At 42.1% G+C, this 576,716-nt stretch overlaps 4 protein-coding genes and 1 long non-coding RNA gene across 10 annotated transcripts; 2 read left to right on the top strand and 3 right to left on the bottom strand.

Annotated features, from left to right (window-relative positions):
• Window positions 1–61,620: 61,620 nt before the first annotated feature.
• On the bottom strand, window positions 61,621–88,312 carry LOC142361198 (uncharacterized). 3 transcript variants are annotated; one of them, XR_012763811.1, is made up of 3 exons: window positions 88,202–88,312; window positions 87,255–87,354; window positions 61,621–63,728 (listed from the first exon to the last, which is right to left on the bottom strand). It is a non-coding gene; the product is annotated as an uncharacterized LOC142361198 (long non-coding RNA). The 3 variants fall into 3 exon arrangements; XR_012763812.1 differs by lacking the exon at window positions 61,621–63,728 and adding an exon at window positions 73,286–73,761; XR_012763810.1 differs by lacking the exon at window positions 61,621–63,728 and adding an exon at window positions 86,217–86,248.
• Window positions 87,879–416,103, top strand: ADARB2 (adenosine deaminase RNA specific B2 (inactive)). Of its 2 annotated transcripts, none has more exons than XM_075419720.1 (10): window positions 87,879–88,113; window positions 298,833–298,919; window positions 309,929–310,836; window positions 352,021–352,135; window positions 368,515–368,683; window positions 375,568–375,719; window positions 392,125–392,293; window positions 404,118–404,299; window positions 409,871–410,049; window positions 412,794–416,103. In XM_075419720.1, the coding sequence occupies exons 1-10, from the start codon at window positions 88,014–88,016 to the stop codon at window positions 412,968–412,970; spliced, it is 2,238 nt and encodes a 745-aa protein (XP_075275835.1). In that variant the 5' UTR covers window positions 87,879–88,013; the 3' UTR covers window positions 412,971–416,103. The 2 variants fall into 2 exon arrangements, with proteins under 2 accessions (XP_075275835.1, XP_075275836.1); XM_075419721.1 differs by lacking the exon at window positions 87,879–88,113 and adding an exon at window positions 120,784–120,833.
• A 32,325-nt stretch (window positions 416,104–448,428) lies between these two features.
• Window positions 448,429–499,157, bottom strand: WDR37 (WD repeat domain 37). Of its 3 annotated transcripts, XM_075419722.1 has the most exons (15): window positions 498,952–499,157; window positions 493,612–493,643; window positions 489,619–489,796; window positions 486,309–486,405; window positions 483,664–483,759; window positions 483,431–483,495; window positions 478,167–478,302; window positions 476,666–476,737; window positions 474,521–474,565; window positions 471,057–471,133; window positions 469,492–469,729; window positions 468,811–468,952; window positions 453,754–453,888; window positions 452,964–453,078; window positions 448,429–451,565 (listed from the first exon to the last, which is right to left on the bottom strand). In XM_075419722.1, exons 3-15 carry the CDS (start codon window positions 489,754–489,756, stop codon window positions 451,434–451,436), a joined length of 1,488 nt encoding a protein of 495 aa, XP_075275837.1. In that variant the 5' UTR covers window positions 489,757–489,796; window positions 493,612–493,643; window positions 498,952–499,157; the 3' UTR covers window positions 448,429–451,433. The 3 variants fall into 3 exon arrangements, with proteins under 3 accessions (XP_075275837.1, XP_075275839.1, XP_075275840.1); XM_075419724.1 differs by lacking the exon at window positions 493,612–493,643; XM_075419725.1 differs by lacking the exons at window positions 493,612–493,643; window positions 498,952–499,157 and adding an exon at window positions 491,498–491,566.
• Window positions 499,158–504,653: 5,496 nt separating this feature from the next.
• Window positions 504,654–509,139, top strand: IDI1 (isopentenyl-diphosphate delta isomerase 1). Its single transcript, XM_075419726.1, has 5 exons — window positions 504,654–504,764; window positions 505,378–505,541; window positions 506,562–506,654; window positions 507,389–507,519; window positions 508,508–509,139. Exons 2-5 carry the CDS (start codon window positions 505,400–505,402, stop codon window positions 508,823–508,825), a joined length of 684 nt encoding a protein of 227 aa, XP_075275841.1. The 5' UTR covers window positions 504,654–504,764; window positions 505,378–505,399; the 3' UTR covers window positions 508,826–509,139.
• A 2,456-nt stretch (window positions 509,140–511,595) lies between these two features.
• Window positions 511,596–522,642, bottom strand: GTPBP4 (GTP binding protein 4). Its single transcript, XM_075419727.1, has 17 exons — window positions 522,539–522,642; window positions 521,832–522,002; window positions 520,451–520,554; window positions 520,237–520,373; window positions 519,526–519,626; window positions 519,049–519,141; window positions 518,340–518,531; window positions 518,196–518,261; window positions 517,375–517,464; window positions 516,839–516,949; window positions 516,495–516,572; window positions 516,335–516,386; window positions 515,674–515,774; window positions 514,564–514,761; window positions 513,606–513,671; window positions 512,324–512,458; window positions 511,596–511,796 (listed from the first exon to the last, which is right to left on the bottom strand). Exons 1-17 carry the CDS (start codon window positions 522,584–522,586, stop codon window positions 511,644–511,646), a joined length of 1,896 nt encoding a protein of 631 aa, XP_075275842.1. The 5' UTR covers window positions 522,587–522,642; the 3' UTR covers window positions 511,596–511,643.
• Window positions 522,643–576,716: the final 54,074 nt, after the last annotated feature.

Genomic DNA, 576,716 nt, shown 5'->3' on the forward strand with positions numbered 1-576,716 from the left:
TAGCAGCAACAAAGTCAAATCAGATCCTGAGCTGCATCTGCAGGGGCATTAATAGAGGAGATAGAGTTGTGATCATCCCAATCTACTCAGCATTATCAGGCTGCACCTGGAGTACTGTGTCCAGTTCTGGTCCCCAGCAGTCAAGAAAGAGATGGACAGACTGGAGAGGGTCCAAAGGAGGGCCACCAAGATGATCAAAGGCCTGGAGAACCTGCCCTACAAGACTGAAGGAGTTAGGTCTTCTCTCCCTGGAGAAGAGAAGGTTCAGGGGGCATCTCATCACAGTATTCCAGTACTTGAAGGGCAGCTACAAAGAGAATGGAAGATCTCTTTCCACAAGGAGCCACATGGATAAGACAAGTTGCACCAGCGGAGATTTCATCTCAATATAAAAAAAGGTTTTTTTACAGTGACAACAATCATTCACTGAAACTGCCTCCCCAGGGATGTGGTAGAGTCCCCATCACCAGAGAATTTCAAGACACAACTGGACAGGATGTCAGATTTTCCTGGGTTTGGTCAGGACAGGGTTAATTTTCAACAGAATCCAGGAAGGGACACATCTGGGCGGGCTGACCCCACCTGGCCAAACAGAGCAGGGGTCATGCTGGGTTCCGGTGGGGAGGAGCGGGGCAGTGGGAACTCACTCGTGGCTCGGGAGTGCGCACGGTGGTCCGGTCCGGCAGAGCAGCTCTCTGGGTTGTGGAGTTTATGTTGTGTTTTCTCCTTATCTGTATCGTTGTTGTTACTGTTCCCTTTGTTTACTGTTCTGTTAAACTGCCCTTATCCTGACCCACAGGTTTTTGCCTGTTTCTTTCCATTCTCCTCCACATCCCGGTGGGCGGAGGGGCGGCCGCGTGGCGCTTTTGTTGCTGGCCGCAGCCAAACCATAACACAGATAATCTCATGTAGGCTCCCTTTCCCACAAAAGGTTGGACCAGATGATCTTTCAAGGTCCCTTCCAACCTGGCTAATTCTGTGATATTCTATGGCAATGATTCCATGGTTTCATTACGCACCGTGAAAACGTACTTCTTTTTGTTTGCTTTAAGTTTGCTACCTGATCATTTCATTTGGAGTCCTTTTAAATCTTTCGTGAAACAATGAATAAATGTTTCCTGTTCACATGCCTTATGAATAATTCACAATTTTATAGATTTTTGTCTTAATCATTTTTTTCTCCTATGCAGAGAGGTCTAACTAACATCAGGCATTCCTTACATTTGATCTCACTAATTGCCTTTCCTTCCATTCTTCATAGTTCCTTATACGTTTTTAGTGATAAGGGACACCAGAACTGTGCTCAGATACTAAAAGAGTAGTCAAATCATTGAGCTGCAGTGTGGCACAACAATGTTTTCCATTTTGTGTGGTGGTCATGATTGTTTGGTGCTTCTTAATGATTCCTAACATTTGTTTTGCTCTTTTGATGGCTGTTCAGTATGGAGCTTTTATTTTCATAAAACTGTCAACTGTAATTCTGACATCTTTATCCCACATCACAATCTGCAATATAGAGACTATCTGTCTCATTATTTATAATGTTGCTTTTCCAAAAATGTACCACTTTGCATTAATGAATACAGAATTTCATCTGTTTCTTTTTGTTACGTTTCATGTATTTACTCAGTAACATAAATAGTCAAATTGCTTTTAATCAATCTGTTTTCATAAACCTCACAATCTGATAACTTTATAAAAAATGTTTATGCCCTCTTCAACTACTACGTCCTATGACAGTGAGATAAAAGCAAGTTGAGAAGAATGTAGGAAAAAAAATCTCAAGAGAGAAATATGTATGTCTACATTCTCCAGGTTTTCTCTTCGTAGAAAATCTATTTGTGGATTCCAAGTTGGCGTAAAGATAACCTGTCAGTCTCCCTTGTGACTGTGAAGCTTGCACAACTGAGAAGTACAGATTCCTTCTGTTATGACCATCCTATATGATGTCTGAAAGGTGACGGAATTTATTATGTAACCCAAGTATGAGACACCATATATACCAGCTTAAGACTTTGGATCACCCAATTTTACAACAGACATTATGTCATTAGCTTGAAGGGCTCCAAAAACATAGATTTAATAGCTAAATTGTATCTCTGTGGTACGATTATCCTCATTGCTTGTCAGCATAAGGAAATTCAGAGAGATAGTGCTAAATTTTGCATTTTGAGAAAAATTCAAAAATTTACATGTTGAAATACATGACTCACACTAAGAATGATGTTTTGCAGGTTAAAGCACCATCAAAATAAATGAGGGACTTAAGAGAGAAAGAAGTTAACTGTCACTGCAGCAAAAAGCAAAGATATCAAATAATTAAGTACTCTAAGAATGACACTCCATTTTGCATTCATGCAGAAATCTGAAATACTGGTAGTCATGGGCTGAAGTTTAAGACATATTCTTTTCTTAATAGTTTTAACGTGCTTGTCTTCCTGCTCGACAGGAAACACATTAGTGAAAAAAACTCACTAGAGAGCTAGTCTAACTAATTTATTGAAAGATCCAATAATTGTGAGGGAGTAACAATGGCAAAAACACTAGTGGAATATCATTCTCTTTGTTAGTCTGGGTAAATTAGAGGAGAGATCTCATTTCCAATGCATAGATTCTGAATCTTTTATTTTGTATTACAATTTGTTCTCTGAATATTTTTTGGCTGATTTTGGTTTTAGCCTGGCTTCTGGAGGAACAAAGACTATTTGATTACCTTGACAGTTTATCTGCTCTTTCCTCCCATATTATTTGCACAATTGTGATTGAATAAAACGAAAAATCTCAGTGAAGCTAAGCTCCTAAAATCTGTCTGAAATCGGGGAGAGAGCAAGACCTTCAGTGCTTGAAAGTCTGCAGTAAGAATGTAATTCTTATTAGACACTAGAGAACTGATGCAAAAAAGAAAGTATGATAAAGAGTCACAAGTCTTTTTCTTGCATAACCACTCATATGTATTTTAATTATTTTGTTGAACATATTGCTAATATGTTTATTAAAACCAATATGAAATGCCTATGGATTTTCTGTATCAAAAGTAAAACTAAAAAACTAAAAATATTTGGATGTCATGGGTATTTTTCATCTTGTAACAAAATACTTAATTTCTGTTTGGATCATTGTACCAGAAAATAAACAAATGCAAAGGCAGTCTAAGATAGCCGTCACAATGACGGGAATGATGAGTTCACACCACCTCTCCCACTTTCTTGGGAAATAAATCATGCATGTATGTGCATACAACAAACGAATCTCCTGCCCATTCTAATAATAGAAATGCATAAGTTATTGTTAATCTCCACAAGCAGAAAGTAATACACTAAAAAAAAAAAAATTAGAGAAAAATTAGAGCAATGAAAATTCCACAAATTCCTCCATAGCAAATTTGCTAGGTTTGGTTTTGGCTTTTTTTTTTTTTTCACATATGCTGCTGAATTGCTGCCAAAAAGCAAAGTGATAGATTAAATTCCTCTGGATTTGCAAAAATCTCTTCTAACTCTTTAGATGTGCTTCAGTGTCTTTTGTCAGATTAAAAACCTTATGTTCTTAAAGTATGAAAACCATGAAATGAAACTGAGTGATTCTGTCACCCCGAGGACTTACTACAGTCAGTAACTCCAGTCTTGATCTGACAAAAACTCAGACAAGCAAGGCTGCTGAAATATTCCCAGATGTTAAGTTTTAGTCATTAAAAAAAGGTTTAAATTTTTAATTTAATTTTTTGTGAGAATAACATGGCATTGCAGACAGAAATATGAAAGAGACCTCTTGAATTCTAATATGTATTTTGAGTAGAAAGACAGACAACTGAAACCACCTAAAAAAGTACTTTCCCAGAATGAAGAACATCCATTCACATCCCCCAATGCCTCTTGAGATGTGCAGCACTGCATCAGTGCATGGCGTCATCAGTGCAACTCAAAGTATCTGAACCTATCTTAACTACATCACCATCCTCTAAAGAAAAGAGATTTGGATGAACTAAGATGCAGAAACGGAACTGTAAGTTTTTGTGAGAATAGCTTGTTAATAGTAATTTTCCACTGCAGGTGTCTGCACAATGTACCCACAGACTAGCCAACTCTTAAGATACCATCACATGGTCACTGTATGGCTGTGTTCCACTGAAATCTTCAGTGAAAAGTTTTTAAAAATGTAAATGATCTATGTGTTTGTGTTTCTTCTTCTCTCCAGCTGAGGACAGCAACCAAAACTATAATCTGTATTCCAGTAGAAGTTGGTGAAGTTGCTTGATTAACTTCATGGGAGATGGAGCAACTTCTACCAACTGAAGATTTGACCTTACTTCAGACGACAAAAGGAGAGTAATATGGAAGTTGAAGGCAATTGAGTCTGACACAAGCCCTGTTATGCAGATCTGTGTGTCATGTAGGCTCTATTCCTCTATGAAGCCAACCTCACCAGGTGCTTTAGCATTTGACATTGTACCAGCCCAGGCTTACATGCTTGCTTAGCTTTAAGGTTGCCTCCTCTAGCATTTTATAAGATTTCAGCCAAAGTGCCTGCAGGATTGATCTCTTCTTCTACTGGAAATACAAAATTCACGTTAAGAATAAAATCAAACAGGTCATGGCAGCTGACAGAAAGGCAAAACCACAAGTTGTATAAAAATGACTGGCAGGATATTTCTGGTGTTGTCACATCACCAAAAGACTCGCAAAGCTTTCAGGCTTTCACAATGAGCAGCACCACCTGATTCCAGCTAGATTCCTGGGATTGCTCTTCCTTTTTCTGGTGTAAGTCAAAGACAAGTTAGGCATTGCTCAGAAGATTTCTGTTTGCTCTTTTATTTATTGCCTTTCTCCAGCCAACTTCAATTCATGGAATGTAAGGACCTCCTTCTTAACAATGTGGCATATTTGATGTGCTTGAGGGTAGGAAGGATTTGCAGAGGGACCTGGACAGGCTGGATTGACGGGCTGAGGCCAACTGTACAAGGCTCAATAATACTAAGTGCCAGGTCCTGCACTTTGGTCACAACAACTCCATGCAACTCTACAGGCTTGGGGAGGAGTGGCTGGAAAGCTGCGCGGTGGAAAAGGACCTTGGGGTGTTGGTGGACAGCTGGCTGAACATGAGCCAGCAGCGTGCCCAGGTGGCCAAGAAGGCCAACGGCATCCTGGCTTGTATCAGGAACAGTGTGGCCAGCAGGAGTAGGGAGGTGATCATGCCCCTGTACTCGTCACTGGTGAGTCTGCACCTGGAGTGTTGTGTTCAGTTTTGGGCCCCTCACTACAAGAAAGACATTGAGGTGCTGCAGCGTGTCCAAAGAAGAGCAACAAGGCTGGTGAGGGGTCTGGAGAACAAGTCTTATGAGGAGTGGCTGAGGGAAATGGGGCTGTTTAGTCTGGAGAAGAGGAGGCTGAGAGAACTTACCGCTCTCTACAACTACGTGAAAGGAGGTTGTAGTGAGGCGGGTGTTGGTCTCTTCTCCCAAGTAACTAGCGATAGCACGAGAGGTTGCATCAAGGGAGGTTTAGATTGGATATTAGGAAAAATTTCTTCACTGAAATAGTTGTAAAGCATTGGAACAGGCAGCCCAGGGAAGTGGTTGAGGCACCATCCCTGGAGGTATTTCAAAGACATACAGAAGCAGAGCTTAGGGACATGGTTTAGTGATGGAATTAACAGTATTAGGTTAATGGTTGGACTTGATCTTGATGGTCTCCTCCAACCTAAACAATTCTATGATTTTATCCGCTCCGATTGTTTAGCAAATCCCTCATTCTGTCATAAGTTTTTCATTTCCCCCCTGACATTTTACCCACTATATTATGGGCATCATCTGAGAATTTAAATCCAAAAGCCGTTACTGTGGCTCTAAAGCTTCAAATGAAAATCGAAAGATGTAGTTCAGCTGTTCTTCTATAAATATGTAGCAATTATAAAGAAATAAGGGTCAATATAGAATCCCTGAGAGCTCTGCAATAACCTGCACTCACTATATTTAACTAGAGACATGAAAGCTACTTAGTTTCAAGGAAGCATTTAAGTATTACAAATGATGAATTTACAAATTCATGAATTATTGATGAAATAGAAACCTCTCTGGAATCTGAACAACTTTTATTTGAACACATTCCCCGTATTTATGTATAGGCATCTTAACAGCATTTTTCAATTTCAGTTTTGGATTTTGAATATACAGCAGAAGTCTCTCATTTTGTAAGCATCTGGTGAATTTGCATGACAAGTATGGTTTGCACCAAGGGTTGTGAGTTTATTGTCACCACAGTCTAAAATTCTCCAGCTCACAACCACATCCAGTTTTTCTCTGGCCTTCGTGTTCTGCTCAAGAAGGTGGCATCTGGTGCAGAGAGGTGTCTCAGGGGTGCGCCAGCGTGGGGCTTAGGCAGGTGGGACAGACATCTTTTAGGAAGAAGTATGTGGCTTATTATCAGTTTGACTCACAGCTCTCTGTCATTCCAGAAAAGATGTCTGTTACAATTCCCTTCTACAGGGTTCAGACTGAGGCAGCTTATGCAGTTCAGAAATTGCTGGTGTGACTGACAAAGTAGTAGCCCTAACTAGCAAATATCAGCAACCACTGAGAACTTATGAGATGAAAAATCAGCCACTTTGCAGCATCTGTTAAAATATATAGTGTGTCCAACTCTGTCAGGAAAGGAAGATACATCCTGTGTCTGCAGTTCTCATGCCAGTGGAATTTGGACATAGGAAAAAAAAGTCCCTTGTTAAACTATGAAAAAAAATCTGGTTTTGGTATTCTCCTGCAGGAAAATCTCAGATTCAGACACAGAATGCCATATTCAGGGAGGTTTGAGACTGACATCCTCTGCTGAAATAATTTCATGCAGATGCAACTTTGTGCAGGTGGAAGGTGAAGTCACTATGCGTCAGAGATGTTGATTTTTGCAGCTCAGTGATAGGGCCACATAGTCTGAACTAAAACAAGTGGGCCATAGGGAAGTTGTAGTTCCTAGAAAAGAGTCGCATTCAGGACCAAAACACACTGATTGATGCTGGTCCCCAGCCACCCTTCCTTGTTTTTCTTCTGTGAAAGAGTTCATTTTGGAGAACATATGAACTTTTGGGGAAAGTAATTAGTGAAGGAAAAGCTGTGAAAGCAACAGTTTTTAAATCCTTGTTTGGATACTAGGAAATCAATCTTTGATAGGGAAAAATAAAATATCATAAAAGTACGAAAGCCTTTAGTTTTCTTCAATTGTCTGGAAATTAACTCTGAAAATGACAAAAACTATGAGCTACCCTTTTGCTTTATCACTGTTGCTATCGCAAAGAAGCCTGTCAGGACAACTGTGCAGAGAAACACATAATTCTGAGCCTTGTCTCATCCCGAACATGACAGTCCCTGTCCCAGTGCCCTCAGATTTTATTCTCTTTTTATTGATATGTGGTTAAATCAAAACTGGCAAGAGAATTCAGAGGAGCTAGAGTTCTCCCACACTGTATTTAAACTAGTCATGTTTTTGACCACATGAAGTCAGAAAAATTTACCAACGCTGATTTTCTACCTTCTTTTCATCTCAGGTCATGCAATAATGCTTGCTTTCCCAAATTTATTTTGGAGCTTTAGCCTTTAAAATGCAAGACTTACACTGTCAGTAACAATTTGCATGGGCCAGTTAGATAGCCCAGATTTTGTATAATGTTTTTTCAGCCAGGCCAAAGACAGCCAGACTTTGGTTAGTGTTAGTTGCCATTAGTCACTCTGAAAAGCTATCATGATTACAAATATGTGGGCATCACACAAAGAGATCATTGGATTTCCCATTGCAACCTGCTGTACAGTCCCCCAGATTAATCTTTGATCATGTCCTGAAGACTCTGCATCTCTTGCCTTTTCTCCATTTTTACATTGTTATATGGTTATTGTTTTCCAGTATTTCTTCTTCATCTGACAGCTTGTCCCCTGCTTTTTTCTGTTCAGCTTCACTGCAGCCATTTAATGAGGACTGATGTTGCTTTCTAGTATTTTCACTGCTGAATTTGCGGACTGTGTTCCTTCCCCAGGAGAGAAAGAATCTGAAACAAAAAATGCCAGGCCCACCAACCCAGTCAATACTGGTTTGTCACCCTTTCACACTTACAATCATTATCATTTCGTAAACCACATGCTACCTTAGGCTCTGCCAACCAACGTTGCAGTGACACTCCAGGCTATAAATGAGCTGTACACACCAAGGGACAAAACCGCCCCTTCCATACCAGTGTCAATGGCACTGAGACATTTTTACTAAAAGAAGGTGCTGTGCTAGGCTGTAAAAACCAGCCCTAACATGGCTACCCAGCACAAAACAATGTCTGCTCACAAGTCGTGCCTGTCCTTTCACTCCCCATAACAAAACTCTTCTGAAATGGGGGATACGTAGAAAGTCTTTTGTGTCCAGAGAAAAGCTGTAATGGTGCAACCTCACTGACTGTGGCAAGGGACTTCTTGTGTTTAACATAAAGACAAAAGAGAAAATACTGATTTTTATGGCTGGTTTCATATTATAGTTTTAACTTGATGCTTAGTAGGAGTCTCAGTGAACAGTTGCTGTAAAATGTGAACAACTTCTGTATTAAATCTGAAAGAACTCTCTCCCTTGGGTCTTTTCACCCTCACTGGTGAATGGCCTGGTAAAATTTCCCAATTTTCTATTGCATTACATGTTTCAGCTAGCATGTGATGTATTTTTGGCCCACTAGGGCAGCTTAAGAATTTGACAGCTTCCTAAGCCATGAAGGAACACCAAGGTTTTTCACCATTCCTTTTGCAGCCCCTCGGTCCATCCTTGCCAGATACTGGGAGCAAAAATTACACCGTTCTTTTGGTAAGTCTGTTAATACATATATGATAATCGGGGGGGGGGGGGGAAGGTGTTAGTCCTTTTGGAGCATAACAGCAGAGTTTCCTTTACAGGGCAGGATGAAGAAAACAGATGAAAGAGGAGGTCATTGCTGTAAGAAGAGCAAAACGTTAATTAACATTTCACTTCTGTAGCCCAAGAACTAGAACAGATGTTTACTATTTCCACCCAATGACTACCTAACCAACTACAGACCACAGCAGCTGGTTCTCAGGACTGCCTCAAACGACTTGCAGAGCCATGACAGGCATTCTGTAGGGCTGACTGAAGCTGCACAGCATATGTAGGACAGTGGTGGCAGGTGCAGTCGTTGGCAGAATATGTTACCTAAAAGGTGAGTCCCTTCAACTGTCCCTGTTCTGTTCAATGTTTTTGGATTATTTGCTTTGTTTTTAACAGCATAAGAATTAAAACTTACAGCATAATGACCTATTTTCAAGTAGGTTTGAATCAATGGAGGAAGGAAGCAGAGGAATGAAACTAGGTGCATAATAGGCGTCACTTCCTAAGCAAAAACGTGATGGCTGCTGGCCTCATTCTTTTCTCTGACACTGTGCAATTTATTGTTTTGTCCTTCATCCTTTTGCAAGATGACTCACATGCTGTGTTTCTAGAGGGAAGCAAAATTGCATGGCATCACTCAGTCTAGAATGACAAATTTCCAGGCATTCAACTTTAAAACCCTTCTTATTAAATGAAAATTTTGCACTGTGAAACTACTATTTATTCCATAATGTTTGCTTAATTTCTGTTTTTATCATATGAAGGGGAATTCTGTAGTTCTGTTTATGATACCAAATGCTCTGATTTTTCATAATTAAGAGCTTTGTTTGTCAAATTGTTGATGTTTGCACATCACAGCAATGGAGAGAAGAGTGCTGTGTACACACGGAGGATGTTCACAGAGAGTGCAACTGCAGGCTGTTGATGTTTGCACAAGCTGTAGCTCTCAGCAAAATTGGGGGTTGTGTATTAGGACATCTTTATATAACATATTTCACACTTTCTTCTCTTCTTGAATTAGGGAAATTTTTTATTCGAACAACAACCTCGTAACTATAAACCCATTTCCTGCTTGACTTAACACTGTGGTTTTGTTAATCTGGTGTCTAGGATTATCCAATTTGCATGTGAAGCAGTAGTATTTTCATTCTGCGACCTGGATGAAAAGTTTCACCCATGAAGTGAAAATGACCTTTCCACAAAAAGAAACAAACAGAAGAAAATGTTTAAAATCTGTTTCACTCCACAATCAGGAGAAAGATTTAGATACTTTGTATAATTCTTGGTTCTTTAAAAGAAAAAGATGGCTGATACCTTACTTCTCTGTTACGTTAGAAGGAGTAGATGCTCACACTAAAGCTTTTGTTTTAGCTTCTGCAGACAGAACTCCTGAATTAACTCAATTCTCCTACTCCTTTCTATTATACAGAGAGTTGTATATACTTATAAAGACGGATTGGTTACAGTCAGTGAATAGAACGGGGCTTGATTGGTTTTATAGAAATACGCAAAAAGTCTGCCTAAAACTTTTAAGTGTCTAATTAAAGGCAATCAGCTTTCCCTCCTGCTAGTACAGAAGAGATGTGCTGAAAATTACAGTTGGTGACAGTCTCCCACGCATGTGTGGCTGTCTTCAGAACTGTCCGCAACAAAATTCTGACTTTCTGTGAAAGTTTTGAAGAATGTTTCACCTCTTTTAGGTTCTGTTCTGGTAACCCCCTTTTCACAAAATTAAACAGCTTTGATAATTTTCTTTATTCTCCGACCTCTCTTTGTGATTCTTGTCAATGCTTATTGTGAAGACAGCACTCTGAAAACAGAAATCAAAGCTGAACAATCTCATCCACCCCATATTTTTCATGCTAACAAAAAGCAATCCTTTTTTTTCTTGCATATTTTTTCACATGATTTTGCAAAATATTGGTCGGCAGAGTTTTCATCAGATAAAGTACAGGATCAGAATTTTAGTGCTCCACTGAAGGATGAGGAACTTTAAAGCTTGTTCACTGAGTTGGAAGGGACCTTAATCATCTAGTTGCACCCCCGCCGCCATGGGTCTGGGTACCTTCCACTAGGTCTTTGTCCAGATGGTTATCCACGCAAAATTGTAGAAGACTTTCTGACAGGAGTATGACACCCTGCCTCCTGACACCATGTCTCTTGACCAATATCAGCAGCATAGACTGACTGTCAACACCCTGACCCTGACTGACATTGGCATATTAACTTATGATATGGTTCTTTCAAATCACGCTACCATCACTGGAGCCAAGGGGCATCGCAACGCTTACCTGCATTCAAAAGGCATTTGCTCTGCTGGAAGTTGCTGCAAGTTGCTGCCAGATGACGCAGTCACCAAGTGTCCCTGGAGTCCACCAGAGCCATGACATTGCTTATGATCCTGTGTTTGCTACCGGGGATTGGGTGAGCTGTCTTATAGGCATGTTGTTGCTCGTCTTTCCTACTGCCTCAATAAGGTTTTGGTTTGTAATGTGTTGTGACATTCCATTACTGTTCAGACCACAGAGTATCAGTCTGAATAACTGAAATGAATATATGGTGCCTTTATGTTGGAGATCTTACCTGGGTTGCATAGTTCCCACTCTCCAGTGAGAAGCTGTTGTGTCTCTGACTACACCAAATACTCACCCACTGTTACTTACACAAGAGTTCAATTCAGACATAAAATTTTAGCTTTAACTGGCATAATATAGCATATGAGTAAATAATTCAATAGCCAAGTTCTAGAAAGAAGGTTGTCTGGGAAAATTCCATCAATACAGACTTAATTATATTTAAAAAAAGAAAAATTTTATGCAGCTTTGGATCAGTGTAAGTCTCAGATTTCAGAGCAATAACTAGTAGATACAGCATTTTTTAATGTGCGCTTCTTACAAACATATCTGAAATTCATATTACTGGAATTTTGTTTCCAACATGAACTTTTTCTGACATCCTTGATAAATGTTAGAAGTTGCTGCTCATTCTGTATAGAATGGCCAGTTTTACAAAATACTGCAAATGTCTTTTCTGAGCTGTGTTAAAAAGTGTGTGTTATTGTTGGGATTTCATTAATTTCCATGTCAGTCAAGGAAACTGATACACTTCCAATTCTGAGCAGTGACACTGATGATGTTTTAATAAGAACACTGAAGAGCTAATTATTCGCATGATGTGGTCTTACGACCTTTGATACATCTTTGAATATGGTGCATTCACAAAATAGGCTGAAATGCAGTGTATGTTATTGTTTACAGATGTTATCCTTTCTGATTTCTGGAAGAACTTTCAGAGTTAGTTTTTATAAGCCTTTAGTTAGCTCTGAAGTTTGCAGTAGGGAATTGCATTCTTTTTAGCAGTGGAACATCAAAAAAACCTCTTTTCAGACAGTAGTAATCAATCTGTAGAGAATTTTAACTTTTGGTGTCAAACTGAACCACACCTGCATTTTCATGAAAAATACATGTCCCAGTTCCTGGAAAGCTTTTGATTCCAGTAGTGTCTGTTGTTGTACTTCCTGAAAATGTATGTACACTGTCATATTTTTAAACTCAATGTCCTTCAGCTAGAGCTAAATCATAGCATTAAAGATGACAGCGCAGGACTGAATCATTCTCACATTTTTCTATTTTCTCCTTTAACATCAAACAATGCTAGTTTTCTTTGATAATTGCAATTTAGAACTTGATGTTATCTTGTGTTCTGGAGATGAAGATAATCTTTCAGGTAGCCTAGTAACTACTTTTTTGGCATTTTGGTAAACATTAAATATTTCTGAAGATCTTTCAGGCAAAACATAGTAGATCCAGCAAATATTTTTGTTATGCTAAACTACTACAGAAATTTTATTTCTTGGAGACGTCATTCTGAACTGAAAGTGTGTGTTTTGGTTTGGTCTAGATAAATGCCAGGTGCCCACAAAAACTGCTTTATCACTTCACCTCCTCAACTGCACACAGGAGAGGAAATATGATGAAAGGCTCGAGGGTCAAGATAAGGACAGGGAGAGATCACTCACCAATTACTGTCACAGACAAAACAGACTGGGCTTGGGGTCAAATGGGAGTTTAATTCATCACCAATCAAATTAGAGTAGGATGGTGAGAAATAAATCCAGATCTTCAAACAGCTTCCCCCCACCCCTCCCTTCCTGGGCTCAACTTCACTCCAGTTTCTCTACCTCCTCCCCCCCGAGCGGCGCAGGGGGATGGGGAATTGGGGTTATGATCAGTTCATCACACGATGTCTCTGTCGTTCCTTCCTCCTCAGGAGGAAGACTCCTCACACTCTTCCCCTGCTCCAGTGTGAGGTCCCTCTCATGGGAGATAGTTCTCCACAAACTGCTCCAACATGAGTCCTTCCCATGGGCTGCAGCTCTTCACAAACTGCCCCAGCGTGGGTCCCTCTCACGGGGTGCAGTCCTTCAGGAACAGGCTGCTCCAGTGTGGGTCCTTCCCACGTGGTCACAAGCCCTGCCAGCAAACATGCTCCAGAATGGGCTCCTCTCTCCTTGGGTCCGCATGTCCTGGCAGGAGCCTGCTCTAGTGCAGGCTCCCCACGAGGCCACAGCTTCCTTCAGGCATCCACCTACTCCGGCGTGGGATCCCTTCCATGGGCTACAGGTGCAGATCTGCTCCACCATGGACCTTGATGGACTGCAGGGGAACAACGTGCCTCACCATGGTCTTCCTTGCAGGTTGCAAGGGAAGGGTCTCTGCTCCAGCCTCTCAAGCACCTCCTCTTCCCCCTTCCTTCTTCACTGACCTTGGTGCCTGCAGAGTTGTTTCTTTCATATCGTCTCACTCCTCTCTATTGCCTTTTCACCACTGAGTTTTTTCCTTCCCTTTCTTAAATCTGTTATCCCAGTAGATTGTACCGCAGATATGTTTAATCTGCAGTGAAGGTTTTCTGGTACAACTATTCTGCTATTTTTTTCATATCATCATTTTCTAATAAAATATCTTTTCATAGACAAATCTCAAAAATATACTGTTCTTTAATCTCTTTTTATTTATTTTACACTCTCCATTCTATGTTTAAACTGTGAGATAGTAGGATAAGTTTTATAATAAAAATTTGAATCAATTCTATAGTTACAACATTAGTATAAAATTGTTTCATTTTGCATAATTATGCAGTTATAAAATGTGTATTGATGCATTTGAAGGTCAGCATAGCTGTCCGTGAAAACTCTTTGACTTTTTCTTCTTCAGTGGAATTCCTTTCTCTTTGTCTTTTGTTTCTGTAATCAGCTGTTAGAACAATACTTTAAGAGCTGTTTTTATCTTTGATGATCCATAAAGCACCACACTTCAGAAAATTATTGTTTAATAAGCTTGTGACAAGTACCTAAGTGCCTGGAAGTTTCATTAGTCATTATATAATAGATTGGATTGAGATTTGCTGGTGCAGAAATCACAGTTCAGAATTTTACCTTCATATGTCAGATTTCAAGATTGATAGTTCTGAAAAATATGTAGTGCTGTTCTGCTTTAAATGGGAAAGACAATTTTTGTAAGAAACTTTTTCAATAAATTTCTTTTTTGATAAACTAATTCTTTACTTCATCACTCTTCCATTTTCTCATTATTTGTTACACAATTGAGTACTTGACTGAAACCTGAGTTATTTGAGCCACTTCTGAAGTGGCTGGCACAATTGTCCTACTTTGTGCTTCATGAATGATCAGCAACTCTAACGGAGAATGGGTTCTTCTGTCTCAGGGGATGATTTTGCTTAGTGAATGCTGGTTCTCTGGGTGTATTACCATAACCACTGGCTTTCACATTCCTATGTAAAGTGAACCCTAATTAATACAGCAGTGAAAGACATGCTTCATCTTCTGAAACCAGCTCATTATGAAAAATGTAAACAACTCTGTCCAAGCACTTTGCGTGCATGCTAACTTCTACCCTAATGATGGTTATTGTCTGATTGACTTAGCTTTAGCTTCTTTTTTTTCAATAAATATGTGATTTCTAATTTTTGTTCCTTCTTCATCTTTAGCATTCAGATTGGTGTCTCATAATAACTTGCTTTCAAGTAAACCTCCATTTTAGTACTTTTAACCAATTAGCCTCTGTATAGTACACTCCAAAATGACTGCTTCCCTACTGGGGTCCTCCTATTGGCATGCAGTATGGCAAGAAGGTGGCAGCTTGCAGGGGTGGGAATCAACAGCCTCAGGGAAGGCTCAAAGAGCAAATTATTTCTTCATTGCTATATATCCTTAGATTAAGGTAACTTTCTAATAAAAACCATGTCTAAGAAGCAACTTTATGGAATCATTACTAAATTGTTCTTGGTGCCTCCAAACCCCCTGAGGAAGCCGTGCCAGTAGGAGATTTAAAGCCCTTAGGAGGGTGGGGTTTTACCCTTCTTGCATGTAAAGGGGTGAGAACACAAGCTATTTATCAATGCAAATCAGAATACCCCATCCTTTGATATATCTTTTCTGGATCCCCTTTACACCCTTAGAAATAAGTCCATTCTACTGCATAGTCATGTAAAAAACAATTTGTGAATAGAAGGCATGGGAACAGATGCATCCTCTGTTTCCAAAGGAATAGAACCCATGCTTTGACTTTTTCACAGAATCACAGAATGTTCGGGGTTGGAAGGAACCTCTGTGGATCATGTAGTCCAACCCCCCTGTCGAAGCAAGGTCACCTAGAGCAGGCTGCACAGGACCTTGTCCAGGCGGGTCGCACAGGAACTTGTCCAGGCAGGTCTTCAATATCTCCAGAGAAGGAGAATCCACAGACTGTTCCAGTGCTCCATCACCCTCAGAGGAAAGAAGTTCTTCCTCATCTTCAGACGGAATTTCCTGTGCTTCAGTTTGTGCCCATTGCCCCTTGTCCTGTCGCTGGGCACCACTGAAAAGAGTCTAGCCCCATCCTCTTGACACCCACCCTTCAGATATTTATAGGCATTTATAAGGTCCCCTTGCAGCCTTCTCTTCTTCAGGCTAAACAAGTCCAGCTCCCTCGGTCTTTCCTCCAGTCCCCTCACCATCCTCGTAGCCCTCCGCTGGACTCTCTCCAGTAGCTCCTCATCTTTCTTGAAGTGTGGAGCCCAGAATTGGACAGACTACTCCAGATGTGGCCTCACTAGGGCAGAGTAGAGGGGGAGGAGAACCTCCCTTGACCTGCTGGCCACATTCTTCTTAATGTACCTCAGGATACCATTTTCATTCATTCTATGACTATTCAGGCATAAAAAAAGAGAAAGAAAAAGGACACTGGAGGAAACAAAATGCAAGTGAGAGAAGGGTAGAGGAAGCAGAAGTGAAAGCAGTCCCCAGTCCTAGCATGAACACTGGCCAAGGCCTTCTTTTCAAGCCCAGCCTCTTCTTTTTTCCACCCTCCAGGATGGGATCCGCTTTCTTCTTCCCTTGCCCTTGACCACTTCTTCTGGAGCTTGCTTGTCCCTAGAATATGAAGGAGCTTGGTTCAGAGTGTTGCCAGTTAGATGCTGCATTATGGATCATTTTGATCTCCATTTAGCTGTACCTCATTAAACAAGCATGTTTTGTTTAAGTAAAGATGAGGTTGTTCACGAGTAATTCGGTGCCACTGAGAGAAAAATCAATTGTAGGAACATTAAATTTTCATTAAACTCGTTAAATGTAACCTGATAGTCAAATGGTCCCCAGTCGTATGGATTTTACTGCAATATTACTTTAAGTGACAGATGAAAGTAGGATCAGGTGGTAAAGAATACTTTGCATGGCTTCAGACAAAGGATAAAAGTGGAGTATTTTTACATTAGCATTCACTCTGCAGGGATCCTCAATTACTTACAGGGCCATCTGCATTTCTGGAGATATTGTGAGTTTGAAGTGAGTAGTACGTGCAAGACAAGAGCAGATTGGAGCTGTCTGGGCCAAGAAAAATCAGACACACTTGTTTTTGTGGGATATGACACATTTTGTACCTCGTGTAGGCCTGAGAACTTCATACGCCACAACTTCCTGTGTTCCTTTCTCCGTAACCCCACAAAGCTTTCTTCACCATTCTTTTGATGATTTTGACATGACCTCCATATCTTCCTGTCCCATAACATTGACCCCATCCCACTCTTAACACAAAAATTTCTGGGTGCTCTCCTACCCAACCTCATTCTCATCTTCACACCAGTGCTTTACCTCTCTTCTCCCTGTTCTCTATGACTCTAGCTCTCTGCTAACACACCCAGTCATCTAGTCCACGGTCCATAGTTCCCTCACAGCTGTTACACAGTCCTCAGTCCTGTGAGAGTGCCATCCTTAGCCCACACTCAGCTGTACCCCCGACCCTGCTCCTGCAGTTCGACTGTGCCCCAGCTTGCTCTCCTCCCGACCTCCTCCTCCCTCCTACGCAACTGCTCTTTCCTCCCCCTTCCTGCTGCTACTCTCAACTCACGTTTGTGCCTGCACCCCAGGCTGTTGCTCCTCCACTTCACTCCTCAGTCCCTTTCTTCTCTTTTCTCTACCACCTGCTTACCTAAGCCTTTTATTTTTTCCAGAAAGCAAGCTGCAGCTAATCCCTTCCTGCACGAAGTTACGTTGTTGCTGCTGCTGCTGGTTGTACATCCCTTGGCTCTAGCACAGGGTGGTGAAACTTCCCCCCAGCCTGTAGTGCAGAGGACTGTGACTGTCTTTCAAGCAGAGCTTTTCAGATGGAGCACCATCATCATTAAGCTTGTGCTGACTGATGTTTATGACATTCCCAGAATCTCACAGTTGGCCTTTCCAAGTTTAGCATGTAACAACAGCATAGCATGATCCTATTAATTCGAGTGTAACATTTCACTCGACTCTTGTCTGTGATGCTTCATTTCTGATTATCTATCACTACTAACTGACTGCTTTTCAGAATGGGTTGTATATATGTGACACATCTTTCTCTGGCTCCTCTGATAAGTCAGTGTGCAGCAGTCAACTGGGCACAAGTAGGAGAAAAGAATGAATTTTATTTTACAGTTGCTGCCTGTCTCTTTTGTTCTCATACATCTGTCTAAGCACAGAAAATGATATTGTAGACTTACAGAAAATCTGACTAGATATATTACTGCCTTTTCTGCCGTCATTGACAAAGTTGTTAAACACCGCCAGTCCCACTACCGACCCCTGAGGAACACCACTCGTCACTGGTCTCCACTACTCCATAGGAAAGAAAAGAAATTAACACATCCTGCTGTTAGTGCCTTGACAGACTCTTCTGCCTGGATAGTTTCTGGTAAAATATTTGATCTTGATTCACCAAAATTAAACAGAAATTGCTAGTGTCTTACAAAAGACCTCCACTGGCTTACACAGAGCCGGGCTGTGGCAAATGCATCTCTGCTCTGGAAGTCTGTCTTTCTGACATCATTATCTTTATAAAATACAGACGGCCAACTGACAGAACAGGTTGGATTCACAGGCAAACCATCTTGAATTAGAAAAATGTGCATGTCAAATACAACCACTGTGTAGTAAAAGGTGCTGATCAACGTATCTTTAGAGGTTTCACTTTTAAAAAAGAGGAAAGAAATTTTTAAAAAGTGGTGTCTTGCACACTTACTTAAAACTTTTATGAAACCAAAACCTTTAATTTGCATGTGAAAATCAGACTGAGAGATGATCTCTCAATTGGCATATTATCAGGTCAAGTAGCCTGAAGAATCCAAAACAGACTACTGTGCTTATGAAGCTGTTTACATATATCTACCAAACTGTTTCTCTTTGAGACACACAGAATCCTGGGGAATGGTATATATTTTTCCACGTGTTCCTAAGATGTTCTGTCTGTTCCTAAGAATTCACTGTTTCCACTGAGTGACAATCCTTTGAGTTTCACAAGATCACTAAGAATTAACAGCAGCTGAAACCTGAGTGTCACGTATTGCACTGTAGACTCTTTACCCAGTGACTGCCTCGTGACTGTGAGGAAAACGGGACCCCTATCCTTTGCCAACTAAACATAATCTCAGGTGACCGAGTAACACTATTAATACACTATTGCTAAGAATAATTGCTTTTACACACGAATATACAGATTTTATGCATACGCTGGTTTGAACAGATTTTTTAATTCAAGAATATGCCACTTTGTCTCCTTCCAGCCTGCTTTAATGCTGACCTCCCTGGAGAGTTTCTAAATAGTTATACGATTGTCAGTTTGGGAAAGCAGCAGAATTTCTGGCACCCTAGAGGCAATGAAGATGTCACAGCAGGTTCGATCATTACTGCTTCAAAAAATGTTACAAACTTTTGATGGATGACATTTGAGAGCATGGGGTCATGTCACTGACATAATTTGCTTTTAAGGACAAAGAAAGTTGGGCGCTTTTTTTTGTCCTTTTTTGTCGATGTTTAACATATAAGCTTCTGGTCACATATCCTAGATTTCAGCTTATTTATATTTGCATTGGTTAAGTGATGCATAGATAGAAAACAATTTCTGGTTGCTATCCATTACTCAGTACATGCGGTCCCCAGCAGAGAAGAGCATCTCATGAGAGAGGAGAGGACTATCCAGCAGTGCTCTTCAGTACCCTCCAATCAGCAGAGCATTTGTAAGGGTATCACTTTGTCTGCCACAACTTAGACTTGCAGATTAGTTTAATTTCAGCTGAGGTTTTTTGTTTCTGTGCGAATAGAGGACACAAGGAACAGAAAGGTGCATTGCATCCATCCTCTGTTAACAGCATAGGACTGTTATTAGTCAAGTCTTCTAAATGTTTTCTTTTTCAATGTACTTGACAAGATATTGCAAAATTCCTAATCAACCAAAAAGTTTTCTGACAGTTCTATGGATAGTGAGTAAAAACTGAATGAAGGTTATCACGATCAGGTGTATTGTAAAAAAATTGCTATTCCACTTTCAGAGAAATATATAAAATTTGGTTTGGAATGTTAGAGGTTGTTCTGATAATTACAGTGTTGGTATTTTTACACTAAGCCTAGACAGGCGTGAACAAGGGTATTTTAGGCTGTTTGCTACATCAGTCAAAATAACTGCATTTGAGCTAAGGCAAACAACAGAACAGCTGAATACAGGACATGATTTCAGAATATACAAAATATGCTGGGGTCAATATATTTCTATGTCAGTATGACAACAAATAAAAGTATAGTAATGTTCTTTCCTGTTTATTTATAATTTGAGTATGTTCCAATACATAAAATCATATATCGTACCTAGAGCTTTTGAACTTAGGCTATTGGCAGTATCTCCAACTTAAGTACTATTGAAATGTGATTTAATTTGCTGCTTGATAAAGTCTGAACCATTACAAGCTTTAGAGTGAGAAATATTTTCACAAGAATATCTATATTATAATTTCTATATTACCTTTAGTTTATATTTACCACAAAATGCTTACGACAAACTCAAAAATCCTTGGAAACGCATAGCTGCAGGAGCATGTGGCCAGTCCTTCTTGTTAAAAAGCACTCTCAGGGAAAGCAAATTATTACCACCAGCCTCATATTTATACAGTAAAGCTGAGGATGTTTAGCAGCTTGTGTGCTGTGAAGCCTGTTGTGGGATCCTGCTCCAAACTTAAACTGTGCAGGCACAATGGAACCCCATTTGAACATTATCACTAAGTAACTCATGCTAGCAGACGATTTGGATTTAGTGTATGACTTCGTATTTCCCTGCCTTATGGATTTATAATTCATTCTTACCATATGTTTCAGTCGGATTCATTGTGAACATTTAGTTTTAATTTTTATCCTAAATTGCTATCAACTCCTATGGAAAAAAATTAAACTAAGCTTCAGAGAGGTGATTTGCATTCAAGGGTTCAAAAGTTCTTATGACAGTCATGTTCAAAAGTTCATAAAACTTAAGTTGATAAGCTTAAGACTTGCTCTAATATGGGAAACTGTAGGCATGCCTTGCCCTGTCCCTTATAATTGTGCATAGTTACGAATATATCTAGCATCTCAGATCCCATACTAACATCACTTTGTAGTTTATAGTACTTGTATATATACCATGTTTATGGTATTTTTTGTGTGTGAAGCCCTAAATGATTTGGAATCTAAGCTCCATTGTTCCAGAAGTGTCTTTGCCATCTTCAGAGATTCCCAAATTGGAACAGTGCTCATGAGAAGGATGGTGGTGGAATGGAGAGTGATGTCCTTGGGAGGATCATCTAGTTCCATTTGCTTTCCTTTCAGAATTCTTCTGAATTCTGCTTAAGTTCTGCATAAGTTTCAGAATTCATTTTTCCTTTGAAGATATCTGAGAATGAGGTTGACTTGTCAGGGTGAGAACTGAATGGAGCAGTTTTGTGAATGTTTTTATTTCAGCCACACAACATGGAGGGCTGGGATCTGAACCCTGAGGGCTTTCAAATCCATGGTATTCACTGCCAAGGATACTGCCTTTACTGCTTAATCTGATCTGTCCTATCAAACTCAGAGTGCTGTGGGAAATTCAGGAAGGATCCTTAAGAGGAAGACAAATCTGCAGCCTAGCAGATGATGTTATGCTGAGTGAGTTCTGTGCTCAATTTTCTGTTTCCAGCACTATTTACTTATTGGTAAATACCTCTGTCCATGAGGGAGATTGTGTACCTCAGTCTTTGGAGGCCTGTATATCTCCTGTCTTTTGGTGAAGACTCAATCTAGTAAGTCTATATTGTTGTCTTGCAGTTATCTTTCCAAGAGCAGTCAGAAGAGGTTTGACTCCGCTAATGTGTGCTAGATTGAGCCTGAAAGCATGTAGACCCCTTTACACGTCCCTTCTGCATCCTAATGAGTACAGAGGCATCCAGAGCCCATAGCTTCTGGAGTTAGAGTAAACTTGTAGGTCTCAAAGGAAACAGGTAGGTTTTGAGGGAAAATACATGATCAAGAGGACAGACACATAGTGGATACCATCTGATCAGTCTTTTTATGTCACACTGTTCCTGAAAGTTTTGGCTGTTTAGTTTTTCCTATATATAAATTCCTGCTTAGTAGCTCAGAGAAAGCAGAAACAGGACAGCCAGAAGAAAATATTTTTGAGGAGTGAAATGCTGTCAAAACAATCTTCTTCTTAATTGCACTAGATTAAAAAGTGTAATTACTGTTAATTTCTCAGTTTACCTTATTGCCCCGTCCTTTTTCTTCTCACTGTACAGAGCAGTTGTGACATTGCAGACTGGCTTCAATACATAAAATCTTTCTAATAAATTTCAGTCTGGTTTCAGATATTGCCACTGTGCTGGAACTGCTCTTGTGAGGGTTTGTAATGAGGATCTGTTGCTTCTAGCTAACTGAGAAGCTCCTTCTTTCATTGTCTTGATTTATCAGCAGTCTTTGATACTGTTGACCATGGGGTCCTATTACATTGCCTTCAGCACCTCCTGGGTTTTTCAGGCTCCATGCTGGCCTGTTTCACATCTTATTTAATGGAGCACTGTCTCTGCTGTTATATATTGCAGTTCTCTCGTCATACTGATGCCTTAAACTGTGTAGTGCAATTGGATTTTGATGGTGCAATTTGCCATGACAGTACTGCAGTATAGTGAAATTCTCACTTTTGTTTGTTATTTTTTTATACATAACATACACACCAGGTGTACAAGGGTGATAATTGTTTGAGAAATTATGCAACTGTTTGTTTATGGATCAGGATGATAATGTGATCTCTAACAATCTTCACACCTGCATGTAACTGGTTTAGGTTCTAAAACCATACGGTGTTAAACTTGTAGGTTTTGCATTGAGAAAAAGCTATTTTAAAACAATTTTAAAAGGTGGGTTGCATTACTACATGTATTCTTTCCTTCTGATTATCATGCATTGAAAGAAAGTTGTTCTTCCTGTTAACATGCAGTGTCTGTTGCAAACAGACTTTTTACTATATTTCCATCATTCCACATTGATATTAATGTGGAGCCAGTAACTTGGCAACGGAGCTTGGACATCAGAAAAGTAAATGTGGAAAACATCCCAGGGTAAAAGTTTGTTCTCTGTCTCTGTTTCTTACATCCACAGGCCAGAGACACCCTTCTTTGTATTCTGGATTTCCTGCCATTCACCCATTTAGTGGCATCCTGCGCAGCAGAGGAAATATGCCTCCTCCCTGCTGCAGGGTTTTAGCAGGTGTGGTGTCAGCGTCCCTCCAGAGCTGACTGAAACTAGCTCCCTGCATGTGTGTGTGCACAGGACCTCCTTTAAAATTTTCAGAAAGTTATGAATCAGGTTTGATGTATTTGCTGGGAAACTGCTAGAGCATCATTACCGAGAAGGAACATTGATTGCTTTTACTATTTCATATCTCATGAGCTTCCAAGAGAAGTAATCCCCATTCTGGTAATTCTAGAGTTTTATGGTGGTGGGGATTTGAATCTGAGATTTGTATCCACTAATTCAAAATTAAGTCAGTCTACACGAGGTTTATGAGAACTTACGACAGGAAGTAGTAATGAGATTAAAAGGGATTTTTGTTGTTGTTGTTAAAACGAGGCCAATCAAAATAATTCCAATGAAAAATCTACAGCCCTTTTCTCATTTCCCCCTTAAGTCTTATGATACAGAAAACATTTTGTAGCAGAACCAGAAAAGCTAAGAATTATCTACATGACCACTTGCATTGCCAGGTTTTTTTGCTGTCTTCATTTTCCTCTTACCAGTTTACCATTTCTCTTGTGGACAACCATGCCAGGTACAATGACTTCAGAGAAATGGTAAGGTTTTCATCCTTGATTTTGCAGTCACGCCCCCAAGACCTCCAACATGTCTCACTGGCCCACCATCGTTCTTGTAATTAGGATTGTGATGAGAATCTGCAGTGTTGCACCCATTTATGTTGTGTCCAGATTCATGGAACTGATATTTTGGGATTAAAATGCCACTTCTGTAACTCAAGCTGAATATCTGGGTTAGTTCTCACCTTCCTTCTGTATATCTATATTCATGACCATAAAATACACGTGGAATCCTCCCCATGCTTGATATGGAAATTTCTCCAGCATGTGAAGAATAACCTTCATTTCTAATGCCAGCTTCAGATCTTCTTTACATCTTACTTTTTCATATAAACTCTAGTTTCTAACCTAACAGGGTATTATGTCCAGTAAGCAAGATGCCTGCTTGTAATGCATGACAAAAATTTCCTATTGTGTGTTTTCTGACAGATTTCTGCAATTTTTCTTTGCTAGTTTAAAAGCCAGTGTTTGTGGCTGGGGAGGGCTTCTTTCAGTGGACAAATAGCTATGCCTGCACTGTCCAACAAAAACATCAGGGAATAAGCCTTAGCTCTTGGTACCAGACCACTTATTGCTTAAGTGTTAGCATTTCTGAGTTGGAGATTTGCCCCTCTTCACAACTCCTAGGCAGTCAGGAGGACAGCATGCACAGAGGACGCCGAGCTCTGAAGGGACAGACCCAGGGGCAGGTGCTACAGTGTGCAGGCCCAGACAGACAGAGCTAGCTGGTCCCAAAATGAGTGAATGGTTATCATTTATATTTTATTAATTTTAGACACTGCTAATGAATCTCCATTCTACGAGAAAAAAAAAAGCCTGAGGTGAGAGTTGGTAGCTGTTAACAGAGAAAACATAAGGTAATTTGGGGTTAAGAATGGGAAACTTGTTGGGTCAGAGCCATGTCTCTGTCAAAAAAGCCAGGCAGATCAGGGTGTATTTCTATAGCACTGGTAATTTCATTTGGTTTTGTCAGAGTTGACACTTTTTGCCTCAGTCTTCACGGGCAAGTGCTCCAGCCACACCTCCCAAGTCGCAGAAGGCAAAGGCAGGGACTGGGAGAATGAAAAACCAGCCACTGTAGAAGAACATCAGGTTCAAGACCATCTAAGGTACCTAAAGGTGCACAAGTCCATGGGACCTGATGAGGTGCATCCATGGGTCCTGAGGGTGGATGAAGTTGCTAAGCCACTATCCATCATATCTGAGAAGTCATGGCACTCCAGTGAAGTTCCTGTTGATTGGAAAAAGGGAAACATAAACCCCATTTTTTAAAAAAGGGTAAAAGAGAAGACCCAAGCAACTATAGGCCAGTCAGTCTCACCTCGTTGTCCAGGAAGATCATGGAGCAGATTCTCCTGGACTATACTGTAAGGCACATGGAAAATAAGGAGATGACTGGTGACAGACAGCATGGCTTCAGTAACGGCGAATCGTGCCTGACAAATTTGATGGCCTTCTACAACGGGGTTACAACATTGGCAGATAAGGGAAGAGCAAGTGATGTAATCTACCTGGACTTGTGCAGAGTATTTGACAGAGTCCCACATGACATCCTTGTCTCTAAATTGAAGACACATGCATTTGATGGATGGACCACTCCGTGGATAAGGAATTGGCTGGATGGTCGCACTCAAAGTGTTGTGGTCAACGGTTCGATGCCTAAATGGAGACCAGCGATAAGTGGCCTTCCTCAGGGGTCAGTATTGGGACTGGCGGTGTTTAACTTCTTTGTTGGTGACATGGACAGTGGGAGTGAGTGCACCCTCAGCAAGTTTGTGGATAATACCAAGCTGTGTGGTGCGGCCGACACGCTAGAGGGAAGGGATGCCGTCCAGAGGGACCTTGACAGGCTTGAGAGTTCAGATTTTGTAAATCTCATGAATTTCAACAAGGCCAAGTGCAAGGTCCTGCACATGGGTTGGAGCAATCCCAAGCACAAATACGAGGCTCGACAGAAAATGGATTGAGGACAGCCCTAAGAAAAGGAGAAGGACTTGGGGATGCTGGCTGATGAGAAGCTTAACATGACCCATCAATGTGCACTCGCAGCCCAGAAGGAAAAGCATATCCTGGGCTGTATCAAAAGAAGTGTGGCCAGCAGGGCAAGGGAGTGGATTCTGCCCCTCTGCTTCACTCTGGTGAGACCCCACCATGAGTCCTGCGTCCAGCTCTGGAGCCCTCAGCACAGAAAAGACACAGAGGTGTTGGAGCAGGTCCAGAGGAGGTCACAAAAATGATCAGAAGCCTGGAATATCTCTCCTGTGGGGAAAGGCTGAGAGAGTTGGGGCTGTTGAGTTTGGAGAAGAGAAGGCTCCAGGAACACCTTATTGAGGCCTTCCAGTATCTGAAGGGACCCTACAAGAACGCTGGAAAGGGACTTTTGACAAGCTCCTGAAGTGATAGGACAAGGGGTAATGGCTTTCAACTGAAAGAGAGTGGATTTGGATTAGATATAAGAAAGAAATTCTTTTCTGTGAGGGAGGTGAGGCTCTGGCACAGGTTGCCCAGAGCAGCTGTGGATGCCCCCTCCCTGGAAGTGTTCAAGGCCAGGTTGGATGGGGCTTTGAGCAACCTGTTCTAGTGGAAGGTGTCCCTGGCCAAGGCAGGCAGGCTGGAACTAGGTGCTCTATAAGGCTCCTTCCAACCCAGACCATTCTACGATTCTATAATTCTACGACATTAAAAGGGAAAAATGTGTAAATAAATGACACCAACCAGCCATCCCTGCAATGACTCTTGCATTCCTGTAGGCAGAGATTCCACCCTGGTTCCTCACCTTCACCTTCCGCTGGGCTAACCAAGCAACTGCGATGTTAGCTTATTGCAAATTAGATGTGATTTCTGGTTTTGTGGGATCCTTCTGATAACAACCTGACCTTCAGCATGCTAGGACACTATCTACATCATTTTTTTTTCTGTAGTAGAGATGGGCTTACGGGATGAAATTCAGTGAGATCTGTTAAGGTATTTAGCTCCAGTGTTTTGGTTCAGCCTCATTTCTGCTGCATTATACTTTGCACTTTCCATTAGGCGAAGTGTAATTTAAAAATTCGGGAAGAAGCCCGCTTTTGAAAGCACTTGCTTTCGTCTGTGCACAGCCTTCACTTCCAGATGTAGCAAAGGAAAGCAATGTGGAATCCATTCATTAAATAACACATTAAGCAGCCAGTGCCTTTTTTCTATATTGCCTGCAATAAAATATATTCAAAGCACTTCATATTTCATTAAAATTATCAGGGAAATGATTTTCATCTAATGTTATTTCTGCTTTTAATAAAAAGGCCCTGTAAAATGAATAACTGAACATTTTTCCTTCCCTTCTTTCTCTTTTTACAATTATGATACTGAAAATATCCCACAAGTGAAGGAATGACCCATAAATTGAGTTATGAAGGTCATATTCTATGAAGAGCAGACATTTACCGTATATCTTTAAAGACTCAATCAGTCCTATTGGGTATAAGCTGTTTTAGTGCATGGTGAATCTTAAAACTATGTTCTGAGCTTGATATAAGACTTTTTACAGTAGTCTGTATCGACTTTGAAGTGCATGATTCAAATATCTGTAGATATTCGATTGTTCTTTTTGTAGGCACTATGGCCATACTTACATTGTAAGAAAAGGTTTTGCCTAAACTGTCAGATTTAAAGTAGTTTTGAAAGCTTTTTTTGGAAGTCAGAGCTGTGACAATTAGATCAGAGAAATTATTAAATTTTAAATGGTCATTTAGAAAACAAAAAGACTTTGTAGACAGCGCAATTGTATTTCATTAGATCTTAAGTTTATTGTGAATGTAGACACACGTAAGCTTTGCTGCAGGTAGCTCAGATGGGTGGCAGATACCCTGGAAAGCATGAAAGTAGGAGTGCAACTCACTCAGAAGTTACAAAGAAGAGGAGATCCATGGGGTGTGTGGAAATAATCTGTACTTATAGAAATAAAGATAATTGATAGAACTGTGTTTAAAATAATTATACAATTGATAAAAATAATGGTTCCCATTTAAATAGCTAAGAGATGTTTATATGGTTATAAACGAGGTACTTTTTGAAAGAACTTTAGCTTTCAGTAAGTTAGTCGGGATTTTCTCTTGATTTTGAATGTTAATGTAATAGGAACAGGTCTTATCATAGAACGGAAGTTATGAGAAACTGTTTGCCCTGAGGCAGAGCAATGAGGATTAATATAAACTAGGTAGGGTTTATCACATAATAATGTGCTATTTTTTAGCAGTTTTAATATGATCTGTAATTGTAAGTATCCCATCTGCAGAATTAGGAAAGAATACTGAGATAACGAGAGAAAAAAAATTAAATTTGGGTCAATAAATTAAAAAAGAAGAAGCAAAGAACAGGCAATTCTTTCTTGGCACTATGATTTGGAAAGTCACAGTCATATTCCATTCCAGTATCCTGTGAAGACATACAGACAATGAAGTACAAAGCTGAAGTAGCACAGGGGAATTGATGCACTGGAGGAAATAATACAATCAGATTAACTATTCTGTTGGATACTTCTTTAAACAAACAGAAACTAAAGTCTTGAGTGATCTTCCTGAGCTAAAAGGTGATCCTTTCCATGTGTTAGGGTTTAGAACAGCCGCGCTTCAGGGTATGTGAGGCTGTTGAGCCCCACACTTTAGTTACTCGGTTTGTTCTGTTTGAGTGCTGTTTATCAGATTTTTTACAGACCACCTTAATTCCTTTCTCTTAGATGAGCCAGCTTAGCTTCTGCACCTCACATACTGCAGGTGTCCCCTTAGAGATACCAAGGCTCTGGCCTCATCAGTACCCTGCCGAGACCTTTATCAGTTGCAGGCAGAGAGTTTTCTGATTGGATTAAAGATTGATTATACACTAATCACACCATCTAGACAGGCAGACAGGCAGCTTGTGGTCAATGGGATCTTGTAATCAGTGCTGGGATAATAACATGCATGCAGCTGGGATTGTTGAACAGCAGGTTTCGACGCGCAACCTCCGTACTCTGAAAAAGACTATTTACATCTCAGACATCTTTGAGAAGAAATGGATAGTCAATTTGCCAGCAGGAACATTAGTTGAAAGTATTTCCCAAAGCATTAAGACTGCTATTCTAATGGTGGTAAGTGCCTTCATTTCAAAAGCTATCTGCAAAGGTCTTCACAAAAGGTCCACAAAAATAGCTGCAGCCTACTGACTGCACATTTGTAACAGCCTTGGAGGTATTAAAAATTTGCCCATTTCCATCTATATCAGCCAAACACTACAATGAAGTTTTACTTACCTTGGATCAACTCAGTCTTCACTTTTGAAAATAGTAAATCTCCTCGAGGTGCATTTGCCCCTGACGCCTCAGCTCATTGTGGAAGGCAGCCCTTGCATAAGTGGACAGGTGAGATAAACAGAACTGCAGAATATATTGTCTCTGCCACTGATTTAAGTAGACATATGTTCACATGCCTCTGAAAAAGAAATCAGCACACACACAAACACCTCCCTCGAGAAAAAAGAGGGTTCTGCAGATGAGAAACTGTGCTAGTGGCTTACTGTTTGAGCATGTTTCTGCAGGGAACAACGACGGGCGTGTAGCCCTTGGAATTGTCACTTTATGGAATTAAAATTGGAGGTCTAAATGTGTTTTGATATTATTGACTGCTACTTACTGCACAGATGTTCTGTTTTGGAGGATCAACACTTCCTTACTTTTGGGGGGTAGGGGTGGGAAAGAAGGAATCACCTATTTTTCTCTTTGTTCCTGTTAGATTTATCACAAGACAGGTATTCAACAAACATGAGAATTAAGAGCCACTTTTGGAGGTGACTGCCCTGCTCACATACTATTTTGGAAATGTATCGATTAAAAAAAATGCATTTTTGTTTCTTCAAAGGTTAGAAAACAATCATCTTATAGGATTCTGGCAGCTCTAATCAATGCATAGGCTCAAACATATGAGTGTTTTTAGGATTTTTGTCGGTAAAGAGTAATAGGGGACATGGGCTACTGGATGGCATAGAAATGAACATTTTTTTCTTTCAACTACTGTGTGTTAAACAGAACCATGCTTCAAATCACATATATTTGAAAAGACAGGCTAGAACTGTCAGGATTTTCCCCTGCTTCAAAGTGAAACAGAAATGCGTATGGAAAAATCTATAACAATTTACAGCGTGGCTTTTTGTTACCTACATGTTTAGAAGCATCATTTGACTTTTTAACAAGTTGCACAGGAATAAGTTTGGCTAGGAGGCTGTGCAGCAACACCAAAGATCACTATAATGTAGTGGAATACCAAATGTGTGAGAACATTCACACTTTCAGTGTGGAGCAATAAAATATATTTCAGCATTTCTTTTAACTTGTAAACATGTGCAGATAATGATTATCTTGTGCTCTCATTTTGCAAGCTATAATTACAATACCTGCAGAAAGGCAACAGTGAATAGAATCCTAATCACAGAGGGTGGCTGCTATCTAGCAGTGATTCAAGCAATATTTATTCCATTTTTAAAACTGAGCGTTTCCTGAAAAACTTACAGTAGAAGTAAAAGTCCAGAGCTATGGGATACTCTATTTTCAGTTTCTCATTATGGAATAGAAAGCTTTTTTTGTATCGATCATAAACCTTTAACATTTAGGCAATTCAGAGGACCATTTAATTTTCTTGATTTTATTTTTTTCCAGGCAGTAAATTCTGAAGATTATTCTAATTAAAGAAAAAAATAAAACAAAAAATCCAGCAAACCCCTGTGTTGGCTTAAGTGATTCTTTTGAGTAAAAATTGTGGACCTCAGGCTCTGACAATGGGTTTTGTCACAGTTAGGTTTTGTTAGCTACAGGAAGATTGCATGCAGTAGCACCGTAACTATTATTTTATTTAAAGACTCAGGATTTGACTAACTATCCAAAGTATAGAAAAATAAAAAAAACTTGACAACTCTAATTGTTAATATCTACATGTGAACACTGACTACACAATTCTCCATTTTCTCTTAGTTTATAGCATTAATAAACAACTACAAACTCTATATACTCTTTGCTGTGCAGAATAACTTTTGCAGTAGAATTCTTTGTATTTTATTTTGCAAGGGTAAATGTTTCTGAAGAGGTGGAGCCTTCTTTCCACAATCTTGATGAACAAGTGGGCAACCCTAGTTAAAATAAGGTCGCTACATCAGCTGTTCCTGAGAGTAGACTGTGGCTTAGTGTTATTAAAGGCAACTTAATGAACTGTTGATTGAATTGCTGTAAATGTAACCTGTGGTAGTTCTGTATATATACGGTTACTGTGACAAACCTGTAGATTTTTATCATGTCTGTCCATTGGAAGTGCAAGTTTTAGATCAGTTCATGTTTCCTTGCTTCCATTTTCCCTGCTCATTGCAGGGGGATTGCACTAGATGACCTTTAAAGGTCCCTTCCAACACAAACCATTCTATGATTCTACAATTCCTTCCAAAATGGGAGGGAAGACTGCCCTTGTGAATTGCAAAATTAGTGTTGCCCAGCTGTCCATAAGGACCTCTGCAAGGGAGAATACAACTTCTGTTGGGACCAAAGGCAGGGACAAGTGACATCTCCTCCCACATGGTCTCCCAGGTCTTTCTGTGAGGAGCATCCCCACGACCAGGGCTTCCTTTCCCAGGACCAAGGAGGCAGCAGGCAGAGTGCGCAGCAAGGAGATGACAGAGCACCGGAAGGCTTCCTCAAGGCGATGGCAGAAAAAAAATAGTGATAAGCACATTTTCCTCTTCATGAATGATGGCATAACAGAGGAATACTGAGAACTGAAAATCTGGGAATTATCAGTGACATTAAATGAATTCTGAAGTATTTAATGTCACACTTGGTTAATACATAGAAGGGAATGCATCTAATAAGAACATCTGGAAATGCAGAAGTTTGTGATTTCATTTATTATTTTTGGCTTTGCTTTTGGAAAAAAAAGATTCCTTGACAGTGGTTTCACATCTTGAGGTAATCTCCAACATGAAAAGAGGTGTAGGTCTTAAAAAGTAAAATAAAATAATTGATTTCTTCCTTGACACCTTGAAAAGCCTGCATAAGATTGTACATATTCTGGTTACCTTAGCCTCTGTCTCCCTTGAATAAACTTTTCTTTTTTTATATTGTTTCAGTCTCTTAAGACTCAAATTCAAATTTGAAATTAAGGTAAAAACATCTATTCTCCCCATGATTCGGATACTGCCAGGACAACTATTGTAGACTTTTGTAAAGATCAGTGAAAATCAAACTTGTCGTCCACCTCAACTTCTTACCTGAAGGCCGCAAATACAGATCTCCTTCCAAACACCTCTAAATACAGTTTCACTCTAACTTGTGTAAAGCTTGAGTCCTGGAGCCCCGCTCTCTGCAACTTTTAGTACATACAAGATCTGACCCGTCGATCCTAGCTAGTTTCTCATTTTTGTACTGAACAGAAGTGTTTGTGATAGCATTGGCAAAAGGGATTTATTTCTTTTAGAATAAAACTTATCAGATTAATGTGAATGCCTGAAGAATCTGAAGGTGGAGATGATCTGTTCAGTGCAACAAGTTTAACAATCTCCATAAGGAAAATATTCCAGGATGCATGCACACATGCCCATGCTTGCCCAGGTCGCTCCTACCAATATTAAATTTTAATCAATCCCATTGGACAATTTCAAAATATCTAATGAAAGTCTATATAGAGCATTTCTATTAAAATCTCATCTCCTGAACAGAAGCATCTCTGATGGAAATCTACATGAAACTCCTTTACAGAGGCAAGGTACTGATTTAAAACATGAACTGTCTATTTACTCTCATTTACTTACAGATTTCCATAAAGTAATACATATTTAGCACTTTAACTCAAGTTAAGGGGAAAAGGGAAAGTTGGAAGTCAGCATAAGATATGAATATATGTGATAAAAACTCTGTAGCAATGATCATTGCTTTCTAATAGAGTCATTGAAGTTTAAGGTAAAGGTTGTCAAAAAGAGAAAGGTTCCCCATCATTTAATGTTCTGCTGACGAAATGACACAGTCATAATTTCACTCAGGGTTGTGAAATTGGTACAAAGTTGGAGAATGAAATTATATGGAAGACATTGTTGAAAAGAATAAAATACCCGTTTCACCACTAAAGATGGAAGAGCAGAGACTTTCAACTCGATGGATGATGGTAGTGAGGTAGGCTTTAAGCATGAACCCGGCAAGGAATAAAAGTTGAAGCCAACAAGGCTGTATGCTAACAAGTACTGAGAAATGATGTGAAATGCTTGAAGTGATACTGGGAGCTGAACAGGATGAGTGAGTGAGAAAAGAGCTCCATCAAATTTAAGTAGGAAAACTCTGGGTAAGGAAAGGCAGTATCTGCAAAAGGAAAAAAAGAGGAAGATTCAAGGGTGAAGTGAGGTTTGCCTTTATGGTGATGTCCTCCAAAGCAAAGCCATATTATAGGTTTGCCTTTATGGTGATGTGCTCCAAAGCAAAGCCATATTATCTGTAGATTTGAATATGAAGTGGACTAACGGAATAGAACCCTGAAAGCGCTTCTGTTAAAATGTAGATCATACTCTGCCCTCAGATTAATATCTCTATATAACACAGTATGCTTAGTAAAATTAAAGTTCCTAAGTAAATACAAGGGTAAACAATTTACAGTTCCATTTGCTTCATTTATATCTGAATGCAGTTTCCCTAAGCAAATCACCAATGGACTTGGCTTATTTAATCAAAGAAATTGCTAGCTTGTATATCTTGTGAGGAGTTTACAAATGGTTTTGTTCCTTGGGGAAAAAAAAGGCAAGTCCGGTTGCAGCACTGTCGTACATCTTATTTCAGACAGTTAATGTTTTTTGATTCCTCCCCAGAGACCTGACACCAGAATAGTGTTTGCTCCGAGGGAGGCTAAGCCCAACTGGGACAAGGTCTCTTACTGCTCTTAAGGAGAACTTTCACTGGAAACAGAGTGCTTGTAGCAGCCAGCATAGAAAGAAAATAGCAAGATGTTGTTTTAAAACAAAATCAAAACATACATTAAAGTAAAGAAACAATAACGCCATAGGGATTTTTTGCTCTCTAGAACTGCTGGGGGTGTTTCAGACAAGCAGATCTAGTATATGGATTTGCTGCTTAGTACATTTGTTTGTTGGTTTGTTTTTAAGCTGAAAAATCTATTTACATCCCTTAAGTCAAAGCAAACCTTTCTTCCACAATTGTTTTAGAGGATGCCAGAAGCAGAGCTCTATAGCATAGTACAGGGATTACAGAAGTCAAATAAATTTCTTTCCAGTCTCTAAACATAAATTACATTAATTTTCTATGCTTCTATTTTTCTCCTGTTTTTATTAAATATAGCTCTGTGGTTCATGGAGTAATCCCAGCTGCTGTGTAATGAAGGCATCTGAGGTACTAGCTCTCTAGTGAGGACGGTGTCAGTGGTGTTGAGATGCTAGATTATGAAAAACTTGGTTATAAAACTAAACTAAACAGGTTCTTTTTGTATAAAGTCCATTCCTACACTAGATAAATAACTGTGAGGGAAAGGTAGTTCATTTTATAGCTTAGTGATAAAATGGAGACAAGTTGACTCTGTTTACCTATACAAAAGACTGTTTACTTCAGAAGTGTTCAATATTATAATTTTCTATATTATCATATTGCTTTTGCAAATGGGAATAGGAGCTAAGCTAGATAATTAATTTTTGTTTAAAGAGTAAGGTAGTTTCCTAGCACAGTCTGGTATGATTCTAACATAGGAATCCACAATTGCCATCAATAAAGTTGTGGGACAACTAAATGCAATAGAAAAATTTCATGATAGAGACCCAGAACATGACACACATAGTGCTTATTGGTTTTGGACTGTTTTGCTTACACAGCAAACATAGTGTTTTGGTTTCGGCTGCCGCCGGCAACAAAAGCGCCACGCGGCCGCCCCTCCCCCCGCCGGCGTGCGGAGGAGAATGGAAAGAAAGAGGCAGAAACTGGTGGGTCGGGATAAGGGCAGTTTAACAGAACAGCAAACAGAGGGAAAACAGGAACAACAACGATACAAATAAGGAGAAAACACAACCACGAACCGTACAACAGCCGCTCTCCCGAAACCGGACCGGCGCTGCGCCCGCCCCAAGCCGCGAGAGCCTTCCCGCCGCACCGCCCCCCCCCCCCCACCGGAACCCAGCGTGATGGCACATGGTATGGAATACCAGGCTCTGTTTGGCCAGGTGGGGTCAGCCCCCACCCCCCGGCTGTGCCCCTTTCTGGATTCCAGTGAAAATTAACCCTGTTCTGGCCAAACCCAGGACATTATCCACCCCTTATTCCATACCATCTACGTCATGCCCAGGTCCCCCATTGTCCAGTTGATCACCACCACTTCTCCTGTCTCCAGATATCATTCCTTTAGTCTATGGATCATCACTCTAAAGTGTCCATTGAGTTCATTTAATCCATGACTTCAGGCTCCATCTGTCCTTATGGTCTTCCGTGGCAGGGGAGGTGATGTGTGGTGATGGGCGGTCACTTGCTGCATCCGGAGCTCACGGCTGATGTATCTGGTGCGGCCCGTGCCCACAGTCTGCAGGAGATGTTGATCTTGATGAAGTTGCTGGATGCTAGTTGTTGAAAACCAGGTCCAGTTCCATCATCGCTGTGCTCTGCTAGGTTTTCATTGAAAAAGTCCATCCTTCTTTAATCTGGACGATTCTTACTATGCTACTACTGGTACAACATATAACAATTATAACAGTGATAACAGACAGTGACAGGGTTATTTAACAACTAACTTTATACAATTTATTTATGGACTATTCTCGCCCAAAATTAAATCCCCATGAGGTACACATCGGACTTCCCCATCCTTCCGCATTACCCACCAGGTACACCCAGGTCCTTGAGCAAAAACAATCCCCCGGACGGGCTTGCCTTTGCCCGAGGCAGGACTAACCCAAACTGTCTTCCCTAACATGTTCCGCATGTGCACTACAGGGACTTTATCCCCTTCTACTGGGCGCTGAGGTTTTGACTGGGCAGGACCAGCCCGGTTGGTGGACCCTCTGGTGTTAACCAACCAGGTGGCCTTTGCTAAATGGGTATCCCAATTTTTGAAAGTCCCACCCCCCATTGCCCTCAAAGTGGTTTTTAGCAGCCCATTGTAACGTTCGATCTTTCCAGAGGCTGGTGCATGGTAGGGGATGTGATACACCCACTCAATACCGTGTTCTTTGGCCCAGGTGTCTATGAGGCTGTTGCGAAAGTGAGTCCCGTTGTCCGACTCGATTCTTTCGGGGGTGCCATGTCGCCACAGGACTTGTTTTTCCAGGCCCAGGATGGTATTCCGGGCGGTGGCATGGGGCACAGGGTAGGTTTCCAGCCATCCGGTGGTGGCCTCCACCATTGTGAGTACATAGCGCTTGCCTTGGCGGGTTTGTGGCAGTGTGATGTAGTCAATCTGCCAAGCCTCCCCATATTTATATTTTAGCCATCGTCCTCCATACCACTGAGGCTTTACCCGCTTAGCTTGCTTGATTGCAGCGCATGTCTCACATTCATGGATAACCTGTGCAATAGTGTCCATGGTCAAGTCCACCCCTCGGTCACGAGCCCATCTGTATGTCGCGTCTCTTCCTTGGTGGCCCGAGGTGTCATGGGCCCACCGAGCTATAAAGAGTTCACCCTTATGTTGCCAATCCAGATCCACCTGAGCCACTTCAATCTTAGCAGCCTGATCTACCTGGTGGTTGTTTTGATGTTCTTCAGTGGCCCGACTCTTAGGGACGTGGGCGTCCACGTGACGGACTTTTACAGCCAACTGCTCTAGCCGGGCAGCAATATCTTGCCACAATGGGGCAGCCCAGATAGGTTTGCCTCTGCGCTGCCAGTTGTTCTTCTTCCATTGCTGCAGCCACCCCCACAAGGCATTGGCCACCATCCAAGAGTCGGTGTAAAGATAGAGCACTGGCCACTTCTCTCGACTGGCAATGTCTAAAGCCAGCTGGATGGCTTTCACCTCTGCAAACTGGTTGGACTCACCTTCTCCCTCGGCAGTTTCCGCGACTTGTCGTGTAGGGCTCCATACAGCAGCCTTCCACCTCCTCTGCTTCCCCACAATGCGACAGGACCCATCCGTGAACAGGGCATACTGTTTCTTATCTTCTGGCAGCTGGTTATACAGTGGGGCCTCTTCAGCACGTGTCACCTCCTCCTCTGGCGATGCTCCAAAATCTTTGCCTTCTGGCCAGTCCATGATGACCTCCAGAATTCCTGGGCGACTGGGGTTTCCCATTCGGGCACGCTGGGTGATCAGAGCGACCCACTTACTCCACGTAGCATCGGTGGCATGATGCGTAGAGGGGACCCTCTCTTTGAACATCCAGCCCAGGACCGGCAATCGTGGAGCTAGGAGGAGCTGTGCTTCAGTGCCGACCACTTCTGAAGCAGCTCGAACGCCTTCATATGCTGCCAGAATCTCTTTTTCAGTGGGAGTATAGCGGGCCTCGGATCCTTTGTATCCCCGGCTCCAGAACCCCAGGGGTCGACCTCGAGTCTCCCCTGGTGCTTTCTGCCAGAGACTCCAGGTTGGGCCATTCTCCCCGGCTGCGGTGTAGAGCACGTTTTTAACATCTTGCCCTGACCGGACTGGACCAAGGGCTACGGCATGAACTATCTCCCGTTTAATCTGTTCAAATGCCTGTCGTTGCTCAGGGCCCCATTCAAAATCATTCTTCTTCCGGGTCACGTGGTACAGAGGACTCACAATTTGGCTGTAATTTGGGATGTGCATCCTCCAAAAACCCACAACACCCAGGAAGGTCTGTGCTTCCTTTTTGCTGGTTGGTGGAGACATAGCTGCTATTTTGTTGATGACATCCATTGGGATTTGACGGCGCCCATCCTGCCATTTTATTCCCAAAAACTGGATCTCTTGCGCAGGTCCCTTGACTTTACTTCGCTTAATGGCGAAACCGGCTTTCAGAAGGATCTGAACTATTTTCTCCCCTTTCTCAAAAACTTCCTCCGCTGTGTCGCCCCATATAATGATGTCATCGATGTACTGCAGATGTTCTGGGGCTTCACCCTTTTCCAGTGCAGTCTGGATTAGTCCATGGCAAATGGTGGGACTGTGTTTCCACCCCTGGGGCAGTCGATTCCAGGTGTACTGGATGCCCCTCCAGGTGAAAGCAAACTGTGGCCTGCACTCTGCTGCCAAAGGGATGGAGAAGAATGCATTAGCGATGTCAATTGTAGCATACCACTTGGCTGCCTTTGACTCCAGCTGATATTGAAGTTCTAGCATGTCTGGCACGGCAGCACTCAGCGGTGGTGTGACTTCATTCAGGCCACGGTAGTCTATTGTCAGTCTCCACTCTCCAGTAGATTTTCTTACTGGCCATATGGGACTATTAAAGGGTGAGCGAGTTTTGGTGATCACTCCTTGACTCTCCAGCTGGCGGATCAGCTGATGAATGGGGAGAAGGGAGTCTCGGTTGGTACGATACTGTCGCCGGTGCACCGTTGTGGTTGCGATGGGTACCTGTTGTTCTTCAACCCTCAGCAACCCCACAACGGAAGGATCCTCCGAGAGACCAGGCAAAATGGACAGCTGTTTAATTTCTTCCGTCTCCACAGAAGCTATGCCAAAAGCCCACCGATACCCCTTTGGGTCCTTGAAATAGCCTCTCCTAAGATAGTCTATCCCAAGGATGCACGGAGCCTCAGGGCCAGTTACAATGGGGTGCTTCTGCCAGTCCTGCCCAGTGAGGCTCACTTCAGCCTCCAGTAGACTCAGCTCTTGGGACCCCCCTGTCACTCCCGAAATGCAAATGGGCTCTGACCCTTTGAACTCTGATGGCATTAAAGTACACTGTGCACCAGTGTCCACTAGAGCTTTATACTCTTGTGGATCTGACGTGCCAGGCCACCGAATCCACACCGTCCAATAGACACGGTTGTCCCTTTCCTCCACCTGGCTGGAGGCAGGGCCCCTCTAATCCTCGTCAGAGAAATTGCTGCTCACCTGCTGTAAAAATGACTTGGAGGTCCCCTCCAGAGGATCGGAATCAAGGTCAAACTGTCTACCTGGTCTGGAGAGCTGGCTTTTGGAAACTGGAGCGGCATTTTTCCTAACAGAGTCCCCTTTTGTGATTGTTTTACCTCGCAACTCACGTACTCGGGCCTCTAGACTTGAGGTGGGTTTTCCATCCCACTTCCTCATGTCCTCTCCGTGGTCACGCAGGTAAAACCACAGGGTGCCCCGGGGTGTATAGCCTCTGTATTCCCTCTCCTGAGCAGAGAAACGCCTGCCCCTAATAGCTGAGATGCGGGCCCGCACAGGTGGGGAGTAGGACATATTCCTGTCTAGTCGCTTGACCAGTTTCTCCACGGCTGAGACAAGGGAGGAAGAGAGACTTTCCTCATATTGGCGGAGTCTGACAGCCACCTCGTCTACTGTTGGTGTGTCTTTACCTTTCCAGTTTACAACTGCCAGTGAGTTGGCATGCGAGGAGGGTGCGCTCCGCACAAACTTCCTCCACATGGATTGTGAGCACTGGAGTTCATCTGGGTCTGTGGGTACCTGCTCATCGTCTGTGTCACAGTAAACCAGCTCCCGCACAGCTAATTCCCTCAAGTACTGAATACCCCTTTCCATATTGGTCCACTTGCCAGGATAGCATACAAAATCGTCACTGAAGGGGTACCTCTCCCTCACCCCTGAGAGAAGTCTCCTCCAGAGGCTGAGGACTTGTTCCTTTTTCCCAATGGCCTTGTCAATGCCCCCATCCCTGGCCAGGGATCCCAGCTGCTTGGCTTCCTTGCCCTCTAATTCCAAGCTGCTGGCCCCATTATCCCAGCACCGCAGCAGCCAGGTGGCAATGTGCTCGCCTGGGTGGCGGCTGAAGTCTTTCCTCATGTCTCGCAGCTCGCCCAGGGACAGGGACCGGGTGATGATCTCTGTCTCTATCTCCCGCGATGACCCTGGCTCATCATCATCCCTCCCGGAGCGATCTGCTCTCTTTGCGTCTTTCTTTAGTTTTACAGGGGCGACTGCTACCTGCACAGATTGGTCATTGGGCTCAGTCACTGTGCCTGTGGCTGGAGCTGGGGCTGGAGCAGCTGCTGTGCCCGCTGGGGAAACCGAGGCAGACCCTGCAGCTGTGGCAGCGGTGGTGCTGGTCGGGGGGGCTGTGACTGCCTGCTGGGCTGGAGGGGCTGCAGGGCCGGCTGGGGGGGCAGCGCCAGTCACAGTGCCTGCCGCTTCGTTTCCCCCCTTTTCCCCTTTAGGGCACTGAACAGTGTTAAACAGGGCAGCTCGGTAGGCGTGGGCCAGACCCCAGCACGTTGCTGTGATCTGTGTCTCTCTGGAGTTCCCAGGGTGGCAGCACACTTTTTGCAGATATTTTACTAGTTTTTCCGGATTCTGTACTTGCTCAGGGGTGAGTTTAAAAAACATCGGGGGTGTCCACTGCCCTAGGTACTTGCCCATGCTGTCCCACACACCCAGCCACTCACAGCTATCCGGCCCCGGGGCAGGTCTCTGCACGATGTTCTTAACGACTTGCTTAACCCTAAACAAAACCTGCAACCCATTCAGGAGGCATAACAAAAGGAGAGTGCTGCCCTGAGCATCCCACGGGTACTCGAAATTCTCAAAAGCAGTTAGGACCAGCCTGAGGGAGAGAGGGGGGGCGAAAGAGTGGGGGAAGGTATCCCCTTCGGCTTTCCCCACAGACTGGGTTTGATTATTAACAAAATCTAAGACATAGGATCCGAGGTACGGAAATGACCGCAGAGCCGCATGCAAATACAAGCCTAATTTCATGCACAGTGATGTTATCATGTCATAAGTCGATATCGTACAGTACAGCAAAATCATCATCCTGATCTTTTTCCCAGCGATGATGAACAGCACGGCATTGAATACATACTGCAAATAAGGATTCAAAAACCACAGCCATCTGATCAAAGCCAGAAACATTTTTACCGGCGACTATTTAACACAGAAAAACGCGTATAACAAAATTTAACAAAACGTAAGAAGGCAGTTTTAACACCCGCTGCTCAGCCCTGCCGTTATCCGTGCCCCACGTTGGGCGCCAATTAAATGTTTTGGTTTCGGCTGCCGCCGGCAACAAAAGCGCCACGCGGCCGCCCCTCCCCCCGCCGGCGTGCGGAGGAGAATGGAAAGAAAGAGGCAGAAACTGGTGGGTCGGGATAAGGGCAGTTTAACAGAACAGCAAACAGAGGGAAAACAGGAACAACAACGATACAAATAAGGAGAAAACACAACCACGAACCGTACAACAGCCGCTCTCCCGAAACCGGACCGGCGCTGCGCCCGCCCCAAGCCGCGAGAGCCTTCCCGCCGCACCGCCCCCCCCCCCCCCACCGGAACCCAGCGTGACGGCACATGGTATGGAATACCAGGCTCTGTTTGGCCAGGTGGGGTCAGCCCCCACCCCCCGGCTGTGCCCCTTCCTGGATTCCAGTGAAAATTAACCCTGTTCTGGCCAAACCCAGGACACATAGCTGACAAATTAATCTAGGCTTATCTTTTTTCTTTTACTGTTAAAAGCAGTTATGACACTTAATTACGCATTGTATCTTCTCTTCACCACTGTCATAAATATTGCTACTTGTCCTGCAGGATGGCATTGTTGTGTGTTGTTAAGCAATCTCTTGACATTAATGGAAAGAATCTAAATAAATATATAGGCTGCATGCAAATACATGCATATGTAATCATGCAGCCAATGACAGTCCTTCTTAACAACAGCATCTTGAGATCATTGCTCTGTGTTTCAGTGAAAGAGCCAGCCCCTGCTAATTTGGCATCCTGTTCTGCAATTACTCACTTTTACTAGTATGTTTTTGTAGAAAGGAGCCACACTGAAGTCAGTAAGGCTTCTTTGAGTAACTGTTAAAACACTGGGATCTTGCAGAACTATTGTGTCTGTTTCTGTGCAAAATGATGCTTTAGTCTTTGCAATTAAGAACAAGGCTTTCTGCAAAAATGTCTGCTTGTGGGTAAATGCAATAATGTTATTCACGTCCGTTGCCAAGTGCAACTCAGATAATTATCCTATGTACCGTGCAACAAGTTTTTGCCTGTTCAGTCCCTGTTAGGTTCAGGTGACTGTTCAATCCCCATCAGTGGCTGACAAAGCCTGCTCCCTTCGTGTGCCTTTGAGTGCTTGGCAGCAGGGATGAGATGAAACCCTGACTCCACTTCGTCTGTGCACAGGGCACATGTGAGAGAGCCACAAGGCTCAAATTAAGTAACTGCATAAATTCCCATGTCTCCTACAGGAATCCCCCTTTCTGTTTCCATTAAGATATGAGCAATAGCCCAGCAGTAAATAGTGCTGCACGTATGACCTTAATCTAATCAAATGCTTGGGGAAGTAAATGACCTTTAGTATGCTTTGAATCAGGAGAGTGATTCTGTTGTATATGAGCTGTCTTGGGCTCCAGAACTGGTTTTGCTTAAAAATCTCAATGTATTGAGCCTCTCAACTAGCTCCTTCCTCTCTGAGACAGATCTATAATGCTGAGGTATTAATTAGTAGAAAAGATGCATTGACTGCTCTTCTCTCAGCTTCAATGAAAGCTTTGACCGTTAAAACATAACTAGATACATTTCATACTCTATATCATATGATAGGATTTGGACCTGATGTCAGATGCTTCATAGTTCCTTCTCTATATTGAATCAGTGCTAACACTTCCATTCTTTCTATACTGGAAAACATAAGTTTTTGGAAATAGAAGTACATATGATTATCTCATCTCCAATTAGTGAGTTGACTACAGAAGTCTTAAAACCAGGCATTAAGAAGCCTTTAGAGTTGTGTGACCCTAAAAAAGACAGAATACTCATGGGGGGCAGTGAGTGGAATTAACAAAGAAAGTGATTCCCTAGGTTATGATCTTCTTAGGCTGCCATATTAAGTCATCCTTTTCTACTGTGTGAATTTCCTCTCAAGTGGAAAATTGGATGGCCTGGAAATAAGAACAATTTCTACCCAAAATCCAGACATCTGTATGTCAGAACAAACACAAACCACTCTCTAATCTTGAAGACTGGCAAGGTCAGTTAAATGCACTTAATTCGATTTTAGCTATCTCAAACTCCAATGAACTGTTCCCTAATAGGAATGGATTTTATAAACAACCCAATACATTGGGTTCATAATGTTACCTTAAAAAGCAGTTCAGTCTGAACCAGTCCTTTCCTTAGACAAATTTGGCTGTGTTTCTTTAAAATCAGTATATGGCCTTTATCTTTCCTACCATACCATAAATTGTCCCTACTTAAAATGGGTTGGAAAGACACATACAGAAATCAGTCTGTGAGCAGCAGAACAAATTGTATTGGATTGGTTGCTTTAACAAAAAGATATTTCGAAAACAAGCATTTAATATTATCATTTTCAACTGAATGTATGAATGGGCATTTAACAAGCTAATCAGATTTTTATTAAAGAATAAAAGTAGTTTTATAATAGGGGCATCAAACTTTTTCTTCTATGGAATAATTATAAATGAACAATCTATAATAACCATCAATAAAGACTTTGAACAGTAAAATACAGTGGTGCAATTTCAATATAGGAGCCCACTGTGTGACACAGGTAATCCTTATTGGTTTTGAAGCATTGTGCAAACACATCACACATGGTAAAAATTTGATTTCCTGTGGGTCTATGACTCATGGTCACAAATATACACTGCTGTGTAATAAAGGGCTCATATTGCTGCCTTTCCCTTGTGGCACAGTAGTAAGGTCTTTGATCTGTAGTGGTCACCTTTTTCCATAAAAGAAGTAGGTATAGAATATCTTTGAAATTTCTGCCCATTAGCTTTGGCTGAAACTGGCCAAAGAATCCCAGAAGCTTTAAAGGTGACAGTTAGAGGAGTAAATACATACATAATTCTCAGGAAACTGGGTGGAAGAAATGACGGCCCAAAATAGACTGGGTCATACAAGAACGAGATGAAGCTTGTGCCAGTGTCAATTACTACATAAATTTAGAGATATGATCCACACTGACACATTTTATATTTGTACTGGTGATTTTCACTGACATTTAACTCAAATGTGTAGCTCCACAGAGGAAAAAAAAACCTTGTGCGTGAAGAACAGTGAAATCCAGATTATTTTTTAATACCGAGTGATAAGTCTGGACTACTTATTTTACTGTTAAGGACTTGGCACGATCAAATTCTATGTGGTAAATCTACCTCCCAGACAACATCCATCACTGGGCCAAATTCCTCTTTACTTAGAAAACTCAGTTTTATTTATGGCTATAATTTGATCAATGATTTGAATAGGAGGCTTTATACAGCGTGTCTGTTATGCTAAAAAGTAGAACATGATTTTCACTGTGTGATGCATGTGAGGAGCTAACATCAAATATTGTCGTCTATTATACAAATACTGTTCTGCTCACTGAAATGTGTATGTGTAAATTTTCATTTTACATCTGAGGTACACTGCTGCCAAAAGGGGCTGCTCCACTCTCTGCTAATCACACAGTCATCTTGTCCTTGCATTGGATGCAGTAATTAGAAGACTGCAGGATGGAACTGAAATATATGCGTCATGGGTTACTTTTCTGTCGCAGAAGACAGTCAGTTTGTCCCACATCCTACTAAATGTTGTTTTCTGGTAATACTCCTCAATACTTAGACGAAAGTAAAATGTAACTGACAGGTGGAAATTCAGAATTAATTCTTTTTGTTCTTGTTTCGGGAAAGATGAAGGAAAGGGGAGGATCGAATAGGGTACACATCTTAAACTGCCCAAACATGAGGCAATTATAGTTCCTATGATTGAACAGCAAGGTATTTTCAACTTGTCCTATCAGACCTCTATGACTTTGCAGAATGTATCTATCTTGGTGTTGCTCTGTCCAGCCTGAAAAAAACACCACCATGGCAGGTCTGGAGATGTGGCAGGCTCTATACATAAGCAAAGCAAGCAAGTCGCTAGGGCAGCAGATTGTTGGGACAAAGTGATAATCTATAGCTTCAAAGAGAAATTCCCAAAGATCTTTTAAAGGGATTTTGATCTCCACAAGTTTTAATGAGGTCAGCAACTGTAATCCAGAACAATCATGTGCTGTCGAGTTTTAAAGAAGTGTAGATGTATCTGTACGATGATATGTCAAAGCACATGAAATTCTCTATATAGTAGGGTTTTTTGAAGTGGGGTTTTTTTTTTCCCTCCTAGAATTCAAAGGCAGTTTGTATATTATTCACCTTTGTAACTGAGATGGAAGAAGAATGATGAAATCTAATATTGGCTCAGGATCCACCCAAGACTCAGGCTGGTGGGAGCAGGGCTGAGAAGGTGCTGCTATGTGTCTGCCCAGTTCTGATGTTCTTCTTGTAAATGTCTTTATTGGAGAATACATAGAAAGAGTTGGAGGAAATCCATACTGAATAACAAAGAGCTCTTGAAAAGGGGATGGGGCTCAGAACTAAGAGCTGATACAAAATATGCATGACAACAAATGAAGAAAAAGACAGAAGAGGGGTTCAGAAGAAGGAACCAGCAGGGACACTGAGCAGAGTATCCCTGGATACACAGCACTCCCTGAGAGCATCTGAGGATCCTGTGGGTGCCACCCAACAGAGCTATGCAAAGAGGTATGATGTTATTGAGGACGAGAATTCGACTGAAACCTCCCCATTAAGTTCCCTCCTCATGGCTACAGTCTGAGGGAGATAAAAGAGAGAAGTCCTTTGATTTTCTGTGAGAATCTGTAAGCAGAAAGATGCAGAAAAAAGTTCAGCCAGAATATCAGAATATCCAGAGAAGACAGAAGAGGGCTGCAGTCTGGTGCAGAGAACTTCAGTAAGCAGATTTTCCTCTTGTTCCAAAATGGACCAGAAAAGTGCAATGGATTTGCACTGTCCCAATGGAAGACTGTAGAATTAAAGTGGAATAAAATCTACCTAAGGAGTATTTTTTGAGTCTTTTTGGTGATTAGATGCTTTGTTTTTTTGGTGTTTAGATAGGTCACAAAGCTGTGGAAATTGAAAGTGTTGACGATGTACTCAAAATGCAGTCTGGAGGTATCTGGCTGAACAACGCTTCTTTCTCCACTAATTGTTGTTGTGACCTTATGGGATCACTTGAGAGTGATCTCTGTCTGACTAGGAACCAGGAGCAAATGAAGGCTTGTCTTCCTCAGATGAGAATCATCTCCCAGTCATGGTCAGAAACAAGACGTAGTGATGTGTTTTTGCAGGTGACACACTATGACAGTTCCTCTGTTAAGCAAGAGAAAAACTCAGACTGTGTCTGACTATGTGCCTCCTGGGCTACTCATATCACAGCACAAATCATGGGAGCATCCAAAGTACGTTACGGCTTTCTAAATGTTGTTTAAATAAAACAGCCACAGTGTTGCTATATCTCCCACTAAAAGAAAGCCTTGGGTTAAAACTTTTGTTCCTGGCAAGTTCTCATTTTCTGACATTTGATAGAAAGTGCAGTATATGACGGTGCTTTTTTTCTTTTTAAAACAACTCTGTCACAGAGACTTGAGTGGTTGAAGTTGCAAATCCCCAAGCAAAGAATCAGGAGAATGTCAAGTGAATAGAGGCAAAGCCACTTGTGTAGGCTGCCATTAGTTCAAGTTTCACTCACAACAAAAAGTTATCAGAAGTCAAAGTAACCTGTTTATAGACATGGAAATATTTAAGTCTCTAATAAAGCACAGGTACACTCATCAGTAAAATAACAAATTTTCACTCTTTGAGATGTTATCTGACACACTTGCTCTGTGGGGTGAATGGTATCTAATATTGCATTCTGTTTCCTGCAGGCCAGGCCCAAAGCTTATACTTTAACATTGTAAATGGACTGATGATAAAAAACTATTGTTGCCTTATTGTTATAAAATTCCTCATCAGCTTATTTAGCAATAATTTCCATAGACATTTCAACAACAGATTTTGTCCCTGTTGAACCCTGGAGTAGGTGACCTTGAAATGCAAACTATCCATAATATCAAATAAAACTTTTTTTTTTTTCCATTCTGAATTAAAGCAATGATTTGAGATTGAGAACAAACTTGCTGAAATTCACTGATATTGAAATAATGAGAATCTGTACTCTTCATCTTGCATGTAAAATAAACACGCTGTTCTAGTTTTTGATCCCAGTTTAAAAGCAATTTTCTGTGCAAAGGCATTTTCTGTGGTCTTTTTCATTCCGTTTTTAAGATTTCACCTGTAATTTCTAAAGGAAGATTACTTATAAAATGAATTTCCTTTAAATAAAATTTAAAATATAAATAAATAAATATAATATAAATAAATTTCCTTTTGTTAGCCATACAGTGAATTTAAGACTCTGCATGCATCCACATTGCTCAGCATGTGTTGTGAAAAGAGCCCTCAGCAGTGTACCAGTTTCCTAGGTCTTGTCAGCTGTGTGATACACCATCACACTCTGGGAAAAACAGTTGTATAATTTTGTACAGAAAAAGTCTTCAGGGATATTTCACATAAAGGGATTTAATTCACTGACTATGATATGAGTCAAAATCTCTCAGACTTGTTACCATAGCTATTCTTGACTGCTACTGCTGGTATTTTCTATAAATATAAAATGTACTTTCCTTCAGAATTCTTGGGTGAAATCTTGTAAAAAGCTTCAGTAAATGATAGAAATACATTTCCTGCCTTTACATATAATTATGTAAAATAAGGATCTTCAATTTTAAGCTAATCATGCTCTTCATTCTAGCACCAAAAATATGCTTAAGAAAGAGTAGATGATATCGTCAATTGGAGTACTGCCATGTAACTAAGGATAAAAATTGGGGTTTCAAAAGATGTCTATCATTTACTGAAAAAGCAGGGATGTACAGAGACTCAGACTATTAAAAACTTCTACAGATAGTGTTATTCTACGCTTGTAGCAAACTGAAGTTTTTGTTGCCACTCCCACATCCTTAAACTGCAGGCAAGCAGGGATATGGAGAGATTTCACCGATCAGCTGCTAAAAGGAAGCGGTGCTACTGAAACAGTTTACAGCTTACCAAACGGTTTGCAGCGGAAGCTGTTCCATGAAGTATTGCTTATTGAGGACTTAAAATGAGTAGACAGCAGGATAAAACACCTGCAGAATGAACAAGAGAGAAAACTTTAGCATTAAAAAGAGAATTCGAGTTTAATTTGCACAAGAGTGAAAGAGGGTTAGAAAAGCATATATGCTATAGCAAATGCAAGAATCCATTAAGTCAGTTAATATTGTCCCTAAGGTTCCTGCTGCAGAGATTCAGCCTGAAAGGTTACAGTGATTATCGTTCAACAAATCTCTGAAGGAGCTTCCCCAGGTATTTAGTATAAGCAAACACTGTGCAAACGTGTGTTTTAGAATGAGTGCTAATGTCTCTCTCCTGATGTCTGCCAATGTCTCCACTGAAATACAAAAATCATCCGTTATATCAATGAGATAGCCAACAATCAGGCAAGATTTTCATTTAATGTTATAGAAACATTTTCTGTGGCTTAAATCATAGCTGTTCTCTCTCTTTAAATAACAAATATTCATAGGAAAAAAGAAAAAAATCCTTGACAGAAAATGTGCTGGTACAATTGTTAAGAGGAGAGCAGTGACAGGTGTTTCATGAAGCTTCAGGAAAAGCTGATATTGTATGGGTAAAGGAGAAATTATGTCTTTGGTGGAGCTTCTTCTTTGACTGTTTTGCCCATTTAACAGAAATCTGTCCATCGCATGAGACACTGGCTTCTGAGACTTTTGTAACTCAGCCAGGTATCGTGCTTTCTGCACTGTTTTGAGCATTAAAGTGAGCTCTCCACTATTAAACACATTCCTCTGCCCACCTTGCTGTTTTGGTTTGGCCTGGACAACTGCCAGGTGCCCAGCAAAACCGCTCTATCACTCCCCCTCCTCAACTGCACACATGAGAGGAAATGTGATGCTGGAGGGTTGAGACAAGGACAGGGAGAGATCACTCACCAATTACTGTCACAGACAAAACAGACTGGACTTGAGGAGAAAAGGGAGTTTAATTCATCACCAGTCAAATTAGAGTAGGATAGTGGGAAATAAATCCAGATCTTCAAACAACTTCCCCCCACCCCTCCCTTCTTCCTGGGCTCAACTTCACTCCAGTTTCTCTCCCTTCTCCCCCTGAGTGGCGCAGGGGGATGGGGAATGGGGGTTATGATCAGTTCATCACACAATGTCTCTGCCACTCCTTCCTCTCAGGAGGAAGACTCCTCCCACTCTTCCCCTGCTCCAGTGTGAAGGTTCCTCTCACGGGAGACAGTTCTCCACAAACTGCTCCAACATGAGTCCTTCCCATGGGCTGCAGCTCTTCACAAACTGCTCCAGCGTCAGTCCTTCCCACGGGGTGCAGTCCTTCAGGAACAGGATGCTCAAGCGTGGGTCCCCCACGGGGTCACAAGCCCTGCCAGCAAACATGCTCCAACATGGACTCCTCTCTCCACGGGGCCACAGGTCCTGACAGGAGCCTGCTCTAGCATGGGCTCCCCACGGTGTCACAGCCTCCTTCAGGCATCCACCTGCTCGGGCATGGGGTCCCTTCCACAGGCTACAGGTGGAGATCTGCTCCACCGTGGACCTCCATGGACTGCAGGGGAACAACCTACCTCACCATGGTCTTCCTTGCGGGTTGCAAGGGAAGGCTCTCTGCTCCATCATTTTGGGCACCTCCTCCCCCTCCCCTCCTTCTTCATTGACCTTGGTGCTTGCAGAGTTTTTTCTCTCACATCTTCTCGCTTCTCTCTCTTTACTGCCATTTCACCACCAAGGTTTTTTTCTTCCCTTTCTTAAATCTGTGATCCCAGGGGTGCTACTACCATCGCTGATTGGCTTGGCCTTGGGCAGCGGCGGGGGTCCGTCTTAGAGCCTGCTGGCACTGGCTTGATCAGACATGGGGGAAGCTTCTGGCAGCTTCTCACAGAAGCCACCCCTATAGCCCCCCCGCTACTAAAACCTTGCCACGCAAACCCATAACACTTGCCCTATATTCCTGACTTGTCCAATAATTTTTTAGTCCTCTGGCCAATTTCAACCAACTTGGTGATAGTGGTTGGAGAAAATTAAGTTCCTACAAGTACTGTGAAAAGCAGTGACAATATGACACTTTTATGAAACTGCCACCACACACTTCTGAGAATATCCTGCTTTCTAGGAAGCTTTATCTGATTTTCTACTAGACAAAGTAACAGGAAAAAACCCACTGTTTCAGACTCAGATTTGTAAATTGCTGAAGAAGTTATCTGTACACATCTCTGTGCTACTGCGCTGTCTGCTCCTCCTCATATTCTCATGTTAGAGATTGTAATCTCCTTGGCTGGAGCAGTGCTGTCAACATAAACAGAACTGGGACCCCAATTTGCTTTGATGCAGAATGAAAAACTCCATTACATGAAGGCAGGAAGCAACTCTGAGCAAGCAGCACAGAAACAAGTCTCAAGCCCAGTTTAAATAAGTCTTTAAAACAAAATATGATGAGCATCCAGCAGTCTGGTCAGTAATGTGACCATTTATTTCTGACTTTATAAAGAAAAAGAAAGCCTGTTAATATCAGCAGCTAATTACAGCGCCTCCTTCTCTCTCCAGACACATAAAAGAAGCTGTGAAGTGCAGAAGAGAGAGGCTGCAGCAGTGGCAGATTGAGGCTCTTCTTGTTATATTAAATCTGGCTGAAGATGGAATGTGTTAGAGTGGACAGCAGTGATAATGAGTACTGTTTCTTTAGTGTGTCTGTTATAAATTAACTACCTTTAAGTGCGATTTGGACAATAAAGCTTCAGCAGTTTTCCTTCTAGTTCCGCATATGCTGCAGTAATTACAAGCATAACTTTATTTACTTCTGGCAGTAAAAGTATGAATAAATGATGTCTCATTGCTGTGGTCATGTTCTGTCTTTGGCTTCTTCTCTCATTCCGCTCTCTCTCAAATCATGTCCTCTGCTCTAGTAATGCTATGAAACACAAAGTTGGCAGATGTCTTGCCATGTGACGTATTTCCCTCGAACTCAGGTCTTTAAACATTCAGTCTACCCATTTTCTGAAAGAAATATGAAGCTGTGATAGAAAAATAGAGTGCCTGTAGTGTTCATGCAATGCAGTGGTGCTGTGTCATGGCCCACGTTATTTCCACATGATTTAAAACATTGCTGACTATTACCTCTTTCTTACTTTATCAGGCTTCGCTTTCAAATCATAGTACCTTGCCATCAATATTGAAAATAATTTGGCTGTGACCCTTATGCTTGGTGGTTAAATTGATTTTTCTCTTCCTAATTCTTGTTTTCCCTTCCATTACAGAGTACCACCAGGATTCCCACATGGATAATGCATCAGAGTTTTTAGACAACTGGGTAAAAAACGCCTGTATTCTCATGACTTGCAAAAAAGTGGTCTGAAAATAGCAATATCAAACAGAAGAAAAAGCAGCCTAGTAGTAAAATGTAAATAGACTATGTCTTGCTAATTTTGCACAGGAAATTCAGAGAGCTAGTTGCATTTCTGTTTTATTCCTGTAATCCCTGCAATTATGTTTTCAGCTTGTTTATAAGATTCTCATTATTTAAGAAGCACGTTAGGCCAGAATTTGCAAATAAATGACTTGAATAGATACAATATAGGAAAAAAGATACTGTAATGCCAGTGAAGTTGTAAAGCCATCTTTATGTTAAGTACTCAGCTGATGTAAAAACTAGATAAAGGGATTGCATTTACAGGCAGGGTTTTGGGCTTTGGGTTTTGTGTGTGTGTGTCTATGTGCGTGTGTGTGTATTGCATTTGCTGCTTTTAATACAGATTTCCTGAGCTCAGGGTTTAAAGCAAGGCATTGATATATTTTGACAGCAGCAAAGGCTTGATTATTGGACACCCTTCATATTCGCAGCTTTCAGTAAATCTCTTTTTCTCTAAAAATCAAATTAAGGTTCCTAAACATGAGGTTTTTCTCGCAATTTTAGATGTCCAAGCAGTAGTTAATCAGAGCTTAGTGTTGTATTTACACTAAATTACACTGTATAGGGTTGCTTGTTCCTCCCCACGAACAAACACTTGAAGGCACAAATTCATCAACAACTGCCCTTCTCTTATGTTAAAACACTCTTCAGACCCAGCATTACACATTTATGAGAAGATTTAATTTTATAGTGTTTTAAACCCACTATTACATCTCGAAACACAGTACATGAGCAACGCTGTGCCCACTGCAGAGTGCTCTGGCACCTACACAAAATGTATGGAGAGGAATATGCATGCTTTGCTTATTTTCTGCTCTCTGTCCAGCCGAGCTGCAAGAGCACAGCGCACTGTGGGAAATGGCCCCTTTCAAACTTAGCTGACGACAATTAAGCCTCTAAACGTAGCCTTGTAGAGCTTCACTACAGGCTGAGAGCCTGGGCTTTCTTCTTAACTCTGCTGCTGACCCCCACATGATCTTGTGGCATCCATTTCACCTCCCTGGTGTCTCTTCCCTCCTGCCTTCTCAGCTGCCCTTATTTTGTGTTTAAATTCATTGGAAACACAGATGCCTTTTCCTCTTTCTACACAGTGCTTCAACCAGCCACCTCCCTCTCATTAGGCACTGAGCTTCTCCAAAGACAAATAGGCAGGACTTTGTTGGTGGTGGTAGATACACTTCAGCAGGACTTGATTTTGGCCAGTAGGAGCCACACAGAAAGAAAAATGTCCTGCAGCGGTCTTTAATTTAGATTTCCAAGGTGAAAGAAGTGGAAAAGACCAGAACATTTTTTTGGCACAATCAGTTCACCGGCAACCTGGGCTTCTGAGCTCCGACAAGCAAGAGTTTAAAGGATGCTTACTCTTGTGAAGAGAGGTTTGACATTGGACTGCTTGTGAAAGGTGGTACTTGAGAACAAATTAGCATATGATGCATCATACTCTTTGCAAAATTAACTCACAGTGAATAGAGAAGATTAGCACAAGTACTAAAGGTCAGTGGATCTGGTAATCTTGCAGCATCCAGTGTTAAATTATTTCCTTTTAGTCCAGTGTGAAATTATTTTCTTTTAGCTTGTTTCACCAAGTGTTTACAACTTCATAATTAGAGATGCAGACACTTCAATGTACACAGCAAAGGTTGCCTGATCTGAGGGTTTTTCTCAGGTTTGTCAGAACAGAGCTACCTGCTCTGCTAAGCCATCAGGGAGTAAATGTTACACTCTTGATATTTAACTCCATTTGGGAGTTCTCTCAGCCACACAGTGTATCTTGCATGTGAGCAGCAAAGTGCTTTTGCCTTTGTTCCCCCGGTGCTTAGGGGCAGCTGGCTGAAAGGTCCATGACTATGGCCTGGGGTACACCAAGAAGAAGGTAGTAGTGCTGGTCAGAGGGACCCAGACCTGCTGGAGGAACAAGTCAGCATGACCTCACTTCATGTGTATATATACCTGCCAATTCCAAACCGGCACCCACCTGCCTCACACTCTTTATAAGTGTTATGGATCAGGTGCCTACAGCTGTATACTCCACACCTGTGGAGCAAGGCTTGCTGTTGTGACTGCAGAGTCCAAAGACCATTCTCCTTCCCACACAGGCTGAGGATGCTGCAGAGCAGAGTTCTTTGTTGTTCCCCTGCCCTTTTTCTAGCTGTGACTATGAGTGTAGATAATGCTTAAATATTTTTATTTCAATGAAAAGAACAGACTGTAAATATTCTGTGACTTTGAGGAATAACTTTTGCTTTGCAACAGGGAACACTGACCTAAAGATCATCCAGACCAAGAGGAGAATGTCCTGTCAACCAACATAAACCATCAGAAAGAAAGGGAAGCCTGTCATTTCCTGAAGCTGTAAGGAAGGTCCACTTCTTCCATCCTGGCACAGAATAACATCGTTTCAGTGATAGACACTTGGGCCTAAACCTCTTTGTATCTTAATTTCTTCCTAGTCAAAATAAGTTTGCTTTATAGCACATTCTGTGACTCTTTGATGAAAGATATTTCACCAGCACAAATTATTATTTTATTACTTTTGGCAGATAGAATGTTTAGCAAGTCATTTGAAATGTATGCTTTTTCAAAACCCTCTAACTGCATTGGGAATCTTTACATAGAATCTTAATTTATCCCTTTATACTTCAGTTGTTTTTTGAATCTTTCTTTTGAATCACTGAGTGATTTTCAATCTGAAACGAGAATCTGAGGAACAATATGCAATTGTCACACACATCAGGCTTTTAAAAAATTGGGTTTATGCCTTTGATGTAGTCTAGACAAATGAACGTATTTCAGAAACATTGCACTTCTTAAGCTGCTGACTGACTGGTGAAAGTGCTGCCTAATTTTTAAATAATTAGCTCTTCTAGTTTTTGAGATATGAACATCTGCAAATGAGAACTTTACACAGCAAGTAAAGTCAGCCTCCACATACACCTTCAAAGCAGCAGAGCAGTTGCTGCTCACCATCCCCTGCTCTGCAGTTTGGAACATCTCCACTAAGCACTGCACTCCTTCCCCATTGACCAGCAAAGGTGGGCAAACCATGGGGAATGACAGAGAGAAATTAAATGCTGTGTGAACAGGGGTCTTGATATAAAAATCTCTCCTTAACAGTATGAATATACTTCTGTGTTTGTAATGTATATATTTATTTCAGTGCACGTGCACTTTCTATTGCAATGATCTTTGGCAGCTAGGGATTACTTTTTATCTTTTCCCGTATCATAAGGCTAACAAAACAGTCAATTAAATTAATCCTCTGCAAATTTAAAGTGGATAAGAAATGAACACAGCTCTAAGCTGTAGAATTTGCAGTCAGAACATATTGACAGGGTAACAGGCTAGTGCTGTTTGATAAAGAATTAGACACTTATCCCAAACTTCAGATGCTCTGTGAACAGAGCTCCTCTGAAGTCAGTGAAGGTAGTCCCGACAATGGTTGCAATTCTCACAAATCTTTATTTGCATGGCAAAATCTCCTGCTTATCTTCCCATTCTTCTACAGAAATGGTTTCTTCCTTAAATTAAAACTGATCCTTTCTAGACTGGAAAAAAAGAAAAATAAAATTTTCCATCTTCTCCATGTGCACACTTATCCTTTCCCAGATTTTGTGATTCTAACATGTCCTTACCACCAAGATGTAGCTCCTTTTGGGAAGAAACCACTGCACTAGAACAAGGATAAGCATATGGAATTGCCAGGGCAAATCTCATTAATACTTTACCAGAGCAACCTTCATGACTGGATTTTGAAATAGGAAATGCAGTGTTGCCTCCTTCCCTAATTAGTTGGTGGAATCAATTAACTGCTAACTACTAACTAAATCTTGCAAATACTTAAGCATCTGCATATCTTTAGGTAGGAGAGTAATCCTACTGACATTGATGGGAGAACTGTATGTTCAAAAGGAAACCAAATTGTGTTAGCAAATTACAGGTCTTAAGTAGAACATTTCTCTATAGAAAGCCTATGCTGTCTGCTAACATGTACAGCAGTGGGTTTTGTATTTACCTGCAACTGTATTTACCTGTCTTTACTTGAAGAAATCCCTTTTTAAAATAAGAATGTATATGAATCAAGATTGAAAAGCACAAGCACCTTCTATACTGGAGAGGGAGAGGAGCATCAATAATTTAAAAACAGTGAAATAAACCAACTGTATATTGGTTAACAAATTTCTGTCTTGTTATGATAATATTCAGGTTTTAAATATACACAGTAACTCCCAGAATCTAACACAGAACAACACCACTATGATTTGAAAGTAGTTGTTCATACATATGAATATGTTCCACTCAGTTTTCAAGCTTCATGCTTTCTCCTATGCTCTCCCACCAGTTTCAGTTCTTGTAGCTGTTGATAGCTGTCTAGAAGTGTCATTGCTCTGCCTCAGGACATTCATCGCCATCATAGCAGATCCAAAAACCTGGGCATTCTGCAGTTTGGTGATGTGATGACCATTACCAGCAAGATGGGTAACATCACCTCACTGAGCACATTTACCTTGCAAATTTAGAAGGGATTGTGGGTGCTACTCAAGTGTGCCATGGTGAGTATTTGAGGCTTTGTACAAGGAATCAACAGCAAACACCAACCTGCACCTATCTTGCTCATGTTTTTTTGTGCAAGTAATGAAAATATAAAAATGGCAACTGTAATCTGAAGCGACTATACGGGGAAGAACTGTGAGGATTTTAATCAGGAAAAAAAATGTAAAATATAGAAACCAGTCTTTTTGTTACTCTTAGAATGATTTGTAAAGGAGCAATCAGTGTACTCCAGGCTGTAGGGTAAATGGGAGGGAGGGATTTAATGAGCACTTTGTGAGTTACAGGTGTGTGGATATGGAGAATGGATTGCTGCAGTTTTGTGATGTGTGTTTGTTTGTTTGTTTTGTTCGCATTTCCTTTTCTTTTACATAATAGTCAAAGTTGCCACAGGTAGCCTCAAACTGGTCGCATTTAAGGTACTGTGATACCTTCTCAGCTGTATGCTTTAAATGACCAAGCCACGGCCACTGTGTGCCATACATAACAAGCCAAGGCTTCTAGGTCTTCTTGAGACAAGCTTGGTATTTTTCATACAGTGCTCCAAGATTTTGTTTTAAAAAACTTCAAATGTTGAAGTTCTGTTATTTAATCAGTTGAGATATATCCTTTTGCACTATTACAAAATGCAGAAGACATGTCAATGTGGTAATTTTGCTGTGTGCTTAATGAGAAGAGATAGTCTTGTGACAGGTATCAGCTGGATGAAGAACATTTGGCATGAAAAGGCAAATGAGCAGATACTGCAAAAGTATCATTGCTGAGAACCAGTTATTCAATGTTTGATGACAGATTTACTGAAGACACTTACTGTACATAATTTTTCTCTGAAAATGTGTCCATGGTGCTGTGGAGTAAAGACAGCAGTTATGATGACATAACACTTTTCTTGTATACTTCACTGAATTACAAAAGTATTTCACATCCTAGAAAACCAAGCCTCAACAGTGTCCCCAAGGTTTTATTCGGAAAATATTATTTCCTTGCATATGTCTGGTTATCCATAGTCTGCCTTGCTTTCTTCATGCTTAGCCTTAACCCTGGAAAAATTTGCTCCCTGTGATAGAAGCAAATGTAAGAAAACAATGTAAGAAAAAAGGAGTCGTATTGTAAACTGTGCTCTGTCACTGGGATTTTGTTCGCTCTTTTTTTTCAAATCTATCACAAGGGATTGTAAATCAAAATATGAAGAACATAACAAACAGCACTGAAACAGGCTAAAAACTGCATTTTGCAACTCTGGACTTAGTATTGTTTTAATGCCCAAACAATGCTATGTCATAGGAACAAGATAAAAACACTAACAGTGTATCAAATTCCTGTGAAATGATTCCCCTGCTTTGCATGCTATAACATCACCTATTGAGGAATGTATTTGTTTAAGATGCTGCTACATCTGATTATAAGATTATATTTAAGAAGATAATATATACTTTACCAAGTATTACTTTACTACTTATTTAGTGCTGAAGTATAATCCCATTCTATGTAAATGGCTAGAATACAAATTAGATCTGCCTTGGTTTAATGAAAGATATTTTCTCCCTTCGGTTTACATGCTTCCACAGATGTGGGCTTTTCTGAGTTGCAAATGCTTCTTTTTAGAGTTCTTCCTCTTCACACCCTGGAGGGGCAAAAAGCAGATTAGGATTTGGGGGTTTTGTTGTTTGTTTGGAAAAGAAGTTTTTCATGAATACCAAAATGAGAACCGTAGCATGAAGAATAACTTAAATGGCTTTCTAGCATTGTACCAACAAACCACGAAAACCTGAAATAAATGAAAAAAATTGAACTACGGAATTGAGACTCTAGGTGAAATTAGGTGCAGTTTGAATTTAATATCCAGGACACATATTCCATGTGAGATTACAAAGGTCACTTAACGAAAAGTCCACATTAACCTATAGTTGTATCCTGTTCTGTGTGTATGTTTATGTGTATATTTCACATGTTAAAGAACTGTAACTGCTGGAAATCATTAATTTTTCTGTGGAAAATAATTGTATTTTGCACTGTGTTTACAGACTCAGCAAATCATTAAATCTGGGGAGAAGGTTGGCTGTCTTTTCAAGCACTGAAAACTCAGACTTCTAGTTTAAAATATATACCTTAATGAGGGAGCTGCCAGAGATAGCAGTGAGGGATGGAAAAGCACATTGTGCTGATTCAGCAATATTTTTGTTGCTTCTATCCATATGTGAGTTCACACAGACTGACACTCCTTCAGCCCTAATTTTCTGTTCTCCTTTCAGCGGGTTGCACCCCCTCAAGGAAATAATACTCTTATGGCTACAGTATCCTAAAGCTATATAGCTGTTCCCTGACAGGCACTTTACTGATGTCAAAAGCTAGTTACACCTAGAAGGTACAAAATAACAAAGAGTATTTCAGAAAAGATTCTGTATATATAGACCCTGCCTCACTCCTATGGGCCAGCTCCCTCTGCCAGCCAAGATTTCCAAAAGCTCTGCCTTTTCCTGGGGAATATGTCTGCTAGTGGTAGCAAAGCATTTGACAGCTGGGAAACCCAGAAGTATTCTTCCAAGCTGAAGTGGTAATGGCATGCCTTCCACCTAGGACTGAAGCATCATAGATGAATCCATGTGACTTTTCACACAGGCAGATCATCTCCTCCTCCTTGACAGAAGGCTCCTCTGGAAACTCTGTGCCATACAGCAGCTCCAAATCTGCCCTGAGCTCTCTGCTATCATATGTGCAAAGTCAGTACTTGAACTAAATTAAGGCTAGGTGTGGTCTGACATGAGCTGCAACGGTCAAATGCTAACTGTTTTCTACTTCCAAGTCCTGTAGTTGTGAACTTCTGTAATACGGCCTCCTCCAACTTCCATGTACTCAATCTGCAGTTTGATTCATCTTCGCCATTTTTTCCAGCAGGCTTACCCTTCCCAGTAAGATATATCTGAAAAGGCCTCTTGCGATGTGAGTACTGGGTACCAACTGACACATATCAGCTTATCGCTATTATGAGATTACATCCCACAGTGGTGCAACAAAGTCCTAGTTTGCCATTTGTCCCATTCTAGATCAACTGAAGAACCAGGTGGACTGGTTGACTTCTTGGCTCTTCACATTTTGGTAAGAGTTGAAGCTTTACACACCATCATAAAACTTCTTTGCATGACAAACTTCCTTGTTCTTAAATATGTACTGTATAGGCAATCCTTAAAAACATTCTGATTTCTTTTGCTCAGAATGAGAAAATACTAGAAACATATATGTGGCAGGTACATTTCCACTCCCTTGCCTCGTTTACCAGCCTTGTTAGCGCTCCACAACAGCCATCCATTTTGTGCAGTGCTGAGGCATGCACTCCTGGCAGGGCAAAAAGAAAGTTTTTATTTCTTTAATATATGCATGTCAGCTTTATAGTTTGTTGCTGTGTGTGATATTTTGTGTGTGAATTTTATGCTTCTGAGTAGTGAGTGGTGTTCATAAAGCCAAGAAGTTGAATTTGTCCAAATTCTCATGTTCCTGAAACTGGGATCTGTGGTGAAATAAGAGCTGGGAACAGAGAGCAAGGAGAAAAGTTTGGCTGACTTACTAGGATTTGGGACTTCTTTTAATAAGACACTGTTTAAAGGACTAACAAGCGGTTCTGGATCCTGCTGCTAATGTAACTGTATTCGAACTTAGACTTGTTAATAATACTATCTTTGTTTTGTTACTTCTATTTCTTTCCTCAAGAACTGTGAATTTTTGTCTTCCTGACAACATTATGTGCTAAAAAATGCAATGAGACTACTGGTGCAATTTGCTGAGCAGATAATATTGTATGACATTGAGGTCAGCAATGGTGTTTGCAGTAGCAAAGGTGGCTACATTTAAACAGAAGATTGCTTAAATGTTATTGGCCAGACACGAAGTGTCAAATTATCCTCTTTTCCCCCAAAGAATTTTGATAAGAAGTTCAGGAAGTGCTTTATTTTGAGCAGACTAACTGTTTGGACATAGGTTGGATTTTACGTATATACATTTTTCACTTTTGTTTCCCTGTGGACATAGCACACAAAAGGAGGAAGGTCTTACATCATTTGACGTTTTCTTTGGCGGCATGAAGTAAAACTATTTTGAGTATGAAGTAGAACTATTTTGTTGAAAGCTTGAGTCTAAAATTATCTGAACCTTACCCGCGGTGGCTGTACCACTGCTTTACAGGTTTTAGAGTTCTATTGGAGAAGCATAACTGCTTCTTTCCCCAAGATAGTTTAGAAAATAGCCACATATAATTGCAATTTTTCTGATTTGATTTTTAACCAAGGTGACAACTAAATTTGGACAAATCCCTTTTAAATTAAAAGAATGGGGTGAATGATGACTACCTGGTTCAATGACTTTGTGAAACAAAACAGACTAAAAAAGTGAAGACTAAAGTCCTATTCCTCCAGAATACGGATCTCTGTCCCACTAGGTCATATTCCTCACAAGACAACATGGGTGTGTACGTATACTCTCAGAGCTGACATAATCTCATGGTATGTTTTTTCTCCACAAAAGATGGAGATTAGCAATATGATTTTAGGTAGCGCACTTCCAGACCTTCAGGCTTCCTTATGTGCAGGTTGAAAAATTATTATTTCTGTGTCTGCGGAATACGTTTTAAAATCTTAACACTGAGAAGTGCTGAGCCTTACTAGAGTATACAGCTGCTGGTAACAGGGATTGTCCAAAGTCATGGGCTGACAGGGCCTTCCTTATAAAGGCAAATTATAAGGAGTGATGAGAAATGGATGTAGATTTCCCAGATTTTCAGCTATTTTAATTATATTGGGGATAAGTAAGACTGAGAGTTAGTATTTTCTTTCCCAGTAGTTAACTTCCCTCTCCTGTTCCCAACATTGGCCCTAAGGGCTAGTGCAGATTGATTAATGAGCTCTACATTCTCATAGTTGCAGTTTTTATCATATTAGAGCTGTAGGGGTTTTTCCTCCCCTCTGCAACACAAGCAGGTCAAGAATTATGTATGACTCGTTATAGGTTTTGCAGACAATTTTTTCCTGTTACCAGAATACCCTCCACCATGTACCAGTTCTCTTTTAACTAGTTGTTCTTCACACCAGAGCTACATGTAGAAAGAATTAATTCTTCCATGAATGCTGTGCTGTGCTGTGTCAACTCTACTCTTAAATTCACAAAATGTGTGTGAGCTGAATTATATTTGAATTGTGAACTGAAAATTCTGTATAAATGCAGTATATGAATACAGTTCGGGGTGGGGGAGCAGGGGGGAAGATAGAAAAAAGTTCTAGTTCATTTACCTAAGCTTTCAACCTATTAAGGCTTTCTTCAAAGACAGAATCTTACTTTTATATAACACATTATTTTTTCATAAATAGTCTTGACAAGTCTGGAAGTAGAGAGTTCTCTCTGGCCTCAGTAGCCTGCATTGCAGTTCTATGTTTCAAGTTCTGTCGTGCTACTGAACTAGAAGAAAACATAAAAATGAGCTCTGCTAAGCTATTCTCTTTGTCCTACAAGAATAGTAAAACTGAGTTACACAGAGCTGTGTATTCCTAGCTGGGCTGCAATCATTTGCAGTTTATTCTCTTTATTTATGGCACACATCTAGGAAAAAGTTAAAAGAGAGAATAAGCTTTCAATGGCCTCAGAACTGTTCCCTTCTATTACTACAGTAATGCAGTAGAACTCTGCTTTCAAATGTTTTATAGATCCAAAGTATTCCTAAATTTCATTAATGTTTAAGTTTAATAAAATAATGCAAAAAATCATTATTTTGTTACATAAATGAAGTCTATTTTCTAGCACAATTTGAACAGGCAGCACTAAAATAGCACTAAAATACATTAACATTAGGTCATCTGCTTTGCATTTATAACAATAAGCTCACATTTTCAGAAAGGATAATCTTAAACAACATTTTTTCAGTACAAACTGTACATCTTTATCTTAAAATTCCAAATGTTTCAACAATAGAAGATGATTAAGAACTAGACAATTATTCTTCATCTCTCAATGATTTATGAGACAGAGAAAGACCTTTTATTGAGAGTTCGAGGTGCTAAAGAGGAGGAGTATGTCTAAGTTGGCAGCTCGCTGCCTTCCCCCTTATTTACGAGGCACAGAATTTACTTCACTGTAGCCATCATACTAGAAAGTGAACCTATCAACTTTACTGCATTTTGGCCCTAGGTATGGACATCTGTATATATATGGCTGGGTTAGCCAGCATTTATATAAGCAGATGCAGAAAATGAAAATAAAGTACACACATTCCTCGAGCAGTTAAAATAGAAAGACAAAACGCAATGGCAGGACTCATCTTTCCATAATAGGCTTTATTATTTATTTGCAATAACCTGCATAATGTGTTATATGATTTCCAGGCACTGAAATAAGCACTTTGCTTGTCCAAAGGCGCTCACTGCCTAGCCATGGAAAAACAAATAGCCAGTAGGAAGAAGCAAAGCAGTAAATAGTTGAGAATGTTAACAAAATCCTCTGCTCTTTTTTTCATGTGTATGTAGTTTAAAATTCATTGTTCTTTAAATTTTGAGCATATTTGCAGTAATCTGTACAGCCACTGCCTTTAGGTTTTTACGAAAGTTGTGGTCAGTATTAGTAAAATAAGTGGTACAATTGAGTACTACTATTTCTGTTTCTACTGATACTGAGGTCAGTGAAAGTTCATCACTTCCTTGAAAAGGGCTAATATATCACCTGAAAATTCTAACTGAATAAAAAATGGAAATCAAAAAGCAAACAAAATTCCGATAAGATTAAATAATCAACCCACCTTTTGGAATGACTACCAGCAAGCTGAGAGTGTTTTAAGAAATACCATTAATATTCTGTGTCTTTCCTCCACCTACCTTGTTTCCTCTTGCTTCTTTTCACATGCCATTTCTAACTCAGTAATCTCCCACAGTGATTGTCATACTGAGGAAAGCAGTTCACAATAACTAAAATCATGCCCGTAGCTCTTAAATTCCCTGTTAACAAGTTGGTACAGGAGCAGGGTAGTACACATTTGGCCAGAACTGTAAGAACTTCATTACTGTGAATTATACCAGACATCTCTGTAGCGTTTGTATGTGGACTGGCTGCTAAAGAGTGACCCAGCGTGGCTGCATCTCAGTTTACTCTGACTTGGTGCTGCACTACCCATCACCTCGGTATGTGGGAAGACTGGGGCAGAAAACACACGCACACACTGGCCTTTAAATTTCTTATCTATTTAACCCAGCTATCTAGTAAAGGATAACAGTTTACATACAGTTGCTGAGTTTGCAGCAGTGAGTGGCAAATCAAAAAGCAGTGAAGGAGACAATACCGTGCATAATCTGTGGGGTTAACCCGGAGAGGCAGTGTTGGAGTAAACCCTCCCATTTCTCCTCTTTCAATCTCACCCTTAAGGAAGCCGCCACTGTATTTTGTATGTTCCTGCTAGCTCCTTTGCCTTCTTGCCATAAATGTGATGTTTCATTTGCATGTTCTTTGTTCTCTCTGTTCTGCTCTAAACCCACTTCTAGTCAACTCCTGCACTGATCAAGAACTGACCAAGTGTGTTAATACTCTGAGGACCTCTGTGATCGCCCTGGGCTTGTATGCTCAAGCCCTCTATTCACATCCTAGGCCTTCCTCTTGGGGAACCACTTTTACCACACTTTTTTTTCCCCAGGATTAGCCAGTATCACATGATGTTGTGTACATAAGTAACATCACCTTGCACAAAATTCCCATGAAGAGTTGTCGATGATGTGAAAGAGGCTTGGCCCATTCTCTTTAAGTTAATGAGACTCTTTCCACTGACTGGAGTTTGATGGAAGAGCTTTGTGCTCCAGATCCTCTTGTTGCTGATATTCTCTGTTGGATATAGTAAGCATTTTCATGCATTTAATTCAGCAAGTTTGGCATGTTGGAAATTTTTTTCTTTTTGCATCATATCTCATAGGCGTGACTCAGAGTTGTCTGTCCACCTCCAGCATCCTGAGCAGCTATACCTGTAGCTGGGCTTTCTGGGAAGAGCTGTGGTAAAAGAGCTGTTCTTGCTTTTATTTAGATTCTGAGTTTATTTGAATGAGCTAGAGGGCACTCAGACAGAGTGCTGTTCCAGGCAACTTCTGTGGCCTTCACAACCAAACTAGTGTGCTGGTAGAGCTGAAACAGCTGGTAGAAGTTAGTGGATGTCCAGTTCTGCAGCATTCCTGTCAGAAAGAAAAAAAGCTATTCTGTGTTGTTTGGGAACCTGCAACTTTATAAGATTTTCCACAAAATTTCCCCACTCTATATGAAGGTTGTCAGACAGATCTCCTAGGTGAGTCACTGAAATGGATTGTTATAGACATGTATTCCGAGGTGATTTGTAATCAGTATGTGCCTTTTATGTATTCTGGCATCAAGGATAGAAGTACAAAAAGAATGTAATTCTTAAATTGTATTAATTGGAATAAGAGTTATCATTATTATTATTACCAAAAAGATTTTGTACTTCTATTTTTTAAACCCTGTGTAATTCTATGATGCTTCTCCATTTAATTAATGTGCCAGTACAATAAAATAACACACAAAATCATTATTTTGTGACACTAATGAAGTCTACTTTTCGAGCACAATTTGAATAGGCAATTGAACAACAGTGCACTAAAACACATTAAAACCAGGTCATCTGCTTTGCATTTCTAACAATAAGCCCACACTTCCATGAAGGGTAATCTTAAACCACATTTTTTTCACAGCAGCCAGTACATCTTTATCTTAACATTCCAAATGTTTCAACAATAAAAGATTGTTAAGAACTAGACAATTATTTTTCAGCACCCATTGATTAATGACTTAGTCTATGACACACAGAAAAAGTGTGGAACAAAGGAGTGCATTATTATAATGCACAGGCATTAAACCATCTTCATTAATAGGGTCTTTCTGGATTCTGCTTAGCATAAAACAAAATATGCCATAAAGAAAGTGAAGTATTAGCTTTAAATATCTCTTTAAACTCACCTGATAAAAATAAAGCCTATATTATGCCTTTAATCTTAAAAATATTTTGTTTTCTGGGATTCACACATTCTCCAAACTAGGTGAACTACAGCAGGGTTTCTGAGCTATGATTTTAGTTCAGTTCTTATAGGCTACATTCCTCATATTTCATATGTTACATTAGGGCATTGCATTAAAATTTGACTGTGTCATCCTTTTTTCTATTGACTCCAATAGCAGAGTTTAAGGTAGCGCTCAGCATTACCAGCAGTAGCAAAATCTGAATATTTTACATTAGTTAACCTGTTAAAACTTAGTAACACAAAAAAGTTAAATTTTCCTGATGAACATAAGAAATAAGAAAAACCATAGTGAAAGTACACCTCTAACTATAAAAGATTCAACATTTTTGCTCTATTTCAACTGCCACAGCCCTATAAGTGCTTTCGTGTTTTAGTCCACGAGCTCTTTTGCCTCCGTCTTTTATAAATAACTTTTTAACTCTGGCACCATGCCTCATCCCATTGATGCTGCCAAGGTTGCTACTTGTAAAGCAGATGCCCACATGTTTGCAAGACTGGGACCTTAGATATGTTCAATGTGCTCTCTGCTTTTTACTGCTATTTGTACTTGGAGCTTGTTTGGGTTTTTTGTTTGCTTGTTTTCCAGCTGTTAAGTTCACCTTAAATAGAATAATCTTTTTTATTTTTTTTTCCCAGTGCTGTTGTGAGTCTGTGCTCTCTGTTTGTAGTCTACATCACACACAATTCAAAGGCTAAAATATGAGGTATAGAACATGTTCATTGCACTTGGGATGGACAGAAGAAGATGGATTATGGAGAGGTTGCTGGAGCTAAGTGAATAATTCACAGTGAATAATTAATTTGACTAACTTAGCCTTTTTGTACGTACAGACCAGATAACAGTCTCTTCTCATTCATTCATTATTCAGATTTATTCAGTAAGTATCTTTTGAATAGGGCACAGCACAGAGCAGCAAAGGAATCTCAACATGGCTCCAAAAGCATAAATTAAAATCTCTCCCTGGATTCATATTTCTTTTAACTCTTCTGCAAATTTGGACCCCCTCATTTGGGCCAAGCAGACAGTCAGAAGAACTGCTGTGGTGTGGGCCAAAGGCCCATCCAGCGCAGAACGACACCAAGAAAGACGCATTTGTCTCCCAGCAGTCAAGGTGAGGGTAGTGGAAGAGAAAAGGCTTTCCTGCTTTCCACCTTCACGAGAGAATTGCTGTATAAGATGAGGCTGGCCTCGGTGGACATTTTTCTTTTAACTTTGTAATGGATTGGCAGGCCTGGAGAATGAGGTCCTGTTGCTGAGCAGAGCGTGCACTACCCCAGCCGTGTTTTGCTGCACACATCTTCTGCAAATATCTACAATCTGCAAGACTGGTTAACTGGGATGCTGCTTTGGATGAAGATCTGCTCTTGGTTTGAGACTCCTGACATTTAACGGGAAGAGAGAAATAGTGGGAATCACCAGTTGAAGTACCCAACAATTGTTGATTATAAGTTTTTCAGTTGCATTCAGGGTCCCGAAATAAAAGAGCTTATAGACAGACAAGATAAGAGAAGCATAGGGAAACAAAGTGAAAGATATAAAACCGGTATGAAGCAGGAATTGTGCCAGACTGGCTTTAATTGATGAGGCTTTTATTCTTATTCACTTGCATAAGAAACCACGACACAGAAATTTTATTTCTGATTTGGATCCATTTGGTGTAATGTCATATACTGTATGCTGTATCTAATAATGGTAATTACTGTTGGTTTTGTTTTCTACCCAGATGTAACAATGCTTTCATGAACTGTTTTTCACTTTAATTGCATTAATTTAAATATGTGTATCTGATAAAGTATTTACTGACAGCTTATCTGGCAAGGACATATATGGTTCAATAAACACGAATCACACTGTAGTTTGTACATATTTTATAACATTAATTTGTTGGTCAATGCTTAACAGCTTAATGCTAGAGCCATTTCATCATGTGTTCTATTAGTTTTTCAATAAACACTCATGTTATATCTTCTAAATGGTAAGCTGTAAAAAAGAAAGAAAAAATAATCCTCCCCATCTCTATTAGCATGTGACTGATGAAAAATAAAGTTAATGTTAATTAAAACGTATTAGTATCACAAAGTAATCATGGTTTTGAAGTTGCATATGAAAGGGAAAGTATTTTACTGCAAAAATTTAAAAACCACTTTCTTTTACACTATCAGAGATGCAACAATTAAATCCATTTCAGGAGAAGCCCAGTGTCATAAGTACTGCTTTTTCATCAACTATTTTGATTAAAAAGAAAGCTAAAAGCAATAATTTATTTTTTTCAGGCTTCTAGCCTTCACTTTGCCTTCTTTATGTCTTTTCAATGACAAACTCTTAAGCACTGACATAACTTTTCTTTTCTGCATGTCCCCTTCATGTCCCACACAGTGTCTTACTGAATCAAAATTACTGATAGCCTCTGGTCCTCAAGGGCAGACCCCTACCATGATCAGATAACAGAAGAAAGCCTCAAATATTTCTCTTAGTTCTCAAAACCGCTCTCAGAAAAATGGATCTGGATGTTTTCCAGGATTTTAGGTAGTCACTTTAGATAGTCCCGTTCAGGTCATCTTTGGGTTCTTCCCCCCATCAGCTCTGGACACAGACTGTCCTTTAAACCTTGTCTCCTCAGTGTTAATGCATACTAGAATTAAACCCAAACTGAGTCTTTAGAATCAAGGGATTGAAAGACATTTGGCCAGATGCTGGGTCAAGGCTGGTGTTTCCTCTGCAAGACATCCTGAGCCATAGGGCAAGCAGGAGCTTGCCTACACCGCAGTACGGCATTGTGACTATTGCAACAACCGCAGGATCAGGATTTGCTCTTTAAGAGTGAACCCAACCCAAGGCTCATGAGTAACTTTAACGCTTCATTTTTTGCACATCTGCAATTTCATTACGATCATCACACAAACTAGTTCTGTTAAGAGCTTTCTTTCATACCTTTCTTCCTGAATCATCTAACTTTAACTTCTTTCTCTAGTGACAGTCAGAGGGAGCTTAGAAAGAACATTTTCCTCCACTTAACAGAAGATGGCTTTAGGAACTGACCAAAGCTATTTAATTTAGCCACAAATACTAGTGCCATAGCTGGCACAGAAAGAGACCTCCAGCAGTCAGCCAAGACATATGCATACGGATGCCTTATATAAACCTTCCTCAGCTTTTGTTTATCATTTTGTTCGCCTCAGGAGAAAGATGAAGTTTTGGCACAGTTTTTACTCTATCTGAACTGATTTATTGTGATGTTTATGTACCATACACATATTTCAGTCATTTATTTGGACAGAAAATAATTTGATTAATGTGATTTTACATATATTCCTTGGGCAGGAGAAGTGTAGCTACGAATGGCTTTGCAAGGGAGGTTGAAAGTCTTGTGTGTGTTTGCAGGTTATTAGATGTAGCTTGAAATATAGAGCAGACTCTTGCACATCAACACCTTGGCTGTCCCTCTGCTGGTCTGTAACCACTTTCATCCTGCACATCTTATATTTTTTTCTGTTTTATTTTAAAGGCATTACAAAAGTGTTTATATGAGCATAACATCCACGAAAAATGATAAACTGGCAGCTTTAAAGACTGAAACCCACTCTCTCTCTGCAGTTTGGGTCCTTCCTGCACATAAGTAATAGATGCTTTCAGGCAGCATTTTACTTTAATTTTGGGAGCCCAGAAGTAACCAGAATAAGGAATAATCTATATGCTCAGCTTTTGCCATGCCTTCATTCCATATTGTCATCTGCTGGAGGAAAACAATGCTTTTGTCTTGAACCACAACATTTGGCGGCTCTTCGCAACATTACTGTTTGTACAAGAAGGATGATCAAATAAGAGACCTTATGCTGTAATTTTAAGGCCTGGGAATCTAAAGAAAAAGCATCCTGTTTCAAGATTGGGGTTTGGAGTAGATTTTCTTTCTTTCACTAAGTTATGTTAATTGTTTCCCTTTTTAAGCAACAACAATAATTTCTTTTAACTCCTACGGTCTCTTCCTCAACACTGCTGACCCTTTTATTGTCCAGCAGATCCTTCCTTTCCTTGGAGTAGCTGCAGAGGACCACATGCCACAGCACCTATTTTAAAAAGAAAGAAAACATCCACTGTTGACTTGCTCCTTTCAGCCAGCCCAAATAGCTGTGTGATTTCATTCATGAATGTAGAGATCAGACCGTTTTGACTGTGGGGTCTTTTTTGGGAGGTAACCACAGTGCTTAGTAAAAGTGGGTCCTGTTTTGTAGTGGACTCTGTGGCAATAGAACTAGCTTCTAACTCTCAATTTGCCATGTGAGTTTTATTCATTACAGATGCATAAATGTTCACAGCAGCAAAACAAAAATGTTCTGCTCTAGCCCAATTCTTAATGCTTTCTAATTTGCTCAATGTTGTCTTTTCTTATCCTGAATAGCACTCAAATTTACAACCCAGTATATCAGTTCTTGAGTCCATTCCTAATTTAGCCTACAGCTCCATTGCCTGTCTTCCCTGATAAAAAACATCCAGATTTTTCAGGTGTTCCTTTCATCTCTCTTCATTTCGATAGCTTTACTGCAGACTTTTTTCTCCCTTGGTCCACATTTCTTCTGAACGTGCAGTGCACAAAATCACACACAGTACCTTAAGGACTTAGCAGTGCTAAGTAGGTCAGAAAGATTGCTTTCTGAGCCCAGTAGATGGTACTCCTGTTTAGATAGTTCAATACACTATTTGCTAGTTTTGCAGCTGAGTGATGTTGCTGACAAACACAGGCTGATTGAGCCAAAATACTGGAAATATACCACAGAAAATGATCGTACAGTAGGCAAAAGAGATGACCTAGACAAGCTCACTGATATTCTTCATATTTTTCTTCTGTATTATGAATATATACTCATATACATATCAACTATAACTATATTCTGTATTATATCTAATCCTGTTTGTGTTGAAGTTTTGCAATAAACCCTTATTGACTTCAACGTCAATGGGAATGGGTTTGTCATTTCTGTTGATTATATAGAGGCATTTAGTTATACTTTTCTTTTTATAGTGTATTTGCAATGAACCATAGATGCATCCCTACAAGATGATAAGAAAGTATCAAACTCAGTACTTTCAATGTCAAAAATATAAGCTGATGCTCTTTCAACTAAGCATAATGCTCTTAATAGAAATTAGCAGTGTACAGAAGGCCATGCACCACAGGGAGATGCAATCCTGGGCTTTGCAGACAGATATCTTGGAATACGTTTTATTTTAAATAGCCTTGAAAATTAAGCAAAAGCCATCAAAATGCATTTTGTGAATTTGTAAATCTTATTTCACTGTCGTATACACGCTGCAGAGGAATAAGAACATTTTTCCCTTTCTACTTAGACCCTCACTTCTCCTTTCCAGCAGGCTAGATAAAGCTTCTATGCAATCTGAATCTTAGAGATTAGAAGAATCTTTGAGATTTATCATTGGCTAACAAGAAGAATCATGCTGTCATAGGAGGACAGTGGGCTGATTTGGAATACCTGTCAACCACAAAGGAAATCCCTGGAAACAAATAAAATAACCAGTAAAACTGCAAGTCTATTTACAAATTCCTTAATATTTTGTCTATACTCGAACACAACAATGATTTTTGACCCTAGTAGTTTTACCCAGCACAGAAAAACAAGCTTTGAATTATTGCTCTGCTGCAACGTAACAATTCCATTGCTCTGACCCTTGGTGTCTTGCAAAATACAGTAGAACAATAATTGTCAATCCTTCCTATACAATGTGTTATATTTGACAGAGGTCAGCATTAGCTACAAGACCTTTGGCTGGTGCTCAAAGAGGTAATATCTCTTCTGTAGTTCAGTTGATAAAATGTTAAATAGAATCAATGCTGGCCATGCTTTTGTGGAGATGGAGATAAAAAATGTTTTTACACTGTAACATGTTTTTTAATAGACAGAAAATAGACGACAGTATTACTCAAAGTGCTTTGGTAAATATACTATTTAAATGTCAAAAGTTTTCATTTTTCTAAAGAGAAATGGAGTAATTCGTCCGCCCAACTTGCGGTGTGATTAATTTAACAAGGCTTTGCCATGTGCAGAAAGAAGAGGTTTTTGTTAAAGATCTTAAATGAGTAATACAAGAAGGAAAAAGACTGACTCATAGACATTTTGTGTCAGCATGTGATTTGTATAAAGTGAGTACATAATCTGACATGGAAACAAAATGCATCAGCATGGTAAATACTCCTCTTTGGCACTATGAAGGAGCTAATGGCAAGGTCAGCAGTTGCAGCTTCTAAGCTCCTCATGTTGTAAGCAGCTGCTAGTTAACATTTAGCTTCGGTCCTAGAGCATAAGTCTTCTGTCTGTCATCCCTGAACATTTTGATTGAAAAAGTATAAGAGGAAGAGACAGATATGGCACGAGGCAGTACTCTGTATCCATGGTGGAAATAGAATTTTTAAACCAGTAAGAAGAACTGGCATATGAAAGGAAAGCACATATTTTTGTAATTCAGTTTAATAAAATTATTCCTTTTGGTATATTTCTGGGCTGTGCACATAAAAATGTACAATGTTGAAATAAACAGCAACAAGCAAGACTTCTTGTGATCACTTTAACTGTATTCCCTAGTCTCTACCCATACAAAACAAATCGTGAACCATACAAACCTTTGCTTCCCACTTCTGCTGCATGTTGCTGAATATACAATTTTGAATATGCTGTCAGCTCAGGTTCATGATGACTGAGGCAAAGAAAAGCCATTTTTCGTTCAAGAAGCTGTCTGTGAGGAAACAGCTATTACACAAGACAATAATTTGACTCTGATCTTGAGCATCCATCATGATCCTAATGAAAAAAATGAAACAAGAATGTGCTTGAATCCCAGAAATCCAAACCTTTGAAAGATTTTTGTCCAGAGCATTTGGGAATTTTCTCTGTGCTGGGACACTGAAGGTCCCAAGCAGTTCATCGTTACACAGTAAAGACATGGGTATCTTCAGGGCACCAAGTATAAGGACAAGGAGAACAAGGTGGAAAACAACAGCTTAGAAGATCTTTCAGGCTTTGAGAATCATTTGTATCATGCTTATCCACAAAGAAAATACACTTCAGCTAGCAAGCTGCCTTACTGGTTGCATTGCAGATGTTGGTGGAGTAAAGCATGATTTGTGCTGATTCTGCACGGCAGGATTTAGGTATCCCTTATGTCTGTTTGCTTCTCCCACCTTACCCCATCCCTGTTCCGGTCTGTGTCCTCGTCCCTATCCCCATCTCTGTGCCTGTTGCTGCTTCCTTCATCTTCACTTTCTGTAAACCCGCCAGTGACTGAGGCTCTGTCTTTGATGATACAAAAGTCCGGTTCTACAGCAAGATAACAAAGGAGATATAATTATCTAACTCCAAAATGTGATGGAGACAAAAGGCCCTTGCAATGTTTGCTGAAGAATACTTGCTGGAGTTCAGCTGCCTCCATCCTTCGCTCCCCCATCTTCCCCCCTTGCCCAAAGGTTGGGCTCACCTAGTTTTTACCTTGCAACAAGCTTCCCTTGCCTTCAGTACGCTGTCAGTGATGTGTTCGGTTTTTAAGATGGGACAGCTAAAACACTTTAATTATGAGGTTCCTGACCCCTAGTCTTGGTCAGTTGGTCCATGAAAATTAATTTTAGAAGAAGATTGTGAAACATGTTAGCAGACAGTGAATTTTGAATAATAAGTATTTGCCTCAGAAATTAAATTCTGACCTATGATTCATGGGACAGAAAAGCAGTATTACCCTGGCTGCCACCCCTGTCTGGAGGAAAGGATTTGTGTTTCAGAGAGTCATGCTTCAAACAGGAACAATCACCAGTAAATTTCTCACAAATGAGTTGGGGTGCAAATGTAGTTTTGCCTAAGGAATTCAATTTCATTTGATAAACAAGAGGACAAGCAAGGTATCCTTCAGCAGAGGCACATTAGAAGCAGCCAGGAACAGTTAGTATGGGAGAAAGCAGGCAGAAAGGCAAGCAAGGGGAAAACTAGCTGAAAATTTGCTGAATGTCCCTAAAAAAGAAGAAAAAATGAAAAGAAAGCCAACCCCTGGAACATTGGCTAAATATTATGTGAGGAAAGAGGTAATGGTGAGCATGAACATGTATTTTCAGACAGTATGGGAGATGTTTACGAAGCAAAGCAATCTGTAACCAATCCTTTTTGTCTCCTTCCTACACTTCCAAAAGATCAGCCCAGTGCCAAACCAGTTATCTGTCCTCCTGCCTGTAAAACAGACACCTGGCAATTACAGCTCTGCAAAGGTGCTGGGTTCCCTTTGTGGCTGTGTGTGAAAGAAACAAAATACCCACTTTGATCTTTGCATCTGAGTGCACTTCTACTACACACGTACATGGGATTTTTCTACAAAGACAGGAAGGCAAGGTCTGGTTTTTCATCATACATTTAAAAGTGAACTCTCACTGTGGGTACAGGGCTTTGTAAGCGTGTGAGCAGCTTGCTCTTGGCTTCACATATTTATTTCTGAAGAACTCAAGTGCACTGAGCAAACATGCATGCTTTAGTACTAATGCTACTAGAGTGTGTACACTGGTGGTTGTACAAATATATTTGTGCATTTACCAACAGTGTTGCTGGGAGGTAGGGAGAAGAAACACTGAAGCAAAAAAAGTCTATTACCAGGAAAGGTAAAAATTGAATGATACAATTTAATAAACTGTATGAAGCATGGTGTTCGGTGCTCAGGAAAACGCCCAGATATTCAGCTCCTTATCTAAAGCATGTCCAAACTATCTGCACTTCTTGAGTCTGCAAAGCTGAACTGGAAATTGGACAAGACAGGCTTTTCTGGTATTGCCTGTTTCTGGCTTAGACAGATAGAGGATGATAGCATCTTTCTTTACACACTTCTGCAGTGCAGTCAGCCGTCCCGGGCTCACCAGGAAGCACAGCGATGTGCAGGAGAGATAACGAAGCCAGGATTAACTTCAGCAGGCCCTTGATTTTGTTCCCGTTGTAGGTCGGGTCCCGGTCCCTTGTGCCCCTTGGTGTGAGGAGTGCAGCCACTCTGCACTCCCAAAATGTCTCCTTCCCTTCCAGCGGTGAGATGCCGCAGGGGTGGACAAAGGCTTCGCAGATGGCTGCACGGTCTTTCTCAGCGCTGTGATCTGACACTGCAGAAGATGGGTGACCCACGGATTTTTTTCCTCGATGACTTCTCCTACATAACCAAGGTGACAGCAGAAAAATAAAAGCAGTGGATTCTACAGACACCAAATCCACCATCATTTATAGGCTTGACTTCTGGAGCACCTTTTTCTGTCAGAAAATGTGGGCATCTCCCAAAACTGAGTTTTTGTAGCATTTTACTTAATATTGAAGGATGCAAACCCTACTGTGGACTCCTCAGAGCCTGGGAATTACACCTACCCTGATTCAGCTGAAGGCTGTCTGGCCTAAACAAACCAGAAGAAAAAAGGCAGGGTTTGATCACCGTATTGAAAAGGGAAAAAAAAACAAAAAAACCAAACCAAAACAAAAAAAATAACAAGAGCCTGAATTTGTTTGCCTGTAATTCATTGTAGGTAGATGTATTTGCAAGAACCAAATTGGTTCTTTATAATGGTGAAAGAACGTAGCCACATTAAATGATTGAAAATAAGGTTACAGAATAAATACTGATCTACGTTTAAAGTGCATTACTAAAGAAATAGAGCAAGTGTTTTGTTTAGTGTAGGTTTTACTTTAACCAGAAAAATGCACGTTCCAGGGCTAAGGTGAAGAAAACCATAAATAAAATTGTCTGGTATTATGAAGAGGGGGGAAGGGATGTATGGAGTGATCATAAATAGCAGAAAATATCGATCAGTGATGGTGAAATATCAATGAACTCTGCAGAGCACTTTGAGTTACCTCCTTGTCTTTGATTAGGTTCAAATGTTAAACTTAATCTGTAAACCTTTAAATGGGAATCAAACCCAAGAGTCTTGAAGATCCGAGGTTTCAGAAAACAACCACTGAGTTTGATCCAAATGTCAGAACAAAATTGCAGAGAAGGATTTCATATGACTGGACTTGAAGTAAAATTTAAAATCAATGAATACATTTTAGCCATTCCTTCTCTCCTTGAATATTAATGAGAGGGTAAGAGGAAGAGAAGAATTTGCTGTACCAAAACTGTATGTAGTCAAAAGCTTCTCCTGTTCCAAGTTTTTAAAAATTATTTCATAAATCATAAATATTTCTTTAAACCTAAAAATAATAAAATTAGAGGGTTTTGTACTTTCTAGATATGTTTTTTCACTTTCTGAAAGAGAAGGCTTCAGGCTGCCATGTTTCTTTGGAGGGAAAGTATGTCTTTTTAAAAACAAAACATAGAGGTTTCACCCTATTTCTTACAGGACCAGCTCAGATATGCAGTGTGGTTTCAAGGACAGCCTTGTTCTAATGACAGCCTTCCTAATTCTTAAGTAAATCGAGTTTTCACTGGTTTCTTGGTCCACTTGGGAGGTGGGCACTGACACTCCGGATCAGCTGCTGGCAGCGAGGGCTGCATTGTAATGCAGAACAAATGAGGGTTGGATACATGCCCTCGTCGCATTCAGCCGCCGCTGCTGCCACTTACAATTACAAAGGACAAGAGCAGGAGACACTTCAGCAGCGGGGAAGCATGACCTGCGAGCCGCAGCTCATTTTGCACTGCACTTATTCAATACAACACTGCCCTATAATTTCCTATAGCATTGTTATCCGTTAGCCGTTTACACAGTCACACCTTCATTATGTCCCCGGTTGCCAGCACCAGCTGTTTGTCACATCTATTGATTGCCCTCAAGCTGCAATTTGCATGGATCACTCGTGACTGTCCCCAGACAGACTGATACCCCTTGTAGGGACTGATACCCTTCGCAGGGACTGATACTCCATGCTGGGGCTGATAGCCCTGCCAGGGACTGAAACCCCTTACAGGGACTGATACTCCGGCCAGGGACTCCTACCCTTTGCAGGGCCAGATGGGCCTTATAGGGACTGTTACTCTTGTCACAGCCTGGTACACCTGCTGACGGCTGATAGCCCTTGTAGGGACTGATGAGCCTGCTGGGCAGTGATGCCCCTCACAGGGACTGATGCCCTTTATAGGGACACATACTCCTTAGAGGGTCTGATACCCACTGCAGTTACTGCTACCCCTGTCGGGGACTCTGCCAGAACTGATACACCTGCCAGGGAATGATGTCCCTTTCGAGGGGGCAGCAGCCAGCAGGACCTTGCTAAGGGCTCTGGGTGGGTCCCCCCATCAGCTGGCAGCCCCAGGCAAGGATCCTGACCCCCGTGATGGAAACCCCACACATGAAGATCTCACAGAGACTGTCCTTGCCCTGCAGCAAGCACAACACTTGGCAAATTCAAGTCACTGTGATTGCCTCGTAGATAGCCACAAGGAACTCGATACCCAAACCCTTCTCTTGATTATTTGGCATTAATCTCTGCAATTATTGGGTGGGTGTTTTAGTACAGAGCTTGAGGAAAGACTGAGACACAGGGAACAAGAACGGGAAATGGTATTAAATGAACATCAGTGTTGTCTGTATCACACTAGGTTTTCTGTTTCCCTGCTGCAACAAAAAGGCTATCGAAGGGTGCAAGTATGACTGTGAGTCTGAGGGTGTCTCCCGCAATTGCAAGCTGGTACATCAGCAACCACTGCTGGCACATGCAAGGAAGATAACATCCCACATCGAGGGAGAATAGTATGTCCTGAACTCGGGATGCTGTGCTCTGAATCTGTGTGTATATCCTGTGAACCTGACTGAGATGTGGGTATTTTGCTGGAACCAAGGAGATGCCATACTTCATTCAACTGGTGTTTAAGTCAGTAGTTCGGGTCTCTTGTCTTTGGCTGGAAGCAGGACTGGATCTGATATCAGAATTAGCTGAAGATCTCTGTCTAAAAACTGTTTAAGTGGGTGCACAAGCAGAAGACAACAAAGGTGATCAGATGGGGTTGAGAGAAGCACTAATTGCTGCATTCCAGGAGGAATGCCTGTTCAAAGGTTTGGTGATTCATTTGCCCTTTCTCTCCTGTACCTTTGTGTTTCAGGGAGAGGTTTTGTGGGATTTTGGCTGCAGAAGGAAGGAATCTAAGCTATCTGAACCAACGGTGGCAGCTCAGCTGGATAACAAAATCCTCACATTACTGCAAAGCAGGCAACTACGCAAACCTTTTCAAATCCTCACCACAAGTAGAGTGCAGATAAAAGCAGGCAGCAAAATGTTTCTGAAATTATCTGTGATGGAGTAAAATCATGCATCATTTCATGACGGATGCTGAATCAATGCTTATTACTAACAAGTAAGGTGTTTAAATCTTTCAATGGGTATGGGAAGAAAAGAAAGAGAAGGAAGTGTCCGAGATGAGCACAGTAAATTGTAACATGAATCTAAAATAAATCCATCCTAGTTATTATTATTTTAAATTGCAACATATATATTCCTGGTCATTCTCTGTCCCTTCCTTTCAGTTTATGACATTGGTTAACGTACTGATCCATTCACTTCCTTTGTGTTTTGTCTTCTCCTTTTCTCTTGCTGTCACACACAGCATTTTAAAGAAATGACAACAGTGCATATGAAAGCCACAGCTTGTAGAAAAACAAACGAATCCCAGTAAAATGCTGGTAATTGAGAATTTTGTCTTTGTCTTTGGGAGGGAGGAAAGTCGAGTAGTCAAGCCTAAACCCAAGAATTAGCACAGCTACTTTTGAGACTTAATTCTGAAAAAATACAAGCATGCCTCAGTTCAGTGTTCATATTTCACAGTTTCAGCAGTAACTAATATGTAACAATTCTCATTTCAAAAATTTTCAGTATCTACAGTAACGTATTCTGATTTTCTTTATTCTTGCATCAAAGTAGATGATATTAAACTATCAGCCTCCTACATACAGCTGAGTCTGGAGTAGTTGTTTTGGTTGGATTTTTTCGTGAAGTATTACACTTCTATCCCCAGTCAGAAGGTCATGAAAGTCATAATACAACCTGGACACTTAACTTTCACTGTTCCTGCAATACAGAACAACACAGTGTCACTTTAAAAATTTACAGCTAAGGTCAAGGCCAAAGGAATCAAATGTGCCCATGCAAGCAGTGGAGCACAGGGCTTGGTGAGGAGAGGTCATCCATATGTCAGCGGCACTGTAAAGAGCAGGCGATGGAGGTAGGGCAAGCTGCACACCCCTGTTTTGAGAGCCCATGCAGATAATACTGCACATCTTTACCTGAATTTTGATAGCCACTAATATTCATATTTTTAAAAGGAGTCTGAAAATAGCTAACTCAAAAGTAAGACACGATTGAAAAATGTGCTGTACTGTGTGGGGGCTTCTCAGACAACAGCAGAGCTCATCATGATACAAATCAGGGCATCATTTCAATCTCTCTGCATGAGCAGAGCCACTCAGCCAGATGAAGCAAGAGAGAGGAAGCATCCTGCTAAAACTTCCTGAAGTCCTGATGGGCTCTGGGTGGGGCGATCAGTGTGAAACACATTTTCTATCCAAAATGACCTCTGAGCTCCAGGGAACTATACTCCCAGCCTTCTATCTCAGTATGATTAAGGAGGCATCCTGTACAATAAACATCATTCTAAATTATGATTTTTCAATATTTGCAGTTTTATCCAAAAGTTTTTATGTGAGTTGTTTAAATCCAAGAACAATGGTGAAGATACAAGAGCAAGAAAGCTTTCTTATGCTATTTCAGTATTTGCTGAAACTAATAATTCAGTGTCGTATGTGATGATGTAGTGAGTCAGCAAACATGAAATATCTCTAGGGAGCTCTTTGTTCTGCTATTTTTTTTCCACCCAGTGCTTCTGGTTGTCAACAGAAAAACATAAAATAAATTTTCAGATTCTAAATAAAGCATCTTACATATGAACCTAATACTTCTTGCTGGAAAAAGCACTGATGTAGAATTTTCTTTAATTGTTTTCCCCTTTGATAGAGATGTAACAGGAATCTTTAGCATTTGAAGAGAATGTTTATTACACTGATTCTATAAATGGAAATGCATATTTTATAATCCAGGATTCAGGAGAATATTCTGTATTTTATACTGATGCCATTTCAAACTTCCTCTCCTTTGTTCCACTTTCACTTTTATACTGCATTTGGTTTCTAACAAAATCTAGGGAGAAACAAGCCACAGCCATCAAATTTTACCTATTCTTAAGACAAGGTCTACTTTTGCCAATGTTGGCTAGTTTTAGGATTCAAAGAAATGCTGAGTAATCCCATGTTGCCCAAGATTCACTGAGTATTCAATTCACTTGTAGAAAAAGCGAAGGGTGTTTCCAAAATAAACTTGGCGCTACCACCTGGAGGCCTGTCTTTCTCCAGTTGTGTGCCAAAGAGTACAGGGTGACAAGACTCTTCACTTAGGTCTTCACCTGAGTTAAGCGTCAGAATATATCAAGGGTGGGTGTCAGGAGGATGGGGCCAAACTCTTTTCAGTGGTGTCCAGTGACAGGACAAGGGGCAACGGGCACAGGAGGTTCCAGCTGAACATGAGGAAGAACTTCTTCACTCTGAGGGTGACGGAGCACTGGAACAGGCTGCCCAGGGAGGTTGTGGAGTCTCCTTCTCTGGAGATATTCAAGACCTGCCTAGACCAGGTCCTGTGCAGCCTGCTGTAGGTGACTCTGCTTCGGCAGGGGGATTGGACTAGATGATCCCCAGAGGCCCCTTCCAACCCCGAACATTCTGTGATTCTGTAATCCAGACTTAGGTCTCCAGCCTTGTGACTAAGCAATGGATTTAAAACTATTTCCACTGAATCTTTCCCTACCACTAAGCTTGCCAGAGTTCACATCTGCCAATTTTATTTAGAAACTGTCCAGCAGTAAAGAGAAGTTCATTATTTTAAAATAACTCCTGTCAGTTTGGCTAAGGTTTTATTTCATGCAGCACTTGTGTTTTAAGGCTTCAGTGGCTGCCTGTCATTGTCATCCTGATGTAAAACTGATCTTCACTGGTATGACACATAGAAATTAATGCCTGAATGTAAATGCAGTGAGAAAAAATAAGAGAAGAGAAGATTTTGGACAGAGGGCAGCGGCAAAAAACCTTAAACTGAAGAGCTCCATAGCTACTATTAGTTAACACAGTAACTGGCAGAGCCACCATGTCACTAGGGAATTGTTATGAAGTACAATGAGTTTATCTATTTCTTACATAAAGGGAGGGTTCGGGATTCACCACTGAGATGGACATGTTGGCCTTCAACAGGTTTACCTGGGGTCTTAAAACCGCATCTTCGACTTCCATCTGTTTGCTGAGTTTGGATGGAGGTTTCGGTCTGCTGAACCACCAGAGATATCAGGTTGTTCTCTGGGACTTCTGGAGTAGGGGAGACACACAGACTAATTACTGTTGTCTCTGTGTCTCTTGGTGCCTCCGCTTCTCTTGATGCATATTTTGGATCTGTCATCTGTCTCTGATGCTGCTTGAGTTTCCCTGACTTGTCTGTGGACCCTGGGTGGGGTAAATGCCATTCTCCTTCTGTGGTTCAGTTGTTGTAAAAGACCTACATGCAAGCACCTCTAAGGATCTCTCTTTTCTGCAGAGAGATGCTTCCGCATCTCTGTTTTCCTGATGCCTATCTGAGATCTGGATCCGGATGAAGGAAAATCAGTTGTAGTGCAGGAGAAATAAAATTAAGAGGAAACTGATGTGGGAGGTAGAGGATAAACCTGTAATAGTATTGCCTCCATTGGATTATACTTTCCGCTTATTCAGGATAATTCAAGGAGTTTATTTTTTGATTCAGGAACTGCTACTGTTTTCTCCGTGATGCTGGTGGATATTTATTTAGGTCTGTGACTGCAGTCATAGCTCCCTGACATTTTCTTATTCACATTACAATATCATCTAGACATCTCAAGCAAGACTAGGGGTCCATATTTGTAGGAACTGCACCTAAACACAATAAAAAGACAGCATTTATCTCAATAGTTGACTGACAAACCAATTGAATGAAAATTACAGGGAGCAATATGTCTTGCTGTCATTTTGTAGAACACGGAGAGCTAGGTGACTTACCTAAGGTCATGCCCTACAATATCAGTTAAGGCCTAACTTCAGACCGAGGATGTTCAAACCCTGCACTAATTACATGATGATATTCTGGTACAGTAGGGACGTCTACAGGAGTCTTCAGCCAAATGATGCCTGTCTACATTTAGCAACACATCATAATTTAGAACCATCTTAGCGTGAAACAGAAAGGGACCTACCAGCTGCTGAGTGTGGCAATCAGGAAACACTAGCCAGAATTTCAAGCTAGATTTAAACTGTTCTACATCAATCAGCTATCATATAGGAAATAAAATGCACAAAATTGGTTAACAGTACTAGGTAGCCTTTACGTTATTTTTTTTTCTCTGCTGGCAATATGTATTGTCTCTGTTTCTGACTTCTGAATGGCCACACAGTGTAACACAGACAACTTGCCCCAGGCAAATCACTGCATAAGATGGTTTATTAGAAGGATGTACAGGGACAAATAACTTTTTTTTATGATCTTCATTATAGAGTTTATAGGTTAGTTGACTCAAAAAATATAGATTATTTTTTTATTTTTTTCAATGGCCTCATTCTGGCTGTTGTAGGGTGCTCAGTATAGGCTGTAGAGCCTTAGATATATTGGAAAGTTGTGGCTGACCGTTACTACTGGCCAAGTGTTGGATAGCATATGTAAGTACAGAGGTGCTCCTTTCTTTTCACGCACTTATCTGCATTTACAGCCTGAACTGTTGCTTTTGTCTTTGCAGTGATTACATACCATATAAATCAGAATGCCTTTTGAAAAATATGTTTAAAAAAAAAAAGGGACAGAAAATTGCAGTGAAACACCTTTTGTAAAGTAATAGGATATCACTGAAACCTGATGACTCTGCTAGGGAATCTAACCAGAGGTTAATGCAGTTTAATACACTTCTCTTATACTGACTGTTTTTATACCTTAGCCTCAGCTGCTGCGACCAACAACAAGGTCAGTGACTGGTGCTGGAGGTCTCAAGGAAAAGGCTGTAATATTAAACATATGAATGTCTGCAGACGTAAACTTTAGTCAAATTATACTTCTATAATAACTTGTTTAAACTCTAACACATTGCATTACTGAAATAATGCCATACAATAACTACGCTGTAGTATTTTTCAGTACTGCCTTATTTCTCTACAATGCAGTTACTGCATGATTACTCTATAAAACATTTTTAGAGTCCCAGAGAAGTTGGATAAGGTTTCTCATGACATAGGGTAGCAGCATTCATTTCAGAAGATGGTAAAGCCTTTCATCAAAAACTTTGCAAGTCTTTGTAAACCACATGGCTGCTAGGGGGAGAATTTGTTCATCCTTTAATTTCTGGAAGATTTCCAAACCGAAAAGATTAAGGTGAAAAGTATATTGTATGCAAGCAGCCCCTGGTCATTTTAGCTTTCCTTAATCCCCTGCGGTAAGTATTTGCATCTGTATTTTACTGATGAAAAAGCTGTCAGCACAGAGAAATGAAGGTCTTCATTTTTAAGTCAGGTCACTGTTTTGGACAATTCTGTTCTCAGGTGCCAGACTTCTTGTCCTGGAGCAACTGCATGATGAGGGTGATGCTACAGCTCGATCCCTCGGGAATTCCTTGCAGCCATCCACCCAAAGAGGTGGGCTGGGGACCACCAGTGACACCACACCCCTGCTCACCGATGGCTGATCAGGTGCCCCTCTCCTCTGCCAGTGGGTGCTGCGGGAGCCAGGCAGCGCTGGCCTGTGCCGCTGCCCTCGGTGGGCACCGGGATGTGCGGTGGGCGAACGGGACTGCAGCTCCTTGCTCTGAACAGCCACGCCGCAGCACAGGGAACTTTCCCCCAGCAGAGTCATTGTTTCAAATGGTTTATTCAAAGGATGCAGCGGGCCAAAAATGCCTTTTTAGTATTTTAATATCAGAGGATGAACATTTAATAATTAGAAAATAATAATAATTAGCTGTTGTACATTGCGTCATTTTCAAGCGCTTAAAGAAACAGCGTATTCGATTACCTTTCTGCATGTTGGGATACTGGGGCCCAGAAAGGAATCTGGTCGGTGAAGGCCTTACAGAAGGTCTGTGAACAAGTTAATTCTATATGAACAAACCGACTATGGCCAGTCTGGGCCAGGACTACAACATCTGAAGGCAGAATGAAGTTTCAGACATCCCTGCTTTGGGGACACTTTCATTCCACGGTTTCAGTTATTACAAACACAGGAAACACCATTAAAATCACAACTGTTTCTGGTGATGAGCTGTATCTCTACCCCCCTCAAGAGTCAGAGCTGCTGAGTTATGTTTTAATATGCCCACACAAACATATTTCAGAAAGTTTTGCTTTGTCCCCAGTGACTGCTGCTGGTTTGTGTGGCATATGCAGGCTTACTAATTACAATGATTTGCAGTCTTTGGCATCTAGGTATTTTCCCCATTAAAGAGACTATTGTCTGAGCAGCTTGGAAATGTTTGCCTCGTGCTCATGAGGGAGTTGGACGCTGCTTGTTGCTGGCATGCTGCACAGTGAACCCCCATCAGAGTAGATGTGGGGCCTGAAAGAAATGAGGGGAAGAGGGGGGGCTTCTCCAGTGGGAGATGAAATTTGGCTGCTGTGGATATCCCAGATCAGAGACAGTATTGCATCCCAAATTCATTCAGTTCTGTTGCAGTTTAGTGAAAGGGCAAAATCCTTTTAGCATTGCCTTAACCTCCTGCTATAGAATCCCGCAGTGCTACCCAGCCTGCGCTATTTCATCTGCAAGAACATGCAAAGCAGACAGGAGAACTTGTCTGCAGTAAGGCATTTTTCTGGCAAACTTGATACACTGAATATGGATCCATACCCTCATTGCTTCATCACCACCTTGTGATGTTTGGCCCCAAAGCTAAAGTGGCTTTTGCTGCAAATAGCCACACTGACAGCTCCTTGTAAGTAGGGCAAGAGTGGATTAGCGCAGGCATTTTGTAGCAGAAGGCTCTGGAGTCTCACCTGCGCAGCCACACGATTGCATTCATGTCCTGCTTTAACGCCCTTGAGCATCTTTTATCTTCCAAATTCTAAGGGCCTTATTTTTTTCTCTACCTACGCAGGCAGGAGGGAGCAAACGCAAGCAGAAATGCAATGTGGAGGATGGGAGAAAAATAGAGGATGGCTACTACATCCCTTTCCCCTCTCAGGAGCCTATAGGGCACGTCTGCTCCCAAGCAGCAAATTAGAGAGGTCTCTACCATGGCCTGCTGCTCTCAGTATCCACAGCTCCTTAGGGAAGGGACAACGCTGCTGGAAACTGGGGAGTACAGCAGCCAGACGGCCTCTTCTTCAAGGGTTTGTGCACATTCTGGGAAGCGCAGAGTCTGGAGCTTGCTTCTCCCACCCACTGTGCTGCCCAGCAGGACCCCTTTGCTCTGGGAGGAGCACCCCCTGCAGATGCTGCAACACTCTTGTGGGGCATCCCTGGTATGCCTTAGATGCTCAACCTCATTTTACATATTTGCATTTCTGTAAGTTCAATGTCTTTTTTTTTAATTTAAAAAAAAAAGTTGTTGCACCTGCAATTTTTGTAATACCAGGTCACTGAAAATCAAGTTACTCCAAACTCCAGAAAACAGAGGGATAAACAAAAAATGGATTTCATATTTATCCTACTTCATCGAAATATGTTTGTATAGAAAAAAGTGCTGGTCACCCATAATACTCATGGACTTACTATTCAGATTCAGATCACTTTTCCAAAGATTTGTTCCTGAAGTTGCTTATCTGAAGTGTTTAGCTGAAGTAAGTGTGGGCTGCTTGTTTTCTTCAGTCATTTTCATTTTCCTTCATCTCTGTTGATTACTAACTCTACACTATATTGCTTAGGCATGGAAACCTAAATTGGAATGCATAATTAAGGTGTGCTACCTGGCATCCAGTTTCACTCTCTCTTTCCCCACCATACTCACGTAGTCACTATCAGTCTTCCAGTCAATAAACTATTTGGACTACCCTTCAGTTCTCCTCTTTTGAGAGAATCCAAGTGAAGTGAATTGAAAGAAATCCTGCAAAGCTTGGACTCCCTGCTTGGGTACCTCTAGCACTGAGAGAGACCTGCCTATCTCACAAGAACAGGAATATAGGTTTTGATGTACTGGCTGAGATCAGCAGTTGCAGTGGGTCATGAGAGGAGTCACAGCTCCCCAGACACTACTGGGAAGAGCCTTTGACACCAGGACTCACACCTTAAAGCCTCCTACCTGTCTGATTCAGCTAGGCCTGAGTAGGTGGCTGTGCATTGGTGTGATGTGCATTTCTTCGTAGGCTGTAAGTCAAGGTGTGTGAAGTAATTGCCTTCAGAACAATCTGAAGTGATTCAGCTTGAAGGTAATAAACATAACAACCTCCACAGCCAGGCCCATGGAGATGGGAAAGTCCTAAACTGCTTTACTCAATAAAAAGGAGCATGAAATAACACTAACAATCTTTACAAGGGCATTCAGGAACAGCCATAATTTCTGTGGGGTGGTACTAATGACATTGGCCATTAGTAGACATAAGCTGAAAGACAGCTGGTGATGTTTTATAATTTAACTTGTTTCCCACCTCATTGATACTGGTTTTGTATTTCCTAGATTGAGTTTATGTCACTTTACCACAGTGCTTGAAACCATGTACATGTTTGCCTGGTAGGAGAGACAAACCCAGTTGTGTGGGACTGGTAACCTTGCATTTAAGTTAAAAAAGCGTGTTGAAACAGGAGACGTCACTGGATGGAGAAGCTGACTCCTTCCATTGTGGAGAACAAGAGGAATAAGCACAGCACATATAAGGAATCCTGTATCCACTTTGTAGCTAGACGGTATAAAAAATGACTTCTTTCCACCTCTCCTTGTGGCAAAGGGAGACCTTCCATCAGCACGACTTCAGCTGTCTTCACACCTTCACCAAGCCTGAAACCAGCCTAAGCAGGAGCTATACCACCAGCACAGCTCAGCTGTTGTCAATGTTGGCTTCCTGATACATTCTCATAGCTGTGCCTAGAACTGAAAACAGTTCATGAAATTGTTAGCATTGAGTGGTAGTTTCTGCGAATTGGTGGCTTTTCAGGTTGGCTCGGTAGCATGACTTCTCTAGGGACTGGCAATGCCACCTAGACAGTCCATCTTCTCTCACCTCAGATTTCACATTTCAGCCATTTTGAGAGTATAACAAAATGTTATCAGACAGAAAGTCTTCAGGAACTTTAAAGTATGTGTTGAGCTTAAAGCCACTCCTAAAAATGGGTGAATGTTCCGGGATGCTCATTTTCTTTCTAATTGGATCTTACTTCTCTTTTAGATGCCTAACGGACAGAGCACGGACAGAGCACAGATCGGTACTGAAGCACGGAAGGCATTTTTCTAAACCTAGCTTCTAAATTGAGTGACTTAAATTCCAGACTGGTCAGAAGTTTGATGTGCAGTTGTTTTGCGGTAGCATTACTACTTCACACGCAATGACAAGTTTTGCCACATTAACAGATGAGGGTCAGCTGTGGTCAGGACAACAGAAGCCAGAAGGAAAAGGCGGGAAAGGTTAAAGGCTGAAGGCTCAAGCTAAGAACAAAAATAGTGATCACCTCTCTGGTTTCCCGCAGACATGTTTTCCTCCCTGAAACAGACAGAAGCATTTTAAAGAGATGTTTACTTAAGCTATGTAGCAGTTCAAAGGTTTGACTTTTTTGGGTGATGTGTATGTTGTAAGAAAAAACAGCCAGGAATCTGTAAAAGCTAGGCATGTAAAAACCTACTTTCACACAGAGCTTCCTGAATTATATCTGACACTCAGGCAATGCGGGTGTAAATTCACATCCTCTCTCACCTTAGCGGGTAAGCTGGGGGGGGGGGGGGTCAGCACACCCTGTGCTTTGTGCTGTGCCACAGAGCTGAAAATGAGGGTGCCTTCTCACCATGTGCAACCTGCTCTGTGGAGGATGGGGCCCAAGAGGTGACATCGTCTTGGCATGCCTGTGTTATCCAAATTCTGGTTTAACGAGCACTTTTAGACACTTTCACAGAACTATTTTTGTTTATTTAAATTGAAAATCTGGGTAACGTTTAGCTCTGCCTAAAACAGCCAAACACAGAGGGTTTCTAATAGCTGGGAGAGTTGCAGTGGAAGTGCTTAGCAGCAGGAGCTGGGTAACCTATATTCCAACATGACAAAGTTTTAAAGGAGTTCTGATAAACAGGGTTTTACTGTGCTCCTCTGGCTGACTACAAATGCTGTAGGCGCTAATGATTACATTAATTATTTAGCATAATTGTTTCTTGATATTCTTCAGTTTTCCATTCAGTGCCTTGGTTTCCAGATACATATTTTTAAGTCAGGTAATAACTAAGGAGGGCAGAGCACGGAAGCGGTAGGTCCCTTGTAACTCAAAGCAGTGCCGTATCTGTTGCATACCCTGGCTTTCTGTAACGAACATGTAATGCTTTGTAGTCGAGCCTTTCAGAGGAATGCTGTTGTCATCTTTCCTCTCTGTGAAAGCCCCTCTGCTCCCGACACTTTAATTGCACAGTTGCCTAACCGAGGCACTGCAGAGTGTTAATGTACGAGTCTGAGCGACAACACGCTCCTCTTTTGCCCTTGATGGTGAATTTAGCAGCGCACGTACCTTAAAAATAACTGGAGAGTCAAGGGGAATCGCAACACTTAGCCTGGCGCATAGGGTTTGCGGATACAGGGATCCTTCGGCAGCAACTCACAGTCTGTCCCTGGGAATAAGCAGCATTGCAATTAGTGAACTAGTTAATAAGTGCTCGCCTAGGGAGGACAGCAGCGGCATTTCTCTGTCTCTGGAAGCAGAGTGCTCGGCGTCCACATGGTCTAAAGCGAAAAAAAAAAGAAAAAAAAAAAAAAAGAAAAGGCTTGAAATCCTGCCTGCAGCCTCCCTTCTCGCCAGCTGCCCCTCCGACTTCTCCTCGACACGGCGGCAGGATGTTTTCCTTCCCGCCGGGGCCGTTCCCCCCCGCTTTCTGCCGGCGGCCTGGGGGGAGCGGGGCTCGGGGGCTCGGGCTGGCGGAGCTGATGTCAGAGCGGGGCGGCGGGAGCCATTGGGCTGCGGGAGACTTCGCGGCAGCAAATCCGCCCCCCTCGCCCCCCCCGCCCACCCCCGCACCGTCGGCTTCAAAGCGGCCGGCGCCCAGCAACTCGCAGAAGGGCGAAAAGTGGGCGCGGGGCCGGCAGAGCCGCCACCGCCCCCGCCGGACCCGGCACGTCGGGGCGGAGGCGCGACCCCTCGCCGCGACGCTGGGCCCGGCCCGGCCCGGCCCGGCCCTGCCCGCCGCGCTATAAGAGCCGCCCCCAGAACGGGGAGAAACTCCGCGGGAGGAGAAACCGTCTGGGCGCGGCGCCGCGCCGCTGAAGCACCGGCATGACATCCGTCCTGGGCGGCAGCAGGGCGTCGGGAGCGCCCAGCGGGCAGCTGAGGTGCAAGTCCAAGAGAAGGAGGAGGAGGAGATCGAAGAGGAAAGGTAAGGGGAATTTAATCGTCTTTTATTTTCTTTTTCTTCTTTTTTTTCCCTCTCTCTGTCTCTGCCCGTCTCCCGCACACAGACTCACCGGCTGCTCCTGTTCTTATTGTCTGTGCATGGCGCTCGCCGGCATCGGCCCCGCCGCTGCCCCGACGGCCGGGACCGGCCGGGCGGCCCCTTCCCGCCGCGCCGATCCGCCACCGGCGGGGCCCGGGGGGAGCCGCCGCTCCGCTCCCCGCCCCGCGGACGGGCCCCGTTTGCCCTCCTCCGCTCTTTGTTTGGGGCGGAGGTTTGAACGCCGCGGGGGTGCCGGCGGGCGGCTCGGCGGGCCCCGTCCGAGGGAGGTAGCGCGGTGCGGCGGAGCTGTCCCGGGGCGGGGGGGGTGTTCCGCCGTCCCGCGCTGTCCCGGTGCCCGCCGCGGGCAGGGCGGAGCGCGGCGCCGAGCCCCCCGCGGCAGCGCGCAGCTCCCGGCCGGCGGGATGCCCCCCCCCCCCCCCCCCGCACTGCCCGGGCTGCCGCTTTGCTCTTCTGTTTTAGATAAGGCCCGCCGAGTTTCGCTGTTGGGGTGCAGTTCCCCTTCCCCGAGCGAGCCCCTCTGTCGGGAAGGCGCGGACTGCCCCGGGCACGGAGAGTGAAGCTGCGGGATGTCGGTGCGCAGAGGGGATGTGCCCCAGATAGGAGCTCTTCGCAGGGCTGCCCTGTTTTCCCCTGTTAGAGGGGTGGACACGCTACCACCTGATTTTTGGTGTTTTGCCTGAAAAAGCCGAAGTTAACAGGCTGCAAACACTTTAAAGTAGACGGAGCCGGTAGAAGCAGAGTGCCAGAGATGCCCAGCTGCAGCGCGTTTGGTTGCAGAGATGGGAACTCCAAGTGTTCATCTCGGCAGCGAATGTCACCTAACCCGTAATGGTCATTGGCGTGGGGGACTAACGCAAGTTTCAGTCAACTCGAGCTGATGCTTGGGGTATCTTATCTCTTCTTCTTTTGATTCTAGAAATCCGAATTTGGAGGCGCCATTAGCCAAGTGTCTTTCAGTTACTGATTATGTTAAAGCCAATAAGCACCGTATTTGATAACTTTTCAGAAAGGTGTCAAAGCGTGTTTTGTAGAGTAACTGGTAAAAACTGGTCAAATGACAGATGCTAGGCTGTATGGCTGGATCGTCACTGTCTGAACTTTCATGTCTGAACTTTACTCAGAATCGTAGTAACCAGTAGTGACCTGCGCACAAGTGAAACCGACAGACGTGCAGAAGTATCAGGGCTCCCAGTAGATGTGTAACCTTGACTTGTTACTCTGGATCTGCAGCGTGCTGTTACACCTGGCCATAAAGGCTGTGTTTCACTCTCCGTTACAGAATACGTTTTAAAATACTAAGCAAAGGGAGAGCTCCTGCACTCAGTCTCTTTAGATCTGCTTGTACTTAAGTTGTGCTCTGCAGACTTCTTAATGTTGTATTTGTTCTAGCAAAACTACTTTTCTAGGGAATTACAAACTTAGCCTAGCCTGAGCTATCCTGTGCTTGGCCAAGAGAAAGGAGTAACCCATCAGTCTGTGCAACGGAGAAAAGGAGCTTTGTTTTAAAGGTAAATTATAGGTGTTCATTTTGTTTCTAAGAAGCAGACAAAAGTGAGGGTCTTTCAGTAAGACTTTTCTGATGTATCCTTTGTTACTCTGTGTTTTGCCAAAATAAGGTGGAAGACAAATGTCTTAAAACCCACCAAAACTTGCTAAGCAGTAACTTGGTAGATGACAGCTATTTGCAGAATACACGGCTGGAGGTTGGTGGCATTCTAGAAAGTGCTTGACTGACCAATATTAATAAGAATGTGCACTTGAAGAGTTCGTCTTTTTATTCCTCCAAACGTGCTACCATCACCACTTTGAAAATAATGTAGTTGGTTAGTATACTAGTTACACGGAACAATGCTTGTGTTCATATGATTTTGATTTTCTTTTCTATGTAATCACAGTATATAGTCATAAAAATACACATTCCTGTAAATTTATGCTGGCAAAAAAAGCCTGTAACTTCAGGCATGCCTGGCGTAAAACCTGTTGGATTTTACTGTTACACTAGTTTATTTACTGATCGTATATTTCTGTGTCTTTTTTGATGGCATCTAATGCAAAGGTGTTGTTTAACAAACTGACTATCCTGGAGACTAGTCAAGAAAACGTTTATTAAGCTCATAAATTACTATGTCTTTATGAGAATTAATATGGGCTCCGCTATTTTGCAGGTTTCATCTATTCAGTATTGTGAAAAATCTTTGTAGAGAGTTACACCAAAGACACTTGCCTTTAACTATTCTCCGGCACATATTTTGTTCTTTATAGCAAGAATACTTCTAGTAGACGCTTTAAAGTGTGTAGCTACACACATGAGTTTACACATACACACACGCACTTACCGATGGACACACGTAGACAAAGAAATTCAGTCTAGTCTTCAATATAAATTGAGTATTAATCAGAGTAAGGACATGAAATTTTCTATCCTATTCCTGCTTCTTTAGGAGGTGGACTCAACAAATTATTTGTATAACTTAATATGTTTTATTACACGTTACACATGAACTGTGCTTAAAACCAGGTTGAGAGTTCACCTAATAGAGTATCTAGGAATGCGTAGCAGTAGAAGCAGATATCATTATTTAATAGTGTTGTTTTTTCCCCTTCTGATTTATTTTCCGTGTTTTCAGTCATATTTTTTTCCTGGTTAGTGTGAATTATAAATTAGTGTGTCTGGGTATAGCACTTTGCTCTATTTCTTCTAGACGTGGATGCTCTGTTTTAGGAGTTTCCCGGGGGCAGAAAGCAAGTTCAAGCAAGGAAAGCAGACAACGTTCTCTGAATAGCTGAATTTCTCTGTGCTTTTAGGCGAAAAAACAATAAAAAACATGTGCTGCATGAGGCACAGAGAGACAGAATTTCCGTATATGCAAAATGGGCACCGAAGAGTGTAGGACGCTGTGTGATTCCAGTGTACAATAACATCATCCAGTAATTAATTTGCATGCATCTTATTTTATGCTTATGAAATCCAGCAGCCCTTTCAGTATAAAGATCCTATCTTGAAGACTTAGCATTAAACGTCCATGCAATGAATATCACATTGCAAGCGTGTATTTGCACAGTGATTTCATTCAGTTTTACACTACATGCAGAAAGTGTGTTAAAAAGCTAAAATGTGGATATTCATAGCCATTTGTTAAATTAGAAGAAGTAGGAATAGTTTCATTGCCATTTAGAAAATAAGTATGTTAACTCCCAGTGGGAAGTAAATATCTTAATTTCTCAAAGACCTAATGAAAAATAAACGCAGATGCCTGTCATATTATCTGCATATTAGTTTAATGTAAAAGCAGTAATAGGTATTTTATATTTCTCTCTCTCTGATTTTTTTTTGGGGGGGTTTTTTGTCGTCTTTTTTTTTTTATCTGTGTGTATAAAAGGACTGGAGGTTAGAAAACTGTGCCTAATGATTTAGAGAAATAGCATTTAAATTTTTAGGGCTTTATAGGAAGTTGCTGGGTTTGTGGGTTCTTGTTATGTTTTCTCCAGGGCACTGGAATATGGCAGAATTCAGCACAGCGGCCCCAGCACGGTTTGTGCAGATTTCATAGCCTGTGGTATAGATTTTGAAAAGACGGCTTGTTTTCTGAGATAAATGATTAAAACTAGACCAAACAAAAGCAGAGTTGCCATTTACTGCTAATGCTAAAAAGGCCACACTTCAGCAGCCTTTGGCAACATCTTAAGAATCAACGTACAGAAAGTATGAAAAGGGTGAGTGGAGATATGCCCCTTCTGAATTATTTTCCTGTATAGGACAACAAATAAGGCACCTCATTTGTAATGCCATTTTATAGAGCTAGCGATTAAAGTTAATTACTGGAAACAGGAGGGAATCAGGTATCCCTCATGTGGTAGCAAGCCATGGCCGAGGTCGCTGCTGATACAACAGGACGCGAAATAAAAGTTGACAGGATAAACTAAATAAGGGCAGCAAGCGGGTGAGAGACAAAATGATTGTGAAATGAAACTCCATGAAAAATTAATGAAATAGAAAGATTGTGCTGAGGACGGAGGGAGGAAACCAGGTTGGTTCTTCATCATCCTGCAATGCCAAAGTAATAAATGAGCGTGTTTCATCTTGGCGAGGTTCAGGGACACAACTCCTTCCCCACAACAGGATTGCATCGTGCTTCAAGATGTGTTCCGCTTATCTCGTCCCCTGACAGCTCAAGAGGAAGGGACTTGATTTTGTGATAAAATTAAATTGATTAAACCTTTATCCATCAACTAATTTGGTACCTTTCTTTTTTCTTTTCTTTTTTACTATTACCTCCAATTTCTAGTGATCCGTATAATGACAGCAATTTCAGATAGCAAAAAGAGCATTAGCTAAGATGACTGATCTTAAATTTAGAATAAAAATATGGGATTCATGAGTCCATATCTAAATAGCAGATGATTAGGTTGTAGCAGGGTTGTATCCTCCTAGCAACAGCACGTTAAGCGTGAGGACAATAAAATGGTGCATTTTACTTTGAGAGAGAACAAAATATTTTAACTGTACCTCAAAGTATTAAGTATGTAAGTAGAAAAAGCAGTAATATAAATATTGACCGTATCTTACATGAGCAGTGACATGCATAGCCATTTCTACCTTTTCAAACACAGAAATTGTCAGATGTTTTGCTTTCTTCAGTGGCGATGCAGAGGCATGTAAAGCTAGTGGCCAAGTATCATACTATTGGAAATTGCTTCATATTGATTAAAATTTTGTAGCTTCTCCTTTTTGGGTAGAGAAATTCTCCCATAAGGTGAGAGCTTTGCTTATAAAGTCCAGTTTAAGTGATATTAATGGAGTTTATAAAATACTTAACGGCAGCCCTTTCTGAAGCGATACCCTAGAAATGGAAACCACACTAAAAATTAAAGGTGAGATGAATTTGCCTGCTGAAATATCAAAGCTAGTACAGGTCTGTGCAAACTGTTTTCGTAGTTCCTTTCATGCCCCTTACGTTAGCAAGTTGCATTAAAAAAGCGAACATCAGAATGTCTGTCAGATCTCTGTTAATTGTACTACTTTTGAATTACTGCTGTCCAATATTGTATAGGTCTTGTGAGTAGTAATGAACCTGAATTGATCCCTGTGTTCACAGCTAACTATCTCTACAACCTTTCAGGCAGTTTACCGTTTTTTCTGTGTAAACTATTAGTTATCCAGACAAAAAATGCTGATATGCATCAGTAGATAAATCATTCTGAAGGCATCGGTGATGAACTTGACGTTTTCTGCGTAAAACGGCTCGTTCTGCCTGCAAATTGTCTAAGTTCCAATAGTAAAATGAAATGCTTACCTTTCTGCTCTAGCTGACCTTTGTTCCCCTCTGTATAAATTCGAAACAAAGCCACCAACCCAGAGGAGTTTAACGACGTATTGTGATATTTAATATATTAGAAAGACTGCTTTGTTAACTGGTGGAAGCAGCTTGTCAGCCCATACTAATAGGCAATCCCCCCCCACCCCGAGTCAGAAAATAACCAAATTTAATGCTTTAACAGAAACCATTACATGAATGATGTATTGTCGTTCAGTCAGTCTGGAATTTCTTACTTCTTACAACGGGTTTAAAATACGATGTTTTTTTGGGCCCTGAATTAACAGTACCGGCTCCAGACTAAGGACTGGGACATCGCCATGGATGGTTTAATGAAAATCTCTGCGAAGTAAAGCATGCTAACAAGGGAAGCACAGAGCAGGTCAGAGTGCGTGAAGAGGATGGCTAATATTGAAGATATTACGGTGTCGTTAACGAATGAAAGGTGTATTCTCACCGAGTATATTCTGTTTCATTCTGACTGTTCTAGCTCCCAGATGTGTACTAGAAATAATGAGTATTCAGAGGCATAAGGGAAAAGGGATTAGAGATGTGTAAAATTTCAGTAGAAAAAAATTGTGAAGATTTATATTGTTCAGTTTGGAGATAAGCATAAGAAAGAACACAGTAAAATTATATTAAAGAAGAAAAGATTATAAAGAAAGTTAAATAGGCTCCTCTGATCTATTCCTCGTTTTTTTATTTACAAAGACAGAGGCCTATTAGGAAACAGCATTTCAGCATGTTTAATGGTGTGGAAGGACATTTTCTGTTGAGACAGTATGTAGCTGGCTTGGGGAATTCATTCATTCAAGGTGTGAAAAACCAAAACTAATGTATGTGTAGGGAGTAGGGGTATTTGATTAGCTCAGCTGAGACTAACACTAAAAAGTTGCCGCTCACTTCAGTGAGTGTAGGTTTTGGCTTTAGGAAGGATACATTAAGAAGCATTTGGGGTTTTTTAACATGAGATATGAATTCACTTTTTCAGGAAATTATCTGAGTCCTGACTGACTTGGATTACAAGGAAAGGTGATTTGTAGGTGGTTTATTCGCTCCTGTTCACTGGGAGGCTTTTTGCACCGTCCTCTATTCTCACAGCTGAAGCTGCAGCGCGGCTCAGCTTTCTGCTCGGCTTCGCAGCGGTGGCAATGCGCATCCCTCGCCCGTGGGCCTCCCGAAACTGGGAACACGGCGGCAGGGGAGGCAGGCGCATTTCTTTGGAAGGTTCCTGACGGCTTTAAGTCGCCTTCCTCTCTGTTCCCACTCAACGCCCTGCATGATGTATGTAAAAATAGACCAAAAATTGAGGCCGATTCCCCGTCTTTGGTGCTGTAGTGAGGTTAGGAGAATAGCAAGAAAAATTGATGCACCTCCCCCTTTCTCATTCCCTTGGAAAAAGAAAAAAAAGGTGGGATAACAGGGTGAAAACGAACTTGACGAACCCATGATGATTTTTGTTAAGTAGAAAAAAACACAGTTATGAGCATGACTGTTAGTTCGTCATCATCTGATGAATATTGTGTAGTAGGGGATTACCCCTGCAAACCGTAGCCTGTGATTGTGAAGGTGTTCCTGCTGGGATAGGGTTTGGTCCCAACGCTGCACCAGCTATTGCGTCCAATTCTGGAGTTGTGCCACTTGCGAGTGCTGTTTCTGAAACCTGCAGTACGTGCTCCTGGCATTTTGTTTGTGATTCAGGACTGAGGAGTGAGCAAGAAGTAGATCTCAGCAAGATACTTCATGATGAAGTGTGATATTTTTTCCTCATTTTTACATCATCTTTGTTCCTTATAAGTGAAATGGTGCTCAAAATTATTAGCAGAGTCACCTTTCTCTAACTGCTAATGAAACATCAGTGTGAAGAGTCAAAGCTGCTGGGAAGTGTGGGAAGAAAGAAGGAGAATTTGACAGATATTTTAACTCCGTCTCCATAGAAAGAGATTTACAGACAACTAATTTTATGCATTTACCCTCTTCTTACCATTTCTCAGAGACTGTGAAATGGCTATTTGTTCCTTAAACAGCAGGGTTTAACAAATGTGGAATGATGGCTATCAAGCCAACTCCAATAATATATTATCTTTGTGTAGGACCTGGTACTGGTGCCCCTACTCAATAAAATTGAAATTTAAACTTCACAGTATGAGTAAGGGTGGCAGAACTGTGCTGCTCTATACGTGTGCGTCTGTGCCTACACATATAGGTACATATATAGTTATGTACATATATAATGTACATATATACATTTCTGAATGAAATGCAAACTTTTGCTTCAGCTGTCTAGCTATATTAGAAGAATGACTATGATGAACTCCAAGTTATATTAGACAAAGGGTTTTAAAGCCTGTAGAGTCCAAAAAAATATCAGGGATTAATTTTTATGTTACATTGCAGGATTTTGTTCAGATACGTAAAAATAAAACACATTTGTTTCATTTATGTATTTATATACATCCATCCATGCTGTATGAATTTGTAATTTAAAAATGTGTATATAAACATTGTTACAGCATTTGGGTATGATCTTCCTCTATGTAATACAGTCTTACAAACAAATTAGAGGCACAACTGCACACAGATTATAAGGGGTTTTTTTTAGAGGGAGAAATAAATAAATGAAAGAAACTTCTTAGAAGACAGATTTTTCAGGGTATTTCTGTATTCCGTTTTTGCAGATGTGTTTTCTGAGTAGCTACGCAATTCAGAATGGTGAAAACAGATGCTTATGCAGGAACCTGTAATAGTCACGTCAGGAAACCCCGAACCTTTACCAAAAAGATGGATTTGGTCTCAAGTTTCTTTGTGTGCTGATCTTTCTCCAGCGGAATGTTACGGAAGAACTGACATAACTGGGAGCAGAAGCCACCCCTGAGCTTGTGCTCCATGCCAGCAGCCCTGCCACAAACGGCCGCGCAAAATGCTGCTGGATTCTTGAACAAGATTTAAATGAAATAATTAACTTTCGTTAGCTGACTTCCAGCTTGTTACCTCCCTTCCTTCTGCCAATCATGAATTGCTATTTACGTGCCTGTATGAACGGTGATTCTGGGAGGCGAGGGGCAGAGCCGCAGTGGTCTGTGTTGCCTCCATTGTTGAGCAGCGCAGACAGTAATTAAATTGGAGCTCTGCTCTTGCTGCTCGTGGATTTGGGAGTTTAAAAGAAACAGTACAGAAAGGGAATGTTCTCTCATATCACTGGCAGCAGGTCTCCTTCAGCTGCAAATTATTGATTGATCTGTGTTTATTGTTTATTTATGCTAAAACATCTGATGTGTGTCTGTAAAATCTGTTGTCTCTAAAATCAAGATATTTGACTCCTTTTCAGTTCACATTTATAATGACCAGTTTTTACAGCTGTATGACAGAGGTTTGCTTTACCTGGTGCTATGCCCAAAGGAGCACTTTTGGTGCCTTCAGCTGAAATCCATGAGCACAAGTCATTTGATGATTTTTTTTTTTTTTTTAAAGAAAAAAGTGTCACTGTGCAAACCGTTTAGATTTCGTACACAGGAAGAAGAGGGAATAGGCAGTATTCAAGCATAAATGTGAAGCATTTCAGTTCTGCCAGAACGAGTCAAAAGCTAGTCTTTCTAGGTGAACTTGTACTCTGCCAGTAATACTTTTTAAATGAGACTTCTGCTCTGAGCTCATTGTGTTTAAAAAAAAAATGGAGAATTTATGAGTCTTTGCATGTTATAGCACAAGGTGTAAACTGTAAGGTTGAAAACAGGCAGTAGGGTACTAACAGTACCAGTTACCAGAAGATGGTTATTAGGCATCCAAAAAAAAGCAGCGATTTTTAAAAATGTACGCTGGTTTTCATTAGTCAGAAATGACGTAGCCTTTTGCAGTTGAGAGGTGTGGTTTGTGATAGACATAGTTTAACAGAACACTGCTTTATAGATTGGTTAGCCCAGGCACATTTTTAAGCAGGTGATATGTTCTGCTTAAATGGGGTAAGAAACCATAGACAAAGAAGTTTTGGCAGATTTTCCTGAAGGCTACCAGTGAATTCCTTATTAAATTTATACTTTTATCATGTAAGGCCTGTTGGACTATTTTTCCCTGCCAGTGACTAAGATCATCTTTCTCTTCAGATAATTCCAACTCATCCTAGCCAGCAAGGACTCTTACTGCCCAGAATTAATAAAAATTTGTGAGCATGATCATACTAGGTGCATGCTCAAAGTATTTATGAAAAGTTGTGATTAACTCTCACAGACAGAAAGGCCACATCCCCCCAGTTTACAGAGAGGGAAACTGAGTCAGAGCAGTTCATAAATCCGTTGCAGAATTAATTAGCAAGAGGTAAGAATTCAGGAGGCTGTCGCTCCAGTTTCAAGTATCAAATGAACCTGTTTCTAGTTTGTACCTATTTTTCTGTAGCTGTGTCATGTCCGTAGTTGCATCACATCACTTGGGTTTGTCGCTGCAAAATACCGGTGTGACATGGCAGGTCCCTGGGAGCGCTGCTCATCCCCAGGCGGGCGGTGTGCCACACCGCACGCCGGCAGTCGGTGCTCACAGGCAGGAGCAAGGCAGCCTGCTACATCGCTTTGCAAAGCAGTTCTGCCTGGTGGTGTTTGGAAGAAGAAGGCTTTTTATTTATTTATCTATTTTGTATGTAAACAAATGCATGGGGATCAGATTCTTCCTTGGTGTTAAATCGCATTTGCTCTTCAGTTCCTGGAGGGCTTTTAATTTCTCCCAGAATGGCTTGTTATACATGCTGAGGGCAAGGTTTCTATGTATCCAAGTTTAGATTTAAAAGGCAAGTCTTTGTTCAATATTAGTAGCACATTACTGACAAATCTGTAGAATAACTATATTTTTATAACATGCATTGTGTCTTTCAAAAGCTAAGAAAATTTGCTTATGGAGTTGGTTGAAACTGTTACAGTTTTGTTTGTTTGTTTGAAATGAGATTGCTCCTTTTAGATTAAACACTTAATTTCAGTAAGATTAAATATTACCTACTTTTAATAACTTTTATTTCCATTAAAAATCTTAGAAGCAGTGCCTGCATTTGTGCCTTGCCTGTAGTTCATCAATTTTGTGTATGCACGTGCTGCTTGGAAGATAGGAGACTATTCCACGTTGGCTAAAACCATTGTAAACTGACTGTACTCTTTAACTATAAGAGAATTCTTTGACTAAAATGTGGCAGACAATTCTAAGATGAAAAAAAAAAAAAGCCCTGGTTTCTGAGTCTAGGAAAGTAATTCTAAAAACTAAAAACAATTAAAAAATGTTTTCCTTATACATTATTACTTTAATTTTGCCTTAAAAAACTCTAAGCCCTCATCAAGAGTTTCCAAAATTAAATTAAAGCAAGAAGCAACAAGTTACACATTGTTTCAGTCTTGTAGAATGCTGTTTTAATGTGTGTATGTGTATGAATTATACACTACAGAAGCTCTCTGTCTATTGTATTAATGTTTAAAAAGATAGCCGCAAAGGCTCTAAAAAGCCACTCTTCCAACAAAACATAGCGTATGTAACACTGAAGAGCCGTGTGTTTATCACATATTTACACTGTTTGAATTTGTTTCTTTCTTTACCATAACACCTATCTCTTCCCTCCCATTCTTGTTGTTAGCGTAATCCCCTGATGTGTGTTCTCACCTACTGAAGCAGCTGTTTTTCATACAAATTATAAAAATGGAAGAAGATAGGAGATTGGTGGCTGGAAGGCACCAATATATCATCAAAGGTCTTTGGGGTAAGGTATGACCTTGGTTCAGCAAAATCACTTGTTCAGTCATTTGATTGTTGCTCAGAAAAGCAGTAAATAATAGGTAACAAGATCAGCATACAAATACACAGGTGCTTATTTTTTTTGTGTAATCAGAAACTGAATAAGAAGTTACTGTTCTTTTCCTAAAAAATTTTCTATATGTGATAAAAAGTTTATAATGCACTTACTTGCCAACACATATTTGTTAGGGCTCATTCTGTCTTAGCACATCTAAACTGATCTTCCTACCACTTCCTGAGTTGAAGAAATGTTTCTGTGATGCTGGCATGAAAAGTTGGGTACTCTGCTGTTTAGACAGAAATGGGAGACAGCAAAAAGTAAAGGTAATGGGCTGAGACTGCTATTCTCAGCCTTTATAGCAAAAATAATGGCCATTATAGCAAAAGCAATGTGTGCATTGTGTGCAGGCAGTTGGATGAAAAGAGTCGTTTGTTAATCTTGTTAATCTTGGTTTCAAACAATTTTCCTTTTGTTGGTTTGTCCCATACTATGTTGTTGGAAATGCTGGCGTCGGGCACATACCTGTCTGCAGGTGCAGCCGTGCACAGACCCCAGACAGACAATCCCCTGGCTTCCCATCTGTCGTTTCGCCATGCTCCAGCAGGTATCAGTGAGTTTGCGCGTTGTAGCAGAGAGGATGATGACTCACTGAAACCCACGTGGCAAAAAGAGACTTCTCGGTGATCGTCAGCACAAGCTTTGCGCGGAGGTGAAGCACAGGTGGGCAGGCACGCTGAAGGCACAACGAGATGGGATGCTGTCAGCGCATCTGTGGCCAAAAGCGTGGCTGAAGGGTAACAGCCGTACTGCTCGCCGGCCGAACATAGGAAACTGGTTTCCATCAGCCCTCTCTAGCAGACAGCTTGTCTCTGCCGAATGTTGACAACATATTACATAAATTTCTCTGCAACAGCTTGTTTCAGAAACTTTCCTCGGTAATGTAGATTTAGAAATTTGTTTTGACTGCTTTAATGCATATTCATTAGATAAAAGCCCAGACAATTACTGTGATAGTTTCACTAGCAGGTGGAGTATGTTTTTAGGATTTGATGGGCATTGGATTTGCTGGAATAATCTCAGAGAAATTTGGGGGATTGTTTTTATGGTGGGGGATTGTATGAAAAGTGAGAACGTAAGCAGATTTGAAGGTGATTTCATTATGTTTTTACATTAGTTTGCTTTTACCATTTTAAATCTAGAATAAGTTCATACTTTGAACAAATGAAGGTTTCTCAGGGCAAGCAATTGGACCACACAAACAAATGCTACCTGAGTAATATAGTTTAAAATTGCACAGATAGTAAGCAGCGGTATTTCTAAAGGGAAATCATTTTATTGCGTTCATTTTCCAAAACAGTAAAAAGAACTAGAAAAGATATTTTCTGTATTCACTTGTATAATGTTCACTTTCATCCATTATGTACGCTAAGGTTATAGATTTAATTTTCGTTGGGTAGGTAATATTACAGAAAATATGCATGCATCAAGATTGGTGAGAGTTTGGGAGCAAAAGCACAATTTCCTTTCTTGTTTCCACTAGAAAGGAGAGAAAAATTGAGTACAGAACTGAGATGAAAATTGTAGGAGCCTGATCCTGCGCTGTCACGTGGGAATCTTTCTTTTTCAGGAGCACTGGGCCCTATCGCTTATGGGGCCTTCATCCTATATAGGTCGTCCTCACATGGATGGTCATGTTGTTGTCAGTGCAGATTGACCTTGATGGTAATTTTTGTGCTAACTGGCACTATCAGTAGTGGATCACTGCCAATTAGAGTTTCAGAAAGAAAACAAGGAAGTTAAAATTGCACACTCAGGAAAGTGCTTTATTTCATCCCTACAGCACAGCATCAGAGTTCAACGTTAAAGGAGATTTAAAAATACACTTGCATAGCACAGAAGTTATCAGTCTAGACTACCCATCTGTTGAATGCCTTGTAAGTTAAGTATCAGTAGCAGTTCAGTATCTGACTTAAACAGAAATCATCATGTAAAAATGCGAATAATTTCTCTATGCTGTTTTGTTACTAGTGGAACTTCAAAGCTATGAATGCATATGTTTATATTCAATTTCTGTTTATATACTTAAACACAGACACTCTAGTACTATGCATTAATGTGCCAATATCTGCTCCAGCAACGCATATATTAACGTACATGCATATTTATATAAAGGGCTGAACTCAGTGGAAGTTTTGTCGTAGGCTTCATAAGGAGCTTGAATCAACCCCACCCCACCCCTTTTTTTTTTTACAAATATTGGGCCAAATTTCCAGGAGTTGATTTGGTTCATAACGTTGTCTTTTTGTTGTTGTAGTCGGCTTTTAATTCTTAAGCACAGACTTTTTATGAGCTGCGTCATTTTCACAAGCTTGTGTAGAGATGTTTCTCTGTTGGCAGAGCTGTTTCCATACTCCCTTCACTGTCCTCCTTTGTCTTTCTTGTTTTCAGTGTGTTTTAATCATGTTTTCTAATCCCCTATGCCGTTACAACTGATTAATTAGCAAACCTTCAGTTTCAGGCTCTGAATTTTTCTCTTAGGCTCAGACCATTTATAATCTCAGCTGAAAAGACAAGATTGAACATCTGCCTTGTAATTCATCTCTTTGCATCTTGTACCCATCATGATTATTGTTTGTTCTTTATTAGAATTGGGTTTTTTTAAGGGTGAAATGTTACACCCTGCATTATCTGAGCTCTTAGCCTGAAAATAAAGCCATGGAGATGGGCTGCGGGGAAATAGTGAAAGTCAAGGAGTCCACAACTCGCGTTCTTTCGCAGAACTTGGGACCTCAAATGTCCATTTTTTTCAAAAATCAACTTAAAGAAACTGTGGCTGGGAAAAGATAATGATAGATGAATTGTTTCTTTTGCAGAACTTTTATCAATTTATGTTTTCAAAATTTCCTTTGCAAAGATGCAGGATAGAAATATATGTGTATTTGTGTATTTATGAGAAGTAAATAAATCCAACGTTTTCATCCAATTGTAGGATACCAAAATCTGTCATTTTCAGAAGTTCACATTAGTGGACCTGCAGCTGTACCCACTGCTGGTGGCAGTGGAAGGACCATCCTCCTTCAGAAGTTCAGGTCTGAGCTTCCCTGAATTCCTTCTCAAGATTCCTGCGCAAAGCCTGTTTGCTCAGAGCATGTGCTGGAAGCATTTTTCTCTCTTGCACTTGCTGTGCACGTTTTTTGTTATAGTTGGGATCGAGATTTTGAGGGTTTGAAGGGGGATCAAGTACCCATTTGCCATTACCTGTTTCCATCTGGAAACCGTGGGATGGCAAACTTTCTCTTCCCCCTCCCTGACATACAGCCTGAGGGGATGGTGGAATCACAGAGAAATTTTGCCAAGATGACGTACATTTCTTAGGACACATGGAAGAGTGACAAATATTTCTTTGCTGGTCCCACCTACTGTCCTAGCCACCAGCTAGCAGTACAGAGAGGATTTATTTCTCCAGAAGGAACTGACTCTCTCTAATATCACATAATTTTTGCAGAAATTGCTTGTTTCTCCTTTCTGCTGCAGCTGATACCCATGTGGACTTATCCATCCAAAGGATCCTGTTCTACTGGGCCTGAACTGGTCCAAAGCAGGGTAATTCAGGCTGTCGCATATGTAGTTTCTTAAATCAGTTAGAGGTCTGACAGTGCCTGCCGGCTGCTGGGGTCTCTCGCAGCTATGCATTTCTGTTATTCATGCAGTCTCAGCGGTTCAAAATCCATGAGAGCTCTAAAAGCTTCTCAATAGGGTTACTACAGGTTTTGGAATAATATTGTAAAATAGTATAGTTATAAACATCTTTGTTACATAAATACAAGAGGAAATAAAACAGCTGTCTCTTTAACGGATTTTTTTTTATTTCTTTCACAACTCTGTGTGATTATCCATGACCTTTGTAGTTGCTAGATTAAAAAATAATTTCAAACATGAATAAGAAATAACATGTGCAGAAAACTTCATTTCAGCTAGAATTAGCAATGTGAAGCAGTTTCTGGGGCTGTGATTCCACTCTGCTGGTTTCCCAGAGTGTGCAGAACAAGTGTGACTGTGATGTGACCAACGGAGCCCATGGAGCATTTTGAAATAGTCTCTAGCGCTCATTTCTTTCTCCAGGAAGAACTAATTTGAAATATTCCAGCAGGCCTTTCGGGAGATATGGCGTCTTGCTCTCCTGACTACCTCTTTTTTGTGTTTGTTTTTTTAAGAGCTCTCCTCTCTCGCAGATGTTTATTCACTTACAGCCTCGTGTCCTCAGATGCATTGCTCTCTTCTCAGCTCTGTTAAGTTGGCTGGTCCCCTTAGCTGCTGTCCTTGCACAGCGATGTATCATCAGGGAGCAGCTGACCCTGATGCAGCTTGGTTAGGTTGAATTTTGGGACAACTTTAGAATATGCAGCGTCTCAGGAGTTGGTGGGGCTTAGGGAGGATGCAAGACCCCACCTATTACAATCTGTCCACCAGAAAGAGAGCTGACGTAAGACTCACCCGCGAGACACTCGCCCACATTGCCTTCTTCACGTGCTTTCCATTGAGGATGGCCAGAAAGTCTCTTCTATGAAGAAGTCCAGGAACTCTGTGTGTGTCTGTCCAGGCCCAGGTCAGCGACTTCAGTTCGGCCTGCGCTAGTGAGCTGCTGAAATGGAGGGGTCACAGGGCAGTCCCAGTAGCAGCCAGTTCTGCTGGATGCGCTCGCGTGAGCCTGTGCGAGGTGTACTGGCAGATGAGCAGTCACACAGCCATGTCTCCTCTGCGTGTGCTGGTGGCACGGTGGGAGCGCAGTGGCCACTTGGTCCCCCCAGCCCCAGCAGCAAGGAAGACGTGTGTCTCACCTGGCGTCTGGCTGGGGCCTGGGGGCAGGTTCGCACTCTTACAAAACAGATTTCCACTGGAGGGAGCTGTATTCTGAAACGGGCAATGCCGAAACTTAAAATTATCTTTTCCTTTATTACTAGGACATATTTTTAGGCCCTAATTCGTGTCTCATGTGAACACAGTCCTCCCACTCCTACATTGGGAGTACTGAACTGGAGTCTGATGGCTGCCTGTTACATTTTCCAGAAATAGGTGCTACCCATGATTTTGAATATTTACATTCTTTGCCTTTTAGAAGAACGCACCCACTGGTTTTAGGCCTGTACATGGTTTAAAAATAGTGAAAAATCAAAGTACAAACCTTTATCCTTGGTTGTCACTCAGTCCTCATTTTTGTTGTGGTTGCGTGGAGGGGAGCTTTGCTTGGTAACTTTGCATCTAGGTGCTGCAAACTGCAAAAAAAAAAGTCAGAACATAGGCCCTGTTCCTGCAGAATATTTTGGATGTCCCGTGTTCCCTGCAGTACCACAGCTGTGGTCACCCAGAGCACCTGAAGCTGCTCCGGTGGTCGGCGTGAGGCCAGATCCAGCAGCACATGCCCCGACATCTCTTGCCCGCTGGAGCACCCGCAGCCTGTGTTCCCGGGGGTGAACTCTGCCAGAAGTTCCCTCGTGGGAGCCCTGACGTACAGCGAGGGCAGTGCCTGGCCTTCAGAGGACGCTCCAGACGATGCCGTCGGGTGGCAGCGGGAAGCGTTCGGGGCTGGGGCTTGAGCCCACCGCAGCAGCCTGGGAGGAGGCGGTGGCCGAGCAAGCTGGCGAGGTGTGGGAGCCGTGGCTGGGGGCTGCGGCGACGCAGCTGCGTGACCCCCACCAGCACTGCTGAGGATGGGGGCCTGGAGAGAGCTGGACCAGTGCTGGTGACTGTGAGGCAGGGAGTTCAGTGGGACTCCGCTCGTTAAAAAACCCTGCTGGTACGCAATTTAGCGAGCTATCAAGCTAGATGATGAACTCCAAGGAGGACGGGAGTTTATTTACTCTGGAAAGGCAGCCACTGTTCCCATTAGTGCTGACTGCGGGTGAAGGCAGCCCCGCGTGTGCGTGCCAGTCCCTGCCTTCCCTGGCTGCAGGTGCACACTTGTGGCTGTGTTCTTCGTCTGCTTTCAGATGTCCTCTGCTGGATATCCGTGGAGTTCATGGCAGACTGACAAACGGAGCGGGTGGCCCTGCAGCCCATGGTCCCAGGAGCTGCTCTCAGGTGTGCAGGCTGTCCATTCGGAGGGACACCTGCATGCCCACGCTTGTGGCCGTGTTCTTTGTCTGCTTTTGGATGTCCTCTGTTGAATATCAGTGGAGTTCATGGCAGACTGACAAACGGAGAGAGTGGCCCTGCAGCCCATGGTCCCAGGAGCTGCTCTGAGGCGTGCAGGCTGTGCGTTCGGTGGGACACCTGGTGGTCACATCAGAGTACCCACGGTCTCCTAACGGACCTATCTCTGCCGTTGGACCTCGTCTGCGGCCATCATGCTCTTACCTGGGAGACCCGTTCCGAGGAGCAGAGAAACCAGGTTTTATCCACACGTAGTGCAGCAGGAGGGCTGCCTCAGCACCTCCATGTGCAGAAGGCAAGCCAGGCCAAGAAGGCTCTGGGTACTGCTGCTCCACAGACAAATTACAGATATGAAAGATGTAAAATATCTATGATTTTCCACAGAACAGGGATGGAATTATACATCAAATTAAAACTAAAGTCATTATTTTATTTAAAAAATTAATAAAGTCTCTTATTCTGTCAGCGTACTCGACAGACTAACATGATCAACCCAATAACCACTGTCTTGAAAGACAAGAAAAAAAAAAAAGCGGTGTATAGAACTTGGGAAAGACACCTTTCATACCTTTACATAAATAAGGCAAAAATAAATGAGACATTTAGAAAATGCAAATCAAATCTGTTCTTTCTTTTAATCTGTCATTATGGGAGCTTACAATACGTAGGATTAGAAAATGATCACTGAGAAATATTACTGGTGTACTGAATGTTTCAAGTCACTGAGGACTCTTTCATTTAAAATAAAACCATCAGCAAAAGGCTGTATCAATATATAAATGAAGAGGAATCAGATATTTCTGCTACTGCAAAAAATTAATAACATAAGTCATTAGCTTTAGTGCAACTTGCTTCTCTTTCTAATTTACAGCCACATATCTAGATTAACTGTAAAATATTCCTGGGTTTAGGACACACTGTCCTCCATTGAATGCTTAGCCTGGAAAAGTTATTAACATTGAATGGGGACTGTTCTCTCAGGAGAGCTGCAGATAAAATGACCAGGGAAAGAAATAGCACAACTTCTCAAATTAGCATAATTAGTAATTATCTCTTAATAGCCCCACTTGGCTTTGGAGACTTGGCACTTGAAATTCCGCTTAAAGTTCAGTGAGGAAAAACAAATTTCACACTGAAATGTCTCAATAACACAGCTGAGCTGCTGAGGTAATCGTCTGGTTTAGGTAAAGGGAAGGAGATGAACATATGGATAGGGAAGATCTTTCCTGTAAGCATTGTGTTTGTGTTTGCATGTGTAAAACACTCAAGGCTTAATGGTACAATTGCCACTTTTTCTGAGGGCGAGGGGAGGGCAGGAGGATGAGTGGGACTCTTCTGTCTTCTTTAGTGGAGAGGAATAGATATAATAAACTAAGATGAGGAAATCCCATTCATCTTCACAGAATCACAGAATAGTAGGGGTTGGAAGGGACCTCTGTGGGTCATCTAGTCCAACCCCCCTGCCAAAGCAGGGTCACCTACAGTAGGCTGCACAGGACCGCGTCCAGGCGGGTCTTGAATATCTCCAGAGAAGGAGACTCCACAACCTCCCTGGGCAGCCTGTTCCAGTGCTCCGTCACCCTCAGAGGGAAGAAGTTCTTCCTCATGTTCAGACGGAACTTCCTGTGCCTCAGTTTGTGCCCATTGCCCCTTGTCCTGTCACTGGGCACCACTGAAAAGAGCTTGGCCCCATCCTCCTGACACCCACCCTGCAGATATTTGTAGGCATTTATAAGGTCCCCTCGCAGCCTTCTCTTCTTCAGGCTGAACAAGCCCAGTTCCCTCAACCTCTCCTCGTAGGGGAGATGTTCCAGTCCCCTCACCATCCTTGTAGCCCTCCGCTGGACTCTCTCCAGTAGCTCTTCATCTTTCTTGAACTGGGGAGCCCAGAACTGGACACAGTACTCCACCGGAATGGTGTAGTTTTCCATCTTGCACCGGAATGGTGTAATTTCTTTTCCAAGTCTAGCTGAAATAAAAAACCCAAAGACAAACAAGCGGAGCAGTGGATAGAAACAGCAGCCTTTATCGTAGCCAGTGGCAGGACTAAAACCTTCCCAAATGGGGATGGTTCTCCAACATTTAACTCAAGGCAAAATCGGATGAATAAGCACAGGGAGCCTGGTAACCCTAGCTTTTTTTCTTTCTGTGGCAGGGAAACATATGGTTCTCTTAAGATGCTTTTGGCTGGGAAAGAACAAAAGCAGAAGAGAAATATTTACCATTTTTACATACCTAAAGCCCAGTTTTCTTTATCCTCAGGCAGAAAGCAATTTATCAGCCCATCCTGATCCAAACAAGCCTTTGTTATTAAGAAGGCACATTTTGATTTACATGTTGCACAGCTGGTTGGAAGCTTTCCACCCGGAAGCACAGACACAATTGGTAAGCCTTCCTAAACTAGTTTGAAACAGGAAAACAAGTTGTTTTGCTCTACCCTCTTTGGCAGGCAAGGCAATTCATGTTGGGTGCCAGCACATCAGCAACAGATTTATTGAGGTAATAGTTTGGGCGGCTTTTGGGGCTTTTTTTTGTGGCAGATACGTATATAAATATATATTTTTAAGTGCCAGACTGCCATATCCTGAAGGTGGAGGGAGTCAGGGGTGCAGTGGTTCATGCTGCACATGCCTCTCCTGGGGGAGCGACAGGTGCCCTGGAGAGGCGGCACTTTTTTGTTCTGCCTGCAGAGCAAGGGACCCATTTGCTGCAGGGAAACAACTCTCTTGGTGCCGTGTCAAGATGCAAAATAGGAAATACGAAGATAAACTAGTCAGAGGAGGTTGACAGGTGTTATAAAACTGATAGGCTGACACACTCATGGCCAGAGGAGGAACAGGTTTAGCTTAGAAACTCTAATTAAGGCTGGCCAAGGTCCATTAGCTCATCTTCACTAGTAAGGTTGAAGCCTCACACCCTATGTATCTCCCTTATTATACAGGTTCCAGGTGAGAAATGTGATTAAGCAAGCTGCTATCCTGTGTTTCCAAGGCCCAGCTTCTGAAAGCATTTCAAATGCCTCTATCAACCAATAAAATCCATTTCAAAATTCAGAAAGAGCATGAAAGCAAAGAGAGAGAAGGGAGAAAAGAAACGGAAGCAGATCAAAAGAGATGAAATGACATTTGAAAAGTATGGAAATGAGGAGAATAGAGACTGAATTAATTACAAAAAATCCTAAAAGATGCAGAAAGTCAGCAGGTCTGATGTAAATATTTGCAGGCTGATAGAAAGCAGGGAGATAGGGCAATATCACAATGAAATGAGCACATTTCTCCCTGTTCCTCTTCCCCCCCAGTCCTACTCCCAAATGAGCACTTGACAATTGCTCAAGCACTAACAGTGGAGAGAGCGCAGAAAAATTTTCTGATGGACACCTGAGATATCTCCTGATAGGCTGTAAGTGGGCGGCTACTGAGAAGAAAATGCTACAAAAGAAAAATGTCCACTACTTGACAAGCCTCTTTGTTGAGTGATTGATAAGTTTCTGCTTTCCTCCTTCCCTATAATATTAGGCATGTGAGCTGCTGCTTCGAGGCCAGAACTATTAGAAGCTAATCATCTGTGAATACTAGCTTGACTGTTTTTTTTCAGGGCATATAGCTGGAGGTGGTGAGTGTTAATTTTCCTTGTTACCCCAGACTGAATTTTTTAGGGCAGGTTTTTCAGAACAAGTCTTTGTCATTTTGCTGTTAGATTTCTTCTTGAGAATTGTAGGAGTTCCAGTTGGGTAGTTGCATGTGTGTGTGTTGGCTTGCAAAGTTCGTTAGAAAGATGATGTTAAATTCAGGAGCCCTGAATTTGATTTTTGGCTCTGCTGCCATCGTCTTTGTGACTGTGGCAGTCCACTTGGCTCCCCTCTGCATGGGGTCCACGGGAACAGACAGAATACATTCATCATTATTATTTATAATCTCTCTGTGCTGCGAGCCCTTTAGAGACCACTAAATTATGTCTGAAATGACATGGTTTGGGACCTCCTGGTTACTATTGTAAAAGTAATAGCAATGGTACTGAATGGCATGAAGTTTTATTTCTAGGCATTGAGGAAGCTGAGCGTGTAATCTGCAGGTGAAATTTAAAAGGCTACCTCTTTGACATTTGATCTTGCCTGACAGCAATTAATCATTTGGCCTAATTCTGTGATGCTTGGCAAACCTTAATGAGGTGCAAAGGGAATTTCTGTTCTGCTAAAACCAGTGCTAGAGAGGAATGCTCAGCAGTTCAGTCAGGATTGGACCTTTAAATTGGACAGAGCAAGGAAGAGGACAAACATGCAAAATTACCTGAGCAGAAAAATGCCTGAGGATAATTCATTGTCTTAAAAAATGCCATTGGATCATACTGGCTTCATAGGTAGCATTTAATTATGTTACGCTGGTGATCTACACCTTTGCCCCATTTTTTCTTTCTTTTTCCAATTTTTGAAACCACCAATTTTGGCTATTTCTTGAATTGCTGGTAATTCAGAACAGGGTGAATAAGAACACACTGTGTATTACATTTGTGTTGCTTTCAAACAGAGTTAAGCATAACCTGTATATATAGATCATGGTAAGGAAATATCAGTAATTTTAAGCAGAAGAGTAGATTGGACAGCCTAACAGACCTGTAAGGCCCGTTCTCCTTCATGTAATAAAAGTAGGTCAATGTAGGTTTTAAGCTGTTCACGTTAGTATCATTCATTTTAGCTTTACTAATAAAACCTAATGGCTGGTTAAGCATTACTGGAACAGAATATCAGAAAAGAAGTTATAAAAAGATGAATGGGTAAAGAAACAGAAATTAAAGCCTTAAAGTCATTGGAATGTACCTATAGAATTCAGTAAATAACATCAACTAACAACCTGGTTTTAAGATTCCCGTTTGCACCATAACTAAAGTACAAATGAACTGAAACATGAAAAAAAAATATCTCGGGTACTTCTTTAGCTTCGGATCAACACTCAGGAGATGCTAACGATGGGCTTTATTCAATCCTGTCATAATTCCCATTTGACTTTCAGAGAAGTTATTAGGTATTTGAGACTACAACGATCTGGCTCTGGCTTGTGTGGTTCTGCTTTAGCTGTGACAAACTTGGTGGTTTAGCTGCTATTCATTTTGGTAGCCAGGTGCCTGCCTGAGGGGATGATTAGTGGCACAAAGAACGCTGGGTGGTTATTATAAAATAAAGATAAGGAGAATGTTATTCTGTCTGCTGTGATTAGCACAAGACCATTTATCGAAGCAAATCAAAGGAGTATCTGAACATATATACACGTGCGCACACAGAAATCCCATTGTATTTTTTTTGCTTTCTGCAGTTTTTAATAATATTGCAATTATTCTTATAGTTAATAAACTATTACTTTAATATTTTTCATACAGCACATTGGAAAGTCAAGAATGAGAAGAGAAGGAATTGGGATTCTTTTTATTTGCTTTTCAGCTTTTGTTTAAGGTGTAGGCTATTCTTTCATATCTTTCCTGAAAGAGAAAAAGCTTTCAAAACTCTTCAGAAAGGGTGAAAAACTTGTTCAGCTTCACACAAAAAGAGCACACAAATTTCCTTCATATCCTGCACCTTAAGCCACTGTCTTTTTCTCAACAATTTCTTAATAATACTTGAAAGAGAACAATTTAAAATACGCACCTCAAGCTGGTTCATGTCAAAATGCATTGCTTGTGCTGGATCCATCATTACAGCATTTGGGGAGCTATTAGTATTTAGTGTATTTGTCTTAGACTCTTTCCAGGGTCTTGTGACCGGTCCCCCTCTCAGGTCACAAGCTCTGTGCGGGCTGTGCCTTGTCCCTTCTTGTAGCCTGGAATGGCTGCGGGACATGGGATGATTTTCTGCTGATGGTGTCTGCTTCGTCCCTTCATTCCCTCCCTTTCTTAAGCCACTCCATCCTCAACAAAAAAAGGGAAAAAAAACACATCAGCCATAATAAAATCCTCTAACAAAAGAGGCAAAGGACATGAGGAGCTTTTAGGTATTTTACATTCTTGACCTCTAAAGACTGTTTTAGGATATGCCTTAGATTCACTCTGAGCCCATACAGACACGGCACACCTTGGTCTTTGCCAAATTTTTTCCTAAACCAAGATAGAAAAATTCCCATCCTTTTACATTTGCCAAAGTCAAACAAATTCCCCATTGCATGCTGAGCTAAGGATATCTCTTCTTTGTCCTCAAGCAAAATACTGTAGTAGCAATTGGAAGCCTTATAATTAACAGAAAGCGGGAGAGATGAGTTATTTCAGTAGGTCGTACTCTAGAAAGTGGGAAACTACAAGGCCCTCTGTGGTTCTCACACGGTGCTAAATTCAGTTCAGGTCATCCACACTGCGAGACTGAGCGTGTCTGAATGGTGAGGAAGCCAATGAAACCACTTTTCTGTCATTTCCTATGAAACACAGAAAGCCACAGGCAGATGTCTAAAAGAATGAGTGGCAATATTTCCTCCAGGTAGTTTTGTTTTAGCAGAAGTCCTGAGTAGCAGTCATCAGTGGCTGACCTAAGAGATAATTCAAGGTAATATGTGTACATGATATTAGGTAACATGGGAAGCAGAAGTGAGGTTTCACGTGCTGGGCGATGGCAAAATTTTGGATGAACTAGAAGGTGAGTAGATAATTTTGTAAAACAGATGAAAAAGCAAAGTCTCTGGAGCAGCAAGAGTGCATTAGACCTGATTAGTGGTATTGTAGAAGGTATTTTAATTTATTTGACAATCGTTTAAGTCAATAATTTTAATTTTACCCCTCATTATAACATTCTGTTTTAAAAATTCTTTAAATTTAGTTTTGGAAGTTAAGTCCCTAGTGTTTGTTCTCACTTCTGAAGGAATTGTTTTATTTTACACACACACACACACACACATTTTCTATTTTGGTCTTTGTTTCTAAGAAACAGATAATTCGACTGACTTTTCTTAATCCAGACTCTCAGCTTGGTAAGTGAGCCATTCCCCAAAACCCAAGTTATATTATCATTTCAAGGACATGCGTTTCATTTTATACCATGGAGGTACCAGTCAGTGTACAGCTTACATATTATGGTCTTGGATGATACGTAAAGTAGTATACTAACAGTGCAATTTACTCCAGGTAGGCAGCTCACAGATGAATTCCCTGTGGTCTGTGCTTGTTTGAGCAGCACTGTCTGCACCTCGTGTGGCATGATGCGCTTCTGCCTGTGCTGCACGCACAACTCCTAAGTTGCAAATACGTAGGGTTAGAAAACAGTATTTTAAGTGTGTATTTACGCTCATCCGTATAGAGATTGGATAATGAGGTCTGTTCCTTTAGCAGTCAGTCATTTGCTGCTTCTTGTCGTTCCTCCAGACATCTGTGGTTACACAGATGAACCTGGTGTCATGATAGAGATGAATTGTCATTGCATACTTTAGTTTTTAAATTCAGTGTTTAACTCCCACTGACCCCAGGTGGGTTTGTATGAGACCTTGTGAGATCTGAACTTCTAGACTTGCTGTATCCTCCTTAAAGAACAGGGGGCCATGAAGGTTCTGTTTTGGAAATAATGTTTAAAAAAAACTTGGGAGAGAGGATCAAAACCCAGAAGATCTTAGCCCAGATAACTGTATTGAGGTTTTATAATCAACAGGTTGCTGCAGTTACAATGAAATGAATCAGAAAAAGTAGTAGTTCAGCTTGCAGTGGCTTGAGCTGCCAGTTTTCATTCTGTCTCCCAAAGAAGAAAGAGCCGAGATCTGCTTTAAATTCTGACATCTGGTAAAGCGTTCTGATGTATGATTCGGCACACAAGCTAGTACATTGCACAACAAAGTATGCCATTTATGAGGCTCTCTAAATATAGGAAAGCAGTTTTTTTTAAGTAATGCAGTAAATAACAGAGTAGATATTTTAGTTCAAGGGAATGTGTAAGCCTTGAGGCTGAACCAAAGCAAAGACATTTTTATGTGGATACAGATCTTGGATTATTGGGACCATATGCCTACCTGTCTGTAGTTACCCAGTGATCATTACTGCCTGACATCTTGCAATAAATATTCATAATTGACTAGAGATGATGATACAAGAAACAAATGGATTTCATTTAATTTGGAAAAAAAAAAATCTGAGCTGTCAATATTAAAACTTTCTTACACAATTAGAATTGTGGGTCTGTGTTCAAATAGGTGGAAATCAGAAGGGTCAGCACCGCTAAACACCTTTAGCTGCAAAATCACAGAATCACAGAATCACAGAATAGCAGGGGTTGGAAGGGACCTCTGTGGGTCATCTAGTCCAACCCTCCTGCCGAAGCAGGGTCACCTACAGCAGGCTGCACAGGACCTTGTCCAGGCGGATCTTGAATATCTCCAGAGAAGGAGACTCCACAACGTCCCTGGGCAGCCTGTTCCAGTGCTCCGTCACCCTCAGAGGGAAGAAGTTCTTCCTCATGTTCAGATGGAACTTCCTGTGCCTCAGTTTGTGCCCATTGCCCCTTGTCCTGTCACTGGGCACCACTGAAAAGAGCTTGGCCCCATCCTCCTGACACCCACCCTTCAGATATTTATAAGCATTTATTAGGTCCCCTCGCAGCCTTCTCTTCTTCAGGCTGAACAAGCCCAGCTCCCTCAGCCTCTCCTCGTAGGGGAGATGTTCCAGTCCCCTCATCATCTTTGTAGCCCTCCGCTGGACTCTCTCCAGTAGCTTTTCATCTTTCTTGAAGTGGGGAGCCCAGAACTGGACACAGTACTCCAGATGAGGCCTCACCAGGGCAGTGTAGAGGTGAAGGAGAACCTCCCTCGTCCTGCTGTCCACACTCTTCTTGATGCACCCCAGGATCCCATTGGCTTTCTTGGCAGCCAGGGCACACTGCTCGCTCATGGTTAACCTGTCGTCCACCAGGACACCCAGGTCCCTCTCCGCAGAGCTGCTCTCCAGCAGGTCCACCCCAAGCCTGTACTGGTGCATGGGGTTGTTCCTCCCCAGGTGCAGGACCCTGCATTTGCCTCAGGTTCCTCTATGCCCAACTTTCCAACCTATCCATCCTATCACGCTGAATATCAATGAAGATAATTTATTTGCTCATTTCTTGGCTGAAATGAGAATTTGGCCATTGATTCCAGGAGTGGAGCTTGAGATCCCGTAGCCCTGATCAGGTAAGACTTGCTGTGCTAGCTCCGCGCTGGGAGCCGTCCAGCCTCCTGCGTCCAGCAGCAATCAGCAGCAGCTTGGGAAGGGGCTAAGCACAGGACAAGCTACGTAGGAAAACTTCCCCTCCTGTATGTTTAAAGCAAGGAGGTTATGGGAGCTCCAGAGCCTGAAGTGGTACCTGAACAGCTGTGTTCTGTAGCATTGGTGGGCATGAATTCATCCAATCCTTTTGAATATGTGTAATTTAATACATACATTGTCTTCATTAAGCCAATGGGTTGACTGAAAGGTAGGTAGCGTGCAATAGTTTGCGAGATCGAGACTTTTCCTATATATTACTGTTGATAAAGTTATAATGATAAGAATAACATCTATAATTAAGTGTTTGATTCTTTATTTACCAGCAGAACATTTGTTCAGCGTATTGCAAATCCTGCATGTGCGGCACAAACAGAAATAAGAAATAGTGTCCAAATTCTGGACGCTTCTCCTTTGCCTGCACGCTGAAACCAGCACATGGGGGCTCTTCAGGTTTGCGCTGAGATACGTGCTCTGTGAGACCTGCTGTCGGGGGGCATCCTTATTCCCCTCCGTGGTGCCCCAGATGCCACTACGGAAACCCAGGTGGAGGATGAGGAGGTCTCCCCATGCACCAGCATCTGCTGGGAGCTGTGGGACACCCCAGCCCAAAGCAGCTCCATCCTTCAGCCGCAGTGTCAGACCCAAGCTTCACTGGGTTTCACGGGCAGTGAAGACAACTGCTTCTGCCACATTGTTCTTTGGGGCCATGAGGTTTTAAGGGAGGAACTGATGGGGTCACAGAGGAAAATTAAGTCCAGTGGAGTCAGTAGATTGCTGTGACTTACATCAGTGCTGCAGTTACCTGTGATTTTCAAGAAGAGGCTCTGACTCTCTTAATTTTCCTATGAGGAGATTTAAACTTTTTTTTTTTACTTTGCTATTTTACTATGTTTTACTATTAATTGCTATTATTCTACCACGTACTAGGTTTGCATATACTCATAGGCAAAACCCTATTTACTTCTAAATTTACTGCTCTCATGATTTAATACCACAACATAGTGCGTGAGGAAAACAAATACATCTATTTGTCTTTTTATATCAGCTCCAGAGTTTTACAGTCCAACCAACCAACAAGGCCCGCAGCAGTCACTTTCCTGTGGAGCAAGAGCAGCTCAGAGTCCACAGCTCACAGTGCTGGGGGGCATGATCCCCTGTACATGGCCCGGTACCCAATTATCCTTGTAACCTGGCTGCTCTGCCTGTTTCCATTGCTGATTACAGGTCCCCCTTACCTTGACATTAGTTTAAAAAAATGTGTGTGACTGGAATGAGCATTTTGTTGCTGTCAAAAAGCTTAGATCAGATGCAGGCAGTTGAGCAGCAGACAGGCAGCATACATGCATCCATAGGTGCCATAATGTGCTTCATTCTTACCTAACCACATGCACAGTCCTGTTAAAATAAATGGGACACTGATGAATTAAAATATGTACATTTCTAACAAGCTGTGTTGGACTGGGGGCTATGGACACACACATTGTTAGCTCAAGTGCGTAGAGCCCTTGTGCATCCAATTAAACATTTTTTTAACCTTTTCTATTCAATAGCATAGCATTTCTTATGCTGCAGTACTAGAAAGCCTGGAACTGCATTTGTTGGCTATTACTGCTAAATCATGCATCATAATTACTTTTAGCCCATTTAAACTTTCGAATTTTGGAGGAAAATGTCTTTTCTTTGCAAAGAACACATTTTGACATTTACGGTGAATTGAAAATCTGGAAGAATGTGTTTCTGTCCTGTCAAGAAACAGTGGTATTGATACTGACAGGAACAAAACATGGCGTGGAGAATAAAATGTATATTTGCCATTTGTAACAGTAGCACAGAATTTCAAAAGTTTTAAACTGAACACTTACAGATATTGCCATATTTGTAAAAAAAGTTGCTGTTGTCAAATCTGTATGTTTTTAGCTGAGAAAACAAGCTCTTCACTGTACTCCATCCAAGCTAAGGTTATGTCTGCATCGTTTTTTCCCATGGCACCTACAGCTTATATAGATGTATCCAAGACAAGTTGTTTGGAGGTTTTTTTGAGTATTTGTGGCAGCGCAGCCCTGGTAACACAATGCTCTAACACAGCCTCGAATATGGGCTGGTCTACGCTTTTTTATTATTATTATTTTATTTTTTTCCTGTTTTTTTCCTTTTTTTTTCTTTTTTTCTTTTTGTCTGAACTCTGTTCTGCTCCAAAGACCTGTGCTGCCACCTGCGATAACTAGTTTAAAGCTAACTGGAGCCTGTCTGTGCTGCAGTGACAGCCGTGGCACTGGGCTAGCATCCACCGCGTCAAATGTGGGACATAGCGCGTCGACGAGGTGAATGCAAAAGCCCCTCATCACAATAAATGATAAAAAAGCAGCTGTTCTCTGGGCTGCAAGCTGGCCAGTGTGCTGCAGGTATCGCTGCATGAAGCCCCAGAAAAGCAGCGTCAAATTAAAGCAAAGAACGGCATCTTTCGATGCCTTGATGAATTTACTCAGCTGCTCGCGCTGCTGCAGGCAGCGTGGCTGCCCCGCCTAATGGAGAAAGGCGAGCAGGACTGGGCAGGTTCATCGCAGTGTTGGAAGCTCACCTTCTGCTTTTTTTGGAGAAGCCATAGGAAAGGTGCAATGCTTGGAGAAAGGCTATGTAGTCTGAGTTTTCCCTTACTGTGTCGTTATGGCCACATACTGCTCTGCCAAACCGATCATCAATAGCTTTGAGAAATTCCAGTGTGTAGCAGGAAACAAATGGAGATGCTTTGTGCATTAGCTGCAGACTCTAGTTATAATCCAGACAACATTTAACTTGCTTCCAGTTTCGTACAAATTAGCTGCTCATCAACTCTGTTATTACACAAACGTGTAGCAGCTGCACTGCAGAAACTGATTACTGCACAACTCCTTCAATTCAACTCTCTTATGCAACCTTCCCATCATTTTACTCAACTGATTAACTCCATCCAATTTTACTATTAATTTAATTTCACTGTTGTCAAAGGCCTCATATAATTTTTCATACGTGTGTATCTTTTGGGCCTGGCTGTGTCTAATACACCCTTAAATCAATTATTTAAAGAACTCTGTTAGGCCTTAATAATTTAAAGTATTATCGTCATGCAGAAAGTATTCATTAAATAGAAATATTTTAGTAGGTATATAAACTGCAAAATCTAATGATTTTGAGACAATATGGGCTGTTCTGCTGGTTCAAAATTTTGTTGTCTACCCCTTCTTGCCATATTCAATAAAAACTGAAGCTAGCTTCTGTGGAAAGCTCAGAAAACAGTAAGTAAATAAATAAACGAAATTAAGACTTGAAGAACTTAGAGTTGATATCTGTACCTAAAAAAGTTACCAGTTACCGTGAAGCTTGTCCCTTAGATCTGACGCATTCTGGATGTGTGCGCTCAGCAGGTGAAAAAAACTTCTTGTGGTTTTCATTTGGAAATTAAATAAAATATGAGTCAGTTCTCTGCACACTTAATTCAGACGTGATTCAGGCTTACAAAACCTGTCAGCCTGGTCATCACTAACCAGTTTATGGGTTGGGATAAATTTTCTTCTCCTTTCCTACTTACTTTCTCTATCCGTATTGCCCATCAGCCACCCAAACAGTATTACATAGCGCCACGTCATCTGGGACAGTTCTTTGCCAGATTCACCAGGTTACATGTTACACCTCCATCATCCATGGAACCTGCTGGTACCAGATCACTGGCTCAAAGGCAGAATGATTTTCTATCTATATATTTAATCCCACCACCAAAAATGAGCCTCAGAGCAGCCTGACCACCAGTGTTATCTATTGCTGTTCTTAAGTAGTGATAGGCCATTCAAATCAGAGGAGGCCCTGGATGATGGAGGATACATGTTGGTGAAAGGGTATGAAAAAGAAGGGCAACAGCTGTATGCAGACACATGAGTTTGCACTGATTTCGTCATAAGGGTCCGTGGGGAAAGGAAAGGACAAATGAAGGAAGAGCTGGGCAGATGTGGTTAATAGGCTTCTGTGGGGAGCATTAAGGTGCTCATCTGACATGCTGAGAGTGAGTCACTGCCAAGAGGCAGAACGCTCTGCACAGAGTGGAAGGGTTGGGTTGCATGTGGTGGGCACTGAGAATGGGAGGGAATATTTGGGGGGAGCTGAGCAGTAAGAAACAGATTTATTGCTAAAAGAAGTGTGCTGTAGCACTGCTTGTATAATTCAGCAGAGCCTTGTCTGCCTAAAGCAAATGCTGAGACTCTTCTCTGAGCCCTCTCAAAATCATCACAGGCTAACAATGGTGTAATAGCCCATGTCAAATGATTGTGCCAACACCCATTTGATACCTCCATTTATGTTAGTCATATATTATAAGGCTAAAGAAAGAACATATAGCTAAACGTTCAGTGTCTTCTGCTTTGAAGTAAATGTCATTGTTTCACATTTGCCTTTTCTGTTGCAGCAGGAGACCTGTACTTAATTGCAACAGTCCATTACTGTGATCTTATCCCATCAAGAGGCCTTTTATTAAATAATGTGAAGAATGTTTTTCCTATAAAGTCTGGCCTCTTGGATGTAACTGATGGCCAGATAAGTTCGAAAGTGGGAGATTTTCCTGGTCCGGTTTTCTGCCAGGATATGCAGCAAAATTGTCATGCGTTTAGAAGTTAATCCTGTCCTTTTACCCCTCTCACCTGCTCTGGAGAAGCAAAAGCTTCCCCAGGCACAAATTTCCAGCTTCTCTAACAAGTCTGGAGACAAGACAAGCTACTGGAGAGAGTCCAGCGGAGGGCTACAAAGATGATGAGGGGACTGGAACATCTGCCCTACGAGGAGAGGCTGAGGGAGCTGGGCTTGTTCAGCCTGAAGAAGAGAAGGCTGCGAGGGGACCTAATAAATGCTTATAAATATCTGAAGGGTGGGTGTCAGGAGGATGGGGCCAAGCTCTTTTCAGTGGTGCCCAGTGACAGGACAAGGGGCAATGGGCACAAACTGAGGCACAGGAAGTTCCGTCTGAACATGAGGAAGAACTTCTTCCCTCTGAGGGTGACGGAGCACTGGAACAGGCTGCCCAGGGACGTTGTGGAGTCTCCTTCTCTGGAGATATTCAAGACCCGCCTGGACAAGGTCCTGTGCAGCCTGCTGTAGGTGACCCTGCTTCAGCAGGAGGGTTGGACTAGATGACCCACAGAGGTCCCTTCCAACCCCTACCATTCTGTGATTCTGTGATTCTCTCTGTGGGCACGACAGCTGTGGTCTGACTGCACAAGACCTCAGGGACAAGTGTGTCTTTTCTGTTTTGTGCTATTTAATGCCTATCAAGACAGGATTCCTGCATTATACTGCAATATAAATAATAATAATAAAGTATGAAGATAATTTCTTAAGTAAATCAGCAAGCAGTCAGTTCTAATACTGTACTGCTATTTGTTTTACTTGCTCTGTGTAGATAAAACCACAGGTGTTCTTTTTTCATATGAAAGGTGACTTATCTATAAAACAAATAAGATGGGCGCCAGCTGCCCAAATTGCTCTCTAATGCTGTTTAAACAGTCTGCTTTGTGTTTTCAGGAGAAAATCTCTTCCTTTTTAAGTCTATAAATGGCAGCATAAGTTCACTTAGGTGTACAATAAATGTTCTGCTTAGAAAAAAAGAATGTTCAAATTACTGAATAGGATAAACAGAGTCTTCTTCATCAAGCACCAGTAACATAGGTCCTGCCCTTAGGAAAGTGCTCATTTGGGATTTTAAGTCATGAATTTGTTGATAAAGCAGGAGATAACAAAGGACCCAGAAATATATCTGAGCACCACTTACAACAATTTGTATAGGACATGAGCCCTCAGTGTCCTCTGTTCTTACCCTGTGACCAATGGAAGAGTTTTGGAAAGCCCGTCTAACTTGAAGGAGAAAGCCGTGACAAAGGCACATGGAAAAGGAGAAGGCTGGTGAAAGGGCTTATGAAATGTTGGAGCCCTCTTGACACGTACAGGGACATCCTAGGGAGTTCACTCTCAGTTACTGTACTGTGTTGCTTTAACCTACAGGCCATACAGATGGATACCAGATTTTAGTTTTCTTCATTCAAAAATCTGTTTCTTTTCCTTTCCAGGCTACTGAATCAGCTCCCTGACCATCCTTTCTTGCTCTTGCATGCCCCCTCCCCAGGCTAAGCAATAGGAGCAGATGAAATGCTGACAACATGTCCGTTGCAGAGGGCAATTTCCAGTCATGGATGACATGTCCATAACAGGTGAATTGTCATTCTCATTTCTGTCTTTGAAATACATTAGTAACTATTAGTCAGTGTTATCACTGGACTCACCTTTGCAGCAGCTGAACTGCTCTGACTGCTCCAGTTTGTCACTGTCTTTGCCCTTTTGCTTGCTCAGCATTTGACATTATGGACGTTGACTTGCCTTGGCCTCTCTCTTATAGGTATAAATTCTGCTATTCTAATCTTCTGGCTTCTTTTCTTATTTCTACTACTTCTGTGCTTATTTAATTTAACAGATCCCCATTTACCCAGGCACAGGTGAGATCCTATCCTCTTTGGGTAGCTTGAATACTGTGAGGGAGTTGTAACCCAAATTCAAAATCTTCTGGCTATTCACATGAGATGCTGAGTATCTCTTTATAGCCCTTGATCTTGTTGTCTGTTTCTTCTTAGAAGGCTGTTCTGCTTTGTTGGAGTATGAAGTGGTAATCTATAAGGAAGGAAAAGAAAAGGAGTGAAGCAGAAGTGGTAGGAAAAGTGATCATCTAAACAGCTGAAATAAAATCGTTCAAAATCATCACCTATTTTCAGTGGTGTCACTAGGCCTGCGATAAAGCATAAAATGGAGATGACTGGGATCAGGTCTTTAGTAATGTCAAGTTTATTAAAGTTTCGTACTTACCAGTTAGAGGGTACATGAAAACTTTTTTCCCACCTCAACCAATAATGAGGATATGATTTGCAGAAAAAGATAATTAAAGATAAAATGAAATTACATTTCAAATAAATTTGGGGGCTGAAAGTTAAAAAATGCTGCTTAGAAGGATCAGGGCATAAAATTCAACAGGAATCAGGATCCCCTTCTCCCCTCCTTGTCCTTGAGGGTTTTGTGTTCCAGGAGCAGTGGAATATAAAGTGATAGAAGTCATACCAAAAGGATGCAAGAAATTTGAAGCTCTTTCTCTCCCCTATGGGCTTGTCTGTTGCCTGCACTCCTAAGTAAATAGCCAGGTCGCAAAGAATTAATCTTGGAGAGGTCAAAAGTACCATCGCATTTGCCAACCAGCCTTTCAGTTCAGAGCACAGATTAAGCAACCACAATAGAGAGGGAGCCTGATGAAATCGATCATTCAGCTTGGGAGAAATCATAATTAGCTTTTCTGTAAAGCTGCTCCACAGGAACGCAGCCTCTGAGGCTCCCCGAGACTGTGACAGATCTCTGGGAATCTGGTTTTCATAGCGCTTTTGGAATTCAGCTCTTGTCTGTTGCATTATGTGCACGAGGTGGGCGAGTCCTTCTCCCCACGGTGCTGGCAGGCAGGGTGGAAAGGTCATGTTCTCACATAGTCACCGCTCAAAGACTTGGTCCAGTTTCCTTTCCCCAGACATAGCCCCCTACTATGCCATGAACAGCAAGGCAGGGAAACAGCAAGAGAACCAAGAAAGAGGCCACTTTTAGCTGCTTCCCAAATCTTGGTTAGCTGTTCTCCTGCTACATTATTCCTAAGCGTGTGTTTGTAACTGGATGTGAGAAGAAAATATACTGGTGCTCAGTGCAATATGTGGCAGACTCTCACTCCTGCACCTGCAACAGTTGCTCTCTTCAGCCCTCCTGGAATAAAAAAAAATTATTTCTTGCAAAGTCGCTTATGCTTGCCTCTAACTTTATTGTAACAGAGACTGACCTTTTAAACCACTGAGCCTATAGAGGGCTAAATTATAGACTTTACCTCCCTAGATGCTCCTTAGATGTCATAATGAAGGAAGTTTACAGTGGGAAAGTGAATGAAGCAAGCATGTTTTTAACCATATGGTAATTATCTGCTATCCGTGCAAAAGACATAAAGCATTGTTTACCGGATGTGAAAAGAGCATCTGAGAAGGGATTCCCTGGAGAGGGAGTAAGGGAGATTTGGCACAGTGGCTGCTCTTCAGATGGCTTGTAATAGGCCCTATAAATTTGGAATATGCTATTGTTAATCAGTGGAGATTGGAGATGCTTGGCACATAATGTTTAAGGGGCAGGTGATTGTCTTGCCAAGCAGACATTTTTTTAAATCTCTAATTGAATTATGCAAATGCATAATTGTTGGTTGAGCTTTTAAAGTAAGAATAAAGAAAAATGTGTAAAACGACATCCTTAATTCTTTTATATCAGTGGCACATCATTAAATAAGAAGGAAAAATTACTCTGGCAGTGGAGTTATTCTAAGACCAATAAGCTGTAGGCTGTGTTCACACTCTTAAATAGGTACAATTTAGTCTGAATTCTCTTTTCTTGCTTCCAGTACCTAAGTAATATATTCTTTGCTGGTTAAAAAAGGAGAGTGAAGGAGAGAAAGGAGAACGTGTAATGGTTATAACTGTAACCACACAAGATTGCAAATCATTTGATTTTCGGTACATTAAGCTATTCAGAATAATTGCCAAGGTTCATTTGCACAAATCTACTTAAACTGCTTTACCACTTTAATACTAAGAAAATTGATTGTGAAAATCCAGCCAAATCATTTGCACTGCAGTGGCTGAGTCTGATGCACACTTACACTCCCTTAAAACTGCCCAGTAGTGCACAGAGAGATTCAGCTTCAGACACGCGCAAAACTGAGTTAGTTTTTGCTGAAAACCGACCTACTAAGTGCTGAGTAAAGAATGTTCATTTCATTATTTTATTTTTTTTAATTTATTGTTTTCAGCTTTAGTCATAAAATCAGCATTTTTTTTGTCTGTTCTGAATGGTGAAAATAACCACTATATAGATAACACTTCTTAGGAAACTTTTTGAGGTGATGCACATACATGTGGCAGAAAAAGCACTGCATTTTGGATTAGGAACGTGTTTCTTCAGTCCCCACGTAATTTTTCATTTGTATTTCTCAAAAACCTTGTTTACTGAAGAAGGAAAAAGATGTGTTAGTCGCTTATATTTAGTACTTGGTATTCAGAATTTTTCCAGGCTGAGCATGCCAAGTTTAAGCAGTGAGACCTTCAGGTGGAGATTTCAGAGCAGTAAAATGAGAAGCTGAGTTGTGTAGATGGAAGGAGCTCATGAATAAGAACGTAGGAGATATGAAGAAACAGGCTAAGCCATGAAAGGATGTAAAGAAAATGATGTGAAGAAAATGGAGATAAGATCCTAGGAGTGTGGTGCTTAGAGGAGAAAAGAATGAGCCAGACAAGAAGGATTTAAAGGAGCAAAGCTAGGAAACCTACGGGAAGGCAGGATGCTGTGACTGACAGGTTCAAAAGCAGCAACAAGGAAAAACTCATACAACCCCACCCCACTCCTTTTCATCACGACTGTACGCTGTCCTTCAGTGACTCCGAAAGATGTAGGAACTGAGCCTTGAAGTCCTTACTTATATGAGAAGTCCTTTGATATCTGTCAGACTTGCAGTTGGGTTACTCACTTGAGTAGGTGTTTCAAGGAGTAAGTCCTTAAGGTGTAAATTTTTCACGGCAGGGTTACTATCTTTCAAACCAAGCTCTAAGCCAAGTGCACATTTATGGTGCCATTCAAATGAAAAACAATAATATGTGATGTAGTCTGAATATTATACTTAATGAGCTATATTTTCTTTTAAAATGAGGCTACAGACTATAGCCAGAACATTATGCTGCTGTAAATTTCCTGAGACTTTATTCTAAACACCTCAGTCTATAAAAGTCAATGACTCACAGAGTAGACATAATCTGAGAGAAACTTTGACCTTTTACGTAATAACAGCCTTGCAGCCTGTCATGTCAATGCTCTGCTTCCTCTGAGTATACTCTGAAGGTCTGCGTAAAATAATCGTTACAGCAATTTCCATCTGGAACCTGCATTTTAATAATTCTATAATTATATTTAAGCAGTAATCTCCTTTATGTGATGCCTTTTTTGCATTGTTACTCAATGGCCCACACCATTGTTCACCCCTTAACTCAGAGCAATCCACCTTGTAGGGCTTGAGGAAGCAGGTTGAGAGAAGTGAGATGGAGCTGTTGTTGTTGTTTGTCAATGACTGTCAGAGCAAATGGGATGTCTTTGCTTAAAGGTGACAAAAAATACTATTTCACTGATATATCTGGTTATAGTGTATTCAAGCCTAACGGTACTCAAAGCGTTCTAGTTCTCACTGCATGTCAAACCCTGCCATTCACAGCATTTTCGGTACACAGAGGCTGAGCTCAGGTGACGTTTCTTATTACTCGAGAGGAGAGCTGGGATGTGTTTATGTCTATGAATTATCCCTCCTTATTTTCCTCGTGTCTGAGTTTTGCTTGATAGATGCAAGAATATGATACCTGTCCTAAATTCTCAAGTTGTTAATTTTTCTTCTCCTACCTTTCCCGCATTGTAGAGTTTGTTCTGCTCTCAGGTGAAAACGGTGTATGTGAACTTCAGGACTTCACAGAAAGAGCTTTTGGGTATTTGATGCTGGTGCTTATGTTTATGTGATGGAAAAAGCAACCCTTGGTTACAGCAGGAGTAACCATGGCAGAGAAGCTGTGATGATTCGCCAAAGAATTTTGCCCTTTACCTTTCTTAATCCCAACAGTCAGAAGCCAGCACTCCTCTGATATCAGGGTGTATACAGTAGACACTGATAAAATTGACTTTTGGTTACTAAGATGTCATTCAACAGGAGACGAAAACGAATTTCTGTGACTATTTATATTGAAGTCCTTGGGTGTCTTGAAAGTGCTTTGTGTGAGACCAGGCTTTGAATGCTTTTCTAGAAGGTCGGGCAAGCAGCTTACTGTGACCTTCATGTTGGAGAAAATCTTGCGCTGGTAAACAGTTACCTCTTTCTTATCAGGGATCTGTGAATGCATCCACTCAAAAAGTAATTAAATAAATAACTCATGCAAAAATACAGGTTGAGCCCTCCAAACATACTGAGCAATCCTTGCTAATTCCCTGAGTTGGGGGTGGGGGGAGGTAAAGGAGGAGGGGAGAAGGGGAAATAAAGGAATTAAAAAATAGGTAAATGAATTATTTTGAATTATTACTCCCCTGAAAAAGTTTCAATATATTGTTTTGGCTGCATTTGCTTGTTTTTCAGAAGCACCTCAAATTGTGCTAAACTTTTCTTCCTGTACTGGGTTACGTATTTTGCTTTATTCATAATAGTGTCCTGTATTCAGCAAAAAAAAAAAAATACCAATAATGTTTTGCTTTGCTGCAGAGGGGAGACACAAAAAAGCATTGTGAATAGTTTTTTCTTCTGATTTATCTACTGAACAAACCATTGAACTGAGCACAGTTCTACATACAATCTTGTGGTTTCCAGCATGCCATCTCTTTTGTATTTGGTAGAAGAGAGTGCAAGAAGATAGGAACTAATGCATGATTCCTGCATAAAGAAAGAAAGCTCCATGAGGAGGGAACGAAGATCTCGGGTAGACTTGTTATTGTTGCACACTCAGATATCTATGTTTACTTCACTGTAGGCAAGATGTGAGCTCCAACAAGCAAATATGTGGTAAGCATTCATGGTCTTTGCAGTTCTTCAAGTGACTTGAGATTGGATTCAGTACTGTCCAGCCTGGTGACTGGTGCTGGTTTGAGGTTGATATAGAATAAAGTGGACAACCAAGAGTAATGTTTATTACCTATCCTAATTCTAAGATGCTAAGGCTGAAACATGTGGGAAAACTGTGTCAGGCGTATCCTGGAAAGTATGTGATTTGTCAGGCTGTGTAACGCTGATGGTGTGGTCCGGCACAGGACATACAGACTGCACTTCTTTCATGTATCTAGGCAAGAAGTGCTTGAGCTGTACTTCATTGAAACTTCCTTTGTCTGTATTCTGCTTGTTACTTTCCTGTGTCTTTTATTCATGCTGTCTGATTCATTTGGTGTTTACTGAATCCCACGGGTTCACTGAGAACTTTTTTACTAGCTTTGAATCTCAGTCTAGTACTTGATTTTTATCTTAAGTCAAAAATTCAAGATAATATTGTAGTCCTTGAATCTCTACTATCAAATACAACTGTCTGACTTTTGACTGACTTTATGGATATTGCTGGTTCTCTGAAGTTCATTGTTACTTTCATTTTGATTTCGGTGAAACTGACGTGCAAAGTACCTGCTTAAAATTAAGCATGCACTTGTTTGTGAAAAGAGGAAATTTAGCAGGTATGGCTATGCAGTTAGGTACAAATTACTGTGATGTCTGATCTTTCTATTTTATAACCTTCTTCGCAAAGAAATTGCTTCTTTCTCTTATCGTTTAACAGACTAACAACAGAAAGATTTTATCTTTCCCCATGCGGACCTCACTTGGGTTTTTCCCTGTGTATTCTTGAACACTATTTTGACCTCTAAATGGTGATGTACACGGGCTAGAAACATTTATCTTGTAAAGTTCTAACCTTCAGGTTCCATCCAGATCATCAAATAGGAAAGTGAAAAATGCGTACAAAATGTTTAATTCTGCTTTGCAATGCAGAGGATTCAGGAAATTGGCAAAAATAATTGCAGGAGGTTTTATTTTATGTCTCAAATGAATAAGCCTGACTTTGGGATGTTTGTACTCTTTTTTTTCCTGTAGAAAGACCAAGTGGCTGAAAATACTGGATGGAAATGATGGGATTTTGTTTTGCAGTAGTACAAGTCTAGTGTGTTTTTTGAATGTGAATGTGGTCTCATTGGCAGGGTTTGGACACAGATGTGTGGCATTAACATAGTGGATAATTGGATATTGCAAATGAATTACCCAAATGTGGTGACTAACAGGATAATGTCACTAGCTGATGTATTCAACACTCCTTTAAGAAGGGAAAAGAAAACAGTTATAAGAATAAACGTGCCTCTTTACATATGGATTATTTTTTAATCGATAACAGTCTAAATTATGCAATTCACTGTATTTATGTATGCACATATATTCTTAAATGTTGAATATATCCACACAGCAATATACGTGTATATAGAGAGAGATATGCTCCTATATATACCCTGTTATAGTAGATGTTTGATATATATTAAAATAACAGATTCTACCAGAGGGCCTTGGCACATTAAGAAAAAGGTTGATCTTGTGGCACAATGCCTGGGAAACTCCCATTACATCTGTAAGAGTTATGATGACAATGTTTAGATAAATAAATCAAAAAGCCAAAAGAGTGGAAAATTGGGAGATCCAGCTATCAAGAATCTTATATATCATCATGGATACTAAGCGGGGAGATGCACTGATCTTGCAAGTTGAAAATCTAAACATGATTTCTTCCCTCCACTTTTTTTAATCTTTAGTTGCCTTTTTTTTTTTTCTCCCTGCACCCATAGTACGTAGTTGTCTGTCTTGTTCACTTCAATCCCTTGTTTCATACAAAACTACACTAGAGGAAGAAACATTTTGAATTTTTTCCAGTAAAATACTGTTGTGTACTGTGTTTGGTACAGATTTTTTTCCATGTTTTGTTTTTCTTCTAACTAAAATTAAGTATCATGGTGAGATATCCTTTCAGGTCCCACTCAAAACTGAATTCTTTCCTCTCTGAATCTTTATTTGCAGAGTATTAGGCATTTTCTTTTCTAAATAAGCCAAGGCTTCCAAAAGCATCATTGTCAATTTCAAAAATGGTTAAAACACAGCATAGTATCTGAGTTCATATAGTGTGGCCAGCGTCCTGTTTCTTATTTGGCTACTGTACCTTCAATGAATAGTTCTGGTTAATATTTTGAGGGATGTTTAAGGAATCAGATATCCTGCGATTCTTGTAATTTTTTTCTTTGAATTTTTAGCTCTGGAAATAATTTTCTGTTCATCACTGTAGGTACAAAAATTGCTTGGTCTGCATTGTCCAAATGTAAAATAACTTTTCTTGTCACCATTACTGTCAGCAGAATTAACATGTTTCCTAGGGTATTTGACTGTTCTGCTGATACCTTATAATCTGTAGGCAGCCTAGGTAAAACTTAAAGATATTCTCTTGTAATAATTTTAATAAAAATAAGTACACAGCACTTTCAGTGGTCTCATTTCAGGCATCACAGTTTGGTTTATTTAAGCCAGCAAACAAATCAGGTATTACCTTGGTCGTTATTGTTTGCAGCATTTAATGTAGGGGGGGGTCTATTTAATGTGGAATTTTAGATCAAAACAATGTCGTTGATGATATCAAATTAAATTCTCTTTCATTTTTTGAAAAATTAAAATATTCTTTTACAAAAATGTCAAGTTTTCTTGCTGAACTATGCTTCAAAAATAAATTCAGAAAATAGATAAATTGCATTTCTATCATCCTGAAAATGTTGCACAATATTGGGCATAAAGGTCACAACATTTTTAACTATTTGAATTCATAAGATGTAGAAGGCAGACTAAATCTATCAAAGGACTTGCTCCTGGCTGACTTATGTACACCAGATGGATGTACATGCTGTTACACTAATTTTAATGGGTTTGCCTTAAAAGGTATCTACTTAGGTGTGCCAAAGATCTAACATTCATATGCAATAGGAAAAGCATAATGTTTTACATCTGGGGTTCTGTGAGGAAGAAGGCAATAGTAATGAAAACCTGTTAGGCACAAGAAAGGGGTTTTAAAGGCATGTGGGCTGTAAAAATTCACGTGTTATTATGAAAACCATCTTTTGTAAAAAGCAAAACCTTGCAAAACAACTTCCCTTAGAGATTTTTAAAACTAAGTCAATAATTGGCTTAAGAAAACAGTTACATCCCTGTGTATTAATAAAGGAAGTTTCCATCAGTACATATACATGGCTTAAAATGGAAATTTAAGACATGACACAAAATAATGGTTTTGTTTATTCCAGACTGTATATATGTATTACTCTGTGTGTAGTTGTATTGCTTACACACTGTTAGAGAGTGCCAATGCTGATCTCATGAAGAATCAAATTTTGCACTTTCCTTCAACGTGAGGAAGCTGAAACATAAATTATAGCTGAACTCTAACCCCCCAAAACATGGAAAACAGACTGCTGCTGTTTCCTTAGTTACAACAGGTTTACAGATTCAGCACACTGAATCTTTAAAATGATGTCTGGACACCTTTGCTCAACCTGTGATTCATGACCACAAGTTTTGTGTGTGTGTAGGAGTAACAGAAGCAGCAGTGTCTGTGGACATTCTGCTTCTCCCGTACCACCTCTCCCCATCTCTCCACTGTGAAGCCCTTGATTTTGCATTTTATTTTATGAGCAGAAGCCTGGTTTTGAGGAAACCATGGAAAAAGGCTAAGTATTACCAGAACCATTGTAATGATATTTGTGAAAATATGCTAAATTTTGAGATGGGCAGCATAATCTGAGGTATAGATGTGTAAGTTAGGACCTGATTTACGCTCATTTCTGGCTTGGACACAGAGTTTGATTATGAATCATTTTGTTCCTTTTTCCCCCTCTCTCCTTGAGTCTGTTCTGATTTCGCCGTTACCTGCATGGATCAAGGACTAGCCTTTTTTTGTCTTTATACTGGCCCTAATACTGTTTGAAGCTTCTAGATTAAGTCATAATATAAAATAATAAAAGACACATTATAAAACTCAAATGGAAATTAAAACATGTTTCAGTCTTGGGGGGAGGGGAGAAGTGTTTGAGGAGTGGAAGTGAAAAACATGATCAGAATGATCAAATTTCATCTTAAGCCATACTTGACCCTTTCATCACAACCATCAATTTAAAAACAGTTTTAAATATAACTTAGCTGTGACTTGATAATATGCTATGGGAGCTTTGCAGTCTCAGAAATACAGAAGAGCCCTATTGATTAGTTTTATCGTGTAATACAGAAGCTGCCTAATCCCTCAAAATGTGCTTAACCAAGAAGGGGAAGCAGTGTTGCATGCTGGAAATGTCACCATGAAATGAGAACCATTAGCACAGCGTTCTGACACATGTCTTGAGGAGCGACAGCAACTGCCGCCACGCTGCCAAGGCCATCGTTTTAAAGGGTGTTGCTGAGTTCAAGACAGGCACATAGGTTCAAAGCGTGTCTATGTGGAAATGAACAGGAAAGAATTCACTGCTGGTTAGTCAAGAGGCAGCAATCCGCATAGCTGTCATTAGGGATTAGGAAAGTACGGTGTCATCCTGAGAAGACGTATTTCTCAAACTCTGGAAAGTCTGCGTCCTTTCCTGGGACACGTATCTGCTCCATCCAACTTCCTTCTTTGCCTTCTCCCCAAATCGAAAGCGATCCAGGTTTTCATAGAGAAAATCACAGCCAGCCACTTATATTCTCCATCTTGCCCCCAAAATCTCAGCTGTTGTTGACCATTAGAAGCAGTATGCAGTTCCCTGAAAAAATACAATTCTACCAAAATACAACCTTAAACGCCATCTGCCTTTGAGGGACTGAGCAGCCACTGTCTAAAACTTCGCAGTTTTTTGAGCTAAATGGTGTTTTGGAAGACAGCAGTTTGAAAACACTGCTGTTAGTAATATTTGCTGTCCTCTAAACTACATACGATTATCATCTATTTGATCAAAGTAAATATTTAAGGAAAAAAATACAGAAATAAAGTACTGACTTTCGGCTCTATAGCTCTTATTTAAAGGAAGAAAGTCGATAGATGGGAATGATTGGACTTGGCACTTAATTTTTTTTTCTAGTTCATCAGTGCATTTAAGTCTGTCTAAAATAGAGGATGAGACAGATTTGCTCTTCATGGCATGAGAAAATCCAGATTTTTTTCAAAAATTCCTTGCAAAGACTATTCATTTTTGTCACCGTAAAGAGGGGAGGAGATATTACATGCTTTTTAATATGGTGCAATCAATTTCTTGTCTGATGTTGGTAAAGGCAGGATACTAAGTCTGATTGGCAGAAGAAACCCTAGGGCTCGCCACTAAAGATGGCCATTATCATTTATTAAGCAGGTGTTGAAATGAATTGGTCTTTTATCGTAATGCAGATTTACAGTGCATTAGGCAATCCATTTTTCAATTTAGTGTACTGCCTCTGATAAATTAACAGATGTCGATTGATTTTTTTTCCTTCAGTCCCCCTGTTTACACCTGACAGCCAGTGCTTTATAGCTGAGCAGTTATTTGAAGTTATAAACATTATAATTAGCAATTTTTTAATTAGGCTGACAATTAACAGGAGATTTGCAAAGCTGCTAATTTGACATGTCATACTCTCCACAGTGTTTATGTTAACCACTACTTGAGTGAATTCAATTGAACAGAACTACGGTGTCTGAAAAATCAATCTCAGAAGAACCCTTTTCCCCACTTGGCTAACATTATGGCACTTCAGGCAGAGAAGTGGGACTTCAATGAAATTTTACAATATGACAATTCCAACAATTGAAGTTTAAACAATGAGCCCATGTTAACTCAGAGATGCAATTAAACATGACGTGCCAAACACGGGCATGTTCTGGGCTCTTTTACTACTGCTAGGCTTTAAGGTTTTTGTTTTTCAAGGAAAAAAAAATAAAAAGAAAATATGTCATTCTAGTCGGTGCCTGTGTGGTCATTGATGAAATCTGTGTAGCTTTTCCAGCAGATTTCTGCGTGTACCAGTACAAACTGGAGTGGCATGAATCGAAGTGTTACAGCAGTCCTGCTGCAGCAGATGGCAATTCCCTGGCGCTTTCCATTAATCTGACCTTCCTCTCAGGTGGTACAAAATGCCCTTCTTTCGGATTGAATTTTCTCTGGGAGCATTATCCACTGAATGCTATTGACAGTCCTGACACAGAGAAGGCTGGGTGGACACAAGGCAATAAGTGGGTCGGAGTGCTCAGCAAGAGAGAGGAGCTTGGGTATGGAAAGAGACAACTGGTAAAAAGTTACCTGCTGACATCAGGGTTAAGATAAATTGGTGGGGCAGCCTGAGAAAACATGTTTCTGGCTGGCTGCAGTTGAAAGGACCAGAAGTGATGTGTTCTTAGGTCACTTCTGTGAATTAAGTTACTTAATCACATCCACTTTGTGAGGGAAACAAGGCTAGCTTTTAAATGCAAATGGACTTGATTCTCACTGATAGAGCTCGCTGCCTTGAAGAACATGATATAGGCGTTTTCTTACTTCATTTCAGGATTTTTTTTTCCATCAAGTCATGCACTTTCGTCAGGTATCTGCTGCTTTTGTATTCGATTTCTGAATTGGCTTCTCATTCTCTCCACGTGATGGCTCATCTGATGGAAGCACCGTTAGCCCTTAAACTAGAACACGGTAACAATAAAAAGAAAGAAAAAAGATTGCAGCCTCTTGCACACCTTTTTAAAATCCGTCTTCTGCATCCATCAAAAGATGTTCACACCGCTTCCCATGTTAGCCTTTCTTCTCTGAGATTCTCGCTTGTTATGGCAGCAAGATGCATCCCCAACTTGACTGGTGGTGTAGTACCAGGAGGAATCAGGATGCACGGAAATCACCGCTCTCCAAAATACTCCCAACAGGAGCTCAAAAGAAGATATAGACACAAAGTTATTGAAACCTTTCATTCTACTGATATTAATACTCCATGTATGCATGATTTTAGTCATTTTCTGAACTCGCCTGCTTCCTAGGAGCTGCATGAGGATGAACGAGGTGAGGTGCTTACTCAGATTTCACTCCAGTCCAATAGGAAGATAAAGAAAAGGGCTTATTTAAAGGGTGATCTCAATAAAGGTCTCAGGAGTTGATTCAATATGGCAAAATACTTTGTGTATACATCATCTCTGATGCAGGATTTAATAGGCAAATAGTATCCTGCTTAAATTAAAAACAAGGTCCCTGATGGTGACATGGCATTGTATTAATTTCTTTTGGATGGTGTCTTGCGTGAAGTCACTGAGGGACAGATCCTTGGCTGGTACAGATTGTCACAGAATCTGCCTGTGAAATTCCTGTTTTCTCACACAGAGTTAATCATTTCATTTTCCATTTCCTTTCAGTGATTAAATAGACACAATTTTGGGTTCACAACCCAGTATGTTTTATAACTTAGAAAACTTAAATGCCAATTTCTTTCTGGAGGAATTAGACAAAGAGTATCTTGAAATGGGTTTATCAGAGGAAATGAATCGATACCAAATGAGTTATAATTAAATACGTGAAGCTCTGGTGCTAGCATCTTGCTATTTTTGAGCTCAAACAGTTCCAATTAGTTAGACGGATAATACCATGTTTGACATGAGGTATATTGAAGAATCCAGCTACTACTTGTTTTGTGTAAAATCCTAGTTGCTCATTTCAAACAGTGAGTAAGATACTGCTGCCAAGGAGTGCTATTAATGGGTGACGTACCCAGTTCCCTGTGGGACCAACACCCACCCCCAAAACAGCAATTCTCTTCTGAGAATGAGTCAGAAACAAAGTATTTAATCACGACTAGCATTCACTGCAGAGCTCATCTTCCTTACGTTGACTGGGCAGGGAAGAGAGAAAGTTCTGGATTATGAACATGTCCTTGGGAAAGTAACAATCAAGGAGAACTCAAGAAATGAGTAGGAGGAGCCTTTCACAGGGAGATTTTTGAAAAGGGAGAAGAGAGGGGAGGATTACAAAGGCAAATGCAGGGTCCTGCACCTGGGGGTGAACAACCCCATGCACCAGTACAGGCTTGGGGTAGACCTGCTGGAGAGCAGCTCTGCGGAGAGGGACCTGGGTGTCCTGGTGGACGACAGGTTAACCATGAGCCAGAAGTGTGCCCTGGCTGCCAAGAAAGCCAATGGGATCCTGGGGTGCATCAAGAAGAGTGTGGCCAGCAGGACGAGGGAGGTTCTCCTTCACCTCTACACAGCCCTGGTGAGGCCTCATCTGGAGTACTGTGTCCAGTTCTGGGCTCCCCAGTTCAAGAAAGATGAAGAGCTACTGGAGAGAGTCCAGCGGAGGGCTACAAGGATGATGAGGGGGCTGGAACATCTGCCCTACGAGGAGAGGCTGAGGGAGCTGGGCTTGTTCAGCCTGAAGAAGAGAAGGCTGCGAGGGGACCTAATAAATGCTTATAAATATCTGAAGGGTGGGTGTCAGGAGGATGGGGCTAAGCTCTTTTCAGTGGTGCCCAGTGACAGGACAAGGGGCAATGGGCACAAACTGAGGCACAGGAAGTTCCGTCTGAACATGAGGAAGAACTTCTTCCCTCTGAGGGTGACGGAGCACTGGAACAGGCTGCCCAGGGAGGTTGTGGAGTCTCCTTCTCTGGAGATATTCAAGACCCACCTGGACAAGGTGCTGTGCAGCCTGCTGTAGGTGACCCTGCTTTGGCAGGAGGGTTGGACTAGATGACCTACAGAGGTCCCTTCCAACCCCTACTATTCTGTGATTCTGTGATTCTGTGATGTTGTTTAAAACCTCGACTTTCAACTGGATTTTCGTCATCAAAAAGCTGAGATACACAAAAGAGAGACCACTGTGGTAGATAAACAGATTTCTAGAGAAGATTCATACAGGTCACAACTGAATCAGGGAGAAAAAGTTCATCTCAGGAGAAAGTGGAGAGGGGGAAGGGATAAAGGTGGACCCTGAGGAAAGTTATTAAGGTGGGAGAAGTTAGTTCTAGGCAGTAATTGCAGAAAAAAAAGAAAAAGTACTCATCGCTGCCAGCATGGGAGACAGGATCACGGTTTGAGGAGATCTGTAGGCGATGCAGGCTACAGGGGTTGTACACATGGCACTGACAGGCTTCATCCCATCAGGGGAGCAAACCCTACAGCCAGGATGAAACTGCACATCATAGGGGAAAATAAACCTTTGCCATAAAGTCCAATAAAATGGATAGTTTGTGAGAGGTGTGGGAGAGGGTTTAACTCCTCAAAGCAAACTGGTTAATATTGTCACAGCCTTTTGAAACTCTTGCATCATGTCAAGAAGGCCCCATCCTGTTAGGAAAAAAGAGACAAAGGAGACACTCTGCTAATGAATATCCCAGAAAAGGACATGAACAACACTCTAATTGAGAAAACTATTTATTTTGAGCTGTTTATTTAAGCACAGGAGGATTCCTAATGGAGCCATCAGACCTCACTCATTGGCTAATAGTTTAATTAGGCCCATCTGGTGGAGGCTGTGGAGAGAACTGTCCCAGCTCTCATATTGGCAGAGAGGTAATTTGTCATCCCGTGGCCCAGTGACTGGCACGCAAACATCTCTAAAGCCAAACAGAAGCTCAGCAATCTGTCTCACATGAGAATAGCTGAGAGCTATTGGAGGTGTTTGTGTGGTTCACCTTGGCACACCGAGGAGAAATGACACTATTGCACAGTATCCTTGAGACAACCTCGGCAGAGAAATTCAGGCAGAGTCCTTGAAAGTCAAATCAAGCTTGCCACTGTCATCCGAACCAAATACAGGGAAAATTTTTTCCTCCTTTTTTTCCAACATCCCCTCTTCTGTGTCCTTACAATAAAACAATATGGTGAGGATGTTTTGTGTTAGTCTCTGTTCAGGAGCATCTGCACTTCAGATATAAATTTCACTCCTACAAAATCTTGGAACAGAAGAATTTCCCTTGACTTGCTGTTTTTAAGAAATCCTGTTTCTCAAGACTATATCAAGTGGTGGAGCTGCAAATAGAGAACAGCACTGCAGAGACTTCACACAACTGTAACCACTCTGTAAGCTGAGTAAGTAGATACAACTGTGGGTTAATTCATCTAAAGAAGGAAAATACTTCAAAATTCTAGCAGCAACTGCCTTAAAAGTCGGAATCAATGTTTTCGTCACAGTCTAGTGTTACTATTGGTACTAGTGTTAGAAGATGTTAAAACCACCACTGCCTCTTTTAGGGTAATACTTGAGAAAACATGGGATAACATACCAACAAAAGTTGTATCTCACATTTGTTTATCCAGTAGTATTTATGTGGAACATTTTCTTATTCTTCACTCTAGTATAACCCACTGCCTTTTCCAAAGCCCCAAAAGCCCTTAATATGTCAAATATTTTATCAGCTTTTTTTTACAGGCTCATACTGTCAGTGCTGACTAAACTAAAAGAAGCAAAAAGCTTGTGCAATGCAAACATGGCAGTTTCTACTATAAATGACACTTAAAGAGTCTGAGTAGCCTCAGAAGAGGCATCATAGCTTAAAAAAACATCTGTAAGACAATAAATCACTCAGCTTTATACATGTCAGGTACCTAACTATACCTTAAGAAGCAAAAGCTAGAGACAACACAGAGATTAAAAGGAACTGATATTTAAGAACTAAAAGCATCTGAAGTGAATGTTTCAATTAATCTCATGGACAAACAGTCCATTGTGATCTCTTGATCTTAAAATATTAGTATCATTGAATTATTTTCTGTGCCTGGCAATATTCACCATTCTTTTCTCAGTGTATCTGAATACTCCTTTTTATTACAGGATTTTTTCATGAGCTAGACATTGCTGAACCAAAATGCTATGTTTGAATACCATAAATTGAGCTTTGAGCAACCTGATCTAGTGAAAGATGTTCCTGCCCATGGCAGGAGGTTGGACTAGATAATCTTTGAAGGTCCCTTCCAACCCAAACTATTCTATGATTCTGTGATTCTCATCTTGCCTGGTTGTGCATGCTAGTGCAGATGTAGTCGTATGTTTATACTTTATAGATGCTAATTTCTGTGTATCATTCTTACAAAGCATAGACACATTGTAAAATTAACGCAAGTGAGTTCAAAGAGTTTCAGTCTATGGTTTCAAACCTAGGAAATAATGCAGTTTACTAAAATTCTGCCAGTCTAGTTGCCCCATTAATTAATTTTGCTTCATATGCAAGTACAAGCATCATTAGCTTGTATCATTTTTAGCAACATCCCGAAAGAATCAGCAAGTCAGTTCTGTGCTCAGCCCAATAAACTGTCAACACAATTTTACGGGCAAAGCTAACTTGCGCAGTGCAAATATTTACCAAGAGATTATCTGTTCTTAAAACAAAGTCACTAATCCAGGTTGTTTTTTCCAGACATAATTCTGAACATGTATATTGAGCGAGCTAAAAGCATAGTAACAAAAATGTGTTGCAATGTAAGAGCTTCATGATCACCTGCTGCCTTCAGCCAAATCTCTTTTGAAAGCTCATTGTTGTGTGTCTTGCTGCATCGTGAATTCTGCTTTGCTTACAAAAGTGGAGGAGACAGTGGATAAAGTGAAAACATTTTCACTATTTATATATGCACTTGACTAGTATTACCTGGTATTTTTGACTCCGACTGATCAGTTTTCTCCTCACTCACCTGTCTCACTTGTCAACACCATATGGGACGGGTGACAGTCTTGTTCTTGTTCCTTGTATTTCAGCTAAAATCCGATGTGTTTTATGTATGAAGTGTCTAGTTTTGGTCTTGTATTGCTTCTTCTATGATACAAATACTTCATAATAAATGCTACTGAAATTACTCAGCAGCATGCCTACTTGCTACTGGAAAAGCACAAGAGTGCCTCATGTAGTTTGCAAAATTTGGAAAAAATTTGACCTGCCATCATCTATTCCAGTAAAGATGACATACAAAAATGAGGCCCTGGAGATGAGGGCAGCCTGAAGCTACAGTATGGAGCTACATGGACCACAACAGCCACATCCCTCCCTGCTTGGATGGTGCAGGAGTGGCTTTCCAAAGGAGTGTTTTCCACGGGAGTTGCACCACTGAGTCATAGTGCCTCAAGGAGAGGTAAACAGGATGGGTGCCCAAGACACGGGACTGCCCAGCTGCCCATCCTGGGGGGGAATGGAGTGGCTGCCTAACACACACAGCGAAGGGCAAAAATGATAGTGGGATAACAGGTTAGTCTGCTGTGACCCAGAGCAAAGTGCTGGATTACTTCAGGGAACCCCGAAGTAAATTAAAGGGATATTTTTCCTGTGAAGAATGAGAAAAAAAGATATCAAAGGTTTATTCACTCTTATATGTTAGAAAAAGGCAATCCAACAGGAAAAAGCTCAAGGTATCAATTTGTCTTTGTGGAAGACTGTGTGGTTATTTATCTTATTTAATTATGCTTCAAAAGGAACATGGTGCTGCAATAAATAACATTAGGCAACAATAAAGGGAACAGCACAGAGAGCTGACTGTAGCATGTTCCCCTCACCCTCTTCATTTTAACCTCCATAAAAGTGTGTTTTTTTCCGTGTTGTTTGAGATATTCAAGACTCTGATATTTCTGGAAGCAAGTGAAGCACAGCTGCTCGCTGATTAAGGGGATACAGGAGATGGCAGGATTACATTAGTAAGATGCATGTGCTGCCTCTCAGGGACCAGCAAGTTCCCAAATTTAGTGCCAGATACACACACATAGATTCACCTGAGCACTGCTAAAAATGTTGCACTTCCACCAAAGCCTGAGCAGAGTTTGTTATTACTTGTGTAGTAGAGAAAAAACATAAAATTCCTTGATGAGGATTGGGCAAGCACTGATACCTGATTTAAAAGAATTCCAGAAACTTTGAAGGATCTTTTTCACTTTTAACTCTCAAGATGCCAGCTAGGAAGGTCTTTTGGGCTGCAGCATTTGAGTTGGGCCAGATCTTCTGCATGGTGAAAGCATTTTCAGAAGTAATTAATTTTGCAGGGCTTACTTTGAGAGGTTTTCACTCAGGTGACTTATGAAGAGGTTTGCTTTCCAGAAGGTTGACTGAATGGCATCTCTCTGAAATGTGAATCTTTCTTAAAGTTTAACACAGCTTGGGCCGTCAAATTCACCACTCTTTCTTGTTGTCTGGTATTTGGAAGCAAATTAAAGGGAATTAGTTAAGACTTTTTCTGGTGTAACTTAGCCCTAAAGCTTTTTTGTAATCATGCTGGCAGTAATGTAACAATTTATCTTGCAGACAAGTCTAACAACAGTGTCATATTTTCAAAAACTTAACAGTCTTTCATATTTCTTTCAGCAGAACTGTTGGGATTTTCATATATGTTTTGCCTTTGTAAAAATAGAAGTTGGAGTGTGAAGCGTAGATCATCCTTCACCCTCATTCGCATTTTAATGCGTTCTCAATTGTTAACAGATTTGGTGTAGCTACTAGAAAGATAAGACCGGGTTGTGATTTACGTCTACACTTTCCAGTCCTGCAGTCATCTGTTATATTACATTTTACTGAGTGTAATGTCAGGTTTCTGAAATAAATCTTCAACCCTTTGAAAAAAAATAGTAAAGACAATGATAAAGGAAAAAGCCAATATGCCCTCTCCAATTTCTTTGCAAAGTGATAGTTCTGATTTTGTATTTTTACAGAGCTCAGAAAATTTTCCCCAACAGAAATAGTAATTAATTACATTATTTGAAAATGAAAGATGAATGTATTCTGCATTAACATTATAGTGTAACAGCATAAAGCAACATAAACATTCTCAACAGAATGATTTGCAGAAATTCTAATACAGAGAAGTTATTTGAGGAATCATATTTCACTGTATTTTGTATGACTCTACATTTTTGTCAGGAATAGAGTATTTGGTTTGGCTTAGTGAATAGCAATCACCTTTCTGAACATGTGTAGACCAACTAGGAGGTAGCTACTGCACTTTGCATGTGTTTTAAGTTCTCAGAAGCTGTCAGCTCCAAAAAGAGCTGTCAAATCCAAGAGCACTGTGGCATGGTATTTAGAAATATTCTTAGGGTCTGGAATGATTGGAACTATTCAAATTAAACTACAGAATACATATCAAAAAAGCCTGGCTAACTGAATCTTACCATCCAAATGTAGGCTACTGTAGCCCTGTGTGTCATTCATGGTATGTCCCTTTCCTTCTTCTCCTCTTTAAAGGAGGGCTGAACCTAACCCTAAACATAATATGGGTGTTTAGGATCTAAACACTGGCAATATGTGTTTGACTCTTTTGCACTCATTGCCAAATGGTTACACGTCTTGTAGCATCAGAGTAAGCCAGAATCCAGAACACCACCAACATCACCAGAAGGTGTTTTGTTGGCAGGAGTGTCATTACTGGCATAGCTGAAGCAGTCAGGACTTTTGAATGAAGGAAAGATTCCTCTGTTCATAGAAATCACTGTGTTATGCCAATATGGCAAACAATATTTTTGGGGGGGTTATATTTGGAATTTTCTATTTTATCCGCCATCTCCTTCTAGGCAACTGTCCTCAGAGAATATCGATGGGGAATTGGACACCGCTGGCATTTTGCCATAGGATACTCATGTACTACTCTATGCTGGCTGTGTTATGGCTTAGAAAGGCTCCAGAAGAAGCTGAACAAAACTCTTCCCTATGTGGTTCATTCATTTCAGCAGAAGGGCTTTAATACAACAGATGGACACTTTCCGTGTTGTTGTCTGTACTGTACTTACTCTATAAAGTTAGATTTGAATTTTCAGGTGTGCTGATTCAGTGTTTCATGAGTTTTGGTGGACTGGAGGGAAACCTGCAAGTTTTGTTTGCTAATTTTAGAAGAAGGAAGATTATCTGGAGAGTTCCCTTGCATTGCTTGTCCAGTAGGTCAGATGATATAATGGCTCTTTTGGATCTAAAGATCTGCTAATCTTCCTCAAACCAGGAAGGTGACTTGAATGAATTGTATTAGACATTTGAATATTGACTGCAACAGTCTGAGGATAGCCTTTATGTCCTGCTGTGTTAGCCGTTTCTTTGAACCAGAGCATAAAAACTTTTTGGACTTGTAGATCATCAAGTTGGTGTTACTACCTCACGCATATTGGGGTGGAAGAGGGGAGAGGGGCAAGAAATGAGTCAGGCAGATTTTCTCAGAAAGGGCATAGCTGCAGGTATTTTCAGTGCTGTTGTTAGAAAGTGCCTTGAATGCACTTTTCATCACTTGGCGAATTAGATCTCTTCCTGTCAGAAAGTTAGACTCTAAAAAAGTAAAATGTCCGTGGCAGAGAATTCCAGCTGCCAACAAAAGGCTCACTTTCATGAGGAAAACAATTTAAAGTGCTTCTGAGTCATGGTGAAGAATACAGGCCATGACTGTGTCTGCAAAACCCCATTGAGCTGAGGCATCGAAGACAAGAAAAATTGCATTCATACCACTGTGATCATCATCTGTCTATTCAGCGTGGTGCTATCCAGGAAAAGGGAAAGCTGGAGTGACAGCTCAGGGAGCAGCCTGCGCCTTTCTGTGTCATCGCTTGTGCTAACCTGTGGCACCAGGCAGTGGCAGGGACATGAGGGATAGGAAACCCTCCGTGCCGGTTTCTTTTTCCTCCTCTCTTTTCTTCCTCCCTGAAGTCTTGATGTAAACTTGCTGTGATAGATGCAGGTGGCTAAAAATAGTGTGGTTTTTGTGTACCATGCAAGCAGGTGAATAGTTTTCTGCTGTAAGCATGATGCCAAGGGACAGCAAAAACCTGATGGTAATGGCAGCTAAGGTACAATGATGGAGTGCGGCTTCCAGCCCACTAAATCAGTGGCAGAGTTCTTGGCACATTTGCCAATGCTGCTGCAGCCAGAGAAAAACCCTGGGGAAATGCTCCCTGCATTTAAAAATTATACCTGGGATACACATGTTTTATTCTAGGGGTTTGATAATTTATCCTTGCAGCATAGGAACCTTGCAGTAACAAGTGATAGTTCTTGTTATATTATTTGTTGCAGCTTCTGCCTCCTGGATTTTCAGATCCTCAGCTTCTAGCCCAGAGTGTACCATATATATCTCTCCACAAGTGTAATTGTCTTGGGGCACAGAAGTTTAAAAATTACAGTAAATGCTGGACACAGTCTAGGAAGAAACCATCATGATCAGTTCAGATTTTTCTGGTGGTACCTCTCATATTATCAGCACTACATCTGGAAGTTATTTCATACAATTACAGCAGATGAGACAGTTCTTACGTATAGGATTGTGCTCTGAGTTTTGGACAAGGAGAAAACCCACTGTAAAGATTCCCATTTTAACACTTTGGTGAGTATAAATTCCATTATTATTTAGTGTCCTAATGCCATACTGACTATTACTAGGAGCAGTTTCCATCATCCCCAATGAAATCTTCATCCTTTTGAAGTCAAACAGCAAAATTCCTGTTGACTTCAGTAGGACAGATTTAACTACCAGACCTGTGCAAGATCGTAAGTCACCTGCCTCTAGCCAGATCCTTCAGCAGTAGGTATTTTTATTGAGATGACCTCATTTATGGAGTTGCCTCAGAAAGCCTGCTTAGACTCAGAAAAGATAGAACTGGAACAAAGCAGGTGCCTTCCTAATTGGAAAGTGGGGGAGGTTGAGTTTCACAAGAGGTATTTAGTGCTAAATAAGGAATAGAATCGTTTCCCTGGGGAGCCTGAAATCCTTTTAAAACTTTTATAGCTTGCCATTTCTTTGCCTCTGGTTCCCGCTGCCAGATGAAGCATTTCGTGTCCCAGGAGGGTGCACTGCTGTATCCTCACCAGGCTTGCCGCACAAGGGACGATGGCGGGAGCAGCCAGGAAGCAAGCCTGCCGTCTGAGGGGTGGTGGCAGCGATGCTTCTCGTGGGGTGCAAAGAGGCAGCACAGAACCGGCTGTCTTGCCCCTCCTGTGCTCTGCATTGTTAATTGTATGGCAAAGCATGTCCGAATTCCTGAACTGAGTAATGGGCTGTTAATTGCGTCCCCACTGCAGCAGTGTGATCTAAGACATATAGATTTTCTACTCAGCATGTTTGTCCCACCATTGCAAGAAAAGCAGATGAGGGGATGCTTAGATCCTTTCCTCTGGATGATGAATGCAGTCTATAGCCAAACTCTGCTTCCTTATGCAAACAGTTGAGACAGATCTTGCCTCCCTCCACTTCCCTATTTAAATTGCGATTGTGAACAAAAGACCAAGTGCCATTGCAAGGACTAGTATTAGATTGTTCACATCATTAGTTTAAATGGCATTACAATTACACCATCTGCATTCGGCTGTACTCGATTCAAACCTTGCCGTTGCCTTTGTGAAACTCAACATCTTTTGGGGTGTTTCCTTGAACACCATTTGTCTCTATTTCCAGCCTATTCAAAGATACCTCACTGCCTGTAATGGCTGCACTTAGTTTCCTTTACTTAAACATTGCTAGTTTGCTGGGGTTTTATGTCAGATTTCTTGTTCCACATTATTAGTATTTAAACTTACACCTTTTTAAAATTAGATGCCAAATTAACCTTGCATTGCTCTTTTTCTAAGCATTCCTCGCTTGCTGGAATACCCTGGAAATGAGCTAATTTTCTCTCATGCCTGACACTGGCAGCCAGACATGAAAGCCAGCTTCACCAACTGGCAGCGTTCACCGTCCAGTTGTTGGCCCTGCTGAGCACACGCAGCGCTCAAAACCAGAAGCCCTGTGGTCCCCTGGCAGCAGATCTGTTGATAGCTGCAAAAGGGAGCTGTGTCCTGTCTCAGAGCGGTGAGCTTCTGTGAGCTGGAAGCAGCTCTTCCCACATCTCTCCCCGCCGTGGCAATGTGCTGCTTGGCATGCTGATGGTCCCGGGACCAGCTGACACCCGACTGCCTGCACAGTACATGCTTTCCTGGTCTGATTTGGCTGAAGTCTAAGGTGCTTTTTAGTTATCAATAGCAAAGTCTTGCCAGCCTGACTGATATCCCTCCAGCACCCTGCTTTATACATACTTGGGTGTTTCCAACAGTGCCTCTAGTTTTTGTGTTAATGTTTGCATTTGGTGACGCTCGCCTGTCATAGAAGTCACCCTCCATACCCGGCTGCATTTAGCAGCTGTGCCGGTGGCAATTCCCCACTGCAGCATCCTTCCTCAAGTGCCTTCTCAGGACGGGTGAAGGTTGCCAAGCATGGCATGCCTGGCAGCCCGCTCCTGTTCTGCATCTCATCTCAATTCCCACTCATCTGACGGAGTACCGGAGAGGTCACGGGCGCTTGTCCTTTGGCTGCCAGAGGCAGCTCTGATGCCCAGTGAGTAGGCAGCTGGGCCTTCCTCTCCCCTGCTCATCTGCGTCTTTCCTGAAATACTTGCAGGGACAGTGAAGAGGCTTGGGGAGAGCATGCTGAGATGCAGCTAGAGGAAGAAAGACGCACTGAACCAGCCCTTTCCTTTTTATTTAAACCAGCTGCAGCCAAATTAGCTATCTGCTGGCTCTCCTTGCCTTCCAGAAGAATTTGAGGGCAGCCTGTGACATGTGTTGCATCATTTCTGTCATCAAAAGTAGAACTTTGGACTGTAGGAGACTGCATCCAGGATAAGGTTACTGTCATGGCAGATTACTTAGAACATGTAACACAGATCATAAAATTTGCATAAAACTAGACAGGGAGGACAGCACAATTTGACCACTCCAAACATGACAGATTTGGAGAGAACAAAAGTAGTCCCATTTACATGTGAACAGGCAGGAGTTATTTCTTCCTCTGGTTTTCTAAGTATTTCATTTGTTTCCTTATTAGAGGACTATCCATTCAGCGTAAGGAGTTTATTTTATGTCTATTTTATAGCTCTGTGTGTTGTGGAGGCTTAAGGAATAGCAATAACCATACAACACAAAGTCGCAACACATCACACGCACAGTGTGCAACACAAATCTTTTATTAAAGGAAGATGAAAGATGGCCAGAGTTAAATTGCTGACCTGGGTCTCAGGAGAGCTGAAAAATTCCCTGAGGTCTATGTCATACCTCCTCAGCATCTTCAGTTTCCCATATATAAAACAGAAACATTAATTCCTTCCTGAGTGCCCTAAATATTTAAACTGTAAGCTCTGTATATTGTCTTATGGCATATATATAGTCAGTACTTAGTTCAGCTGGCTGTAGTCTTTTACAGGCCCCCTAGATGCTACTAAAATTTAAATTATGAATCAGTAACTTTGCAATATTTTCTGTCACATTCACCAAAGACCATCCTACCGAGGTTTGGAATGCCACACGTTGATTAGACAAGATTTTAAATGTGTTCTTAAAGTGTCATAGACAAAAATCACCAATTCATATGGCTTTAATAAAATTTATACCAAATAAAAACAATAAAAAAAAGTAGCCAGCATGTGGCTACATTCAGATTTTAAATATAAGGAGCATTTGGAAGATGAGTACAGGACTCCGAGCTTTAGTTTATTACAGCTTTTGCATAGACCACTCTTAAAGTTGGCTTGTTAATTCAGATATATCTAAATAGCATTTCTGTTTTCACATGAACATTTTGCCAACTTACATACTTAGAGAATAATATTACTTTCCAAAATGTTGGACTTTTTCTTATTTTCTAAGGGTGAAACCCATATTTTAAGCTGCTTGCTTATGTTGCAGTGTAGTTTCTGTATCAGTCTTGCCATTATAAATTGTTAGAAATCTGTTCATTTTTTCTGTTTGGCTTCAAGTTTAACATAGTCCTTTGAGAATGGTAATGGCAGCTAATGAGACTTGTGGAGAGTCTTCTGCTGATTCAAAGTGCCTATATAGCGAGGAGTGGAAAGCTAAGATTCCCTTTTCCTGTTTATGTCCTGACTCCAAAAGATACACACTGCTGGAGAGAAGGTAATTTAGTGCCCATTATTATTATACAATCCTACACCTCCTTTGAAGCTGTCAGCTTCAAAATCAACTCCACTTGTGTATGTTCATTTGAAACCTTTGCTGAGCTTTTTATCAAAGCGTGATACAGAGCTGCTTCCTAAACACCTTCCCTTTCTCGCGCACCCAAATTAACTCTTTCTCCTCATCTAACCAAAGGGAGAGATACTTTGTGGTCCAGGCATATATAGTAACTGTTGAAATAAGGCATAAAGAGAAGGAACATGCTAATTTCGTTACTGAGACATTTTAAAAGGATTGGCTTCCCTTATAGAGTGTGTAACACGGCTGGCATATTAATTCAATTGTAAAGTAAATTATTTAAACTATTAAATCATTAACTTCACATTTTAGTGAACTACCTGATTAAGATGCAGAAACATGGAAATTTGATGCATTTATGAAAGTACAAGACAATGCTCAGGTTGTTTGTGAGGTGGTAGGTTCTGCTCCTCCTGTGCCTGAAGTCAGAAGAGCAGATTCTTAGCTGTGTGGTCAATATGATCTACAGGTGTCCTCCAGCCCCGTTCCTTCATCTGCTGACCTTGATAGCTGATGTATGGGCACATCACTCAACACCTGGCTGCAGAGAGGCTGGAGTACTTGTAAAGGTTTTACAAGCTGTGAGGGAATTTGGTATTTCAAATAACTTCTTTGTGGAAGGACACAGGGGAACATTTTATGACCCATGACTTTTTTCATAAACTGAGCCTTCTCTGTGAGTTTGATCTGTCTTCTCTTCCCTGCTTCTCAGCAGAGATGAATTCAATGTTAATTCTGTCTGCATGGAGCTATTTATGTTGGATACCATTCACTGCTCTGCAGCAGTCCTTTGCTGCTTTGGACCAGTGAAGGCCAAGTACACCTAGAACGTGGGAGTATGGGCATTTTTTGTTAGTAGGTGGCAAAAAAATTATTGGGGAAGACTGTGTCATATCTTAACTGTATTTATTACAAGGAGATGATACAATCCTAATCTCACCCCAGCAAAGTCCAGACAATGCCTGAGGAAGTTAGATACTCACCCGTAACCGTGGATGAACCAGCTGACCAGCTGGTTAGAAGAGATGGCAATGTCACAGGCATAGCAAGAGGAAAATGAAGAGGTCGCCAGTTTCTGGATCTCTGATTTAAAGTCGAAAGAGCAGAGGAAGTTGAAGGAGAATAATGTGCAAAGTAAGGAAGGGATCCTCACAGGTCCTGTTACCCTTCCATTCAGGTTTCTCCTCCACAGGCACACAGCACACAGGCTAAACCATATGGAAATCACCTTCTAGGTAATGCAGTAAAATCAGTACATATCTTTGGCTGGTTTCTTGGTGGCTTCAGAAAGTAAAAAAGCGTGAGGAGGCCAGGGAACTTTCATGTCGTAGTGAAAGTCAGAGTAACATGGCATCTCTAAGGATTTCGACTTCTAATCACAAATCACCTTGAATACCTCTTCACTGGATAAAGAACTGGCTAAATGGCCGAGCGCAGAGAGTGGTGGTGAATGGAGTTAAATTCAGATGACATCCGGTCACGAATGGTGTTCTCGAGGGCTTGGTTTTGGGTCCGATCTGTTTAACATTTTTATCAATGATCTGGATGCAGGGACTGAGTACTCCCTCAGTAAGTTTGCAGGTGACACTCAGTTGGGTGGGAGTGTCAATCTGCTCGAGGGTAGGAAGGCTCTGCAGAGGGATCCAAATAGGCTGGATTGATGGGCTGAGGCCAACTGTATGAGTTTCAACAGGGCCAAGTGCCGGGTCCTGCACTTGGGTCACAACAACCCCATGCAACGCTACAGGCTTGGGGAAGAGTGGCTGGGAAACTGCCTGGCAGAAAAGGACCTGGGGGTTGCTGGTTGACAGCTGGCTGAACATGAGCCAGCAGTGTGTCCAGGTGGCCAAGCAGGCCAACGGCATCCTGGCTTGTATTAGGAATAGTGTGGCCAGCAGGAGTAGGGAGGTGATCGTGCCCCTGTACTCGGCACTGGCGAGGCTGCACCTGGAGTGCTGTGTTCGGTTTTGGGCCCCTCACTACAAGAAGGACATTGGGTTGCTGGAGCGTGTCCAGAGAAGGGCAACGAGGATGGTGAGAGGTCTGGAGAACACGTCTTATGAGAAGCAGCTGAGGGAACTGGGGCTGTTTAGTCTGGAGAAGAGGAGGCTGAGGGGGGACCTTATTGCTCTCTACACCTACCTGAAAGGAGGTTGTAGTGAGGCAGGTGTTGGTCTCTTCTACCAAGTAACTAGCGATAGGACTAGAGGCAATGGCCTCAAGTTGCATCACGGGAGGTTTAGATTGGGTATTAGGACAATTTCTTTCCAGAAAGAGTGGTCAGACATTGGAATAGGCTTCCCAGGGAGGTGGTTGAGTCACCTGGAGGTGTTCAAAGAACATGTAGGTGTGGCACTTCGGGACATAATTTGGTAGGCATGGTGGTGTTGGGTTGATGGTTGGACTTGATGATCTTAGAGGTCTCTTCCAACTTATGATTCTATGATTAGCAAAGCTGAGATTCATGCAGCAGATTTTCATAATTTATATATAGACTATAGAAGCTCTGGCAACTGAATCAAAAGAAACAATGAGAAGGTTAGGTCTACGGGGTGTGTTCTTTACTTACCATATGAAAGTCTACTATTAATACCAGCTGTACATACACTTCAAGAAGAGTTGTGCCTCCATATGAAATCCTGGAGGAGATGGGGATCAGTTCCTAACTACTAAAGAGAAGGAGGAGGACACCTATTGGTAATATGTACCAAAAAATGTCAAGAAGTCTCCAGTGCTACAAGCAGCAAAATCTTATAATTGATCCATGGAAGTGAGGTGAATTCTGGAATCCTTCATAACCAGTTTCAAATATTTGATAGCAAGTTACATTAATGCATATATTCTTCCTGTGCAACAAGATAATTAAACCGGTTTCCAGAGGAACGTCACGGACAGTAGGTTTCATCGCCTGTGCAGGATTGGTATGCAACTATTGGTAATAAAGCAGTGTTAAAAAACAATAAGAGGTGACTGTATAAAACCAAAATAAAAAGAAAGTACTTGGCTTTGAAAAGCAACTATGATACTGGGGATAAATGTGTGTCCTGTTCTGACTATATACCAAATTCTAGGTAAAAATGCATGCACCACTGGAAATCATATGCAGGGATTTCTGCTACAGCCAGTTTTTAAGTACAGTTGCCAGTAACTTAGATGTTTTGACATCTTGTAAAGAAGCTACTTTCATTAGAAAGCTCACATAGTTAGGCTGCAAGTATTGGATCACCTCACAGCGACAACGAAGCTGTTCTGAATACACAACTTAGTACTCAAACATCAGTGCACCCAAACCGCATCATTCAGATTAATGTGGAACTGCATGCCATAAGTAGGTGTTGCCTTGAATCTAAACTTTCAAGACAGCCTTGTGACTATTTGGGTTTTAAAAAGTAGCACTTTTTAAGTAGGCACTGCATTTTAGTTTTCTGTAGGAGCACGGGATGTATTTTTATCTGTGCCGACCTGCTACCTTCTGGGAAAGTGGTTCTATTCCTAACTTGAATCCTGAATTCCTGAAGTTGCTGTCCTGTTCATGCTATAAATCAAGGATTGCTGGATGTGTTAGGCAAACTCCACAGTTCTGAATGGAGCTGCTGCCTACATGTGGATCATCAATGAGGATCATTTTAGTGAGCCCTGAGCTCTGGCTGCCATACCGGAGATGCCTGGATCGGCAGAGGCCAGTAGTATCACAGAAAGGAAAGAACCAGCTTTGTGAAAATGTGATGGAGTATATGTGAATGTATGCGGAGGTTTAAGTTAGAATATAAAACTTAAGCCAGTCTGTCCTGTTTACAAATTTCATCTGCCTTAATTACTGCTAGGAAGAAGGAAACAAGAACACCATTAAAATAAAATCCTGTAGTATTATCCATAGCAAGCCTACTGCACCTCAGAAATGTGTTAGTTGCAGTTAATGTGCAGTGGGTGCTAAAGAAATATTTAAACTATCTTTCAAGGATTTAGATGAAAATTGGCTTCTATAAATACCAATTGGTTTACTTAAATGCATCCAACTGTGACAAAGAAGTGGTAGGAGGGGAAATAAATCAGAAGGAATTCAAATGCATTTGTTTTGAGAAGTGACTACTGATTTCAGTGAAAAGACATATTGGGCTGAATAAAAGTGGTGAATATTTGCTCATTTATTTAAACCATATTCTTTCCATATATCAGTATCACTTCCACTGCTAATGAAATGGATTCAATTAAATGGGTTCAGCAAAACCATATCAATTAGAAAAATTAAACTGGCAACAGTAGTGGTAACACCTAAGTCTTTGATACAAAAAGAATAATCCTATTGAAATTGATAAAATAAGCACAGAATTAATCCCAGGTACTGGACTGAGTATAAATGAATTGAAGAGATATCCTAGATGTAGAGTTTATGCATGTTTATACTGTATAGTATATAATTGTGAGCAGCAATTAAGCATGGTACTTGAGCATGGCTGTAGCTGTTACTATATGTGTAGATATTCTTTGTCAAATCCAGCTGGGAGATGCAGGAGTTTGGGAGTCTGGGATCACATGCACTGGTAAAAGTGAAGTGGAAAATCAAGGCATTTAGGGAAGGTCAGAATTATACAGAGGCATGTTCATGTGATTTTTTGCCATATTATTATCTTGTTTCTTTTATACTTGTTTTAAACCTCCACATAGCTTTTAGTGCATTAAACAGTGTTTCTTAGTGTGACTTAATAGAGACGTAAGCAAAGTATATTACAGAGACAAAGATTTAACAGAGAGAGGAGCTGATGCTGTGGGCAACCTGCCTGCTCTTTGTCCTCTTCTAGGCTGGAGAAACTACAACTGTGATTGAGGCAGGGCCACACTGAGGAGTGCTCTGTGCAAAAGGGTACCATCCCTTTAGTACCCGAGGGTGATTTACTCCGATCGTGTTTCCATTGGGCACAATAAAGTTCAGGCAGTACAGATACCTGTGGGAATGGTGCTCCTGAATTCAGGAAAACTGAAATTCATCTGTGCAGTGCAGATAGCTCAAAGAGCTGATGGGGAGTTTGGTTAAATGCATTTGTTCTCGTTCTCCAAATTCAGCTCTATAGCTCTGGAGCTGCATCCCCCTAATCAAAAGCTTCCAGTCCCAATTCTTACTTTGGTGGAGTTTTTGCAATGGGATTTGTAGGTAGCAAAGGAAAATATTGAAAGAGGTGCATTTTTGTCAAGCTGGGAAACTTCCCTGTTTTGTTTTGATTTCCATATTCCTGCATAAAGAAAGAACCATGGGAACATTTTTTTATGATCAAGACATTCTGGTTTTGAGAGGTCTCTGTCTCATGCCAGTAGAGGTGTAAAGTGCATTTTGTATGTTTGAGGCCGTTCTTCCCCCCAAATACCTGATTTGTCTAGTCTTATTTTTTAACATACTTCCTATGCTGGGATTTTACCCAGTTAAACCAGTAGATCCATTCTTCAGCAGATGAAACTGTCAGAGGTGCAACGATACTCATGGGCAATAGTTTCATCTAGTGCACCAGTATGGCACCAATAAGTCTACAATTTTACCCCAGGTGAAGAGCAGATCATAGAGTTTGCTTTGTAATAAACTTTTTTTGCTACCACATCCCTTCTCCATAGCTTAGCATGTCCTTGCTTTCACAGTAATCAAACAACTGAGCAACTATTAGTGAAGTACATATATATATATATTTGAACCAGGGTCCCTTCTCATACCAAGAAGAGATGTTTAGCTGTTCTGTAACATCTTCTTTTCCAGATGGCTACGCAGAATGTGCTGCTGGTTTGATTCACTAATGATTTTATAATGTATTTTAATCTGACTCCACAATTGCCTAGATCATTCTTACAGATATATTCCTTAAAAGACAAATAAATATGTCTAGTAGTACCACATCATCTGAATGCAATTGAAGGAAGCCACAGGCTTCCTACCTGCATTAATCAACTGTAGATGAGTTTAATTAATCTCTCAGATCTAAATGGAGAAAGAGAAATGAGCTAGTATAGCAGACTTTGAAAACATAAGAGCTGTACTGTTTACAGGTAAGGATGTGTAATGATCAGTGCATTACTTAAAAGCTGTTCATCTCTGTAAAGGAAACACAGTCAAACACTTGGGGCTTGGTTTTGTTCCAAAACATAATTTCTCTCCCAAGACAGAACATGCCTAAAAGCTCAGCTGTGTATATGAGAGTCCATCACTAATACCTCACAGTACTTAGATTCTTCACTAACCCTTCATCACTTATTTCCTAGGAGAGTAAAAGTGAGTGTGTCATTTTTATTAATATTTTGTCAAATTTGTAGGGGGTAGAAGAGGTAGAATAATAACAGGATACCCAACTACAATCTCCTATTAGGCCACCCCATTTTGCAATAGCTCTATTATGATTTGGCTGGCTGAGGTATGCTTAAATAGAAATATCCCTCATAGCTGAAATTCAGGTGCAAATAACAAAATATGCTGACAACAGTATTTTATGCTTTAAACATAAGACAAACGAGTGCCCCTTTTCATAACATTGTACATTTCTCTCATGTTTTGTTTGGGGGTAAATCTGCCAAACACTGTTACACAGCTGGCAATCTCAAATTCAGGAGAGAGAGCTTTTGCCTTCGTGTTCTTCACCACAGAGTTGGTAGCTTCCTTGTGGTAACAGATTCATGAAAATTAAATCCAGGGGGATAATTATTTTGCCCAGCCTGACCAGTCTATTGCAAACTATTAGATCTCATTGACTCTGTTGAGCTCTGTAATTTGTGCTTAGCCAAAGCATGCTTTCCAGCAAGGCCTCCACGGTCGCTTGGAAGAGATACAAAGACAGAAAACCCACCACTTACTTTAATAATTTTTCCAGTGGTTAGTCACCCTCACTGTTGCAAATTTGCGCTTCATTCCTAATTAGAACTTGTCTGGCATCAATTTCCAGCCAGTGGGGTAGCTGGGCGCAGAGGTGGATGCCTCCTAGGTCTCTCATTCTTTCTGTCACGTAATTGATTTTTCATGAGCAGCACAAAGTAAGGCTGAAATTAGCCCAGCAAAGCAATAGGAGACATGTTGGATCAGGAAGCCTCCCTGCAAGATACGAAGGTAATTTTTTATCCTATTTATTCTAATATTTTATTGAGCTTTGCATCAGGTTAGTGGATACTCTTTAACTGTGACTTCCTCTGAGGCAGCACATTGTTGATGCTAATACTGAGAAAATTTATTAATCATTTGGCCTCTGGCACACTCTGCTCTTGTTCTCTCCCTAGCTCATTCTCCTGTTTCTCAACAGGATGGTAATCGACATGCAATTTCGCTATCTCACTGATAGTTCAGGCACGCATAATCCAGATTGCTGTTCCACTAACATGGGTTTGTAAAACTGGTGCCTCTGGATTGCTTTAGGCTCCTCTGGATGTAGGTACACATCCCTGGTAAGTGTAATCTCATTGTATAGGCATAGGGGTGCGTATGCAGATGCTCTCAGGCACTGCATCTCATTTAGATAACAGCATTAGTTGATAACAGGAATTGATTTACAAGGTCTCTTGTGTTTTCATTAAATGGATCATTTATGCACTTTATTTATTTTTAAACATTTTAGGTCTAGTTGTAACTCTTCCCATATGGAACTGACTGGAGTTTTATGTATGAAAACCTAAGGAATAAAAATGAAACACAAATTCCACCAGTTCTGATGATAATTTGGTAACTAACAGTATATGTATATATCCCATGCACCTAAGGAATCCAAACAGACTGAAAGTCTCTAAAGCCTTTTCTTGAAAGAGCCCAGTGGGACTGTAAGTTTGATCATGACGGATTCCCTGGTCCAGGATGTAATTTGAGGTCTGAAGTATCTAGTGATGGCGTCCCAGGATGGGCAAGTGTTAGTAACACAGATTTTGTGCATCCCACGTATTCCAGCCATGGTTCTTCCTGCTCTCCCATACCCAAAGTATGTGCTGCAGCAATCTCAATGTGGAGTCTATTTCTTTCAGCTATTGGATCTGTTCCACTTAGTCTAAATAAAGATCCTAACTCTAGAAATGTTGGCATGTCAGAAATTGGTTTAATTCTGGATCAGAAGAGAGCATATTTCAACATTTCCTGCAGATCAGAATTAAAGGAAAATCTTGTTTTGGAAAATTTCAGGAAAAGTAAATTTTGAAGTGTTTTAAAAAAAAAATTTCTCATTTTTATATTCTTTCCATTACTAGCACTGTTCCCTAAATCTAGTCTTGCTTTTAATTATCAGAGATAATTACCAATGCAGATTACTACAGGATATAGCAGCCCATAAGCACTGTTGCACACTGCACAGCAGTCTTGCATGTCTTCCACATGGCAGCACCACGGATAAAACTTCTAAGACTGACGATTATAAACAGAGGAACATCAGCAGAAAAGAATCCATTGCATCTGTTTTGGTGAAGTCAATGTTAACTTTGAAGTACTACCATAATATAAAGTGAGTGGCAGACCTTGTATGAGCAGGCAGCCCCTTTTTTCTAGTTTGGTAACAGTATTTTCTGTGAAAAGATCATTAGTGTCACGCCCATCTCCTTAATAGTAATTAAAAAAAAGTAATGTGGGGTGTTTTTTGTTTTCCAAGTCATGAGGAATATGCTAGCAAAAATTTGTATCTATTCCAAAAAACTTGGAATCTGATCGCAACCCTTTTAATCTTTTCATTTGCCTTATGTGCCACAGGGTGTTGTTCTATGTGTGGATGGATGAAAAAAAAGTTTCAGTGAAGTCTAGATAGGATGCCAAATATCAGTGCTGTCTTGGAAACACTTTTGTTATCAGTGATACCTTATCCAGTCTTGGATAAAGCAAAATTATTCAAAACATCTTAATAAAAATATCTGTTTGTCTTTCGTCTGCTAAATAGCAGCTTATTGATTTCTTCACTGCGATATTACAGTAGCAGAATTTGAAATGTTTTGCAAACACCCCTTAGAGCCACACAACAATAATTAACAGCATAGCAAGTGCTGAGCAGCAAGTAGCTGATAATGACAGAGTCTAATGTTGACTGAATGCAGTTAATCATGGATACTACCCATAGAGCTTTGGATTTATATTCAGTTATTATAAAGCACTGATGTGGTCCCCTCTTGATCTTTCACAATGTATGTATTAAGAGTATCTCTTCTCCATAAGCAGAAGAAATCAGAAGGAATGCTTTGAGACTTGTATTTCTTAATATGTTTACTATTGGTCCATTATGCAGTTAGTGGCTGGTATTCTCCTAGGAAGGCAGTATCATAGAGAAGCAGGAGCAGTTCATGCCTCTAATCTTTCCAGCAGAGAAGACAACAGGCAATATATATGCACAGTCCCAAAGTGGCAAATAAGTGCCAGTGTTCTGATACAGGATACCTTTACGCAACCTAAAAACAACCTTTCATTGCCCAGCTTTGCTTAGAGTAAGCAACCATGATCAGCGCTGTGTGCATACCGGTGGCTTCATAATTCATATAAAATTGCGTTCATTCTTTTCCTTCTCTATCGTTCCTGCTATCATGTTCCACTTGATCAATCCACTCTAATAGTTGTTTGGCACTTGACAAGTGACTAGACTCTGAACCCTGAAGTGGATTCAGAGCAAGTAAAAGGGCACAGGAGTTTGTCATGTTGCAGTGCACTTTCAGTCAGACCTGAAACTCTTCATGGCTGAGTAAAGAGCATCTCAGTATTCTGAACTGTATCTCTCCAAACTCAATTCAAACACAACTCAGTCTCGCTTAATCCCCAAGAAAGGAAACAAGAGGGAACAACGATTTTTAAACTGAAGGATGCTAGGTATGCGTTCCTAGTCCTCAAGAAATTCCTGGTGGAAAGGCCACCCATGTCCCCTCTATGTTCAAAAGAGAAGTGCTTACCTGTCTGCTCTGTGTTTAACTTCAAAATTAAATGTGGTAATCAAGGCATCTGGCTGATGGAAGATATGATCACTGGGAGGCTGATTAAAAGTCTCATACACTGTACACTCTTAAATGGTTTACTAAATATGGAAAGTGAAATATACTGCTTGAACATTATTGCTCCTTGTTGATCACCAACCAATCCAAGACTGAAAGTCTGCTGATGAAAGCAGAATATCTTCCAGGACTTGCGAGAAAAAACACAGCAACAAATTATTTCTTAGAAGATAATGGGACCAAAAGAGTGAATAACGATTGTTGATGTTGGTGACACGGTTCTTCGGGACTGACTCTGAAGCTGGGGTCTCAAAACTCCAATGGTGCCGATAGGCGTTGAAGACACAGCTACAGAGTAAGATCCCTCTTTCTTGTTGCTGCCATCCACTTCTTTTCAGAGTTCACAGTCAACATGAAATGTTACCTAAGATGAAGGCTAATTGGATTCCATATACTGATACTTCAGACGATAAGAAAACCTCCAAAGAAGTGATGTGGTTTTTACTAATTTTGGAGGACATGAAATGAGTGTTCTTAAACTGGAAAGGATGTAAGTTTCTGAGTTTTAGGTAAAACGCAGTATTAAACTGAGGGAATGGGAAGGAAAACTCCTGTGTGGCCAGACTGTTCCTCAGTTGAATTTCCTAAGAACTGAATCGTGTGATATGGACAGTTGTTTTCAGTAGGATATTACATGATATGCAATTTTTGTCTGACTTTCTGAAGTAACTACTATGTCCTGAAGGTATTTCATAAGAAAAGTCAAGAAAACAAAGGAAGAAATGTGATTGACAGTATTTCTCTCTATCTGTAAAGAATACTGGGTGATTTTTTTTTCATTGTCAGCTCTTTTTTAAGCCATTCCTCCATAGCGCTATGGAGAGTGATAGATGGACATTGCTTTTCTAATACCTTGCTTTAAGTGAAGTGTGATTCCCTTGTGACTGATTTCCACAGCTAAATAGAAAAATGCAACTCACTGGAAATCCAATTTTCAGACAAGACATAAAACTTCAGAGCATAGGTGGTAATTACAAAGTCTGCATAACTTTCTGCAGAGGTAGAAAGTCCTCCTGATATCTTAATCCTTTTGTATTAATGAGTTTTCATTACTTCTGCATATTCTAGGGGATTTCTTTTAATAATATCTTTCTGATTACAATGCTCTTTTTGGAGACATGAAAAAAAGGAGATAGTTTGTGAGGAAAGTACCATATGATAATAAATGAAAAAGAAGAATAAAAAAACAATCAGTGGAGAAGACTGAAACAGTGGTTCCTTGGTTGACTTTCTGGAGTTGTCTCCACAAGTTCATTTTCTGTGGGTGGGTGAAACGGGCAGGAGTCTTTTAGTTAGGCAGCTGGGAAACCAAATCATATTATTTCGTTTTCCCAGAAAATAATCTTTTGAAAAATCGCCTATGCCCCCGTAAATAATAAGCAAAAACAATAAAAGTCAATGAAATAGTTAGTCATTGTATTTTGAGTGAGGGGAGACTTTTAATCATGAAGGATTTTTTTTTTTTTCGAGGATGGTATTTGTCGTGTCATTCTTGTCTAATTAAAGTAGAAGACATCTTTAAAGCCAAAGATACTTGGAAGCTGAAATGATAATTTTCTTTCTTATCACCTACTGTTTTCTGTCCTCTTGGGTTTTTTTCTAAGGCTAGAAATTAGTGCAACACTCCTGTAAACAGGAGAACTATCCGCACGTTTTTTCTTTCATGTGTCTTTTTTATTTTACTCCTAACTGGACTGAAATCTGTTAGTTTTGCCATTGGTATTAGTAGAAGCACTAACGAGAGGTTTTGTCAGATCAAATGTCTATCCAGCTAAAAAAAACATAGGATTCATATTTTTCCCTTGTTCACGTATAAAAAAGTACAAAAAGAAAACTGCTTGTTCAAGACAAAGAGTTATGAAGTATCAGTGACATATTAGTTATACAATCTGTTTGTTTTCTGCCTTGTCACTTATTATCAGTACTTTCACTTCTCCCCACCACAGAGCAAATGCCAGGCAAGCAACAGAATTTGACATCATTTACTGCTACCCCTAGAAACATTGTTCCTTTAATTCTATGAGAGTGGCTGTTGTGAGTCTGAATTAATGAATCCGTATGCGTGTTGTGTTCATGATGGACATTAAGTCTTCCAGGTATAATTTTCTGTAAAGAAAAGTCATTTTATTTCCAGCTGAATAGGCACTCTATCATACTACTCAAGTCAAACAAAGTTATTATTTGGCTTTTTGCCAAGTTGTACAGTATCGAAAGGTCATATTTTTAATAGCTCTGTACTCCATGGTAATCAAATTTGTAAGCCTGGAGAAATAAACTACTTGAATACATCCGTGTTCTTTGTGGATGTTTAACCACTGCTGTTCTGTTCATATGGTACCCTACATCCATGCTGCAACAGCAGAGCAGGCTGGGCTTTACTCTTATCTTGGTTATTAGCTTTGTACACTAAGGTACAGTGTGCTATTCATATATGAGCAGGACTAGCTAATTTGAACTATTTCTTGCTAAACTCCAGTTTCGAGGACTAAACCAAAAGCTATTGTTCTCGATCAGATGTCTGCTGATAGACAAACAAGGTTACACTGCTGTAAACCTGGGTGCACATAAGTGTTAATAACTTGCTCAAATCAACAATAATTAGAAAGAACACCTGCTTTTAAAAGTCATTTTTCTTCTGGTTGACTGGGCATTGCATTTGTGGGAAATGGATGCTGATTACATGCAAATGAAATTTCTAAGGTTTTCTCGTGTTTCATTTTTAAAAATAATCATGCCCTGTTGTGCATCAGCAATAATCCAGCTTGGTTATTGTTCAGCAGCACCTGTATGTCAAAAAGGAGCTGTGAAACCTTGAAAAGTCCAGAGGAAAGGAGAAGATTTTGCATCAGCACTTGGGCTATCTGTCTTCTTAAACATTAGATTAACCTGAGGTTTTTGTGATTTTATAATAGCGGTTGTTATGAATTGGCTTAGAGTCAAGGTACAATCTGACTGGTGAGAGGAGATGAATTATTAACCTGAAACACAACAGCTGGGAATTGGGGCTGCCAGACAGGACTGTTAGCGCCATGTGTATTGATGGCTTCTTGATGACGAGCTTTTTCTTTGTCTCAGAATAACTGAAGCTAGTTGCAATAGCCACACTGCTTTGGTAATGATACCTTTCTTGGTCATTGCTTTCATTGACCTTTCCCTTTTTCTTTCTTGAATTTTACCTTGCCTGCAATTTGGTGGTCAGAGTTTGAAGTCTACAATCTTTGGTCATGATTCTTGACCTCTACAATAAGTCAAGACTCAGATCCTAACCATTATTTAAAATAGTTTCTCTTACATTTAATTGCTAAAAATGGTACTAAATACCATTTAGTATTTAGTCAGTAAGCTTAAGCAATATTGTCATGGAGACAGAATTCTTCATCACCTTTTGCAGATTTCATTGCTACAGTGCACTGTTAGAATGGGGCTTTATGTTTTGCCTATACAACATAGGCTACAAAATTTGAATCCAAATTACCTATAAATGTTACTTTAAACTGGATTGATAAATCATACAACGTAGATCCCTTATTCAAAATTAAAGTAGTCTTAGTTGGATTTAGCTTAATTCACTTTGGAAATGTCTATACAGAATTGCAATGCATTTTAATTAGTCAACTTAAAAGCTCATTCAATGTAATTTACCTGAACATCACTTGTACTGTCCTCTGTCTATAACATGTTCTCTGGTAAAAAGCCTTATTTTGTCATACCAGTGCTTTTCATAAGCATTAGAGAAGCAGCAACATGTTTTAGCTTTTCTGAACAGTGCTTGCCTCGTGCCTGGGTTTCTTCGTAAAAAACTGTAGTACTCAGGACTCACCTCTAAAAGACACACACTGCTGGCTGCTCCAGCATGGACTTGGCCCTCTCCTATAGCTGCTTTCACACAGCAGGAAACCCCAACCCAGCAGAGCATGCTCCTCCTCCTAAGCACAAATCTGTCAGCTTGCAAGTGCAGAGGGCTGGGGACCCCGCTTTACATTTTCAGTAAGTAGGTCACAGAAGCAACGGCTTTGGTGAAGTGAGCCTGCATAACTTAGAAAATTATCTTTTGCAGATAATTAAATGGACACTTCTGTATGTTTGACAAAGGTTCTTCAGAAGTAGAGTCTTTGGGCATGCATTGAGAAATGAGGAAAATGTAGCGCATTTTGATTTTTTACTCACTTTTGTCTTAGCTCTCCAGTTTGTAGCTATCTTTTCTTCCAATAACCATTTTTTCTTGCCTACTGAAACTTCTCAAATACAGACCCAAAAGCAATGCTTTTGGTTCAGCAGCACATTTTCCCTTTCTTTGAAAAGAAAGAAGTTCTTCCTGTGCCAACTTATTCTAAGGTAAATTTGAGTTTCACCTAATTATCAACGAATAACTTGTGTCATCACATAGAAAATAGCATTAAACTGAACAGAAATATTAGCAGATTCTTGACATTTGAAAACAGGCCTTCCAAAATTTTAACACATACGAAATGGTGTCATGAGCATGTTTACATTTGAAGTTCTGTGGCTTCATGTTGCCATGTTCATAATAAGGTTGCCATCATCTTGGTGATGATCAGCTACTGAGCATCAAAAATTCTCCTCTTGGGATGCAGTTACAAACATTTAAAAGATGAGATTTTTTTCCTGAAGATAAATTTAAACTTGCACAGCTTTGTTCCAACAAGAGATATTTCAGGACTGGATTGAAATCTTTGAAGGGGTAAGTCATTCTTCCATTAAGAAAGAGGGAAGTTACCTTCTGATGCTTTTAACAGAATGAGTTAGATCTCCAAACTAAGATTTGCATTGACAAAAGGCTGATTTAAAATACTTCCCCTGTATCATGCAGAAGGCTCCAGGTTGTGACTGCTTGGCAGGCAGAGTGGTTGTGTACAGCCAAACTAACAGCCCGTGCCACTGACACATCGCTCATGTGGCAGCTCCATTCTGGATGCAGTGATTGATTGCAGTCCACTTGCAAGAGACATTGTGCATAGACCCGGGGTGTGGCTGCAGCCAGCAAAAAAAATGTAGCTTGAAAAATTTCCTGTTTTAGAAGTGTATACTCTGATTATGTGATCAACTTTTGATACGGTAATCTCTGGGAGCAAACCTTATGAAGACAAGTGTTTGGATATCTTCCATTTTCATGTGTTTTGGTGTTTCTCTCCAAATATGTCTGTACATCTGTTCCTTACTGACCCATTACTATACCTGAAAAGTTATGCGATGTCTCTGCCTTTCCGCCTTGTTTGGTGCCTGCTATTTCTCCTCTCCTTGGACTGGCCCTGCAGGAAGAAGAACAGTACATAAGCAGCAGGGAGGGGTTTTGCACGTTGGTGATGTTATAGTCCCAGTACAATCAGTCAAGCAATTGGACTGAAATGGCAGTGTCATGATGGACCCACTGCTGGTGCCTCACAGCACAGACCTCCAGTATCTTATGGATACCAGCCTCAACCATATAGGCATTACAAAACAAAACAGAAGTAAGGTCATTCTCTGAAACTTTCATCCAGAAAAGCCTTACTAAAAGCAATCTGAGTCCTTTACTTGCTTATGAGTGCAGAAAACACAGGATTTCATTAACTCTATCTGTGCAGTTGTTATCCCTGTGCAGCAGCTGCAGCAATCAGACAACTGCAGGCTGCTCTCCCAGCTTGTGACCTGAGACCTGAGACCTGAGACTCCTTTAAAACATGCAGCGTGTTTTGTGCAGTGCCACACCAGCCATTTGAACTTTAAATCACCAAGACGCTATTCCAGCATAGCAATTGTGAAGATATGGAAGCCAGAGCTTTATTTTGGTGGCTGGAAATTGGTTTTTTTTTAATTTTAGGAATTGTCAAACTCAGCCAGGAATGAGCTGTAATTCATAAGCAGTGCACTGTCTGCACTCTGGTAATGGTAAAAGTGGTCAAAAGATTGTCTGGAAGTCATGGAGGGAAAGGTCAGAAAAAGAAGAGGGACATTAACTAAATTAAGTCTGTAAAAATAAAGGAAGGCCACATAAATATTAAAGTCTGTGTGACAACATATCTTTTCTTTATATTCCCTTTAAAGTTAAACAAGGGATGTATCATTGGAAAGGCAGGTTGATTGTCTGTGAAAACATCAGTTAAGCTTGAAAGGAAATATTCAATGAGCATAAAATTCACAAATGCATAAATCTGTAACTTTGGATAACATGAAAAGGAATCTGGCATTGCATTTCCCTGCCTCTTACAAACCCTGTCTCGTTAAGGGAAGTTCCAAGGAACAGATTATGGAGAACTGAAAAATGAGAGGTTTGAGTACAGCAGGAGGTTAGAAGGTAAGCGCAGGGACAAATAAGCAGAGAAACCTGCTGCAGGTCCCAACAACATGGAAAAACTGGCAGAACTGTGTCCATTACATGATGGGAACCTGTGGTGTCGGCAGACACTTGGGGGAATATAGGGAAGAAACCTAAAACTTGGGATTTTCCAAAGCCACTGGAGAGAACGAATGTGTGCTCAACCCACTAAATCTGCTGCACAGTCCTTGATCTTAACAGCCTGACGTTTTCTCTGGTTTAATACCTGTAATATAGTCTGCAGTCATTGTGCCAGGAACAGCTTGCCGGGATGTGAAAGGGCAGTGCCCAAAGTCAGCCTCCCCACTACCCTTCCTTTTTTTTACCTTTCCTCTGGGCCAGCTGGCAAAGGACAAAGCCAAAACCTTAACTCGTGTTAAATAACTGGCAGATATGACTTCCTGATATTTCAGACGTGTTTCAGGCACGTTCTTTGCTGTGTCTAGTTCTGAGCGCGTTTTGGATGGCTTGTGCTATTGTGGGGGGTTCTCTCCAGTGGTGTCTGTCCAAAAGCCATGAGGAGTTAAGGCAACGTAGAGGTGAAGGGGAAGGTGGGGCGAATACAGATATATGCTGAAAGGCTAGTATGCAAATAATTTGCCATGGTGCCAAATGCATAGTCCAATGCATATTAAAAATTGAGGTCAGGTCTATTCTTAATGTATTTTACACAAGTCCATTAAATGATTCTCTGAACAGAAAGAGAGGGTGCTGACAACAGAATCAGGACCTGCTCCTGCCTCCCCCAGGCACTGAGAAGGGCAGAGTTTACAGCTCTGAGCAGCTGTGCAGCTAATTGTTTGCCTGTAAAAGCCTGATAGACTGCATGATAGTGCAAGTGATGTGTATCTAAACTGAAAGAGTAATCACCTAGTGATTTCTTAATTGCATTCATTTGTATGGCTAAAGAAATAAGTTGTTCCCTTAAGATTTCAGGCAGCTTTGGGTAACGGAGGGCATCCCACATATGCATTTCATAAGGGCACAGACTCCAGCCCAGCCAAAAAATGAGGGCAAGATCCAGGAAGGGAGTGGCGTACTCTGAAGTAAAAAATTTCAGTGGACAAAGCAAAATATGAATTGCGCTCTCCTCCAGAACCAAACGCAAATGTCGTTATGAATGTGCTGATTGTTTGGATCACACAAAGTACTGCGATAGAAGAGCTGTCTGGGAAGAAAGCATTCGTGTTTACAGGCACCTGAGAAAGACACAGAGTCACAGAAGGGAAAGAGTAGAACAAAGAAAGGATTCAAGGGGGACGGGGCAGGTTTCTTGTGCTTGGTTTCATTCATTTTCTACTTAAATATTTGTATTGCAGCACTGAGACAGCAAATGGTTAACAGCCAAAGACAAAACCCACTGTGACCGGCAGGTCTCTGTGCAATCATCAGCAGAACTAGCTATTCTAGCCAATTTAATAGCTTGAAAATGAACTCATTAGTGGTCTTTTATCAGTGGAAAAAAGTCTATTAAATCTGGATGTGTGAAGAAGCAGTACAGAGGCTCATTTCCATCCCACTTGTGACCTGAACAAATCAGAGAAATGCTTTTCAAGGAACAGGGTCAGGCTTGACTGCAGTAAGATATTTTCTACACACAGCACCCAACTTGTATCTTTCCTTTAAGTTTCTGATGCAGTTAATTTTAATTTACAGTCTGTTTGCCGCTCCCCACATCTCCCCCTTCTCACCCTCTTCCCAGTACCGCTGTCACCCATAAACATGTGGGCTGTTTGTAAAGAGAAAATGTACTACAGTCTGTTGGATTTCTTGATATACCTGCCCAGTGATAGCCCTCTGACAGCTCTGGATTCCCCTGCTCGCTGGCCAAGGCAGTAAGTAAAGATACAGGACCTCTTCTGGAAACTAAGGACCACTCTAGACTGATGCTGGTTTACATCAGCCTGGGATCTAGCCAGAGCTATGGACAGAGGGAAAATAACCTGCTTTTGGCCCCTTTGGAGAACAGAAAGCCAAATGTGAAGTGTTTGAGATGTACTTCCTCCAAAAGAGGCAAAAGCACTCTTTATGTCAGGATGTCAACATTGCTCTGGGATTATGTCTTAAAACTATTTCTAAATAGCTGTTCCTATATTTTTTGCTTCTGAAATGATGCACAATGTTCAGTGAGCTAATGAACCTGAGACGAAGATACGCAGTTCCCTCAGAAGGTGGTATATCTGCAGGACAATGCTATCAGACAGCCTTTTAGCAGCAGTCCACGGTGAGTTTTAAGTCTTTAGCCTCTGGAGGAGACGAGCATTTAAGGACTGTTGTTAACAGAAATACTCAGTAACCATCTCATGTCTTGGCATGAAGGAGTTAATTATCTTTATAGAACTAACTGTAATAACTGCTGCTTTGGACGCCTCTGAAACACTGCGTTTCCACAATGAATAATACTGTCATTCCTAGAGAGCTCTGCACTGTCACTACATACAGAGTGAAATAACACTGTCTTCAACACTGTTTGGGAAAGGCTGCTTCCCTTTTTCCTTCTAACTGTTTGGTCAAAAGTTAAACTCATAATGGAATTAAATTATTTTTTTTTTAAATTTAATTCCAGACTTTTTATGCACATGCATTTAAACTTATATTACTTAATAATATGCTAGGATTACTTAATGGCCTCTCATCCTGCCCTGAAACATAACCCTATTATTCCAGTCTTAGCTCTCTTATGAATTGAAAATTCCAGCTGTGGTAAATTCCTTTGAAATGATGCTGGGATTCTAGCATGAGTCTGTGGGCTAGTTTGAGACCACCAAACTCATTTACTGTTGTCTCTTAAGCCAAGCATGAATCACAGATCTCTGGGGTGAAAATTCGCTTTATTAACCCCCTGGGTCACCCAGCTACCAAGGCAACAGCTTTCTGCAATAAGTAACTCGTAACTAAAGCATCAGCCACATGAAATCCAAATCCCCTGAGTAGAACAGAGGCTCGTAAACCTCAGACCGGGCACATAAATACTTCCCAGAAGTTTGTTTAGCTCTTAGCAGAAACTGTTCTCCTTCACTTGCTTTGAAAGGTGCAAAATTGAAAATTGTTCCCCAGCTTGCTTTGCTAGCGCAGAGCTGGCCTGATAACTTGATTCGTGTGGTCTCAGCCTCACAGCACACTGCAGCCATTCTCTGTCATTGCCTTCTGTGCTCCTTCTTGCATGCCCCTGTCCTGGGGGATGCCCGTCAGTCCAGGAGGTCTGGACATGTTATTAGCTTGTCTTGTAGATGATGTAAGGTTTGCTGAGACACTACCATGCACTTTATTGTGCATCAGAAGAAGAGGCACAGGGGATACTTCACCCCAAGCAGTCTGGACAAATAAATTTGGAATTAAGACGAAGTATTTATTTAATACTTCAAGGTAAGTAGAAGTTTCATTTACATCGGAAAAAGGTTCCACCCTGTTAGTTCTTCTGAAGTCTGGTTTAATTGCTGCATCTCTCTGAAAGACGTGAAAAAGGTCAGAGAATTACAAGAATATGGCAAGCGATTGTAACAGGAGAATTTTGTTGAACAAGTAAGTCCCCACCTGATGTAAGGCGTGAAGATTTGTATCCCTGTGCAGCAGCAGACGTCCTGCAGCACAGGCAGGCTGCAGTGGGGCACTCTTAGGCAGGTACCGTTACTGCCGAGCATCGCTCAATCTGCTGTCTCGCTGAAGCTTTTGACACGCTGTAAATTTGTTTGTAAAATTCCACTGTGCTTTGCTTAGCACTTCTATAGACCAGCAGATGGGTGCATTTGTTGCTGAGAAGTAATTTTGTGTTATCTGAAGTCCCATTTTTATGTTTCAAAGTCTTTCTCCACACATCACTGGGAATGTTCAACTCTCACAAAGCAAGGGGAGAGAGCCATTTAAATAACACACATACAGATAACATGCTGGCTTTTATTCTTTGTTCTCAGAAAGCATGTACTGTACAAGAAAAGAACACGGTCACCTATCCCCTTGCTAGAGAAACTGTCATTCCTGATTCATTTATACAGGGTACTTAAGATGCCTTGAGCAAACTGAAATAGCTTTAAAGGAAAATTAGTCTAGTTTAACTGGAGAAGACTAGATTTTTTTCTAGAAGCGTAACACATTTGTTAAAGAAAGAAGTGCTGCTTTTGTAGGCCTGAGGACTGTTAATAAAATCCTTTGCCATGCTTTCACCTCCCCGTGGTGGGATGATGGCAGGACAGCCAGACACTGAGCACTGTCCAAGCGAAAGTGATGGGGTGGATGCTCCCACTGCTGCTGGCGTTCCGTTTGGGTCCAGCCGGGAGAGCACGGGCTCTGCTGTCCGAGGTGAAAGGCACCGTCCTGCCCTGCTGGGATGCCGAGCCCCTCATCCTTGCGTCCTTGCCCACCGGCCGGAGGGAGACCCCAGCCACCCAGCCCCAATGGTGGCAGGGCAGTGGCACTGGCTTTGGACGTCTCCCGATAAAGGAATCGTGAAATGCAGGATTAAGTCTTCTGTGCCCAAGATGGGGGGCCAGGCTGGCAGGGTAATGACTGCTGAGAGGCTGAACCGCTCAGGAGTGATTTTCCCGTAAAACTCTGCAGGACATTACCTGTTGGCCCTGCCTGAACTAGACGTGTTGAGCAGACACCTTGAAGGGCAGAGTTCAACCTCTTCTCTGCGACAAAGTTCTTGAAGAGGTGTGTGTTGACTGCGAACGACTTCTCAGCCTGGTCTTCTTTTCTTCTCACCTCTCAGGCAGCCCTATTCCTGTGGCTTTTTGTGTTGAAGGATTTTTACTTTGTTGCTCTGTGAATAGAGATTTAAAGCAGTGACTTTTCTAGGTGCACTAGTGAAAGTACTTCGTAGAAATTAACACACTATTTTGCATTAAGCTCATCAATTTACTCTTTTTTAAAGAGGGGGGAAATGCAGCACTGACATGTATGGTGGTTCTTTGGTTCTTATATGTACTGCTCTCCTTCAGCTTGGTGGCAATGTCAGTGTACTATTCCTCAAAATAACAGCTGAGATTAATTAATTGGTAATGTGTCAAAGTAGCAACCCTTCTTTATATGACTGGATACTTTCAAGATCACTACAAAAATCTTTCTAATGGTTGTACGGTGGTATCTAATGATGTTGTATAACAGGAGTATCACTACTAGATTTTGTAGAGGGGTTTTTTCCTACATCTTTTAAAATCACACAAATTCTTTAACAGCTATTTGCTGTCATCTATATTCATGGAAAAGATTTGGACTTTTGTCCTGAAAATGTATTCCAGGGAAAAGTAAGAGTCACAGTCAATTTTGAAATTGCAAACGTAGAAGTTGTTTTTCTTTGCTTATATTAAAGTTCTGTGAATGTGTCTATGAAGGGAAGATTTTTTTTTAAAAAAAAGAATTTTTAACACGTTTTCTTGTGATAAAACTCTAGATATTAAACTAGTTGCAAATAAAGCTATCTAGAAGCAAGGTGAATAGACTGCAATGTTTATTTAGGGACTAAATAAAGATTCCAAAATTCCGTCCTGGCATCAACAAAGAAAATATTTTTTGGAAAATATTGAGATAAAAGCAGAAAAATAGGGGTTTTTTCCATATACACATTTAAAAAAACCCCATGGACTATGTGTATGTAGCATCTCTTCATTTTCTTCATAGATTTACAAATTGCCCTGTCATAAAAGATCATGTGGATGTTTAGAGCTAGACATTGCAACATATCTAAGATATTTATTCTGGTAGCTCACCCCAAAACTACATCAAGTGCATCCTCCCAGAAGTTCAGACCTGTACTTATCCCTGTAATGTTATCTTCTTCATAAACGTAAGTGGTCTGTATATGCTAACACAGCTTCACTTTTACGTAGGTTGCACAGGTTGTACAATGCCTGCTGTGCAGGTTAATACACATAAGATAGCAACAGGAACATTTAATGGATATTTTTTAGAGAAAAGTCTTTCTGGGTTCTGATTTGAATCCTCTAAGATACCCGTGTTTAAACATCATAGCATTAAGAGCAGGATGCTCCTCAAGAAACACGTCGTACATAGGCTGACATGGTCATCCTGAAGGTCACATCTTAGTATTTAGTAATTACTGATTTTGAAAGCAACCTAGCATTACTTTGAAGTGGTTATAATTATGTAAATGTGTTTATAATTTATTGTCATATTAGAATCTCATTATTAGAGTAGCACCAAGTCCATTAGATTCAAATACATTTTCTCTATTCCCTGTTCCGCTGACCAACTGGTTGTTCCCTGTGCAGTACAGGACATGCTTAAGAAAATGTACCTTTTGTTCTGCTTTGATGGAGAGTGAGCAGAAAGCATTAGTCTGCCTGATGAGATGGGATTGAACTGTTGCATAAATCCCCAAACAATGGTGAATTTCACCTCATTGGAAAAAAAAATGCATCTCATTAGTTGTCTGCTGTCATTTCCTGCCAGGTTATAGGCTTTAGAGCACTCCTTTGAAGTGTCATAAAGCTATTTTAAAACAGGAGAAAATGATCTTGCAACTTTTGAAGAATATTGGCATTTTTCCTTTAACAAATTAGAAGCTGAAGGAAGACAACTGAAAAAAAAAAGTCTTGTCTCGCCTCCCTGCTTCATGAAAACGCTGTCCTTTAGGCAAGATCTTTCAGGGATACACTGTCTCCTGACTGTCATCATTTACACCATAGAGAAGCACCTATGAATGGCTGAGAAAAGCAATGTTATTCCACCAGTCTGCAGGCTACTGTAAGTATTAATATGGTCATGTAAAAATTCCTAAATAAATTACAATGATACTGTAAAGATGACAGTGGTGTCTGATAATGACTTACATTTCTGAGACCCCAATGTCAAAATTTTCTTGTTCAGACAGATGAATTTCATAAAACTGTTATAGACAGACACAGAAAATATAGTAGGTGTGACTCTTGTCTTGCTCCTGTCTAGTAAGACTGAGCTTTGAAAAAGTCATTGCATGATTATTTTGATTTAAAGGAAAGAGAGGTCGTATGTTTTCCTGTATAGAATTGTGTCTGCAGGGGGACATATTATGCAGTGCTGGCTCCATTTAAGGACCCAAAGAGTCTTAAGATAGTATTGTTTTAATCTATTGAGTAGGTTTGCTGTTGCGGGTGTTTATTAATTGGAGTGGTCACTAACTACAGCACTGAATGTTCTCCTCATTCCTGAAAATTATTTTGGCATAATGGGTTCACTCTGACTTCAGCCTACCCTTTTGTAGCCACTGTGAGTCCTGGGTAGCAGAATCTGAGAGGCAAGATACCCAGCTCCCAGACACGTATTGCTGTACTGGAGGAACGCACAAAGCGCAAACACTAAAGCATGTGTCTGTATGACAGTAAATTACCCAGGCTTCATTTCAGCTGCATCTTCTAGCATCACAGTCCGGCTGGTAAAAAGCAAACCTGGGAGCACCGGTCTCAGAGATGCTGCTGTGACTGGCTCCCACAAGCAGGGGGAAAGCCTTGAGTGAACTCAGCAACTCCTGAAATAATACTATAACTGGGACTCCAAGGTTGCTGTCTCCAGGATTGTTTTCCCCATAGCAAAGTGGGACACGTCAGCTTTCAGCTGACTAAAACCCATTCAAGTATCTCTCCTATCCATTCATATTGTGCTTTGCATTTCTATGTTTTCCACCAGAAGGCGTGATGGAGACTGTCTAGAGGAGTAATATAAATAAAATTTTACCTGTAATTGGAAGCCCAGCACCAGTTTGTAAGGTGCGGGAACAGATATGGTGTGTTTCACTTTCTGTCAGGCCTTTGTTCCATTTATTCTCTTTGCTTTCCTGCTCAGTTAACTTTTAACAAGAGTGAACTCTTTTGAACAAGCCCCTTGTTCATTCATTTTAGTACTTCCATTTATCTCCTGATGCCTGCTGTGGATAGGAAGCCTAAAGATATTTCATTAATGAAGCATGTGAAAATGAACCAAGTGGACAAAAATAAGCTATTAATTAATTTTCATATTTTTTTGTTTACCAGGGTTGTGTAAAATAGTTTGGACAGATTAAGGAAACATTTTAACCTTATCCCAAATGCTAACTGAATGAAACTGGAAGTCGAAGTATTTAGCAGTTTCTGTAGCACCCACCACTCACATCTGTCTGCTGTGAGCAACACAAGAATTGGTAGCTTTTGGCTCACCAAGCGCAAGCCACAAACACTCATCCGAATGGGGAACACTCACTTGCGATAGCAGAAGGAGTGTCTGTAATCTCAGGTATGCAGCTATCGGCAAATAGCTTTTCATGGTAACTTTTTAACAGATCTTTTAATGCACAGAGTACAGAGGAAAACTCCAGCAATACTCCTTTGTAGGTTAAAAGGGGACATTAGAAACATTGGTCATGAAGATTAAAAGAGACTCAGCAATTTTTTAATACTATTTTTATTGTAAAAACCTAAGAGTGGCCCTGTGACCCACAGCAGAAGTGGAGCTCAGTCCTGTGTCTCTGACAGCGGCTGGCTGCAGACATGAAGGCAGAGCCATATGCTGCTCTGAGGAGTCTCTCACCACCCACTGACCAGCAGTTGAAGAATTTCCTGAGCTAGACGTAGTGTTTTGCACCACTGCAGGAATAACAGGGAAAAAAACATGTTGCATAAATGACTTGACTAGTGTATATAAGTTGTCCGGCTTAAGACTAGTTGGTATGATTGCATAAAACCACAGAGTCCATGGATTTCAGAATGCTTTTCAGTTTACTGTATATGAGCTACTCTTTGTAGACCTGCCTTAGTGCAGTTGTCCCAGGTTTCACCAGATTTATGGGTCAGTTCCTGTAAGTGCTAAATGTCCTCCACTCACAGTTAATTGAGTCCAAGTCAAAGTCACCCACCACCAGCAAAATTTAGCTGCTAATCCCAGTCTCTGTGATCACTCATTTTCTTCTTCACTGTATGTTTCACTCCTCTGCCTGGATTCCAGTTTCAGATAACTGTCCTCGTACTGTTCCTCTTATCCTACCTCGTGACTGACACAAAGTGTCTGAGCAACTCATTTCTGTACATTGCACACTACTTTTAGAGTAGTGATCGGATCTGCAGATCTTCCCTGCCTAGAAAGCTGTTCCTATTTAAAAATTTGATTGGATACTTTTTTTAATCTGTTGAATATAGGTAACATTTAATTTTTAATTGGTATCTACTAGTGTTTTTTATTTTCCTTGAACAAATGCTTCAGTATGGGTCCCTATTCCCTTGTTACTGAAGGTTACTATTTAATGAGCTTTAATAAGCTTAGATGCTGAGATAGATAGATAGATAGATAGATAGATAGATAGATAGATAGATAGATAGATAGATAGGCAGATAGATAGGCAGATAGATATGTAGATTCTTCTTCCTACATTTAATATAATATGTTGCCATGGTGATAAGTTCTCTACCTGACAAGTGACAAATAAGCCAAAGAAGGCACTGCCAAAATAGTTCAAAGATTGGAAATGTGACATTAAAAACATCTTTTTGCAACTGAACTAAATAATTATTGCCTCTCTTTCAGCTGTTCCATTTTATCTCTTCTCTCTGGAACCACGCTTTACAGTCCTATGAACAGGACTAACAGGCATGTCCCTTTGGAGCCTATCCCAGTTCTGCTGCGTGAACTAGATTACATGTTACTCAGTGATGGAAGTGGTATTTGTCTCCCTGGTATTGCTCTCTGCTCCCTCATTGGCAAAGACTGAAATGATTTTCTTCATCACAGATCCATCACTTGGGTTTTTCGTGATTCCCCATCTAGCAGTTCACTGTGCAGCACTGTAGGAATTGTACCAGTTGGGATAACTCACAACCTTGTCTGCTTCTGGGGTTTACAGTCTCCTTGTTTTAGCTTGTCCTTCATACTTCTCCAAAGTTCTTTGACATTCTGTGAATGATGCTACTGGATTAGCAATTTAGGGTTTTGTTCTTGGGGTTTGCTAGCTTAATTGGTTAAATGGATTGAATAATCCATTTAAAACATCCACCTGCCAGGGCAGAGCTAGACAATTGCCACCTTATATGTGTTTAGATACACTCTGAAGCACCGAAGTCAAAATTGTTGTCTTTTGCCTTATTAAAGCCCTTTGGGGCACTGCCACTGATTTAACCCCTAACATGGCAGTAGGGGCTGTGCACTCAGAAAGTGCAAGTAAAGGTAGTGTTCTCAGCAGTGGAAGTGGCATGAATAGTGTGAGTAGCACGTGGAGCTTCCTTGGAGAAAGGAGAGAGGAACTATGTTGACCCTGAATGCTTTGAATTGACCAGTGAGCCCCATGCTAAAAGATAAATTTTCTGACATTATTATTAATTTTTGTTTTCACAAGGGCTGTGTGTTACTGCACCAGTCGTTACCCTGGCTTGTGTCTTCCATCTTTGCTGTATTCACATCAGCACAATTTACTTGTTTCCAGAAAAGGACTGGCTGAATTTCACGTCTGTGCTGTAAATACCAACATTCTTAAGAAAAATTCTGGCTGACAGGAGTGCATGTGATAGAGTTTTCAGAGCAAAGTACAATGAAGCACTACGTCAGGAAACCTGAAATCCTCTCCTGCCCTGCTAGCAAAGCTCAATGTTCTCTTTATTTCATATTAAGTTATGGAAGACTTATGAGTTGATGATCTAAGCAATATAGGAAAGTCATATCTGAACTGGTTGCTCCATTACTCTGGCCTCCAACCAAAATTACTCTAGTTTAACCCTATAATTTTATTTCATGATTCAGTACTCCTTTGAAATTTGTCAGAGTTTTTAAAAAATCTAGATGTGTCTCAGGGAATCCAAATTCAAAGCAGGGGAAACACAGCTAAGTAGTCAATGGAGTTTTTAATTTCATGTAACTATCTAAACAAAAGTGCCACTCTGTTGTTCTCCCTAAGTGATAAGTGATAGAGAGCTGAGAGGTGGGAGCCAGGTGACAAGAGCAATAGGATGGGTATGTGTCGTGTAAGAGGGAAAAAAGAACGTTTCTCATCTTTGCATTTAATAGTTCCTGAATGTTTTTTGTTTAAACTTAGTTAGTCACATGAAAACCTGGTGGTCCCCATTAGCAGCTATTCTTTCAAGCCTTCTTTCAGTTGTGAATGTTCAAAGTTTTGGAATTGATGTTTCAGATTTGAGTGTATCAGTTGAAACCACATAGTTTCACTTGGCTTCATACTAGAGCTCTGAAAATTCCCATCATTATCTTTCTTTGCCATAAATCGGAAGAGATTTGAGAAATATTCAGTGAAACTGAACTGAGCGTCTAAAACAAATTTACTTACTTCAGGATTTCTTGTGAATGTTTTACATAAAAATTTTAAAAATAAAGGTCTGAAAAACATGGGGAGAAATATTCTGAATTTTTTTCACTGAGTAATGTTGATGTGCCGCAGTAAATGTTTAACCATTCCAGAATACAAATGTTGTATCAATCAACTGAATTAGCTACCTTAATGATGAAACTGCATCTGACTATGATGGGATGTTCTCACTTCAGCATTCTTCTGTACTTATTTTGGCTTATAGGACACGGTTTAGGAAATCATAAAATTAACAAAATGGTAGTTAGAACAAACTTCATGAGGCCTCCAGTCCAACCTCCTAGTCAAACAAAGCCTGTGGCCAACACTGGATTATGTCAGTACGTATCTGTCTAGCCAAGGATGGCGCCTCTACAGCCTTGTTCTGCCAGGTTTTCCCACCAAGAAGAATTTGACTTTGTCCCCTTCAGGTAGTTGTAGGCAACTACTAGATGACTTCTTAGCCTTCCTTTCCCCAGACAAGCAACCCCAGACATCTAGGGTCCCATAATCTAGGCCTTAGACCGTCTGTGTACCCTTGTGCTGGACTCTTCCCAGTTTCTCAGGACATCTCCTAAACAGGAGGACAGAAACCTGTGCACATTATTTAATCTTTAGCTTCACCAGCACCAAATGGAGGTGGGTAGTAACTAGCCCGGCCTGCTAGCCAAGTTCCTGCTGGGGCAGCCCTGTATGCATTTGGCTTTATTTGCAATGAGCGCACACTGTTGGCTCACATGAAACTCCATGTCTGTCACTACCCCAGGTTCTCTCCAGCAGGGCTGCTGCTCACCCAGTCACTGCCCAGTAGGTAGTCCTGCCCAGTGCAGAACAGTTTGCTTACTGAACCCCAAGAGATTCTCCAGGTTATCAAAAGTCTGTTTTCTCCAACCTTTACCTGCTGGAGGACAAGCCAGTTCCCCTAATTTGGGATCGTTTGCAAGGATGCAGTTCTGTCTTATCATCCAGGTCATAGAGGAAGATATCACACAATATAAGCCCTGCAGGAGTCCCTGGGATATTTTTGACAAGGAAGTTGCTGTCCTTCAGTCCCCATGATATAGCACATATCTTAGAATCACAGAATCAGAGAATCATAGAGTGGTTTAGGTTGGAAGGGATCTTAAAGATCGTCTGCTTCCAACCTCCCTGCCACGGCCAGGGACACCTTCAATCAGCCCAGGTTGTTCAAAGCCCCATCCAGCCTGGCCTTGAACACTTCAGGGAGCGGGCACCCGCAGCTTCTCTGGGCAACCTGTGCCAGTGCCTCACCACCCTCACGGTAAAGAATTTCTTTCTTATATTCAGTCTAAATTTACCTTCTTTTAGTTTAAAGGCATTACCCCTTGTCCTATCACTACATGCCCCAGTAAAAAGTCCCTCTCCAGCTTGCTTGCAGGGCCCCTTCAGGTACTGGAAGGGCACAATACGGTCTCCTCGGAGCCTTCACTTCTCGAGGCCAAACAGGCCCAAATCTCAGCCTTTCCTCACAGCAGAGGTGTTCCAGCCCTCTGGTCATCTTTGTGGCTTCCTCTGGCCCCGGTCCAACAGCTCCACGTCCTCCTTGTGCTGAGGGCTCCAGAGCTGGACGCAGGACTCCAGGTGGGGCCTCACCAGAGCGGAGTATGGGGGCAGATTGTGGGCTTGGTTTCACTTTGCAGAAAGAGTATTAAAGAAAACACATAAATGAAATATTTCTAATAACCTCTTACATTAGGGCAGAATTGTTCTTCATAAAATTTTTGTGAATTTGGAAATTATTTTTTTCCTTATTTTCGTGAGTAGATAATCTGTTCTTTCACAGTTTAACAACAGTAATCAATATTATTAGAAAGGTTGCACTTTTTCTATTGAGAAGTCATAACTTGGGGAGAAAAGAACTGATATTTTTAGAGCCCTGCTAACTAAAAAGTATCATAATTTTCTTCTCACTTAAAGAAATTACTCTTCTGTCTGTCTAGGTACAGAAAAGCTTCTGTGAAAAGTTATTAGTGTTTAAGAAGAAGCATTGGGTATTTGTCAAGAGCTTTACTGCTATCAAACTACAGGTGTTCATATCTGTGCATACTGTGTATTTTAATATTCACCCTGTGCTAAGAAAATAAGCTGGCAACTCATTATCTGTACAACTTCACAGAAATCACTTATGCCAACTCCAGTGCAACAGCAGTGAAGTGGTATTCAGTATATTTATTCTGAAGTATCGTTAGTCAGAAAGGGACACATACAGGCCAGACTGGAGCAAATGCAAGCCTGAATGAAGCCGAGATGCACAGCATGCTCTTTCTTCTGTGCTTATCATTGGCAGACCTCAGCCAGAGCAAGGTTCAAGCTCATATTTTCTTTTTTTCTCTTTTTTTTTTATAGAGAAAGAAAGGACTTACATAATTAAAGTCCATTGGAAAAATGTCTCTTTCCACATATCAAAAAAAACGAGACAAATTTTTCTCCTCAGAAATGCAGGTGGCATTCTGTTTTAATTCAGGGTATGGATATGCAGACCCAGGCTACTTAGACAAGAAGTAGCTGTTTGGCCAGGTCTCCAACATTAGTCACAGGAGAACTTGGACTTTCTTGCTGCCTCTGAGATTACCATTTTGCCAGTAGTATCCCTCCTCACCTCTCAGAGGAGAATGCATCTCCCTTGGTTAATGAGTACAAATGAAGTTGCCCACTCTTCTCCAGATTTCTCTCTCCTTCTCCTTCTCCCTCTCTCTCTCGCACTCAAGCTCATCACTTTCTGGGAGCAGGCATGCTTGTGACATTTTACCAGTAGCAAAGAGGGCAAAAATCACCTTTGACTAAAACCGTTTTTTTAGATAGGTACCTAATGTGAAGTGTTGACTGCTTGCATGTCAGATGAATATGCTTTCCTAAGGGTTTTAGAGAGCAAGAATGCTAACCTGAAGGGCCTGTACAGTCATGTAACATTTCTTCTTTTCTTTTTTACTGTTTGCTGATGACAGCAAAGGGATAGACTGGCATTGTGCTTTAACCAAAACTGTAGCTGTGATGCAGATTTATTTCTAGTTTATTAAATCTTCTAGCAGGTTGCATATGTGGAGGGAGTCTCTTGGAGAGTGAGCAGGTGGACTTATCCATCGTTGTTTAAAGTTGGCTCAAGTCCTTTTGCAGAACCATTGCCATATTGTTATCCTGGGTAACTTGGTAGCTCAGGGGCTGGACAGTCAGTCCATGTGATTTCTCCCAGGATTCACTTTCAGGCTTTTTGCTGTTTTATATCCACCTGCTTCCTTTTGGAAATGTGGTTAGACTGTAGGACTAGAGCCATCACCACTCTGTCAGTGATGAATAACCAATGTGCCTGTCATTCTCCCCGGTCGTGTCATGAATGCTTTATGGTGCCCTCAGCAGATGTTCTTTGATGGAAAACCTGCAAACTAGTTAGGACAAAAATCTCATCAGAGAACGTTTAGTAAACAGCTCTAGTCCCAGTCTCAGGATTCAGTCCAAACACGGATTCTTTGGTTTTTAGCAAACCCCACTGAAAAGCCAGGAACGCTTCCCTTCCACTAAGTCTGAACGTTCTTCATTAAATATCAAAATATCAAGAATGTCATTACCCCTAAAAGAAAAAGTCCGAGTTTTGAGGCATTGTTTATATATAGTCTTATCTCAGTCAACTAACTGAGCTAAATCAGCTGAACACCATGGGAAGCTGACCCGTGGGACTGGGGCTGTAGTCACCTGGGAAGGGGGGCACATACTCTTGGGTAGTCACCATTATCAGAAATATTTGTCCTCAGGCTGTCCAAAGTGAGGCTGAGGTGCCAAGTGAGCTGCCAGAAGCTTTGATGTCAGTCCTCGGCTTTGTTTCGTGTAGTCCCCTGTCACTAGCACTGTTGTAGAGTTTCAGAATTGTTTTAGAAATTACTGGCAAGACCAATCAACACTGGAAGAAAACAGCACCATAATTTTGATGTACATTCTGCCCCATGCTTCCGTGTCCTTCATACTCTCATAAACTACTTTATCTGAATACATCTTTGTCCAGAGCCTGCTGGATAGGTAGGAGAACTTTCTGTAGTGTTACAAACAGTAATAGATTATTACTTATCCTTCACCATATCTTTGAAACAGTTTCCTGCATCAGCATCAAAGCAATCTTTTCATGTATTTGGATCAGAACAAAAGACTTCTAAGCCACCTTTCCTTCCATTTATGTAGGTTTTACTTTAATACCTGAAGAGCCAGACTTATTTACAGAGGACTAATCAAATGGATTAATCTTCTGCCTAATTTTGCTGCTCCTCTTTTACCCAATAATGTTTTCGCATTTCACTCCTTTTAAAAGTAATGATAGTAAGCATTTTTCTCTTCTGCCTCTGGTGCAGGACTTAAAAAAAGATATTACTTAGATTTTCACACAGATGTCATGTTTGTGATGAAGTCTGACAGGGCAATTGTAATTTCTAGAATGGAAATTTTTAAGGAATTGTATATGTTTGGTAAATGTCTTTAAAAAAAAGTTAGTGAATGTTGGGTCTGATAAAAAGAGCTGTAAACAGTTCTGGGAAGTGAACTGTTTTTTATCTACCAAACACTGCAGGCAGATACATCTCCGTGATGCTCTGCAGGGATTACTCCTGTGGGTGATCTCCACAGACAGTCTGCTCACCATGTTTCTTGTGGTTTCTGTAAGCAAACTGCCAGCTCGTATTGCTTGTGGCACTACTTTGTTAAGAAAGAATTTAAGAAGATGATGAGTTCAACTAGGAAAGGACTCCTGAACTTTTAGGGGAATGGAGTACTGGGACAGTGTACCTCCTTTGGAAACTGTCAGGCTTTGCTCTGTGTGCATGAGGGGGAACACGGCTGAGACTGTGGATACTCTCTCTGCCATCAGTAACCATCCCTGTTGTTATTTTTAGTTATATTCTTAGTTACCAAGAGGTAACTAAACCTGATCCCTCTTGTACTTCTTTCACATAAATGTGACTCTGCTGACTTTCCTTTACAGTAGTGTGAAAGAAAAAATTGATGTATTAAGGAAATATTTTACTCTTTCTAATCACACAAAGGGTAATAATATTTTTAGAGTGACATAGGGAAAAGCAAAGAGGAGTAGTGTAGCTGAAAGTCAGACTTGAACATTCAGTAGAAAAATGAGGCTTGGGATGCATAAAATTTCTGTTTAGGCAAGTTCAAACTAATTTTATGAACCGTTCACCCAGCTCAACTTTCCTTTTTGAATCCCGTTTTCCTTACCAGCTAGAAACAAATACAGCAAATTTCAGTAGACCTTGAAAAACACATTAAAACTGAGCACAAGGTTCCTTCTTTCTTTCAATATATCTCAGCTAAATTGAAACACCGCAATATTTTTAAGATGACAGCTTTCAAGAAAATACAATATCAAGTTTAACTTTAAAAAAGGCTATGTTATAGTTCAGTCTAAGAAATTTATGTAATTATATACTCCAGAATATGCTGTAAAGATCTATTAATAGACACCTTCAAAAACAAAATTTACTATACCAAATTGTTTAAAGCTCTGCTTGTGTGTTGCCTTTTCTTTACAGGTTGTGAATTATCAAGTTATAAACCACAAAGAACCCACAGCCAAAGGCATTCATAATAATGTTAGATTGAAATGTATACCATTGCATTTGTGAGCATTCATTTCCTTTCTTATTACTGCTTTGTGGATATGAATTGGCATTTTCATCCCCAGGAAGAGGAAGATTTTCATGTTAATTCCATAAACCGTAACAATAACCAAGCAACTCCAGTGACTGCTCAGTGCCAGTACCATTAGATGTGACACGGCCTTTTGTATGGGCAGATCTAAGTTAGAAAAGTAAATGCTATTGATTGGTCCCAAAATTCAGCGGTGTGGAAAGCTGGCAGTTTAACTAGGCTTCCCGGCTTTAGAAGGCTCTTCAAAATATACACCTGTGCACTGACCTCCGCAGGAGAGTTCTGTTGCTAGTATGAGGCATACTGTACATCTGTACCTTCATCCCATTGAAGAACAGGCAAAGAAACTGTCTGTCTTTTAACCAAATAGGCAAACAGCATGGCCATCAGACAGGGCAATGCGCGGGAGCTGTTTGAAGTCATTAGGAATGGTTGGTGGAGCTGGCTCAAAGCAGCTCCACTTTTGTGTCACTATGAAGACACAGGGTTTGTTTCTGTGAGAGCTGTTGGTAATCTGCAGTGATGGGGAGTCGGTGTGTGTTTTGAAGAAAAGGTACAAGGACATACTCTGGATTTCATGGATCAGTACCCTGCCTTGAAACATGGATTAGTTACAGGAAAACCAGGCCATAAGCACTAACTCTTGTGCCTTCAGAAGCGAGGGCCCAGGTCTTTTCTTGAAAGCTGCAAGTTCTGTATGGGACTTGCGCTTTGCTGGACTTTGAGTGCTTTGCTGTTGTCCTCAGTAGGATCAGGATTACAGATTTGGATTTCCCTTTCCTGGCCAAAAGACTGTGAGGGATGTAAAAGGAGACAGATACCCAGCTGGAGGCACCAACTGGTGCAGGTACATGAGAGCCCATAGTGTTGCCTTGATTTACATAGTTTGGAAATTTAGTTCTGAGCACAACCACCTTATTAAAGTGAAGACAGATGATACCCACTGAGCCTTATCACAGCTGTTGTTGTGCTGCTTAGATATGAGGACAAACTTCAGCTCCTTAAATGAGAAAAACACACCCTTCCGTGGGGCTGCTCAGCTTGTTGGCAGAATCTGAAACTCTGCCTATCCTGCCTGAAGCCCAAGACAGTCTGGCTTTATGGACTGTCAGCACAAAATCCTTATCTTCATGTCTTCTCTGCCCTTGCTCGTCCTGCTTGCAGGACATACAGCAAAAAAAAAGGTTTGCCAAAACTCACCTTGTGCAATGCTTCCATTTTGTTTTGATTTTGGCATGAAAAGCCCTTTTCTTCTGAACACCATAAAAACTGAAGAACTGCTGAGGTTACAGAATCACAGAATCACAGAATCACAGAATCGTAGGGGTTGGAAGGGACCTGTGGAAGGTTGATTTTATTCCTTCCAAAAAAGGCTGAAATCCAGCCTTTCCTCCTGTCAAATGATGGCTTAGGACATTCAATCTAGTTGAAAATTGTTTGCTAGTTTGCTTGTGTTAACAAGCTAGAAGCATAAGTTTTAGCCATTAATTCTTCCAGAGTATTGCTAGAAGTTACTGCTGAAGCACAAGCCAGCGCGATTTCATTTCACTTCCAGGAAGTTTTGCATTTGCTCTTTCCAAAGCAATTCAGTGACAAATGTGACAGTATCGTAAGCACTGAGAGGCAGAGATCTGATAATCAGAATGCAAAGTGTTTCTGTTAAAATTCACTAAAATACAGCTTTGATTGATGTCATGACTGAAAATTGCTATGAATGATGGCATTTCGGTGGTACCTGTGAAATGGAAAGACGTAAGACTTCAGATCATCCATCATGTGCAGATGTTTACTGCAAGGGTTCCCACTTCTATGAAGTGGTTTGCCTGGGTGGGTTATAGTTGGAGCACCAGCATGCTCCATGCCATCCCGACTCGTAGCTAACTGGAGGAACTACGCACTGCCAGGTCTGATGCCCTACACAAGTTCTAAATTTATTTTAGAATTTGTAAAATGTAAAGAGAAACAAAATACAGACACACAGGTGATGCAGACAGGGATCTGTCTTCCCAAAAATCTGCACCAGTGGAGGTCATGGGAGATCACTTTGGCAGTTATGTTTTGCACTTGGTTTAGTCATGGCTGGATTGTTTTCTGGATTCACTGTTGAGGTTAGGTATGGTTATGGACTGCAAAAAAAAGTTAGAAGCTTCTTTTCTCCAAGTGGAGTTCACCTGTAATGAGCATATTTTTTTATTAAGGAGTAAGGTGCATTTAATGAAACATCACTGAAAATCTGCTACTGACTTTGCTGTTTATATTGATGCTCGTGTAAGGGCTTAGATGACTACACTGATAGGCCCAAGATAAGCAGACAACATGCTAGCGCACAGATAAGATAATATATTTGCCTTGTTATTCTGCTGTATTGTGTTTGTAATAAGCTGTGGAGTGCTATTTAATTTGTAGTTACTATGCACAAGATTGATAGATTCTGGTTATCTTTTATAAGCAGCAGAGTACACAGACAGCGCCAGCCTTAGACAAAAAACTCAAGGAATTATTTGGGACCCTGCAGGCCTATCCAGTCCATCCAGGGCAGTTCCCTGACCATCGGATTATTGCATGGTACCTGGCCATGTACCCGGCTTACCTGGTCGTATCCCCAGGCGGGGTGAACTTTCCTCTGGAGGTACAAGGGTGCCCAAAGAGACAGCAGCTGCGGAGCTGAGGGGTAACCCCCTCCCACATCTCTGTTGCTCTAAAGCAGAGTCTAAGCCAAGACCTGTGCCCCTAGTCTGGGAATCGTGGTACCAGCTGTGAGAGGCAGGACCCTGGGGATGAGCGTGATGGGGATGAACTGGAGGGTTAGGAAGCAGGGGCCCAAGTCATGCCTTGAGGACTTTAAGAGCAGTCAAGAGTGAGGTAGGTTGGGATAGAAGAAAGTACAGCTGACAGCGTGAAAGGGGAAGACAAATTTGTATTTTTAGAAGCCACATAGGTCCTAAATTTTGGTGGTCTCCAAAATGTCTAAGGCCTAGCCTGAAAGTAATTTTCAAATATTAGCTTATTTTAATAAGTGTACAAGTGATATTACAGTTCAGTAATAGTAAACATTTCTCTCGGGGTAAAGTTAAGATCATGCGCTTAGTTTACATGCTGTCATAACTTGGATGTTATTCAAGAAATATTTTTACCAAGGGGATCTGTATTTGCCTGAGTGACTCAGGATGCCAGGTGGCTGATGTTACTTAGCTTTGTTCTTTCCTATAGCACTGACTAGCCTCCAGTTGCTCACTCTTTTATACTGTATGTACTTAAGAAAAAATATTGCACCTTGAGATAAAATAAAACATCCTGTTGTTGCAAAAAGACATGAAAAAATCAGTGCTGTATAAACTCAAAAAGCACAACATCTCACCTGATCAGAACCTACTTGTGCTTCAGGCTCTCAAAGCAAACACCTCATCAGGGTCTACCTCTCCCAAACGGACTGCAGATAGAATAAAGAGCCTGAGACACCTTTAATAAATGACTAATTTAACTTGAGAGAAAATGCCTTTGCCCCAACTTGGAGATGTAGATGTGATGGGGGCGTATAGGAACAGATCTCCCCACAGTATTGCCCCATTCTCAATTCACAGCTTTGCAGTCCTCCCAGGACATGCCATCCTTCGCAGAGTACAGTTTCATGACACTTTCCATGTAGCCCTGTAACAGGTATTGCCATTGCTAATAACATGCCATAAGCTTCTGTACTGAGTTTATAAGGCCTCAGGACTGAGGCTTGATAAGTTTACTCTGTCTGAACTTTTCCTGACCTGCCTGCAGCTTGGGTTTCCCTGGTTTAGCTGTGACAGCAAATTCTTGAATTGACCAGGTAGCTACAGCTAATTTGTTTTACTTTGTTTATCTTTGTGTGGTACAACCAATAGCTTTATATAGATAGCAGTAACAAGCAGTTATGCTGTGTAGAATAAGATGTTTATGACTGTAACACAGTGATGTCATGCAGAGAAATGCAGACTTGGCATGATAGCAGAGACCTTGAGAGGTGGAGACACAGGATGGGCACAGAGGCGTGCAGGCGTGGGGAGATAACAGACATGGCGCAGGTGACCACTGAGGACCCCATGGCTATAGACAGTTGAATAGTGGCCAGTTAAAGAAATGCAGACATGGAGATGCAAAAAATGGTTTTAGGGGTAGCTCAGAGAACAAGGAAATTGTATCTAAGATGGAAAAGGCATCACATAATGAAATTTTATTTTGTGAAGCTACAGACCAGCAAAGAATGAGCAAAGGTGTAAAAACATATTACCAAACATAGAAAAATGACCCGAGTGCATCCTGGAGTGAAGAAGAAGAAACTAACAGGCATCATGCTTGTCCTAGTGCATGATGTCTAACAAGAGCTGTGTGTCACAGCAAGGTGGAAATATATTGCTTTGTTTTGCTTGTAATCCTTGCTGAGTAATCCTAGCATACTCTGCCCTTAATGTTAAAAACATAAATACTAAGAAGCTGGTTTGACTGAAGCTGATCTAGAGTTCTGTTCTGCTTCAGTGTTGCACTAGATGGGAATAAAGTCAGGTGAAACAAATGTTTGTTTGATATTAATGAACAAAAAAGTCTCCTACCTTGGCATAAGAAAAATAAAACCTGAATGTCAAATTGCTGAATATTTTTCTTTCTAGCATACCATCAGGTATGGACCACAGCTTTAAATTCCAGTGTTAGTCTTGATTATGTCTGAAACAGCATGGTTCTGTTGGTATAACTCTCTCATCTTTCATAAAGGAACAGGAATGAGAAATTCAACTTAATTGCATACTTTTAAGTCAGAGCACTATTTCTAGCATCTAGGTTGTGTTAGTCAAGACATCGCAGGGTCTGAAAGAGCAGAAGAGGCTATTAGTTCTTCTTCTAGGTACTAAATTGGTACAGATGTGAGATGCTCCCAGTGTAGTTCAGTATCTGCTGTGTCTCTGGCATGTCTCTGAAATCCTCCCCCATGTGGGTCTGCATACAGCTGGGCGGGCAATGTGGGTTCGACTGAACTGTACACTAATCAGGCTTTCAAATGAAGATAGAGCATAATTAAACTCAGTGTAAAATTACCCAGAAGGCAGTAACACATTTTAAGAGGCTGCAGCTCTTTGACATTTATATCGTTAAAAAAGTATGTTTTCTCCCTAGGGGTGCAAACCCGGAAGGTGTTTGATCTGACCTAGCTGGGAAGGCTCGTGACCTCCAAAAAGATGTGCCATGCCTTGCAGAATTCAGCTATAAGGCACAAAAACATGTTCGTGCTTCTTTCTGTTTCTCTGCTGCAGACACCAGCCTGGCTTGCGGCCTCGACTCACACGCAGAGAACAGCAGCAGAAAATAATAATTCTGTTCTGCAGAGGCAGCATTGCAATGATCTGGCTTTGAATGTCACCTCACACATCAGCTACTTTTTTGCCTCTCATGCATGGCAGTACTTACACTCCCCAGAGCAGCAGAAATTTTTTTGCCAGCTCTTGTGGACTCATCTGTTTGAGCCAAATGAGCCTTCAAGTGGTAAAGATGTTTAAAACAGTACACAAAAAAGGCCATCCAGGAGTTTCCACATCTTGAGTGAGACATCTCTCCATCTTGGGCACCACTAGAATGAAAAACACTGCAGGTTCAGGGCAGCTTCTCCTTCCCCTGTGAGTGCATAGCAAAGGGATTCCTGCTGTCCCGGAGGAAACAGGCTGATTTGGGATAGTAGTACATTGGTGTACAGGGCACTGTATGGAAGAAAATGCAGATGTTTCAGAGGGTTACATCATGCTATTCCGTCCCACCACGGCTGTGTGGCCACAGTGACCGGGAAATTAAAAGAAAAAAAATAAGTCATTTGATTTAGAATGGCAGCTAAGGCAGGAGTTGCACTCTTGTGCGCATAAATTTACTGATGATTATTTCTCCAAAATGAGATTTATATAGTGGGTCTAGAAAACTATTAAAAGGGGTCTGGAACATAGAATTAAGGGTCCTGCACTCATACAGCCTAGCTGGCTTGGAGCATAGGTGGGACTTTGTGAGTCAAACCTCTCCTGGGAGAGATATTAGTCCAGTCGGCCAAAGTCTATATGAACATCTGTGAGGTGGAAACTATGAACGGGGTTGCAGCTTGCTGTTGAAGAGAATTCCCTACACAGTCAACAGAGGCACCGAGCCAGTTCCCTTGCACCTAAAAGGTTCGGAGTGTTGTGGGGCTCCATTGTTTTCTTTCTGCCCCAAGGTGATCAGCCACTACTTAATACATTTTCCTGTCTTATCATCATGTAAATGAAATGCAGCACGTTTCTGGAAGAGGCTATTAAACTGCTAAGGCAAGTATTTTAAATTTGATTGGATTAAGTATACATGGACTTCAAATTCCAAATATACTTGCCATTTTATTTACAGCAAATAAACAGAAAAAGCTGTTGGATCATAATCAGGAATGAACAGAACCCTCTTAAAATATACAGCAGCATTCTCACTAGGGTTGATATAATCAGGTCGGTAATTTGGGAGTAATGCTACCGTGTCAGTATTTCTATATACTTTTCTTCTCAGGGGTTCATAAATATCTGATAAAAAAGCAATCGTCTCAGAATGAAAAAACAGTGGGCAAAATTTTATATAAAATTAGTTAAGCATTGGTTTTATTTTGAAATATTTTTTGGTGTTTTCCACTGCTGGTTTGCTTATCTTCGACAAAAAAGACCAACAGTTACTTTCATAAAACAATCCTGAGGAGGTAAAAAGCTCTCATTTGAGCTCAGCTGTTCAAATTTAGCCTCCTCTGAGCTGTGCATTTTCCCTCACACTGTCGTGCTGGGAGGCAGCAGGAGAGAAGACTTGGAAGGAAGGATCATCTTTGCTGCCTCGACTGCTGACCGTAATGCACGCGGGTCAGGGCCCTTCGCTTGCACCTGACCTCCAAGCATTTCGTTTCTGCTGAGAAAATGCCCTCAACATCTGTGTGCCTGCTAATGGGCATATGTAAAACCGGCAGTGTCCTGGTGACAGCGTGCTATTTCACAGTCGAGGCGAGGTACGGCCCTGCAGGTGGGCAGTGTGGTGCCTGTTCTGCTGGCAGGACACATCTGGACAGTTGAGGCCATCCCTACGTGACCACGCAGAAGACTGGCACGGTTTGTGTGAAAATGTAAAAGAGCTGTGGAAGAAAAGGGAGGGAAAAAATGATGGAAAAGGTGCACTTGGGTTTTCATTTCAAAGCATAATGCTGTTGAAGTCATATAGGGTGCGAAAGGCACAGATGGTGTAAAGGTGTTTTCAAAACTGCGTGCTCAATGTGTCTTGAAGTAAATGGGCATAACTGAAAACAACACAGCTCAATGGTGTGCACCTTTAGACACCAAAATGCCTTTTAAAATTTGGCCTTCAGTACTTCACATCTAAATTGTAAAACTTAGATGCCTGTAAACTTTTAAGAATTTCAACCTTTGCATTCTTTGTCTACTTAGGTACTTCTGGATATTTTATCATTGCTATAATTAAACTATGAGGAACTGGCAGGTAATTCTCTAATTGGAATGTTATGGTTTTTTATTCTATAAAATAATCTTTAAGAATTATAAAACTGCTGGACTTCATGGTCTGTAGTTCATCAAGAGCATTGAAATAACAGGCAATGTTAGTTAATTCAATCAAATGCTTATTACTGTGTTTTACAGGTAGAGTAATTTCAGTGGTTTTGACTTCATTAAAAGAAAAATGGATATATTTGTATTGTGACATGAGAAGCTACAATAAATTAATGGTTATGTCTCTCAGCTCATTAAAAAGGTAGCAACTTGATATTGCATTGTTGCTGCTGATTATTTCTACAGTGAGAAAGTGTATGGCTATTCCTTGCAGGCAGTAATAATAGATAATATTTGGTTTTAAAGGTGCCACCAGAAAACCGTAGTGAATGGAGGAAGTGAAACAGTTCCAACATGACCACATGGAATAAAATATACTCTATATTGCTATGCATTAGAAAACTACTTCTGGTAGCTGAATGCCTGCTCAATACCACAAATAAAATGCTCATAAGGTTTTTCAGTACTTAGTCAAAAGTCAGCATATGTTTTTATCTGATATATAATTTTATATGACAATAATGTACAGGAAAGTGAACCAGTAGTGGGCAGTTGAGTTGGATTTGCACAGATACTATATATGGGCACTGTGAAAAAAATCTATTATTGTCTTATAAGCATATTGAGAACTCAGCTAAATACAAGATTCAATGAACATTTGCACTATCCAAAAAGGATGGTGAATAATTCTCCAGAAATGAGGGGAAATGCCTGCAGAAAGAGAATTGCTGCTTCAAGTCTATCTATATTTGTTTGCTTTTCCTGTGATCATGTTCAACCCAATGTAAGGAAGGTATTGTGTTTGCTGAGGTATCTTTGGAAAAGTGCAATTCTATTTCTTATGGAAAACAAGGTTTGTTTTATGGTGGACTGTACCTGGATATTGCTTTATGAACTGAATTTTACTTTCTGTGTTATATTAATACAATTCGTTCATCATTCTTCCCTGCATATCCGTGTTGCTGTGGAAGCTCTGAAAGAATGTGTAGCGAAGGAGTGCTACAGGTTGCCATGTGGGCCTATGGTGGGATGGTATTTGGCTTTAAGAAAAGGAAATAATTCCAGAGATTCTTGCAGAATAGATCAGAGTTCATACCTCGTAAGCTAAACAGAATAAAAGTAACCAGACAAAGCAATTATATTGTGGAGTAAGAGATCCCCAAGGGTTGTTATACAGGTTTAACTACTGAGTCTGTAATTATATCACTAAAATGCCTTGCCAGATTAAGCTGAACAACCGCTCTGAACCTAAAGACGGTCCGGGGTAGCTCTCTCAGGATTCCTTCAGTGTTGCTGTGAAAACAGAAGTGTGGAAGTTGAGCATCGCAGGCCAGATCCCTGCTCCCTATAGTCTGTTTCAAAGGCCTTAATTCAGTTGTAAAAGAAGGATTACAGGCTTTTATGGCTTAGTAGCAGATGGTCATGGTGTTGCCTTGGCTATGCCTGTCCTCCAGCCACTGCCGTCACAGGCTGGCCTCCAGCAGAGCCCCTACCCTGGGCTGAGCTCGAGCACGGCCTTGTCAGTTGGGAAGGTGGAGATCCCGTCACCCGCTGCCTTCTGCTGCTCTGGGAAGGGGGTAGCAACTTCTGAGAGAGGGTGAGAGTGAACAGTTTCCTTGAATTACAACTGAAACAGCTGAAAATTCACTGTTGGACTCCTATGTACACACAAATGGAAATGATCAGATTTGATACCTAAATGTACCTAGACATGCAGATCCATTTCAGATCCAGCCTTCTAGAAAATGTCCTTTGCTGTGTCAGTTCTCAAATTTGTTTTTCATTAACGTCCCCCTTAACACTAAGATTCTCAAATTCTTCTACCTTAATATGAGATCCTGGATTTTGAAATCAGGCTTCAAAATAAGTGAGCAGGTTTGGAAGTGTCTGAATACCACTAGCTCTCACCAAACTAGTCAAAAAATCACTTATTTTGAAGGCAGAGTTTAGTTTTACGTGTCAGGATGTTGTATCCAGAAGATTTTCAAAATAACTTCTGGATGAATAACGTTGGGTTCACCTCCTTTCATTTTCCCCTTCCAGTAAAGGTTCATTGGAAAGTTAGTTTGTCATAATTACAGAAAGTAGAGCAAAATTGCATGTTTTCTACTTTGGGAAGTCTTGACACTTCTAATGGAAAGTTGGTTGGGAAAGCAATGGCCATCTAAAAACCCTGATAAGCTAGGAAATGTCAGACGGTGATTCATTTCCTCCAATTTTAACATAGATCTACAGTGAAGTACTTAACTCCGAATCACTATCATTTCATTGTTTTAGAGCATAGTATGACATAAGCTAGCCAAAAATATCTGGAGATCTGGGTACAACAGATAAAATATCTAACAAGCCCTTCTTCTAGAACTTATTTATAGAAACTCCATTAAGATCTTGCAACAGATCTTTTCTATGCAGTGCGTGCTGTCAACGTACCTTTTAAAAAGCCTTTACATCACAAAAAAGAGATATACTGATGCACAACAAACTACCTTTGTCATAGACAAAAATAATTGCATCCAAGGTAATAACTATCACACCTTCCCATTACTTTTCTCTCCCGTCTTTACCAATTATAGTGCTGTAGTGGGCATAATCCTGGCAATTTTAAGCGAGCAGACGTTTCGCTGAAATCATAGCTTTCACTGCATAATTGCAATCTCTAATTGCATAAATGCAGCCTATTTGTTTGCACTGCTTGCTTAGGCAAGTACACAAACCAAGGCATTTCATTCCTACTCACACAGTTGACATTTTCCAAGACATTTTTGGTGAAAGTTTCTCTTTCCATAATAGTTTTTAATGCAATGGGATCTCGATCACAATTTGGGCTTCTGGCTGCCATTTTAATGCAGAGATGACCTCACCTCTAAGAGAAGACAACTGAAAAATCTATCAGATAATATAAACTGAAGATGAAGAGTAAGACTGAATTTGGTTGGGCGGTCATTGTCTTTGGATGGATATTTTCTTTCTTTTTTTTTGTTTGTTGTGAATCTCTCTTGGTTTGACATGTACTGTATGTATAATCTCATGTGACTTGGTGACCTTATAGCAGCCTCCCAGTACCTGAACGGGGCCTACAGGAAGGATGGAGAGGGACTTTTCACAAGGGTGTGTAGTGATAGGACAAGAGGGAATGGTTCTAAACCAGAAGAGCCAGAAAGAGGGCAGATTTAGATTTAGATTAGATATTAGCAAGAAATTCTTCACCATGAGGGTGGTGAGGCACTGGAACAGGTTGCCCAGAGAAGCTGTGGATGCCCCCACCCTGGAAATGTTCAAAGCCAGGTTGGCTGGAGCTCTGAGCAGCCTGGTCTAGTGGAAGATGTCTCTGCTCATGGAAGGGGGGGTTGGAACCACATGATCTTTAAGGTGCCTTCCAACCCTTACCATTCTATGATTGTATGATTTTCCTTTTGAAACCAATAATCATTCAAATTATGTGGCACTTCTCCTTAACCCAATACTTTTTTTTCTCTCTGCATAGAACTAATAAATCTTATTCAGAACAATTTCTCCCTTTTCCTTGGAATATGTTTTACAGAAAATTGTTCACAAATATCCATGTCTGTGCATGAGGAAGCAAATGTATTTACGTGTTCTTGAGTTGTTTTACCGCATAAGTTAGATTGGCATATATGAACCAAAGAACAAAAATTAAAGATTAGCTTTGAATTATTCAAAAGACCAATAATTCTGTAGTGACTGCTTGTTGGAAATGGGGGATTGTCAAACTCATTGTCGTGATAGTTACTTTAGTGTTCAGTCTTCTGATAGACAAAATATCTAACAAACCCTTTTTCTAGAACTGATTTATGGAAACTCCATTAAGATCTTCCTACAGATCTTTTCCATGCAGTGCGTGCTGTCAACATACCTTTATTTACTCTGTAATTGTGATATTCAAGGGGATTGCTTATAATAATAAACACTGTCAGCATCTAGTGACCAACATTTTCATTCTCTGGCACTTATAACTTAGGTTCTCCAAACACAGAAAAAATATAATATTTCTAAAAGAAAAGGAGTAGTAATCCCTAAAAGTGAATATTTAACCTCTTCTGTCTGCAGAGGTCTCTTGCTGAGTAGCTGGTTTCAAACATATTACAGCAGCCAGTTGCAGTTTTTAGCTTCTGCAACAACTTCCTTGAGGAAGTTTTGTAGTATTTTGTGATTGTAAGGAAAGTTCCTCTTGTTACCAGAGGCAGACGAGTGTCAAATCTGTTGCCCTAATTATGAAATCAAAGTTTCATTTACATTTTTAGGCCTTTTAGAAAGCAGAGTTGAAAGACAATTTCAGGCATTACACCTGCCTGCTGGTGACACTGACAAATAGTAAGGTTTTACAGTTGAATCATAATCTTTAAAAATGTTTTCCCATCTTCATTGTTCCTCGGGGAAGGGCTTACATGAACAAGAAAAATACTAATACCAGGAGAGAGGAAGGGAATACTGACTACACACAAACTGCTGTCTAATGTATTATTAAATAAACCAAAAAGATGAGGGAAGAAACCATTTTCTGTAATTCCTTTCATTACAAGATTTAAGGAATTCTTTAATAGAGACAGACAAATTTTTCATTCAGGGTAACATGATTTTTCTTGCACTCTCTGAACCACCTCTTGGGCTTTTTGGCAGATATTTCCCATGTGGTCCAGAACAGGATCCAAACCTCTGGTCCAGCAGAAGTTGCCCCTTCCTTCACAAGCCTATGAGGAGGCTAAAGACAACCTGCCAAGGATCTCCTTCTGCTGCCCTCAAAAGCCATGTGTTTGTGTCTGTCAAAGCCCAAAGCTCAGCCTGTCTGAAGATGGCCTTTTGCAGTTTAACTGGTGCAGTGTGCCAGCACGGTGTCCTTAATGGATGCGCTGCAGAAAGAGAGTGACTCCATTAAACCAAAGTACAGCCTTTTAGTTCCCTTTGGTCCTCAGCGCTCACTTATCACTATCTCACAGCATCCTACATCCAAATCAAACCTGCCAGCTGCTTGGAGCTCGAGTTGTATTTAATTTAGTTAGTTAAAGCGGCACCTCAACTCTTCCCTCCCAACCGCAGACAGGTTCCTTTCAAGCTATGCTGAGTGGGCGTTTCCTCTCCTGACATGAAAGGGCAGCCAATTTGTAAGGGGGAAAATTAAATTTAGGACACTTAGTTCATATGAGAGGAAGGAAAATAGAGCAGGGGAGTGAGACAGGGGTATAACATTTATTATGTGCATTCAACACACACGTACATGCATATATATATACTTGCAGAAACAGTAAAGCTATTAGGTCAAAAACAGCTACTAATTTTTGAACAATTGACAAAACTGTGGATCTTTCCACAGCAGGCAATTCTGTGTCTGTTGCTAAGAGTTCATGAGTTCTATCAATTCCTTGCTTCTTCCCCAGGGAGAAAGAAAAGTCAGATTTCCTTCTACCCCTGGAAATCCACTAAAGCTCTAAAACAAAATATTTTACCATAAATGTGAGTGATCTGAATTCAGATTTTTATGCGCTCATGAGTTCCTTTATGATGTTGAGCCAGTCACTCAGCAGTTACCACTTACAGTGCTCCAGTCCTCCATCTGTGAAACATGACTAGATCATCTTTATTTTGGGTCTCCATTTATTGTAGTTCACTCAGGAACTGTCTGAAGCAAGGACTGGCCATGGATATATGCAGCATCTATCAAAATGAACTCTGAGGCTTATTTTCCTCTCAGTCTGCCTGCTTGAATCCCTTTAATACTGGTCTCTACAGAGCTGTGACCCTGAAGCAGGGGATTATAAAAGCAGATTTAACCGTGGGAAAGAGTAAGAGCGGATACGTAAATGGTTGAAGGTACTGAGTGAATGTTCAGCAGGAGGGCAGGTGTGTGCTGCATGCCTTTTTTAGTAATCTGTCAATAAAGCTCTTATGGAGACACTTCTGGTTTTCTTGTAGGAAAGACAGCCAAGAGTCCTGCTGAAGTTTTACCTTCTAAGATTGGTTTCCTAGAGAATGACTTGTTTGCAGAGAGTAGAAGTATGTACCTTGTACGTATGCAGTGGAACAAGCCTGTTTTGGCACACAAACTTCCTGCATGATCGAGAGACCGCTGTTGTGGAGGCTTTTGCATCACTTAGCTTTTCTGGAAGCCCTGAAGTGAAATACAGTAATTCAAATCCACTTGTATATTCGTTGCATTGGTGCTCCTCATAAATGGGAAATGTGTTTTACTTGGTGAATTTAGACTCAATACTTGCTTTTTATCTTTTTGAAGATAACAAGGTCAGCCACATCCTCTCCCCCACTGCATGCCTTCCTGCCCTGGAGCAACAACTGCCTCCAATAGCAAGAAGGTGACAGGTTCACCCTGGACAGCCACTCTTCGCCCTGTTAGCTGAGACTGACACTAAGGAAAAAATATTTTTTCCAAAAAGGGAAGAGGAGAGGGGATGATTAATTTTTTCATAAAGGTAGCAAAGACCTCTTGACATCGACTGACAAAATCTTAAGCACAGTTATTGCAGTATTAGCTGCTACTATCAGCAACGAGGTCCTCTTGCATACAGTGTCGCCCATACACGCTTAGGAGGTAATTTTTGTATGAAGTCCTTACTGTCTATGCAGACGAAGTGGACTGGGTGAACAGCAAACAAATTTTTGAATTTGTGCTGAGTTCGGTTTGTTCTCTTTATTCCTATGGCTGTGTCCTGAGTTAAACTGATTAGATTAGAGGTTCCCCATGAGACTTTGGGATAAACAGCTTTGTATTACTTAAAGTTCATAGAATTCAATCTGCTGTTTGGATGTACGAGATCAGAAAATATTTAAAATATTATACACACAAATACAATGTTTGATGCGGATTGTTCCTTTCCCCAGAATTGATTTGCCTTGGTGTCTTGTAATTTATTCATGCAAGGGAGCAATGATGGATGATGTAAATTACTTTATTTTTCCCTTTTGACTTAAATAATAACTGCCATTATCTTAGCTCAGTATGGAAATATGGGGTAAGACCTGGCAAAGTGTTGCAAAGTTACTTTTTTTTTCCTTTAAGGCGACAGCAATTATAAGCATGAGTTCATTATTCAGAAAGAATGTGTTTCTTAAAGAGAGTGAAAATGTCACAGTTTAAGAATATCACCTGAATGCTGAGAGGTGATGTTGTCAAATGCACACTGAAATAAAAGATGGTCAAATGGAGTTATCTTTTTTTTTTGAGCCATTCATGCTTTTTTCGAACCTTAAGTCATTGCAAGAGATACAAAATTAATAGATTCTGAAGATGAAAACACAGGTTCTGGCATAGAAGTAAGCAGTTTGTAAAGCTGCCTCTTATGCATCTCTCTAGGGACAGAAGCTTAGAAATATGAATTGGAACTGGAAAATAGAGTGTAAAAGAGCCCAAGACAACTGAGCTGGACCTTGCACTGCAGCATCCATACCCAGTATAAATCACTGTATTTTAGTGAACCTACACTTGTCTTCATTATTATCATGTTCTTAAAAAAGTGTTTTCTAACACAGTCTTGCATGATGTACAAACCATCTATAGAGTTTACCAGAAACATTGTGGGAGTGCAGACTTCAGGCAGAAGTCTCTCACCCAGCACTTGTCGTCTAGGTCAGGGATGACCAGACCCACTGACCGTGTGAGCTGCGTCCCTGTGTCTTCGTATTAACAAGCCTTATTGGTCCTCCACCAGAGAAGTTGGTCTTTGAGAAACACAGATAGGCAGAGATAGCAGAGATTCTCCAGATGTCCCATGGGTCTGTTTTGGGAGGACAGTAGACTGAGTGTTCACAGGAGTGCCTGGTAACCACCAGCAACCAGGGTCTCGGGTCACCTAGCACAGATCTGCTGCCAGCTATGCAGTGTAGCCCTTACACATGAGCCTAACTTGAGCCATGGGTGTGCTGATAAATCTCAACAGATCGACTGTTTCTGATGAAAATTGGACCGAAAAAAAGTAGGAGGTGGGACAAAGGAAGCAGAGGGCTCTGAGGTGACTCGCGTGACCTCAGTGAAGAGCTGCAAATCTGAATCCTCATCCACCAATGCCCAGTGTCCCATGCTGCATCCAGAAACCACACTGCTGGTTTTCTTTCCTCATTGTACTGAAGAACCTGAGTCTCCCCAAAGTGCCACTGGAAAGCTGTGAGGGATCTAATCTTCTTTTTGCTGCTTTAGACTTCCTCATCTGGAAGATAAGTATTTATAGGCTATCCATCTAATTTCAGGTTTTAATCTACATGCTGAATCATGATTCATAAGACATCAGTCTCTCAAGTTCATGAAATGCTCATCCTTAACGCTCACTGTTTGGATTGCATACTGCAGACAGGCCTGTCTGGAGGATGATATAGTGGCTCTGTTCCTGTTCACGCAAAATCACAAGGCAGGAGAAAGCTCACGGTGATAAGATGCTTTCAGTGAATGTGCCTTCCCAGAGCCCATTCCCACATCTTCTGTTTTCTGCTGTGACTGCCAGGTACAACCAGGAGAGGAAGGACCTTTTACAGCATCGTGCTTTTGTCAGTGTGGCCCCCTGATGAAAGGGGCTGGTGCTAGGTCACTGCAAGAAATAACTTAGTCTCTTGGGATATTGTGTTCAGAGCGAGAGCTTACAAGGACTATAGACTGACCAAGAGAGTGGAATTCAAATAGTCTCTTTTTCCTGGCTGAGGCAATGCTTCAAGTACACAAAAGGCAGTGGCGTGTCTATATCAGAAGCAGCTGTCTGCCAGCAGTACAAAGGGTATTGTTCCTGCTGTTTCCCATGGAACAAAGGCACACATGTGAGAATCACAAGAAGTGACTGAAAAAAAGGGAGATAGCCAGGAGCTAATGGGAAGTGGCAAAACCCTTCATAAACTTTCTCTTCCTGTAATATCTAAATTCATCACCTCAGATACAGAAAGTGCTCCTTTGGCCAAGCCAAGGATCAAAAGATTAGATTTGAGTATGGAAAATAAAGAATCGCATGTTTGATGTCTAGTTCCTCTGTGCCATGGAAACACAAGACTTTCCAATAGAAATCCACCAAAAACAGGTGAGCTAGCAATGCATTAGGAAATGCAAAACCACAGATTATTCTGGTGAACCTGCTCTTGTACATAATGTGCATGTGCTTTTACAGTAATAAGTATGTCCCATGGATTTCTGTATTACCTGTAAAGCACTCAGGCTGATTAGGACCAAGTTTAATTTGGTCCTAATCAGCTCCAGGCAAGTGGACCGCGAAATTAAGCTTGACACATTAATTTTGTGTTTTATAGTGGGTAGCCCTGCCCAATTTGCCTGACTGTGCTAGACCAATTTTATGTCTGTCTATATGTGCATGAATATATAGATATACACACATATTTAAAGCACTTCAGTTGTCTCAGACATAGGTGCCATGATGTAAGATGTTCCACTTTTTCTTTGGACTACAGGCAATCCCTCTTGGGCTTCACATTTAAAGCATCACACTTTCTTTTAGTTCCAGTCTGCCGATGGTGCTAATGTTTAGTGACATTTACTCAGTACTAATGATCACCTTTGGGGATTTTCAGAGTGCTTGCCTCTTGCTGGTCATTGGTGAAATGTGATCAATAAATCTGCCAGCCAGGCTTTTCCTCTTGCCTTTCCTATTGGAATTAAATGAACACCACAGTAACCGATTTGCCATGGAGTTCCCTTACCATCCAGAGCCACTCTGTACATGAGTAATGCTGGTTTAATGGATCTATGAAGCGTATCGTGAAATTATAAATATATGGAAGAAAACAGATGAGTAATACTAATATTAAGCTTGTTTTTAGGTATAATTCTTGACTGGAAAAAGGAGGAAAGTTAAAAATTGCATAACAATTTGTTCTATTTGTTTCTCATTTTCTTCCTGATGAACTGCTCCTATCAGCTTTTCTCTTTCTAGCTCATATCTGTATTGGCACGAAGGACCTTTCCTTATTTTTCCTTTCTGACAAGTTGTTCCAAACACTTTTTTCTTTTCATCTTGAAGCGGTGTGCTACTTACTGTATTTCACATTTGGCAACTCTCTTGAAACTTTTTTTGTATTGTTGTTCACCAAACAGAAGTTACTTGTGTTTTCTCTGTAGGGAGAGATGTCATTAGGTAATTTATCAGCATAATCTATTAAGAGTTAATGATACTACATCTGAAAAATTACATTATTTATTTTTAAGCCACTATTCTTAATACAGTGACATTATTTTCTGTTTTTGATCATAAGAGTAATTTCTCATGTCTTTCCATCTGTCTGATGGACAGTAACAAACAGTATTCAAATAGATGCTAAATGTTATCTATGGAGTTGTGAATACTGTGCCTTTGACCAGAGGTAGAGCAAGATCTTGCAAACTGCCATGACAAACTTCAATGGAATATTAAAGTTATCTTCAAATTTTTATGTGAGTTTAAGGAGAGCTGCTTCTGGAAGACAGGGGTCTGTCCTCCTGTGCTAAGAAGTTGTATAACTGCCCGTGTCTGTGTTACAGGGCTGTGGAGCAATGGCTAAAAGCGTCTGGTGTGACAGTGAGTAAGTGGGTTTTTCTGAACGCTTATAGCATTGTCACACAGCAAAAGCTCTCAGACCTTTCAAAAACAACATTGGCTTTCATAAGATAACAGGGAGAAAAAAAATCAGAATAGCAAATCGTTGATTTGTCTGCCTTCTGCTTCTTCACTTCGCCAGTGGGAAAGCACAGAGTTTATGCTCTTCTGTAGCTCATTAAGCTTTTCTAAGGGTTGACAATTTAAAAGCTGAAATCTGTAACTAAATGGTTACAATAATTAAGTTCTAAATGTGGTCTAAAATAGCTGCACCTGAGGAAGCTGTGAATTAAGAAAAAATGAGTCTTCTCATGGCAGTCACCTCCTTATCTTGGCTGATTGCCTACCATTTCCTTGGTTATACCCTGAGCAACCAAAAGACAGCTGGCTCAAGCACTCTTCTTCCGGTCAGTGACTTTTCTAACGCCAGTCCTTTGAACGCCTTTTCCTTTGAGAGCAGCAGCAGAGGAGCGCGGGAGCTGCTCCCCTTAGCCGAGCATCACAGGCCTCCTGCACGGCTGAGGTCCTGCTGTGCGGGTCCAGCTGGGTGTGGGTCTGTGGCCGGGAGACCCTCTCTTTGGCTGCTGAACAACTGCTGCCATTTCTCTCCTACTTCAGGAGCCAATTCTCACAGTGACTTTGTTTGGTACGTGGGTTTGAGGCACCAGAGAGAAACCACAGTGTCAGAGCCATGGCAGAAGAGTAGGAGGCAGGGACTAATAGATTACATTCACCTGAGCTTGCTATAAATATATTTGGAGTTTCAATAACTCTGAGTGACATCATATGAATGACTCACACTCTGTATTAGTCCTTGTAGGATGAGGGTCAACTTTTTGGCCAATTAAGAAAAGTAAATGCTATCAACTTGCAGACGAACTGCAGTTTCCTGGTTTTCATTAATTGTGCTGAGCAGGGAATGGGAAGAAAGTGCAAAGGAGATGAAAGCAGGTGAGTTTGTGCTATTTTGGTATTCTAATCTGATGGTGCCTCAACTCCTACAAAGTCAAATTGAATCATCTTGAAGATTTAGGCCTACTTTGACATCATTTTCTTATAAAAGCAACTACTGTAATTCTGCCAATAAAAGTGTTTTAGACACCACGTATTTTTTAACATTTTAGTCGTAAATATAATGCATTTTTCTTAAGTCAAAGGTAACCAAATACTGAACCTGAAAATGGCGTATGCGTAATGAAGTATTTTAGAAACAGAACTTGGAAACAGGCTATGAACATATGCACATACAAAATGTGCAACACCTACGTTTGTGTTCTGTATCACTCCTCATATATGAGTTCTGTCACACGCATGTGAATAAGTAGCATATGGCTTTCAAAAAATACTCCTGTGGATGCTCTTAAAATACATCTCACAAGAAGTGATTCCCCTTTTCTGAGGAAAACTTACATAGTTTTTCTCCCCATGTGCAATTGCATTCTAATTGTTTTTCATCAGTGTGTTTGTTGTTCGAATAGGCTGCTCAGTGAGCCCTGTAACAGCAGGGAGAAAAGCTCCCCCAAACCCAACTCTGCCCAGGTCTAACTGGGGGCTGCGACTCAGCATTGTGAGCAGCTACTGGCTCCACCAACAGCAAAAGGACCCTGGGGGCACTAAACACTAAGATCAGTGGGGTTACCTCTTCTCAGAGCCTCCACCTCCTCTGTGATGTGGAGGAATTTTCATAATCAACGGTAGAGGGAAGAGAGGATGAGGTTTTAAAAGTCCTATGAGAGAAACATTTCTGAGGTTATTCCCATTGCTGCATCCTAGTGAAGTCTTTAATGAAACCATGCTAGCATCACTCTTGAGATGCCGATACGTGACCAGCCCTGCCTGCTCCTCTCTGCTCCCACCTCAGCCTCCAGCCCTGGCTTAGCCGTATCAGTCACCTGGCAGAAGGGCTGTCCTCTAAGCTGAATCGTTGACGTGGTCCAGGTTAAAAACACACTTCCAGGAAAACAGGAGCAAACTCAGAGCTGCGATTAGAGCGGGCCCTGCCACAAGGACAGCAGCATGAGGTGGACACATTGAGCCGTGCTGCAGGGAGAAGTGGGGATGGAAGAGCATCTATGGGAAGAGCTTCAGCCTGGCTTGTCCCTGGGACTCTCATCCTCCGAAATGTCAGCAAAAGAAACTGTAAACAGAAGGTGATTTCTGCTTTGATACTAAAATGTTTATTTTTAACAATTATGATAAGTCACTTGAAAAGTAGGACTTCCAACATGAATCCCTTGTGTGATGCAATATTGCTGTGCATCAGGGAAGAGCTTTAGGCGGGACAGTGCAGTGCCGCTATCCCACGAACATCACCCACCGCAGCAGGCACACCAACTTGATAGGACACATGCCGGGCATGCCTTTAGGTAGACGTGTCCTTGTGATCCTCCTGGCGTAACTGTTAGGAAAGTAAACACTTGGTGCTGGGCTTGGGATGTTTCTGAGCAATGAAGAATAGCTGCACGAGGCTTGGCTGCAGGTCTTTGGTAGCCAGGTCCATTAGGACTGCTCTGCTATATTTTGTCACGTTCAGGTTTTGGTAAGCACAGAGAGTTGTTTTGCCAGCACTTCAAAGAGGGCATAACAAGAGTAAAGTCAGTTGCTCACAGGAGTAAGTGGCACGTCCGATAGAAAATACTGACAGGATCAAGCCCTGGCACTAAAAAATGCTCATTAACAGTTTTTCATTTTTTGTCACTTCCATTCAGCCCTGTCACCCCTGTTCAATAACTAGCACTGTTGACTTCAGCTACGTACAGAATACATGTGAATGTAATGACTGATGGGTTAGGCCGTGACATGCAAGATTGTATTTTCTCTTTCCAGAGCACTGTGCTTTGGTCTTTTTACAGATGACAATTATGCCATTTGTGCAGGCTGATAACACTACAGTGCTGCAAATACCAAATTAAACATTTAGTCTGGATTTTTTCCCCATTTTCAGCAACTGCATGCATGCCAACATATTCTGAATCCAGTCCAACATTTTTTGCACTGTATAACTTTCAGAAATGTAGCAATTATAAGCCATTAAAATGAAACAATTTGTGAAATTCAGATGCCAATTTATAACATAAATTAGTGCTTGTATTATATTACTGAATTGACATTTATTATGTAATTAATAATTAGAACAGGCATTCTTTCATGCCATCTGCGATTACATAGGCCTAAATTATGTCCCTAAGGGATAATTGCAAGTTAAGAAACTGCATAGGTGCACACCTTGTGGGGGAACAAAAGGCAGGTTGGGAGTTTTGGGTTGGGTTTCCCAGATGGAGATGGCACAGACTTTCTGCAGAAAACAAAGTCTTTTCACCAGTGCAGGAATTGCTTAGACCAGACTGGAGCATATTTCTGTACAGCCCCAACAGCATATAGGTGCCAGCCTGTTCCTGTGGATATCTGTATAGGGGCAGGATGTAGCTTGGACTACATGATACAAAACACATGCAGAAGAAAATAATTTGCTATGGGCTATTGTTGTTTTAACATGAGCACTGCATATTTCCATGTTAACATAAGAGGTATTTCCATATGCTCTACAATTTATTCGCAGTTATCCATTCTGAGACCATCTGCCCAGACCTTAAAGGATAGATATGGAAGCGAAGAATGGTTTGGCCTGTTCTGAGAGAGTATTCTGTGTGGGAGCTCACTTCATATATACATGCCTGTGTTGCTAACAGAAAAGCCAGTTTCACTGTAATCTGACAGCCCCTGGGAGAAAAAACGTTATCTCCACATCCTGGGAGGGCTGATAACACCGATCTTCATAGCATCTGAAAATCTGTGCTGAGGGATAAGGAAAGAAATTAGCACACTTAGAAACAAAAATGATTGCAAGATACAAACATGTAAATCAGGTTTCATAAATGTGAACCATGTTCTACTGGGTTGTAAACCTAGAACCGCTCTATTTCCTTTGTGTGACCAAATCACTTTGGGTCCAGTCTGGCATGAAAAAGGCCAGGCTTTTAAATGCAGTTTCTTTTTTCTTTTTTTTTTTTTTTTTGGGGGGGGGGAGGATATACATTTTTCGTATAGAAATTCAGCTTGGCTTGGAAATGAAGGAATGTAACAATTTTGCTGTGCATCAGACGAGCATCTAACTTTTCCTATGTCATAAAATGAAAACAGAAGAAACAAAACTGCAAAAACATGCTGTTAAAGTAACAGTGTTTATATGAAAGCAAGGAAATTCAGAGTTAAGTGCCTGGTGTCCTTTAACTCAACCCCATTGTGTCTAGAGAGATTGCACTTTGCAGCACTTCACCATGTGATCGTTTCCATCCCTGCAATCCCAAACACAATGGGGTGAATGAAGACTGGACGGGAAGCATTAACTCTTTGTTGCTGTGGGTGCTGTCAGACAGCCTGGCTGTTTGTGCAATAACTTGCTGAAAAATAGGATTTAAATTGCTAAGAAAAGCCAGGGCTTGGTAGTCCCCTAGGAGTCCAGTGCGCTGCTGAAGACCAAAAAAATTAACACAAACCACCAACCAAAATACCACAGCATAGCCCTACTTTTACTCTTCTTTTTCCCTTGAATTGCATGCCTCATATTGCAAGCCTCAGGCAACAGAAGTGTGAAGTGAATATTTCATATATAACCTTATCCACAAAAAATTACATACATAATACATTATAGATCCTTTTACTTCCATACATAATATCCCACGTGGTGATTTCTTTTCCAGAAAAGGATTTGTGAGAAAATGGCAAGTCTATTCTGGGTTGTAACTGTAGGCAACATGTTACTAAGCCTCTTGCCGCCACAAATTGAATATAAAAGAAGCTGTGCACCAGTTCAGCGTAATAAAATGCATTGTTGGTTTTCGGGTTTTTAAACAACTCTAACGTGTAGTATGTGATTTCTGGAGCTATTGACAGCAGTTGTAGAGCTGCAAAAGCCCTGCGATTAATTCTGGGTTGCTGAGATGAGGAAACCAGTATTTGATGTGGCTCATCAGAGATCCCAGTTGTCCTGTTGCTCCACAAACACGGGTATTTCCAGTCTGCAACACGTGTGACAGGCCGTTTACCTGGCTAGATATTCCTATGGGCTCCAAACGAGCTGTCAGTGACACTGGTGTCTCTGAAGAGCTCAGAAAAGGGCTTCCTCTCCCAAAATAATGGATATCATAAAACTGGACATACAGGGATGCACTGTGGAGTTGAAGGTGGCCACATGAACTCTGAGAGGTGGTGAGCAAATCAAGGCCACAAGTAGCCCTCCCAGACCACGAAAGACACTCTATAGGCCAGTTGTTAGGGTGCGCTACCAGTGGGTTAGCACAAAGCCTTCATGCAGCTATTCCCAAAGTCCATCTCCTCAATGTGTGTTTACAGCCCGAAGCAATGACTTGATTTTCAGTGTATAATGCTCACCCACAACTCCTGCCACAGTCTCAGAAAATCAGGCTGCAGATTTACTGCCATTTTTTTTTAATTCTTTTTTTTTAGCATGAGGCATAGTTTAACTTGAGTCCCCTCTAGCTTTGGGACTTATTTCTGTGACTTTGGACACTAAGGGATGGGGAGATTAAGTGACTTTGTCAGTGACTTTCATTACTCAGGTAGGTCTTTCATTACTTTCATTACTGTGGTAGGTCTAGGAATTAGGCCTTGATGTTGGGCATTCAGAGGAGTACATTTCTTCCCTAATAACTGAGTGGTAATACACTGCATTCTTATTTGGAAGGCTCACATTTGATTTTCAATTCTTTCATCTCCAGAGAAAGAAGTGCTCTGGAGTCTGAGCACTCAGCCTCTGAAACTACGTAAGCCAGTATTTCTGTCAATTAATGGACGTTAGAGGAATGGAGAATGTCCACTCTGACATACACATTTAAAGCAAGGGGGGGAACAGTAGGGAATATTGCAAGCTAATTTTTCCCATCTGAGCTATTTTTCCCAATGACTTTTTCTTATGCTTCTATTACAGGTGGAATTCAACTGCTCTTTAAGCACGTCTGATATAAAGTGCATAATGACCGAGTTGAGAATAAACATAAAAAATGTGAATAATTTTAAAATAAGCAGCCAGCCATCATTAATTCACTTAGCACTCATTGCAGTAATATTAATAATGACTTATGCATTGTATATTAATATAGTCTTCCACTGGAAAGCTGGTTTGCTTCTAATTTTATTTCAAGGATAATAATTGGTACTTAAAACTTTACCTAGTCTGCCTTGTTTCCAAATCTTTCAAAAGTTAAGATCAGGAAAATAAATAATCTTTAAGGTGACTAGAAGTGAGCTGTGAAGCTATGTGTTCCCTAGGTCACACCACAAGTGTAAACCTGGGTAAAAGCGATGAGGATTTGGTGACAATTCAATTACTTACCCAAAAGGAACTGGTGGCCTGTCTGCAGTTGCTGGTGAGCAGTGTCTCTGGTGGCTGCTCCAGAGGGTTTCCTTGTAGAAAGGCTGGTGGAACTGGGGGCACGTTAGGGACGGTGAGAGACAGCTATGTAGGGACCAGCCCACATAGTTACTGCCCAGTGTGTTTAGTTGTAACTCATGGTGGGAACAAGAGTTTTGTTTTCATGGCTGTCAATTCAGAGCACTTCATGAGCAATATTACTTTCTAGAGGCAAGGGTCAGGCATGGTGATACTGGTGTTGCAGCAAAAGGCATAGTAAAGGCAGAATCCATTGCCTTGCTTTGTTCTGAGGGTGTTTTCAGGTGCTGCCTTCCAGCATAAGAGAAACCAGAAATGCTGACATTGTTTTGCCAATAAGTTGAAACGGCAGTCCCTCCCCTAATGTGCTCACAGCAAGTGCAAACTTTCGGTTACTGGAAAAGGTGGGAACAAAAATTTTTTGTTTTCTTACTTGTTTGAAGTAAGAGAACTTCTTTGGACATGTTCCACATTTCAAAAATTTGCCTTCATCTGGTAGTTTTGTATGGAACTTTATCTGTCTCCTGGTGCTATATGAAAAGTAACGTATTCAGAACACTTCTATTTAATGTGAATTCTTGGGAGAATAAACATGTTTAACAATGGGTACTATCATCTGCAGATTGCTGAAGTTCTTAATTAGCCTCCAATTAAGCCTAAGATTATTGAGGATGCTTTAACTGATCTCGCTTTCAGATGCAATAAACAATTAAAAGCCAAAAGCAAAACCAGAATTCTGCTTCTGGACATAATATAAAAATAACTGAAAATTGCTTGAAAGTGAATGGCCTGCTTAGTCCTCACTCCTTGGTCTGACTAGCCCTCCAGGAAGTCTCTGTGTTTTTGTAAAATTGGTTTATATGCTCATTAGTGTTTAATAGGCAGTATTTTTCAGCAATGGTTTTATTTTACTGTTGATATCAGTAATAAGTTAACTCCTTAAAATTCAGCCACGGAGCTGTAAGCCATGGAGTGATTGTGAGGCACAAGTGAAACCTGCTGTTGCAAAAAGGGTTGCGGGACTGAAAGAACAGCTATTCCTTCTGCAACAGGAGAATATGAGGTAGTTGGGATATGCTCTTGCTCCTTTGTACCTGAAAAAAGGTCATTTCTGGCCCAGGCTTCACTTGGCCCAAGATGGGCTGGAAATCCGCTTTGGTGATCAGATCCTACTCCTAAAGGTTGTGACTGGGGGCACTTCCCGTCACTAAGCAGTGCCCTGCTCTCCTTTTGAGTAAACACGTGCTCTCAGTCTGTTCCTCCAGCTCCCTGGACGAACTTTCGGGGATTTTGGCAGCATGCACCTCATGGATGTACCACCTTTGTCCTGCTGTGCGAGACCCCATGCTGGGGTAGCACGGGTGCCACTAGTGTCCTTCCACACACCACCCTTGCCGTGGGGAGGAAATTGCAGCCCAGGGAGAGGGAGAAGGCTGTGGCTGGTAACCCCTTCCTCTGCTGTAGAAAGATGTGGCCAGGCATATCTGCCAGTTCCCTTCCATAGTTATTTGTTTCCCCTTGTTTTCTTGTATTTGTTTTCGAATGCACATTCTCCAGACATTGCCCTCTAGTGCATAATCATTCCCTGCACTTGCACTCCAGGGGCCCAGTGTCAGACATGAACCAGGGATAAAAAATAACTTATTTTTCCCATTGCTATTGAGAAGTGGGGGGGACGCACACCTTTATTTGGTCCCTAAACAACAACAAGAAAAAATCAAAAGAGTAGCTGCCACTGCTCAAATTAAATCCAAACTGTCTGTTAAACCTCTAATTATCAACTTGCCTTGTGGGTAAAATGGTACCATTCAATTATTGGTTTTTGTTCGCTTGTCAGCTGCAAAAAACATATTATCACTGCTTTTCAAACTGGCGAAAAGAGCAGAAATTCTGCAAATTGCTTTCTAAACGTAGTTACTTCAAATATAATACCTCTCTGCAGTGTGTCAGCAATTGTATAATGCGATGTTGCACACAAATTGTATTTAATGTAGGTATTCCAATTATTTGTTTTACATTATGTAATTTTGGTGAAATGGTTTCCTTTGTTGCCACATTACGTGTGCTTTAGTTTGACACATCCAACTTAGAACGTTAAAAATAAACACACACACGTACATACTCGCCTGCATACATTTTATCAAGCTACTGTAGGTGCAAGCAAAAATTGCCAAGTGGTAGTTAGGTTCTCTGCAGCCCCAGTGAGGTTAAGAAATAAAACCATCTTTTCGAAAGTTATTTCATGACTGATTGTATTTGACAGTCGTTCTATTTATTTGTTTATTTACTTACTTCATCTTGGGCGGCACACGTGTCTAGGATATCCTTGATCAATGTATTTCCCCTTTGCTTGTGTGTGGTGCTGGCAGTCGCTGCCAGTGAGCACCACAGCCCGCAGCCTCCCAGCCACCTGCCGATAACACGACGGCTCTGTTGTACTGCTGGAATGACTGAAGATCCACCACTCCCATGATGAAATACATGACACGTGTACATCCAGCTTGGCTGGTGGGTTTTGGATGTTACACTGCTTTAGTCTTCCATTTCTCCGTTCACATCACACGAAATCTAATTTACTGAAGCAGAGGGAGCTCAGGAGAGATTTCTGACGGAGATTGCTAAAACCCCTCCTTCCCCTCCCTGACTTCTCCCTCTACACAGCCCTGTAAGTGATCTCTGCCATAAGCAGGGATCAGTACACCACCGTTGGTGACAAATGAATAAAGTTTTTGTTGAGCTCCTAATTTGTAAGCAACACATCTTACCAGGGCAGGGTGAGATACGGCTCTAGTTCAGCCTTTTTCTATCATATATTGCTTCTGCCACTCTATAGAACCCTGCAGGTAGGATCCTTGAGGATTGCTTTCATTGGCCAAAACAGTGATTTTCAAAATATTCCAGCACTTGTTAAGGTAGGGGTCAGGTGTTTGTAAAGTCCAGTATCCTCCTGCTCCCAGTGGAAAATTTCTGGGGGTTTATTTGCAAAAGTAAAGCTATGTGTATCTTACATTGCTTGACTCGGGTCTTACTCTCCCTTTCCAATGTTAGAAAGAGCAATGTGTTTAGTTATTTTGGGATGAAGCTGGAATTCTCCCACAATTCATCTTTAAAAGGCTACCAGGAAAAGTTTATCAGTTTAAGAACATCTTTTGCTATGGGAGGAAATACTTTGCAGAGAAAAAGCTCAGTGCTTGACTTGCCAATTAGAAAATCTACTTGCCTTAGGCAAGCAGTGAGGAGAATATTGCAAGGCTGGTTTAACCCTGCGATGGGCTTTCATTTAGCTCTCACGATGCTGGCATGAGATTTTTTTTTCTGGACAAAGCACAACAAAGCAGAAATACACGCGGAGTGAGTCTCCTGAAAGTTTCCATCTCTGATCATTGCCTGTCCCTACTCAAAGACAAATGACGGTTTGACTTCTATTGACTGAGAAGAGACCACGAGGGGTCAGAGGCAAGGAGATTCGGAGAGGCCAGGCAGCCAGGAGAGGCGAGTCACACCTCATTAGTAGGCATGCAGGTGGGAGAGCTTTAGATTTGTTTCAGGCTCCTTGCAAAGGTGCCTTGACAGCTTGAGTTATGCTGACAGCCTCCCCTCAAAGGGAAAGAGAGTGTCAGGCAAGAGAGATGAAACATGTTTCACTGTCACCCTCCACACAGCGTAAATGGATGGCCCAGCATCTTGCCATCAGCGACGTTCCCATCTGGGGAAAAAATGGAAGAGTTGAGTTTGATGTTATAAATCACCATAATTTGTTACAATTTCCAAAGACAAATATGACAGGGTGGAATTACTTTGCGGTGCTGAGACAGTCATTTGCAGAACCCATAAAGTGCCAGTATAAATCTGAGGATGAGATATATTTAATCTGAAGAAACAGAGCACAATATCACTGCAGTATATTGTGTTTACCAAGAAGTTGGCTGCAGTGATGCTATAGGATTGCAGGTTGCTCATTTCGTTTTACCATTTAAAATCAAAATTACTTTTTTATAAAAATTCTAATGAGCTAGAAAGATTCTTCTGTATATCTTGTATTTGCTCCATTTAGATGCGAAAATATTTATTATGTCCTCCAAGAAAATCATGCAGTGTTCAGTTTTCACAACAGAAATAGCTTGGGAGTTTACAAGTGAGATTCCAGAGAGAGACGATGCTCTGTTACACATTCAGGGCTGTCTCTAAACAGCCACTCCTGTTTAGCAGCTTTTAACATAACAAACCTGCTGACTTACTATTCCTTTTGGAAGCATCCAGGTCACAAGCATTACTCCCAAAAGCTGTATCTTGAAACTTTTTTCTTCCTCCTTCAGTGAAGGTGGCATAGTCCAAGAAGACATTTTGAAGATGGGTTGTTGGAAGAATTCAGAGAGGAATTGAAGGTGTTACCCTGTGACATTTCTGTCATTTCAGTCTAGATCATCAATTTTGTCTCTTCTATAGCAGACACCATTTGAGGTGGCACACAGAACAGAATGTGAGTGTTCAAAGTGTGGAAGTTGAAGCCAAAATTGCTGATCACTGCCCGTATGTTTGTGGGTACATTGCTTAGCCTGTCTGCACCTTGATTTACCCACACATAACAGGAGGACATTGCTAGCTTCCCTCACTCTTTGTGTAAAGTTATTTGAGTGGCCCGTAAGTTAAAGGACCTCCAAAGAAAAGTGCAAAGTCCTTTTTAATAGTATTCACTTTAATAGCAATCTTTTTTATTTCCCAGGTGAGAGAATGATGGCACATTATGCACCTTTTATTTTTTTTTAAGGCCAGAAAAAGAGAGAAATGGGACTAAATACTGATTTGGCACTTACTTAGATAATCCTTCCCCAAGCTCTCGCTTTTTACTTCCATAAATTCCAGCACTTTTATGTCAGTGAGTAGAGGATGATATGTTCACCCATTTCACATTTGGGTGTTATCAAGAGAGAGATGAAGCACATTTTGGTGTTGCAGTCTCTACTGAATAAATCAAACCTCAGTGATGCAGTGTGATGGTATGAAAATCTCGCAGGCTGTGAAGTCAGTCACTCATACATGATGAAACTGGATCACCCTCCTTAAAACGTGGTCTTAACTGGAGCTCTCAATATGTCAGCTCACTGCTCTGGAAGAAACTGGCAGGTGTTTTGAGCTTGTTGAAATGACAGCAACTTTAGTATGTGCTAGGAAAGGGTTTACTGCTGCCTTTCCCTCTTCCTACTGTCCTACGGATGGAGTTCAGCTTGTTTCAGCCCTTCGAGATGTCATTCATGATATCTAACAACTGCACGCAGGCAGCCACAGTAATTGCCTTTACAATTTGTGCCTTTGTTGCTTTCTAATTTCCTGAGCTCTGCACTTGTCAGTGTATCCAATACATAGCAATAATAATGGGACATTTGTTTTCATGCTTGTGTTATCATTGTGTTCTCATTTTGTTTCTTAAAAGAGGAGCTAATGTGAGTGGCCACTACCCATGAAAAGTGAGTTGTGTTTTCTAAAAGGCTTGTCTTTCAGGAATGAACTGACTGGCACGTCTTTGCTAATGCCAGGAGAGCCGTGGTAGTTTTGCAATTCTGCTTCAGACAGTGAAAATTGCATTAGCAGAAGGGAAGAGTTTCCTTTTCCCTGCTGAAGTGATATATAAATAGTATGAGAAAGCTCATTCGATCTGACTGCACAGGTAGCTTCTGGTCTACTTCCGAAAATGTTCTTGCATGTTTCCCACACCTCTTCTAAAGACCTGCTGTCTCTGTTTAGAGGACAAAAAAGTTTAAAAATTACTGTAGAAAAATAAACACATGACTTCCATCATGAGGCAGAGGTTAACATAAGAGAGGGTTGAAACTTTCTCCTCTTACATATGCAGTAAAGAAGGAAAGAAGTAGTTCAGCATCTCACTGCTCAGCACCAATGTACTGCTTTAATGGAGTAGTATAGGAAGGAAAATTAAGGCGGTACTCACACACACAACACATACTATGAGTGTGGAAACACCTGCTAAACTAAACACCAAAGAAACGGTGGGTAGAAGTTGCTCCTTGCTCCCTACAACCCGGCCTAGACTGCCTGAGCAATGATCAAAGCCGCTTTACCCCAGGAGCAGTGTGGTGTGGGGCAGGAGGAGCAAAGGACAGTCTGTGAGCACCCTGCCAGGAGCTGCAGACTCCTTTAGCAGGTGGGATGCAACAGGAGAAGTGGGCTACTGAAGAGCAGCTGGGGTTTACACAGCAGGATATGGGGTTTTGTTCAAAAAACTGCGTTTAGCAGAGGAGATGGTATTGCTGGATCCTCACTGTGCCAGGACCTACAGAGATGGGCAGGTGGGTCACAGGTTTGCAGTTCTCCCTGGCAAGAGAAAGGAGTGAGAGAAACACTGAGAGAAAGACTGAGGAAAACATTAAGAGTTTTGTGCATTTGTTTGTCTAAATTTCCTCACTTTTTCGCCTCCGCACTGACCTTCAAGTTGTACGGAAACAATCCTGAAAACATTTCAATCCATTTTGCTGTGAGTGCTCCCCGAGGAAAGTGGCTGGACGTTTCTCCGCGTGATGGGAGGGAGACGTAATCACCCAGCTGGGGCACCCCGAGGTGCTGCACAGCCATTAATGGAAGGTGATAAGGGCAACGATGCCTTTTGCTGGCAGAAAAATCAGCTTTTTCTAAGTGCCACCAGCTTGCGCACTGCTGTGCAAACTGTTCCCCTGCCATTCCCACCTCTCTGCCCCCTCGGGGCTCAGACAACCTTTAACTCCCGAGTCGTCTGTGGCTTTTTTTTTTTTTGTTCTTGACGGCTCCACTGTTTTAACAACGGCAACAAAGTCGCCAGACCTCGTAAAGCTGCTTCCAGCGTGGAAATGGTTTGCAGGCAATGTCAACGGGAGGAAGAGGGAGCTGTAAGAGAGACCGGGGAGAAGCAAGAGAGATGCTGCCAGTGCTTTCCAGAGCAGTCGAGGTGAGAACGAGTTGTGAAGCGTTGCTGGTCGGTGACTGCTGCTTCACCAGCTTGGGCTGGTCCTGCTGGCAGGGGCATCGTTTTAGTGACTCCGTCACATGCCTAGGAGCCTCCTGATCTTTCTGCATTTGCGTGTCCCTTGGTCACCACATGGTCTGCTTCTCTAACCAATTCTCACTGCAACATGCTGTAAGATGCTCCAGGTTTGACTGAACCAGAGGCAGTGCACAATGTAGTTTCTTAGGTCTTATTGAACTTAGAAAATTTTGTATTATTTTTGGAATAGGTATGATCTCCAGGATTAAGCAAAAGCCTAGAAACCCAGCTAGATTTTTTTCTCCTTTTTTCTGTTCTGCCAGTGTATGAACAGCGAGAAGTGCTTAATCACCCTGGCTGCATTCGCATCTCGTGTGATAAGACGTTGTGACTGTCTTCATTGTCATGTTCTGGCAGCTCTGGATAGTAGACAATCTGAATTATTTCTTCATCCCCTTGACCTTAAAAACAAAAGTAGTCATGATTTCACCATTTTGCTTATATAGTGGATAATCTGCACGTAGCCCAGAGAGGATCTGGAGTTGTTCAAGTGGACATAGTGACTTTTTGCAGATTCCTGGTCTCTGTGACTGGAGTAGTAGTGCTTACCCAGGACCCCTCGATTTCAGCAGACTGGTAGGTATTTAAGGAATTGACTAGAGCCCCTTTACCTGGAATAACTCTCTGCAGTGACAATTAGAGCAAGGGGTAGACATTTGCAACATGCAACAGATGAAAAAGAAGTTGCCTTGTGGTTATGTTCCCAACTACACCTCTTTCTGATCACCTGCTCCAAAGCTGAGGGTCATTAGGTTGTCCTCTCTTCTCTACACCCTTCTGTCAACAGTGCTACTTTACAAAAAATGAGTTCTCTGTAAGCCATTTTTAAGCTAATTCCAGCCTTTGTGAAGCAAATTGAATAGAGGAGAGGGAAGACCTCAGCCTTCCAGATGACTTCTATTGGTTCAAAGACAAAACTTGGACAGCCTGTCACCTGGGAGAACTCTCACCAGCAGAAAGCCACTGTGCCCCAGGAGAAGGATGGCTGGTGGACAGCTGCCCGGTTTTCAAAATAGAGAGGAGGGGCAAAGACACCTTGGCTCAGTTCTCAGATCTGGTAATGGGTGTCCCATTGCTCCCCTGTGCACAACTATTTCCATCACTCCCAGCTGGGGAGCAGGCAAAGGGTGAAAGGGTGTCCTGCTAAGCTTTCCCATGCTCTAGAACTCAATTTCACAGTAATTTAATTTAGTACTAATTCACTACCTAGCAATTGTACAGCCATTGGGAATGTGCCTTCTCATCAGTCTGATAATAAGAGCATATTCTGCTCTGGTAATTACTGGAAATGGGAACTTCATTAATGTTCATTTTATTTGGGGAATCCTCTGTTTCTGTCCATCTGCAGTCTGGCCACAGAAGTTCTGTAGAAGATCAGTTTGTTAGAGCAGAATAACTGTGTCTGAACTGCAAGAACTGTATTTTGGTTCTAAAACTTCTGATTACAGAAGCACAATCACTTACATTTTCAGATGAGAACTCTTCCAGTGTACCCTTGGCTTTTCAGTTGGTTTTATTTGTGCAACATGTGTAATAAAAATGAATGCCATAGAAGTGAATAAACTCTTGCAGGTTAGTGTGTCTTTTACTCCTTCAGTGTGTAGGTTTATTGCTTGCTCCTTTGACTTGTGCTTTTAGTGTCCCCAAAAGTTGGACTTCAAAACTTCCCCTGCCAGATCCTTCTGCAATCCAGCAGATCTTCCAATTAGCAAAATGTTCATTATATGCAGATAATACAGCATGGATTTACTCGTTCGCATTCACTGCTGCTTCTTGGGACCCTCTGAATAATAAGATATTCCATCTCAGAATAATTCATAGACTCTTTTTGCCTGAACGCTGTATCTTTCAATAATCAATCTAAATTGCAAAATACCTTAAGCAGCAACATTGTTTGCCTGGTGCTATTTAAAAATCATGAAAGTGGTGGAATGAAGGATGAGGGAGCATATCCATTCTCTGCTCGACATAGTATCATCCTTGAGAACAGGACATTGCGGAGACATTGATATATAAATGGATGATAAAAAATTGGACTTTTACGTATTTGGGAGGTGAGGCTGAGGTGTCTATCATGAACAGTGACACAGCTTTGCAACTAATAACAGTGTATATTCTTGAGGAGCATGTAAGGAAAAGGGATAGAATCTACATTTTTAAAGTTAATTTAGTGTCCTTAAAGGTGCCATACTGAATGTAACCTCCATAGACCAAGGGTATGGGCACCTGCCAGGCAAACTACACATTGCTGTGAAGAAATGACCTGGACAAAAGAATGTATGTTACTCTTCTTTATTTTTTCTCTGTTTATGTTGTCTGGAACCTTTCTAGGAGCATGTGAGGTGCTGTAGAAACATGGAATAAAAGCAGGACCTAATTGGAGAGGTGGTCTCAGTCTCAGTGAAATGGGATTGTGTCCACTCAACACAGGTGGCAGCAAACAAAAAGGAAGGTTCCTCATTTGTCTGCAGCTCCAGATTACATCCAAATTTTTATGTATAATGTATTTTGCATATGTTAGGAATGATTTCTTTGTTATCTTAGCTCCTCTTAAAAGCAGTTTTGTCCTACTCCCAGTCTGCATCAGGGACCATAGGTGAGTTTTTTATAGCCATGGGGTTCCCAGTGCCAGCCTGTGCTCTGTCTCGTATCACCCTGCGCCTGCACTTCTATATGCCCTGCCCTGTGTTTCCACCTCTCAAGACCTCTGCTGTCACACCAAGTCTGTACTTCTCTGGAAAACATCATTGTGTTAGAGTCATAAAAATCCCATTCTGCACAGGATAATTGCTTATTTCTGTTATCTACATAAAACTATGGCTGCACAACACAGAGATAAACAAAAGTAAAGCAAATTAGCCGTAGGCATTTGGTCAGTTAAGGGAATTGCTGTCACAGCTAAACCAGGGGAAACAAATCTGCAAGCCGATCAGAAGTCCAGACAGAGGAAACCTGAGAAGCCTCAGTCTTGAGCCCTTGCAAACTCAATTACGGAGCCTATGGCCTGTTACTAGCAATGGCAATACCTGTTACAGGACTTGGAGCGGTGTTATAGCCACTGATGGTAGTGTCAAATGCATGTTTGGGGTAGATCAGCCTTTGAATACCTATGACTGGCAGCAGAATGAGCTGGAAAAGTATTAACTTTCTGCCCTAGTACAATAGCTGCTGCAAGTTATTGTGGCAAGTATATAAGCTCCAAAAACTGCCTTAACCTTTATGCTTTGGAGTAAACACAACACATGAAATGTAGGTGATTTCTGTAGAAGAAAAATCTGGCCTGACCCACCTTGCTGCCTATTGACCTCCGAAGTCCCTCCTCTTAGTCCTAAGAAACCAGGTTTCTGCTATTAGATTCTAATCTAATATTAGAAATCTCCGTATCTACATTTCAGGTAGTCACCATAGGTTTTGTTTCTAGTCTGCAGAAGAAACAGGAACTTTCAGTGCTACCCATTTGATCTCTAGATTATCTGGAAAAGACAAAGGCAAACAGGAGAACCTGGTTTTCTGTACTACCTACAGGAGGAGGTAACGAGCTCAGCTGAAGACTCTGGATGTTTAATTTTGGGTGAGATAAATAATTCCCAAAGTATTCACTTAAAACGTATTCCACAGTTTCTGTTTTACATTCATGCTTGTGAATTCTACATTGTTCTCAGCTTTGTACTGCAAAATAAAAGAAAAAATATATGTGTAAAATTAGTAGAGGGCAATAGAAAATTTCAGCAGTTACAGTTCTCCATTGCTGTCCTGTTTGGTCCAAGAAAATTATTGTGCATATTTTCAGTCCTTCCCTTTGTGGCAGGGATGTGGATGCATTACCAAAGGTGTATATGGGTTAAATTTACAATATCAACCTAAGCAAAAAAAGTAGTCAAATACAGAAGCACTGTTTCTCAAAGGGAATAATGGAGTAAGATAAATAATTACACCCTGAGTTCTGGAGGATTAAGCCTGCTCGAATAAAAGATGCATGGAGACAAAATGATTTAGCACAATTATATACAAAGCCAACATCCCAAGTAAAATAATCAAAGCAAAGGATAGCTGGAAAGCCTAGAGGGTTCACAGCTGCAACTCAGCAAGCCCAGCAACTGGCTAAATCCAGACCTCGTATATCAATGAAAGAAGGCCAGTAGGACAATGTGTCCTGGCTGTGACAGCTCTTTGTGAGAAACTTATGGCAAAGCCTCACTTTCCATAGATTTATAAAGCTCAGGCCAGAAAGGATCATCTAGTCTGATATCCTGTATATCACAGGACATTAAATTTCTTCCAGTTAGCTCTGAGTTGAGCCAAATAACTTAGGTCAGACAAATGCATTTGAGTCTTCAGAATGTTAAATGATATTTTGCCAAAGAAAGATATTCGGTAGCTTGCTGATACTTAGTATATTTAATAAAAAAGTGTGGATTAAACAGCATTTCAGATGATTGTAACTGATTTTGCAGATCCGTGAACTCTGTTGAGTCCTGCTTTTATGGTGTAGACATAAATTCATCTGTATAGCTTTATTTCAAGGCTTAAATAGCTCCGTTTCACCATACAGTTACCTCTCTTTCCTAGCAGTGCATGCACCCACACTCCAGCAAAATCAGAAACTCTGGCCTGGGATGCTTGGTATAGATTTTTCTTGGATGTCTGCTCCTACGTGGGAGACCTGCATAGAACGTACAAGTTTCACAGAAGCTTTTCTTCTTGCTACTTTTTGTTCTTCTTTTTCTTATGACAAGGGGATTTGGTGCCTTTCTGTCCTCCCAAAGCTGGAACAAGTGGAAGGTTGTGTTGGCTTGTGACTATCTCCCTGTGTTCTTGTAGCATTTCACATTTGATCCAGTTAGGATTTTACAACCTTTCTGAGTTGTACTATCAGCTGACTACAATGCTGATTTTACAACCTTTGAGTCAGTCATTCTTCCAGACAGTCTTAGTCCACGAACCATTATTGAATTATATTTCATTGGGCAAATTTTCATCCAAGCTCCAGCTACTAACAAGGACATCAAGGAGTTCCCTACAATCTTCTCCAGATTAAAAAGGGCAATATCACATCTTCAGTGTGTAGCTACCAGCAGTAACTCTTTGTCATATCATGGTGACCTCTTAGGGTGGTATGTAACTACAGTATCACATGGTGCACAAACCGATCTTTGTGGGATGCTGAGTGTAGGAGCTATTTGCAAGAAAGAGAAAAGGTGGAATGGGTTTGTTCATAATGGAGTAGAAAGGTGGTGTAGAAACCTGGTGTCCTTACGTTCAATGCCTATGTAATTGGGACAGCACATGAAGACCAAATGTTCTGGAGCTGGTTGGCAGAACAAGTATCGTTCACCTAGACCTATCACCCAAACTTTCACTTTTCTTGGAAAAATGATAGATGGGACTCTGGCAGCCTAATTTGTAGATCTGACTTACTCCCAACTTTCACCAGTTTAATGAAGCAGCTACAGAAGTGCCTAAATTCCCCATTTGTGCGATACAGATAATGAGATGACTCTGGAGCCCTCCAAAGGAGATCCTTTCTAGGTATTTAGGTTTAGGTAGCTAAACACAGGCAGACACTGTAACCCTTAAATCCCTCAGAAGGTAATCGCAACAATCTGCTTCTCTCCACTGATTATATTAGGAACTCGCTCTTCGTAGGCTGCTTCATTAGGTGTCTAAAATGTAATGAAGCCTGGATGTTTAAGTTAGGTGGATAGGCTCCTAGAATCAGCATGTTCTTACCTTACACTAATTACCTAATGTCATCTAAGTCCAGATAAGAGCATACTTTTAATAAGCCTGCACCTTGTCCACTGGAAGGCAACTGTGAAGAATGCTTCTTTCCTGAAAATGGACTATGTTGCGATAGTCAAAGGCAAATCAGCAAATTATCTGGGATCCATTACAGCAGAGTACTGCCAGGCTTCATAGCTTTTCATCTTTATTTTCTGAAGCGCATAATTATTCTGGGATTGCAGAGGTTCTCCAAAATAAAAGGGAGCAATGGCTCCTTTTAGATTTGACTCAGTAGTGTTCACATAACCCAGCAGAGAAATGCTAATTAGTAGGTAAATTAGATGCCTTTATCTGCAGTTGTCCTTAGAGAGATGGTAGATATAATTTTCCAGCAACCTTGTTAGCCTCTTCTCATTCAGTGGGCTGGATTAAAAACCTGTACAATAACCCAATGGGTGTATCATGTAACAGAGTATCTGTTACGAGTAAAACTCAGCTTAACAGCCAACCAGTGCAGACCGTGATGCTTTACCCTCTGTGATATTACCATGTAGCTACTCTGTGCTGTGGCGCAACAGAGGATGAGGACACACTGGAGACCAGTTACAGGTTTCTCATTTCCCCACAGCCTCCTGACAGCTAAACAATATCATCTACTTTGCAGTATATTGCCTTAGTGTGAGAAACACACCTCAGTATATTGCAATAAAAAAGAAACATTTGAATGTTCTACATCTCCACTGCACATACTTGTCAAGTTTCGGATGGCCATTTAGATGATGCTATTGCAGTGGATGAGTTAATAGAGGAAGCAGTTCACACCTTTGTTTTTCAGTCCAGCCCTACAACTGACAGCAAAGGCTGGAAATAGTGTCTTCAGACTCTCTGTGCAGAGTTGCTATTATAATACCATGAGGGTGGTTTAATCTGATATGTCTTACTTCGTGCTTAGGGTTGTCTTGCTGCCTGCCCCAGTCAGTTATGACAGCTTGGTTTATTCGCAACAGCTCTCTGAGCAGCATTTACTTGATCGTATGCAGGCATCTGGGCATAACTACAGTAATAACTGTCTTCTAAAAGGAGATCCAGTTGTAGTAAGAAAAATACTCCCAGACCATGTCAGTGTCACAGCTTTACACCATAACAGGACAGGCAAGTGCTCTGCCTTGTCACTGCATTAGAGAGACGTCTCCCCTTCTGGCAAATGCAAAATTCCTCCGGGAATCTGAATCCCAGTGGTGTGGTGTCAAAGCAACATCTTTTAGGTCCAAAAGCTGCGGAAAGTTTAACAGGATTAGGAAAAGAAGGTAAAAGTCAAGAAAATCAAGTGATTTGTAATTGCAGACTGAGAGTTTGTGATGGTGGTGGGAAAGGGATAGGCAGAACATCAGAAACAGGACTTTGATTTGAAATGCAGAGGTGGTCTGACTAAAGCATGGGAAAGAGGTTCATTTAAAAAGAAGTTACAGTGCTGATGAGGAGAGAGATAGATTTTCATCAAGGACCTTCTGAGTGACCTTAGGCAAATCACCATTTCTCAGTTCCTTATATGTGAAATGAGTCTAATACTTCTCTGCATTACAGGAGAGCTTGTGTGAGAGATGCATCCTATAAGGGGGCTTGGTGCTTAGACATATAGATACCTAAAAGGCAAGGGAGATATATTCCAAGAAGACATTTGATCCCACTGCTTTCTTAAGGTCAGAATCTCTCAAGAATCAAGAACTGAATATTTTGCTCCCTGGTGTAGATGGTGTTACCCCACAAGATGCTGATGCAAGATCAAGTCTAAGCCTCCAGCACTTGATAGCTAAATGCTTGCCTGAAGCAAGCTCAGTTGGAACTGAATCATTTCAATACTTTCTGTGTGCTTGTGAGTCTTTAGTAAGGAATAGGACTTCCTCCCTTGAAGAAATTAGAAGTACAGTTTATTAATCTATGCACATAAATTCCTTATAACTGGTTAGAAGGACTTTTTAAAAGTGTTTTCAAAAAATAGAATTTTAGGATTGCATTTGCAAGATATGTAATTCGTCTGCCATATGGCTTGCTCTCCTGAATCATTTAGATGTTCATAAAATGCAATTCTTTGGCTATTTTTCTTTACAATTTCTGCCTATCTAATCTCATAATAGAAAACCAAGGTATATTTCACAAGACGAAAAAAAGATAAGAAACACTGTGTTCACGCTATGACAGGTTAGTCTCTAAGGCTCATTGTTATGGTATCTTTTTAGCCAAGAATATATCAAGATTCAAAAGCCATTTGGTATTTATATGGGCAACACAAAATATTAGGATTTTAAAAGATTTTAGAAGTAGTACAAATCCCTGTGCTTCAGGGCATAAACCAATCTCTTAATTAATCAAGGTTAGAAAGAAATCTTTAGGAAAAAATGTTCTAGTGTAGGGTTTCTACTGTAAGTTTTTAGCTTGTTACTCTCAAGTGCTTGATGTTGAAACAAGCCCAGACTAGAAAGACAAGTGATCAGATTCCATGTGGGATTTGCTGTTTCTGTTTCTCATTATGTATTTATCACACAGACATTTATAAGTCACTCACACAGTATTTCTGCCATTTTCTGGTGTCACAGTCTACACAAACTCTGATCGAACAGGATATTCTCTGCGCTTTCAGGAATACACCAGTGTTTCTTCCTAACTACATGACCCAGCTGTCTTCATTACATATCTGATCAATAAATATCGAAAGAATAAAGTGGACAAATGAAAAGCACTCACTAAACAAGGATTTTTCCCAGGAAAGCCTTGATTTCAAAGATTAATAAATATTTATGTCCAATTCATTATTTCAGTAGACTACAGAAGAATGGAGAATTTGCGATTACTTTGCATAGTGCTTCCAGCAACCCATGCAAATGAATTCCATGTTTCTAAAATCCTATGGACATTCGCACAAGAAATAATGGTCCCCCCATGTGTGAGTGCCTGTCCTCTGTGCTGCCAGCTGAGCAGGCTGGAAAGAAGGGCTGTTTCTCCCAGGCCCCAAAGCACAGGTCAAGAACAGGCAACGTGTAGCATGCAACCTTAACCATTTCACTGCTGCCCCTTTTTATCTGCTTTCCCCATACTGCAGTCTGACAGCAAGAGGTCTTCTGAAGTATTTTCAGGTAAATGATTTCCCATATAAAGGTTTCTCGGTTCTGGGGAGAACTTCTTCATGAAAAAGGAGGGTTATACAACACTGGTCTGGTGGTGAGAGCTTCAGCCAGAGTATTGGAGACATATATTTAGCTACCTGCTTTGCCTGATTTAGTTCAGGGACATGACCCTGTTTCTCCCATGTTTGAGATGAGTGACCAAATCACTGAGCTATCAAGGCAATCTCTTCTGCTCTGTGGCCCTATTAGTATCTCATTACCGAATCAAACAGAGCGGCACACTGAACCAGGGCCTCCCACTCCTTGGTGTGTGCCCAGCTGTCTGATACTAGCTGGTCAGGATCTGTGGCTTCTCTGAAACACCTTCACAAGATCTTCGCTTCATCCCACTGAGAAAGAAGAAGAGTTCTGAAATCTCAGGGATGGGCTAAAAAAACTCCTTCTCACTCAACTCCAACCCTGAGTTTCTTGTAGGCTTGCTTCTGCATACCAAAACCTGTGTAAATATGACAAATGGATAGGCCATATTTCTGCCTTCTTGTATGCTGAGTTTTGCAGAGCTGGAACTAATGTGATTTCATCAATTTAAACTAATGGACTGGGATGCAAAGAGATGGGTGTTATGGGGTCTGTAACCACTACTGAGTCAATCCAGTAGCGTGCCAGTCTAGTATCAATACAATCACCCAGGCCCATACAGCCACAGAGAAGGTTTGCAAATTCAAATTTACAAGTGAAAGACTTAACATCCAACAAAACTATTACCTTCTTTAGCTTTCCAGTTGAGGCAGAAGAGAATGGCATGAAGTGAATGACAAAGGTGCAGTTGAGCTATAGGCTTTCAGGGAAATGTGCACACTTGAGTGCTGAGATGTCCTCTCCCCATAGAAAGGAAAGGGGAGAGGAAACAGAGAAGCATTTTTTAACCCCTCTGTGCACTAAGTATACATATTAACTTTGTGGAACTGCTGAAGCAAATTGTAAATTATGTATGAAATATAGAAAATCCTTGCCCACTGCACAGAGTATATGACAGGGCTGTGCCTTCATTGCTGTACTGTGCTATTTGCTGTGCTAATCAATTCAAACAGAGCCACAAACCCCACCAAGCTCGAAGTTTTCGATAAAAGAACTAAAAAGGCAGAACACAAGTATTCTGTTTTGTGGTATGATTTAGTGCTTTAAGCATCTGATCTGAAACACCTAGACTCCATGAAACCACAGGTTTAAATCCCAGCTGGGTTCATTTCATCCTTTTATCTCTCAGAAAGAGATAAATTGAGTACTCTGTAGTTTTACTCTGAAGGGTTCCTACAGACAAAATCTTTTAAAAACAAACAAACTCAAATTCTTCATATTTCAGAATCTTTTGATTCCAAAAGTTTTAAAAAACACCTGTTAATCTTGATGGCAAAAGGTACATCTTGTTTATCTCTTGAATGCAATAATAAGTGAGGAGAGTTTATGCTCATACTGCCCATGGTGAATACCTTTCTGGCAATTAAGATGGTTAAAATGCCCCAGGTAATATCACGATATTTTGTGAGACCTCGGTGGGGATCAAGGACTGACAATCGCTTGGGTAACACTGAACAGCCTGGATATTTCCAATGAACCCAACTGGGGTTTTCCAGAACTCAGTACCAGTACTGAGTCAGTGCATGCATTAGAACCTGGTACTAAAATACTGAGAAAATTTCATCAGAGATGGAAAAATCAAGACAAAGAAATGTGCATGAAAAAATCTGCCACCGGTCTTGAAGTTTGATAAAAATTATTTTACTACAAATTGAAATTCTGGAAGATCAACCATCTACAGGCACACCGTCCCAGGAAAACTAAGATACAGTAAGATTCAACACTACAGAGAACTGTGTTACTTAATCTCCTCCTCAGTTAAGTGCCATTCAGAAGAGTAAATATGCAGCATTTTACATTTAAGTTGTCATAATCTCATCCTGTACTTCCCCCCTTGCTCCTCCTTCACCCTGCACTCCCCTCTCCACTTCCTTCGTACTGAAAGACCTCGTTTTTCATGATGGCCTCGTGCTCATGTGCTTACATGGGAGTAGCTTAGACTGGAGAGTAAACTTATACTTGTGGATTTCTGTCTCCCTTTGGAAACACAAAAAAATGTATGTTGGAAGGGAGCTCCACAGCCCAACCTCTGCTCGAGGCAGGGCTGCCTTCACAGGACGTGGCCTGTCGAGAATTAAAACCTCAAAGGACAGAGATCCACAAGCTCTCAGCAAGCTGATGCTCCTGTGCTTCCACTCTTGCTACAAGGAATTTTCTTCTTATGGCCTGTCAGAACTTCCCCTGCTGAAATTATTTTTTCCTGTTATTAGTATATTCTCTATTATAATTTCTCCTATTGATGGAAAATGATGTTCTGTGTCTTTTTTGTCAACTTATTCACCCAGCAGTTTCCCTCCCAGCTAAAAGGTGTGACTTTCAGTGCTGTCACTCATCTCTGCAGCAAGTGGGGATCTTCTGAACAATCACGGCTCAATCTGGCAGCACCGGGTTCCCTAGGAAGCCAGAGAGGCATGTCAGTGGGGTGCAAGTCAAATGTAGAGCACTGTTACTGCTGGTTCTGGGTTTATTACACAGATATTGCCCTTTCCTCAGTTTCCAACCACCACAAGCATCTGGTTTTTTTCATGTTTTTGGGTTTTGTTCAAAAAGTCATTCCCTATCTGAAAATAGTTTTCTCCTCTTCATCCTGACACTAGTTCTTTGAAAATGGCATCAGTTGCTCTGTTATTTCATGTTAAGCCTAGGCCAGAGCTGAGTGTGAACCCTTAACTCATGTCCTACTCAAGTTACTAAACAGTCAGCACAAAACTCGGTGCTCCATTGCCAAGCTCTGCAAAGGGGTGCTGAGCACCCTTAGGTGGGAGGAAATCATCTCAGCCCAATTGTTCAGCACTGGTTGAAGCCCAGATAAGTCACCACCAGCCTTCCAGAAACAGGTCAAGAGGAGAACCCAGCCTGGAGCATCCACCCCAAGAGAGCTCTTCGCTTCCTCAGTTTTACCCTGGCCAGGGTCAGTGTTGCCGTTCAGCTGGGACTGGGTCCTGCCATCTGCAAGTCCATCATGCCATCAGCGGCCTCCAGGCACAGCTCCATGCCTGACCCATCTCAAAGGTCTCTGCACTCATGTTCAGGGCACATATTTTCCAGTTTCATCATTTTTGCTGTTACATCTTGAATCCTTTGCTAAATGGTTACCAAAGCAGAGTGTCAAGGATGCTAATAACAAATGAAACTGTACAGGCGAAGAACTGGTAACATAACAGCTGAGGCCTTCGTGAAGAAGAGAAAAACTACTTGCACCGAGGATGAAATGAAAAGTACATCCTTGTGTTTAGCACTTCAGAAGATTTCCTTGGGTGGAACAGCTTTTGTCTCGGCCAGAAGCAGTGTCATCCCCTAGGAAACAGTCATCCTCTTGGAAATAAAGACATATTTAGATTACAGAGGCTTCCAATAAAAAAAAAAAGACCAAAAAAAAAAAAAAAGACAAAATCATAATACAAAGCATTAAGGTTAGAATGTGATGTCTGCTTTGAAAAAAAAGGATCAAATACTACCAGGGCTGAGAGTGTTCTCTCTGAAAGAAATGCCTTTATGAGAGATATAAAAGTAATAAAAATAGCCAGTACTCACAAGAAATGGTAAAAAAATTAGTCTCTTTCTGGGAGAAGATCTAGCTGTACATTAGGTTAAAAAAAAAAAAAACCTAGAGCAATCAAAGAGGATTTTTCCCTCCAGTGTGTATTTTCCTGGCAGTTGTGCTCACTTGTGGATGGTGTTAAAGCACTTTAGTTATCATTGTAGAAAATAGAGTCAGAGAAAACAGAAGTGGAAGGGACCTCAAAGGGTCATCTAGGCCATCTCGTTGCCCAAAGGCACAGTCAGCTATGCCGACGCCATCTGGACAGATGCTTTGCTTCTTAAATGGGTATTCCACACATCGGTAAAGACTGGTTCAAAATTAAACCACATTAAACACCAAATGTATTAGAGATAACATGTAGGTACACTGTCCTAGGAGCACCTGAGAGAAGGAAATAATTTCAGTTTTCTGTTTCTCCTCTAATTTCCTGCTTTGCCATCTGGAAACAGATGCTAGCTCGCTGTTGGTAGGCAGGAGAGAGAGCAGCAGGGATGGAGTGAGCAGTACTGTTCCTCCTGGCAGCAGAGAGGGGCAGAGCAACCAAGGGGTCTCTAATGGGAGAGCCACCGCTCTCTGCAACAACAGCCGTGGTTCCCACAGTCAGCATCCCGGACTCAAGTCGTGAACTCACCAGGAGTTCAGCCTGAGAACAAGAAGTGACCACAGGAGGATATCACTAGCTCAGAACTGAAACAGAGGTGAAGCTGCTGGGACGTTTGAGGAGGAGACTTTCAAGCTGTGCTAAGAGCAAGCAAAAGGTCAAGCAAATGCACTATCATAGATGTTCACTCCGGGACAGTTACAATTCATTGGAGTCTAGTTTCTGCTGACTTTAATTGAATTTCGCACTTTGTGCAAATATGTACTTTATTTGTCCTTGTCCTTTAAGTATTACACTTTCTGTTGCTCTTCCCAGGGTTTGTGGAATAATTTGTTGAAATCAGACGTGAGCAGAGAAGACGTTTTGTAGAATGAAAACAGTTAGAAATGCACGTGGCAGAGAAGTGACACAATTATTCTTTTCAGCCAATTCAGTTTTCCTAAGAGAAATTAACTAATTTTGGTAACAATTCTGCTTTCTATTTTGAAAGTTATCCAGTGGGTTATTTCATTTATCTGGTGAGGCTCAAGCTGTGAGTGAGAAGATCTCACACACAGTCTATGCAGCTGATTCAAAAAGTTTGAAGACAGAAAACCTTCCTTCACTCCTTATTTTACAACCATTTAAAATTAGTACTGACTGTCTAAAGCCTTAGAAAATACTCAGATGGACATCTGAAGAGCTATCTTAAAACAGTTTCTTGAAATATGACATTTAGGTGCCACATAATGAGATTTCAATATAAACTGATGTGAATGTGCGGCTGTGGCACGTGTCATGCACGTATGAGTTATTGCGCATGTATACCGAGTGCTGCGTGCATGCTGGCAGAAGAGTGGGACTGTAGGAGAGTGTGATTCAGTGCTGTATGCTGGAGTGTGGTCTTCCTGTTTGAGCAGATGATTTCCAAGTATACTTACGGATTTTCTCACTTGAAGGTTGGACCTCTTCAGAGTACCTTGGCTTGGCTGTGAACATTGTGAGCTGTACAAGTACCAAGTGTGTAATGACAATTTTCAGCTGATCACAAATCGTTCAGCCATGAACTGGTTTTCACCAAATTTTCATTTCTTCAGTGAGGACGTTTTTTCCAGATGGAATTTCAACCCTCTGGTATTTTCGCTATGGACGCATCATAACTTTCCGTGACAAAGGAAGTATTTTTACCGTGTGTTTGGACAGAAAGTCACAGCCACAGTGGATAAAATTTCTCCTCATCCTGCTATAAGCCCAAGATTTTATTCAGGCCTCCTTTCAACTCCAATTCATGTGTCTGAGTCTTAATGTCTGCTCTAATGTGAAAGCAGCCCTCAGGATGGTGTTTCCTGTCTGTAACGAAGATAAAGCTCTATCTTTGAGACACATTTGTTGCTGTTATTGTTTTTTGCTAGGACATAACCCAAGTCCTTTTAAGTCATTGTGAATTCTTCAGTTCCTCCCTGGAGATCAGGATCCAGCACGAGTAAAAATGCCTTAGGATCATTTTATTGTATTTCATTTGATGATGCTCATCCTTTCTAGAGTTATCATCTTTGAGGGTATCTCCACACATCTTCCTCCTTTATTTTCAAGACCTTTAACCTACCTGAATCATGATCTTTCTAATATTTCCTTTCAGCAGAAAACCCCATTCTAAATATATTTCTCTACGAATATCAGCTTTTCAAGGGCAAGTTTGAATGTTGATTTGCACAGCAAGAGCATTATGGTGCTTTTTGTGGCACCACAATACGACTTACATTATCGAAACTGGTGCTTAATAAAGAAAATATTAGGAGAAAGTTTCCAGTATGTGTTCCAGAGGTGAGAAGTCTGGAGTTGTCTCAAGAGATCGTCACTCCACATTATTGCTGTCAAGATGAGTTAACTGAAGCATGATGTATACAGAAATTACTTTTTCAGTTAATAGATATAGGGGAAAATAGGCATAAGTGTCATATCATCAGTGAAAGATTTATTGCACTGCTGTTTCGGATCTATGTAAAGACTAGAATAGATTGAAGGTAGGACACTCATATGCAGATTACAGCTCTCTGAGCTGCCCAGACTCAATTATTTAACCCACTCTACTGAGATTACAGTTTTGTCATTACTCTGTATTAATGAATGATTTTAACATTTAGTCCATGGACTTTTCCAATACCCTGCACATTTGCTGGTGAGAAGAGAATCCCAGAAGATTAGGAGACTCACTTCTTTCAGTTAAAAGCTTATCAATACCTTTTGTATCTACCAAGCTTCTTAGAAAAGATACACTTCAAGACAATTTTGAAAGTGCAGTTTCCGATTGAGTTAGAAAAGCTGACGGACTAACATTTGTTAGTGTTTTGTCTGCCTTTTTCAGTACTACATTCCAGGACATCTGGATTCAGGAAGAACAGTCTTCACCAAACCTGATCTAAAAACCTTTTGAGTGAAGTTTGCACACATATTGCTGTCGGGTTTCACTTCATTCACACTGATCATCCACTTCCACACTTGCACAGTAGACTCCAGATCCTGAACACATTTCACTGAGATTGCATTTATAAATGCAAAGTAACCTTATGATCCTCACAAGGTCTATAAGCCACTGACATACTATATTAGCATCCTGTTAGTGCCTTTTGCACAGCAGTGAGTTTAAGCATACTCTATAGTCTTTTAGCCTGGAAGGATTTATGCACATGAACTGCGAATAGGTCTATAAAAACCAGGATTGCCCACAATGCATGAAATTAAATGTCTTGTAAGATCAAGGCCCAAGATATCTCCAAGCATCAATTTTCAGGGTTTTTTTTTTTCAAGGAAAAATATAAATATTAATCCCTCTCTCACTGCAGCACAATACCACTTAATTGACTTCGATCTTCCTTCAGGCTATCAGAGATCTCTGCTGTCAGGGAACTTTCCAGGTCCAGAGTGAAGGAGCATGGAGAGATGCGGGGAGGGAGCAAGGAACTAGGCTGGGGACGGCCATGCCAGGAGCTGATGTACAGGGATGGTAAGGTCTGAGCCCAAGCAAGCAGAGGAGAGAGAAGGAGGAGAAGAGACCATTAATATTGAATCCAAAGCTTCCCAGAGAGGCAGTGGAGTCTGATGGAAAATATTTTAATGACTGATTGGAGATTTGGCTTTGATTTATGAGATGTCTTTACTAAATAAACCCAAACCAGATAGCACATATAACCCCATACAATCATATTTCCAGGACAGCCCTGTCTCTGATAGAATGAAAACAGAATCACAGATGTATTTTAACTTCCTTGGAAAATATTTAACTTTACAGAAAGTTTCATCAAAACAGTCTTTCAAGAAAGAAACTGTAGGGTTTTTTACGTTTTTTCATGTTCTTGCTGAGATTTTGCATGGGATTTGAGTCTCGGATGACCATACTTTCTACTGATGCAAACAGAGCCCCATTATAGCTGAACTGATTTACAACAGCTAAGGATCTGTCCATAAAACCAAATCAACCTTTAAATTAGGCTCAAAAGAAATACTACCAATTAAATTTAGTCTGTGACCTCTAACATAGGTTTAACAAGCTCAACATATTATGGATTTCAGTAGGGGAAAAAAATCAATTAAATTTAAAAAAAATCAAATCCCTAAAGTCTAAACCTTGATAAAAGTAGTCCTGTAGCATCCAGCTGTTTCCATGGTTTCACATCCTGTGTTCCAGTTTTTAGGGTGCTATATAGGATGTGAAAGCAGCCTAGAAAAAAAACCCTTCATGAAAAAACCTTTATTTCAGTTCCCTTTTGGTTTATTTGGATTTTTTTCCAGCTGCTAGAGCTGGGGTTTTTGGGTTTGATTGGCTTTGGGGGGGAGGGGGGGGGTGTGTTTCCCCTCCTCTCTCTCTCTGAAAAAGCCCTGTATTTTAATTTGAATATGAACACTTCAAAGCCCTCAGAGATCATGGGACTGTTCCCACTATAGGCAATAACAAAACTCTCATTGCCTTTAGTGAGAGCTGGATTGGGCTCCAAGGAAGAAACTGAGGGAAAAAACTATCATCTTTTCTCAAACTCCCTTTCCCCCCAGAAATAAGCTTACATAACCACCCTGATGCGACAAATTTATTAAAAGCAAATAGTCATCTTGTGCTACAAATCCTTCTGAATACAATGTTTTGACTAAATGACGTTTAGCAGTGTTGTAGCTTTAATGGTGAAGAAAACACTAGCAGCTCAGTACTTAAACCTCTGTCCCATGGTGAATATCATTTTCAATATCCTGTAAAAATTCTTTGAAGTGTTTGTATCCAGGCTGCCCCAATGGATTTACTCAGAATTAGTTAATAGTGAGAAAGCATTGAACTAAATTTATCGGTTACGGTCTCTCATGATCGCATAAAAAATAAAATTAAAAGGAATCCTCTATAGAATACTTTATCAGGCTTGGTAATGGCATCATCTCTGACAGTGAGGCAATAAAAGCATATTAGTGACCCCCTGATGAAACATGTTTACAGGCAAAGTCAAAGAGATTGATCATTCTATCTGGAAAGTGGCATTTTCCTTCTATGCACTGTTCCTGCTAGTTGCAGGAACATACTAATCGGCTAATGCATGACAAGAAGGAAATGTGTGAAAGGGGATGCAATTATCAAGTCCTGCTCAGCTTTTCAGGGAAACCTGGGAGTCTTTTCTCCTCTCAGCCTCCCTTGTGAACTCCCTTGTGATATCGGTAATGTTGCTAGTGCTATGAAAGAGAGCCAAAGGGTCCTAGCCAAGACTCCAGGTATCATTGTGCTGGGTTTCATACAGTTACCATTTCTCCCAGAAGTGTTTGCAGTATAAACAGGTAAGAGAGACAAGAAGAATGAGAAAAGAAAGGGGAACACGTAAGGAAGAGACTTTTCCAAGACCATAGCAAGGCCAGGAAGGAACCCCTCTTCTAGTGCCATGAGACCGTGCTGGGTAACCTCTCCTTAGCAGTCACTGTTCGTGTTTTCTGATGTGGTCTTCTGGATATTTTCTGCATGTTCATACTCTCATATTCAAAATCCCAAGCCCTAGTGACACACTGATTGTTTCCTGCAGTTGCATTGTCTTGTAGAGTCCTTCTGATCTGTGGCAATTTTTCTCATTTTAAATGCTTTTTAGTCTGTCACTCTGCCTGCTACATCTCTTGTTCTTTCTCCAGTTGTTTCATTTATTATTCAGGAAAAAAGGCAATTCTTGTATTGCATACATGACAGTGCAAATTGCATTCCTTGTATTTTAACAGCTAACCTCTCAAATGATGGACCGGTGCTCTATTAGGAATGGTCTTGCTCAGAAACTGCCCTGTTTTCATTCACTCCTGTTTATATTTTCTGTAAAATAAAGCAAAAACAAACCTATGCATTTCTGAACCATGTTTAGCCCTCAGCTTATCTCCTATTTAAATATGTAAGTAAGTCAAACGTCACCTGGAGTGTTTCGCAGTGCCTCTGAGCTGAAACCAGAACCTCATGCTTTCCCAGTCCCATTTCTCACCCTGTCCCTCTTTACACAGTCAGTGTGGCAGGCAGGCTGCAAGGGACGGTTCTCAATGTAAATATATTTTTCCTGCTATGGTTTTTATAAACAATAATTGCTCAGTGATTAGCCAAGTAGAGTTTAGCTATTACTGCTGTAAAACTGTCTTCCTTGATTTCCTTGAGCCCTGCTTTTCCCCCATGGAGAAACCTTCAGCATCCGCTCAGCCCTTCCATGTGGACATGTGTTGTGGGGTAAGCAGGAGAGATGGGCAGCCCAAGCTGCATACAGGACAGGGAAAAGGACGGGCTCAGGGTGGTTCTCTTTGGAGCACGAGAGTATGTGGATCAGCAGTGGGAACAAGACAGGATGATGTGTGTCTGGCAGAGGTTGGCAGGACTGGTGAGGAGTCAGGGCCCAAGGACGGTAGCTTTGGGAATTGGTGTGTATGTAGGAAAAGCTTCAAAATATTGAACATTTGTAAAGCCTTCTCTTTCTGTTAGCTTACTGATTGTCTTAAAAATCAAAATTGTCACAAATCTTGGTTCGCCACTCACTTCTGTGTCATCACCCCTATTTCTGTGTTAAGATCCAGCTGAATCATTGCCTGGCTGAAAAAAAACAAGACATTATATATGAACCACATAGGTGCAGGTGGAAAAAAAAAAAAAAAATAAGGAATTGATTAAGCCAACAGTTTTCCTTGGGACAAGGCATCCATTAAGGTTTTGCCATCTTAGGCAGGTCCTGTATACTTTGTTGCTCCTGAGTGCTCAAAACATGTCTAAGGTAGAAGTGCCACCTTCTAGCTAATCAGGAGGCTGCATCTTTTCCTGCCATGTGGCAGGAAGATCAACCAGCCTCGTGTTTGTCTCCTTTGTATTAAATTACTGAGCATTACTTACAAGGAGTTGATGGAGAACAGGATGAAGAGGATCCAGATGGTCCAGCACATGGTGACCTGTCACACCAGTAACACAGATTGATAAGAGCTGATCAGGTTCAGTTCATCACAGACCACCCTTGGCTCCTTGCTCAGTACGGTGTTTTATTTTTAAGACCTTTATTTTAAAGGCTTTCAACTGTCTGGATCTTGACTCTTTCCTTGACCCCATTTCTCACTGTCCTGGTCACCTATGGCAATAATCATCTATGGCCAGAAGTTCTCTGGAACAACAACTGACAGGTACCAGAAAAAGACTTCAACAAAGATAACAGCACCTTCTAAATGGGCCTCGAACCACAGTCAAGGCTAAACGTCAAATCAGCCCTGTTGCTGCCAAAATCTAGAATTAGATGTAGAACCATACAAAATACTTGTCTGAAGACGTGACTTCCAAGACTCACAGTCTGGAGGGAAATGAGGGAAGAAAAGAAAATAGTAGTGAGAAAAACAGGTACAGAAAACAAGCAAAATTCAGGTTCTCCCCAAAAAATAGTTTTCAGACGGACATAAGAGAATCTGCTGCCTTCTAATATTAGCAGACTTAAAGCTCAAGTAATGATACAGATACGCTTTGTAGCAGTGGTGGTAGGGGAGAATTTGGTTCATATATATTAACAAAGAGGATTAGGAAATATATAAAACATAAGACTTAAAAGCATTTTTAAATAGAAGTTTCCCAAAGTCTGTCGTGAGGTTTTTGCTTTAACAGTTTATTACTGCAGCACAGTGTTGTACTGTGAAAAGCATTTCATCATTCACAAGAAAAGAGGTTGTTGGCTCAGGCAAGTGTCATTATCAAAGACAATTTTCACAATGCATTCAAAAGCTTCATTAAGTGCCTGCCTGACAATAATATCGGCCCTGCTATGTTCATCTGGTGGAATACAGATCCATAGCTGACTACTGTTTCTGTTTCAGGCATAAGAGGTGAATCTCCATCTTTGACCTGCAGATTTATCTGAATACATCACATTGCCTGCAAGACACAGGTCAAAATGAGTAGGTCTGTATGGTAAGAACCTCCCAGTACTGAATGCTTTTTGGCTAAAAACGAAAACAAACACAAAATTACATCAGAACTGGAAAGTAAATTAATCATTTTGGTAGGACTTCTTCAATCAGAGGAGAGCAACAGGAGACAAGATAAGAGCTAAGCCATTTAAGGTTAAATGTAACTCAGTAAATCAGATCTTAAATCCCTTTCTCACACCACACCTCAGGATAAGATGACCAGAAATCACAGAAAGTTATTTCCTCTATTTAACTAAAAGTGACTGTCTCCTTTAGGATTCATGAGAAATGAGGAAAAACTAAATAAATATTAAGTGGAGACACTCAGAGAAACAAAATGGGGTTACAAATCCAAATTCAAAACCATTTCTGGGGGATTTAGATGCTGTGGAATCTGTGGCTGTAAAACAAAATAAACAACTCTCTCAGAATATGCATTTAGTTGGAACTGTGGGCAAGTCACTTAATCTTGTATCTCAGACAGGCTGCACAGTGTAAAACCAATTGGAATCATGTGGGCAGGGCTCAGCAGCGAATTAAAATATCCAGGCCTGTCCTCTGGCGATTTTGAGTGGCAAAAAAAGAAATAAGTAGGAATAAGAGGACAGATTTGAGTGAAATGGAATGGAAGGTGCCACTTGAAGATTCATGAAAAAGAAGACTGATTGTCTTAAATGCTAAAAATGTAGTAGATTAAGTCCAATTTAGGGCCTCATTCAAGTTGTGTGAGATAGAAATGAACTTTACTGTCCTCAGTAAGAAGGAGTGAATGTGGTGATTAATGAAGAACTGGAATATTGTACCATTAGGTTGAGGAGTCCTGGTATGACAGCCCTGGTTGAACCAAGGTGAGGACTGCTTCTGCACCCGTTCCACAGCATTGCAATTTTCTGATGGATTATCCTGGAAACTAACAGTGGTGCTATCTTTTTCAACCGTCCAGAAGCCAAGAACTCCCACTCTCCTTCCAGAATCTATCCCTTTATCTCAGTTTTTCCTGACACAATGTGGGGAAATTTACTGAGAAGTACAGGTTGTAACTAAATGGAGTCTTCATCAAAGGATACAGATGTGTTCCAGCCAAACTCGTTTCCTTATCATAAAAGCTTAGAAAATACTCATGTTGAGAGAGTTGTCCTTTGAACACGTTTCCCAGCCCTCTGTGAAATGAGATATTCCTACCTCCGTTCTGCAGCTAAAGGCTTGTTCTGGTAACAGACTGCTCTATTCCATCTCGCTGTACAGTGGAAATGGCTTGGATTCAGTCTTCAAGAGACATTTTCCTTCCACTCCAAATAGCACTTCTAGTCCATCTAGGTTGTGGATTATGTATTTTGTTCAAATATGAACGCAAAATAATTTTGTTTTAATATGAGATATTTTAAATATGTGTAAGCATCATATCTCGTTCTTACATGTAATTGCCCTGCATTTTATGCTATAGAAAGAATATTTTGCACTCACTTAGTCCCTCATACTCTGAGATCTTAAAAGATAGATAAGAGGGACTCTTTTGTTGATACTAGGAAAGTCAAAACACACTGGGGGAATTTCAGTTGGATATTTAGCTCTTCTGAGCACCTGAAACTTCCCTATGAGTCATTCACATCTTCTGACAACTGATGCAGAAACAACATGCCCAAGGTTGCACAATGAGTCCCCGGCTGGATACAGGACCAAGCTTAGAAGGTATTAGGCATATGTGCCATAGGAATTGGTTCATATTCTCCTACCTAGAAAGCATCACAGTTCATCACAGCCATCCTTCTTGTGGCTTCAAGAAAGCTAAATTAAGCTCATCTTTTATTTGGAAATCAGAGTATACAGAATCCACTTTGTCTTGATGTAAATAAATATGTTTAAGAAAAAAAATGTTCTAATGCTTAGTAACATTAATACCACCCAAAATCCATGAGTTTACCTGAAGATTGTCCCTCCTTTTTGTAGTCCTAATACCAGCATTTCTGCCTTTATTTTTCCAGATCCATTCAGGTGTCTTGCCTTTGACTCCACCTTTAACTGTAATGTCTGCAACTATTGCAATGTGATGGGGGCAGAGGATGTCAGCAGCACACTTGATGATATAGGCAGAAAGCTGTGGCAGCTGATGCGACAGTACTAATCCACTAAAATTACACCAATTTATTGCCCTGTTTTTCACAGAGTATTACCAGAATAGCTTTTGTGACCATTTGTGAGTAAAAAAGCCCTGCTCAAAAAATCTGCAGTAACAGTATGTTCATGGCCTTTGCAAATCTTTATAAGCCCAAGTTTTTTTTCTGGGGCTCAGAAATAAACCCACCAGAGCTTTAGTCAGCTAAAGGTCACCTGTCAGCTAAAGGTGCTGGGCCTTAACTTTGCTGTCACACTGTCAGAAGTTAGCATTGGGGAGACCTGCAGTTACAGGGGAGTACAGTATTTCATCATTTTATTGCTTACACTGACTGAGACGCTATAATATTTCTTCTCATCTTAGACTTTCTCATGGGATGCTTAAGCAAGTGTCAACTGTACTAGACCCAGCACTGTAAGTCCTGGGGAACATGTTTCAGAGATGCTTGTTCTGGTCCCAGCTAAGGAAAGTAGGTCCCAGTGGTCCCTCCCAGCTGCCACGAGATAACATTGCTTGAAAATCACTTTGGCTAGCCAGAAGAAATCCAGGCTGGTATCCATGTGCTATTGCACAGCGTGAACACTCAGTGCATCACCTAATTTTAGACATCCGCACTGGGATTGTCCACAGCTGAGCTAGTGTCCCCTTAGTGTCAGGTGACAGCTAGTCACCAACAGTTCCCTCTGCCATCAGTAAAGAGAAATAGGCACTTTTCGTGAGGGATTCATCTCATCTTTTTGATTGACTTCTTTGAGAGGAGAGAAATCCTTCCTGACTCTGTTTTGAGTAGTATATTCACTCTTTGGTGAGTCGAGCCAAATGAGCGTCCCAGGGTGCTCAATTCATCTGCATGGGGTTAAGCTGGCGATGAGGCAGGAAATACTGCAGTGTCCACAGCCATACTCAACAACTGAGTTTAGGATACTGCATCCCACCCAGTCTCGCCTCTGTTACTTGCTGACTGCATGATAGCATCGCTCTTTTTCAGGATTTACCAGTGAGAACACCAGCACAGGTGTCAGCCTTCCATGAGCAGGCAATTAGCAACCACATTTGTTCAGATCACTCACTCATACTCTTCATGTTCTTCAGTAAGCTGTCTCTGACAGTGGCCCTGTTGGATGCCTAGGGAAGAGTGTAAGAAAAGGGAATAGATATAGCAATGCTTTCATGGTGCACATTCTCATCTTCCTGTGATCTGAAGCTGAGGATCATGAGTATCTTTATGACCTCAGTCACTCCTGTTAGAGTTTTCTTCCAGTAATTAATTTAATTGGTTTTGGAAACCATTTACAATGCATAGCATCCTACTGCAAGAATTCTCACGGTTTAACCATGCAAGGTGCAAAAAGTGTCACCTTACCTTGTATAGTGTTTGTCCTTTGACAAAGTAAGTCGTTAGCTGTGAGTAGCTAACGTTTTTCCCAAAGACTGAGCACTGGATTCTAAGGGACCGTGTCTACCTCTGGGAGCTAGAACAGCTCTCCTGGTCATGCAACTAAGCAGAGATCTGCTTTTATTCGTGCAGTAATGAACAAGAGAGTGTGGGTGCTCCCTGGTGTCGCAGTGTCTACTCTGATGTCCTTGAAGATGACAGATTTCTAACAAATGACCTCTAGCACAGTACTGCTATCAGGGACTAATAACTGTGCCTCCATTCATTTTTGTGGAGACTTGGATTTGAAAACACCACCTGTAATATTCTCCGTTCAGCTACACATATTACAGAATGTACAAAGAGTAAGAACATGTCTATCTGTACACACAGATTTGTGCTTGTGCTTTTCTATCTCTGGTAAGCAAGGGTTCACTTTAAAGAAAAAAGGAGGAAACATGGAGAGGTTTGGATGGCAAGCAATGAATCGTGGATGCGAGGGAGCCCAGCATGCAGCCTTAGAGTGCTAGTTTCAGAGAAACCAGCTTGCATCTCTCAAGCATATGCTGCTGTAACAACAGCTACAGTACAGAGAGCTCTGCTCGGAGGCACTTTGGAGTGGCAACCTATAGGGCTGCCATCTGCCCCATTTCAGGCAAGGAAAGCTTGTCTTTTCACAGGAATGGAAGCCGCAGACTGATTGCAATCGTGTGGGGCTTGGGTTTCCTTGCTGGTTTATGTTTTTAAGAATGACTGGCTAGATAGCCAACTGTTTTGGATCAAATTATGCATATTCACAGTTTGACTACAATGTTCCATTCCAGTGATCAGTGTCACGCAGGTACCCAAGTCCTGCTAAAACAAATATGATCCATGCGGCATTATGAGAAAATCCTACAGTGGCAACGTGCACTGGCTTTTTGGATCAGTCTTTTTAAAATAATTTAAGAAAAAATAATTTCTTCTGGGATAGTAAAAGGCAGAGAAATGCACTAGGTGACCTCTTGAGGTTCATCTCTACTGCTCAGTGGTTATACAATAGCTAGAGTTCAGGCTCAGGGCTCATTCAGCTTTTTCCTGAAAATCTTCCTGAGGCTCTGAATAAAAAATGATGGTGAATCAGATAAGAAAAAATAATGCTTAGAATATAGCTGATGTGTCTTGTGTTCCTGTACCAGTACCCAGATCACCACTTATGATGAACCTTTGCATGTTTTTCCTGCCTCCTTTGCAGGAACTGTGGTGTATTCAGCAATCACCAGCTACTTTCCAGCACCTTTGTGGCTGTAAGCCCAGGATGTGGGTATCGTAAAGTATAGAAGAACCAGAGGAAGATTAAGTACTGTAGCTTTAATTTACTCCCAAAGTAACAGAAATACACTTAAAATAGGATTCATTTTCAGAGTTGTGATATTATTGCCTTAGCTGCAGACACTGTCTCCCTAACCAGGTCATCTGAGCGTACAGAAGCATGCTCGCTTCCTTATGGGATACAAGCCAATAGTGAAATTAAGTCGCAAAGATAATAGCACACATCGGGGGAAGAGAACTAAGCTTTTGCTTCAAAAATGCTCTTCACAGAAGGGTCTAGTGGGATTTGAAGTTTCCTTCTGAAAGTAGGTAAAAGTTAGATCTTTCATTTGAGTTTCACTTTATGTTTCATGTTCATTTCAACCCACAGCTCAAAGTGAAACTCCAGGATTTGGGGAAACGAGCAAAAATCTGAAGATGTGCATTAAAATGTCACATGCAGAAATACTCCAGTTGGGGCCTTAAGGCACCATCCCTTTTGAAACTACAATGAAGTTTCAATATTTTCCCTGCAAAATCTTCTTTGAAGTCCTGGCCTTAAGCATCCTGTCCAGTACCGGGCAGCTGTGAGGGTGCAGGACTGTCTCCTTCCTTTTCTACCGCGAATGTGTCCTATGCACGTTGAAGTTGGAGCAGGAATTGCAATAAATGCTAAAATACGTGTCATCTCCTCAAAAACATTTTTTCCAGTAGCAATACAAATGAGAAATAAACATGAAGGCCTGGGGCTTTTTTTGGTATATCGTGATGCTGGTTACACTAGAAATGTGTTTAAGCGTAATGTCCAGTCACATGGTATAAATTATCTCGCGTTGAATATGGATGTAGAAAGAAAGAGAAGGGGGAACAAAGTCTGTAGGGGAGTATCACAGTTCAGCAGCAAACACAGAAAAACACCAAGAGATTTGGACGATAATGTTTTATGTGCGTTCTGTTAAAGAACATAATGGCCTTGTTCCAAAAGTAAAAAGCTCCTTTTCCAACTCAGGAGCTTGAGCAACCACCTCCAGGAACCATCTGGGGTTGGGGAACGATGGGGTGGGATGTTGCTGAGCAGGACAGAGTGCCTTCAAGGCTCTTGGATGGTGGTCCTCTTCCTATATCTTGATCTTTTCAAGGCAGCAGACTTTTGCCTGGGTAAACAGGAATTTCATAGACTTGGGGGCAATTTCCTATCTTTTGAAACACACAGGTGTACAAGAGGTCTTTATGCCTTTAGCAAGCTGAGTTGAAGTAGAGGAGTGTCATTTCTTACAGCATAAAATTTCATAAGCTTTTAATTTGCCTTCAGTAAAAGGTTGATAGAATTTATACATCAAAAAGAGGAAAGGCTATTCCTTCTAAGGATGGAATTCAGATGATAATTTCCAATCTAAAATATTAAAAGAACTGTCCATAAAGAAATGTCCATAAACACACACGCATTTTTTATTTTTATTTCCACCTATTCAGAAGGTGGTGAAAGCTTGGATAATTTTTATTTATGTTTCCTCCCATCAGCTGAATTCAGAAATCATTGGGATTTTATCTACAGGCTTGTTTTCATTCAAAAAGGCTGAATGGGAGTTGAAGGTTACAGTTCCAACCAAGCTTTCTTCAGGAAGAGTTTCTGAGCTCCAGCAGGGAGGTTCTAGTCAAAATGGAAGGTGCTAAAATAGTGCAGGCAGCAGAAGACCCAGATACTGTTGTGCTGTTTTTGACAAGATCTGCTTTGTTCCATGTCTGAATAGAAACAATCCACCCTGCAAACACAACAGTTTCCAGCAGAGCAGTACCAGTCTAGCAGTGCCTTTGCCCTTCTGCCTCCACTGGTACTAAAGCTTCCTAGACCTGTGTTTTCGTGGTCTTCCCCACCTGTTCCTTTAGAAAAAGCCCTTCTATAGTATTAGAAGCTCTTTGCAGTTTACTGGTTCCTCTAGTCCTTTTTTTCCCCCTTTTCTTTTGTTCTCCTGTTCAGGCAGATAAAGTAGTCCCAAGTCAGCAGAGGTTCAGAGAAGCAGATTGGCACACCAGGGATGGCCCCGGGCTGCATCGTTCCCACTGATGACTCCCCTCAGCAGTTATTATGTTGGAAACTTCCTCGGCACTATTCAGTGAATAAATATGAATTATTTCCCTGCTAATCTGAATCTAGTGCTGTATGAGGGAGATGAAGACAAAAGAGGGGGTTTAACGCTGCCAGACAGAAATAGGAAACCTACAGTGTCCCCTTCTTTTATTTAAAGTCACTAGACAGGAGGGAAAATCTGCAGATTAGACCATTACAGCCTGGTGTCTTTGGTGGAGCACAGTTGTTTTCACCTGTGAGAGCAGCACCACTCAGTTTATAAACCTCAAAACTCTTGTTTGTGCAGTTACTTAATCGCTGTAAAACTGCACATTACGGTTGTCACATGGCTATACTGAAAGGAATATTTAAAAGGAAACGGAGCTTAAGGGTAAGCCAGGGTTTGGTGATCTGCCAAGCTGAAAATAGCATTTAACAGGCTTTTAATCTATTTCATAGGTTATTGTCCCCATGAGTGCTGTTATAGTCTGCAGATAAGAAAAATGAGAACAAAGGGTTATTTTCACTTACAATTCAGCAGCTGCTGCTGTTATTACTGTGTCATTGGTAATCAAACAGAGGTACACTAATAATTGTATCCTTTAAAATGCACTGTGCAGTAAATATTTGTTGATTTAAAAATAAGTAGGCTGTAGAAATTAGAGAGCTCTTTCTGTCAAAGTTAACAGATTAAATGCTTGCAGAACCAAACACCACTGAGAGAGAAATGCCTGGCATTGTGGAAGATTTTGTTGATGTCTGCAAGATTGCTCAGGTCTGTTTGCACCAGGGAGAAAAATAGACGTTTGAAGTTAAAATGCAATTAAAATCAAAATTTAATACATGTTTTTGCTTTTGAATCCTAATTTTTAGATACTACGTAATATACTGTTTTATACCTTAGAGATAGGTAATTACCAAAATAACCCTCTACTTGCATCCATTTGACTCGCTGTAATTACCAGAATACACAAGGCATGAGAAGAAAAACTTATATCTTCCTGCTGATCAGCTCCGCTCAGGACTCTCCTCACATGCTGCAGAGGACAGGCAGATGGCCCAGCAGGGTGGTTTTCTCCACATTCAGCAGCACAGGAGAGCTGCTGGAGACTTCATTTTACCTTGTAAGGACAGGAGAAGGGAAAAGAAAATTTCTAGTCTGTCAGGTTCCTTTGCTTGCTATTGTGCCTCTCCCATGGAAAAAGTGATAGAGTGTAGGCTGGGATGGCAAAACGTCTCCTCCTGCTCAGTGACTTTGCTTCAGTTGTCTTCTAAGGACTTGCTCATTCTATTTTTGAGTGTTGCATCCTGGGGAACCTGAAACAAGACTGGAGCACTCAGTGTTCATGGTGGAAACTCAGAGGTTTGAACAGGCCTTCTCTCCCTGGAGAGAAGTCGTGCTGAGGAGGTGGGATGTGTTGTTATCTTCATTGCGCAGCAGGATGCAAGGTGCATGAGTGCATTTAGCTCAACGTTAGGTGCCTACAGTGCAGACTTCCCCACTGGAGCTGTCTAGAGTCAACAGGAAGGATCACAGGCATTTCTGGTGCCCGTGTCGGATCTTCCTCAGGCAGGAGAGGATGCAAAGAAGGATCTCAGGGAAGACAGGTGAGTCATGTTATACCTATGCCCTGTTTCTCTCCAGAAACTGTAAAGGAAACACAAAATAACTAGCTCAGATGAGTTAATTCATTCTGGAAGTGCCAAAATGATTTAGGAGACTTACTATCATTTTCAGAAGTGACTTAAGCAGGTATAAGCCCATATGTTATTACCAGTTAATAGGCTTTGGGTTTTGAAAACGGCATTTCAGCTTTGAAAGTATTGTACACTTAGGAAAATGTTACCTAAGGTAACTTGCCCTGGTCACACACTAAAACAGGCATAGCTCTGAGCCACAGCACACTGCTTTAACAGCCAGCCAGGCAGTGCTCTCCGAGGGGTACCAAACTGTCCAAAAGCTGTAATAGCAGAAAGCCTGCATATTTTGATTTGCTGAGGTTTCTTTTAAATGCTTTGAAATATTTTGGAGTCTTTGAAATTTTATATAGAAATAATAATAATAATAATAATAATAATAATAATAATAATAATAATAATGATGCAAGCTCCAGACAGTGTTCCCGCTGTGCTCCAGGCTGCATGCAACAGCTACTGCAACTTTCAGTAGCCAGGGATTTTCCCCCTTAATCACCCTTTGGTTTTGTAAGTGGGGAAGGTTCAGACAGTAATAAACTGAATCTAAGCTACACATCTGCGTTTTCAAGTAGTGTTTGGTGCAGGGGCAACACTGACAGATTTCATTACAGCCACCTTTGCAGGCATTGATGTATTAATACTGTCATCTTGCATGCAGTTTGGATGAGAGAGCCCCTGAATGAAGCTGAGAGCTTCTGATACCAATGTGGCAAATGATTCAGCGCAGATCATTATACACATTGGCCTGTTATCTCCTCGACGACGTGTGAGGCTGAGAGTGAGCTGTCTCTTTGGTTCATTATTTATTTTCCCTTAGCTCGGGGTTTTGCCAGCTGAGCAGCCTGGAATGGAGCGCAAGAAGCCGTTTCAGGTGGTGCGAGATCATGGCACTCACGGCATCTCCACTCACACTGGAGCACTGACCCCATCCCTCTGCGGTGGCAGGAGGGCAGGGATGTCACAGGACATCCTGCTGGGAAGCATGTATGACTTGCCATCTGTATTTTCTGCAGAGGCTTTTAATGGGGCCGTTAGCAGGCTTTGCAGTGTGATGCGTCAGAGGGAAGGTCTGCTGTCATCAGCCTGTGCGTCTGTTGCATCTTGCATCTCAGCAAGTTTAAGCTCTTCAGCAAGCTTCAGGCCTTTCCCTGCTCACCTCAGATAAGAAGAATTAGCTCTGTTTTGGAGGTCGGGAAAGTGTAACAGTGAGATGAAGTCATTTTCCTCAGGTCGTGTTTGAAGAGTGCTAGCAGAACTGGGAAGAAAGAGAGAAATTGCCCCACCTGCCGCAGCGTCCTGGCCACCCCAGGAGTGATCCCACCAGGCTGAAGACTCTGGGACCTGCAGGTGAATACTTACTTACAGAAAAGGGCGATGGTAACGCTGGAAACATTTCATGCAAATCATCTGGACAGGAGCTGGTGCTCCGAGTGATGGCTGCATCGCATTGTGCATTGTGTTGAGGGCCACCCACGGGCTGGAGCCACCAGTGCCACCAGTGCCCAGCACGTCCCCGTGGGGGCTGGAGCAAGGCTCAGCTGGCCAGGCAGCTCAGACTCCTCCACCCACGCCATGGCCTCGCCTCCGGGGCTGCCATGCTCCCTGGGAGCACGTTGTCCTCCTCGGTAAAACCAGGCCCTTGGCCCGTGTAAACTGATAGCACAGTCTCATTTCAGTGGAAATAGACCGGGTGAGTCTACCCAAGAGTCTGGTTTGCATCTCTCACAATAGGCTTGAGCTGTAAAAAGCCAGAGTTTTTCTGCTTGTCAAAAAAAGCAGACAAAAGCTCCGTCTTTGAGAAGAGGTCTCTGTAATCTTCAGCAGCTATTTCATTTCATCTTTACCCATGACGAAAGCTGTATTGTAGAACAGGGTGGGGATAACTTGTGTCAAAAGCTTTTTAAAAGTTACTTGGAAAGTGTATTTCATCTTCAGAATTTAAGTGGCTTGTCCAACTTGTGGCAACTGAAATCGGCTTTCCTTGTCTTGGTGTATGGTGTCCTTCAGCCAGTCACTAGAAAAGGTTCAGCTGAGGCAGCAGTTTTGGGGACATCAGAAGAGCCAGCCCCCCAGGTGAAGCTGGTGGCCTTATCCTAGCCCCTGTGTGACCACAGCATGAAACTCCCAGGTGGTTTGTTTTGGGCGGAAGAAATAAGAAAAGCCTATGTCTTGCATCATAAGGATGTTTCAGCTGAGAATTCATAGCAAAACAGCCTGGAGATACTTGTATCCATCCCACTCCCATCCTGCATGACTGTAGCTACTGTTACAAACTATTGTGAGTAGGGTTTATTTGCTTCCGAAGTGCTGTCTACTGTCCCTTTCTTGCCCAGCCAAACCTACCCAGACACCTCTGCGTGCTGGATACGGGGATTATTGATGAAAGCTGAGCAAGACACCACATGCGGTGAGCTAATTAGAGGGATCCCAAAACAGTGAATATCCATCAGCATGTAAAATATGGATGAATAGAGCACAGGGGACTATATTCTGAAACTAGATGTGCAGCTTGCATTGGCAGTGGAGGAGAAGCTGAGTAACTGAGCTCTGCATGTTGAGTTGAAATCTCTTTCTGTACACATTAAGGCTGATTGTTTGCTGAAAACGCCTCATAACTCATTCGACAATAGCAATGAATAATCATTATTTGTGTAGATGAGATGGGGAAATGTACATTTAACACTCTTACACAACTCCGCTAATGCTGTTAAGGCATTTGTCTATTTTTACACCAACTCAAAAATGCGGTCCCTGAAGGTCACTCTTTAGGAAAGGCCTTAATTAAGATTTCTGCCTGCAGCAAATCGTATGAAGTATAATACATCACGCTGTAGCAACCCAGATACAGATCATTGGCTACCTTGATCCAGTCACGTGGTACGAGCAAATATTACCATTTTCTTATCATCAAGGATCATTTTACAATGTGAATAAAAAAAATAGCAGCATCAAGGTTTTCCTAAAACGTCCATGAAAAGACAGAAAAATGTCTACCATTCAGGCTAAATAAAGCGTTCACTTAGGGAGTGAAGGTCAAATGGAGACATATACTTTACTGACAGAAAAATGCAAATCTTCTTTGCATCATAAATATTAAAAACAATACTGTTTAAAAGGTCTAATTTATTTTTATTGAATTAATTTCCTTCCATCTGTTTTTCTGCTCTTTCCCTCTGGACCTCCAAGGGCTGTTCTTCCCAAACCAAGGACAAATCCTCTCTGTCTGCCAAGCCTGAAAGTTCAGTTTAGATGTGTATCCAAATCAGAACTTCTAAGCCCTTTTTTCCAAAGCACCCAAAGCTCTAGCTGTGGTCAAAGACAAAAGCACCTATGCAGTACTGCATTGCTGTGTCCATCTCTTTACCCGCTTCCACTTTCACTTCCAGACCTTCCTATGCGGATCTTTATGGGAGAACCCCTGTGCATTCATGAGGTTGCACATACACGCAAAAGCCACACCTTCAGAGGCAGCTGCAAGATCAGCGCCATAATAGCCACCCCTTTCAAGTTTTCTGATTTCCATTTCTATTCAGCAGCAAATCTTCCATTTTTCCTTAGAATATTCCTGTCCATACATCATCAGCCAAATAAACATCTTAGTTCCTGTCCTAGAGAAATTATTTCCATAGTGAAAAGGAGAATATTTTGGATGGCTCTTACTTCCCAGGAATAAAGTATTTTCTGTTCAGATATACTCAGGAGTACTCGTTAGCTGGAAAAACAAAAGCACTCATCTGTCGCTGATGGTGGTGCCTGTGAAACTGCAATCCTATTGCAAGCAGTGAGGAAGACAGAGGTGCTTACTAGTGGAATGGGTGAGTGGTTTAATTAAACATGAACTAAACCCAGCCACTGCTCTGAAGTGTCAAATATTGACTTATTAGGGACGCTTGAATCAGGGACAAGGGACGAGAAAAATTCATACAACTATGGATCCTTTTTCCCCCACTCAACTGAAAAGACAGAGGCAAACCAAGCCCCTGTGGCAGGCTGATGGTGGAGTTTGTTTTCAGCTGGAAATAGCTATCAGTAAGACAGGAAGATCTCCGTCTCCCTGCTTTAAAACCAGGCAGCTTTCTAGGGGGAGAAGGAGTGAAAACGAAGCCTTCAGTAGCTGTGATCTCTTCCCTTCTACTCTCTCATGTTTGTTCTCAGTACTGCTGATGTCCAGCTCTGTCCCAATGCAGAAATGACTAAGAACTAAAGAAAAATGCTTTTCTTGCAGATTTTTCTTCCTAGACAGAAATTGCCCTGAATAATCTTTTTTCTTTGAAGGTGTCCAACACTTTCGCACAAAGATTGGTATTTCCCAACTATCAGTCCTTCCTCTTGCCTCCACTGAGTGGCTGCAATGGTTTTGGCGCTCTGTTTCCACTGTCTGCTGCAATTACAGGGAGTTGGCTCTTGCAAGAAGATTAGTGGGTCCCTTCCTCAGAATGCCTCCAGAAAATACATGGCAGATACTCACTGGCTATGGGAATACGGAGCCACCTTGCATAGATCCCACCTTTCCCTAGGAAGATTAGGGAGTCCAACCTGCCGGATTTGACCTGGTATATACACAAGGAACGCAATGTTTAGGAAGGTCAACATAATCTGAATTCGTTAGGAGCTCACCAGCAGGTCTTCTAAAACATCTAATATTGTTGAAATACCTGGGAAAGGCAAGGAGGAGTCTGCATTCATACAGAATGCCATCTGCGTGGGGCTATATCACAAGCCCAAGGTCTGTCCCTTCTCTGAGTTGCAAAGAGATTACTACTTGCTTTGCATAATGTGAGCACTTGAAAGGAAAAGCAAAAGGGAAAAAGGAAAAAAAAATCTGCTTAGGCTTTAAAACCAGAACTTACTGTAAGGTAGTTTTCCTTTTTTATTCATTTTGGAGGAAAGTGTTTCTCATTACCAGCTGACAAGACAGTGAAGAACAAGTTAGTGTTTTAGCCTTGTGGGTCATAAGAGGCCGGTAATCAGCCACCCCTAGAGTCCTGGTAGCATTTAATATTGTGTCTTTATAAGACATGGCAGAATACGTGGCCTTGAAAATGTGAGGGTGAATAACAGCAGTTTGTGTTTAAAATATGCTTGTCTTTAAACACAAAACTGACAGTATTCTTCCTTTCCTGGTATGCAAAATGCTTTTGTGATACAAAGCAGTCAGAAACAGATGACAGCACCGTTTCAAACAATCAGGAGTATAGCAGCCTAACTACCTTCTTGCCTTGCTTTCATTATTTAACTTCACTGTCATGATCAGGGAGGGTTGTAGGAAATGATGTACGGCAAGAAAGATGGATGATAGATAGGTGAATAGATAGATAGATAGGAAAATCTTCACACAAGCAAGAGGCAGTTTACCTATGACTTTCTTGCATGTCACTTTTCAAACAGATTTTCAAGGATTTTTTTCTCCCCTTTGCAGCCAAATGAGAGAAATATAGCCTGCACATGAAAGATAATATTGTCCTGGGAAATATCCCGTGGATTAATGTATTTCTACTGAAGCTGGCAGGAAATTGTGTTTCAGTTTGTGATTATGGGCTTATTGTGAATACGTCATATTTAGAACAATTTGTTAAACAAGAAACATAAAGTGTTAAAAAAATCAAAAGGGAAAATAAACCAGGGATGTCAGTTCTATAATAGGCTTGATGTGTATCTGTATTGTCAATAACCCTGATGCCAACGACTGGCTCCCTTCATTCTTGTTTCATAATGAAACAAAGGCGACTGTGGGTTTGCATGTTATTTATGGTCCATCTCTAAGCTACTCTATGTAAATTATTTCAGTGCTGTACTCTAGCAAGCAGCCTTTTGATGACATCATTATAGACAATTAGTTCTATACCTTAATTAAGTAACAAATCTTTTTCCATAATGCAGTTACTCTTGAGCAAGATTTACTTTTGGGATGGGAAATCTCTGAGCATGACCAGGAGCCAGGAGAGTCAGGTCTGAGTCAGGGACTTTAAAACACAGCAGATGGATAGCCCTAGTGAGTCAGACCCCAGGGAGACAGGATCAATAAGAAGTTGAAGTAAATGATGTAACCAGGGTCAGCCACTTGCATGTGGCCGGGATTTGATGGAAAATGGCTCCTTTTTGTATTTGTTTTCAGTGAAGCTACAACAGTCTTCATTCCCTGCTTGTAGAACATACTATTGATGGGACCCTGGACTTAGTCACTGCTGCAGCTGGGTGAGATGTTTCCATAACCACCTCCTGCCTTGTGCATTCTCTGTGCATGAGCCTTCCTAGGATTTTTTCAGCTTACTCAACACAAATGGGCTTTGCAGCATGTGATTAAAGTCCCTTCCACTTACAAAAACATACCTTTCCCTTTTGGTATAAATTTTAGACAGATATATATGTCCATGTACACACACACATATATATAGTGTATATATATGATATGAAGCCAGGGTAACCCAAAATAACTAATGATGCTGGGCACCTATGTTTTTTCCTGCCTAGCACAAACTACGTCTAAGAGGCCTGATTTACAGAGGGTAGAGTGTCTGGTCCTCCTGTTCTCCCTTTGAAACTCTAGTATTTTGCTTCAAACCACTGACAGCGGATCTGCTTTGGCACTTTGAGCTCTCAGAGTTTTCACGCTGGGGTATGTGTCTGTGTTGGGTAGCAGTTCCTCTCTGTAAGTGACATCTTTACGTGAGAGTTCTTCCTGCTACTGATTTTTCTGATCTTGTTTCCATGGAAACTAAGGTCAGATAACAGAAGAAAAGGTTAGGGGATATTTTTTTCGCAATTATTTTTAAATCTTCACCTTATTTTCCTTCTTCTGCTGTCCATTTTCATAGAAGAGAAAGCAAATATGTTCTATGTATTATTCATGTAGCACCTCCTATATGTGCGTGCATACACACACTCATGTACACATACATATATGTATATAAGAGATCTCTCCAAAGTTTATATGACATTTAACAGAGAGAACCACAACTAAATTTCAGATGTTTTTTCTTGTTTACGTATCTATCTTCAGCTTCAGAAGCACAAGAAGAAATATGATACAATGAAACATGAGCAACACCAGCCACCCCAAGTTATAATAGTTCTTGTGTTGTTTTGACTGTTTAGCAGTTGAGACAAATTACTTTGACATTGGAATTAAACTAATCACTACAGGCAAGGGTCATTGTACCATGTAGGGCTGTTATAAGGACTGCTTCCCAGTTGCGTTATCACTCAGGTTCAATCTCTGGTCCTTCGTCCTTCTTTCGATGGAGAAATTGGGTATTTGTAAGGGGGCTGAGAAGAACAAACTCTACCTGCTACTCAGCAATTTGAGGATATGGCATTGAGAAAGTGGCCCATGTCACCACTGGAAAACAGACTGGAAAAGGTGTCACTGCAAGAAACAGACTACTAGAGCTGACATTGTATGATATTTTATGTGTTTGTAATGGGCTCTGTTGCAGCTAATGTTAGGCATGCAGTCTGAAGAACTTTTTTGTGCACTAGAATGGTAAGGGAGACAGATACTTCCAGAGGGAGTCTGCCCTGTCCTGAGCCAGAGGCACTAAAAGCAATTAGCTTAAACATGGACCTTTCAGGTGGGTAAGGCCAGATAAAATAGTACAGTAGGATTTCAGAAATAGACACTGAACAGTACAGAAAAGAAATAGATAGAAATGGCACGTACATTGGAAAATTCTCCCCACAAATATCTCTAAACTGGGCCCAATATTAAAAACTAGAGCTTACTTTCATAAATGTAATGTCTAACATTAGCTGCATCTCGTATTTACCCTTCTCATATCCTTATATGGCAAAAAGAAAGTATTTTTCTGGATCTGTCCATACAAAAGGTTTTCCTTTCCTGAATAATCGATTTTTTTGCAAAAAATAGGAAAGGTGAGGCTTTGTCTTTGCTTTCATGCTGGCTGGCAGGAGCTTGGCTTTTTATTTTATCCTGAAACTCATATGGCTATCAAGGGCACACTCTACGTTGCAATCAGTGTATAAAAAAGCAATTAAATTCCTCCTAGGTGTCAAAAAGTAACCTGGCTGTCAGCACTGGATGCGCAGACAATCCCACGTCAATCCGTAATGTCAGAGATGTGACCAAATGAACAAGATAAGAGAAATGAATGTAAGGGGTTGACACTTAACCCATGTAGGTTCTTAAAGTTTGCAGCCAGCCAAGGGAAAGGACTTTCTGGATGCAAGTTTTGAGAGGGAGGATAGCAACTGTGGATGTTCTCATGCATGAGGGATGTAGTCAGTGCAAAGCAAGGAGACAAGTAGTCATGGGCCCATCTATTCTGCCAGGCAAACTGTCCATCTCTGCAGCGCTGAGTGCGCGAGCATGCAGGAGGCTTCCCCTATGCCTCAGTCCTTTACATGTCCAAGAATAAATGGAGACAGTCACAGAGAACAGGTACGAGTCAGAGTCTGTAAGTGTCCGTTAGCTGGCTGCAGACAAGGATAAACCATCCTCCGTCTTTCTGGGTAAGCGTGATGGACTGCCAGGATGCTTTGTCAGTCTGCCCCGTAGACCCATCCCTGAGTTTCAGCTTTCTCCCTGAAAATGCTCGGTTGAGTCGATCTTTAATACAAGAAACTAGTTAAGGTGAGTGTCATCAGATCACTGAGCTGGAACAGCACAGAAAACCCTCTTGGCTTTTGAAGGAGCATTAGGCTCAGCCGGAACCAGAGCAAGGGAGAGGTGCAGAGAGCTTTGGACAAAAATTCAATCACTTGAATTTTGAGCTAGTGTATTAATTAATTGGGTATGCAAGTCAGGATTTTCCAGACACTAAATCAGCTTCATAACATGTTATTTGTTAATAATTTCAACCTGTTTTTCCATCACTAAGAATCATTTCTACAACAATGTGACATCAAAAGCCCTAATAAATGTAAGGCTTCATTGTTCTGGACACTTTACAAGCAACATAATAAGGGACGACCTGATAAGTCTCATTAGTGGGCTGAAGGAATTGATCAGCATTACCTGGAAAGAGACTCTTAGTGTAAAAGGACTTAACTGTAGAAAAATGTTCCTTGTGTTTCCCACAGAACTGTCCGAGAGCGCAGAAGTGCCTTGACCCTATTTCCAAAGGAATCGTAGGCCACTTCAGGCTGCCCAGAAATATCAAAAAGAGGAGCAGGTACAGCACAACACAACACTACAGTGCAGGGGCAAACGCAGCTTTTGACAAATCTGGAGACATGGGATGCCTAAGCAGTCAGGCATGGGCTCAAGCCTCAATACAGACCAGGGAGGTCAGTCTGCAACATAAGGGAGATCTTTTGTAAAAGGGACATTACTGTAACTAGTGATATCTCCTTTTCCTCCATAGGAATTATTTTCTCTTTGGCCATAAACTCTGCACTGCACCCAAGAAAACTTTCCTGATGGAAAGTTCAGTGTTGTCTAAACTCCTGTGTTCCCACAGAAGCTTTTGGGTTTTATCCAGTTGATGGTTTTATCCAAGTGATACCTTCTTATACCCAAACTTTTAAAAAATAATATACATGGCTTTCTCTAGAAATAACTGCATAAGAAATGTCATTTGTAACACATATTTCAGCTAGTGACAGGAAAGAATGATGATATGGGTAGCTCACAGGTGATCAGATCAGAAATAGCAACAAACCCATCCCTGGGACTCATTATTAGATGACTACTGTAAAACAAGCCAAACTATTACATCTGAAGAAGAGAGTTTAAACAGCAATTTTCAGTGAGGTGACTGGACTCATGGACTGGTATGAAGTGCTTTGGCTTGATAAACTGAGTTTTGAACCCCAACTGTCTTAACCTTGTTACACATCATGGTGATTTGTTTTTTTTGTTGTTTTTTTTTTTTTTTTAATGTACATATCTTATTCTGGTCTTCCTTGTACCTTATTACAGAGGAAGGACCAAAACTAATCCTTTCTAATCCTGATAAATTTCACAGGATCTTTTCCTTCCTTTCAAAGTGCTGTAATACTATAAACTTTAAAAATAATTTACATTTGTCAGTCATTTTAGGGACCCTATGTTTAAAAAAAAAAGAAAAAAAAAGGATTGTTTTTGACAGCCATACCACCCTAACATATTAAAAACACATGGCCTGAGAAGTGGCAAGTATAAATAGCTGGCATTGTAAAACAACACATTAGTGTGCTAGTCTTTGATTCCTCTGTAATTATGGAATGAAAGCTTCAATCCCTGCATCGGGTGAGCACTTAAAATTACAGCTGAGATAGTAAATTATGGGTCCTCAACATCCTAGTCAGACAGATTGCTTTCAGTTCATGAAGAGAAATTCAGTGTTGTGTCAGAGGCAGATTCCCTGGTGAGCTTATTGTCTGCTATTTAATACTACTCGGTGAACTAAAGGAAATACTAGAATATTTTACAATATAGTGACATAAGCAACAATTCTTATTTCCAAAAACAAGCAGCACCAGTGTTGCCTCAAAATGTTCACATTGTTCATATTGATTTTCGTTTTACACATCCCCAGGAACAAAACGTACTAGCTAATAGATTGTTTTCATTAGTTTCACTGGATGCAGTATCAGTAATGGGTTTAACTCTTGCATGAAAGTAACGTGCTGGGCTTTTTGAACCTCTTGATGGACATTTGATTCAAAGTGTCATTCTGTCAGTAGGAATCCTAATAAGCATAAAAAAAACACCAGAAAACACCACGGTGAATTCTTGTTCTAACAAGTTTAGTCTTCTGAAAAATTATGATCCTCTAAGGACTGTTTCTGAAATGTAAAATAAAAATTAGGTATCAGTCCTAGAGGTTAATTTCACCCTTTTAAAACACTGCAAAATACTCTGAAATAAATCCTTTTGCCACAGTCTAGGGCAAAGTCTGACAATAACCTAACTACAGACTGAGAAAGGCCATACATGCACCGTGTCCATTTAAGCAAGACAGATGTGTGCGCTGAGCCAAAAGTATATTCTCTTACATCCATATTTAGATGTGTAAGTAGCTACCTAACCCAAAACTGAGTAAATTCAATGGCAATTTCCCTTTGAACATCCTGGTTCACAGTGTAAAATGGTCCAGATTTTCACATCAGCGCAAGCTTGAGATCAGTGTCACTTCATGAGCCAGAGGATGTGGGTAACTCGAGCCTGACTTCCATCGTCAAGCTTGGATGCTCTGGCTGTAGCTCTTGGAGAGGTGATTGCTGCGTCACCTGCGCAAGCCTGTGCTCCGCTGCCTTCAGGGCACACAGGCTTGAAATGATCATGGAAGGCAAATGTGCTCTAGATATATTTGCTGAAATAAAGTATTTCCACCTTGTTGTAATCATGATTCAGTCTCAGCAGAAAGGTCAAGAATTAATTGGGAAATGAGATGAAATTACTCTCAGAAACAAATAAGCTGGTGTTGAAATATATTTGTGCAATGGTATGAGGAAACATACAATTTCTTACGGAAACAAAAATTCTTAGGGGACACAGGAAAGCCTAAGTGCCAATGAAGCTTGCCTATGAAAGTTAAGAGTTGCTTGGGGATTATTGGAAAACATACCAGTACTTAAGTACCCAGACCTCTACCTTATGAAAAAGATCTATAGGATTAGGTTAAATGAAAGCTCAGCTAAGGACACTACTTTTCAGAATGTCTGGTATTTTTTCACTGTCCTGTGCTAATATGAAGCTTGTGTGCAAGAACTAGCAGTTACTGTCCCAGATCAGTTAATATTTTGAATCATTTGCCAGGATTATTAAAAAAGAAATACATGACTGTAGGGATAATGCAGAACATAGTCTTAAAAAGTGAAAAACTCAGTTCTGAAACTGAAGACATTTTAGATACAATATTATTTTCACAGAATGGTTACTTCTAACAGGAATGACAAGGAGGCTTTAGTGAACAGAAAAACTGAAAGATCAAGATGGCAAATCTGTCATGAGATCATTTCAGCCATGAAGAATTGTAGAAGCATAGAGTCATAGAATGATAAGGGTTGGAAGGGACCTTAAAGATCATCTAGTTGATCTTTAAGAAGCTAGGCTTCAGTTTGGATCCTGTGAAGAATAACTTCGCAATGTACACTGAACACTCTGCACTCCACAGCTGAGACCAGATAGGCAGCTGTGTTAAAAACATCCATGTGAATATACACAGAAATTTGACTCTTTAGTCTTCACGTTCAGGTGCTTGAGGAAAAATGCCACAGCAAGAGAGACGATAATCAGCATATGTATAACCAAGGTGCATGCTTACACACAGTCACAGTGGTGAACACACTGCTTGGAGTGTCATTTTTCTGTGGTTTAACATAGAAAGTTGCATATTTCCCAAGAAGAAAGTACAGTAACAATACTCACTGAAGGATTAATTCAACTCATTTTGCTCTTAGTTCTTTCTAACCAAGCATTGGCTGTGGTATGTAGAAATGAAAAAAAATTCCTCGTCTGGATGATCTTCTTACACATGAAAGGTCTTTCCTTCTGGTAAAGTTAAAGGATCAGAGCATTATTCCCAATCACAGAATCACAGAATAGTAGGGGTTGGAAGGGACCTCTGTGGGTCATCTAGTCCAACCCCCCTGCCAAAGCAGGGTCGCCTACAGCAGGCTGCACAGGACCTTGTCCAGGCGGGTCTTGAATACCTCCAGAGAAGGAGAATCCACAACCTCCCTGGGCAGCCTGTTCCAGTACTCCGTCACCCTCAGAGGGAAGAAGTTCTTCCTCATGTTCAGACGGAACTTCCTGTGCCTCAGTTTGTGCCCATTGTCCCTTGTCCTGTCACTGGGCACCACTGAAAAGAGCTTGGCCCCATCCTCCTGACACCCACCCTTCAGATATTTATAAGCATTTATTAGGTCCCCTTGCAGCCTTCTCTTCTTCAGGCTGAACAAGCCCAGCTCCCTCAGCCTCTCCTCGTAGGGGAGATGTTCCAGCTCCCTCATCATCCTTGTAGCCCTCCGCTGGACTCTCTCCAGTAGCTCTTCATCTTTCTTGAACTGGGGAGCCCAGAAATGGACACAGTACTCCAGATGAGGCCTCACCAGGGCAGTGTAGAGGGGAAGGAGAACCTCCCTCGTCCTGTTGGCCACACTCCTCCTAATGCACCCCAGGATCCCATTGGCTTTCTTGTCAGCCAGGGCACACTGCTGGCTCATGGTTAACCTGTCGTCCACCAGGACACCCAGGTCCCTCTCCGCAGAGCTTCTCTCCAGCAGGTCTACCCCAAGCCTATACTGATGCATGGGGTTGTTCCTCCCCAGGTGCACGACCCTGCATTTGCCTTTGTTGAACCTCATCAGGTTCCTCTCTGCCCAACTTTCCAGCCTGTCCAGGTCACGCTGAATGGCAGCACAGCCTTCTGGTGTGTCTACCACACCTCCCAGTTTGGTGTCATCAGCATTGTCCCTAGCCTTCCTTTTGTTGCTGAACAAACCACTCCTCCCAGTTTTGTGTCGTCAGCAAACTTGCTGAGGGTGCACTCTAACTCTTCATCCAGGTCATTGATGAAGAAGTTAAACAAGATTGGGCCCAGTACTGACCCCTCGGGGACACCACTAGTTACAGGCCTCCAACTAGACTCAGCACCACTGATGACAACCCTCTGAGCTCTGTCATTCAGCCAGTTCTCAATCCCCCTCACTGACCACTCGTCCAGTCCACACTTCCTGAGCTTCCCTAGGAGGATATCATGGGAGACTGTGTCAAAAGCCTTGCTGAAGTCGAGGTAGACAACATCCACGGCTCTCCCCTCATCTACCCAGCCAGTCATGCCATCGTAGAAAGCTATCAGATTGGTCAGGTATGATTTCCCCTTGGTGAATCCATGCTGACTACTCCTGGTAACCTTCTTTTCCTCCACTTGCTTGATGATGACCTCCAGGATAAGCTGCTCCATCACCTTTCCTGGGATGGAGGTGAGGCTGACCGGTGAAGATGAAGATGACTGCTTAGTTTGAAATACCTCTTTTTAACTATAAAAAGTTAAATGGGAAATAAACAAAAAAAACCCCGTAATCCTTTTAAAATACATACCCATTGTTTTTCAACATATTAAAATATGCTTGGGAGCTTATCTCTTTTACTGTTAGATTGACCCATTTTTTGCAGTGTGCCCTTAACGTCATTGTTCTCTTAATCTGGCCTTGTTGGAAGCCTACGCTTAGTAGCAACAGAGAGAAAACTGCTGCCTTCTTGCATAGCAAAACTACATTTGCAGTAGAAAGCTTTGCTTCTTTTCTCTGGGTCAGGATGTATGTAAAAGTGTGAAAGGAAGGCACAGGAAACTTGTAGTGATTCCATAACATTCTGAAAGCACAAACAGATATTTAATTAAATTCCAGGCTGTTGAGATTTCTTTACACAGAGGTTTTCAAGTCAGAGAAAAATTCTTATTGCTCAGGTAGATGGACTAATCATGTTTCTGAAGTCAGTGCCTTTGAGTATGCTTTGGCTTTGTAAGAAGAGCTTGCTGGAAAAAGGAATGGAAGCAGACAAGCACTTTATTTTGTTATTATTACAAGCAGAAAATCCACTTTACTACAGCAAGTTTTATGAGGTGAGTGAGATGAAAATGATGACATCCGGCCATGAGATGAATGACTTTTTATGTATTGAAAATACGTACTTTTTATCATAAAGAGCAGAAGTTAATCATTTCATATGGCTGAGCATGAGTTTCTATTTACAATACCTTCCCCAAATTAATAAAATCTTAGCACAGAATGAATTAGGTCGGAAGTGACTTCTGAAGATCATCTTGTGCAACCCCCTGCTCAAAACTGGATCGTCTTGCTCAGAGCCGTGTCCTGTAAAGGTCTGAAAATCTCCAAAGACGGTATTTCCACAGCCTTTCTGGGCTAGCTGATCCAGGTCTTTCCACCCTAGCTGTGTTTTGTTTTCCTTTGCTATCCATGCTTCCACTCCACCCCTCCCAGAAGATTCTGTCTCTGTCTTCTCCAAAATTCCCAGTTAGGGAACAGAGACAGCAAATCCATTTCCCTTGTGCTGCCAGTCCCCATCAGCCTCTTTGTGTCCATCATATGCACCAACTCAATGCGTGAATATGCCAGCTGCATATTTCAGATGCAGATTGACATGTTTCTCAGAGATGGAATAACCACTTCTCTTGACCTGCTAGTTGTGTGGTCTTGCTCATGACAAGTCTTTCATCAAATCCTTCTGCCTCAGCACTTTTCTGCTTGTGTAGGAAAAAGCCCTTTAACATAGATAAGTCAAGACTCTAAACAAAACTAAAAATGAAATGTCAGATTGTCTTAATTTTGAGGATAGTGAGGGCCACTTTGGCTGTCTGATCTGAGACCCTGGAAATGGATGACAAGAATTTCCTGCATTAATTCTAGCGTTGAGTGCAGGAGTACTTACATTACAGCACATGTGTGAACCTTGATTTGAAATCACCAGCAAATCCCCATTATCTTGTCTGATTTGTTCCAGCTGACTGTTTTAAAACTGTGGTTTGGTTCTATTTTGAATTTAGTTTCAACTTACAGACATGAATGTGTTTATATATCTTTTGTCTGCAAGGTTGAAGAGCCATCTAAAGTCAAATTCCTGTCCCTGATTTGGGTTCTTAAAGAGTGCAAAAAAATGTTTCTTTAATCTTCTCTTTACTTAACTAAATACTTTGCATTCCTTAAATAATGTATTCTTTCCAGCCTCAGAACTGTTTTAATTATTCTTCTCTGAACCTGCTGAAGATACCATCTCTGTAGATACCAGAACTTACTGGCACTCGCTGGCACTGGCCATGCCACATCAAATACCATGTACTATTCAGTATTTCCTATTCAGTGCTTATGTATGCCTAGTAATTCTTTAACCTTTACTAGTTAGAAGCTCATACTGATGGCTGACTCCAAATGTTTTCTTGACTCACTGTTTCTTAGGACAGACTCCCTTCCCCTGTTAGCAGAGTTGGCCTTCCTTGTTTCTCCATCTTAGATTTGAACAGCTTCATCAGAACACCTGTAGATATCCACAAATGACCTAAAGTGCATTTGCAGTTGATGGAGAGAAAGTAATAATTTTAGGGTGCAATTCGTCTCTTTATAAAGCAGACATCTTAATTGGTTGAATGGATCACACACTAAAACTTCCTATATCTCCCTATTGTCTCTTCACAGGGTTAGTGCGTTTCTTTCTCTGAGCAGAACAGTAGTCTGTTCCGTTAATTTCTGTAGAATTTTTATATTCCTTAAATATAAATGCTTATGTGTTTGTGTGCAGATAGATAGGTGCACGCATTCATATGCCTATACAGATAGCTTTCTAAGCATGTATGGGATTGGAAGTTGTTGCTATGTCACATTGCTGAATGTAAAGATAAGCAGTTGTGCTGGAGAACTTCTGTACAGCTTCCCTGGGTGCGCCAGCAGTATGAATCTGATGAAATAGTTATCAGTTTCATACCGACACTTACTGCCCTGTGAGCAGCTTGGGGGGGTAAGATGCTGAAACAACTGATCCGAAAATATACCATAATCTTTCTCTGCTCTCTTTTTTTTTTAAAATGACCTTTAGATAAGCAAGTATTTAGTTCATTTTTCTACTTTAAGTAAAAAAATAGTAGGGGGAAAAGACCATGACTTTAATCCAGGTCTTCTAATTTTGGAGAAATTAAGTTAATCTTTTGTTATCATTCTTCAGATCTGCATATTTTTTTGACTTTACTTAATTAGATCTCTGTAATGAAGCATCACATAGAGTGAGCACTGCAGTATTTGAATGAGCCTATAGAAAGAAAAAACCTTTTCCTGTTTTATTTTTGTCAGAAGCGTCCAAAGTTTCTCTTGTACTGTTTCAGTTACAAATACTCGAAAGAAATACCTTCCCGTAATTAATGTACAATATAGCTGATCTCACCTATTATTCTCTATGAAGACCAGTCCTGCTTTTCCTACTGATTTGGTCTTACTATTGACATCAGTGGTAGCAGAGCTGACCCCTGTAAATACAACCGAAGTGGTAACTATACAAGGATATTTTCATGTATTTAATAAATTTATATAAGAGAAAAAAATCTAAATTGAAATAAAACTAAATATAACTTATGGTAAGATTTTATAAGGAAAATCATAGTTATTCATTCCTTTATCGTATACGTTTACCAATCTCAAATATATTGATACATCTTAGAGAAAATACCTAAAACCAGAAAAAAACCCAACTAATTCTTTTGAAAAAGTATGAAATTAGGGACAAGGAGACAGATGGAACAATATACTTCAGTGGAGTTTTCACTTCCACGCTGAACATTTTATTGCTGCTAGAAAGTTTATGTCTAGCAGGGGGTTAGTACAAAGTGCTTGCTTTGCACATGGGATTTATTTGTAGAAAAGCTTGAGTGTAGGTGCACTCTGCTCTTGTTACGGAGAGTTGCAAAGAGTCACAGATATCTATTAAGGATATAACAGGGAATCTCAAGAGACAGCGATATGTTGCTATCTTTCATTCTAAGGCCAGCTGAGGTTTTTTGTAATGGTAGCGTGTGAAAGAAAGAAAACAGAAAAAGAAAACTGACCTAAAAAAAAGTTTTTGTTAAGCTAATTGTGTTCCTGGCTGCCACTTTAGAAATGGTCTGAGTTCAGCTTTACCTTTACAAGCATTTATGTCAGCAGTCCCCCAAGTTTGCCCCCTCACAGACCCCAGTTTTGAGCAAAACAAACCATCCAGCAACACAAGGCTTTGTGCTTCCATTTATCCTCAGTTTTAAATTCTTAATGTTTGCTCTCATCAGCCAGCTTTGGATGGGCTCATAGGCAGCATCCTCCCGGCATGGGAACTGGGAATCACTGGCTCTCATATTTGCTGCTTTAGGAGGCGCTGTCAGGCTGGAGAGGATGAGAGGCGAAGCAGCTCCTCTCCTCCACCGCGCTGGCGTTGGCCAGCCTCCATACAGCCACACGTTGCACAGTCACATCCTCCTCTCCAGACTGTATCTACACACAAGGGCTGTCTGGGTTCTACAGCCTCGCTTTCCTCAAGCAAAATACATGAACTTCATCGCAAACCTTAGCCTGACTTCATTTTTGATGTGGATGTAAGATTTTTCAATTTTTTTTTTCCGGAATACATCAGGACTATAAGAATTCTGAAAGGAAAAATCTAGTAGATGAGACATGATTTCCAGGAAAAGATCATGCCTGGAAATCCAGCAAACATAGTCCTTTAACTGTGTCCCACGCTCCTGAAACCTGCAAGAGGTGGTGCCTTACCCTCTTTGTGGTGGGACTGAGAAGATTGTATTTTCCGTTGCATCAGGAAAGATTAAACAGGGGAATGTTCAGTGTCTCTGGAAAACCTTGGGCAAACCTTTCCTTTTCTCTTTCCCCCAAGTTTTTTCCCTTGACTTTACATCATGCCCAGGTGCCCGTTTCCTTTACCATGATGCAAGAGCAAATCTAAAGCCACATCTCTCTGATTTACAGGAGGGGTTGCTTCACCTTCAGGGGTCAGATTAAAGAGGAAGGAGAAAGGACCATGGTGTTTAAAACTTCCCGTGGATTGAAGCCCTGGAGCTACACCACTACTGTAAATAAGTGATAACAGAAAGTCTATGTGACTTTAAGTACTTTTACATAGCACATATGACATGGTTAGAAAATAAATGGACATGAAAGTGTCTGTGGAGTATCAATTAGATAAAGAGAAGGTCAAACCAGAGAAGGCTTCCTCTTTTTTTTCTAATGAACTTTCATTTCATAAAATACTAAGTCAATGAATTAGATTGAAACTCTTTGGTGTTCTTGTGATTATATATTATGTATTATCCCTTCTATTAATTATCCAAGAAGAGATCCAGTAATATAATAATCAGAACTGAATTATGCTTTTTGGGAGTTGAATCCCCATCTTATAAATGAACTTTTTTCCCGGAAATTCTATTTTTTCACTGTTGCTGATATATAGAGTTAGATCAGTCCTGTGGGAGAGAGGATTGTTATATTTTTAAGAGGCAAAGGAAAAGAAATCTTACTCCATTAATGAACTATGTCCATTTATTCCAGTTCAAATACATTATACATATTTCACTTAAAGTCAGATTTTCTATTTTGGAAAATTCTCCACAACTGGATTTTTTAACTTGGGTGAAATTTACTTCTGCTTAGAGATTTGCATTCAGTCCTACAACACCTTTTTCTTTACTTACAAGAAACTGAGGAAAGGACGAGCAGCCTCATTAAAAATACAACCCCAGGAAGGTAAAATGGAGGCATTGTGAACAATTCCCTTAAGAGATCTTCAAATTGTCATATTATTGTGAGATTAAATGTTAATATAAAGAATACAGGTGCTTTCTCCAGCTATTAACAGGAGCTTAACTTTCCATCAAGAGCCTAAGTTCAGCAGAAACTCTGTGACCTAGAATCCACCAAGTCCTTTATTTACTAGTAAATATGGGTAGGGATTGTTGCTATTTTATTGTTTCATTTGCAAACCTAGAAAAGTAATCAAATATTATGGCCACTAGCAATACCAGTCACAGCAAATTAGCATTGTGTTTCCTCATCAATTACCTACTGCTTAAAACATTCCAAATTAACATTTGAAATTCATCACATTGCTGTTTTTTAAAGTAATAGCTAATGAATAAATTCGTGCCAGGTGGTGTCTGATATGCAGCTGGCAAAAAAAATAGCAAAGCAGGTGCACTTTAACAAGTAGCCTTCTTTTCACCTGCTAACAAGCATCTGTCAGCTGGCTGTATGGATAAGCAGGACGTGGATTTTGCTTGTAAATAAATGGTACCTGTGAAAATCATGTGGTGCAGCTCTTCCCTCTACAGGACAGAAAAGAAGGGGAAGGACCCCTTTAGGAGAGTCTTTCAAGAATTGTTTCAACTTTGATGTAAACTCAAGTCCTGCTAACTTAGATCTTCTACAGCCCCTCTAATAAATGGACACCTTCCGTGTCAAAGCCTTTAAAGGACAGAGGGCATTGGAGAACTTAGAAAAAGGGAAAAGCGGAAAACACAACACACAGATCACAGTTTTTGAGGGGAGGTAAGGCAGAAGTTGCAGGTGTGGAAAGGGAAGTGCTTTCATGCATTGCAAAAGCAAAGACTTTATGTAGAAGAAAATATTTGAGAAATTATTTGAGGGTCTGTGTTTAAACACTAGGTCCTGCCATGGGGTCGTTGTGGTCCAAACTCAGATCATCTGCTGCCAGGGCCAGTATAGTCTCCATGTTTCTCCTCTACCTGTTCTGGCAGCCTCTGGTAAGAGGCAGCCCACAGTGTTTTTTGCCTTCTGAAGCTGGCTGCTGATTTAGTTGTAGCAATGAAGTGAGGTACTCCTAGAAATTGGTTTGGATCTTGCCTTCAGTTCCTAGACCATTGTACATTTTGAAAGGACAGAAGCAATTTACTGGAGCAAGGACTGTGCTTACTGTCTCCAAAGGCTTTATTTGATTTTAGGAAGGTCTGAATTCTGGAGAGGACCGAGAAACTTAGGTAGTGTCCACAGGCGGAAAGTTTCAAGTTCTTCACGCTTTTCTTTACCCAGTCAAGATGTGGGAAACATTGACTACATATGTGTACATCTTGGGAGTATGTAAGATAAAAAGCAAGGACAGCTGATACAGATTGTTTGCAACAGCATCCACCCCACATAAATCGCCCTTCTCCACTCTTCATCTCAAAGTGACAGCACGCAGTCGGTCACCATCAGCATCAACCTGTTTGGGGAAGTCCTCCTCAAACACTGCAGGGCGCAGGACTTGCTGTGGTTGCAGAGCAGTCAGGTCATACCTCTGGTGCTGCAGGGAAAAATGTCATATTTTTTCAGAGATGTCAGCTGTCTCAGGGCTTCCACACCTCTCACAGCATGCTCTTGGGCAGAGGAAATAGCATCAGGCTGTTAACTAACAAAACCTGCATCATGGAGAGGCAGATCTTCACAGAATCACAGAATCACAGAATAGTAGGGATTGGAAGGGACCTCTGTGGGTCATCTAGTCCAACCCCCCCGCCGAAGCAGGGTCACCTACAGCAGGCTGCACAGGACCTTGTCCAGGCGGGTCTTGAATATCTCCAGAGAAGGAGACTCCACAACCTCCCTGGGCAGCCTGTTCCAGTGCTCCATCACCCTCAGAGAGAAGAAGTTCCTCCTCATGTTCAGACGGAACTTCCTGTGCCTCAGTTTGTGCCCATTGCCCCTTGTCCTCTCACTGGGCACCACTGAAAAGAGCTTGGCCCCATCCTCCTGACACCCACCCTTCAGATATTTGTAGGCATTTATAAGGTCCCCTCGCAGCCTTCTCTTCTTCAGGCTGAACAAGCCCAGTTCCCTCAACCTTTCCTCGTAGTGGAGATGCTCCAGTCCCCTCACCATCCTTGTAGCCCTCCGCTGGACTCTCTCCAGTAGCTCTTCATCCTTCTTGAACTGGGGAGCCCAGAACTGGACACAGTACTCCAGATGAGGCCTCACCAGGGCAGTGTAGAGGGGAAGGAGAACCTCCCTTGTCCTGCTGGCCACACTCTTCTTGATGCACCCCAGGATCCCATTGGCCTTCTTGGCAGCCAGGGCACACTGCTGGCTCATAGTTAACCTGTCGTCCACCAGGACACCCAGGTCCCTCTCCGCAGAGCTGCTCTCCAGCAGGTCCACCCCAAGCCTGTACTGGTGCATGAGGTTGTTCCTCCCCAGGTGCAGGACCCTGCACTTGCCCTTGTTGAACCTCATCAGGTTCCTCTCTGCCCAGCTTTCCAGCCTATCCAGGTCACGCTGAATGGCAGCACAGCCTTCTGGTGTATCTACCACACCTCCCAGTTTGGTGTCGTCAGCAAACTTGCTGAGGGTACATTCTAACTCTTCATCCAGGTCGTTGATGAAGATCTTCAACTAACCCAGTTTTGAACATGTATAAAACAAGAATAAAGCAGAGGAGAAAAAGTAGTTGGACCACAGAGCAGATTCCCAAGTAATTTTCAAGTGGGATGGATCGGAAAATTCTGTCTGTGCTCTCTGTACGGCTGATGCCTCCAGTTCCACCCTTGACACCCTCACCCTCTACCTCCATCAGCCTATTTCATTTTTTACCATCACTCCAGGAACCCCAGAAACAAAGTCATGCTTAAAAAACAGGACAAAAGGTTTCCAGCACCCAGAAGTGCTCCAGTGGGAGGCTTTCTGCCTAAGCACAGGACACTTCCATTGCAACTTAGGAAGTTATGAACCCATCACAAATATCAAAGCAATCACTAATTGCAAGGGTCGTTGCAAGAGCTCATAACTAGCTGAGGGAAAAACAGTTATACTCAGTTGTTGCTTTATTTAAGGAGCTTTTCTTTTGGCAGATAGTGTTCAGCTCTGCAAAGATAAAATGCTGTCAGTGTTATTGACAAAAGACAGATTTGAGGTCAGAAATCCAGTGTAAGCTTTCTTGTCTTTTTGCATAATAAAATACTCTGTGGCTTCTTCCTTCATGGCAATTTGCTAGTCAACAAAACAGATGATAATGAAAATATTTACATTAATAAATAGGAAACATAGCTAAATGTCTGTGTATTCTCACTAACCATGCAACTTACTTTCTCATGATAAATTATATTCAAGCAAAAGTAAATACCAGGTCTTGAAGCCTACTTTAAATAAATAGGTAATTTAAATGCAACAGTAACTTCCTTACTGCTTGGTGTTTATTTTTAAAAAGACCGCTATCAGGAGTATGAACTCTCCTCTTTCACGGCATCTGAAGGCACATAGCAAGGTCACTAACTTTTAACAATGTGATTCAGTCCAGTCTTTTCTAAATCTAACCTGAACCAAAGATTCCCTGAAAATTATTTCCCTTTTAGAGGGGAAATCAACTGAGTTTGAGAAGCTGGAAAGTGTGTATTTTGTTTGCAGAATAAAAACTTTTCAAGTCTGCATCCATTAATGCATGGTTGAATATTCAAAATTCAGGTAAGTGATGGTGGAGAATTAGAAGAGGTTTTGATAGACTGATGACCCTTGCACAAGCTCCATAAACCTGAAAAAGCAGGTTTCAATTTCAAGCTATTTTCTGCCAGAAGTGGGAAGGGCAACCCTCAACAAGTTGTATGATTTCTCTTGGTCTTACATGGACTATGAGTACTATGGGTTTAATCCTACTTAACTGCCCAAGGCATGACAAGATTTAATTCACTTGTATTCAAAAATACTATATATAGATACAGATCAATAGATAAATACACACACACACAGAACATCAAGTATATAATGCCATAGAAGGAAACGCAGGCAGTTTTGCTGTGGGTTCAGCAGGGTAAGATTTTCACCCACCGTGTTTTGAAATCTCTTGCTAAAACTATTGTGGAAATGAAGTAGCAGAAGTATTTGTAGATGTGGGATTTTCTGTCTTGTGGAGGCACCAGTTTGAGCTAAGTCTCCATTCTCCAGCTAAGGGAAACCCATTTGCTTTATCTGAGCCCTCTTTTAGCTGTGTTTTTCGTTAGAAACAGATCTGTGTTCAGTAGTACAGTGTATTTATATTCAGATTTTTGTTCATAACCATTTATCAGCTCAAGAAGCTCAGCAAGTTACAGGCGTAGTTTACCTGAAGCTTATTAGTAAAACATAAGCACGGTGCTGATACGCAGATGAGACTTCCACAGGGTTTTTTCAGCTCTCCCAGGTGTGTTTGTCTCAGAGTCATCAGAGCCATGCAAGGAGGGAGGAGAGGAGAGCCTTCCTTCGGCAGCAGCTGGGAGCGGTGCAGGGAAAGCACAGCCCCTCACTTCAGCAGTTTGCAGTGTCCCTTGGGACAGGTAGCAACATCAGGTCAAAGTCGCAGGAGTTAAAGGTGGCATTACCAGCCGCAGTCTTGCACTGCCAGGGTTTTCCCACTGGTATTTCAACCCAGGGGAACAAGCGAGGTGATGGATCACCCTCCCAGGTGTAGCGGGAGCCCTCAGAGACCAGCTGGTATTTTCAGCACGTGCTCTTTTGACACAGCAACATCAGCTTACAGGAGTGCATTGCTTAGGTCACGCTTGGTCTTTTCTCATGGTTAGGGCTTCAGAGGTATCATTAACTTTTCACCAAACCACTCTGAGGAGGTACCATTTGTACCTTAGCAAGTGTGAATTAACATATCCATGACAGGTCACGTTCTTTTGGGACACATGCAGAGGGACATGGGAATGTCTGTCCATTTTATTCTGGAACTTGTTTTCAATTGCAAGTTCGCTTTGGTTTTTCTTTTACAAGATGTTCCAGGATTCAGAGGCTTCCCTAAATTGATTTGTTTAGAACTGGTGTTACCGATGGCTCAGGGCTTGCACCGCTTGCCTGTTAACTCATACTTCAGTTGTAGGGGACTTTGCCATTCCCCACACAGGCCATGGATAATAACAGCTGCTTTATCTGAGGCTGTGCCCTCACCACCTTGTCTTTCCTCTTTTTAAGCTCTTGTTCAGTAAAAACTGAGTTTAAACTCTACTGTTTCAACATTACTTATGTTGCCAACGGAGGCTTCATTATTATTTATGAACTTAGAAGTCTGTAACTTCACCTCAGATAATAATTCAACATCTTAAATAGGTTTTCTAATGCTGTTTTTGTATGATTTATTGCAGTCTTGATATTATTTTATCATTAAAATATAATATTACTCTCTACTTTTATTATAATGATTTATATTTCTGTTTTTAAAGCTGCCTGTCTATGTAAGAATTGGAAAGACATGAGCAGAGGAACAGAATATTTTATAACACCTCATGATTATCAGTATCGTATCCCAAGGAAATTAAGTAGAGTTTCCTTTAGGGAGATTGTCCTGTTTATGATTTACAGGAGTGCTGTTGATGTAGTCAATTCTTATTCCCTCAGTATTCCTGAAGATTATACAGGCATCAGCACATGTCATTTCAACTCTTTTGAAGGAATTCATAACCCTTCAAGTTCTTGTCTGCTATAGATTACTTCTTTGCCCATTTGGGAGATTATCAGCTACCCAGCTTTGTGTCATGACAATTTTCTCACTGTAGGTAGTGTATGTAACTGCTGTTGCCCTGCATCCCCAGGCCTGGCTCAGGATTTGGGCAAGGCTAGTAAGCATGTGTCCTGCATACCCTACTGTAGCCTTGCCAGGGAGCAGTGCTTTAGCTAGTGGTCTCTGAGTGTTTTCATTAGAAAACCTGCTCACAGGGCTTGATGAGTTCATGGCAACTATGTTTTGCAGCTTCACAAGTGTCAATAGCTGAGCAGTGGTCCATCCCTGGGCAACTGTTTTACCCAAATTTTAGTTTGAGTCTTGAGACTGCTACCAACCCTCATTTGTGCCGTGTATGATTGTATTTGGTGTGATGTTCTTTCCTCTGACTGCAGTTAAGGTTTCATAGCACCTGCTGAAAAGCAAGAGTTTCAGCATGAGCATTTTTTTACAACCTGTACAGCAGTGCATCCTCAGTCTATCGGGAAATGTGTGTTTATGGTCAGAAAAGTGTATCAATGATTCTTAACTCTTTTCGATGTAAGTAGTTGTGCTAAAACATTTCAGGAGGATCTTCTCATCTGCTGTGTCAGTGGAGCTGCTTCTCTTTCTGTCAAGGTCCTGGCAATGATACAATAAATCTCAAGGCCCAGATGGGACAGAAAGCTGTGGATGGAAGATGCCCGTGAAATCACCAGGACCATCTCTTTGTCTGAGCACAGCTCGTGCCAGTGCCACATCCACAGGAGTTGCTACTCCCTGTCAGGAGGACATGATCCAGTATTTCCTCTGGAAACACGCAGAAAGAATGATGTCCTGCATAAAAGAACTTCTTTCGTATTGTTCAGGCCACTGGGCCATTTTAACATTTTTTGTGTTGTTCTCTCATTATGGTAGGCAACAGCCACAGAAAATGAATGAAACAGGATGAATGTGCAGGATATAGCATGCCAGGCTCTGAGGGGTTTCTATTATAACTTCGTGTAAAATCTGGTTAGAGTTAAGTATCCAGTTAATTAATAACCTGTCCAGCTTCTTAATCATACAAATAACAAGAGATCTTTCTGCTGCATGTGGAAAGCAAATTAAATTTTCCCCATCTGCCTCTCTGTTACCTAAAGTCTCCATAATTTATAATGTGTATTTCTTTTCTGAATTATATAGTGTTTTTTGAAAACAAGCCCAATCACCGTTTGCAATCTAGGGCACCTGGAAACATTCCTACTGGAGTTTCTGCTCCACAAGTTTTGCCACAGTGCATCAAAATGTCATACTAGTGACCCATCTGACTTCTGACCCGTAACGCAATGAACACCTCCTGCCATTTGCCCTACTTAGTAATGGGAGGGAAGGCAAGGCACTTTCCTCAGCTACAGCAAAATTACACTGACCAGAACTTGAGGACAAGCAAGTGTAAGGCAGAGTTCTGAGACAGACACTTGTCATCATCTCAACTGCTGTTGAGATTCAGGTGCTTCTTCAAATTCAGAGACAGAGGATATGAATGTAAATGAGGATTTATTATCCAAGAAGTCTTCTAAAAACAAGAATTATATAATAACAATCAATTACAAACAGCAGCCTCTTCTAAAATTACCCATCTCGTTTTACAAAAGCGCTAACTTGCTTTGCATGTGCCCTTTTAAGTAACTGGGAAAAAAGCTACCCATAAAAATTGTTTATTGTAAGGGACATAATAGGATCCATACTACGAAAAGCACAAACAGGGAAGAACATAATTTCACGTTTTTCTGAATTTCTATAAACACAGGGATTCCTTTCCCTACATTTGGAAAAAGTGGTGTATGGGACTGATATTATTAACTAGTCTATAACAAATGAAACCAGGTAACAGCTATACAGAGTCTTACACTTGTCTGCTAGACTTGACGGTTCCTTCTTGGCGGTGATTCAACTGACACCACCAAGTAAGCTTAGAAACTAGGCTGTCACACTGTGTAGGGATAAGTTTGATTCATTAAAGCTCTGCATAGAAGGAGCATTTGTAACCAGTCTGCTCTATTCAACATGTTTGACTGGCAGTATTTGGCTTGTTATCATAGCAATAAAAACCCTTTTTATTTCAGTGCATAATATTTTATTAACATTATCTATAAAATATTTCCAATATTTATCTTAAAATGCCATGATTCAATATATACTGTGCTAGAATATATTTTGTTCAGAAATATCCGATTAGAGACATATTTTGTTTCGAATCTATGTCTCATTTATCTCTTAAATGATTTCTTTTCAGTTTTTCTTTTTTCTTTTTTTTTTTCCTCTTTGGGCAATAAAAGGAGAAAATGGCATCTTAGCATACTGATATTGCAACATTTTGTCATAGAAATGTCCTGACCGTATTCTAAATAAAACACTTTTTCAGGGAGATTTTATGATTTTAAATTCAGGTCTCCAGGTGAAAGTAGTGAAAAGACTGATTTAGTGAGACTGTTAATTCCAAATGGCTGCTTAAAGTTTCATTTAAGAGCAGCTAGGAATCTAAGGCATGTTTAAGTTTTGTTTCTTTCCCAACATTCAGCTGCTTTTAGGCCAAAACAGATGTTGCTGTGAGTAGAAAATTAATTCTGTTTTAATATTGATCCTGGAGTAACAATTAGTACATCCCAGACCACTATATTGTATAGACATATGCACAACCCAGGTTAGGCCTAGCAGCTACATAGTATGGAAAAAGTCATGCTGTTTATTTATAGTATGACTCTTCTCTAAGTTCGCTGTTGGAAGTAGACCACACTGTGTTCATGTGCTGTAGTAAGAACAGCTCTCTGATTTTGCTGAGCTGATGATATTATTAATGGCCTGTATCCCATTTTATCTTTTCTTATTATTTATGAGCATCAATTTCACAAATTTCAAACTGCTGTCAGAGAAAGACCTCCGGTCATTTGTTTAACTGCGTGAATTCTCCTCCCAGGGGAAAAATGGGATCCAGCAATGAATCATGTGCCCACCGTGTGAGAAATCACACCCAGTTGTCAGCCATTCCTCCCCACTTCTTTTCCACAAAGTGTTTCCTTCAAAACCAGAGACAAGGAAAGAAGTGGTTTCCAACAGCGTCAAGTGGATATTCTTTCGAATTCGGTCTTTATCTCCTGGTTCTCAGCAGTACTAAGAGTCACAACAGCAGTGTCCTGCACAAAATAGTTAATACCCCAACCCATACCTTGATTCTGGGTAGTAGAGTCTGTTTAGGAACATGATTAGGCATTAGGAGATATTAAGATTGTTCAGCTTCAGGTATTTATTTAGATGCCTATTGGTTCCAACAATCCACACCTCACTCATACTTGAGACCCTGTGGTTCATAGTCCTTCACTGGTGGCCAAACCATGTAGAAGTTTATGAGTCTGTTCAACCTTTGCTTCAGAATAGCTGGATCTTTTTAAGCAAAATGCACTTATGAATGATTTGAAATAAAAAAATACCAGCCTTGTTTCTGTCATAGCAACATATACTGTGTAAGTACGTAGTCTTAGAAAGCTTCCTACTTCTGCCTTCTCTTCACAGGGCCGTACTCCACCATCACCATCCATTCCTCATTTACTATTAGAGCTCAGTTCAGTAAGACTTTGTGCATTACTAACACTGGAAATGTTAGGACAGAGGCTTCCTTAAAAATTAACCTGAGCTGCAGGTATGGCACTTAAACTTGTTCCAACAGAAAGGCAGGTTTTCCTGTGTGCGTGGGTGCTTGCTGGAATTTACAAAGTGCAGTTTGTGCATGAACAAAACAGTGTTAAAGCTGGTGAAAAGATATGCTAACCAACCTCGGGAGAGTTCATCCAATTTTACTGTATAATAATCCTTTTTAAGCCATGATCATACAAAGGTATATAATATTATAGCCTTCGTTTTTAAATTTAATAGAAAAATTGCAACTGGAAGAGTTTTTTTCATGACTTAAAAAACAAATGTAAAGGCTCTCAGCAAAAAGAGATGTTTTTCCCTTCAGAATTCTGTTCTTCCTTTTTTTAGAGGTATAACCCAAGCCTGGTTTTACTGGCAGTTAGATACAGTTTCAGAAAAGTAGAACTGGAAACTTGAAAATCTTTTAATTTCTCAATGTATGCTGAAAAGATGCTTTCCAGATAAGTAACTTTTAACATCTCTAATAGCAGACAGCAGAGTATTTTATTCATGTGAACACAAAGCATTAAATCCTGCAAACATATTTATCCAAATATGTAATCACCTGATTTTCCATTTTTCCTCCCAAATTTCATGGATACAGATATGGTGAGATTAATATAAAGTGCTATGTAGCAAGAAATATGGAGCTGGGTGTAGAATGTCTTCTTAAGGAATCTTCTTCTCGAAGGAGTATATAGTCAGTAATAAACCAGTATGCTGCAGGGTTGCTTGAAGAAGCTGCATTTCCATCCCAGAATGTAGAACATTTTTATTTAAATGAAATAGCTGATTTAAAGGAAGAATGTAAAACTTGAAATGACAGTTAACTCGTCACATCCCCAGGGGACATTTAGATGTACCTGGCTGCATTAAGAGTTCCAGCACCGTTTTTTTTTACCCCCTCAAAGGCATTGCAGTTTAAGATGTGCTCTTGGAAGTCCCAAATGAAGTGTTACTTCCCACCAGCATATTTGTCTTGAGAGACGATAAAAGCCCGTCCTCACTGTTGTCAATAACAAATTTCCTGTCAGCTCCAGTATGGTCAAGGTTCCCTTGTGGCTGACCCCATAAGAACCTTAAGTCTTAGCAATTTAGTCATTTCCATAAAGATCATAGCAAGATTGCACGGGCAGGGATGTGGCAGTCCTGAAGACGTACATGTAAGTCGCAGGAGCAGAGGAAGTTTAAGTGCCTACATATTACATTCCACGTAAGGAATCAAAAGGTCAGTCCTCAGGTTTAAAGATATCACTTAGTAAATGTGATATCGCTATGCCCGGTTCACTGAAGACTGTCCTCCATGTTACACTGGTCCATAGAAGCAGCCAAGTGTTACCTACAGTTGCTTATTTTTCATCTGCCTTTACCAAATGGCAAATGGGATTTCCATTACTAGCCCTAGGTAGCTTGTAGGTGATCTTTGAAGCAGGAACAAAAATCTACAGGTAGGCAAAGAGCATCTTACAAAATAGGTCTCGTGCTTGTCTGAAAAATACCAGTCGTTGTTGTGAAAACTTCTGGTGGCTTATTGTTGTGTCCCAGTGCTGCAAAACTTCAGGAAATTTATGGGCATTTCATAAACGTAAGTGATTTCAGAAGAACAGCTCATATTTGCATGAGTATTCATTCTGTTCATAAAAGATGCCGAGAGTTTTTAAAGATTTATATCTGCCATAAACTGATGTTATGTTAAAAGAGATTCTGACTGGCTCAGTGAACCTGAAATATCTTCCTGTCTTTCTATGGTTAATAAATCGTTTCAGCCAATTCAGCTAACATTTACTTGGTCAACAGGACAAATGCACCCAAACAAGAAAGGATACTTAGCACCAGAGTGAAAACATGCTAACCAGTGCCCAGAGCTGTTCTGAGTGGCCGTGCCAGTACAGGCAGGCAGAGCCAACCTCTGCGTCCTTCCTCGTGGATATGCATGGCTGCCTCTTGCAACACGCATTCAAATGCCACTTTGGGGTACAGCTGGGAGTGACAGTCAGGCTATAATCCCTTCACAGGTCAGACTCAAGAGTTACAGATCGATTCTTGTTGTACTCTCTATTCATCTCCCAGGTCTCCCATCTCTTGCTTGGCCTAAAAGAACAAAGGTGGTAGGAAAGCAGGAAACTGTGGAAATGCGGGTTTTTTATGAAAATAAAAATCCAACCTCGAGTTCTCCCATCATGCACCAGTTTCAGCCTATGGTGCTTTTGTCTTTCTATACTCACTGAAAACTGACAGCAACTACCGAAGCAAACAGCATGATCATTTCCATAGGTGCTATAGTCCTTTTTCGCAGACAGCAGAGATTATAAAAAACCCTAACACACAGAGTCCCACCAGAATTAATCCCTGCAGGAAGAAAGGGTTTTCAGAAATCTCTGTCACATCAATTTTGCACTAAGGCAAACAGAAGTAGACAAGTAAGGAATTTTCAAATAAAGTTTTATTTGTTTGACCCTGATGGAGTCAGTGTACAACACTGGAAAAAAAACATGCCCAGACTTGCTATGTCCTATGAAGTTTAAATCAAATGATGCTGAAATTGTATTGCCTTTCATGTGCGTGGCTTGTGCTGTCTGGCTTTGGCTTTGATTGTAAGCAGTATCAATCAAATTCTCTTTAAATTGACCCTGATTTTCTGTTCCACTGGATGTAAAATATACAGAAAGTCTCCTGGTAAAAGCTCCTCTCATCAGATTTCTGCCAAGGCTATGCAGTACTGCAAGGAATGGGATGCGTAATAGAAAGACCTGCAGGGTAAGGAGAGAAGGAGGAAAGTGAAATCTCTGACTTCCTGGAGTCCCAGCTGCTCCACTGGGATTCTCAGACAAGATAAGAATTTATTTCTGGTGTATGTATGACTGCCTGCTGAAAACCTGGGAAAAGATTATCTCCTCTATGAAGGTCTCTCTTAAACTAGAGAGTTGGAATCAGAAAGCCAAGGCAAAATACATTGGCGGAGAGGTTATTCGCCTTATGCAGTCTTCTTCCATGAGCCGCCTGCTAACACCTCTGCCTCAGATCCACAATGTTTTTCCTGGGCCCCTTCAACTGTCACTGCTTGGACCAGCTTTAGTTGTGGAGTGTCCATTCGTGGAGATATTCAAAACCCAGCTGAACATGGTCCTGGGCAACCTGCCCTGGCTGCCTCTGCTTGAGCAAGGGGGTTGGACTAGATGGTCTCCAGAGGTCCCTGCCAACCTCAACCATTCTGTCATGAATCGTGCAACCACAAAGCTGATCTTCAAGCCAAGACTAACAAGCGAGAGGCTCAGTGTTAATCTTATGTTGAAAGAGGAAACAGTAAAAGCAATTGGGTTTTTTTGAGTGTTACAAGGGTATAATTTTGATACAAAAGCAGGGTCCAGCATCACACTGCTGCTTGCTACAACAGCCAGGTGTTTGCTGCAACTGTATTTTAGAACATAATCTCATTTAGCCCACACCACACCTCTGTTTAGCAGCCATTTGGAAAGCCTCAATAGTGTGAGAACACTTCATTATCAAATGAGGCTTTCCGTGAAACCAGCTGCATTATGGGCTGTTTAATCCTCAAATTGTTCAGCTCAAAATGTGCTTTGCAGTCATGGAAGGCTGTCTTAATTTTTAAGGATTCCCGCAGCATATCTGTTCCTGGTTTACTAGGCTGCTTGATTTTTTTTTCTTTCCAAAGCAAAGTTAAACTCTGTCATACACAACTCCAGCAAGGTTTACCCCACTGGAGACATGAAATGGATTTATGAAAACAAGACACACTGGCAACATTCCCATACACTATAATTTAGGTACTGGCAGGAGTGAGGAATGTGGTCTCCCACCATAGCCGATTGCCAGTTCTGGATCTGATTCTTGCAGTGTTCACTCACAGACAGGGCCCTTCTTGCAAATAATCCCAGTCAGGATCTTGCTGCGCCTTGGGTTTTGTTGGCTGTCACTCAGTGCCCTCTTGAGACATCTGTCTGAGGGTGAGTCTCTGACACTGAGCCAACTTCTGTTTTGCTTTTCCGTCTCAGGCTTGCAAGTATCACATCAGTTCAATAGAGCTAAATTTTGCTTTTAATAAAATTAGTTGCGGTTTTTCTTATCCCTATAAATTGGATATTCCTAAATCAGATGCAACCTAAAAATCCAAATCTTAAATAACCCTAGCTCCGAATATTATGAATTGGTACCACCTAAAGAGTATGTCTGGATAAAAGGAGAGTGGTTAGGGGCTAACTCACAAGAGACAACAGGAACTAAGAAAGCTGGTTTTTCAGATGATGCTGACTGGCGTCTGTTGGCTCAGACCGTCTGAAATACCTGGCACAAAATGGCAGTAAACTTCACAGGTTCCCAGACAATAAGGAAAGTCTGCTCACCTTTTTGTCAGAGCCCTAAACTATTCAATAGCTGCATATATTGGAGAGGATGACACCTGTTTGAAGGTGTTCAAATTACTAGGTTGGTTTTGGTTTAAACCTTTCATGTGTAATTCAATTATTAGCAGAAAGGAGGCATGAACACTTTTCTCCACACTTACGGAGTACTCTGGATCACAACATACCATTAATTTTAGGCAGAATTCGTGTCGGACTCGTGTTCAAACCTGGACACTTCAAATAATCTTGTGAAAAACTATGAAACATACACTATGTCATTATTGTTCCAGTACAGATAAGGTGTTAGTTCTTCTTTCAGCAATATTAAAGAAACAAGGTATGGCCTGTTACTCGGATCAGCAGTTTCAAAGAATTATATGCCATCAGGTAGAAAAAATCTTTCCATTATTTTGAAACGGCTGGCATAAAGTTCAAGTTACACTAGTGTGTTGCTGATCATTCAGATTAATTATAAAAATGCAGGAGTACTTAATTAATTACAGAGCGTTCAGACCAATGTTTTTGAAAGTTACATGCCCATTAAACATGGATGCTTCCATTGTGTTTCACGGGCTTTCTCATTCTTCTGGAAGCTGTTTATGTATATATTGCCCAGCCATGAACAGAACCTGAAATTCATACCTTCAATCAGACCTGCACTCTCGTGCCAAAATAGGTCTTCACTGAAGAGAAATGGCTGAAATTAGTCACACAAGCTGAATTTAATGCAATAAAGCATTTATAAGAAGAAAATAAAAAAATCAGACTGGAAAAGAAATGACATCCAACATTTTGATTCATTGGTAAGGAGATGAGGTAAAATAATCATAACGAATTGTAAATCACAGGGTTGTCTTTCAAGACAATGATCAGCATGAAGAATTATGGGAAAACACATTCTCAGCCTGTATTATCAACCCATATAAGCTCTGAGGTTCCTTTAGGATCTTTACTTCTCCCTGACAAACCAATCTATTTATGGTCAGGTCTCTGACGTAAAGGACCTATCATACAACGGTCGACATTAAGATCACCACTCGCACACCAGCAAGTGCATTTTCTGTCTCTTGCATCACTCCTGCACAGCCCAAGAAAACTCACCCAGCTGCAGAAGCAGATGGAAATGTGCACACAGACAGCGAGGACAAACAAACCGTCTCTTGCTCAAGTGATTTGGTTTCTTCTTGCAAATACAAAATGTCTGAGGAGAGATAACACTGAAATTTCCGCTTATAAAAAAATACAAAAAAGAAACAAATGCACCAGTGATGATCCTTGGAACAGCTGGTGGTTTCTACCGGTTAGTCCCAAGTGGCCAGCAGTCGCAATTCGTGACTAGTCTTGTCTTCAGACATCTCAGGGCAACCAAAATGCGACAGGATGACAGATAGTCCTTTCAATAAATACTGACAAACAAATTAGTGCAAAGATGCTTTTCATAGCGTACCAGATGTGTTGAGTTCTATCATATGGAACAAGGAATGAAAAACTGTCTACATCCCATCTGTGCTTTTTCAGTAATCACTGATGCACTCGTTGTGGAGTATAAGGTGCAGTAAACATTTGGACTGGGTTTTACGTGCGAAATAAATGGAAAACTCCAGGTCTTGGCATCATCATCAGTGCCTAAAGCTTTTATACTAGCAAGAATACCTTAAATGCCTAGGGGAGAGATGTTCAGGAGTTAGGGTATTGTCCTGATGATTAATTGAAAAATTATGCAAATATCAAAGGAAACATTTATGCAAATCAGAATAGACTGCAAAAATGCACTTTGCTTCCGATCACATGCAGGCCTTCGAGCCCATCATAAAAAAGCAAGAGGTTAAAGAATTGCTGTTTGGATTTACATCATTTCCTCTCTTGGGGCTTATCTGTCCTCAGACTGTTAACCCAGATTTAATTCAAAGAGGCCGCAACTGCAGCTGCAAGAATAGCGTTAAAATGGAAACAATGAACAGTGAGTGCTCTCGGCGGGTGATTGAAAGGCCGAGGGCATTGCAGCACATGCGTTTCTCACCCACTGTAAATTAATCCAGTATCTCTCAGGAGAAAGGCCCTTTGTGAGGGTTGTCCTTCCATTCAGAACAAAAAGTCGCTGGGCCAGAGCAGGAGCAGGAGGTGGAGGGGGAGAGGTACGATAAAGTATGCCAAATGTCCATAATTAAGAGTGTGCACATGAAAGGAACACGAGACCTGCTCCAGACCCTCTGTGCAGGGGTGAGCTTTACCTGCTTTTAGTGCTTTTACCGTAGATTGAAATGTTGTGTGTTTTCCCTATGATTTCCTCCCAGAAAATCACTTCCTAACAGTTTACAAATAGGGGACCTGCTTTTGGCTCCCAATGTCATCATCCTCTGTACCCTGACCGGCCGTTGTCCCTCTCCTCATCAGTACTGGACCTCACATGGGGATGTGAGAGGACATAGCCACCCCAGCCCACACCCCATCGCAGACGAGCGCCTGGCTGCAGGATCTCCACTCAGCGTGGAGGATTGCATTGCAGCAACCACTTGCCCTGCCTCTCCTCTGCCCATGCCCAGGGTACCCTGGGAGGCAGTTGTGCCGAGGAGACATGCAGCCAATTCTTGTGGCTCATTGGCATCCTCTTCGCAGTAAGTCCAGGACACCAGAGGACCTCTTTTCTCAGTGGCTACGTTGCCTGTGGCTGCTGATACACTGCCCTCTCTTCCTCCCTCTGCTCTATTGCACAAGCCCCTTATTATTGCGTGACAAATCTGTTTCTCTGCAAAATCCATTTTACTTTGTCTTTCTCTTTTGGTTGGTTAGACAATTATTAGTCCACCTCCTTTTCATAAAATGGCCACAACCATAATAATAAAGTCAAAATATGATTTCCCCATAATATAGTATAATCTCTTCCTTTTCTTTATTCCTTGCAGATGGTAGACTTCTTAGCATAAACAGCATGGTAGCACACCGATTCCAGATGCATAAAATATTCAAAATTCTTCACATTTTCTCTCTCTCTCCCTGAATGAGTGTGTGTATATATATATTATCCTTGCCATTTAATTTTCCCTGCTTTTCATTTTGATTTCTCTTTTAGGACGACACAGACTTGTCATAATCCATCTGGGGTTTTATTCTTCATCACACAAAAATGTTGCTTGAAGGCCAGTTTTTACTTGGCATTAAGAGACTGAAGATCAACCTAAATCAGAGTTTTATAAACCTCTTATAACAAAATCCCTTCAGTTGTAAATGTGTTGTCTCAATAATGAGAGAAATATACCAGACCACTTGTTACCAGACCAGCACAGGAACGAATTCCATTATTTCCTGTGGCTGCGCGTGAGGCACCAGCTCACCAGCGAAGAAGAGGCTCTAGTATCTGTCTGTCTTCCTCTGACATTGTTGTAAATAACTCTAAAAATGCATCACAACAGAGGCTCTGTTAGAAGTAAAAGGCATTTAAACAAAGAAATATAGGAATATGCTGTGTGGACTAAAGGATAGACTGGATGTATTTTGCATTGGTAGGTGAGGGCTTTTAAAATTCTCATTTGATCATTTACAGAATACTGCTGATTTGATTGTGAAATGTTTTGTCTAGTGCTTAAATTTCATGCCACAGATTATTAAAAATTGACTTTACAGTATTTATTTTACTTATCTACCCTAGCCAGGCTGTGCTTAACCATAGATTTTGTGAGTTATTAAACTTTAAAGCAATTTGTGTTGGATTTTATACTCCAGTTCTGTCTGTGGGGATGTGCACCTCCAGTCTTATCCCCGAAGCTGCAGTGCTTGATTCATCTTTAATCTGAACAGTTTTAAAAGTGCATGTTCCGAGATGTAAGACATGATGATAGTCTCCAGTGTAATGCTTAACTAACTGCTTGTTAGTTTTAACATTTAACATATGATGAAAAATAACTAGTTTCAATAGGTTATCCGAGCCATAACAATGCTCAACGTAATTCATTCAGTCAGATAGCAAGAACTATTTTTGAATATAATGAGAAGCTAATAAAGGTCATTGTGCCTACAAACACATACATATCACTATTAATTTAACAGTACCGATGCAGAGCGCATGCATTTCAAGTACAAATCTCTTTAACTGAAACTGCTTGATGTTAGAAGAAGGAAGGCAACAGAATAAATCTTCAGTGTTTAAATTAAAGCTAGGCCCAAGTTACAGAACTTGAATCAGACTGGTACTAGAATCACACTAAAATTTGACTAAGAAGCCTGAATTACCCAATGAAATGTGTAACAGCTAAAGCTTAAAGTAAGACCTGCATTTTCCTGAATTTTGAAGTTGAGATCAATTTTCCTTGTTAAAATTAAGGGCAAAGCTCAGGTTTTTGTGTTGAAGTTTTGATGCCTGCTTTTTGGTTTATGGAAAAAGATGTCCAGAAAAATAGCAACACTTTTTCAATATATTCTTTGACTTCTCCTGTAAACTGAACCCCTATGTGAAGGTGGGAAATTTGAAATACTAGTGTTGACAACTGAGAGCCGTTTTAAAAATTTTGTCCTATCCCTGTCTAGAGGACAACAGCAGCAGATCCCTTCAATGCTCTATGCATTAAATGCAAATACAGATTTGGGATTTGCTTGGGTTTTGCCGGTACATTGGTTTCGATGACTTTGTGAAGAATTTTGCTGCCAAGTGAGATTCATTGTGGCATTTCCCAAGTCATACAGGTGGAGCAACAGAGAGAAGCAGCAACTAACATGTAGCAAATAGGTTGTGTAGAGCAATTGCTAAATCATAAACAAAAAGACTAGAAAATACTTGATGTACAAACCTCTGTAACTAGGTCCATAAAAATAAACTAAAATGTTAAGGTCTGGAGGTGCTCGATATTGTAACTAATGCCAGTTTTCAAGGTGAAATTGTTTTAATTATACAGAGCATTGGCAAGATTAGTACATTCAGTGTTGACCTCATTGTTTTTTGTTTGTTTGTTTTCTGGTTGATTGCAAAATTGATGTCATTATTTACATGAGGACTTTTCATTTTAATGCCTTTTTTTGTGTGCCACAGAGCAAAGAGTAAATACCCATCATCCTGCTGAGCAGCCTGCCAGAACAGTGCAGCAAGTAAGAAAGAGGAAAGAATGGAAGAAAAACTTCCTTTTTCTTGTTCTAAATTGTTTTGCGAGAAGCTATGGTATTTTTTGCTTTTTCAATAATACTTTAGAGCAGACCTTCAAAAAGAAAATCATCCTTGTAGGCTAGGAAATCCTATTTTTCTGATGGGCTTATAGGCAATATCAGGGATAGATGTGCATCCTAAATCAAAATGGGATGTTTTTCTAAACACATATTCTGTGCTGCTCCTTATAAAGCCACCATTCATCCAGAGCTACCTCTCTCCAGATATCTGGATGGCCCTGGTTTCTGTTCTACAAGCCTGCTTATAATGGCTTTAAAAGCCTGTGGGTCTGCCAAGCTTTACTCTTTAAAATAAATCACAGAATCACAGAATCATAGAATGGTAGGCGTTGGAAGGGACGTCTGTGCATCATCTAGTCCAACCCCCCTGCCAAAGCAGGGTCACCTACAGCAGGCTGCACAGGACCTCATCCAGGTGGGTCTTGAATATCTCCAGAGAAGGAGACTCCACAACCTCCCTGGGCAGCCTGTTCCAGTGCTCCGTCACCCTCAGAGGGAAGAAGTTCTTCCTCATGATCAGACGGAACTTCCTGTGCCTCAGTTTGTGCCCATTGCCCCTTGTCCTGTCACTGGACACCACTGAAAAGGGTCTTTCTCCGTCCTCTTGACACCCACCCTTCAGATATTTATAAATATTTATTAGGTCCCCTCGCAGCCTTCTCTTCTTCAGGCTAAACAAGCCCAGCTCCCTCAGCCTCTCCTCATAGGAGAGATGCTCCAGTCCCTTCATCATCCAGCAGCTCCTCATCGTTCTTGAACTGGGGAGCCCAGAACTGGACACAGTACTCTAGATGAGACCTCACTAGGGCAATGTAGAGGGGAAGGACAACCTCCCTCAACCTACTGGCCACACTCCTCTTAAGGCACCCCAGGATCCCATTGGCCTTCTTGGCAGCCAGGGCACACTGCTGGCTCATGGTTACCCTGTCATCCACCAGGACACCCAGGACCGTCTCCACACAGCTGCTCTCCAGCAGGTCCACCCCAAGCCTGTACTGGTGCATGAGGTTGTTCCTCCCCAGGTGCACGACCCTGCACTTGCCCTTGTTGAACCTCATCAGGTTCCTCTCTGCCCAGCTTTCCAGCCTGCCCAGGTCACGCTGAATGGCAGCACACCCTTCTGGTGTATCTACCCCTCCTCCCAGTTTTGTGTCGTCAGCAAACCTGCTGAGGGTACATTCTAACTCTTCATCCAGGTCATTGATGAAGAAGTTAAACAAGACTGGGCCCAGTACTGACCCCTGGGGGACACCACTAGTTACCAGCCTCCAACTAGACTCAGCGCCGCTGATGAAAACCCTCTGAGTTCTGCTATTGAGCCAGTTCTCAATCCACCTCACTGACCACTTGTCCAGCCTACACTTCCTCAGCTTCCCTAGGAGGATATCATGGGAGACAGTTTCAAAAGCCTTGCTGAAGTCCAGGTAGACAACGTCCACTGCTCTCCCTTCATCTGCCCAGCCAGTCATGCCAGTGTAGAAAGCTATCAGATTGGTCAGGCATGATTTCCCCTTGGTGAATCCATGCTGACTACTCCTGATAACCTTCTTTTCCTCCACTTGCTTGTTGATGGCCTCCAGGATAAGCTGCTCCATCACCTTTCCTGGGATGGAGGTGAGGCTGACCGGCCTGTAGTTCCCTGGGTCCTCCTTCTTGCCCTTTTTGAAGATTGGAGTGACACTGGCCTTTCTCCAGTCCTCGGGCACCTCTCCTGTCCTCCAGGACCTCTCAAAGATGATGGAGAGTGGCTCAGCAATGACATCCGCCAGCTCCCTCAGCACTCGTGGGTGCATTCCATCGGGGCCCATGGATTTGTGGGTGTTTAGATCGCTTAAGTAAATACAAATATTTTCTCTTTGAGATGGGGAACTTTGTTTTAAACATGAGCATCTTAGCTGGATGCCGAAAACTCTGAGATATAGGTGGCTTCTATATATGTTTCGGTGTTTGGAAGCTGTGATTTACAAACTTGGTGCCTGTGTTTAGAAAACCACAAAGGTTCCTCTAAATATGTATGTATATGCATGCAAAAGTGAGGTGTATCTACACCGTCTTATAGACATCATCCATAACAGAGTTCCAGGGGTGTCCACAAGAGTTGATGATAATCATTGTTGCCATGTGCGTAAAATCGCTTTGGATGACCTTGGCTCTTGTTTGTAGATGGGAGGCAGCTTATGGAAGAGATTTTCCAAACTGTGAAGGATTGCATGTATATCCATTAGAATTGAAGATAGCAGCATGGCTTTGAACATTTCAGATCATCCTTTTGCCAGTTTTTTCTGAGTCACACCTTGAAACTAGCTTACAAAATCTTTTCATTGACAACAGTGCACACTGAAAGGCTAAATCTACACAAAGGGCTATATAGATAGTAGCATCGAAATTAGAATGATACAGAAAAGCCTCTGTCAGCAGAGTCCTCAAAATAACCGTGCTGAGTGACCTTGCTCTATGCTTAAAAATACATGCTGCCTATTTTAGGTCCGATATCTTTATTATCCTTTAAGTATGCCACATGTAATGATGTTACCATAAGGAGTAATAACAAGTTATTTTGGGTTATGTGCACTCTGAGTCAGAGGTTGTCATTTACGAGAGGCTGGAAGCCTCTGGGTGCGACCCCAGTCTGGACATTTAAAAATGCAAAATATACTTATCTGTAACATATGTTTCTAACTAGGTTTTTAGAAACAAACATGGCCTCAAGAGGTGCCTGGGACTTCACTGATGGAGCAATGGTGAATGACGCACATTCGAGAGCCCTGTTCTGTTGCACTCTGAACTCTGTTGCAGCTTTGCCCATGGATGATGTGCCATTAGCAGTCAAGTTTCTTCTGCAGCTCATTCCTAAAAGCCATACTAACTAACCAGAAACACGACATCTTTGTTCCATAGAGGACTGTGCAGGTGAAGGCAGTGTTGCTTCTATGCTAATCTGACAGTCTTCTTTTAACAGCCTGGTGCTGGCAGTCATTACAAGTGAAGACAGTGAGAGTGGGGTTCATCTCATCTAACCTTAGCCATTACTGTGCTAAGGGTCAAGCTGACCAGGCAGAAGGCTCTGGGGCAGTAAAGGCATTTGTTACGGTTTAGTCTTGAGAGGCTTTCTGGTTTTATTCACTAGGAAAAGAGGTCCACTGCCATTCATCAGGAGCAGAAATCACATCTCTTTTTATATGGATAAAAACAGAGTATTGCCATAACTTATGCAATGGAGTCAAACTGGGGATGTAGTTTTGCAGTGCAGACCTCTGGATTGCTTCAGCAACCACCTAATTGGAGATATGCCAAGCAAAGATCTGATGTGCATCCATATTAGAATAAAAGCTGTAATGGACTCATTTTCTACAAAGAATTCTGCAAGCTAGAATTTGTATTTATTATTTGTTTTATAAAGAGACTTGGAAGGGAGTTTTACATTTTAAGTGTGTTTAGGTTAAAAACAATCATGAAAATGTCCCTTTTCCAAATCCTTTTGTGTGTGTGCAAAGCACTCCATCATTGTTTCTGTTTCTGTCAGGACACTAAGCATATCCGTCAAGAGTCAACAGATAGTGACCCTTGTTATGTGACTGAGAAATAGCTTTTGGTAACCTTATTGGGTGACTGGAGACAGATTACTGTAGAGATCTGCAAAACGGTTCAGGGGACATCAGAGATCAGTCATCTACAAAAGCACTGGAAAACTGCAGTTTGCCTTAGGTGGCTGGTTACACAGCATGATTAGTGAACAGTCAAAACAAATAGTTTGCATAGGCTGAAATGTGTTTACAAAGTGCATTTGAGCAAATTCTACTGACAAGTATATCTCGAAAAATCAGTGTCTGATACAAACAGAAGAAAAAGCTTAAAACCACTGAGCAAATTAGGTACAAATCACTCTCTCAGCAGTAGACACGAGCTAGACAGAGCCCGAGCTCTACACACATCAATGACACAGACCTCAATCTACAGCCTCAACCACCTTACAGTATCAGGGCCATACGGAGCGTGACTTTATGTCCTTCTTGTCCCTTTAGGGGGAAGATATGGCATCGTTTTTCTGTATTTCTTTTTGAATTGAACAAGTTCTTTTTTCGCTGGTAAGTCATTTGTGGAAGTGGCAGAGGTCACATTGCAGCTCTGAAGTTTTGTCACTCAGGGCCGAGGAAACGAACGATGGGATTGTTTGCATTTAAATCATCAGCATTAGACAATTGCATTTATCCTGAAAACCGTCTATAAAGTCAGGAAGCAGAACAGTGGAAACAGACTTTCTCCCGTAAAACTGTGTTCCCTGGAGATTTACAGTGTGCCTACTTCTGGAAACAAATTGTCACCTTTGCTTTCTCCCTCTCTCTTGCTCTTTTTTGTTAACAAATATGAAGCAAATCCATCCGCTGAAGATCAGCCAAGGCCAAAGTGCTCCCATTTTCTTAGCAAGAATGCTCCTGGACATGCTGAACAGTCCTGGACAATCAAATGCCTTCGAAAATTTAATAAATATGGTTGCGATGTCTCGGTCTTTAGCTATGGCACTACAGATGTGACCCCCATAACTCCAAATACATTGCACCATCCTGGATTCAGAATTTGAACAAGAATGCTACAAAACTGAACAAATCAGAGCACAGCCTATTTCTAATACTGAAGAAGTCAGGTTATAAGTATTGCTTTGCTGTACTGACCTAGCATTTACTTACACCAGCGTAACAAAGAAACCATCCGCCCTGTAGGACGTCGGGCTGCAGGCTGGCCCCATCACGGGGTTGCCCAGATGAGACTTGTGGCAGCGCCAGCTCTTCCCTGTCCTGGAACTTGCTTGTCTTGTTGGTACTGCTGTCGCCCATCATTTGTGCCAGGGACGGTGACTCGGTGCCGATGGGTGAGTGTAGGCATGTTCCTATGCTGCAGGATCTGCTGCAAGGTGATCATAGGAGAAGTCACACAGTGGTGGGTCACAGCATCTTTGCTGCATATCAGAACCCGGTATCTTTTAATCAATGAGTCCCTGGAGGCACTGACAGGCTCCCCCCACCCTGCCCACAGACCAAGGACCTTTTTCAGCCTCCCCTGGGGCTGTCAGTCCCAACCACAGGAGTGTCAGGCTCCAGCCCCCATGCAGCCCTGCTCTGGATTAATGCAGTAACTGTGTCACACCGGGTAAAATGGTCTCCCTTCACTGTCATCTCCTAGCTACCCCGTCTGTAAAAACACATGATCCCTGCTCCCATTTCCTGGCAGTTTGAAAGACAGGCCCTGGACAGGAAGAAGTCCCAAACAGAAGGGGTCCCTCCTGGTGACCCTAAGCAAGCTCCCCAAGCCCTGAAAAGGGATGGGATTTAGGATACACCCTAATCTTCAGTGCTTATTACTTACTACTTGGATTAAAACCTCACTAAGAAAATTGTCAACCTATGTGCCCCTATTCAAGGTATCTGAAGCTCTCCAAACCTAAGTAATTCTCTTAGGCACTGATGCAGGGTTACAGGTTCCACTTTGGAGGCCACAACCTTGTGCTTCTATCTATATTTCTATATCATCCAAATACAGATATGAGCCTCAGCCACCTTCTGACACCATGCTGTGCTACTACACCCTAGTGCCATTATTTTCCCTTCTTCTGCCACCTTGTGCCGGATTTTCTGCAGGAAGAAACACTATATGCAAGCCAAGGAGGACATTTCACAGAAGCAAGAGTGAGAGCTCTGTGAGTGGCCAGACATATGGCACTGGTTCATCTGACCAAATATTTATTTCTGTATCTGAGCCAGTCACACAGATTTCCCTTTGTAATCAATGGAGTTGAAGGCAAGAGTCACCTTATCATGAAATTCAACCTAAGGTCATTAGAGTTTGCCACCAGTGGCAGCACAGATGGTATATAGCATCAAAAGAGTAAGGTTTCACTGACAGTAAGTACACCCACGTCTACAGGATTTTAAGTCCAATAAAAAGGTAGCTTTTATTTTCTTGTGGTTTAGGAGGGGACTGTTGTCATGTTGCCCTATCAGTGCATCCCTAGTTCGTTAGGACCTCATTAGCTATAGCATATGCTGTAGTCTTTCGAATCAGTGCAGTTCACATAACTCCTGCTTTACCAGAAAACAGGATTTTCTTTGTTATTGTGGAAAGAGGGAAGATGGCTTATAAGAGGGAATAAAAGATACTGAATTCACATGACTAATGGAGTTAGATACATTTGAAGAGTGTGAGCTATACATTTTCTAGTAAAGGGGCCCTCTCCTCACCAGGATTTCCTGTGCCAGAGGGAAGAAAGTTTCAGATTGCTTTTGCATTTTAAAATGAAAGAACAGAGCATGGGAGATGTTTTATAATCTCTCGCTGAGATCAAAGGAGCAGGAAGGTAAATGCGTATGTACTTCTTTCTGTGGTGCTGCACTAGCTATTTAGTAGAACTAATGGAGCCTCCAGTGTAGAAGAGGCAGAGATTAGCCTCTTCATCTCTGCTAACTGTAAAGAGTCCTAAAGGATTAATATTATTAAGAGTGAATTTCAGCTGGAAAGTAGGAAGGAAATTCTCTCTGCCCTCTTTATCTTTTCATCTTTGTTTCCAGAAATAACTCTGAGCCTTGGTTTTCAGCCTCCCACCCGTTCCTATTTTTTTCTTCTTATTTCTCAGTAAAAAGAGACATGGAAGCATCTAACACCCCTGAGAAGCTTTGACTTTGTGGAATATTTGTCCAGTTTATGTGAGAAGTGTGAAGGACTAATGAGACTGAATAGTTAGGATAAATTTATAGGATCAGATCCTTAACTGGTTTGAAACTGTTATTCCACTGACCTCAGCTGGTATAACTCCGTGTGTGTTCCTGGGCTTCAATAAAGCCACACAGACTCACTCCAGCTGAGGATCTGACCCGTGAAATTATGGACTCTTATCCAAAGCAAACTGAACTTCTGTCATGAATTGGTCTTCAAGGGAAAATAATTGCTAATTCAATGACTCCCACTGTTTTTACTGCAGCTGCTAGTCATTCTGTACTGCAGAAAATCTTTACTTTTAACTGGTGAATCAAGAGTTTCCCCAGCATTTTCAATACACAGAAGATCAGAGGTGGAGAAGTGTATACACAGTCCTCCAGATGTTATGTATTAGAAAGCAAGCACTAGGGTCAGTCTATGAAGCAAAAGTGACATACTCCGGAGAGGTCTTCCCAGCTAGACATTGTGTGTCCTATTAGCTTTTCCAGTAAGTGGTGAAAAAAAACCCAAAAAAACCCCAAAACTAAAATCCTGGTTTAGATGAGACTTTTTGATATGCACAGGGTTGTCATAGTCAGGGTTAATTTCATGTAGAAACAGCCTGAAAGGGCTCACTGGGATGTATTTTCAGCGTACCAAAGCAGTAACCCTGGCATCTGTATTGATGCTGCAACACCATCCAGACAAATTAGTCCTCAGAATTGCAGAATCTGGAGCTGAAGAAAGTAAGCTCAGGAGGTTACAGTTCTGCTGTTCCTCTTGGCAGCCACCGAAGGGAGATGAGCAGAAAAGAAATGCGATAAAAAGTAAATGGCACTTTCCTGCTAAGCTAATCAGTTCTGTTTGAGAACAGAGGGCTGTGCCAACTGCAAATCAATGCACTAAATCTCTTTCGTTCTTGTGCAAGTCCTGCCACCATGGCAGCTGCTAACAAGGGAATAAAGAAAACTGTTATCGGATATTTAGTAGACTTTTAAAGTGCTTATGTAAAATAACATATTTAATTTAATGCAAAGTTATAAATGTAATTGTTTTTTATGGAGATTACAGCAGAGGAGAGAAGAATAAGATTCCTCTTCTTTCTGCACAAAGACCTGTTTTCTCTTCCCAGACTATCCTTATCAGACTCTCTCTGTGGTGTTAAAAAGCAGCTCTCCTACTGGATTTTACCACTTCACTAGTTTATTAAGGGGTAAATACAGAGATAATAGTATGCTTGATATTTCGCATGGCTTTTAACATGTTCAAGTTACAGAAGAAGACTAACACATACTTACTTTAGGATGAAATTAATGTACTCTAATGCCATAGGCTATACTGACTAACGTCTTCACTTAAGACAACAACAACTGCACCCAGTGGATTTATTTAATGATGTCATATTACGTACTTTTTTTTTCCTATTCTTTTCCAAAGAATTCCCAAATAATAATCTTTCTTGTCCCTAGCTGTGACTGTGACTAGTCCCTTTCTGTAACTAGTCTCTGAGAGTTTTCATTGATGTTATTAAATTGCTCATGAGAAGTTGCCGTTTTCCTAGAAAGCTCTGTTTCTGCAACATTCTCAGAATTGTCTTCGCCTAAAACACAGGGCTCACATCCCTGAACTCCCGGTTTGAATCACTGTTGCACATACAGAGCAGCCCAACTTTGTCATCGTTTAAGTCATCAATCGTAGCTGTGCAGTGAAATGCTTGATATAAAATACCCAGGGGCAAGCAGTAGACTGCCTTCTCTTTAATTACATCAATCCTCAATCACCCCAAAGCAATGCCATCCTTGGAAGTACTAACTCTGACAGGTAGTACTTCTGGGAATGCCATAAAAATGCCAGCAAAGCAGCTAAGGCAGAGCAAATAAGCTGCCTCATCTTTGGAGAATTATTGGACTGTACTAACATTCAAGGGTACAATGTCAGCGCAATGCAGAAGGAGTTAGATGCATAGCCCCCATTATTATTGTTGATGGAAGTCAGGTGTCAAGTTTCTTTTGCATCACTCTGAAAACTTAGCCTTCTTGTTAAAGCTTTAGCCAACTTTTCCTTTGTTGCCGCTTTTAATTGAAGGATAGATTTAAAGCCATTTGTGCTGTGATTGAATAAAGACTGAAAAGATAAAAAGAACATACTAACAAAATAGCATTGATGAACGTGAAGCTTTCAGACTCTGTGCAAGCTGTGATGGAAAGCATAACAAATATTAAAGGCTCATACCCTAACAGGTGAAATTGGAGCAATTGCTTTGTAGTAAATGGTACTTTACTACCAGCAACACCTGGGACAGCCCCAGGGCAGCCCCTAACTCCTTTTAGCTGTCTCAGCTCCCACAGGTTCAAATAGGGATTTAAGTGGCTGAATACTTAAATAACTGGCTTAATTAGCAGACCTGACTTCTGTCTGTAGCATCTTAACTGAGAAAGCCCTGTAAATCTCAGCCCTCTTATATCACCTGGAGTTGATAGTTTGCTCTCAATAAGCACACATAAAAACATTCCTAAATTATAATGTTAGTACCTTTAACTTTCTGCCCACAGACAGATTGGTTAACACAAGACTACCTCATGTTATAAAGGATAAATCAGGGCAGGATTCAGGTTAAATGTGCACTATTATGGAAGTACGAGAGAGAGAGGTCATACTTGGCTGGCTTACAGTAGATGAACAGAGAGCAGATTAAACAAAGCCCTTCATCACTAGTTGCTGACTGGACCTTTCTGGTGCAGGCCATTCATTTCGTAATGTTTAAGGAGGTATTCAGTTTGGGAAGGAGGGGGTTACGGCTCAAAGGGGAGTGCTGACAGGCTCAGTGGCAGTGTCTGCCCTCAGCTGGGGCCGTTTCACCTTGGTCCTTTTATCAGTTATGGAGAGGAGATGAACATCTATATCTACATGCGCGCTTGTAGGCATTACTGCAGGTTGGAGAGTGATCTCTTGGAAGAACTAAAAGAGCAGTTTGTGCTGAGGTGAAGCACATCATTATGCCTACGTTAGGTGATCCACATATTATACGGTGAAACTATCATCTTGTAAAGTGTAAAAGAAATACTTAGCAGTTCATCTGCACTGCACCTACACAAATATCTTCTTATAGTTTCTCCATGTACAATAACTCCTAATGTTTGCAGTTCTTTGAGTGCCCTCAGCATGAGCTTTGTGAGCAGAAAGGAGCCCTGATCCCTCCTTCAGTAACACACAACCCCATTCCTTACCCAAACCTATGCAAAGATCAAGGACTGAAACAGTGTAAAGAAAACTTGCCAACAGCAGACCCTGCTTGCCGGGGCTGCATTGCTTAGGGGAGAAGGACATCTCCCTCTGCACCCTGTGATCCAGTGACAGCCACTGCTAACACCCACCAGAACACAGGTCAAGATTTCCTGGCAACACAGAAGAGCAAGATAGGGTGGAAATCATCTCTCCTAACTTTGGACATCTACAAATTAGTCTTTTGGTCCAAATCAATAGTCCAGGTCCCCAGTAAAAGGAACGGGCACCTTGTGAGAGGGATTTATTGTAGTTGTCTCAGCATGCATTTATCTGTACGTGTCCATGTTGAAGCCTCCTCTCAGAAGGTGAAGCCAGTCCCTCTCTGGGTTTCTAAGTCCCTCTAAGCCTCTCAAGTAATGGATGAACTTGGAGACTTAGAGTTTGGAGAACTGAAATTGAGCTTTAACAGCTCAACTGCACCTTAGCCTTTATGTACCCGAGTTGACTGCTGGTTTCAGAAGGTGGCAAAACCTTTCAAAATCAGGTCGTGCAGCACAGATTTTTGCATCTTCTATGTCCTTCTGCACACGTGGTCCTGGGATGCAATCTGTAGTAATGCTTGCACAGGCAGCTGCTTCGCCTTCCCAGACCCCAGCTCCACTGGTTCCAGAAGTCCCTTTAAACACTTTTGCTAACTTTGCTACTCTTACTTTGGCATAGACCACTGATGTTTCACATGGCTGTAATTCAGTTAACAGCTTTAAATTAGTGATGAGCAAACGTCTCTTAAGCCAAATTGAGCGTTATTATAACATAGTTTTCTGCCCCAGTTTAGCTAAGTCTCCTTAAGTAGTGCAGACTTGTATGCAGACACAGCCTGATGAGAAATTAACCTGTTCACTTTAGTACTGGCCGAACTAGTTTCCCATGTGACTGAAGAAGCCCTTCAGTTTGCCTTAAATGTGTAGACAGATGCTCTTTGGTAACACTGTTTGATATGCAGCTGGCACACAATCAAATAGTCATAGATAGTCTTAATCATGCAGATTTATTATATGCTTAATAAAGCCACTGGCCATCTTTACGGTCTCCATTGCAAGACTTCAGCAGAGCTGAGCACTGATCACTTTTACATAATCATTCTCTTTTGTGCTTCTGTTTTCTGAAGTGATGACATCCCAAAAAGGGGAGGGAAAAAAAGCCTGTCACAGTTTATAGAATGCAAAATAAAAATATTTTCAAAATGAATGTTCAGATAGAATAAGAAGCTTGTGAAGACATGATTTTTAAAACGCTGTTTCCAAGCCACAGCCAGATCACTTAGAAAATATGTAATATATTACACTCCACAGGCAGATGGAGATGCACATCAACTGCTGACAACTCAAGGGTTTTTATCTCTATGTGTCCTCAAGCAAGACATCAGGAGAGAAAAACACTCTTGCAACAAAATTAAATAGTTTTAGATCTAATTTTACTAGGCTGAACTAGATTTCAGATTGATTTCTGTGGAATCTAATAGACAATAACACACATACACATTGCCTTTCTTGTAAAAAATCCATCAGTCACCTTGTGTTTTTACTTACTTTACTCTTTACTAGAAGTAATAAGAAACTAATATTTCAGAACATAACATGTTTCGTTCTGTAAGTGGTCTTTCCTGGTAAAGGAGCTTGGAGTGGGCTGTTACGGAGAGCTGAAATACAGCCCCTGAGATTTGTCTGCTCAAACACCTATTTACATTCATACGGTGAACCTGCAGCTAAAACCCACTATCTCCATTCTGGGAAAGGAGGAGAACAGAGCTGCAGGACATGCCACTGTAGAAAGAAATAATGATGCAGATGCTGCGTACATTGGCTAAGGCCCATGGTGTGATCAGCTAAACATATCCTGTATCTCAAAGCATATTGGATGGATCCATACAAATCACATGCATGGCTTTATTGCTGGCCCTTTCTGCTTCCTAAGTGATAAACTAGAAGTCACTTTGACCTCAGAGTAAATAAGCATGGCCATGTGTGGAGGCCGAGGTGGGATGCAGGGCTGCAGAGTGGTCGGAGCACAAGGCATGAACCGGCCACTGCACATTACGGGTTGGGTCGTCGCCAGCAAAACATTTCACATAGTTTATCCAAAAGCTTTCCAAGGGTAGCAGTTCTGGGTCAGTAAACAGCCAGAGCAGGATGCACAGAAGTAAAAGGATTAGTTCAGTTTCCAGCCCCCTGAGCTAACTGATGTTTCACATTCAATGTTCTTTGCAGTATCATAATATCATAAACTGTTATTGCTATTTAATATAATGGCATTTCAGAGCTCTCGTCCTGGACAAGGATCCCATTTTGCTAAGCACTGAACAACAATAGAGTAGAAAGATATTCTCTGCCCCAGATAAATGATAAAGGCAGGAAGTATTTACTGCAGACCCTGCACTTGGCAGGCCACTGTCGACTTCCAGGCAAGGCACAGGGACAGGTGCTTTTGTGCCTGGGCGCTGCATCATACTGAACAGCTTGTTGCCCTGTGTCAGAGGAACACTTCACGGCTCTGGGTTCACACCTATGACTTCTAACTCAAGGCACAACCCACCTCATGCAGCTGAAAGCCTTCAACTTAAACACTGACTATCCAAATGTTCCCTGGTTTTGTTTTCACTTTGGTCATCAGACAAGAAAAAATGTGTTCTAATATTTTACATCTTCATTTCGGGTCCCTGCTGAACAAAACCAGTAAAGCTGAATACTTTTTTTTTCTTTTAAAAACCCAAATTCCTTAATCTGAATATTCCCTTGTCTCCCTGCTTTTGAGAAAAATGTTCCAGCAAAAAATCTTGTTCAACCAGAAGGTTTTTCTCTGTGCATATTCCTCTGCTACCTCCAAGAAAAGCTTTCCTTGCTGTTCCCACGTGGGCCAGGGTAGGATATCACCTCAAATGCCTTGGATTGGAAACCAATTAAGAAAAGCAGATCTTTAGTAACTGTCCACCTCAGAGGCCACAATCTCAGGGGTGCCAGGCAGCATAGCTGCAAACAGGCACAATCCCGCATATTTTAACCCTTATGTATCTTCCAGTACAGAAGCTCTTTTTCCCCCCTTGGGCTGCTCAGGTAGATATGCTGCTCCCATCTCATTGACCAACGGCTCTCAAGGGCTCATGATGCCAGCAAGGTTTCACTTTCAGGCTTCCCAGTGTAGGAGTGAGAGAACAAAACACAAACCAAGGAATGGGCATGTGTTAATAGCCCCTTGCAAATACCTGCAGGCTTGAATTTATCCTGTGCAATGCAGGGCACCAAATTGGAACTCCTGCACCAGGCACACAGCCATGCCAAAGCTGCTGCTGCATCTGTGCAGCAACATGAGCCCTCTGAAGGTGTTTAGGGCAGCTGTGCTTCTAATTTAAACACTGCAGCTAGAGGGGATGGACAGAGATGACCCTCTCAGCCTCACTGGCACCACGTGGTGGTCATTTGCAGGCAACCCAGCACAGCTTTGTCAGAGCGGCTATAAAAGGGCATGGCACAGAGCCTTCCCCCTTGCCTGTGAAGCCAAAAGCACTTGGGCAATGTCACTGGAGCCCTGCACACTCAGTAACTTATGACTCAATGGCTGGTTCTCGAATTCAGCTGTAAAGTCTGATTCTGACACCAAACAAGTAAATCCCTATCTGGAAACTGGCTGCTCAAGCTAAATGATGCAGTGTGGTGGCTGTACAAACCATAATTTAGAAGGCTGTGAGCCCTTCTCAGTAAGTGCTGTGGTTTAAAGACATTGCTATTTTCCCCGCAAATTTGCTGTGTTTTACTTTTGTGTAAAGAATCCCCTTGTCCTGTCAATCACTGTCAGCCCAAGCCTGAACTGACTAAGATACGAGACGGCAGATAGAGAATCATCTCCTGATGTGCAGGCTCTCTTCCCTCCCTGTATCCCCTCCTTTCAAAATAAATCAAGGGTAACAGGACTGCAAAAATGTAACTATTTGAACAGCTGCAAATACTACTTTATAGAAATAAAAATCAGGTTCTTTTTCAAGAAGTTTTGCAGCTGAGTTTACATTACTGCATCAGAATTGTCCCTTCCTGAGTAATTTCATATTCCATGCAAACTAAATGAATTATTTAAGTCTGGTTTATAATGTCCACATTGTGGGCTTAAAGGAATGCTATTAAAGAAACGTCTGACAAGTAAAGTAGCTTACAGCAATCAATTAGAATATGAAAATGAAACTAATTCAGTAAAACATTGCTAATGCTGGTCTGGCAAACCGCTGGTAGCCATCTGTCTGATCCTTCTTGTGTTCAGAAGTTGCATTTTAAAAAACAATTATTAATAGTGCTCATTAGCTGCCAAGCAAAAGAGCATGCCACAAGCTTCTGCTCAGAGATTAGCTAATATTAGCAAATATTGCTCACTTTTCCAAATCTGGGCTGGAACCTGCTGTGTGATCTCAAGACCAGGAGGAGTTTTCCTACTGGGGTCCACAGGGACAGGAGAGAGACTATAAGGGACGGGCCCAAGGACGGGTGCAACACTCTGCTAATGCCAACCGTTTCCCTACAGCCCTTCAGCACCAACGGCTCCTCAACCTCCCTACTAAAAAATCTGCTCCAGTGATGCATTTTCCTTACTGTTAGGAAGGTTTTTTTAATGTCTAAAGTGAATTTTCTTTGGTGCAATTCAAGTCCATTACTTCTAGTTGTGTTAATGCACATGGAATACACTTTACTCCTTTCTTCTATGCAGCAGCTTTTTATGTGTTTGAAGAGTGTTGTGACCCCACTCAGTCTGCTCTTCTGGAAACTAAACAATTTGTCCAACATGTATAAGGCCTGATTTTTAAAAGTATTGAGCTCCTGCCATTCCCACTGCTTTTATTCAGGTGATAGAGAGTGAAAAAATTTCAGTACATTTGATGATCAAGCCGTATTGTGTGGTGCCCTTTAAATACTGATAGGTATGAAGGGCATGAATGTTGTTTATAGCTGTATAGGTGTATTCTTGTCTTCAAATAAAAGCATATTTATGGGACTTGTTACCAGTCTTCTGACTGCATGCACAGGACAACAGCAACTTCACAAAAAGAGCAGGTTTTAGTGGAAATTTGGCTGCCTTATATGCGAGGCTTTGCTGAATAATTTGGACTAAATAGTTTTCCGGTTTTCATACAAAATATATCTTGGCCAATGATTTTTGACTTGTTTGAATCACAGCATCATGAAATGGTAGGGGTTGGAAGGGACCTCTGGGGATCATCTAGTTCAACCCTCCTGCTGAAGCAGGGTCACCTACAGCAGGCTACACAGGACCTCATCCAGGTGGGTCTTGAATATCTCCAGAGAAGGAGAATCCACAGCCTCCCTGGGCAGCCTATTCCAGTGCTCCGTCACCCTCACAGTGAAGGATTTCTTCCTCATGTTCAGCTGGAAATTCCTATGCTTCAGTTTGTGCCCGTTGCCCCTTGTCCTGTCACTGGGCACCACTGAAAAGAGTCTGTCTCCGTCCTCTTGACACCCATCCTCGAGATATTTATAAGCATATATAAGATCCCCTCTCAGCCTTCTCTTCTTCAGGCTAAACAAGCCCAACTCCCTCAGCCTTTCCTCGTAGGAGAGATGCTCCAGTCCCCTCATCATCCTCGTAGCCCTCCGCTGGACTCTCTCCAGTAGCTCCTCATCTTTCTTGAAGTGGGGAGGCCAGAAATGGACACAGTACTGCAGATGGGGCCTCACTAGGGTAGAGCAGAGGGGAAGGAGAACCTCCCTCGTCCTGCTGGCCACACTCCTCCTAATGCACCCCGGGATCCCATTGGCCTTCTTGACAACCAGGGCATACTGCTGGCTCATGGTCAACCTGTCGTCCACCAGGACACCCAAGTCCCTCTCCACAGAGCTGCTTCCCAGCATGTCCGCCCCAAGCCTGTACTGATGCCTGGGGTTGTTCCTCCCCAGGTGCAGGACCCTGCATTTGGCTTTGTTGAACCTCATCAGGTTCCTCTCTGCCCAGCTTTGCAGCCTGTCCAGGTCTCACTGAATGGCAGTACAGCCTTCTGGTGTATCCACCACTCCTCCCAGTTTGGTGTCATCAGCAGACTTGCTGAGGGTACATTCTAACTCTTCATCCAGGTCATTGATGAATAAGTTAAACAAGACTGGGCCCAGTGCTGAGCTCTGGGGGACGCCACTAGTTACCGGCCTCCAACTAGACTCGGTGCCACTGATCACAACCCGCTGAGTTCTGCCATTCAGCCACTTCTCATTCCACCTCACCGACCACTCATCCAGCCCACACTTCCTGAGCTTCCCTAGGAGGATATTATGGGAGACAGTTTCAAAAGCCTTGCTGAAGTCACGGTAGACAACATCCACGCTCTCCCCTCATCTACCCAGGCAGTCATGCAATCGTAGAAAGCTATCAGATTGGTTAGGCATGATTTCCCCTTGGTGAATCCCTGTTGACTACTCCCGATAACATTCTTTTCCTCCACTTGCTTAATGATAACCTCCAGAATGAGTTGCTCCATCATCTTTGCTGGGATGGAGGTGAGGCTGACTGGCCTGTAGTTCCCTGGGTCCTCCTTTTTGCCTATAAGTTATTTTTTATTATTTTTTTGCCTATAAATGTTCAAGTGATTTTTTTTGCCTGTAAATGAGTCTATAAATGATTTATATGTCTGCTGTCAAAACAGTGTTCATGATTATTTTTTAACTGTTTTCTGATTTTAGAAAATATATCCTTAAGAAGCATAAATTCAAATCTTTTTCCATCCCAAAAGAGAGAAGAGTGAGGTTTCTTCCTGTAACGGGCTTCTTATCAGGAGAAATGGTGATTTTTGTGCTTAGGGTACTGAAGCAGAAATGGAAGGATGCTTTTATGGTTAATACGCTACAAAATACGATGCTATTATCCTGTATAGTGTTCCACGGTGGCTAGAAATAAATCTCACTATACCCGCTCTTTGTCTTTCAGTTTCCATTGTAAATACATCTTCTTTTGTGTCCATGTAGACCGTCATGAAATCGCTCCTTCGTGTCGTCAGAGGCTTGTGGTACAATTGTAATGCAAGCAATAATAGCTCCTTGTGTTGATTCTCATAAATGTAGGGTTATATATTCTGCCTTTCTGGAAAAAAAAGAGTTTTTGAGATGTCTTGTTTTCTTCTCTTAGACCATCCCTCCTAGCCTTGAAAAATAATTTCCTCAGACAAATACAAAGAACATTTACAATTATAAAGTAAAAATAACCACTCTAATTTTGGGCTACCTGTCATTGACGCTTTCTGGAAAAAAAAAAAAGTCATAGCAGGAGAAGAGAGTGAGAGACAAAGGGAGGCTTTAAAGTTATTTCTCTGAGAAACTGTATGGCATTTTTGTATCCAGACATGTCCTTTATTCCTATTCATAAGGTTTGATCAAACTGCTGGAAATAAGACTAATTATGATAGACATTAAAATACAGGGGGACTGTAAAGTGTGAATATACTTTATGTCTTGTTCTGAATCTTGTTCTGATATGGTAAACAAAAATAACTCTGAATTTCACCATTGACAATAAAGCTGAAGTAGTGTCCTATGGTATATATATGGTAGTAGGTCATAACATGCAAAAGGTGGAAGTACACAATCATACCAATAGTTTTATAACTCACCAGGTTATTTCCCTGTAAACACATACAATTAATTATCCTGTCATCTATCTTCCCCTCCTCCATAGGCCTGAGAATTTATCTATGCTACGTGCATACTATGACTCCTCTCTTACATCACTCACTCAAAAATCCTGCCCTCCTCCTCCTTCCAGACACAAACTAAATCTTCCATTGGTCAAACAATGGATTGAAATATTTAATTATAATCTTTATCATCTGTGTTGACTGAAGGATATCCCGTTATTAGGGCCTGCCTGAGTTTAGTTGGCACGAACTCATCCATTGCTGCTCTAAGAGTGTAGCGAATTTTACAGGCCATCCCATTTCTCTGCCACACAAAGCAAAGGCACCAGCAAAGTCTTTTGGGGGTGGGTGAAAAACAGTAACAATGAAAACTTAAGACAGCTAAAAGGGCTAAAATGTCCCTTAAGGCAAAAGGGAAAGTAATTCGATAAATTTTAAATCCAAGTTGTAAAATTTGCCTTTTGATTGCACAAAATGGGTTGGGGTAGAAGACAAATCATAGAATATTCCTTTACCTATAAGAGTATAGTATAAAACTACATGGTTTTGCTTTTTGATTGGTGGCAGGAATAGGCATTAGCAACCTCAGCAACAAAGCACGTGTCCTCATCACTTGGTTAATGGATTAACTCTCTATGAGAAGCGAAAATATTTTCTCAGTGAAGAAGCTTTAAGTTTGTGTACAACATCCAGTGTCTTGAGGGTTAGTTCTGAAGGTGACAGCTGTCAGCAGTCAGGCACTCGCAGAGTAACAATTCAGCTCACTGCATCCCAATATCCAGACACAACAGTCGCTGCTGGTGCTGAAGCCAAGGGCTGCCCTGTTCCTACGTCTATCATCTGAAGTGTTCCTCTTACCAAACGTAGCCTTTGGATTTGGTCCCAAAAGCCTACACGCTTTTCACTTTAATGAAAGAAACCAGCTGAGAAGGTCGGGAGTGGAGAACAACCTTTATCCTGATCACAACCCGACAGTCTCACACGCATCGACATAGTGCCGTACAGAGACACCACATTTCTCAGCGAGCAACGCCTTAGCAAAAAGCCTCAAAGTATTCACTTTGGAAAATCTTTTGGCTAAAGCGTTCATAAATAGCTTCATTCTTTTGGTTCATGACATCTCTACAATCCCTTAATGAAACTGCAATTCAAGGAGGCTAATTTGTGCTCTAATTATATATTAGTCTGGGCTGAAAGGTTTCTGGACAGAAAAAGGCTTTCTTCAGGCAATCTTTTATTCTGCTTATTGTATTTACTTAACAAAGAGAAGTCAGCTTTTACTGTGGTTTCTCATAATAGAGTTGAACTATAGTGTTACCTAGCTAAGGGCAAACATCTGCACTCATTTTTGATGGATTCTGATAACAGTCTTTAACAAGAGCAAGCATTATTTGCAAATGTAGGGAGAAACAGGCCAAAAAGCTAACAGATGTGCTGCTGAAAAAGTTAAAGAGCTCTTCAGCTGGAGTGCCTTCCAGATCAGTGGTAGATTAGCAGCCAGGTAGTTTAAGGAAATTCAGAGAAATACTTTCTCACCGATAAAGAAAATCGCCATGGAAATAATTTTTCCTGTGTCGCTTGAAAGAAGATGTTCTTGGTCTGGTTTTGGTGCTTCTTCCACAGGATGAAAGCCCGATGTTGTTCACAATGTGCAGAATTCAGAGCATTTCCACCTAACTGAGGCTTTCTAAGAAAAGAAGTACTTTAGGAAAGCGACTAAAAGTCCTTCAAAGCTAGGAATCACCCTTGTAAGGTGTATTTCTGTTTCTTCTGCTGCCCAAAGAAGAAACAGAAACACATCTTACACCTTCTGCTACCTCAGGGCTACACAGCTAGTAAAGGGTCTAGAACACAAGTCTTATGAGGAACAGCTGAGGAAACTGGGGTTGTTTAGTCTAGAGAAGAGGAGGCTGAGAGGAGACCTTATTGCTGTCTACAACTACATGAAAGGAGGTTGTAGTGATGTGGGTGTTGGTCTCTTCTTCCAAGTAATGAGCAATAGGACAAGCAGAAATGACCTCAAGTTGTGCCAGGGGAGGCTTAGACTGGATATTAGGAAAAATTTCTTCACTGAAAGACTTGTAAAGCATTGGAACAGGCTGCCCAGGGAAGTGGTTGAGGCATCATCCCAGGAGGTGTTTAACAGAGGCATAGATGCAGAGCTTAGGGATATGGTTTAGTGGTGGAATTAACACTATTAGGTTAATGGTTGGACTCGATGATCTGGACAGTCTCCTCCCACCTAAACAATTCTATGGTTCTATGATTCTATGATTCTGTGAAGTAGACACTGTTAACGTCGGTCCCCAGCAAACTACCCATCATTTGTCAGGAGGAATTCAGCCTAAACAAACTAAATGACAAACTAAATACACTAGTTAACAAACTAAATAGAGCAATATATCCCTGTTTCTAGTGTTTGTGTTAACAGCAGCTTTTCCCTCTAGATAAATCTTGAGACAAATATTGAGCTATTATAAATCAGTACCAGTTCTCATTTTGCTGAGTCTGTCCTGGCGTCTAATGTAGAGACTGATCATGGCACTGGAAGTAAATTTCTGTGCTGACTGCTATCTGCAGGATAAACAGAAATTCCAGGTAGAAGGAGCTGCAGTTAATATTAATGTGAATGACAAAGATTTCAAGTAGTATTCATATTATTTAGGTAATAGCTTCCTGTGCACACCATAAAGGTTTTCCAGAAATCAAATCAACAATTTCTAGGATTAGAAGACTTTGTAGTCTTTTGTGCCATAAGCACTTGAGCTTTCTCTGAGACTTCTGGTTCAGCCTCTGTGAGGGAGAGGAAACAAGAGCAGGTGAGCTGGTGGCCTCATCTGTTAGAGCAGTTCTTATGTCCCTTCTCCCAGGCTGACTGCCTCCCCCATTCCCAGTTAGACCAGCTCAAGCCTCCTGCATTCCAGCTCTGCAGTGCTCGGGCACCATTGCTGGGAAGCATGGCCAAGGAGCACTACACAGGGGCAGAAACCAGGAGGGGCGTGCGTTTGTTATTTGCACGTGCCAGCTGTAAGAAATATATTGCAGTTCTGGGAATTTTGGTGGGGCTGTAGAGTCAGGAAGACCAAAAAAGAAACAGACTTGATGAGATGTTTCCCCCTGAGAAAAAGTGTGGAGTAGATCAGAATGCACTGACAAAATACTGATTTTATGTGTCTCTTTTCTTCTGTTTTCTTCTAGAAAAAGTAAGCATACTGTCAACCTTCATAGCACCCTTCAAGTATCTAAGTCCTGGCGCAACCACCATGGAGGATGAAGACAATTTAAGTAAGCAGTCTCTTTTCTTTATGGACAGATGAATACTAAAGTTTAAAGATAAAACCTCTATGGTGTAGGCACAATTGTCGAAAGGAGGTGGATTTGCCATACGCCCAGTCTTAATATAAAATGCAAAATTCCCTGATGCTGAATGCAAACATGTTCTGCAGTCCCCAGCAAGGGAAGGGTTAATCTCAGCTCACCTTCCCACTTTTCCCTGTGTAGACACTTGCAAGGGGGGGCTGTAAGTGGTGTGTCACAAATACAGGGGAAAAACTTCTTACAAAAAGGAGATGTTTACACCAGGTTTTACAGAAGTCTGGAGCTTCTTTTCCTTTCTTGTCTATGTTACCTTATTTTGCTCAGTTGCTTTTCTCACAGTCCCTAAAAATCAGGACATTCTGATGCTATGTGTTCCCCTCATTTATATTGCCTCAATTACAAAAGGACTTTTGCAAACGTAAAGACTGCAGGAACAAGCCCTCTACTTGAAAAACTGTTTTCTCTTTTACTTCTATGGTATGACCTGGAGAATAAAAATAAAAGAAAAAAAAAAAAAGAAAGAAAGAAACCAAATCCAATTAAGAAGAGATGATTAAGCAGGCTTAAATGAACTAGAAGTAACCCAAAAATTAGCTATTGGATTCTCTGGGGCCCTTGCACCTGAACAAACTCAGAGACTCCCTGTAGCCATAACTGCAGAGCTTGAGGAAAGCGCTGCTGGGTTTGAAGGATTTGTGAAGTCTTCAAAACACCAAGAATTGCAGGAGTGTGCAATTAGGACTCGGTAAGCCCTCACATTTATCACACAGAAGCAATTATTGTGTGTTATCCAGCCCTGCTTAGTGTAATGCATCTTGAATCATTCAAAAAAGTGAGAGGAGCTTTCCGAACCAAATGAGCAACTCTTTGCAAAGTTTTATTATCACCTACCAGGTGGATTTCTTTTCCAGCCAGACACGCACTGACATGTTGCCCTATTAGAGCCAGTGGGTGGGAGGAACCATTTTTTTTCCCTGTCATTGCTAATCTGCCTTGGTTTGATCATGGTGCGGCACCAAGGGGAATAGCTGTTGCGGGAGAGAAGGAGCACAGCCCTCTATTTTCTGCTGCTGAGTAGCACATAGACATCACACCTTTCTGCTGCACAGGGACGGGTAGGTTTTTACACATCTTAGCAAAGGCAAAAAACATCCTGAAAATCCTGCAAAACTGGTCCCAGGGAGGCTACATTTTCAGGAAGAGCTATGAGAAGTACACACAGGAAACATATTATGCACACGATGAGCTTGTGCAGGCACCTCCTGCGTAACGTTTCCCAGATGTGCTACTTTTAGTTATTTTTAGATAATGTAGGAAGTTTGTACAAGCCAAACGCTGTAACACCTTTTTCGTATTGCTGATGTAATGCCAAGACAGCTTCTTGCTGGCACTAGCTTTAAAATAGCTCACGTGGACAGGGTGAGTTGTGTTTTCTGAAAGAGAAATAGCAAATTTCACTGTTTTCGGGGACATCCTGCCTCATCCTTTCTTGGGTCAAACATACACTCCAGCAATAAGGCAGTGATTTGTTTCTTGGCACAACACTTTTTTAGGTGTTACTATTAGAATCTTTAAAAGAAAGACAAACTAATTTAAAGTCTGACATATTTCACTGTTCACTTCTAGTATAGAGATATAAATCCCACTAATTTCTGTATCATACATGTACCTGTCTAGTAATTCAGCATTTTAAAGAGCTTGAGTGATTTGCTCTGAGTAAGCAAAGCCTTATTCTGTGTTAACAGTTTAACAGCATCCTAGGAGAAAGCTAGCAAGGCGGAGGAGTGGTTTGCTTGTCCCTGCAGCTTTCTGCTCACTGAGCATCCTATGAGAGTGCCCCTTCCTGGACTGTTCTGTATCCATAGGCAGAGTCCCACTGGCTGAAATGGATTCAAATCCTGTTTCACATTGCTTCAGGCCTTCTTCACGAAGAATCCATGTCAGGTTAACTACATGTGCATTTTCAACTGGTACTTATCAGCATGTAGATGCTGTTATTGTGGTTTATGACCCATGAACTAATTCTAGAAAGATGTATCAAAGGCACTAAGCACTTTTGGAATGGCACTTGGGTAAACTAATCATCAGTCTCTGATGAAGACCTTACTCTGAACATGTGAGAAAAGGACCACTCTATTCATTCCCAGAACTCAGAGTTATCCACGAACATAAGAAATGTCACAAAGGATTAGAAATAGGAAGTTTAGTTCTGTCTTCAACATTTGCTGTTAGTGATGCATTGAGAAAAAGGACATTTAAATGGCGATGTTCCCCTTGGTATATCTTTCTAGCACCCAGCAAGAAATTTACTCAGGTAGATTTTGCACCTGAATCATCGTATTTCTTAGACATCAACAGACCTGTCTAGCCCTCTCCTGAGCCCACTGATACTTCTGATCTCAACAACAGCCAGGAAAAGGGAGTTCAGTGTGTTGTCAAAAAGTGCACACTTTTATTTCTTCAAGCCTGCTGTCTCTAGTGCTTGGATTGCATGAAACAGTGAATAACCATTCCCAGCCTGCCTGCCTGTCTTTCATGATGTCACAGACCTCTGCTTATCCCTGATCTCTAATTGTTCCATCCACACTATGCCATGGCATCAAGGCAAACTATCACTAGACACAAGTACTTCAAATCTAGCACATACCTCAAGCAGGAACAGAACATTCCTGGGGATCTTACTGTGCAATGCTGCCATATGCACAGACTTGTTGCAGCTCCCTTCTGGAGATGTGTACCTCTCCCCAGTGCCTGCAGAGGGACCTGATGGTGATGGTCCACAAAGTATGGATTTAAGCCATGGCGACAGTCGTTTAGGATGAATCCCAGCCCCAGATTCAGTGTAATGAAGCATGTTCAGTTATGAGCATGTTGGTCAAAGTCCCGCTTCGACAGCATGAGGCCCCAGAGCTTTTGATGGCACAGTATGAGATGCAGCAGGTACCCTGCCTCGACAAGGACAGTGAATATCCCCTTCCAGCAGTCAGATCCCCCAGCAATCCCCCACAGGATCAAACTTCTTGTTTTTGTTTTGAAAACTGTGTCTATTGCCATCATTTGGATTTCTCCCATGCCTAAAGCTAACCTCTAGTCTGGTCCTGGTTCAGGAAGGCATGTGCTTAGATCCGTTTCTGCCGTGGGCTGCCCATGTGTTTTGCCTCACGGTCTTATTTGCTAACTTGAACACAGAGCATTGGAGTCTGAGTATCATCTAACTCAGGTCAATAGGTCATTTGAGTAATTTTCCTAATTGGTAATAGCTATACTAGTTGTGCATGGATTTCACAGTTATTTCAGATAATAAGGTGGGCAAAGTAGAGTATCTTCATTCTGGAACAGCTGAAGGCAATGGCAATGACCTTTCACGAATTTTCCATCTTCACTTAAAGCAAAGTTCTGTATGTTTTTGTACTGGTCATGCTTCCTGGTGTGGTGTTCCACACCAATAAATTCTAGCAATAGTGTTTTAAACAGCCTGAACCCTGTGAGCTGGCAGGGAGGGTTCAGTGGCGTCAGAGAGATCATGGCAAGTTTCCCTTAAGTAGACTTCTTTTGTGAAGGATTAAAAATGCATACCTGTGTGTTTTGATGTAAGACAGGAAGGAGTGATTTCTGTTGTTAGCTGCAAGTTTATTATTCCACAGTCAAGAATGCAAACCTAAAAATCCCAGCAGAACAGTTCCCAGTCCTCTGTTGTGGATTCAACAAGTGTATCAAAATGCCACCTTGCTTGCAAGAAGAGACTGCCTTACATTGCATTTGATGTAGTAGTTGACTTTGGACAAATGTACCATAGCTCTGACTCCTGGGTTCATGCTTATTGCTTCTGATTTAAAATTTTTCACTTTCAAGTATACCAGGAATTGTGAAGGTCAATCCTTCTAACCTCTGCAGTTATTGTGATGTATATGGACAGCAAAAATGTACTCTACATAAGCAGGTTAAACAGATGTTAGATATTAAAAAGCAGAAAAATAAAAATTACAGAATCACAGAATAGTAGGGGTTGGAAGGGACCTCTGTGGGTCATCTAGTCCAACCCCCCTGCCGAAGCAGGGTCACCTACAGAAAGCTGCACAGGACCTTGTCCAGGCGGGTCTTGAATATCTCCAGAGAAGGAGACTCCACAACCTCCCTGGGCAGCCTGTTCAAGTGCTCCGTCACCCTCAGAGGGAAGAAGTTCTTCCCCATGTTCAGACGGAACTTCCTGTGCCTCAGTTTGTGCCCATTGCCCCTTGTCCTCTCACTGGGCACCACTGAAAAGAGCTTGGCCCCATCCTCCTGACACCCACCCTTCAGATATTTGTAAGCATTTATAAGGTCCCCTCGCAGCCTTCTCTTCTTCAGGCTGAACAAGCCCAGTTCCCTCAACCTCTCCTCGTAGGGGAGATGTTCCAGTCCCCTCACCATCCTCGTAGCCCTCCGCTGGACTCTCTCCAGTAGCTCTTCATCTTTCTTGAACTGGGGAGCCCAGAACTGGACACAGTACTCCAGATGAGGCCTCACCAGGGCAGTGTAGAGGGGAAGGAGAACCTCCCTCGTCCTGTTGGCCACACTCTTCTTGATGCACCCCAGGATCCCATTGGCTTTCTTGGCAGCCAGGGCACACTGCTCGCTCATGGTTAACCTGTCGTCCACCAGGACACCCAGGTCCCTCTCCGCAGAGCTTCTCTCCAGCAGGTCCACCCCAAGCCTGTACTGGTGCATGAGGTTGTTCCTCCCCAGGTGCAGGACCCTGCACTTGCCCTTGTTGAACCTCATCAGGTTCCTCTCTGCCCAGCTTTCCAGCCTATCCAGGTCTCACTGAATGGCAGCACAGCCTTCTGGTGTATCCACTACTCCTGCCAGTTTGGTGTCATCAGCAAACTTGCTGAGGGTACATTCTAACTCTTCATCCAGGTCGTTGATGCATAAGTTAAACAAGACTGGGCCCAGTACTGACCCCTGGGGGACACCACTTGTTACCAGCCTCCAACTAGACTCAGCGCCACTGATGACAACCCCCTGAGTTCTGCCATTCAGCCAGTTCTCTATCCACTTCACCGACCACTCATCCAGCCCATACTTCCTGAGCTTCCCTAGGAGGATATCATGGGAGACTGTGTCGAAAGCCTTGCTGAAGTCAAGGTAGACAACATCCACGACTCTCCCTTCGTCTACCCAGCCAGTCATGTCATCGTAGAAAGCTATCAGATTGGTCAGGTATGATTTCCCCTTGGCGAATCCATGCTGACTACTCCTGATAACCTTCATTTCTTCCACTTGCTTCATGATTGCCTCCAGGATAAGCTGCTCCATCACCTTTCATGGGATGGAGGTGAGGCTGACCGGCCTGTAGTTCCCTGGGTCCTCCTTCTTGCCCTTTTTGAAGATTGGAGTGACACTGGCCTTTCTCCAGTCCTCAGGCACCTCTCCTGTCCTCCAGGACCTCTCAAAGATGATGGAGAGTGGCTCAGCAATGACATCCACCAGCTCCCTCAGCACTCGTGGGTGCATTCCATCGGGGCCCATGGATTCGTGGACATCCAGATCACTTAAATTAAGTCCTACCTGTGTTGTTGAAAATGCAGTCTGGTGTTTACTAAACATTTCTAAAGACAGTAACTTCCTGTGTCAGCGCTATCAGCTGAATCAAAAGTTTGCTGTACTACAGAGACTGCAAATTGTTTGTTTCAGTATCGTAGCTTTTCTATAACATACTGCCCCTTGTAATTCAATAGTAAAGATGCCAGCCAAAATGAAGATGCCACCTACCACCTCTCCTTCCCCGTCCTCCCTGGAAGTTGACTTGGCAGCAAAATAACCTTCAACAGGAACAATATTATCTCTTCAAATGTAGCGTGGAGTATCGGATGGCTAGTTCTGCAGAGCCCTTATGACCCAGAGACATAGGCAGTGTCATTATTAGTGACGCGTTATAGTTCTGAAAAGCTCTTGATGATGCAGACTCTCTAGGTTAACTCTACTCTGCGTAATGACCAAAAGGAGAAAAACATGAAAGAGCAGACAGAATAATGAGAAATAGTGCATAAATAAATATATTTCACTAACTGCTTTCCTCTCTCCCATTCAATTACTGAAGCAAATACAAGATTGCAATGTCTCTTCTTGCTTGTGAAACTGCAAAAATCAGTGAATAAAGTTACCTAAGGAGATATTTGCAGTGCAGAGGTGTGGGTTGTTTTTCTTTTAATAAATCTAAATTCTAATAAATTGGAAACTATTGTCAAAAAATTGCAATATTTTTCTTTTTCCTCTTTTTTAACTCCCCTTACAATTTTATTATTCTCCAACCTTTCATCATAGGAGACCCATACTTTATTATCTTCTTTTTTTTTTTTTCCTCAAATGTAGAGAATATGTTTTGGGAACTCAAGAGTAAAGATATTATGAGAGATCAGAGGACGGAAAATGATCCACAGTTTTGCATTTTCCCTGTGTGCATCCTCTGACTTACCCCTTTCCTTTTAGTGCTCTTCATTTCTAAAATTGCTTGTGATTGTTCTATTACAGCTGCTTACAGTATTTATCTTACTTAGTTTGGTGTCATTTGCCTGCTTTGTCTGATTTTCACAATAGAAGTACGTGCCACCATTAGAGAGGTAATCTTCTATCTGTTACACAGAGGTCCCATAAAAGACACATTTCAAAGACCTCCTATTTCAAAGATACCTGAAAGTATAAAGTAATTTCACACTGCCCAGCGGCTGCAAGGTATCACACAAGTCCATCAGGCTCACAGACTTTCTGAGGCACTTGCTGGATTTGGGCTGCCTCCAATTTCCGTGCCACCATCACTTTTGGCCTGCTGCAGCTCTCACTGAGGTCTGTGAAGAGCTGAGCTAGTTCTTGGTGTTTCAGGATCAGGTCCTCTAGAAATCTGATTGACTGCGAGGATACTTGCATGGATTTCCTTCATGTGGTGAGGCCAAAATATACCATAAATGCAGAGACGTCACCATCACGCGTGCCTGAGGTTGTGCTCACAGAATCACACAGAATCACACAGAATGTTCGGGGTTGGAAGGGACCTCTGTGGGTCTTCTAGTCCAAACCCCCTGCCGAAGCAGGGTCACCTACAGCAGGCTGCACAGGACCTTGTCCAGGCGGGTCTTGAATATCTCCAGAGAAGGAGACTCCACAACCTCCCTGGGCAGCCTGTTCCAGTGCTCCGTCACCCTCAGAGGGAAGAAGTTCTTCCTCATGTTCAGACGGAACTTCCTGTGCTTCAGTTTGTGCCCATTGCCCCTTGCCCTCTCACTGGGCACCACTGAAAAGAGTCTGGCCCCATCCTCTTGACACCCACCCTTGAGATATTTATAGGCATTTATAAGGTCCCCTCTCAGCCTTCTCTTCTTCAGGCTAAATAAGCCCAGCTCCCTCAGCCTCTCCTCGTAGGAGAGATGCTCCAGTCCCCTCATCATCTTTGTAGCCCTCCGCTGCACTCTCTCCAGCAGCTCCTCATCTTTCTTGAACTGGGGAGCCCAGAACTGGACACAGTACTCCAGATGGGGCCTCACTAGGGCAGTGTAGAGGGGAAGGAGAACCTCCCTCAACCTGCTGGCCACACTCCTCTTAATGCATCCCAGGATCCCATTAGCTTTCTTGGCAACAAGGGCACACTGCTGGCTCATGGTCAACCTGTCGTCCACCAGGACATCCAGGTCCCTCTCTGCAGAGCTGCTCTCCAGCATGTCCGCCCCAAGCCTGTACTGGTGCATGAGGTTGTTCCTCCCCAGGTGCAGGACCCTGCACTTGCCCTTGTTGAACCTCATCAGGTTCCTCTCTGCCCAACTTTCCAACCTGTCCAGGTCTCACTGAATGGCAGCACAGCCTTCTGGTGTATCCACTACTCCTGCCAGTTTGGTGTCATCAGCAAACTTGCTGAGGGTACATTCTAACTCTTCATCCAGGTCATTGATGCATAAGTTAAACAAGACTGGGCCCAGTACTGACCCCTGGGGGACGCCACTAGTTACCAGCCTCCAACTAGACTCGGTGCCACTGATCACAACCCTCTGAGTTCTGCCATTCAGCCAGTTCTCAATCCCCCTCACTGACCACTCATCCAGCCCACACTTCCTGAGCTTCCCTAGGAGGATGTTATGGGAGATCGTGTCGAAAGCCTTGCTCATGTCCTTTGTGCCTAATCTCTGGAAGTTTTGTATTCGGACCTCTGCAATTTTTTTTGCCACATCAGTGCAAACTCCCTGTTGGCCAAAATCTGGACTAGACAATTTTGTAGAAAGAATTTGAGACAAACAAGTAGTGGTTATTTTATGTGGCCATGTTTTCAGTTAACCACTGTGTTAGTGAGGGTGATTAAGGTGAGATGATAAGGTCACACATTCTTATTCACAAATCTGTGGTTCTCTGACTATGAAAGAAAAAATAGCTGGAAAAAGACAATATGAATTATAAATACAAATGATCCCTTGAGTTTTTCTATTCAGTGATGCATAATCAATACAAATTCTGTTCAAACCTGAATATAGTGTGAAGCAAGAGCTATCTTTCTTTTCATGCTTCCTGACTACAATATCATTATGTACCATAATTGGCTCTGTAAAAACCTGTTAGGTAAGATGAGAGAGGAGGTGAGAAATACAGAACCAAACCTGCTTCCTGCTAAAAAGTATGTCCGAGTCAAAATATTTCACCTTTATTTTAAAAAATGCACGCAACCAAAGAGGTGTATTCTGAGTGGGATGGAAACGTGAGAAATAGTCACGGCGGAAAATGGCTGGCCAAAGCCACTGCCAGGGTAAATAGAGCAAAGTTAAAGCTGGCATCTCCTTCCCTCTCAGATCAGAGCTTCCATAAATAGAGTTGTGAACTCAGTGAGAAAAGACCACATTATCCTTGTGTCTTAGTTATCTGACCTTTTAAATGCCTTATTTCCAGAGAGGCTGGTTTAAAGATGTCACATTTTATGTGGCTGAATGCCGTACGATGAAACTTTTCTTTTTCTATTCTGTGTTTCTTTTTCTTTCCCTCCTCACCTGTCTTCACTCTCTCCCCTTAGCTTCAGAAAGTAAAAATTAACTAGTCACTAAGACCTTAATTTGTCAGTTCACATTCTACCTCAGCAAAGCACTGCAGCACATAGCTCTGCAAGTAACTTTGGTGAGATGTAGATACAGCCTGGAAGCTCAGTGTGTGCCGAAGGGTTTTCAGGAAAGGGGGCTGAAAGACTCCATCCTGCAAATGGGCCCCCACACATGCAATTGAACCATGATTTTTACTCGCATCCAAGTGGTGAGCTGCTTTCTGTGGAACAACTCGCGTGAGTGCAGACTTATTGCTCTGATGGGAATAAGTCTTTTGATATTTAATACATGAGCACTTCATAAGGACATAAAGGAGGTTTTTAAACATGATGGTTTTTTAAACATGATGGTTCCACGTAATTCTCTGCAGGCTCCTGTGTATCTGTCAGCCCAGTATTAGGCTGGGCTGAAGCAAAGACACACAGCCCCAGCAGAAGATCCTCGAGGCGTAGCCGGCAGCTCACCCCTTACAACTTTGCAGCCAGTTTGTACATCAGCATGGAGAGGAAATCATATATGGCCATGGCCCCGCAGAAAGGGAGAGGACCATTCTCTGTCCTCTGAGGACCACAAGGACCATCTCTGTGCTTGGGACTCATGCAGCCTGCACAGGTGGCACACTCATGTCTGACAAAAACAAACCATGGGAACGGCTCCATTCTCAGTGCTGGCTGGAATACAGCGGGCAGCCAGGTAGTGCTCTGCTCACAAAGGGATCAGGTGCATCGCTGCAGGGACGGGTTGTTTCACGGGTTGGTTACACTCACGTTTACTTCCTCAACTTGTCTCTGCCACAAGCTACACACAGGAAGACTGGACATATAGCAGCAGAGATGCAATACATTTAAACAAACTTTAGAAAAATGACAGAAATGTTATAGGATGCTTATTAAGGCAGCAGCACTTTTTCTGTCTCATCTCAGGACATCAGTGAGATGAATCTCTGTTCTCGGTCATGTATCTGCTGTACCAAAGAGCGCTGCTTAACAGCATGGGCATTGTACAATCGTAGTTACGAGTGATGTGTGATTCACTGGCCCAACAACAATGGAGTGCTCCCTGCATAGATGCCCACTGTCATTTCATTCCTTTCCTGGTGCTCCTGGCAGTCACACTTTCCCATGGCTTTTCTTTGACATAGATCATTCTTTACGTCAGTAATTACTCCCGTCATGATGCACTTTTTTTCCTAGTCTCATTTAGATTTATCTAGAGACTTTGCAATAATACTTATTGCTGATGCAAGAGCTAAGAGTATCTGCAATTGAATTTGACAGAAGGATGCTGACTTATTAAACTGGAATCTGAGTCCAGACCAAATTATTGTTTCAAATGCTAGGAAGGTCTGTCAGATCATTCTTAGGCCAGATTCATGATGTTAGCAATACAAGAACCTATCGTGTGAGTAGAGCTGGTCAATGTATTCATTACAAATAAATTATTCAATGCATATGCGCGTTTTTCTGTTTGTGAGTCATGTGTGAATCATTTCTGATTTCTAATAAAGTGTTCATAAGCATTCACTCACATGGATTGTGGAACAAATCTCAGCCTAAGGGAACTTTGCAAACTATTCACTTTCTACTGATAATTATCCAGTGTGAGTGCAGCAGTTCATTTAAGTCACATGGCATCAGTTGTGCTTCATCTTTGAATGAGGTAATCATTTTTTAAAATGGGAGGCTAGTGACTAATACAAGTAGAATGTTAGGGACAAGTAAACATTCAGAACACGAATAAAATCTCTGCTACAAATAATAAACCAACCATTATACAGATATTTGAGGAAAACCTCCAAAAAGGGCTGAGCAAGGATATTTATCATTGACTTTTTTCTCTTTTTCAGCTATTCTGCCAGCCCTAGGCATAATGTCAGCTACTAAGATGGCAACTGTAATGTCAGGTTTATTCTTTCTTTACTGACAGGTACCAGCAGTGCAGAAGTAAAGGAAAATCGAAACATTGGCAACCTGGAGGATCATCCAATATCCTCTAATGAGAGGGCAAGAGGGGGAACACCTAGCAGTAAAAGAAAAAGACCCTTAGAGGAAGGCAATAATGGCCATTTCTGCAAACTCCAGCTCATCTGGAAGAAAGTCTCGTGGTCAGTGACACCAAAGAATGCTCTGGTTCAGCTACATGAACTTAAACCAGGTTTACAATACAAAATGGTTTCCCAGACAGGTCCAGTGCATGCTCCAGTCTTTGCTGTTGCTGTGGAAGTAAATGGACTAACGTTTGAAGGCACAGGACCCACAAAAAAGAAAGCCAAAATGCGTGCTGCAGAGCTCGCTCTGAAGTCGTTCGTTCAGTTCCCCAACGCTTGCCAAGCTCACTTTGCCATGGGGAACTGCATCAGCCCATCCACGGACTTTACTTCTGATCAGGCAGACTTTCCAGATACTCTGTTCAAGGAGTTTGAACCATCTACACACAGTGAGGACTTTTCAGTCTATAACCCCGTTAATAATGAATTGCTTTCCACTGCTTATCGACACGGGCGCTTACTCTGCCATACGCTGGACTTAATGGGCCACGGTAAGCAAAACAAGCACAAGATGGCATCCAAAGCGGAGAGCGAGAAGAACCCAGTGGTGCTGCTAAATGAGCTGCGGTCAGGCCTGCGGTATGTCTGCCTGTCAGAGACGATGGAGAAACAGCACATCAAGAGTTTTGTGATGGCGGTGAGAGTGGATGGGAGAACATTTGAAGGCTCAGGACGTAGCAAGAAGCTGGCTAAGGGTCAAGCAGCGCAAGCAGCCCTGCAGGCCCTCTTTAACATTCGGCTGCCCAGCCACATTCCAAGCAGGAGTAAATGTCACCATTTGCCACAGGTGAGAGCTCCTGGGTAGCCACCACCACGTTGGAGGAACTCTTTCAGTGAATGGGATCAGTATTGCTGTAGCTGTTGTTGTTCCACCAGATGGTTACTCTGATGTTACAGCAAGTGCTATGCCACAAAATAGCTCTTTTCTCATGGAAAGAGCTGGGTGTCACAGGCAAAAGCTTGAAAATTGTGTCCTGAAATCACTGGGTACAATTTGCAGCCCTTTCCATAGGAGGCATGTATCAGAGGGCAACATGTGGGGGGAAATACCAATGCTGCAATTTTCTAGAGAGAATGATAACATTGACACAGGCAGAAAAATCAGGTCATTCTGTGGTACTGCATCTTTCTTGACAGAAGGGACCCCGTAAACAAAGGGATGCTCCATATCCTTCTTTCAGAGTTAATTTTTGATGAGGACAGTGCCTGTTCATAGGAGACAGCAATGACAAGGAAAGCACCTGTGTCAGAGCAGAGTCTCCAGACAATTCTGCCACTAGAAAAGTTAAGGATTTTTGTTTATTATAGGCTTACTTTTTGGGTTGGGATTTTTGTTTTCAAATATGCCTCCAACAGCACAAGGGATAGTGAAAGATCTGAAATTTTCCTAGAACAAATGTAGAGATTACTGCTGTACTCATACAAAAAATATAGATCTGATTTTGTAGCTGGTCATATGCCAAAGGCTATCTTAGCATTACTCAAACTTCTGTCATTTTCCAAGTTCAAAAGAAGCCAGGATTTGCAGACACTGGGAAGCATTAGATGGGTTCAAGTAATTTCTTGATTTGTTTGTGCTGTCATAAAAGGTTTGATCCGCCAGCACCAGGAGGTGATCTACCGCTGCAAAGCTCCCTTTATGAAGGGAGCTGTTAATGTCCAGGATTTAATGCAAAGCACTGGGAGCACTAACAGCCATTCTGTTGCTGGCTTGCTGTGAGACCCTAGGCAAGTCATTTAAATCCAATATGCTTGTAGTAAAAATGAGCGTATTACATGAAAGAACACTTCAAGATCCTTAAGTAGTGTGTAAATGCAAATTATTAGTAGCAATTCTCATTAACATTAGTAAAGATGTTCATTAGATGTTCACAGAGTTTGATAGCGGATGAATCCTTTAGGTGACATGACTGCCTGCAGGACTCAGGAATTATATTTGGTGACCCAGAAGTTTCTGTCCTATGTTTTCAAAAAAAACCCATGAGAAATGTAAGAAATTTTAAAATTCATCATAATCCTCCACCTCTTCCTTTTAATTCTAGTTTGCAAATTCCATGAACCAGTGGAACAATGATTTAATAATAGCAGAGATCTGCACAGAGTGCTTTGCAGGCATTTTGGAAGCCTTGGCCAATCTGACAGTTCCATCCTCCCAGTACTCCTCTTAAGTACGAATGAGTTTTAAATGAAAAATCCTTGCTGTTTCCTGCCCTAATTAATTCTGGTAAATGTAGTTTGTTTTAATGAACATGCCTATCCTTCCCCATGGAAACCTGGCAACTGGATATAGAGGGGAATCTCTAGTCCTGTCCTACCCAGTGCTTTGCTGCCGCTGGTGAACTTGACTGGGTCGGTCAGCAGGCAAATACCATGCATTCATCGACTGATAGTTTGTCATGTTTTGAAACTGCACCATAAGTAGCAGTTCCTGAGCTCTCTGAAATATTCCCTGGTTGGTTGGCTTCATGATCATCTTTTACATGAACATCACATCTTACTTGGGTCCCAAATTGTGCACTAGGCAACACATTCTTCAGTGTATATACCCTTTTTTATGGTCTTTTTTTCTTTCTGCAGTCTTCTGCCCTCCTTATCTTCTTCTTCTCGCTGTTCTGGAAGTATAAATGTCAGTGAAAAGGTGTCACTGAACTTTGTCTGTTAATATTTTTTGAGTGGTTATGCATTGTCCAACTAAAAGATTACTTGGGCACTTTTGATGCCAGCATTCAGCACATTAATTGAGAGACAAGCCTTAAGACTGATTTCTGCTGACCTCCTTACTAGCTGCTCTTGTCAATAGACATTGCAGCTGTGACACAAAACTCAAATTTATGTTACTCACAAAATAACCCAACCCAACTTCTACAGACATATTTCCACTGACTTCAGGTGGGCCATAACTTAAGCATTAAATCCAGAAGCATCTCTACTCGTTCTCGCTGTTTTACACCATATCTCATCAAGTGACTGTCTTTGCTCACTACTTAAGTCAGCCCATCTGAGCTGTTTGGTCAGTCGAAGTGGTGGTAACTGTATCTGGGACAGTGTAGTTCTCATTGAGCTGTGGTCAGAGCCAGCTGCTCCAAAAGTTCTTTCAGCTCATTCTTATCTCCCTGCTCTTCTGCAAACCATGTTTTCAAGGACACATTTCACGCCATGTTTTCAAAGCTATCACCAATTTGTAGGCTCAGCTTGGTTGTGTACAAAAGTGTTTAAACGCAGGAGAGCACCCTGAAACCCAAACAGCTCAGGGATAGAATTTGAAATATTGGGGGGATGGGGGTGATTTCTTCACAGAATAAAGAGTAACTGTTGTCCTGTCCAACCATGCACTCTTTTCATGTGCTTTGTCGTATTTGTTAGGATATCAGCCAACTCACTGATAGAGGGACAGGCAAACAAGATCAACTGTAACAGTTTCACCTATATTTTTAGTATTTTATAGAATTCAGGAGTATGTTTATCTTTGTGGTTACCCTTTACAAAGAGTATTTCAGCTTTACATGTCTCTGTTCTTGTTCCCCTGGCTGTTATCAGTGGTGTTAGGAGGCCAGCATTTGGTTTTTCTTGATTACAGCCTGACTGGAAGCAGGAAAAGCCAAAAACCTTGTAATACTGGTAGTCCAGTTGTGCTGAACTTATGGATTTCAATGTTCAAGAAAATGTCAGAAAAGTTCAGATGTCCTTATGAGCTGGGCCTCCTGACCATTGACATTTCTGCGATGTTCCTCAGGGCTCCCAGGGGACCTGGCATCCCTCAGCCTGGCCCTCAGTCATGCCCTGAGACTGACAGCCACTTTTCCTGCTGACCAAGGGCGATTCAATGCAAAGTGTCAAAAAAGTCACCATATCCTCCAGTCTGTCCTGATAGGTGCTGCCTACACAGGAGGGTTCCTGAACTGCCTGGAAATGCATAGCATAGATGTAGAATACTGCCACCTTGATCTCTTCTGATTCAGGGAAAACAAAGAAATGCAAGAATAGCAAAGCCAGAAATAGACGAGTTCGCTGGGGCAGCTGCAGTCTGACTCGCTTCTTCAGCTGCTTCTCCTGCCCCTCACCTGCCAATGCTGAAAACCCACCATGAAATTGTGAGTGCTTTACAATACTGGTGCTTTCTTAAAACAACATCACCGTGCCTGTGATTTTCATCCCTGTGATTGTTGCACAGAGTGTTTGTGCTGACTGCAAAATTATACCAAACAAAATAAACAAAAGCATATCACACTTTACACCAGGAATAAGTTTCACTCTCATAATTTAAAGCCAAAATAATTGAGATTGTGGCTTCTTTGCAGCCCTCAATGGTGCTCTGATCCACTTCTGTGATTCTTGTACAGGTACAATGGTGACTGGGGAACCTGAGCTCTTGGCCATGTATAGGGTGAATAGGAGGTAGCTGAGATAATCCAAGGACCAGCTGAAATGGTCACAAGATTTGCCCATCAATCTGCCAGCTACTGTTCTTGCTAAAACCAGACGTCTTATCTGTGCTATGCCACTGAAGTGCGAGATAAATACTATTGATGGTCTGAGGGTGGGCACACCATGTTTATCAGAGTAGCCAAGGTAGGAGCCTAGAGATCTGCTAAATTAATGGCAGAGATAAAGTGAGTCAGGAGAATGGAAATTACAATGCCTTCTCTAAGTCACTAAATATTGCTCCTTGTTTCCTAGCATACTTGGTTTGAACTCATATTGTCCATCAAATAATATGCAATTTCTTTGATTGTCAGCTTCTATGGAAGTCTGACAATTGTTTCTCTTCACATTGGGAGAGATATTTTCTTGCAATCCGAAATAGGAGACACCACCAAGAAGTGCTAACCGTCCCAGCCCAAAAGAGTCTGCACTGGTAGAAATCTATTCACGCATTCCCAGGCTTTCTCAGTGCAGTGTGCTCATTTCAGGAGATCAAGGTGACCCCCAACTGCATCTGACCACTTTACAGATTGTTTTTCTAGTCTTGTAGTCCTTCTAATCTATCTCACCCAGTCTAAACAGCATTCTTACTGCTGTTGAGCAAAAACGTTAATTAATATTGCCATAACAAATTAGTAATAGTGAGGTGCTTGGATTTCAAATAGACCTAAATTAAAAAAAGAATAGGTGTGAAAATCGCATTCGCATTGCTTTGAAATGGCATAATGCTGCTGTTGTTGGTTCACATCCAGAGCGTCCAGAGCAGTAGTTGTCAATTTATTTATTTAAAAGCAACCTCATTGTGTTTTGTGTGTTTCAAAAAGAAACGTGTTTTTTTTTCCCTTGGCAGATAAAGCTAACCATTTGAATCCAGTTAAATCCCCTATGTGCCGAAAGCTTCATTTGCAGACTGAAGCGACCTCGGTATCCCCATTGCAATGATTCTTTACCGCAAGCAGGTCAAGGATTCCTGCCAGCCAACTTCAGTGTCACCCTGGTGAGCAGTGTTGTGGGAACAGCCACAGTACCCCATGCCACTCATCCAGTTCCCTACAGAAACCTGTTTCTGTGTGTTGCAAAACCGGTTCATTTTCATGCAGTATCGGTTGTTCCTGCCTCCTTCACTTCATTTCTCTCACTGTCCTCATTTGCTGACTTCCTTGCAACCATGCCCTCTTGCCTGTGTCACAATTAAGCCATGGCTGAGGTTGGAAGTGATAGATTCAAATCAAATCAATTCAGTGCAAAAAAGGGATGGCACACGGAGCTGGCACTGAGCTTTGAGAAGCTGTTCTAGCGTGTTTCTATGAAGAGCTTTGTCTGGTCAAGTGACCAGGTACATTTCTTGATCAGTCTCTGTTTTCTCCTGCACAAAGGGAAGCAGCTGAGAGGTGTGCGTGTAGCTCCTGACAGTGAGATGCAAGAAAGGGGCATGTTGGGGACCAGAGAGATGCTTCTGCAATACAAATAATGTTTGATTTCCAACCATCTGCTTCTGAGTTTGTAGTTGGGGAAGGCTGCTTTTTGTAATCGGAACAACAGGCAGTTGAGACATTTATGGGATTACAGTTTCTTAACTAAAACAACGGCAAAGGAACCAATTTAGAGGCGCAGCATTAGTGTACTGGATATTGATATTATTATCCTCGCTGCTAGTAAGATTGTAGTCGCTTCTAGGCTCACAATTGAGGAACCAGGACCACCCCCTTACCCCTCATACAAGTCCGACATAAAAGATGATTAATGCCCCAGAGAGATTACGTCTTGAGTCTTAGATGAAGAAATTGCCACGTTTTAATATATATGATCCATGCAAGATCAAAGGGAGATGCAGACGGGCTACATACATGGAATCACGGGAAATAAAAGGATAGAAAGGGCTCCGGTTGCTTCCTCTCACAGCATCAGCACATGCATGTAGACACATTAAGGAGTTTGTACATGAAAACCAGTCATCACTGCAAAATGACATATTACTTTGCATCAGCTGGGCTACAGTAATGCTCCAGCTACCTCCTGCAGGAAGATGCGTCTGAGTGTCCACCTCCACCCTCTATACCTGTCTCTTTTGCTCCTCAGTTGCTGTACCCTGTAAATCCCTGCTCCCTCCCAGCCGTAGACAACTCCAACAGGTTCCCAGAAAGATTCCCCTGCACTTGTCTTTAAGTCCTACAGTACAGAAATCATGCTCAGTGCTTGCAGAGCATTAGGTATGCTAAACCAAACTCTTCTGATGGAGATGTTAAAGTCCAAATATACCACTCACCTAATTAATAATACTTAGGAGAGCTGTAATAATGATGATAATTAGTTAATGAATGACTGATCTTCATTGATAGTAATGAAAAAATAATTTTAGTATATTCAAGGAAAAAATAATCTTTAAGGCTGAAAGGCATTTTTCTCAAGAGTATATATATTTATGTAATTTAAGTTTATATGCAACCTGAAACCCTGCTTCCTCTGAAAAAAGGAAAAATAAACATATCTAATTTTCCTTTATAAAGACTCTGATGAGTCCACCATGATTATAGTGCATCTAGAGAGGGGTGAAACTGATTTAGCCATCTGACTTGGCTGCTGGCTGCTCTTTTAGTGTAGTTGCAAATACTTCGTGCTATCCATACACCCACAGAACCAACATTTGATTTCTCCTCTTCAGAGCCTAGATTGCATATTAAACATGGCTAGTGAGACACAGCGTGGACTCTGCTGACTTCTGCTATATTTGCCACGATGAACCAGCCTTGCCTATCCGGGAAGCTGATAGCGTGGATCTGATTTGTGAAGAATTATTATTTGTGCAGCCCGTTATGGTGAGACAGTTTGTGCAGAGTGATTAGGACTCCGGCAAGCAGCAGAGCTAGTTAGTACATGAAAGCTGAATCCCTGTCTGGTGTCATCCACACATAAAACTTCGCAGCTGTCAGAGTCGCCTTTGTTGCTTTCTGGCTTTGTAAGTGAGCTAGGGACACTTCAAAAAGCTCTCGGCAAGCTGGACCTCGTTAAAGCTCCTACTTCATCCTGGACTTGCATCCTGACATTGTTTATGATGCTTCATTATTATCTACTTAATACAAGCCATGATCGTTCCGCTCCACTAAATGGAGCTGTAATACAAGCGCCCAGAGTGAATTTTTCTTTGGTCGAGTTCCATGCAGAGCCTTCTCTGTTTGAGCTGGAGTATTGCAGTCATGCCAAAACCGCATTCTTTATCTATTTTTGTCTGTAGTCACATCTAGGAAGCCTTAATTATTCAAACAGATTTTTCCGTCTGTGTGCAGTGTCAGAAGCGAGCTCCTACCATCCGTTTTACGATGACTACCTCCCTCTTGTGGTCCCCGTGCCGTGCCAGCCGTGTGCCAGGCAGAGCGTGGCGGGGCCAAGGGAAGGCTGGTAACGCCAAATGCCAGCGCACCTTGAGAAGGTGGCAGCTCAGAGCCTGCCCTTTCCCCAGGAATGCTGCTGGGAAGCCCAGTGTCACATGCAGCACAGGGACCGCTCCCTCCCTGCTGCGTAACGGGGAATGTCTTTGTCCATTTTATTTTATTGCATCCGTTAGCCTTTAAACAGCATATTTGTATAGCAGTTTTGGAGAAAAACATCATTTCTCCTGCTCCTTTATCTCAGCTAAACGGCTCATGCCTATTGCAATGTGAAAGGATTGTACACATACATACACACACACAAAATAATATGCATCTCATAAAATTCAATAGGTGGATTATATTTAGGGCTTAATCTTAGGATTGTTGAGAATTAATGGACAGAACAGACTTTAGACTTGTTGTTATAATAGATGTGTAATATGAGTTATGTGTTTAGACATTTATACAACCAAACAAAACTAAAGAACCAGCTCATGTTTGAGAGAGTAAAATCCTTTGTTGTTCATGTAGTGCTTTCTTTATATGAACATCTTACAAGTGAGTTTGGATCTCTAACGGGAGCAAAATTTATCAGAGTTTTTTTCTTTTTTCACATGCATGATGCATGATGGGATCTTTTGTTAAGATCCTGTTAACTCCTGAGAAATAGAAATGAGAGATAAATATGCATATTCACTGGGAAAGTGGGTGAATTATCCTTCCCCTTTCATCACAAAGTTTTATTCAATGAAAACAATCAATATTGTCTATGTCTCATGATACCCATCAGCTTCTTAGACTGATTTCTAAGAATCATAAAATATTAATGTATCCTTACCTCCTCCAGCTTCAGTATTGTCTTTAGACAAATTCATGTTTCTTTTTCATCCTTTCTAGTTTTCTAGTTGATAATCACAGAATCACAGAATCACAGAATGGTAGGGGTTGGAAGGGACCTCTGCAGGTCATCTAGTCTGACCCCCGTGCTGAAGCAGGGTCACCTAGAGCAGGCTGGAAGGGACCTCTGTGGGTCATCTTGTCCAACCCCCCTGCCGAAGCAGGGTCACCTAGAACAGGCTTCACAGGACCTTGTCCAGGCGGGTCTTGAAAATATCTCCAGAGAAGGAGACTCCACAACACCTCTGGGCAGCCTGTTCCAGTGCTCCGTCACCCTCAGAGGGAAGAAGTTCTTCCTCATGTTCAGACGGAACTTCCTATGCTTCAAGTTTGTGCCCATTGCCCCTTGTCCTCTCACTGGGCACCACTGAAAAGAGTCTGGCCCCATCCTCTTGACACCTACCCTTGAGATATTTATAGACATTTATTAGGTCCCCTCTCAGCCTTCTCTTCTTCAGGCTAAAAGTTAAGATAAGTCTGTGTTTACTTCCAAGCAAGATGACCATTGTTTCCTATTTATCTTCCAAACTGGAGTAGACATTTGATACAAAAGCATCTAAGTGTGATTGCTCTTAACATACTTGTCATCATATCTGCTGCAGACACCAGTCACATAACCAGACTAGAGTTCAGACAATGGTATCTTAAAATCGGTGCTATGCTGAGATGTCACCCAAATGAGCCTATGCTGTGGAAGTATCAATGATTTGCTGTATAAATTCCTTGTGTGCTGTTTCTTCTCACTCTCTTTATCCAGTTCACTTTTAAAAATTAAAGGCGGAATGTTCCCTGAGAACATTCCCTGGACAAACATAGTCAAATGAACAAAATGAATGTATTTTGGTTTGTTCAGAGAAAAAGCCTAAGCATCTCATTATATCTAGATTCTTCTCTTCATGTCATTTAATCATTTAGTTCTTATTTTTAGGCCATCTTCTATGAACTAGGCACTATTACTCACAGAAATATTTACAACCCCCTCTTATGTGGGTCAGTGCCTTATTAGGTTAAACACAGGAAATAATGTGAGTCTCCAAGGTCTTGTGGGGAGGGTGAAGTTGGCAACACCAGCTTCGTTTCTTATTTGACAAGTAGTTTTTGTCCAAATCAACTTTGCACTATACTTTCAAAGAATAATCCTCTCAGGGATATCAGAGAATAAACTCATTACTCCAGGCTCAGCGCCCTCTTTTATTCTACTCTCCTGGATACACATACAAGTCATTCTAACTCTCAGTGCCTAATGACCCTTGTACACTCATAATATAGACCATAGTTCGTAACGGCACCACAAATAAACCGTTAGGCCTTGGTTGTCCTGGTCATTGAAGATAAACAGTGTCCAAGAGAGATGCAAAAATTGAACCTGCTTGTTTAAACCTGATCCAGCTACACAGCAATCCTCCACAGACCAAATCAGTGGCCATCAACATGAAGCAGCCAAAAAAGCCAAGCTAGAAAATAAGGAGGAGCAGTGGTTGATAACACAACAGGCATGAAGTCAGGTTCCTTGAAGGCTCATGGTTGTGGCAGCAATGACAGGCAGATGAGCTGAGTGATATAAACCAGAAGATACAAATCAGAACCACGCTGAAACTTTTGTGTCTGAGTACCAGCAATGCAGATGAAAATGGAAACAGATCACCTAGCTGCTAAAACTGTTCTCTGAGCCAAAAGTTGGCAGTTGCACCACTTGGAATAGCAGCATGATTCACCCAAAATAGTGTCCTATAATGCTTGTAGAGGCTTATAACCTGAAAACATGGAGAGAAGAGGAATGGCCAATAAGGATCACCATTCTGGAAAACACCTTCCCAGATGCTAACAGTAGTTACCAGCTCTCACTCAAGAAAAACAAAAAGCCCTGGTACGTACATTCCTATGGATCATATGGATCATTGGGCTTGCAGCTCAGTTCATGGGTTTTTCTATTCCCAGCCAGGACTGGCAACACATTAACACACTGTCATATTTTGCTGCCTGTTGTGGCGTCGCGTGTTCTCCTTTCAGTGATCAGTTGAAGGCCACTCAGGATTTTTTCTTCAATCCACAGAGGGAAGTAACTTTGTATTATTAGTGCAGGCTGATTGCTGTGACTTTCCAGTACTGACTTCTGGTCACAGGCCTGCTGCCCTGGAGCATGTCTTTGGTGCTCCATGGCTTGGGGGTCTCACTGGGAATGTCATCTGAGTGTAGAGATCATAGTATAGAGTTATGTGGGCATTACTAGAGCAGCAGGCATGAGTTCTTGACACCGAGATGTCTTTGCCCATTTTGTGCTTGTCTTCTTCAAACCTACACCTTCTTCAGTGCTGTAGAACATCCCTGCTGATCGTAATTGATGTACATCTGTCTGGTTCTCTGATGCCTAAACCATCAGCCTTTACTGAGGCATGTATCTCAGCATGGCTGGAGGAGTCTGTGGATTGTATTTACCCTTCCAGTAGGTGCTGGCTACTAATTAGAGAAGACAGCAAGACATCTAAAAATTATTTAATGCTGAACAACCGTATTATTTTACTCAAATTCACAAAAAGTTTGGAAAAACAAAACCACAAAATGTTGCTGTATGAACCCTCAAGGTAGAAATTATTTTTCCCTTTTTTTTTAGTGTGGGATATATTTGGTCACAATCATAATAATCCTACTGATAGGAGATGCCCTCTGCTTTTGCAGGGCAGGTACTTTCAGCTTCATGCTTTACATTTTGCCTTTGAGGGAAATCAAAGTACAAGAGGTGTGAGGCTTCTGCTGTCTCCACGTTCTGGAGAACACTGACAGGAAGAAACGAATAGCATTCCCCAAAGCATTGACAAGTTACAGTGCATAAATTTTCCTTTTAAATCTTGTATTCATAAAAAAAAAAGTCAAACTACTTTCAGATTTGCTAGTCTTTGATGTAGATATTTTGAAATCTTTCCCTCTGTAGATAGGCAGGAGCAAAAAATGAATGTAAATTTTCAAGAAAATTACATTTTTACCTGCATCATTTCTTGGACATTTGTGAACTTAGAGGGATCTTAAGGCCCCCCTCTCTCAAATGGAGGTTGGGGGCAGAAAATTCAATCACCTTTATATATCAAAAATCAAGCAAACAAGCCAAACTACAAAGTCCTTACAGACAGACTAACATCCTTGCCGTGTAAATGAGCTGAAATCAAGCAGATATCTGAGCAAAGCTTCCCTGTGGCAGAGCGGGAGCGACTTCTGCAAATCGGAGGGTTCTGCTGGGGAGCTCTTGATGACAACAGGTCACTAGATACATGCCAGTGAGGCTGAACTGAGCAGCAGGAGGGAAAGACAAGCTGGCAAATTTTAAAAAAAGGCTTCCAGGCTGCCTTTGACAGAAATTGATCTGAGCAAATTAAACACTCGTACTATAGTGGTTAGCAGCCTTTTTTTTGTCTTCTCCCTTCTGAAACGTGAGATGCCAACGGGCAGATCAGCGTGGGCACTTTGCCTTTCCTGGGCAGTGGTATCCAGTGTGTGGGAGCAGGGCTGCTCCCAGCTGCAGACGTGAGGGGAACTTGGTGGGGTCGGCAATAGCAGCTTAAAACGTAGAAATTGCTCCATCGAGGACCTGGGAGCAGATTTTTGAGGTGCAGGACAGAACCAGCACCTTTAATGTGACCTTTCACAGTCCTGAAGCGAAATCCTTGCAAAGGTACACATAGGGAAACGCTTTGATGGGAGCTGGGAGATGTGTTTTGCTATCCGTGCCAAGTACAGTATTCTGGGAGCTTATTTCTTTGCACATATACTTGCTAGCATTACAAATATTAAAAGTCTTTCTTTCTGGTTGGGAAATTAAGGTGAATAACTGAACCATCATAAACTAAATTTGCTCTGATATACATGGGCATGAAGCCACATAATAATGTGGGAACTTAATGCCTTTATTCCATATTCCCACAGGCATAAACCAGAGCAGAATTTGAACCAGTGGATTTATAGCGAATAAAATACCAAAAATCCTGAAATATGTTGCAGCTGTTTCTTATTCCATCATGCAACTGATAAATAGCTAATCTCCAGTTCAGGCCTCTCGATTTAAATAAGCGCAGTAAAAAGTTTAGCTATCTCTGACTGAACTACTTCAGCTGAATATCCTTAGTTCACTGCTTCTGGCCCCTATTAAATGCGATTCAGATAAAGACTGTTTTCTACTAGTATTTGTTTCTCTTTAGTCACAGTTGGTATCTGCTCCTGCTAAAAGCTTTCAGACTGGAAGAAAAATCTACTGAAAAATACATTATTTAGTAAGCATAACTAAGCATCACTAATACTAGGAGGACAGATGATTTCTTTTGTGTTAACAAACTCGTTGCTTTCTATGGGCAGTCTCACCCCCACCATTAAAATCGGTGATTTTGGAGAACCGGGACCAAAAAAAAAGGGAGACTACATCTTCCCCTGTAGCACAGCAGAGAAGCAGGAGCTGTGAGCCACCCTCAGTTCCCTGCATATTCTGCTTACTCACTCCTCTGCTCTACGAGCTGCCTCTTTTCCTGGACGGTGTCCAGCAGCTGCCAGCTCTGCACGCCGGGCTGCAGGCAGCCAGCAGGCAGCTCTGCCGTGCCCCATGCGCAGCCAGCTCCCACTCCCACGTCACGGCCTCCTGCATTACTGGGTCACAGGCGGCTTCCAGAGTCCTCAGCCTTAATGCCCTTTCCCGGCTCTGGTTGTCCTGTTGCTGGTTTCCATTTTCCCTTCTGACACTCCCCTTCCTAGGAATGGTCTCTTCTCTCCCCGTGCGCCTCGTCCAGGCAGTAGCAGGCTGGAGCTGGAAGTAAGAAAGCAGCTGTGAGAACAATTCAGTAAAATTTTAGGTCAAATGTTAGGTGCCTCATCCTTATGATAATTGCTTGCATTAGACCACATTAACACAATTGCACTTGCAGCAAATTAACTGTGATCTGTGCAGAGGCACAAAATCAAGTCCAATAATAATACACATGTATGAAAAACAATATGATCACTACCTAATTAATTAATAGCCAGTTACTGATTAAAAGGGGAGCATTTGGAGCTAAATGTGTCCTTGACAACACTAACAGGATTGGTTTAGAACTGATTGTATTTTACAATAAGACATAGAAGTACAAATAATTGCTTCTACTATATCATGGTATTAGTTCCGTGACAGTTCAGCTGATTACTTCAAGGTTTTATCTGCATTTTGTAGCTGCAAGATCCACTACCATTTTGCACCTCGCTAGCTGGTAGTGAAACACTCTTGACTGTTTACATGTAATGCATGTAATGTAGCAGGAGAAGCAGAATCAATAGTGTAGATATATACAGTACCTGCATCACAAAGGTTACCGCGCTCGGAAAATAGCTGATGAAGACTTGAGGTAATGAGCTGAAACATCCTGAAAGTAATTCCTAGCAGCACTAAAGACAATAATATAACTTCACCTGACATGGGTAATCCTCCGCAGACTGAGGGAAGCACAATTTTTTCTGGAATGGAGTTTTGTGGTCCGCTGAGATTTTGAGTGAGATATGGGATACACCTTGCGAGTGAGGAATGGCTCGTAACTCAGAAGAGGTGGAACCTAAATGAAGTCACAGAGGTCATTCTTACTTTATCACTAGGGGAAATACACCCAGTATATCACTCAGACGTTTTGTACATTTAGTTACTGGGATAATTCTGGGTGTAACAAATTGTTCATGTTTTTTTCATCTATTATTACGCTAACAAAAAGCCTTTAAAACTATTAAAGACAATTGCAGAGGGACCATTTGCCCTGTGAGTCCAAAACTAGGCTCCTTTACAGATATTGAAGATGTAGATGTCGCTTGTCATTGCAGGGAGGTTTGGACTAGAAGTCCTTGAAAGGTCTTTTCCAACCCAAACTATTCTGTGAATCTACGATTCTATGATATCTTTAATGAAATACGTGGGCACTCTGTGGTTCATGTGGGGCATGGAGCTATCAGCTAAACATTTTTGCTCTCTTTTGGTATATTTTTTGTTGTTGCTGCAGTGCAGAAGCTAGAAGGGCCAATGAAGCAGTCAGAGAAGTTTTCCCATCCTTATACCTCCCACTATGGTAGCAGGCATTCATCGGATGTGAATATGTCTGCAGAACACATTTCCGTGCATGTTTTCCGAATAAGACTGGCTTTCCTGATCAGCTTTCTGCTGCTCCTAGTAGCCCTTGAGACTGTTCAACTGTATTTGATAGCAGCAGATATCTCAAGACACTCGGTCTTTATCTATACAATATAAAAATGGGGATTTTGGAGATGCAAGAGCAACTCAAGCTCGTTCTGCACAGGGAACAATGCAATTATCCCCAGGGCAGCAGCCGGAAGTCCAAGCAGCATGTTGGCACGACATACGAGACATACTGGTGTCTCCGTTTGGTCTTATTTCTTCTCAACACAGGGGGCCTGTGTCCCCTCTTTTTGAGAGGTGTGAGTCTGTCTGAAGCTGTAGAATCACACAGAGTGTAAGAGGAATTTTGGGCTTCGTAATTGCTTCCCTATAGCTGCATGTTATCAAACTATTTTTTAATTAAAGCCTACACAATGAACTGGTGTAATCATGGTATTTCTCTTGGGGTAGCCTGGCTGCCATGGACATCTCATACTTTCTCTAGAATGGGACATTGCATCCAGAAGTCCTGTTTCTGTAATACATATGTGGGCACTCTAGCATCAATTAACTGTCAATGTAGGAATATACAATACAAGGAGGCGGCAAATTTCTGTCGTGTATGTTTGCACTTCACTGTACTAATTAATTTTTTTCATACAGAAAAAATTTCTCTTTGGTGAGGTCTGTGGGCCTCTTCTTGCTTTATACTGTGCAGAGCAACATAGTGGGTGACGTCGTGGTAACCGCTGGGGCAGGGTCCTACTGAACCAGGGAAAGTGCACTCTCATGGGTTCCCTGTGGATGGAGGGGCTGAGCCCATGTGTCTGTCTGGGACAAGACTGGAAAGGGTGAATATGAGGGCAGTCATCTCAGTGCTTGATTGGTGGGGCTGAGGGAGCAGGCAAGAAAAAAACAGCATTTGTTTTATTTGTAACCATGTTGGTAACCCAAAATTGATCATCTGAGTTTAAGTGCATCCGAGTAACAGCTGTGAACAATTTCGGTGTTTTTCAGAGCAGTGTGTTGCCAGTTCAAAGGATGGTTAGTAATCCTAACAAAGCTGTTTCTCTCAAATAGTAAGATAAACTCAGACATAGAACTGTTAAATTCTCCTTGTTTTCTAACATACCTAGTTCTGATTTCTGAGTGACTAAATTAGCAAAAAGCAGAAGGTTGAGAAATGGTTGATTAGAGGTTCAGCTGCGAACTGGAAATATAGGAAGTCAGATGTCTGTTGATGAGTCTACTATGGTACATTCGTTATAGGATAGATGGGGCAGGTGCTGAAATCCTGACTTAGCAAAATTGAAGCCAATCAGTGTTGACACTGGATTAAACAAGAGCATTTGTTGTATTTGGCAGCTGTGAAGGGGTCTTCAGTTTGTTAAAGAAACGGGGCAGTCAGCAATGCATCTGAGGGGTCTGTGTGCAATATATCAAGAGATGAATGAGCCAGTGTTAGGAGGAAACTGAGCAGGTGGGTGTACTGGTTTTGGCTGGGATAGAGTTAATTTTCTTCATAGTAGCTAGTAGGGGACTATGTTTTGGATTTGTGACCAAAACAGTGCTAATAACATAGGGATGTTTCAGGTATCTCTGAGCAGCACTCACACAGCCACTCCGCCAGCGAGAAGGCTGGGGGTGCGCAGGGGGCTGGGAGGGGACACAGCTGGGACAGCTGACCCCAGCTGAGCAAAGGGACACCCCATGCCTTATGACGCCGTGCTCAGCAATAACAGCTTACTAACAGGAGGAGGAGGAAGGGGGCGTTGAGAGTTAAGGCGTTAATAATAGACCTATTAAACTGTCTTTATCTCAACCCACAAGTTTTCTCAGTTTTACCCTTCTGATTCCCCCATCCAACTGGGATGGACCAGCTGCATGGGGCTGAGCTGCCTGCTGGGGTAAACTCACAACAGTGGGTAATACTGGGACACCACTGTGGGAAGTATATGAAGTCACTGTTTATTAACCTGTATTGACATACTAGTTTCCATTGAAGCCAGTGGCAAAATTTTGTTGGGTACAAGTTCCATGTTAGAGGACCACATTTAGGAAGTATTTGGTAAGGAAAAGTCTGAAGATACTACAATTTAAAAATCACACTGATGGCCGTTCTCAAATAGCTGCCTGATTTCCATTCATACCTCGAGGGGCTAATCAATAAAGCATAATTATCTCCCCTGTTTATAGGGTGATCCTTGTTCTCAGTTTGAATCGAGAACTATTGAAAGGCCATAGGAGGAAGACCTGAATATATGTGTCAGGATCAATTCAGAGTTTAAATTGCTTATAATGGCTTTTTAATGTCAATGCAGATATCTCTGAGTGGCCTAAAGAGAGGGTGACAAAAAAGCAACTGGCTGTGTCACTGTTTAGTTTTGCTTCTGTAGTTTAAAGGGATATTGTCAACTGGAAACCTAGGCAATGAAGTAAGCATAGTACTAAATACAGCTCTTTGCGTCTTGCTGTCACAGTTTGTGATTCTTTTGTTTATTTTAGCTTTCTTTTCTCCCCAGTTGCTGTTAAATGATTCCAACTGGGGAAAAAAAAAAGGAAAAAGGAAAGAAGGTCACTAATTATGGGATTTGTTGAAAGTGTGAAGTTGATCATAAAAGGTTTTGATAAATAGAATCACAGAACAATTAAGGTTGGAAAGAATCTCTGGAGCTCATCTAGTCCAGCCCCTGCTCAAACAGGATCAGTTACAGCAGGTTGTCCTGGCCCACGTCCAGATGTGTTTTGAATATGTCCACAGATGGAGACTCCGCAGTCTCTCTAGGCGGCCTGTTCCAGTGTTTGACCATGCTCACAGCAAAAGAAAGAAAAGTCTTTTTTTTTTAATTTGTGCCCATTGCCTAATGTCCTGTCACTGTGCACTACTGAGAAGTGTGTAGTTCTCTTGCCTTCACTCCTTCCCATCAGGTATTTATGCAAATAGATGAGATCCACCTGAGCCTTCTCTCCTCCAGGCTGGACAATCCTGGTTCTTGCAGCCACTCCCTGTATGAAAGACGCTCCAGTCTCCTGATCATCTTAGTGGTCATTTGTTGAACTCACTCCAGTATGTCCATATCTCTCGTGTACTGGGGAGCCCAGCACTGGACCCAGCACTCCAGAAGTGCCTCACCAGTGCTGAGCGGAGGGAAAGGATCACCTCCTTCAATCTGCTGGCAGTGCTTTTTCTAATGCAGCCCAGGAGGCTGTTGGTCACCTTTGTCATGAAGTCATACTGGTGGCTCACAGTCAACTTGTTGTCTGCCAGGATCCCAAGGTCCTTCTCAGCAGATCTGCTTTCCAGATGGTCGGCCCCCACCCTGCCTGGGTGCATGGGATTGCTGCCTCCCCGGTGCAGGACTTGGCAGTTCTCTTTGTTGAACTTCATGAGGTTTCCGTCAGCCCATTTCTCCAACCTGTTGAGGTCCCTCTGGATGGCATCACGCCCCTCTGCTGCATCAGCCACTCCTCCCAGTGTTGTATCACCAGCAAACTTGCTGAAGGTGCACTCTGCTCTATCATCCAGATCATTTGTCAAGAGGTTAGTGGTATTGGACCCAGTGTTGAGCCCTGGGGTACACCACTAGTGACATGCCTACCACTGGACTTTGTGCCACTGTTCACAACCCTCTGGTCCCAGTCATTCAGCCAGTTTTCAGTCCACCTCCCTGACCACTTATATAACCCATATTTTGTCAGCTTGTCTGTGATGATATTATGGGAGACAGTGTCAAAGGCTTTACTAAAGCCAAGGCAGACAACACCAGTGCTCTCCCCTCACCCACTAAGCCAGGCACCTAATTACAGGAGGCTATCAGGTTGCTCAAGCACAATTTCCCCATCACAAATCAATGCAGGCTGCTCCCCCAGTCTCCTTATTGTCCCTCATGTTTGGAAGTGCTTTCCAGGAGGATTTTGTGCACCACCTTTCCAGGGATGGAGGTGAGGCTGTCAGGCCTGTAGTTCCCAGGATATTCCTTCTTGCTTTTCTTGAAAATAGGAGTGGCATTCACTCTTTTCCAGTCTTCAGGAACCTCTACCAGTTGCCATGAGCAGTAGGATAAAGTATGGTATTTTCCACTTGGTTTTCATCTGAGCTGCAAGTTACTGAGCTAATTTCAGGAAAATCTGTTGCAACACTTTCATGGTCAGTGCTGTGCTGGAAGCTGGATGAGAAGACCAAAACGGCCCCTTCTGGCTTTAAAATCTTTGGGTTTGAAATTGCTCATGATTCTGTCAAGTCAGATACAACAGATACAAATACAACACCTCTTTTGTAAGTTGATCATGTCCCTTTAGCACAATTAATAGTCCTAAACACTCTTGTTAATAATATGTGACAGGCAAGTGTGGTGAGAATGCTTCATGATTGCTCCTTATGCAATATCATGCTGGGATTGCAGACCCATGCTCTGCTGTTTATGTTATCTCTACTTCACTTCGGACATGTTTTATTACAGTACTTTAAAAAGGAGAATGGAACATTTTATCATATTTTCCTGCCAAACCCCTTGTGTCTATTTTTTTTTTAAGAATTGTTTTTTATCATCTATCTTTTACTGTGTATCACAGCATTATCTTCACCTGTTAAGGGAAAAAATGAATGGACTTACAGTGTACAACAGACTGACAGCAAATCATAGCATGGATGTTCCCTTCAGAATGACAGTTATACCCTAGATAGCATAGTGACTAAATAACTCATTGTGAGAAACTCCGTTCCAGAGACAGTTGTTAAATTGAAGGTATTACCAAAACAGAAAGTAAGAATTATTGCTTGCTTTATGGTCATTTTTCTTTAGGTGAAGATATCCACTTCTCTCCTTTTTTTTTTGCCTTCTATAAGAAAGAAACTGAAAGAACCAGTCCAGTCCCCAGCATCATTACAGCACCATTATGGCTTATGCTGACTTAGTATTTTCACTATAAATCCTGTTTTCTGCAAGAGTCTTGAGATCAGGGTTCATTTGCAGTCCAGGCCTGTTTGGAGAAAAATATTTTTTAATGTACTTTGAGGACTGAGCCCAGCCCTTTTAAAATTTACAGTAAAGTAGCATAAAAATAAAAATTAATTATTTCAGATGCTTTCTAGTGTAGTTTTTTCATTCCTGTAACAAAGAAGTTAGATTTCAGTTTGAAGTTGAGGTTTTGCTAACATTTGAAAATTACTGTATAGATTAGAATCAGCACATTCAGATGAGTGGCTTAATTTATTTAGAAAAATACGTTTTTATTTCATAGAGAAGAAGTATTCAAAAAACTTTATTGTATAAATACAATACAAATACTTGAATATCTCTGGTACTCCAGAGACTGCAAGCTGCTTTGTTTTATTAGAAGATCAGCAGCAGATCAGTAATGTAGATGAGCAGATCTACCCACTTTAAGCTGAGTACTGGCATAATGGAAGAACAAAACAAATGTCCACCCAGAAAAAAAAAAAAAAAAGGGAGCTTGTTTCTGCTGAGATACGTTCAGGGAGTGCGCTGAAATCCACAGGAGATGATTAGGGTTATCCTAATGCCCATGGTAAAGACGATCTGCAGCCTTTGCCTTTGCTTTGGAGCAAGGACTGGATCCCTGCTGCCAGCAGAGCTGGGCATTGCTGAGGAGCTGCTGGGGATGGCAGAGTCTGCAGCCAGCGTGGCTGGCTCTGGGAGAGGCCTGACCACAGCTCCAGCTCCTGTTAAGCTCTGCACAGTGTAGCTCAAGGGAGGAAATATGTGCTTTTAAGCATATTTCCAACACAGAGGCCACCATGTGTTCAGGCAGTTCTTTGGCATCACGCACAGCTGACTGAGGGCTCTGCAGTTCCCTCTGGCTCCTCGTGCCCAGGAGGTCCTTGCCGTGTGCCACCATGGTGGGCTGCATGTAGGGGCCCTGGCTGCAGGCACAGCAGCTGTCAGCTCCTGCAGCATCCACAAACGTCGGATACATCGGACCCCAGTCCAGTCCACTACCTGCCAGGAGAGTGCTACATGTTGGACAGGCTCTGCCAGGTCCTGAATCAAAGCCTAGCCCTGTTTATTACTGAATGGAAGGCCCTAGTCAAGGCCTTGCTGCACGACAGAAGTCATTTGGATGTAGTCAGGGTCTGTTCCTATTGCCCGTAGTGTGTTGGTTCAGCAGCGTCATTATGCAGGGACAGGCACAGGGCGAGGAAGCAGTTCTCTACCATCTGAGCTCTGGTGCTTGGAGGGTGTCCTCTCCCTGGACACTAGCACGGCTCACACCGGGCAGCGGACTTTGCTTCACCAGTCAAGTTACTGCTCAAACACACAAAAACTTGTCCAGCAGGATAACTGGGGCTATCCTGGCATATATATGGGGGATAACTGAGTCTTGTGCGCCCAATTCCTGCTATCTAGAGCCTGAAGGCAAAATTAGGATTGACTCTTACTTAAAAATGAAACAGGGAGGGAGGAAGAAGCTTTCATGCCTGTCTCCCTGCCATCTTGTAAGTACACGACAAGAACACGGCCACACATGGGCTTGCACTGGCTTAGCTTCACATAGAGATTAACAGCTGATTTAAATTCAGCAGGTGGAAGTTTCCTGTGTGGACAAGACTCAAGTCTATAGGAAATCGATGGGCTTAGGCATTTCTGAGATCTTCCCCTGTGCCAGGCAATATGAAATTCTCTAGCACTGGGGTAAGAGACTACACGAGGTGCAGGTCAATGCCGAGTCAGGCCAGCTGAGTGAGTCTGATAGAATCCGTTTTCTGCCTCCCTTTTCACATCCCCCCTCATTTTTTATTTTTTTTTTTAAGATATCAGTGATAAAATGACATCAGGATCCTAGTTTCATCAGGCAAAGATTAGAGGTAGACCGAGATTGAGAGGGCTGTTTGCAAAACTGTCAAGAACACGGAGCATTCCAAGTGTAAAATCTATTCACCTTCACTTTATGCTGCTGATGGGTATAATAAGAAAATGTTTTTCATTCATCCATCAAAAAAGTTAGAGCTATTTACACAGAATGCATGATGTGATTTGGCATAAATGCTTTAATCGCATGCATTTCAGATGTAACCCGCTTGTAGCTCCACAACCGGGAGTGTAAGACATCTGTCTCAAGTGCAGGCTGATAATAAGCATCATGAATCTTCCCTCCAGATCCCACAGCACTTCCCGGACGAGGGGCTTCATTTGGCCTGGGCTTTCATGCAAGGCTTTCACTGAAGGCAAAAGCAATTCCATGTGCAGAAGAGCTCACTGCACAACACAAAGACAACCACTTCTGGGTGGTGAAGCACTGCAACTTGAGCCAGAGCCTTGCTGTCAGGAGAATTGTTCTTCTTCTCCCTCCCCAAAAATACTTGAGCCAAGACATGATAAACGAGCACAGAAAATGTCATGATATCATTAACATCCAGACAAAGACGGAGGACATGTTCTGTGAGACTGTTCTGTAAAATCTGTGTGGCTTTATCATGCTTTTGACGGAAAGAAAAAAGGCATCTGCTGCTCCAGCACACTGCAAAACACAACAGGCGGAGAAGGACAGAAACGCTCAGAATAGTCTTTTGTGATGTGTGGAACAGGCAAAAATTCATCGAAATAAGAAACAGTGCCCATTTGCAAGTGGAAGATCATTTTGTTTCCTTATAATTATGCTCATAAAAATATTTTCTTTCCTATTTCAACACTGGCAGGGAGAAATAGCTTAAATCTAGTACGGTGGTGTTAAGTAGATGAAAAACAGCTTTGTTGTAACTGATTTTGCTGAACACACACACACACACACATACTTGTAGTTGTGGAGGGATAAAACAGTAAATTTTGCAGGCTCATTTGGGCAAACTTATTTTCTAAAATAAATCTTTAAAAAACACCTTTTTAAAATAAAAACTCAAACAGGAAAAATAAATATTAAAGATATCTAGAAATAAAATTTTGACTCTCAAATACTTTCCAGAAATATTTGCAAAATTATCAGAAATGCTCCATAAGTCTAGTCAGATACTGATTAGTGGGAATATTTTCATTACTGCCACTGGAATTTGATCTGCCCATGTTTACATAGATTGATCACATTTGAAGAGGAAAAAAAATACATCTTGTTTTCAAGATTGTTAGGTTTTGAGCTTTATTTTTTGTCTTACCTTTACAGACATTTATGGAGAAGGATTTTTTTACTTGAAAATTGTGAATATAAAATACAGTATATTTACACTTTTTGAATGAAACCCGGTTAAAGTAAGTACTACAAAGTAAAGTTCATATACAGTGAAAACCTCTAGCATTAATTACTCCTGAATGTTTGTGAGTACCCAAAATCCTGACATAAAAGCTGTAATTTCTATGCAAAGTAGATAGGATGATTGAGTTATAATTAAAATGGTAATTATACCCTTAATGTTCTGTATTTGACTTTTCAAAAAATGTTATGCTCCAAGAAAAGCTATTTAAAGATCAGAGAAAAATGTTTGAAAAATGAATGTATTCAAGACATTCTAGATCTTTTAAAATCCAGTTATTGATTTTTACATGCTTTCATGTGTAGTCTGAAACATTTTCTTCATTTACTTTGGTCGATGGAAATAATAAGAAATCATTGGAACGTGAAAAGCTTAAACGAACGCAATATTCTCCAAGTTGATATTTAACACGATAAATATTTGAAATGTCGGAGGGCAGGCAGCAGCGTTCGCTGGCTGACTAAAAGCCTGAAGTTTGTCCTCTTAACCAGGTGATGCCAGGGAAAGAGCCGGTGGGAATTCAGCAGCCCTACAGTTCCTCCCTTGGCTGTTGGAGGCGTGTCATGCTGCACCCCACACGGGATAAATGCAACATTTGCTTTGATCCCTCATTGACTCCTTAAAATTAAAACAAGAGCACCTAAAGCTATACATCAAATGTCAGGAGTGGCAGCCTACTGGAACCGTATCAATATTTGATGATGTATGGCTTGCTGGGAGGCGTAGGAAACTCTGGCAGTGGCAGAGGTGACACCCGGGATGCTTTACGCTCGTCCAGCCATGGTGCACGCTGTGGAAGGGGGTGGGAGAACCATGCCTACGTGGTGGGATGTGCCTATGGATCTAAGAGTGGACTGTGCAGCAGAGCAGGGCCATTTCCCAGTCATCAACAAGCTTATTTTATTGGGCGCATGTGCAGTCACTTTCCTGTGTAATTGGTGTGTCCTAACTGGGATTAGGAGCATCGTTATTCACCTCGGAGTTGGTACAGAGGTCCCTCCTGCTGCTTGGGTAAACAATCCTCTGAGAAAGGCAAAAGGACAGCCATAGTAAGCTAATAACATTTACAGTAAAATCAGTAAAGTTGTGCAGTCTTAGATGCTTGGGGTTTTTGTAGTATTAGTCACCAAAAAAAAGCCGTTGCCTCCATCCATCTATTTACCCAGTGTATCCATCACTTACCTTGGACTTCGTGACTCTCCATTCTTATTAACCTTGCAGATATGGTTAGATGTTTTTCCTTATGTCCCACCAAACGCATGATAGGGAGGTTTTAGGTGAGAGTGCTGAAAATTTGTGATTTCTGCAAAATAAACAGCAGTGATTTCCTAATTTCAAGTTAGCTTTCTCTAGCCTGAAAAAGGAAAAGAGCCAGGCACTTCACTTCTGCTGATCCATTTTCTGCTCTCTTATTCCACCAATAGGTGGTGGTAAGAAGCTCTGGGTAGGCTTTGAAATTGGGGTAAAGCTGAAAAGCCACTGAAGGAAATGAGCTTAATTCCTGTTACATGTGATCCTCCTCACCTGGTACCTGATCCAAAGCCAGGACTTGCATTCATCTCACTAGTGGATAGTCCTCCTACTAACCCACAACATTCATCCATTTGCACAAAGTCTCCTGGCTGGTGGCAGGGATGATCGCATTTTCCAGTGTATGCACCGAACCACATCCTTAGCTCGATGTGTGACAGGTCATGTCTCTGCCAAATGCTAGGTCATACTGCCCAGATCCAGCATCATAGATCTTCCCTGCTCATGCCCTTAAGCCATGTACCTGTAACGCTCAGGATCCTCCTCTTTTCCAGTGGGACTAGAAATGGTAGCAGGATACAAAAGAAAAAAGAGAAAACACAGCTGAAGGTTACGAGGGAAAGGAGTTAGCATGTGATAATAAGATAAACCTTTGTAAAGAGCATCTCAGAGTGATTCAGAAGAAACAGTGAAAAGTCAGATGGAAAAAAAATGGGAAATAAGCAAGTAGTGTGTGAGGAAGAGTAGAGAAATCTGGAAGGAAAGGCAGAGGACAAGGACTACTGGCTGTCATCTTCCCTTGTTTTTTTGCAAGAAACGTTTGTAAAGATTTTTCCTATTGAGTGAGTCTGTTTCAACATCCCATCCCTTGTTTCATGTGGTGGTTTATAGTGTGTCTGCCTTCCATAATTGAGAGCTGCTATTTGCAATCCCCTGCAGTAAGTTCTGAGTGACTGATTTTTAGTCATCGAGATTTTTAGAAATAGTACTAGCTAGCAAAAGACATGCTACGGGTGTACATCAATGCTAGCTGGCCTGAAAAAATGTGTTGGTAGGCATTGCTGATAGCCATTAGCTATTCCAAGTTTCTACAGATGTAGACTGAAATTAAATGCATAAGCGAATTTTTGAAAAGCTTTGCATAAAAAGTTGAAATCATGAAATAGCAGAAATGTTCCACTTTTAAAGACACAGCAAGACCAAACCAAAGCCTGCTTAAGCAAAAGTGTTTTTATGGACTTCTCCCAGGTTTGGCTCAGATTCCAAATTCTTTCCGTATGTAACACAACTACAGTCTGGCAGAGAGGCTTTGTGGGGGAAAAAAGAAAAGCAAAAACTTTTCTAAAATTATCAGTGATGGTGGATTTAGAAATTGGTTTTTGAAGTGCTTTTTACCACTAAAAAGAAAGCACATTAGACAGTAGTCTCAGCCATGTCCAGTTGAACTTGCCACGTGCAAATGAATATAGCTCACCCTATTCTTACTAATCAAGGATCTCAGCATCTGTGGTTCCTTTGCCAAAACTGGCACAAACATGTGCCAGTCATTAAGAATTATTTATTTCCTCTTCTTCATTTTGTGCTACTCCATCCCTTTTGAGCTGGGTTTTACATCTGAGGCTTTCTCTAAACCAAACCTCTCAAAGCAGATTGTGTTTTGTTCCCTTTAAGGGACCTTCCTAATCTCTGAAGAGGTTTTTAGAAATGTTTGTGGTATGAATGCTCCTGGATCCTCAACCTTCCTGGGGAAGATTAAGACCTCCAGCTAAGGGAGATCCTTCTCACTTGTCCTGCATTATGTAGAATACTTGTGAAGCTGGTGCAAGCTGCAAAAGCATTTCACTGTTGCCAGGTACTGAACGAGAACCAGAATCAGCCCTTGGTCTCCCTAAGCCCAAATAGGCCATTTTCTCCTTAAAAGAAATAGTCCTTAATGGCACTGGTGTTGCTGGCTGTGGTGGAGGCTCATGCCCAGACACTGTTTCCCAGGGGCTGCCTTGGACCAGCGATGTACAAGTCAATGACTGCTGTATCCTTCTGGTGGGACATCTGCCTGCCTTCCTGGAGAGCTCATGGCTGTTGATTTGCCACCAGCCAGTACACAAGGCAAGCAGCTGTTACTGGAGCCATGCGGCAGAAAGTGGTTGTCCTCCCTGCTGCAAGGTGCGACAGCCCACCCACCCCTCTGCCCTCCCAGCAGGGCAATGGAGAAGGCAAAGTTAGCAACTTCTCCCACTTTTTTTAAATACAGGGAACACAGATGGAAAGATGGTTTTGCCGTGTCGTCTCCCATTGGTGTTGAACAATTGGTTTTATAGCTGAAATTTGTCTGCAAAGGACTAGGATAAGCTGTGCCATGTTGTTGATGTGCCGACACTGTGGTGGCAATGCATCCGTTTGCCACAGAGCTTTAGGTACTGGGGCCAGTTGGAAACAAGAAAGAGGTGATCCCTAGGGTACTTCAGGCAGATAAATGCAAGTAGAGAAACTGAAGCACGGGGCTTCAACAGCTGCTCCAACAGTGTAGTTACTACTTCTGACCAGGTGTCTTGTGTCTGTGCCAAAAAGCATTAGGTACTTATGTCCTTAGCACCACATAACATAAAAGGACAAACTTCCGTCTAGTTTGGGCCTGCAATGAGACTGAGCTCTTTGAAGGCCTCCAACCATCTACCTATGCAACTCTGATACTGAAATACCTAAGGGACGCTGAGGTTTTGTCCTTTTCCTTGGCATGACAAGACGATTAGCAGTGACCCTGAGAGATTTCCCATCATCCTTGGCTTGGAAGACAGCTTTGTATCTTCTTGGTGAGAGTTTGTTCTGTGTCTTTTTTAGTTTTATCTGCACAAAAATATTAAGGACAAAATAAAAGTAGTAAAGCCTGAGATGGTAAAGTCTGGATAGACAAAAATGGGGTAACACTACTACATCCCTGTTAGAAGCCAGTGAGTGGTTTAGTCTTTGAAGAGTTACCCCTATATGTGCTAAAGAAACCATAAAAGATGTGACACAAGGCATAGATTCTAGCAAAACAGTTGTTGAGATGTGTTGGAAATGTCAGCTAAAAAAAGCCTCCTTAACCATCTTAATATATATAAAAAGGCAATCTACAATTTGGCATGACATATGCATATGTATATAAAGTATGTGACAAAATACAGCTGTACCACAACATTTTAGTCAGCAAGGGTAAGGCTTTCTTATTCTGTTTGTTTTCCAGGTCACAGGGTCTGTGATAATTTCATTAGCTGCTGAAACATATCTTTACTGTGTTCCAAGGACAATGTTAAGTGCACAGGACTCCTGTTATTGGCAGTGAAAATTAATATCTAGGACATTTCAATAGGATCTGAACATTTCACTACAAGAGCATGGCAAAGGAATGAGCGTAGAGCTAAATGGAATTTAGGAGAGGGGATTTCATTCCATTTTCTGGTGTAAGGAAATCACTTTATTCTGACCACTTACCGCTGGTACCTATTCACTGTTACTACAGCACTGAAACTGAGGAGAGACAAGTGATTTAATCTGCTGCTGACAGCCAGTAGATCTGGGCTCCCCATACAGTCAGGGAAGAGAAATAGTCTTTTATGGAAAGAGCTGGCCAGAACATGGCCATCACTCAGGGGTCTTGCATGACTCCCTGGGCTGGCCACTGGAAATGCAGGTAGCTACAGAAATGCTGACCCAGAAATAATAAGCTAAAACGTGAGGAAAAGGTGAAGAGTGCTCAGATTCCTAAATCCACCTCTCCTGGTCCTGACTGCCCAGGGATCACTCCATCAGGTCACCCTGCCCCTAGGGACTAAAGCTGGTTATGCTTGGGAGAGAGATATTACAGCTCAGCATGCTGTTTGGCTCAAGGTACGTTTTAGTATTGCTAATCAAGGGGACAAAAATGTATGACATAACATTGTGTCCTTTCACAACACAATCCGAATCAAACCCTCTCTTTATTGCCCAAGGAAGGGGAGGGGTGGGGTACCCCAGGACACAGATACAACAGACTAATATGCAGATTAGCTTTTAAGAACATACTGGATTATAAGAAAAAGGAAGATGAAAAGTAAGGAGAAGGAGTATAAAGAAGAAGAAATAAAGAAACTCTGTGTTGGTGGTGGAGGACAGAGTTGCGTTGCCCAGCCACGTGTGACCCGGCTATTTGTCACGACAGATATCTCGAGGCACAATGCAGAAGTGGTGAGAAACCATCAAACAGAAGAAAGTGGTTCTGTGGAGCTCAGGAACGCCGTGAAGGCGTACAGCTTCAGTGAAAGGATATTTTGGCACTTTGACACAAGAACCATAGAGTCACATTTCCCAGCTTGGTGACCTTGCAGAGCACTGTCTGCATTGTGAGAAAGAAAATGTGCTCATTTTAGCTGTTGCCACTGCATGGGCAAAATATTATTATTATTATTGCTGAATTACTTCACAATTAACCAAATATTAAAATGCAGTAGATCACCCCCCATTTCCCCACCAAGAGATATGATGGTGTTTCTTTCTCTCTCTCCCCATCTCTCTTTCTTATTTTTAATCAGTTTCATTTTTAAACAGATGCAGAGGTGGTTGTGTGAGTCAGACCAGCAGTGCTCAACCTTGCAAAGGAACTCGGTGGTTTTAATGTTTTGTCAGTTGTAATCAATGAGAGCAGATCTGATGCTTTTAAATTCCTGTCTGAGGTTTCGTTCCATTCACCCTGTGAAGCACAGGAGTTACACTTGCAGCACGTAACTCTGCAGTGATGAAGGACCAAATGGCCGACTAGGCAGGGGACCCTGTTATATTCCCATGTTCACACACACACATGCACACCTTCATGCCCGTGCTGCTCTGAAAGGAAAAAAAAAATCAACAAAGCCTACTGCCAGGGGAGACTTTGCCAACCTGCTACTTACCTGTGAAAATGAACTACCTAGATTAATTACCTGACAAAGGCTGGACCACAGCTGTCAGCTCAAAAGAGTGGTGTGTCAACGAGAAACTGAACTGGAGACATGCTGGAAGGGCTTTGTGTGCACCAGGTTTCTATTTCTTTTTTCTTTTTCTTTTATTCGTTTTTCCTCTTCTTTTTTTTTTCTCCCTGACTTCTGAGATATTTCCCCACTTTTGCCATCACTTATTATTCGCCTTGCAGTTGTGCCAAGGCTCTGTGGTCCTGGGGCATGCCCACGCTGGGATAAAACTTGCACAGGCATGGAGCAAGAGCACTGCCAATCACAAGGCTATGCAATTAGAACAGAATTGGGCATACTAACGAGGTGGCTGCAATATTAACCACTGCCACCAGTATCACACGGATGGTGGTTAAAATGGTGGTAGCTGCATGAGCTTTGTACTCTTCCCGATTCCCTTGGAGGACTCAGAAGTGGTACCAAGAGTGGGCAGTGTCTCTCCTGGTGTACTCTGGTCAGACGCCTTCCGTGCTCGTGCTGCTGAGTGCAGGGTCAGCTGCTATCAGGGCTTGGCACGGGCGCAGGATCGGTGCTGGCCGTAGCAGGGCTGTCCTCCCGTATTGCCCAGGTCTAAAACTAGGCACTATGCGGAGTGAAGGGATGGGCAGGACAGTGCTAGTCCCGTGATAGGCTTGACCATAAAATGAAGTAAAACAGTACTTTGACCCTCACCTGTCTGAAGGAAATCACATGTATGGCTTCATCAAAACGTTCCCATTTTACAGAATGGAAACTGAGGCAGGGGCTGATGGCATGCCTGGCATCAGGCTGCAGGGGATCCGGGAAAGGGGCAGAAACTCGGCCCAAACCCCTGAGTCTTCACCCACTCCCTGCACTGCCTGCCTGTCTGACTCACAAATGCTTTTTTGTGCTAATCTGACCACAGTGAAAACAACACTAAGAGATGCTGCAGTTTGAAGCCTATATACAGACTTGGGAAGGGTCCTGATGCTGTGGTTGAAATATTTGCAGTGCGGGCAAGGGCGATCTAGAGTCAGCAGTGAGTGCATAAATCACTGCTCAGCCTGGAGCCGCCTGAACTGCTCCCCCATCCGTTACACCTCCAGTTGTTTGCAAAGCCTTTCTCCACCCAGGGGGAATTTTCAGTCAGATGCATGTAGAAATTCTCAGATTAATTTGATTTTTGGGGGGAGGCAGGGGGATTTAAGCAAGGGGTTTTTTTGTTTGTGTTTGTTTCTCCCCTCCGAGCTGCCTTTCATTGTGCATTTACTAGTTCTGGAAGACAACACCCTGCTGACACTTAGAGAAGCATCAGTGAATAAAGTCTGTTGTACAGGCTGCAAAGCCATCTGGACTTTCTGCTGAAAAGGTTGGACATGGTTTTAGGCAAGATTTTATCACGTCTGAAAAAAACCTTCTGCACTCAGTACCTCTTCCAAGGTTAATGTCAGATATTTTTTTTCTTTTGTCGGTTGCAAAACAAAAAAATTGACAAACAGTTGGAAGGCAGTAAGGGTGGAGATATAAATCTCTAGAGGAAGCTTTGTCAAAGGTAGTGGAGTATAAACAAAAAATAAATTAGTTTTGGTGTTATCAGAAACTGGACAGACTTCGATTTGTATAATAGTTTGTCTGGGTTTCCAGACCACCTAGACAATGCTTCTGTGAGGCGAAGCACCGATTCAGTCGACAGAAGAGGTGGGGGAAATGGTTAAACACAAAATCGCAGGAGGAGAAGGGACGAAGAAAGACAAGAAGACAAAGGTGCAATGACAGACAGCCTTGAAATCCTCTGCTTTTTTGCATTTATTGGTTTCAGGGGCTCGAAGCGGCATGTCTTACCTTGCTTTCAATATTAGTCAGCTCCTGAGTCCAAGAATTTTGTGCAGCCCTTGTGTGCTGCAACCCACTCCAGGTTTTGGCAGGACAGTTTTGTAGACTGAAAAGACCAGTGCAAGTCTTCTGTGCCAGCTCCTCCTTGCTGAGGAGCCCTGTGAGCAGAGCAGGAGAGAGAGATGTGCTGGATGTAATTTACTGGAGTGCCCTTTAGGTTATGTGCATCTTAGCAAGGGAGCTAACATCCAGCAATTACCTTATAAACACAGATTGGTGACACAGTTTTATATATTCTGAGAGCTGGGTATGAAGCTGCTTATTCCTCTTTTCTCTCTGGAATTTCTGTTTGAATTTTGGGAGATTCTTTCTTACCCCATGGCTGTACACGGAAACCCAGACATGTAATGCCAGACACTTTAGAGATCCTTAGAGGTATCCTTCCAGAGGTATGGTGTGCTGATAAAAGAAATTTATTCATATTTGAATTATGTCTTTTTTTTTTTTTTTTTGCTGTAAGGGAAGAATTGCACATTGTGTTTCTTGTCTTTGACGCTGACTTACATGAGCAAAATATTAAAGCTGACTGTCTCTCAATTTAATCATCAATTATATAGTAATAAATATATTTACCTATCTGACATGTTTTTTTAGGGTTTGATCAATTTTCTGGTAAACTGATTTGAGATTTCTGTGTAAATAGTTAGATAAATAGAAATAATTTATTTTTAATTTAATTGCTGGGTTTATCCATTTATTATTTGTCCTTTTTTTCCTAAGAATCTCTTCTTTTATTGCCCGCAGTAAATAAATCTGTTCAAGAAACTTTCCCACGATGAGGAAGTTTTCTTAAGAGATTGTATTTGCCATAAGAAATCTGAGCTGTAAGTGAAAGCTGTAACATCGCACTTACCTGCGGGCAGATCCTTCCCGCCCTTCTCAGAGGTGTAGTCCCAAGGGAAGGTCATCCCGTGGAGGACAGCCCACACAGTGCCACTCCGCAGTCTCCTGGCCTCATGCTTCCCTGGGTGGTTGCTTAAAGACAAGTCTGCTGAGGTAACAGGCTTTGCCCAAGAGTGGAAGAGTTTACAAAGAGTTTAAAAAGGCTGTTCCCAGGTTGTAGGTGTGGACACTTGTTTAGGAGCTTCTTGACTGAAGATGAAGGGGAGGGTGATGGGGAAGCAATGTTTGGTTTTTACAGCACAGGATAAAAGTAATACTGAATTTTTAGCTTCAGATGCAGGTTCTCAGCAGACATAAGATAGTAAAACTCTTTCGTAATTTCAGCAATGTTATGTTAATTGCTTGTGTTTGTCCAGTAAGGGACAGTAAGCCAGGAAGGGACTGGTTTTAGCACTGGCCCCAAGCACACACCAGTCCTAAATGGCTCTTTTGGGTGCCTGAGTGTCAACTGGGATTCATTAGAAGTCGCTGTTCTGCCTCTCCTGGCACGAAGCCACTGTAGATGATGAGAACTGTCCCTGCTAATTACACATTTGAGGAGAAGCCCACAGAAGGGTGAGGTAACATGGAATGTAGATTGCCTTACCACCCTCCCAGCCAACGGAAAGGTTGTTAGCAAGGTTACAGCTGGATTTCGAGAATCATTAGAGCAAATGACAGCAAAATCTTTAACAACAAGAAAGGAAAAAATCCAATGTCTGTGTAGTAATTGCCACGTAGTGTATTATATGCCTTGCTCTGCAGTGATTCAGAAAGTTGAATCGTGCAGTGCCTTGCTGGGATCAGCAGTTCAGAATAGATTAAATTTGTTTTGGACACTGCCTGCACCCTGCTTTATCTAACAAAGCATATGTGTGATGGGGAAGGCTCTTAATAGCACAGCTCCTTAATGAGAACCATAAACACACAGGCGTAGATTTTCAAAGTGATGCTCAAGGGATTTGAGCAAGCATAGCTCTCTCCCTGCTTTGAACATTTACCCAAGAGCTGCTAACTGGTTGGGCTTCAGGAAGAGAGTGGACCTTGAATAGCCAAGAGCATGGCATGTGACGAGGGTTTTGCAACTGCTAGTTTCCAGAGGATATTCGTTTTAATGCACCTAAGAAAGATAAAGTGAGGAAACAGAAAACTGAAAGGACATTTCTCAGATAAAGCACTGATTTTGTTAAAGAGAGATGGTTCATAATATGAATCTAAAATCTAGTTTTTTATAGAAAGCATAAAAGTCTTTTTACAGAGTTGGCCATTCCTGGGGACTGGTGGCTTTACAGAGCTTTTATCTAGTTAAAGAAAACCCATTCGTGATAATTTAATATCTGTAGTGTACAACAGCTTGACACCTGAGGCTTGTCCTAAAGCAGGCACAGGGCTGCAAAGCAAGCACTACTTCATTGTTTTGAATTATTCAGCACTTCCAGCCAACCTTATGTGTGCTTTTGTGGGAAGAAGGCTTTTCGGTTAAGGATCAGTAAAAGAAAAGAAAAAATGCGAACAACCAGCCCCTCCTTTCTGGCATTTGTTAGCAGGTGCAGTATTGACTTCAAGAATGATTCTGCAAAATTGGTATGGACATTCTTCACTACTGGAGCGATAAATGCAGAGCTGTACTCAGAAGAAGCAAGGCTGGAAACTGAGCATGGCCTCCTTTAGGGAACAACTGTTCATGTCGGTGGAAAAGCTTGTTTCCTCTAAATTCATTGAAATGGTACTTATTGGTAGCATCTTTTTAGAGCAAGATGAAAGCAGACAGCAATGAATCAAGCTCAAATAGAGGGGCTCATCTGTTAGCATCCTAACATTAACACACTAATGTGAATTTAAAGATTCTAATTAAACCTACATACAAAATGTTTTCCTACTAAATAGAAAGCTGTACTTTTTGGAGGAGCCGGGGCATTTGGATTTGACAGCATTTCCGTTTTCAATAGTATGCTTATTTTATGTGTTCTATTTTCTTTCAGTCACTCCAGGGGTTTCTGAAAGAAATAAAAAGATACATTGTATTAAGTTTGATTGATTCCCTGTAGTCAGGGGATATATTGAGAAAACAGACTGATTTTTTTCACTGAGCTTGTAGAATAAATTATTGTTTGATCTTTGTACTTCCTACTGTTGCTACAAATTTCTTTTGGGATATTTAACATTGATTAATCTCATTTACGGGATCACATAGTAGTGATCGTACTCAGATAGTAGTACTCGTACAAAGTCAGAAGCTTTTTCATTATAACAGAACTCACATCATAGCTATCAGTTTCTAAATTTGTCCCTCTCTCCCCAGATGCCTCAATAAAACTTGATTCCCCCGATTTCAAATTTGGTGGTTGTGTGAAAAAATTCAAAGTTAATGAAAAAGTTCTGCTAACTTTGGCATAGTACCTCTACTCCAGTCATGACTGAAAATCTCACTGAAGAGGTTTAAAACAAAGTGTACAGGGAGACTTTTGTGTTCCCTAGTAAAAAATTTTCAGATGCAGTGGAGGACTTTCAGCTTGAATTTAGCCACCCAAGAAACATCACACGTGAGAAGCCTACTGCAGCCTTTAATCGTTACTGGAGCATATGCTGGATGTATGAACAATTCATCAAATCTGATAAAAGGGTTTTTAGCAGACCTCACATTACAACAGGGTCAAATCTAAAACCTAAAGAAGTCACTGGGAAACCTCCCAGGCATAAAAGTGCTGAGAACCACCAGAGATAGACCTTAACCAACCCTCCCATTCCACCTTTATGTCATGTTAATTTCTCTGTGCATGCTATATCCTCCCAACCCCAGCACAGGTGGTGGCTATCATTTTTATGAAGCTCTAGGTTTATTGGGGAACCCAAAAAACAAATGGGTGGGAGAAGGAATTTTCTATTCTGACTCTCATTCTAGGGTCTTTTGGGGCATTTTGTCGTTCTTCCATCTGCCGCACAGGAACTACACAGCAGCCAGTGCTGAGATTTAGTAAAAGATCACTAAAGATATAAGCAACAACATGGAGGCCAATATGTTTTGTGGGGCCTGGGAAATTAGCAGAGCAATCAGCCTCCAGCCAGAGTGAGGGGAGGAGAGGGAAGTAGCCAGCAAATGATCGCTCTGAGCCCAGGAGCCCATTGCACAGTCCCGGTGAGTTGGCCAAGTCAGCTGAGGTCAGCTGAACCACTGAGGAGCCTTCATTGAATGCAGCAAATTCCGGACTTTTGACGGTTACAGAAATAAGGAATTTGTTATGCATCATAATGTAGCTAAAACATTTGTAATAGGGCTATGAACAGATGGGGGAACTACTGAAAGTGATTCTTTTCACTGAATCAGTAGGAAAGGTTGATCTTCCCCATCAACCTTGATAAGAAAACTGTGAGGATATTCAGTGTCTGAAGCACGCTATTGTTATTGGAGTTTTCATTAGAAGCTCAGTGTGGGAACGTGTACCCAGCTGCTGCCTGTGCAGCACGTGCCCTGTCTCCTCTGAGAAGCATGAATGAGAATACCTCTGAATCAGGATGTACACAGGATATACGAACACGGTCAGCTGAAATGAAAACATACGCTGGCCCTGAGGGATAAGCCAAAAACAGACATAATGATCAATACTGTAGGAGTAACGATCGGAGAGAAATAATTACTGCACATCTCAAGGAAAGAACCACAATGAATTGCCCGGCAGTGCCTTGTTCTTTGAGTAATACTCCATAAATACCTGTGCATGCTGAAGGAAGGCTGATCTATGAGAGGCTGTGGACTGCAGCCTCCAGTCTGGCTGCAGAATTCCTTGCATGACCCTGCTTGGAGAGATTCACCACCATCAGTGCCATTTGCCTCACATCTCCATTGAGAGGTGGGTAAAAATCATCCACTTTTAGCTCTGGAGAAATGGGACTCATGGCAAAGCAAGCAGTTCCACCGAAGCTGCCAGGAAACAGGGCAAGGAATGAAGCCAGTCTGCAAGCCTGCGACCTGCTGTCCTCCTCATTTCCACAGGTCACCTCCGCCTGTCCATTCCTCTGAGTCCTCATTCAGCCCTTTCCACCGTGCTGGGGGAGCTCCTGGCGACAGGAGTTAAATGGATGCTGGAAGACTGATGGTGGAGGGCAGCCCACAACCCTCAGCTATTTCTCTTCTCAAGGCTGCATCTTGAAGATGATGTAGTACCTGGGAAGAGCCTGACTAATTCATTGGCTCGGGGGTACAATCACTTAGCGATGAATCTCCAACTAGCTACAGCAAACTTATTTACAAGCCTGGGAAAAACTGTGTTGTGTAGCAATTTGCTACACACCCTCACCAGAATCAGCACTTCAGGACTGATACTCTCTGGGCTGTGTTTTCCTCCTCTCCTGTTTAGACAGTGAGAGTTCTCCACAGGAAGAAATACAAACTCCTGCTGTTGACAAGTGTGTGTTCCCCCTCAGCCAGTAAAAAGAACCAGGTGTGCATCTCCTTTTATCTGTGAAGGGAGTTGTGAATTTAATTCAACCCAATCCCCATTTATCGTGTTCAGGGTTTACCCCCCAAATGTCAGTAATTTTCTGGAAAATAAAGTACTTGGGAGACAGGAGAAACAACCTGCTCTCGGTTGCACTCAGACCATGCATGTTGCCTGAATGCCTGATTCCTGTATAGCAGAATATTTCTTCCCATCCATATGCAAATCTAACCTTTTTGATATTTCAACCCTATAAACTCTAAGATAGGATTTCAATAGAAAATGTTTACTAAAGGCTTTCTCCTTTATAATCTATTGATTTTAATATCCTTACTACTCCTGTTGAATGTCAGTTTTACCCTGAAGACTCCCATTGCAAACTCGAACACATTTAATTATTTATACCATTTGGAATATTAGTGCTGAGAAACAACTAAAAGTTTTTGGTTCTGTAGTGGTATGATCTAAAGTTTGATTTTCCTTTGTGAACAACACAAGTAATTTGACATGGTAATCAAGGACAGATGAATACTTCAGACAACACAGTGCAGTTTTAATAGTAATGACATCTATTTTTCATTTTTCCAGCTTTCTTGTACATGTTAAAATATAGCTCATTAAGTACTGCAGGATGTCACAGTCTTTTTTCACAATGAAAAGTTTAGCATTATCTGTTTTCTTTCCCCTGCCAGGCACCTGAGCAAATAACAGTTGCTTCTACCAGTGACAGTAGGCATTCAGGCAACATGCATGGTCTGAGTGCAACAGAGAGCAGATTTACTCCTCGGTGTGGGTCTAGCAGTCTTGTTTGCCTTACTCATATCACTCACTGTATTAGTAAGAGAAAGGAAAGTTTTGATCTCAAAGAAATTGCCTATGAAAGAAATATTGTTTGTACAGAAAGATCGATGTGAGGACCTATGAAAGGTAAGATTTTGACAGCAGACGGACCAAAGCAGGGGGTTTGAAAGAAACTCAGCACCCGGAAGGTCAGTTCTTTCCCAGAGTCATTTTTTTTTCCTCTCAACATACACCCAAAGCTGGCAGGGCCAAGCCCATCCTGCCTGGCCACAGCATAAGCATACTAGAGTTGCCATACTTGCCAGCTGAGCCTTATCTGGATAATCTTAGAGTCAGGCATGCTTCCGCTGGCTTCAGTGGCATTACGTATCAGATCCCAGTTTTCCAAGGGGATTAAACCAGTAAGAGTAAGACCCTCCTAGGTCCAGCACTCAAGTGACATTTGCGTAGTTATTGTCCCGTGTGCCTTGGTAAAAATTCTCAGAGTTCTGACTGTCCATGTCTTTTTATTTTCTCCTGCTGTGTCCCCCTGCCCCAAGCTGCCATTTCTCTGCCACTACATGATCAGTGCAATTCCATGCACCTCTATTAATTACACTGAATTTCTCTTTCACAGGAAAGGCTTCTGCTCTTCTTTTTCCCTCTGCTTCTGAGATTTTCACTTTTTCTACTACCAAACATATTCGTTCAGAAGCTGCCAAGATGTATTTGGCTCTTGTATTTACTCCAGATGGAGACTATTATTTTCACTCATATCTGGCAGTAGGAACTATGGTATCACCAAACACAACTTTTCTCTGAGATTCTTTTGATAATAAAGAGTAACAAAAGAATGGTTCCTTTTGTATATGGTTTTTAAGTTATTTCTGATGGCAGATAACATAGTCTAACCTGTGTCCCAAAAGTTCAACAAGGCTCACAGTGGCCATCGGTAATTGGTTTTTCTGGTTTATATGCCATCAGGAATGATAATCTGGATATGGATCTTTTAGTAGCCTAGGATTACTGTCCAATAGTAAAGCAAGGAAATCTATGAGATTAAATCTATGGTTCCAAACTGAGCAGGATTAAATGTACCAACTCTTATCTCCACTGTATCTGTCCTCTATGTATTAGATTTGTTTGTAACCAGTTTTGTCTTTGTAAAAACACTGAAATTCAGTCTAAAGACTATATAGGTAGAAATGCTGACACTGATTTTAGTGCACATGAATGGATCAGTGCAAATAGCTGGTGTGTGTTAGAGGGGAAGGCAGAACTCTACACTTCTTGTAACTTATGGATGTAGGTCAGGAAAACAACACCATACCCAGCTCTGCCATCAGGCCAGCTTTCAGGGGTGGGTTATTCAAGGCCCTGCAATTACACTGCATTACGTGCATCAGTTCTCAGGGTATCAAATCTCTTACAGGGCTGAGCCATGCATCTATTGACTTCTTGTCTTTCTCCATCTGCAAACATAGACTGCCCTTTTCCTCCCTTCCATTGTACTTTGGAATATGCATTTGGAAACTTGGGGCAACATGACAGCCTGCAAATGATCTCTCAGATTAGACACTATGTTTATGTGTTTTTTTCCTGCATCCTATGTGTGTTCATGTATGTCAGCTCTTTCCTTCTATTAATTTCACTGGCATCCTTTTAGGAAATGGATTCAAGATGAAAAATACGTGCCTGACTTATTTTAGCTAAGAAGCTTTGCATTTAATGGATTTGCTGTTCTTTAATGTCCCAGGTCACTCCTTGAGATCAGCAAATGCTGAATTCCTTATCGTCCCTAAATGTTATCTGAAGTCATGTTGTTATTTTGCCTTTAGTGAGTCTCTTTACTCTCTGGCTTTGGAACCTACTGCCAAATGAAGTAAAGAACTGACTGTGGGGATTTCTAAATCCGAAGTTTAAAGTTATTTGTTCTATTTAGCATTTTTAAAACGATTCTTTTAGGAATTGTATGTGCCTCTAAGCTAATTAACTCTTAATGAACACAAAATGCCTTGGGATGCAGATTTGGAGGGTACGCTAGAAATGCAGGCATGGATTGGACTGCAGTACTGCAGGAGATGAAACAAACCTGTGATTTGATTCTTTTTTTAAATGATGGTGCAGATAGTTTTATTGAGATACCCTTTTTTTTCCCTTTCTTTCTTTCTTTCTTTCTTTCTTTCTTCCTTTCTTTCTTTCTTTCTTTCTTTCTTTCTTTCTTTCTTTCTTTCTTTCTTTCTTTCTTTCTTTCTTTCTTTCTTTCTTTCTTGTCTAAATAAAGTTGATCAGATTTTCAGTCCACCATATGGGACCCAGTTATATCAGTCCTGCAAATACACTTTAGTTTGCCGTTATGGATGAAGTCACTCTTCAGTAGGGAAAACAAGTTTAGAAACAAACTTTCATATTATGAAAGACAGGCAGTGTTCCAGCACTGAGCACTTCACCAGAGCATCAGGAAATCAGAACACCTGGCTGTGCCCAGCTCCATGCTATTCCCCTGGACCAGTCCCTCACCCTTTTAGTGCCTTCATTCATTCATCTGTAAAGTGACTATAATTGCATTTATATCACAAGGGTGCCTTGATGCTTGACAAATGAGAATTGACCCAAAATTCATCCTTCAGAAGCACTGTATGAGCAATACTTCGCTCACATGGTGGTTGTGGACAATTAGATTAGAAGAGGTATAAACGCAGTGAAATTGAAATTCCATTTAGGAACTGTCAACCTGTTCTTGATAATTTTTCTTAGTTTTCATCTAATTCTATTGTAGAATTTTGCATGCATCTCCAAGAAAGTGTTTGAATGCCTCTTTCCTTCTTTTGCAACAAGCCAGGGTATTTTATTCCGTGTTATATTAAACTGTCTTTTTGGGTAACTGGTTTCTTCCCAGAGCAATACCTTAGAAAGCTGCATTTAGCAAAACAAAGAAAAAATATTGTGTCAAAGAAATCTTACCTTTACATATTTGAGCAATTACTATCACTTACAAGGACCGTACATGGGAAAAAAATCTTGTTTTTTGAAAAACGCAGTTGCCTAATTGTTGCTATGTTTTATTTAATGGGATTTCTTATATTTGCTATAATAATCTTTAAAAATTAAGCTGACTTTCTGCAACAAACTGTAGAAACATATGGTGTACAGCCTGCAGAGGCTCTCAGTGACAGTAGTATTACTGATTATATTTGTGAATTAGAATCTGCTTTCCTCTGAAAAATAGCTCTGTATTGTCCCAATTTAAAATACTGTGGTTTTGCCAACATGTTTTCATCACCATTAATAGTTCTGGGAGAAAAAGAAGGGATATGATGGTCTTAAATACATTCCTTACTTTTGCATGGTTGTGGAGCTTTCAAGGTGAGGGAGACTGAATATTAGTCTCAGCCTCTCCTCCATGTGTGCCATGAACCCATTTAAAGAAATCAGATTAATTCAAGGGGGCCTGTTTTACCAGGGCCTCCTCCCAGGTAACTTAGCCCAACACCAGGAGAAAAACTGGAATTGTTGCTTGACTGAGCCACTCTTGGTAGCAAAGGCTTGATCACTCAGGGCTAACCAGATTACAGGATGTCAGGAGGTCTCCTGTCAGCACCCCAGAGTAAACTCCAGCCTCCAGGAAATGCTCCCAGAAGTATTGGTAGGTACAGCTTGGTTTCCCACACAAAATCATATGGCTCAAATTAAAAAAAAAAAATCCTTTGGATCTTACTTTTTTTATGTTCAGACTTGCAAAGTACTTTAAGAATAACTCATGCTCACAAACAGTGTTCCTCTGACTTATCTCTAATGTATGCTTGAAAGGCTCTGTGCCAAACAAAGTGCAGAGATTAAGTAAATGAAAAGATACTAAACATTGCAGCAGGGAAACGGTCCAAGCAGTGGTGTTCTCAGGAGCTCCAAAGCTGGTTTAGGGTCACATTAATCCATAGACAGTCTGGAGAATTCATTTGTTAGACCTTGCTTGGCTTTGGTAACTGGTTTCCTGAGGCTCTCCGTGGTGATTGGACTCACTCAGACCTGAGGGTTCTAACCAAACAGTCTCTAGAGCTCAGTCCACAGTAAAATTTGACCTTTCAACAAAGCTGCCATGCTCAGGAGGAGACCTGGCAGACCAGTCCCCCGGCACTATCGCACAGCAGTGAACTCGTGCAAGCAACATCTTTGGTAGGTTCTGCAAGCAGAGGTTCCCCTTCCCTTTCTCCCAGTGGCTGTTGATGTAGAAGCAAGACAGACAGACCATGGCACTCCTCTGACAGCATTAAACATAGCCCACATTCCTCAGCTGATCATTTTACCTTAGTAGCAGTGCATACTTAAACACTCACCTTGAATGAAGAAATAGGTGGTCCTTAGCTGTAAGTTAGGCCTCAGCTCAGCTCTCAGGTTTCAGTAGGCTAGTGGCAATTTTCAGTGGACTCAAGGAAAAGAGTGGTTTGGTGGGATACATGCTCACCACTTCAGCTCACTACAATAAAATGCTTTAGGGACCAACAAATTTTCTGTGAAGGGATCCTGGACCAATGTCTAGGAGGTTGAAAAAAAGTCAGCTTTGAAATTTTCTCCCTTTACCACTAATCATACTCAATACGGATCTCTAGCTTTAATTTAATTAATTTGGCTGTTTCTGAGGGTGATGCCGGTAGTTGGCAGAGAGATGCTCCTTTTATCTTTGCTCGGGTAGGTAGTGTCTAATTCTAAAAGGGACCTCTCAGTAGCTGACAACAGGTGACTAATCTGCAGAAATGCCCAGGTTCCTCAATCAAAGAAGTGAAAAAATTCTTTCTGACTGTGTCTTTCAGGATTTTGCCGACTCCGTATACCAAATGGTTGCACAGAAGTTCCAGGAGCTGACAGACAATTTCACTTCCATGCATGCACGCCACAAAACTCTTGCAGGCATTGTGATGACCAAAGGTAAGATAGCCTCTCATTTATTTTCCTCTGGCATTTTTCGTGACTAAGTAATACATTATTTACCTGGTCCGCAGTATAGAAGGATGCCTTTACTCCCACACAGAAAAAAAAATAGTAATGCAGAGAAAAGAAGCATTAAATATTTAAACCGCAAGTAAGTCCACACAAAAAATATTGGCAACAGAAGTAAAGATTTCTTCATAAATATGTCCCTACATCTCTTTTTTTACAGGACAAAATGCAGACCTGTCTGATTTTATATTTCCTAATAGATGGGGTTATTTTAGTTATCAATAAAAAGTTGTATTATTTGTTAATTGCTTTTTTAGATCTGGAAACACCAAGTTCTTGTTGTATAAGGCTACCATAAACCTTGGTTTAGACTGACAACTAAAGCAAATCTCAGCCTGTTTCCTTTCCAATCAAAAGAAACAAACCCAGAGCATGCGTAGTTTTATCTCTGCTCTGCTCTAACCCTGGGAAATACTTATACTTATCACCAGGGACAAAATTTGATATTCACACCTGTTAAGACTTAACTGATGGACAGATACTGCACAGAAATATTTAGCCCTTTGATGAAACTATTGCATAGATGGTGTTTCTTTCTTTGTGAGCATACCTCGGTATTTACAGGAATGTCATTCTCACTCAGATGCATGGAGCAGTGGATTGAGTTTAGAATGAGAGGATAAGCTCAGAGGGGAAAGGCATGTATAATTCATCCAGGCTTGTCTTACCCCTTCCTTTCAACAATTACATTAGCTAGATTCAATTGGGACAGTTGTGAATATTGCAAGGCAGTGGGATGGAGACAGGATTATCTGCTGGATCTTTTCCAACCACAGAACCTAAACACAGCTAAGAGTTCTGTGCAGAGTAACTTATTCTTCTCCTTTCTGATGTGAAAAGAGTAAGCTATCCTTTCCTGAAATTCGAAGTACAGAAGTTGACCTAAAAGTCTTTTAGACCTCTGGTTGAAACCAAAGTGCTCCTCCTGAACAGTGTCCATGTTCAATTTTCTTACACTCAGCATGTATTTTGCCTGTAACAATTTCATCCCATTCTACCTTACCAAGGTACTCCTCCTGCATTCTTTAGCCCAGGCCCAGACCTGTTTTAAAAAGCATGATGCAGTCAATGCCGCCTCTTTGCTGTACAACCAAAGAAGCAGTTTAAAACCCCACACCATATGGGAAGAGTCAACTAAAGGAGTCATAACTTCCAAAAGTGTGGCTGCTGAGTGTGTGCAGTGCTGGGGGAGAAAAGGGACACATCCAGACTCCTCTTTGGGAAAGGAGTGAAAGTGTCCTCCTGCTGGGTTTTTTTATGAGTCCCATGCCCTTAGTGGGGTTTTGCACGTTTTTATTTCATATTTCATCTTAGTCAGCATTAAGACAAAGTATAATTTTACTTATGTTCACAAAACATTTCCCTCCAGGCTTTTTTATTAATTCTGAATTCCCTTTTACGATTTCCTTCAATCTGTCAGCCTTCCAATTCGTCAATTTCTTATTGGTTTTGTGGAGCCTAGAAAAGAGACTCACAGATATGAAGTGATTCACAGAAGATGCAGAGCAAGAAACCGCCATATCTTCGTACAATTTCTGGGAAGATCTGAGTTCTTTCCAGCACAAGAACGTCTGCCAACCATGGCAAGATGACTCATTTGCCATTTGTGTCATTATTTTCTGTACTGAAGTTGTAGATTTGCGCTCTGTTCCCCACTGTCATTCCCAGAGGTAGCAAGGATCTTGACAAACTCTGTTCAAAGATGGCACAGACAGGTTTCCACACCAAATACTCAAATAAGTACCAATTTCCTGTGTTTCTAGCATAGAGTTTGGCATTAAAAGCCTTAGATCTCTGGAAACAATTTACTAATGACATCAATGACATCAACAAAAACAAATCTGGTAATGTCTTGTTGCACTTGGTACCATACACACCCATAACAGAAAAAAATAGATTTATTTTTACTTTCATTTCAATTTAATGCCATCCCAACTAGCAACAGATTTATCTGTGCTTGTATGGTTTTCAGACAAAGCTGGTAAAAAGCACAATGTGATTCTGTGATAACTGCTGTTAAGATAATACAAAATCTCTACAGACGAAACAGAAGTGTGCTAGATTGGTTGTTTTTTCCTGAACTCTGACATTTTTTTCTGCCATTTCGGTTTCCCAGGGAAACCAAAGAGAGTTACATTTGGGCACTGTAAATGACTTATGCTGTAGCACCCAGGGCAAATTCCAAAGTATGAGAAAGAAAAAAATGTAGAAAATTATGTTATTGACTGACTGTGAATGTTCCACAGTAATAAATTGCTGGTCAGAATAACAGGCAGTCCAATGTATTTAGATATGCTTGCTCTGAATTGGGATGAAAAGTTGAAATCTCAATGCATTTTAGTGAAATTAAGTTTTCAAAACATTTGATTAGTAGACATCAAGATAACCTTGAAAGAATCTGCCTAGGTAGGATCAAATTATCACACTAGATACCAACTCAGGTGATGTTATCTGATGTAGTATAATAATTAAACATAACAATAATTAAAGAGCTAACATAACAGATCTTCAATTAAACATTTCAAAAGATGGAACAGTTGAAGTAATTTGTTTAACAGTTCTCCAGTTATAATGTATTTGAAATCTGCCGGTCCTCTAACACATTCTGATTTTGTTGAAACACATTCAGAGAAGATTGTTGTATTAAAAATTGTTTGACTGACTTTAGGAAAAATTGTTTAACAAGACATTACATTCAAGTTTTCGTGTATAGCAAGCCATATTCCCACAGAATATCTTCAAGTAGAACAGTGAGTATACTTGTTACTGTAGCATAGCATTAACATGAGGACCTAAGTTTTATTGCAGACTGACTATCCAGAGTCGTTTTCCTGGCTTCTCTGAAGATATGATCAGTTCACGTATGGTAAATTAAGAACATCAGTTCATCTGTGGAAAAGACAGTCTAGATAAAACATGTCAAACACAGACCATCACCTTGGAGCACACATATCCAGGCACGTGACGCATGGAGTTAACTTTCCTCAGAGTGTTTTGCATTTGTGGTTAAAACACAGTTGATAACACTTGGTTGCTGCTGGACAGTGCTGGCAAAGTGTCAAGACTCTCTGTCTCCCAAATCCGTCCCCAGTGAGTAGGCTGGCACTGGGCAAGAAGCTGGGAGGGGACGTAGCCAGGACAGCTGTCCCCAGCTGATGAAGGGGATATTCCATACCATACGACATTGTGCTCAGCAGTAAAGGTTCAAGGAAAGATGGAGAAGAGGGAGATTTTTGGGTTTATGGCATTTGTCTTGCCAGGCGACCATGAACTATCATTATCTCAATCCACAAGTCTTCTCGCCTTCCTTCTATTTTCTTCGAATCCTACAGGAGAGGGGGGTGAACAAGAGGCTGGGTGGGTGTTTGGCTGTTGACCAGGATCAACCAGTTTTTCATTTCAGGGTGTGTAAAAACAATAGCTGGACATACTGTTTCTTGCTGTTACAGATTAAGGTAACCTACCAGCTCCCCCTCTTCCTATGTGACTCTGTGTCTCAGGTGCAATTTGGACATCTTATTTTGACCCACCAGTCTGTTGTACCTTTTTACTGAGAAGTTTGAAGGGAGAAATATTTTTTTTATTATTATCAAGCCACTTCATACAGTTGGAAAGAAAACAAGGGCAAAAAAGCTAATATTTTCTAACACAGCTCAACAAATGCGAAACCACAGCACTCTCACACGTACCTCCATCCCTGACACGTAGAATCACAGAATGTTGGACAGGACAGGAGGCTGAGGAGCCACTGATGAGAAGCAGCTCCTTCAGGGCTTGCTGAAGAGCATGGTCCCACCATGGGTCACTGGGCAGGGCAACCAGCTTTACCGGTACACGTGTCGCAAGAGAAAGCGTGGACAGAGCTGCCTGTTCCCTGGAGCTGGGAGATAGGAAGCCCTAGCCCAGGGCAGCGCAGGGTGGGAAGCAGAGGTGTGAGCTGCACACCAAGTGCTCCCACCTAAAGGCAGGCGGCATTTGCACCACAGGCAGAGTTTGCTTTTCCTAGCTCTGAACAGATATGGGCATACATTTGTGCTCTACCTGAAGTCACTGGATGCAGCAGAGAATTCCTGTCACTCAGTGCAGAGATGATCTATTATTGCTGAGGTCCTCTTTGCAAAAAAATCCTCCATTATCATTACAGACAAAATGAGATGGCTCTTTAAACATTATTTTCCCATTTGTGTTTGACAAACCTTAGCAGTTTAAATACTGATAGGAACTTTTTGTCATGCTTTCTGTTAAAAATGAAGCACTAAGAAGGTTCAGTCCTTTTCACAGGAGCATTGCATGCATAGAAAAGGGTTATGAGTTGATTTCTTACTTTAATTTTCGTTCTTCTGTCTATCTTTTTTTTTTTTAGGCTGACAATCATTTTGATGCTAAAAGCAAACTAGGAGGTCTTCTCAGTTATCTTGTATAAAATAAAGATGAACTGGACAAAAGAGCTCTAAATAGCAATTTCATGCTGTGATAAAAGATGGGAAATTATCATCTGTATCTCATGGAACAGATCTTAATCATTGCTAAGTGGAATAACAGAAAAAAAGTAAAGTTGACAATATGTCCCCATGGATCTTTATAGTCATATTAAGACTCGTAAAGCCTGACATCTAAGTACAATCAGGAACATTAATGGCCAATTGATTTCTGATCCTTAATTTTAACAAGAAATTTGTAAAGTAGTAAAATACAATAGAAAATTCAGGCCCTATGTAGAGTATGAATCTGCTCCATTCCAGGCTGGATTCAAGTAGCCAAACCAGTTAGAGGAACTGTGAGTAATTTACACATTAGTGCCCAGGGCAGGTCCCTTCAAGAAGAAAGTCATGGGAGTAGTTTAGGCTGTCAGGTGCGATTTGCATAGTTAGATGGATGCTAAAAGCCTGGTTCCATTGAGACTCAGTGTTTCAATGAGACTTGAATTCCCGAAATTGAAATTGGGTGCCCAAAGTGTTGACATGTTTTGGAAAATCTCCTGAGGTCTCTTCACCTTCCGTTGCCTGATGCTCTTAAGGACATGGCACAAAGTCATCTGACATTCTTGGAAACATTAGCTACTTCTTATATGTGCCCAGGTTGACACATCACCACAAGATGACAGGTTTTCCCAAAATATTCTGAAATAGGTAAAAAGATATGTAGTTAGAAACCATATATGTCACTCTTTCCCAGAAATCTGTTTTCCTCTGGTTATAAACCTTAAACCAATAATCTTCAGATTCTCTCTAAATAATTTTGAACTCCAGAAGAACATCCCTTTTCCACAGCTGCGTCTCTACTCCAGGGTTTTGTAATGTGGACCTGTAACGAGCAGACTAGAATTCCTGCAGCTCAACAGATTTAGATTTCCAAATTCCAACTCAAAGGACATCTGAGGTTTTGCAGTTAAAACTGTGGCTCCATCAGGTTCATCATTTCTTTTAAAATATGGGTTTATTTCACTGCAAGTAGTCTCTCTACAAGAGCAATGTTGAGTGTTTCTTCATCTTTTCTGTTAAATCAGTGCTAAGGAACAGAAAATAGTTAAAGATATGTTACGTAGAAACAGAAAATATGAGATGTGACACAGCCCTACAGCCTTGCACAGAGTGGGATAAAACAGGTTCAAGGTCGTCTTTCCTGGCCAGATTATATATTTGACACTAAAGAAGACAAAATGCATGCACCAGCTGGGAGTAAGTACAGAACCAGGGCTTCAAGTTTGGAGGTGAGTGCACCAGGCAGCACATCACACGGCCCCTCATTGCTGGTATAGTCTAACCTAACTCTGTTTCTTAGCTGTTTGGTAGCACATATTCAGCAAGAAGAGAGGAAAACACCCCTCTCATATCAGCAGTTTTAGGCACTCTCAAGAGGGAATGACCCAACCTGGGAAGAGAGTTGAGCCCCTATTTTCCACCTGCTGCACAAGCTGTAGGTATCTCCAGACCATCCGACTGGTGCCTTCTCAGCAGTTCCAGCAGCAAACATCTTCTTCCCCACAGTGCCCACTGGTTGTTCTGGTTTCCATTTCAGAGCAGCTAGCTCTTCTGAGGCACTGGGCCTTTTATCCCACACCATTTACTCTCTCTGCAATTTGGGTTCTTGCTGTTTAAAGAATATTTCTGATTGAAACAGTAACCGACACCTCTCAAAACCTGGATGCAGGCAAGGCCCTTACTCTGTGTCACATATAATTGCCTTGGAGACAAGGACGGGTATAATAATTCACATAAGACATGGAAATTAAAAATAAGCACTTCTGTTTCCATCTCTAAGTGTGTGACGCAAAGAGCTGGAAAGTTCAGACTTTCATTCTGCTCTGTGATAAACCAAACTGGAAATTGTCCCAATCTCAATACAAAGAGTGCATCGCACCCTAAAAACATGGAAGAGTAAAGGCTTAGTGACATCAACCATTGCTTTTACTTTACTGACCAGGTAAAACGCATAGGAAGACTTTGTAAATGCAAGTACAGTTGAGGAAAAAAAATTAAGAATAGGTTCCTCCTGTAACTTATCTGCCAAAATCCACATTCAGGATTTTATCCTTTCCCACTGCAATTAAGGATCTCACTAGCATATAAGACTGTCAATTTACTTAATGCTCAGCTATCAGTGGCACAGAATTTATTACAGAAACACAGATATCTGTGCTCAGGACCTGGCAGGAAAAATACAGTTCGGTCCTGTTTTAAAATAAAGAATTATCTGTAAGCCCCTACACAGCTCTGTTCCTGAGGAGAAAAGCAGTGTTCAAACTCTCGAGAGCAAAAGACCCTCAAATAACATTGATTCTGCCACTGTCAATTTAGGTTAAAAAAATAATCCTCGTGTATTTGGTATGGCGATGATGCATGCAGGGGCCAGGGCTGACTGTCCCTCCTGCCCCTCCAGATTCTCAAAGCCCAAGTTGAGGAAAGGAAGGGAAGGAAAAGGTCATTAGTGCTTGCAAGCACAGCACTGTCTCCTTCCACACTCCTCAGAAGCAAAGCTGATGGGATTTCAGCCTTTCCATCCGCTACAGGAAGGAGACAAATGGACCACAGAAGTTAGAACTGGGAAAGACCACTAAGTTATCCTGTCCATTTCCCTGCAAGCACAAGTTTGTTCCCCCTGGTGCGTTCCTGAGTCCTTTTTCCAGACTAGATTTAAATGAATCAATTAGTGATGGGACTTTCAACACTACCTTGGGAAACCTTTCTAGTCTAACAGATCTTGTAGCTAATAATTCTCACCAGTTATTCAGCCTGACTTTCATTTTCTGTGATTTCATCCCAGGTCCTCAGTTGTACTGCTCTAAATTTAGTACTCACCTCTCTTCTCGGGGTTTGTACCCTTCATGTACTCGGAGGCACTTCTACCACTTACATAGATGTCACTTACCAAAGGTTTACATATTTAGTTTTTGTACTTTTTCCTGCTGGGTCACTCTCCTCTCCAGCCCTCAACAGCTTCCCCCCTATTTTCTGATTCACTTCCACTGTGGCAACTCTTCTCCATTCTTTTCTGGACTAGGAAATCCTCTCTGTGAATGAGACCTACTGGTAAGGCCTGCATAGAAGGCAAGAGTCCTTTTTCAGGCATCCGATGAAGTGATCAAGCAGTTCAAAACTGGCTTGTGTCAGAAAGGGATTTTTCTTCCAGAGGAACTGGATTTGAAATTTATTCACAAAGAAACACCCCATGGTACTGGGAGAAGTTTGCACTGTCTGGCTGTGAAAGGAAAGCCACGTCTGCTCTCAGACAATACCCTGCACAGAGGGACCGGAGATCAGGGTAGAGAGGACTGCACTGCTGCCCCTGCTCATTCTCTGACAAACATGAAGAGCACTGCAGAGAATAGCCTTCCCGAGGCAGCGTGGTCAGAGGCAGGGTTACCCAACACACTAACAAAGGAAGAAAACACAAGGCTTTCAGAAGCTCCCTCTACGCCCTCTCTTCCCACAGAAATACAATATGTTACTTTCACATAACCCACAGTTTGACGTCAGGGAAAGAAATCCCTGCGCAACTCCAGCATTTCAAAGTCTACATTCCATTTATACTCCTAAAAATCTTTAACCTCACCGTTAGCAATTTCTTTATTCCTAATACATACTAGCTGTGTATTTGTCTTTCAGACTTCTGCTATTACATTTCATCAGCCTGTAACACACTTCTTCCTTCCCGTTTTTTTGGTCAGCCACTTCAAATTAGCTGCTCCTGTCCACCTCAGGGCCACTCCTCAGGACACCCGGTTGTGAGTTATGGGATACACCCATGGTGCTCACTGAAGCCCTAGGCTCCAGTTTGTTACTCAAATGATCACAATAACCACCACTGGTACAGCAGCAACTCAGGGTAAAAATATGAGCTGCAGCACAGTCTTTAAGGCTGGCAGTTAAATGCAGGTTGTTAACAGCTACATGCATACTGTTAATCATGCCTGCTGTACACACTTCTCTTACGGCTACATCCTGGTTTTTTGGAGCATCATGAGCCTGTTTTTGTTCTCCATGCAGAGCTGGGGACAGCAGAGCTCCCCATGACAGGAGTGCATATTCTGCAGTGAAACTGGAGGGCGAGGTACGCATTAAGCATTAACAAACAGGGACAATGGTTTCAACTCCTTTCCAGAGAAACTGTCCTTTTCCTGCTTTTTTCACGGAGGAGAGAAGATGGGGAGAAGAGCACTTCACCTCTTTTGAGAAGTATTTTGCGTGGGACATTGCCCACTCCTGGGGTGGCGAACACAGCCCTCAGCCTAGCAGCGCAGCCCCCGGCAGAGCTCTGCAGAGGCCCAGGGACCTGCCTTGGGGCAGCCGGGTGCGGGACTGTGCCCACAGCATGTCCTGCAGGCAGCTTTTCCAGCATCCATGCCTTTTCATGTCTTGACTATCTTTTCTTATGAAATTAAAGCCATTCTAAGGATGTGGTATTGCTGCCAGTAATGAAGATAACAGAAAATAGTGCGGGAGCTGTCACTGCTATGTAGCATCAAGAAATTTTCCTTCCCTAAACAAACCTGAAATGGAAACCTGAACTTATTCAGCTACGAGTAGAGGGCATTTAAAAAAAAAAAAGTTCCTCTGTGATCAGAGCTCTATTAAGCTGCCTGGAAAATTATTCCAAATACACTTTTTTGTAGATAACAATAGACAATCCTTTTGACTGATTTGTTAAAAAAGGTAAGGAAGGAGCATAAAATTATTGCTTATCAGAGAGAGAGGCAGCACCATTTAAAATAACATGAAATTGTACCCCATGAATTATTCACAAGGGCTGATGTTACACTATCATTATTTCTGGCTTTCCTTTTTACTGCATAGGATTTTGTCAGTTGTCCCCATATGAATAAAAGAGGTGGGGTTTTTTTAATTAATCAAACCTGAATTTTCTGGTTATTTTTTCTAATTTAAAATGAATATGTTCCAAGCAGTGAGTTGTCTTCATGGTGTCATGTTGAAAAAGAAGATCGATTTCATTACCGCCAGCAGGGTCTAAAACATGCAGCGAAATAGACGCTTGCGTACTGACTGGTGTTTCTCTATGTGTTGCGCCAGGTGCTGAGAAGCCGAAGTGTGATCCCAGTTGCATGCTGGCATTAGCAGTTGCACACTCCATCCTGTTCAATGTGAATCAAGCTCACTGAATTTCAGAGAAGTTCTCCAACATACAGCCAGTGTGATTCAGTTTTCTGGTTGCACATAATAGTCAACACCTTTTGCAATTACCTAGAGATTTTGATTTTCCTTTTCCAACACGTAAATGTATGCAGGGCTACAAATTCTGTATTAGGGAAGGTCTTAATGGTCATAGCACAGTAGAAGTGAAAGTAACTTTATTAAAGTCAGTAGAAACATTGATGAGACTAGCCAAAACTCTCTGGTTTTATTGGTAGAGCTGTGTCTCAAAGCAGATGGGTGTAGACAGTTTGCATTTATGGCCGTGACTGACTTCAAAGCACAGCTCATAACTCTAGTCCATAAGATGTCAGCCAGTTCTCCGTATCCAACTTCTTTGCTGAGCAAACCTTCGCATTTTTTCTTGCTTACTGTCTCTTCTGTCAGCATCTTTCTGAATGATTTCTATTGCAAGCTTTGTGGCTGCAAGACTGACGTTTTGGGAGATCACGTAGTGAAGACAGCATTGTTTGCTTTATGTGTGTAATAGCCCAGCTCAAAGCAACATGACCATCCATGAATATATTAACATTATTACAAACAATTATCCTTAATTCTTGTGGGGGTAACAACTGAAAAGATTACCTCAGAAAGTTTGTACGTCAGGAAAAAAAATTTAAAAGGCACTGGATTTGCTTTGTGTGCCGTCTTACGATTTGGGGAGTTTTGATTTTCACGAGGCATTTGGTTACTTACAATGAGAGAAATCTTCCCTCAGGCAGTTGCCTATGGTGTAGAAAGCTGTAATTCTGCTGGCTGTCTACAGGTTTTCAGGGTTCATGAAGAGAAGCTGGCAATATTGAGGTGTGATTCAGACTATCCCAAAGTGAATATCTAAAATAGGCCAGATGAATCACCTCCCAGGAAAGTTCCTCTCCTTTGACTATAAAGAGAGTCTGCAGCAATTAGCTCAGCTACAGACATCTAAACTAGTTATCCAGAGTAGCTGAAATGAATCCCACCGCTGGTGTCAGCAAACTGACAAAACCCATAGTAAAACCCATTTTCTTTTCAATGGCTCAGCTATGACGTGAAAGTCTGGACTATCACTGACAAGCAAAAAATGAACATTAGGGGGGTCGACGTACCCCCTGCCTGGCTGTGAGAGGAGACCCTGCCTGCTAGACCCCGAGGGGAGCTCAGACTCTCAGTAAGGCACCAGAAAGACTCATTACCTTGCCAGTTCATTAGACTGAATCTGTGATCAAAGACGGTGTGTCATTTATGGGTACATTTTTGTTCTATAATGCAACTAATTAATTGGCAGAATTTTTGAAAATAAAATGTGGCGAATTCCCTTCCCATGCTCGCAGCTGTCCCCGTCAACACCGCATTAGCCAGGACCCAGCTGGTATGTTGACACAGCTCCCCAGTTTCCTTTCCCCTGCTCCATTTCCTTTTCAAATTGAAAGATATTAGGAGTCTTTAGGCAAATAATAGAAACTTAAAGCAGGTGCCTGTTATAAATCGTTCACTAGTTACTTTTAACCTAATGGGTCCTCAAACATTACTTCACAGAAGTCGACAAGTGAAAGAAATGCCTGATGAACTCCAACAATCAGTGGGTCAGGAGTTAAGGTCGTAATAATGTCGCCCATTTCTTCTTGCTTGTCAAATTACCTGAACACACATCCCTGGGTCTTTCATCTGAGATTGGGCCCTCTCAGTAAGGACATGGGTCTTTCCAAGAGCAGTCCTTGTCTAGGATCATACCCCTAAGCAGGGAAGGTGGCATATGGCTGGTGGTGCCAGGTTGGGGCTCGTTTACGGTTTTGCCAGACCCAGTGCTATAGCTTTCCTAGGCAAAACATGATGATGTGCTTGGTCTAGATCTGCCACCTGTCTGAGGTTAAATTAATCAATGTTTAGGAGGTAGCTTGACATTCATAAATAGAAATCACTTGAGAAACTTGAAGTATTCTGCAGGCAAAATAAAATAGGAAGTAAACATTAATAACAAGAGTTAGTAATGACTGTTTTTTATGCAAAATAGACCAAAGTACAGAAGTGTCTATTAATTCTGAGTCACTGCAGCAAGTATCTAGGCTCAGGAGTTGAAAATGTTGCCTAAAATGCCAGTGTGATCAGTCAATGTTAAAATTTGCCTTCATCATCTAGGCGTCACATGTCTTATTCTCAGGGACAAATCCCTCCTATGTTCACTGGAAATAATATCAAGCATTCCACAGGGAATAAACCTCCAATTCTATGTATGTACAAAACAAGGCATGCAAGAGGACAATCTGTTAGCATATATGCTCCTGAACACACCAGGCAACTGTCAGGTTGTTGGAAGTGTTTCTCATCATGCTGGGTGCCCTCACATGCAGCACTGAACGGTGCTACATTGGTCACAGATCACTTTCCCCATTTGGATCCCCAGTGAGGTGTAAATATTTCAGAGCTAATGCATAAGTCATGTACACCTGTGTTTCTGAGTGCCGTAGTAGTGAGACATAACTCTTGGGTATTTCTGAGCATGGAGGAACATGTATTGTTTTCTGTCATTGCAAATGGAAAATACACGGAGATTTTTAATATTTAACACTCAGATCAGTTCTGCAAATTCTTGGAAATCATTGTCTCCAGCCCCCAGTAACATCTAATATATACTTACAAATATCTGAAGGGTGGGTGTCAGGAGGATGGGGCCAAACTCTTTTCAGTAGGGCCCAGCGACAGGACAAGGGGCAATGGGCACAAACTGAAGCACAGGAAGTTCCGTCTGAACATGAGGAAGAACTTCTTCCCTCTGAGGGTGATGGAGCACTGGAACAGGCTGCCCAGGGAGGTTGTGGAGTCTCCTTCTCTGGAGATATTCAAGACCCGCCTGGACAAGGTCCTGTGCAGCCTGCTGTAGGTGACTCTGCTTTGGCAGGAGAGTTGGAGTAGATGACCCACAGAGGTCCCTTCCAACCCCTACCATTCTGTGATTCTGTGATTCTCTGATTCTAAGTGATGTTCTGCAAACACGTGCACTGTGCCAGGACTGGCAGACGCCCCGGGCTATGTCTACACGTGACTACCTAATGGGGCCCCGTATCACTGAAAGCCAACATATGGAGTTAATTCACCCAAAAATGAACACCCCAAGTGCACTTGCTGTTACTCTGCAGGTGGACATTGTGATGGCAAACAACATCAAAGGGATCCATATTATTGCTGCATCAATAGGTGTTGGGTGCCTTTGTGTTTCATTTATGGATAAATCCAGACCTCACCGAAAATCCTGAGTGTCTTCATTGTCTTGCACTCATACTAGAAGAGACCAAGTGTTAAACTTATTTGTAGATAAAATGTTTGAAATAATAAAAGGCATCACACCGTGCACTGCAGTGATTGGGAGGGATAAGTAGGGTATAGCTCCTGGAGAGCAGGAGAGCAGGATAGCTTCCCCAGACAGTTTGCTCAGTATTTGCAGAGCCTCGTGCTTTGACTGCCAGGTGGAGGGGAGAGGGGGAGGCACATTAGGGGTATGCTAATGTAAGGAGAAGGAAGCAGTCAGTCTCACTGCCCTAAGAAGGAGTATTGGTGGAGGTCCTCTGGTGCAGGGTGGCAGGCAGAGAGGCTCATGGGTTTCTGAACAAGGGAATTGCCTCCTGGTGTACCTCTGCTGCACTGAGGAAAATAAGACTCTGTATACACGAGTAAATAAATAAAAAAGAACCAAAAAATAGCTGATTCTTGTCATGAACGTTCCAACCAAGGGAAATACTATATACTGCTCAGGAAAGTATACACTACTTTTTGAGATGCGGAGTGGGACTCAAACACCTCTGTTGCAGGCAGTGCCTCATGAAATGTTTGGTATTAGTCCATGTGAAGGACACAGTTAACTAGACGGACATGTGTCTGATCTAAAATATCTATTATTTTTCTCATTAAAGCAGTGACCCTAAAGTAAAGGGACATCAAAGCAATTCTAATGTACAAAGTACATCCTTCCCTTTCTTTGCAGGGAAGAAGCCATTTTTCCACCTCAACTTTTAATAAAAGTTTTTGTAAACTTTTATATAAAACTGGAATAAACACAAACACTTTGTAATTGCATTTCTCCGCTGCATTTTCCCCTGTGCTCCGGTCTTCATCTTTAGGGTTTGCTAAAATGCCAGCTTTTTTTTTTTTTTTTTAATACTCCCAAGCACTCTGTTAGGGCCACATTCCTAGTAACAAATAGAGATTAAACTTCCAGCACAGGCGTACAGTGACATGTACTTTGTCACGAATACCTATAACAGCTTCTGTCTGAGACTGTCACCACCAGGGGCTCAGATGTGATTAACTGAACTTTTTACAATACTTGTACCACTGCTACAAATTTCACAATGCCGCAATGCCACAATACTACTAAACCTTTTGGACTACTGATACAGCTATCACATTGATATAGGCATGAAATAATGTTGGTATCGTTTGCTATTATATACATTAAGCATGGCAGCTGTGCTGTAGCATGTCATCCATCACCAGTCCCAGTGCTGTGTGGAGATTATGAAGTATCATTGGTCCTATTTACAAACTGGGACATCACTGGCAGCACCAGCCCTTTATGTTTGAAATATACTTTCCTTCTCCATTCAGCTATTTTCTCATATCACACCAATGGATCTTATGAGAGAACACGGCCACAGGCATGGTGCTTTCAACTCAGAAAATCTCTGCAATTTCTTGGGTTTTGTGCCACTCAATAAGCTTTATCATAAGAAAAAAGATAATACTGCTGACTCTATAAAATAATTCCTAAGGCTTTTCTACAGCTAAAGTGACATCACAGAAACAGCACCACCATGGCCTGTAGTGAGATTGCTTCCATTCCTCCTATGGGTACTTGCAGCCTCAGGCCTGTCTTAGTCACTGACTCATCAGACTTCGAGGGCTTGATTTAGCTTCTTAAACATGGGCATCTGTTTCCATTGAGTCACCTTATGGATGTCCATGTGAGACATGTGAGGACAGCACTGAACCTCCTGGACACCCCCACCTCCCTAGAGCAGCAACCAGAGGTTACAGAAGACACCGGTGACATCTCAGGTGACACAACATGGGCACAACCATGCAGTCTGTCTTGTTATACTGTACATGTGTTTGCCTACACTGTTGTGTACAGCTGTCAAACACAGTCCAACATTTTTAGGCTACTTTGTCATACAGAGTCACAGAATCACAGAATCACAGAATGGTAGGGGTTGGAAGGGACCTCTGTGGGTCATCTACTCCAACTCTCCTGCCGAAGCAGGGTCACCTAGAACAGGCTGCACAGCACCTTGTCCAGGCAGGTCTTGAATACAACCAGAGAAGGAGACTCCACAACCTCCCTGGGCAGCCTGTTCCAGTGCTCCATCACCCTCAGAGGGACGAAATTCTTCCTCATGTTCAGACAGAACTTCCTATGCTTCAGTTTGTGCCCGTTGCCCCTTGTCCTGTCACTGGGCACCACTGAAAAGAGCTTGGCCCCATCCTCCTGACACCTACCCTTGAGATATTTGTAAGCATATATTAGGGCCCCTCGCAGCCTTCTCTTCTTCAGGCTGAACAAGCCCAGCGCCCTCAGCCTCTCCTCATAGCAGAGATGCTCCAGTCCCCTCACCATCCTTGTAGCCCTCCTCTGCACTCTCTCCAGTAGCTCCTCATCTTTCTTGAAGTGGGGAGCCCAGAACTGGACACAGTACTCCAGATGGGGCCTCACTAGGGCAGTGTAGAGGTGAAGGAGAACCTCCCTTGACCTGCTGGCCACACTCCTCTTAATGCACCCCAGGATCCCATTAGCTTTCTGTCAGCCAGAAAAGTCCTTTTTCCCAAGAGTTGCTCCTCTTTTCTTTGGTATTCAGAGAGAGGTATCCTGAAACGTGTTGTTCAATAGGAGATTTCAGTTTGGGCTGAGTTCATTCTTAACTGTTCTTTGAAATTGTCCACAGAGCTGAATGAGCTACATTTTAGAGCAAAACCCAAATCCTGTTGAAGTCTGTAAGAATTTTGTCATTGACTCCAAAGAAATCAAGATTTAATCATAGAAAGTGTCTAATCGGACCAAGAAAGGCATGTCTTTCAGTTGCCATCACCATTATCTGGAGAGGCAATGGAGGAACAAAGCTGGTCTCAGTGATGAATGCTCCGCCCTAGGGACCACAGTGGAAAAGGCACCAATGTAGCTGCTCTTGAAATTAAAAGGAAACTGGACTGTCAGATCTGTTTGTTCTCTGAGATTTTTAAAAACCAGCTCCAGAAGTGTTACTTGCATCTTATTTAGTACTTATACTTCAACAGCAATGAAACCTAACATACAGGGAGTGTGTGTTCCCACCAGAAAATGTCTTCCACAGCTCATAAAAACCTGGCCATTTATCAGCACTGCAGGAGATCTTTATTGCCTCCCTACAGCATGTGCTCTCCTATGATGTAGTTATTGATTTAACAAGTAAACTTCATGGCAAGCTTTTATCTTTGAATTAGCAGCAAGACTGAAACAGAGCTCTTATTATTCTAATAACAGAGAGATGTGAGATTCCTGCATATTCCAAAGGCCATATCATCACCTTTACAAGCATTCCATTAGGGCTGTCTGGGCTGCCACATCAAAGCGTGGACTGTGAGATCTTTAACAATTATGATATCTTACTCACTCCTTGCATATTCAAAACCGTTCTGTTTTTCTTCCTACAGGTTTGGACATCAGGCAAGCTCAGGTTATTGTGCTGTCATCGGGTACCAAATGTATAAATGGGGAATACATTAACGACCAAGGGCTTGCAGTCAACGACTGCCATGCAGAAATTGTGGCAAGAAGGGCATTTGTTCATTTCCTCTACTCACAGCTGGAGCTGCACTTAAGGTAACTGAATTCTGTTGATATTTGGGGAATGTTCTGCGGCCTTCAGTGGCACAGATTCATCCTGCAGACATTTGAACTGTTTGTTTCTTTATGTTGTTGTTTCTGAGTCTTTGGCTGATGAAGGACCAATTCACTGCACAGAAAAAAGTGAGAGACTGAGATAGTCTAGAATGTTGGGTTATGCGCTCCTTTGCTTCATCTGATTTTCTTTCAGTAGCTATTAGATATGACTCATAAAGTTGGGTTTTATGAAGCCTGATGATTTTGTACAAATCTTTAGGTGCAGGCTTATTAGCATTATTCATTGGCCAGAGACTGGAAGGGGTCATTTTGCTCACTGCAGACATTTTTCTGTCTTCCTTGCTGCTGCTGAAATATCTCTAGGAAGTGATTTATTGATCATTAATGCCTTCATTGACTCACTAGAGAACCAATGAGTGTTAACAGTACAGTAAACTTTGTGCCAAAGTGTGAGATGCTATCACTCACTCCTTCTTTATGGTGTTTTAAAATGTTATAGCATGTAGAGTCATTACAGAGGAATTATTGTTGCTGTCTTCAGCCAAACCCACCTTGTTACCATTTAAATGGTTAGTGGGTCATACACTGCCTGGAAGCTGGTAACAAGTAGGGTACTGCAGAGGTCTGTCCTGGGACCCCACTGATCATGTCTATCAACAATCTGGAAAAGGCTATATGGTGCTTGCTTATAAAATTTGCAGAACATACCAGATTGTGGGGAGGACCAGTCGATATGCTTGACGGCTGGGCTGCGATCCAGCCAGGCTGGAACTTTGACAGAAAACTCAACATGGACAAATGGAATGTCCTGCACCGAGGAGGAAAGAATGACCTGCAACAAGACAGGTTGGAGCCTTACTGCCTGGGGAGCAGGTCTGCTGAAAAGGGACAGAGATTGTATGCAAACAGCAAGCTACTACGAGACGGTAGTGCCTGGCAGCAAAGAGGATCAACAGGATCCCGGGCCATACGAAGAGTCAGTCAAAGGATGTGATCTTCCCCCACTACTCAGCACCCATTAGACCACATCTACAATACCATGTGCAGTTTGGGGTCCCCCAATATAGGAAGGACATCAACCATCTGCAGCAGGTTCAGCAGAGGCCACCTGGCTGCTGAGGGGCTGGAGCACTTGGCCTTCTTACAAGCCTCCTTTGTATTGAAAAGAAAGCTGGAGAGGGACTTTTTACCAGGGCATGTAGTGATAGGATAATGTGATGGGGTAATGCCTTTAAACTGAAAGAGGGTACATTTAGATTAGATATAAGGAAGAAATTCTTTACTACAAGGATGATGAGGCACTGGAACAGATTGCTCAGAGAAGTTGTGGCTGCCCCCTCCCTGGAAGGGTTCAAGGCCAGGTTGGATGGAGCTCTGAGCAACCTGGTCTAGTGGAAGGTGTCCCTGCCCATGGCAGGTGGGTTGGAACTAGATGCTCTATAAGGTCCCTTCCAGCCCAAACCATTCTATGATTCTATGATCCTCTGAAGCAAGGAAGGAAAACAAACAAAAAAACGCTTACATAGAAGTCATTCTTCTGCCCTCCATTCTTGCTTGCATTTTCATGTAACCTTATCTGAAGGCCATTAACCTCAGTGCAGAAACTCCCTTTGACTTCAGAAGGTTTTGCATCAGGTCACAGACCCAAGGATTAATCTGAGCAGGATAGTGTGTTCTTGTGAGCACCTATGATACCATTGCACTGAAGCAACAATAATAGGAATAATGGTTACCTTCACTTCAGGCTGGAATGGAAGACAAGAGAGTATATTGAGTAGATGAGATTGGCTAACAAAGGGGGAAAAAAGCCTTGAAGGGTTTAATCAAAACCAATATTCTCTCTATTTCAATCTGAATTGCTTTGAAGTTTACATTAAATTATTATGTTTTCAGCAGTGTAGCAGCCCTAATACTTGCTTTGTGCTACAGTCTCTTGGGAAACAAGTGCTACCACTGTATCTTAAATGATTGCATTGATCCACATCCCTAACATGTTCAGTCATATTATCATTTTATTTGGATCAATGTTAACAGTCTTTCGTTAAGAGAATCCTCACTGCAGCACAAGCTCTGTTCCCAATAACTTCAAATCACTCTCTGTTCAGCCAAGAGCAGGCACCACTGCTTCCCTGACCAGCACACGCCATAAAAATCTCAACCAAAATTGTCAAGGCTAATCATCTTTGAAGGACAGAGCTGGAGATATTGTCAAATCAGATTTTGCCTTCTGAAAGTCCATGGGGAAGAAAAACTGTGTGTTAAAATATATTCTTCAATTCTAGTATTGATTGCTACACTCAGTTTTATGCCATCATCAGAAGCTTTGTCACAGACAAGAAAATGGAGGTGCTCAAAATAAAATGAAAAATGCATTTTCTGCACATTTCAGTCACATTTACCCTTTTTTGTCTAGAGAAAGAGACAACTCCCACTGGCACAGAAATCACATGGTGCTACTGCATAGCTAAAAGGACTCTTCTTTTAGGACAGACTTAACTCAGCTCCACTGGGACCCCCTGCACACCAGCTCCTCAGGCTTGAGGAAACACAAACATGTTTTCTACGTTGTTATGCATTTGAATTAGCCTAGCTCAAATTAAAGTTCCCTCCCAGGTCAGGAATCTGTTGTACAAATCATATGTGAACTGAGACCAAAAAGATGGTACCCTAACCCCAAAAAAAGAATGAAAGCATAGTTCTTGCCTCAAAGAGCTTAAATTTTCCATCCCTCCCTATGGAAGAGTCAAGTTTGTTCTGTGGACAGTATTCCCTATTTTTCACATATCTTCCTCCCACCAAGTCTACCTGCACAAACAGATCTCCATAGCTGGATTTCAAACTTCAGGAACTGCCAGCGCAACAATTGTTTTTCGATATGACACTGACCTTGAAAAGGAACCACTTTTCCAGAACCTGCAAATACTGCCGTGAATCTCAGCGAAAGCAAAACATGTCTGAGTGTAGCAAGGAGGCCTCAAAAAGCAAGAAGAAGCAGGGTGGAGAAAGCAAGGGCCAGGATAGAGAATTAATGGCTAGCGGAGATGGATGCACTGAGCTGAATTTACTTCTTGACACCTTACTTGAGATGTGCAAAAGTTAGTCAGTGAAGTGTGAACTAGCTCCCCAAAGCTCATTTTATCACCACTGGCGAAAGATGGGCATCTCTGGAGTGGAACTCAGCAGACCTATTCAAGTATCTGTTGTGGGTGAGATGAATTCCCATGTGCTGGGGCAAATTTTTTTCCATTTCTATAGAGACCATAGGATGACTGCTTCAGGTATTTAAACTGTAGAACAATTCCATCCACAAGCCAAAGTTGCAGCATTATGTAAATTATGTTATTTTTCTCTGCTCTTTGTATTGCTAAATGTTAGAGGTGTGGCTTTCTTGACTTTTCTTTGGAAACAGAGTTCCAGAATGGGAACTTTATCCTCACTAAGAAGTAAGAGTGACAAATACTTCAAAAGGAAACTTTCTTTCAACAATTCATTGTCTAGAGCTTGAGTTAAATAAAAGCTAAAAGCACAACTAAAACCTGACAGTTTCTAACCAGTCTGATTAAAACCCTTACCCCTCCCAGATTTCAATTTTATGACAACCATAATCCTCCAGTTCTCAAGACTTTCACGAAAAAGATGAAAAGTAAGACATAAATTTTCTGATGTGCAAAAGAAGGGCAAGAAAGACCTTTTGAGAAGCTTTTTTTTAAAAATCACTGTGAAAAAGTACACAAATACCGTAGTCTGAAATGCTTGCAATGATGGCAGTAAAATTCACGTGGATTTCAGTGGGACTATTTATAACAAATGGCCAATAGGAAAGAAAAGAAAATCCAACTCTTCTTTTTTAAAGAAAAATAAAACTAATAGCCTATTCTTAAAATAAACCAGTAGCAGAGCTGTCTTTCTGTTGTAGTGGCCCTGCAGGTGCCAGAAGGATGGTTTTATCAGAAGCTAAGTTCTTCCAGCCAGTCAGATGCAAACAACTGTTTACATGTAAAAAGCACGGAATAGTCTGCATCCAGTCCAGTTAAGTTTTTTCCAGGAAAAACAGCAATCTGATATTTCTTATTTTTGTCCTACTACCCTTTTAATGGACAGCTCCTTCCCTTTCAAGCCTGCTGTTAGTTTCTCTAGGATGCTGTGATACAGTATGTAGTACTAGAAACTTCCCATGCGTACATTTACATGCTAAAAGCAGCTCCTCTACTTCTCTTTTAGAGGGTACGGATTTGTTTCAGCAAAACGTTTTGCATATCTTAAACCATAAGTACGTGCTTAAATCTTCTTGAAGTCAGCTCAAAACATATGCATCTGTTATGCTAAATAATGAGCATAAGCAGAAGATTAGAATTTAGCACATTCTTAAATGTTCCTCTTGAATCAGCCTCAAATCCTAACTGTCCCACAAAAATTCATAACAGGCAAAGGTTTAGGGTCAAATTCTGCTCTTTTAGCCACTGCCAGCATGTGGAAATGACTAATGCCACCTGCTGAATGAATGACATTTGTGGGCTCACTGTGGGCTTCTGTCTTCATTGCTTTGTGCAGGTGTGTATGGCTATGCACAGTGGCATTGCGAAGGGCAGCTCCTACAAACTCATTCTCCCCTCCCCCAGCTCAAAATGGCTTTCCCAGAGGGAAGGTGGAAGACTACTGGTGCTCGGGGAGAGGTGACTTTGCAGAATTACATCTCATGCTCCATCTGGACCATTTTTATAAGATCCCTGGGTCCCCCTGGGCTTTGAAATCCCCCAAGCATCCCATGCACAAGACACTCTGCTAAGCCACAGCATATGGTATTACATCTCAAACTCTTTTATAACAATACTCTTCAAGAGTTTCATTATTAAACCTATTCAGCCACTGCACAGGGATGAATCTCATGTCTGAGTGCAGCCCCCAGAAAACCATCCCAAAGGCAGGTCAGGACCATATGTGATACGGAGGATCTCAGCCTCCTGGAGGAAGAGGCAAGCTGCCTTGCCCTCTAGCCTTGCCATGTATTTTTAGAGCAGCTGTCTATCACCCAGCCCGTCAGCCACACTGGCCACAGACCCTGCTTGCTTCTCAGGGAGAGGGAAGAGAGCAAGGTTAATCAAAGAAAAACAATAACTAGTAAAAATAGGACGGGTGCTGATTACTGTGAACTCCTGAAATCCAGTCCAAAGAATGCCTGCTCCAACCCTACATAGCAACTGTTTCTAAGTACTGCAAGCTGCCCCCCCACTCTGGTGAGGTTTGACATAATAATAGCAGGCATGAGGAGTGCACAGCTTTGTATTCTCCCAGCTGATTTTGCAGTGAATTATTTAAAACTAACTGCGATTGCTCTAAAGTCCAAGCAGTACTTACAGGTATTTTATTATTTCAGAGGCTTGTATCAAGGCGATAATATAATTAGTGCAGTTGGGAAATTCCACCACAGCCAGCAGAAAATGAAGGAGCTGCATGTGGCGGCGCCGGCTCGGCAGCTGGTGTGGCTCCCTGGCCCTGACAGGCGAGCTAATGTGCCTGTAAATTCCTCCTGACAGTAAACGCATCCCGGCATCAAAAAATGACAAAACACCCAAACCATGGAAGAGTGACAGCCAAATAGCTTCAATAGCACAGAGGCTGCACCGGGAAGAAACAGGCGGAGGCAGCTTGGATTCAAGCCAAGGACTTGCTCCGAGGCTGAGTAGAAAGCACCCCTGTTTACAATAACAGGAGGCAGAGAAACCAGCAGAAATCGCCTTGGTTAATGGGCTGTCCTATAGAGAATTACATGGGTAGGATTCTGGCTTATTAAGAACTTCCTAGGAAAATCATTACCTGCAGATGCTGTTCTGTTCAGAGATATTCCTGCAAAAAGACCCTTCAGTTTTTGAGGGAAGGACTGGAACATCAGAGGGAAAGGAGTCTTTCATCGTAATTTCACTAATCACAATTTCCCATTCAAAATTACAATTACGACCATCACCCAAGTGTATGTATTAGAGGCATCTGTCTGTCAGAGAAATCACCCGTGTCTTTCCCAGTGTAAATCATCTGAGGAACCACACAGCAGCATAGCCTTAATGCGAGGTACTGCTGCAAACTGCAGGACTGGGAGGGTTTGGCCTCCCGGGCAGCTGTTGATAATGGAATACGTGCGCTGTGTCCCCATCTAGCTGCTGAACTACTGCGAAGATGAAAGCTTCATCTTAATAAGCATATTTTTCAACTCAGCTGAGGAAAGTCCCCACAAATTTTGTCTTCACTTCTCAGGATTACTTCTGATTGCCAAAAATGCCAAGTGACCAAGAGGCCACTGCTGGCTTAGATGGAGCACTCGTAGGTGGCTCTGGTTGAATGGGGAAGAAAAGCAGTGCCTGGGGAGTAGGGAGGGTTGACAGGGAGCATAAAACCTGGGCGTTTCATTAAAGACTGTTTTCAGTGGAGCATATAAACACACATCTCAGTTGCAGTGGTGTTAATGGGATTTAAACACATGCCTAGGCACTGTGATGAGCAGAGCTGATTTGTTCACGAGAGCCTAAGAGAACTTTTCCTTCCTTCATGCACCAGAACCACTTCAAAATCAATGTGTTTATGCACCCATGCATGCGAGGAAGGAGAGTTACCCTTCAAAAAACCACACATTTCATCATCAGAATATATTCTAAGTAAGCAAGCCAAAAGCACTTTGACAGTTTTGACCCCCTTCACACATTTCTTCCCTTGGAGAAGCTTTTTCTCTTGTTGTCACTAGGCGAAATATATGCCGCCAGGTGCTAATAAAAACAAACAAACAGAGGGAGAAAAACAGAGAGAGAGAGAGAGCAGAAATATTTCTGATTTGGCATGTAACAAATGACCTGGAACCTCTTTTGTGATCATAGCAAACGGCGAGAAGACTGGGAGCGATCAATCTTTGTGCGATTAAAAGAGGGAGGCTACAGGCTGCGGGAGAACATCCTGTTCCATCTGTACGTGAGCACTTCACCCTGTGGAGACGCACGCCTCAACTCCCCCTACGAAATCACAACTGACTGTAAGAAAAAAATCTTCCCTTTCCTTTTTCCCCTTTGCGTGGGTGGTTTGTTTTTTTTTTTTAAGATAAGTCCTTCTTTCTTCCTTTATATGCTTGCAGAAAATGTTTCACTTGAGAGCAGAAACACTCCAGGCTGTGTGGCGTGTGTGTGTCTGTGCAGCTGGTGCTTGGTCCCATGTACTGGGGGAAGGTATGCAGGGAAAATCGGAGCTAGGCATGGCAGTGGGAGACTGTTCTGCCTGCCTGAGGCTCAGGGGCTCTGCTGGGGAATACATCCTCAACAGCCCAGCAGGAAATGCAACCCTAACAGTAGATAAATGTAAATGTCTTGGGAAGGGTCCTCACGATCTAAGAGATACTTCGAGCTACAGGCATGGGCTGGATCAGAGCATCATGTCTACAGCTGGGGAACGCATGGACTTTTCTCAAGGTTTAGGCAGTACATCTGGGCTGAAGGGCTCAAATTCTTTTGAATTTGCTCCAACCCTGAGCTGTCCAGGCTGCAGCAGCTGGAGTCTGAGGTAGAGCGATGATACGATACGGTATGATGCGATTCAATATGATACGACGCATCTGTACTATTGGTCAAAGGGCAGACTCTCTCCAAATACCACCTGCCCTTGCAGCAAACAACATCAGGACCCTTCTGGAGAGGATTCTTCCCAGGAGGTCCTGCTTGTGTCAGACCAACTGCATGGTCACTGCATGGCAGACGGACTAGATGGAGTCCACTAGGCCAGCCTTGCACTCCCTAGGCCCATACCTATGGCATTTAAGTAGAAACATGGTTTTCCAGGGACTGTTACTCTAGAGGTGATCTTGCAAGTAACATAAACAAATTGGGTCTTGAGCCAATGTGGATGCCAAGGAGAAACCTGCAGAGCTTGTTCTCTGTGAAGAGACATCCCATCTCCACCACATGACCCTGTACTCTCATCTCATATCCTCTGCAAACATACATGTCCCCGTCGTGCCCCACCATCACAGAGGCGTGTTGTGTACCCACTGCACCAGCTTTACCCCTGCCTAGCCACAGATCATGCTCCCCCCAAGGCACAGAGGACCTGAGAGGTCTGTAGCTTGCTATCACACATCTCTCACACCATGATCCAATGCATGATGCGCAATGTGCACTCTTATCTCTGCCCCTGGGTATTGCTTCTCATACAAGCATTTTACAGTGCTGTAATACGCATAGTGCTGGCTGCTAAATGTAGATATAATGAGAAATAGTCCTTGCCCTGACTACCTTGAATGTGAAGCAGGCAAGACAGAAGAATGGATGGAGTAGGAAGCATAGACACAGGAATGTAAAATTAATCATCCAAGGTCACACAACGGCCTAACTTCCTCACAGGCAAATCCATCAGATGGTAGTTTCACTCTTGGTTCTTATTTGCACAAGTTATTTATTAGCGATTAGGTATTATTCTCCCCAGACAGGAACGTTTTTGTGTGAAACAGCAGCTTGCTGGGGTGAGAAAGCAGAATGCAGCTATTCAGGAAGGAAATACACTTCCTCACCTGACATGATTTCTACATTCTGTCAGCAGGGTTTATAAAATGAAGAAAAGCAAGTAAATGAACAAAAGCCAAACAGCAAATTGACAAATTCCTGATGAGGTAACAAAATGAGAAGACAGCATCACCTTAAAAACAAATTTTAAAAGGAAGTACCTATGAATATCAGAAATGAATAGTGATTTTGGCCTCCCACTTTAAGTGTGTATCAAGAGATATCTCAAAAGGCTTTATATTTGGTTACAGGCCCTCATGTTTTCCAGAAGGCAGGCTTCCCGGGACACCCCTTACTTGACATTAGGACTAGAAGCACCAAAATCTGTAATTATTTTTAAAATGTCATTCATTCTTGAGAACAACCAAAGACTATCCGGATGGATTCTGCTCTTCCATGCCTGAGGAAGCAGGTGCTTTGGGCAGCTGACAACCCGCGCTGCTTATTGACATGCAGCTGAACCCAGCCCTGGAGGTGAACTGTACTTCAGACATGGGTTGCTCAAAAAGCATATAAATCTGCTTCTTTAGATAACAGTACCTACAGGAAGTGGTGTTTAAAAATATATAATGATGCAACGCCTGACACTCATGCAGTAAACTTGTAGGTGGTCACAAAAATACTTCTCATGTTGGTTTTTACACCAATTATTGTCTCGATGCAGAAGCTGAGGCAGAAAGGGCTGTGTGGCTTACTCAATGTTACAAAGTGATTCAGCAGCAGGACTTGAAGGGGCAATACGTCTGGTTTGTATCTCACTCTTTTGAGCAGATCCCTCTACCTTTGTCCTGTGCTCTTAAAATAATTTAGCACTGTATAAAAAGCCATGTTGCCAAAAGCTGTCCTTCAGTGAGATAAGCATTTCCTTTTAGCTCACATTATCCCAGAGACATCTGGGAAGATAAGTGTTTTATAACGTTTATCATTCAGATCTTCTCTTTCCTTTTTTTTTTTTTCTGAAGAAATAACCTTTCTTTCATCCAGTAATGACAAGAAACTCCAGATGAATGCTGTTTCATTTCTTAAACAACAAAGAAGCCTCTCCTAGAGCTAGCGCAAGCCATCAAACATTACTGATTATTCTCTAAAGATGCATTAACATTTAAAAACAGTGTCTCGCCATGTGGTTTCTGGTTTTGCAAAGGAATATGATAAGCCTTTATCAATACAGGGAGAGAGTAAAATCCACTTCTCAAATCTCCTTCCAAAAAATTCCTATTATCCACCGTGTCTTCCCAGCACCCTCAGGGACGCCTCACATTTTCTTCTTATGAGCTTTGTTCTGGTGAGGGAGAAGATGATAAACTAGCATTCACTTGAAACCCAGTTTGCTTATTACTGGATAGTACAGGATACCAAGTTAGCAGCATGTGTAGAAGCCTGACCTTACCATGGTTCACGTGAACAGCTGCAATGCAAAGGAGAGGTCCAGGGAGCCCGCACCCATGCCAGGAAGGTAAGAGATTAGAGATTAAAAGAGAAATTTTTTTATTTGCAATGATGCCCTTCTTGGATCAGAGGTGAGCTGACTTGTTTGTTGACAGATCCTTGGGCGGCTCTAAGAGGCAAAATCCATCTGGACCAGGGCTGCTCTGAGAATGGAGGGGAGTTTTCTAACTCTTTTTTGATGCTTGTAGGTCAGTATGTCAAGAGGCTGGAAGAGTTTACAGGATTCCAGGGCAGTTGAAACTTTGGGTGAGGCTGGCACAATCCAAGAGAGCAGGGGAAGAAGCTGAGGGCAGAGGTCCAGGAGTGGGTGACAGCGGGAGAGTAGACCAGCCAGGGTCAGTGGGGTTACAGTAACAGGAGGCTGGGGAATGTCAGAGGGGTTTCAGACAGTTGTGAGAGTTTTTATGGGTTTGTCCTGGCTCGTTCTCTCCGGCCAGTCTCGTTCCCAAGACTCTTTTCTCTTCGTCTTTTTCCAAGGTCACCCACAAGGTTGTAGCACAGGTATATGGTGAAGAGGCAGCATGTTCCCAGTGTCCTCACCACTCTCCGACTTCTCAGCTTCTGCCCCTGATTCAGTTCTGTGCTGTAGGTCAGGGAGCCTGGGACAACATCTCCATTTCTGGTATATTCTCTCTTTGTGTACACCCAAGAAAGGTATGCCTGGATTTCTGACTTCTCCTGAGGGCAGTATCACAGCACCGAGTTAACATGGGTTTCCTGAAGGTTTTAAGGGGGCTGATATTTTCCCATTACAGCATGCAGATTGCAGCTCCTGAGGTGGAGCCAAGGGGACAGCTATCCCTGTAGTATTTGTTGCATATTTTACACCTTCTCCTGAATCTAGGGCAAACCACGGAATAATCAAGTCCTTGATTTGCTAAAGTGCCTTCCTAGGTAATTTAGGGCTTCTTGACTCATTGGCTTTTTTTTTTTTTAAAAGCCTCTTGAAAAGCAAAATGAATTGCTTAAAAAATTGAGCTAATAAATTCTCCACTTCCCTGCTCCTCCTTCGCTGGCAGCATTTTACCTCATTGTCCATCTTTCTTCTAGAGATGTACTCTATCTTTTTCACTACATGGATTGCCAAAGAGACAAACAGAAACTGCCCTAGGGCTTGTCTCCGTTCTTCTCCCCTGGGCAGCTTTTCTATCTCTTGCTAACATGCTGTATTGCCTTGTACCATTGACTCCCTGATAGCCCAGCTCCTGTTTTATCCCATGCTCCCTTTAGGTCTGAAACACACCATTGCATCTGCTCCACACGGGGTCTTCCTCCTGCTTGTCTATTAACCTACAGCTGTGCTGAAGCTCTCATGCACACATGTCTGACAGAGCTCTCATCTAAACAGGATCCACTTGCAACCACGTGAGTTGGATCATTGCCTTGGTAGGTGATGTGATGGGGAGATGTGCTCTGCAATGTTTAGAGAATTCGGGAAACTGAAGAATACCCAGAAAGACAAGTTTGTGCTCTGTACTTCAAGCTTGTTTTCACTGTACAAAACTGTGCTTTCCCTGCTTGACTCTGGCTGCTGGATTTTATATCTCATTCTCAGATAAAATGTTCGTTGTTAACCCCCAAAACTGGAGCTGCCTCGAAGGGCTGCCCTGCTCACACCAGAGACTCAGCACTCTGTGTTCAGATAGGGCTGGCCCAGATTTCATCAGTATATGATCCCCAAATCAGAGTTCCTGAAAGTCATAACCTGAGCAGAGTGGCTGGAGAGGGCCAGATATAAACAGCAGCCATCTAAGGAGCCTGTTCGTCTCCAAGAGATGGACACAAATGATCTCCTGAGACTGTCAGGAGAGTCTCAGCCCAAGAGCTCTGCATTTGGGGTCCTGCAAGCAGCTATAAGGATGGAAATACAATAAGGATGCTTATGGCACCTTAAAGGGCTAAAATCCCTCCCAAACCATTGGGTTTAGTGAACCTTACTGGACATGCAAGGGGAAGAAATCCTGCCTTCCTGCTGCCAATCTCATGTTTTGTTTAAATGCACAAATTCTGATCTTGTGAGTAGATGGTAAGAGGGGGAAAGCAGTTCAAGAAGAACCATCTAAATATCTCAGTGATATGAAAAGAAATTAGATATCTGTAACTACAAGAAAATGCAGGTCCTAACAGATTGATATACTGCCCCTGTACAAAAATCAAGGGCAACCATAAGCCATCCTTTGGGCTTGGACACTATTATTTGTTTCTGTTGTACAAGTGCTCCCAGGTATCATATCGCTCTGTTGTGATGGCTGGCTTGCTGCAGCTTGGGAAACCGTACTGGAAATTCTTTGCTAGTCAGTGCATGGGGCAGCTTCCTCCTAGCTTGTAAAGTTGATTTTATGCTGATGAATGGCCCATCTGTGGAACTGGGATGAAGGTGCATTATTTTCCTATTTTTCATATAACTGAGCAGAACAACACCTTGGGGGACCTGAGAAAAAAATTATCATAGAGAACCATGCCCAGAAGTAACACAAAAGAAAAAAAATGTACACAACACTGTAATGCTGAACACTGCCTTGGGAGAAATAATCCTAACACTGGATGAATTATTATGGTCAGCTCAGATTGCTTTGTCATGTAAAGGATGCTGCAGAAATTGCAGACACAGCATGAAGCTGTTGGATTACTTCAGGGGCTAGGGAACTGGTTATTAAAGAGGGTGAGGGGAAATTGTCCTTTCGCTTCGTTAAGACTGGACTGGGATGGATCCAAAAGGTTTGGGTTTGGGGTGTGAGCGCAGCACCGTTTGTCAGCCTCCTTTGAGATCAAGTACTGTTGAAGTGATGGCCCCTTCTCACGTGTACCATGGACACAGCCTCAACTTACCCAGCTGAATACAGAGGAACTGCAAAGACTTTCTACAGTTAGCTGGAAGCTGGTCTGTCAAGCATCTTACGTCCCTGCTCAGGTCTGTTAGCAGTCCAGTTCTGTAATTGCCCTGTTTTCTAACTCAAACCTGCCAGGTGTCTGAAATGCTGGCTCAGAGTGCAGCTGCTTTCACTCAAGTTAACTTAGGAGGGAAAGCATGGCCACAGGGCTGTCCCCTCTGGTTAGTGCTCTCCATCACTTACACACATCACCCACGGCTGGGAGCAGAGGTGAAGCATACTCCTCGCCGGGATGGGCAAAGATAACCGCAGAGCCCAGCCCAGGTGCACGGTCCTCTGTCCTCCTGAGCGCTGCAGCTCTGAGAAGTGGTCTGATTTAGCCCTGGGCTTCCCAGGTGTGGAGGTGGTGCTGCGTGTAGCCAGTTCGAAGATTTCTCCCCAGCATCCAACTGAGGGGGAACCTTACTCTGGGGAAGATGGGCAAAGGGATTTTAGGAGAAGGAAGCGTGGCTGAGAGTGGTCAGTGGGACCCTGGGACAAGACAGCTGTGGTGAGGATGGGAAAGTTTTGGGGGGAGGGGTCTGTGATGTTCAGCTGTGATGGGGGGAATGGGCAACAGACAGCGACGTAAAGCCTGTAAAGGGTGGGGGGACTCAGGAAAGCTTTGAGATGAGTGGAGCTCCTCTCCCTCTTCCAACACACAGCACCCACACAGGACCTGCAGGCAATGGTTTGACCCATCTCCAGCACTGCAAGCAGCTTTTCCTCCCACAGCACCTCCTACTCACTCTCTGCTTTTCCAAGGCTGCAGGGGAGTGAGAGGAAGGAGAGAGGAGAGGAAAGACTCATGTCGTGGGGACCAGAACCAAGCTCTTTGCTGTGAACCCTGCAGCCCTTCTGACATGGCCCAAGGGAAAAGCTGCAGAAGCAGTAGCTGTTACATCTCCATGACCATAGACCCATTGCTCAGACAGAGCAGTAGTGTCAGGGGATCTGCAAATATGTGGTCCACATGTTCTGGCTGCTGGAAATCCCATCGCTTTTGGTAATCCAAGGGAAAGGTCCGATGCTCTACACAGCCTGCCATGCTAAACCTTTTGCCAATCCCTAGGGTCAGCTCTAGCCCCTAAACCTGACAGAGAGGCTAGTGATGTCCAGGCTTAGAAAGAGCGTGGTGAGATTGTGAAAGCACTCGTGGTTTTATTGTTGGTGTTATTATGCTTGATCCCAGAACACGCCTCTGAAAGAGGCTGTTGTTTTGCTGTACTGGAAGTCCTAAAGATTTCACTGCCAATTAATCAACCTGTGAAAATTTGCTATTGCCTCATATTTTGTTATTAATCTCTGCCAGGCTGGGTAGTTAGGTTTTTAGTGGAGTTTTGCTAAAGCTGACTAGTGAATAACCATGTCACTTTCAGGTCTCAAAGTACTGATGGGCTGGAAAGAAATCAAAACCTGTCAGGGAAATTTTTGAAATAAAATAATTGTGTGAAAGTGGGATAGCATTCTGTATTTTTCATGTCTCCTGGTCAGCAGCACACTAACAAGGGGCAGGAAAAATTCTACTTCATTTCCTTCCGTGCCTGGTTCAGGGTGAGCTTTTTTATTCAAGGCCACTTAGGCTCAAAGAAGAACTTCAGCCTGTATCTCCCAAGTCCTGCATCGGAGGTCCAGTGAATTCACTATCAGCTGAGTTAAACAGCTCCCTTTCTTCAGTCTCTTTTATGAAACTTTGTCAGAACTGATACATCATGAGAAAACTCTTTGGCTTTGACAATGCATTGAAAATGTCCCAATTCCCTCTCCTTGTGATGTTCTTGGCTGCTTTTACTTACTTGGGTTTTGCTGTTTCAGGGGAAGTTTTAAACCAGAAAATAAGATTTTTTAGAAGGATGTGTCAGCGTGGTGTCTGTCTGTCTGGGAAAAGAGGAAGAATATGCTGGAAACTATGGATTGCTCAAAGCCAACATTGACCACAGCTTTGAAAATCTTTCATGTAAAGCAAAATGTGTTTGTTAGGATTCAGGAAAATGAGTTTCCACAGCTATAATCAGATCCTAATTTTAGCAGAATGTTTGAATCACCAGAGGGAATTGCACTGTATTTATTGATTCTGCTTTGTTATGGGTTTTTCTGTTTTGTAAAATACTGCATTTGGACACAATGTTCAGATGTGCTAAAAAGGCAACATTAATCAGCAAAAGGCCACGGCTGAGAAGCTTTCAGAGTAGTAGTAGAAAATTTCACCAAGAAAAGCTGTTTGTCCCCAGATTTGTCCAGCTCAAGGAATAATAATGTCTTAGGTTCTCCAGGGTTCCCTGAAGTGGAAATAAAGAGACCGCGTGCTCCTGGACATGGCTGCCCCAGTTCCACTCCCAGCATCCCACACCCTGCTAGAGATATGCACCTAATAATAGCACGTATTTTGAATGGAACAGATCAAAACATAGTTGAGAAAAATCCCCGTGGGCAAAAGCTACACCCACCAGGATCTAATTTGGTCTAATTTACCCCTCCACTGAATGGGAGTCACAGGTAAAATTCATGAGTTGAGTTTTATAAAGCTTGTCAGGCAACTCCAGGTCCAGTTAAGATCTCTGTGGGACTTTTGAAAGTCCTTAGACACCTGGGGAGTTTCTCAGAGTCATATGAAAAGAGAAATCTGAAGACCGCTGCGTGAGAGTGTCAAACAACTTAATCCTAACCATGACTCTGCTGGTACTTCTCTAGCTAGCCTTGAGCAACTCACCTTGTTCTGGTCATTTCTATTTCTACCTGTAAAATGGTAATAAAAGGTATTCATCTGTCACAACTTTGAGGAAGGGCAATTAATGCTCAGAGTAGGATAATAAAATGGAAAGCACTGTGCATTCTAATCACTATTATGTCATTATTCAGAATAATTTAGCAATTACAACCCCTAGATTTTTAAAGCCAATGGGGACCATTTCCTGATGATCTAGACTGAATTTCTCCAGCCAGAGACTGTAGGACTTTACTCAGTAATTTCCATCTGCAACTCCAGAAGCTGCAGATGAACTAGGGTATGTCTGGTGATGCAGCAGGAACCACAGCCTCTCTAGGCTCATACCAAGCACAGGGGAGCTGAATATCTGTCAATATTATTGTCAGATTTCGGTTGTTTCTGTCTCACGGGGTTCATTTTCTGTTTTCCTATTTTGCTGACTTCTTTCACAACACTTTTCTTAAATCACTCTTGAAGATTTCAGTTCCCCAACAACAACAAAAATCCCAAAGCCACATGAATAACAGCATGTTTTGTTGATAAAAGAAAGAGGGTTATGATGAACAACACATTCCCTATATGTTTGTGTAAACTTTTTGATTAAAACATGGCAGGGGAGAGAATTGTCACCAAATGAACAATTCCAGTGATGCTGACAATTTTTCACACAAAGTATATTTGAAAGATAAAGCCTAACTTTAAGAGAAAACATTTCTCATTTAAAAACAAAAAAATAGGAAGACGATACGACGATGTATAGCTTAGGACATAGGTGAACAGCTGGTCCCAACTGGACTCTGAATGATTGAGGCATCTTGCTTTCTACACACAGCTTCCAGCCACTGCCCTGGCTTTGCTCAGCTGCTGACCCGGGCACCAGCAGCAGCTCCCTGTACTGTCAAAGACGAGCTGATCATTGCTGGGGACCAGCTAAAGTGCCGCTGTGGCTGGCGACAAGGCTCAGGAAGGCTTCAGAGGGAGAAGTTTTCTCCATCACACAATTCACAGTGCCATTGCAGCCCTTTGCCAGGGCTCTAGACTTCACTCTGCGGGAGCAGCTGCACTTCCAAAGCAACGGCTTGCACATCTGATTTTACATGAGAGGAGCAATTAGTAATTAAAAATAATAATCTTGAAGTGTTTGAGTTGTACTTTCCTTGATTGCCACATGCACAGCATCTTAATTCTGCTGATAAATCTTGTGCTTTTGGCTTCAACATACTAATTCACTTCTACTACAGAGCGGGCTGAAGTCTACAGCCTGGATTTGTAGGTGGCATAGAAGATCTCCTCCATGCTTGGCCCAGGACTGTTCATTTCTCTTTGCCTGTAACAGCTCTCAGAGGAAACAATGTATGACTTTATTGCCAAAAAATTGTTTTAAAGATAATTTTAACTAGTGACTCAAGTTTTGATCCCAGGGGTTCCTCAAAGACAGACATTAGAGGAAAATACTTTGTAGGGTACATATTTTGATCTATTTCTTGGATATATATATATATTTTTTTTTGTCCCAAGGGGTTAAAGCTTGCTGAGACACCAGGGTTTACTCAGAAGTTAGCACAATGGCAAAATGGATTTCACGTGTCAGAGTGCCGTTCTCCTCTCTAGCAGTCAGTTTCATAAAGGAATTCTAGCATTTCTCCCTAGGATGAGTACTCAACACATTTCATATTATTCTACAAAAGTAATAAAACGTCTTTGTAAAATGCTATGTCACCTGAACAGATGAAATTTTGCCCCTCACTGATCATATATGAAAGCATTTTGATGGAAGAAAATGAAGAGTTTTCACTCTTAAAACACTCGGTGATGAACTTTACTATGATGAAGTGCCATTCCTGCACCCTGCCTACAGTTACTATCTCTAACAACACAGCTCAAACCAAAAATCATAATTTAATTAATACGTACTTAAAACAGATAAGGATGAATAATGCAGTCATTTCTGTTCTGTTTTGGATTCAAACTTCAAGTTTTTCCCATCACTGATTCTACTTATGGATTAAACACCACATATTGATGAACTATGAATGGGCAAATTGCCTTTGCTTTCACACCTTGTCTGTACATCACTTGAAACTAGTGGCAGATGAAAAATTATGGAAAAAGTAGAAAGATTCAAAAATTTTATTTGAAGATTAATGATGAGGAGAAAGAATAACATGCTGATGGTAACAGCTTTTATCAGGTCATGGTATACCTGATTGCAGTCCAAAGCCAGGATTTCAGCTGGGAAAGATGCAGGGAGGAGAGAAAAGGTAAAGAAGTTCAGTTTCAACTTTCATTTCCATGCCACAAATTACAGGTGTCCCAGGTTTTGTAGCATTCTCAGATAAAGTATGTATTCAGTATTTATATTTGTATACAGGGCTTAATGATGTGTGGCTCTGGGATGGAGCAGAAGAGCTCCCCTGGGACCACATTCAGATGCAATAGGCCTCCTGGCCTACATTCTAAAAGCATATATTGACTTTAGGGGATTCAGCTGGATGTACGTTTAGCCCATGCAAGGCAGGTGTTTGTATTCCCGCCTGGGAAGGATGCATCCCTGCACTCACTGCAGCGGTAGCACCAAAGACCCTCAGACAAGATCACTGCTTTCACCTGTCTAGCCCTTGTTGTCATGAATCCTACTCTCAAGAAGACACTATTCAGCTTTGCACTTTGTGAGAGGATCTATTCTTTTTCTCCTATCTCCTGTCTTCTTTCAGAAAAATCCCTAAAGTTTCTTGCTTTCGAAAGCTGGTCCACTGCATTTTAGCCTCACTCTCTCCTGGTCACCAAAGCATGACACAGCAGAGATTTATCTGACCAGCCACCCTACCCAGCAAAGGAGACACATCCAAAGCATTCAGTGTGCCATGATGCTCACTTCAACACTTCCAGAAATAGTAATGTTGTACATTTATTCAGCATCTGCTTGAGGAAAGTGCATCTTTAATAACCATCAAAAAACAAAAAGTCAGATGTTAACACTTCTCTTTCCACCCCTTTGTTTCAAATCACTCTAAGGAAGATTTATAAACCAAGCTGACGAATAGAGGGTCCAGCAATGAAAAAATGCAAGATAGGCTGTTTTATTTCTTCTTTCATGAGGAGAGAACAGCCTCCACTGAAGCAGGGAAATAGGAAATGAACCTCTGAGGCAGTCATGCAACATTTCAGACAGAGCCTTACTTGTGTGATTCTGTTTAATCACCATCCATTTCCTCTTCACTCTTCAACTAAATAATAAATATGGAGTGGCTCTTTTTCATTACCATTTGAGCCAGAACTGGTCCTGCAGAAAATACAAAAATGAGGGGGGAGCCTTGAAATCAGTGGGTTTCACTGATTATAAATACAAGGCACCTGTGTAAATTTATAATCTAATGATTAATAATCCAGTGCCTTTTTATTTTAGGAACTCTCAGGAGTAATTACCACATCTGAGTGTAGCACACATCATAAATCCACTCCAAATGATTTTTAAATTTGTCCTTTCCAATTCCTGCTTGAATTGACATTTTGTTCTGGTTGAAGTGGCATCCTCAGACGCCTTCTCCCCTGCAATTAGTTGAGATTAAGCAGTTGGAGAACCAGCACAGCAAAGATCAGAAATGCTTACAGTTACTGATGCTTTGATCACACTGAACAGCAGAACAGCAGTAGGCTGTAGTTTGTGACTTTAAGTTGCATAAATAAATATATTTCTGAGACTGCTTTAAAATGATCCGTAGTAGGCTGTGCCAGCAAGTGGACTGCATTTTTTACACTGACAAGCAGCTTATGTGTTAGAGTCTGTCTGCAGCTTCAGTGCAAAACACGCAGAGCCTCATTTTTTTCTTTGTTCAATATTTATATCTTCCTGTGCTACTTAATGACATGCTAAAAAAGAACTAAGTGCATTCCAATTTCAGATCTGGATTTATTTAATCATTGTCAATCTGAAAGTATTCAGAGCTTTGGGTTGTTAGTATTTTATATAAATGCTACAGATCATCTTTTGGAGCATGTGTGCTGGCTATCTCAGTAATGTGAGCAGCCTGAGACAGGCAGTACAGCACAGGGATTTAGTCACACCGTAGCCATTGAATTTAATAGCTGTTGAGCAGCTAAAACTCCTTATCAGTGCTGTGGAAGTGTATCCCAGGGTAAGCGTGCCCTGGCCACAGCTGCCTGAATCCTATCAGCTAATGCTGTCTGCTTGGCTGCACCCTGGGTAGAACGCGCATTACGGGGAGCAAAGTTTGACACGTGGGCTGAGTTAACATGAGCATTTGGAAACTGAGATGGTCTGTGCACTTCCACTCACTTCCTAAATGCTTTTAAAAACTTTATTATTCAGTTTCTGGTACTTGTAGGCCAGGCCTGAGATGCTACAATAACAACCAGACATGGAGTGCTTTGGCCTTTGTATATTTCCCTCAGTCCTGAGGGAAACTGTGAAGACTAAAGAGACAAAGCAAAAAGTGAAAAAGCAGACACCCCCCCTCCAGTCTCACAGAAATGTGTCAGACCTCTTTCCCCTCAAATTGTTGTTCTATGCTTTAAATCCCCCAAGTGCTCAACAGTTGTTTGCAGGGCTGCTGCTGCTTCTTCCCCTGTACTGGCTCTCTCCTTATCTCTGTCAGCACATTGTGGGATGCTTTGCCCCTCACTAGGTACTATTTACATAGTGAAATCAAAGTCACATAGATGATGGACTGCTCATCTTGTTATGCAGTCACTTAAATTCCCTAGCAGTTACATGCCCCTTTGCACGTATGCAAAATGTAGGCATATCAACATGGTGAACTACCTGCAAAAGAGAGTAATTTGGGAGACCAATGCACCTACAGGGGAAGGTCAGAGTGGGAGCTGAGAAAGCGAGAGGAATGTAGAGAGAGATGGAAAATGGAGAGAGAAAGAACTAGCAAGAGAAAATGTTCTTCTAAAAAAAAGATGGAGAAAGAAACACTAAAAATTCATTTTGTCCTGGGGGATTTCCAGCAGGTGGACTCCTGTGGTAGATCTATATTGAAAGGATAGCATCTGGTTTTCATAAACAGTTTTTGAGCAGTGCCTTTAAATGAATTTGCAGAAGAAGGAAGCATCATTATCTTCATTATACCTGCGGGAAAGCTTAGGAAAAGAGAACTGATTTGCTTAAAGTCAAACTTTCTACCAGCCGAAACAGCACTAATCTCTTGAGTCACTCTTCACTGCTTCCCTGGCAGAGGTCTAGCTCTGCCGTGCCATCAGTTCTCAGTGTGTGCAGACTAAGGCAAAGTGGGTTTGCTATACATTTCTCACTGTTTCTCAGCTAGATGTGTTTGCTAAGCAGAAGTGATCACTTTCTCCTTTTGTTGTCCAAATTTCATGGTACCTTCCCCACGACTCTGTGGTGTAATAATAAAAAATGCTGCTCATCACTGCTTGAAGTTTTTAAAAAACAAGTTTCCCCACAGAGTCCCAAGAAAAAGATGGACCAGTTCCCAGACAGCTAATCCCATCCAAAGAGCATCTCTGAATAATACTGCAGGAGGCATCCCAGACAAGAGGGATGTACATAGGATCAGCACACATGGCCATGAAAATGGTTTCCCGACAGTGTTGGCACAGCCCAGCAATTTGAGGGGAGAGGAATCTGAGGCATTTCTCAGACTTCGGCATTTTTGCTTAGCAAAGTTTTTATTTCTCCATCGGGTCTTTCCATTTTCACTCGGAACTGAAGTTTGAGAAGCCCCAATACTCCAAGTCAGGTGGTTACTGCAGTGTCTCAGGTGCTCTGTGACAACTGGGACAAGAACACCCCACGTCCCCCAGTGGGACACTGCTGCTGACGGGGATGGCAGTGCAATAACTGCTCTCCCCCAACCTCGGATCCTGCAGCAGCACAAACAAACCCTACAGTATCTGCAAACGTTTCAGATACGATGGAGCCTGGTTTTGGGTGGGAACTGGGTTTGGCCATGGCCAGTCAATCCAACTGATAGTGGTCCAGCCCACTGCTGGCACACACACCACCTCCTTAAATTTTAAAAAGGCAGGAAGAAAGCGAAGAGGCAACAGTCGGTGGGGGCTCAGCCACCCGCCTGCTGGCAGGTCACAGCTGACTCTGCTCTTCTACATGTGTTTGCTGCCTCTGCCTGTCTCACTGGGCTGAAGTGATTTATTTTTTCATTCCCTTTTTGTAAACCATCCATTGGCAGCCACCGAACTCAATCAGTTGCTTACAGCACAGACAAAGGAAAGACGTTAAAAAAATGACGGAGAGAGCGGGCAGCTGAGGAGCATGCACAGAGACAGCAGCTCATGGCCGGAGGTTCGATCAGTCCAGCAAACTGTGACACCCCGTGCTAGCTTGTGTCAGGAACCCAGGCAGCCCCATAGCCTGCTGAGGGCTGAGGAGCATCACCTTCACAAGCAGAGGCCTTCTGGTCCTCCTGAGGGGCAGGCCATGGAAAAATACACTGGAGAGGTGGAAATACATGCAAAAGCCATCTGTAGAAGCAGCGCTCCTTTTCCTTGAAAGCGAAGGCCATCATGTACCATCTTTTGCTATTTTCACTTGCGCTCAAGGGGCATAGTGAATGGTCTGCTTCACAGAGAAGGTGTCTTCTGGTGAAACCCTCTGAGAGTAAGATGGTGAGCAGACCCAGAGAATTCCCTTCCTCCTACATTGCTGTTCTTTTACAGCCAAAATATCCAGGGTTAAAGTAGCAGTATAAAGAGGGTAGGAGAAACTTTGATAATGAACTTCATTTTTTTCTCTTTTCATAAAAATGAAGACAAAGTACTTTAGAAAGGTCATTATCTTCTGCACTTACTGCATATCGACAGGAGTCAGTCAAGTTCCCTGGAGCACAGGACAAGTGCATTAGCTGCTTGCTTCACGCCACCACAAAGGAAGGAGCCTTGCACTCAGATATATAACATCACAGAATCACAGAATCACAGAATGGTAGGGGTTGGAAGGGACCTCTGTGGGTCATCTAGTCCAACCCTCCTGCCGAAGCAGGGTCGCCTACAGCAGGCTGCACAGGACCTTGTCCAGGCGGGTCTTGAATATCTCCAGAGAAGGAGACTCCACCACCTCCCTGGGCAGCCTGTTCCAATGCTCCATCACCCTCAGAGGGAAGAAGTTCTTCCTCATGTTCAGATGGAACTTCCTGTGCTTCAGTTTGTGCCCATTGCTCCTTGTCCTGTCGCTGGGCACTACTGAAAAGTAGTCACTGAAGTGACAGAGGGCAATTGCCTGAAAGATATTGGTATGACACAAAGCAGTAGTGTACCTCCCTTTAGGGAGATTATAGAGGGAATTTAAGCAATTAAAAGCTAGCAAGTTTTTATTTGCTTTTGATCCAGAGTTTAAAACTTGAGCTTTTGAGAATTTGCAGTAAAATTTGGTGATAATAAACTAGAACCTCAGTTCTGAAACTATTCAGAAAATGCCACTGAATATCACCCTAGGGTATTGGACCGGATCGGGTCAGACAGTTTAGTCTTTCATCACAGCCAATGAACTGAGGTTTTCCAAATATACTCCTGACACAGCTCAACCTTCTAAGTGTGGAGTAAAAAAAAAAAAGTGTACTCTTTCTTTAAAAAAACAGAGCACCTGTGTTCTTTGTAAATATGGAAAGGAATGGGAATGGAAACTTGAGCACAGCATTTACCGTGTAAAAGTTTTGATTGATGTGAAAAGACAACCATGCTAGGGAGCACATACTTTTCTCCATTGTGCTGCTTTCTTGGGCTGTAATCTCATCTAATTTTGCATCCAACTTAAAGGACCTCCACAGATGGTCCTGCAAATGCAAGCTATGACATCAACACAGCCTCTCGGTTTCTTTCTAAAAATATTTAATTCTTGCCTCTCATGTTTATTTTGCCCAGTGAACAGCAGCAAGCACATAGTGAGAAAATACCGCGGGCACCTCCGAACAAAGATTGAGTCTGGAGAAGGAACCATTCCCGTCCGGTGTCATAATGCAGCTCAGACGTGGGACGGCGTGTTGCTGGGAGAGCAGCTCATCACCATGTCCTGTACAGACAAAATTGCCAGGTACCTGATGTCTATGCATTGCAAAACTCCTTGCATGTGGAAACGAAGTTTGATGCCACAGAGGACTACAGCTACTGGTAGGAAATAACTAGCAGGTGCTGACAAACCCTGTAGAAACAAAGACCTCCTTTGTGTGCAAAAACAGAACATATAAATAGGACGGAATGTAAATAGGATGTTTTCCAAAATTCTCCATGGGTCGTTAGTTGCTTTTTACAGTGTGACAAAAAAATAAACCCTCTTTGCAGCATTTTTGCCAATAGAATTTCAATGTGCAGATAAAATACATCCACTCTGCTCCTATTGGATCATTTACCACAAAACTTGTAAATCAACCATCACGCAGATAAACTTAGCTTTTCTGCACCTCATTGGATAAAGCGCCCTAAAAGCTGCTATTTCTACTATTTTGAATGTCATTACAGAACTTTCATGTCACAGCCCCCTCTGTGGCTTTCTGCTCTGTCCTGTAAATACAACACATATTTATGTAGAATAATTCCATAATTATTTCATGTTGGCACATGAAATGTCAACACATTCACCATTCTTAATTTGGAGCGTTAAATAATAGCAAGTGATGACTATCACAAACTGAAAACAAAGAGTGTGTGTTTGGATGCATACTTATAAAGCTATTAGTATATATCTATACACGCATGTATACTTACACTCATATGTTATGTGCATTAGTTAGAGATGCATACTTATTATGCTATTAGTATATATCTATACATGCATGTATACTTACACTCATAGTTAATATATTATGTGCATTAGTTAGAGATGCAGGTCTATATGAAAAAGACGTTACATTATAGTTATAAAAACATAAATGTTATGATCAAATTCTCTCCTGGAATAACATGCCTAAGAACTCAGTCAAATTACATCAGCCAAGAATTTGGCCCAATTATTAAAAGCCAATATAAACATAATCTTTAAAAAAAGCATAAAGCTTTTGTTTAATGCAAATGCATAAATTTTGCTCTTAGCTTCAACCGGATGACCTGCTGAAGTTAAATTAGTCTGTAGGCTTAGCGAAGCCTGGCATTTTGGCAGAAAAATGTATGCCTGAACCAGCAAATGGAAATACTGACAGATTCACAAAATCCGCCCTCTGCTAAGTGTAATCATCACAACTGTTGTGTTTGCATGAAGGATAAAGAGCAACTTCTGCTATAATGTTTTCATTTATTCATGAAAAGATAACAGAAAAGCCAAACTGTTTTCAGTGGATCTCCCACACTGTTTTTAGATGCATTGGGTTTTCCAAATTCAGACTCATATGCACTCAAAAAAATAAACAAATTTAAGTTCAAGAATTGAAATATTGCACTCTCTGTGGTGTTGAATGTCATTAGCCAGTGAATTAAATATCAGCTTAGCAAACAGAATCACATTTGCTATTGATGGGGATGTGGACTGTAACGCACAGTCTCAGAAGTTGGGTTTCCTCCAAGCACATCTGCTGAGCACTTTCAGTGAATCCTTTCCTTGTTGCCACAGATCTAAAGACCATTACAGTCTGTGAAGAAAAAAAGAATCTAACACAAAGTTTTTCCAGGATAATAAAAATATCTTGCAGTTCTCATCTTTGATTATTATTGCAATGTTGTGTGCATTACTGCAATTTTTATTATTTATTTGTACTGTAACTCAGATGGGCATGGGATTTTCCTAGACAAAAAAAAAAGTCAGCAATTGTTATTCCCTGCTTTGAACAGCAAATATTTATTCTCAACAGGGACTGTTAAAAGCTCTGAGGCTGAGAAAAGGGCTGGAAAAGGCAACATTTGTAGGAATGGCAGTGGTGTTGTGGCAATACAAATGCTTCAGAGGTTTGGACATTTGTATGTTGCATTGCACTGAGAAAATCTGCAGGACGTTTTGCAGAGCAAACAGCCATGCATGCAATGATGGGTTCAGCCAAAGGGTTGCTGTGGTGAGAGCAGCGCAAGCCTGGGCCAAAATCAGCAGCCAGTGCCTCAGCTACATGTCCCAAAAGCCACAGAGTTTCAGTAATTTAGTTTAGGTTTTTTTAATTTAATAAGGCAGCTCAGTCAATCCTGATCCTGTCGGCCTTTCCCACTGCATCTTCTTGACAAATTTCCTAACCCTGTGTTAGCCCCCAGCAGACCTGCTGGCAGCTGGCACAGGGACGCTCACCCTGTCCCACCATAAACATGACACTTCAAGAACCATGGGCTCCTTGGTCAGGTTAAGAGCTCTGGTACAAGGAAAATGGGTAGCAAAACTGCTGAATCGGCAGATGAAGAGAAAAGGTTAAGTTAGCAGGGAGATCCAGAAACTGATGAAAGCTTAGAGTCCCAGGCAAAAGGGAATGGTCGTTCCTAATAAGGGGGAAGGATAGAGATGTGAAATCATCATAGAAGAGGTTATTTGTGGGTCTGGTGCGGGCAGCTCCAGTAACTAGAAGAGATGGAAACTAGAAGAGGGACCCAAACAGCGATTTTGAGGAGCAAAATTCAAAGTTAATAAGTAGAGAGCATAGAGTTGAATGTAAAATAACACCAACCTTTCACAAGGGAAAATGAGAAAGACAAACAGACTCCAGAGAGGGCTGCAGGCATTGCCATGGCATGTACCACAGTGAAGGGTCTGAAAGCTTCCGAAGAGAGTGCCCAAGGCTATCTAGAGACACTCCCAACCCTGGGTGCACTTTGAGGTCATGTCTTTCCCTTTCTTTCTCTCTCATGGTCATGTTGTGAGACCTGGTTCTGCAATTTTATTTCCACCAGGCTCCTAATTACGTATATTTCTGGTATGACTTCAGCTGGGTTCACAAGTTCTAGTTTGGGAATCACAGTGCTAGCCAAAACAAAGCACTAGTATTGCAGGAAATATTCTCAACATCAGATCTTTCATGGCAGAAAATAAGAGGTCCCCTCAGACCTGGCCACCGATGACAATGTTGTCAGAGATTTTTAACAGCTATAAATGTTATGCAGAGCTTGGCAAAGAGTGGTGAGAAGATACAGCGTCTTCAGTGCACTTTATCCCAAAATTCAGTTTACCACATTAAATATGATCTACAATCAATTTCCCTTCTTATCCTCACCTATAGGAGGAAGAAATCAAAGGTTTCTTCACCTGACACTTTTTTCAGCCCATATGGGTCTGTTTTCTGCCTTCTTTACTGCTGGCCATAGAAAGTACAGGCAGGAACAGAGTTCAATGCACAAGGAGATTGCTGTGGACCAGATTTCCCCACTTCTACCCCTGCTGATGAGATCAATAAGTGGTTTTGTGACAGACTTCAGACTCCAAATATTTGCTCCACCATGTAGACAGCTGACCCTTCAAATGTCTGCAGGATGCAGGACTCTGGTTGCACATCTTCTGGGCTTGTCTTACAATGAGAAAAAAAGATCTCAGAAGCTAAATCTTGTATAAGCAAGATTTGACAAAAAATCTGGCTTGTATACTTTGGATTTTATTTCTTGTAAAAGACCCTCAGGAGCACTGAGCTATTAGAGAATGTTTCCTCTTGAGAATGTAGCCAATAGCTGCTAAAATATACATCATTTTGCATTATTTGCAAAAGACATTGCTATCAGAATATCAAAGACCCAAGAACGGAGAGAGTTACTCAGAAAAGTGGATAATATACTATAAATCATGTATCTAACGATTTATGTTCTTTCGTGCTCGCAGGATAGCCATAAGCAGAGAGTGGTTTAATCAGATTTATTTGTTATTCAAAGGCATTTAGCAATTTTTATTACTATCACCACAAGTTTGAGGGAATTTGATACTTGGTATGCATTATTTGGGCTCTGTGGCTGTGTTGAGATTGCAGGATAAACAGCCTGGTATCATACCTATTCCCTTACTGAATTAAAGCACAAACACTTCTGGCATGAATACTCATGTTGTTTGGCTCAGGCAGGGAATTACAAGGTGAAATTCTGCAACTGCATTATAAAGGAGCTCAGACTAGACCTTGGTGGTTCCTTCCGGCTTTAAAAACTATGCATTTATATGTGTAAATTTTAAGTTTGGGCTCTATGAATCCCCAAATAACCCACCTAACAGAGTGTTAGCTTTCACACAGCTGCTGTGAGTCTCGCAGTGCAGCTGAAGTGAGTTGAGCCTCTCAGTGCCATAGATTTTAGGATTAAACCATGTTCTTTAGACCCAAAGTTCATTGGTTACACTAACACCAAAGAATTCCACCTCCATTTTCCTTTGTAATGTACACTGTATACACTTGTGAAAAAGCAGCAACACCATGAGCAAAATAATTTTTAAAATGATCAGCTGTTTGGGGAAAAAAGTGTGTCATTTAACATTTTCTTGATGTGAGTCATATATTAAGACCTTTATGTCAGCACAGACATCACAGCCCTAAGAGAATTTAGGCTTTTTGTGACAGCAAACCCATTCATACAATGGGCCAAATGAAACCTCTTTTCGTCTCCGTCTCTCACACTAAGGCTGGATGCAGGAGCAGCTCACACCTTTGTTGGTTAGGTCAGTGCAAGGTTAATGCTGCTGCTGGTAGAAGTCCCTGCAGCTGCCGTTCAGGAACAGATGAACATTTGAAGGAAAGTTAACATATGCACACACATACACACACCGGCATGTGCACTCGCAGACACACAAGCACACACATTTAGATAAAAACCAGGATATGTCTAAAGTACAGCTCGTCTTCAAGGATCTAAATGCAATGACCAAATATTAGGAAGATTTATCAATAAATTCTGTCTCAGACCCTCAGAAATGTTCACACCAGTGAGGACTGAGAGGCACACTGGTTCCTGCTGGCTGCAGGGGTGAGCTTTGTAGCATCCCTTTGGTGCCCTGGGGCCTCAGGGACACGGGCTTTCTGTTTGTGCCCCCTTCAGTGACACAGTCTCCAGCTGCCCAAAGCCAGTCCAGGGCTGAGCCTCTCCTCTCCCCTGCACAGCACTGCTGCCTTCCCACAACACACAAAATGTGTATAGGGTTTGCCAGATTTGCAGGTGATAGTTCACACCATCAAATGCATGCGTATGTAAATAAGAATTTCCAGGTATCTCTACTTCGTATTCCTACAGCAGAAGAAATATGAAAGGCTGGACAAAATATGAAATAACAATGCACTTCTCTTACTCAAGTCCCTCTGGATACACTTGTAGGGGAAATTCAGAGTCTGCCACAGAGTACAGAAGACCTCCTTCCCTTCCATAAGGTTTGCCCTCTGATTTATGGAAACACAGGAGGCTTCAGGCCAGCCTGCTTCCACCATGGCTCATCCCCAGCGTGCACCCGATTTGACAACACGTACCACCTGTCCTCCCTTCTGTATAAAGTTTCCTGTTCTGTGCTCTGAATTTACCAAGTTCATACATCTCATCACCAGCACCTGAGTCCCTTCTTCATCCATGTGGAGAAACTGGAGAAATTATTTCCAAATACAAAATAGCAGGGCATTCTCCCTACCCCCACCCCAGGTAGCTGCACAGGAAAGTTTAACGATTGGTCTGCAGAGCATTGCAACAGTGCTGGGAACACGTGGAAGAGGCCACCACGGCGCTCTACAACACAGCAGACCCGTAGCACAAACAGGCATTCCCAGGGCCTGTGTCATCACATCACCTCCACTGCCATGCCCGTGCAAATCATTTTGATGACCTTGATCCAAGCACTCAACACTAAGGTTTATTTTAAAAATTAATTCTTATCTGGATGCCCCACCAGAGACTGAGTTGTGCAGTGCACTGCTCTTCCCCAAGACCCTCTTCCTTGATAGACTTTAGCAAGGGGACTAGGGAGACCTTTAGCCATAGCCAGAGTAGAGCGTGTTCACACTCGCTGGAGATCTAGTTGATGTATTTACTTTGGAGACATGCCAGCTTTCTGTGCATCAAACTTGCATCTACACTAATAGCGTATAGACATACCTGGAAATGCATATGCTGTGGCACTTGTCCTCTTTCAGAAGTGGGCATCTGCAGCTTCCCTTGCAGGGTGCAGGCTTCTGGAACGTACTTTGCAGGGTGCAGGATTTGGAGGAAACCATCCTCATAAACACTGTCTTTATACATCAAATAAAAGCCAGAATTCAGTGTTTATTTTCCAAGCTCTGGCCTTAAAATTGTTTTCTTAATACAGCTTCTCAAAAGGTCACCTTTAAAAGACTGTGTATTTTCTTGTCATCAGGTTAACAGTCATCTGCTTCCTTGTGCTTCACGAGAACAGTGACATTCAGCCCAGAGGTTAAATAAGACCTGGAACACCTAAATTATACCTCACATGTAAGAAGACACAAACAATTACAAGGGACCTCCAGACTTTGCATTACAGCATTGGCAGTCTGTTCTTGTCCCATGGCCAAGGTTTGTGGATTATCTGGGCCCACAAGCCAGAGAACAGGAAGGAACCTTTACTGAGGATATGTTCAGAGTATTGTGAGGTAATGTATGTAGTCTTAGGGCACTGCTTCAGGATTTAGCGGTGGGAGTCTGAAGTAGCATTTTACAAGATGATTTCAGCACATTAAGCTGTATTTAAATGTAACATCTAAAAATGCAAGACTAAAAGTCAGTGTTAGAAACTGGCATTCTTAGATCTATTTTAGTGTTAGCCTGTCGACCAGAGCCATTGTTAACAGAAGACTGAGCCTGACAAGGTAAGTCTTAAGAAAAGCTACTTCAAAGGCAGCATATTAATGTAAATGAAAATCAATTAACACAGCCAGATATTCAATTAGAAATGATTTGTGCACATGATTTGTAATTCTCTCTCTTAACCCCTTTCTGTGTGACTGAGATTTCAATTTCAATCTTTCAGCACAAGGTATGTTCCAGAAAATTTGTATAAACCACCTACTGTTAAAATACAGATCAAAAACTAATGCACTAGTTCCAGTTTCCAAACCAATAATAACTAAATGGTCATATAAATAGGAACACCACAGGTGTTCTGCTGAGCAGAGGCCACCATGAATAACAATTTATATTGTGTGAAGCCTAGCTGGAAATACTGTTAATAGAAACTGTGGTACAGGAGGTTAGCAACATGTCAAGCGAGTAAGATTTAAAGCTCTTAATAATGACCAAAGAAAAGTGTCTTATATAAAAAAGCCTCAACAAAATAAGCTTTGAAATTCATCAGCAGTGCTTTATAAGGGGTGAGGTTTCCAAAGGTCTTGAAGAGACACTTCAGTCTCACCGAGCTTCGATGGCAGGTGGACACGGTTCCCTGAGATGTTCTGAAACATCGGGCAAATTTCTCTATGTCTCAGTTTCAAAGGGTTTTGAGGGCAGGAGTGTGTCTGCATCTGGCTTTGAGTAACGCCATGTGCAAACTGATGCTGGCTATACTCAGCAAAGGGGCTCCAGGTGTCACACCGCATCCCAGTGATGGGTGAGGAGCCACACACTGTCCTGCACAAGGCTGCAGCTCTTTTCAACCCCATAGGTTTTTCCCCAAGCCCCTTCCCCGGTATTTTTATGATCTGTATTTCGGTTGGTCCCAGGGAGGGGCCGCGGCCAACTCGTGTGGTGAGATGATGCCACTGCACGCAGGTGTGGAGGCTACAATGTGGTTATGACCTGGGGACACCTTTCCCTGCACACCTCGCCGGTGGTCCACGGGAGCTGCGTGGGGGCTCTGCAGCGGCTCATCCCCAGCCCACCACATGCCCGGGGCTGGGGGAGCACAGCGTCTAATTAAAGAAATGCTGCCTGCTCTGGGATGCCTCCCAGCTTGTCTCTGGCATTTCTGTGATTGACAAACAGGCAAAAATATATTTATTCAAGGATTATCTATATTGAAAACCGGACACAGGATTTTGTCTCTGTAAACAGTGCAGTAATATCTGCTGTTTGAACAAAAGGAAGGGTATACTTTCCTTCCATTTAAAGCACCACAATCTCCCATATTTAAGGGAAAAGGGGAGACATTTGGTTTTATTGATCCTGCTTGTTGAAGATTTTGGGTTTCTTAAATAAGATCTGTGACTAAGGGAGCAGTGGATTGATTTTCACTTTATTGGAAGGGTTATTACAAAGCACACAGCATAGAAGTTATTAGAGAGATGTGTGCCCTTGAAAACAGCCCTTAAAATCTTGCACAACTAGGAAAATTCAGAATGATCCAGCATATTTCCTGATAGCAAGAAAAGTCACTTTGATATATTGAGGACCCAAAATGTAACACTGCATTGCTCTGAATAATAATTTTATTTTGAAAAGCTACATTTGAAGAGAGCACTTTGTTACAGATGGGAACACAGCTACTTTCATGGACCTAAATCAGACTACAGAGAAATAGCTCCTTCAAAAATGAGCACCCTTATTGATCGTTTCACTGTTGCTCAGACTGATCTTTCCCTATCATCTACCTACAAATAACTCCATAGATGTTGAGATATCAAAGGACTGAGTCAGTACATTAGCCATATGTGTTGTCAAGGGATGAACAATACACAGAATAAAAGACCTTCCTCCAAATATTTGTCAGTTAAGTCTCTTGTTTATGCAAAATAGTGAACTGGCCCCCCTCCAATTAAGGTCTTTTTATCCACAGAGCAAAAGCAGAATGAGTAACTGAAAATTTCCCCCATCGTTAATGTGCTTTGCTGTGCCATGAAGGACAAGAACAGTATAAGGGTCTTGTTTTGGCCAGCTCAGCACAGGGCCTTTCTTTTCCTAGGACTTGTGCTGACATAGTGGGACTCATGCACATGCGTGGGGCTTCTTTCCAGAATTAAAGACGTGGCCAAACCATTTGCCAAACCTGGACTAGACTTGAAAGCAAAGCTCCTTCTCTGCTTTTTCCTCCTTTTTCTCTGAATGGATGATGCTAAAGCAGTGCTGTGTCGAACCAGGAGGTGGCCGTTGTACAGGTGGCATTGCCGCCACCCTTATCCCATTTCACCACCACCATGGTGGACACCAGCCTTGGCGTTGTTCAAGGAGACCCCGCAAGCCGTCCCCACCAAATATTTCATTCTGTCTCTTTTTACACCACCTTCTACCCATCCAGTATGGCTTGCTGTCATGCCTTGTGTTCTTTGTTACGTTTCTTCTCCCCTGTTTTTTCAGTCTGGCCCCTCCATCCCATTTGTCTTGTAGCTACTTAAACCTTGAAGTCAAAACCCACTGTGGCTGATACACAAGTTTCATTGCCCTCCACACCTGCCTGGGTCTTCTTTTGGGATGGGAGAACAAGGTTGCCTCAAGGAACAACTATTGCATCCAGGAGTCATGGATGCTAGCTCTGACTCCAAGTAACACAGCAGACTTCACAAATCATAGTGCCTTTCTGCCTTAGTTCCCCAGGGTGTACAAAAATGGGGGTTTACCTCACAGCAGCACTGTGAGAATTAATTAATGTCTATGAAACTCTTTTAACACATAGGGGGTGACCTGATCGTGCTTATACTATGAGTTTCAATAACGTAATTCCATTGAAATCTGAATTCGTTTTTACACTAGGATGAACATGTTCAGAATTAGGCAGAGAAATATCTCTAACGAAAAGGCAGGTTCCTTGCAAAGAATTTAAATTAAATAATTGTTATTACCATGTAATTGATGATCTGAACACAATCCCCTATTTTGGTAAATAAATCTCCTATGATTTCTTGTGATGTGCATATTGCTAAAATTGAAATATTTTTGAACATATGTTGTTTTTCTGTTTAGCTGCTTTTTTGTCCCCTTCCATCAAGTATACAAGTTTGGGGTTTTTTTAAGGAAACATCAAATGTTGAAAACACCACTGATATCTTACAAGTTTCAATCTGGACAAAGATATCAATATCAAATTTTTTTACTCACCTTAGAAGCTGGTCAGAGGCATAGTACTGATAGCTGAACTCAACTCTGTTTCTTAAGCTTGTTTTATTAATTTTGCATCATGATAAGATATTTACTCGAAGAGGCAGCTAGTTCTTTCCTTTAAAAGTGATATTATTTGCAGGAACGACCACACTTTTTTCCCCCAAATGAAGTTATGCTAATCTGATCGACTAAAGTAAATGTTTCATAAAACCAATGAGTGTTTAAATTGTGGGACTAAATTGTTTGTATATAAATATTACCTTTTATATTCCATTTGAGTTTTATGTAGATGAACACATTACTTTAATGACCTGCATTTACAGAGGGAGACAGGGAGAGTCTGACTCTGAAATCCTCAGCAGCCAGATGGCTGCCTTTTCTTGCATGAGATTAAAAGATGTTTCTCATTCACAGCCCTGCTTCGGAGGCAAATTAATATAGCCAGCTAAATTGCTTGTGTTTTTGGAATAAAATTTAAAGAGAACTTTTTAAAGCAATTGGTGTCACAGGTTCCTAGAGCAGATTGCTCTCCAGGTACAGCACGCTGGTTTTAAACATTCAGTAATTAATGGAAAGTATTCCATGTTAATTGACTGCTTCAGGAAAGAGAAATATAATGACTCCTTATTAATCATGAAAGAGACATACAGCACAGAGGCACTGCAATAATTGCACTAACAGTTGAGAAATGTTAATTAATGAAAAGAACAATGATGTAAGAAATTAGCTACATAACGCTTGCTGCTGATGGAGATGTGCTTTAAACACATTATTTAGCATGGCAGCCAATGCATGTTGCCTTAAATAGCAGGCACCTCTTACCCTTTCCTTCAGTCAGCTACGGAGTTCCAAATGTTGCCAGTGGTTTGGTTTTTAATGAGCCAAAATACGCTCTCCAAAACTACACTTTTTGAAGCATTTTCAGTTTGAACTCCTGAACTCAAAACTATTCGAGCAGATTCAAAGCATTCGACTTGTATAAAAATATTATCCAAATGTACAAGATCATGTTAGTGTTTGTGTGGTGGGGAACAACTTGTTACATGGACTGAGCTAAACAAGTTTGCCAAGAAGATAACTGCATCATGACATCTTTCCCCTTTTTAATTTTTCCACTTTTTAAAAAATTACCTATCCCCTGAAGAATTTAGAGCAAGCATCCTGTCATATTTGTGCCTAGTTTGATGTAAAAATTCATAGAATATGAAAATGCAGAGCAGTTCTGGCAGCTAATCCAACAGCAGTAGTGTGGAGCTCAGAGTCGTTAACAGATTGAAGGCCCCAAGGTTTCCACCATCACTCTGTTGCACCTTTAAGACAGCAACAGGGTGAGCCATATCCATTACTCTGAACACTCTAGAGCAGGTTAAATTATTGGTTACAAATAAATTGCCTGAAAGTGTAGCTCTTTTCTTGCTCTTCTGAACAAGTATTTGATTCTTATGGATGTCTTCATACCTGCATGATCTTTTGTGCAAGGAGATGTTAGTCTGTAAGGCTTTCAAAAATTGTTACAACAATTTTATTGGAATTTTGGCCACTTAAGTCACGTGTTATCTTGGCTGTATGACTAGGGGATAGTACTAATGTATGACAAATGATAAATAAATGTAGAATAACAAAAGATCTCCTTTTAGCTCTACCATTGCAAGTGTAAAACTATAGAAGCAGAAAAAAATGAAAATTCTGCTAAAGAAATGCTAAACGAACATTCATCAAATACAAAATGCTTTTATAGAGAATAGATCTCAACAGGAGGCCTTTGTTTGCAATAACACAAGACAGAAATATATGCCTTGAGTCAGCGACATCACAGTAATTTAAAACCATCGTAGAGGGGAATCAGTCCACACGTGTATAATAACCCAACAGTGCAGTGCTTCATGCACCATAGGGCAGGAACAGGAACGGTTTCATCCCAGATCCCTCCAATCGTTGTGCTGGCTTTGCTGGTTTTCCCAGGGCAGCTCTCTTGTGACCATTCCTCCCCCATGTGTTTTATTGCTCCTGAACTTCTTTTCCAGATGGAACATACTTGGGCTCCAAGGTGCTCTCCTCAGCTCCTTCATCGAACCCATGTACTTGCACAGCATCATTGTGGGAAGCCTGTATCACACTGGTCATCTTTCTCGGGTAATGAGCCATAGAACAGACAATGTTGGTCAGCTGCCATCTTCATACCGGCGCAATCAGCTGCTTCTCAGTGGTAAGCAAACACCTGCCTGCAAGACAAATGATCCCCTCTCCCATCACTAACTGTGCCGATCACGAACGGGAAAGTTTACTTGTTTGTAAATAAACCGTTAGCCTGTGCCTTCTTTTTTCCCTGCAGAGTATGAATCTGTAAAATGAAAAAATGATGCATGTAACTCTGGTTCCTTTTTCATATGCAGTGACCACAAAAAGGATCAGCAGTGGATATAAGCTGAGTAGGAGAACACTGTACAAAGAATGCACAAAGTGGAAAAAAGGGTACGACGAAGTAAAAGATTTCTAAAAACCAGGGAGGAAGTTTTCAGTAAATTTTAGATTTGAGTCTCTCCCATCCCGCTCTCCCTTTTGGGCTACTCTCACTGCCACCGCTTCTCCTTCCCAGCTCCTGTCCCTACCCCAAGTTTCTGGTCCTTTCTTCTCCATCCCCTTGACTCCCACTTCCTTAAGCCCCAGCCAGGCAGCAGTTGCCCACCCTCATACCAGCAAAATCCCACAGTCTTGAATGCCCTCAAATCCTCATCAGGCATGTGAGTGCTAAGGACCACCAGTTCTGCACAGAATTAGACCCTTATGTGACTTTTAGACTCTGATAGTTGTTCTTCAGAAGGATTCCCTGAGACACCAACACACAGAGATGGGAGGTCAGGATGCTTTCTTTAGTGGAGTCCACCATCGCTTTTCAAAGTCCGCTGGGTTCCTCAGTCTGGAGAGTGCTATTTTATCCCTTATCTATTTGATGGTTGGGTTTTTTGCCTTTTTTTTTTAATGTGTCCTTTTGACAAAATTAGTTTGGCTGAGGCAGAAGTGATAGTTTAGCCAGTGGGGAAATTCTCAGGTTCTGTGTGGTTTAGCACATCTGGTAGGTGTAATGTGCATGTACGTGTTATGAGGTGAGTAGGCCAAAAGGCTTATCATTATTTGAACAACGTATCTCCATTTTTTAACCCTTCAGTGCAGCTGGCCAAAGACTGTGCAATGCAAGCGTGCAGGAAGCTGTGCTCCACACTTCTGCTCCACCCCATGTCCACTCCTGTCCCTCCTGCCCTGGTCCAGCATGGGCATGGCGCAGCCCCCTCTTCCCTCCCGCGCCACTTCGTGGGAGGGAGGAAAGGGCACGCAGCTGGTCAGGAAAAATCTCCCCGTTTCCCGAATCTGGCTGTTATTTTGGCAACATAACCCCGTTTGCCAGAAGCCTCTGTTTCTGCCGCTGGGGAAGCTGATCTTATCCTGTGCCTGCCCTAACTCATTATAACTCAACCCATACATTAAGATCAAAACCACACCCACTTTCACTGTGTCTGCAGGATGTACAGGGAAACCCACCTGAGCTGTTGAAGGACTGAAGACACAACAAGTGATTTAATAAGACATTTAACCACCGAACAGCTATTGCTTTGCTGGGTTGGACTTAGAGAGTAAATGTAATGGTTCGTACATGGCCCATGCATGTATTTATGTCCAAGAGTCATTGCCAGAGATGTCAAGGGGGTTAGAAATGCATCAGAGGGCCTTGTGTCACTTTAAATATCTGCATGTTTCATGGCTGGCTTCCTCCTTCCTGGAGACTTCTGTTTGGAAAAGCTTTCACTTTGCTTTCGGTTGTGTTTGTTGGGTTTTCTTCAGCCTAGGAGAAGGAGTGGGAGGAACCTGTCTCTCTCTGCCTACATTGTTTTTGTCTTTAAAGCCATTATTTGTAATCTTCCCTCCCCCACAAATCCCAAGGAGCCAAAATGGATTAAAACTTACATTGCCGAAGCTTGTGCTGCATTTCTCTTACCTGGAAAACTGACCGCATATCCAGTGACAAAGGAGATGGGCAGCTGGAAAAAGTCACACTGAATGGACTAGAGACCAAACCTCAGCAATCTCAACCAGGCAGCTCCACCTCCCACACTCACTCTGGAGACCAGGCCAGCCAGGGATGAGTTATTCTGAGATAACTGCTTGGTCCCACAGAAAAGTAATCAGTGAGGTTTTCCACTCTCACCAGTCCCAGCCAGATGGAAATCCACTCATTCACTGGGATTACTCTGGGGTGTATTTTTTAGAAGAAAGAAAAGCACTATGTCATTTTTATTTCCTATTCTCTTAAGATTGAGGACATTTGAAATCATATCCTGAAAAGGCATGAGGTTTTGCTAGGAGAGAGAGGAGAATGAGGATAGATTTCAGTCCATATCCCATAATACTCAAGTTCATGTTATTTGTACAAAGACTTCTCTTTTCCTTCCATTTTCTGCAGTCTCCTATTGTACTCTTTGTTGTGTTGGTTTTAAGAAGGATGTTTTACATAAAGGAGAGAAAATGAACTAGATTATTTGGGTGTTACCTTTCAAATAAATTCAGAACAATTATCAAAAGAAAAGCATTTAAAAAGTGTTAAAAAAGTATCAAAAAGAACAATCAGAGAATATATCTAGGCTCTATATTTGCCTCTGTTACGTCTCATGTTTTTTTCTTTAAAGCATCTTCTCTTGCATTCAGAAAATATCTCCTACTTACCTAAATACATGTGCATATATATGATAGCTGGGAAGACAGCATGAAAGCCAAACCAGCACAGAGGGTTTTCCAGGCACTGGGGCAAGCTCCCGGCTCTCACAGTAGTCCACCAAGAGCAGACGGAAGTCCCAGGCTGGGCAGAGGTGTACGGCCCCCACCTGACGATCAACCACAGCGTGCTCTGTCCTCTGTGCAGCCTTTCCTTCTTTTCCTCTGTTCAGTGTTTTCACAACATTTTAATTTATTTAGTGGCCTGTGGAAACTTGGCACAGCATGGTGTTTGCTGTCATGGTTTTTGGCACTCAAGTCCTCTAAGCTTTCGGGTTCTATCTCAACAGAGAGTGATGCATAGTGTCAAACAGCCGATTTGGATCTCTTTGCACCTTGTTCTGTATAGAGGCATCTGAATAGCACCAGAGAGCTATCTGATTTTCAAGCTCTCAGTTTATATCCTGTTGCCTAGGTGAACTAGAGTTTTAGATGCAGACTGATCTGTTAGGGAGGGGGGAAAACTGAAAGAGGTATTAATATGGCATGAATGTGTTTACAAATCCTGTGCGAAGTTATGACTTAGCTGTAATTCTCTTCCACACACGGTAGCAAGTTCAGTCCCAATGACTGAGATGATTTCTGCAACTCCAGCTTTGCCACTGATACAAAGCGGTGGTGCCATATAATTTTTTCCCTTCAATGGCCACCTTTCTCTCTCTGTGTGTGCTCAGTCCCATCTGGCTCTTTCAGCTCCCTCCCCAGGGCAGAGGGGACAACACTGGAAGGGGCAGAGGGGACATAGTCCCTCACCAGCATTGCTTCCCATCGTGCTGAGAGGCCCCAGGCAGGAGCTGCCTGCAGAGCCGGCATCTCTGCCACAGTTCACCCTGCACAGCCCTCCACCTCTTCCTGGTCTCATTCAGGGGCTTACCAAGCTCAGGACGTTTAAATGCACCAATAGATGCTGGGTTCCCATCAGCTCCCTTCTCCTCCCGTTCTTTAATCTCTGCTTTTCTGAACAGCCTGTATCACTACTTGTCCCTCTCTGCAAAATTTCTTTGAAACCCCTCAGTGGAAAATGCAAAGGACCCTTCTTTGTTGCCATCCACCCAGGAGCAATGAAAGCAGGTCCCCAGCAAGCTGTGCAAACCATGAGCTGCTCCTGGAGCTGCTGCAGGCAGGGGCTGCGGCAGGAGCTGCCATTTGGAAACATCCAGCCCGGGCACTGGCCTGTGCCAGGGCAGCCGTGCCAGGCAGCCCCTGCCCACCAGCACTGTCCCCACCTGCCTGCTCCCCACAGTGCCTTCAGTTGGCCAGGTCTGCAGGCTAGTGGCCCACACAGCAAATCAGTAGAGAGGGACTCCACAGCTGGATCCAGACACAGCATCCAATGCCCATGTTTTCCAAAACATTCAAACTGCTTCAGGTCACTTTGTTTTTTCCAGCCTTGGAGTACCCATTCTTGACTCTTTGCTCCCAAAAGCACTAATGAGAAAAGCAAGGCAGAGCTCACTTGGTTGCATTTATCCTGTGCTGGAAAATAAACCAAACACTTTCTTTATTCCTCTTATTATCTTACGAAGACTAATCCTTCCCTAGTTTCTGGTACAAGAAATGAGAAAGCAACAAGATTCATGGAAATGTTGAACTACACTAAATGGTTAAGAAGAGACAGGGATTTTCCTGATTAAAAATAACTCTCTCTCATGTACACACCCACACCTGACCTTGCAGCCATAATCTGCATTTAGAGCCAAGGAAGACCTCACCCACAGAACTGTAGAATCACAGAACATTTGGGGTTGGAAGGGACTTTTAAAGGTCATCTAGTTCAATCCCCCTGCAATGAGCAGGGACATCTTCAACTAGATCAAATTTCTCAGAGCCCCATCCAGCCTGACCTTGAACGTTCCCAGGGCTGGGGCATTTACCACCTCTCTGGGCAACCTGTTCCAGTGCCTCACCACCCTCACAGTAAAGAATTTCTTTCTTATATCTCATTTAAATCTAGTCTCTTAGTTTAAAGCCACTACCCCTTGTCCTATCGCTACAGGCCGTCTTAAAAATTCTGTCCCTGTCTTTCTTAAAAGCCCCCTTTAAGTACTGAAAGGCTGCTATGAGGTGTCCCCCAAGCCCTTCTCCTCTCCAGGCTGAACAGCCCCAACTCTCCCAGCCTTTCCTCACAGGAGATGTGTTCCAGTCCTCTGAGCATTTTTGTGGCCTCCTCTGGACCTGCTCAAACAGGTCTGTGTCTTTCCATGTAGGCAGTGGACTACAGTGTGTGATTCAGCTGTCCAAAACTGTCCATGTGAATGACACGAAGGTCATGCAGTCACACCAGGTGACTGAAAACTTCTTCATTGTAGCTGGCTAAAATTAAATGAGACACATTCCACTTAAAGATATCGAAAATATTTCCATTAGGACACTAACTAGCTCTTGAAGAGATTGTTGCACCCAGCCAGGGTAGGAATCTTGCAGGCAGACACAAGGTGTGGAGCAAGAGTTTTATATGTAGCTCTGTCGCGTCTACAAGAGAATTATTAATTTGGATCTAATAAACTCTCTGTGATGACGAAATGTATGGGTTGTATTTTCTTATCCCTTGTTTGAATCCCCTACAATCCAGAGTTCCCGCCACAGCAAAGGCCCCAGCAGTTAACAGCAGATAAATATGCTGGACCATGGAAAGCTCACCTGGAGGAGTGGCAAAAGCACTTTGCTGCTTAGCTCCTTTTAAGGACCTGTTATCCCATTAAAGTCTTTCTGAAAGATTTCACTCAGCTACCGTGACACTGCTGTCGATACCACACACTACCATCTGATGGCGTTCCGTAGACTAACAAAGCATTTGCCTGCAAGGTGGAAAAAGTTCTATAGGAATTGCTAAATTATGTCTCCCCAAGGTATGCGGACTGGTAACATTTAGCTGATGTGACAACAACATGTGCAGTGCACAATGTCAGAGTGTTCACTCAAGGAGGTCTCGTGCCACAACGACCCAGCACATGTTAGCAGCCTCTGAACTTTTTGAGCGTTGGATGTTACTGGTGTCCTTCTCTCCTGACAGGGGTTAGCCACGCTGATGCTCGGCAGCCCGGAAAATCTCCCAGCTTCAGTGTGAACTGGATTGTGGGGAATGCCGACCTGGAGGTTATCAATGCCACAACAGGGAAGAGGACCTGTGGTAGTCCCTCACGGCTCTGCAAGCACATGTTCTTCACTCGATGGGCAAAGCTTCATGGCAAGGTAGGTCTGATGCACTGACAGGACACTGTTGTGAGCCCTAGGTGGGCTAGTCCTTACTCCAGAGTCAACCCTTCTTTAGCAATCTCATGATGAAGCTGCAGCCTCCACAGATGTCCTGTGTGCCTCCTGGTAGGGCCTGGGAGAGGATCAGGAGCCGAGAGCCTCTGGGGTCAGCTATGAGAGCTGAGAGTCCAGAGAAAGCCAAGGGTGGGTTTGGAGGGGATATGGGTGTTCCGGCTGTCCTCGACGATGGAGCCATGCTCAGATGAGCAGTCAAAAGCCAAGACAGTTTTAAGTGTCCATACAAGCACAACTGGGTAATTTTTTGTGCATCTCACCCCAAGTATCCCTTTTGATCTAAGGCGAGTATTCAACTCACTAAGCCTTAGAGGCCTGAGGGAAGTATTTCTCAGCAATTTAGAGGCATCTAACTCACTTTGTTTTTTCACAGGGGTATAGACTCCCAAAATAAACTGCTCCCAATCTCAGCCAAGTTAGCTGACTAAAGTAGGTGCTATTGATTGCCCACTCCCCTCCTCTTCCCCACTCTCCCAGATGTGCTGATCAATCCATGCAACGACACACAGAGTGAGTGACCAGGCTCTCCATTTTCATTACAGTCAGACACAGTATAATTTAATGGCATTAAAAGCACAGGTTGCACTTAATTAAAATTGCCACCACCCCTTGACAGCCCTGCTTTCTCTAGGTAAAAAGGCCATGGACTCCCTTTGTTTCAAATGGCACCAAAGTCAACCTGCCCTTGCACTTCAATTTACTTCCCACAGACAGGAGACAGTGGCAGGACACCTGGATGGCCAAAAACTACAGGGTGAAACCTAGGGATGTAAGATATATAGGAAGAAGCTTGATGTGGAATAAGGAAATTTTTCTCTTGCTATTCCTGGTTCTGGAGTCACCATTTCTCCTCTTGCCTGACCCTTCAGGGAGATGCTGGGAGAGAGAAGGACACAGATACCATGGTGGTTAACCCGACCCCGCCACTTCCAGGAGGAGCAGCGGGGAAAATGTAAAGTGTTTCTTAAGCCCACCTACTTTCACTGCTAGAATACTAATTTGCTATAAGGAGGCTTATCAAGAATTGCCCTGCAGTCCATGTAGAGTGGGAGAAGAGAAGGACAAGAAAGAATTGTTTTATTAAGTGCCAAAACCTTTTTACTATTGGGAAACAGGTGGAAAAGAACAAGGCAGAGTGATGTCAGGGAAGTCTGGAGCCACATCCACCAACAAAGTCATTCAGGAAGATGAAGGGACAGGCAGGGTGGGAAGGTATGAGGACAAGACCAAAGGGGTTGCTTTGCTCTGCAGGAGACCGCAGGGAAGGAGGCTGGTGGCCCTTCCCAGGTAGTGGCATGACCTGTCCTAGCAGGGACCCTGAGCCTGGGTGGAGCAGAAGGGACCAACCTGGGCTTTGTGCCTGGAGCTCAGTCACAGTTGGGTGGCACAGGTCCCAGCCTATTTCTTGCACAGTGGATGGCATGGGAAGGGGGGTGAGAAGCACTCCTGTTGTCACCAGAATGGAGGGATCCTCACGGGAACAAAACCCAGGGCAAGCTGAGCCCCAGGACAGGCCATGGCCAGGACTACGGCCAGGAGATCTGGACTGCACCTGACTCGCACCAGGGATGGGGTCAGGGTGAGCAGGAGGGTGTGACTCCTGTCTGAGCAGGGCACTTTGCTTTTGACAAAATGAAGCATCTGATAACATCATCAGTGTCCACCTTTGGGGATCAAAGGGGCAGCTGGAGGGCAGCCACCACAGGCCGTGTGTTCGCCTGTTCCTTAAACCTGTCTTTCAGCATCTCTCCTTCCCAGAGAGAAGGAAAGGAGTGTTGTTTGCTCACCAGGCTGTGCTTTGAGGGTGCGTTTTCCTACAGGGTGTTATTTCCCTGGCTTGTAAGTGCTGGACTTTCGCCTGTCTGCTTGCCCCAAGGCATCTTCCAGACTTGGGTTTCTTTCATACAGTGTCAAAGCCTCACTGCAGGTTCGGCACAGCTAAGACTTGGTTAGGTCAGAGGAGGTGGTTTCTTTAGTTCTTTTGCAAAGCAAAGGATGCCGGCTCAGGCGTGAGTGCTCTGGGTGAGGAGGGGCTGGGGACATGAGGTGCTGTCTCCCCAGGCAGCTCCCGGCGGGCAGCTCCGGTGTCCCGACAGAGCACTGTTTTCCCACATCAGCACGAATCCTGGCACCTGATTACTGCCCTGTCTGGGGCAGATTTCACAGCGTTTCTGCCAGTAACAGATTAAGGAGGGAAAAGGGGAGAGTGTGGGAGGGGACCCCCCTTCTCTGGTCTCTTGGCGTTACTTGGAAGCACTGAGCTGTTCTGCTTCCCAGGCTAAACTGAGCACGTGCTTTAAGATCCCCAGAAAGGATTTTTCCCTTTTTTGTCCCTAAAAATCATCTTAAATGAGAAGTAGGGTTTTGCCTTTGTAAAACACACCAAGATTTGCCGCTGTCTATGCCCACTCCAAGGCAAAGCTGTTTACCCTGTTTCTCTTTGCAATGGCTTGAAACCATGTCATAGGCATTTATTTCTTCCCTGTTTTTCTGTTGTTAAACCAAAAGTAAACACACAAAGCACAGTGATAGGTTTTTTTTGTTGCTTATAGAATATAGACAGGAAGATTATACAGCTACCGAAGCCTCCTGTTTCTTTTGGCTTGCTGGTTGACTTTTTTTACTATTCTTTTATTTTTTCCCCTTCTCTGATTTTTGTTCTGCAGCTGAGCACACGGATATCAAGCCATGGAGATGTGCCGTCAGTGTACAGTGAGGCAAAGCTGGTGGCTCAGACGTACCAGTCTGTCAAGCAGCAGCTGTTTAAAGCATTTCAGAAAGCTGGTCTGGGCACCTGGGTGAAGAAACCCCCAGAGCAAGATCAGTTCCTACTAACTGTATAAATCGCTTGACACCTTTGCTACACGACCTGATCAAATCAGCTGGAAGGAAGGCTAGGCAGGATGCGTGAACCGAGAGAATTGAAACAGTCTGACATTTAATAGCAACTTCCATGGGAATATTTGCTTTTAATTCTGTACTGGAAATACGTAAATAGAAATGTGTCTGATGCACTGAGCTCAACTTTAGAAAACTGCTTTTTCATGATCCCTTCCCAAGAATGTACCTGGCCGAATTATAATGCTACCCCCACAAAAAAAATCTGCTTTTCATTGTTTATTGCTGTTGGTTATTCCTGATTTGAGGCGTTAGCAGGCCACCTGTCTGATCCAAAATAGAGTTTGTTTTCCCTCACACAATCAGTGCAAGAGTCATCACTGAATAATGGAAAATAGTGAGCAAAGATGGAAGTGCCCCAGGCACATGGCATGACAGCAGGTCTCAGAGAATCCATAATCATCCATGTCTAACCTCTATGCAAAAACCATCCTGCTAGTTGCCTAAAGAATTGGGACCTCAAAGATATGCAGTATTTTTAAACAGCGTTTTCCACTGCTGGCTCTGAACACACAGCCAGGCGTCAGGATTCCCTTGGTTTTTACACTTACAGATGCCTTGGACAAACCACTTCCCACCAAATCTTCAAACCTGGCCACAAGTTTTGCACGCTGCAGATTTTAATTATGCAGGCCCAATTCATCACACGTGCCCTTTAGACACCAGCCGGGATGCTCTTCTAAAGGGCGATTCAAGCCTGCGCTGCCTGCAGAGGTGCACAGCTCCACAGGGGCTGCCGGTGAGGACCGGTGTGACAATCGAGGCAGTGCTGGAGCTTCAGGTAGCTGCCTAAAAGCAGGCAGGCTGGAGCCGGGACCCAGAGCCTCAGACTTCCAAGCTTTTGATGACCCACGGGTGGGTTTGAGCTCAGGATGCTCTGTATATCTGAAAAATCGCTGGATTGGGTAGCCACAACTAAAATATCCCAAATGAGAGAGCACATTTGATATTTGGCTCTTTTCTGCCTCAGTTTCTCCACCTTCCAAACGGGGATAGTAATACTTAATGGCTTCACATCTAAGGAACTTGGCAGGAACAGAGTGCTCTGGTCACATGCAATGGTGTAAGCCAGATTCCATCACTCCTGCAATGAGTTTTCCCTCCCCACATAGTCCAATTGAAGTAAGTGCAGCAGATGCAACTACAGGCTTGTGTAAGGTCTTACTCAGTGCAAGAGCTTTCAGATTCTAGCTCTATGTAGACGCCAAGTACTTTTATTATTATTATTCATATTCAGTTTGAGAAGCAGGTGGGGTTTTCCAGCTAGGAGGTGAGTAGCACCCAACAATTAAATATTTTCTTCATAACTGTGGCTGGGTCTGATATGATCTCATCTTTGAACCATCCCAAACTTCATCAGAATGCAGAAGATACAGTCATGGGAGAACTGAGCTTTGATAGTCCCACTGCAGAACCAACCTTCAAGCGCCCTGTACGTTTCTTTCAGGTGTTGGGTTTTTAAATGACAGGATTTGCGGGTATATAACTACTGTTTTCTTTTTATTCCTGTGATTCTCTTTAAATCTGTATATAACATGCTGCTACTGATTTGTGATAATTGTCTTGGTATTTTCTCAGAACTGTCAAGCGGAGTTACTTTTCAAAAAACACAAGGCTCATGTTTTTCCATGTAATTTCCTTTACACAGGAAACTGTTCCTATCAATAAAGATAGATGCTCTTTGTATAGGGTTTATCATGTTTGGAGAGCCATATACAATAAATACATTGTTTATTGATGCCCACAATAGAATAGCTACAATATTTTGATGAGATTTTATTTTTAGATTATAAACTACAAGAGGTATCTATAGTGTCTTGTATAAAAACGATTGTGATAAACTAGAATTTTTAAATTAGATAAAACAAATCTCTCCCCTTCCAGAAACCTTTTCAGCAAAATAATACATTCCATATTAATTACCAAAAATATTTTAAAAAATATACTTAGAGTAGAAATAGTTAAAAAAAGTCTGAGACATTTCAATAATGGAAACATTTTGTGGTAACTACTGTGTCAATACTTTGACCGTTTTGTCAGCTCTTCTGATGAACATTCAGAATCTTTTTGGCACTTTCTGGAGCTTCCTGGTAACTCCACACAGTCCCGTCCTCTAACACAGTTGTCACTGCTGCAGACCTCCAGTGTGATCTGGGTATCTGGCAGCAAAGGTGGGTGGCGGGTCGGGTCTGCGACAGGAGGTGCGGGACAAGCTGTGGGTGACACTGGCAGTGGTGGTCCCAGGGGTCCCGGCTGCTCCCACCAAGGGAGGGAAACCACAGGGCAACCAGAGAGGAGGACAAGGTTTCTCATGTGGAGATCCACAGGGCAGGGGAAAGCAATGTCTTCTATTTTTCTTCTCCGAGTTAGTCTTTATCTAGCACACAAGAGACCTCAGCGGCTCCTCCTTACACCTCCCTGCCCTCATCCACCCTCCTCCAGCCCTGGCATGACGTCAGCTCAACTAATGCATATAGCTCCACAGGCCGGTGTTGCAGCTACTGTGCAACAAAACACCGTGTCTGGTTATTTTTAAGGACAAAAAGAAAAGTGTGGTGGGATTAAATTATCCTTTGTTGCAAGAAATACACAATGCAATGCTGGATTCAGCTGCCAGATCAAATTCAGTAGTGGGGACCAAACCGAGTCCCCACTGAAAGTGGGCATCAGCTGATCTCATTGAAGGCAATGGAGTTGCACCTGCTCGCACTGGGGTTGAATATGACCTTAAATGTCTACTTCTTCTCATTACGTGCAGCAATGGAGTGTGATGGGACCACATCCCAAAAGCACACATGACCTACTTGCGGCATTTCCTGAAGCAAAGGAAAAATTGCTCAGTAGTAATTCTTTAGTGAAGATTCTGTACATAACACGCATGAGTGAATGGCAATACTGTACTAATGGATGTACATTTGTAATATTTGTAAAAAAAAAAAGACAAAAAAAGACAACAAAAGAAAATAAATCTGAATTTACATATGTGAATTTGCTGCTAAGTTCTGTAAATTGCACTTCAGTGATATCTGATAAGTGAATGTTTCTGTTAAGTGAATAAAATGCCAAGTAAAATTGTTCTTCCACTGTTTGATGACCGTTTTTCACTGTGGCTTAGCAATCAGTTTGAATGTGCTCCAAAATGCTAGTATGCATTTTTACACACACCTGCTGTAGATCTACAGATAACAGTTCTTATTCAGTTTGGATTTGATGCATTGTAGGAATCACACACTGGTATTGAGAGATGGCTGTGCCCGCTCGTGTAGAAGAAGCCATACAGGGACACAGTCTTCTCCTGGAAGAAGAGTGAACTGGGTCCATCTCTAATTTGATCCTTCCAGCTTACTTGCAAATATCTTTCTTAATGAAAATTAGCTACGTTTTTGCAAAGTCACACTGCATGGGACTTGCTGGATAAAGCTGCTTCAGAAAACTGAAGTGATGAACAAAAGGTCAGCACGTCTCTGCAGATTTCTTGTTCATTGGTGGAGTGGCCTTGGTTTATTCTTGCTTTAAACTCTCAGTGTTCAGCTACAGCAGACTAAAGTGACACCAAGCCCAAACACCACCATCCACACAAAGGTTTAACATGTATTGTTGTATGAGCATCACCTGGTGCCTTGCAGTGATTTCCCTTGGCCAGTCCTCACAGAGATCACCGGTGTCACCAAAGCTTCCAGGAGCTCCCACTGTCCAAGTATAAACACACTAATAATGAAAATTTTCTAGAAAGAGATTTCACTGTCCCCCTCCTTGTGAAGATTTGGATCCAAGATGAAATTGAGCCCGACAGCTCACAGGGAACCCCACCAGCTCCCTGACACTGCAGCTCATGCTTGCTCATGTTAAAGAAGTCAGTACCAGACCCACACAGACCGTGCCATGGGTTTCATTTCCCAGCGTAACAGGGCAGGTGCTATGCATAGCTTTATTTTCAAGCTAAGACTTTGCTGCAGTTGCACTTCCTTAGCTTGGATCTACGTTGTTAGTATGGTATAAGGAGGTATAAGGAGGAGGAGGGAGAAGAAAGCATTTGCAGGGTGAAGTTATCTGTGTGGAAAAAGTCACCATGAGCTGACCTGATTCCACCATCCACAGTGGATTTTTGCCTTGAGTAACAAAAACAACAGATTCTCAGTATTTGTAAAGCTCAAAGTGTATTTGCACACATAAATTTCACTGCTTTAACTGGATGTATGTAAAGCAAACCCCACAGTCTCTCCCTCACCACAGCCTCGGACACAGAAGTTATTTCTCTACCAGTAAAAAAAGTCAGGCCAGCCTAACACTGTCCTAAACAGAAAGGAGAGATGTTACACCAGTAGAAAGGTTGTTTGTGCCGCTATCCACCCTCCGGGTGATGAGCTTATCATTATTTTGGTGTTAAAAAATGTAAACGCCCAAATTGTTAACTTGACAAAAGCCATGCATAGCATTGGCTTTCCTGGCAGAGGGGCTCTGGAAGTGATGTGCTGAGAGCAGCCCCCGTGCAGATGCAGGGAGTAAGCACAGCTTTGGCCATGAAGGGCAAAGGGTGGAGGTGAGGAGGTCCCTGCCGGGCTTCCCAGCAGCCTGGCAGCCCCTCAGCCCGCTCCCAGGCAGTTTGGCCATGGCTGAGTTCATGGCAGGAGGCTCCCAGCGTGTTTCTCCTCCAAAAGTAGCTGCTACTGCCCAACCATGGCAGACACTGTGACATGATTTGGCTGCCGAAAACAACTACAAAGCAGTCATTAAGGTAAATTGTATGGATGGGTTCTGTGTTTAATCTCATTAAGTTTAAAGGCTAAATACCAGAACTGCATTTAAAACTTTACAGGCGTACGCCCCAGCGTCATCAGGCACAGTTATTTCCTTTCCAACTGTGTATCAGAAAAATAACAACATAAAACATGAACAAGCTGATATATCAACTAAGAGAGAGCTTCAGAGAAGTGCTTGTTTCTCACATAAAATAAATAGGGCCTTCTGCTGCAGTCGAACCTTGATAGCCATGCTTGTGTGTTGAAGAATGAAAGCAATTTAAGAGCTTTTTAAGCCTTTTGATTCATTACCATTGTGCCTACTTTCCAGCCCTGAGTCCTGATTACTTTGGCTGGTTTCAGCTTGATCATGTGGATACACCAGTTTAGCTGGGAAGCTGGGTGAAGTCAGAGAAAAGCTGAGACTTTTTAAGGGTGGTGACAGTCTGTTTGGATGCAGAAAAAAATTCAAACCCAGAACAACACAAAGATGTACAAGCACACGCACATATATAGACACGTGTGATTTCTTAGTACTCCAAGGCCTCCTGAATAGATAATGGGGCCTTGGAGAAAGGGGATTAATAATGATTGCCTTTTCAGAAATTAAATAGTTCTGCTCAAACGCTTCATTCAATCTGGCTTTCCTGGTAATTAAATCCTCTATTAGAGAAGTTTATGTTCTATTTTATCAACTTCCTTTGCAATACAGAATTACTTCCACTAGACCATTAATGTCTTGTTTTGCTGTGGAGAGGAAAAGGTCCCATTCATTCTCCTCTGGCCCTGAACAGATGCCTTCACAGCCTATGCTGCCATGAAACGATCCCAGCCAAGAGGCGACGGGTCCTTCCTTTAAACCCAGTGTCACCAAAACAACTTCCCCAAAGGAAAATAAAGATTTCAAGAACAGTACATACTGTTGGGTCTGACCAGTTCCTCTGATGGACTAACTGGTGCCTAACCCTCCTCTTGCAACCTCAAAGTCATGCTCAGGCATTAGCACAGGTTTTATTTGACATACCACTCTCCTGGTTTTATTAAGGAGGTGGTTTAGGTGCAGTACCCTTCCCTCCCAGCACCACTAGTCTAACTACACCCAGACCTGCCTTCCACAGCACACTCTTTAATACAGATCACTTTTATTTCATTTTATTTTAACAAGTAAATGAAGTTGTTTATTCCCTTAAGACTGTTAACTCTTAAATCTGTAATAAGACACATTTTTACTGGGGATTCTGAAGTAAATTGTTTTTTCTAAAGCAAATTGTTTGCTCACATCCTGGCCTCGTGGTAAAAGGAAGCATTTTCAGAAGTAACAACAGGTGCCAGCATCCCCTCGACACCACAAGCTCCTAAAATCCTGGCCATCACACAGGAACGGTGGGATTTGTCTCAGGTTTCAGGGGGAGACAAGGTGATATTCGAAAGGGACTTGTTAACCTACCTCTCATTGTCAACACCTAAATCCCACATTACTGGGTACCAAACCCTGCTCAGCCTCTGGCGTTAGATGTCCTCTAGACCCTACACATCTACTGGGCGTGCCTTGTCTTGGCTGCCTGGTGTGTGGCCTGGTGCTGATCCCCACCGTGCTTTGATCTGTCCACATTCATGAACTTCCCCTACAAATCTTACTTGCAGTCCTCTGAAAGCCTTTACAAGACCACATCCCAGCAAAACACGAGGGTCCTTTTTCACTGAAAGACTCATCTGATAAACCCTCAGGCTGCTGCCTAAAGGGACACAGAAGTATCATAATCACCAGAAAGTCAGGCACTCAAGAAGAAAGGTATGAAGAGGATGTGTCTCACATTTATATCATTTCACAATATATAGAAGAAGCTAAATTATTTGTTATTGTAATATAATAACCTTTTGACATGAGAGAGAACGAAAAAGACTTGATAGCATAGCTGGGTTTGGGATAGTTACCTCTTCAAGGAGAAGATCTGAGTTCTTGTCGATGTTTTACCCTGTGAAGTGAGGAAGAGAGGAACAGGTGAAGACCCACAGACAGGGGAGCTCCTGCCCTGCAGACAACGACTTCACAACACATGAAAAACCTTCATTGTTCAAGGACCTGCTTCACCTTAAGCACTTTGTCCACCCAGAACTTAGGTGTTTAGTCTGAATCCATTTCATAAGCTTCCTGGACAGAGAAAAGTGGCTCCATAAGGTGATTTATGCCACTTAACACAGTGTCTAAAAGACATTGAGAACTTGCCCTCTCAAGGATCTGGCCTCTCCCCACTGACAGGAGAGGGAATCTTGACTGCTGCATTCAGAGCACCGTGCATGGGGAGGTGACTCCCAGCCAAAGAGTGTGCAAGCCACAAGACCTTTTGTTTGTCTTTTTTAAAAAACAGTGACTATTCCCTGTCACAGGGAGATGGCTTTTGAGTATTAATACTGTTAGGTTGTAAGAAAATAATACAGTATACATGTATACGAAATGGATTGGTCTGCTCTTAAGGTTAAGTGTAAACATTTTCAAAATCTGGAAATAAGGCGTTCCAGCCATAAGTTTTGGTGGTTGACTAAATTAACAGATACTGTACATATTTAGATGTTTGTCGAGGGAGTTTATTCTTAACACGATTTCGCTGCCATTGAAATGATTGAAAGGGTCATTACTGGCAGCAAGCAACAAGGCTAGGCTGATACCAAATTTGTGTTTCAACTTGAGAGCTAAGAGAACTAATTCTATATGAACATTTTTTCTTGTGCCAAAACGGTTCCTAGCCTTGACACATCTGTACTCACTGGAAAAACAAAACCATTCATTGTTGCCATCTGAGCCTTGGATTAGAATTTCCTTGTGGTGGCTCAGCATTTCCCAGATCTATTTTTTTCATATCTGACCCAGTAACTCTTTGACCTTCTAACAAGTGAAAATACATTTGAGGAACATACCTCATTACTTGAAACATTTGCTGTACAAGTTCAGCTCTCTTTTTACTGTGTGTGGCTTTCTTAAAATATTCTTTTATCTTCTTGTTCAGTAATTTAAGGGGTGAGGCAGAGATCAGAAGTAGCTAATTTGTCCATCTATTTGTTTCATTGCCTGCTGGTCTCTCTTGAAGAGCTGTGGCAAAAGTGAAGACTGAGTCGTTCCAAAAATAACCCCTTTTTCACTCAAGGGGTGATGTGGAGATCGCCCTATCCCAAAAGCATCAGTGAAACACACAAAAGGAAAAAAATTTGGCTCACTACACTATGGGACTGTCCAACTAAGGTAAAACTCTGGCACCTTAGTGCAAACCTATTGACTTCAGAGGACTCAGACTAGCGTAACTGAGCAGAATTCAGTTTATGAAGGGAATTGGGGGGTTAAGGTCACATGAAAAAGGTACATGAAAACACTTCATCACTCCCTCTCCTTGTACTTTCACAGTGCAACGCAATGATTTGCACCACTGAGCGCCGAAGCAGCCTGCTAGTGTCTCTAGACAAGGCTGGCTGAAGATTACCCTGTGAAATGACATTAAACTGGTGAAGCATTTTAGTGCTTATGGGATTGTCCAGGGAGTGCCATACTTTACTCCTGCTGCTAATTTCTCTCCTCTTTTGTCATCTTTCCTCCAGTTTTCATGGGGGAAAAGCTCTATTGAGCCATTGCAGGTAAGGTTAAAGACACTTTCACAGGAAGATGGAAAGGACCATTTAGTGTGGTCCCCCACATATCGCAGCAGTTCAGTACCTCTGTCCCAGGGCCAGGCCCGTAATGTCTTTTTAAGTTTCCGTAAACACGCTCAGTTTCTGCTGCTGCGTCTTTCTCCTTGCCAAGTCTTACTACAAATTTCCCAGACAGAAAGCTACAGGACCATGTCCCAAACTGTTTTCTGGGTCACAGTGCCACGGAGGTCAGGGGCTTTTGGACTCCCCTGCCAGCACTGCCGAGTATCTGCTGCTAATATAGAGAAAGGTAAAACAACACACAGAGAAGCAGTAAACCAAACTAAAAATACATCTTAAATGAAGCAGCTCTCTCCATCTTTTACAGGGAGGTCTGCAATAGCTCCTAACCTCACTGTTATTGTTATTATTGTTACTGGCTGCATAGTTTGACAGTCTTTCCATCCTCTGATCTGCCTTTTTTACTGCTAGAGGGGTCCTAAGCCACTTGGGGACAGGTCGCTGCAGAGATGCTAGGTGTGGCAATCACTTGGGTTCCCCTGTGGTTGTTGTGTTGTGCCTGCAGCAGCTGCAGAACTGTGCGTGGCCCTTCGCCTTCACCCAGCCCTGCGTGTCTGCTCCCCCCACCTGCAACAGGGCCATGGCAGCCTCCATCAGAGGTGATTAATGTATCATTGCCACTGGCAATAAGATAGATCATGCTTATGAGTCATACTGGCCTTTAATATCTGCAAGCCAGAGAAAAGAAAACTACATTAATTTATATTCATTAAAATAAATTAACAGACTAGAGCCCTTCTGTCCTGCGCATCCTTCTCCCCAAGCACTGGCAGCAGCAGCCTGCGCTGGGGAGACGACAGGAGCCGCCCAGGAAAAGCGAGCAAACAAAGCCATTGCCTCGGGCTCAGTAGGGATGTCTTTTGGTTTGCTTTCCAAAGGAAAAAACCCTCAGTGTATCCAAGGAGCTGCTGCAGCCCACGGGCTGGTAGCTTTGGCATATATAGGTTTCTGTGTGCGTGTATATACACATTTATATAAGGGCTCTATCCTGTATGCTGAACCAGGGCACTGGTGCTCAGTGGCCCATCAGCTGGACAGTGCCTCCACTATCAGAAAAGCTGGGGTACCGGCCTATATGTGCTGCTGTTTAAGCAGTACTTTTGCTTGCATTTAAGCCAGGACTGCCTCTGAAAAAAACATTGCTCCCTGTGTCTTTCCCATCCACATCCCTGGTGCTGGAGTCCAGTCAGGTGCCCAGTGATGAAGAGCAGAAAGCTGATCCTGCTGGAAACCTGGTAACATTTTCTGCCTCTTTTAGCCTGGGATATTATTTCAGAGTAGGTCCAAGTGCTCAGTCTTGGTTCACTGCAGCACCACACATGTACCTGTGCCGACACAATGCAGAGGGCAAAAAAAAAAAAGCAGGCGAAGCAACCACTCTGCACAGTGATGCTGATGGTGATGCTGCAAATGCAGGTACCCTGACACCCTTATACCTACACTCAGACCATCAGCCCTCACCTCCCTGTGAACACACATAACTGAAAAGAGCTTACAAACAACACTGGAAAAACGCACACATTCACTCATGAGATCTCTGTATTTGTCAGAGCCCCCCCACTGGAGAAACTGCTGTTCTCCTTGTGTCATTATTTCCCTTCCTTCGAAAAAACTCTTTATATGTCCAAATACTTTGTGCAACAAGAGCACCATTTGCAGAGTAAGAGATGCTAATGCATGGGGAGAAGCTGGAAAGTCGGCACATCGCAGCCCATTGGCAGCCTGTAAAGCATTCACCTAGGGCATGGTGCAGGGGGTTATTCATGTTGGTATGTGGATGGGGGTTTCTTGCTGCCTGTTCTCATTGAAATACAAAGGAGTTGTTCTTCAGACAGGCACTGTGACATGAGCACCTGCATTTAAGACATTTCTGTCAACTGGAGAATCATGTGTATTCATGGATGCAGCCATTTAATACATGTTCTTTTTGAAATTTCCCACCTCAACATCACTCACTGCCTGCTCCCTTCCTGCTGCCTTTTGCAAAGCTGGAGCAGGCATATACTGCGAGGAAGGATGGGTGGTGTATAACCCAGGAGAAAGCAGGAGGCAAGGCAAGGCCTATTCCCAAGTGCCTCTTTCCAGCTTCACTAAAGTCACATGAATCTGCTTTTTCCTCCACGCAGACAATAAACCCTCTCCTGTTGTTGAAGTCTCTGTATGTCAGGGGAAGTCCCCAGTGACTGGAAGAAGGCAAACATTGTGCCCCTTTTCAAAAAGGGTAGAAAGGAAGACCCTGGGAACTACCAACCTGTCAGCCTCACCTCTGTGCCTGGGAAGGTCATGGAACAGATCCTCCTAGAAGCTATGCTAAGGCACATGGAGTCCAGGGAGGTGATTCGAGACAGCCAGCATGGCTTCACCAAGGGCAAGTCCTGCCTCACCAACCTAGTGGCTTTCTATGATGGTGTAACAACAAGGGTGGACAAGGGAAAACCAATGGACGTCATCTATCTGGATTTTTGTAAAGCCTTTGACATGGTCCCCCACAACATCCTTCTCTCCAAATTGGAGAGCCATGGATTTGATGGGTGGACCGTTCGGTGGATAAGGAATTAGTTGGATGGTCAGCCAAAGGGTAGTGGTCAACGGCTCAATGTCCGGATGGAGACCAGTGACGAGTGGAGTCCCTCAGGGGTCCGTACTGGGACAGGTGCTGTTCAATATATTTATCAATGACATGGACAGTGACATCGAGTGTACCCTCAGCAAGTTTGCAGATGACACCAAGCTGAGTGGTATGGTTGAGACACCAGAAGGACGGGATGCCATCCAGAGGGACCTGGACAAGCTGGAGAGGTGGGCCTGTGTGAATCTCATGAGGTTCAACAAGGCCAAGTGCAAGGTCCTACACCTGGGTCGGGGTAATCCCCGGTATCAATACAGGCTGGGGATGAAAGGATCGAGAGCAGCCCTGCTGAGAGGGACTTGGGGTACTGATAGACGAAAGGCTGGACATGAGCCGGCAATGTGCGCTCGCAGCCCAGAGGGCCAGCCGTGTCCTGGGCTGCATCAAGAGAAGCGTGGCCAGCAGGTCGAGAGAGGTGATTCTGCCCCTCTACTCTGCTCTGGTGACACCTCACCTGGAGTCCTGAGTTCAGCTCTGGAGCCCTCAGCACAAGAAGGACATGGAACTGTTGGAGCGGGTCCAAAGGAGGGCTACAAAAATGATTCGAGGGCTGGAGCACCTCTCCTATGAGGACACGCTGAGAGAGCTGGGCTTGTTCAGCCTGGAGAAGAGAAGGCTGCAAGGAGACCTGATTGCAGCCTTTCAGTACTTAAAGGGAGCCTATAGGAAAGATGGGGACAATCTTTTTAGTAGAGACAGCAGTGACAGGACGAGGGGTAATGGTTTTAAACTAAAACAAGGTAGGTTTAGGCTGGATATAAGGAAGAAATTCTTTACAGTGAGGGTTGTGAAACACTGGAACGGGTTGCCCGGAGAGGATGTGGAGGCCCCATCCCTGGAAACATTCAAGACCAGGTTGGACAGGGCTCTGAGCAACCTGATCTAGTTAGTGGTGTCCCTGCTCGCTGCAGGGGGGTTGGACTAGATGACCTCTAGGGGTCCCTTCCGACCCAAAACTTTCTATGATTCTATGATTCTATGGACATGTAAGGACTAGACTAGCAAACAGAAAAGCTTTTTTTCCCCCGCTCTTGAAGTAGTGTCAGTATCTGCTATTAATTGATCAAATCAAATAAAAAATTGAGCCAATATTCTCTGTTTCTCTTTATGTACATTCCCTTAATGGCACAGGCACGCAATACAGGCTCAGCCCACCTCACTGCTTGCTGCCCCAGCAAGGGGAGATCCCCTTTCCTCCTCTCCCTGCCTGCACACCCTGCCCTCTCCCTGCCATCCTCCCACACTGCGTGGAATCACTAAACGGGCAGAAAACTGACACAGCAAAAAACAAGATCAATGTCTCTCGGGCTGGTGAGCTGAGGTTGTTTTCTGTGGGGTCAGGAGGCTGCAGAGCCGAGGGAGGCTGGGAGCAGGGTGCAGGGCAGGGATGGGGGCACAGAGGGGGGGATTTTCCTTCTCCATGGCAAGGAACTGTTAGCTCTGCAGCCTCACCCTTAAGCACCAATGGTTTCTGTGGTTTTTCTCCCCATTTTGCAGTACTGCATATGTCTGTCTTTCCTCGCCACCTCCGAGTGCCCTGGAGCTGTCATGGGGCATCTCCAGCCCCGTGGGGAACTGCGAGATCGTACGGGTGCTCGGTCAGCACGGCGATGCCTCTGCCCCGGCAGCGGCAGGCTCCAGGGAACGGGGGAAGTCGGCCGAAATGCCAGGAATTCCCAGCCCCGATAATAAATGATCAACAGCAGTATTTGCAGGGGTGCTGCTGAGACGAAGCCAGGCTTTCGGAAATGCTGACCTCTGCATTCAGGGTGGCGTGTGAAACATGTGACAGGAGGAGCAATCTCACAGCCCTTCCTGCCCCTGCCAGCTCCTCTCCCCTCACCTCCACCCAGTGTGCCACAGCTTTTCTTGGGCATTTCTTGGTCAAGGTTGAAGATTTTATCCCTAAAAATGGATTTTTATACACAGGCAAGATGTTGATTTTTCCTAATAGACCCAAATTAACTGTAGTACATCTAATCCATCCCCTGTCCTCACCAGAGCACTGAATGGCACATAGTTTCTTAGCACTACATAACTCTCTCTGTATATTTATTTATAGATATATAAGAACAGAAGCTAACTAAGAAGTGTCCCAGTTTCTTCCCAGTGGAGGTTCAGCACTTCTGCCACCCTCACGCAGGTGAGCTGCAGGGAAGCATCCAAGGCGGCGGGAGCCAGACCTGATGGATGCCTTGGCACTGCTGTGCTCTGGGCTGATTTAAAATAAAGCTTCCAGGTGTATGTCTCTCCCTGCCAGTCAATACCTATCTGGCATCCTCCATGTTTCACTGCTGGTGTATTTAGGTGCAACATGCATTTTTTCAAAACTTTCTATCCATCACCCATAATGTACAGCTAAAGTGCTTGGCTCCAGTACATCTACACAGTAATCAAATCATTAGCCTGGGGGAGGCATGACACATTAATGACTTTAGAAATGTTGGTTAAACTCCAGTCCTGATCTGAGAGAGACCAAATTTATTGTCGTTCCTCTAATAGCCACGTGGTAACCAAAATTAAATCAATTTGATGAAGATAATTAGGTTCCCATCTCCATCACCACATGCTTAGTACAATTAGGTGGAATGAACTTCCCCTGCTAGCAGTACAATACTGTTAGCACAGACTAAAATACTTCATCAGCCCCAGACAGGAAACATTTACTGAAATAACTGTTTTTCAAATTAGAAACTGCTGGTTCATCAGAATCTGAATACTCCCTGGAGTCTCCATACCACATGCACAGGTCCTGGGCAGAGCTCACAGGCAGTCGCTAGCAGATGACTCCCCTAGAGCGGAGGGCATCATTTTGGGACCTTGCCTGGGCTCTTGGACATGCACAGTGGGGTCCTGAATCTCCCTTAGGAGCTTCCTCCTATTCCTGTAGAGATGGTGCCCATCCCAGGAGCACAGCTGGTCGCTCCCTGCTGAGCCATGACCAGCCGCTGCAGTGGGCAGGGTAGGTGGCTTTTCGGTGATTCTGCTCGCTGTGTCAAAGGCAGGTGTGGGAGGATGCTGAGACGAAGCTCTGCGGGGAGGTTTGGGGGCAGGAATGTGGCTGATTCCAGCAGGGAGGAGGCTGGGAGCCGGATCCTTTCCGGGCATTAGCCTCTCACCAGCGGGGGTGTTTGCACACTCCACACCCCACGTCTCCATATGCCGAGCCCTAAGCACAATTATTTTTCTCGCTGAGAGGCCTTTGTATCAGCTTGGTGCTGAGAAGGAAAAGCAAATTAAATCTTCACAGAATAAGAAAACCATTTTCCAGTTCTGAACTGACTGGGCCCAGCATTCCTCTTTGCATCAGCTTCATAGGCAGAACACATTAGTGCCTGTGCTAATCAAATAATGGGAAACCTGATTTGTTAACATACTCATTAACAAGCAGTCAAACTGCATTTCCAGTTTTCAAAAAAATAAAATATTCCATTTGTGAATATGCAGCTGATATTTAATTTATCCCGAATATTTGGAAACCTCAATAATTATGTCAATTTTAGCAGAAATGACCCCTATCTCTTTAGTGTAGACCTTTAGCTACACAATACCTGTTGCCAGCACTTTGAAACAGAAGTAAAGATTAAGTGACTTAGGAACCTAAAACTGATTTTTGGCCAAAGCTTTTGAAAACTGCCCTCAAAGTTTCATTCCCCATCTTTTGAAAAACAAGATATTTTGTCCCTGACTTATCCTGCCACTTGGAAACAAAAATCTTTGCATTTCCTCAGATATTAAAATACTACACAGTGTCCATAACTTAAAAGCCAGCTTTCCAAGAGAAAATTATATATTAAGGCATTTCTATGCAATTTCTCTTTTCAGATTTTCAAAAGACCCTTTACACAGTCATAATCCTGTGCGGTGTAGGACATGTGATGCAGGTTTTCCAACAGCATCCATTGACATCATAGTGAGAAACATTATATAGATACAGGAAAGAGAGGCCCAGAGAGTCTGTTTGCCTAAAATTAAAGCTATTTTATATCCTTTTCTCTTTCAGGTGCATCCCCCTTTGCTGCCCTCAGAGTCATCCTTTGGCACATTTCGGATAAGTGCAACCTGTGGCTCCAACAGAGCAGGTCTGGCTTCTACAGAGAGATTTTGAGGCCAAGCTAATGGAAACTGGTGGGAGAGGAAGATGGGGAGCAATCAAAACAGTAGCACCAGAGCAGGCAGGGCAGTGAACCACACCAGTCCCACCCAGTGACTGTGGTGGAAATGGGCCCCACATCTCTAGATCTGCTGGATGGGACTGTAGGTAGAAGATCATATTGTTCTTTGTAGAACTGAACCTCCTAGATCCCTTTCCTGTCCTCACGAAGGGCTATGGATTATTCCTCTCGTGATGCACATAATGAACAAATTAATATAATAAAAACCCATCTAAAGCTATGAAATATGAAGACATCATATCTGGCTCAGGAAGGTCCTGCTGCTGGAGGCTGGGACTGTATTCTTGAGAAATATCACTGCCTGCTTGTCCTGTTCTTGCACTCTTCTCTAAGAGCATCCATTTTCTGTTGTCAAAAACAAACAGTGGAGTAATTGGAGGTGCTTTGGCCCAATAAGGCCATTCTGTAATGGTTTTACATTAATCTTATGGATCAGGACTGAAGCAAGTATCCCCTTGGGCTTATTCTGGCTTGTTTTGTGGTTCTTGTAATATTTTATTAGACCTTGCTAGACCTCGAGGCTGCTGCTTTGAGGTTTTTTTCAGGTGGAGCTACTGGTCTGTGGTGCAAGCAGAAAATAACCAGAAAATGAAGAGCACAGTTTATGTGCAAGGTGCTATGCCTATCTGCTGTAAGTATGTAAGGTATGAAGACTGTAAAACAATTAGACACCAAAAGCTGATAGAAATCTCAAAGAAGAAACTACATGAATTATTCCCGTGCTTAATTACAGTCTCTGGTATTCTCAGAGGAAATACTATGATGAATAAGCAGAGCAAATGATCAAAATTCTTGTGTAATGAGCCCTGTGTTAATTGCCCCACTGTCCACTGAAACACAAAAAGTACTAATGAAGCATGCAGTCTCATCATCCCCAGACTGACTTTCGTTAGGCCTCTGTCTAAAAATTATGTATCCAGGAGAAATCAAGGGATACAGGGAACTCCAGTAAAGCGACTCATCTCTCACCTGGAGGTGAGATGTCCTTCACTGTGACCTGGCTCAGAACAGGTCGTATCAGCTAAACTGAACTGTTAGCACACTGTCAGCCAACAGCCAGAAGTATGAAATAATCCTCAGTTCTTTTCCACATTAAAGAGTGGCCCACAATACCCCCAACACGTCCCCAGCCATCACTCCCTCACCACCTTCCACACCACAGACATTTAAGCTTTCACAGCAACAGGAGGGATCGAGGGTAGATTTTTTTCTGTTTCAGTGGGACAAGTCACTATCACTGGAGCTCTGGGAGGGTTTTTGCTGGCTGTCAGGCTATGTGGTTTAGGAATTACCTACTGAGTAAATTAGCTCTAATGCAGACACACATGCCCCACCTGAAGCTCACCAGGATTACCACAACCAAAGACCAAGGCAGGTGAGGAACCTGTGCCTTCAGAGCAGAGGCTGGGCAACACAGGTGTTCTGGCAGTGCTGAGTGTTTGCTATTTATTCACCATACAGGGGAGGGGAATGAAGGCATCTGGAGTTGCTCTGGACTCATGTGAAGGTTACTTTGGTCATCTGAACTGAGGCTTGCTCTGATTGTGATTTCGTTATAAACCAATTGTTATTTTCATATGTCACCTCTGGTTCTCCAGCCTAATGCCCCAAAACACACAATAAAACCTTTGTACTTTTCCCACACTGTGGATTCAAGCTGCAGTGAGAGCTTGCAGCAGGGAGGAGGACATGGAAGGCAGATGTGGCTGTAAGGAGCACACACTAGGTCATGGGATGGACATACCAAACCCATCCCCTCAACCCACACTGCACTGGAATAGGGTCTGGAGGAGCTGCCTTGAAAGATTCAGCCATCTGCTGTTAGCTGGCAACAGGCAGTAACAACAGTTATCCTTCCCCCTTCCTTTAAAACACTTTGAGATCCCTAGATGAAAAGGTATTTCAAGTGCTAAGTATTTTTGCTTATAAAGTATTTAAGGCACATCAGTCCAACTCACAGAACTCATTTCAAACAAATGAACTACCTTTGAAAACATTTTATGGACATTATTTCCTCTCCAGCTGAACTTCATCTCTTGAATTTAGTCCTATGTTATGGTCTGATTATTCTCAGAAAGAATTAAATTGGAGAAGGGAAGAAATGAAGGTATTCCCTGGAAATCCTTTCATTTTATTAAAGCCTCTGTTATTGCTTGTTTTGTGTTTGTCCAAACCACTTGTCAAGATTTCATTACCACAATTTAAAACAGCAGCACTATGTCTAAACATGGTTATGACTGAAAATTAAGGTAGCCTGCAATATTCCCAGAGAGAGTAGAGTACACTGCTTTTCTGGGCTAGCTTTGAGAAAATAGGCTGCAGATAACATTCACATTCATCCACCAAATATCACGCTACAAAGCGGTGCTAATGTGCTAAAAGAGAATTTACAGCCCAAAACATCAGACAGTCAGATAGGTGCTACTCTTTCTAAGCCAAAAATGACCAACACTAATCAGTACAGAACTGATCAAACGCTATTGATCATTAAGGGCCAAGAGTGAGCCTGGCCTTCTATCAGATTAATTAGCAGCAGCAACTTCTCCAAAAGAGCCTGTAAAGAAAGACTCGGTAAGAAATCAGCCCCAAAATGCACTGGGCTAGCAAGTCACACCGCCTGCCAGCGGACATTGCTGGGCACAGGCCACATGGGAAAGGGGGACTTGGGCTTCAGGGGGCTGAGAAAAAATACAGCCCAGCTTACTGCAAGGCAGGAGCAGAGCATGCACAAAAGCTGAAATATTTAAGAACAGACAACGAGCTCTCTGCCCAGAGATGGCTTTCGGGAGCAGGGGTCTGCACCTTTCCCCTGCGTGACCACTTGCTTGAGATTCGCAAACATGGAGGCTCAAGCGAAGCCTGGGACCTTGGGGTGATGGCCATAGGCTGGGAAGAGGTGTGGTGGCCCTGCACCACCTCCTGGACAATGCACACGGGAATACTGTAACATGAACTTCATTACGGTCTAGCTCTGTGCTCTAAGAGGGTCTCGTGTCACCGTTGTTACCATTGTATGAGATGTTGCACAAGAAGTTTTGGAACTCAGAAATTGGGAAAAGAACATTTCAGAGAAATGTTTTGAAAAGCCCCATTAATTTAGCTATAGCAGGTGCCCAGTCTGAAATAAAAATATTGCTGCACATTTTTCAAGATATATTGCAGGCCAAGGTTTATATTTCTTTAATAATCATGTGCTTCAAGACAAACATTTAACTTAGATTTGACACACACGTACACAAAGTTAAACTACTGCTTGGGATGATGCATATTTCAGTGTTATTATTCATCTCCAGCGAGTATGTGTTCTTGGTATCAATCAAAAGCAGAATTCATGACTGCAATTCTACTGTGCCCGTGCAGTTCGTCAAGTTTAATTCCCATTCCCCATAATTACTGAACTTGTTACCATTCTTTCTCTGTAGGAGCATATCATCTGTATTAACCACTTACTAGAACTGTACATATAATTATTCCAGTTATTTGAAATATACTGAAAATGTGTGCCAGCACAAAGGTAACTACTGTGAAATTCTGAACAATATACAATATCCAGAGCACAGTCAGGTGTTTCATTCCCACCTAGTGACTTAAATATGCATACTTCTACATTTTGCTATAGCTTTTGTTATTGAAATTAGCTGCAGCCTGGTGTTGGTTTCAATAAGAAACATGCAAATCCCAAATCACCTGAATTCAGCACTGTCCTCCTACAAGAGTAATTTTGGATTTTTTCCAAAAGTCAGCCCTGCTTAATATGTAGTTAAATTGGTGCTTGCATGCTGGTCAATGAAATTTAATAGTTTATGGACTTCTGGTGGCAAAATCAAGGGATTTAGATAAAAATAAGAAACAAAACTCTCGAGGAGCAACTACGGCTAGCTACACCACAAGGGAAGGTGACCCTTGAGCCGGGGCAGAAGCTGAGGATGGCAGGCAGCAATCCCACTGGTAAGGGCATAGTCCCACCATCCCTGAGCAAGATGAGTCAAGCAGCTCTGGTGATGGAAACCAGGGACAGCCACAGCACAGCAACTGCGGGGCAAGTCTGTGGTGATGAGACAGGTCCATGGCCAAATCAGGAAGAGCAGTCTTTGGGTCAGGCCAGGTAAGGATCAAGGATGAGGGACTGAGCTTAATGCAACTCTTGACTCAATGGGTGCATGACTTGTGGATCAGCTTCTCACAGATCTTTCTCACACAGCTCTTTCTCACAACTCAGCCATTTTCAGAGATGCCGCATCTGAAGTTACCTCAGCATCATACTCAAGCCATCCCTGAGCAGCCAGACCCTGGGGGTGCAGGAGGAGGCTGCCCACCTACCACACAGCCACCAGACTGGGCTCCAGTGGTTGTGATCACCATGTCTGTAAAGAGAGGGGGGGGGGGGGGGGGGGAGAGCTACACCCGCTCTTTTTTGTTAAAGACAGAAGTGTTCAGAAATGAGCATTCAGAGATGGGCATCTAACAGAGGACATGCACCACGTGCCTCTGGCCACCATCCCCAGGGCCTGCCAGTGTGCTCTGATTCCCACCTTCTGCAGCTGGGTGCTTTCAAACAGCATCAGCCTTATAAAATAAGAGGTCAAAATATTGCTTGCTCTCAGTACGAAGTATTATCCATTCCTGAAAGCAGAAAGGGGAGCAGCTCGGCCCTGCCCAGCACAGGCATTTCTAGCACAGACCAGCTGTGTCACCACTGAAACCCTTGTGCACTCGGTGTCCAGAACAGACAGGAACAGACGCTTCATTCGGGAAGGCAACAGGGTCACAGATCCCTTCTGGGAACCGGCCACGGCCTCATCTATTGGGCTTTAAAAGCGTGACTTTCCGAGGGCTGAAAAGCTATTTACAAGTGACTGCTTATGATCTACTAGCTTACATTTTTCTCTTTCTAGGAGCATTGCATGATTTGCCATTTACACGAGCACAAAATCGGCCTAATGACTGTATTCCAAGTATTCTAAGACATTTCTGAGGTCTGTAATCTATAAAGAATATACAATAGCTTAGGTTATTAGCGTAGAGTGGCTGCCACTTAGCCTGGGACTAAGTTGTGATAAGCACAGACCCACCTCACAGAGAAGAAAATAAGTATATGAAGGCTGGAAAAAAGGAAATAATTATAGGTGGATATTTTGCTTTTTAAACCACCTCTCTTCTACTAGGAAAACCATGATAGCTTGCTATACTTCAGAACTCCCATTTTGCTGAATATATATATTTTACTATAATGGAAAGGGATGTAAAAATTGGAGAGGCTTTTGAATTTAACTTTGTGACTCTGCAAATATTTCATAAAGCCTTCCCAGTTACTCCTCGCTTGCTGGGAGCAACAAGCCAACTTAAAACTTTGCATAAATAGCTACGGAGTGTACGTGGGAATTTATCTCCTGTGACATTTGCCTTCCACAAGCTACTCACCCGGTGTAAGCTGGGTGTAGACACCTACCACCATCACGCTGCCTCCTTTTTGGAGGTGGCTGGAGGGAGGTGAGATGAACTCTGTCAACACAGCACCATCCCAGCCTCTCACCTGCTGCCAGCTCAGGCAAGGTCCCGGGTCCCCAGTGCCAGGCCAGAGGCATCGTGACGCTGGGGATGGATCGGGGCACGCAGCGAGCGCCCGGCAGAAAGGCACAGCAACGCAGGCTCTTTCCCTGATTACTCCATTGATTATAACGATTGTTTAACGCAGGGATCGAAGTGAGCTGCAGGCATGGCAGCGAGCAAGGCGGTGGGACTGCTGGTTACGCTCAGCTGCTGCTCCTCTTGCTGCTGGCTGAATGTTTAGGAGTTTATCCTGTTTAGGGAATTACAGAGCAAGAACTTGGCAGAGTAGACAGCATGAGACAAAATTGGTCCATAAGTTTACAGGGCAAGGTTTAATGAACTCTTAGAGTCCACGGAGGCTACCAGTGCCTTAGGTCCTAAACATGTTTTTTTGTTGCTCCACCACTTCTCTGTTAGAGTTTATACATGTTTTGGCCAATCAAAACAAGTTCTCTGAGGATTTTTTGTTGTTGTTCTTATTCAGGAGAAGGTTTTTTATTGGAGATTGATTGGGTGCCAAAGGCAGTATTGGAAATATTACTGTATCTGTATTAAAGAAAATCTTCTCATAAAGTGCATGATGCTTTTTACCTACATATTGCTTTTCCAAGCACAGTTTGGACTGTCCGAATATATCTAAGTGTTGGGTTATTTCCTTTCTGAAGGGAAAAATACCGAAATTTTTGGCTGGATTGAAAAAGATACTTTGTTTGACTTCAAACTCCTCATTTTATTTGGGGATCTTTTTGCTGCTTTGCTAAAAGAATCAAAGACTGCTCAGTTACTTTGAAAAACCACAATTACCTCAAAGCAATGCAACTTTTCAGGGGTAGAAATTACTTGATGGCTTTACAAACTGTGTCCGTCAACCACAACATGTAGTTTTGGGTGCCAAAGTATTTCTTAGAGAAATACTACCTAAAAGACAGCAAAGAGAAAGATTTCATACCATCCTTGAAATAAATCCTAAATGAGCAACAACAATCACCTTGGAGCTGCTTTCACCCATGGATTTGTGCCATTAACCTCCCAGCCAGCAATCAAAAAAAAACCCTGAGAAAAAGTAAGTCAGGTGCTGCTGTCTGCTTTGTGTAACCATCATGCCTAGATACACGCTATGTGCAGGCTGTTTTGTCCGTTTGCACATTTATAACTGCAGTGGTTCCTGCAGTGAAGTGCTCGGTTCAAGCCCACGCCAGCCACAGATTCATCGGAGGTGTTGGAGTTACCGCCTCCTGAAGGAGCTTTGGGGTTGTCCCCAGCTATCTCCAGCTGAGCACACACGGCTTTTCTGGTGGAGAGATCTCCCCTCACTCCCTTATGAACATGCACAGATAATATTTCTTTGAATTAGGGTCTTCCTGAGGCTCTTCCTGTGTGAATCAGGATGGTTTTAATCAACTGCTTTTTGCCTAGAGCCCAAAAGGCAGGAGTACAAGGTGGAGGGAGAGCCACTACACATTTCTACACTGTAAGCACCTTAACTATTCTGGGAGTTTGGAGAAAACATGCCTTTAGAGGGAATTAGAGTTTTTCATATGATCCATTCTCCCTGGACAGAGGACTGCCCTTTGGAAAGCCCTGTGCTGTACAGGACCCCCTTAGCAAGCCCCAAGCCCCTGGCCATGCCCTGGCAGGTTACGGTTCCCTGCATCTCGGCATCTCAGTGTCTCAGTGTAGCTGCAGGCACCACCTGTGCCCTTCCAGAGCGAACGAGGAGCTCTCTGGCAGGTATAACAGGTCATTTTGACAAGCAGGACTGGCGCTGCCGCCGTGACCCAGCATCGGTGAGCAGCGACTGAGCCAGGAGCTCCAAGTCTGACCCTTCCTTGGGTTTGCAGGGCACCCCTGAGCAATGCAGTGCCTGCTCCAGAACAATGTCAGCTTGATGCAAGCAGGGACCAAGCACCCTGTACCCACTTGCCAAAATAAAACCACGTTTCAGTGACTCTGAGGAGAGAGTTCTGTTCCTGATCTACTAGAAACTAAAGGGTGTAGGAGACTTGGATTAAGCACTTTGCCTGATTAGCTAAAACACTTTACTGTCTTTAAACAGTTAAAAAAACAAGCTTAGATTTTTCTTTTCTATGTGCTACAGGTTTTCCATTCCACTCTCTGCCCACAGTGAGCATCAGCTCCCTGGCAGCCGGGTTGATCTGGGCCACAGAGTCACCTTAGCACCTCATCCTGCCAGCCCCTGGTCCCATCACCACCTCATCTCACTACCACCTTGTCCCACCAGCAGCAGTGGAGGTGCAGCACAAGACAAGCACCAGCCTAGAGGCCCCAGTCCATGGGCGCACAGGGCAGGGGACATGCTGGACTGGATGGCTTGCCATGGGGTCCTCTGGGTAGACCCATCCATTGCAGGGTTGAAAATTACAGCCAGTGAATCAATAGATGTTGTTAATATTTCCTTTTTTGGAGGCAGTTGCATACTGGTGCTAGCTAGCTGCTTGCATCTACCATTGGACAGACATCTAGGGATCGTTTGATTCTCCAGGAAGATTCACATTTGGGCATTCAATGTGCACAATTCCACCCAGAACAGCACATTAAGCTGGAACAAAACTCATGGCACAAACCTACATAGCATAAATCTTGCCCTGAAGAGCAAGAAGCTAGTCTCTATTTAATTAAAATTATATAAAAATGAGAAACACAATCATTAAAAAAAAAGAAGAATTCTGTGCCTTTAAATCAGCAAAACTCTACTTACACCATTTTCTAACTGTCATGGAGGAAAGGTCAATGGAAGAGGACCAGGTGAGCCAGGGGAAGGGAGGCTCTTCCCATCAGCACATCGAAAACCATGCTACATTCATAGTTGTTTAAGAGATTTTGTTGATAGCATTTTTCAAAGCCAAATAGCACCGCTGCCCTGACAGACCAATTATATTCCCTTACAATGTCCTGCAGGCACATGAATTACGAACCAAGCAGTTTTGCCTACCTCCTTAGACAAATCCAACAGACGTGATTTTATTTGTTCCCTGTCTGCATATCTGGCGTGCCCTCTGCTGGCATTTGTCCCTAATGACACATCTCCGTGTGCTCAAACCTCCCTCGCCGGGAAACACCTCGGGCAGCAGCTCTGCTCAGCCAGTTTTTGGTAAATGCACGCGATGATACAAAATTTCTGGAAAAAAAGCAGAAAAATAAGGCAGGTGCATCAGCAGCAGAGCAGAACTTCGGCAGAGCTGTGAGATGAGGGCACATCTCGCGTAGATGTTGAACTCGCTCTCCCCAGCCCTAAGGTGGAGGCTCCAGGAAGGGTGGACGGGGCTGGCTGGAGGTGGTATTCCCACCCGTGCCCACCCAACAGCTCATCAATGAGTCTTTTACAGGGGAGAGATGGTCCGGCAGCTACCAGGCACCAACAGCCACCGTCTTCTGGCACAAATCCAGTACATACCTGTTGTCCTGACACTGTCAGAACATTTCTTTTTAATTCTTCCCTGAAGTTTTTATGTAGTTTGGTGCCGATTTACCCTTTGAAAATCAGTTATAAAAAGGTAAATATAAAAAATTAAGAATTCAGCCCTGCATATTATTTATTAAATTACGCAGCTCTAGTGACATTGTCACAGATTTCCTCATCTAACGACTTTTGAGTGTATGTAGATTCCTGAAGCATTGCTTATTTTTGAAACAATGAGCTCTTTCCATTGAAAGGACCAGGGAGCATATGGGCAGAAAACTGCAATCTTCTCCCTGCAGAGCCATTTCTAATGAAGAAGAAAAGACTTGTTCTCTTCCCAAATAAGAAAAAGCATCTGTTTCCGCTCTCAGATGCCCTGTGTAAAGCTGATGTTGCTAATGGAGCTACATCAGGATAAAATCAGTGTCAGAGAGAAGAGACAGGCTTTCTTACGGGGAAAAATGGTGTGGCCCTATAGCATCGCCCTTGGCACGCAGCACATTTTCTGTGTAAATGCCTTGGACAAGAGTTATTCCAACACATCTGTGAAGGGCCAGTCACTCATCGAGCACGACACTGTCCCAGAACCTGCAGCTTTCTGATGGCTGGAGCTCACCTGCACGTCTGGTTGGCAATTCACTGGTGTCTTATGGAACCAAAAACCGAAGAAGAAGCCCCACCACTTCAAATCCCCCCTTCCTAGGCGGTCACATCATCTGAGGCAAAAGGCTTCCTTCCACAGCGCTTGGTTGCTAAACAAATATACTCTCATTCATCTTCTATCTGCCCCTCCACAGGTCCCCAGTGGAGGATCCCAACAAGGTCTTCATGTCCCATTGCCACTGCACCCACCTCCCCAAACCAGGGCTGACCCACATTTGCACCATCTGCTAGAGGTCACCCCCAAGGCTAATCCCTCTCTTTCACAGAATGGTAGGGGTTGGAAGGGACCTCTGTGGGTCATCTAGTCCAACCCTCCTGCCGAAGCAGGGTCACCTACAGCAGGCTGCACAGGACCTTGTCCAGGCGGGTCTTGAATATCTCCAGAGAAGGAGTCTCCACAACCTCCCTGGGCAGCTTGTTCCAGTGCTCCGTCACCCTCAGAGGGAAGAAGTTCTTCCTCATGTTCAGTCGGAACTTCCTATGCTTCAGTTTGTGCCCGTTACCCCTTGTCCTGTTGCTGGGCACCACTGAAAAGAGCTTGGCCCCATCCTCCTGACACCCACCCTTCAGATATTTGTAAGTATATATTAGGTCCCCTCACAGCCTTCTCTTCTTCAGGCTGAACAAGCCCAGCTCCCTCAGTCTCTCCTCGTAGGAGAGATGCTCCAGTCCCCTCACCATCCTTGTAGCCCTCCGCTGGACTCTCTCCAGTAGCTCTTCATCTTTCTTGAACTGGGGAGCCCAGAACTGGACACAGTACTCCAGATGAGGCCTCACCAGGGCAGTGTAGAGGGGAAGGAGAACCTCCCTCGTCCTGCTGGCCACACTCTTCTTGATGCACCCCAGGATCCCATTGGCTTTCTTGGCAACAAGGGCACACTGCTGGCTCATGGTTAACCTGTCGTCCACCAGGACATCCAGGTCCCTCTCCACAGAGCTGCTCTCCAGCAGGTCCACCCCAAGCCTGTACTGGTGCATGGGGTTGTTCCTCCCCAGGTGCACGACCCTGCATTTGCCTTTGTTGAACCTCATCAGGTTCCTCTCTGCCCAACTTTCCAGCCTATCCAGGTCTCACTGAATGGCAGCACAGCCTTCTGGTGTATCTACCACACATCCCAGTTTGGTGTCATCAGCAAACTTGCTGAGGGTACATTCTAACTCTTCACCCAGGTCATTGATGAAGAAGTTGAACAAGGCTGGGCCCAGTACTGACCCCTGGGGGACACCACTTGTTACCAGCCTCCAACTAGACTCAGCGCCGCTGATGACAACCCTCTGAGTTCTGCCATTCAGCCAGTTCTCTATCCACTTCACCGACCACTCATCCAGCCCACACTTCCTCAGCTTCCCTAGGAGGATATCATGGGAGACTGTGTCGAAAGCTTTGCTGAAGTCGAGGTAGACAACATCCACGGCTCTCCCTTCGTCTACCCAGCCAGTCATATCATCGTAGAAAGATATTAGATTGGTCAGGCATGATTTCCCCTTGGTGAATCCATGCTGACTACTGCTGATAACCTTCTTTTCCTCCACTTGCTTGATGATGGCCTCCAGGATAAGCTGCTCCATCACCTTTCCTGGGATGGAGGTGAGGCTGACCGGCCTGTAGTTCCCTGGGTCCTCCTTCTTGCCCTTTTTGAAGACTGGAGTGGCACTGGCCTTTCTCCAGTCCTCGGGCACCTCTCCTGTCTTCCAGGACCTCTCAAAGATTATGGAGAGTGGCTCAGCAATGACATCCGCCAGCTCCCTCAGCACTCGGGGGTGCATTCCATCGGGGCCCATGGATTTGTGGACGTCCAGATCGCTTAAGCGATCCCTCACACAGTCCTCCTCAACCAAGGGAAAGTTGTCCTCTCTGTGGGCTTCTCTTACCTCTGGGGCCTGGGATTCCTGAGGGCCAGTCTTGGCACTGAAGACTGAAGCAAAGAAGGCATTCAGTAGCTCTGCCTTCTCCGCATCCCCAGTCACCAGGACACCCGCCTCATTCAGCAGTGGCCCCACATTGTCCCTAGCCTTCCTTTTGCTGCTGATGTAGTTGAAGAAGCCGCTGCACCATGGGAAGCATGGATATCCACAGCCCTGCTCTCCCAGAGATGCCTGCATTGGAGGCTCCAGCTCACCAGCCGCTATCTGAACACACTGTAAGGGGTTGTCCCTGCCCAAGAACTGTCAATGTAAAAGAAGAAGACTAAAGGCACGAGGGGACAGAGGCAGGAGGCAAGCTTGGTCAGTAGCAGCACCTTTGCTATCCTTGGCCTGAGCACTAGGCTATGCTCCCTCCAACCCCAGCCGGGAGAAAAACCTACCCGGCGTACTGCAGAGAAATCCCTCTGTGATACTCACCAAATATTTTGTGTAAATTACTCAGTTTATTGGCAGTTTCTTCAGGTCAAAGATTGCACATTTGATGGAACTACAGGACTGAAAATCTATGCCTTGATAGGGCTCCACCAGCTCAGCTGGACTTGCACGGCAGGTCAGCTCACAGGACCAAGGTCTGCATCTGCATTTTGACATTGTTTATTTCCAGCAAGAGCTCTGTAACTTGTTGGCAACACTGCCGGTGTTTAGAGGTCATTTGTTCTGTTGCATCTGGAGAAGAGGAGATAACTTTAAATACTTGTAATCAGCTTATTAACAAAGTGGATCAGAATTTAGATACCATTTCTCCTATGATTTTATACTTGTAAACTTCAGGAAAACAGGTTAGTGGAAAAATCAAAAGGATATTAACTAAAGATCAAGATCAAATTAAGCTGGATTAAAATAGCTCTACGTATTATTGAGTATAACACAAGGCTTTGTTGCAAGGTGGAGTGACCGTCCAGATAAATTAATCTTCAGCCTTCAGTATGGGAAAATAAATATAAAGGCTATTGACAGAGCAGCTTGGTTGCAGCATCACAGAAGGTGCTTAGGAAAAAGTCTGACGTGGACTTGTGCATGTGTTTGGCTTTACCCTTCTCTGCTCCCTCAAGTCACTTTGAGACAGGCAGACACTGAAGGGGGAAAAAAAAATCCCTTTTTCAGTGAGAGGAGAGGAGAGTGGAAGGGCACATCTCAGTGGTTGTGGTTTTCAAAGGGGACAGCCAAAATATGTTATATTTCAAAAACAGTTCTAGGTACTAAAAACTCAAAAGGAGCAGGTGAGATTCTGGCAAACCCTTGATTGCTGCGGGCCCGTTAAGGCCAACAGCACTACATGGAGGGACGAGGTTCAGAAGAACCGGAGCACATTTGGATGCTTAAGACCCCGACAAATAAGATACTTCTACATATGTAACATTAAACACAGTGTTCCTCGAGCACTCGGGGCAATGCGCAGCGGTACTGCAACTGAGGTTAATGTCTTCTTGGGGCCGACCTTATCTGCAAAGAGATTTCCAGAACAGATGCTCACCCTTTTGGCAAACCCTCTTGTAATCAGTAATAGAAATTGTGGTCTCTTTGGTAAGGAAAATATTGTTCCAGTCTTTCTTAAACTTCAGTTACAAGGCAAACCTTTCAGGAATTTGAGGAAATGGGTCTATTGTTTTAAGTCTCGAATTAACCCCATCTCTCAACCTGTGAAAACACCAGTGGGGATCTGCCTGAACTGAGACTCGCACCCACAGCCCCAGCTGAGTCCTCAGCACGCGGGTGCTGCTGCCCCCGGCATCACTGCACTGAATCACACCGACCTCTCCAAAAGAACGCTGGCAAAACGTGCTGTCACTCTCCCACAGCCCGTTCCTCCTCTCTCTCACTCACAGACGTTGACCTTACTCAGTTTTTTCATTTTCTAACTCCTTCACTCACCTCAGTGACTCCAGCTATCACCTTCACACCCTCTCATCCCTCCTGCACTTTTGAAGCTGGAGCTGACGTGCCCATCCTGGGTGTCCTCCTGCACAGCCACCCGCTGCCACCAGCTCCGGCCCTGCCTGTAGAGCTCCGGGGGGACATCAGGGGGAGGACATGGCACACAGTCCTCCTGCAGCACCGCAGGGCCACACCGTTGGTCTCCTGCCAGGCAAACTGATTCGTAAACACCAGCGGAGCTCGTATATGGGTGGCTCACAGACTTGTCTCTTCTCCAGACCTTTTCCTTCTACCCAAATTCTGGTTGTCCTAATCTCTCCTCACAGATAAACTCTCAGCTGATGGTGAAGTAGAGCAGCACTGCTTCTCTCCACACTCTGCCTTGCTCCCAGTCCTCACCTTCAGTTTGGAGCCCCCTCTGGGCTCTCCCATCCAGGCCTAAAATTTCTGGGGTTTTTGTTTGTTTGTTTTGGGGTTGGTTTTGTTTTTACACCATCGACGAAGGATGAACTTTTCCCTTGCCCACCCTGACCAGTGCTTGGCAATTCCAGCCACTCATTACATCTCCAAACAAGCACTTCTGCGCAGTCCCTCGTGCTGCCAAGACTCTCTGCAAAATCCCCTGTTCTTCTCCTCTGCCTCCTCCTGTCCCTGCGGCTCCCGCACAACCTGGCGCAGCACAGAGACCCGACGTGAAGAAGTGGAAGGGGAACGAGGGAACTCGCAAAGTCCTGAGGAGCCCAAAAAATGCAAAGGAGCAATTTCTGACACCCGCCCGTGTCTGTGAACACCCGCTCGCTATCCAATGGCTTCAGTCGTGGAGCAGGAGGAATCTTTGTCGTGCTACACTTGAAGGACGATTCAGCCAGTACTCCCTTACTGGTTTTATGCATAGTTAAGGCTTCTGTAGATTATGATAACAATGATCATATCAGGCTAAATAACCCTAATTTTCTGTACTTCCTTCTCCAGAATTACCTCTGCCTACTTGGCTCTATTCCCAGCATAGCAAACCTTCAGGGCTTTGGATGGTCTTGCCTGGTGATACTCATATTTATCTCCTGAGTGCTGGCTTTATGTGGACCATGGCTCTGCAGGGATAAGGCTCTTACTAGCTCTTGGTCTTAAACTTTCCTTTAATGCACTGTTCATAGTTGATCTGTTTATAGCTGCTTCTTTTAAGACCTTGCCAGTACGTTTCTTAACAGAAAATACTTCTTTGACAAAATAAATCAGATCATTAAATATACTACCGCAAACACACACACGCATGAACATAAGGGAGGCACTGCAGCTGAGCAACAAGGGGAGAAGAAAAAATTCCAGGTTTAAAAGGAAGATACAGGGGCCCCTTCCAGCATAGTTATTCTCTAACTGCAAAATCAGACTTTGCTACAAGGGCTGCCATGACGCCCTAAGCACTAGGCACACAGCACCGAGGTTTTAATGTGGGCAAATGATGTCCAAGCATTGAGAGCTGGACTCAATAATCCTTATGGGTCCCTTCCAGCTGGAGATATTCTACAATTCTATGACTGAATAGGAAAGAGACTGTGTAAATCCTTGAAGGCATTCTTAAGAAAGCCTTTCCCCAAAAAGAGGGACTCCTGGTCAACAGAAGTCCTGGGGAGGGATGGTGCACTGCAGCTCTGCAGACAGCTTCCCACAGCCCCGTTTCTTCAGCAGCCTAGTGCAAAAACAGGCTCTTTCCCCCTGATTTCTGCCATCTGGTTCCTATTTGGCTGTCAAAGGCAAAGCCCTTCACTTTCTCTCCATGCAGCTCCATTGCTTGTTGGCGTGAAAGTTACAACCAAATTTTATTTTATGCCATTTCAGATACAGTAATCAACATTCAAGGCCAAGAGCCTGTGCCTGCTCCAAGGTAAATAAATGTTGTGTACTCACTCACTTCAAGGAAGCCATATTTTCTGGTCAAAAACCATTTGCAGACAGAAGTCTGTACCTCCTCTCTATCACTGCCTGCTTTCACACTTGTTTTTAGACACAGAAGATGACCCTTGGTAGCTCATCTGCAGGTGGACATCCAGGGTGTCCTCAGGTTAAGCACAGGAGAGATCTAACTGTAATCCTAGTTGTCATGCAGGTGGTTTCTCAGAAATACAGCACCAGTTTGAATAGTCAGGGCCCCTCAAATACATGCGTTCAGGTTTGATATCCTCAGTTCTGCTCATCATGGCCGAACTGTGAGGGATTTTATTTTCCTTTACATATACATATATACAAAAAAATGTATCTTCAGCTAAACCTTCAGTTTCCTTTGCTCTGGAAAACTTATGCTATGGCTTCTGCATGGGTAAAGAGATTTTTGCAAGAGGAGCAATGAGCATCTGAAAGAACATGTTGATCACTGATCAGTAAGTGGTTATATCTGGAACTGACTCAATATAGCTTCAGTTCTCCAGCAGTAAACTCCAAATAGCCTCACATAATTTGGGAGGGAAAAATCATCTCTAGTTCTCTTATACTTCAGTAAACCACGCATCTGTGTCCAAGAACTTTTCAGTACATTAATTCAGCAACAACACGAAACATGTAAAAATAGGGTATAGTTTTCAAAAACAGGCACCTAAAATGAAGTTTCGAGATCCATATTTAGGCCCATGAATCTGAATTTCCAACCTACTAACCACCCGCCAGACTGCGCAGAACGCTGACGGCAGCTCAGCACTGCTGAAGGTTGCACCACTCAACGACAGGATCCAACTTCTTGACAGCCTTCTGGCGAAGACAGTTTTCGCAAGCTTCATAAAACATGAAAGGCCAAAACAACACGTCCTGCAATTATCCACACTGAAAAACCATCCTAATTAATAATGATATAATCGCTACTCCCTCTACCCTTCAACTGCTGCTGAAAAGCTTTGGTTATCCTTCATTTCTCTCCCTTTTGCTAATACTTTAATCCCACACTTCGAGGTTTTATCAGACTACCAACCTGAGCTGAGTGGTGTTTGTTGTGTACTGTGTCAGATTTTACTTTCTTACTGTTAGAATTACTCACCTTATGGTATGCTCAGCAGTTACAGCCTCAGAGGATACACACTGTTCCACAAAATACACAGGCTCAGCTTTGTGTCTGTACAAGGCTGACCTCGGTGACACAGCAAAGATCGAGATAAGGTTTAAAAAACTAACAAGAAAATTAAAATTAGATTTCTGCCTTTATCCAAATAAAGCACTTCGAGCAAAAATTCATTAAAAGTATTAAATGATAAACCTGCTTGTGTTTAGAACATTACCTTGGGGAAGTTAAGCAGTTATTTCTTCTCCTTTCCGTCAGGTAATGGCTCTGATGAAGGCACAAAATGCCACCTCTGCGTAAAACTGATACCATCTGTATTCTCACGTGTCTATTTTGACCAAAAGTCAGCTTTGACCAACAGGAGGCCAACTGGACTCAGAAGTTTGATCACTGAAGTGAAAAATAATCTTTTTACTTTCTTGAATTTGTGAGGGAGGTTTTCAAATTTTGACATCTAAACAAAGTGGAAATTTGAAGGAAAGGCCAGTTGCATCATTCCCAGAACCAAGACGCTTCTGAAAACACAGCAGTATCTCTCTGATGTGATCTATACATTTGGATGCCTCCATTTTGGTTTGGCTAAAGAGATTCCCTAGTCAGTTCAGACTGAATTGAAACGAATAGAGTTAAGGCAAGTGCTCAGGGCATTTTGCTCTGAAGTCATGCTCAAGTTTAAAGTGGTGAACCTTTCTTTGTAGACTGGCCAGATATTCTCGAAGGGAGCATGTAAAAGAGCACCTCCTTCTTCCAGATGAACTGTTCGCTCAAAATGGAAGGGATTTCCAGTCCAGGAGTGACTCCTAATAAGACACACGCCCTGCTGTCATACTTCGAGTTCATATGATGGACCTTGTTTGTATGTAACACTTGTAATCTTCTGCTAGAACTACAGATCCTAGGAGTGAATGCATCAGCTACTTGAGTCATCTCAGCACCATTGCAACACTTGAAATGGAGAATTGAATAAATACAATTACAGTTGTGTCTATATAAGTAAGCAAGTTTTTCCCCAAACCAAGTGTATTGAAATCAACATCCCAAATCAACCAATAAGTTTGGTTGGACACGCATCCCCTCCTACCCACTCTTCTCTCCCATTCTGCCTGGCTCCCTAAACTGTCCCATTTTTATTCCAGTTTTTCTTTCCCCTTCATTTTCCTTTGTGTTCCTTACCTGCAGCCCAAACACTTTCATCACAGATTTGTCTCCCTAGGTTCCTCATCTGATCTTACTTCCTCCTCAGCTCAGATCCTCAGTGCTGGGTCACCATTCCCACATACACCACAGACTCCTCACCCTGAGTATGGACCCTTTCTCCGTAACTCTTCTAGCACTTGAATCACTGCCTGCTCCTCCTGATGTCTAGGTCACCTACAGCAGCACCGCAAATCTAGTTTCTCTCGTCAGTGAAGGTGCATAGATTTGATTCAACCTTCAGCAACCCCAGATCATTAATGCATAAAAGAAACTTCATTATTAAAAGTTTGCATCTATTTAAGAAAAACAAAAAAAAAACAAAATGAAGCTGACAAAAAGCACATTCACATCAAACTCAGCTCCAGCCATCAAGCCTCTGCTCCCAGCACAGGACTGCTAGATGGTCTCGTTTCAGAACTGTGCACAAGGGTTTCTTTCCATCGGCGTTATCTTCTAAAATAAACATGTAACTGAATACTCTCTACCCTTGGGAGAGGAGGAAGATGACAAATACAAGTGGGAGAGCTGAACCACACAAAACTATTATTAAACTCTTAAGCAAATACCAAGCATGGCAAGTTTTGGTGGAAGCAGGTGGAACTGTGCAGTTACAGACAGCTGGAAACGGGGCCTCAAGTAGCATCAGGCAACATGATTAATTAGCAGTGCTGTCATTCCACCGGGTAGCAGGCGCCAGCCAGACTAAAAAACAGTTTCCATTTTCGAATAGTTCCAAGCCAGAACTTTTTTTTCTACTATTTAGCTTCCTCCCATCGTACGTGCCACCATGGGCACTTGGCACCATTTCCATTTAGTGGAGAGTTGGAATGCTCAAACCCTGCCTTGAGCACCGAACCACCCTTTGGAGACTCCCCAGAATTACACAAGCAGCTAAAGCTGCTGATCCAGGCACTTGGGCTGATGCTGCAAAAGCTCAGCAGCCTCACCTCTCCACCACTGAGAAACGGCACGCCCTGGCACTAGTGAATACTCTCACTCGGAGGACACTGACCAGCAGCATCCGCAGCACATCCGCAAAAAAAAACTCCTCTCCAGTATGATGCCTCTCCCAGTCACGTTTTGAGCAGGATTTTCAGTCTGAATTAAATGGCATTTCCTCTGTAAGCTCCAACAAATTACTTGCGTTCTGAAAACTATGACCTGTGGGAATTGGAAAAGGTAACAACACTACAAAAAAAAAAATATCACAAGGCTGAGTAATTTTTCAGTGACATACTTTGGTCTCGATGGAGCATTAAATAAAATTTCTATGCCAGTCTGAAGAGCACACCATGATGCATGATTTGTTCTTCTGCAGCTCTTCTTCGGGTTAGAGCACAGACATCCTGCTGAAACCACTTATTTGTGCACAGTGTTTACTCACAGGTTTAAAAAAAAATAAATAACAAAGGCTTCAATGCATACTCATCTTCAAATCCCCTCCCCCCAACACACAAACAGAAATGGCCTTTGTAAAGGGTGTGTAACTTAGGTCATCAGAAGATGTAGCAAGGGTACGAGCATCGCAAGTTTAAATCAGTTGCAATAAGCCATGATTTCATTTTAATCCTTCAATTAAAAATCAACTAAAAACCAGGGTTTGGCATTCTGTCTCAATCCAGCCCTCAGGTCAGCTGTGCCACCTTCTAACTGTGGTCTTTTATTTCTGGTCCTTATCACCAGCAACACTGAGTAATCGCAGTGTTCCCGAGCACTAGGCTCCTGAGGATTCGACACGCGGCAGTAAGTGATCCTAAAGCACGTCGATCAGAAACACGGTGCGCGTACAGCCAGGTTCTGCACTCCAGTCATGGCTAGGCAGCACCCTGCATCCAAAACCCGATGGCAGGGCTGACCACAATGCCCAGCATTTTCGGATTTATTTCAACAGTGCAAAGTTTTTTGCTTTGAATAGTATGGGTGCAACAAGCAAACAACCTTTATTTCAACCTGCAGAAAAACTGATGCTCGGGCTCCCCCACCAGAGAAGTGTTGCAATACTTTCGCTGTATTCTAAACATATAAAAATTGGTTTAGAATTCATTTAAAATACGAATGTATAAAGCACTGTGAAAAGTCAGAGACTTATGCATGATCTGTGTAACAATAACTAATTACAGGTTTTTTTCCCCATACAAAACTGCAGAAGATAGTATGCATGGAGTTCTGAGCACCTTCTCAGTCTACATACACTACTGGCAGCACGACCATTTGCGCTACAGGAGTCCTGCTGTAAGGACTTCCATAGTCCAAGAACCTGCTGTAAGTTCTCAAACTTTAGAATCTAAGAACTTGCTATAAGTTCCAGAAGAACTGGGCCATCACTGCCTTGGAATTGAACTTTTTGAGTAGAAAAGAGTGGAAAGTGCACAGAAAGATCCTCTGACTGCTAACAAAGTGAAATACTAAGATTAATGGAAACCTTCATGCAACACACAAGAACAGCAACTTGCAAAAAAAAAAAATGTTGAATGTTTTAATGCATTTTGAATCATAATGAAGAAAAACATTTTACATCTAAAAACAAATTAGCAGAATAATAAAAAGTGGTTCCACATAACTTATAAATTCTTTTTCCAAAAAGGTGGTTTTCACAGATTTAGGCAACAAATAAGATGTTTCATTCCAGATCTTTCTGATTATAAAGTATACACAAACTTTGTGAAAACTGATGCGCATTGCTTGAGAGAAAGACATAAAAGCTTGATTTTGCCCAGTGATGAGTTTTCTGTGAAATTCTGCACAATACTGAAACTGCAACTCTCCTCCATTTTATGAAATGCTGGACATTGTTCAGTGCTGAAAAACACTCTTTAGAACATTCAAGGCTATGAAATGTTTTTCACATATTTCGACAATGTAGGACTATTCACTACCACTGCTCATGTGTGATTTGCTTCAAGGGGAACGGCAGCCTCGGCTTAACCTTCGGTACAGTATATGAAATTAAGCTAAGTGATAGTTAAGTGTTCGCTGATTTAAGTATTAGCCTGCTCTTAAGAACATGGCTCTAGCACCTTGTTCGGTTGATTTTTTTCAAAGTGAAAGTACGTAACCATCGCATTCCTGGTGCCAGAGGATGGTGCCTCTGGTGATATAAAAAGTTTGTGACAATGATGATTAAACTGCATAGAGTCCAGCGGTCCTGTATCACATATGTATTAGAGAAGCTTACACAGACAATTTAGTTTAACAGGACCAAAACCAGTGACCCTTTTCCCCACCTCAGGTGACAAAAGGATAGTCATTGCTCATCATACTACATGCAGGCTATGCTGGAGAAAGTGCTTCTACTGGCTGGAGAGACATTTTTCTCTTTTTTAAAAAGTATCAACCTGTGGAAAGTTCTCTCTGTTACCAACTAAATCAGTCTTTTTTTTCTTGAAGAATAAAACCTGCAACCCAACATCAAATGGCTTTACCCAAGAATTAGAAACCCAGGTGGCCAAAAAACAAAAGTGAAAATAAACTTTGACGCCATCATTTAACCCTTGTTATCAGAAGACTTAAAACTTCGCAGCTGCTTTCCTCAACCTCACTAGTTTCAATATTTTAAAAATAATTCAGTACAGTTCTTTATATATCTTGTATCTAAAAAAACAAACAAGCAAAAAAAAAAAAAAACCAACCAGAAAAAAACAAGGGATCAAGCTACTATGACAACCTGTACTATAAAGATACTACATACATCCTCCATTAAATATCTTGACCTTTAACGTTACACTCCAAAACTACGTCTAGGACCCGAGTGCCCCTACAATTACTCAATGCTGCAGTCACCATCCCATCGCACTCCAATGCCATTATACGTTCACTAACAGGAAAACCAGTTAACACATCTGCCTTCATGCCACTGTAACAGTGCTGTAGATGATATGAGCACATAGCTTCACAAAATCACATCATGGGACAAAAAGTTCCTAATACTCATCTTACGCCAACCCACCACAAACTCCATGATTCCCACTGCAGAGCACACCCTTAGCTCACCCTCACCCTTCACCTCACGCTGTGATATGTCCGACAGTTAGGGGCAGCATCTCCCTTTAGCCAAAAAGAAGTGTCTGTCTGAAGCAGCCTTTTTGTTCTTTCACAGACATCAGCTGCCACCTGCGTTTACTTCTATAATCAGCAGCTGTGGTATAACACCCCACTGCCAGTGCAAAAAAGGCTAAGCACAGCGAGGAGCAAAACCAGAGTAAAATCATTCGGGAGCAAGAAGGGAGACCTACACTAATTACCCCCTTTTGGAACAGAATAGAGACTGCAGCTGAGAACAGAAAGGTGACAGATGATGTTTACTTATCGTATTGCTCCATTAGCTTTAAGTGTTAATTATCTTAAGGATCACATTTAGTATGATTGTCTTTCCTCTTATATCAGAGACAGTACTTCAGCCAGAGACCAAAAGTGCTTGTTTCTAGGCTACAGAGAGATTCAATGCATCTTGACCAACATTCATTTTTGAGGTAGTACTCATTTACTTTGTATTGCTGGCTCAAAATAAAAATAGGGGAAGTGAACACAATTAAAAGTATGCTCACTGTAGGGATACAAAAAAACCAGAAGAAAACAACCCTCAAAAAACCTATTTCCTTTCTGAACAGATCACCAGAAAGAAGCAATCCTTCTTACAAAGGTCAGCTCACACTCACTGGTAAAGTCAAACTTTTATAAATGGTTTATAACAATAGCTATAAACTAAAGTGCTTCAAAATTTGCTTGACTAGATTTCAGTGATTAGAATTATAATATTCGGGATTTTTGCTAGTATGAAATGCCATGAGATTTTAGAATCACTTTAAATAAGAAGGGCAGAATTAATATTTTTCTTTTTCAAAAGAAGTAGTACAAAAAGCATTCCAAATAAACCTGGCAGTCTATATTCACTACAAGTTGCTTACATTTTCCTTCTCAAATCTACTATTTCTCCAGAACTGGAATAAAAATGGAGTTGAAGTTGCACTATACTGCAGCACTAAAAAAAGTATTCCAAATCAGATGCACACAGGAAAATGTTTACAATCATACAACTAGTGAAATTCACACTTCATTTCAAAGTTTTAGCCCTGCAGATTCTTTTTAACACAAGGCAGATATGTAGAGTCATGGAAAAACGTAACAGACTGCTATACACTCTCTACATTAATTACGTAAGTTTCACATTTATGTCACAAATGTAATGCCCTACTGTATATCTATTAAATGCTAAATAACTTATGAACATTTATGTGCTCTATGCAACAGTGAACATATTGACCAGTGGATGCCAAAATATAAAAGTTCATACACAAGACAAACTAATTTTAAAAAAAATCACATTTTCTGTACAATTCATGCAAACTGTGCACAATGTGGTAACAAGAACAACATTTGCTAAAGTCTCCACTTAAGGAAGAGCTTTTACAGCGATAGCAGACCAGTGTTCAGAAAAGTCTGCGGAAGTGTAGAAGTCCATGGCAACATAAAATGCAAAAATTCTTCCAGCATTTCATTTTTCTTGTAACAAAGCAGGGATGTTGATGTTCCAGCCAATAGCCTGACGATCAAATCCACACGTGAAGAGGTTACAGATGGGATGGTCCTCGCTCCACGCTGAGCAGCACACCATTCTTCTGTGGCCCTGCAACAGTTCAAGAGACAGCAGTTATTACTTACGATGCATTCTGAAAGCTTCTACGTCAACAAGTTAGTGCAATTCACAGTGCAAACTTGCGAATGCTCACACTAACTTTTACAAATGGTACTTGAGAATCCTAAAGGTCACTGTTACTTTCATCTGCGAGGTAAAAATCTTTGTAACAGTGAGACTCCTTAACATCATCACCACATCCATAATGACAAAGGCATACAAACAGGTGCATCAAAACTTTTGAGTTTTACAAGGTAAGTCTGCTATCTAATTACATTTTATTTACAAAAGCAAATCAAGTTTTGACTTTAGCATTTTTATTTACAGAAGCAATCTTAAAATATGGAAATACTTGCTGGCAACTACTTTGTTATAAACCTGCAAGATTCAGTGTCCATCACGCTCATAATTCAGAAAGGCTAATATGACAGCAGAAGGAAAGTCCTACTGAGGAAAAGCAATGCCTTATCTATTGTCAAAGTCCAATAGCAACAAAAAAAGCCCCAAGGAGGATTCTGACCAACATTTACATTCAAAAAAACAATTTCATGTCATTTCAGTAGTGTTAGCCTGAATGGAAATACTAAGGATAAGGAAAAAAAGAAAGAAAAAAAAAAAAGAAAAAGAAGAAAAATCAAGACTAAACAACAGACTAAAAAAACTGTACTAGAAAAAGACTAAATAAGTCTTAAAATCCCTTCCTAAATCCTCTCCAGAACTGCTGAATCCATTCAAAAAAACCTACTGAAATGGCATAATCAAATTAATTTCACTTAGTCTAATTTTCTCCATTAGTGATGCTTCCCATGCCAAAGAGCACCACAAATGCACAAAACTTGATGGCTGCAGCAAGGATGGTTTAGTATTTGGTACCACATATCAAGAACTTACATGCACAAGCACAGAAGGAAAAAAAATAAAGTTTATCACCAAATCATACAAGGTGAGCTCACAAAACTGACTCCCGCTCTTTTTCTTTTATGTTTCTTATATAAATAAATTAAACACTAACTGGGAAAAAAAAAAAAAAAATTCAACCTCATAGTGAGTCACTGTTCTGACACGATTCACATCAAGACATTAAAACACATTCGAAATACTCTTGCACATTTTCTCCATTTCATAGAAGGCAGACATTAGTTTCACTTTTGTAAGGAGAAAAATTATTACGAAATCCAGTTGAAATATCATTTCCAATTCCAATAAAAAAAATTCAAAACATGTTACTTATTTGCATGTTAGTTATTTTCAGTAACTAAAACCAGCATATTTGTATAGACAAGTGTCTTTCACCATTTGTTCAGCTTTTAAGCTAGAGACACTAAACTGTAGTTTTAACCTTGTACGAAAGCAGAACAGACATACTTCAGGGTACAAATATTCAGTTACCTGTCTATTACTGCGAGGGAGGCGTGCTAATCGCACTCCTGACATGTCAAATAATCTAACCTGTCGGTTGTCATGTGGAAGGGCGATGATTCTTTGGCCAACACATACGTTGATCCTGCACAGAGAGACAAAAGCAGGTTATGTACAAAACAGTGAGCCTGGCAAACAGAACTTGACAGTATAAGTTTAATCTCACGAGAAGCGATACAGCTGAATTTTTCCTAATTGGAATTCACAAGTGAAAAAAGAATAAAGTATTAAACCATTAAGGTGGTTTTTATTGTACTAGATGCTCAAACAGCCTTACACCTGCATCCCACATAAAAAAAAAACCACTGAGAAAAGCAATACGATGTATTTACTGAAAATTAATGTTGACTACAGCTGCATTTTATAAAACCACGTCTTTTTCAAAATCTCAACTTTAATTTTAGTGACTAAAATTAAATATATGTTCAGTGAGTTAATAGAACAGCCTATTTCATTTGGAAGGAACCTACAATGATCATCTAGTCCAACTGCCTGACCAGTTCAGGGCTGACCAAGTTAAAGCGTGTTGTTAAGGGCAGTGCCCAAATGGCTCTTAAACACCGACAGGCTTGGGGCATCGACCACCTCTCCAGGAAGCCTGTTCTAGCGGATGACCACTCTGTCTGTAAAGAAATGCTTCCTAATGTCCAGTCTGAACCTCCCCCGCACAGCGTTGGACCATTCTCACGCGTGAAAGAAATTAAGAATTAATTAAAAAAATGTGAATTAAGAAAAAATAGTAACTCAGAGATCTGCTTACCTGTTGACTGCAGAATCTGTACGGATCGTTGCAATAGGAGACCTCATGTTTTTCAAATCCCAAACTTTTACAGTACGGTCATCACTACCAGAAACAACATTGTCTCCCACAGTGAAAACTGCAGATGTCACAGTGCTAAACAACCAGGCGTAAAAAGAAAGACGTCAAGCTCTAAAGTTCTTTATTAAATTAGCATCTGATTTAAAGTTCTATTTTCTGTTTCTGTGTTTCCTTTAAAATATGTAACTTGCACTTTTTTTTTTTTTTTAAACCAAAGTAACCTTCAGAATAAGAAAATATTCTTACAAGAAGCTGTGTCACTTAAGGTATACAGGGCTTGACTGGCCCAAGCACTAAGAAATGAAGCCCCACAGTGGAGAGTCACTCTGGAGGCATCTCTCATATTCCACTGATCCTAATATGAGCTAAACACATCCAGTCTCAAAACCTTAATTAATTTTTAAAGTTCTGTATTAATGTCCAGTAGGCTTATCAGACAACCAAAACTGAATTAGTAGCATACAGTAACAACTCTTCCTCTTAAGTATTTTGAGACTAGTAGTCAAGTTCTTTCACTTCCCATACGAAGACATGTGTAGAACTACCTCAGACATTTGTCATTCACAGCACAGACACTGAGGATATCCAAAATACCTGGAATGTAGCTAAAAGGATTTTGTACACACATCTAAACATGCTGCAATACATACACAGAGCTACCAGTGTAATTCCACTAGCAATAGCTACAGCAATCTAGTAATTTCTAATTGTGATTTCTATTCCTGTTTTACAAGTAGCCCAAGTCTGCGACTCAGGTAAAAAAAATGGCAAGTAGTAGTAAGAAGCATGACCAGACAGTTCTTCAGATTTTACCCATTATGTCTATAAATGCACAAGGGCAGCCAGAGAAAGACTCCCAAGAATATTTCTAGCAATTGGAATTGCAACTTACTACTTTCAGAAGAGATTATATAAATAATTTTATTGTAGAATTTTATTATCTTTGTATTTTATACTTTCAGAGAACAGTATACTGCTGAGCTCAAATAAACAGTTCTCACAATGATGAGCTGATTTTTTTTTTAATCTTTTACCTAATATTTCATACTAACCAATTAAATTTTTGGCACTACTATTTTCATTTTAGTCCTGCGTGAAATTCCCAACTCAAAACCAGTTATTTTCTGCCCATACAATGTACTAACAAAGCATTTTTGTCTCTCCCTAAAACTATTAGTGAAGGCTTCTCAACTCTTGTTTCTGCAGATTTGATTTAATGACCTATCTTGTAACTTGGGTCATGCACATCCATTTCTTAGACTTTAGTACTTTTAATTTAAGTTGTCAGTTGTTACTGTCACTTTGGTTGTTCTGCAGAAATCTGAATTCATGTCCCACCCAAGCTCCTGATTGAGATTAGCACTATCCAGGTCACAATGGACCAGTTTACACAAGTCTCTTAATTTAAACTGACACCAAATTAAGTTTTAATTAGGATGAAGGCCCACTGTATTCATGATACCAAGTTTCCTCATGCATTTCGAGAGTGGAGCTAAGCCACCAGGGAGATGATTACAATAAGAACCAAGAGGTCTTCGCCTAATCTTCTGGACTTCGTGAACCAAAAGTCATCAAGTTAAAACATACATGAAGGCCACAACTGCTGAGTCTCTTTCAGCAGGCACCTTCGCATTTGGGAAGAGAACTCGTTCACTTAGTCAAATTACTGCAGAATAGGGTTGGTATGTTCTTAGCACAGAACTCGTCTTCCATCTGCCTGACCTCCATTAAACTTACCAACATCTGCATTTCTCTCCTCACTAGTTCTTTACACAAGCTGCAAAATACCACAGTAAAATGTTTCAGACTTTCACTGAACTCTATACTACTGTAACACATTTGCACACACACTGGGAGACTTCCTTGTACACAACAACGTAAGGAATTCAAGTCATAGAAAAGATGCAGGTGAGTGAATATTCAGCATTTTAGTATTCTGCTGCCAACACACAAATCCGATCTCTTTCCCCATCATATATTTTATTCCAATTACAGTTGGAATATGCTGTGAAACTGTCTTAAAATAACCCTCCAACTTTGGATGCTTTTTTTCACAACTTTAAACAGCTCTCCAGCTTCTTTGATCTCATATTGGTTCTCTTTTATCACTTATCACTGTCAAACATAGTTAAGTTTCTTTGACCACATAAAGTTTTCTCATTCTTAGATCTATCATCTTTCAAACGAAAACATTCAAAACTATCACCATGCAAACAGAATGCCAGCTCTAGGTTAGCTTGACCCTTATTGCTCCTGTAAAAACAGAAAGACTCAAAAGAAAACAAAATCCTTTTCTGTACCATTTTCAGTTTAACTATTCATTCACATGTTAGTGGGTACGCTAAGAAAAAGTTTGTAAAAGAAAAATGCAACGAAATTCTGCTGTAGCTCTCCGGCAAGGGGGCAAAGGGAAGGCTGCCAGGTCGTTTTCAGTGACATCTTTCAAGGTGTTCATAGTCTCAGTCCTCTCCCTCCCCTCTCAACAGTTCATCCCTGTAAAGCACTGCAGGCTGGGACATGCTCTATCTGCAAGCATACCTGACTATGAAAACAGCCTTTTTCATAAGGAGCTTTGAATTCAAAGGCTAGATATAAAAGCACTTTTTACTGAACCCACTGTTTATGATCAAGAATTTTCATCACAGCATCAAAGCAAACAGTATATGGATGTATTGCGCAACAGTCCTAGATACTATGCTTTAAAAAAATGAAACATTACTCTTCTAGGGTGACCTATAGTTACACTTGATTCAATTCTCAGAGAGATTTCATTTTCAAAATAAGATTGCAAGACTAGAAGTTTTAAGTAACTTCATACCAAGTCCAGAGAGGCCAAAAGCATTATCACTCTGAGAAACCTGACAACTCTGGGGAGGGTTATCAGCATTTGACTGGCATCTTAGTAAAGACCACGTGGTTTTGTTGTGGGTTTTTTGTTTGTTTGTTTGTTTTTTGTTTTGTTTTTTGTGTTTTTTTTTTAAAGTTGAACATATTGCATTAATATTTTAAAAAACACATACATTTCTATTCAAGAACATGTATAACACCACTGACTTTAGTAAACTCGAGCAAGTGCTGTGCTCATAGGTTTTCTGACGCACTACAGATCATGCTTTGTCTCCTCTGCTACTCCGATCTGGAGCATCTTTTCAGGTGTGACAGATGCATCTCATTTTTTTGTTTGTTTGTTTTTAATTAAGACAAAATACCACCAAGAATAAAGCCTACTTCCTACTTATAAACTAAGAAAGGATTTCAACCCAACTAAAGGGGGAAGGTGAGAAGAAAGGGAATCAAAGTCTGTGGGGGAAGAAAGAAATTGGCAGAGCGACCAGTACACAAATAACCTTTCAGAAGTATTGCCTCCTTAACCCCACCCGTATCACAAAAATTCAGAGCCTTCTTTCAGTATTTTCATGGGGCTACTTTTACTTTCTGTTGATAGTAGTTCTTCACTTTGTTCTAACCCAGCTAAAACTGTGGTTAAAATCCCCTTGGCGAAATTAATAAAAAAGTGTCAACAAAAGATCATCAGACCCCGTGTTAATGGAATGCTAGAAGACATTAGGTTTTTAATAACTCAAAAAGATGACAGGTATAGCAGGACATTAAAAAAAAAAAACTGGCAAAGAGGAAGCAGTCTTATGACACTTCAAACTGTGGGTCCCACAGGGAGTTTGGTGCGCTACAACTACTCTCCAGAAAAGCTTCAGCCTCCGCCAAACCCCAGCAAAACTCATTTATCTTGTCACAGGGAGCAGCCGAGCGTGTACTTCCAGCTGACAGAGCGGCACTTCCTCACCACACACCGCTGCCTGGCCTCGAACATCCTGCTCCCTCCGTGGGTCTCAATCAACAGAAATACTGTAGTGCTAGCACTCCTCATTAGGCCGAACAGCTGTCTCCCCAGTCACACTGAGACACAAAACTGTTTTGCATAACAATCTGCTGAAATTTCACACATAGGGGAGGAAAAGAAAGAAAAAAAAAAAGATATTGAAAATGTTGGACCATGAAATGCTGATGCAGAACCCTCACTGGCAGTGCACCAAAAAAAAAGTTAACACTGCTCTTTCCATTTCGATTTGCAACTTATACTGGGATTTACCGCTGAATACTTGGAGACGACATGTTTTCGTGCCTGTGGAAAGGCATCTACTCATCAGCATTAACCTGTCCACGGGATGAAGTTCTGGAGAAAACTGACCAAAACACAGCTTTCAGACAAACGTATCCAATGTACATCAAACTGCAGTTAAAAAGGCTCAAATATGCCTCTCTCACTTTAAGGAGTAAAATTCAAGAACAAAACCTAAAGGAAGCTGTATTTGGGACAGCATTTCCTGCACAAGAGTTTCCTTTCTTTTAGGGGAAGAAAGTGTATCCCCACAGCGAGCAGTCTGCAGCCCACAGGGAAGCCAGGACCTGGGTTTAAAACATCTCCACGTCTGATTGTGCATTCAGGTTTCAGAAGGGCTAGAGGCACTTGGTTCCAGAAGGAGCTACACATACAATTCCAAAAGTCTGTTTCTGGATTTATCTCCAAATATCAGCTGAGCTTTTTCATCCAACTGGAGAAATGGTAAGAACAAACCATGAAAGAATTAACACAGAGGGGGACAGGGAGAATTCAGAGATGACTGTTAGCATTGAAAAGTCATTTTTTTAGCAGTTAAATCAACAATGTCTATTCCAGAGATTCGTGTTTTGTGACATTTAGAGAAAATTGCCAGTACCTCCTTTTCCCTCTATATGTCTTAAAATAATAAAATGACATAGGATTGAAAACAATCACTAGCTTTTATGAGAATTACTCAATGGCAAGTTAGTAAATTAGTTAAGGTGCAGATATCTTTAAAATCAATTGCATTACATTTATCATGGGATAAAAAAGGTCCATTTATCCCCGCAGTATTGCTGCATATGTTACGTAAGCTTCAGAACACCACCACACTATAAAGCGTCATGCTCTACTGAACGGGATACAAAGAAAAGGTCTTTGGCTATGCTCTTGTTTTGGTCATTAAAAAAGCCCAGCACTTTATAGTGTATGCATTCAAGAATGCAGTTAAGATTCTTTCTGTTCAGTGTAGTGAATCTTAAGGCACTCATAAGCAATTGGATAAAAATTTATTACCTACATCATCTCTAAAGTGACTGACAAAACCCTAATGGCTAACACTGAGTACAGCCAAACTTTCTGTGTTACACACCCCATTCCCCAAAACAAAACACCTAAAGGATTTTTTTCCTTTTAGCTACAGAACTTTGAATTTTAAGCACTTACTCTCAGAGCTTAAAGAGTAGTTTATTCAATTTTTTAGCATTTCGTCATTAATTAGGAAGCAATTTTTCCATGAGGAAGTTCACCAATGACAACAGAAAAGGTTCAAAAATATAAAGGAAACACAACTGCCAAAGAATATTATCTTTCCAATTGTTCTTTCATCACTTCAGCAACTCTATGACAGTGCTGTAATTTTCTTTACTTGCCAAACTACTCAAATGCTGACATACAACTAATAGTTATGGAATTACTCGCTTCCCAGAATTTCAAGAGAGTGGTTGCAGCATTTCTCTTTCCATTTCAAAGTGCACAGTTATATAGTAGAAAATTTTGTAATATTAGTTACTTAGAACTCCAAGGACCATTTCCTATAGTAAAGCCTCCTTGCAACTGATTTTCACTTTAGTATCTCTGTACATTCCTTTTACAGAAAGCAGGAATTAAATGTCAGGGAGTTTTGATTAGCTTCTTAAAATAAATATGGCAAAAAACAGTTCATAACAGAGAAAGCCTAACTGTCATAGCTTAAAAAAAAAAAAAAAGCTGAACTAGTTATAGAATCTCTCTAATATCAATTCCGTACCACCACATTTTAATGCCTTCCCGTCTAGCTGGAGAATAGCTTTTCCCTGTAAAGATTTTAAGTTGAATACTAGTTATTGTGGCTTACAAACCCAGTCACGGTTCATTTATGTGCACATGGTAGCAATAGCCTAATAAAATTAATGTTTTCTATTTTCTTTGGAGTTATTCTCAGCAAGTGAAAATAAGAGATGCATGCATCTACTGAAAAAAAATAAAAATGAAACAAAGCACCCACAAGAAACAAAGACGAATAAACTTCTTACGACCTTACCACCATGAACCAACTTCAGATTCTATCAAACGGCAAACAAATATTTGTCAAGACCAGTACAAAGCAGGCCACAGGACAACCTACTTCTGGAGCTTAATAGCTAATAACTGCTTCAACTGTTGGCTTTTTATTCATTGTCACTGCAATAAACCTTATAGAAAACAGTATGCTCAGATCTATAAAGAAAAAAGGAACACATATTCTTCAGGTTTATATACACAGATATACATAGGCATATAAACAAAAATAAAAGAATGCTTGCCAGAAAGTGGAAAACATCACAGCATTTGTTTTCCTCCGTCCTCACTAGGACAAGAATTAACTATTTAAAGTTGCCTTAACAACTTGACAATTGTAAAGAACATTGTTGTATAAAAAGTTGGGTTGGAGTCAGGTTAGAATAGAAAATTGGGTATTCAAGCTGTGCCAGAGAGTAAAGACAGGTAACTTAGATGAGCCAAAGGCACGTAAAACATGCTGGCCCCTGCCTGTCCTGAAACAGCTTCACAAAGAAGCTACCAACAAGGAAGGTTAGACAAATTCAAACCTGGATGCTTCAGCTACCAGATAATAAGGCTGCTAACAACCCTAAGAAAATTGTGGAAACCTTAACCTACACCGTTACATGTATTTAATAAATGTAAATCAAAAGTTTTTTATATGTACATGTTTAGAAGCACAAAACAAATGAAAAAAAAGCAGCTAACCTTCACTTCAACAATATACACCTGCAAATGCGGGATCAGAACAGTGTTTGAAAGGCAAGTTTGGGGCCTTTTTCAATCAAATGCAAGAGAAAATAAAAAAAAACCCAGCAGACAGAACATGGTAGGAATACTAACAGTAATATCAGAATCATCTAGTTAATCAGTAAGGCTTTGGGAGAAAACTGAGTGTTTCATCAGAAAAATTTTGCATTTCTTACAGAAGCTGGACTGAGATCCACACATGGTGAATGCCTAAGGCATTCTTGGATTAGAAACAACAGAAAAATGGTAGACAAAGCATCACTGATGGCATTAATAGCTGAAGCAAGAATAGGACTATCTCAAAAAGAACAGATGCTTTAAACTGGTCGAACACCACTGACATCATCCAACTTGTGACACTTTGTTTGGCAACAAAGACTCCCTTCCCTAGAAGAACATTCAGCCAAAGGTGCAAAACTTGCATTTTTAGAACTACATGTAGATACATATTAGGCTCACCACAAAAATGTAGCTGAATCAGAATACCTAACAGTGATCTTGTAATATTGAGGCTATCTAGAGTAAGACTACTTTCCAACAGGGATGTCTAATGACCTTGCTGCCTGAAGAGAAGGCATTTCCCCCCTGCCATCACTTGGTCTTTCAGTAACAAGACAGACATGTGTCAGGGTATGAGAATTGAATCTTGCAGAACAAAGAATCTGGGAAAGCCAGCTGACCTTGGCAAACTTGAGTGTCCACGAAACTAAAGCAATTATTAGTCTCTTGATACAGAATGCCATTTTGACATTAATTCTCAACACATTAAATGTCAGGATTCAGCCCAGCATCCTGATCAGCTGCTGCTGAAGTATTTTTACATTTTTTTCAATTCAGATTTTCCAGCAAGCGTAGGAGTTTGAAGATGGAGAATTGAAGAAGCAAGACGTATCTGCAATTCTCTAATTTCAGAGTTCTCAGGATGAAGCACAACTTGCCATCCAGCTGCATTTTCAGAGACATGCAGATAGCAAACGAACAGGAACTGTCCCTTCTGATCTCCTACTGCCACACAACCAGAGTGAAAGGAGAAGGAATATGCAGTAGTCTCAAAGTGCTGTAAGCCACCTTGTGATTCATCCCTTCATCAGAAATAACGTAAGATACACTTTCAGCAATTTTTTCACAGAACCACAGAATAGTAGGGGTTGGAAGGGACCTCTGTGGGTCATCTAGTCCAACCCTCCTGCCGAAGCAGGGTCACCTACAGCAAGCTGCACAGGACCTTGTCCAGGTGGGTCTTGAATATCTCCAGAGAAGGAGACTCCACAACCTCCCTGGGCAGCCTGTTCCAGTGCTCCGTCACCCTCAGAGGGAAGAAGTTCTTCCTCATGTTCAGACAGAACTTCCTGTGCCTCAGTTTGTGCCCATCGCCCCTTGTCCTGTCACTGGGCACCACTGAAAACAGCTTGGCCCCATCCTCCTGACACCCACCCTTCAGATATTTGTAAGTATATATTAGGTCCCCTCGCAGCCTTCTCTTCTTCAGGCTGAACAAGCCCAGTTCCCTCAACCTCTCCTCATAGGCGAGATGTTCCAGTCCCCTCATCATCCTTGTAGCCCTCCGCTGGACTCTCTCCAGTAGCTCTTCATCTTTCTTGAACTGGGGAGCCCAGAACTGGACACAGTACTCCAGATGAGGCCTCACTAGGGCAGTGTAGAGGGGAAGGAGAACCTCCCTCGTCCTGCTGGCCACACTCTTCTTGATGCACCCCAGGATCCCATTGGCTTTCTTGGCAGCCAGGGCACACTGCTGGCTCATAGTTAACCTGTCGTCCACCAGGACACCCAGGTCCCTCTCCGCAGAGCTGCTCTCCAGCAGGTCCACCCCAAGCCTGTACTGGTGCATGAGGTTGTTCCTCCCCAGGTGCACGACCCTGCATTTGCCTTTGTTGAACCTCATCAGGTTCCTCTCTGCCCAACTTTCCAGCCTATCCAGATCACGCTGAATGGCAGCACAGCCTTCTGGTGTATCTACCACACCTCCCAGTTTGGTGTCATCAGCAAACTTGCTGAGGGTACATTCTAACTCTTCATCCAGGTCATTGATGAAGAAGTTAAACAAGACTGGGCCCAGTACTGACCCCTGGGGGACACCACTTGTTACCAGCCTCCAACTAGACTCAGCGCCGCTGATGACAACCCTCTGAGTTCTGCTGTTCAGCCAGTTCTCAATCCACTTCACCGACCACTCATCCAGCCCACACTTCCTCAGCTTCCCTAGGAGGATATCATGGGAGACTGTGTCGAAAGCCTTGCTGAAGTCGAGGTAGACAACATCCACGGCTCTCCCTTCGTCTACCCAGCCAGTCACGTCATCGTAGAAAGCTATCAGATTGGTCAGGCATGATTTCCCCTTGGTGAATCCATGCTGACTACTCCTGATAACCTTCTTTTCTTCCACTTGCTTTATGATGGCCTCCAGGATAAGCTGCTCCATCACCTTTCCTGGGATGGAGGTGAGGCTGACTGGCCTGTAGTTCCCTGGGTCCTCCTTCTTGCCCTTTTTGAAGATTGGAGTGACATTGGCCTTTCTCCAGTCCTCGGGCACCTCTCCTGTCTTCCAGGACCTCTCAAAGATGATGGAGAGTGGCTCAGCAATGACATCCGCCAGCTCCCTCAGCACTCGGGGGTGCATTCCATCGGGGCCCATGGATTTGTGGACATCCAGATCACTTAAGCGATCCCTCACGCAGTCCTCCTCGACCAAGGGAAAGTCGTCCTCTCTGTAGGCTTCTTCTCTTACCTCCGGGGCCTGGGATTCCTGAGGGCCAGTCTTAGCACTGAAGACTGAAGCAAAGAAGGCATTCAGTAGCTCTGCCTTCTCCGCATCCTCCGTCACCAGGACACCCGCCTCATTCAGCAGCGGCCCCACATTGTCCCTAGCCTTCCTTTTGCTGCTGATGTAGTTGAAGAAGCCCTTCTTGTTGTTTTTGACATCCCTTGCCAGCTTCAATTCCAGGTGAGCCTTGGCCTTCCTCGTCGCATCCCTGCATGCTCTCACCACGTTTCTGTACTCTTCCCAAGTGGCCTGTCCCTCTTTCCACATTCAATGGACCTTTCTCTTCTTCCCTGAGTTTGCCCAGAAAGTAACACAAAGATAGAGATTCAACAGCTAACACACATTCATGTTTGGTGCACTGGCTCAATCTAGCTACACAGAGCAGTAAGTTTGAGGAGTCAAAAACAAACTTTGTAATTTTTTCTGGTTAGGTCGAAAGTACCTGCTCAAGTTCTGGTTTGGTTTTTTTGGTTGGGTTTGTTTTTTTTTTTCCTTCAGTTAAAAATGGTGGAAATGGTTTAAAAGTGTTTAATTGCCGTGACAAGTTGATGCATAACTATATACTGAACAACCAAAAAACATTGACAAACGATATTCACTTAAGGACAGCAACCCAAATCTGCTTCTGAAGGCAACATTTTACTCTTTGAAGGACAGTACTTGCAAGTCCAGACTTGGAAGTCCTGCACATTTTTATTCAAGCATTTCAAGAGGTATGTGCCCAACCACTGTGTACTTTTGACCATCACTAAACAAAGCACTTCAATATTTACCAAGTAACTCTTCAGCTGCATATAAGCATCAACGTAGTACATTGCAAAAGCAGTGTATGGTCTAAAAGATGTATATGAATCCACTGGCTAATAAGCATTCCTTGCCAATAGGGTATTCATTTATTTCCAGTATTACTAAATTGTCAGAACAAATGTATAAATTCTGTAAAGTACTTGACTGGATCTGTCTGACTAAGATTTTCTTTTTTAAGCTACAAATGGTAAAGATTTCCAACATGAACATTTTAGGAGCCTCCGCACGTTGAGACAGACCTCAGCACATGCAGAGTACCTGAAGACACAGAAAAACTCATCAAGCACATATGCAAGAGAAAGTCAATGCCAGAGTTGTTCAACCAGGTCACCAGGTTGGAAAAAGAATTGCCTTCAGAGCTCTGACAAGACATGGCTGTGCAGGGGTTGGCAAACAAAAACAGAAGTGAAGCTGGAATTAGAATTGCCAGGTAGACATCAGAAGCATGTCACTCTTCAGAGCAGCACCTCAGCTCAACATGAAGAGTTCTAACCAACAACCTCTAAATTCAGGAATTTCTCAATGGGAGAACAGCTGTTGCTCTACATTATCAAGCATGTATTTTAAAGCAGTATCTGCTGGGAAAAAGATGTTGGAATTTGAGTCCTCAATGTAATTTCTGGAGGCTTTAACTCAGGAAGCCAATTTAACTAACATGCAACAAGTAAGCATCCAGATGATCATACAAATGTAACCTTTTCCCAGGGCTCTGTTAAACATCTCAGAGGGATGTGACTGGGGATTAACAGTGCTAGTAATACAAGTTCCTATTGGTGCACACACAAAATCAGATAATAACAAAGATTTACATTTAATCAAAAACAAGCCTTATTTCCTCACCATGTCATTATTTTTTAATCAGTAGAGAATAAGTGAGACAAACTAAGGGCATGGTAAACCTAAAAAAAAAGTGACAAGATATTTTTATCACTACTTGAGCTAGGCACAGGCAAGTAATCCATGCGCTGAATCAAAACAGTTATATATAAGAAAAATATAAACAAGCAATGTTTACAGATTCAGAAACTTCCCTAGGAAGATGCAACTTCGAAAAAGGCATGAATGTACTTTGAAGACTCAGCCAAATGCAGGCTTGAAGTGCAAAAGTACTATCAATGTACTAAACTCGGTCTCTGGCTATATAAATGTCAAACTATATCAGAAAACACACTTTGAGGCGAAACAGGTAACTTGTAAAAAAGAACCGATAAATTGTAGAGAGGAAAATAAAGGAAACTTTTATCACCACCTAAGTGTCTATTCATACAGGAAAGAAAGCTCTTCAAGGTAAAAGCCAGTAGCTAGAAACTGAAGCTAGACAAACTCCGACTAAGGAGGCACAAGAAGTTTAACTAAACACTAGGATAAGCAACTTACAGCACTTACCAAGGGCTAAACTGAAAGCTTAATCACTGGAACAGCCTAACAAAGCTGGCAATTCTACTAAAATTACCTCCTAATTCAAAACAGGCCTCAATGCAAGCAGCTCGAGACAGATCACAACAGCTCGAGACAGATCATAGCAGATTCCTTCTGACCTTACTGGAGGGGAACTTTATTTTTTTCAACTGTCACAGTTAGCAGACTATAACAAACACTCCATTTTCAATAAAGCAAGAAGTTACATGCTCAGAACACCAAAATAATACATTATTTCTAGTGCACTTAAAATACACTTTCATAGCTGGTATATATACACCTATTTTGACAGAACATCACTTTACAGTACAAGGCAATGCACAGCAACTGGCTTCCACTTCTGGATGTCAATTAACTTTATAAAATCATACACTGGATATAACCATATTCGTTAGCCTCTCAACACATCAGCATCATTCTGCTATATATTTTACATGATAATGTGTCATTTTGACTAAATCTTAAATCTAACTCATTAAGGCTTCCATAAAGGAAGCTGAAATTACACTATCCACGTATGTCTTTAGTACGCAAACAGATGAAAAGTGTAATATTACAGGGAACAAAAAACCTGCATTTCTAAGCAGGTTCAAAGTCTCAATCCCCTCCCTCATATTTCCAAAACTAAGAAGTCCCCTTGGTGGCAGGAATCCCATGCTGGATGCAAAGTTTCTAGAGGCAGAAGCCATCTGCCCCCTCCTATTTCAGGGCCGGACTCCGAAGAGCCTCTACTTGTGTGGTTTTCTGCGGGGAGACCGCAGGCCAGTTCAGTTTTCCTGCACAGAGAAGTGCTCACCCCTGCGAGGAGCTTTACAGCATTCAAGAGGGAAGCAAGAGCTAGGCAGCACCAAACAGGGCATGAGGGAACGAAACTTAAATTCTGAGCCATGCATTGCTCGGATTCAGTGATGGTTTGGATCCCTTGTGAGAAGGAATATCAGGATGGAGTAAGATTTTGGGGGCTACAACACAATAAACACGACATTGGTCTCATTATTTGAGATGTCTGGCATTCTTTTCTATTGGTTTAACACATTAAGAGTTGATCTGGTGAAATACACAGAAAAAAAATAGCTGCTCTATGAGCTGTAGATAGCTATTCATCAGGTACTGCTTAGCAAGAGGCTGTTAAAAGTTATGGTTGAGGATTTTAAATCATCAGCGTTAATGACTAACATCCAATTTACAGAACTGATTCCAAGAGACTATCAAAACATTAAAAACTTGGCAAATTGTTCAAATAGACATTCAGGAAAGCCAAAAACTGTCTTGTGTGTATTTATTTTCCAGTCAACAGATAAAACCATTTCTTCTGTGCTGCTTAATGTGAGAAGATTATTATAGCGTTTATTTGACAGTAATTTAAAATATTTTGCCAACAGGCAGTACAATAATGGATCAAAAATAAAATCCCTCAAAGTATGTCTTGACTGCAAAATACCAAGCTCCCATCTCCCCTCTGACCACGTTCCTCAGGGAAATACTCATCTTCCATAATAAAATCGTCACTCACACAACTAAACACAGAGAGCTGAACAACCTTAGCCATTATAGAGTGAAGTCATGTTTGAGGCACTTAAAGGTTAGAGTGTATTTGGTGAAAAAGCCTGTGTCAATACTAAAAACTCCTACAATCAAAGAACAAAAATGGAGACAGACAAACACAAATATGAAGACAATTAAAAACTGGAATGAGAGTGACCTAAGAGGCTGCTCAAGGTCTACACCATTCATAAAAAATAAACTCCCTGATAGTTTATAGGTCTCAGTGATAGAGGCCAAAATACCATCCAATGGCTTTTACAGCACGCACCATCACCCTAGATCAACATTATTTGGTCCTAGCATACATATGGAAAAACACTAATGTCAATCATGTTCCTTTTTTTTCTAAAAAAATGTCCTGGGACAAAGCAATTAATTAGCTCAGAAAAAAAACTGCAAGCACCTATAGACACAAAAACTTTCAACTTTCATTAGTCCTTCTAGAAAAAGCAATAGAAGAGCAGAAAGATGATGGCATGAAACAACTCTAGCACATAGACCACAAAATTAAGCCTACTCTTCTATCAGGAGAAGATGGCTATTTATATGGAATGATTGTCATGCACCAAATACTTATCAAGCTAATGATTCCAGGACAGGAGGAAGGGCTGCTGGTGGCAGTGGGTTTAAAAGAGGTTTTATGTTATGTATTGGTTAGCCAACAGACAGGAAAATGAGAAAGTGAATACTGAAACTCAGCCATAACGAAAACTACATATTTGCATTAATAAAAAATAGAAATGTAAATAAATATTTGTGAGTTTTGTTTTGAGCTAGGATTAACAATCATATTTTATTCTGAAGATGGGAGGCGAATTTGTTTCTTAAACAGTAAAGTTGAAACATTCCAAAATCTTAAAAAAAAAAAAAAAAATTCACTTCCTTTCCAAGTTACTTCTGCATTTTCCTTATATCAAAGCTCTGATTAACAGAAACATAAGTCAACACCATAACATAGACTCTTGGAACTATATTTGCCCACATTCAACAGTACCCAGTATAAAAACTTGAAGCCTAAATAGGTAACTAAAAATGTTACACCAAAACTATTATTTTGACAGAACATGGCAATCAATGCCTTTACTTTAGTTTCTTCTTTCATGTACAAATCAGAAGTTTTAAACAGTAAAAATTAATCCTGCTTTTTTTTTTTTTCTACTGGTTCCAAAGAACTCACCTTTATTCCACACTAAATATCATGACAAGCAGAGGTAATCTGTTTAATCAACTGCATTACAGCAATACCCCTATATACCTAAACTACAGGCATAACCAATGCCAAAAACAACCTTTAATTGTAAGGAGTTTTATCTAGACTTACCATATAATCAATATCACACCAAGAGCCCTGGCTGCTGTTTTGGAAATTAAGTACTGCTGTACTACATTCGAAGGAGCAGAGTCAGGGGTTTCTGTGAAAATCAGTCTCATAAAACAGGAGAATGAACTTAGTACATCAAAAAGAGCGCAGGAACAGTTTTGTTCAGATTAGCAACTGAACACACTCACACTTTTGGAACTTGTAAAAACCTGTGAGGGAACTGTCACTTACTCTGTGTGGCCCTGAAAGACATTCACAGAATGGATAGAAGGATCTCTGAAATCCCACAGGCGGAAGGTTGTATCGCGTGATGATGTCACCACAAGACGCTGGGTGGGATGTGTACAACAATGGGTTAGCTCTTGATCATGCCCTACAATCACAGATGAGAACAGATAAGGTAATGAAAATAAGGCTTTTTATTTACACATACACTTGGAATGAAATGCTGATGATTTTTCTCTTTTTTCTCCAAACAGTACAAGAATAATTATGATCATTCTGAACTGTAATGTTACTACTGCTGTAGAAGTTTACAACTATATTTAAAAGAAAAAAAACCCCACTACTCACTTCACATGATTACTAAGTAGTAAAAGGTTATCGGTGCTGAATACGTCATGAACACAGCAAAAGCATTTTTGCAAGAAATAACATTTGGCTACTTCCAGTTTAAAACAACTACTTCATAGGATGTATCACAAGTTTAAAAGAACACAAATTCATGCTCAGAGGATTAACAAGGTTGGAATTTTTGAAACCATCACAACACTAAGCAGCAGCTCAAGTCCTGTACACGCTCAAATCATACTCCAGAGAAACAACTTACTTTTCCCAGTGTTTCAATATCTACAAATAATCCCACATATAAAAATAAACCACCAATTTATCTTTTTGTGAGTGAACAAATACCTGTGAGAGAATGGACAAGTTCAGAAGTCTCTACATCATACAGATTCGCTGTTCTATCCCATGATGCTGTCACAGCTTGCTTCCCCCCAACAAGCCAGTCGGCTGCTATGACCACTCCTTGATGGCTTTTGAGGGAAGTTAATGGGGCTCTGACAGTGGGACAATCACTAGAACCATCTCCATCTCCATCAGGTTCATCTTTATCTGAGAACTCAACTTCATCTTCTCCAGACATTTGCTATAAAATGCAAGAGAAAAAATATTTAAAATAAATGGAAAACAATGTCTCTAAATTACACTTTAGAATGTAAATGCTTCCCAGTCCACTTAATGTGAATGTGCGTAACTGGAGTCTGTAGCAACTAACCTATTCAGGTATTCACTACCAAAAACTTGGTTGAAGGAATAATACCTCTGAGTTAAATGCAGTTTTTGTAACTACTTCATTTTAAAAATCTCTTCTGAACTGTTTAGCTCGGAGTATCTGTCCCCTTTCCTATCTGGTAGGATACACACTCCCTCTTACCTTCGAGTTTCATTGCAGCACATGTACGAAGGGACTTTTTTCCTTTCAGGTTTTAAGGGTAGGAAGCACCTAACAGGATACTACCGATTGTTTTAATCTTTGGGAAGAGAATCATTTACAGCTCTATTTTTATCCATTAGAATCAAAATCATGACATCAATATTTGTTGGCTGGTCAATACATAGTCAACATGCAGTGCTGCTGCAAACTGGATGCAAAACAAATTATTTTTCTATCCATGAAGTATCGATCTCTGAACCCTATTTCACATACGCAAGACAAATGCGCTTTTCTTTCACAATATCTGGATGCAAAAACGATAACATTTGTACTGCTCTTTCAAAATGGAAATGCCAAAACAAATAAACTGAATCAAACATTTTACATTCAGAAACCTCTCTCATATTACACAGCCCCTACTCAGCTTACTGAGAAGCTCATGCTATAAACTATGTTTGTGTTCACAATTTAGTAAGGGTGCTTTTAAGTCAACTACAGCATTTGACAGCCTACAGTAAATACTGGCTAAATAAAAGCCTGGGGACAACAACATCAGATAGTGTGATGAGTGCTGGCTAGGGTCGATTAGAAGCAAACAAAGATACCATCAAGTAAATGCCAAAAATACAAGTCTTTACCATCAGTTTTCCATTCATAGCCACGCTAGCTACTACATGTGGCTCAGTAAGTTAAAAGAATTTAGTTTAAAAAGAACATTATTATTTCTGATTTGAATTATCACAAAAAAATTTACTCGACAGTTCATTTACTTACATGTGTATTACCTTGAACAAGAAGTCAATTAATGTACTTGCAGCTGCATATTCTATTCTGCACCATAGAACATGAAGTGAGTCTTTTTTGAAAGAAAGGCTGAAAGGTATCTGTTAAACTAAAACCTTAAAATCCCACCTTTTGCAATACTGAAATCATGTAATTTTTTAATTATGTATACATTTAACATCCAGTCTTATCATAAAACCTGTATCTGATGAAATTGCTGTGCAATTAGTTTAGTTGCAGCAAGTTGATTGCTTACATTGCAGTCTGCAGTTGGCTGAGGTGTAGGCAACTGTACCATGTATCTCCAGATGTGAGCTGTCTGGTCTCCAGATGCTGCACAGGGGGAAGAGAGGTAAAAAAGAGAGAAATACTAAATAAGCGCATTTCCGTGGACAATAAAAACAAACTTTAACATTACATTTGGCAATACTGTCTGAGTTACATCTTTTTCTAACAGATACCATTCTGACCTTTTTCGGAAGCAAGCCTCAACATCAACAGTTACTTTCCTGGCTTCAATACTGACAAGAACATAACTCATTATGCAAAATATAAGTAGCTACCAAAATTAGTCATTTTTACAGTGAAAACATCCACTTAAATACTACATCGGAACACAAATATCACTGCTGTTCTAATATGTGACATTTGAAGAAAACATTTAACCCATCAACAGGTGCCATCCTTCATTTGCTATTTCTCAAAATACTGGGGTTCTTCATTCAACGATTTCTTCCATTAAATGTCTTTAGCGTGGTTTTAATTAGAAACCCAAAAGAGCAAGTGTGAAGCTATTTGCTTCTGCCTTAAGCAACTCAGCTTAACTAGCATCAGTTTAGTGCTCAGCAGGTACCATCTGATTTCAGACTTCATTTGTTTTTGAAATACACTTATCCATTACTAACTAAGAAGAAACTCAAGATTCTCCTTGTTATGGACAGAACAAACATGCTCTAATACCTAGGGGTATGGTGCTGAGAGTTCTAGATTGAGAAGAGAAACAGTCTGAGTATGCACAGATCTGGCAAGCGCAACGTACATGAAAGCACTGTGAAAAATATCTCATCTAATAGACCAAGTGAGAAGCCTAGAAGAAAGGTTAACCTTATATTCTTTCTGGTGTCAGTATTCTGGATCAGGGAAGAAGATTTTTTATTTTAGCCAGTTCTCAATCAATCAAGTGACACTGAAGAACAGGTCACCTGAGAACTTTCCATAGAAATACATTGCAGAACCACCTCTCAGGGAAATAACAGAACAAAAATCTAGCTATGGGCGGCTTTTGTTTGGTTGGTTTGTTTTGGTTTTTGTAAGTCAGTTTATATAGCAACTTTGTTTATGGTACTGAAACAATGGCTACAGTTAGCATACCAATACAGGAAAAGAAAAATATCCAAACTTCAGTCACTGTTAGCCTAGATAGAAGGCTTTCTACTCCCTACCTTTCTTTAAAGTGGTCACTGTAGATGCAGACAGCAGCAGTGTTTTAATTTCTAACCTCAGTAATAATTATCCTCATTTTACAATGACTTAGCTAATAGCAGCAAATTGAATCCAGATCTAATTCCAAAGCTAGTGCCCTAATTGCTGGACCATATGAACCACAGTATAACCACATTAGACAGTTTACAAACCTGAAGCTGTACTCACGGTATTCTCAGTTCTGAAAAAACTCTTACACTAACAGTCATGTTTCTGAGCTGTTTTTTCTACACACTCAGTATCACAATATTCTTTTCCTTTACTGTAATCGATGGCCTTGCTGGACTTGTCGAATGCAAGACAAAAGACAAAGGGACTGAGGTTGTCAAGAGTGGAAGAGCTAACAAAGGAAGTAAATAACTGGTGCTTATCTTATCAGACAAAAGTAAGGGGGGATAGCCCATCACTGTAAACTCAGCCAGAGATTGCTTCAGAGATTGCTTTGGACAAAGCACAGATGGCCCCCGAATACACATACCAAGATGCCTGCTCCGAAGGCGTGTCACACTGCTGAGTCCCGCTTCTGACGACACGACATTCCGTGCCAAGAGCCAATCGATACACAATAATTGACTTAGTCCCACCTTGCAAAACGATTTCCAAACATATAAAAATTGGCACTTGAAAACTCTTTTTGGGAGGAGGAGCCAAGCGAGAACTTCACCTGACGGACGGGTCGACGGGCCTGAACCTCTCTTCACCCCCCAAGAAGGGACGCCTTTTTGGTAAGAGTCGCGCCTCTGACTTTGTCAGACGTATCCCCGGGAACACATTGTTAACTAAAGCGCTAAACTATTACTTTGAGCTCAACTTTTGTAGACAGTGAATTTATCAACAGCAATTCTGAATCTGTGATAACTGTTGCTTGAATAAATTACCTATTGTTTCAACTTTGCGAAACTGTTTCAGTGAAAGTCCTTGGAAGGGCTCTGGCAGGCAAGTTGAATATCAGACTCCCCTTACCCCCCCCCTTTAACACGACATTTACTCTGGAGATATGTATTTCAGAATAGAATAGAACAGAACAGAATAGAACATTTCATTTGGAAGGAACATACACTGATCATCTAGTCCAACTGCCTGACCAGTTCAGGGCTGACCAAGTTAAAGCGTGTTGTTAAGGGCAGTGTCCAAACGCCTCTTAAACACTGACAGGCTTGGGGCATCGACCACCGCTCTAGGAAGCCTGTGCCAGTGTCTGACCACTCTTTCGGTAAAGAAATGCTTCCTAACGTCCAGTCTGAACCTTCCCTTGGTACGGCTTTGAACCATTCCCACTGTCCTATCACTGGACATCAGGGAGAAGAGATCAGCACCTCCATCAGCACCTCCTTCTCCACGTCCCCTCCTCAGGAAGCTGCAGAGAGCAATGAGGTTGCCTCTCAGCCTCCTTTTCTCCCAACTAGAGAGGCCCAAATTCCTTAGCTGCTCCTCACAGGACATTCCTTCCAGCCCTTCCATCAGCTTTGTTGCCCTCCTCTCGACACATTCAAGGACCTTCACATCCTTCTCAAATTGTGGGGCCCGGAACTGCACACAGTACTCACGGTGAGGCCATGCCAGTGCCGAATACAGTGGGATAATCCCCTCTTTTGACCGGTTGGTTGTGCTGTGTTTGATGCACCCCAGGACGCGGTTTTCCCTCTTGGCTTCCAGGGCACACTGCTGGCTCATACTGAGCCTGCTGTCAACCAACACCCCAAGATCCCTTTCTGCAGGGCTGCTCTCCAGCCACCCCTCTCCCAACTTCTACTTGTGCCCAGCATTACTGCATCCTAGGTGCAGCATTCAGTATTTGGACTTGTTAAATTTCATCCCATCAATCATTGCCCAGTGCTCCAATCTATCTAGATTGGAATAACACTGGCTAGCTTCTCATCAGCAGGGACCTCCCCAGACTCCCAAGACCTTTGGTAGATGATCGAGAGGGGTCCTGCCATAACATATGCTAGCTCCTTCAGTACTCTGGGATGAATCCCATCAGGCCCCATGGACAGCTGATGTATGATTCTATGTGTGTGTTTTGGAGCAGGGAAGCACAAATGACAATGATACCACACACACAGATGGAAAGATCTAACTCTGATTTGTTCTGCCTTAAAATATGAAAATAACTCAATTAACAAGGATACTGACAAACCAATACGAAGAGGGGCTACAACCAAAAAGATGTTAGCGAATGACACTTATTTTTCCATCGTGATTAACATACTCAGCATACAAAAAAACTTTACATACCTGTAAGAGCCACTTGCTCAGTTGGATGAAACTTTATGGAGTTTACTGTGTAAAATAAAGTAAAGTTTTAAGCAAGTACACTAAAGGAATTATTTCACAGTTTTAGCACTACAAGCATTGAAAAATCAAGAAGTCTTCAGTTATAAGTAATTTTTTGTAGTATAGCAACCTCTTAGGTGAGACAAAGCACAATGGTGTTTTTGAGTACATAAACCTAGGTAGTATGAAGAAAAGAAGCTATAGTTGATTATACAATATATATTTCCTAGCAAGTTATTTCCTGAATCTACTACAAGTGTTTCATACTTGTGAACTTGTATATCCTCCTATTATAGAGGATAAACAAACAACATTCAAATAATCGTGTGTAAGCTGACAGCAGATAATGCTCCGGACTTCCATAAAGACAATTTAAATATTCTTAACTATTTCTAACATAATGAAAACTTAGTATATATGATCATCAGCTTTCTGATTATTACTTAAGATTGCAAAAACAAATGCCTAAAACCCTAACACAAATAATACAAATTAGATTTCAGTCCTGCAACATATGTAATCAAAACACAATTGTTTCAAAATAGTCCTGCAAGAATTCTATCAGCATACAAAGCTCTTCTTCGTTTTTTCTTTCAGTGCATAAGATTCAATTACTTTTCAGTACTAAGCACTTTCATTTGCAAAATCCATAAGCTTCTCTCCAACAATTGTTCAATAAAGAACTTAGAAATCATTTCCATCCATCATGCAAGTAAAATAGATGGTTATGTTGTCAGGAAAGTGGGGTGTGATTAGTCTAAAAAGATGTTCTTAAAATTGTTCACACTGTACTAACTCAATGGTGCACCAACTGTTGGCACCCAACACCTTTGCTCCATTTCAAATCAATCGTTACATGTAAACAAGTAAACAAAAGTTTTACTAAACCAAAAATACATTATTTTTATATATTTTATATAATTTTTATAGATTATAATGTATTTTTTTTTAACTTCGCTTATACACAACTGTTTAAATACAGGTTAGAGCTTTTACTATTTTCGTTGTCCTTCAAATAGCAATTAAAAAAACACCTATTGGCATGAAAATGCGACTGGAGTTTTTAAATGTGACTCTCTGGAGGCTAAAGGTACCCTTTCCACGCAGCAAGTACCTGATATATCTGAACAAATTAAAGTGCTAGCTGTTGTTTCCATACATCTAATCTAATAGTATCTTTGTGCTGTACGAGCCAGAAGTCATACAGCACAAAAAAAAAGTTAGAACTCACAGTTGAAATAGCTGACCACTCACTCTCTGGAGAACTTGATTCTGTTTGTATCTTTGCCACAAAGTTCATGTGATGTGCTCGCTGAGTTACTTAAAACACACAAAGTCAGTAACCGCGTTCCACATTTTCTGGGTGCATGACTCTACACTCCAGGGTATGATCACTCAAAGTGCTCAGCTCTCAACTGCAAGTTAAAGCTATGCAAAACCTCTTCACCTTTGGTCTATAAAACCCTTTATTGTAATCTGTTACAAGACAGAACAGGGCTAATCAAGTGCTCGTCAAATTGGATACCAAAAATTAAGATTAGTATCAAAAACACCTACTGCACTGCACCCCTCCACCCAGGGAGGGGCTTAAAAACACTGTTTCTGAAATATTCATACTGGTATAGAAGATGAAAAATGCATATATTGAATTAACTGTCTTCAAAACAAGATTTTAATACTATGCACAAATTATATATGGGACCATGTATTAAACAAAGAACTGCAAATAGATAGTCACCCTGCATCTGTATCTTGTATCCCAAATATAACACAGATCCCACAAAACAGCTAATTTCTGATTATAAAAGCTCCTCTTGTTCTGCATATGCATGAAACCTCAATGAGTTCTGGCATCTAACTTCTGAGTGTCGTAACTGTGCCTGTAAATTTCTTTATATGGACTTGTTTATTCATTTAGCATGTGTTTTAATACACCTCTCTGAGAAAACATCCTCTCTGTGAAGATTAATGGAACTTCACAATTGACTTATTAATGGTGCTGGCAAACCTGCAAGTGAGACCACAATAAACATATCTGCAGTTGTCCAAAACACACTTCTCCCACCCCAAACAGTTTCCAGATTTCACAACATGCCATTATCTTACCTGACCCAACATGCCCTACATACTTGACGAGGCACTTCCCCGTTTCTATGCTCCACAACAACGCAGTGTGATCTACAAAGATTAAAAAGTAGCTGTAAATATTGCTACAAATGTATGATTTTCACTTTTAACCGATTCAACAAACTTCGTTATCTTCGAATGAAGACACCATAGGAAATAGACCTCAAATGTAAAACAGACCACCTCGTCTTGATTATTACCTTACATATAAAATATAAAAGCTTCCTATCATTACAACTTAATACACATCTCTCAAAAAAAGTGAAGGAGCTATCCTAATTGTATTAATTTGCAGTAAGTATTGAAAGGCAAATTTTACTTTTAATATTATTTCTAACTTGGTTATCTACTTATGTATAATGCTCCAACTGTGTATCATGAGATTCAGAAAGAACACAGAAAACATTCAGTGGTGAAAAAGTCAGGCAGTCACTATGAACAAGAGTTCTATGCACAAACTATTTACTTTCTGCATAGAAGACTCCAATGCATACAGGTCATTACAGAGCCCTACAAAAACTTATTAAAAAGAAAATCATTCCAAACGCCATTCCTTCACTCTGCCACATCCCAAAATAAATAATTTATATAAGTATTTGTAAGTGGGGAGAATCGTGATGCTGAATTGGAGAACGGCTGTTTTCGAGTTAAATCAGGACAAAGACAAGACGTCCCACGCAAAGACAAAGTGTGCCCCTCAGTGGACACATAAAAATGGTAACAGTTCAGTTTATGAAGCAGAAGTTTCTGGTCCATAATATTTCTGTCTAGTAAGTGTCTTCAGATTCTTTTCCAGTTTCAAAAGACTGTCACTTCAAACTGACCATTTTAACTACTTACGGTTTATTTCCCTAATAATTTTCCAAATCCACACAAGCCTCTAGATCGATTTTTGGATCATAGTACATCTAGTGACTTATTCATTAGTACCTGTTCCCTCTCTCAAGTAGAGCGGAAGGAATCTAGGAAGTTACATAAGACCTGAAAATTAAGATTTTTTGTTGCCCCTATGTCCTTAGGCAAAAGCCAGATGAATGTAAGAATACAAGAAAATGCTAATTATGACTAAGTCTGCGGCTTCTATAAAGCAAAGGCTAAACAATGCCACAGTAGAAAGTCATCAGGGATCTTTGTATACAACAGTATAGCAATCTGTATGAGAGACCTCTCCAAGCAAGCAGTTCCTCAATCCACCCACTTACACCATCTGACAGGCTAGATATGACCCTAAGAAGAGTGTGACCTGCATGAATGTTATCTGGCACAGACTTTGGGAAGATCCACAAGGATGCCTGAACCTTCTAAAGGTTAAATGCATTTCAAGGAAATTCCAATTTAAGAATTTTTCAGCTACCAAACTTCTTTAAATCGACTCTCTCAGTGTGGAGGTAAGTATTCAAGTACGCTTTTGATCTACATTTGCTATAGCTTAAGGACTAAAACAGAATTTTCTAAAGATTCAAGCAACACAAAACTTTACCAGCAGATGCAGTCCCCAACACCACTGGTTGAGTTTTCGCGACACTGACATCCCAAATACCATCCCTGTGGCCAACATATTCCTTTACCAGTTGACAGATTGCCCTTGATGTTGTAGTTTTAAAACTGGATACAATCTGAAATAGCAGAGACACCAACATATTTTTTTCCACATTGACCCAAGATTAAGTAATTATCTCACAAGTATAAATAGATACTAACTTTTCCATAACGATTCTTCAGTGTTCTGACAGTTCACTGTTGTCAAAAATTTGACATTTGATGGTAGGAAAGTGAGTTTGGATGCAAACATACCTCTTAATTTCTTTCTCTTTTTTAATAACACCCCCTTTTAAGAGAATACAAGATAAATTAATCTGTACTACAATAACACAATCTCAATGGAGTAATGAGTTGTGCAAATGCAGTGTGCACTTCCCATTCAGTTTGGGTAAAGGATTACAATTAAAAAAAAAAAAATCTCAAAACTTTCCTTGCCTATTGCCACACAAGTACATCTATTAACTTTAAGATGGTCTACGTTATCCAGTCTAACGTCTTTGAAAAAATGTACTTCTTATATAATTCTAGTCAAATCCAGAAACATTTCCATTTAAAACACTCTGCTGGTTTTCTTCAAAACTGCACAAAGCTAATCAAATCAAATATTAACCTGAGAGCATATGCCAGTTTATTTGTGTAACAAAGCTTTCTTTTTAAAAAAGATATGTCAAACTCATCTAAACATTTGACAAGCAAATTTCCTCAGAGTCAATGCTGTTAAGGGAAAACAGAGAAGACTTATTAAATCCAAATTAGTATGTGCATAAGTAATACCAAATGAAAGAAAGAAAACGTCAAGTACAAATGGTTTAACTACAAGGCACTGTAGCACAGGAAGGCTGAAAACACTCAGTATCTACAGAAAGGAACCAAATTGCAGAAATTCTACATTTTCAGATAAAGAGGAGTGCAATTTTTTTTTAAAAAAAAAAAAAAAGAAGTTTGTCTTGCTGGAACACTTCCAGAGACAATTGAAATGGAATGGTGAAAGATGACTTCAAAAAGTAAAACTACTGTTAGAAATACCCTATTTCTACCCCACAAGTCTTGAAGCTCGTAACTGTTCTTTGAGAAAGACTATCTGAAAAGTTTTGTTAAAACTGAAACAAAAAGACGACTTCAATTTATCAGTGTTTTCCTCTGCATGCAATTATGGGCAGGTATCTATCTGACCGGTTAAGTCAAAACCTTTAAATTCTTCACACAAATCACAGTAAGACTTATCTACAGCTTAATAAAAGTTAGAAAATTAATTAAGTCTACATTTCAGATACAATAAACTACAGTTAAAATCCCATTAGTTTTTTGGTATAAAAAAAGGTCTTAAGTATGTCATTAAAGCAAATTACTTCCAAAAAGGTTTTTAAAATTTAAAGAATATCTGCAAGAACATTCCAAATCCTGAGCATGTCAGCTTTCCCATGATGAAATGATAATGCCCTATTTGAATTCCAGATCAACAGCTAATCTGCATTTCGGTTTCACAGCACAAGAAGGAACAACTATTAACATGCACGGAAAAGAAAAGGGGTTAATGGTAAAGATTACTAGTTCAGTCATACTGCAGAGTTTCATGGGCTCTGAATACAATCTTACAATGCAAATTTCACACTGAATATAGTCCTTACAGTAAATGGAATCATGTATGAGTCATGGAACAGCAGAATTAAGTAAACAATTAAGGACGGATACAGCACTCAGCTCAAATTCCAAACTTGAACAAGTTTTTCAACTCTCAATCCTACATTCGAACTATGCTTGCATTCTGTCTTTCTAATGTGGAGTCAAATCCTCATGCAAAAGTTTCTTTGAAGAAACTACTTCCTACTCATCAACAAGCACAGATTTTCCAAAACTGCTGGACATTGGTTTCATTGATCATTTAATGGCAAGGCTGTAAAATTCCTTTTAGAGTATTAGCAGTCTTGAATGACCACACAGAACATAAGAGTTCAAGAACACTATCTAACACTAAACATCCAGATACAGATATTTACCTAATGCACACTTTTTCTACACTTTTTTTTTTTTAATTCTTTCTTTCTTTTTCACTCTCCCTCACTTCACATACCACTAACTAGATAAACTAGAGAGAGCCTGGATAACTTCCTGGGTCTTTAACCATACATAAACAATTTTGCAAGAACGGAAAGGAAATACTTAAATAACATGCAACTTGCTAAAAAGAGGCCTCTGTACTGCAGAAAATTTTTAAAATAACTTCAGTAGATCTTAGATTATCATATACAAACACAAATAAGTGGGCAATCATATCCTGAGTGCTTCACCTTTGTCTGTGCTCTTTCTTAAATCCATAGTTTCATGTACTTCCTTCTATACAGAGATTTGCTAATCAGGAAACAACTGTTTGCCATGTAAACAACTGAAAACTGAAACACCATGAAAACAACTGCTTAACATGTAAACAAATGCAAACTGAATACAAACTGAAACAATTGCATGGCAAACAAATTGAAGCACCCTGTAAAAATGTCTCTTAAGCAGACAGCACACATTAGAAATAAGAATGAAAACTTGGTCAATTAAGGACTGGTCCAGTAGCATTACACTGTGACCAATGAATGGAATTTCCTGTGTAGCAACATTAGAGCAGTGAGGTCAAAAACTACATCTTCCAAAAAGTTTTATTCCTTTCAACTGCTGGGTGAAGAAACACCCTCCTTTAATAAGAGTCCTTTTACTGATCCAAAAGAATCAGAGATCCCGGAAGCTAGTTTATGAGGGAGCGAGTTATATCATTTCAGTTAATTTTAGGATTCTGCATAAACTGTTCATGTTTTCCTCATGTCTTAGCAACTGTCACAGCCAAGGATTGTTAACATCAGCAATAACATATTGTTAACATCAAAACATGAATTTCACATAGAGATTCCTCCATCTACAAACTACTGCAGTTAAATTACAGGATCTTGTCCATTAACATATACAAAAATTTATTTTTAGAGTACCAAGCACTAGAACTAGGCTATATCTTCAGGATTTCAGCACTGGTGAATAACCCCTGCTGCTAAAAGCATCCTTTTCTGATATGAGTTTTGCCAACTTCACATTCAGACTCCTAACTCAGCTAAGGGATCACAAGAACCCAGGTATGGGAATTTTCTGTGAAGGATCTAAATTACGCATGTTTACCTCAGCATTTTCCCCCAGAAAATGAACAGATTGGTTTAGTCTTAGCATGTTTTACCAATATTAAAGCAGCCAAGGGTCAGCTTTCTCATTATAACAAGCAAATATTGAAAGCTCTTTCCAGAGCAAACCTAAATTCTTTATAGATTGGCAATCAGAAAAATGTAATCGCATGCAATTACACAAAACAAATGGTTTGTAAAACTTAAGTCTGTTCTAATTATCCACAGGGAAAAAACAAAAATAAAATAAAAATAAATACATAAATATAAGACTTCTGACAAGTTTCTAATTAGGCATATAGTAACAGTACAAAGGATGGTCTAAAAAGTCGCAATCCACTACCCCACTGAGTTTGGAACACAACCCATTTTTGGTGAACAGCATCATTCACTCAATGCCCATAAATCCAGACATAAGAATTTCAAAGCTGTTGATCTCCTAAAACTCTTCAAATGTCATTTTCTCAGATAGTACTAGGGCACTCTAACTGCATCAAGTCAGGATACAGACAGAAAGATCATAGTTTGTCAGAAACTTCGTTGCAGTCATTCCTGACTTTTGGCTATAGTCTCTTTGTGGGTCAAGAGACAAAAGGCTGCAGCTTTGACGTCTGTGTAGGAAGGAAGAAGTGGTCGAAACAAAGCCACTCCCATGAAGTGCAGAAAGGTTTCAAAGAACACACTGGAGAGAGATGCTTTCACCTTTACTATTCCCCTCAGCTCTCCTCTCTATCCCCAGTAAACTCTGGTTCAAAGTTGTGGAAAGAAATATATCAGCACGTTCAAACATCTGCTGGTTATCGATTGATATGACATGTACGATGGCTATAATAAAGTATTAAATTCTTCATGTTCCACTCCTCATGGCTACTTTGCTGTGCATGCATATCAGAACATCAGGAAGCAAAGCAGTTACCCAGGAGTCTCCACCCCATATTTCCCAACTTTCCACACTGAAGTTGCGAGGTCCGCCTGCCTTGCCTGGGAACGAATACGAGTGCTACGTTGCAAACAAGTAAAAGAAGACAAGCATTTAACACCAGCCTTAAATAAAAGAAAATGAAATTAAAAACCCCAACACTACACTAGAGAAAGTATCAATTCATAATTGCATAGTAGGGGTACTAATACTATCTTGACCCTATTAATATGACATTGTCCCTATTTAAGTTGCCTCATTAAAGAATTTGTAATTCATTAATTCTTAAGAAAAAGGAAGAGGCACCTCTATGCATCAGATTGGCAAGAATAAAAAATAAAGTCTGAGAAGCAATAAAATAAAAATGAGACAAAAAAACCCCACAGTAACTTAGATCTATTTCACACTACTCTTACTCTCAAACTTTCAGACTACTGAACAGATGGTATCTCCAAGACAACTACAGTCATTCCATAGCCACACCTTAGCCTGCAATACAGGTCAGTCAGCACAGAGCTTCTTATATAGCTGATTCATGTACCAGATCCCACTGTGGTTTCCTCACATCTCATTTACCCTTAATAACACGTCACAAAATGACCCTGAGACAGGGCAAAAAGAGCAGCAAGTAAACTATGAAAATTGAAAAAGAGGAGAGGAAGAGGAAAACAAAAAAACCAGACAGACAGATGCAGATGTGCAAAATGAAAAACATCAGAAAGGGTAACCGTGCTAAGAGTACACGTATAGACGCCTACTTAAAAACCCACTTCAACTGTAATACCCAAATCTTTATTCAGAAATTCACTATCTGCTCTGTTCTCCATTTCCCTCATGAAACTGATCTCTTTTTTTAGTTCTTTTTACACAAGTTAGCCCACATACATGCACGTACACACTCGCTCCCCTCCAACATTCACTCTTTAAAAAAGGTGAGCAACTACTGTAAAAATGTCATATAGTGTGGTTGAAGTAATGGGTAACTGATGAATCCAAGACAAAGATGCTGTTCATCATGGGGCAGGTTTACTTAAAGAATAGCACTACTCAGCTTAAAGAAACCACAATTTACAAATTAAAGATAGCCATGTTAGTACGTATTGATGAGTAGAGGTTTAATTTGTCTCATACCTTGCTAGTAGATGCCTTGTAAGTTGTCTTTAACTTCTGAGAAAGCTGACTGGTACTATGACTGGCTGTTGAGATAAATAAATTCAAATGAAGATATTTCAAATATAGCATTAGCTTATTTGTATAAGTAACTGGTATTAATTCCCTTCAGCAAGATTCTAAGTTTTGGCCAGCAAAGTACACAGAAAGTAAATTCAATAATACTAGTTCAGGATTCATTATGGCTCTCTTACCTTTTGTTTTCAGTTGTCCTTTGCTCAGTTCAGCTCCATCAATAGTCTGTCCTTCGGCTGCTAAACGCTCATTCAGTGTATCAATCTCTCTACGCACTATCAGTAACAAAAAATTCACATTAATACAAAAAAATTAGTATCATTAACAACATTAGTAACATACTATTTAAGAATTATTATGGTTAGTAAGCAATCTATTTTATGCTAAGGACAGGAAAAGAGATCAGCTGTGATTTTACAAAAGCAGGTCTCACCAAGACATAAACCAAGACTCATGCTGAATTTTCCAGAGTTCAACCTTGACCCAGATTCCAAGGAACATTATTAGTGGCTTCTAATTACTGTTACTTTTACTAATAAATGTGGCTAAGGCTTAACAAAACACTTGCTGTGAAATACATGGCACACTTGTATTGAATTAAATCCAACAGAAGACAGAAAACTTAGAGCATCATAAATATTTTAGCTACAGAATTAGTATGTCATTTCTTGACAAAGATCATCTTAATCACAAAATAGTACTCTCCCCTGAACAACCATCTACTATTAAGAGTTTCAGCAAGAAAGGCAGTGCAGCAAATGTTTATTTTTATACTTTGAAATCCATTAAAAAATGTAGAATGACATATACATTTTACATTCAAGTGTTTTAGAAACACTAAATACGATCAAAATATTTCCATTGCACATCAGACAAAGCATGTATTTGTAACAAGAATATGCATTTCTGTCAATTATTTATAACTCTCACCAGTACCATTTCAACACCAGACAGAGTGATGGCATAGTTAAAACAAGTCAGGTATTCATGAATGATTTCCAGTGGCTCAGCTGCTTTAAAGTTGCTCAACTTCATTTTAGAAAGAACATTGCAGTGGCTTATAGCTTTTTCTCAAAATCTGAGCTGACACTCTAAATATTCTCCTCAAGTGAAATCTTATTGAGAGGCTTTAACCAAGCAGTTTTCCACTGTTCTTCAGAGTAAGTCCCAGTCTGTCTTTCCACAAATTCTTAGGACTTCTTTAAAAAAAGTCATTCACTCCAGGCTTTGAAATGTGGGAGAATGTGACCCATCAGGAGTATGGTTCCTGCCATTTCTGAGAAATTCACTGAAGACTCAGTTTTAAGCACTAGAACTTCCACACCACATCCAAGTGCTTGAAATGAGCAAAGCAAGATTCTCTTTCCCAGCCACATACACCTAAACTTCTATAAAGCACAGATAATATGAAAGAGAAGTAAACAAAGAGACAGGCATCTAGTAACGGATGACTGAAACAAACAAGCTAGGCAGATACAAGTATTACCTGAAAGGATTAAGACTGAAGTCTGGAAGAGATAGGAAAGGGAAGAAACTAAAAATAAGTTGTAATAAGGGAGAAGGAATGTATGAAAAGCCAGTGAGGAAAACCCTGAGATTGTCTATGTGTAGTACAGCAACACTAGTGTAGGAATTAGACCAAGAACAAAAAAAATAACAGGCTGAGCATCAGAAGAGAAAAATTCACTAATTGTTAGGGGCGTAGAAAGAGATCACAAGGGCCAGGAGTGAACTAGAACTGTGAAGTGAAGGAGGAAGATGCAGAAGAAACAGAAATGGAATGGAAGGAAATTAACACCACTCTGAAGGGTACAGACAAATTCATCGCTTGTTTTCTGAAACATTTCTGAAGTTTGGGGCAGGGGAATCCCTACTTTTCTTGCTACCAGCCATCTTCTCAGCAGGAGGCTGAGACCTCAGTTTTGCAAATTGTCACTAAAAAACGCATAGTGTTGATGATAGACTTTAATCAATACAATCTCAGGTTGTAAGAGAATAAAACGCCAGCACATTTTCAAAAAGCACACAAGAACAGATTTTTAACATGAGTGTTTGGTTTAAGTGTGGGAACAGATTAGGTGTGGAAAAGAATTTGACTTGGAGCCAAACCAGACAGATTCCACAATTCAGAAGCCAAGCCACGCAACACAGCTTCCAAGATCCAGCAAGGAAAATTTAGCGGAGGCTTTACTGTATGACTGTCTACGTTACTTACTCTGGATCCTCTTTCACCACCTTGGATCACTCACATTACCATATAACTGCACTACCAGTAAACAAATAACATTTTTTGTAGATACACCTGGAATTTTTATCTGAGTGCTCAGCTTCAAAATTCGTGAAGAGTTGTGGGTGTTGGTTATGCCATGTACTAAGTAGCATGATCCAAACCCACCACATTTTACACTTTTTCAAGTAAGACACTTATCCAATTTTATTTATTAATCTTACATGATCAAAGTTAAGCCTGTAAATATACATCAAAGACACAAACTTCAGTGGCTGAACAGAGCTACTGCCAGATTAAGATGGTGTATACCAGAGCCTACAACGACACGGAGACAGCCGCTTCACTTCCTTTGCCTAAGAGTCAAGGATGGTGACACACATCAGTTCTCACTCCTTGGGTCAAAGAGCAAAGAAAGTGATTTTTCTGAAAAGGTACAAACCCTATCTTTGGCTACAGGCTCAAAACAATTCTTAAACTCCCTGCAGAAAAGCTACAGTAATTACACTACAGTATCCAAGGTAAGCATCTCAATTAGCACTGCTATATCCTAAATCCAAACAATTCGTAAGTTGCTGGAAAAACATCGATACTCACATTCCAAATTTTCAATATACAGGTTTTCAAACTCCCGCTCTATTTGTCCAAAAAGTTCAAGGAGTGTATTCCGGACAGAAGATGGTAGCTTAGAATCCTAGAAGGCAAAATATTTGGGTTTGTATTTTTCTTCACATATATTTTATGTAGTTATACTTCAATCTTAAACTGATTTTAACAGGTCTCTCTATCTCCCAGCAAGGAGGGAAATTAAAACTACCACTAGCATAGAACACAAAACAAAAGGCTCTGTGCATCATAAAATTATTAACTTTAAATATTCTTTCTCTTTCAAGGGACAGAATTCAAATTACCTGTGGGTTTCTTTTTTACTAGAGATTAATTATAAAACCGAGATACATGTACAACTCATTAAAGAAAAAAGGTGGAAAAAAATTTGTAATATAATGTCAAGTTGCTTCCAGATCAAGAAGAAAGAACACCTTTGGTTGACAAAGTAATCCAGAAGTTGACTATGCATTAGGTTCGGAAGTTGTCATCATAAAGCACCTCATTACCAAAGCTTGAGACAAACTAACCTTTTAAACACATTTTTAACCCCTGCCTACTTTTGTCACTAACCATAACTAAACGTGAAGGAAAGTGCAGTTTCTAATCCTTCCCTCCCCAGATATTATTCTGGCATCTCCTCTTCACAGAAAGCCTTTTGAAGCAAATTCACAGCGGAGGGCTGACTTTTTTCTTCAGCATAATCAACACAGTAATTCCGAGGCACAAAAACAAGTATGTAATAAAACCACTAAGAGAGCATTTATACGATCTGAGCTCAATACACAGCTTGACCACAAGTTCATGTTAGCCAGTCATTTAAATTTTATTCACCTGCCTCTAAAACAGAGATCAGCACCATATTTTCCCTATATATCCAAAACAAGTTAAGTACTGATTTCTGTTGGGAGTCAAGGTTCTTACTATATCAATGATTCTGTTATCAAACACTGGTGAGCAGACAGCAAGACAGCTTACTGCACATTGAGAACCTAGTACTAACAAACATCTTTAAAGCACAGCACGCTACTAAAAAAACACAAATAAGAAAATACGATCATTAGTCTGATAACTATATAGTCTAACTACAAGTACAGATCAAATTGGTTCCATTCCTATAAACTGACTGAATTAAGCAGCATGTGCATATTAGCCATCAGAGGGCAGCATGCGCCTTCCATCAAGTCAGCATCCAAACAACCAGAATTTAATCTCACTCACATTTTTTGTTCATACAGTCAAGATTCTTGTCTTCAGAAATAGTTAGAAAAGTCTGTCATGATCCTGATTTTATAAGTTATTCCTGAACAGCAATTTTAAAGGGAAGAGCAAGAGAAACAACTAATAGTCATGACACAGAACACACGTGCTTGGTGCGTAATTCCATTTCACGCTAGTTTCCCAGCTACTTTAAGCTGTGGCACTGTGAAGACACAGGCACTGTGCTGAAAGAAGTGGTCCTATGCTCCTTATGACCCCCTATGATATTTCTTTCTGCATCTTCACTGGGCTCTCCCTTGAGACAGTACTTTCGTTCATGCATTCACAGTTAATCAGAATGTGAAACAGATCCCGAATAAAAACAACTTGAAACAAAATTGGTTAAACAAGACTACTACATAAATGAAAATATTAAGAGAAACACTGCAGTCAGAACAATTATTTCCAATTCAATTACCCAATAATTCCATACAGCAAGATTATGAAAGAAACTAGGTTATCCTACAACTTTTGAAACAGAAGAAGACACGTAGGAAAGGTTTTCAATCCATTTCTCAGAGCCTGAAAGCATAAGCAAATCTTAACCTGTCCTAAAGTAACCAGCATAGTAAAACACATCCAATTCCTTTACTCTCTTTAAAGTTGGCATTATTTAAATTAGGTTATTAAAATACCATGTAATAATGTTATGTTTATCTGTAAAAGTACTTATCCAGATCTCATGCAGTTTACAGCTGCACTGTGAATGGGCATTAATGCTCTCTACTCATTAGAATCTGCCACTGGCTGTCCAAGGTTAAAGGTCAACAAAATTAAATACGATGCTACAGAAAACATTTATATATTAAAGCATAAAACACTTACAGAGTTTGGTAAGAAATACTAAAACAGCTTAAAATTTTGTTTTACTACACAGAAGTGACAGCATGCCTTGACCTCTCAGCTGCCCTTCACCGCTTTCCTGAAGTAAGGCTGTAATAGCCCAAACGCATGAACAGTTTTCTATGCAAGTACTTACAGTCTCCAACTTCCAGATGACTACAAGCAACAACTTCGGCTCTGTTAGTTCCCAGAAAACTAACACTGCAATTAACTGAATAATAGATTGAATTAAAAAAAAATAATAATAATCTGTTGCAACACTGAGAAAACACCAGGTTTTCCCTTCCGAGTATCTGCAGAATCCAGAAAGTGAGGTTTCTCCTAGCCGAACACCATGAGTATTTCAAACCACCCCTCTGACAAAAATCAAGTTTTGCATCACCTTTGCCAGATCCACATGAACACTGCATATTCAATCTGACAGTAAACAGTTTTCAAACTGCCATTTGCTTATCTTTGGCAGCACTAAAAAAAACAGTTCCTACAGGAGCCCTACCTACAGTTAATCTCCATATTGTTAGGTGAAACACTCCAAGTGGCTCCAGATTGCGTCCACTACACAGACTGACATGCTTAAGAAAATTACAGAAGTCTGTGGTGGTTGTTCTTTCCCTTAAGTTTAACACACAGAAGATTGCACCTTCATTTGAGCCAAATCAAAAAAAAAAAAACCCACAGCGCACAAACAAAAATTTAAGTCAGTTCACACCTCTGTCAAGTAGGCAATATTTGTTTACTTTATAGAAAGGAACACAGAACAGCATTCCCACTAATACCTTCCCCGTCAGAGTCATAATAACAAATATACTGGTTTATTCATATTCCTGGGTTACTACTATTCTAAATTCACACTTCTGAAATCAGGAATCTATCTTCAGCTTTAAGGAGGCGGGGGGAGTTGGGTGCACAGTGAAATAAATAAGCTATTTCTTTGTATTTCTTCATGGTTTTATCATTCATGTAGATATACACAAAAGCCAATAAAAAGCTCCACAGGTCCGAATACAACCTGAAACACTGTCAACATCCACATCAATAGTTTCCAAAGGCAGTCAGCACTTACAAGCAACAAAGTCTGCTGTTCCTGCAGCGTTACTGGACATACTTCCTTAACTAGGTTTATTTAATTTCTTCACATAGAAAACACTTCTCATGAAAAAGTTCAGGAAGTTATCCAAGCAGCAGCGTATTATCTTACCTGCCCTTCCAACATGTCTCTCTGCAGTCCTGCCCGTTCTTGCTCAGAACTGTTGGTTCTTCGGATTGAAAGACTGTGCGATTTACGTTTCTGCTTTGCTTGGCGAGCAGATGCACAACTTCCACTTTCTATTGGCATTACTTCAAAAAAACCGCTTCACAGAGGCTCCTATGATAAACTAAGGACAAGCATTACACATCACAAATTGCTCTGTCAAACTAACCAGAGTTTAAAATTTTTTTCTCAAAATAGAAATATTTAGTTCTACTAAATTTTGGAGTTGTTTGGGGTGTCATTAAAAAGAAGGGATCCCTATTACTTACAGCTATTCTTTAAACAACATTAAGTTCAAAAACACATATGCATGTACATAAATACAGTGCAATCACTTTTGCACTGCTTATTCACTAGCTAACAAACCTCCACAAAAGGAAAACAAATTCCATGACCTTGCTCATTTTGGAGAACAGTAGCAGAGACAGCCCCACAATGCTTCCAGGAAACAGCTATTAGGCACACTATATTTCACTGAAATGCATGCAAAATTAAAACCCAGCTGGAAAATGAAAGCAAACAGACATGATAATTTAGGGACACTGTCAGATAAAAAAAGATATTATGCAACAGTAAGTGTTAGCATACAAAATTTAATAATGTGCTTGTCTACACATAAGCAGAAATTAATTTTAATGACAGAAAACTACTTTCCACCATTTTTGACAGCTCATGGTTTTACTTTCTTGGACAGTTAAAGTGCCCAGGAACTTCTGAGAAGAACTTATGACTTACCAGGTGGTTGCTGTTCTTATTAATTTTTGTCGGCTTGTTAAAGTCGAATATGCTTTTTAGTATCTTTAAAATCACCTGACAGTATCACCAATTAATATTACCATGCATGATCTACTGCTTTCCCCTGTTTAAGAAAAATCAAATCACGTTTGATTTCTTGCATAAACATGGAGAATATGTTCTTTGCTGTCAAAATCTTATTTTTAAAAAAAAATTAATTACTGGATTTTTCTTTAAATTAAACCTGATATTCAACAGAAATTATTTTTTGTCTCATACGGTACCAGTTGTTAAACATTTCAAAAGTTTTAAGACTGATTACTCAAAATTTTTCAATCATGAACACTGAGAACAAAACAAAAAATCATTCTCCAGCATAAATGATTTCTGAAACAACAATTACAACTTAAAATAGCTGCAATAGTCTGCAAAGGAATAGGAGAGCAGAGTTGGCAAAGCTAACAGAGCAAATAAGCTTCCTTTTAAATAAGTTGATCAGAGAAATTCAAACCAAACCCAGGACCACTTCCAATTTAAGATCCGCCAACACACTAGATCTCAAGCTAGGAATGAGCACCATCGCTATTAACAAGATCAGGCACTAACCAGTTTGGTGGTTCTGACATGCTATTTTCAGCTTTTTAACATATCATAAAGCCAAGGAAAAGCATAGCTCACTAAAACCACAGTATGTGCCATGAATAAAAACAGCTTTAAATTTGCTTTCGTCTTAATATCACAAAATGAAAATATATAAGATATTTAAATTTATATAAAAATGAGACTAGATTTAGTTAAGGTTTTGATGCCCATCCATCTCAAATTTTCTCATTAAAAAACTTGGCATTTTAATTAGCTTTTGGAACACCTGAGTTCCAGTAACCTGACATCAATTTGATAGTGAATCTAAAATAAAATTCAGGTTGCACCAGTATCTTGTACTGCACTGAAATGATTTTCTTAATTTCCTCTGGACTCTGCACAGTCCTCCCCTGCACCTAATCCCATCAGAGCTTTTTATGTGTGATTAATCAGTCTTAACTAATTAGCTATGTTCACAAATTAAAGAAGAAAGAAGGGAAAGACCTACCATTAAGTGGCTTCCTATTTGACTAGATTTCTTTTTTCACTGTGGCTAGGTTCCTCTGACACAGAAAGAGAGGACTGAAATATAAAAAGCCCATCCCATAAACCAGTTATGGCCAATTTTCTGTGTTTCAATAAGTATCTTCCTGTTCTTGGACATATGGTCAACAGCTAGGAACAGGTTTTCAGCACTCATCACATTTCTGTTTCTTTTCAAAATCTGATCAGATCTCAAACACACATATATTCTCCTCTCTCCCACCCTCCTTTCTATCTTCCTTGGGAACCACTCCTTCAACAGCTTTCAGTTTACTGGTTTCTGCAGTGTTTGGATTACTTTCTAAGGCCCAAAGCACCAAACTGTGTGCACACACACAGATGTGTTAAACAGTTCTCTATCTATACAAACACAGAGTTACATATAATCATATAAGTCAGTTGACACTGTTTCACTTAAGATCTGTGAAAAAAAAAACCCAACTAATTTCTGATTCCTGCCAGATATAGCTCCTGAGCTGCAGTTATACACAGAGACACTAACATGGTTTATGTCTTACCGGGCATAACTCAACTTCCATTTGCCCTCTGCTGCCAAGCTGCTTCATTTTAGATTACTTTACCAAGAAATACCCTTTTCGCGATTGCTTCACAGAATCATACAATGGTTTAGGTTGGGATGGACCTTTAAAGGTCATCTAGTCCAACCCCCCTGCAATGAGCAGGGACACCTTCCACTAGATCAGGTTGCTCAGAGCCTCGTCCAGCGTGACCTTCTTGAATGTTTCCAGGGATGGGGCATCTACCACCTCCCTGGGCAACTTGCTCCAGTGATTCATCACTCTTACCGTAAAAAATTCTTCCTTATGTCCAATCTAAACCCACCCTCTCTCAGTTTATAACCATTACCCTTCGTCCTGTCACTACAGGCCCTGGTAGAAAGTCTCTCTCTGTCTTTCTTATAAGCGCCCTTTAAGTACTGAAACATCAAAATAAGGTCTCCCCAAAGACTCCTCTTTTCCAGGCTGAGCAACCCCAACTGTCTCAGCCTTTTCTCACAGGAGAGGTGTTCCAGCCCTCTGATCATTTTTGTGGGCTCCTCTGGACCCGCTCCAACAGGTCTGTGCCTGTCTTGTACCACTGGCTGTGACTGGATATGACTGGCTTCCTGGGCTGCAAGTACACATTGCTGCCTCATACCCAATTTTTCAGCGCACTCAGCCTCCAGCCCACACTGATATTGCAGGTTGCCCCAACCCAAGGTGCAGGACCTTGCCCTTGGCCTTGTTGAACTCCATGAGGTTCACAGGGGCCCACTCCTCAAGCCTGCCAAGGTCCCTCTGGACAGTATCCCTTCCCTCAAGCGAATCAGCTGCACCACTCAGTATCAGTACATAGAGATATGGCAGCTATACGTTCTAGCATGTAGACTTTAAAGGGACACAGTCAAATGCATGAGATTACATTTTCACATAGCGAATCTCTCACATTAACTACATGAAGGTTTCTACTTTCACAGCTCATAGGCAAACAGAAAAGACAAGAACCACCTCCGCTATTGTATCTATTGAGTAGCAGCACTGCACCTGCAGCCAGTGTCGCCGACAGTAACTGCACTCTCCTCATGCACCAGCGTGACCACATCACCCATGCACTGTTCCGGAGAGAGCAAGCATGCACGCTCCTCCCCAGGCTCTGCAAGAGGGAGCACACAGCCATAGCGAAGCTGCAACCGAAGAGGCAACAAGCAGGCATGTGCATACAGAGGACAGGACGGAGAAGCCAAAGGGCACTAGCTTCACTGCCTGTAGTATGCTCCTGAATTCCACCAGAGCCTTATGAACTTTCAGTAAGGGAGCAATAATTAGAGAGTTTTTGGATCCAGGATGTAAATTCAGTTTTAAAAAGTGACAGTGTCCCTTTAAATATTTAACTTCACTTTGATAACTTCAGATATATTTTGATGCTAATTGAAACAGTAAGAAGCTATAGGTGTTTCAAGTATAGATTTAAAAAAACAGATCCTTGGCAATATGATGCTAAAAAAATAAATAAGGTGCTCATTTCTAGCAGTTACCTGATTCCCCTTATTATGTAAGGTTTTCAAACAATGAAAATTACCTGTCCAGAATATCAGTGTCATGTTACATATCCTATGAAAACCATATTAAATATTGATTAGTGAAACAGTCAGTAGGATACAAACCAGTCAAAGTCTTTCACATTTTTTAAACTTTTGTAGTTAGAACACACCACACAACAGGAAAGGGGGGTGAGAGAAAACACCAACACAAGTCAAGGCTAAGCACCAAACTGCAGTCAAACAAAGTACAAATAAAAGGCTTCAAAACAACCCATTACATATTGATTGTCAGATGTAGTTAATCATAACTTTTGAGTGTTATAAATGGGTTCTGAAAAGATAAATTCACTAAATTCACTTTCCTTCTACCTAGTAATTCCACAAGTAGGATGAAAAATCACCAAGAAGTATGGGACTCTTGATTCCTGAACCAAATGGAGGTGAATTCACAAAAGCTAAAAATTAGCAATGAAGAGTAAAGAGAGCTGAACAAAAGTACTTTCACAGAAAAAAGCAAAAAACAGAAAAAGGGAAGCATGTTGTATTATTAAACTATACTCAATAAGGGTGGCAGTTCACGAGTACTGTATTATTAAAAAGTGAGCTTACAAGACATACTGAGCTTTCTGCCCAATCGTTTTGGAAAATGCTACGTTTGCATGGTGTTCTCCACACAGTGATTTGTTAAAGCCTAAAGAGAACGGTACCAAATGAATTTCCGACAAAGTCAATCAGCAGAAGTAGGGGAGAAAAACGTGTCCTAGAAAGCATCTAGACCATAGCTGATTACCACTTTCTGAATGCAAAGATACTTCAGTATTTCTGTTACACTGTTTAATTAAACTCACAGCATATTTTACAGTGTGTTAAATTAAAGTTCTGCCACCTACCTTTCTGTAACAGATGTTACCATGTATTCAGTCACAGGAAATATTTCATCAGAGTAACAGTAAAGAGCAGATGTGTAACCAATTACTGTTTTATTCAGCTACAATGGAGAAATGGCACCAGAAGTGCACACATTCCTCTTACTAGAGTTAAAAATTCACTGCACCAATCAACTAACTCTACTTGCCTACTTCTTCTACTCTTGAACACAGAACAAGCAGACTGATGAAAGGAAAGAATTCCTGGGGTATGCATGCTGTTGAAGCCAAGAAAAACGTTTTAAGAAGTGTCAGAGCACAGACAGAATGGCTACAGTATTGCACTTCCTTTTTTGTTCATTCAGGACAACACACAGGTCTGGAAAGCGAAAGCATCAGGAAGTTTTAGCAACATCTCTTACTCAAGATCTCCCTGCTCCATTTTGTTTGGAGTTTAGCAATAGTAATACTCACTATTTAAAGGATTATTTAAAAAATAAAAAAATAAAAAACAACATACAAAAAACGGAAACAATTTTACTGTATTTGTGTGTGCTCTTAAATCCCTTAGTCTCAGGTCTCTCATTTTCAAACACGGTTTAGAACAAAATTTCCATGTATACCACATAAGAAACAAAGGCTTTTTACAATAGTAATTATTGTCCTGTGCAACATTAAAACCTGAAGATACAAAGATGCCAATTAACGTGGGTTTTTTCCACGAAGCAGGGAGGGAAAGGGGAAAGAGAGGAGAATGATTACAGCTATCAAGTTCTTAATTACATGTAACTCGGTTTGACAGCATTACTCATGAGTTAAGGGAATTTAAGTATCAAAGTATGCCACTACATTCTTTATTAATATGCAGATAAATCAAATTTAAAGGAGTAAAACTTCCATTTTAAGGTCTTCAGTGAACAAATTGTTTCAAGGATGCTGTATATTCAAGTGTCATCAATTACACGTAAGCTCCAAGAACACAGCATGCCTGAGAAAGATCAGGCTAAACAGACTTTTTTGTATGACTAGATGTTTTTCGAAAGATAAATATTTAGGAGACAAAACCATTCCAGATCATCACAGATGATGCTAGAACCACTGATAAGTGTGCTCAAACCTTCTGAAATCCACTCGAGCATTGCAACATTGATTTTTTTTTTTTTCTAAATTTAGTGCAGCATACTTTCAAACAAAACTGGATGTTCCTCAAAATGTAAAAGGGGAAGGCATCCACCGCTGAAAATGTGACAGCCTCCCTTTGACAAGAAAGCATAGTGAAGAAGATGCACCAATGAATTTTAAGTATGTTATACAGCTGGAAATCAACAGTAAAAGCTTTAACACATTAGGAAGTATCTACTCTGACCAAGCTTCTAACACCAATATCAAAGTGTCAGCCAGCCCAGTTTTGCTGCGAGTAAGCTTTGATCTTGCCAATCCAACTAAGTCAGCAAATGCTGCAATCATACCAAAATGCAGCGCAGGCCTAGCCTGCCGAACAGTCTACTAAAGTAAGAAATGACATACTCAAACCATACAGACTTATATTAACTAATATTAAACAATAATTATCAAACTTAGATGATTTTTTAAAATTTAGAATATAGAAGAAACCTGCCTGGGTCCACTAACAATCATCAGATGAAGACCTGCTAAGTGAAATTGCTGACATCCTGAAAGCATACAACTTTCCTTTGAGATCTGTGCCACCTACGCTCGCTCGGTATGCTTGCTGTTTCAATTAGTTTAAAAGGTATGAGGTACTACATAACCTCACATGTAACACTAGTTACCTATGAGTATATATATCAGACCTTGTTTTATTAATAGGTATCGATTAGCTGACTCCACTGAAGAGTTCAACAGACAGCATCAGGTCCTGCTAAATTACTTAAGCTGGTTAAATCCTAAAAACACGTTTGAAGGCCACTTTTATTTCCTTGGCTGTTTCACAGACATTTTAGCTCCCATTCCTACACTAGCAAATCCCTAATAGCTTAGAAGTAGCCTACATGGTATGCAAATACAAGACCTGAGGGTGAGGAATCCTAAGGAAGTTCAAGAGCAAAGGTGATTTAACCAGGTATTTGCTTAAGGAAGCACTGCACTGCATTCAGAGGCCAGCATCCTACTGTGCTAGTCTCTCAACAAACAATATTTAAGTACTTATTCTCAATGTACTAGATAAATTGCTATTATGCTTTTATGCAAGCAGAGTGACCTCTAATGTCACTGCTTTTCATTTAGGAATATATTACTTGCCCATAAATTAGAATCTTACTGCTTAAGACATCAACAACTTGTCTTACTGCTTAAGACATCAACAAAAGCAAATAACTTTGACACTAATTATGACACATTTAGCAAGCTTCTCTGAAGCACCAATAAATAGAAGCATTTCCTCATATGGCCTTCCACATGAGAACTACCAGATCTTTCAACAGTACGTGGAACAGCACTGCTAGTACCCAGTCCTTCCATCTTGAAACACTAAGCCATTCTCAAAATAGCGAGTATTACTCCAGGATGACAAAACAACAAATCACCCTGGTTTGTAAGGAGGCCATCCCGATTCCTGTCCATTCCTCAGTGCTCACTAACCAGTGGTGGCACTAACAAACTCTACCCACAAAGGTCTGAAGCGGTGGCCTCCAGAACAAGTCCCACACCCCAGCCTTCAACTCACAAGACAAGCTACCAGTCTTAGCTCCAAGACTTAAAAATTTCACGACATAAAACAACCCCAATCTCATCTCAAATGTGTAAAATACGATACCACTTAACTTCTCCTTACTTGACACATACTAGTTCTGGCTTCTTTTAAAAACACTATCACCGCACTCACAATATTTCTCCCGGGACCATACTAACACTCTCAAGCATTTCAGTCCATACAAGAGACTGCATCCTTTAAACAAATCCTAAACTTCAAAGAAAGATGGTGGAAAGGCATGTCTACATTAGAGAGACAGTCTCCTCCCAGAAAGCGTTACCTTTAGATTTAACACCATAAACCTAGGTTAGGGACAAATGTACATATAAACACCAGGCATTAAAAAAAAAACCACATTACAGTGGACTCTGCCTTAAATTCTAATGTTTGGTACAGGCATCTTTTCTTAAAATAACTGCCCGAGTCCACAACACACAAAGATGCATTTAAAGTTATTACAACAACACACATTAGGGCTGACACACACCGGATCTTATCTAATGTAAACTACTCATTAGAAAACACAGCTGAGGATTCCTGAGGTTACCAGCTCACTTTCAAAAATATCATATAAGAAATGCCAACTGCAGGCTTGCTTGGCAAACAGTTTGGGAAATTCGCTCAAGGAGAAAGATACTGCTGTGATGTTGCAAAATGGGTGCCCGAACAATAGATGTTTCAAGGTGTACTCAATGACACTGAATCACTTCACAGAAGCTGTTCCACCAGTTCTTTACGTAAATCTTCCATGAATGACTTGTTATATCCAGCATACTTTAAAACGCAGTAATGAAACAAACTTTGACAAGCTGGAAGATATAACAAGAGGGATAAAAGCACACGCACAAGTTTTTCTTTTCTCGTAAACACCAAGACGTCCTTGAATAACAGTTGAAGGCTTAACTTGAAAAAGTTGTCCTCACCTCTGCATAAGCACAACCTTTTTATCTCATTTCCTCCTACAACTGGAACCTAACATTTACTCAACCTCTGAATACATTAAGCACGTTAATTCTTCCTTCAATTTTGCTTTCATCGGTTTTAGGTCAGGAAAAGAGAGAAAGACTGCAAATGGCTCTTTACAGCCATAACTTTTACCCATCTGGGATGGTTCCAAGTCACCCTCCCGCTGCCGAAGGCCAGATCTACCCCGTCCCACCACCAGCAGCACTCCCCGGCTCTGCAGCTGCGCCCGCTCCAGGGAACCCGGGCGCTTCATTTCTGTCTGTCGGTACGCGTGTCGGAGGACCCGCACCCGGCCTGTGAGGTAAGGAGGCACCGCGCTCGGCCGGCCCCCAGGACACGCAGCAGCACACGGCCGAGCTCAGCCAGCAGCCTCGCCGCCTGCAGACCTGGAACCGGCCCTATCGCCTCGGGCTGGAGGCGTTCAACAAAATCTTGGGAAAATCCCCGGCCCACAGGAGGGGAGAAGCAGCCGGGGTTATCTGCTGTTGTTTCAGTTTTTAAGAAAGAACGCGCAAGCCGTTCCACGCGGAAACAAACCGCGGGCTGGGAGGGGGTGCCGGGGCCGGAGCCCCGCTTTCACGGGCCCCGCGAGGCGGCGGCACCGCGCAGGCAGCGCCCGCTGCCCCCGCGCCTCCCCCGAGACCCCCGGCCCGGCCCGGCCCGGCCCTTCCCCTCCCCGCTGCTCCACCCGCGCCAGGCCGCACCCGCAGCCCCTCGGGGGCTGACGCCGGGGGGGGGGGGGGGGGATGTCTCGCCGGGCGGGAAGATGGCGGAGGGTCTGCACCCCGCTGAGGGGAGCGGGGAGAAGGGGCGCCGCAGCCCCCCGCACTCACCTGTCAGCCACAGCCGGGACGGCGGGCGGGAGGGCGGGGGCAGGGCCGCAGGCGGCGGGGGGAGGAGGAGAAGGAGGAGAAGGAGGAGGAAGAGGAGGAAGAGGAGGAAGAGGAGAAGGAGGGCGGGAGGGGCAACGGCGGCAGCGACGACCCCGGCGCCGCGCTCCGGCAGCGACCCGCCTCTCCGGTGAGGGCCCTCGCGGCGACATCCGGCGGCGGGCGGAAGCGGCCCGCGGGCCGCACTCGGCGCCATGGCGACGGGCCGGTTACCGGGCGGCCCCCCCCAGGGCGGTGGTCGCTGCCTCCGGCGGGCTGGGCTCTGCCCGTGGGCTCGGAATTGCCCCCGGCCGGCTGGGCTGGGGCGGACGACGTGAGCGCCGGTGGGCCGGTGCTTGCGGTGAGCTGAGGCGCGGTGCCCGCCGCACGGACAGAGCCCCCCGCGCCGCGGTGCCGGCTCCCAGCCCTGCCGCTGCGAGGCGTTCGTTTAATGCGGGCATTGGAAAAGCTGGGCTGTGCTCCACCCCGGGTGCGGGGCCGCCGTGAGCTGACAAGGGGGACGAAACTTTGCCGAAAGGCCAGTGGAGCGCCTTATTTTTTAATATAGAACGGCTGGGAAACGCCAAATCTGGGCTTGTTCTGCTGCATCCGCAGACGGTACGACAGAAACAGTGAAGCAAAGCGAACCGCGACCTTCCGCAAGCAGGCTGTTCGCTTTGAAGCTGACAACGCGTAATTGAAATGTGATTAATTCCTTTGCCGGTTAACACTTGGAAGAAGCCTTCACCTAAAATCCTCATTCATTGTAGCAGACTGTGAAAGTCAAAAGAGGCCGTTGCCTAATTATTTTCTCTCTTCTTGCAGATTATCTAGCTGCCTCAGAAGAGGTCTGCGAAAAGGCCAGAAGAATGTGTGCCTCCGAGTGAGGGCTGAAAATATTACTTTCTTTTCATGTGCTTCCCAGCTACCAGTATGCCCTGCTGTTCTCTTTTGTCTTCTTTTTCCTTTCTACCTCCTTCTTTGCAGCCATGTCTTAATTGCAGCTGCATTAACACAGTCAAAAATAAGTGTGTTTTACCTGTTTACTAGCATCTTTTTCATCACTGGAGGTCATTCTACAAGACAACCAGCCTAACTGGTCAAGAACTTCCCATAATTGTAGCCTGTGCCCTTCTCCAAAGCCACCAAAAGGAGACAGGAAGGGAGCAAAATGAACAGCTAAATGACTTTAAGGAGGGGAACAGCGGGGAGACAGAACATGCGAAAGAAGACAGGCAAGAGGTAGAACAGAGTGGCCTGGGACGAAGCCTGGACACAACCTGACACAATCTGACGCTTGGAATTCTCTTCATAGTTGGTGCAGGTATCTTGGCCATCTTACCTGACTCACAACTCCGGTCCTCAGCTCTTCAGTTCCTAACCAAACATTTGTTTAAGCCTCATTATTCCTACCACAATTACTTCATCCTAATGTAATTCTACTGTAATTACTTCATCCTGATGTACTTATACTGCAGCATAACAGTTTTAGCTGTAAGTATGAAGGAAAAAAATGCCGAACAAGAGCACAAGGATCCACGTTTGTGATTTCTCTGGGAAAACACGTGGTAGCTTTCTTATTCTGTGGGGCAGCTCACTCTCTAGCAACAGGGAGCAATACAGAGATGATGATTTCTTTTTTTTTTCTAAAGAAGAAATGCAAAATACTGCAATAAGGAAAGACGGGCTTAAACAACTTTTTCCTTGGTATGGGGTGACTCTGACCTGAAAATTAACAGGACTTCTACAGGCACAGTTTCTTTCTCACGAGAAAAGAATGGCAAGTGGCCTTTTGTCACTCCAGCCCTGTTACTGGTTTGGTTTTGTCATGGCACTACAAGAGTAGCAGGCACTACGTAATGTATAGTAATGAGTACAGAACAAAAGCCTGCACCTGCTTTTCACAAACTACTTCTTTTAAAACCAGAGACATAGATAGTAACACAGGAGCCTAGGGAAACAGGGCAGTACCAGTTAGCATCTTACCAGCAGCTAAGCAGCTTTTTTGATAGGCATTACAGTAAACAGAGTGGCAAAAGTCAGGTTGTCCTGGACATCACCTTCCAGACCTACTTCTGCACCCGTGGCTGGACTTGAGAAGACAAGACACGAGGCTTAGGAAAGCAGCAACAGAACACAGTACTAGCTGAACGTCTCAAATCGAGATTTTCCAAACCTGTAAACATAGCAGGAGAAGGCAGAGGCTCCTGTCCAGAGCTCAAACCAAAGGAAAGAAAAAACACACCTAGAGGAGAAAATCACTCAAAAGTTATTTCTTCCTTCATATAGGAAACCTAATAACTCCTTCCTAAAAAAGCGGTTTCCTCCATCATTAATCATCACCTTGTGCTGTACAAAAATATTTGGCTGTTGTCCATGATAGCACTCCTTCCGTCATGCTTGAGATAGCAAAACTAAATGCAAATACAACATCCTACTTATATATTTAGCATACATGTATTACATTTTTACTACAAAGCCATCTGTCTTCTCTGAAGCGAGCTGAAGCCAACCCACTTTCCTGAAATAGGCCTTTTAAGAAAGAATGTTCAAGCGAACAACCGCAGATTAGTTAAGACTGGGAGGTGTTTACCTCCCAATTCAGATAAAACCCAGGCTGGTGCTTGCTCTGCAAATAAGTGTATCACTTAGGCAAATGGTTTTTGAAGAGCTGTGACTCCAGGGCAGGAGCAGACTTCTGAGAAGGATTCTTCAGGGACACTGGGAGCAAGGCTAGCTCTGTAGCTGCGAAGGGTGAGCTGGGGGTCTTGGGCATTAGAACAAGTGAACAGGAAGCTTGGAAAGAAGCAGGCTGCATGTGGAGGGTGGGAGCTTATGCATTCTAGAGGTGAAATCCCAGGTTTGTTTGGCATTTACTTCATCCTGTGGTTGACCGTTTTCTTGTTTAACTTGCTGGAGAATTCAGATGTTTTCCTCCTGTTTGGTGGGGTTTGCATTTCCCTTTATCTTAGTAGACAGCAAAATTATGTCAGTGATTTGCAGCTGGTGAAATGAGAGACTTCCCAGTGGTGACAATAAACTGCTTTTCCCTTGTTAGTAGAGTGGGAACAGTCAGCAGACTTCAAGAGATGCATAAATGAAATCAGGTCTCAAAGGAATATGTATGTCATGTCAAGCATGCTTCTGTTTACGTGGGGTGGAGTAAAAGTTCTGAGGTTTCAGTGAAATGCAGACCATTAAAAAAATGAGGATTTTTTATTTTCAACACATATAGCTTCTTTGAAGGCACAAGGCAAGTCTGGAAGGGAGCAAGAGGAAAGATGACATAGGTGACATAAAACATCTGATCCTGAAAGTGGCTTTGGTTAAAGGCTTGGGAGGTCTCCCCCTTGTCTGTTTTGTGAGAAGGGTTTATTTTGGCACTTGCATCGTTTTTGGCTGCCTTTTTACCTCTCATTATCCACCAGGACTTGTCAGACATGGTGCTCACAATCAGCGCTCCCGGTGAAGTGCTCTGTTTGTCTGCCCAAGACAGGAACTGTAGTTGTTTCTGACAGTCACGTTCTAAAGTGCCTACACAGAAGCTCTCAATAGTTATTACTACAAAAAAAAAAATCTCTTTACCCCATTATCTACAGGGACACTTTTCTGATATCCCTCCACTGTGTAGCCTGCATGTCACTGTGTACATCTGCTCCTTGGTGTATGTGGTGCATCAGCTGTGCCCCACGTACAGACCCCATCTCTTGTTTTTTAGGGTAGAATTTTCTATTCCAACAGAGCTTCACTCTCAGGAGGGTTGGTTGTTAACTCTGCTGCTTTCATATGCGATGCTGGTTTGTGTGCCCATCTCAGTAGCTAGAGTATTTTTCATAGATTTGTGTAGCTTGTATTTGGTTACACTGGGAGAATGACAAAAGAAAAAAATGACCAATTTTTTTATTTTTGTCTAGAACAATGAAACTAGCAAGTGATCAATATGGTGAAGGATGTTCTCTGTATTTCTACAAAGCTCCATCTCCAGTTACTGTGTTTTCATGCTAAAACGCGACTCAGGATAAAAGTAATCTTTGTACCTTTTAGTCCGTTCTGAGAGTGCATTAGTGTTAACGTTCTTGTGCTAATGAATATTACATTTGTAATGTATTAATGAATAATACAATATCAATATTCTTATGTTGTGTTCTCTGTAGTTAAAGGGATATGCAGCAGTTGGCTTTTTTTTTGTTAGTATTTTTTACTTTTGATGCTCTCTGCTGGTTTCAAGTGGCTTCCACTCAAATCACCTCCTACGTTTACTTTCCCTTCACCAAGCTCTGCACAGGGGAGCCCCAGTTAACATACCCACCTTGTAAGATAGTAACTGTCCATTCAAACATGTTGTTCTCCTGAGGATATCTCAAAATGAAAGGCCATCTGTCCTGTTAACAGGAAAAATCAAACCAGACTGAAGTGCTAGAACGTGAGCCAAGAGACGATCAGAAAGTGATGCCTCCAAGACAACATGTGAAACATCAGTTCTGGCCTTTTATGGAGTCTAACCATAAATACAAATCTATAGACAGGCAGTACACCAGAAAAGGCATTCTTGTTCAGAAGGTGCTCACCTACGTGAAGTTTCTACAGAGGCAGGTATTGAAGTTCCTTTGCCTACGGACCGCGCACCTGTGCCTACCTTGCACCGCCCTGAGCAGTTCATCTCGACATCTTGCCTACGCTTGAGTCCTGTCCAGAAACTGGGTGTTTCTGTCTCTGCCTCTTAAGAGCTTTATGAGTCAGGGCAATTTCAGAGCTTCGTTAAGCACAGTAACTGTGTTCAACAAGCTGTAGCTGTCAGTGAAGGAGGGGAGACAACGGGCCGGTACTCCCCACCTCCGGGAGTGCCCCAGGCTGTGACCTGCGCGGCACAGGCCTGACCTCTTCAATCCAAGGGGTGCTACCACGGAGCAGAGCAAAACACCCGAGGTTCGACGCGCTACAGCGGCTGCCAGAGAGCCCTGCGCCTCTACAGCCTCACGGCTACGGCCTCCCCCTGCAAGAACGCTCCCAGGACCGACCACCGGTGCCGTCCGGGAACTGCTCGCTACGAACGGGCCCATCCGCAGCGCGGCGCTCCCGTGGCTGTCGCGGACGGGTGCAGAGACAAGCAGCCGCGCCTGACGTCAGGAGCGCTCGAACCCCCGAGCACTGAGGGAAGGCAAAGCCGCCTCTCATCTCCGCAAGCCCGCTGCGGCGCGGCTCGCTCCCGGGAAGAGGGCCCGGCTGCCTGCCCCGCCGCACCCCCGCAACCACCGGGCCTCGGAGCCGCCTCAGCGGCGGCCGGTGACCAAAGGTGTCCCGGAACCGCGCCCCGCCGCCGGGCCTCGCCTCGAAGCGGAGCCGAAGCCCGAGCTCCCAGAGCCCGCTGCCTCCCTGCCCGTCCCGCCGGAAATGGCGGCGCCCCGCTGGGCGGGCCGTGGCCTGATCCGGTTTCCCCGCTCCCATTGGCTATCTCGCCGTTAGTCCGTCTCCGTATTGGTCAGCGCCTCTACCTGGCTGTGTGGCGGTTGGCTGGGCCCGACGCCTTTCTCCTCTGTCACTGTTAGTGTCCCCCCCCCCCCCCCCGGGCAGTCCGCGCCGCAGTGGGGCGATCGGGCGATGCGGTGACGTTGCTGCTGGGGGGCGCCGCTATTGGCGGCAACGGGGTGACGGGCGATGTGGCGCGTGCTGCGCCGGGCCGTCAGCGCGGGCCTCAGCGGAGCAGCCGTCCCTCAGGGGCCTCGCTGCCGCCACCGCGCGCGGGGCTGCCGCCGGCCGCTGGCGTCCGCCGCCCAGGGGTGAGGGCGCGGCCGGGGGCGGCGGGGCCGGGGCGGGGGGCCTGATAGGGGCGAGGGGCTGCGGGGGCCGGGGCGGCGGGGGGGCCTGACGGGGGCGGGGGGCTGCGGGGGGGCGTGACGGGGCGGGAGGCTGCGAGGGGCAGGTGGGGGTCTGGAGGCGCCTCGGGCCGCGTGCCCTGGTCCAGGACCCCTCGCTGCCGGGCTCTGACTGATGGGGGGGAACCCACCGGCGTGAGCGTCGGCCGGCGGCAGCGCGCCGGCGGGGTGGGCTGCGGGGCTCAGCGGGGTGAGGTCCGGAGCTGGGTGCCGTGCACCAGCAGCGCACCGAAGCGCCGCGCTTGGCGCGTCCGTGCCGTGGCAGCTGCTGCCGGGAGCTTCGGGGAGAGAAAGAAGCAGCCTGCTGAGCACCCCCGCGCCGCGTCGCGACCTGTGGTACCGTGGGTGCGAAGTTTCGGAGAAGTCCAGAAGCATCTAAAACCCCCAAAATGCAGTGGGCGCTCAGTTTCCACCGTGTCGGAGACCCAGGCGCCGGCTTGTTTCCCCCAGTTCGCCCGGAGCCTCGTAGCTGATGCCGTCGCTGAAGGACTCTTCTTTTCGTTGGGTTTTTTTTCAGTGGAGCGTGTGCTGCCGTCACGATGCCTGAGGTCAGCACAGATCACCTGGACGAGCAGCAGGTGCAGCTCTTGGCAGAGATGTGCATCCTTATCGATGAAAACGACAAGAAGATTGGAGCGGATACCAAGAAAAACTGTCACTTGAATGAAAACATCGATAAAGGTACGGCTTGCTTACCGTCTGATTGAACCGTGAAGTGGATCGAATATTTTCTGAAATATAGTCATGGTTAAATTAAAGCCTGAATCTCAGGTGGGTGTTGATCAAACCAAAGGAAGTGCTTCCCCGCACCCCCCTCCTCCCCCAGCATACCACATCTGATTTTAAAATACTGCAGTTTGGAGGAATACACAATTGGAGGTGGTAGCAAAGAGAGAAACGTGTGATTGCAGACATAAGCTGTATGTCTTGATAAATATTTTTGAGTCACATTTTGATGATAAAATAGTATTATTTTCCTATTATAGATACCTGATTCTGTGTAGCTTTTTCTAAAGAATGCTGCTTGCTTCTTTGCGCAGTTCTTTTCAAATAGCAGACACTTTGATTCTTTTAAGTAGTTCACACAGAGTTCTGCTTCAAATACTGCTAATAGGAAAGGGGTTTATCTCATTGTTGTAATTCTAATTGATTGTGGGTTTTATTTGAGGTTGATCAGATTCACAAATCTGTCACAACAGTCTGTGACCTCCTTTTCCATACTCAGGGGAAGCATCTTCCTGAAGAGTGAGGAATAACAAAAGTTGCAGAAAGCAGCAATTGTACTGGTTTTGAGGAATTTTGTACTTTTGCAATTCCTAAAGCTTCTTGAAATTCCATACAATTCTTTAGGGGGGGTTGAGTCATCCCTTCTTGATAGTAAATTTATGGCTGCTGAGCCCTCCTTGGAAGCTTGCTCAAATTTGCATCTTCGGAATGACGAACTGACCGAATTTAGTAGAACTCTTCTATTGCATTCTTGTTCTTAGTACCTTTTTAATTCCATAATGTTTTTCATAAGCTGACAGAGAAACCTAAATAACTCTTTTTTACCAAATGCTTGCTTTTTAATGTGTATGAATTTCAAATTTAGATTACCCAAAAATGAGGGCATTCTAAGCCCTTAAACTCTGTCTTCATGTGTTTTTCTTTTCTCCTGTTAAATAGCTCTCTTGGGTTTGTTTTTTTTTTGTTTGTTTTTAGGTTTACTGCACCGAGCCTTCAGTGTTTTCTTATTTAATACAGAAAATAAACTGTTGCTGCAGCAGAGGTCAAATGCAAAAATTACATTTCCAGGTTAGTACTGAAATACATTGTTTTACACATATATTTTATTTAAATCAAGATTTTTAAACTGTGCCGGTCTGATATTGCAGCGTAACTCATTCTGAGTTTTTAGAATTTACGTCTTTGGAGAGGAGACGCTTTTAAGAGTTCGAGATGTACCTGTCATCTGGTGGATGAAGTCAGATAATGGGATCACTAGCTAATTATTACACATACGCTTGGGAAATGATCGCTCCCTGACTTGTGTGATCCTGTTTATACAAGGGCAGAGCGTGCGTTGTTTACCTTCTTGGCTGCAAGACCAGCTGAGTGGCGTTGAAGCACTTGCTCAGGTAGCTGGTCTTGAAGCTCAGGGAGTATTTTCAATATTCCGTTGCATATAAAGTCCCAAAAGTTTTTTTAATTAGTGTTTGCAGGATAAACAAGTGCCTTCCAAACTGTCTCTCTGAGTAGATGCTGTGTTGGGTGTGAGAAGGCATGCGTTCATGTGCGTCAAAACACGTGCAAAGTAGTACTTGGTACAGGCAAATCTTGGGGCAAAATGTGGAAATAAAAACAGAGGTGATAATATCCTCCTTCCTCTCTGACCCTTCTCTACAGAAGAGAAACAAAGCTGTGATGTGTTGAATAACTGTCCTACATCTCTGGGGTTTTTTTGGTGGTGGGTTTTTTGGGTGGTTTTGGTTTGTTTTTTGGCAATGCTTTATACATGTCGAAAATGTACTGATACAAACTTGTTGCAGATTGTTTTACCAACACTTGTTGCAGTCATCCTCTGAGCCATCCACTAGAACTGGAAGAAGATAATGCCATTGGTGTTCGGAGAGCAGCGCAGAGACGACTGAAAGCAGAGTTAGGAATTCCCATGGAGCAGGTAAAGGAGGGAGGGAGAAAAGGGAATTCTTGCCAATGTTTGCCAATTTACAGGGTTACCATCTGGCAGGCAGGGCCAGCCTGAAACCTGAAAATGAATTTAACTTTGGACGTGTAGAGAGCTCAGTGAATTTGAGACTTCTTCATCTGTATTCCAGTCTCAAAAGCTGATACCGCTGAACGGTGTGTTAGAACATTCCACTGCTCAAACTAACTACGAGCCAAAGAGTAAATCGCACAGTGAGGAAGGATCGCGTTGCTCCCGGTCTGACTGTGGGTGCCTACGGGTTTTCCAGCCGGGCCATCCTGCTTGCCCAGGGGAAGGTGACATGCTGCCCTTCCTCCAGGCTGGAAGGTGATGTGTCGCCCTTCCTCGGGGCCATTCGCGTTCTGTACAACCCATGCTGCTGGAGGGCATCGCTGTCAGCTGCTGCCAGCACCCCTGCACGAGTCCCGCTGCAATCCCGAGTTCCCTATGGGAAGTAGGGTGGCCTGGGCAGGCGGATTTTCTTCCAGAGCAATCACACAGCCTGCTGCTGGCACCTTCCTTTCTGGTGGCACCTTGGGAGTGCACAGAGGGCAGGGTGAAGCTGGCTGAAATATACTTGTGGTCTTTTCCACAGCTTTGAGTAGCTGTCAGGTGTTTTCCTTGGGAGGCAAGGGGCAGGTGCAAGTGTTTTGTGTTCACCAGCGCTTCAGTAAGTGCACGTTAAGGTCTGGTAAACATTATTTAAATCTTACTGTATAGAAGAAATCCACTCAAAATATTACAGGGTGAGTCTGACTAAAGAAATGCTGTGCAACTCATCATCAAAGTACAATAAAAAATTCTTTTGTAGCAATTGTTGGTGAAGAAGTACATTGCAATTGTTACCCTTGGGGGGGAAACAATTTCTAAGGAAGAAGGTAATAGCTGGTAGTTCTTCTGTAATGCCTGGCGTGCAGTTGTTCTGGCTTGGCACTGGTTCTGACAAGCGTTCTGGTTGTAGGTAACTCCAGAAGAAATCTCCTATCTGACACGAATCCACTACAAGGCCAAGTCTGACGGGATCTGGGGGGAACACGAGATAGACTACATCTTGTTTGTACAGAAGGACGTAACGCTGAATCCCGACCCTAACGAGATCCAAAGCTACTGCTACGTGACACAGAAAGAACTGAAACAGCTCATGGACAAAGCCTCCAAGAATGAAGTTAAGATTACTCCGTGGTTTAAACTAATTGCAGAGACCTTTCTTTTTAAGTGGTGGGATAACTTATCTAACTTGAACAAATTTGTTGATCATGAAAAAATACACAGAATGTAAGTAGCTGGGGTAGAAGATGCTGAAGGCTAGCAGTGATGTGCTGTCTCTTTAACACTACGGTAACTCGTGACTTGAGTGCAGAAAATTGGTCCACCTGGAGCACGTTTAACAAATAATTTCATACAGAGATTGTTATAACCAATGTTTTTTTCTTCTCTCTTCAAAAGAATTTGAGTTCAGCATTGAATTTGAGAAGACTAGTTGCCTGAAGAAAAAAACAATCCAAAGTAATCAGGATTATTTTAATTGCAGAAAGCAAATCTCTTCAGCTGCTGTACTCTATAATTAAACACATAAAAACTTAAGTAATGGGATTGTCTGTGTGGAGTGAGTTTCACTTTGAAGTTGTGCAATGTGTGTCATAGCTTTAGATAATAAACTTTTTGGGGTTTCTTTGGGTTTTTTTTCCCCACCACCCTTCTCTGGTTAGTTAATGGCCGAGTACTGGACAGCTCTTAAAAAAAAAAGGGTTAATGACACCAGATGTAAATGGTACCTATCTAACGTAGGAAGCAGCCTGCCTTTGGAGAAGGGTTATGCATTCAGTGACTCTCATAAAGACATCTTGATGCAAGCTTTTTTCCTTGCAACATCTCCTGCTAATCGTTATTCCCAGAAAACTCAAACCCCTTGAACCCCAAGATTCAAGACTGACAATCTGTAGGCTGACACCAGCTCTTCATTTCGGTCAATCAGAAACTGTACCTACCAGAGTGCAAGAGCTAGTTCTTTTTGATCTGGCAGTCAGTTGCTTGCGAGTACAATGGAAGGCTTTTTTTAATAGAGAAATGATCAAGGGTATCTCAATTTGAATTAAAAGATTTTTGGGCTTGGGGCTTTTTTTGCCCCTCCCAAACCTTAACTGTGATTTCTTCTGTTAGCAGGCTACTCAACCTAGATTTCTTAAGTTAACTTCTCCCAGAGGGGTCTTGATGAAACAGGCTGGTTTTCATACCACTTCCCCTTGCATGTAAACCATGGGTGTAACTGGCCTGTGTCTGCTTTCAAGGGAAAACTTAAGTTTTTCCAACGGTTAACGTGTTCCTCACCCCAGCTGTGACTGCAGCTTCCATGTGCCAGCATCGCCGGTGGTTCAACACTTGCAGTTCTTAGAGCCAAGTTGTTGTGTGGTGACCTGAACTGATGCATTGTCTTGATGAAACAATAGTGGGTGAGGGGACAGCAATGCAGTGTAGTGGCTCTCCTGAATTCATCCGTGCCGTCAGCCGCATTACCTAGGTCATACATTCGAGTACTTTCCAAATACTTAAAAGACTTTTTAAATAAAAGAGTATCTTAAAGATAAAGATTATGATTAAAATACCTAATCTAAAGCCTTGGACTGTTGTTTTCTTTCCAGACTTTGAGCCATATGGAGAATAATCTCTGACATAACCACACTGTAAGCAACAACATGGCTGTTAAAGGTCACTGAAGCAGAATGACGGGGGGTAGCAGGGAATAGATTTGTTAACTAAGTTCTACTTTGCTAGTTCAAATGGGCAGCTTGGAGCAATAGTTGACAAAGCATACCGTGAAGTAGAAATAATGTGCATAAGGAAGCTGAAAGCAAAGTTTTGCTAAACAGTTCTTCAAAATGCCTTAAGCTATGACATTACATTTTTTCTTGACATTGAAGTTCTTTGCAGCATTACAGTATCTTTTTAATACTGAATTTATTCCACAAAGTAGATGAGGGAGATAATGTGGATTTACACATAATGCTCCAATATGCTAAAGCTGCCATCTTCTTACCCTGTTGTATTTAAAAAATAATTTAAGGATTCTTCCCCCTTACATATTTGGGTTTTTTGTTTTAACATGCAAATTTCATTGGACTCCCATTTAATTTTTAAAACTGTGCATTTTAAGTGTATTGTTCAGACAACACATTTATAATGCATAATTTTACTAACCTCTAGATAATTCCTGCCTTGTTCTTGAGCAGCTAGGGACCAAAAGGGACTATTTCACATTTGACTATATTTTGCCTTGAACAGATACAGATTTTTTCTCTTATCAGCTTCTGAGAAAATGTCTTCCTAAGCAGAGGATGTGAGTAGCATAACTGACATGCACTCAGGACAAAATTTCAGTCTGATCCTCATTTTCTACGCATGGGAAGTATCAAAAGTTGTAAGTTGTCGCCTTCCCCACCCATGCTGTTTTAGGTCACTACAGATGGCAGCTCCGTACTAAAACTGCAATTGCTCCTCCAGCTTCAGTCACCATTTAGCTTAGTAAACTGGCAAGCGTTTCTCCCACTCCTTCAAAACTGGTTCAGGGCATGAGCACCAACTTTGTGCGGTACTTCCCCACCCATTTCTGCCTTCACCTGCAACATAACCTCATCACTTACTACAAAGGATTACATCACTTACATCAAAGAATTCACTTGCACACAGAAAACCGAACCTTACTGATGGGGTACCTCATGAAGCTGTGCATTTTTAGTCCTGATGGTAGCTTCATTATCAAATACATTTCTACATTTAACCTCATTTTAAATCTAGTCTTACGCAGAACTTTAAATGCTTTACTGCTACATGAAACTCAATAGTAAGAAAATGGAATGAAGTGGTATTTTTTATGTCTATTTAGAAATGGTTTCTGCCACTGGTATCGACAAATTTCTCACGGCATTACTTGGAACTGCAAGATGAAGGTATCAGAACTTGCCCTCTCTGAGCATCAAGTATCTTAACCCCTAACACAAAGCCCGTGCTTTTTAAACACTCCATATTACTAAAAAGGAAGACAGGACTAGAAATTAGTTTTAATAAACTTAGTTTTAATTGCTTTTTATTCGGAAGACTGCTTATCTTCTCTGTGTTTTACCAGATTTTCTCTTTCCAGCCAGCAGATGTTTTGGCTTCAAGTCAAATATGTGTCTGTCCGACTCTCCTTTCCTGCCCATGCGATTCATTTTCTTTTGCGCTTTCTTTGCCATGGTCTTGACCTTCTTCACCATCTATTTAAAACCAAACAAACAAACATGCAGAGTAACTGCCTCAGTAACTCGAGTAACTAGCTTTACCTTTCAAAAAGCCACTAAGCTAGCTGATGTGAACGAGGACATTAACTAACACCCAACTTACGCCACCATCTGCAACTCTGGAACAGTTTCACTGCAAGTGACACTGATCCTCCTTAGCAAAACCCCTCTTTTCCCAGTACACGAACAATGCGATCGCGCTATCCCTGGAATTCCTAACTTGCTAGTGGCAGAACTCCACAGTTTGTAGAACTCTTCCTTCATACTTGCATTCAGAGACAAAAATTTAAAACGTACTTTCTTAGTCTGTATTATTACAACTTATTTTTAAGAATGAACTAGGCTTTTTGAAGTAGAGTTCAAACAAACAGAAGACAAAGCTGCAAACGGAAGAAAGATGAACTCTTGACAAACATAGCCAACCTAGTATGAAGCTTCCCAGAAGGTGGTTTAAGTACAATCACGCTGGTTTCATTGCTATAAAGGTACGTAATTCAACAAACCGTTTCATCTCGAAGACCAGAAACATCCCGTGGTGTGCGAGAGGAGCTGCGACTGCGTGCCACAGATTTAGGGGTTTCAGACTCATCACGTTTACGTTTCCTCGTAACGCTACGTGACCGTCTCACATAATGTGCCTGAAATTCAAAACATCACTTTAATTATTAAAACCAGAAACAATCAGCTCAGACATGCTCCATTTCTAATTAGACTGATATGAAAAACCGGGAAGTGGACTGCTGTGATACATTATTTTGGTTATTCCATAGTAACTTGAAGACCTCGTCAACTGTGGGTCACTGCCTTTCTGTCCTACAGGAATATTCACATTTCAGTTAATTTTACCATATTCTTTTCACAATTAGGAACTCCAGTTTCCTGATTTTTTTCTGAGTAGATTCATACGTAATGGATAAAAAGACAGAGACAAATTAATGGATCACAAAACTGACACTATTTTGCAGCAGCAAAAAAGCAGTGAAGAACCCTACCCTGATTAGTGTCCTCTTTACAGGACAAAGCCCTTAAGAATTTCAGACATGCAGATTTATCATCCTACAGCGTCAATATTAAATTCCTCTTCAAGGAGATCGCTCCCAAATCAACATGGCACGTCAGCTCTGAGAAGCATCAGTGCTTGCTTCAGATGTCTCGTGTTCACATTCCTTGCTTCCCAGCTCCTTGTTCAGTGCAAGAGTTTGAGGTCTCAAGCTCTAGACAACCATAATACTGCTGGATTTGCTGTACAAAATGGATTCTTTTTTAATTTCTGATGAAATGTCTCCCAAAGGCAAATCTATGTTTGAAGTACTTTAGCTGCCTTACATCTACAGATACCAGCTGCCCTCAAAAACTTCAATTACAACTCACAGAATTAATGAACTGTAAAAAGATAAGCCTGATCTGTCATTATTAATATTTCTGACAAAGTAGTGTCTCATCCAGCAAAGCAGACTTGAAAATTAAGAAGTATGTTTAGCCAAACCCCATTCTTGAATCCTATACAAATTCCAAAAGCTTTATACTAGAAAGCATTACCATATGTTTGTGTGATTCTTAATAAATGTTAGCTGATTTCTTCAGCCTACCCAACATGTTTTGATCACATCACTCAAAGACTCCGGTATTCACTGCCTCATCTGGTTTCCCATTTTCTCCTTAACAGAACCCAACTCTCTCAGGTGCGACCTGTAATACTCATTTCAAACCTGCTCAAAGAAATTCAGCATGTAATGAAATTGATCTCTTTTAGATAAACGTTGTGTGTAATTTGCAAAAACTTACATCATCTTTATTAGTCATGTCGAGTCCAAGATCAGTCATTTCCTTCTCTAGCACCTTCCGCTGGACCTGGTAAAAGACAGTTAAGAAAACACGTCTCTTTCAAAAAAGTATGGTTCTATTTTACATTTTGTCTGAATATACCACCACAATCTCATTATATTCATTACATATTTATTCCTTTGGCACACCCCACAAGCAGATGGGATAAAGTTCACATTTTATTTATTGCAACTTAATTCTCTTCACCCATAAATCCTTCTTCACAGGATTGCAATGTCCCAGCATTCCCTACCACTCTTTCAAACAGTTTGCCTTTTGGGGGGGAAGGTGACAAAGAGGTATTTCAGTCAGAAATGCTTCCTTCTCTCCCAAAAGGCACACGCTTTGGGGAAGGTAAGAAATACTGGGTGCAAAATCAGCAAGATTCGTTTTCTCAAAATGTCTGGTTACCAGTTTGCTATTCTGGAACCATCTTGGACAGGTCACAAGAGATTCTGACATTCGAAAGTGTGATACCTAGCTTCCAAAAGGAAATATTTATAAACTTTTCCGGCATACGGAAGGCTCCATAACAAATTTTACATCATTTTGATTTTAAGCATGTAATTCTCCTAATTCTTTGCATTTAAAATAATAATTAAAAAAAATACGATGCAGCAATCCAATTAAACGAGCTGAATTGTATTCTTCAAAACTTTTTCTGCAATATATATGGAATTTTACAAAGACTTACTGCCGTGACTCAAACCAAAAAGGGCTACCTACTATCACTCATTTGGTCTGGCCTCGACAACCAAGCAGTGACCAGAACTCCCAGGTGCACAGAAGGAAGCAAGTAGCGAGGGAGAGGCCCGAACATGAGAAAAAGTGATCAGTTCCACTACCTGATATTGCTTATGTTTTCATAAAGTTATTATACATCAGCAAGATTTTACTACAGAGTAGGTTCCATACTTGCCTTTTTAGCTGTTCTAGGCATCCTTGGACCTCGAGTATCTTTTTCCTTTGACTGCAGGATTTTCATTTTCTTCTTTTCTCGGATCTGTTGTGCCAACTGTCGGATTTCCATCATTTCTTCGTCTTCACTTTCTGGTTCACTGTCATATTCTCCAGCAGCTTCTCTCAGCTCTTCTTCTTTCTCTAATTCTTCCAGTTTCTTAGATTTTGAAGAGATGAAGTGAAAAATCAAGATGCTCATCTTACCCTCGAGTTACAATCTTCAGCACTACATTTTTGCATGGCCCAGGGCCATGACAGCATGCAGACCCTTCAAAGAAGGAACTACGTGACTTGGCAATGACCCCTCCAGCCACACTTAATGCAGGGAGTGATACAGGTTACTGTGAACCTGTGGGGCACACTACCATGCAGACCTCCTTGATCACATCGCATTATAGTTTGGCCGTATTTGGGTGACTGCCCCAAAGCTGCCCACTGCGTGACTGCAGATGGCAGAATACTGCAAACTGTACTAGCTGGGCAGCTTCTGGAAACACACGCTGAAAAAAAACCTTCTCTTTCTACATTTAGAACACCAGCAATTCAGATGAACCCAAGCGTGTAACCGGCAGGCACCATTGTCTGCACTCATTGCTTCTCCTTAACAACCAGCAAGAAGTAAGGACAGTGCTTGTTATTAAATACAAATGTTATAAATTGACAATTCGGTTCATTTCCTTTAACATCATACTCCAGTACACATAAATTTGATGGGTGAATTTCATATTGTTAATAATACATGAAGTTTGATAGCTACACTCCTTCTGGCTGTAGTCAAAAGAATGAAGAAACACAACTTCTCCTGCAAACCTCGTATTTTAGGATGGAAAAGATAAGATCACCATCTAAGATCACCACCATTGCACAGGTAAAGCAATTTTCCACTCTTCTGAAATTCCATCCTTGACCATTCAGAAAACAGTACCTTTTCCCATGGCAAGTGTAGACTATGTAACAGAACTTGTTCTCGTCACATATTGTTTTTAATCTACAAATACAGTAATTTACACTAAACAAATAAAGGGATAAAGAGGCAAGAAAATCATTAAAAGAAAAATGGAAAACTCACTCTCATTATATCCGGATCAATGTAGTCAAGTATATTATGACCTTCCCATATTTCTGGTATCTTGTCGTATTTTTCAGATGAATTCATTAAGTCCCAGTATTCTTAAAAATATAACAAGATTTAATAAAGAGACAAAAACAATTTCAAAGAATGCCCAACAACAGAAAACAACACTCAGATCACAATTTAAAAAGTGCCATATCCCTAAAACGGCAAGAATTTGGTAGCACCTCTGACATATTCGAAGATACTTCTGATCTCCTTCCTACCGCCAAATACTGTTCAAGCCATAACAACCAACAGATACCTAGCTGAAACAGAATACATGCAGTCTCCCTCATATTGGAACTTCTTAACAGAGAGAGCATCAAGAATTAATGAGGTAGTACAATATAACATGGAAGAGAATACACACTTGAAATCAGACCAGTCACTATATGCCTGTGACTCTAAAATGGGAAACAAATGAGTGACATGACAAACCAAGGAACAGTCACTGGAGATCACCAGTTCTGGAACAGAAGTGAAGGACAGCATGCAATAATAACATGGTGGCATTGGTACTCAGTTGAAAGTAGTCAGGTTTAGGTATTCTCCCTTAAAACTGAAATCACCAAACTTTACTGCTTAACAATAATACTGAGTCTTCTATCATACTTACTCTGAAGATCCAAAACATAATCATCTCCCATTTCAAGCTCAAGATCTCTCTCCTGCAAATACATACATGGCTTTATATACCGTCTAATTTAAAATCTATGGGCTAATATAGCAAATTTAAAATCCATCTGCTGATTTCCTAATTAAGAGATGCCACTTACCAGTTTCCTCCTGGGTGTGTCTACTTCCATGCGTTTCTTACGTGCTACTGCTCCCTCAGGTATAAAAGGCAGCCGCTCCTGAAATCAATGCAACAACCCACCACAGCAAAAAAGCAGTTAACTTTTAATTGAATCAATTTTTTATAATGCTATAAATCACAACTGCAGAGTAATGCATTTCTAAAGAATACAAAATCCCAACCTGACTCTCCAAACAGCAGTGATAAATAAAAAATAAGCAAGATTTCACCATATTAATCTGTTCACATGTTAAGACCAGAGAATTCTTATCCCACTTAAGAAGTACTGGGAAATACACTACAAAGTGTAAACATGTAACCTACCTTGTTATCTCTCTTGGTTGGTATGGCCAAGTGTAATCTATTCAATACTTCATTCACTTTATTTCCTTTCATTTTAGTATCAACACGATGGGCCAACAGTCTGTCACAGGCCTGAAAGTGCACATGGCAACATTAGGCAAGGAATGAAGCCTTCCTGATACAACAAATGACATGGTAGGCTTTCAATCCCAAATATCTAGCTTCATTTCTCATCTTCTGTTTAATCTCTTACCTCTCTAGCTCTCAAGAAAGCATCAAATTATTTTATAAAAAAAGCATCACGGGAAGATTTTTTTTTTTTACATAAGAGAAACCAACAGGACTTGGAAAAAACTCACAAATTTTTTTTTAAATTATGATTTGTATTAGATATAATTTTCCATTTGCACCCAAGTCCACTGAGACTCAACAGGTTATAAAGTGTAACATGCTTGAAGTTTACCACTACAGTGTGGTTTAACTAAGATTAAATTTGTACAAATGAGGCAAAATGTTAGCAGTTCCTCTGGAATGAAATTGATAAAAAAGAGACCTACCTCTGTTTTAACCTGGATTACACCTTCTTCTGTTAGAGTACTTGTCTCTATTACAGAAAATCCTTCTGCTTCAAAATTTTCAAACATTTTCTAAAATAGAAACATTATCCCAAAGAATGACATTCTGCCCATTTCTTAATATACTGGTACATGAAAAACAGAAATCTTAATCTAATATCAATGTACACAACTTGTTACTATTTTATTAGAATGTGCTTCTCAATAAAGGACATAAACTTTACAACTACAGTTATATTTAATCTGTTTCTTCTTTTATAAGCAAGTAACTACTTTCTAAAAGGCACCTATAAATGACTCATAAGGAAGAGGAAAAAAAAAAGAAAAGAGTGAGAGAAACACAAATTCTGTGTGTCCTTGAACTTACAGATACAAAAGAATTAGCCCTGCATATACACAACGTGTTGCCCAGTGGGACCTTCTACTTTAACTGTTCCGCCAACACCTCTCAGCCTAGTGCTCACTGTCTCTGAACTCTTACTGAAATGATTATTGAACATGGCTACTCAGTCTCACCTCCAACCACAGCAGTAACTGAAAGTCCTGACAGCGTCACAGACCCCTGAGGACTTGCTTTCTGTTTGGCATTTACGAAGTTCAGGCAATGATATACATCAGACAGTACTTAAGAAAGATATGGGTCAAGACCTGGAAAGCCACTTTCCATTACGCTATTAAATAGTTAAAGAAATGGTCATGTAAAAGTTTTTTCCCCATAGAAACGATAGCTGTCCATGACATTTGTGCATAACCTTTTCGTAAATGTCGGAAGACAGCGAGAGGTGTGAGAGAAGTAGTCTAACCTGACTCTCTTCAGGAAGTTCTGCAATCCTCTTCACATCACATTTGTTTGCAACAACTATAAGTGGCTAACAAAAAGAAAACAAATGTGTAAGTTATCATGTTATAAAAACCTAAGGTTTATTAATAACGTAAACAAAACCCACCTTGTTAGCAAACAATGGCTTAATATTTCTGAAGAGCTCTACTTGCTCCTCCAGGCTATGCCCACACTGCTCAGACACATCCATCACATACAGCACAGCGGCACGAAGATGTGCAAGCGCAGTTATAGCCTGCATCTCGATGGTGTTCCTATCCTCCAAAGGATGATCCAAAATACCAGGAGTATCTACTACCTAAAATTAACATAATTACATCAGGCATTATTACAGGATGACTGATACACTATTTCAGAACATGTGCTTGACTTCTCATCAATACTGTATTTTTTAAGACAGTAATATTCTTTCCTTTCAGTCAGAAATAAGACTATAAACTCAGCCAAACTGAGAATGTGAAAATGGAGTAATGGGTGAAGAATGAGGTTTCACAACACCCCAACACTCCAAGTGTTCTTACTGAACAAGCAGAGAAAGCCCTGGCCCAGAATTTGACAGCGATAAAACGTGAGCTGGCTTTAGTCAGTAATTCCATTTCCATTCTTCCCTCAAATTGAAAACACACCCGTACATGTACACTTTTAGAACACATTTTGGCTGCTGTCCTCATTTGGCACACTGTACCTTGCACAGCAGCTCTCAGACATAGCGTGTCTCGTCAACACATAAAAATGCAGCTCATGTTGAAAAATGGCAAATTAGATTACAACCAGTTAATTCTTCAAAGAAAATGCAAAATCGTGACAGTTCTTACCTGCCAGCGCAGATACTTATAATCCATATGTCCCACAAAGAGAGATTTTGTGGTAAAGGCATAAGGCTGCACTTCTACATCTGCTCTTGTAACCTTAAAACAAGATTTATTCACACACATTTACTGAAAATTTCCCAAAGCTGCAAGCAGTATATCACAATTACAACACACCTCCTTTGCTACCAAAAAAAAAAAAAAAGTTATTCTGGCTTCTCTGCAAGCATTTAAGTATCAGAAAATATGTTAGTGGGATACATACTATTTTGGAAAAGATAATGACTTTTAAGTGTGAAATCAATCGTAATTTTCCATTTATCCATTTTCAATTATCCATCTATCTCTCCCCTCTACCCATATATTTGAATTTTTTACCACTCACATCAGACAGTGCTATAATGATATTGCATTGCTTAAACGTTACCTTGTTTTAATTAAATGGTATCTCAGTATTATTTTTGAAAAAAAACATTCACATACCTTATTTATAAAGCTAGATTTTCCAACATTTGGGTAGCCACACAACAGAAGAGTTCGTGTATTGGGATCGATGGTTGGCAAACGGGACAAATGTTGTCGCACTGAAATGTTAAAAAAAGATTTTTTAATACTTGCGATAATTTAAGTTTTGCTGAAATGGAATAAAAAGTGCTATGTGAAACTGTTTATATACATATTAGTAACTTTTCTGACATTATAATTTGATTGATAATTTATGAAAACATGTAATAGTTTGTAAACTCCACAAGTATCTACATACAACATAAAAAGAAACTTAATATTTAAAAAATGAAGACCACTGTCTTTTAGCTAGAATGACCTCATCAAACCAGGCAAGATAACCTGAAGGAATAATAAGGCTGAAGTAAGAAGTAATGTTTGGAAAATGTTTAGCGCTATTTTTCAAATATACGTTAGTGAAAATAATGATAAATAAAAGCATGGCTGTGACTTTCAAGCAAAGAAAAACTTTGTACAACTGTTAGCAATACCATAAAATTTAAAGAATTTTGAAAGAGAAAACTATTTTGTTAAAAAATAATTTCTACGTATTTGGGGATTTCGAAACTATTTCTATGCTTCCTGTGTCTATACTCTGTATTAAACACATTCTTCTAACTGTTATTAAGCGTAAGGATAAATGTTAAACCTGATTCACACGCCTTATTTTAGCCTATTTATAGCACCAACCTTGCTCCAAATATTCCAAGCTTTGTTTCTGTCTTTTGATAATCGTGCACATCCGTCCCAGAGCAGCGCGTTTCAGCTGTTTGCAGCGGTACAGCGAATCACCGTATTTCATCAGCCGCACATAGTCTTTAGCAACACTGTGGAGACAAGAAGTAAGAATTTAGCCAACAAGCAACCAGGCAGGTACAAAATCGAAGAAATTAATGTCCCTTACTTGTCAATCAGGTTCTTGGCAATATTAATCTGTCCCAAAGCCAGCTTGTAGTGATCTTTATCATAGAGAACATTCATCAAATCTGCGTAAAAAGGATGAATATCCTAAAACAAAAGCATAAAATAAAATTAAGCCTAATATTTTCCTTCTTTAAGATGACTATTTCTTGGCAACTATGTAAGTTTTTTCTCCAGTACAGCAACAGAAATCACAATGTAAGCCAAACAGTTTTCATTACTATCTTATGTAAGAAAAATAATCTGCTTGGTCATTAAATGCATAAATCTTGATCGCTTTGAATTTCTTCTTCAAACACACCTTGAACTGATTCTTACAGAGATTCCATTTGATCTTTCGTTTTGTAAAATCCTTCATATTACAACTTTGAAGGCTTTTTTTAAAAAAATAAGAAACTGCAAGAAGTCTGCAGAAGTAGTTTCTAAAACCAAATTCACACTATACCAGAAACACAGCAACAATATTAATTCCTCCCTTTTTCTGAGTGTGCACACTAAAATCTGTGCAAGACTAGCTAAGAAGGGTTTCTTCAATGCCCAGATAAATCCTTCAGCTTTCCAAGGAAACAGCATCTTTGGTTCACATCTTTTAAACAAAGTATTTCAGCTACTTATGTACTGATTTGCAGAAATTTCATGATGTGATGTTAAACAAAACACAAGATACTTGTGGGAATTCTGCAGCAACATTCACTGGATACGAAAACATCAGGAAAAAACACGGTTGCAGGTCAACAACTCAAGCACGAGCAGAAAATTGCCTACAAAAAAGCCCCACTGGACACGTGGCTCCAGCTGCAGCTGTTGGGAAGTTAAGACTACGCACGTCTTGTCAGTGTGTTTCCAACATTACCCTTCAGAGGGCCAAGAATCATGTTTCTGTTGTCAAAGTAACTTCTGAAGAACTGAAGATGGAAACAATATGATCGATTTGGATATTTCTTACTTCCTGCAAATATTTTCTAGGGAAGAGTAACCATAAGCACAATTTACATACACATATACAAAGAAGAAATAAGCAGACACAACATCCTTCAAAAACCCACACGTTCTCTTCATTCAGCAGCACCTTCTGGCAAACACATCTGATCAGCTAACACCCTGTAAAACTCACCCTTCAACCACCATCCACCAGCACCATTCAGACTTCCTTTCTCAGTAGGAACAAGCTATTTTTGCACAACAAGCTTGCCCAAGATCACTCCCAGTAAAATCTACTGGGAATCAGTCAAAATCATCTACACAGTAAATCAGCAAGACGTTGCTCAGGCCAAAACAAACCTGAATAAAAGCAATATGCTGTTAAAGTATTCCCGATGCCATGAAAGCAAAGTTCCTTTATGAACAAACAACAAAACACTTACATCTAATTTGGGGAAATCTGTTAAGATCTGAGTGAGTCTATCATGGTAATTCTGTTGTGTATATTTGACTTTTCGCATGTAAAAATGTCGAATCCGATGGATTTTATAATGTTTATGAATGACAGTTGGAGTCTTCCGCTGAGTCTTTGACAATGTCAAATCTATGAAGTCCTGCAATCGAGGAGACAATATCAATTACACAGCTTGCCCAGTTCTTACAAAGCCATGAATTTTGTTTCGGAGGAGGATCGGGCAGACCAGCTCAGCGCGCCCACGCCGTTCGCGGTCTGCAAGGTACGTTTTGGGGTCAAACACCTGAGCCCCGCGTTCCCATCTCCGGACAATAACACGCAGTTTGCACATCCCCCCTCCGCTTTTCACCGCAAGAGGGATTTGGAGGAGGGGGGCACCCCGACACCCCCGCGGGACTGAAAAGAAGCGCGGCCCCTGAGGGGGCAGGGCCGCTGACAGGAACCCCCGCTCCCCCCCCGCCCACATGGTACAGGCCGCCCGGCCCGTGAGCGCCAGCCCAGGGCGAGTCCACGGGCCCTGCGGGAGGGGGAGGGGGAGGGGGCGAAGGCCGAGGCCACGCCGGCAGCGCGGGGTGGGGGTAGCGCTCTCCTCACTGGGGCCGCCGCCTGGCGGGAGCAGCTCGCCCCGCGCTGAGGGACGGGACCGGAACCGAGGAGCGGGAGGGACGCCCGTACCTTGGCGGACGGCACCACCGTGATCTTCTTGAAGTTGTAGAGCGCCATGCCACCCGCCCGAGCCCGGCCGCACGCCGCCGGAAGAGGCAGCGGGGCGGGCCGTCTCGCGAGAGCGCGGCGCTTCCGTCCGGGGGAGGTGGGGAGGCCGGGCCGGGGCCGAGGGGCGGTGGGGTGCGGCCACTGATGGCCTCCGTGCGGGCCCCAGGGCTGGGGAGAGTCGGTCCCGCTCCGCTGGGCCCCGGAGCGCGGGAGGTGCGGGCCTATGGCGGGGCCTCGGGGGGCTCCGGAGGGCCCTGCTGTGGGAGCGGCGCAGCGGGCTAGGTTGGGGTCTTGCCGGAGAAGGACCAGGCCGTGAGCGGGGTTCGAGCCATGGCCAGTGGGTACGGTTTGGAGCCGTCGTGTTTTGTGCCCGTGGGACCGCGAGGGCAGAACACGTCCTCGCCCTGTTCGGTTGTGTGATTAAAGGCCAATTCCCGTTAGCACAAAGGAGTGGAGAACGGGGACGGGGAAAGGGACCCCCATAGCCTGGGGATCAGCGCCGAGGGGCACCGGCGAGCCGCGAGCGTCGTGGGTCTGTACGAGGCATACGGCGTGTCGAGAGAAAAGACCAAAGCTGGGAAAAGGGAGGGACTGAGGGGGGTAAGGGAGGTGAAGGTCTGGGGAAATGGAGGGAAAAGGGGGTGGAAGAGGCCCGTAGCACATCAGCAGGCTGGTCAGTGCGCTGGCCTGACTGTGGGCTGCACACCCAATCACCACAGCCTGTCCTGCCTTACTGAACTCCATTTCTAACCATTTTCTGGTTGTGGGGTCTGGCTGTTCTGCGTCTGTGCGTATGGAGCTGAGTGCCTGCCACAGGGAAAGGGCAAAGGCTCGCAGGAGCCGTGTGCCTGGGCTGCCAGGAGCTGGAGGGCCCACTGGGCGAACATACTGCCTGTCAGTGTATGTATATATGCATACATACGTGTGTGTGTGTGTGTATGTATGCAACCAGGGGCTCCAGGGGCCAGCTCCCGAGTGTCCAGGGCCTGCGTGACTGGCCACGTGCACAAGTGTGTCTGTACTCTGGGGGTGTGCACCCACGCACCCGGTCCTCCTTCCAGCTGGGCCTGGGGCCACAGAGCTGCAGCAGCCTCGCCTCTGATAACTGTAAATGTAACAAATGTATCATGTAGGGGATGTTATCGCTTCAGGTGGTCAGAATCATTGCACAACCAAAACAAGTCTTGGTTCTTTGTGAATAATTGGGATGGTTGCAAGATAAGGGACTCCTGAATAATCCCTTTAGGCACCTGGGCCTTGGGAGAACAGGTATGCAAACTACAGAGACAAGGAGGCTGCAGAATAATCTGAAAACCCCGCCGATCACCCAGAGACACCAAACAAACATGTGCGACAGACATTACCATATACTAATGAGTTCTTGGAAAAACCATTACTATGATAAGCATTTCTTGGAAATGTAATTAATATGTATGTTAACATAAGCATAAATATCTAGTAACTGTGTCTCTTCGGTGCACACATTTGGAGGAGAGATCCCCTGTGTGCCCAGCGCCGTAATAAAGAATACCTGCTTAATAGTCTGCTGACTATTGAGTCTTCAATTCCGGCTTTTCACGGCATCACCTCTGCCAGGCTGCTGGATTCCCAACCCCAAACGCACACACTCTTACTTCCCTTTTTCTTTCTTTTTTTTTTTTTCCTTTTTTCTTTTTTTTTTTTAATAGTAACCTTTGTTGTCTTGTCTCATACTAAACTGTAAATCCTTTCAGGTAAAGACAAAGCCTGAATGAATTTTGGAGCAGTTTATAATCGTGACTGTGCTCTGTTCTTTGTTTTGTATCTCCAGCAAACATGAGATCCAAACAGAGACCTAAGATGTAAACTTGAAAGACACCCGCATGCAGGCACGTACTGCAGTCCGCATGTCTATCCCTGTTTTCTACTTGACACTAAGAGTAAGTGGGCACACCCTGAAATATATCAGTTGTAAATAAATCACAAATTACCTGATATACTTTGGAAGGCACATTAGATTAAAAATTAAGAATTCCTTTGGCTTCCACACATTTTTTTCTCTTTCTCCACATGAAGCATGACATTTTTGACTGAGAGGGTTTAGTCACGTATTACTCTGTCACTCCACATTTTTCTGCAGCACTAGAAATTTAAATGCGTAACTCCTTCTACATTTCCTTTATTTCCTTGTGCTCCCAGTTTTGCTGAAACGCTCTGAACAGCGGTCTAATGCACTGGAAATTTGTAAGGTATTTGAAAAGTAAGAATTCACTTAATCAGCCAAGCCAGTAGCTAATCCTTTCCAGAAATTAATTTCAGTAATGACTATATGAGCACTGTTCAATCATAAACGTGCTGTCAGAGCCATCCCAGTTTCTGTAGCCCCTCGACGGTGCTGCAGCTGCGCTTTTACCGAGGGGCGTGCTGCTCTGTAAACGTTCTGATGGGACCGCTTCAGGCTGCTTTCTGGGAGTGTTCTTGAGCAGCGAGATTTGACTTCATGTTTTATTTATGTTGTGTTGTGCCTGCGAAACATTGTTTTATAGAGAAGAAGGAGCTCTTCTCTAAGCATATCCCCACACCTCCCCAGTTTCTGGAAAGATCCTTCCGGTAACTGCTCTGGGACACTCAGACTGCCCAGCAGCTACGCCTGGCCCCCCCAGACCCTCCCGGTCTCTGGCACGTGTAGGTATGAGCTTGGGGCCCACAGCCCTGTGCCGTTGCTGCTACTCAAAACTGTCTCGCACGCAGCCATGTCCTGCGCACCCCTCTGCGTGACTGACCTGTGACACTCGAGTTGTCCCATAGCTGGCCCCTGGTCTCACACCGCGGGTACCTTACTACTTCCCTGAGCAGTGTTCAAGAGAACTAGTACCTCCAAGACAAAATTTGGGTACTGTTCTGGGTATTGTGTCCTCTGGAGACTTCTTCCAGGAGCCAGGAGGGGTGAGACCATGCCAAGTTACATTTGTTTTGCTCCACGTAGTTCCTTCTCCCAGATGGCCTTCTGCACTCGGACATCCTCATTCATATTTATGACAAACTCCACGCATGTAACACATATTCTCCATTTCATGTTTTAAAGACATCATTCCATTAGACTATAACTCATATCACTTTGAAATTAAAAACAACACAAAATTACTCTTGTGCCTCGTACAAGAGCAGCTAACAGCACCCAGCGAGACTCAGACCACGTGCTGTGCTGGTGGTCCAGAGAGGCACTCGGAAAAACGGGCACGAGAATGGACATTGCCCGGGGAGCCACCCAAGCATTCCTCTGTACAAATGCTTCTGCAGGATACATGTGGCATTTGTATTATGCCTGGATATGGCATTGGCTTAATATCCATAGTTTCTCTGAAGTGCTAGCTGAAAATTCCAAAAGTAGCCTTAGATTTGGGGTACCCAGTCTGAATCTGATTTGCACAAGGGATGATGGAGTTGGACAGACTTAGCCAATTGGTGTATTTCAGTTAGGCGAAATCGTTGCCGCCTAGTCCCGCAAAATGAAAGGACCTGTTCATGTAGGAGTCTTCCACCTGTAAGTACATTTATTCTGTAGAATCTCATCCAAACTCAGCTAAAGTCTGGATCATGATTGTCTACAGTTTCAACAATCTGCTGTTGTAAAGCTGTTTTCAGTGTCAGTCTTTATACATATGTGCGCTAAAGTTTTAAAGCCAATTTATTAAGCAGACACAGCACACGATGAACCTTGCCTAAGCAAAAACCTCAGCCTCCCGTTTCCTTAACAGAAAATGTTTTTGAGTGGGGTTTATTTGATAACCTGCTGGTCTGGCAGCAATATATGATCCTTCTCACCTTCTCATGTCAGCAACGTAAGTCTAACCAACAGGCTGGTCAGAAAATATTAATTCTGAAGGCAGTTTTGCTTCAGTTTGTTTTCTTGGTTTTAAAAAGCTGCTCCATGTCAGTAGCCAGGTTGCTGAAAAAGAGTTGGTCCCCTTCTGGCCATCACAACAAAGAGACACGGGCCTGAACAGACCTGGCAGCTTCCCTGGCTGCCTGCTCTGCAGGCTGGATGCAAACGGTCAGGGCCAGGGACACTGGCAGATGGCAGTTACAGTCACTACTGCTGCTGCTCTAGCAGCTCCTCCAGACTTCATCAGAGAACATCAATCTCTGACCTGACAAACCAGTAGCATTGCTTTAATTAAATAGAGAAAATAAAGCTACAAACAAGCTATAGTGCTTACACGTATTTGCAGTATCTGAAATATCAAGAACACAATTTTATTTTGAAATGGTGCCACTTCATATCAGCACACAAAAGGCAGATAAGAGGAAGTTCCAAAATTGAATTGTTAAGTATCAGACTCTCTTACTAAATTATCATTACAAAGGGCATGCACGGTGATGGATCAAAGAGATTTGGAGAGCGACAATACTGCTACAGATGAGTAATGCCTTCTGATCTGTCTGGGCAACACGGCTGAGCCACGCTGAGGAACACTCTCAGGAATGCAATATAGGTGTGTTAATAGTCATAGTTACCATGTAATCCTGGGAGAACTTTCAGGTTGTTAAAGGAGGTATAATAAAGACATACTGTGTTATGTCTTTACCAGCTGCTCTTCTTCACGGTTGTTTGAGGAAGGAGACAGCTCAACCAAAATGGGGATGGTGGACTGTGGAGTCTGGGGGGGGGGGGGCCTGGCAGAAGGAGCCCCTCACCCTTGGCATCGGGGTAAGCGGGGGCACATCTGTGCTGCCAGGGTCAGGTCAGAGTCATGCAGGCAGGGAAGGGCTTATGAAGAGCCGCTTTCTTCTGTGCCCAGTCCTCCGCAGGTATTTGTCCACAAACACAGGCTATGAGAATGCTCTAAAAGCCTGAAAGAGCCGCAAGAGGAGCTTCTGAAATGTCTCATCTCACCCACCTTCCCCGAGGAGTCAGCAGCCCACTCAGCACATCACTTACTGACACTGAATACACCATACATTCCTGGTATTAAAAAAAAATCCTTGGGACCCATCTGCAGTCTGGTGATTATTACGGTCAGGAAAGGGTTGCTCTGCTAATCTTTCTGAATATGGACACTCAGTCATAGGGCTGGCAGAGTTTGGTCATGCCTTAAGGAATAGGTAATTCCTCTGCAAAAATAGTGCCTCATGTCAGCCCTGTCAACGCACTGGCCCCAACAGAGTGGCATCAGTGGGTTACGTTTCCAAAAGGGCCACATCCAGCCTTGCTTTGCTGGAAGAAGGTGCTCCCATGCACAGCACAACGCTGTGTGCCCTGGGCAGCTCTCCAAGACACCCGAAGGGCATGGTAGGCTGTTGCCTGTCTCTTAGGTCCAAAAGAGGATTTTTGTGCTCCACTAGCTCACTTTCTAATATTGAATCATCACCCTAACTTTAAATTACTTTACATCCTAGGTTGCTGACCCGTTCGTGACTCACTGTAGCTCCATGGAAAATGGAGTGTTGGCAGAGACTGCACCGAGACTGCTTGTGATCAGAGGCTCTTGACAGAGAGGCCCAACGTGTGGAATTCATTGGCACTAACAATTAAACTGCACTCACAAAAGGCTAATCACTTTTGCAAACTTTCCCTGAATGGGGATGGGAGGAATCAGCCTAGGAAAATTTTCCATGTGAGAGAGAGAGAGAGGAAAAAAAACACCCAAACCGTAACAGCAGTGCTGGGAAGTAACATATAGCAGGGCTGTATTAATATTTTATTTAATTATGATTTTGTTTGGCCTTGTTTAAGACCTAAAAGCCTTTAAGATCCGGAAGTGTAAATGTCAGAAGGATTCAAGATTACTGAGTGGATATCCCTGGAAGTGCAAAAGCAGGATGTGCTTTGTACTCGTAATAGATATTCATATTCTACTTTTCAAACTTCACATGTTTGGAAATGATCTCAAGTGTTCTCAGATTTTTGCACTTGAGAACATCTGCAGGTGTAATTTTTGCTGGCACATATAATTGCAGGCACATTTTATTATACTTGGATGCCTATTTTGTTTTGTCTGGAAAGCGAGCGGTTTGACATCTAAATGCCCCTGCAATCAGCTATGACATAAACTGTATCTACAGATGTATTCTTGATGTAAAATTGGAAATGAAGTTGATGTCCTTTCTAAAAGTAATGCCTTCATCCTCATGTTGCTAGACTGAAGATAGTAGGTTTCAGATTTTATAATAATACTAAATCTTTGTCAGCATATCATTAAAAGGTATTAGCAATGACATTTTAAAAATATCACCCTGATACAGCTAAACCCATTGAAACAGCCAAGAAGCCGCAAGCAGATAAAGCAGTATTTGAGGAAGACGGCAGCTGGGAAAGCTCTGCTGCTGTGTGGAGAGTCAGCAGGTGGTGCTTTGGAGTCATCACGCTGCCCAAAGCCACGCCGTGCAGTTCTGCTAGCTTCAAAGACGTTTTATGGCATTCTGCAGGATCTTTTGGGGGTAGCGTAAGGCACAGTAGTAATAATTTTGCCAAGTACTGTATTTTGAGCTATTGTTACAATTTGCTGTAACCACACACTCTGCATGGACATAGCTTCTGTAGGGGCCCCAGGATCTCATGAGCTGGTAACCTCTGTGCACCTGGGCAGCAATTGCCAAACAGTCAGTTGTGTTCCCTGGTGCAGATCCCACCAACAGATCATCAGAGCTTCTGCCAGCACCGCTGGGTATTGGCCCTGCAGGTCACTCTACCACGTCCGTGGTCTGAAGACCAGGCGTAGCTGTCGTAATCAAGAACGTGAAAAGGTTGGTTGCAGCCTGGATTTTAGCAAGCCAGCAATATTTCTGCAGTTCCCTATTCTTGAAGCCACAGAGGCAAGAGAAAAGATAAAACATTCCTCTACGAAACAGAGACTTCCTTGGATGACGGGAGCTTCCCCTTCTCTAAACACAAGGCCACCAAAGGAGTCTACGTTCCACAATTTGAATTTTGTATTTTCTTTACTTTCTGCTCACTGACCTCCCTCTCCTGCAGCCCGTCAGCTGCCATTCTCTCCATCCATCACAAACCCTTTCTCTCCACATCTTTCATTCCTGGCTATACAGATCCATGTATCATTCACACCAGCATTGTCCTTTTCAATCAATCACATTAATGCTGACTGGCGTTCTTTCTGAAGAAAAACTAAAATACCTGCTAATTATATGGCTGTAGAATCACTCCTTGTTTTATGAATTAATTTATTTTTCTGTTTTTTTTTTAACCTTCCATTGATTATTGCTCAGTGTGAAAGTCCTTGCATTATTTTTTCTTAGCCATTAAATCAATAAAACTCTCTGAGACATAAATATGAGTTAGTACTCAGCATTTTGGGTTTTCCTTTGCTGTTGCTTTTCCTGTATTTGCATATGGCAGACAAGCACACTGTACTGTGAGAAGATGGCATTTGTATCACAGTGGGATGGAGGAAAGAAAAAAACCTTCCTCACCAGTTTCTGTCTGGATTTATATAAGGTCACCTTGTCACTGGGCTGTTAGAGAGCCTTTCAGAAGTACCTGAAGGTCTGCACAGTTTCTTAAATAATAGTGGGCAAAAGCCAGAAGGGCCTTTGGTAGCAAACTGTGATGGTGACTGATTTAATGTGTGTGATTTGCTATATAATCTCCTATTTGCTATGAATCATTGCTATTAAGGTAGTGTTAGAAACACAGGAGTTGTGGACCTAAAGAGGCCTGCATATTATTCCTAGGGGAATGTACTACCACAGTGTCATCTGTGAAGAAGTACTAAAAGTTCCCTTCATCATGTTGTCCCCATACATACATACATACATATATATACATACACACATACATACATGCATGCCTACCTGTTTGTAATACATGCATATGTGGGTGTCTATATATGTATACACACTCTTGTAAATATACATTATATATTATATATTGTATATCACATATACTTATATAATGACAATACAGTACTTATCTTTAGAATTTACTTCACATATTTTTGGGGAATTATCCTTTGGCTCGTGGTATATGGAGCTATTACTGTTAATTGAAATTTGTGTGGTACAGGTTAGGAAGTTAAAGCTGCAAAGAAATATCAGAAAAAAACCCCAGGTTGTGAACCATTGCTCTTAATAATACTTAGGAGCACTTATATAGCCCTTTTCATTTTCACAATTTTAAAAAAAATCTATTTAATTAATCTTTGCAACATTCCTGCACAGTAAGTGCTATTCTTAAAGAATACCTTAATTAGCACATTTCCAAACATCCCAAAAGGAGATACAACAGAGGGCCCCAGAGACAAGGTCATTTTAGATGGAGCTGTAATGGTGGCACAGCAGTGCTGCTGTTTGCCTGTGATCTGACCCAGAGCATGTACTCCCCTAGACTACCACATGCAAACAGAGGGTAATTAGTGTTCAATTACTCCTATTTTCAATGTATTAGCACTAATGATTGGGAACTACTTCTACCCTGTGCATGTGACACAGTGAAATGATCATGAAACATTCAGTCACTGGCATTTTGATGGAAATTAAACAACTGATGTGCAAGTTACTGATACAGAACTCTTCTGCTTGGTCTGTAGGCGAGTGCCATGCCACTGATCCCAGATCTCCTGCTCTGCGAGCAAAGTTACAGACCCTGGGTTGCTATCTGCTCCCAGTTCATTTCCTGCGAGCTCTCGCTCCCCAAATCATTTCCAGTGGTTTTCCACATGCCTTGCCCTCCCCACCCCAGGCACAGGGTCCTCCTCTCCCTCTCACCCCCCAGCTTCAGCTGTGCCAGAGGCAGAAGGTGCTGTGGCTCCTGAGCTCCTCAGGGTGTTGGTGCTAAGCAGCCAGCTGGCAGGCCAGGCTCTATGGGGAGGTGTTGAGCTCGCCCTGCATTAGCTGAGCCTCCCTTCTCCACTCACCTACTGCTTCTTGCTGCTTGTAGGAAATTAGCTTCCATAGGAGCAGAGCCCTCTGGCAAATTCACTTCAAGCTCCCCAACAGACCTTGTTCACTGGAGGGGCTGGGAGAGGCAGACTGGCAGCAGCATGGTTGCAAAGGCCTGTTATCTTTATGAAACTAGGGTAAAAAGTGGTTTGTAGGGATTCAGCTTCACTGCCTCTCTCTGTGTCAGTGTCCCCTTTGTTCTCAGCAGTAAAAGGACAGTCCTGCTGGCTGCTGACATTGCACGCTCAAGCCAGGTATCACCCACCAACCACGCCAGGGAAGGTGCAGTAGATGGACACTATCGCAGTCAGAGTAACAGCATCTTCAAACACTCAAGGTGACAAGAAGGGACTTGGGGCCTCATCTACACGATACTTTGAGAGCAGTCTCAAGTCCTTGTGTGAAGGCCTTGTTCTCAAACCCACTCCATGTACTCTTGGGAACCGAGGCTATGACTAGGGCAAAACCAGATGGGATACACAAAAGGTAAATGGTGTGCTTTAGGGTGTGTGTATAGCCACGCTACCTGCATATGCTGAAGCTTTGGAGCACTGTGTTGGGTCCAGCTGCTTTCTGGGCAAACAGAAAGGCCTGCAGTCACTTCCAGAAGGGCTCTGACAGCAACTGTAAGCACAGCCTGATGGTGATTCAGGCTGCCTCTGTGTCCTTCTGGCAATCTCAGGGTGAGCTCTGGTGCCTCACAGACATGGCTTCTGGTACCGCAAACAGAAAGCCATAACCTCAAAGGGGAGTACATGGAGCAGGGTCAGCCTTCTCCCTGGAAAGCCCAGGTGTGGGATGCTCCTCCGAAGCACAAAGCTTTTTCAGAGCTCCCAAAGAATCAGCCAGGCTGTAATGATGTAAGTTAACCTCTACTGTGAGCAACAAGACGTGCCAGACAACTAGAAGTCAGCTGGCATCTCCATTAACCGTAACAGTTAGCAGGCGACCCAAAAGCTAGAGGAATCATAATGCCTGATCAACCTAGTGGCTTTCTATGATGGTGTGACTAGATCAGCGGACAAGGGAATCATAGAATCATAGAATCATAGAAGAGCTATGGATGTGATCTGTCTGGAATTCTGTAAAGCCTTCAACACAGTCCCTCACAACATCCTTCTCTCAAAATTGGACAAATATGGATTTGATGGGCGGACTGTTAGGTGTATAAAGAATTGGTTGGAAGGTCGCAGCCAGAGGGTAGTGGTCAACAGCTCAATGTCCAAATGGACGCTGGTGACAAGTGTGTCCCTCAGGAGTCTGTACTGGGACCAGTGCTGGTTAACATTTTCATCAATGACTTAGACAGTGAGACCGAGTGAACCCTCAGCAAGTTAGCAGACAACACCAAGCTGAGTGGTGCAGTTGACACGCCAGAAGGACAGGATGCCATCCAGAGGGACCTGGGCAAGCTCAAGAAGTGGGCCTGTGTGAACCTCATGAGGTTCAACAAGGCCAAGTGCAAGGTCCTGCACCAGGGTCGGGGCAGCCCCCGCTATCAATACAGGCTGGGGGATGAGGGGATTGAGAGCAGCCCTGCTGAGAAGGACTTGGGGGTACTGGTGGATGAAAAGCTGGACATGAGCCACCAATGTGCGCTCGCAGCCCAGAAGGCCAACCGTACCCTGGGCTGCATCAAGAGAAGCATGGCCAGCAGGTCGAGGGAGGGGATTCTGCCCCTCTGCTCTGCTCTGGTGAGAGCCCACCGGGAGTCCTGCGTCCAGCTCTGGAGCCCCCAGCCCAAGGAGGACATGGAGCTGTTGGAGCGGGTCCAGAGGAGGCCACAAAGATGATTCGAGGGCTGGAGCACCTCTGCTGTGAGGAAAGGCAGGGAGAGTTGGGGCTGTTCAGCCTGGAGAAGAGAAGGCTGCGGGGAGACCATAGAGCAGCTTCCCAGTACCTGAAGGAGCGTATAGGAAAGATGGGGACAATCTTTTCAGCAGGGCTTGTTGCGACAGGACAAGGAGTAATGGTTTTAAACTAAGGCAGGGTAGATTTAGACTAGATATAAGGAAGAAATTTTTTACCATGAGGGTGGTGAAACACTGGCACAGGTTGCCCAGAGAGGTAGTGGAGGCCCCATCCCTGGAAACATTCAAGGCTAGGTTGGACGGGGTCCACCTCTAAAGGTCCCTTCAAACCCAAAATTTTCTATGATTCTAATAAGGTCAGCTCCCATGAGTGATGTGGTGATCATAGAAACTAAGGCTCACCTGAACAGCAGGCACTATAGGAAAGTTAAAGGCAAGGTCACGCATGTACACGAAACAAAAATGTAGGTCATAGTTATAGATTGGTGCTTGGAAAAGAATGATTTAGAAAATAATTGTGAAGGCCTGATGAGTCACTAAGAGCACATGAGCTCCCAGAGTGTTGCAGCAGCCAAAAAGCAAAATGTCAGGTGTAAACAATGTCGTTTCCACTGAAGACAACAATACTGATTGCAGTATTGGCTCCTCACTTCTCATTTCCATGTCTTAAAAGAATGCTGGCAAGCATAAAAGGGTTCAGAAAAAGTCTGCAATAATTATTTGAGATCTGGATAATTCTTCCAATGAGAAATCAAAGGAACCCAATCTCAGCAAAGAGAAGATCCTATGAATACCTGTGGAAAGAGACACCAGGCAATAGAAAACTCTAAGCTAATAGGGAAAAGGCTAGAAGCTGACAAGTGTTCAATTCAGACTAAAAGTAGAGCTCATTGAGGAGAAAGAATTAGAGATTTATAGTTAGGGAATTCTCTCCAAATGTAAGGAGCAATGAGTAACATTTCATGAGATCTAGTTTATCTCTGGGAGAAGCTGCAAGCCTGAGGAAGTACGTACTTGATGAAACTGTGTGGTCCATGCCATGCAGGACATGAGAGCAGATCACTGCAATGTCTTGCTGGGGCATTTCCATCTCATGTAGAGTGTCAGCTTGTCAGATTGCCTAAACTGGATATATACTGGTTCACATCCAGTCTAACTCCGAAGAGCAGTAAGTTGTCTCCTGGCCAGGGAAACCCAGACACAGACTGGAGAGTACAAAAATCCCACCATTGGAGCGTATGGTCAGCTCAGAATGGCTCCCATTGACTTTTCCTATCTACTATATGCCATCTAAAGCAAGCCTCATAGTGTCCCATGCCTCTCCCGAATCTCGTCTACATTATGCCATTACCTACATGCTTCACATTCAGAGTTACACTGCAAAAAGCCACATCTGGCTGTGTGGGAAGTAGCTGTGCCTGTGGTCAACATCTGCAAGGACCATGCTTGCACCCACAGCTTCATTGGCAAGAAGATTTGCCAGCAGCAATCTGAAGAAATAGCAGACATAAAGTATGGACAGCTTTTTACAACTGAGCAGCGCTGGTTTGCATTAAAGTTGTTGGAAGCTCTATAGAGACATGGAAAGGTCAGAAACTAGTCCTTGGCTGCAGCCAGGGACGGCCAGCTTTTGCACCAAACTGCATGTGGTACTTGGGAGACCGTGTTGGTACCTCATGTGGTCAGCAGTCTTTTGCAGTTAGGGCTGCATGCCAGAGCTTGACATATGACAGACATCCTCCGTTTCAGACCCATCACTCAGTAAAGCAGCTGAAGAGAGAAAGACAGAGAGGGAGAGAGAGAGCCAGGCAGGCACTATCTCCCTCTTCCCCAGCATCCTTGGAAGCAGCCTTGGAGCAATCAGCTGAGAGCACATGTCCAGCTTATCGGGCAGACACCTAGCTCTAGCGCGCTCTTCATGTGGATATTCACGTTACTGTAGGATAAAGAGGAAGTGAGAAGAGGACATGTGAGTTGTGCTTAATGAGAGTATACTGACTTATGTCGTCTGCAGCTCCTGGCAGCCAGAGGATGAGAATCAGCTGCATCTAGTGCTCCAAGAGTACCTTCCAAAAGTACTTCAGCTTGTCCTGAACTTGCCATCACACACAGAAAGGGAATTGCTCTCTGTTCATAGAGGTGGTCTCCTGCCTTGTTTGCTTGCAGATGGTGGTAATGATTTAATGGCTGGCTGTTTCTTGGTCTTGCTCATTTTTAACAACTTCTTTTCTTCATAGTAAACCAAATTGAATGGTTCTATCCTCCACCCTGGTCTTGCACCTCACAGCTACCACGAATGAGGATAGGTTTGCCATAATCCATAGGATGACTTCTACCTTCTGAGATCTAGGCCATGAGATCCTGTAGAGGAAGTGTTAACCTTCTGGGAAGGTGGTTGCTGGAAGATGGTACTTCTCACTCCAGCCATGGACTTGGCAGATATTTGTCAGCATCCTGGAAGGGACAGTTTTGACTTGCCTTAATGTTCAGGATGACGGAGAGGTCCATTACCTAAAGCATCTCCTCACCTTCCAGAGACTGTTGTGTACTATCCTGTATGATAGGAATCATGCTACCTAAGCCGATCTTCATCACCGTGACCATCAGCAGTAGGATCTGGTATGATGTGCAGCAGGTGCAGAGGAGAGGCTGAGGAGTTCCCTCAGGCCTTGATTTTTATGTTGACCATTTTGGCCATGGTCAGGATCATGACAGTGCAGATGTCAAGGGCACAGGGCAAACATCCTTGTGTTTTCAAAGTGCAATGTGCAAGAGACAGTTTTTTAACCACAGAGTTCTCCTGTCACAGAGACTATAGCTGTAATATTAAACTGAACACACCCTGCATGGCCTGGCCCATCTCCCCATGATTAAAAGCTCCTTAATCCCCAGAACATAGGTAGTCACATGCAGGTCACCTCTTTGGAAACTGCCCTGTCCCTTACCCGCTTCTGAACTGCACCTGGGAATTGATTGGGAGAGGGCTGCTTCGCATGTCTGAAACCATGCGTTGGGCCATCCATCACAAGTGGTGCAGATATGGTGCTGGGGTATGTTCCCTGGCACTGGTCGGCGTACCCAACGTGTGTCACCAGCACGCCTTGGGACCTCAACGCTATGACCACAGCGAGGTCCATACGTGGTCCAGCACGTGGCCTTGGCGCTGCAGGGTGCACGCCATGGGCTCTCTACCAACAATATGGGCGCAGCCAAGGGATTCCTCCTGCTGGCCCAGGCTCTGTGTAAGCACACAGGTGGAAACCAGGACACCGGTTTTACCCCAAAACCCTGATGGCTTTGGATTTTGTTACCTGGGAAATGTCCTCCTACATGTCAGTGGGAGTGTTGTGCAAGGAAGGTGCTGCTGATGGGCCATGCAGTCCAAGGGGCTTGGATATGAGGGCTCACTGACCTTTACCCCCCTCCTCGGAGTTACCAGAGCCCAGATGTTGGCGTGGGTTACGGATCCGTTGTAACGATGTCACCCCAATATGAGTATTGATCGTTCAACCTTTATTAGTCAGCAAAACAAGGTTTATATAGCAAAGCAATTACAGCATCTGATTGGTTAGACCCCTAACCATATATAGGCAAAACTGCTGCAACTCGCTGCGATTGGCGCAAGGCTTCGCCTCTCGATGCGGAAGCAGCGCTGTGGCAGGAAACGACAGCGTGGCAGGAAGTGACAGTGCGGCAGGAAATGGCGACGTGACGGTCCCCCTGCTCCAGTGTCCCGAGCTCGTCGTTCTACCTTCCCGACAGGGTTCTGTGTTCGCCGCTCTCAAGGCTCACCTCTGGATCGGAACCTGGGTTGCTCAACGGCACCAAGCTATGTCCTCTCTCGTCCAGCCAGGACTCCACACCCAGACATATAATTCTGGCTGCTATAGCATTTCTTCCTTTTCCCACCCAAGCAGAATGGGGACGCATCTTTGTGAGAGCCAGCACAGAAAATGCACTTGGGAAAACCAGGCTCTCTTGTTAACCCTTGACAAGTCCATTTGTGTGGCTGCACTCTTCCCTAGCCCTCAGTAAATCTGCTGGGCAGGAGGTGCTTCTGCGTCTGCTAGCACCAAGCACGAAGCTCAGCTTGATTGGGCCCTCAGGTGCTGCACAGTGCAAGCAACCATAGCTTTGAAATGAGCTACCCGGTGCTGGTGGCTGTATCAAGGGTTAGATGCCTACTGGTGGTCTTCGTATGTCTGGAGACCTCACCAAAATAAAGCCACCTGAGGCTAAAACTGCAGGGCATAAGCTCCCCTTGAGTTCGTGGTGGATCAGACTGTGTGGCCAAGGTCTGCAGGGACCTGATATGCCACGTCAGCAGCAGCATTCCCTGAGGCAGCTGGTTGCATGGGCCTGTCTGAGAGGGATGATGGAGTCTGTCGTGTAACAACGCCATGTAAGACGGGCTTTGAAGAGGTGGTCTAGCAAACTGTATGCAATTTTGTTTTCTTTTAAATAAAGGCACTTAGAATTGCACAAGTGGAGAGGAAACATCTGATGTTAATTCTTTCTTTGTATCATCAAAATTGAAAAAAGAAATTAAGCTTCCCAACCAAATAACTGAAATACAGCAAAGATTATTATATGTCAAATTACAACTTGCACTAATCCTTCATCTCCACACTATGAATTCATAAAAGCAATTGCAGCATGTTTTTAATTATTAACTGCCACATAATGGAGTAGGCAATACAATATACTAGAGATTTTATCATTTTTTCCATATGGGAGATCTGAATTTAAATTCTGGATGTGGCGACAAGTTAAAGCAAATTCTCAGATTTCAGTCTCAGCTTTCACTATCCACACAACAAAAGCCCAATTAAAAGGAATTCCTCCAGGAACAATCATGGCAGTCCTGATGCTATCCATTTTCAAGTGCAGACCAACAGATCCATGTGAAGGGATCTTGCACAATGCTTGCATATTAATGTCAGCAACACCACATCGCTCATCCAGAAAAAAATAAAAGGAAATCTGATAACATCATTCATCTTCCCTGTCAAGTGTCCCACAATGCCTAAATCAATGGATATTTCATAACACATATTTGTAACTAGCAATCAGAAACAGCTGGAGTGATGAGAACAATATTTTCCAGTCAACACGACCAGAGTCTAGTGGCTTTTTATTTTAAATTCTGTATGGGTTGAATACAACCCCCGTTCAATTACCTCTAAGTAAGATGGACGTTGGATGGGTATGACTATCAGTTAAGCTAAGGTGCTTTTTTATGGCGCTTGATTAGTCTAAGAAAATCTGGGAGTGAATGGAAATGATGCTCTCATGATGCTCTCTGCTCTGAGGACCTCCTGCAGCACAGGGAGGACCTACACCATCTTTGCTGCCAGCTTGTCCCGCAGAACTCAGGTGTGGTTGGGGCATGTGGTGAAACTGCCTGAGGTCACACCCTGAACAAGGCACAGTCCTCCAGCCCCTTGCTCCATGCAGTGAGAGGCTGGGTTAGCTGTGCATCAGACGGCAGCGGTGTATCGGGTCATTTCTGTATTGGAATAGATAGATTTATCCTCCTACTGTTTGTTCCTAGGTAAAATCCAGTTTGAGTGTTTTAGATCAATGGTGGTCTGTGCCTTTTGACATGTTACAACAGCAGAAAGGTACAGATTGGCTCTGTCTCTACTGACAAACGGAGAACGGAGCAAGAGTAATCCAGCCTGCCCTCACAACCCATCTTCCTTTGTCCCTGCTTATTGCAGGGGGGCTGGACTAGATGACCTTTAAAGGTCCCTTCCAACCCAAGCTATTCTATTCTATTCTATTCTATTCTATTCTATTCTATTCTATTCTATTCTATTCTATTCTATTCTATTCTATTCTATTCTATTCTATTCTATTCTATTCTATTCTATTCTATTCTATTCTATTCCACTGCTGGGATCTACCATCTGGAAGTGGAGGACTAATATCTAACAATTACACCTCCCTTAAACAAAGAAGAACATGCTGTGTTCAGTTCATGCCCCTTTTGTGAGCCCATGCTTCGGTAGCTGGGCTGGGCACTTCAGCCTCAGCACTAAAAACCAGCAATTGGCAGGACTGCCTCTGCGCCAAGTACGAGTCTGGATCTTCTGTTGGGAACCCACGGGGTGAAAATGCAACTCAGTGCAAGAACGGAGAAAGAAATGCAGCCAAAGTCCATAAATAAAAGTCAATACTTCAGGTCTCATGATGTTTTTACTGTGTTTTTACACAGAAAGACAGGTAGGATATGTGCAGGTAGGATGAGATAAGCTGTATGGACCACAGAGTTCTCTGTGAACTCACAGCCTGTGCCAGAAGATTATCTTCAACAGAAACAAAATATGCCTATGCTGATATCTAGAGGAATGTTTAGAAATGTCATAGCAGTGTCCTCACAGCAGTCTTACAAATCCTAGAGGTTAACCACCCCCATTAACTTTGCTTTTTGCACACTAGCAAATGGATTTCAGGAGGACATTGCTGCCCTACCCCTGTGGCCCTGACAAAACCAGTGTGGTTAAAAGCACTGTTCTCAAGATTTAGGTAAAACATGGCTCAAGAGAAACTCACAGAGCACTACAAAGTAAAGTGAAATCCTCGCTCTACTCAATTCAAGGGCTAGGTCCTCTTCTAGAAGGAACTCTTTATATCCAGATACATGATTAGGGACTCCTGAGTGCTCTGGTAATAATAAATAAACAAATTAACTGATTTTGGCTGATTTCAGCAGAGGAAGGATTTTACCTGACCTTCTATATACATTCATATGTTCATGAATATATTGATGTGTATTGCATATTGGCACTGAGACAGCAATGCAATTTTTCTAGGAGTGTCCCTGAACAAAAAACATGTTCAGTAACAGAGCTAGTCCCTATCTGTAGACCCCACTTCTGTGGAAAAAAGGAATGAAAGATCTATTTGAAAGTCTGACATTAGAGATGGAAGAGGTGTACAGAACAGCTACTCCATCGCCCTTGGGCACACAAGGGAAATTCTCATCACACGTGTATTAGAGCTTTGTTGGGTGCAACTGTAAGTGGTGCATAGAAAAGGTCTCCCATGAATGCTGATCTCACTGTAAGAAAACTTTCCTGGACATCGCCCTGTTACTTTCCTCTGCTTTGCTCTACCTCCAACAAATCTTGTAGTGGAAACTTTGTCATTCATTTTTGCCAATACACTCCTATGAGTCCTGCACTAGCCCAGGGGCTAATAGATGGCTTGTGGGGGTCTCTGGCCATGGGTCTGTCCCCTGCAGAGAACAGATGTCCAGGTAGCTCCAGGCGCTCCCCTTTTCTTCACTTTGTGGACACCAGAACTTGATTTAGGAAAGAAATGGAGTATGCTGTCTGGGCTTAGCATAGCTGTGATTTGTCTCTGCTGTTTCTGAGGAAGGTGCCTGAGAACACTAAATTCTGTATTAAATTTCCAGAGAAGTGACACATCTCAAGGGCACAAGTGTGAATCCCTCCAGTCATTTTCACTGTAGTTTATCAAGAAAGAGTTTTCCTTAATGAACTTTTGCTTGTGAAGTTGTTATGCTCTGATATAGCTAGTGAATTATTATCCCTCTTAATGGTAATTCTCAAGGGCTAAGTTTTGAGATATTAGAGATTATGCACAGGATCACTTTTTTTTAAAAATCTGCTATGGTATTACAGTGTACTACCATTTCTTCACTCCAATTTTCTTGTACATACTGTATTTTACTTTACTTCTCAAGCGTTAAGATGTGTTGTACAGTTTTAAGCCTGCATAAAGATGCCCTCTAGTACACAGGCAAGCCACTGGGGTATTTTTATACAGCAAATGTATTTGTAACCTCAACAGCTGAAATCTTACCCCATGCTTTAGAAGCTAGCTAGATGGGAAAGAGAAGCCCCCCTATACTCTGAGCTCCTCACAAGAACATCTTCCAATATGGTATTAGCGTGCTGCAGAGAGCATCACGGTAGGACCTAAGCACAGGTATGATCTAAGACCTGGGGGTATGGACTTCTCTCCCATCTGTGTGCGCTGAAGTCCACCCAGCACATTGTTAGTTCAAACCAGAAACACGTGCTATTCCTTTCAGCATGGGGAATGTCTTCTGTATATCCCTGACCACACTTCCTCACACTCCCAGAGACCAAGTGCAGAGACCAATACTGCCAGATATGAAGGACTCGGAGAATGGAGGGCAGGATTGGGCCATAATGCATACAGGGCCTCCAGGTACAATGTTAAACTTGGTAAAAGCAGCACGTCTGGAGTGGCTCCTTATAGTTCTTTTTCTTTTTTTTTTTTAAGAAAACTGCCAGACAAAGCAATAAAGAACATTTCCTACCTTTTACGACTTACTGTGGCTGCCGTGGCTGGACTGGGCTGACATTCCGCCGGTGGTACGACGGGCTGGCAGGAATCCACCTCTCCAGGGTCAGAAGGTACCAGTGCTCCCCTACTTCACCCAGCCGCCCCCTTGGAGGGACTGGTAGGGTCTGCAACTCCCATCAGCAGGGCAGAGGTTAATGGAGGAATTTGCTTCCTTTAAATAGAGTGCTGTCAAAATTCAAAATTTAATAGAAGAGCCTAATGCTAGAGAAAAGAAAAAGTGTCAGTGGGTCAGTCGCCTGCTCACTGCGAGGAACCAGCTGCTGGGGAAGGCAAAGGGAGACAAGGCTGGAGGAATAGCCCCCAGGTCTGATTTTGCAAGAATAATCAGGAGTGCCACGAACAGATCAGACACAGTAGCCTGAGATTGGCGGGAATGTTTAATTCAGTTTTATTCCTTTTGAATTTTCTGAAGCCAAAGCCCTGAATCTTGCTCCTTTAAAAGGCGAGAGCAGCTGATATTCAGACGCAGTGTGGCAAGGGACAGTATTTATCTGGGATTTTCAGGGCTTGCAGGCTTGTCTGGAAGTGCAGCTGAAGGGCTGGAATACACAAGATCCAGCTTCTTCAGGTCCAGAAAAGCTGGCAGTGCCCAGGAAGCGTACGATCTGCGATGCTAACCCTACCTGAGGAGGGGGCTGGTCTCCCGGGATTTGCACTGACTGACGTGCCAACACCACCGCACCGCTGGCCTGTCAGTCAGTGTAAAAACAAGTCTCCTCAGCGCACCGACATCCCAGAAAACATTCGAAGAAAGGAAGATACGCAGGGTTCAGGGCTTATCAGCAAAGGCTGCTATGCTTCACAGCGCCAGCCACTACGGCCAAGCTCTGGGGGGAGGAGAATATAATGAACAGTCTTCAGAGAGGGGAGATCTCTGGTAAAAAGAGAGTTTCTTCTCTTCAACCCAGAATGAATCAGCTTGGAGGTGCTTCTCACCAAGAAGAGAGACAACCAGGTTCTCCTGCCAGCACTAACACCTCTCCTGTGTCTCAGAGAAAACTGGGTTCACCAGGACGAGCACTCACTATGAAGGGAAAGGACTTCCCTAGGGAAGAGCTTGGGCTATGGGCTTTCACTTTCCCACCTGGGAACTGAGAAGGGCACTCTGTGCTTTCCTGAAGTGGTGGAAACCAGAGATCAGCACAATCGGAGGTCCTTTTCTTTTAAATTAAAGGCTGTTTTAATGTTAGAGGGAGTGAGAGGCTTGGCCGGTGTTGCTGCAGGGAGGGTAAAATCTCTGCCCAGACTGATTAGTGGAGGTCATTTTGATCTCACCAGGTACCCAGACTTTTTCTTAACTGCCTTGTTGATCTTTTTTCAATGAAAGAGGGCGTTTCCCCTGACATGGCTCTACAACCTCTCCTCTCTCCTTCTGACTGCTCCCCATCCTCCCGCTGTGAGCATGACAGATCAAACCAACAAGGAGCAGCTGTTACTGTTTTACTCAGGAAGAGGCCATGCTAACTTCACAGGCTAAATGGTGCAATGCATGCTTACGAGTACGACTGCCAGCAGCCTGTGCCTCACCCACTGTGCACAACCAGAGTCATACACCATGGACTATCGAATCATAGAATGCTTTGCGTTGGAAAAGACCTTTAGAGGTCATCTAGTCCAACTCCCCCGCAGTGAGCAGGGACATCTTCAACTAGATCAGGTTGCTAAGAGCCCCGTCCAACCTGGTCTTGAATGTTTCCAGGGATGGGGCCTCCACTACCTCTCTGGGCAACCTGTGCCAGTGTTTCACCACCCTCATGGTAAAAAATTTCTTCCTTATATCTAGTCTAAATCTACCCTGCCTTAGTTTAAAACCATTACTCCTTGTCCTGTCGCAACAAGCCCTGCTGAAAAGATTGTCCCCATCTTTCCTATACGCTCCTTCAGGTACTGGGAAGCTGCTCTATGGTCTCCCCGCAGCCTTCTCTTCTCCAGGCTGAACAGCCCCAACTCTCCCTGCCTTTCCTCACAGCAGAGGTGCTCCAGCCCTCGAATCATCTTTGTGGCCTCCTCTGGACCCGCTCCAACAGCTCCATGTCCTCCTTGGGCTGGGGGCTCCAGAGCTGGACGCAGGACTCCCGGTGGGCTCTCACCAGAGCAGAGCAGAGGGGCAGAATCCCCTCCCTCGACCTGCTGGCCATGCTTCTCTTGATGCAGCCCAGGGTACGGTTGGCCTTCTGGGCTGCGAGCGCACATTGGTGGCTCATGTCCAGCTTTTCATCCACCAGTACCCCCAAGTCCTTCTCAGCAGGGCTGCTCTCAATCCCCTCATCCCCCAGCCTGTATTGATAGCGGGGGCTGCCCCGACCCTGGTGCAGGACCTTGCACTTGGCCTTGTTGAAACTCATGAAGTTCATACAGGTCCACTTCTCGAGCTTGTCCAGGTCCCTCTGGATGGCATCCTATATTTCTGGTGTGTCAGCTGCACCACTCAGCTTGGTGTCATCTGCAAACTTGCTTAGGGTGCACTCGGTCTCACGAAGTCATTGATGAAGATATTAAATAGTACCGGTCCCAGTACAGACCCACGAGGCACACCACTTGTCACCAGCGCCCATTTGAACGAGCCGTTGACCACTACCCTCTGGCTGCGACCTTCCAACCAATTCTTTATACACCTAACAGTCCGCCCATCAAATCCATATTTGTCCAATTTCGAGAGAAGGATGTTGTGAGGGACTGTGTTGAATGCTTTACAGAATTCCAGACAGATCACATCCATAGTTCTTCCCTTGTCCGCTGATCTGGTCACACCATCATAGAAAGCCACTAGGTCGGTCAGGCAGGACTTGCCCTTGGTGAAGCCATGCTGGCTGTCTCGAATCACCTCCCTGTCCTCCATGTGCCTCAGCATAGCTTCTAGGAGGATCTGCTCCATGATCTTCCCAGGCACAGAGATGAGGCTGACAGGTCGGTAGTTCCCAGGGTCTTCCTTCCTACCCTTTTTAAAAATAGGCACAATGTTTCCCTTCTTCCAGTCACCATGGACTTCGCCTGACTGCCATGACCTTTCAAATACCATGGAGAGTGTCTTGGCAATGACATCAACCACTTCCCTCAGGACTCTGGGATGCATCTCATCAAGTCCCATAGATTTATGTATGTTCAGATTCCTCAGGTAGTCCTGAATCTGGTCTTCCCGTAGAGTGGGAGGGGCTTTGCCCCTCGGTCCCCATCTTGCCGTCCATCAACTGGGGAGGGGCAAGGATCCTGGCACTATGCCTAAATATCTTCACTCTAAGTCCAGGCTAATGAAGTCAATAGAGTATTTAACATTTCCAGTTTAGTATAACATTCAGCTTACTTTACCTTGGCTCCTAATTTGTCTTCTGGGATGATACCGAGGGTAGATACTAAAGCTATACTTTACTAGACGAGCACCACAGCTAAGCTCAGCTGTGGTACAAGTGTGTACAGCTCCAGTGACTCATGTCGATAATTACAGTGCTCATCACATCAGCAGCGGCATCTCTGTGTGCCTCCGAGGAATGTCACCTTGCACGTGCCTCCGGAGTGGGCTTCATCCTGCTCCTCTGCAGAAACAACGATCAGGAGGGAGCTATGAAAGCTCACGAGGTTGGGCAGCAGGGAAGACTGAGAAAGCGAGGCCATGAACTTTCCTCTGCCAAGGCAATACGAAGTGAGACTTCTGCCCATCAACGATTTGAGCAGCTGGGTTCCCACGGTGGCTCCAAGTATTGGAGCATGCAAAATATTGCAGATGGGCAAGCCTGTCTTAGTTTACGCTCTCATTTCTTTCACTCATTGCCTAGACACAACTGTGACAGAGAAGGAAATGATCTTCAGCATGGACCAAAAGTTAGGTGTGAGGAGTGATTACCCCTCGGCAGATAGGGACACCCCTCTCTCAAGCTGATCTCCCTCCATGGACACCTGAATTCACTGCCTCGATTCCTCTCAGCTGTCCTTACTCTATGGCACTCAGGGTGATGGCTGGAACTTCATCATGCTGAAATGTCCCCACAGTTTGAGGAGTTTTATATGTAAAACTTGTTCCTTCTGTCACAGTTTGGCACCCAGTGATGATAAATTCAGAGATGTTTCTGGGAAGACAGCCAGGGCTGCCGAAGCCCAAGAAAAATCAATCTTCTGCAAAGAAATAAATTAAATTCTGTCATTATCTATCAATATTTGCCTCTGACTCCACATAACAATTATATGAAAATGGACCACTTGCTTTAAATACGGAGAAGAATGGATTGACACACAGATACACTTTGGAAAAAAAGATTGCAGCACAGAGCTATTCCCAACATATCGTAGGATCTGCTCAGACTGGGCACGGCAGGAACAAACACAAAGTCAGTCCTAAAGAAATATAATACTGTCACCTTCAAAGTCTTCACACCTATAGAAATAATCCTCTCAATTTTTCAGTGCTGCATTTTAGAAAAATTTCATATTGACTTTATAGCCTAGATAAAGTGAAAATATAGCACATGCCACTGAACTAGGACAGCAACACCAGTGGGGCATCCCTCAGTGAGGTGGCACAGCTGCATGCTAGTGAATAGCGTGGATTCATGCTCCGTGAGAAGAACAGACTCAGCCAGGTGTCCATGAGCAACTGCTGAACGTAAAGATACTACCTCTGGCTCAGGAAGTCCCTGAGCCACAGATTGCTGGAGGCTGGGCCAGGATATATTCAATTCAGGGAGGTAAAACTACATATTGTCTTGTTCTCAGGAGCTTTTCTGGAGATCTGCTGTAAGATAGTAGAAGAGGCAGAGTACAAGGCTAGACAGAGCCTTAGTCTGATCCAGGTGCCCATGCTCACGTTGCTCGTAGAGATGCTGCAGTTGAAGAGGTCTTCACTCCTGTACCAGCCCCTTGAGCCATGCGGAAGCTAAGTTTTACAGATGCACCCAAATTCTGAGGGCTTCCCACTAGCTATATTAACTCTACTGCTGTTCATATTTGCACGTTTAAATTACATTTCCCCCATTTATATACATATAGACATAAGTTATTTCAAACCTTCTTCCTTTCTACTCATTTGGGGTATATGTTTCATCACTCATCTGATTTCCAAACTGAGAGAAATATGTTATTCAGCAGGAGAAGCCTGGCGGATACAATCTTCTGTGTCCTTGGCCCAGATCTGTGACCACATCTATCCATTTTTCTGTTTTTTCTCTTCTTTTTGTGGGCTTTTTCCTCATTCTTGAGACAAGACGGGACAGTCTTTTGTCTTTTCTTTTATGTGCTTGTTGAAAACTCTGGTGTCCTCTGACTTCCTGCTTCTCTTCCTTCTGGTGAGGGTGTGCTCCTCAGCTCCATCTGCGCAGAGAGATGACATAGCGCCAGGGTCAAGGGTGCCTATGGATGGATGCTTGTTGAGGCTTAACAGAAGAGGGCTGGATCTGAAGCACAGATGACCCACAGAGGTCCCTTCCAACCCCTACTATGTTATATGCGAGCTGTATGCAAGGGCTGCTTCCACACCACCTGTGCTGGAGCTACAACAGACAGGCAGATGTAACGGGGAGCACAGATCCATTTGTTCGACCATAAACCCAGTAACTTATCCTACTGCAAGAATGACTACAAATGCTCCCCTGAGCTGTTGTATGATTTCACCACAACAACCAGATACACCTTCGATGCAGCTCAGTTACTAAACACTTCAGCTGTCAGGAAAGAGAGGGATGGGGACGGAACTGGTAGAGGTCTCATACCTCACACCTGTAGCAGACTCTGGCTTCTGTGAATTTATTCTTCTTCACAGAACATCTGACAAAACACAGCCTGAGGTAATCCTCTTCCCCTTTCTGTATTCTGTTCAGTAAGATGGCTTTCCGTTAACACCAGTCTGCATTACATCCAAGGCTGCTCCCTGTTGGGGTACATCACCTGGGCCAGAGTGCAGGGCCAGGTATCTCTCCTGTTCCCCCCAGTCCCCTGTTTGTTGTATTATCATGGTTGACTAGGAAATCTAGACACAAAAATAAATAATTTCTCACTGTCCAAAAATAGGTCAAGAAAACCACTGGGCATGCATGAGAGAGAGACAGCTTCAAAGCACTGACTAAAAGTGATGAGGCTCCAAATTCATGTGGTTGTAATTCTTGATGCAAGCAATGGTGACAGTAATTATAACCACAGTCCTTCAAATGCCGGCAGGTCTCCAGGCTAGCCTGCCAGCACGCTCAATCACTGGGCCTGCTTTCCTGCAGAATATTTATTCAGATTTTACCAGGAAAATCCACAGCATCCTCTGACGTGCCTGCACTCCCCGTCCTGTGGTGAGCCTCCCCAGACAGAGGACGCTGGCTCCCCGGTACTGCAGAGGGGAGTTGTCCCATTAAAAAACAAATCTGAGGTGGGCTTGCTTAGAGTACACAAACTGTCTCTAATCATAATCCAGCTGCTTTCCTTTATTATTTGACTGTAGGTGTTCCCTCTCCACCAGTAAGCTGTTCAGCTGTGTTTTTCCAGTTTTCCTTTAGGAACTGAATGTGCCCAGCTGAATCCCAGAAGCACATGCCGGGTATAGCCCCTTGGCAAGCTGTGCCCCTGCAGCCCCCCAGCCTCAACCTCCTGTGATGCCAAAGGCTGCTGTTATCAACAGCCAATGATTAGCAAAACGTGAACAATGCAAGAGTCAAATGTGATGGCCATTCGTATTTGTGACAGGTACAACAGGAGGCTGGGTGGTTTTGGTTGAAGGCTCCAGGCTCCATTGCAGTATACATAAAATGCATGGCTGCTCATCCAAATGAAGAGGAGCGCTAATCGCTAATAACCGCATCCGTGCAGATTGAGATTGAGCTTGGTGTGATCAGCCACCAGGAGGAGCCAGTGTAATTTATTTCGAGGCTAATTAAGGGATGAGCTTTTAAGTCACATAATTAGTTTTGAAAGGGGCGGAGCAGGGGGAGACCCTGTCTGCTTCTACCTCCTTTTCCCTTCAAGGCAGACTGGTTTTGCCTTAAGCACTCGCCAAGGGTTTCATGTCAGAGACCTGCTGCTCTCCGAGGCCAACGCTTCCCAGCTTCCCGAACGAGGGTGCATCGGTTCTTGGGTACCGACTGTGTTCCGGGTGCTCAGAAATATTCATTATGCACAGTGACGATGAGGCATAGCAAGTTCAGGAGCTAGCGCTGAATGATGAATCAAGGCCTCCTAAATGAAGGTGTCTCAACCTTTTCTTTTTGGTACTCAAAGGAAAAATGCGTGCCTAAATCCAGGTCTTGGCTCAACCTCATTTCCTTCAGACATTCCCAAAGAAAATGAATATAAAATTATAGTGTATGAGAACAGGAAACTGTTATTTTAAATAATTTGAGCACTCTAGAGACAATTCTTGTCATTTTGGGGGCTACCAGAAACCACCTGAGCAGCAGAATATGAACAGCGGGGTGTTACATATTTGCAGATTCAGTTAACACAGTATTTGAGGTCCAGCCAGGCCTCTGCGCCTCCTTTAAACTTCTAGTTGAAGAGGAAAAATGCGTAACACTAATGAAGACAATTTCTCCACTTCACGTTACTCGTTGCTAGCTGGAGAGCAAGTTTTCTTGGCTGCAGGCGCAGCGATACAGCAGGGACGGCTCCCGTCCCCCAGCAGCGCTTCTGGTCTTTGCTCCGAGCCCTGCGCTGATGCACCGCTCCTCTGTTAGCGTACATGGGACTTCCAGAATTTTTGGAGAAGAGTCATATTTTTACCGGTTTAGTCGTTTTCAGGTTTTGAGCTCATGCGGGCAAATAACCCTGAGTGAGAGCTCGGCACAGGCTGAATCAATCATACGCAGGCTGGTGGGGTGCCCACAGCTCCGGCCACGCGTGGGCTCCGGGCACCAAGGAGCGGCCAGAACTTCCCTGTCCTTCTCATCCAGAGCCTTCAGCGCTTTCTGAAACAACATGATTTAGGTATGTGCTTTAAGGAGTCAGAGGTTGCGTTTATTTTTAAATATTTCGCTCTAGGGAACTTCTTGGATATTTTTCTTCCTCAAAATGTGTTTTATGACACTGTGAAGTAGCTGGAATGATTGAAATGCTGAAGAACAAGGGAACGTATGACTCCATGGGATTATTTTAGATGCTGAGTTATATTAATTATTTTAAAGACAAAGATGCCACTTGTGGTTTAAGGAGACCTAAACTTCAGATGGCTTAAGGCTGGGCTATTGTATGGAACGCTGCTCCTGGGAAGCTTTTCCATATATGTGCTGTTGGCCACTGTCAGGAAGGATACCAAAAAAGCCTTTGGTGTGTGTTTATATACTTTTGTGTGTCAGGAATACCATCCTCTAAGGACCTTCCTTTTCTCTGTGCTGTTGGATTGGCCTCTTGACTGACTAGACAGGCCAGTCCTCTAAAGCCTATTTTTCTTGCACTCCCATTCTCTTTAATGAGAGTTTTGCATTTGGAAATCACACAGGACCTATATTCAAAACTGAAGTGACCAGCCGCAGATCCCAACCAAGCTGGCTCCTGACAAGGCAGCCGGGAAGGAGGTGGAAATTAGGCCTGGAGTGGTCATGCCCTGGCTCACCAAGGATGGTGGAGGGCTTGCAGAGCAGAGGACTTTCTGACCACAAATCTGCCTAAATCCAGCATTGACTGTTACACTGTTGTCCTGGTTCTTGCTTTGGGAGGAGGTGGAAAAAGAAGTTTTGTGGTTAAATACAAAGAGAAGACAGATTTTGCAGACATTGCACATTTACATCCTTGGCCATGGAAAGCCGGTGTGGTGCCTCAGCTCCTCAGGAGGAAGCTGAGCAGGCGGGGGGTAGCGGGGACAGCCCCAGCCCTGGACACCGGGCACCTCCCTGGGGACGGGGACGGGCTGAGGCCAGGCCAGGACATCAGCCCTAACACCTGCAGGACCTCATTGTTGCTGTGGCAGGGACACCACACAGACTCAGCTGGTGTCCCCCATCTTTTCATAGCTGCCAGGATTTTAATAATATAGTTGCTGCATCTCTTCTATTTCACAGTGGCACTAACACATCTATATATACGATTATTTGTGTAAATGCCATAAGATGCTTTCTGAATCACATCAGAGGAGAGCTGAGGAGTTGTCAATATCGTATCCCCAAGAAATACTACTCTGGGGATATGTAGGTGAACAGCTGGGGTCATTCCACAGAGTGCAAGGCTTATCACCGAAGCATCACCTTGCAGAGCACCCAGTGCCTGGAGCTCACCTCCACCTTGGCCTGGCCAGGGGACCAGCACTGCCTGCTGCACCTCTTTAAAGGGAAGAACAGGATCTCCTCAACTCTCAGCTGAGGGAAACCCAGTCTGCCCTGTCCTAATCATGTTGTCTTAATCATATTGCCCTCTTCATCTTCTCCAATGCAGCAGAGGTTTTAATGAGGTAAAGTGGAGTCAAGTGAATACTAAATGAAATGCTTAGCTTGCTCAGGCTGAAAATAGGTTAGTGCTTATTATTTGAAAGCTTTGTGCAGGAATAATCATTAAATGAAACATAGTGTGGTTTTGGTCTGTTGTGTTGAGCTGAAAAAGTAGGTCTGTCCCTCTGTAAACAGCATGTAAGTAACTCACAGGGTCACTTCCCAGTGTTAAAGCCACCCTTATGGTGCATCCCACAGTAGGAGAGAGGAATCATCCTGGCTTTACAGTGAAGGGGAAAAGGAGCTTATAAGATTGCTCCACCTTTACAAGCACTGCTGATGGCCCTGGTAGGAGTCTCCCCAGAGGAGCCGGAGAACGTACACTGACGTATAAAGTGATGCTGTTTGCTCCAATGCCACGAATACTCCTGTATGAGTGCGGCTGCAATGCATGTACCAGCAACTTAGGAAGTCCCTATTGCAGGCTGGTTCTGACACAGGTTCCTCTGCGAACGCAGAGTGCTCCAGCACAGCAGGCAGCTGGATGCCAGCCTTGGATCTTCCTTGAAAACCACCTGGGTGTGGTGGTGGCCCTTGGCCCTAAGCAGCCCATCGTGTGCAGCTGTAGGGGAGTCAATGGCTGGAGCTGACACGCCGTTCCAGCAGATGCTTCCATAAGCTGCTTCCTCCTATGTGAACGTATTGATGTCTAATGTCCTTGGCTGGGCTTGGCTGTGCAAAGGCTCAGCAGGTTTCCAGCTATTGGCCTAGTCGTGCTTTACTAAGAGCCACTTTCTATTTCCTCTTAGACCACAACATAAAAAGACATGGGCCCTTATTTGGATAGTATTTTATTTGTGGCCCATCAGAGTTTTGTGGTGGAGTACGACAAAGTGGTCTGTTTGGAGCAGGGTCTTCCTGACCCTGCACTGAGTGAGACCGTTCCCGACATTTGGAGGGAACACGGCACGAGACCACCACATCTTCGCCCAAGACACCTTCTTGTACGCCGACACTCCGACTCCCTCAGGCTTCTCATTTTCATGGATGTTGTTGCCATTTATCTAGATTTGCAGATGTTAACTGTCAAATACTGAAGGTGAACAAGACAGCTGGAAAAGAGTGGAGCAAATCAAAGGTTTTTAGGAGCTAGTACCAAAGCCTGGGCTGCTTGGTCTCAATATCCACTGCTTTTGAGAAATGCGCAGCTTTGAGAGATGTGCTGCAGAAGTTCTGACATTCTGAAAAAGAGCGTGAAGATGATATAATAATTAAAATACAATCGTTTCAAATTGTCCTTTTCAACATATTAACATTCTTTTATGGCTGGGAGATAGTTATCTTAAGTAATTACCTTGTTATCCTAGTGACAGACTGATGGTGACCTTTATACTGCAAGTGAATTATGCAAATTGGTATTTTCATTAAACATTAAATAACTCCCTTGGGAGGAAAAAATGTTACTTACTGTTCATTGGCTATTAAAGTCTAACGATATGATTTACCACAACTTTGTTTTCTACCTCCAAGGGCTCCAGAGGAGAAGGGATTAAAGCTTGGTTTGGAATTTGAGGCTTAGACGTGTGTAGACAGGTCAAATGAAGCAAAAAAAAAAAGGCAAAACAAATCCCAGTTGCTTCATCCCGCGTTCAAAGTGTATGTTCTCTCTGATGGAACATCGGTATGCCAGTAAAATGCCTCCCGTCCCGCACTTTCTAGTCCCCGAGCGCCCCAAAGCCACACAGTAACCTTCCCATTAACTTAGCCTTATTCTCACCACCGCTCCTTACTTCGTGCCAACTCATCAGCAAGCCCCAGACTTTAAGCCATGGTTCGCTCTTTTGCTTCCAGCAGTTCACGTGGACCATGCATGCTCTCAAAACCAGCCTTGTGCCACTCAGGCTGAATCAGGCTCAGAGGCAACAAAATGCTGATAAGTAAATCCTGTGGGAAAATTAAATTCACCTGGTGGACAGATGCAATGGGAACACTGGAGAGCACGCTTCCAGCACAGTGAGAGGGACAAAAATTTACAGAGTTATGTCAAAAGTCATTAGGAATAAGGCAAAACATACAGGCTTTAGGAATAAGAATTACTCTATTTTTAATCATTCCTGTTGTAAAAAATGGCCTTCAGTAGCAGCGCATGCTGTGAGGCAGACTTTGTAAGTTGTACAGGAGACTGGCTTGATCCGTAAGTGTTGCTACTCCTACAGATTTCTACAGTTTAAATGTCTTTTTGGAAACTTCTGCCATTGCATTAAAAGGGATCTCAGTAGGAACGCATTTCATTAAAGATAACCTGACATCCGTACTGAGAAAAGCAAGAGTACGCAGGCTGCCAGGAAGCACCATGAACTACACACCACGAGGGGTGCAATTACAATTGCATCCTGAAAAAGATGACTTACTCCTCCCAGCACCAATCCTGGGACGTGTGGGACCATATTGCAGTGTTTCATGTGAAAAAACAAAATATTGCCTCCATATTATTTGCTGTTTTGTGATGAAGATAAACCAGTAAATAGATTTCTCTCAAATGTTTCTACAAATACATTAATGGTCTCACCCAAAATGAGAGAATCTGGGTGTCTGTGCATATGTGCAATGCATATTAACACCAGAAAGTTAATTTAATTTACTTTTCAAAATATTGAAGTATAAGATCAACAGGCTAAACAGCGGAAGCTGATGCAACAGCTTTAGAAAGCACAGTCAACTGTTAATCACTTTTTATTTTGAAACAGCAAAGTTTCCTGGCCCATTAAACTACACTTAATATGTCCTTTAAATAAACAATCACACACATGTTGTTTTAATTACTTAACACCTCTCTAGTGGGCTGTAGGGAAATCCCACTTTTAAAAACTTCATGACATTTACTACAACCCACCAGTACCAAAGTTTATTTTGAATGTATCAGGCTGTCAGTACAGCGGTACCGCTGTGTGCAGCCCCTGTAGAAGACTGAGCTAAGCAGACGGGAGCTGCACCCTCAGCCCTTGAAGGGAAGGGAGAAATACTGAAGTCCTGGTCACCAAAAGCGTGTTTATATTCCACTGTGATCCAGCCTGCTTAATTTAGGGAAGTTCTTGTAGACACTGAATCTCTGAAAAATCATTAGCCGTTTAAGTTAAGCTAAATCATCACTTGTTTTCCTTTTAGAGCCGACGGGGAGAGATAATTGCTCGATGGTGATTAGGGAACTGGGTTAGGAGAAGAGGAAAATTTGGTGTCCTGGTCTTTGCCCCCAGGGCAGGTCCCCCCCAGGTCTCCCTCCGCCTGACAGAGTGGTCCACATGCAAGACTGTTACAGAAAAGGTCAGAATCACCTTGACATTCAAGTGCCTGTTTTGAAGACAAAAACTAATGGAGAACGCCCCATTTTCATTGGGTAATCTGTTCTAATCTTATTTGCACATGTTGTTAAAATAGTATTCATTGCTAATAAAGCTTTAAGTCTTGACTTCTCTTCCGTGTTATTCTTGTCTCTGCTAAATTAAACAGCGCTTAGTTTGTTCCTCTGATAATGCTTCTATACTGCAATCGAGTCATCTCTCAGAATAGGGATGAACTAAACAGATCCCTGTAAATCTCAGTATACTGCAATAGCTCGTGAGGCAGGAACAAATGACGCACCAGAAGCTTACGTTGGTCTCACAAAGAAAAAAGCCAAAACGTAACACTGAGCTTTTCCCACTTTTTCAGATTTATTCAGAATTACGAGAAGTTGTTCATCATTACTACTACCGCTATTACTGTTGTTGATGTTAAGCATGTAGACTGTTAGTTTCTTGACTGATCCCATCACCCAGAACTGCAATAGCTCATTACAGAATAGAAATACTCTAGAAAATACTTATTTGGTCTGGAAATGCTAGAAAGTAGTCGTAAAATACCAATATGCATTTTCCAAATAAATGTTAGTTCATGATGTTTTCATGTAATGAAATTGTACTTTAAAGAAGTAAGAGTGCTTTTTCCTAAATAACCCCATTTAACTTCGGCTTTCAAGCAAAGCTGTATTAATCCTTTGTTGTTACTATGTGTCCAAAATTCTTAATATTAATACAGATTCCCATCAGTGCTTGGCAATTGGTTGCAATATAGAGTCTGTCTGAACTTCAACTCTTAAAACCAGAATATGAAAGGAGAATACTTCTTTCAGGGCTACCGCCGTTCCCACCAGACAGGGAATGTCCCCTTGCCCACTGAGGCGGCACAGAACGAGCGGAGGGGACCCACACAGTGGCTGCTGGGTTCTGCTAACAGCAGCCAAGCATCAGGTAGTTCATTAGCAGAGGAAATGGGCTGGCCCATGGAACCGGCTGCCGGACCTGCAATACTTCCTCCATTTCCAGAGTGCATTGTGCACATCCCTAGCCTTCCTTGTTGTAGGAGGCTCCTTTTGGAACTTTTGCTCCAAGATCTGGGCAATCTGTTGTTCAGATTCATGAGAGAGAATTAATTTTAAATGTAATTCATTTTAACTGAAATTTCCACAGTTTAAATGTCTTTTTGGAAACTTTTGCCATTGCAGTAAAAGAAACTTCAGTAGGAATATATTTTATTACGGATATCCCAACACCTGTGCTGAGAAAAGCAAGGGTACTCAGTCTTCTGGGAAGCACCATGAACTACACATAACAAGAGAGCTACAAGAATTGCACTTGAGTTCAACAACTGATTTAAGTAATATTAACTTAAATCTACAGATGGGCCATGGTTTCACCTGGAAGTAATGTAAAGGACTAATTCGGCAGAGCTAAGGTAACAGCATTTGTCTTGTGTGGCAGCATACCTCATGTATGACCCATGGTCTTCGCATGCTCCATGATAGGGCACTGCAGCTAGACAACGGGAGGGAGCATCCTGCGGTGAGAAGAGGCTTGTGGTGGGCTCATGGTCAGAGCTTCCCTGCTGCCAGTCTGATGCCGCCCTCCCACTCAGTCCTGTCCCCACCTCATGCTCCCCTGAAGTATGCCAATTCAAATGAAATGGCTGGGTTTCCAAATATCACTTTTTTGTTAATCACTTTCTATTTTTTAAAGGACAGGATTGCACGGGTGTTACACCCAGCAAAGCCAGCAAGGTGGGTCAGGCCTGGAAGCATGTTGCTCGGTTGGGTCTGGTGATCGTACGAGAGGCCATACTAACATAACCTGGTAGCAACGTGCCCAAGGCCTGGCCACAAGCCTGCTAAAAGCTTAGGGTTCCAGAGGAGAAACAAATAAATACAAAAATGAAACAAGGAAAGGGTTGGAAAAGCAGTATACCTGACGTGGCTGGGTGGTGGCCTGAATCCTTCAGATGCCAGCTACTAGAAGAGGTGCTGGCTAGTGAGAATCTCTTCCTTTATCTGGGACAGTGGTTCAGCCATCAGCACTGGGTATTCCCTCTTTCTCACCAGCAGTGATAGCCACCAGAGATGCAGATGGTCGGCCAAGCAGTATCTGTAATGCGCTGGAACAGGCAGACATCCCGGCTCACGATGCCACCAACCGTTCCAGGACCGACAGACCACCTTACTGTCCCTACGGTGCACACTGATGTGCTTGGCCCTTTTACAGATGCTTTTCATTGTTTCAGGACCCTTTGCTAAAGGGTCTGTGCTGTGCTAAAACATCAGGATGGAAATGGGATACAGGCTGTGTCACTACGTGCACTACTGCTGGGGGAACTGCTACAGAGTGACTTTTCCCCATAAAACCAGTAGGCCCAGTACCTCCACCAACCTCCAGTTTGGATGACAGTAAAAGAACAAGGCAAACCCAAACAATGTGTAAATGAGCTACCGTGAATGTAAGTCTGAACTGTGGCCCTGGTTAGGCAACTACATATTTTGAACAAACGTAATCTGACAGCAGGGCTTTATCCCAGATCAGCATTTGTGTAGTGGGGCAGTTGTGCATTTTTTGACCGGGTGCTGGGATTCTGCAAGCTAAAAGTACCAACCACAGCCTCACAGAGAACAATTATTTAAGGTGAACAAGCCACTGAGGATATCCTGAAATCTGCTCTGCTGCAGATGAAAAAGGAAAATCCTTTCTGCTCACCCCAGGAGACATCCAGGGCTTGATTCAGTTGCCTAAACACAAGTGTGTTTTGCCATTGGAGACAGCACCAGACACCCCAGATATTCACATAGATACGACACAGAATCTACAACAGATACATGTCCTTCTGAAGGGACATCCGAAGGGCAGGCCAGATGCACTAGGCTGTCCCAAAAGGCGCTGGTTACATCCAACTGCTTCACTGGTGAATTGTCAAACAGCTGGTTTGTCTAGGAGCTGTTCAGCTGCATCACTCTCCATTAAATGTGTTGACTAAGGGGCATGATTCAGTTGCTGTCACTTCAACATGTGGAGCCATTTGAGACACTCTGGAATAGCTGCCTTGAGTTACTGATTCAGACGAGTGTAGGTCTTCTATGGACTCTGGAAATGCTGACTGGAAGGGACCTCCAGAGGCCGTCTGGTCCAGCCTGAACATCCCAAGCCACAACTCACATCTCTTGTTATATTATCTGATGTTACTGAAGATAAGAGAGGAAGAGCAACAATTCTCCTACAACGCCACTTCTCCCTGGAGCAATGGCATAACAGCACAGCCTCTAGCAGTCAGACTGTGAAATGCTACGTAACTCTCTTAGAACAGAGCACGCGGACATTCTATTTTATCTAAACCTTTTTTGATGTGGTAAAAACAGATCTAGCTTAGGCATAACAAATACAGCTATATGAGTGTGTCTTCGTTGCCAAGAAGGCCAGTGGTATCCTGAGGTGCATGAAGAAGAGTGTGGCCAGCAGGTCGAGAGAGGTTCTCCTCCTCTCTACTCTGCCCTAATGAGGCCACATCTGGAGTACTGTGTCCAGTTCTGGGCTCCCCACATCAAGAAAGATGAGGAACTACTGGAGAGGGTCCAGCGGAGGACTACAAAGGTGATTAGGGGACTGGAGCATCTCTTCTACGAGGAAAGGCTGAGGGAGCTGGGCTTGTTCAGCCTGAAGAAGAGAAGACTGAGAGGGGACCTTATAAATGCCTACAAATATCTCAAGGGTGGGTGTCAGGAGGATGAGGCCAGACACTTTTCAGTGGTGCCCAGCAACAGGACAAGGGGCAACGGGCACTTTCTTCCCATACCTACCACTACCCCCTGGAGACCAATGACATAAACCCCATACACTGCTGGAAGTCCCCATGTCACCTATACAGTCATAAATGATAACAGTCAGTGCTGCAGAGGCCCCAGGTCAGGCCAAGATCCAGCTGTTGTAGTACTGCATTTTGGTATGCAGACAAAAGTGGATGTCTGGGGAAAAATTTGCAGAGTATAGAAAAATAGTAAATAGTGGTATTTTCTCAGAATAGACATCCAGTCTGCCATCGCTGGTGGCCCGGGAAGTTCCTGAGCCAGAGGAGGTATTTTTGGATTTAATATTAGCACATTAGTCTTTATGGACAGTTTACACTGAAATCCATGCACGTCTAGGTACCTCTGATCCAAGTTGGTCAGAGCTGAAAAGTGTGATCTTGCAAGTCCCTGCCAAACTGCTCCAAGTAATCTCTTCATCATTCTAGACAAACATTGAACCAGAGAGCATAAACAGATGTTACAGTTCACAGCTCTAAGAAAAATGCAAGCGGTGACATGTTCTTTGAACCCTACCTCGTATCTACTCAATGTACATTCAGAGACATTGAGGTCAGAATAAATCCATAGATTTCAACTCTAAAAAATAACTGTATCCAATTATTGCACCCATTATTTGGAGGATGGAGACAGCTTGCAGATGAAAACCCTTTAACGTAGGTTTTTACACCTAAGCTGAGTATCTAAATTCCAGCTACAGTCACTGCCAATGCAGCTAGTACGCTCCAGGAGTCTGTGAGCTCTTCAGCTCACCCTGATGTAGAGACCTGCATCCGCTGAGCTAAGCTGTTCTCCTGGCCCCACTGGTGACACGGATGACACTGTCACTGCCAGGAATGGGAGCTTGGACAACTAGCCCATGTTTGGGCATCTTGACCTGCAAGGTGAACCAGACTCCTTCTGGTTGATAAAAATCATCTCCCAGAATGATGTCTGAAACTGCCGGAAAGTTCATGTGTTTTTATGACTGGGTATCACATCAGCCTGAAGTTTGAAACTCTACAGTTATTAACTTTTGGAAAGGCTGCTTTCCAAAAGGGTTAATGAGTCATATCACTAGCTGATAGAAATGCCAATCAACAGGGATCAGCTGTAGAATAATTATATGCAGAATGTGAGCATTAGGTATGCACAGAAGTTACAAAACCCAGGAGGATAGTGTAAAATTGCAGTTCCTTGGGAGCCGAATCTCAAGAAAACCATGGTCAAATCACCCTAAATTTGGATGCCTTTCCTCTACTTTCACAAAAGATAACAGTTTTCAATATAATTCAAATTAGCTTATATGTTTTAAAGTATTTAGACCCTTAAATAGGCATTCAACTTTATTGTAACACACAACCACTCAGTTGAAAATTATTTGATGACTACATCTGGAAAACGCATGTATTTTAGTAGCTGATAATATCTGCAGTCACCTAGCAACGTATTTGTGACAGTGACCTGGCAAATTGTTGAATGACATTTTTAACTGTTTAGTTACTGGGCTGAGTAGATTTTTCCCATTTCAGTCAGAGCCGGTATTAGATTGCATGTACAGGGAAAAAAGGAATTAGGCACATAAATGCACAGAGGGTGAATATTATAATATTAGAAAGGCCATTGTGATTTCAGAAAAGTGTTACTGTGATTCCAAAGAAGTAATGCCGAGAAGTTTTTCTCACCTTCCCTTTTTCTCATTTACAGACAAAAATGGTTATGGCCATGGTTCTGCAATCACCTCACCACAGAGCTTTCACTTGCCTTGGTAGCTTAAACTATGTCAGGTATATTGATTACCTGACTTTCAGTCTATTAAGGGCACAACAAATCTATTAAAACATAGACTTTAGTTTTGCATGCATTTTCTGTGCCTTAGGGAGCAGTATTTATTGCTTGTATTTTAGTTTAAAAATATTAACATGAAGCATATTAGCATGTAACATGATCTATTAATAAGTGACTATTATTATATATGGAAACAGTGTGCATCTCTTTTTGCATGTCTTTATGCTGCATCAGTTCAACTTTTTCATATTACATCCAGAATAAATTAAATGATGCACTAATCCTGGAATCAGGCATATGAATAATTCACAAGTTATCACACCTTCCGAGGCTTAGCTAGAGCAGGTCTGTGCCTTTCACCCTAAACACAGGGAAATGACCTTTCAGTTATACGCAACATGATTTTCAGCTTTTTATGGCCTGTGAGTTCGCTTTTTCATAGCCTCGCTACAGTGAGCTCAGCAGCAGCAGAGATAAAATTTCCATAAGCACACTGTTTTTTCTGACCTGCTGACAATACGCACCATCTCATGCACAGTTTCAGTTCAACTCATATGCAGCTGTTGTCACTGAACACATATGTCCACCACCTTACTAAGCAGGGTGGGATTCAGCTCTCCCCAAAGTAGACACCAGCGTTGGTCAGCCAGCTCGTGCTTTGTAGCCTACTGCCTGTATTAATTAAATTTCCATTGACTAGAGTGAGTTAAGACACCTGTGGAGTCTTTAGCAAAGGGGAACAAATAATGAATGCTGAATCATGCATGAATAATGAAGCCATATCCCTCTCCTGGTCTCTTTTAGGTTTTATACAACATACAAAGGGCAAATGTCCCTTCCAGGTCAATGTCTTGGGGGATTGTTAATCCACAAGTTCCAATTTGGCTCAATGCACGTTTCAACACACTGCAAATTGTGCATGGACAGTTGCTCATTGTTGGAAAAGGAAGTCACCCAGGAAGAATTGTGAATGCATACACAGAGACTGCAAGCTGAAAAACTACCCTCAAAATCCAGCTCATTGCATAGTGGCAGTGAATGTAGTAGCTGAGATGTTCTAGAAACCCTTGTGAGAAATTTCGATGGACCTTCCCACAACATCTCCATGAGGATTTATATTTAAAAAAGTTTTCTTGTGAATGGCAAGAATTCCATTGGCTAAAACTCTCCTCTCATGTTATAATTGATCCAGTGCCTGTATTTTCCAGACTTAGAAGGACTGGATTTAATCTTGGTTCAGTCTTGTATTGCATGCAAAAAGGTATAAATGGGGATGAGTATACTGAATGTGTGTACAGGAGTCAGGGCCTTATTAAGGCATTAGGTGGGCATTAGATGGGAGACTGCAGCACTCAATAAAAAGGCAGCACTCAGTTTGGATACAACTCAATTAATTGGTGTTACTCTATATTTCATTTCATACAATCTCCTATAAACCTGCATTCATGAGTGGGAAGAGCTTGTCCTGAAAGTCGTCACTACTTAATACCCCTATCATTTCTCTTTATGATCATGCTGCTGCTGTAATGCCTATAAAACTACCTGACAATGGTTAGGCAGCTGGTGTCATCTGATTGATGCTCATTACATGAATTATAAGTGTCTCATCAGTGTCTTCTGCTTCCCTGCCATCAGCTGGGCCACAGTCTTCTTTTGTCCCTGGAAGTTCTCTGGGAACTAACTTCTGAGAAAAATATCCTGTCTTGCACAACAGGACCTTGACCTTTGACTGAAATCTCTGGACATGGCAGCTTATTGTCTAAAAACACAAACAGCCTGCAAACACCTGGACAAAGCTTTCTGGTAAGAGAGAACGTAGAAAAGAGCTCCTTCCTAAGTGACTGAAACCACCCATAGCAAGACAAACCATAAAGAATCTATGAACATGCAGGACTTGTGCTGCTGCTGTTCACTGACATTTTTAGCTGAATTTATCAAAAAGACAGGAAATCTTTACCCAATAAAGTGAAAATTCACCTAGAAGAAAGGCGCATTTGCCCTCCTCCAAGATGAAGAAATTGATGAGGAGGATATTCCAGAAAAATCCTCTTAAATTTCAGTGTTTCCTATCCACGTGTCTTGACCTTTCTAGCAATCACCTCTCACACTTGCCCACCCATCCCCCCTCTACTTCCCCTTCCCTCCTCCAGCATCACTTATATACTTTCAGGTGTATATTGGCCATAGCAGCTTTTGCCCATCCACTTGCTGAAACCTCCGTGAGGACTCCTCAGGATCCTCTTCCAATCAGCACAACACAAGGGTTTCCAGCATTCCAATCCCTGCGGCAGCAGACCTGGGCCGCAGCTCTTCAGGAGAGTCATAACCCAGTATGACGCATAAAAGCATGTTTTGGTGTGCTGCCGTAACGTCAGCAAGCCAGGAGCGACGGAGCTGCCTCTGTGCTTGCCCACGCGCTGTGTGGCAGGAGCACAACCTGGCTGCACGTCAGAACCTCTGCAGAAGTGACAGGTGGCATCCCTCAGGGTCATGACTCCGAAAGGACATGGTACAAAGCCACCCCACAGTTATTAGGCACTAATACTAGCTGTAGTGCTAGTAGTACTACCTGTAATACCAGTCATACGTCCTACTCGGCAGTGCTGTGTGTGGCGCCGCTCTGAGCCACTGTGATGGCATGGTTCCTCCCTCTTGTGCTCCTCTGTGGGGACACGCAAGCTGTCTTTCTCTCCAACTCTTCCTGATTCCTTACCAGCAGCATTCCTCCCTTTCTTTAATACACAGGAGGAATCAGAGGAGCCCATAATGGTCCTGGGTCAGGATGACTGATGGATTCAAGTCCCCACACAAGGAAGTGGAGAGGATCAGTAGGTGAGCGGCTCTTCCTGTCCTCCATGACATCCTGCGCTATGGCTTCCTGTGATGAAGTCTGCAAGGAACAGACTATGTGTTCCAGCAAGGTGAGATTAGCTGATGAGTGGAGGGTTTGGTGAGGAAAGAGAGCTTTTTATTGATGTCCCCAGCCCCAAAAGCTTATGAGCAGTTAGCACTACTAGCATCCCTATAATTAAAGATGCATGGCCACAGAGCTGCAGGAGTAGTAAAAACTGTGCGGTGCTACTGAGCTCAACCAAAAAGCAGGAGGAGCACAGGCACAGTGACAATGCAGCAATGTCCCAGCTCTTCAGAGCATGAACACAGCTAGTGCATGACTGCACAAAATCCACGTGCCCCAAGTCCTTTCCTGGTTCAGTTCTGCAGAGGACTTTACTCATCTGCCTAGGTGAACTGGAGCAAAACCTGAGCCAAAAAATCTCAGAACTGGACATTCCCAAACTCTGAGAGGTCCAGATGATTTTGCCTGGCCCAAAAATCCCAAATCCAATCTTCTGCGAATTTTGGATCTGGAGATCTAGTCAGAGCTGTACTTCATGGATTCGTCCCATCTTTAACATGCAGTAGAAAAAATATGTCAGCCCTTAAAGCAATTATTTTTTTGTCTTGCATGACTGCCTTTCTGGTTTCAGGACTTCAGTGATGACTAAAGACAGCGTTGTTACTGACTTGACCTCTCCCAGCGAAGGCATCTTCTTACCTACGTGTTTCTTTGGGAGGCAATTATTTTCTTCCTGCTTCTGAGGTTTGCAATTTTGGAACTAGTGCTTTCTTTCAAGCTCCCACAACCCTCTCAGGAACCTCTCCAGGTAAAAGCAAATGTTATCTCAAAGGGGTACTGAGGCTTTTATTACATCCTGACCACTTCTGTAATTCATTATTTGCTGATCTGTGTGCCATTTCCCTGAGGCATTTGCAGCTCACATTGAACTTCACTGTTGGAACCTGGATTTCTGAGCATTTTGCTTCCTCCCTGAGAGAACTTTTCTTATTTCATCCTGGCAAAGTGGTGCTTTCAGGCTGAAATTAATTTTCTACTTACCAGCTTTCAATAGGTCCTTTCCACTTCTCATCATTTTATTATCCTGTTACTTTGTTTGCTGTGTCTCATCTAGTACTGATGACAGCCTTCTCATCCTCAGCTGCTTTCCATCTCCTTCTTTCAGGATGAGTTTTACTGGTGAACACGTTGAAAACTGCCAAAGCCCCATACTGTGAGCTGGCCTTACAGCAACTGGGTGCCCTCAATTACCAGTTCAGGTCATACAACGTAGAACTTGGTACGGAGGGGGATTGACCAGGACTGGTTCCAGCCTCTCCTTTAATTCTTCTGACAGGTTCTTCTTGCCTTTTCCCTCCTTTCTCTCTTTGTCTGTGATGAACACCTGTACAAAAGCCAGGCACATGGCTGGTATGATGGACAGTTTCTGCTTCAGTTCTCTCCAAAGGCACAGACAAAACAAACTGTGAAAGACATGAAGGCTAAGTCCTTCATACTTAGCTCTAGCAATAACTGGAGAATCTAAGAAGCCTCATTTGGGGAGACAAGACGTCTTACCAGCGTAAGGGTAGCTGGTTTGTTGCACACCGAGATTTGCTACAAGCTAATGAGCACACTTCAGAAATCCTTTTAGAAGATGGTAGGTTTCTGTGTAAGTTACATGCATAAGGTCAAAGCCTGCCCGCAGTTCCACCTCCTTTGCGCAGGTCCTCTCAAGCTGCAGGTCCTCTCAAGCTGCGAAAGGAAAAGAGCACTTCTTTTGGCTTGTCTGGGGGAGCAACCACAAAACTGGTACTGCCTGCCTCAGCCCCTCAGCCACGCTGAGAAGGTGGGCGCATTTGGTGGTGACCCTCGGCTGGGACATCCTCCCAGCCAGTGACCAAGGCTGTCCCAAAACTTTTTCTGCTCTCCTGATTGGGGTGAATGGTGATGGGAAATCAGCTGTGCCCTACTTTTTGAGCATGCTGAATTCACTTCAGCAGTGCTTACGGATGATTTAGCTTCTGGAAGGCATTCAAACAGCCCAGATATGTCTGCTCTCGTACGTCTCCACCTGAGCAGCACAGTAACTCTGCTGGCTTGGAGCCAGACCCACGCCACCCCTGATGAACAACTCAGGGCATGTGAGCTCACCCACTGCGACCCAGAGGGGTGTCCCCAGCCTGTGGCACCGCTGCCGGGCATGCGTTCCAGAGTGCTGAGCGTGCTATAAACACCTAAATGGAGACAGCGGACGGGAGCGGGAAATCCCAGGATGCCATTCCTTAAGCAGGCATATCCACACCACTCTTCAAAGAGGCCTGAAGGGTTTCTAACCGCTGCCCAGAAATGGGGCCCAGGGTATTCAGAACTGCCATCTGCTCCAACTTGCTAGAATGACAAACATGAACATTTGGAAACCACAAGTTTGCTTCTAACTCTACAGGCATCTGCTTCCCAAGCATAGATAAAACCCCCCGGGCCGCTGACTGTGCCTCCTGGCACCTTCCTCACGCTGGCTGTGCCCCACGCGTGCGGACGCCCACAGCCTCCCTCAGGACTGCACAGGCATCCACCTCTGCCTGGCCTTTCTGCATCCACCTCCTGATAAATCTCGCCCGTCTCTCCCTCTCCTCGCAGAACCCCAGACTCTGATTTCGCTCCTCCCGGCTGGTCCGTGCTGCCAGCACTGCCGAGTTCTGCCTTTTCCCATGCTTGCTCCATGGGTACACGAGCAGCCCGTCCACGGAGACCGCACCAAGCACCCCTCCGGATCACAGACCTAAGGGCGCAAGCAGGGGCATCTCTTCAGCTCCTGCGAAGAGAGGGAGGGCCACAGCACGCCACAAGCATCTACCCTGGCACGCCCCGACAGCCAAGCTGAGGAACGATGCGAGATGATCCTCCTGCACGCGCGGGCTGGCAGGATTCCTTAGCTGTAGTTCCAGACTTTGTAACATTTGGATGGCTTAGTGAAGACAGTGAAAGTCTGGTTTCAAAAGCTGGCTGGATTCCACAGGAAAACACTTTTAAAATTAGATCTTTTTAACGGCACTTTCACATTTCAGTAGCTGCTGTATCGAGAGCAGCTGGGCTTAGCACCTAATTCCTGACTGGGTTTGAATAAACTGGATGATTACTGATTGGTCCACTTTCTGTCTTCACATGGAAGCAAAATACAAAAACTAATGGTGAAAGGTATATACAAGAGCTTTGGAGGCTTTGCCTTGATGACAGCAATGAGAGAATCCATTTTTACTAAAATTTTCAATTTTTAGCATTTAGGCATAACGTTTAAAAAAATATGTAGGTCAGATCTGGGTCTACCTTAAAATCAGGAACAGCTTTTCTACTTGTTTTGGTGAAATTAAAGTTCACTGCATTATCACTGGTGTACCAGTATCTTCCAACTCGTATCCAGCACTGGCATTGCTAATAATTTTATGGTGAACGTTATGACCTATGAAAGGTTTTTTACATTCAACTTACTACCAGAATATGACATTTTAAAATGTTTCTAGCTAATACATGTACAGATAAGATCTCAAAAGTGTGAACCCTCTGTATTGTAATGCAGACTATAAATAACAACCCAAAGGCAGTATTTTCATATTTCACTCCTTAACCCAGTCTTGCCCTATTTTTCAGTCCTGTGCACAATTTTTTGAAGCCCCTATGTGGCAGAAGAGCTGATCTTTGTTGTGAACAGTTGTAATAATTATTCCAACACCAGGAAGTCATCCTTCATTAGCTCAGATAGTCAATATTCATTTTTATTTCACAGATCCCTGCTATAAACAGCTTTATATAAACACGTATATAAATATATTATATTATATTATGTATTTTAATATATTATATATATTATATATATTATATATATTATATATTATACATATTATACATATTATATATAATATATATATTATATATATTATATAAACACGTTTTTATAAACACGTATCGGTGGTATTCTAAATTTTAGGCAGGTCTGCCACTCTCCCCCCAAAACAAGCAGCTGAAGAAGTGCGACAGCCTTGCCCCTGGCTTCTCTTTCCCTGTTGCCACTAGAAGCCACTTGCACAGCAGACATCTGCGCTTGGTGCCTCCAGTACCAGGTCATCCTTGTGTGCTCTGAGCCAGACAAGACCCTGGAGGCGTCTGACCCAGGCACGTGTACCATGGAGCAGATTACTAATCCCAGCTACCAATGAAGAAAGAAGAAAACAAACAAGAAATGCAGCCCGCGAGGGAAGCCCCTTGTAATGCTGCATTTTTTACACCTATTTATGTACCATCTGTTGGTCACGGTTGTGCCTACAAGTACGGACAAGCATTTGATTTGAATGGGCCTGGAAAAGCAGAGTGGAGGGATAGTAAAGCAGCGGTGGAGAACGCAGGCATCATTTTTTGCAGTGTGATGCAACAGCGACTTGATATCTTACTGCATTTATTCATTCATTCATTCATTCATTGCAAGGGGAATTTTTCAGCTGTCTTTTCCTTCCTGTCTGCAGTGTGAACCACAGCACCGTTCCACAGGCATCTAACGAAAGCTATGCAGATCTCACCATGGATACCCGTTTAAATAGAGAAGTCACAGGACAGTTGCTATTTGTGTGCCTGAATGGAAGTCTATTGTGTTATTTTTTTTGCTCCAGTGAAGCAGAACAAACCCTTCTTTTTCTTTGTTTATATGAGGTGAAAAAACATACTGGTACTGACTTTCAGATAAAAACTCTCAGTGGTAGTGAGTTCCTGCTCATTTTGAGAACAGCTGGGAACACAGAGACAGTCAGTCCATCTATCCTGCTCCTACACTTAGGCAACATACCTGTGACGTTAAATACTCTTCCCATTTCCTTTGTCTGATTACACCTCATGCCGCAGTCCCTTGTGGTCACAGACTGTTTCGTTTCTCCATTTGTGTCCCTCTAGAACAAACAGCAACCTTTAGGCACTATCCAAATACCAATTTTTGATATATAGTATCAAAATTACATGCTGGATCAATGGGCCAAGGTCAATTGTATGAGGTTCAACAAGGCCAAATGCCGGGTCCTGCACTTTGGTCACAACAACCCCACGCAACGCTACAGGCTTGGGGAAGAGTGGCTGGAAAGCTGCCTGGTGGAAGGACCTTGGGGTGTTGGTCAACAGCCAGCTGAACACAAATATACAACCCCTGGAGATGGAGAATGCACTTTCAGTGACATCCGAGAAGAGCTATTCTCTGTGCAGCCTTCTGCACAAGTCAGTGCACAACGCAAGGCCAGTGGTTCTCTGCGTGAGCTGACTCTGCCCTGCCTCCCAGCACGAATGGGTAGCCTGCCTGGCATCGCAGCAGCGTCTCCATCACACTCCTGCCGCTGAGCCAGCTCTGGTGTCTCTACACAACGTGCGCTGGCTTTGTTCATCTGTTTGGAGGGGGCACGCTTACTCAGAACAGATCTGAAGCTCACTTTCTCACATGCAACTTCAGCTCATTTTAAATCCTCTGATTTTAAAAGAAGATTAAAGCACTTTCAAAATTTTAGCATCTATCAACTTTTAAAATATCGTCTTAAGGGACATTAAGATAAGTCTTTTCTTGGGGGACATCTTGAAGGACACTAAGATTCACCTTGCAGATTGAGAGACCTGGTAGGTATCCACATGTGAATTGGATGTCCCAGCTTTCATTACAGACAGTGGAGTTCAGCGATCTGCCCACCTCGCCCTAAAGCAGACCTCTTGGCACACAAACCAGTTGGCTCAGCTTAGATGTCTAGTGCCAGCTTCGCCTGTGGTATCCAAGACATCTGCACAGAATTGCCAAATATTAAACACGACCTTTCTCCTTCTAAAGTGGCAGTCAGAAGCTGGGGCCTATTACAGGGCATCTCAAACGGCACTAAACAAATACATGTGGGCAACGGAACCAGTCAGCTGGATAGCCCTCCAGGTCTCACTGCCTGTGATGGGAGTTTGGATATATCTCATGCACAGACTTTTCAGCCATGAGATAAACACCACCCTGAATGGCACACAAGAAGTGGACTGTCTGTCAACTTTTTTCCTTCCTGAAGGGTGGGAAGTTTGGCTCCAAGTTCCAAATCAGCTTCTCCCCAGAGCATCCTTCCTCCCAGAGGACATCATGGGGCTCACCAACTCTTCATGACTTGCTGTACCTCCAAGCAAATATCCAGCCTGCCTTTAGCCGATGCACTGACATGGTTTTTGCATACTGTTAGAATTAATTTAACTATAGTGCAAGCTGCTGGAAAGGAACACTGTTTATTCAGGACTCAGCACCTCTCAGGCTTTCTCATTATTTACATAGTGTTTATATTGCTCAGTGGTGCCAATCAGGGTAAGTATTTATTGCTGCAGGGTGTTTACTGCTCCATATCTGAATATAGCTTCTGCCCTGAAGAACTTACAACTTAACTATAAAACAAGATGCCAGGAGTTCAAAAGAAGAGAGAAAGTTGATGAGAAAAAGAGGTAAGACTACTAGTCACAAAGTCATGAGAAGCAAAATATTTTTTATCCCACTCTGTTCATCATTAAAAATTCTGTGTTTCTCAATTTTAAACAACATCCTGCATGCTTCATTTCTCTTTTTCCCCTTCTTGGTTCTCAATGCAATTTATATTTCTCAGCAGAAAGATTACACGTCAAATAATTTTAGGTTTCCATTTAATCTTATTGAAGATTCTTTTTCCTGTTTATAACTTCCATCTCCTTACACACCGTTGGTTCAGGTCTGTCTCTCACAAGCTTGGGGCTGGATTATCAGCAGGACTATAGAAGGCCTTTCTTTCCCTGGTAATCTGTGAAGCCAGGCAGTTCGCATTCATTCATTTTGCCTCAGTTCCTCCTGGTTTATTTGCCTGCCTTGTGATCCAGCCTCCAGGCTGGACTGTGTATTAACATGTAGTCTTCCTACTGGCCTCTCAGCAAGATGTCCTCTAGATATCCTGGGACCGTCAGTCCTGCTGTGCCACGTCGGGACATCACCCACAATTATCGCACACGCTCCTCCCCACTGAGTTGCAGCTCACCTCTGTCTGCCACCCAACTCCCTTCATAGGATCCAAGGACACACTTGCTCAGACACAAGATCACTTTTACCATTTATTTAAAAAATAATTTATGTTATCTCTGCAGGATACCCCCCACTTATTACTGAATTCAATAAAAATCAGAAACATATGACTACAAATATCATCCACGTTACAGCAGACACCAAAATGTGCTACTACTATGCAACATACAGGAAAAGAGCTGCTGGAAGTGCAAAAGGCATTCTAGGCAGCATTAAGCTTTTTAAAAATCACTGTGTATTGAAAATCAGGATTTAGATGTACACTACCGGCATTTGCACAGTTCATGTCCTATTCAAATTTCACAGCCATGATCTCAGAGCTCTCCTCTCTCCAGATGCAGAAGATGCACGGAAGGGTAGAGGTGAATGCTTTGCTTTGCCAGCATCCCACCCGAGTCAAGGAAGCACCAGGAAGACAGAAGGAATAAACTCCAACGCCCTGCCTCCTTTGAGATAGTTGCTTTAGTAAGAGCTCTCTTTAAGAGCCTTGAAGCAGCCAGCAGCCTGAGCAGAAGACTCTGTTGTAGATGAGGGAACAGATCAGTCAAACATTTTTCTGAGAGCAACGGCAATTTATATAGGAAAATGCTGCTTCTGAAAAATGTCCTGAGGATCAGGGCCCTCTGGTTAGGAACATGTTTGAGATGCCAAGACCCCTACCTGAAGCTTAAACTGGGAAGAAAGCATTGTGATTTATCAAATAAGATTTAACTGCATATCTTTCTGAGCATTACAAAAACAATAGGTGTGGAAACCCTCCCTCTTGAAATTAACTGGAATATTTCTGCTGGCTGAAAACCAGAAATGAATCTCCATGTCATGCAAAAAGGCTCTGCAACAGGGAAAGGAGTCATAAGGCTGTATCGAATAGATCATCTCAACAACTTCTAGCATTCAGCAGCATGAAGTGATTTTTTTACAGGCCTCCGGAGAGTAGCTGTCTTCTCCAGCTGGGGGGGAAGAGGTGTAAAGAACAATCAGACATGACTTTACAGAATAGCAACAGCTAATGGTCTTTTCTTGTGGAATCATTGTTTCTTTCTCTGAGGGCCTACCTGCTTTGGCATAGCACAAAACACACATCAAAGAACCTGATCAGACTGTGTATATGTTATAGTGGATTGGTAAGTTATGGGCATAAAATATCAGAACACAGGGCTGCAGAGGTTTCTTTAACACAGACAAGCCCTAAGGAACTATGATGTATGGCAATTTAGAAGTATTTACAAGCAAAGCTCATCAAGTGCAAGACATAAAGCCACTGATCACAGCTCTGCCCTACCGCCCCCTCCTTTCCCTAGAATTACAGGGAACTTGGACTTGGACTTCAGAGATTAGGCAGAGGCTAGTGGGCATCTCTGAACCAAAAATAATCTATCTTGAAATACATGTGCAACTGCAAGTAAAATTCATGGTAAAATTAGTTTAATTAAGTATTCAAGAATGATCTGTAGATTTTCAGGACTGGATGTTACTGATTCCCATGGACTACAGAGCCTGCTTTCATGTGATTCACATTTGCGATGCATAAGCTGCCGCTATCTATTTTTATTTATATAGCAGAGTACAGATGATCTACAACAGAATTAGCTTTCAGACATTCCAGCATGTGAAGAATGACACTTTTTTTGACTTAACCTAACAATCTCCTTGAGCTCTGCAGCATCAGGGGCAGTAAGCCTCTATTTCAAAAGGATATGTGAAAAGAAACAAGCCAAAAAGGCCGCCAGTCCTGACTGATGAATATAACTGGGGTTTTCATGCCACATTTTCTGCTATCCTCCCTAATGACCTCTTCTAGGAAAAATACTTTTCGCATCACTAGGAAAGATGTAATCTCATAATGCAGCCACAAGGTGTAAAACCCTCAAACGAATCCCCTTTGTTGGATGTTTAATTACAAGCAATAGGGTGGATCAGTTATTGAAGCTGTGAAAAAACCACCAAGGCCAGGAACAGTCAATTTAGGGGATGCTGAAATGAAGTGTCAGGCACTGTACATGCAGTACCTTGAAAAAGGGCACACGGTCTCCTTGTTTGGACTGAGCAGCTTCGGCACATCAGAAGAGTGTAGCACAGTTGCCTGGAGCCCCCTTTGCAGTTCCACTGTTCTTGGCACAGTCTGGGCAGTCCCTTCCCAACTACAGCCGGCTGCTGGTGGTCTCAAAGCACTACGACAGCAGCTGGGAATCACTAGCACCGTAAGGGTGTTTTGGATAGACTCCTTTCTGCCCTGAGCTGCAATGACCCTAGAAAGCAGTAGTGTCAAAGAGATCACGGCAGCCCACCACGCCCTCAGGATCTGCTGATAAAGAGGATTATCCAGCATGCTGATATTAAAGCATCTCTCAGACCCTACAACTAGCCCACAGTGTTTCAATGTATTTTTTAAACTTTTAATAATGGTCACTGTTTTATGGCATGTGAAACATTAAACTGTGTCTGAATTTCTTGTATATTTACCACAGTCTCCATAAAGTTCAGGTTACACATGAAATCCTGACTCTGAAGAGCGAAGGACAATGTACCTCTTCACTTCCTCGGCCCGGGCAGTCCTGCCGGTCTGCTAATGAACCAGGCTGCGTTGTCACCACGTTGCAAGTACGGCTCTTGGAAATGTCGAAGTCCAGCCCTGCACTGGGTTTACGTGGCAAGGTTTTGGTAGCGGGGGGCTATAGGGGTGGCTTCTGTGAGAAGCTGCCAGAAGCTTCCCCCATGTCTGACAGAGCCAGTGCCAGCCGGCTCCAAGACGGACCTGCCACTGGCCAAGGCTGAGCCCATCAGCGACGGTGGTAGTGCCTCTGGGATAACATAGTTAAGAAGGGAAAAAAAATTACAAGGGGAGAAAGGAGTGAGAATATGTGAGAGAAACAACTCTGAGACATGAAGGTCAGTGAAGGAGGAAAGGGAGGAGGTGCTCCAGGCACTGGAGCAGAGATTCCCCTGCAGCCCATGGAGCAGCCCCTGTTGAGGCAGGCTGTGCCCTGCAGCCCATGGAGGTCCGTGGAGGAGCAGATCTCCACCTGCAGCCCATGGAGACCCCACGCTGGAGCAGGGGGATGCTTGAAGGAGGCTGTGACCCTGTGGGGAGCCCACACTGGAGCAGGCTCCTGGCAGGCCCTGCAGACCCATGGAGAGAGAAGCCCACGCCGGAGCAGGATTGCTGGCAGGGCTTGTGACTCCGTGGGGGACCCACGCTGGAGCAGCCTGTTCCTGAGGGACTGCACCCCGTGGGAAGGACCCACACTGGGGCAGTTCGTGAAGAGCTGCAGCCTGTGGGAAGGACTCACGCTGGGGCAGTTTGTGAAGAGCTGTCTCCCATGAGAGGGACATTCATGCTGGAGCAGGAGCAGAATGTGAGGAGGAAGGAGTGGCAGATACGTGTGATGAACTGATCACGACCCCCATTCCCCGTCCCCCTGTGCCGCTCGGGGGGGAGGAGGTAGAGAATTCGGGAGTGAAGTTGAGCCTGGGAAGAAGGGAGAGGTGGGGGGAAGGTGTTTTTAAGATTTTTTTTTATTTCTCATTACTCTACTCTGATTTGATTGGTGATAAATTAAACTGATTTCCCCAAGTTGCGTTTGTTTTGCCTGTGACGGTAACTGGTGAGTGATCTCTCCCTGTCCTTATCCTGACTCACGAGCCTTTCATCATTTTCTCTCCCCTGTCCAGCTGAGGAGGGGAGTGATGGAGTGGCTTTGGTGGACACCTGGCCTCCAGCCAGGCTAAACCACAACAAACCCTTACAGCTCTATTATAACATGAGCCCAGCTCCACAATCTATCTGTAGTCCAACTGAATGGGAAAAAAAAAATCTCCTTCTGCTCTATACTATTTCAGATACCTGTGTGCAAACACAGGTGTGGGTAGGATGCACAACCAGCACAGATTTAATGATGCATCTATCATCTGAAAACAACCATTTCTGTAAAAGACAAAATGATGACTCCAGTTTCCCTGTCCTTCAACACGGTAGTATTTTATACAATGAGAAAGGAATATTTCTATAACCAATTAGCACTACAGTTTCCAAGTTCTAGTGAACATTCAAGACAAGTGAGCAGAGACTCTGCTAACTCTTCATTACTAAGTTTTACCATTTTCAGATGTGCTTCTTTACCCATTGAGGAATATACGCCCATGAGTAAGAGCTAAAGGTTCTTCATTATCGCTATAATTGAACAGATACACTTCTGATGCATTGTCTTTTAAAAACTCTTCTTCATTTCTGTGTCAGAGAGATATTTGATGCAGAGTTAAAGCAGAAAACCACATTTCTCCAAGTAAATTGAAAATTTAGGAGAGCTCTGTGGTTTAAATTGTGTTCTATGGTAATAACACACGCCATAATATTTAGTGATATGGCTAATGCTAGCGTCAGGGAAAAGTGCTACTTTAGAACCACATTTTTTGTAATTGATGTTTCATTTGGGCTGAATAAACTTCAAAAAAGAGACAGTTCCTGAGTTCTGCGTTTGTTTTTTTGTACGTTAATAGTCTGTTATGATGGGCGGGTCATATTAAAGTCTATCTGATGCTACATCGACTAATGGCCAAATAAATGTTAATTTCAGTCGAGCAGCACATTTAAACAAAGGTGCCACAAATATGTTTCTAGAAAGAGTATTGTCTTATTTTTCAACTCGTCAATATTTAAGTTATTATCTCTCAATTTTTTATCCCAGCTCACTATTAAGCCTTATACAATCTAGGCCTTCTATAACTAGAAATATTTGATATGCATAACTTTGCAAATCATTCATCTGGTGGCCTGAAATTTTTCATGTTATTTTTTCACAGATCTCCAACATAATTGAGAAGGAGAGAATCAAAATTGCACCCAAATGCAAAAAAACAAACAAACAAACAAAACAAAACCACCAGAAAATCTTTTTATAATCTATGAGAATAAAAACAGGAAATAGAATTAAAGATGCTCATGTTTAAAATTGAAAGTTTGGGGAATGAAAATATATGCATATATGGTCCGCATTGAATCTTAGTATAGGGCTCAAGAGGACAGAAATACAAAATTATTATCATTTTTCAGAGCACAGGAGCAGTTACAGTACTGAGCTCAAATATCTTCATACAATATAGAAGAGCAACGAGGCTGGTGAGGGGTCGAGAGAACAAGTCTTATGAGGAGCGGCTGAGGGAGCTGGGGCTGTTCAGTCTGGAGAAGAGGAGGCTGAGGGGGGACCTTATTGCTCTCTACAGCTACCTGAAAGGAGGTTGTAGTGAGGCAGGTGTTGGTCTCCTCTCCCAAGTAACTAGCGATAGGACAAGAGGAATTGGCCTCAGATTGCATCAGGGGAGGTTTAGGTTGGATATTAGGAAAAATTTCTTTACTGAAAGAGTGGTCAGGCAGTGGAACAGGCTGCCCAGGGAGGTGGTTGAGTCCCCATCCCTGGAGATGTTCAAAAAACGTATAGATGTGGCACTTCAGGACATGGTTTAGAAGGCATGGTGGTGTTGGGTTGATGGTTGGACTTAATGATCTTAGAGGTCTTTTCCAACCTTAATGATTCTATGATTTGTGCCTTAGTTTGCCACCTGTTGATTGTTGATAAATACACTCATACTTCACACAGTGGTTACAATGATTTAAAGCACGTTGTGCAGTGCTCAGGAACAACAGTAACAGAATAATGAAAGTAAGTACAATGGCAGAAAATTGCTAACATGCTTACTGCTAAGAAAATTTGAGTTGATTTCAGATCCCTTCAGAAAATTCTTAATCACAAAATTTGTATAAATTATATGATTTCTCATTAAGTTTTAATTACCTTTGAAAAATGGGTTGAAGCTGAAGAAACAAATATTGTCAGAGACGAACAATAACTAAATAGAAGACAGCACATCACTCAAACCTGGAACATGAGAGATCTGGTTTCAAGTCCTGGCTCTGCTACAGACCTGCTACATACAGACAGAGCAAGGCCTGTATACTAGTCAGTTTGATGATAGCATGAACTCCATGAAATAGGATGGCAATTTTCAGACTTGTGATTATGTGTAATTAACAGCAATTATTACTGTTAAACCATCTCCTGAAAGTTTGTAATCAGCTGCTGCTAGCAACGGTTTTGATATTTACAGTACCATCTACAGCTTAGCATTTCTTACACTGCGTTAATGAAAACTGAGGTTTAATGATGGCTGGCACCTACGCCCCAACCCTATTTTAAAATGGTCTCTATATCTTAAAGAAATATGACTAACCTTCTGCAGGGGCAAGGCTAGAGGGAAAAATCTGCTAAGCGTGCTTTTGTTTGAACTAGTTCTACGGCAGCACTTTACAAGGTTTGTTACCAAACATAGCAGCTGATCCAAGAAAGTCAGAAAGCGCACATGCTCGTGTTGTCAATCACATGCGTAGGTACGCAGTGCTGCTATCTGTGCACTGGAGTATCACTGCAGTCACATGGAATTTTGGCACTGGATATAACGAAGAGATTCTCTCACAATAGCCTCGCCACTATGTTATAAATGATTCTTCAGCTAGAAAAGAAACAGATCCAAATTATCACATCTGTTTTCATCAGGACCAAATACTCTACACCTACACATTTACCCTTACTTGAGAAAATGAAGGTTATGTCATTAAAAATCAAATAAGAAAAGTCACATTGGAATATATCTCTGGCTACCTCATCTGAATCTAGATCACCCCTACAGTTAGAGACGCATGAGAAACAAGGATCATAGATCTAGGTAAGCAATCATGGACTTCTATCAGTTTACTTGATAATTAATTTTCATTTAGCTTGAACATTTCACTAAACTGTAGGGTTCCACATAGAGCTGAGACTCAAACGTAGGTATCTTGTATAATCTTTTGGCAGCTCACTTAATCTCTTGTACTTCCCCCTGCCTTTGGAAGCAGTATTTAGTTTCCCCTCATCTTTGTCT

This window comes from Opisthocomus hoazin, chromosome 4 (assembly GCF_030867145.1).
Source record: "Opisthocomus hoazin isolate bOpiHoa1 chromosome 4, bOpiHoa1.hap1, whole genome shotgun sequence".
Classification (NCBI taxonomy): Eukaryota; Metazoa; Chordata; class Aves; order Opisthocomiformes; family Opisthocomidae; genus Opisthocomus; species Opisthocomus hoazin.

Coding starts and splice junctions, on each gene's coding strand:
- ADARB2 (XM_075419720.1), top strand. CDS start 88,014: ATGACATCCGTCCTGGGCGGCAGCAGGGCGTCGGGAGCGCCCAGCGGG. Junction 368,684..375,567: donor CAGCTGGAGCTGCACTTAAG/GTAACTGAATTC, acceptor TTGTGATCATAG/CAAACGGCGAGAAGACTGGG. Junction 404,300..409,870: donor CAATCAGCTGCTTCTCAGTG/GTAAGCAAACAC, acceptor CTCTCCTGACAG/GGGTTAGCCACGCTGATGCT.
- WDR37 (XM_075419724.1), bottom strand. CDS start 489,756: ATGCCAATAGAAAGTGGAAGTTGTGCATCTGCTCGCCAAGCAAAGCAG. Junction 483,760..486,308: donor GTATATTGAAAATTTGGAAT/GTGAGTATCGAT, acceptor TGTTACTGATAG/TGCGTAGAGAGATTGATACA. Junction 474,566..476,665: donor TGTAGGGCATGTTGGGTCAG/GTAAGATAATGG, acceptor TATTTTACACAG/TAAACTCCATAAAGTTTCAT.
- IDI1 (XM_075419726.1), top strand. CDS start 505,400: ATGCCTGAGGTCAGCACAGATCACCTGGACGAGCAGCAGGTGCAGCTC. Junction 506,655..507,388: donor TGCAAAAATTACATTTCCAG/GTTAGTACTGAA, acceptor AACTTGTTGCAG/ATTGTTTTACCAACACTTGT. Junction 507,520..508,507: donor TAGGAATTCCCATGGAGCAG/GTAAAGGAGGGA, acceptor TTCTGGTTGTAG/GTAACTCCAGAAGAAATCTC.
- GTPBP4 (XM_075419727.1), bottom strand. CDS start 522,586: ATGGCGCTCTACAACTTCAAGAAGATCACGGTGGTGCCGTCCGCCAAG. Junction 522,003..522,538: donor CGGTGGTGCCGTCCGCCAAG/GTACGGGCGTCC, acceptor CCTCGATTGCAG/GACTTCATAGATTTGACATT. Junction 519,142..519,525: donor AATCTAGCTTTATAAATAAG/GTATGTGAATGT, acceptor TCTTGTTTTAAG/GTTACAAGAGCAGATGTAGA.